The sequence below is a fragment of the Sceloporus occidentalis genome, unplaced genomic scaffold (assembly GCF_023333645.1).
Source record: "Sceloporus occidentalis isolate IW3139 unplaced genomic scaffold, rSceOcc1.0.p SCAF_2, whole genome shotgun sequence".
Classification (NCBI taxonomy): Eukaryota; Metazoa; Chordata; class Lepidosauria; order Squamata; family Phrynosomatidae; genus Sceloporus; species Sceloporus occidentalis.
This window is the reverse complement of record NW_028316982.1, coordinates 225295625-225872340: the sequence shown is the minus strand read 5'-3', so window position 1 is coordinate 225872340 and position 576716 is coordinate 225295625. Positions and strand designations below refer to the sequence as shown.

The 576716-nt window shown below is 39.6% G+C and overlaps 1 protein-coding gene and 1 pseudogene across 2 annotated transcripts; both read left to right on the top strand.

Annotated features, from left to right (window-relative positions):
• Positions 1 to 50583: 50583 nt before the first annotated feature.
• Positions 50584 to 87036, top strand: LOC149319744 (uncharacterized; annotated as a pseudogene).
• Positions 87037 to 207279: 120243 nt separating this feature from the next.
• Positions 207280 to 487267, top strand: LOC149319743 (ephrin type-A receptor 3). Of its 2 annotated transcripts, XM_089512286.1 has the most exons (17): positions 207280 to 207472; positions 228967 to 229031; positions 303540 to 304200; positions 392745 to 392900; positions 395429 to 395764; positions 419350 to 419474; positions 425153 to 425315; positions 426978 to 427080; positions 427961 to 428028; positions 434856 to 434981; positions 449058 to 449243; positions 460527 to 460588; positions 465084 to 465293; positions 467445 to 467594; positions 471311 to 471504; positions 483134 to 483289; positions 484647 to 487267. In XM_089512286.1, the coding sequence occupies exons 1-17, from the start codon at positions 207346 to 207348 to the stop codon at positions 484750 to 484752; spliced, it is 2994 nt and encodes a 997-aa protein (XP_089368412.1). In that variant the 5' UTR covers positions 207280 to 207345; the 3' UTR covers positions 484753 to 487267. The 2 variants fall into 2 exon arrangements, with proteins under 2 accessions (XP_089368412.1, XP_089368413.1); XM_089512287.1 differs by lacking the exon at positions 484647 to 487267 and having other exon boundaries at positions 483193 to 483268.
• The last annotated feature ends 89449 nt before the right edge of the window (positions 487268 to 576716 follow it).

The following is a 576716-nucleotide window of genomic DNA, read 5'->3' as shown; positions in this document are numbered from 1 at the left end:
TCTGTACTACCCTAAGATGTTTTCTTCTGTTTTCCCATGTTCTTCATAAAACATATCTTCTGCTCCTCCTTGCTTGTTTGTATCTCTCTTTTCGTGTGGAGGATGAAAGAAGATAGACTAGGAAAGTGTCCTCTATGTGTTCAGTTTAGAACAATGATTTTCTAACATTCTGGGTCACACAAGGAACTTGAAAAAACAAAGGTGGCTCTCCCCTTGAGAAAGCCAGTCTCCATGTGAAAAGAGTGATGGGAAAACATGAAGAGTGGGTGGCATTAGAACACTTCCTCTAGTATGTTTATTCTTCCCAGTTCTTTGACATCTGAAGAAAATGTATATGTTTATCTAAATTGACTCTGAGGAACCATGGATGGTAGGGATCTCTGCATATCCCACCACCCTCTCCTCAGGCTTATGCCCCACTTCGTAACAGACAGCACTTGTATAATCCTTTTACCCATCATATCTCCGTATATCATAGTACTTCTTGCACTTTCCAGAGACAAACAAATGTAAGTTTAGCATTTGTTTACCATGATAGTATCTGACATCTTTAGGGATGGGCGTGAGCGGAGTAGCCAGCCAAATGTTCCAGCCAAATGAGCATAGCCAAAACCTCAGGGCTGAAGTAGAGTATTTCCAAGCTGTGAAGCGGTATTTTTTTTTGAGGGGGGTGCAACCTCATGCACCTTGGACTAAATCTCTGTCCTCTAATCTGCCTTTTGATTGACTGGAAGGACCTCTTTCTATTTTGAATTAGAATTTAGTTTTTCAGCTTCTGACATCATACATTGGTTTAGAATGAAAATGGCTTCCTTTGAGCTAAAGGTAAAGGAGAAATAAAGGTGAGTGTCATCAACATACTGGTAGTGCTGAACCATAAATCTCTGGCCAATCTTTCTGAATGGTTTCCCATATATTTTAAATAGCATGGGGGATGGTACAGAATATGAAAAGATCAAGACCCTCCTTCTAAGGTCACTCTTCCAGAAAGGACCACAACCACCAGAAATGTTGTCTTCAATGCTTATCCCAGAGAGGCAGCCCAAAAGAATATCATGATTTTGAAAACTGAAATAACATCTAGCAGAACCAATAGAGATACACACAGCCTATTTAGCTCCTTGTAGAGATTATCTATCAAAACAATTAATGCATTCTCCATCACATAATGACTGAAGACAGAATAAAATAATCCAACACATTCATAATCACCTGGAGTCATGACACCATGTAGCCCCATCCATTCTCACCATCTAGCCCAGACGGATATTCCAAAGGAATGTGGGTTGGGTGACAGAAAAAAAATGCCCACTTGTATTTTAGAATGAATCTGGCCCATGCTAGAATAAGAAGAACACCATTCACCTGGAAGAATGAATCACTGAAGAAAAGTACTTCCATCTTCTGTTGATCTAGGCTCAGTTTGTTCACTTACCAGTGCATAATGACATATGCATTACAGTAGAATAAAGCACTGCGTATTATATTATGTGTTTAGCTGTTGTTGTTAATTGCCTTTGAGTCAATTTCAACCCATGGTGACCCGTAGGTATGAGAGGCTTCCAAGTCACTTTATCCTCAGCTGCCTTGCTCAGCTCCTGCACTCATAGCCATGGTTTCTCTGATTGAGGCCATCCATGAGGAATTTTGTCTTCTTTTTTCCCTATTGCCTTCTACTTTCCCAAGCATTATAGTATTTTCTACTTTCTTCTCATGATGTAGCCAACATACAACAACCTCAGTTTGTCAATTTTACTTCCAGGGAGAGTTCAAGTCTGATCTGCTCTAAGACCCATCTATTGGTCTTTTTAGTGATCTATGATCATCTCAGAACTATTCTTCAGCACTACATCTCAAATGAATTGATTTTTTTCCCTATCAGCTTTCTTCACTGTCCAGCTTTCACAATCATACATAGAGATAGGCAATACAATGGCATAGTTAAATGGACAGGGCGATAGAATGCAACCTTGCCTAACCCCCTTTCGAACTGGAAACCATTCTATTTTTCATATTCAGTCCTAACAGTAGCCTCTTTTCTTGAGTACAAATTATGCATCGGGATTATCAAACATTGTGGCACACTCATTTCTTAAGAGTGATCCATAGTTTCTCATGATCTGTGCAATCAAATGCTTTGCTATAATCTATATAGCACAGTCTGATCTTCTTTTGAAGACATTATGTGTTTCATTCATATTAATGAATTACATTTAAAAGAAACACACCACAAAATCATTTAGTGATTCAATAGATATTTAAAGACTTATCCAGTGAAATTCTCTCTTTCTTTATGGGAAATTAATGCCTCCCCTTCAGTTGTTCTTCTTCTGCATTAATTTTGATTTTGCTTGGAGAAGGCCATTGTTTGTTTATATTCATGTACCACTAAAAGTTCAGGTATTGCTACAGCTGTATAGCATTTGGCTGATGCTATAATTATTTCATTAGATGATAATGACTTTGTATATGAGAATGAGCTCCCAGCTATCTGCTTTAGGAACCATCTTTAAACTTACCACTAAGTCAACATTATGTGTTAACTAGAGGAACTTGAAAAAAGGTATATTAAATGCAGGGAAAGCAAAACCTCCATTCAAAATATGAAGCAATTATAGAGCCAATTAGCGTTTCTGAATTAATAGGCTCATTTCCACAAATTGTTAAGCAGTGGGGGTTCCAATCTGACCATGCAATTAAAATTCTTGATTTGCTTGAAGGAAAGGGTGGGGCTTTTTGGCAGTCTCACTTAACTTCTGGACCTCCAATGCATTTTTATGAACTATCAAACCAGCAGTGATGTAAAGGAAAATTCTAACCAAGACAGGAAGGTGAACAATTTTAGAGGCCACCAACATGGCTCTCATTACTTTTGAGATCTTCGTGAAATCGAATTACCTACCATGGACTCAAAGTATGTCAGTTCTCCTTTTTGGTGTTACCTGATTTTCTGTCGTTACTGAAGTATTGTTTTGATCAAGGTTAAAGACATTGTGCTGGAATGAATCCAGACTCTTTTTAGATTTAAGAACAGCAAAACTGTAAGAATGGTTTGGTAACAGAAGAGTACATGTGAGGGAATCACTTGTCTTTGGGAGTTTTAAAAAGGGTCTGGAATAATATACTACTAACATAGCAGAGGTCTAGTTTCCTTAGACTCTGCATGTATCCACACTGAACAATTATAGCATTTATTTGAGTTGTAAGTTTTTTGATAGATGTAATTTAATTGATTTCAGCTGAATGAGTTTCTATACTACAAGATGCCTAGGCATTGTACAATAATAAAAATTAGAACAAGCTTGTTGCTTCTGAATGGGTCCCTCCCCTGAAAGAAAAAAAAGAGTGATCAGCATGGCATAATGGTGCTTTTCCATCCCTCAGTAAGTGTGGATGATTTGAAGCTATCTCTGATTGACATCCCAGTAGCAACTTTGCTCCCAGGAGCAATTACGCTTAAGGACCACCTCTTCTGGATTCCCCCCTCAAGTCAAGGATTTAATTAACAATCATAACGTGGATGAAGTGACCCTTTACTGAGGGTTAATCAAGCTTTCCAAGTCCTTCACTTTCCTGGCAGACACAAGAAGCTTGTTTTTCTCTGCCAGAACTATTGCTGCAAACACGGTTGATCTCATTCCTTCCAAAACACAGGGGCCAGACAGAAATACATTGTAGACCAATAGTTGGAACAGGAATGGGAAACTTTGAAGTATGTGAAGGCAGATTCTCCTTCAGGAGCCACCCAGAAAGACTAGTCACTTAAAAAGTGCCATAACTGTACTTGAAGCCTTAAAAAAAAACCAAACAAGAAACCAAAGCCAATTTTATTGGGGGTGGGGTGGGGTAGGAAGGTGTTGGTGAAAATAACATAAGTGGGAGGATTATGACTTGTTTTAAAGCTTCTTGAGATGCAGGTTGTTGTTGTTTAAATAGTTTAACTTCTTTTATTTTTGAGATTCCCAGAGGGGGAAGTCTCTTATGTGAATGGGCTACAAAAATAGGCAGGAGGGGCAAGTGATCACATGTCATCCACAGAGCATGTATATAATAAGTTACAAGTAATGTAATGACACATAAGTTACATGAAGACATATTGAGACTACATTATGAAGGTAAAATAATGAGTTGAAGTGAAGTTATTTTATTGGCTTCAGAATATAAAGTAATGACTGGCACCCCATTCAGCAGTTGTGGAGTGCTAAGTCTGATGTATGAAATTGTAATTCACTTTTATGTTATTGTACCAAACCTTCCCTGAAAACATATGATTTAATGCATACAACCTCCCCCCAAATAGCCATTTTAAAGTTGCCGAATAGCCGGAGAGTAATTGATGATATATTCAACCCTCTTCTTGTAGCTAGGCATGCTGTGACGGGCAGTGACTGCCCTCCTATTGCACAACTTAGAAACAGCCATGTTGGTGAGGAGGGCTGTAGTACTTAAATAGCAGGACTTTTTGGTGTAGCATCAGGGGACATAGCCATGAGGTGTATCTATGTCTTCCAATGCAGAGTCTTGGCCAATGTTATTTATTTCCAAAATTACTTTCACAGGGCATATTTAGGTATTTTTAGACATTTTTGATGGTAATTTTTCAAGTTTATGTCATACGCTTCACACCCCCAAAGAAGAATTAAGCAGCACAACAAAAATGGTGAAAGCTACTTCTCTAGTAGTGTAATGGCAGACAACAGTAAATTACTTGTTATATCTGTTAACAGCTCAAAGGGACAAATTATTTTCCAAATGTAACTTTCCAAGCTGGTTGCCCACCCCTCATTTAGAACAATGATTTTACAAGATTCTATATATTATGGAAGGTTTGTGCTGGTTGAAAATGCTTCCTGCTTTAGACAATGCTCCATATATGGACAGCTATAAGAATGGTTACACAGAAGGGATGTCTCCCTTCTTTCTCCTATGTGGAGGTCACATTAGGAAAGTACAATTGTTTTAATCTGAGAATGATTTTTTGAGGAAAACAAAACAACAATATAGGCAGTTTTGGGCACCTGGGGAGAAAGAGAATCAACATTGACTTTATGATATTTGGGCAGATGTAATGTACAATACTATTATTGTTTGTAGGTTAATACTGCCATGTAGTTGAACAGAGACCACTCTGAAAATGCTCCAGTTTGATGGTAGGGAAACATTTTATTTGCTTGACTATGGGACCATCCCAGTGTTTGAAAAGAGATTACTTGCAGGGCCAGCAATGTTCTAACGGATTTATCATGAAGTTCTTATATCAGATATTTTGGAGGATAACTTCTTCCAAAGCTGTTTTTAAATACAGCAAAGCCAAACCTATGAAAGCACAAGAATTAGAGTAATCCTTTTAGAATTAAGTTCCTGGCCATCAAGGAATAAATATTTCAAGAAGAGGTACTGCACTCGTCTTTGTTAAGTGTAGCATGAGTACATTGCTGGCAAACAGCCACTGTAGTCTCACTCTAATTACAATATGCACTGCCTCCCTGGTGCTATAAAAGATGACCGACACTAAAGAGATCATGGATCACCTAAACCAATTGAGGTTGTTTGTAATCTGAGAGTGAAAGTCTTTTAGGAGAATAGATAATATAGGCAATTTTGAGCACCTGGGGGACAAAGAGATTTAGCATGGAGTTTATGGTGCCTGGGAGAAGGACAGGACATGTGATTGTCATGGAGGGCAAAAAGTACTCATCTTCTCAAGTGCTGGATGTCATCAGGAGATTATAAGAAACTGGATGACGGTCTTCCTGGAAGAGTGGAAGGAGAATATGGACATGAGATTTAATAAAGTCACACGACCTATTGAATTCTGAAACAGGACAGGGTTTACTGTTCAATTTGAAAACTGGAGCACAAAGGTTGAAACACAGCATGTGGGAAGAATCTTTAGTATAACATGTATTGGATTTGGGCTTCCATTCAAGGCTCCAAAAGCCTCTCATATGATTTGAACAAATAATCATGGAACTTGGACTCTGTTCTGTACTTCAATGCATTTGGATTCTGATTCTGGATTCTAATGCTCTTCAGTAACTTGTAAATATATAAATCCCATGAGAGGCTTTAGATGTATTCATTTCAAACAGTTGTGAGAAGGATGAATGCTTCCTTAGAAATTAAAGTTCTAGATACTATGCTGGATCATGTACTGGGTTTCCTGTTTCCAGTACATCTTTTGGGTGTAGAGCATATGTTTTTACATAAGGAGAGGCCCAGAACAGGTTCAATTGCTGGTATAGGTAGCAACCTAAAATCCTATATTGTCAGTATTCCATCAGAGTAGATTTGATATCCTAATGGCCTAATGCAGTTTAAGGCAAATGTCATATTTATTCAAGGTGACTTACATTTTCTATTTTTCCGTTCATAACCTTCTTAAAAATGATGACCACATCTTTGCTTAGAAAGTGGTTTATAACATTGATCTAAATTGTTTCCAAAGGTGGGAGAACAAAATATTTTTGATCATAATTTTATGGTCAAAAGCTCATTTCCTATTTCACAGAGGTGCTTGCCTCTATTGAGTGCTAAGGATCAATTTTCATGAAGGCTGATTACTTCATTCCACCAACAAGCCTTGTGTTGAATATCGGCATCCTAGCCAATCAATATGTCAGGATGCTTCATAGAAATAGATTATATGGCAAGGCTGTGCACTGCATAGTTTCTGCAATGAATGAGGCCTTTTTCAGGTTCACATGCAACCTTGAGCAAAGCTGACCCAAACTAAAGCTGGGTCAACCTTATCTTTGTTTACTAGTCTCTGTATTCCAGGTGTTAATCTGGTCTATTCTGTATAATGTCTCAGTTTCTGTCCATTTCACCGTAGCCTTCTGTTAATGGCTTTTAAAATATCCACTGAAAAAGGGCCAAAGAAATACAATAATGGTTGCAGACATATTTGTTTCTAGTGTTGGTATAAGATAAAGATATGGGGCATTAGTATTTTGAAGAATGGGGAAGACTATCAAAAGTTGCACCTCATATTGGCATCTAATCAATTTTAAATGCAATTTAGAAATGTAATTAACACTGGCTTCATTTCCCCCTACATAAAAATCCTTAAAATATGCTTTCCATGTGAAATAGACCATCAGGGTCCCCCCCCCCCCCAACACATTTATCCATTTTCTTTGTTGTGTTCCCACTTACCTTCCTTAACCCACATATGCCAAGACTGCACTGACTCAGGAGTTTATTGCACTGGCTTTTTCCCCCACACTATGTGCGGGATGTAAACGCACAAGGATGGACTCAAACCCACAGTTCTGTCCCTGAGTACTCATCTTGTACCCAATCTGGGCTTCTCCCAGACTCTTTAAAGAATGGGGAAATTCCATTCTTTAAAAGGTCCGGGAGAAGCCCAGATTGGGTACAGGATGAGTATTGCCCATGGCCAGGGCTATACAAGAGAATCCGTCCCTGTGTACTTACCTTCTGTACCTAGTGTGGGAATAAAAGTCAGTAGGATAATCTCCTGAGTTGTATGGTATTTTCTGAGTCAAATGATTCCAATATACTAATAATTATCAGTAGAGTCAATTAGGACTGGTATGATACAATGTACAGTTAGCTCTCCATATAGATGCATTCAACTATCCACAGCTTGAAAATATTTTTTCAAAAATCTATTAATTCCAAAAAGCAAACCTTGATTTTGCTGTTTTATATAAGAGGCACCATTTCACATGTCATTGTATTTAATGGACTTGAGCATTCAGACTTGTTCTGAATACTTCTTGAAAATCGCCTCCTGAGGGATGGATGGGGAATGGAATGGGAACTTCTGCGGCATTGGCGGTGTTCTGGCGTGCAGTAAAATAGGTGATATCCCCGTTCCGTTACCTTCCCGTCCCCTTCCGCTCCACGCCGGGCTTGTTCCCCAGGGCCCATGCATAGGGGTCCATAGATTAACAAAGAGTCATCTTCTCCTGCCCATTGGAACACATGTTCTCACTATGGCCCAACACAGATGGGCAAAAAGCACCATCCTGGGGCCGATTCTAGGGCTCAGGAGAATGGACTGTCCCCACTTTCCCAAGCCCTATCAGTGGCGGTGCCATCATGGCTGCAGGCAAGTGCACCACTGGCACACTCATGGTGCCTGCCGTGGAGACTAAAAAGAACCCGTTTTCAGCGGGTTCTTTTTAGTCTTGATGGAGGCTGCACTGTTTGATTGGTGCAGCCTCCATCAGGATAAAAAATGGGCAGCTCCAGCCCACCTTTTTGGGGTGATATGTTGATCCCCTAAGATCCTTCAGAAAGCACAGTGGACTAACTATTTGTTAGTGCCAAACAGAATAGACCCATTGAACTGATTGAGCTTAAACTGATGGAAGGTCTTGTCCAGGTGATTTAGTGGGTGTCATGTAGCACAACTACCAAATGGATTAAGTTCACTAACATACAAGCTAATTTTCCAAGATTTCTTATTAAAAAGAAATATACAACTTGAAGGACCCACTTATATAACTTAGTATACCCAGTGAGGTAAAACATATATTGCTAGCTTGCTCTGTTGTTTATAGCTAACTGTAAATGTGACTTTGTTCCACAAAGTCAAGGAGAGAGGTAAAGCTAAAAGTGCAAACTCTCCCTCTGTGTGTGGGCTATCTTTTTCATTTCCTCCCATAATCAGTCAGTTTCCATTTACTGTTTGATGAGGGTGTCTACCTGTTGGCTTTAACTGTGTTTCAGCTGTACCATTTCCACTGGAAAATCTTCATCCACATATATGTTCAAAAGATCACATTCCTATAAACGAATACATTTCTATAAAATTTGATGAATTTAGTGGAAACTGCCTGACCAGCTTCTCTCAGCCAATCCCACAACCATGCTTAGCATCTTCAGTTCATGTCTGTTTTATTCGGAACTGCATATTGGAATTTCACTATTGATTTTGCCTCATTGAACAAGAGATCAAGGATAAGGCATTAATAAAGTGTAGAGTTTGTGTCCTGGCTACTACATATAATGACAAGTTTAAAAAAAACTAATCAAATTTTCAAGTGATTTTCTTTACCAATTCTAGATTCAATATATATTTCATGAATGTTGGCTTGGGATAAATAAGCAAGCAAATAGTTTGGCTGTGATGTATACAGCACCATTTTCTTTTGTTCTGCAATGGAGTTTATGTTTTATTATAGCTTCAGCTCTAAGTCTTCTGTTTGTATGGTAGAACAATGTTAAAACAGATGTGCAAAATACACAGACACACACTACATATAAACTACATGGTGATAAAGGGCTTATCTAATTTCTATGAGATAGTTCCACAATATCGAAATTCAAGATATCTATACTGAATGGGAATAGTTTTGCTGCATGGTTGAGGACAGCTATACTGTCAGCATGGTGTAGTGGTTTGAGCATTGGGCTATGACTCTGAAGACCAGGGTTCAAGACTCTGCTCAGCCATGGAAGCCCACTAAGTGACCTTGGGCAAGTCACAAACCTCGCAGCCTTAGAGGATGGCAATGACAAGCCCCATCTGAAGAAACTTGCCAAGAAAACTCCATGATAGGTTCACCTTAGGGTCACCATAAATTGGAAACAAACCTTGAAGGCACACAGCAACAAAACATACTCCTCTTCCTTATCACTTTTTTAAAATGCTGGCTGTGGTCAGTCTGCAAAAAGAAGAGTGCTATGGAAAACATAATTGACAAGAAGGAAGGCAAAGTCTGGAGAAAGCTTTTGCCACATTTCCCACCATTATAATCTTCCTGGAGAGCAAGTTCATACAATGCCTCAAGAGCAAAACTTAACTCCCTATGCCACATGTGTTTCTGATAAAGGGATTCTTGACATCTTGCCTTAGACCACTTACTTTCAGCTCCTTTGTGGGTCTGTTTAAAATCACTAGTGAAAATGGAAAGTTGTGTCACTTAACATAAGGGTTATTAATTCGGACACAATCCAATAGATGCTAGTGATGCTCATGCAGCTATATTTTTTACAGCACAGAAAAGTGCCATGTCCTTTCTCACTGGAAATTTAGGATTTACAGAGTGTATTCTATGATGTGTAGAGAAACAGGGTATCTTCTTATTAAATATAATAAGACCAATTTGGATCAAGAACTGCACATTTGTTATGCTTTTTTTAACCCCCCTTTCTGCTGCAGAGTTATATAATTAATCTGTCTTCACTGCCCTGGTCTCTTTCTCTCTTAAACACACATTCTCATAGTCACTTGGAAATCTTAGAAATGTAGGTGTGACCCTTACCAATATATTCCCATATGTGTCTAACACCTTTGCTTAACAGCCACAGACTTCCTACTGCACAGCCCTCCATGGAAGTGTGGATTTATTCTCTTATGAGATCGTACAAAAAGCTGCAAACCAAAGTGTAAATAGCATTCATCACACCAAGTCAATTGGAATGTGGTTGCTACTGCTGCTCCTGTTAAGGTAAATTGGATCTTAGGGGAAAGTGAAAGATTTCTAGAAAATAATCACACTGATTTTTCTTTTAAATGTTAAAGTCTAATTTGAGCTCTTTCCTGGCCAAAACTGTCTACTTCTAAATTTATACGTGGGGAAATATAGATCCTTCCCATCAAAATGGAGATCTAGAGACACTCAGCAGATGTGCAATTATATAATTTTGAGTAGGAAATTGTGTGTACTGTCCTCAGTATCTTAATGTATGTGAATGCAAAGAGATACTAAATTACAGTCAATCCTTATACACAGATTTTTTTAAACATGGATTCAGGCATCCACAGTTTGAAAATATTCAAAAAAAGTATAAATTTCAAACATCAAACCTCGATTTTCCATTTTTTATAAGGGACACCATTTTGCTATGTCATTATATTTAATGGGACTTGAGCATCCATGGATTTTGTTATCCATGGGGGATCTTGGAACCAAACCTCAGCGTATAACAAGGGTCCACTGTATTACAACACAATTATTTCAATGCCATAATCTGGTAGTGGAATAATGACAAATGGTTCTTGACACATAGAATGCAAGAGACATAGTGTAATATAAATATAATACAGCCAAGAAAAAGGAAACAAAGAAAGAAAAGAAATGAAATTTAGAATTCTTTTAGTCATTCTTTAGTTTTTGTATGGTCACCTGCCCAAGTAATATCCAAATTGCTTTAACAGTTGGCATTTCCACATGGATTTGTATTTGTTTGAATACATTCTATATGATTTTATCTTTTTAAGGCCAATACAGTAGATCTTTGGTATCCACTGGGGTTTGGTTCCATAACCTCTTTTGGATTCCAAATTCCATGGATGATCAAGTCTCATTAACTACAATGGGATAATAAAATGTTGTCATTTATATAAAATGGCAAAATCAAGGTTTGCTTATTAGAGTGTATATATATATGTGTGTGTGTGTGTGTGTGTGTGTGTGTGTGTGTGTGTGTGTGTAAAAACCCAACCCAATATATATAAATTTGAGTTTTGGCTTGTTGGGGGTTTTTTTTAGGTGACATGTAGATAAACCAAATAATGCTTTTGGAGAGTATTACAGACTTTGAGTTGGTAAATACTATCATAATTCAAACTGATTTTAGATTAATTTTGTTAGTAGAAGTTATTTCAGCTGAGCCAAACTACATGTGATGGAAGATTATGAGCCCATATGATTCTTTATACAGATAATGGGAGTTGAGGGAGAGGAAGGGGAAACTACATCAAGACCATTGCACTGGGGATATTGAATTTTACACTCCTGTGCACACAATTGTCCTGATTAGTATATTCTCCTGGCAAGCTGCTCTTTGCCCGGAAGCAGAAACAATACATGTATCTGTAGGAAAGGGTGGCCTTTCTCCCTCAGTGCTTTAGACCCTGCTGTTGGTGCTATTAACTTTTTTCATTGTGATTCCCTGTCACAAGTTACCTTCTAGTAGAAATAGAAGAGAAATTCACCAGATTCACAATTCACTAAGACCTATACGTTACCTCACAAGATTGTCAATGGAATAGAATACTATTCACTTTGTAATATGCTAACAAAACTATGCATATTTTTCAAATGTATGAGACAATAAATAGATACCTTTGGGAAAGATGTACACAAATTGCTCTATCCCATTAAAAAAGGTATCCAAAAATGTTTACACAGAGAAAACAGAATGAAAATACAGTAAACATTAATTTGTATGTGAGGACAAGAAAGATCTCTTATTCCAGTACAGAAACGGGACAGAATGAATATGTAGGTAAGAAAATCTTAAATTTGATGAGAACAGGATTGACAGAGACACACATCCCTACCTGCACCTATTCTTTATCTATCTCAGTTGTATGACAACCCAGTTGGTTGTTGGTGGAGTATCCAGCTTCATCTGGAAAATGTACATTAATTTCATTCCATGGGATTTAGGATGATATCACTGCCAAGATGAAATCCAATCAAAACTAAAATATTTTATAGTATGAAACTGGAATAATCATTCATCTCCTTTTATATAAGTGTTTGAGTGATGATTGCCAAATGTGAGGTTAGTTGTGAAAGGTATGTTTTATTATAAGATGGGAAAATGTCAGAACATTTGGTTTAAATTGAAGGTTAGCTTGGCCCACCCAAAGTTTCTTGGTTCTCTCATTCTTCATTTTGTACTCATGTAGTATTTAGCTTCTCCCTATAACCTGTCACTGTGTAATGATGTACTATTACATGAATAAGGCCCAAGTACAAAAATCTGTTCTGTGCCAGTTTCCAATAGGAAGTCCAAAATATATGTGCCCCTTTTGGAAGTGCACTTTCAAAGGAAGGAAAACATTACCAACATTTCACCAACTATAGTGATATAGTTAATTCTGAATATTATGGTGTCTCCTGCTATATCCACTTTGAGTCCCATTTGAGAGAAAAGCACGATATAAACCAAAATAAATAAATAAATACTGTTCTGCAGTGCTCTATTTATTTAGAGGTAAATTGTTTTATTTATTTAAAAATCTATACTGCACTTTCCCATTATGTAATCAGCCAAGGTGGCTTATATCATCAAGTGAATGAAAATACGAAAAATACATTCCAATCTAATGTAATACAGGCAGGAAGCAAAAACAGAACAGCTTCCCTAACAGCAACACAGAATACAGAAACTAATTTGAGTCATGTTGGATGAGGGATTGTGGGAGCTATAGTACAGAATAGTATCTTTTCAAAGCTCTGAAACTGCAATAATTAAAATCCATTCATGCCACCTGTTCTGACTTGTTCAGACACATAAAATACATCAGGTGTATGCGTGTGTGAGGATACTGTGATCCACCATTCCACAACAGAAATGATCCTGCACGACTTCACCTCAGAAGGTGGGAATATCAGAAATAGGCCCTCATTTGAACAATTTACAAATTTTCTGGTCCATCAAGAAAATGTTGTGAGATTTTTCACAGTTTCTATATATCCTAACCCAAACTGTAGCAATGAGGTTCCCCATCTTCACTGCCTCTTGTCCTGGTAGTCTTTCAGCATGATGTTGCTAACTGTTCATTTTATTTGTTTGTTTATAATATTTGTACCCTGCCTGTGAGCCAAAAATGACTCCCAGGAGCAGCTCAGAAATCATTAATTGACAGTTCCCTGCCTTCAGGCTTACAATCTAAATAAGACATAACACTTAAGGAAAGGGAAATGGCATTGGTGGAGACAATTCAGTCCAGCATAGGCCAGAGGGAGGGCATCTTTCCAGCTACTGAGCAAAGGCATCACTCTTGTTTACCTAGACTCTCAAAGTAAGTACTGGCAGAAGCAAAGAGAAGAACCTTTCTCTTCACCATCTTCTATATTTTAGGGACATTGTTTCATATCAAAGAGAGAGAGAAAAATTGAAAGAAATAACTAGAGACAGAATCACAGAGTTGGATGAGACCACAAAAGCCATCCAGTTCAGCCTCCTGCCATGTAGAAATACACAAATACACACATGGTCATCCAGCCTATGTTTAAAAACCTCCAAAGAAGAAAGCTCCACCACACTCTGAGGCAATGTATTCCACTATCTAATAAGCTCTTACTATCAGGAAGTTCTTCCTTTTAGGTGGAATCTCTTTTCTTATAGTTTGAATCTTGACTACGAGTCCCTCCCAAACCTGACTCTCACATTGGTCTACTGTGATCTTAAATCTTGGACAGACAGATTTGGAGGTAGCTGTTCTTCAGATATCCCAATATCCAGAATCCCACCCTACTAAGCTAAAATGCACAGCCTATAGCCCTGGCCACCTCTGCATATTAAATGAGTATTGTAGATGTGAAAGGAAGCTACATTGTTGCTGAAGTGGGCAACATAGGAAGCTGTAAGGATAGTATGGCTCTAAGTACATGGCTTTTCAAAGAGTGGCAGTGACTCCTCCATAGCTATCAAGCAGGGTTGTAAAAGTATTATTTTTTTTCTTGTGCTGTTGAGAAAATGTTGTGAAATTTTCCACATTTTGTGACTTTTTCTAAAAAATTAATTTGCCCATAAGTTTTTGCACAAAAAAAAAAAACAAAACAAAAACAAAACTGAGCACAAGAAATTGTATTCCACAGTAAAATACATAGTTTTAGGTTAGCAAGGTTTTTGTGCCTTTTTCTTTCTTTTCTTTTCTTTCTTTTATTTTTGCTTTAAAATATGAAGTATTATCAAAAAATTCACACCAGCAGGGAGAAAATTTTTGAAATTGTTCATTCTTGCATATGAGAACAAAATAAGTGTGCATGTGTATTTTCACTGTCAGGTTAAAGAGGGATATGAGCCTTGGCACACCCAACATGTTCATAGCATTCTTCATCGCTTTGGTGATACTTAGAGCTTCCCATGCCCTTCACAGTACTGCACGGTTCCTTGCTAATGAACTGTGACAGTTAAACAGGAACTGTAAATATGCCTTGAATAAAATAGAACAGCTTAGCTTGGAACTTCTAGTATCATTTTTAGTCTCAAGGCAGAAAATAAATGGACAGTAGAAAAATTTTGAAAACAGCCACAAAATAACTGGTTGATCTATTGATTCCTAACAACCTCCATATGTTCAATTGATCTCTATATGATCAAATGATCTGGGAATAGGTGGCAAAAACCACCTTTTTTTAACTTCCAGACCTAATCCACATGATCACAAGCAAGTAGACACGATGGCAAAGGAAAGGAAAAGAGCACACCTGTTCCTTCTGTATCATTAAATATTAGAAGAAATTCACTTTAAACACTGAACAGTGCTGTTCCATAAATTTCCATTAATCACTGTCCAGAGTTTGATATAAATAAATATACATAGCAATGGTTTGAAGGAAAGGCAGGAGTTAAAATTAAGTCAGCACTTTTTTTTTTAAAATCTATTTATAAAGGCTGTATTTCAAGTCTAAATTTTCTTTTACTTAGCAGGAAGAAGATAATAGCTCAGAAGTTTAGTGGCCATCAGCCATTTTCTGCATTTCCTTTCTCTAGGATGTGTAATCTCCCATTAATTACTAATGTGCCAGTGTAATGGCTTAGCTAGTGGAACAGTACACATAGACAGGTGAATGTGCCAAGCTGAAACAGGACTCCTTGAGGAATCAGGAGCTGCATAAGAAATTTTTCCAAATGCAGCATAACCTGAATCTGGAAGGACATACATGCACACACAGAGATATTTTAAAAGATACCAGTATATATATATTGATATTCTGCTGTTTGAATGTTGGACTACAGCACTGAGAGACCAGTGGTCACATCCCCACTTGGCTACAGAAGTGCACTGAATGACCTCAGCCTCAGAAGAAAGTCAAACCCTTTCTAAACAGATTCTGCCAAGAAAACTCTGTGATAGGTTTGGCTTTTTGGGTCAGCATCAATAAGAAATGAAGGCACACAATGACAACAGTTTTAACAGTTAAAAACATATCTTTAGAAAGCTATAGATATTCTGGATGGATAGATGGATGGATGGATGGATGGATGGATGGATGGATGGATGGATGGCTAGAGAGAGAGAGAGAGAGACAGACAGACAGACAGATAGAGCATATCTAAAGAGTTCCTACGTCTGTCATGAAAGAAAGAGGGAGAGAAGGGGAAACATTACAGCATTTTCTTGCTCATCCTAGAGTTCCTGTTGGGTTTGCAAGTACATCTGGATGACACCCTTGGAGGTGCTGGTTAAGACCTAGAGCAAAAACCGAAAATAGAAAGCTGCAGGGAGCAGCAAACTCGCAAACATTTAGCAGGCAGAGGATAACTGGTTCCTATTAAGCAGATCTTCAGGACCAAGGAGAGTGCCCAAGAAACAAGGGCATTATCCTGAGAATAGTCAGACCTCCTTTCATCCATAAGAATGAAAATTAGTTTGATTACTATCTAGGTAGTTGCCTTACTACTGCAAGAAAGTACCTAAGTGGGAATTATTATTTCTTGGAGCCTTTACCTCCAGAGCCCCAGCCTTTAGAAATCTTTTATGCCATCTCAGGTCAGAGCTTATATAGGAACTGGGGTCCATGGTGGTTGGTCTATTGAAATGGAAAGGGCACGTGCTGATGCTGGAGAGATGAGACCAACCATCTTTAGACAAGCAATGGACAGAGTTGCCCTGTCTGATAAATTTGTGGAATGTTATTATTAAAGTTGTTACTGGAAGAATTGGAGAAAATACATCTATATTTCTTTGTATGTACTCTGTGATAGTATCTCCTTCCTGCACATGACTGCTTTTTTTCCTTGCAATTTATAGTCCATTTCCTGCAGTAGTTATGCTGGCCATGTATTGCAATATGATATTCATGGGGCATCATATCACCTGACAGCCCACTATTGGTTACATGTGTGCACTGCATAATTGTTAATGAAAATCAAGTGAAGTCGTTAAAATAATGTATTAAATCTAAACTACATATCCAGATTTGCAGCATCAACAGAGGGCTGCTGTACTTACCATGCTGAAATCTGTTGAAACAGAAAAAAATTATAGAAAATTGTGGGAAAGAATTCTCTCACATAGAGCTGGATTTCATATAAAATAAAATTGCATTATTATGCACATCATAGAAAGAAGTGTCCAGTGAACACAGCCTGCAATTGGCTGGGACACAGTGTGGTTAGCAACTTTGCTTGCAAACTTTGACCTGAACAATGGTCTCAAATGAAATTATTTTACTCTCAACTGACTATTCACGATGGGAAGATAGCTTCTACCTGACTTCAGGTGCACATATTTGAAAAACAGGTGTACGTGAGAAGAAGTATTCTAGTTTTGACTGCAGTTGGGAAAAAAGGCTAATTATCCTCTTTCACCATGTTCTGACCTCAAAGGTAGCCTTCTTCCTATGTAATTGGTTTAATAAAACAAAACAAAAAAACATGCAGCACAAACTATGTGATAAAACTCACATCTAATTTGATCTCTTATTTAACAGGAACCTGACTTGTGACTGAGCCTGACTTATGAAGTAGCAAGGAGGACATCATAGAAGGAAGTCTCCAGTTAACACAGCCTGAGATTAACTGGGATGTGGTGTGGCTAGAAATGGTGGACATGGTGTGTTGCTCTCTTTGTGATGGCTTTATCTTGGTGGATTTTCAAAGATGGTCATCCCAAAACTTTACTATAATACAGAAAGGAATGGCACAGCACTTTGTTTTGTTTTGTTTTTTGTTTTGTTTTTGTGATTGAGGAAGAGATTACAATTGTAAGTTATTTATGTGAGTCACCTCCTGAAAAATTAAAGATAATACAAAAGAAGAAGGCCTAGGGGTCAGGTTCTAGTGGAAGTGCCTCCACCATAATAGTTCCCACAAGGACAGACACAATTTAAGAGCAAGGAAGGAACAATGTAAAGCACTCATTTTTTTTTTTAAAAATGTAATCTATGTTTATTATAATGGGATTTTATTTTAAAAAGAAAGCACACATTTTATATTGTTTAGTTGCCTGCCAGACAAAAAGAATAATGCTGCAAATGCTGAAAGAAAGAAAAAAAATTCAGGTTTGACAGAGACAGGTTATTTGTGTCTTTCTCAGCTAGAGATACTCATTTCTTGCGTAATCTGTGTTAACAAGCATTAATCTCATGAAACATGTCTGGAACAAAGACAGAGACAGACCTAGACATCACCTAGGCTGAAATTCTCTCCTTTAGAGAGACTCTAATTAATAATCTAATTACTTCCAAGTGGAATTGGTGTGCCGGAGGGGGGCAGCAATGAAAAGTAGAAAGTCTCGGATAAAACAAGAATAGGGAGAGGCAAAGGAAAACGTTTTGGCTTCTGAAGAGGTTTGTAATGCATCACTGTGCCTGGAAATTGCTGCTGATGTAACCAAGAGCTGAACCAAAGACCAGTGCCAGAGGTGGCACATTTATAATGAGACCAAATGAGGAACCTCATTAGTCTACCAAATGGGAAAGAGCTGCCCATTCTTCTTCTCATTATCTCTCCCTCTTTCTCTCTCCTGTCATTACGTGAATGGGTGTGATGGGGTGGGGAGGAGCGGGAAAGCAAGTATTATCATGTTGAGAATGCAAGCTAATCTACATAGACCTACTGGGAAATTAAAAGAAACTTCATCTTTCCCAAAACTGAAATGTTGTAATCTGCTGAAGAAGCCACAATATTGTCATGGGGGCAGGGGGAGAAGAAGGAGGCTCTTTTTCTCCACTGTCAAGCAAACAGTGAGAAGGTTTAGCAATCACTTTTGTGGCCCATTGTTTCCAGTATTCCTTAAAAGATTCCTAGCTTCCATTTTACTCGGGAAGAAATAAAGATTTCTGAGAAATACTGCCGATTATCTTGCAACAGCATGATTTAGAAATCCTGAGAAAGCAGAAAGTTTCACGACAGCGTGCAATATCCAGCAAAGTAACACCGTATGCCTTTTACCAAACCATAAATGAGGTGTCACCCAGAGTGATTAGAAGGCTATGTGCATGATTCTTGTATATGTCAAAGGAAAATAACACTCAATAACAATTGCAAGGATTTCTCTATTTTTCTTTGACTCCCCCTGCCATTAGACTTTGAAAAGTGATGCATAGATTCTGAAGACAATGTTTTGCTGAGGGCATTCTTCACTTCACCTGTAGAACTGCTTAATGATGGAAAACCATAACTGACCAGAAGAAGAAGAAGAAGAAGAAGAAGAAGAAGAAGAAGAAGAATCGTAGAGTTGGAAGAGACCACAAGGACCATCCAATCCAGCCCCCTGCTATGTAGGAACACACAATCAAAGCTCCCCCAACAGATTGCCATTAAAGACCTCCAAAGAAGGAGGATCCACCACTCTCCAAGGGAGTGTGTTCTACTGTTGAACAGCTCTGTCAGGAAATTCCTCCCAAAGATGTGGTGGAATCTCTTTTCCTGTAGCTTGCATTCACTGTTCCATGTCATATTCTCTGGGACAGTAGAAAACCAGCTTGCTCCATCCTCAATATGACACCCCTTCAAATACTTAAATATCACCTCTTAACATTCTTTTGTCCCAGCTAAACATACCCAGCTCCCTAAGTCTCTCCTCATAAGGCATCATTTCCAGATCCTTCACCATTTTGGTCACCCTCCTCTGGACAAGCTTCTGAAATCTCATACCCCCAGACTGGCCCAAAGGCAGCACTTTTGGCCCATCTGTTTTGGGCCCTAGCCTCCCTTGGGAAAGAATTAAACAGCTCTGGGCGCTCTCCTTTGCTGGAGGGAGCCATTTTAATCGTGAGTAAAATGATGCATGGAGGAGAGTAGGATACACTTGGCTGGGTGTCACCCCTCTTCTATGGTGTCACCAGGTGTGGTGTGAACCCACTGCACTCCACTAGTGACACCTCTGCTAGGGAAATTTTCCTATGTTCTCACCAAACACAGCTATGATGGTGATGGAAATCAGAGAAAGCTTTCTTTCAAACTGGGACAGGCTCATACAAGGCCAAGTTTCAGCTAGTCTGGAGCCAAGCCATACAGGACGTGGTAGGTCTTTGACCCCTGAACAAATAAAAAGGGCTGCAAAACAAAGCAAAATGTCCAGCAGCACCATCAGGGGCTCTAACTGGGTATCATCTGCCTTGGGAACAAAATAATAAAAAGGGGTGCAAGCCTCAGGGGGCCAATGCAACCCGTTCCCTGCATCAATAAAAGTATAGTGTCTAGATCAAGAGAAGTAATAGTGCCACTGTATTCTGTTCTGGTGAGGCCCCACCTGGAATATTGTGTCCAGTTCTGGGCACCACAATTTAAAAAGGACATTGAGAAACTGGAGCGTGTCCAGAGGAGGGCGACTAAAATGGTGAAAGGTCTGGAAACCTTGCCCTATGAGGAACGACTCAGGAAGCTGGGGATGTTTAGCCTGGAGAAGAGAAGGTTAAGAGGTGATATGATAGCCCTATTTAAATATTTGAAAGGATGTCATATTGAGGAGGGAGCAAGCCTGTTTTCTGCTGCTCCAGAGAACAGGACCCGGAACAATGGATGCAAGCTACGGGAAAAGAGATTCCACCTCAACATTAGGAAGAACTTCCTGAGAGTAAGGGCTGTTCAACAGTGGAACACACTCCTTCCTCGGAGTGTAGTGGAGTCTCCTTCCTTGGAGGTCTTTAAGCAGAGGCTAGATGGCCATCTGCTGAGAATGCTTTGATTTGGATTTCCTGCATGGCAGGGGGTTGGACTGGATGATCCATGCGGTCTCTTCCAACTCTATGATTCTATGATTCTATGATTCTACTTGCCCACACCCTTGCATCACATGATAACTTCAGTTTCACAGATTGTACTCTTTAAATTTATGTAAGAGTGTGTGATTATCCTGTGCAGTTCAACAACCATCCTTTTCCTTTTTTTAAAGGCAAGGTTAACTGCAACATTTTCTTTCTCACATTTTTCAAATCATATGATTACAGCATGGGGCAAATGAACAAGTAGAAGCACTTTGTTGGACTATCTTATAGAAAGAAGGAAACCTAACTTGAGAAATTCTCCTCTTGCTAGTAAGATTTGACCACAGGCTATCAGCCAATGGGCTTTAGAAATTTAATTAAGTGATGACGGCAGCTATAATACATACAGAAGGCAAAAAGAAAGACTAATGGCAAGCAATGTTTTCTCTTTGGCAGCTGTAATTAAACTAAAAATACTACTTCCCTTGCAGAAACATGGGCTAGGAAATTGAGATTTAATTGGAACAAGCTGTATACACAGAAACTTATAGGGACAATTCATACATTACAATTAGCCCATGAGGTTGCAAAGCTATACAGATAATGGTGTAAAGCCCATTGAAATCAGGGTGTTTTTTTTATTTCTGAGTGAAAATGTTTAGAATTGCAAAATGGAAAAATTGTAAATATTTTGAACCACAGCTCCCAGAATCCCCAGATCATTGTGGATACTATAATGAAGAGATAAAGTGCAAACACCAATTTTATCTCTCTAAGACCCCAAAATATAATGTGAATCATAACTGGAGCTTTATTCATTAGTGAAACATACTTAAAGGAACAGGCAAGTTTCACCAGGCAGCTGAGGTACAGAGAATTAGAATCTTTGTTTTTTCCAGCAGTAAAAAGAAAAGAAAAGAAAAGCCAGCAGTGACAAGGTTCAAACCATCAAGTACTCTGGTTATCTAGTGTCTGAGTTGAAATCAGCAGCAGATGAAAAATCTGGTCTTCCTGCTCTTACTGAGAAGCTTGACACTTAGCAGTCTAGTGACTCATTGTCAACTAGTATTCATTCTGGTACCTCTGACTACAGACAGATTCAAATGAATTAGAATTTATCAAAACGTGGCTGCCCGACTGCGCGGGCTGGCTGCTTTGCCGCTGGGAGCCAGTGCAGCTCCCTGGCCCCAACTTCCTGGTTGGGGCTTTCCTCCACCCTGATTGGTGGGCTGGGTGGAAGGGCCCGCCCCTTCCACCCACGCCGCTCTGTATGGGCGGAGGAAACCTCTATGGTGAGGCTTCAGTCCTCTGGGGCAGCTCATTGCTTGGGCTGCCCTGGAGGAGGAGCCTCACCATGGGATGAGGAGGTGGGGCCTTGGCCTATATAAGGGCCATACGGACAGGCCCTGCAGCCATTTGCAGCTCGGCTCTCCCACCCACCCACCGCTTGGGTGCTTGGGGTTTTCTGTCACAACTTGAGGCGGCAGCATAGGCCAGGATCTGGTTGGTTTGGTTACCAGGGCTATGGAGTACTGGTGTGGGAGTCAATAGGGAACTGGGGGCAAGCTGGGCATGCGTTGTGGCCATTGCGGGGGTCACAACATGGTTAAGCCACCTGGTGACTAGGGGCTTTGAGAACAAGAGAGCGCCTGGTGTGATGGTGGCTAGTTGGCGTTCCTTAGCCCCTAGGTCATCCCAATGCCTGGCGCTCACCAGCTGCTTATCGATTAACCGTGGGGTTATTCGATGCTTCAGATACTGACCTTATGCTTTGTGCCAACCCTTCTGTTCTGGTTTGCTGTTGCTAATAAAGTTGTGGCCTTTCATCCAATTTGGTTTCATGTGGTTTTTTGCACTGGCCTCACAGACAATGAGTATTTTTAAAAACATATCCTCAGTGTTGTGACACCAATATTAAACCATCTTCTTCTATATGCTAGCATATCCTCTCTGTTATTCTTGATTTGGAAAGTTGCTTCAGTATAATCAGGATATTCACTAGGATGCCAGCTATTAAGCACATTTATAGGCACCAGTTAGATCTTCAGTATTTATGGTGTTCCTCTGGAATATATAAATTCATTAGATTCACTGGATTCATGATAATAAAGAGAGACATTAGGAAATATAGTATTTCTTGGCTTAAATGCAACCATTTTTATAAAACCTTCAAATGAATTTTATTCTCTAGCAATAGTTATACGATATCCAGAATATGTTATGAATCATAAGCCTAAGGAAGTGTTCTTGATTTGGTTTGAATGCTGTCTGTTGAAGTATGCTTCCTGCCCTCCTCTATGTAAATTAACTTAAACTAGATTTAGAAATGTCCTTTTGCTCTACATATGTGACAATTTGTTCACCTAAGTTCTGATTAGAAATATAAACCTTTGCTTATTTCATTCTCATACATGAGCATGGAAAAAAGTAATTTTTCAGACTTGGCAATGTTGTGTAAAATTTTACACTGAAAGTATTGCTTTGCACAAAATTGTTGCATACCCTCCAACTGTCCTGATTCAGCAGTAATGCTCAGTCTAATTAAAAATAATAATTGTAAGCTGCTCTGATAGCCTTTAGGGCTGAAGGGCGGGGTATAAATACCATAATAAATAAAAAATAAAAAATAACCCTCCTTCATAGCACTGTTTCACCTGCTTTTAAAATGTCCAAATGTTTGTTTCCTTCTCTCATGTTACCATTTTATCCTCAGCTTACTTAAATTGGTACAAAAGTTGTTTATACTCAGTTAACTCAGTAAGGGGGAAACAAGAAGACAGGAACCAAATCTGGTCCTTCCTAGTAGGCTCAAGAAAAGGCAAAGTGCTGCATCATCTCGTTGCTTGTGTGGTCCTCCTCATTAACATCTTTTGCCATCTTAAAGACATTCTGATGCTCCTTGACCACACATGTCCCAGTTTTCATCTGTGAAATGTTGGAGACTTTTTTGGTGGTCAATTTGGTTTACTGGTGTTGTCCATAGAACACAAGAGACATGTCTCAAGATGCTCAAAAGATGGTAGTTTATTGCTAGAAAAATGCAGAACATTTCAGCCTGTATGTGATAGAGGTTTTCTTAAGAGGAGTACCTCATAAATATATCCAGAAAATTGTTTAAATGGTTCTGATTCAGACATTTCTGAAGTTTAATTAGAAGTAACCTGCTGAAGGCCTCTGGACCACACATAGGCCTAAATCAGGTTGTTGGCCCTTGCTAGAGTAGTTCCAGTGAATCACTAGGATATACTACATATCTACTCACCATTGAAGGATTGACTGAATGTATCCACTCTAGATAAGGCTAAAAAACAGATGCCTGTCATAGATTGCAAGATATCAAGCTATGCCCTGCTAATGGACTCCTGACATTGTGAAACATGCTGCCTTCTTCTTCTGTGGATTTCTTTGGATGATCCTCAACAGTATTCCTAGGTATTGGGGTGCAGTTCTGAGTTTAATGTGTAATCAGTTTACAAGGCTCAATAAATGTGAGGAATTAGTCACAGTTAATAGCTATGATCTAAACATCACATGTTCATTTAGAAAGGGTGGGAAATAAAGTTATTTGAATCTTTCATTCCTGGTATTTCCCCCCCTATGTTTCAAGGTTGAACTGTAGTAAAAGTTATTCTCATTTATAAAGAAAACAGTTAATGGACATGTATGTATGTATGTATTTATTTATTTATTTCATCAGTTGCTACACTGCTTTCCATAGCCACTAACATATTGAAGGGTGGTGAAATGGGAAACACACACACACACACCTTTAAAACATAATAAAACATATATTAAAATATCAATTAGTCAATCAAAGCAATAATTAGCTGAAATCCTTGAAACTAGAGACTTATTTCTCAAACTGGTAAGCACAATCAGTTTGGAAAAGGCCCAGATAAAGACACTGATTTTTAGCAAAACCCCAAAGCACACCCCAGTTTTGCCACCAAACCAGTGGGTTGTGATGAAAAGAATATTAAAAAAATATTTGATAATGATGATGATGAAAAATATGTTTTTCAAGTGTGAAGAAACCCTGACAAGAAAAATCCTGGACTGAAAAAAAATCTTTATAGTTCAGGCCTTACTCAGCCCAAAATTCATCTGTGGTTGTTTTAAACAGAAAATTATATTCATGTGTAGAGTCCGCATATTTCCTGTGCAGAAAATGTTGTTATGTATAGAAATTGCCACATTCAAATTTTTCAGAAAGCATGTCCCAAATTACAGCTTCTTACAAACAGGCTTCAAAAACTGAATGGTTTATTTTAAAATTGCATCCTTCAAGAATTTACTAATGTGAAGGGTAGTTCAAAAGATAGGAGTACCACAGAGGACAGCATCTTCCAGGCTGCAGGTAGGATTTCCTCTTCTTATGATTAATTGATGTGTAGCACAGAATGCATTCTACCAGGTAACTCACATTTTAAATGCTTTATATGTCACCCAGAATGCCTTGGACTTGGTTCAGTTTCTAATATGCAACCAGTTGCTTCAGCACCAATGCAATAAATTTCACTCATTATCAGTTGGTACAAATTTTAAAAATACTTTGTCTCTATTTGCCCTTGACAAGAAGAACACAGGATGAGTGATCTAACTGATAAAGTAAATTTCCTACTCTTAGCAAGATGTTGGGATGTCCTAAACTCTTAGAGGACTGGTGTTACTTCTATGCTGAGCTTGATTATTTACTTTGGAAAAGAGCAATGTAGGTGAATAGGCAATAAGCCATCAATATTTCTTTTCCTTTTGGGATCTTTTAAGGCATGCTTCTCTACTTCACTGGCACCGGTGTACTGACAGTGTATTGATCAAGTCAGCATCTTTTCTGAATGTGACATCAACAGAAACAATAGCATTCAGATACTATTTATAATCCATTTCAGAATGGGGGTGGACTGCATTATGCATTACATACCAACAGAGAAAACAGTGGAGCCAACAAGCAACCGAGACAGGTGATTTTTACATTGTGAAAATGTGTTGTTAATGTATAAAAATCCCAAGCAATTTGTATTATGACTGCAACATTTATCAGCATTTGCTTAAGGAATTTTTATTAACATAAAATGAGTTAGTATGTGGTGCTGGAAGAACTGGAAGAAATATTTATTTATTTATTTATTTATTTATTTATTTATTTATTTATTTATTTTTATCCCACCTTTCTCCCAAAGTGTGACCCAAGGCGGCTAACAACATATATACTGACTACTGAACATAAATACTGAAAAGGGCCTAGTTCTTTATAGTTTATGGTTAAGATTAAACATCTGCTCTCATATCTTTTCAAAATATATTAATTTGTACAATGTAGGAATGTCACCAACAATGTTTTGCATTGTATATGAAGTGGTAGACCAAGTCCATGACTTTCACAAATATCTGAAAACAGCAGGTAGAGCATTGTTGGAGTGCAGCTTGTAGAGTTCATTAGACAGAATTCTCTTTGTGCATAAAAGACCACTTGCTACGATTTTCTGGCCGAAAAACAGATTACGCAAACTATATTTTTCTCAGTGGCATCAATCTCTCTCTATTTTAATACATTTGAAAAGTATGCCATCATCCACCAAATGGTGCCATAGGTTAAAGGAATGGATTATATAGAGGCACTGGAATGGAACATTTATAGCATGCCTTGTATTGCTTTTCTGTAAGGCTTGCACTGAACTCCATTCTAAAAAGTAATGTGGTCATAACAACCAAGATTACTGTAACACAGATGTCTATATTATATTCCAAGGGCTGCTGAGATCTTGCACTAAGGCCAGAGCAAAATGCATGCTTAGCTTCCCTTCATTAAAATTGCTATAACTGTGTAACATAGCAGAAACGCTCCCAGGTTCCTGGTTGACCCATTTACCTAGCTAGCCCAGTTTATTTCCACTAACAGCAGTGGTTCTTCAGAGTCTCAAAACATCCGTTATCTGAACTAAAAATAACAACAGTGATACTAGAGATTCCATGCATATTTTAGAAGTGAGATTTTTCAAATATCTACTGATTTAAGCAATCATAGAAAAAAAAGTTTCCATCCTATATATATATATATATATATATATATATATATATATATATCAACCACTACTGTTTGTCTGCACCACTGCCATTAACTTCAGTCTTTGCCTTAATCTCACTAAGGCCTGGTACATACCTTATTCATGGTCCGGAGTGATGGCGGCCTTTTTTCCTCTGCAGGGAAGCCACAGCCACCAAACCATGTGGCTTCCCTCCGGAGGAAAAAGAACCTGCAAAAAGCAGGTTCTTTTAAAGCTGCCGGGGCGGCATAACAAGTGTGCCACTGGCGCACTGGTTACGTAAGTACCATATGGCAATGTGCGGATGACATACAGAGCTTACGTAACAATGGCGGTGCCCATTTATACAGGGCACCACGGTTGTTACAGTGCTGTGCCTTACTAAGGTTAGGGACCGTGTGGTCACTGCTCAGTCCCTTAACCCTAATACGGTGCCAGCATGGCGCATTAGCACCGTCTGTACCATGCCTCATTCAAATAAGAAAAGTCCCATTTCTAGTGTATTTCTTAAGTGATTGTCAGACTGTAGCACCTTCATATTTTATACATCTGAATGAACAACATTATAGATGGATGGTGATGGCTTGGAATTCTGTGATAGATGGGAATAATGGTCAGAAGGCACCTGAAGGGCCCAATTGTTTGTTCCAAGTTACCATATGTTTCCATCTAAAGTGAAAAATGTTTCACCATCTTTGATAACATGCACACAGACACATTCATAGAAGCACCTTAAAGAACCAAACAAAACAGACATTCATATTGTTACTACTGTTAAACATGTAGGAGCCAGAAATCCTTGTCAGACTTCCTCAGCAGTACATTTTTATCTTCTACCCACTTCTATTGTAAAATCAGTTTCATAAGTTATGGAACAAGTAGTGAAGAGCAGTAAGAGATAATAAGGTATGGTGGTAAGCTCCACATAACAGGCATAAGGGCTTCTAATCATGTGACTCACACATATAGAGGCCCCCCTGCCAGCACTGCAGCTAATGTGAAAATGAAATAGGAAAGAACTGCTTTGTCAGCTCCTCTCATATTATGGTCACTCAAGAAAGCATTTCTCACAATGGTCTTTTTGAACATCAGATTGAGGTGCCTCTAAAAATTCTACCTCTTCATTCCATTTGTCATTATTGTTATGTGCCTTTAAAGTTGGCCCTGATTTGCAGCAATTCTATCCTTGGGTGTTCTAGGCAAGATTTATTCAGAGAAGATTTCACCACTGCCTTTTTGGAATGCTGAGTTAATGTACCTTGCCCAAGGTTTCCATGGCAGAGTGGGGATTCAAACCCAAATCTCCCAGAATCCTAGTCCAACATGGCATAGCCCTTTTGAAACTGTACTGACTGAATTTCATCAGCAGAAAGAAATGAGGTAAAAATCAAGGGACCTGGCTTTTGCTTTGCCAGCATTTAGTCCACCAATAGCAGTATGCAAAAAAGAGTCGAAGGACATATATCTGGATAGGAAGTAGACAGAGCTTCCAAAGGCCATTAAAATTTAATTTGTTTGGAGGGGAGGAGCATGCAAAACACAGGAGATTAAGTTCCATTGTAAGCCCTGACCTTTCACATTTATTCATTCTCCCAGTTTAATTCTAGTTCATGAAGTACATATTTCATATGGCTCTGGTTATTATTACATACTCCTTATTTTATTAATGCTAGTTATGCACGTATAACAGAGGATATCATTTTCTTTATTGCTGTGTGAAATAGCATCCTGTATCAGTCAGGAAGTACATAAGCAATGAGGTATTCTATATGAGACCAAAAAAGCAGGATATCAAAAAGATGCTGTTTAATTTTCCTCCTATTTTTGGCATAGAAACACAAGCAATTTGGCAAAGTACAACTTTCTTTTTAAAAGCACCACTGCATCCTGTACAGAAGACATGAAATTCTGTCACTATCCCATTCATTTGAATGTTTTCTGTAGATGCACCCCTGATGAGAATATCAAAACTCTCAAAACATTTCATTTTCTGCCAGTGCTTTTGTAGTGCTTAGTAATGATCTTTGTAGGTCACTCTTTATGATCCTATCCTCCAAATAGTTTTGCTTCTAACAAGTTCCCCAATCGATATTTTCATTACTTGGTTTATTTTCCCCTTGGTCTTCTAGCATTACTTAATAAGGCTGCAATCCATAAACTACTTCCTATGAAACAGCTGTTGCAATTTAGATGAAACTGTTGTGGAGCAGATCAGTTCAGGATCCCAACTAGGAAAGAGCAATGCTAAAACAGTGTCTGGGCAGCAGCTCCATGTTTAAAGGTAAATAGATGCCCAAGTGAGTATATTACATATTTTTCTCTCATACACACACAGTTAGGAATAGTTAGAAAACTGAAGTACAAAATGTTTTGCATTTGCACACATCCGTTTAACAGTTCCTGAAATTCTTCTGTAATTAGGCACAATTTACCCATGTAGACCTTGGCTTTAACCCAAGGAAAGTTAATCATGTTTAAGTTCCACCAAAATCAATGGGGCTCAGGTTAGCTGAGGCTAGTTTGAATCATTCATTTCAGTGGGACTTAACACAATTCTTTGTGTGAGAGTGCCTCATACTTAGTAATGCAGGACACAAGAAGAGTGATTCAAGATTTCTTTATACGAGAAGGAGGCAGCCCTTCATCAGCAGAAAACAGCAATAAAATAAGACATGTGAAGTAGCCACCACGCTGTGGGATTTTAGTATATTATAGTTTGTGTTTATGAAATAGGCTTAGTCACTGTGCCCCATGTGGTTCAATAAATATACAAGCACAGATTTACTTTTACTGAAGAATGAAACCCAATTTACATTGTTTTGTGTTTATCACAGCCCATGGGAATTTACTGATAAAGACAAGTTACCATAGATTTTACAGGAATTTTATACATCCTGGTGAGATTTGGGGCAGAATCCAGTGGTTGGGCTATAGCAGAAGAAGGAGCCATTGCAGGAGAAAAAGGATATAGAGGTTTAGAAAGGAAATAAGGCATTGGGGCAACAGGCAGCTTAGAGGCATCCGATTTTATCTGCTTTCCCTTAGCAAACTAACAAACAGCTTCATTCATATACCGCTTCATACCAAATTAGCAATGGGACAACGTCAATGCCACCCGAAGTCCCTGTTCCATTCCCCATCCATCTCACAGAGGCCAATTTTCAAGAACAATTCTTGAAAATCGGCCTCTGTGAGATGGATGGGGAACAGAATGGGGGCTTCTGGTGGTATCTGCGGCATTCTGGCGGTGTTCCCCCATGAGGTAAAATACATGATATCCCCATTCTGTCCCCTTCTCACCCCCTTCCGTTCCACACCAGGCCCATTCTCCAAGGTTCATGCAATAAGCTCCCAAGCTCAAAGGCAGAAGCTAAATCTAGGAAGTGTCAGACAATACTACATACATTAAAAAAAAACCCCTCTGCAAAATGAGATGGAGCAGAAGCTTAACGAATACAATTTCATTTAATTACATAAGCTTCCAGTGCAATTAGTGGGAAAGTGGCTAATAACAATAAAATGCAGGATAAAACATGGCATGGCTATCTTTGTTACCAAAAGGCGTTAGTGAATAAGGACTTTAATAATAATCCCACCAGGAAGGCTTTGATGAAAACATGGCTGTAGGTAAAGACAAAATTCTATACTAAAACACCAATGTGGGTACCAACGTGGGTATCAACACAGGAAGGTCTTTTTGGAAGACAGACTGATAAACAAAAATGGCTAACCTACAAAGACCTAACCAAGAAATATGAACAAGGATCACTTAAGCAAAAAGACAGAGAAGAAATCCAGAAAGAGGGAATGGAATTACATTGGTTTGATTATATGCAAATACAAAATAAATGTATTTTGGAAGTTATGAAAAAGAAAGGAATTGGAGAACATCACAGTGAAATAGCTGAACTAATATGGAAATCAAATAGAAAGAAAGTAACACATCTGTGTAAGATCCTACTAAAAAGAGAAAGTGTAACAGAAACAATTAAGGACACCATGATCAGATGGGCCCAACACTTTGGCTATCAAATTGATCTGGAAAGCTGGGAGAAAATTTGGATAAGAACTCATAAATTTGCACCTCACAGGATCTTAAAGAAAACTTTTTAAAGGTTTTTCATAGATAGTACTACACACCGGTCAGATTGAAGAAAATGTATAAATTGAAAGAAGACTACTGATGGAAATGCAAAAAACCTTAAAGGAACAATGTACCATATGTGGTGGTCATGCGAGAAGATACAAGAATTCTGGGTAAAAATTTATAAAATAATACAAAAGATATACAAAATCAAATTTGATATGAGACCTGTAATCTATCTTTTAAATGTGACCAACAAACTGAACTGTCAAGTAGAAGAAAAAGAATGGAGAGTATTATTATATTTAATAACGGCATTGCTAAAAAATGGAAACAAGACATGAGACCCAGTATAGATAATTATCTGCAAAAAAAAAAATACATGACATGAGAGAGATGGACAAACTATCTCATGAAATTAGGAATAAAAAATGTCAAAATTTGGAGGGGGATGGTTGCCAATAGTAGAATACTGGAGAGAAGTGTGGGGAATTAAAGAGTAACTTTTAAAAAAAGAATCTAGATAACAAATCAATGCTATTAAATCAGTGTAAAGAAGTATGTTAACTAGTTGTTTTAAACTTTGGTAAAGCTAAGATAGATTTCCAAATTTTTCTGGAAATCCAAACGGAAAGCAGAAGGAAAATACAAATAGTGAAAGAAATACTGAACAATTAAAATAACATTGATAAAGAAAGGAAATTTATTTTTAACACTTATTATGGTTGGAGACTAAAATATAAAGTACAAAAAGGAGAACTGGTGTTAAAACTAGAATTAGAAAAAGGAATCTTTTATCTAAGGTAACATGTAGACACAATTGCCTGACGTAGCAAGTATGTATTATGTTTATATATATATATATATATATATATATATATATATATATATATATTTAAATTTAATGATGAATTAAACTAAATTAAAATGCAGGATTTTTTTTAAAAAAGAAACATTTAACACCAACCAGCAAAGAAGTCAGCTTGAAAGACCAAAATCTGTCTGAGTAATAAGGCTTTGGCTGTCAGTGGAACAACCACAGAGATATGGCTAGGTTTGCTTCCTTTTGCTGAAATTTCTAAACCCTGGAGAAGCCCCAAAAGACATTTTCTCACATTCTGGTTAGCCTGCTAAAGATAGCCTCCCCATACCATCTTAACTAAGGACAGAAACAACCATTTGTTGTTATTTTTTCTCCTGACTAGTATGTAACATCCTGCCTGATGAAGAAGCCAGTGGAGCTTGAAAAGCTTTCAATAAGTATATTGTGCATTTCAATTGGCCAATAAAGGTATCAGTGTTTGGTGGATTTTTTCTGAATTCACTAAATGGTCAACATAGGTACCTCTGCACATAATCTGGTCAAATGTGCCTCTAGAGAGCCAGATGAAGGAAAAGACCTCTTCCAAGGGTCTTAACACAGAGAATGGCATACAAGAAAAATGCAATTCTGACTCCTTCCACAAATCACCTGGCCCCAAGAGACATATAGTTCATCACCATGACATTCAGTTGTGCCTGGAAACAGACACCTGACAGTAAAGCTGTTGAAACAAGGGAATTTCCATACAACTGAATCCTCAGTGAAATTTTAGCCTGTAGCATACTGGTCCACTTTAAGTTGCTAAACACTTTTCAGAAGGGAACCCCTGGCAGGATGTAATTGACGTATGTGTCACTATGGTTAGGTGTGACATTTGGAATGAAAGCTGTAACAAAATAATTTCTCAGGTTATAAGGGTTATTGGATTGCATGGTAGTGTGATAAAGTTAGTGTTGCTATGCACCTTTAAGTCAACTCCAATCTTTGTTGACATTATCAAAGTGTTTTCTTGGAAAGACATATTTACAGGTGGTTATCTATTGGCTTCTGTTTAGGATGAAAAAGTGTGACTTGTCCAAGATCACCCAGTGGGTTTCCATGACTGAGAAGGGATTCAAACTGGTCTTTTGAAGCTCTAGCTCAAAACTCAAACCCTGCTGGTTTTCCTTATGACTTAGAGTGGGATGACATATTATCACCAATTATGTAATATTTTCAGATTAAGGCTAGTTTAAAGCTACATTATGTAATCTGTTCTTGATGCAAATATATAAACCAAGCACAAATAATCCAAATGTTTCAGCTGCAGGCTAACTCCTCCTGCCTCTGTCATTCTTCACTAGATGTTAATAATCTAAAGAGGAGAACCTGAAATAGACATGGAAGATCTATGTTCTCAACTGTGGACAAGCTGCATATGTGGAGATGCTGTCTTCCTCAGATCAGCATTGATCTCCATTTATGGAGAGTGATGTGGGGGCAGAGCTAACATTTCCTATTTATAGACTGTATATACTAAGTGCACTGAAAAGCTCAATCACAAATTACATGACAAGAAGAAAAGATCCACTGATAAAAATCAAACTTAGGCCCGGTACAGATGGGCCTCATGGCACGTCTTGATCATGTGCTAGGGTTGCCTCGGGGTGTCGCTTACAGATGCCCTGCAACCCTAGCACATATTCCATACGTCAAAATGGCGGTGCCCTGTACAGATGGGTATCGCCATTTTGATGTGAAAAAAGCTTAGCGTCCGCACGTCACAGTGCCATTATGACATCATGAGTGCACCATTGACAGTAAGCTCTGTTCGACAGTGGAAAATTCTCCCTCGGAGTGTGGTGGAGTCTCCTTCTTTGGAGGTTTTTAAGCAGAGGCTGGATGGCCATCTGTCGCGGATGCTTTGATTGAGATTTCCTGCATGGCAGGGGGGTTGGACTGGATGGCTCTTGTGGTCTCTTCCAACTCTGATTCTATGATACTGTTCTATGATTCTATGACAAGGGTTATGATGTCAAAACTAGTAGCCCTATTACCATAGAGAGATATACAAGTGGGGCATTAAATCATTTAAAATCTTCACATTAAAACTTTGGCCTTTGTGGTAAAGAGTTTATTTCTTGGAGTTACACTGGGTGTAGGAACTGTTTATAATCTTGGTACCAAAGCAAGAGCCACCTCACTGTAATCTGTTCACACCTGGAATCTTAACACATTTTGTGGGTTTAAAAGCTGTTTTTTCATTTTCAACTCTTAGTGCACTTTGCAGTACTGGAGTTGAGTCAATTAAGGGTCATACTATAGATCTTCAGAAGATCAATTTTAATCCTCCAAAGACCACACTACATCACCATTATCAAGCAAACAAAAATACCATTAAGTAGTTACTGATTGTTGCAGAGCTCAGAGCGTCTTCTCTTCATCATTATCCTAGAAAAATGGTCACTCTGAAGATTGTCAAGATAGAATTGTGTCTGAAAACATGTGCACCAGATTCAGCTGAAGCCCAGTTCAGAGAATCTCACTTTGGTTCTGGTACTTCCTGTGGTTTCATTCTCTTCAAAATGTGCAGAACCATAACTAGAGTCCCCAAGAAGCTTTACTAGTAATTTTGACTTTAAAATGAGATGGTGTGCCGAAAAAGTCAATTTAGGTTTCCTTTCTACAAAAACACTCTTGGTTGTGGGAGATGGTGTGGGAAGGAATGGTTGCAAGGTCAGTTTTCTGATCATATGGCACTTTTACTGCTGTGTTTGGATACTACTAAATGTAGGAATAGTATAAAAATGTTCGGGAGGGAAGTCAGATAAATTAGTACATTATTGCTCTTAGTTTTCTTTCCTTGGTTTCTCATTTGTTCTGTAGCAACCTAGAGTAGAAAGTGTGGAAATATATTTCTGTGTTAACTTCTGGGGTGGCTCCAAGTTCAGATTATTGTTTAAGAAGATATTTTCTTTTGTCCTTCTCAAATGTTTAAATCAATCCTTTCAGACATTTTCGACAGTGAAGAAAAAAAATCTGATATTTATGATGATACCTTATCTTTGCTATTTTATTTTGTGAAGTTTAAGTAATGGATCCATCTTTCCCTCTCCTAGTTAGGAAAAATAAATTATATATTTTATTTAACTTTTTCTAGTTTTTCAATTCTTTTTGAGCATGTGTGTTTCATTAATCAAAATATAATAATAAATAAATAAATAAAGTTTTTATTTGTATACCGCCCTTCCATCAGATCAGGGCGGTTTACAGCAATTAAAATACAATAATAAACAATTAAAAACATACCACAATTACAGAAAACATAAAAACAAAAGGCCCCAGGTTAGCCAGTCCCGTTGCCAGTGCGGCGGAGGAGGCCTATAGGACTTTATTCAGGGAATGCGGTCCGGAACAGAAGGGTCTTTAGGTCCTGTCTGAATTGGGCCAGGGAGGTAGCTGAGCGGAGCTCTATGGGCAGCGTGTTCCAAAGGGCCGGGGCGGCGATGGAAAATGTCCTCCTGGTAGTGGAGACCAATCTCGCCCCGGGAATCCTAAGTAATTGCTGCCCAGATGTTCTGAGGGTGCGGGGCGGAGAGTATGGGGAGAGGCGGTCCTTCAGGTATCCTGGGCCCAAGCCATTTAGGGCTTTATAGGTCATCACCAACACCTTATATTGCGCCCGGAAGCGAATGGGCAGCCAATGGAGATCTTTTAATACCGGTGTTATATGGCTGGCCCTGGGCGTACCAGTGACCAGCCTGGCTGCCATATTCTGCACCATTTGAAGCTTCCGGGTTTGGTATAAGGGTTGCCCCATGTAGAGTACATTGCAGAAATCCAGTCTCGAGGTTACCAGGGCGTGTACCACAGTTTCAAGGTCCCTCTGGGCCAGGTATGGGCGCAGCTGGCGAATAAGCCGAAGCTGATGACAGGTGCTCTTGACCGTCGCATTCACCTGAGCAGTCAGGCGAAGGGACGAGTCAAGAAGGACCCCCAGACTGCGCACGGAGTCCTTCACAGGGAGCGTGACCCCGTTCAGGACAGGTGGAACCACCGCCATTCCTGGACCAGGGGAACCTATCACGAGTACCTCCGTTTTCTCTGGATTCAGCTTGAGTCGGTTTTCCCTCATCCAGCCCATTACTGACTCCAGACAGGCCACGAGAGGAGAGACGCCATCCTCAGTCACTGCATCAGTCGGAGACATAGAGAAAATTATTTGGGTGTCATCAGCGTACTGATAACCCCGCGCCCCATGTCTCCGGATGATCTCTCCCAGCGGTTTCATGTAAATGTTAAATAGCATGGGAGACAGAATGGCTCCTTGAGGGACCCCAGTTTTAAGGGCCCTCTCGTCAGAGCACACGTCTCCCAGCTGCACCATCTGGGACCTCCCGGAGAGGTAGGACCGGAACCACTGGAGCGCAGTGCCCCTGATTCCCACCTCTGCCAGGCGCCCCAGAAGGATACCATGGTCTATGGTATCGAAAGCCGCTGAGATGTCCAAGAGCATCAACAGGGACACGCTCCCCCTGTCGATGCCCAGACGGAGATCATCGACCAAGGCGACCATGGCCGTCTCAACCCCGTAACCCGCCCGAAAGCCAGTTTGAAATGGGTCCAGATAATCCGTTTCATCCAAGACCCCCTGAAGCTGGACTGCAACCGCCCTCTCGGTCACCTTCCCCAGAAATGGCAGCAGTGATACTGGCCGATAATTGTTATACACCAGGGGGTCGAGGGAGGGCTTTTTCAATAAAGGTTTTACTATGGCCAATTTGAGATCGGATGGAAATTGCCCTTCCCTCAGAGATGTATTAATAATCCGGCGTAACAATAAAGTTACAGCCGGACCCCCCTGGGCTGCTAGCCACGAGGGACAGGGATCGAGAGAGCAGGTTGTCTTCCGAACACTTCCGAGGATCTTGTCCACATCATCGGTACTTACCAACTCAAACCGATCCAGTTTAATAAAGTCCACAGAGGTCCTGGATACCTCTACTCTAGGTTCTGCCTGAATGTCGGCGTTAAGACTTTCGCTTATCCGAGAAGTTTTATCCGCGAAGAAGTTGTTAAATTGGTCGCAGCAGGCCTTAGAAGGTTCAAAGATCTGGTTCAGGGCGGGAGGGAGCTGAGTTAGCTCCCTGACCACCCTGAACAACTCTGCTGGACGCGACTCCGCGGACGCGATACGAGCACCATAGAACGAATTCTTTGCTGCTCGTATCGCCTCTCCATAGTCCTCTAACAGTTGGGCTAGGAGAGTCTTGTCGTCTAAGCGAAGGTGTTTCCGCCAACGGTACTCTAGCCGTCGCAGCTCCCGCTTCCTTGCCCGGAGATCTTCTGTATACCAGGGCTTACGTTTGGAAGCGGGTCTGAGAGGGTGCTTAGGAGCGATACTGTGTATAGCCCTCGAGAGACCGGTATTCCAAATACCAGTCAGGGCATCAACAGAGTCGCCGTCACTTCCAACCATGTGTCCCTCTAGGGCTTCCTGGAACCTTTTGGGTTCCATTAGCCTTCGAGGGTGGACCATCCTAATAGGTCCACCACCCCCGGGAGGGATCTGGGTAGAGACCTTGACTTTCGCCTCAACCAGGAAATGATCCGTCCATGGCAGGGGGGAAATATTAGATATTTCCACCCACGGATTTTCCGCATCAGAACAGAAGACCAGATCGAGTGTATTACCCGCACAATGCGTAGGACCCAGAATCAGCTGGGACAGGCCCATGGCCGCCATGGTATCCATGAATATTAGACAACATCATTGTTATCACCCCCACTTTCTTAAGCTTTATTCTTGTAGAATTCCATGTGGGGTAGGCAATTTAATCCATCATATTTTCCCCTATACAGTGGGCTCTTGGAATCCACTGGGGTTTGGTTCCAAGACACCTCCCCCATATATACTAAAATTCGTGGGTGCTAAAGTCCCTTTATGTACAATGGCATAGCAAAATGGTGTCCCAAAAATGTCAAAAATCAAGGTTTGCTCTTTGGAAATACACACATACACACACACAAGTCATGGATGGTTGGATCCATGGATACAGAATCCATGGATACAGAAAGCCAACTGTAATGAACTAACCTCCCTGCTCCCACTCCATTTCAGCATTCTTCTCATGAGCCAGCATGGCATAGGGGTTTGAACATAGGACTATGACTTTGGAGACCAGGGTTTGAATCACTGCTCAGCCATGGAAACTCACTGGGCATTCTTGGGCAAGTTACACTCTTTCAGCCTCAGGGGATGGCAAAAGCAAAAAAACAAAACAAAAACAAAAAATAAAAAACCCTCTGAACAAATCTTGCCAAGAAAACCCCATGATATGGTGGGCTTAGGTTACCATATGTTGGAAATGTCTTGAAGGCACACAACAGCAACATCTCTTCTCCTGTTCCTCATTTCAGTCAATATTGCATATTATTGTTGCCTGCATCAGGATATAACTACAGAGTTAATACGCAGACATAACCCTAATGGGACCTATTTGAACATGTCTCTGATGGTACTTGTTTGATGATGTTTGCTTGACTTGGATTATACATAAAAAGTTATCACAGGGCCAAGCTTTAGCAGACAAGACACTAAAAAAAACCCAACTGGAAGTAGTTATCAGGGAACAGGGTGGCAGGAAAGATACTGCCTAAAGCAAAGATGAGTAGATTTGTACATGAATTTTGAAGGGGGTTCTGGGAATATAGTATGTTTCTGGCTAGGAACCTGAAAATATGTGATAAGAGAACCCTCATGAAGCTTGAGTATTTACTAGTGTTCTAATATGTGTAGTGTGCCAGGAAATCAATGCTAATACTCTCCCAGCCCTGTTAAAATTTAGGGCATGGGTCATGACATTCATTTTTCAGAATCCTATTATATTCTATTCCACTCCCACAACTATATACTGTAAATATGCTTTAGAATCTGAGGCCTTTATATCACTCTACTGAATCTGAAGAAGTGGGTTTATATCCACAAAAGCACCTTCTAAAACAAAAAGTAGTTAGTCTTAAAGGTGTTGCCACATTCCATCCCACCTCCTTTTCATAGTAAATTTATGGAAGCCAGAATAGTCTCAAAGATATTACTTAATGGCTTGAAAATTAGAAACTAATAAAACTATATAATTATTTAAAAAAATTATAAAGTAATGTTGACACTATCTGCTTTGAATACACTTACACATTTGTGAGTGCTTATACATTTTCTGAAAAAGCTAAGAATATAATTTAAAATAGTAGAAGCAATGAGATCAAGCTCAGATGCCGCAATACATTGGCTATAAGCAAGCAACAATGGTTTTTGCAACACTATCTGCTTTTAATTATGATGACCAGGAAGGTATGTCCAAGTAGGTACTAAATACATTCATGAAAACTGCTATTGCATTCCTTAAATTTGCCATTCATCATCTAACACCTCTGGAAAAAACAAGGTTCTCCATACCTTATGAAATGACTGTTATGGTAATTTCCTCAGTTTTCCCATGTGTAGAAAAAGTTATTATAATATTGCTCTCCTAAAGGACTAAGGATTTGCTAATAATAATAGCACCAATAAAACTTGCATTTCCTCAGAGGCAGAACATGGTATTACAGAGGATACATGAATTAACATTTAGTAAGTAAAGTAGTGAGTGAGCTACATGCAACAAGGCATATTTCTTAAAGGGAAGAGACTCATAATATAATTAACAACAAAAGTTTAGTTGATGAATTTTTATCTAATACATGGCTTGTTTGACTGTTCATTCTGGGGATCAAGTTCACTCGGAAATCATGTTCTTTGATTTGGAAGCCAAAAGGACTGATCCAAAATGCTCCTTCTCCTGAGTTTGCTTCCTCATTTGTGGTGACAAGATGCAAGTCTCTGAAGAAATAACTATTATTTATTTATTTATTTATTTATTTAGCGCTGTAGATTTGCACAGTGCTCTAAATAAAAACAATAAATATAAAAGAGTAAACCTGCCTATGGCTTACAATCTAAGAAATAATAGGATAATACATATAAAATACATAGCAATACAGGAAATGGTTTAATAAAACAGGCAACAAAAAAGAACATCAAATAGCAAGTGACAATCATGCAATGCCTGGGAACGCTTCTCTGAACAGGATGGTCTTCAACTCCATTTTGAAGCTGGTTAAAGAAGTGATGGCCCTTGCTTGCGAGGGAAGAAGGTTCCAGGAGTGAGGGGCAGCAAGTGAAAAGGGACGAATCCTAGATGGGGCAGAAGAAATCCTGGGCTGGGACAGCCGATCTTGACTACCAGAACGGAGGGCCCGGGTGGGAATGTGAGGAGAAAGAAGGTCTGATAAGTAAGGAGGGGCCAGCCCATGGAGGGCTTTAAATGTCAACAGCAGGAGCTTATACTGAATACGGAAAGGGAGGGGAAGCCAGTGAAGGGATGCCAACAAAGGAGAGGAGGAGCCCACACTTGCACATCCACACTTAGTTTTTTTAGGAGGTTGTCTAGAAGTTTTTTTTCTGAGGTTTCTTTGCTACATAAGAAACACAGGAGAGATAGTCTATTGTTAACTATATAGCTCATGGCGCTGTTCCATGGGGAACATCTTGGAACCCACAAAGTGACTGATATTTTTTTCCTTATAATGCCTATGTGACTGATGCTGTATGATGACTTAGTGTTACTCATAGAAACATTAGAGAAGGAGGATAGTGGCCATTACCTGAAAATTACTAAATAGCGTTTTACTGTCACTAATGCTCCTGCTTTTGCTAAATAGTTGGAAGCTAATAGAGAATGTTAGAGTGTTGTTGTTTTTTTAAGCCCTCTAAGGTGTTGCTTTTCTGGCTTTTTTCTACATGTCACCTGTATTTTCACAACGCTTTTTATTTCTGTCTGCTGAGACTTTGGGTCCCCCCCCTTTCCTAGAGGAAATTAGTACACATAATTTTCAACTGTATACATTTTGTTGTTGTGTTCCTTTGAACACAACATTTATGACTTACGGTGACCCTAAGGCAAATCTATCACAGGGTTTTCTTTGCAAGCCTTATTTACAGGGTTTGCCTAAGTCTTGTTCTGAGGATGAGAGAGTGTGATTTACCCAAGGTCACCAAGTAGGTTTCCATTTCTAAGGGAAGATTCCATACCTGGTCTCTAGAGTCGTAGTCCAACACTCAAACCACTACACAACACTGGCTTTCTGTGTATGTTTTAACCATGTTTATTTTTAAAATGTGGATAAGATTTTGTGCAGGTGAACTGTGGCACAAGATTTGCAAATGTGTGAAGTTCTGAGGCAAGATGTGTTTTGTCTCTCTATCAGTTTCAGGAGGTGTGAAAGCGTTAGTTCTGGTCAAAATTTACACACTGTCAATAATAATAATAATAATAATAATAATAATAATAATAATAATAATAATTTATAGCCCACCCAATCACAAGGAATCTGGGCGGGTTACAGCAATAAAAATACAGAGAATACAATAAAATAAAATATAATAAGATAAGATAAAAGAGAGTGACATAAGTCACAGAATTAACAGCTAGACCTGATGGAATTAGGACTGTCTTTTTCACTCCCTCCCAGGTCTGATGATGACAGTTGGTACGGAGGGAGGGTTCTTTTTCTTGAGGTAAGAATTTTATTTTAATTAATTTAAATTTAATTCTTCTCATTAAATTTAAGAGAAGAAATGGTGGACAGAGTGACGTAAGTCACAGTAAATGGGGAGACGAACTAGGTAGGGAAGGCCTGCTGGAAGAGATCCATCTTAAGAGCCTTCTTAAAGGCTTTAAGAGTAGAAATGTGGCAGACCTCCTTCGGCAAGCCATTCCATAGCTTTGGAGCAGTGGTGGAGAAGGCCTTCTGGGTAACTGAGGTTAGTCTAGATTTTTTTGGCTGAAGTAGATTCTTCCCCGAGGACCTTAGAGTATGGAACAGACAGTACAGAAGAAGGTGTTCCCTTAAGTATTCTTTTCCAACCCTAGAGAAGCAAAAAAAAAGTACATCGATTTTTCTTCCTTCAGTCCCCATAAGAACTCCAAAATGGACTGAGATTTCAAAGATTTGACCCACTTGTGGGTCGATGCCCCAAATCCAGGTGGGCCTGAGGCAGTTATACTTGACCATTGAAGAGAAAATCCATTACACATATGCTCGATCTGTCCAAGTGAAATTCCTTGAAGGTTCACCAGAGAAGAAACATCCAAATTTGTTTCAAAGTTGAAATTCAAGGGCAAGTCACTGAAGTATGACTTTTCATCAGAGGTCTGTCAGAGAAGATAGGCTTTCAAATGGACCTTCCTTGACCTCTGGTTGGCTACAGCTGCATTCTTAACCATGTAAATAGCCTTTTCCAATTTCACTGCTGGGCTCACAGATGTATAGGCAAGAATCTTAAGGGAATAAAACATGATCAAGAATGAAGGTTTAATGACATTTTGAGAAAGGGGCATATCTTTAGACGGGGAAAAAGAGGAAATTCAAACATATCCCTGTTCAGTGTCTCCATTGCAGTGAATTACTTTTAAAAAGCCATAGTAGAAAAACAGACAAAGTGCTCTGGAGTATTTGGTCATGATCACATTTTTACCATGTAGATTTTGCTCCTTGGATTTTATGCCTTAGACAGTAACATGCTTTGGGTCTGCCCTCCTTTGTCTGTTCATCCATCTTGAACAAAAGGAAAGCTTCTCATGTTCTGAACTGAGGGGTTTTTCTTTTTTTAAATCCCAGCATAGAAAGCAAGAAAATATGTATGGAAGTTCTCCACATGGAAATGCACTTGGCTCACTGTTTTGCTGCAGGGAACTCCTACCAATTTAGAGGAAGACCTCATATATACTGTAGTACTCTGCAATGCTTTTGATACAGTTCTAGGACTTGTGTTTACTTCACACTTGGTGATGGGTAGCTCATGTGTGAGAAGTGGAAAAGAAAACCCAAACAAACTCTATTTCTTTGTTTCCACATGTATCATACCTGCAAGTATTTCCAATCAGTTGCTGTATAATATTCACACTGTCTTGAGGTCAGCTGTTGCAAAAAATGAGTTATCTGGCAGCTGTCGGGCTTGAAAGTGGGAGCTGCAGTTTACCTTTGGCCTCTCTTTACAGTGCTTGGACAAACAGAGGCTCCAGGCAGACATAAAATATAGAGTGAGGCCAGCAACATCTGAATGCTGTTTCCTGTCTTTTGCTCTCCTTTTAATTCTTGGCATGAATTGCATTAACCTTCACCTGGTTATTTAAAGGAATAATGTTATAAAGATAAATGAGATCTTTTAGTCTTGGTGATTTCATGTTGCTACTAAATTACACCTTCTCTATGTATGCAGATATTCAGAAATTCAGAAATAGGAAGTGTGTTCATGCAATGGTGCACATTTATGGCGAGGAGGCTTTATGCTACATGGTGTGGACTGACCATGAGTGTTCAGGCTATCTTTACAGCTGGCCGTGCAGATGCTGGGGCCCCACCTACTTTCAGAAAACCCAAGATCTAGTGGCTTTTTCCTGTCAGTCTGCTCAGCCCCAATGCCAGCAGGGCAATTCTGCCAGCAGATAGCTCTGTTGAAAGACTTCTGAGATTAGCAAGCAAAAAGAGATTTCTGTCAGCAGCAGGGCATTTCTGTCAGCAGATGAGAGTTTTGCTTAATCCCAGTCCCACACAATTAATGCTGTTAGAATTTCACTCTTACTTATTGCCTACTGATTTATTTATAACTGATTGATTTATAAACCAAACCACACTACCTAATGTTATATAACATTTTTTAAAAAGAAAACCAATATTAAAAAAAAAATAGAATCAAATCAGCAAGAAAACTTCTAAAAAATGGTGGAAATGCTATATGTATGTGACTCTTTAGAAATTTAACTGTAAGACAAACGGAGTTTAATCCTTAGTAAAAGAGGGGACAATTTTTTTTAAGTTTTAAGTATGATCAGTGTATTTTAGGATGTGTTCAGAAACTCTGTACCTTTCTTGGAGGTCTTTAAACAGAGGCTGGATGGCCATCTGTCAGGGATGCTTTCATCTGGATTTCCTGCATGGCAGGGGGTTGGACTGGATGGCCCTTGCGGTCTCTTCCAACTCTACGATTCTATGATTCTATGATTCTATGATTCTGTACCAGCAAAATATATGTAGACTGAAAAGACTGATTCTAGGATCATAGACAAAAAGAGCACTCCAGAGTGTTTTGTTACAGAAGACATATCACTGAGATTCATGATGCACCTATTCATATGTAAAGAAAAGAGAAGAGAAAAGTTAAATCCCTGGCATCTTCATCTTTTTTTGGAGGTGCGTGTGATGGGAACAAAAATCAAGCAAACAGTGAGAAAGGTCACCAGCTAAGACTCCACAGAGAAGTCACTAATCAGACAACACTGGGCTATATGTACTAATGATCCATATCATATGTTATTGTTGTTATTTTTATTATTACATTTATTTCTATCCCACCTTTTTTCTCAGATTGGGACTCAAAGTAGCTTACAATTATTACTATTTTTTAAAAAAATGTTTTAAAAATCCACAAGATACTAAAGGTAAAACACAATTAAACCATCAAAAAATTAAAACCATGTTAAAACATACATAATTAAAACTCTCTCTCTCTCTCTCTCTCTCTCTCTCTCTCTCTCTCTCACACACACACACACACACACACACACACAAAACACATCCCAGCACAACAATTAGCAATATCCAGTGCATTGTGTAAAGTATATAATCACTCATTAAGAACCTGTTGGAATATACGTCTTTTCTTGTCTGAGACAAAAAATAGTAGGAAAGTGTCACCTTAATTCTCTGGCAAAGGAGTTCCAGAGGGAAGCCAATGAGAAGATGCTTTCCTGTGTTCACACCAGATGTGAGGTTAGTAAGGGGCTATACAGATTGGGAGAAAGGGGTGGAGAGACACTGCCCCTTTCTGCCCTGGATGGAGACCACAACAACCAAACATCATGGCCTCCAGAAGGCTTAAAAAGAACCCGCTCCCAGTGGGTTCTTTTTAGGCCACATGGAGGGCGCCACTGGTGTGCTCGTGTGTGATGATAACATCCACATGGCACGGTGCTGTTTGGACACCATGCCACGACGCCATGCACGCCCTGTATGGATGGGCGCGAACAAGGATGGTGGCCAAGGTGCATGGTAGAGTTGCTGATAATGTAAACAGTCAGCCCCCATGCACCTCTAGTTCAGGCTGAGGCCGGTGCAAAGCACCCATCTGTCCAGGCCCTAAGATAGAGAGAAAGGCCTCCCAAGCAGATCTCAGAGCATGGGGTGGTTTGTAAGAGAGAATATAACCCTTTAAATGGCCTGGCCTGAGCTGTGTAGGGTTTTAAATAACCAGCACTTTGAACTGTGCCCAAAAATGGACTGGCACCCACTGGAACTGTAGGAGCAAGGGAATTGTGTGATCCCTGTGGCCCAACCCACTCAGCAATCTGGCTGCACTTCTTTTGACCAGTTGAAGTTTCTGAACCCTCTTCAGAGGAAGCCCCACTTAGAGCTCATTACAGTAATCCAACTGAGGTATGTTTCACCATGGCCTGATCTGACATCTCAAGGAATGGCTACAGCTAGTGTACAAGCTTTAACTATGCAAATGCACTCCTAACAATTGCTGAAATCTGGGCTTTCAGGCTCAGAGCTGAATCCAGGAGCACAGCCAAGGTGCAAGATTGCATATTCAAAGGAAGTGTAACCACATCCCTATTCCCTGATCTGCTTTTCAACTGACCAGGAGCAACCCTGTCTTGTCTGGATTAAGTTTCAATCTGTTTGCCCTCATCCAGTCTATTACTGATCTCAGACACTCGTTTAGGGCCAAAGCAACTTCCTTGGGTTGTGGTGGAAAGGAGTAGTTGTTAAGTTGGGTATCACCCCCACACTGATGGCACCAAACTCCAGAATTCTCCCAGGTATTTCATGTATATATGTTCAGAAATTGCATCCTTATGTCCATTTTCATTTTCAACAAAGATGCATAAGTAGTTTGAATGGGGAAGGATATGCCTTTCTCAGAGCAATATCCCATCACCAAATACCAGAGCATGGAAGTATCTATTTACAAATAATAACTTTTTTAAAAGAAATAAATAAAAATAAGGCATAGTTCAGGTACAGTATAGCCATAGCACAAAGAGTAGTAACTTCACTAATTGGAGATGTGACTGAAACAATTTTATTTTTATAGTTAGAAGATGTCTGTAATCTCAGTGATCAACTGTTTTGTGTCGTAGACTAGAATCCTTTAACAATCAATTTTTCAAGTAAGAAAATTAACTGTTATATTAATTTTGGAATAATAAGGAAGTTAGGATGCCCTGATCTCAAGGCATCACATGGTTTGTTCTTCTCTTAGTAAAAAGTCTGTCAGGGATGACTTTCTACTTTATTTCTACTTAGGCCTTTTTCTTTTAATCCTTGATATCATTTCTTTCTGCCAGTAATCCCATGATTAGTGCAGGACTGAGCCTTAACCAATGGTGACAGTAAGTACCCACATTCCCCCTACAACATTGTGTAATTTGTATATGCTATGTATGATGGATGCCACAATAGAGGTCAGTAGAACATCAAAGCAGATGTAAGTCAAAGAAATCAGTTTCAGAAAGTTCTCTTCCTTGAATGATGGAACCAAAGGTGTCAGGCCCTTTGCTAATACATATTATGTTCACAATGATGAAGAGGTCTGTTTTTCATAACCAACCTGACAAACATTTTGGAAATACCTTCTAAAACAAAGGACTTTATTTCTGCTAAAGGGGTTGATTTTAAAGCTAGCAGTTTCACAGAAAGCAGCCTGCCTCTTTATTTCATAGTACTCAGTGCAATTCAGTCCAGTAAAAATTAACAGATGGTTCAGACTACTCTATGAAAGAATAGAGGTAGATAGAAAACAAACTTTTCACTTTTTCCATAACATATATTGTTTTTCAGCTTCCATAATACAGTGTCTGAACACATTGTGAAATAGATGTGGTTCCTTACCCCTATCACTTAGACTGTGGGACTGAAGATCCTTGCCACATGTCAGATAATCTGGATACTCTCTGGGGTCACCTGCCACCACTTTCTGGCCACCTGAGTGCCCAGCTCATCATGGTGGTTAAACCAGAGTTTTCATCAACACTTCACTTAAACATTCTTAAAGACTTCCAAAAATTTTATATGAGACATGAGCAGGCTTTCTGGTACTACTGTAGGCTATTTTTAGATATATAGATATACAAACATATACATTCCCCTTTAGTAAAAACACAGGACCTTACCGCACAGGGGCTCCAGGCACGGGACGAGAACGGAACGAAAGGGGCCGTGAACGAGTGGGGGACAAGTAGGGACGCATTTTACTGTACACAGGAAGGCCCTTACTCATTATGTTCCCTTCCCTTCTGTTCCCAATTCGTCTCAGAGGACGCAATTTTTGAGAACTGTTCAAAACAGTTCTCAAAAATCACCTCCTCTGGGACGGATTGGGAATGGAAGGGAAAGGAACGGAACAAGTGAGGGACTTCCTGTGTGCAGCAAAATGCGTTCCCCACTCGTTCAGGTACCTTCCTGCCCCTTTTGGATCATTCTCGTCCCGTGGCTGGAGCCCCTGTGCGGTAAGGTCTACAGACATATCAATGTCTGGGCACTTAAGCGTTATTTCATTCCATTCCATTCCATGCATGGCATCTTACATAGTATTACATTATACAGTAAGCCCAAGCCATATGGGGGCCATTATAGGCGGCTTCCAGCTTACATGGAATCCACCGGGAGATTGGGAGAATGGTGAGCACGCTCGTGGTGCACGCGTGCACAGCCACACAGCGAACACAAGCCCCATTATATCTAATGGGGTTTGAGCATACACTCTTTTTGCCTTACGCGAGGAAGTCTGGAACAGATCCCCCACGTAAGGCAAGGACAGACTGTATGACCATCAATACTTATCCTTTCATCAGGGCATTTATAGGGACTTTTATCTCTTTAACAGGCATCGTAGTAATTAACACATGTAAAAGCATGACCCTTCAAAAGCATGTAACATAGCCTTTTACCTTTAAGCATCATCATCTTTGTTCCATTTATTTTCCACAGTGTCTGCTAAGGCATTATACAGACATTTCATAAAGGCTTTCTTATGTATGGCATATATATGTTAACCATTTTAACATTACAATTTAGCCAATTATCCATTCAAGTATAATCCCATTATAGGCTTGCCCTAGCATCGCAATAAGCTGGAAATGTCTTGAAGGTAAACAACAACAACAACAACAACAACAACATATTCTCACCTGTTTCAGGAACTATACATCTGTAATAGTCACCTTGAATCCCATTTTGGAAGAAAGGCAGGATATAAATCCAATAAATAAATAAATGTGCAGGCATTCAAGGGTTAATCTCCTTAATCATTGTTAATATCTTAACAGCATCTGTTACTTTAAACATGTCAATGGATATTCATTACAAGCATAATGGGCCACATATCTCTATGCATTAGAGGCACAATGGGCCATATATCTTTATCAGATATCTATTTTAGAATAACCTTATCAGTACCAGTATATCAGCTTGTGTGGCACAACGTTGGGACATTTATCAGTTACTAGTTCATCAGGAACAGCATGGCTTGAAGGCAACATGGTTGTCTTTTCTTCATCTGGTACAGACTGCCAAAAGAAGTCTGATTTGGGATTTACCTCAGTCTAAGAATCTCTTGAGCCCATTCAGCTAATTACTTGTCCAATCAAAATCATGATTTTTATCTATATATCAAGTACACCAGAAGTGCCTTTATATAATGATACTGGTGCACCTATAAGTGTTTTCACTGCCTGTCATCTGGTATCCTACTTGCAGCATTATAATTTGGTTCAAAAGTGTTTAAAGCTCTAATGGTGCAACAATTTTAAGGGGGCTTGAAAAGACACCAGTAACCTTTGTGCTAAGAGATCCTCTCATTCAGGATATGCTTACATGGATGCATGCTTACAAAGATATTTCTTGGATGAGAATTCACTAGACCAGAGGTAGGAAACCTGTGGGTAATTTCTTGCAGCCCTTGGAGAAGCCCTCTGCAAGAGATCAGCTCATATCTTTAGCAGGAGCCATCTTCCCTGTTATATGATGGGTGGAAAGGAAGAGGTTGGACTGGATGGCCCTTGTGGTCTCTTCCAACTCTATGATTCTAGAAGATGGATGGTGATAAGGTGTGGCAGAACCTCAAAATTTATTTTTGAAAAGGATGAATATAAGGACATGCCGAAGACACCCATAACTGCTCTGGAACACAATGGATTATCCTAACACTGCATACATAGCGATGTTTCCACCATGTCTCTGTAGTCATTCTTCTGAAAAGTAACTTTCCAGAAGACAGATTGGAGAGGGTTATGGCAGAAAATGGAGAGATAAAAATATAGGGAGAGAAGGAAGAAAGAGGAGAGCAGAAAAAAAAAAGGGGGGGGAGAGGAAAACTTTGGGTTCTGGCTGGTCTGCTATTGCCTTGGACCCAACCACCACCACCATTCAGCACCTTCTGGATGGGGGAAGAGTCACACCATGACATAGAGAAAGCAAAGGAGAGAGAAAATTGACTTGCAATTCTAGTTTTGCTGTGGTATTGAAGAAATTATTATTCTCCATGCCAACAACATAACCCAGAAGTTGCACCTCAGCTGGTATGAACACACTGGTAGCTACTCTTATTGATGTTGTTGTTTGGTAATTGGGGGAGATTGTTGTATCACGGAGACTATCTGTTTTTGTTTCACTAAAGATTCACAATTGGATTAACTCTTGACAGTGTAGGAAAATCCATTCTTGGAGAATCAAAACCTCTCCCAAATGTCTCTTTTTTTCTCTGGTTTCCATATGTCTTAAGAACAAAAATTCTGACTACAAGTTTACAATGCTGGGGGTAACACACTTATTTATTCTTCTCTTTGGATCCACTAAGTATAATTGGATCTGCTTTCTTACAAATGTTTTTGAGAAACCTTTGAGTGCTCTGAGGGGAAGTTAGGAGGAAACAGATTGAACACATTCCCATGTAGAAAAATCCATATTTGATGCATGTTTAATTTTCCTGGATATGAAGGGGAACTAGTGCAGGTGTAGTTACAGTGTGGTGTGTGTGTGTCAAAATGAGGGCATTGCCCTCCCATTAAGAATACTTCTCTCTCAAATGAAATTTTCATTCAGTTTCCAAATTTTTAATACAGCAGAGCATGAGTCTGAAAATCATTCATACCTAGAATTCTGATACTGGCTGTGTTTGCATTCCCTTGCTAACTTTGCCTGCCTCTTCTCTTTGGATGCCTAAATTATGTTTCTGAATGTGTGTTTCTTGTTTGCCTTCAGGTGGCCCTAAAGCAATACAGAATGGTGTGGCTCTAAGGCAATACAAAATATAATAGGGGATGAAATGAAGAACAAGAGAAGAGATGTTGTTGTGTGGCTTCAAAATATTTCCAACATATGGCAACCCTAGGGCCACCATATCATGGGGGTTTCTTGGCAAGATCTGTTCAGAGGAGGTTTGCCAGAGCATTCCCCCGAGGCTGAGAGTGTGTGACTGGTCCAAGGACACCAGGTGGGTTTCATGGCCAAGCTAGGAACTGAACCCTGGTCTCCAGTGTCACAGTTCAACATTCAACTAAAACGCCACACTGGTTCTTCTCTTTCTGAATACCCAATGGGTATTTTAAGTTACTAATAAGCTAGAAACTGGATGAAAATTCTGTTGGGGAGGACAAATTTATTTTAGGGGAAATTCCCTCATTTTCCCACCCTATAGTTAGACAATAGGTCAGAAGCCCGGGTCACATGAGAAGAATAGGTGTGTGTGTGCGTGTATGTGTGTATATATGAGTGTATGCCCATATGCCTTCAGGTTGCCTATTGATTTGTATTGATCCCATGAATTCCATAGGGTTATCTTAGGCAAAGAATACTCGGAGGTGGTTTTGCCAGTTGCTTCCTCTAAAGTATAGCCTACAGCATCTGGTATTTGATGGTGGTCTCCCATCCAAGTACAGTCAGCCCTCAGTATCCATGGACCTGCCATCCGCAGACCTGATCATCCATGGACAGCAAGCCCACATTGTCCCCAGTGGCGGTGCATGTACGTCGCCATGCTGTCATTAGGGACATCCTCCATTGTCCCCTGGGGCAGCATGTGCCCTTCACTCATTGCTGCTGTTGTCGGCTACCAAAGCCGGGGGGGGGGGGCATGATGGAGACTTAGGGCCTCTCGGACCATTATTAGCATTGCCCCACCAGGGCAAGCTAGGGAATGCCCTGGGGCCAGGCTCTGGGTGGCAGGGAGGCTTCAGGGGAGCCAGTACCTCAGCATGGCATTGCCACTGAAACCCAGTGCAGCCCTGCCAAGAGATAAGAGGTGTTGGGAGCTCCTTGCCTCTGTCAGCGCTAGAGACTATCTCACACAGCCGTCAGGCCAGGTAGGGAAAGGGGACAGAGAAAGGGGAGACACCAGGAATAGAGGCTGCTAGTTGTGGCCAAAGAAGTACTCAGGTAGGAGGAGGTGAGGGAGAAGGAGTTCAGCAGGACTTCCATGACAGTGTGACAATGGAACTTGAGCATCTGCAGATTTTGGTATCCACAGGGGGATCTGGAGCAGATCTCTCAAAGATATTGAGGGCCAACTGTACTAAACAGAGCTGACCTCGCTTAGCTTCCAAGATCAAATGGGATCTGATGCCTTTAGGGCCTGAATCTAAATCTTTTTTATCACTGTTTCTGACAGAAGGGACAACACATCCCTCTGAAGTAGTTTGATTATAGTTCCTAGCACTTTGTTTAAACACCTGCCATTTGTAGAGCAGCAAAAGTAGTTTGACTCTTTGCCAAGACTTCCAAAGCACTGGAAAAATATCATAGATGGACATGATGAACAAAGACACAACAATGATATTGTACTTTATTAAATGATACTAGTTTTCAAATGCCACCTCATTGCCAATGTTACTCCTACAGAAGTGTTGTCTGTTATCCTTCTTCTTGTAGGTAACCTCACCTCATCAGCCACACATCTGCCAGGGAGAAATTCAGCAGGTAAAGTCTATCCCATATGACACTATGAAGCAATGTGAATGCTGTACATTTTGTGTGTGTGCAGGGGAATACCTTTCAAATAGATGCTTTCATTTTCAGAATTATGCCAAAGGAAATAAAGGTGGAACCTACATTTCATAATGTCAGAGTTTCTACTATAATAATGAAAAGTGGACCCATTTTGTTGATGGAAGACACAGGGTTAATCAGAGTTGTGTAAATCCCCTCTTACAGTACATATGGTCTCTAAAAATCAAAATCAAAGCACAGAGACGTCATGAAGTTTGGAAAAGGATAAAACCACAAGTCATTTTAAACTAATTCCTTCATGCCATGTTACTGATTTTTACAAGGTATAACTGAAAAACACATGTGGTTTCATTTAAACATGTGTTGGAGTTCCTAGGTGATTCCCTTTTTAAAATACACACACACACACACACACACTCTACAGTGCAAAGAGGTCAAGGTTCAAAGTACATTATTACTAAAGCATTTTAGTAACTTTTTCCATCTCAGCATTAAGGTCCATTGAATAGTGCATTGTGGAGGGTAGCACCTTAATGCTAAAGAGATGTCAAACACTAATATACTGCTAAGTGCCTGATTTGCTGAACATGCAGCTTTGGAGAGGGGTGCAAAGATTTGAAAGGTGACTTAGAAATTTATTCTGGGCATATTCCCAAAGCATGCATGCACTGGTACTTCTGGTTCAATGGATTTTTATTTGAGGCTGCTGGTTCTACACTATCGCCTACTGAATTTTCTGTTTAGTATTCAAACAGGTGAAAAATCTGCCATTTCTCTTTAAGATCTATTATTCAGTAATTCATCAATTTTCATGTTTCCATTCTGATTCTATATAGGTTATAATATTTTCTTTTATCCTGCTCAGACATTTATGTGTACTTTTGTGTACATTTTTTCAGTTTGGTGTGTGTGTGTGTGTTTCTGTCATGCATTATTTCCATTGATAAAAGTATGAATGTGCCCATTTTTTAACATAATACATTTATGGTAATGCATATATCTGAAATGAAGGCAGGATTTTGTGCAAGTTCTCTCCATTTGCCCAAAATGTATTCCAAACTTCATAAAAGTATAGACTTCCAAGACAAGAATGTGTTTCATTCTGTTGCCTGTCTTGGGATGTGGGAAATGGATATTTCCGTATGAAAAAGCAGATGCATGAATTTTCTTTTCCAATCCTGTAGACTGGAGCCAGAATTCTCAAGAAGGCTTCTTTTTCTGATAACACCCCCCCCCCCCGGAGTTTCCTTTTTCTCAGCCCTCTCAAAGAAACAAATTTGCTTTGAATGATTTTAAATATCTATTCCCTCTCTCCCTCTCTTTATTTTTTTGGTAGCCACAAACACCATCACCAACTAGGTGCTCCAGAAAAGTGCTAGCTTTTGAACATTTTGGAAGATACAGGCTGGCAACATGGTTGGAGCTATAGAAAAAGGATGAAGCTGCCCTACCTTCACTTTTACTAGTGAACTCCAAAAAGTTTTCTGATGGGAAATTTCTCCTCTACCTGGAGAAATTCTGTGAATCCCCCTACCCCCAACTGGTCTGCTCACAAACATGATGAAAAGCACAAGCAAGTGATTTGGATCAGCAATGTAGTTCTAGAAAAAGGAGAATTGAAAAAGTTTTCCTCCTACTTTGCTGTTCCAAGATGTTATTAGTACAGACGAAGAAGTGAAGGAGCAAGACAGAAATACTTTGGCAAAAAAATAGGGAATTTTTTTTTTTACTATAGATCCAAGAGTCCCCATATAAAGTGCCCACTGGCTTTCTAAGTGTTTAAAGGGATCTTGTAGGACCTTTGAGACTGAGAGAATGAAGTTGGTAACAAATGCATTTGTAGACTCAAATATATGAAAACTTATGCTACCAACTCCTTTCTCTCAGTCTCAAAGGTGCTACAAGATGGAGACTAACATAGCTATGTCTTTGAATTCTGAGTTTTAAAACTTGAATCTGGGAGGTGACTAATTTAAAACTAATTTGTGTACCACTGGTAGTGGTGTAGTAGTGTAGTGGTGGGACAGTTTGTCTGTACAGCTTTATGTATATTAGATTAATAGAAACATTAAAACATTAAAGAAAACCATATTGGATTCTTCCCTTTTCATCTCTTCTGATATGAATCAAAGTGTCCTGTCCAATGTGTACTGTGTATACATACTCCAACCAATATGTCTGAAGTGCTGTTAGATGCTTTCAAAAATCATAAATACTCTCTAGTGAGTCAGGTCACAAGATCTAGTAATGCTCTCCTAGTAATTACTCCTAGTAATACTATGAGAGCAATACTCTCATAGCTATGATATAATGGGACTGTACAGACTGCTCTGAAAGGGTGGTCTGCAGTCACCCCTTTCTGCTCCCGAGGGACGCCGCAGCCAAACTGCACGGTGTCCCTTCACACCTAAAAGAACCCAGAAAACTGGGTTCTTTTAGGAGCGTGTGTCCAACGCGATGAGTGTACCATTAGCGCACTGTGGCACATCAGTGACGCAAGCGCAGCAACATATGGATGCTGCACAGTGCTTGCGTCATAGACGCACACCCCTTGTGAGTGGGGCCATGCAGTCATGGTGGTGTCCGTATGTCCTAGAGTTCGGGGCGTGTGGTTGCTGCATGGTCCTGAACCCTAGTATCAACACCATCACACCATTTTTGACTCATCTGTACCAGGCCAATATTACTGTTGTAGCTGTGTGCCTCAAAGTCATTTTTGATTCATGGAAACCCTAAGGCAAACCTATCATAGGGTTTTCTTGGCAAGTTTCTTCAGAGGGGTTTGCCATTGTCATACTCTGAGACTGAAGGAATTTGACTTCTCAAGGTCACACTGTCTGTTCTTATGCTCAAGTGAGGATCACTACACCACACTGGCTGTCACAAGATTACTGATGGCACATAATTTCTCTAGAATGCTCCTTTATAAGTTTGTCACATATTCTCATCTGGTTGGTGCAAATCATCAATAATTCCAATTAATTAAATAGCTCTGAATTATTTACCAAAGTATTCAAATATCAGAAGACAAATTGGTTATATATAGCTCTCTCTGTCTTTTGTTGCCTACTCTGTGCACTTCATGTATCCCATATGCTTTCTGAGTAGCTAAAATTAAACCAGCCGTGGACTGTTGGGTGGGGAGAGGTGAGAAAAATAGAATGTCCCTGATAAACACATGCCCTTGTTCATTTCTACTAATTCCAGCAGCTGATGAATTCTATTGCCTAGGGATTTGGCTATGGAAATCTGTCTGTCTAAAGCTTCACAGGATTATGTAAGAGCAGACCATTTCTTTTGTATTACCAAGCACAATAGTTACTAGGTCCTGTGACCTTATTCTCTAGAGAATAGGCTTTAAAAATGTAATGGTGAAAAATCCCACAATGCACTGTGGGATATAAATGAGACCCTGATGATTGTTAAACCAATCTGGGAGCTTATAATGAAATTTTTAAAAAAATCAAATGGGAATAAAATTGGAACTACAAATGAATATGTGAAGTGTGGATATCAGTTGAAAAGGAATGAGTTTTCCGAATGATGTTTTCATTTGTTCAACAAACAGCCAGAGGTTCAGCTGACCTGACAGAAGGCAGACCTAACAGAAGGTTGTTGGGAATCAAAGTGGTGAGTCAAATCAGGTCACAGTGGTTCACTGGAGGATTGCACAAAAGATTATAGAATACTAAAGGCACAACTCACCAAGAAATTCTTTGAGATGAACCATATTTGTTCAGGAGAGTTTTGTATCATTCACTTAATGATTTTAATAGCTCTTCTTCATAAATATGGCATGGAATGGGAGCCTTCCTCCTCCTCCTCCTCCTCTTAAATGCAGTATAAAGAGTCAGCAACGTATTCCTTTAAAATGCCATTCTCCTAGTGATCCAGTCTTTCTCTCACTTTTGTTTTCAGTCACTGTTTCTGTCATTTGTGTAGAAGTGCACACATGGCAAGTGCTGAAGGATAGCCTGATCAATGAGAATGATACAAACAGCCTAGGTAATGTGTTTAATTATAAGTCAACAAGCAAAATGCTATACAAGCACATGACTGCACAAAAACATAAGAAGTGAATTGTGTAATTACAAAATCATGGTTCACAAATTATGCAATTTACTGCTGCCATTGCATGTTTTATAGATTTTTTTTGTTTGATATTTTTATTTTTTACAGTTGCCTTATTTGACATCTATTTAACTCTAAGTCTCCACACAAAAAGACAGCAGCTATCATAGTTTGCACTAAAATCACTTTCACAGTTTGCACAAAATTGTTTTTGCAAATGCAAATATGAACAAAATTTGCATCAAGAGCATCAGAAAATATCTTGCCTTTGCATGGGGGGGGGGGGGGGGAGATAGCTTTCCTCATATTTGCACATAAGGCAGAGCAATAGTTTACCTTCTCTATCACAATCCCATTGATGTCTGTATTGAGGTTTCTGCTGTGTTGAATGTAATGTTATTCTTAGCAGATGTATTTAGCTTGCAGCCTAAAATAGACAATATTTTGTTCTCACTAGTGTGGATTAATAATTTTTGCATTCCCCCCCCCCCCCCCCCAAACTTCTGACAAAATATTTGTGTACAGTTCTTGCCTGTTTGGAAACAAAAAAATGGAAGGGTTTTGTTTTTTAAATGCACATTCTGCTTAATTTTTTCTGCACAAAAAAAATCACCAACAATCCTACACACAAAAAAGAAACAGAGGAGGAGGGGTTGCAAAAAAGTTGTGTTTGCACACTCACACCTGACACTAATATTTTCACAAAAAGACCCCAACAGTCTTTGTGCACAGAATTTTTCCTCCCTGAAACAGTTGGGTAGTGTGCTCACTGGGTGAAACTGTAGAGACTTCTTACCACTCCTTTTTTTCTTCTTGACCAAGTTTCTTGAGTGTCAGAAAAAGCATTATTATTATTACTATTATTATTATTGGGCAGGAAATGGATAACAGTGAATATTCTTTACATCCTTATTAGCTAAACATTATTTATTTGGATATTACAGTCAGAATCCTGTATGGGAGTTACATCTTTGTATGTGGATTTATGTTTGCTTGGATTAGAATTGGGAAGTTCTGTAACACCAATATCAGTAGATGGCTGCTCTTATGTTACCATGCAGGAGAGCTGGCAAAGCGATTGATCTCATCAGGACTGAGGCACAACAGGACTGATGCATAATAGGACTGATTCACATCACTCCCATTGTGCATTATGGCTAGGGAGTGTCAATGTGCATTGGTAGAGCCTAATGCATATTGGGACATTCTTGCCAGTGTAGCATTATGGATCTTCACAATTCACTAACAGGGATTCTTAGTACCTCTCCTATAGTGCTAAGTTTATGTAAAGTTATGCGACCTGTGATACAGGATTCTGGTCTACATTTATATTTCAACAAGGGAGGTGTATATGGCCCTGTGAGCAGGAAACTGCTTTGGATTAACTGATGCTCTGCATTCTGTTACTTTCCTATTACCTAACCCCATCTCCTTCCATATACTGCAATGATGCAAAAAATACATCCCAATTGATCTCAGAGACATTAATCCAATTCTACTGAGGGTGCTCTAACCCAACCACTAATGAATTTTACCCTGCCGGTTTTATTTCTTTCTCCAGTTCCTCCTGCAAGTATTCTTCATACAAACTGCTCTTCCTCTTCCAGAAGCAACAGTGTGTGTGTGTGTGGGGGGGGGGGGGGCAGGAGTAACCTATATCTGGATGACTATGGGCATCACATGTGGTACAAGCTTGGGAGAAGCCACTGCTAAGGCTCTCTCCCAATTCTTATCCTGTGAAACTGGCACAACTGAGAGAAGATCTTCCCTGAAGGCCTCAAATCACTTTGCTTTTATAGGAACACAGAGTCTCTTAGATACTCTGGACTCAAGAAGTATAGACTTTAAAGGTCATAACTGCACTTTGAATTGTGTACATATACTTTTAATTTATTTTTAAATAGATGTACCAACGATTACTAAATTAAAACATTCACACATTTAATAATTTCATAGTTAAAACCAACAGTTGGGATGCTCACCATATAATTTATTTCTAAATAATGTCTTTGGATTGGCAGCTGGTGAGAGCAATAATTCTGATCTCTAATAGATGCCATTACTCCTGATATTTAGTGTTACACATTTTATACTATCCATGCAAGATAACATTTGCTTATGCATTTTTTAAAAAAATATAGATGCTGCATGGTTGAGAAAGAATGTTTTCCTTTTCAGGCATTCAAGTACTGTGTACAGTAAACCTGTGAGGAACAACAGTTTGCTAACCCAGCCCTCTATCATCTCTGTTTTCTGGACAAATGGATAGATCCATGAAGGATCTTCACACAGTTTTAAAAAATGATCTTCCACTATTCCAAATTACTGGAGGAATTTGCACAGATACAAGAGACATCTCTCTTCAGAAGGCTACTCTCCAAGCAGAAAGGGCTATGAAAATGCTTAAAAGAGAATAGACTGGAGCCCTTCTCCTTCTTATGCAGTTAGCATTTTCCAGGGATTGGGAACCTTATCCAGCTGAATTCAGTAGATACATTTCAGTGGTGAGTTTGACCAAAAGCAAAAGGGAAGATCCAATAATACCAGTGCATTTAGCTGAAAACTTTTTTCTAGTAAAGAAACCTTAAAAGAATAGAGTAATGACAGAAGATGCCTGTACAAAAGATGGGAAATCACCAAACCAAACCAAACTGTCTTATAAGGAAAAGGTGGTAGACATCTGTGGAATACTGGAGGGCCACATTTGGAGACCAGGGCCAGAGGATCCACCCCAATGTACAATTGTTTCTCAATACTCCATATTCCTATTCTCTGCTTTAATGGAGTAAAGTTTCCTTTCAAAGGGAACCTGGGAAGATCCCCTGTACAGATCATTAATTTCCCAGGAAATCTCTAGGAATCCCATTTAAACAATGAGATGAGTCTTCTTGCACCTCCACACCCAAAATCATTATAGCAATGTTTGCTGAAGTGATGCTGATATTTACCTTGACACATTCAGTCATCAGTGTAAATATCTGTCCTTTGCCTCATTCTATTTTGTCTTGCATGATTTATGATGTTATTGGAACAGTGATATTACAGTTTTAAATACCAAAACAATATTTAGGATGAAATAGACACTAATCATGGTTTGAAAAGGTTGAATACTGTGATTCATGTGACTCACTGAAAATAGCAATTTGTATTCTTAAACACTCATATTCAGAATCCATGTCTCATTAATTGCAAATATTAAGCTTGGTAACATTAGTAAAAGTCAATCGGAATGACTGGCATTCTGGAGAAACAAAATGCAGCACAAATTGGTTGGAACAAACATGTTGCAAGGTTTGTTAAAACATTTTTTTTTCTTTTCACACACAGTTCATTATGTGTCTAACAAGGAAACAAAGAATACCATGTCCACAGTCTGGCATAGTAATATGGGCTTGAGACCTGTAAAATCCAGCACACCTAATTTTGTATTGAACTATGCCCAATACCATTTTTCGTCCCATTGTTTCCCTGATGAATATGAAGAAAGCATACTGAGAGAAATTCAGACAATGATATTAGATTAGTGTTTCGTTTAAGAGTTTTATTTTACACTTTTCATCTGGAATCACTGTTTGATGTATGCTTGCTTCCATGGAACAGTATCATTTGTCTTTGATTCAGGGATCTTTGTCAATAAATTAGGCTTTAAAAAAAACATGTTGGGGCACTTTTTCACAGAAAATTTCTCAAGCCAGCTAGCATGTTACAAGCTAATGTTCTTTTGAGATCAGTGGTGTAGTGGACACAGAGACAGGAGAGTCAGAGTGGTATGCACTTTTGGATTAATAAGGATCATGACATAATTGCCTCAACCTTCCCTCAAGCTTCCCTGTTCACCCTGAGCATCACAAGGGAGAATTCATTTTCCTAGCAGCAATAGACTGGTCTTGGTCTTGTAGACAATTTACAGTTGGCCCTCCACATTTGTGGCTTTGACTTTGCGGATTTGATTGTTCATGGATTTGATTAATCGTCTCTCTCTAGGAATCTCTAGGTCCTCCTGCATGACTTTGCTGGAAGTTGACCATAGATTTATCCTGGAGGACCTAGAGATTCTGAGAAAATATGTTCACCATAGAGTTGCAAGGGAAGACCTAGAGATTCCTAGAGAGGTGTTCTCTTAGATAGAAAAAAATAGTGGATTTTTTTTCACTTTCATAGGGGATCCTGTGTCTCCAACCCCAGCAAATATGGAGGGCCCACTATATTTCCATTACTGTTACCGATATCCTGCTCCCGGGGGAGAGAAAAACTGCTAGAACTGCTTTATTGATGTGAATAAACATAGAAGTTTATCGCACTGGGGTTAAAATGTTCCCCAGTGCGTCCTAATGTGCCCACACGCAGGCGCGCGCAGAACATGACGGGAATGGGATGGGGCCAAGAACCCCATTTTATCGCCCACTGGAATGCCGCCTTTGCTACCGAGCATTCCAGTTGCATCCCCGTTGCATTCCAGAGGGTGCCATTTGTGAGAGCTGTTCTAAAGCGTTCTCACAAATGGCACCCTCTGGAACAGAACGGGGACGCAACCAGAACGCCCGGCGGCAAAGGTGGCATTCCAGTGTGCGATAAAATGGGGTTCTTGGCCTCATCCCGTTCCCGTCACATTCCATACGCACCTGCACACGGGCATGTTAGAACGCACTGGGGAACGTTTTAACCCCAGTGCGATAAACTTCATAGTTTTCACTAATATTTTATTCTCCTTTAGGGAAGGGCTATGGGAACTCTCATAATGAGCACCATAGTTAGGGATAGAAACATGGGCGCAATATAAGGTGTTGGTGATGACCTATAAAGCCCTAAATGGCTTGGGCCCAGGATACCTGAAGGACCGCCTCTCCCCATACATTCCGTCCCGCACCCTCCGAACATCTGGGCAGCAATTACTTAGGGTTCCCGGGGCTAGGCTTGTCTCCACTACTAGGAAGACATTCTCCATCGCCGCCCCGGCCCTCTGGAATACGCTGCCCATAGAGCTCCGCTCGGCCACCTCCCTGGCCCAATTTAGAAGGGATCTAAAGACCTTCCTTTTCTGTATTGCATTCCCCGACTAAAGTCCAATGGGCCTCCTTCCTCTTCACTGGCAAGGGGATTGGCTAACTCGGGGCTTTTCTGTTTTTTATTGAATTTTGTGATGTGGTATGTGTATGTATTGATGTTTTTATTATTGTTTTTAACATGTTGTTAACCGCCCTGATCTGTTGGAAGGGCGGTATATAAATAAAATTTTTATTATTTATTTATTATTATGGTAGGGATGTAAATTTTCATAAATTTTGTTCTCACAAGATAGAATATGTTTATCATTGTTCTCCTTGTTTCAAGATAGTTATCAAAAACTAAGCAGTTTTAAATTCCTATTCACAGTTTGGGACTTATACTGTGCAAACAAAAAAGCACATCTTTTTTGCAGAGAAAACAGCATTTTCTGCATAAAACCAACTTTTCTCAGAAGCAATGTTATATCATGTGGAAATCTGAACTGGGATACAGCTGGTATGTTTATGACACCTAACTTTATCTCTTGTTTCTAAGCTATTTTTTCTTGCAGTTTTAAGGGCTGCCCAAGTCATCCCACTACATTCACTCTGTGGAAAGGGAGAAAGACTGGTGTCATAACCTAACTTCCAATACTAGCTTTGCTAAACATATCTCAAAAATGGAGCACCTCTGCACATACAATGACATTTTTGTTTTGGTTTGTTGTTCATAAGAAAATAAAAACTTATTTGGAGTACAAAGAACTTGAATATTCAAATGGGGGGGGGGTCAAATGTGTCAGATTCATCCATCTAGGACCAAGAGAATTAACTCCTTCCTGTGTATCTAACCATATTAGTATTGAATTGAAATTACCACCTCTTTTTTTAAAAAAAATTTTACTCCTCATTGTTAACACCTGCATGTAGAGGTGGAATGGCATCTATATCAGGAGATGGTGAAATTCCACCAAGCTATCCAATGTGTTGAACCTATTTTCCCATGTACAATAACAACCCAAATCCACAAAACAATGCTACCTTTATTCAGCCAATCAAAATTCACAAAATACTTGATGCAATCTTTCAAAGCTCCACTGGCTTCCTATTTTCCCATGGGTATTTGCTCTGTAAGCATGACTGCCCAAAGAAGAGTGGCATGGCGATGCAGTGCTATTGCCAGGGTCATTTTCTCTTGCATGATGAATGGTAACATTCCTGGTATTGGGCTTTAAGCAAGTGGAAATTCCTCTCGTGTGTCCATAAAGAATATTTGGAATGTGATAAAAGAATCAAGATTTCAGAGCTGCTAAGCAACAGTTCTACAAAACAATTACAACAGTCAGTATGCATGTGGGCAGTAAATACTGCTTCTATGTAGCCTTGAGGGAGGAATTATCAAAAGAGAGGGAGGGGATGTCTTATTGGTCTTAAAGCATGGAAATGATTTCCTGAAATACTTGATAGTTGGAGAAACTGGAAGCTATAGAGCAATGAGCAGCTGCAAAAAAGGAGAAAAAGAAATGTGACTATTGACTAGGGTACATTAGAGATAAATGAGGCTCATGTTTATACCACACATTTCTGTCATGAGGCCAAATTGTCAAGTTTGTCAGCTGAGCAACTAATTACTCAGAGATCTTGAAACTGTAGTACATGCGCTGGTAACCTCATGTCTGGATTTCTGTAATGCGCTCTACTTGGGGATACCCTTGTGCTTGGTCCAGAAACTTCAACTGGTACAGAATATGGCAGCCAGAGTGGTCTTGGGTACATCTAGAAGAGATCATATCACACCAATTTTAAGATCTCTTCACTGGCTGCCCATCAGTTTCCGGTCCCAGTACAAGGTGTTATTACCTTTAAAGCCATACATGGCTTGGGTCCAAAATATCTCCTGGACCACGTCCTTCCATATAATCCACACCGCACACTTATGTCCTCTGGGAGAAATCTGCTACAACCAATAAAAAGCAGGTTGTCTACAACTGCCCAGAGGACCTATTCAGCTATCACTTCCAGACTATGTAACAACAACAACAACAACAACAACAATAATAATTTTTATTTATATCTTCCTGCCTCTTCCAATGGATCCAGGCGGGATCACAACAGAGTTAAAAAACAGTTACAGTATTCCAACATTAGTTACCACACAATTAAAACTACAGCTAAAAACATAAAACATTAAATGTAAGACATCAAACATCATCAGTCAATCACGGGGTTAGATGCTCTCGTTCCGTTCCAATGGTCTTCATAGGAGGTCAGGAGGGTATGTGTGGCAAAAGACCTCTGTCTTACCTGCCTTCTTGAAAATTTCCAAAGATGTGACAAGGCGAATCTCCTCTGGGAGTCCGTTCCATAGTCTAGGGGCAGCTATACTGAATGCTCTTTGGGAAGAGGAAACTTGTCTGGATGCTGATATCTCTAACAAGTTCTTCCCACTTGTTCTAAAAGTGCAGGGAGGATTGTATAGGGAGATGTGTTCCCATAAGTAACCCAGTCCCAAGCCATGTAGGGCTTTAAAGGTGATAACCAACACCTTGTATTGTGCCCGGAAGCTAATTGGGAGCCAGTGTAGATCTTTCAAGATAGGTGTTATATGGTCAAGTTTCAAAGAGCTAGTGACCAACCTGGCTGCTGCATTTTGCACTAGTTCAAGCTGCTGAATTTGGTACAAGGGTAGCCCCATGTAGAGCGCATTACAGAAATCAAGACAAGAGATTACCAGAGCATGTACTACAGCTACAAGGTCCTTTCGGTTGAGGTAGGGTTGCAGTTGGCCTATCAACAGAAGTTGATACCAGGCACTTTTGGCCATCGCATCTACTTGAGATGACAAACATAGAGACAGATCCAGAAGCACTCCGAAACTGTGAACTTCATCCTTCAGGGGAAGTGTAACCCCTTCTAGGAGTGGTGGACAAATTTCCTTCCCCAAACCTAAGGAGCCTATGGCAAGTACCTCTGTTTTCTCTGGATTCAGCATGAGTTTGTTTTTCCTCATCCAGCCCATTACTGACTTGAGACAGGGATTCAGAGGGGAGATGCCATCCTTAGTCACTGTAGCTGTCGGAGACATAGAGAAACATATTTGGGTATCATCAGCATACTGATAACCCCATGTGTCCGGATGATCTCTCCCAGCGGTTTCATGTAAATGTTAAATAGCATGGAGGATAGAATGGTGCCTTGAGGGACGCCAGATGTAAGCTCTTTCCTAGAAGAGCAACTGTCCCCCAGCATCACCATCTGGAACCTACGCAAGAGGTAGGATCAGAGCCACTGGAGCGCAGTGCCCTCTATACCCAGCTCCCTCAAGTGTTCCAGAAGGATACCATGATCGATGGTATCGAAAGCTGCTGAGATGTCCAAGAGCACTAACAGGATTACACTTCCCCTGTCTGTGCCCAGATGGAGATCATTGATTAAGACGACCATGGCTGTCTCCACTCCATATCCCACCCTGAAGCCAGTTTGAAATGGGTCCAGATAATCGGTTTCATCCAAGACAGCCTGGAGTTGGAAGGCCACAGCTCTCTCGATCACCTTACCCAAAAATCATAATAGGGAGACCGGTCTATAGTTGTTTCTCTCCAGGGGATCTAGGGAGGGCTTTTTTAAGAGTGGTTTGACCACTGCCAATTTTAAATGCAATGGCCTGCCAGATGAGATCCATCATATAATCACGTTAGACAGCTTTTAAAAAGCTATTAAGATGGATCTTTTCTGGCAGGCCTTTCCTGAATAGACGTCCGGCTACCAAAGAGAGAAGAAATGGACCAATCCCGTTTGCTGTTTGCCTGTCCATTGTTGTTGTTGTTTTACTGTGTAAATATTCATTGGTTTTTTAACATGTTTAATTCTATTTTAAGGGAGGAGGGTTGGGGAATATGATATATACAATTTTAATGCTGTAAGCAGCTCCAATTGCCTGAGTGCAGATGGGGTGGGATATAAATACATTACTTACTTATTTATTTATTTATTTATTTATTATTACTTTTTTGGCTGGGACTGAAAGGTCCATATTTTCAACAAGACTGGCCTGGGACATTTTATTTCCTGTGTTAGAGGGCAATTTATTTATTTTTTCTTATTTCATATGCAGAAATAAACTGGATGGGGTTAGCAATAATATATTACTTCTACAGTGGCAATGGGACACTGTATATGATGACAGGAAGCTACCTAAGATGGTGCTGAAAAGGCCACAGTGTCAAACACAGTCTACTGCCTCTTTGGCTTACCCTACTTCCCATATCTGCTGTCTGAGATGGCTGCTTCCCTATTACTAATGGTTGGGTCAGAACTGGTTGTTAAACACTCAAACACTTGCCAGCACAAAGAGCACAAAGTCGTATTTATACCTCCAGCAGCTAGTAATTGGAGTTAAAATCCCTTGGAATATGACACTTCCATTATGAGTGTAAAGATATTGATCTTCCATGAAAGATGATAATCCTTTCCTAAAATCTTGTATGCTACCAATGGTCACAATACTGTGGAAATGTCCACATGAGTCAAGTAGAAAACAGTGAGGATGCAAGCTCCATGTGCTCTGAGATGGACAATTGTTTATTCAGTGTTTTTTTTTTAAATGTCCAACATGTTTCAGCCTCAGTGAAAAGGCCTTCTTCAAGAGCTAGAAACAAACATAATTGCACATATATTATAAATATTACAAATACAGGCAATAGTCAACTCTAACCCATAAAAACATAGATAAAACAAAAATTAAAATAACACCAGTGATTTCTTTTGAAGAGTATGTATATTTTAAATATGAAAAATGATGTAGTTCTATATTTTTATGGGTTAGGGTTAATTGAGCATGAGTCTGTCTTTTTATATGTGTAATTATGGCCAGGTCCAAATGGGCACTTTGTGGCGTGCTGGTGACAATTTTAGGGTTCAGGAGTGCACAGCAACCACACGCTCCCAAACCCTAATACGTATGGGAGGTGCCATCTTGACACAGCACTGTCCAGATGGCACATGCGTCCATGACGTGTCTTGTGCACTGCTTCCAAACAGTGCGGTGCACAAGACAAATCACCGTTGATGCCCCAAGGCACAAGTGATGCCTTGGCAGCATTGCAGATCATTATCGTGGCCATGAATTTACAGGACGTAAGCAGAGCAGTGAAAGATAAGGAGTCTTAGAGATTTCACCCACAGGGTCGCCATGAGTCAGGATCAACTCAAGGGTAGTTAATGACAACAACAGAACTTCAGTATACATGTTTAAACTGCTTTATCCTATTCATTCCATACTTGGAACCTTGTTTCTGTGCTAAACCAGATGATGTCATCTGAGGATGAAGTCTTAGTACTCCTACTGTCATTGACAGATCTCTACATGATGGAACTTTGACTCACTGGAACTCAGAGTCTCTTCAGGGTTGAGGAGCTAATTAAGCAAGATCTTCATTAGTGACTCACCATAGGTGGCTCACCACAGGTTGCTAATGAATCTAGGAGCATAATGAATCTAGGAGCATCATTAGGAGTGCAGGCCACACCAGGTGGCACTCTAGGAGTGGGTGACACCACTTCCCCCGAAATATCTGCCTTTGGGGAGAAAAGGGTTATGGTGTTCACTCGTGTCCCTTTAAAATCCTGGAGCTGATCAGAAGAGATGAGGTGAGTGGGGAAAGGCTCAGTGGGAGGAGAAAGAAGAGGCCTCAGTGTTTTTTTTGAAAATAAAATTTGAAAATGATATATATATATATATATATATATATATATATATATATATTCTTTTTTAAAAATTCTTTAAAAACATCACATCTTACCAAATGTTCACTTTGACTATATGAAATGATGTACATGCTATATTTAGGCTGTGCATATGATATGTTATTTTAACGGTATAATTTTAATTTTGCCAGTTGATTATGTCACAACTACTGCCATTACATTCAGTGATACAGAAATTATGATTTATGAGTTACATCATTACAAAAACCATTTAAAGGATTTTGTATGGTTTGGTATGAGAAGATATCAATGCGGGATGAATCCTAATGGTTTTCTGGTGGTTTGGGGCAATCCTGTTGAAGCCCTTGTTGACTTCTAAAATGGAAAATAGCTAGGAAGTGGATGTGATTGTTCATATTCATCCTCTCCCCCAAGTAGAGCCAAGCTATCCTCCCCCCCCCCCATTTCCTGGGAAGCCTGTCTCAATGAAATGAGTGGGACTGAGACTAGATGGAAAATTTAGAGCAAAGCCAACCAAATACAGGCCAGAGTCTATTAGAAGGCCTACGTTATAGCAATAGCATGTTGGCAAATAGTAGAAATGACAACAGCCAGAAAACCCAAGGAGTTATACTGAAAGAACTTCTTCATTATCAGACTGGAAAAGCTCATCATCGCCATAAGCCATAATTCTCTTTCACCATTGTGTCTGCACAGAATCATTCACTTGCTATTTCTCAAATGGTCAACAGTACATTCTTACAGCATAGAAAAATGCTGTATAAAGAAAAATGAAGGTCATGTTGCAGTCTCTGATGAACATTATGCATAACACTTTGCAAACATTTCCCAGTTTGGATTCACTCTGATCTCGATAGTTGACAGATCCAATAGATGTAAATTTGCCCCCTGCTTACCTCATATTACTGGATATGTTTCAGTTTATGCAGTGGAAGAACATGGATAGAATGTGTGAAGAACTGAGACTCATCACGTGTATGCTGGACCTTTGCTATGCTGCACACTTGCCAGGTTTCCTTCCTGGACCCTGCCTTATAACATAGCCAGTGAGTAATCTGTTTGTTCCCAGACACAATTCAGGGATCTGTGTTTGATCAATAAAGCCCTCAATGGCTTACATCCAGACTGTCTGGACCATATCTCACTATATGAGCCTATACTGAGATCTTGTAATACAAGGCAGACATTGGATTAGCACTAAAGAGACTTGGAGTTAGATGGAACTCAGAAACAGAGTGAAGTGTCATCACTATATTACTAGCACCAAACCTCTGAACTGCATGTAAGCTCTCCTTGAGATTTCATGTGTATGTTAAATATCATGAGGAAGAGAACTGAACTCTAAGGGACTACACAAACCCGTGCCCAAGGTATGAAACAGGGATTCTCCAGCACTATCTTTCGATCTCACCCTTCAAAGGGACTGGAACCACCATAAGACAATGCCACTGTCCCATTCCAGAGACACATCCCAGAAAGATATCATGGTTTATTTTATTGAAAGTCACCACTAGGTCCAGCAGAAACAATAGGGAAGTAGTCCTCCTATCCAACTCCTAATGTATGTCATCCTCTAAGGAAATCAAACCTAACTTCATTCAATAACCAGCTTTCAGATATTCCCAGATATTCCATTTTATAAGGAAACCATGGAGGAGGGAAATCCACCTCATGTTTCAATTTCTTGTCCAAGAATGGAATACTGGAGACTGGTCAGTGATGGTTTAGTACAGTGGGGTTCACAGAGGACTGTTGTAGTTTAGTTGAACGCAGATAATCTTGGTATTAATGGTATTTTTGCTCCGGTCTAAAAGAAACAAAGTCACTACCACAGTAACAAGAAACCATTTATCATTTCTTGGCAAATCTAAAACAATTTAGAACAAATTACCAATGTAGAATGGGAGGGGGAAAGTTCATTAAATGAGAAAGCAAAGACATCAACAGTGGCTAGCTGGAGACGGTGAAAGGCTAGTGGTGTTTAGGACAGCCTCCAAAAAAGAAGTAGATGTTTAGGTAATGATAAGGTGCAGGAGAAGGAGCAGAATGTTTAGAGATGAAAGAGCAGGGATATGATTTTTGCCAATTTCTTTTTAAGAAGGAAGCAACAAGTAATCTTAGCAATTTTACTCTTGGTCTACAAACTGACCAAGAAAATCCAGAAAATGCTGCGCTCAGCGAAAGACAGGAGAGATCATCTCACAGCTGTAGGAGTTTACTGCATATCACGCAGCTGCGGACAAGTCTACATAGGAACTACCAAATGGAGCGTTCAAAGACTAATCAAGAAACATGAGAGACACTGCAGACTGGGTCAGCCAGAAAAATCAACAGTAGCAGAACATGTTGTAAACCATTCTGAGCATAAAATGCTGTTTAAAAACACTGAAATGCTGAACCATGCCAACAACTATCAGATCAGAATGCACAAGGAAGCCATTGAAATCCATGGAGAACTTCAACAGGAGAACTGCAACAGGAAAGAATTTTTTTGAAGGTAAACAAAGTTTGGCTGCCAGTCCTGAAGCATACTAAAATCAAGACCCAGCAAATGTAAATGAAAACCACCCAGTGTGAGAGGGGGGGGGGGGGTTCCCAGCAGACAATGATCATTAATTAAATAGACACCCTGAGATCGTGGCATTCAACAATAGAAAAATAGACAGATTAACATGTAAAGCACTTCCCCTCACCCAATACCGCACTCCCTTCCATGTCAGCATTCTCTGAAGATGCCAGTCACAGCTGCTGGCAAGACATCAGGAATAAACTCTACTAGAACACAGCTTCATAGCCTGAAAAACCCACAAAAAACTAATTTTACTCCTGCTGCAAGAAAACCTGCACTGTTATTGAAAACTATTCACATGGAGAGACATATCCTGCACAATATCTGCACGTAGTACAATATTTTTATGCATAAAATAGCATTTTCAGCACATGAACCAGCATTTTCTGCATAAAAATAATACTTGTGCTGCAAATATCATTTTTCTTTGCAGAAAATGCTGTTACATACAGATAAAATGTTGCAGCGGGAACTTACTTGAGCAATAAGCTCCAAACCACAGATTTTCTAAGTCCAGGATTCTCCATGTCAATGTTTCCCAACACTGAAGAAACAAGTTTTTAAAAATCATTTTCAAATATTTTCACATATATTTCCCATCCCAATAAAGAACAGGAGAAATAAATAAAATGGACACAATAAATTGATGTGTTCAGAATGGATATTGGTATAAATTGTATAAAGGAAAGCAATTACACCAATGTAGGCTTCAGACCAAATATATGGTAAAGAATATGTGTTCATCCCTAGCTATAACAGTTTGTATGTTTCTTTCACAACAGTAGAGATCGTTGTAAAAAGCTTCTTCAGATGTTGGGAGCCCTATAGAAAAAAAACATAGAATACATTGTTGTCTCCAATATAAGCATATTGTTTCTAATAGAGGTATTATTGGAAGCAGAGAGACATAGGTGCGTTACAGACCGCCTAAAAGCGGTGGTCTGCCGCCGCCACCAGTTGCTGTGTCTGGGAACCGCAGCGGCCAAACTGCGCAGTTCTCGGGCACAGCAAAAAAGAAGCACCAAAATGGCGCTTCTTTTTGCACCCTGGAAGTGGTGCTAGTTGCGCACCCGCGGCATCACTTCCGCCATGTGACGTCCGAACGCTACGCGTCCACGACGTCAAAATGCCAGCGCCCATGTAGAACGGGCGCAGCCATTTTATATGGCCCCAGTCCGTACTAGGGTTAGGGGCGTCAGGAAGTGACGCCCCTTCCTAACCCTAGTACATCCTGGGGACGTACTATATGCTCGTCCGGTACGGGCCTCAGTTAACAGAGGATAAGAAATGTGGGACACTGTAGTCTGTCTCAAAAGCACAATAGTTCAACTTTGCAAACAGAAGATGAATAACACCCAGTTCCATACTACCATCACCACACAAAGAAGATTTAGCAAAAGAAATAAAACAGATTATGTCTTCTTTGTAAATGCATGAAGTACGTTTACTTACAAATAATAATTTAATAATATATCAAGGTGAGAGGCTCTGTAACATGTACTCTTCAAATATGGCACAGAGATAGATGGAGGGGGGGGGAGTAACTGAGACCAAAAATAAGAAATGACAGGAACACATGCTATGCCCAAAATCTTGTACAGTACAGTAGGCCCTTGATATCTACTGGGGTTTGCTTCTAGGATATCTTGTGGATACCAAAATTTTTAGATGCTCAAGTCCCATTAAATGCAGTCACATAGTAAAATGGTGTCTTTTACAGAAAATGGCAAAATCAAAGTTGGCTTTTTGGAATTTATAGACTTTTTAAATATTTTCAAGCCATGGATAATGAATTCATAATACAGAGGACTGACTGTATAAGTATAGTAAAGCTGTTGCCTCTAACAGTAGACTTCCTTCAGACCAGACCAGAATGCACAGAAGATTGTTGATTGTCTGTCTGCACAAATATGCATACTCTCTCCACAAGCCATTATGATTTTACCCACATTTAGAAAAAAGAAAAAAAAAAAAACTCCTGGAGGTGCCACCAGTCTCTCATTACAAAGAATTGACTACTATTTATAGTATTATTAAAACATACTAGAAATAAAATGCAATTCATTTCCATGGTATAGGTGAAACCCTAACATTCCTTGGCAGAATCCATTGACAAAACAGTGATCTTGGAAGCCAAAGACTAGGGTTTTTTCATCCTGTTATTCCCAGTAACCACTGGGGCTATAGGGGAAAGTAAGTGAGGTCTCTCCAGTTTTGGAATAGTACAAGGACTGGCCATGAATTACACACAGCTGAAAGGTCATACATTTTTCTCCTATGAATACTTCTCTGAAAGTAAGCAGCACTGACAACAAAGTGACTTTCCTCTGAATAGATATGTGCACTGTAAATCTGCTCCTATATCCATCTACCTAGGTACTCCAAGATAGATGGTTACTTCTGAACATAATATGCCATGCAAAGTATACTTGCAAAAATTCTTGTTTTCAAGAACTTATTTACACTTTGTGACCTTTCTTTAAAAAAAATCACCAATGCACAACTGTTTGTGCAAAAAGGAACATTTTTCAAAACATTGCTTTTTGCCTAGGAGTCTTTTTTGGAGCAATTTTGTTGTTCTCCTTTATTGAATTATTTGAAGATGAACAGTTCACACACAGTATCCCACAATGCACTCCAGCTGCAGTAACCATCAGGTCCACTTTCTGATTTGCCTTGTTCAGCCTCATCTTAAGCTAGAAAGGCTCCCATTTACTATTTACCATTAAGGTAGTGTTTATGGAAATTATAGGATATTTTTATAGTGCAAAACCAGAATAAGGCTAGTGAAAGTGACATATATTTTCAAGAACAAATCATTTCTGAAGACTCCAATATATTGTAGAAAACCAGATGCCTTTTCCCATGAAACCTTGATCAGATTAGTTATGCTAAACTTCTTCCACCTGTCAAGGTTAGCATCGAAGCTACACTGTGTGACTCTGCTAACAAGATGAAATACTGTAGACTGTTAGAACAATGGAGTAAGCAGGATAACCAGATGTGAACTGATCACTGTTGAAACATTGGGGTGCTACTAGACTGCACTCAAAAGTTCACTACAATATTCTGAAACATGTTTTAATTCTTTAGTTTAAAGGGAAGCCCCTGCACATTTATATAGCAAGCATGTCAAACTCAATATTATAAATTCTTCAAGTCTCATTATTAGGAATTTTAACATTCTCAGGTGTTTTGGAAATGTTATATTGCTTTTGTACATTAGCATTTTTATCCTGTTTTTTTTTTTAAAAAAAAAGACTTAAATGTTGTATTTTCCACTACAAGATTTAGAAATGTTTTAGATTCTGCTTTTTCAATAATCATACTGTCCTATAAACATAGTATAAAAGATTTCTTTAAAAAACAGATTGAACACTCCCCAGATAATTTTGGTTAGGGCATGATTTAGAAGGGCATGAAATAAAAATAAAATAAATACGTATTATTGAGTGATGTCCTGCTTGTTTGTTTGTTTTTACAAAATAGCACAAGGTCTTTACTTTTGCAAATAATATTACAAAAATATCACAGAAAAAAGAGAAAAAACCAACCTAAAACACAAAGGATCCACAACAAAATAACAGCAACTGAAAACAGCAGCAGAAAACAGAATACTAGAAACATGAAAAAAATAAAAAATGCAATATATGTAAAGAAAATTGTTGTTATTGCTTATCTAAAACCAGAAATGAGTCAGATGTATTTCTTTATTCTAGCTCCTGGAACATATGGCAACAAAACCTTGTGAAGAGGGATGGATAGTTTAAAATATTTCTGGTTTTCATCACTTTATGAATGTATTTATTCACAAATCCATTCCATTCCATTTTTCGCAGTAAATGTATTTTAAAAGGAAAAGTATCAACTGGAAAATATCATACTCACAATTGTTATATTTGTACTTACATTTTATCTCAAAATACATATTTCTAAATGGAACAGATGTAAATAAAAATCAATTTAAAAAGATAGTTTGAGTAGAGAATGGTACTGCAATATTTAGAGAAATGTGAAATGTTAAAAAAAAATTGTTGTGGTCTATTAATTATTCCAGGAACCATCACTCAGTATCAGAGTTGGTAACAAAGAAATTCCTCAACATCCTGCCCATGTCATCTGTTACCTTATCTCAGACAACAAAAGGATCAAACCAAAGGAAATCTTTGAAATGGAACTAAGGTTCTGCCCAGCTTCTCAAGTATGAGTGCTTTGATTTTGTATTCCTGCATGGCTGAGTGTTGGATTGGATGGATCTTGTGTTCTCTTCCAGCTCTATGGGGTAAAGAACATGGGCTGAATGAAGCGGTTTCTGGCCACTTTGGAGGTGTGCCAGTTAGATGATGCATGCCTCCAAACCAGCCAATGCCATGATGAAGCTGTGATCCAGTTCTTAGGACCACGACAAAAGGTAGCCGCAATAAATGGACTCCTGGTGGCACCAGTCAGCCCCTTTGTGCCTGGCCCACCTTGGGAGTGGATCATCCGCAGAGTGGGGCCTGTTACAGACTGCCAAAATAAAGCTGCTTTGGGTCTCTTTGGAGGTATGCTGTTTAAATGATGCATGCGTCCTAAGAGTCCAGAAGCTGCACCAAAGTTGTGCTCTGGTCCTTAGGACTTGAGCGTGGCTTTGCCGTGGCTTCCAGCCCCTTAGGGTTCATGCATAATTAAAACAGAATACAGTGGTACCCCGGGATACGAATTCACCGCGTTACGAAATTTCCGGGGTACGAAAAAGTTACATTGGAAAAAACTGTTCCGGGTTACGAAGGATTTTTCGGGTTACGAAATTAATTTCGGCGCGAAATTCAAATCGGAAGCCGCGGCTAGCGGCTTTCCAGCGCCTTTTCGGGTTGCGAAATGTATCGGGTTACGAACGGCGCCGCGGAACGAATTAAATTCGTAACCCGAGGTAGCACTGTACCTCCAAAGTGACCCAAAGCAGCCTTATTTTGGCCTGCCTGTATGGGGCCAATAATTATTTCTCACCAGGGGGTCTAGGGAAGGTTTTTTAAAGAGGGGTTTAACCGCCACTTGTTTTAACTGATCTGGAAATTTTCCCTCCCTAAAACATGTGTTAATTATAGATCTTAACAGTGTTTTTACTGCATCACCTCCCTGGGCAGTCAGCTATGACGGGCAAGGATCGAGAGGGCACGTTGTCCTTCTTACACTTCCAAGAAGCTTGTCCACTTCATTGGTATTTACAAACTCAAATTGATCTAGTTTAGCATAATCCACGGAGTCACTGGACATCTCTCTTACTCTTTCTCTCTCTTATTCTTACTCTTTCTGTTCTAATGTCCAGATCAACTCTTATCTGAGAGATTTTATCTGCGAAAAAGTCATTAAATGCATCACAGCAGGCATTTGTTGATTCCAAAAGAGGGTTCAGAGCGGGAGGCAGTGTAGTTAACTCATTAACCACCCTGAACAGCTCTGCTGGGTGAGACCTTGTAGATGCAATGAATTCAGCATAGAAAGATTTTTTGCTGCTTCCATTGCCACTCCAAGGAGTCTCTATAGCATTTCTTATCAGATAAAAGTTGATGTTTCCGCCAGCAGCGCTCTAGTCATTGCGCAGCCCACTTCATTTTACGAAGATCTTGTGTGTACCATAGTTTTCTATTTGAAGCAGGCTGGAAAGGACGCTCGGGAACGATAATGTCTATAGCCTTGGTAAGATCGTTGTTCCAGGTATCACCCAAGGCTTCGACAGAATCGCCGTCAATCCTAACCATAAAACTCTCTAGGGCTTCCTGGAACCTACTTGGTTCAATCAGCCTTCGATGGTGGACCAATCTAATAGGTCCTCCACCCCTGAGGGGGATCTGGGAAGTAACCTTCAGTCCCACTTTGACCAGGAAATGGTCCGTCCATGACAGAGCAGTGGTGCAAATCACCTCTGCCCATGGACTTCCCTGATCCATACTAAAGACCCCATCGAGTGTATTACCTGCACAATGCATTGGTCTTGAGACTAATTGGGACAGGCCCATGGCTGTCATGGAAGTAATGGAAGCCAGGCCAAAAAGTAGAGATAGAAACCGCTCTTTCTGGTGGCCCAGTTCAGTACCACAGTAGCAGCTCAGATCAGAATTGGGCCCATGCAGTCGCTGAAGTCCTGCTGTGAATGGTGCTGCCATGGTCCTGGTGTAGTCCTTTTGGTTTGTCTGCTTTGGGCCTCTCTTTACATTTTAGGATCTTTTCTAATCCTTACATAGCTGCCCTCCCTATACCTAGTCATTTTCTTATTTCTTTTTTGGTGGGGAGGGGGTTGCATTCCCCATTCTGATCAATGTTTGACCCAAGGTACAGGAACTCTTTTACTATTTCAATTTCCTCATTATATAGGTTGTATCTGTGTCCATCTTCTGTGATCATTATTTTTGTTTTCTTTATGTTGAGCAGGAAACCTGCCTTTGGACTTTTTTCTTTAATATTGCTTAGTAGTTGTTCCAGGTCTCCCAGTAGTTTGGGTGCAATACAGACCTCCGAAAAACGGTGGTCTGCTGGCACCTGTTTTTCCTCCACAGGGAAGCCACAGTCGCCAAACTGCGTGGCTTCCCTGCTGAGGAAAAAGAACCCGGAAAAGTGGTTTCTTTTAAAGCTGCAGAGGTGGTGTAACAAGTGTGCCACTGGCTCACTGGTTACATAAGTGCCACACACACACGCTCACATAACAATGGCGGTGCCCATGTATAGAGGACGCTGCCATTGTTACGGTGCCATGCCGTACTAGGGTTAGGGACCATGTGGTTGCTGCACGGTCCCTTAACCCTAGTACAGCGACAGCACAGTGCTTTAGCACTGTGTATACCACGCCATGGTCTCATCTGCATATCTCAGATTATTGATATTCCTTTCTCCTATCTTCACTCCTCCTTCTTCTGTGTCTAAACCTGCTCTTTGTGTGATACTTTCTGCATACAAGTTGAACAGATAGGGTGAAAGGATGAAATTAATAACCATTCGGTTTTTCCACATTCTGTTCTAAAAGTAGCCTCTTGTCCTAAGTAAAGATTTCTCATCAGGACTATCAGATGTGATGGCACTCCCATGTCTTTAAGGGCATTCCATAACTTTTCATGATCTATACATTCAAAAGCTTTGCTATAGTCCATAAAACACATGCTGATCTTCTTTTGGAATTCTTTGGTGCGCTCCATAAGCCATTGTACGTTTGCAAGGTGACTTCTAGTACATTTTCTTGTTTTTGATCCCTGCTTGTACCTCTGGGATTTCTGTCTCCATGTATGGTTGGAGTCGATGTTGCAGTTCTTTCTATTCTCATATAGCATCGGAGACTTTGGTTTCAACTTCCCTTTGATTTCTCAGATTTTGTGCACTCATTCTTCCTTTTTTGTTGTCTTCCATTTATCTGCAGTGATCATTGTAGTAATTGTATTCAACTTTTTGCACTAGCTCTGCTACACAATAAGTCTAAGAAACCCCAGAACCATTTGCCTCAGATGCTGCTGCCGAATAACCACAGGAGACCGTGCTGGAGGAAAGGCCACAACTTTATTAAGCAAACCATTGGTAGGGTTGGCACAAAGCATGAGGTCAGGATCTGCGAAATCAAACAACCCCACGTTTGTCTGATTAACCACAACCTGGCACCCACCAGGCATTGGGATGACCTAGGGGCTAAGGAACACCGTATGACCGCATGTCTGCCATGCGTTCACATATTCGCTAAGCCCCTAGTCACCGGGAGGCGCTCTCGCGTTATGGCCCCCGCAATGGCCATACGCCTGCCCTATTTGCCCCCGGGTCCTGACTGACTCCCAAACCAGAGCTCCGTAGCCCTGGTACCACACCATGCAGATCCTGGCCTATACTGCCGCCCCAAAGTTGTGACAAAAAACCCAAACCCAAGCGGTGGGTGGGTGGGAGAAGTCTCAGCTCCTCCTCCCTTCCTGCTTGGCTCCTAACCTTCCGGAGCCAAGCGCCGACTGAGGGCCGGCGCTGGCAGCACGGCCTATATAGGCCTAAGCCCTGCCCTCAGTACCACCTGACCAGGAGACTCCTCCTCCAGGGCAGCTGAACCAATCATCTGCCCTGGAGGACCGGAACTCCCGGTCACCGAGCCCAGCTCCCAGAGCGTTGCAGGGCAGAAGGGCCTCCCTTTCACCCCGCGCACCAATAGGGAGCTGGGGCAAGCCCCAGAGCACTCTGGGGCTTGTAGTCGTTCGCTGTGTCTAGCGGCAAAGCGGTCAGCCCACCGAGTCGGGCAACCGCTTTTTCTGGGACTAGAAACTGAAAAAAGAAACTGTTGAAGAGCAGGAGGGGCAGTACCCCAAAAGAATTTCTGTCCTGTCCTCGTTGCCCCACCCTGACACATGCACACTCAGACCTGACAAACCTGTAATTAATTTGCTGGTGAAGGGGAGGGAATCAAGGCATAACACTGTGACTCTTATCTTCCTGCCACTAGGTATTATTTCCTCCTTCACCAACAGGGTTGGATAAAATAAAAGCTTCTCAACTACATCCAGCCATTTTTTTGTGACACAACCCACGTCACGCTCATCCAAAATGAGGGCCTGGATTGTTGCTATTTTTGAATTTACTGATCTAGGACTAAAAGAACATGGCATTGCCATCTGCTTTTCCAAACTATACAAAGGTTTGCCTAGTTCTTTTTAAAATTATTTTTGTGTATGATACACCTAGCATGCATTTTGTGATTTTGTCCACTTCCTCCTTAAATCACTGGTAAGTGCTGACCTTGTCAGCTTATGCCATATTGTATTTGAACTACTCTTTGTGTATGAAAATGTCTTCCTGAATTGCGTATTGGCTAATCCCGTCTTCTACAGCTTCCGTACTGACATCTTGCTTCTGAATTAGTTACTATCATTTAGGCTGACCTTTTCAATCTCTATGTCCTTCCTTCCTGTAACACAGAAAGCTGAAATTGCATGCTACAGCTGTGTTTTTCCCCCTATAAACACCTCAGGTTCTAATGATAGCTATTCTGTTTATTTATTTACCAGATCCCAATGCTCCATGGCATGTTGGCTATTGGGTTATGCTTTTTAATTTAAACCTTTTTCTATAAAAAAAAAAACTGCTACACATGCTAATTAGTTTTTCAGAAACACTTTGAGATGGAGATGGAAGTAGAAGACTAGGTGTTAAATATGTCTTAATTGCATAGTTAAAAGCTCCTCGATGTGTGATTATTGAGTATTCTAGGAAGTCATTTTCAGCCAACTATGGCTTCCCATAAGTATTAAAGTGTTCCCTGTGGATCATGTGCTGTGACTCTTGTGCAGAGTAATTTTGCTTCTTCTGTCTCTAGCAGCTGTGTGACAGGCAGAAATTCAACAGGTTCCATACTTCCCATCATTGCATATCTCATCATCCTGAGAAAAATGTAATCTGCATTTCCCCCCTGTCTATCATGTAGGCACAAGAATATTCAAGATAAAAATATAAAAGTACTAGTGTAGACCTTTGATTCTTTCAAGTTATGTTGCTACTTACAAGGAGCTACCATTCAAGTATAATTTGACAAATGGGCATTTCATCCTTTTTGTGCATATACACCATTTAAAGTTACTTTTAAAGGCCTTTTTCAGAAGAAATCTTTCAGGTTTTATGCCATTCTCTTAGCAACCCTATTTTTTCATCCTTAAAATGTAAAGAGACTAAAATGTAAAGTTACTAAAATATAGTGCTGTTTTAATAATAAGTGCTATGGAAAGGTTATGTAATGGGTTATGTAATCAATTATTTTTTTCCCCAAAAAGTAACTTTAAAAGCTTTGGAGCCTTCTTAAAGTCAGCCTAACAATCATGGCACATCTTTTTCAATATTTGCAATGGATTTTCAGAGAGACAGATAAGACTTGTAGGTTTTCTATGTCTGAAGCAGCCTTTTCAAGGAATTGCATAGTCATGTTTTCTTTATCACGTTATGTTCATGGGAACATACTTTCAAATTAGCAAATTGTGACTAAATATCTGATAAGTTTTCATTGTGATTTCAAAAAAAATAAAACTAGCCTTGAAATCTTAATCCAATTGCAAATTGCTATTTTAATATTTGTCCTGGTATAATGAGGACTAGAAATTTCATGAAGATGATAACTTGACTTTCTTGGGCTGTCAAAATCTACACAAAATATTACAACCTATGTTGTATAAGAGTGATTGCAGAACAGGAAATACTATCCATTTGCTTATAAGATTTTATCAGTGATTCCACATACAAAATCCTGTCTATTTCCTACAAGAGTATCTTTTACGTAGAAAAGTTAAAAGTATAGAGTTGCCTACAAAAGCTTATCATCAATAAAATTGTACCATGGATCAAGTGAGAGAAGGCAATAAGATTAGTTTTTCAACATCTATATTCTATGGAGGAAATAAAAAATAATCAGTCCACGAGTTTGAGTTCCATGGAAATGTATCAGCCTTGCATCTTGGATGAATCCATTACAAAGCAATCTTGACATTCTGTTTACAAATTTATGCTCGTTGTAATCCAACACAACTGGAGATGCACCAGCTTGGTGAAAATTGAACCAAGCCTATTAATTTTGTATGTGTCTCTCTGTGTGCATTAAATAAGTTCTCAGGAACATGAAAAAAATCAGCTTTCAAAGAAGAAAGGGAAATTCTTGAAGGAATGCATGGCATATGACATTGCACATATGTTAATTTTTAGAGTGACTAACTAAAAGAAGTGCTGATTGGTAGATATCAGGTGTAAAGTTCTGCCAGTATATCAAGGGAGGAGGGAAGCCATTCAAGTATGTTAATAAGAAAATAACATATGCTTCAAATGTGGATATATTGACAATAAAACAATCCCAAACAAAATCCTAACAGATGGAGCTCTGCAATATTTCTATTTATTGATCAAGGTGGAAAACAACAGCAACAACAAATGTTTGTAAATCATTTGCATTCATCCCTTTAATACATTAAAGAAAAAAGGTTTACACTGCAAGAAAAACAAGCAAATTGTGTTATGCACGTTTGATGGGACTGTCTCCCTTGCAGTTCAGTTCCAGATTTGCAATGTGCATTCTCTCTGATGCCATATGAATCTCATGTGCATGAATTATCCAGGCCTTTATCCAGTTTAAGATTCTGCAATTTTACAGAAATTTTACAGTCCTGGTTCTGTTGATGATAGGAAAGTACTTTCTCTGTGTATGTATGGCAAAACAAGAGCATTTCCCCCAAACGATAATTCTGCACTGAAATGAAATTTCTTTCAGACCTAACATTTAGAGAAACATATTCTACTAGTAATATCAAACTTCTATTATGCTTTTAGAAATAGAATTTAGGCAGTGAAAGAAAAGTGTCAGGCAAGGTTACCAAGGCAATTTGAACAAAGAAACTATAAACTATAAAATTCAGTAGGTGTTTTGAAAGTGAGATTTTAAATCTCACTTTCTGCAATGCCTGGGACTGAAGGAAAAATTCATTTTGGGGCTAAAAATTTTATTTGAAGGGCAATGTTCTCATTTTAATCCCGCTGCACTTATTTTCCTGTGGTGAGGCTGTACCTTGCAGTTAACCTTGTAGGTTGTCGTCATACCAGGCATGAAAATCTTCTTTAATTCTTATATGCAATAATAATAATAATAATAATAATAATAATAATAATGAATTCTTCTTCTTTTCTCCCAGAAGAGCAAGGTTACAAATATTTCTGTGCATTTTTGATGATTTTTCATATCTCAGGATTTTTTTAGCAGACCTCATTACAAGATTTTGTTTTGTTTTATTGTAGAGAGAACATTATTCTGCATAAAATCCAATGCTCAAGATCAGCTACAAAGGTCCAAAATAGATGAGTCAAAAGAAGAGGCTTCCAGCCACTTCAGGGATGTGGCATCCAGATGACGCATGACCCGAAAGTGGCTGGAAGCTGGTAGCCTGAAGCCACCAGAAAAAAGAATGGATTTAATCAGCTCTTGATGGCAGTCTGTTTGGGACCACCAAATCAGCCACTTTGAAAGTGAGCCATGCAGTAGCCACAGTTCTGGGCTGATCGCAGGTCAACTGCAGAAGGCATGGCCAGAGACAGTTCCTTGCCCCTCATCTGCTTTGGGCCTGATTTAATTTAGTCATCTGTTCTGGGACCCAGTTAACTAAATGTCATAGCTTGGCCCACTCTACCCCACAAATCCTGCTTTACTGAATATCAATTCCTTCTCATACCAGAGATTGCTGGCAGGAGGAGTGTGGACACTAGACACATCATTCTACTGTACCCTGATTGACAGGAGACAGACCTTTATCTCTTTCAGTGGCTGATGGCCAGTGAAGCAGAATTGGGAGATTATTACAATTCTGGTCATAGTTCCATAATCATTACTACATAGTCTTTGTGAATACAAATCAGTTACAGATTCATAACTCTATGTTACAAATCCATAACTGAATTCCAGTCAAGGTTTTTGCTGTTACTGCTCCCTGTGAAAGAAGTGCTGGGCTTTTCACTTTTGTACAGGTGGGGGAAAAAATCTTGTCATGAATGGATTTTTTCACTGGGATCTTGCAACCTTCCAATATATGTTTTCTTGTTTAGAATGGAATATTAACTAAACTTTCTTATATTCCTACCTCATATACTGCATTGCTCTGTGTGTATGTGTGTGGTGCATCTGTGTATGTTTATATGTGTACAGATAGGTAGATAGACCAACACTGGAGAATCTTTGGCCCTTCAGATGTTTTGGCCTACAATTCCCATAAGCACCCTCATAATAATCAATGGGAAAGGTATTGTGGAAGTTGTCATCCAGAGCATCTAGAGTCCCAAAAGTTCTCTATCCCCAGTATAGGTATATAACCATTTGGCTCTTTGAAACAGTAAATATATACTTATATTCTACTTGATGTCTGCAAGAAAGATTGGAGTTAATGAACGTATCCTTCCACTTGCAAGTCTTTGAGATCTTCTTATTTGTTTAATCCAAGCAACCTGGAATATGGAGGGATGTTAGGATGCTGTTGCTGTATGGCAAGCTTTCTTCATATGAAAAGAGAATGTGTAGTAGATCAGAGACTTTTTCAGTTGCCTGAGACATTACCTTTACCTGTAAGGCAAGAGCTGATGATTGCACAATGCTTTTGCTTGAGGTTATACTGTCTCATGATATGAGGGACACCTGTGCTTTGTCTTCTTTCTGAAGGAGGTTTTGAGAAATTTAAAGGTTTTTTAATTTGCTTTCTGATTTACGGACAAAAATCAGCCACAGTCTCTCTGTTATCCTGCCACTTCTTTACATTCAGGATGGAATGATTTTTTTTTATTTTTTAAAAATAACTTAAATGTGGGAGACAAGAAATGAACAGATTTCCCATCTGTTACACAACTACACTGTTGTTTCTACAGTGTGTTAGCTCTCAGTACTGGTCCTTCATGGGCAGTCCAAATAATTTAGGATTATGGGGCTGTACAGACCACCAGATTGGGCCTGCAGCAACCACATCTCACAGCCCCAATCTGGCCCTTCCATGGTGTAATAAGGAGCCACAAAAAGCATCTCCTTCTGTGCCGTGGAAACGGTGCTGTAGCCACCAGTGCCACAGCTTTTTGGCACTCCTTTGTTGCTGCATCCTGGATGCAGTGCCAGAGGCATGCTGTGATGCTGGCTGACATGTGGTGTGGTGTGCAGCATCACACTGGCATGGGGGTGGAGTTGGAGCATGTATTGTGCGGACACCATGCCCCCACTCTGCCCCCATGCTGGCCTTTATGGCCAGTCTGTGCACCCTGTTAGATCCACATTATCTGTCCATACACATCTTAAGGCTTATTTAACTGGACCTTTCGGATGAGACAGCTCTTTTTTACTTTGCTCATAAAGCATTTTCTTTGTTATATATATTAAAAAAAAATGTTGTTTATATGTTGGTCTACTTATGAAAGGATTTGGCAATCTAAATATCTGCCAAATGTGACCCACTTCCTATTACATTTTAGATTCCCACCAAGGTCTTTTTCATCTTTTGAACACGGTTGCTTCTGGGTAATAAAAGACTATCATAAACACAGTTTTTCTGGCAGCTAAGATAAGGGTGTAGGGAAAGTGTTAATATGATGGATACATAGTACATGAGATTATGCCAGTGATTAGGTTTTGCTTTAGAGGATAAACACTGCTCTATATTCAGACAATCTGAACTCTGACTTGAGTGCTTGACATTCAGTTACTGGCTAGATGGAATAACTGCTGTGGAAAATTATATTTTAAAATACAAATATGCATGTATATAATTGGTATTAAAATAGAAAATGGATATACTAGGGAAAAAATGAAGATTTTCTATTTAAGTAAATATGTTTTTATGTAATAACATTCTTTCATTTCTAATAAAATAACACTGGCATTTAAAAAACAAGCAAATAAACTGAACATCTTCTTTTGTGTTTCGATTTAAGTTGAATGTTTACAATAGCTTATAAATCTTCTATCTATTCTATTTATTTTGAGTAGAATTTTTTCCTAATAGATATTTTTCATAACAAATGTTTGATGCTTAGTTACGTAAATGGTATTTGGGTTATATATGTATATACATCAAGTAATTTGGCCTTTAACCTAAGGGCTGAAAATTGTATTTTTAATTTAATATGCAATGCTGATGGAAAAGAGAGGGAACTGTCTCTTTAGGATCCAGTAGTAAAGTGCAGAGCTGCAGTGGAAATAACGACATAAAAGTACAGTCCTTGCATCATCACAATCTATTATTATTATTATTATTTCAAATTAAAACAAATACAATATAGATTAAACACCACAAAAGATCAACATTAAAATAGAGCTAAACTATTAACAACAAAAACAAAAACAATTTAAAGCATATAATTTGAAAGACATTTAAAAAAAAACAGGCATTTCTAGATGAGGCAGATTATCTAGATCCATGTCAGTCTGGTTTTAAGCCTTGTTATGGGACAGAAACAGCTTTGGTCAACTTGGTGGATGACCTACACAGACAACTGGACAGGGTGCGTGTGTCCCTGTTGGTTTTGCTGGTCCTCTCAGTAGCTTTCGATAACATCGACCATGGTATCCTTCTGAGTCATCTCTCTGGGATCGGACTTTGAGGTACTGTTCTACAGTGGCTCTGTTCTTTCCTGGAGGGACACTCTCAGATTCTGAGGCCTTTGGCCTGTGGGACCTCAGGGCCCAGTCTGTCCCCTATGCTTTTAACATCTACGTGAAACCACTGGGAGAGGTTGTCTGGAGTTTTGGAGTAAATGGACACCTGTATGCTGATAATATCTAGCTCTATCATTCCTTTCCACTGAATTGCAATGAAAACGTTTCTGTCCTAAACCAGTGTTTGGCCACTGTAATGGACTGGATGAGGGCAAACAGGTTGAAGCTTAATCCAGACAAGACAGAGGTGTTCCTGATCAGTTGAAAGGCAGATCCAGGAATTGGGATTAAGCCTGTGTTAGATGGGGTCACACTCACCCTGAAAACTCAGGTTCATAGTTTGGGGGTACTTCTGGATTCAATGCTGAGCCTGGAAACCCAAGTATCAGCGGTGACAAGGAGTGCTTTTGTACAGCTAAAACTCATGCGCCAACTGTGTCCATTCCTGAAGAAGTCAGATCTATCCACGGTGGTCCATACCTTGGCTACATCCCATCTGGATTACTGTAATGCACTCTATGTGGGGCTGCCTTTGAAAAGTGCTCAGAAAGTTCAGCTGGTCCAAAGAGGTGCAGTCAGGCTGTTAACCGGAGCTGGCTACAGAGAACATAGAACTGCCTTGTTGCATCAGCTCCAATGGCTGCCAGTCTGTTCCCAGGCACAATTCAAAGTGCTGACTTTGGCCTATAAAGCCCTATATGGCTTGAGTCCAGGCTATTTGAAGGACTGTATCTCCTTGTACAAGCCACCCAGAGCATTGAGTTCATCTGGAGAGGCCCCTCTCTCTATCCCACCACCCTCTCAGGTGCTTTTGGTGGGAACAAGACAGAGGGCCTTCTCAGTGGCTACTCCAAGCTCTGGAACTACCTCCCTAAAGAGGCCAGGATGGCTCCATCTTTGCTTTCTTTTTGATGGCAGATAAAAACGTTTTATGCCACCAGGCCTTCACATATTGATATGCGTGCTATTTTGTTTTTGTTTTAGAGTTTTTAAACTTTTAAATTTTAATAATGTAATGTTTTATCCTTGATCCTTGCCCCTTCCTGGTTGTCCAGGGAGGAGATGCTATAGTAGCATACTTGAAGTGCATTATTTGGGTACCAAAGTTACTGCAGTGTTTGGGGAAATGTCTACTGTTCCATATAGTCAGGCTTTTGGGGATCACTTTCAGTAACTGTGTCCTAATGATGTGGGAAAGATACTGGAATCTGTTTCTACCATATATAAGGCTGAACTTTGCCTGTCATTGGCTGTTAAGATCTAGTATGGGTGAACTGATTAGGTAGGTCTAGGCTAAATGCTTCACTATATCAATAGAAGATGCCTACCATTTTGAAAGAATGTGTAGTGCATCTTCTCCAGAAGAGCATCTTCCTGGCACCAGAAATATGTGGGAATGCCCAGGCCATTGCCAATCATCACCCCCACTCCCCACCCTTTGGACAAAGTATTCAGATGAGGTGGGTGAATAGCTTCAGACATTCTTGGAGGGAACAGGGTTTTTTGGATCCATTTCATTCTAGTTTCATGCCAAGGTACTGTGCTGAAACAGGCCTGACTGTCCTAACTGATGACCAGGGTGAAGACAAAGGGAGTGATGTCTTGATCCTTTGGGACTTCTCAGCAATTATTGATATAATTGACCATGGGATTCTATTGGACTGTTTTTGCAGAATGAGAATAAGCGTCACTGGATTTAATCTGCACGATCAATTCCAGAAGGTGGCAAGGGTGATTGAAGATGTTCCTTGGTATAGGAACTGAATAAGTAGCCTACCCTAGACTGAGTTCTGTCAACCAAAGGAGCACGTACGTAGCTTAGAGGTACTGTATCAAGTTACACACCTGTCATTGAAAGCTCAAGTGAAATTTGTGGCTTGGAATGCCTGGGACCAGCTTTGACTTGCTGTTCAGCCAAGAACAAGTATGACATGGATGTAAGTCTTCATGTACTTCCCAGTTAGGATGGGAGTTTCCATTTAGATTAATACATATCCTTGAAGATGACCTAGAAACTTCAAGTTAGATAAAAATGCAGCAACTAGATTGTTCACAAGAAGACATTACAGAAATCAGGTGACATTAGTTTTAAAGAATTCCATTGGCTTCCAATATGGGATTACAATAATTGAAAAAGTGCCTCTTCCTATGCACTGAGATATGCTCAAGGGGACATTCTCTATGCCCCCCATGAGAGCACTGAACTATGTGGAGATACAGCTGAATTAAGACACTTTACTAAAGCTTTTGGGAATCTAAAAATCTTGCTTTGTATAATATGCATAAATGTAAAATTTATAAATGTAAAATTTAATTTTTATAAGTTTTGACTATTTTGAATGGTTTTAAATTGCTTGTTAATTTTTTATTTAACAAGTGATTTAATAGGTGAAAAACACAAAGATAGGAGAAGAAGGCATGGGGAAGAAAAGATAGATGGAAGGAATAAGGAAAGGGAACATAATTGAAGGGGAGGAAGGAAGGAAGAGAAAAAAAGAAGAAGGACGAAGAGGTAATAGTTAACAGGATAAAGATGATTGTGGAAGAAGGAAAAAGGAATGGAAATGTAAAGGAAGGATTGAAAATAAAAGTAGAGATAACAACAACAACAACAACAACAATAATAATCGGATTTATTTATATGCCACCCACTGTGAATCTGGGCAGCTTACAACAGAGGGAATAATACAAGGCAATAACAATAAACATGAATTAAAAAACAAATGTAACATAGCAATGTATTAAACAATAACAATAAAATAAGATAGCAATTAACAATAGCAATAAATAACAAAAAACACATAGCAATTAGAGCTAAGAGAGAAAGTAAAGGGAATTTAAGTGAGAAAATGTAAGAAGATAAGAATAAATGTCTTGTTGACATATTCTCATTCATTAAAGGATGAGGAGGAAGACAAAAAGCAAAAAATGGAAGAAGGAGAAGAAGAAAAGAAGACAAGAATAGTGAAAAAATATTGCAAATATAAAGGGAGCAAAAATTGTTAACTAGATAAATACTATAAGAAAATGACTCCTGCCACATACAATTAGCGCAAAAAGATTCTCATCCAGTCACTGATTAAAGGCAGTCAGTCAGTCAGTCAGTCAGTCAGTCAGTCAGTCAGTCAGTCAATCAGCCCTCCCATACTCCAGCCACTAAAAAAAACTAAGTTAAAGCTGGTTGCTGAAGAGCTTTCAAAATGATTTCAAAAATCCATTCAATCTTCCTTCCTTCCTTCTGTGTGAATGAATGAAATTTTATTACAGTTGATGACCAGCACAATTCTGTGTATACCCCCTATTTGTCATTCACCTGTGAATTGTTACACTGACTAGAAATATTATGGGTCCCTTTAATGATTTGACCAATATTAGAGAACATTTATCTCTCACAAAATTTCAATTTATTTGCAGGAGGAGGAGAAATAAGAAGTTTCTTTTATTCAAACTGTTCAAATTAAAAACTGCTTGCTCAACAGTAAATAACATTATATTGCTAAAATATAAAATATTTTATAAAATTTAATTACTAAAACATTATATTGCTAAAATGTGTAGTTTGTTGAAGATGCTGAAGAATTATTTCTTAGATGCAGTCACCCCTCCTAACTTGCAGATCTGAGATCCGCGACCTTGAATATCTGCAGGAGGTGACCTCTTCTATTTTCAATGGTGCGCCCATGTGGACTGCATGCATGGGGGTGTGCCCCATTCAAGCCTATGGGCTTGAATATGTGCGAGCCTCTGTTTTCATGGGGGGGCGGGGGGCAGGTCTGGAACAGATCTCTCGCAAAAACAGAGGGCCAACTGTATTTACTTGATTTATTTTTTACAAACTTTACCTAAAAGAAATATATGAAAGCACAGATGTTCATAAATGAAGCAAATCTGTGCATGTGTCTCACCTGTTCCAAGCATTTATATTCAGCGTAAACATTTACTGGAAACAAACAAAAAAAATTCCTTGAAGTTCTTAAACTTTAAAAAAAAAAGCTTAAAATCACTGGGGGGGGGGGGGGACAAAAGTATAACCTCTGCTAACCAAGAAGCTTGAGAAGTAGGGAAAAAAATGATTTTGCATTAACTGATTAAAAAGGTGTGTGCATATTTTTGATATCCCATCACTGAGAAAAGATATGGATTCTTTTTTCCTTTTAAAAAATTGTACTTAAAGAAAGGCACACAACTAAAAAAGCTGACTGAGGTCCGGAACAGACGGGCCTTTCGTGACGCCTATGTCACGTGCTAGAGTTGCTTGGGGAGGTGCTCCCACACACCCTTCAACACTAGCACGTGACGAGGGCGTAAAAATGTCAGCGCTCTGTGTACATGGGTGCCGCCATTGTTACATAAGCGTGCACGGCATTTGCATGGCACTGTGTGGCGCTTACATAACGAGTGCCATGGCATAAAAAGAACCCGCTTTTCCAGGATTCTTTTTCTGCCGGTGGGAAGCCGCGCTGTTTGTCAGCTGCAGCTTCCCTCTGGTGGAAACACAGGTGCCAGTAGGCTGCCCTTTTTGGTGGTCTGTACCGCACCTGAGTTTTTGAATAACTTAGGGGATGTAATGGACAGAATGGACCAAGCCTGTTTTCTGCTGCTCCAGAGACCAAAATACAAACCAACGGATTCAGATGAGAAGTAAAGAGATTTATACCTGAACAATGGGAATCACTTCTTGACTCTAGTAGCTGTTTGACAGTAGAATAGATAGCCTTTGATGGTGGTAAACTTTCCTTATGTAAACAGAGGTTGGTTGGGCATCTCCTAGGAGTACTTTAGCATGGGAAGGGGTGAGACTAGCTGGCCCTTGTGGTCCTTTCTAACTCTGAGATTCTGTTCTGTGATTCTGTCTTTAAAAAATGTCCATGAGCATAGTCAAGAGAGTGTAGCTTCAGACAAAACAGACAAGAACATCATCCGGATAAGAATACTGTCCCCCATTAAGTTGAAGTAACTTAAATTTTTAGTTGGACATTTAGAAATACAGTTTAGACATCCAAACAAAAAAAGAGGGAGGCGGGGCAGAGAAAATAAGTGTGAAAAATTTGAAAAGTATACTCCTGAGGGAAAGAATGTATCAACAGACACATTTCTATGCAGGAAGAAAACGTACATAAAATCTTGCAACATGAGGTGAAATGAGAACAGCAGGAAAATGCTTTCCCAAGAAATTGCCTAAATAACGTAAAGGAATCAGATCCCATCTGTTCTTGAAAGCTAAGCAGGGTAAACTTTGGTTAGTACTTGGATGGGAAACCACCAATGAATACCAGATGCTATAGGCTATATTTAAGATGAAGGAACTTGCAAAACCCCCTCTGAGTATTTCTTGCCTAAGAAAACCCTATAAAATTACTGGTGTTGCCATAAGTAGACTGGCATCTTAAAGGCACATAAACACACACACATTCCAAGAAATGCAACAAAATCAACAGGAAAACTAAAGTGTGGAACAGAAGTTAAACTATAATGGCAGTCTTGCATGAAATCATATTTATATTATTAGAAAAACCTTAATGTACAAAATAGACAAGATTTGACATGAACCCTGTAGTTTTAGACTACAACTCTCATAATCCCTTCCCAGTGACCATATTTTGTGGGACTGCAAGAAACTGAACTCCAAAATATGTGGAGGACCAACATTGGTAGAAAAAATACTTTTAGAGGAATCTTACATTCTACGAAAAGCAAGTCTATTAATTTACTCTGAACCTCACATTACACTATTTTTCAGCCACTACCTAAGTATTTGATATATAGGTTTATCTAATTTATCCCTAGAATTTTGCATAGCAACATTTATTAATAGGATTATCGCTCCTTCTTGGAATAGGCTCACTTTCTTAAGGGGAGAATCAAATTAGTTTCCATGCTGTAAAAATTACTAGCTGTTTCAAAACTTTACTTGTCAGAGATACACAAAGAGGTAGCATGGATGTGGGGAGATCAAATTATGTGATGTACTAACCTCAAGAGCAGAGGTGAGCTACTGTGGGAGGCACTCCCCATGCCTATGAAAAACCCAAAATATTATTGCCTTAAAATGCCCCTTACACCCTCTGGTGGCTATAGGAGCATTTTTGACATGTCTGAAAAGACCCCTTTTCAAACCCAGAAGCAACCAGAAGTCATTTCCAGATTACCTCAAGGTTTTTTTATTGGCATTTCCATAGCATAAAATGGTGAAAATGCTTTCATGCCCCCTAGAGGGCATTTTGGGGGGGAAATAAATTGAAAAAAGTAACAAAAACATTGACCTTTGGGTGAGCCATGGGGGACACAAAAATGGTCCTTGAAGGCTGCATGTATAGCACTTTCTGCACTTTGCCCAATCTGCTATACGTAGAACTTACGGTCATTTCTTTGTTCAAAAGTCTTGAAACTCACAGTTCAGTTACAAATAGTAACCCACAAAATAATGATAGATTGATAATCAATTCACATTCCAAACAGCAGGTGGGACAATAGTATTAAACCACACAACTAAATGCAGACTAGCACACACTATTTTATAAAATGCATACAGTATCTAAACACAGAAACGTGTAACATGTAGCAATAAATATACATTATCTTCTGAAATGTTACAGACCTCTGTAGAACGATACCAGTAGGAAGCACACGCACACATCAACATCATATCTCTGTGAATGAAAAAGTGTGTATATAACTTTGTATAATAAGTAATATACAATGGACCATACTATACTATGCTATAATGACTACAAAATAGGGGAAATAGTGAAATATAGTTGAAGCAAGACAACCATCCAAGTAATAATTCTTCTCCTGTGTGACCTTCATCAGATGCTAATCTGTCTGAATGATACACAACCCAGAAATGTAATGTTATCATCAATCTATATACATGCCTAAAAGCATCAAACTAGGTTTTCAGTTCCCATTAGCTATTGGCTGAGGCCCTGTGCAGACTGCCAATTAAGACCAGCCTGATGCATGCCCAGACTCTGCCCCCAGGGTGCTGTGACGCAGCATGCTGCTCCACACAGTACACAGTGTCATGGCACTCCTCTGGAGCTGCATCCACACAACACAGCGCCAAAGGAGCACCTTAAAGCTGCGGCTATCACACCCTTTCCTTTTTGCACCCTGGAAAAGGCCAGATTAGGGGTGTTATGTACGGGTGCTGCAGAGCCAATCCAGCACAGCTGAAGGCAGCTGCAGGCTTCCTCTTAGGGGTGGTCTGCACAGCCCCTCAGTCCTCTTGTAAGTCTTGACGAGAGCAGAGCCTTGATTCAGTTGGATTTACCTAGGTGTTCATTTGACATTCCACAATTTATTCAGTGGGTTTACTCTAGCTGAAACTGCCCAAGAGGATTCCGGCCATATAAATCTTTCTTCACATTCCTACTCACTGTGTACTTCTCTCTCCAGTGATAGGCTATCTCAGGTTCTTCCTTAATTTCCTCCTTAAATATTTGATTTCTTAGTGATGATCCTTTAGACAGAGACTCATGTCCTGGATAAACCAGCAATCAAGATTTTGTTCTTGTAGATCAGAAGATGCACTTATATGTGAGCATATAGTTTGGCCTAGAACAACTTAGGGGCTGTGCAGACCAGCCATTGAGGCTGGCTTGGGGCGGAGTCAGGGCATGGCGTCCATATGACACATGTACCGACTCTGCCTCCATGGTGCATTGCACGGTGCGCAGCATCATGGTGCTCCTCTTGCACTGCATGATGCAGCACCAAAGGAGTGTGTTAAAGCTGTGGCGCTGCAGCTATTGCGCCCTTTGCAGGGCGCAAAAAGGAGCCACATCTTGTAGCTCCTTTTTGTGCCCTGGAAAGGCCAGATCGGGGCCACAGCTTGCAGTTGCCATGGCCCCAATTTGGCAAAGCTGGAGGCTGTTGCAAGTCACTCCTTAGGGGCGGTTTGCACAGCCTCCAAGTTAGGAAAGTACAAAAACTGTTCCAAATCTCTCAAATTGCTCCCCTATAGCAACATTTCAGTTGTGCTGAGTAACAAGCTTTCCAATTGTCAAATGGTTTTTAAAGATAATTCTGGGGCAGTACAGACCGCCACAAAACGGCGGTCTGCATTCACACATTTTAACTCCGGAGAGATGACGCAGCCCCCAAATTGCGTGCTGTCCCTCTAGAGTAAAAAGAGCCTGGTGTTTCCGGATTCTTTAGTGGCTCCAGAGTGATGTTGTGAGTGCACCATTGGCACACCTGTGGTGTAAACAACACGTGGTGATGTGCAGACGCTACACACTGCTTACGTCAAAATGGCGGCACCCATATGGACAGGATACTGCCATTACTCTGCCATCGCACTGTGCTAGGGTTAGGGACCGTGCGGTTGGTGCACGGTCCCTAACCCTAGTATCTGCGCCAGCAGAGTGCATTCAGCCCATCTGTTCTGGGCCATTGTTATCCCATCTGCTAACACGTCACAGAGAATTTCTGGTTTTTGAATACAAAATCATTTACTCAAAACCTAGAATTGGGTAATTAAGCAGGGGTCCAAAGCATGTGTGCCATTAGGCCGGGACCACCTTAGTGTTTAATATGCTAAACATAGGGGCATCATGCCACCCTGTGAGCGGAGCCGGGACATGCATCCTGTAGACGCTATGTCCCGACTCCAGCCCTAATCCAACCTTTAAGGCCGATGTGTACAGAGAGTAAGTCTGAACAGAGTGTAGTGGTTTGAGTGTTGGGCTAAGACGCCAAGATATCAGAGTTTGAAATGCTACTCTCCCAACCTCAAAGGAAGGCCAAATCAAATCCCCTCTGAAACAATCTTGCTGAGAAAAAACATGATAGGTTCATTTTAGGGTTGCAGTAAGTCAGAAAGGATTTGAAGACACACACCACCAACAACAACAATAGTCAGAACAAACAGCTGTTACTATCTAATGCATTTCCTCTCATAATGGAGTATGTATGTTTGCAATATTTCCATCACACTTAGAATGTTGATACCACTATTATTGTCTTCACTCACAGAGCTAGTCATATTTTATGGAGACACTCTTAATTGTGTTGATAATGGGTCACACAGGAGCAGTGTGGTGTCCTTACCATAGCAATTACATAAATAAACCTTTTTCTTTTTCATTGACAGCAGCAGCTGCAGTGAACTTTATTTAATACTAGGGTGATCAGACATGTAGAACACCTCTAAGCATTTGTTTGCAAAAGCTGTTTGCCATTTATGCGTTGGCGCTTACCTTACAGTTTCTAAAGAAGAGCATGTTGATTGGTATCGAGCATTTGACCACTAAATCACAAGTTTTAAGTGGAGATGAGCATTCCACATACATGGACTCCCGTTGGGTTCATTGGCCAGTATTTTCAGCAGCTGTTTGCTCATATTGTATACACTTACACTTCTCTGCTTGATTGCTGGCTTTGGCAACGTAGATAGGCTAGACAATGAGCAAACTCATTCAGGACCACCAGAAAGCTACCAGCTCTATCCTCCAATTCCTGATATGCAAGAAGGGAGAAGGAAGAACATGCCAGTAGTGGTGGTGATCCTCATAATGCTTGTGGGAGAAAAGACTGTGGGAAGAGAAAACTTTCTATGGCCCGGTCCAGACGGGCGCAATAGGACGCCCTCATCATGTGCAAGGGGTGGCATTTCTAGATGCTCCTTGCATGTTATGAGGGTGTCAAAATGGTGGTGCCCTGTAGATGGGTGCCACCATCATTACGTGATGGGCGCCTAGTGTTCGCACGTCGCGGCGCCATTATGACATCACGAGTGTGCCATTGGCACATTGTGGCATCATAATCGCACCGCAAGAAGGTTTCTTTTTGGTCTGCGGGGAAGTCTGGAGGTTTTTTGGATGGTCTGTCCCGCGCCTATGTTGCGGTACAGGCAATTCTCCCCCACACCATTTGCTTTGCTCCAGCAAGTATCCAACCAAGAAGAAAGGCTGGGCTTTGGGTTAACCATGGCCGCCTTTCTCTTACCTGTGCTAGTACGGCTGGTAGAGTTGCCACCCTCACTACGTTTCTCTCCTCTTCTCATTGTTAGCAGCTAGAGAGATTAGGGGTATGTGCCTGTGTGAAGTATATATTCATGAGTTTATTTCTCATTGTCGTAACAAGTAATGTAATCAACAATGGTATCAATATTTTTACAATATTCTCGAGAAATAATTGTTCTGAACTGAACAACAGAGTTCTGGTCCAAAATGTGCAAGCTTGCATAGGTACGTCCTCAGAAGGAAACACTTCTAGAATACAAATGTGTGGTTATTATTCTTTTCTTAAAGCAGCAAGGGGTTGAGGTAAATTATTTTGCAAACCAACCTAGTGATATTAAACTTGTATCCTGAGAATCACTAGCTAAACCTGTGTGTATTGACTTAACACCTTTAGACCTCTTTAAAATAATCCTCCTCCATTAATTTTTTAGAGCTGCTCAGGCAGAAAATCATATTTCTGTTCAAATTCTAATTAAAGACTCAGACTTACAAGTATTGTGCAGGAAGCCAGAAAAGTCAAATGACAAGTCCATGCATGCTCTAAGTGATCAATGTTCTTTTCAGTAGCGCTTCCTGTTCTCATTGGGGGAGAGGAGTTGTGGAGCCTATTGTGTAATTCTGCTATATTAAATGTTATAACTAAAGAATGAAAGATCTAATAACTCAGTATTCTATATGGTTATTTGGATTTAAATTTTGCTGCAAAACTAGGACTTATCTGGAAATTACACCATTCAGTACTACACATGTTTGCTCAGAAGTAAGCCCATTAAGTCCAGTGGTATTTACTCCCAAGTAAGTGTGTATTAGAATGCAGTTTGTGGATGAATGGGATTACAATCTAATTTGGAACTCAGTTGGACACCACTCCCTGACATTCTCCCATCTAGACTAGAATGAATAAGTCCAGAATAACAAGAAACTTGACCAGTCTAGACATCCTCAGAAACACAGGCTGTGTCTGCACTGTTACTCTGGGATTTGCAGTTTTGTTAGATATTTCGCCTTGTCTGTCAGAGAACCGTGGTGCCACAACCCACCACAATTCACAGAATTCCATAGTATTGAGCTATGGAAGTTAAAGCTGTGTCAAACTGAATTATTTCTCTTGTGCAGATTAGACATCAAATTCTTCAAATAGACTAATGTTCATAAAAGCATATTAGCACAGTACTTTCATTTAATGACCTTTGTTTCTATATGAGGAGACAGAAGTGAAAACATATGGCATTATTGTTTAAAATATATGGTAGAGTTTGGCATAGCAAACAGCCCAATAGGCAGTGTTAGTCTTTTAAAGGAGAATAAGATTTTCCCTCTCCCTCAATGGAAAGCATTCTGAAACAGGCATGGTTCCCCTCACCTATCTCTTAGACCAAGGGATTGATGGTCCTTGCCACTTGTCAGCTAACTTTGGGTTTTGTCTGGGATCACTTTTATCAATGTCTGGTTCATCTAACGTATCATAATGGTTTAACCAGATAGGTCAGATTAACACCAGCACACCATTTAAATATTGTCATGTTTTGTTGTTCCAGGATATTTATATGGGAGAGAGCAGGCTTTTTTGGTACTTTTAGGCTATTTATTATAAAAATATATATAGATTGATATGCACATACATATACCTTCCTCTCAAGGAGAAACACAGACATAGTCTGCACACTTCAGCTTAGGTATATTCATTACATTTAAGGCATTATAATTTCAGTATATTACAGTACATATAAGGCATCATATGTTGAATCGTACAGCAATCACATTGTATTCATTGGGGCATTCATGGGGGCTTTATCTCTCTATTCAGATCTTTAATAGGCTTGCTAATAAATAATATATGTAAAGACATCAGCCTTCTTAACCAATTAACATGTAACATTATCTTTGTATTATCATAATCAGTTTCTCCTGAATCACATGGCTTTCCATAGTGTCAGCTAAGTCATTAAACAGACAATTCCTAAACGCTTTTAGATACTAACAGTCTTGTCCCTTATCACATTCTTAGCCATTTTACACTTAACCAATTATCCATGACAATCTCATCACTTTGAGGAATTTTAATAAAGGCATTCAGGGGTTAAACCTTAAGAATGTCTTATGCAAGTCTTGACTGCATTAATGATGTGTAAGCATATCTATCTATCTATCTATCTATCTATCTATCTATCTATCTATCTATCATCTATCTATCTATCATCTCCTAGTCTTATCAACAGGAATCAGAATTTTAGGGTGACATGTTAGGGCTATCAAGAAGTTCATATCTGAAAGACTGATACGCCAGCTGCGCCCCTACCTGGGCCGTCGGGACCTTGAAACTGTTGTACATGCTTTGGTAACCTCTCGATTGGATTTCTGCAATGCGCTCTACATAGGGCAACCCTTGTACCAAACCCGGAAGCTTCAATTGGTGCAGAATATGGCAGCCAGACTGGTCGCTGGTAGCTCCAGGACAGACCACATAACACCTATTTTAAAAGATCTCCACTGGCTACCCATTCGCTTCCGAGCTCAATACAAGGTGTTGGTTTTGACCTATAAAGCCCTAAATGGCTTGGGCCCAGGGTACTTGGAGGACCGCCTCTCCCCATACAATCCACCCCGCACACTCAGAACATCTGGGACCAATTTGTTAGAGGTCCCTAAATCCCATTTGGTGAGGACCTCACATAGGGCTTTCACTATCGCCGCCCCCTCATTGTGGAATAAGCTCCCTGTAGAGCTCCGTTCCTCTGCATCTTTAGTTTCTTTTAAGAAACAATTAAAAACGCATCTATTCCAGTTGGCTTTTTCACTTTAGGTAATAGTGTTTTTTCTCTGCTCCTTGCCCTCTGTTTTTCGACCCCGGATTAGTGCAATATATTGTATTTTTCTTGCCCCTAGTGAATTGTGATTTGTATAGATTCCCATTCCTACCCCTAGTAATGATGTTTTTAAACTTTTTATATTGTGATGTTTTACTTGTATTTTATCGTTTCTTGTCTTGTAAGCCACCTTGATCATGCAATTGGAAAGGCGGGATATAAATAAAAATTATTATTATTATTATTATTAAATACAATGTTGGTATCTCCTCTTCCCACCAGTGAATTCTTTACTTTTAGAATACACCCTACTACCTGTTGTCTCTAATGTAGTAACTTGCAGGGTGCCCTGAAATTATTATTTGTGGTATTGTTTACATTCTTAAAAGGAACATTTAACAATCTTCTCAGACCTGAAATCTAAAAAAAGTCTGTCCCCTCACTATCTTTTATTCTAAGACAGAAAATGGACACTGTCATGAATCTTAGGCCTCTTCAGTATGTAGGTCTCTATCATTTAATATCACCTTATTTAATGATATATAAACATTTTAATGGTATATGCACAGGCTGAGGAGTTGCCAACAAAAATTCATCTGGCCTTAAACAATTCACTTGGATTTTTCAAACCTCCACTGGCAATAAATACCAACTCTCAGTGGATAAATTTATATTCTAGTCACCATGAAACAAGGCATGGAAAACATTTCTTCAGAGAAGTCTGACAGCATAAAACTGACCATCAATGTTCATTAGCAAGCTATCATATTTAACCAAAAGAGGGTAATTTCTTCATGGGACACATTATCAGAGCACTTTCATTAACCATTTTAAATACAGTTCACATACAGATGAAAAGCTAGTTGATATTAAAATCAACAACAAATAATGTACAAGTCATGGAAAGCATCAAATGTGTGATTTAAATTCAAATTTTCCACCCTCCCTTGTAATATGATTTAAATTTCATCCAAAGCATGTTTTGACTAATTTCTATGTTTTGTCTGAAAAATGTGCAAAGTGAAAATACCCTCCATCTGATTTCTGTGTGTTTATAAAAAAGTTGAGGGTCCTGGGTCATATATGCACCACTACTCCAGAATATGTTGGAAATAGCATCCTCATGCCACCACTCCCATTGCTACGTAAGTAAACTTTTTTGCTAGTAGTAGTAGTGGTCAGGGAATAAAATTGCATGCCTCTTTAGGAACAAAGTACATAGGGGAAGTACAAAGTCAAAGAGATCCCATATTTTGAATCAAATATAAATAAGAATGGAGATTGCAGTCATGTACCTTGTTCTTGAAGAAAAATGCAGAGTCCCAATTAAATGTTGACACTGAATTTGTTAAGGATTTCAAGAGGAAGAGTGGCTTGGACAGCCTATAAAATTGGATGTGGACTCCATGTTGCCCACCCTTGATTTACAGAATATACATATTCTTATGTAGAATTATATCCACTTTTGATTCCCAATGAAGAGCTCAGCTTTCTCTTGTATATGTAAGTCCAAGAACAGACCCCTGTGATAATAGTGAAGCTAGCTACACATCATGGTTTCTACAACAGCCGATAAAACCATATTGGCTTTGGGTTGGTATTTTGTCCTGCCCTTTTATTTGGTATCGGCCAATCCCCCCCCCCCCCCATTTTCTTAGTGTTAACATAATTCAGTTTTCACTGGAAACCAATCTACCTATTTATGTATGCTTATAAGTGTTCCTTGTTTTGCCTGTATGGTGTTATGACAGATGAAGTAATAATAATTTACAATCTGTTTTAAGGAGCTCAAAATACTGTTGTTGTTTTTAAAAAAATCTAACATTCTTATATTGTATTTTTGCTAGGAGAAATCAGCTGCTTTCCTTAGCAATGTAGCTGCTCAAAGCACAGCAGTATCTTTTAGGAATGTGCTGCACAGCACCTCAAGACCTGGAAATATGTTCCCTGTGTAATGTCAAGACCTGACTCAATCAGCACTTTCTGTTTTGGTCAAAAACAGTGGGATCAAAGGCGCCAGGGTGCTGAGCCTTTTGCTCTCAAACAACCTGCCATCTATATAAATTAGGCTGGTTTCATCTTTCTTTCCTGAGTTAGATGACACAAATCCTAAACTGCTGGGCCCACATTTCTAAGTGAAAGTGCAGAAAGAGGTGATGTGTGAATTTCCACTATTTGCCTGTACCTTGTGTATTAAGCTGTCAGTGAGCATCTAAATCACTTCCTTTTCTGTCACTCCACCCACAGACCACATCCTTGGAGACACAACACTATTCAGAAACAACCTTCAGAAAATACACCCTTTAAAATGATATGTAAATCCCACAATTCATCATGCACTGTGTAGTACAGGTTTAATTCTTCCTGCTAGGCCTCAATCTGCTGAAACATTACTCTGATATACAGTACAAAGGAGGTAACAAAGATGTCCATATCAAACCATTGTGAGCCAGTGGCAGGGAGAGAAATTGGTGAAGCCATGGGAACAATAGCTGCAGTTTAAACAGGCTGCAGAAATTTGCTAAGATGCAGACAAAAGGCCTATGCTGAAAAGCGGGTGCCGTGGAATTCCTCAGGCTCCATTATATTACCTCAACAATCCTCACTTAGAGAGTGGATTTGCATCTCTAATAGAGTTCAGGGTCTGTTTGTGAAAGGCTTTCGCTAGGCCTGACCCCATCTCTCAAGATCACATTGATACCCAGCGCCTTGTCTCTGCCCTGCCCTGCACCACAGAGAGCAGTATCATGGGAAAATGCATGGACTTAAAAGGAAGCCAAGCAAGGCAGGAGGAAGGCGAGGGGGGGAAAAAATTAAAGGCTTGAGGCAGTTTTGGTGGTACTTAACAGTGAAAATTACTTTGGCAAATAATAGAACCTACTGCTGGTAATTACTGCTAACAAGCTTCTCCCAACCCAAATGTGACACTTGGACTGATATGAGAAAAAGCTGTTATAGGCCAAGCTTATTAACTCTCAAAGAAGGGAACCTTCCCTCCTCATAAAACTACAACCTCACCAATTTTTTAAACCGTTCTTCATATCTTGTAGTTGCAGTCACTTCTCTTAGACACAGATGTACCTATCTTCTTTTCTAAATGGAATGTCAATACAGATCCCACCCCTTTCCTTTAACCCATTTTGTAGTTAAAGTTCATTGTCTAAATGAGAAACTGTTTAGAGGAACATTGCAACTTTTATATGGTACTACAGTGTGCCTGCGTCATACGTGGGCATGCTTTATGCGTATGCATACGCTGAAAGCTGCGTTGGAGAGGGGGTGGCACGTCCCATAAGGAATAATGGGATGCGCGCCCGTGGCGCGTGCACACTGCTGTGCCACCACGCTGCATGCATGAGCCCCATTCATTTAAATGGGGCTCGGGCATAGGCGGAATTCCCTTTACATGGGGGAGTCCAGAAGAGATCCCCCACATAAAGGAAGGGCAGACTGTACCTGTTTTCTCACACTGTGTAATTTCCTTTTCCCAAAATATGTACAATCTTGTCTCATTTTAGTATAGGAGTATTTGTTCCCATGTTGAGATTTTCTTTCAAGGCTGTTAAAAAATGACCTTATATTCGTATTAGGGATATGTGTGAAATCTGATTTCAGTCTTAGAGTTAAGTCTCAGCTCATATTTCTCTGACAGTCTATGGTATGGATTTTTTAAAAAAAAAACACCATATAGTTCAGAATTTTCATCTTGATGGATGTGAGTGAAGTCGTCTGGAAAAGCATGCACATTTTAAAAGGGGTCTCAGAAAAGATATGCATATTAAAAATTCATGTAAAACATTGCTTAAAATGTTTTGGTAATTGGAATAATGTGCTAAGCAATGTATACAATGAAGTATGTATGGATATACTGTACATGTTTTATGTACGTTGGAGAAAGCTTGCTTTCTGCTGCTCCAGAGACTAGGGCTGCATCCACACTGCAGAAACAATCGAGTTTGACACCATTTTAACTGCCAAGGCTCAATGCTATGGAATTCTGGAAATGGTAGTTTGTTGTGGCACCAGAGGAAAGCTCTGAGAGGACCCCCTGAGAGGAGAGCAAAGTTCTAGTGCCACAACAAACTACAATTTCCAGAATTCCATAGTATTGGGTCATGACACTTAAACTGGTGTCAAATTCGATCATTTCTGCAGTGTGGATGCAGCCTAATACAGGGAGAAATTGATGCAAAATGCAGGATTCCACCTAAATATTAGGAAGAACTTCTTAACATTAAGAGCTGCTAGACAGTGGAATACATTGTTTCAGAGTGTAGTGGTGTTTCTTTAGAGGTTTCCAAACACAGGCTGGGTGTGCTTTGATTGTGCCTTTCTGCATAGCAAGAGGTTGAACTGGATGGTCCTTGTGGTCTCTTCCAATTCTATGGCTCTATGATACATGTCCAAAAAATATAAGGAAGAAAGGGAAGTCACTCATCCCTCAGAGCAGAACAAAACAAAGAACTACACATGGACTAGATGTGGAGAAAGAGAGAAAAATAGAGGTTGTACACAAACGACAGTGGAACAAACTCCCTCGAAGCGTAATGGAATCTCCTTCCTTAGAGGTCTTCAAACAGAAGCTGGATGGCCATCTGTCAGGGATGCTTTGATTGTGATTTCCTGCATGGCAGGGAGTTGGACTGGATGGCCCTTGTGGTCTCTTCCAACTCTACGATTCTATGATTCTATGATTCTAAATGTGGATTATTATTATTATTATTATTATTATTTATGTTTATTTATATCCCATTTTCTTCTCACTACAGGGACTCAAGGTGGCTTACAAATCTAAAACAGTCCAAGTTAAAACACTATAAAACATGCACACTACAAGTTTAAAAAACATTATATTATTAAAAGTTAAAGTTTAAAACTCTTTAAAACAAAAACAAACAGCATCCCTGTCATGTGAAAGCCTGGCAGCATAGAAACATATTTACCTGCCGACAGAAGAACAGCAAGGATGGAGCCATCCTGGCCTCCCTAGGGAGGCAGTTCCAGAGCTTGGGAGCAGCTACTGAAAAGGCCCTTTCTCTTGTTCCCACCAAACGCGCCTAAGAGGGTAGTGGGACAGAGAGAAGGACCTCTCTCAAGGACCTCAATATTCTTGGGGGCTTGTACAGGGAGATATGGTCTTTCAAATAGCCTAGACCCAAGCCATATAGGGCTTTATAGGTCAAAACCAGCACTTTGAATTGTGCCCGGAAATGGACTGGCAGCCAATGGAGCTATTGCACAAGGGTATGTGCCCTGTAGCCAGCTCCAGTTAACGGCCTGGCTGCAGCTCTTTGAACCAGCTGAAGTTTCTGAGCACTTTTCAAAGACAGCCCCACGTAGAGAGCATTACAGTAATCCAAATGGGATGTAACCAAGGCATGTACCACTGTGGCCTCGTCTACACAAATGTGGATATCTTAATCACTATATAGAAGCACTCGTTATGGCTGAGCAAAAATACATAGTTCTCACATCTGATTTTTACCATTCAGCATTTTCTTTTTTACAGCATTGCATCCATCACTTCCCTATCTGTATTCAGTGGCAGTTGATACTGAAACGCAGAAGAAAAGCAACACCTATGTTTGATTGTTGGAAATGATGCTAAGAGTTGTTGAAAATCAAATCCAGAACAATAGGTGGTACACAGCTAAAACCCTGATTGTTTGCTTCAACAAGCTTTCTTCTAACATGTGGAAGTCTTGGTATAATACTATAATAATAGCCAGTCTGTAGTGATCACTGTCTGAGATGGTCATGTTCATAGTCTAGTGTGCAGAACTACCTGCACTTCAAAGACTAGCCAGAAGAGTCAGCACCTTGGATAGCTCCAAATATAGCAGGGCCTTAAAGGCAAACATGAATGTCTATATATATTGCTTCAACAAATACTTTGTCTAGACTGAGATCTGGATATGTGGTCAGCTTCCTTGAGACTCAACTGCCTTCAAGTCATAGAGACTTGAATGAGAATGTGGTAATATTAATTTCTTCTGGGTGTTGGAGAGCTTTCTGAAGGCCAAGACTGAAGGAAGCAAGTGCTTCACTAGATTCACCCAGGATCTAGTAAGGACAAGAATTTAGTATCCTGGCTTTGACACAGTGCCAGTTAAGAATGAATTTTGTTCAAATAGGCTATACCATTTGAATTTTCCCACGTAGAATGAACCACAATAATCCAAAGAGAATCTAGCAGGGTATGAATAGGTGAGTGTAGCATAATGTACATAGGATCATAGCTGGCCTACCAACCTATAGCAATAGCAAGTACATTTTTATACTGCTTATCAGTGCACTTAAGCACTTCTAAGCAGTTTACAGTGTGTAAGCAATTACTCATTTTAGCAACCTCTGAAGGATGCAAGCTTGAGTCAAGCCTGAGCCCCTGGCTGGTACTGAACTCACAACCTTATGGTTTGTGAGTGAGTGGCTGTAGTATAGGCCTTTAATCACTGTGCCACCAGGGCTCAAACAGGATAAACATCTCCCTGGATGAATTAGCCACCAATTAACAGTAACTGGCACTTGCCTGGGTTGAGCCTCAGTTTATTGTTCCTCATCCATCGCAAGATATTGATTTAACACTTCAACTGCTTCAACAGAGTTTGTTGTGTAAGAAAAGTAGATTGGGTTGTTATTCACATATTGATTACTCTGCTGTTTAAATCTAACTGTTTAAATCTAACATTTATTAAAAGGAAACACTCTTTTAACAAGATTTTGTTTAATTAAGTAAAGAGAAACAATGTCAACAGTATTTTAGTTGTTCTTTGTGGGTAATGTCTACCTCTGAGCAGTTTTCTTTTAAACATTTGGGATAGAATTCAACCAGAATCTATAGAAGCAGTAGAAGCTTTAGGTCAGGGATAGGAAGTTTGTGGTCCTCCAGATGTTGCACTACAACTTCTACTACCTTTCACCTTTGGCTATAATGGGTACTGTTACAGGGAATTGCTGTTGAAATACATCTTGGAAGGGAGAACAGGTTGCTCACTTTTAATTTAACTGAAATGTTAGAAAATGGCAGTTTCATCTTCATTAGAAGAGAAGAAGAATGTAAACACAATTCAGATCCTCAATTTAATCTGTTTAATATAATATTTCTTGCTTTTCCATGGGCACAAAAATAGTTTTAAAAGGTTACCACCATATGAAGTAGAACAATAATAAAACCATGAATTAAAATTTCCCCCACTAAGGAACCAGTTCATAAATGTTGATGTGAAAAAGAACGGTGGAGAAAGGAGCCAAAATCAACCTTTCATATAAGAAAGCAAAATCTGATCCCCCCCCCTTTCTTTCAGTTACTTTCTTATCTACAAATCCCTAGGCTAAAATTAGAATTAGGAAAGGAGGTGTGGTTAATAATAATAATAATAATAATAATAATAATAATAATAATTTTATTTCTTACCCGCTTTTCCTCACAGCTCAAGGTGGGTTACAACATAGTTAAAACACAATCCTTACATAAAATACATATATAAAGCTGCATCTCTACACAGTATTTATATCACAGTAATTAATAATAATTAAATATTATATGTGTGTGTGCGCGCACGCACACATACACCAGAAGAGATAGGTCTTCAAATGTGTTTTATATTCGGCTGGGCATTCCACAGTCTTGGGGCAGCCAATGATAAGGTCCTCTGGGTAATGTCTGCCAGTTGGGTTCTTGCAGGCAGTAGCAACTGCCCTCTAGAGGACCTCAGTTTTCGGGTCAGACTGTATGGGAGAAGGCAATCCTGTAGATAATCTGGACTCAAACCAGACTTCCTAATGTCTTCAGAAACTCTAAAATTAATGTTCTCCACTGTGAAGGCAGAAATATATATATATATATATATATATATATATTAAAAAGCTAACAGATGTCTTAATTTATCAAAAGCACCTTAAAAATAAGCTTTTAAAGCCTTAATAAAGGGTTGAGGAATTTGTGACAATCAGATGCTATTGAAACATAATTCCCATTCATCCTAGCCAACATAGTCAATGATAAGGACTCCAGAGAGTTGCAGTTCAAAGCACCTAAGGGGAAAGAAGTTTCCTACCTTGCAATTGATTCAGTGAATTTGCTGTAGTTGGGACTAACTAACAGAATTTAGACTTGTGTGTTCCCCTTTCTTCCAGCTGGCCTAAGATTTTTTTTTCTGCCTGAGGCAGCACAACAATCAATTACCCCTCTACTCAAGGCATGTTGAACACTATCCAAAGACAGACAAATCATGTTGGTGCAACAGGCAGAAAATCCCACAAGCTATATGTCTCTGCAAGTAAATACACAATAATACAAAGTTAAATAAGTTAATAATAGATTGCCCTTGAATATCATCCCAAATCTGCTTCTTAAAGAAGTTGCTACCTCTGCCTGATGGAAAAGCTAGTGTATGCATCTAGGAAACTAGAGAAAATCTATGAAAACTTATGCTACACCTTCTTTTGCACAGTCTCAAAAGGTGCCACAAGATCTCTTTGCATCCTGATATTCCAGACTAGCATGGATATATATCTGAATTCGACTTATTGGTTCATGTGTTCATTTCTGAAGCAGCAGAAAACAAGCCCCATCTTCTGCATGATGTCCCTTCTGATATTTAAAGATGGCTATCACATCACTTCTCCATCTTCTCTTCTTCAGGCTTAACATACCCTAAGCAATTCCTCATAGGACTCGTCCCCTGAACATGCTCAAACTTGTCAATATCCTTTTTGAAACGTAATGCCAAAAACTGGGAACAGTATACGACTGAGTTCTGAACAAAATAGAGAGTAGTACTATTACTCCCCTCAATCTGGATTTTGAACATGTCTAAACAAGAATTCCATTTGTGCTCAAATGAAAAACATAAGAAAGCTTTGCTCTGTATAATAAGGACCCTGACAAAATAATGCTTCCAGATATATTGAGTAATATATTCAGTTGAAAATGAGTAGAATTCAATTTCAGACCTTACCACTCCATACAGAAAGCATAGGGAATAATGGGTGGGGGCCTAGCATTTGTAGAGACACTGGGGACAGGTCCAGCATAATGGTCTATCCCTGTCGCCACTTTGAGGAACACCTTCTTTGGAATGCATTATTGGGATTTTAAAAGATGTGGCATGTTGAAGATCAATTCTGTGCACCTACAGTCTATGCAAATCCAATTCCCATGTCACAGAAATAAATTTATTTTATTATTTTCATTTCATTTATATGCTGCCTTTCTCCCCAAGTGGGACCTGGGTGGCATTTTAATTTTTAAAATTAAAATCTTGACATTATACAATATAAAAATATTTAAAACTATAAAAAGTTAATAAATAATACACATCTCAATAATAACCTTCTGTGCTTACCCATTAAAAGTCTTCTTGAACAAAAAATGTCTTTGCTTGCTGGCAAAAAGAAAGCAGGGAAAGGGTCAGCTTAACCACCTGTGGAATTGAATTCCAGAGGGTAGGAGCAGTCATTGAAAAGGCTCTTTCTCATGTCCTCACTAAGTGAGGCTGTGATGGTGGTGGGATGGAGAGAAATCCTTCCCCTGTAGTTCTGGTAGGTTCATATGAGTAGATATGGTCCTTCAAATAACATGAAGCCAAGCCATATAGGGCTTTATAGGTCATGACCAGCACTTTGAATTGTACTCAGAAACCAACTGGTAGCCCGTGAAGCAGTTTTAGTAAAGGAATGATATGCTCTTTATAAATGGCCCTGGTCAGCATTCTGGCTGAAGAATTTTTGACCCCCTGAAGTTTCTGAACAGTTTCCAAAGGCAGCACCATGTAAAATGTGCTACAGTAGTCCGAATGGGATGTAATCAGGGCATGTTTCACCATAGCCAAATCTGACATCTCAAGGAACAGATACAACTGGCACACTAGTTTTAGCTGTGCAAATGCACTCCTGGATACTACTGAAACCTGGACATCCAGGCTCAGAGCTGAGTTCAGGAGAACTCTCAAGCTGTGACCCTGAGGTTTCAGAGGGAGTATTTCAGGGAGAAATTGAGTGTGTATTTTTCACACGTTTATCACTATTGTTATTGATAATCATACCCTTTTACAGGTTGTGACAAGAGAAGAATGGTAAAATAACCCAGGAGAAAATGAGAAACACATAATTGCAAATCTCAGAATGGTTAGCTAAATATTCTGCAAACACAATACACATTTTTAAAACATATGACACAAAAGAACATTTCAGTGTGTAGTCTGTATGCCTTGCAGGAGAATGCACATGGCTATTTCATTCCATATAGTGCATCAAGTGAAGAAACTCATGGTGATTTAATAATGAAGACTAGATAAGATCAGCAGATTGCTTTGTATTTAATTAATTTTCATTGATTCTACAATCAACTTTTCTTTTTCCTTCTCTCCCAGACTGCCCAATTATATTTAGTGTGTTGTATCAATTGTCTCATGGCTGAAAGTAAAAACCTCTGGCTTCTCATAGTGAAAGGGGTTGGAACTATCCACTGTACTTGATAAGCTAAAATCAATGGAGAACTGTCCAGCAACCAAAATGGGTATTAAAACCTGCAATGAATGTATGTACTTATTATCTTTGCTTCTGTTAGTTCTACCTTAGTGATTTGTATGATAAATTTAACAAGGAACTCTTAGTTACAAGTAAGCCAAGTTGAATTCATACCTGCCTCAACATGGTTAGGATTGCATCGATATACTAATAAAAATCAAAAGATGTATACAATCTGAAGAGAAACCACAATATGGAGAGAGGCCAGAGCATAGAGATACTGTTTAAATCAGGTTTTTCTAACAATAAAACCCAGTAAAATCCAAAATTCACCTTACTAGAGAGTCAACAATGTAGCTGAACTTCATAGATAGACCGCACCTGAAGAAGTTGCTGTTTGGAGTACAGTTCCCAGGAACCCATAAGAAGTTTATCTACTGGCTACGTTGACTATTCTGGAAATTGTAGTCCAAATAGTAATTTTCCCGTGTCATGCTACTGCATTTATTAAGTCCTCATTTCTGTTCACTGAGCTTTGCATTTTATTTTATCTTCTCCCCCTACATCCCAGTTCAAAATAATAGTTTACCAAATATTTCAGTCTATAGAAAAATAATGAATACCACTTTACAGGATCAGACTTGATCCTTATTTCTAGTATTGCTAGTATTCTAGTATTAACAGTACAATTTTATGAATGCCTGCTCCAAAGTAAGTCCCACTATGTGTAGGAGGGACTATTCTCATAAGCAGGTCTTTCCATCATTAGCCACAAAGATGGCATTGAGAAGTGTATATGCAGATCACCTTCTTCTTCTTCTTTTTTTTTTTTTACAAACTGTCAGCACTATAAAATGTTCTTTCTTTGAATATTTAAACATTGTAAAGCAATTATGGTTGTGGGTTGACTATTAATTTCTCAACTCCATATAAAGAGGGTTACCCAATCTGCAATCTGAAATATATCTGAATGAGATCAAAGTTCTTTAGCAGCTTTCTTTACTGTAGCTGGGCCCAGATTGAGGATTCTTCCCATGCGGAGTCCATATTACTGTCTCGTGAATGGATGGACTATAAACTGAAAACTATTTTATTGGTTGGATTGGTTATTTTTGAACAACGACCTCTATCCAGTTATGCCACTGCATTAGTTCAATTCCCACTGGACCAGTGTGGGGGAAGAAATTGTGTGTCCACAGGTTTCTGACTGCTCTTTGAGGTCCACTGTAACCCTTGGGACTCCCACTGACACCCCAAGACACCCCCCTCAAAAAAAGAATCAGAAAAGGTATACTTTTCATCCTCCTGCCCAAATAGAACTAGAAGTTCTGTCCAGGTCATGTAGAGGTAATCCCTGAAGATGAAGAGAGGCACAGGAGCAAGATGTCAGCTAATCCAGAAGTCATTACATTAAGTCATAGTCCAGACAGCCAAAGACAAAGGAATGAGACAAGGAGTCATTCATGTAGCCGGTCCAGATCAAGAACTTCAGGTAACAGATATACCAAAAGCACAGTCTATTAAAGAAACTGAATGGTTGTGAATAACAAGAATTCCCTGCAGCTGCTAGGAGATTTATAGGTGGCTGATGTCAGGTGCTTCATTAGTCAGCATCTTATATTTAACAGATGGTTCCTTAGCTCGTTGTTGGTCCTCAAAGGGTAGGGAGTTTCTTCAGTCAAATTCTGCTGAAGAGGGAGCCCTCAGCTGCACTAGCCAACAGCTTCTCAGATTTGAGGTGGGGGGAGACATCTCACAATATAACTCCTCTGCATCAGAATCCTCAGATCTGAAAGGTTGAGACAGTTTAAAATGTTGATGGAGGCACTCCAAAGCAGCACATTTTTAAAAAATTGTCCACAAAATACGACTTGAAGTGATATAACATCTCTTCTAATCAGCCAAAGTGTAAGTTGCAAGTTGTATCCATGGGGGTCCTGGAACCAAACCCCAGCAGATACCAAAGGCCCACTATGCACTTAGAGTGTATCTACACTGAAAAAATAACAGTTTGACACCACTTTAATTGCCATGATTCCTGTCTACAGAATCCTAGCATTTTAATTTTGTGAGGCACCAGCAATCTTTTGCAGAGAAGGCTAAAGGCCTTGTAAAACTACAGATCCCATGATTCCACAGGATGGAGTTACAGCTTCAGGTGTCATCAAACTCCATTATTTCCACAGTATACATGTATACTTAGAATGACCAATATAACAAATAGATTTGAAATATCAATTCAGACAAAAACCGGTACCAGCCCACTAAAATAGTCTGAGGATATCTACATTACTTTAAACCCTGTTCAAACCCCAAGGGATAAAACTTCTAAATTGTATGGGTTTTAAATTACAGGAAAACCTTCCCCCTACTGCATCTATTTGAGAACCTTACTTTTAACGTCTTCTGGAAAGTGCCATGTAACTAAATAGACACTTTTACTGAATGAGACAGTGGGAGTAGGCTTTATAGGCAGAGTCCATCTCTCTATAACCGACATATTGTACAGACAAGCATAAAACTAGTTGTTTTTCTTTAATGCAGAGTTCTGTCAGTGTCATTCAGGACTCTCTGAATGGACAACCAACCAATGATTTATCTCCCACTCATCAGTCAATGTTCAGTATTCTTGAACAATGATGGATTGTCTCTCCTGTTGAATTGACCATGAACCTGCTGGGCATTGTTAATCCTGAGAGTGAACAGGAAGAAAAATCAAAGCATGTTCTACTCAGAAGTTGAGTTGGTGTGTTCATTAATTAAGTGAAATGGCAAGAGGGAGTTCACAGAAAACCATAGAGCAGGAAAAAGAAGCTTTCACCAAATCCGTGGTCTAACAAAAGTATCAGACCATTGTGCACTTTTAAAATAATGCCTTGTCTTAAGTCCCAGTACATTACCATAGTGATTACAAAGCATAAACTAGAGGCATTTGCTAGACAAGGCTGTAAGTAATTTTCAAGATGCTTCTAAGAGCTACACTACTTTTAAGATTTACAGTATTTTGAAAAGCTCAGCTATATTTTATTTGAAGGAAGATATTAAAATGAACTTCTCTTTTCTACCAGGGATATCATAGTGATTTTCAAATTCATATTTATAGGGATAATGCTGATAAAAATAAATTAAGACATACAAAGTATACTTTCTTTCTCTTTCCACTCGCCAAAGCTTAGCAGATTAGTTTGTATGGACTTCTTTCTGATAAAAATATATACTTGGCACAGGGCTCAGATAATATTCGGCTGCCCCTCAAAAATGAAGCAGCATTTTTGTATTCAAACTGATCTCCAAGATATGTGAATCCAGTCTTTCATTACAAATGTCCAATTGATCTAAAGTGCAGTTGCTAAAATAACATTTCCCCTTGCACAGCTATTAGAAATTTTCTCTTGACATGCAGGTTTGACAGTTTTATTTTCACCTTCTTTCCAAAACGAATCATATCCTGTTTGTGGTCCCCCCCCCTCAAAAAAAACTACCTCACTGGCTAAAATAGGATGCTGGAACAGATGGCCTTTGTTGTGATCCAACATGACTCTTCCTATGTTCTCTCTGTTTTTATGTCTAATACTACACAGGAGTTACCAAAATTTAGTTCTCAAACTTACATACAGTGCCCAGAAAATGTCCAGTACAATAAGCTCTTGTAGACTATCTTTCCCCCATAATATAATAAATATATTAAATATAATATAATATAATAATGTGTGTATGTATATGCATCTCTCTCTCTCTCTCTCTGTGTGTGTGTGTGTGTGTGTATATATATATATATATATATATATGTATATATAGAGAGAGAGAGAGAGAGAATGTTATATAATCAGTCTTAAAAGTATTTAATTGGCCGCCAGTTTGAATTCAAGGTGCTTGTGATGGCATCTAAAGCAATGACGAGATTGGGACCTTGATATTCAAAGGGGTTCCTCTTCCTATAGGTGCCTCCCTGAGGTCTGAGGTCTGGTGGTGGTGGCAGGGTGTGTGTGTGTCCCCTCTGTATCACACCAGCAAGGTCAATACATTGTGTGAGGATGTGGAAGAGGGCTTTCTCAGCTGTGGCACCCCGACTGGTGCCATTGCTGGCTTCATTTAGGAACCAGATAAAAACCTGTCCATTTATTAAACCTTTGGACCTCACTGATTTATCTCAAAATGCTAATGCACATGGTTTCAAAACTGGTTTAATCTTTTGAATTTTTTTTCGCTTGCTAAAAATATTAAATATGGTTTTAGTCCATTTAAATTATCTTCATTATTTGACATTGTTTTAACTTTCTTGCACTGATTTCATATGTATGCCACTAAGCAGGGTAGAAATATTTTATTCAATCAATCAATCAGTCAGTCATCAATCCTTTATCTCTAGTACACACACTACTCACACTAGTCATTTAGATGAGCCTCCTACTCAACCTAATGCCAGAGGGGGGATTTCCCCCCTGCTTCTTCATTTGCTAGAAGGGGCTTGGTTCACAGTGTGACTACATTGTGCATGGCTAGAGAAAATAACATAAGATGCCATATTAGTTGTGAATAATTGTCTCCTTGCTATTGGTCCTCTGGCTTCTTGTGCAGTAAGAAAAAAAGAGAAAATAAACCCTGGCCTGAGGGGAGATGATTGCCTTGTTGTCTGGCTTGATGATAACCCAATACCCTCTCTTCTGATACTATCTGATCCAGATCCTTCCCCACTGTCAGTTTCCTCCTCCCTGTCAAAAGGATTCCAGTTATCTTCAGTCACTCAACTGAACTAATGACAGCATTCCTCCCCACTTTGTCCATCTTCTTCATTGTTTGGAGTAGAGGAAAATCTTTTTGTTATCTTCAGTTGCTGATGATGAGAAATAATAATGGGATGTTTCACATGCCAATTGTTTTCTAATTGGAAGGTAAGTGGCACATGGTGGACCCTCCGTGACTGCAGATAAATGGGAAGAAGGCAGGGGGTGGTGACAAGATGGATGTTGACTTTCATTAAACCAGATTAGGTTCATAGGCAAGAAGTCCCCTTCCTTTGTTCTAGAACAAATTAACATAATCTGTGACCCACCAAGATAAACACTTTGCTGAGGGCTCATTTAACATTCTTCCTCTTTTTGCTGTGGGCCTGGGACTGAAACAACATGGTATGAACTGTGGAATGCCCTCCCGTTGAAGGTTTGGATTGGTACCAGCATTGATTTCTTTTAGAGGACCCAAACCAAGGTGTGGCTTTGTAGCAAAGCTCTTGCATTACTCTAAAAATGAGTGGGATCTAAATACTTTCCAAAAGAAAGAAAGAGAAAGAGGATTGAATGAGGAACTGAAACTGACATACATTTTTTTCAGAGTAAACTTCCCAGATGTTCTGGACACAATTCATGCTACAGAACTTTCTTGCTGGCACACCATTATTGATGCAGTTGACAACAGTGTCTGAATGGAAACATGTGCATATTGCAAAAGACCAGAAAAGGTTGCTTAGCATGCCAAATAATAATAATAATAAAATGGATGAATATGTCCAATCAGTACTCATGGTTTAAAACATACTTACAAATATGAATATATTAGGTTAAAGGAGCAAAAAGAGAACTGTTTGTTCTGAAGAGACTTGCCTTTGCCTTCTACATTGAGAGTGTGACTTACCCAAGGTTGCCTAGTGGGTTTCCATGCCTGAGTGGGGATTTGAACCCACTCAGTACTTGTCCAACACTGAAACCACTACACGATTGCTAGCTTGAAAAGAGAAATGTTAGGTCTTCTCTGAATGAAGTGTTCTCTGTGTCATTTAAAAATGCCATATGAAATTTACCACAAATGTTAAAGAAAAAGAATATATATTCTGTTCCCTATACAAAAAGTTTCAAAAATGCTAGCCATATTAGTTTGTTGAAGCAGAAACAACAAAGAGGTTTATGCCCCATTAAAGAATAACAAAGTTTATTTGGAGGGCTTCAGTATATTTCATCTGATGTTCTTTACAAAGTAATCTTGTCTCGGTTTTTATACTATGTTGGTTTACATAAATAATCTGTAATAAACTGCCCAACTGATTTTCTCTAAAAACGTTTTCTTAATCCCTTATTTTGTTTTAGAGGAAGTTATTTCCTTTCATGAAAGATGCTGAAAATGTTTTTTTTTACTTCCACAAATGGTGTCATATAAGACATTATAATTCAGAATAGAAAGGGAAAGTGTCAATCCATTTCCCAGATAACAGATTATGGACAAGAGCAAAACCTAGGGACAGTAACTGCTCTCTCCCCCACCAGAGCGCCTTCATGGAGGCTTATCACATAGAGAAAGATCTGTGTAGGGAAAAAGAAGTAATGAAAAGCTGGTTTATTTGCCTCTCTTAATTAAAGCCCATACTGTTAGAGTTAGAAACTTTTGCATGCCTGTCTGCAAAGACTACTAATTTGCAGACTTCCTGTTTGTTTGTTTTGCCATACATTTCCTTTAATCTGCATCCATTTTCCTTCTAACCTAGCCACCATTCAAACGTGTATTAGATTGTGAATAAGTATTCTAAGACCATGTTCTCACTATGATTTAAAGTGAATTGCTGATCGGGTTATATGACCATTGTTCCCTTTCAAAACTGTTTCTGATCCTACTGTGATCGGTTTCAATTCAGATGAAGAGAGGTAAATGCAAAAAATCCACCCTTTTCTGACACTAGTTCTTTGGTGGTTCTTTTGAAAAGAATTAATTCCAAAGGGTGTTCAACAAGTGGGAATGACAGATCTGAATCACATCACTCTGGAGGGGAAGGACTAATGGCAGAGGGATGTCTACCATCCCTCCTCAATTTTTGGTAGATCCACCATCCCCCCCCCCCCCAGCACTGCCTTTGTGCTTGTGGTGTGACCTATGGGTGCATTATTTTTTAAAAAGATAAAATGGATAGATTTGATTCACTGATTTTGCATCTACAGTGCGTCCTCACCTTACGCGGGGGATCCGTTCCGGATCCCTCCGCGTAAGGCGAATTCCGCCTATGCTCGAGCCCCATTGGAAACAATGGGGCTCATGCGTGGCGGCGCGGCGGCACAGGTGCGCGCGGGGCGCAATGGGTGCGCGCACCCATTCAATTGAATGGGACGTGCCACCCCTTCTGCCCTGCGCGCGCGCCACGGCTTCAGCGCATACGCTCAAGTCCGCGTATGGCGCGCCCGCGTATGACGCAGGCGCACTGTACTCTCAATTAGTGAGGCAAGTAGTTGCAAAACCAGTGAATCAAATCTTGTACCAATTTTTTGATTGTTCTTTACCTTCTGCCTTGCCAGTTTGATTAGTTTTCTTGGGAGATAAAATACTCTGTTCCATTTTACTGACACGTATGTCCACTGATATTTCTTATTTGCTCAAAGCAAACATACCAAATTATCCCTTCGTCATCACCAGTTTGTGCTCTTAGTTTGTGTTGATAAATTCCTAAATTATCTGGCATAAAAAAGTTTTCAATATTCTCTAACAAATATCACACCTAACATAACTAATAAACTGTGGAAACAAAGCCCCTTTGAAATGTTTAAAATTTCACAGTTTTAAGAACGAAGTCTTCTTTGTCCACCTGCTTTTCAAAATGGCACTTATATTTTTCGGGGAAAACTGTTCTGCAGGACATCACTTCAGCTGGGGAATCATTCACACTTTTGAAATGTCAGTGAGGATTCAGTTGTCTTGCACAACTGTCATTTGGAAGAGAAACCAGGCTTTTCTTCAGTGAGGCCCTGTCACTGTGATGCTTCAGAAGCTGGGCTGGGCTGGGGGAGAGAAGATCTAGTTTGCTCTCTTTTGCCTGCTGGTAATTATACAGGAAACTGCAATACTTTGGCGGGTTACAGACCGCCATGAAAGTATGTGCAGAGCGCGTACTAGGGTTAGGAAGGGGAGGTGCTTCTGCACCCCCCCAACCCTAGTACGCGCTCTGCGTGTACAAAACGACAGCAGCTGTTCCACACAGCCGCTGCCATGATGGCGTGATGAACGCGCCACCTCCAAATGAGGCGGCGCAGACATGATGCTATCGCTCCACGCGAGGGCGCTTAATGCGCCCTTTGCGCAGAGCAGGAAGGAGCTCCGTTTCGGAGCTCCTTCCTGGTTTGCGTCGCTGGGCGCAGCGTTCAGACGGCTGCGTTCAGCAACGCAAGGGAGAAAGGGGCCAAGCGGCCCCTTTCTCCTCCTCCCCTCAGCCTGCAAAGCGGCGGATCGGGGCCTCGGAGGCTGCCGGTCTGGCAGCTGAGGCCCCGATACACCAGGGAAAGGCGCGCCTACAGGCCGCCCCAAAGGGGCGGTCTGTAACGCCCCATAGACTTTTCTCCAGAAGCAGAGAGAGAGAGAGAGAGAGAGAGAGAGATTAGCACCATTCTACATCTTCTGAGATGTCCTCCCAGGGATTACAGGATTGCGGCATGAAGCATTTACACTGATCATCTCTTGCACCACTGAATTTCTTGCACACATTTCTGCAACTATCTCAGACAATGTATTCTATACCCCAGAGCTTCTCAAATAAGCAAAAAATTTAGCTGACAAATCTAGTTAGCTAACCTATGTTCACCTATTGAGGTTTGAGAATAAGATGCATGAAATAGGCCACATGTAAAATCTCCAGACGATTGGTGTGTGCTTTGACTGATATTTTCATCTCCCTGTTTCATCAGTAATTAACATCTGGCAGACTTTTTTACAGCAATTTTTTTAGAAGAAGGCAGAGCCTTTGTGAAAATATGTGTTGACTGTAATGACTCTTTCAGATAGTTAAATATAATGATGCCAATAGCTGCTGCTTAAATATGGCAAACTATACAGTTGCTCCAGAAGGTTTTAACATTTTGAAAGCACAGAAGTGGATTGGCATGTCATTAGCTCAAATGGGTACTTAAGGAAGCAGCTGTTATAAAAGTAAGCAGTTGCATAAAAATCTTCCTAAGGTTCTTTTGCTATATCAGATTGTCTCCAGGTACTACTATTTTTATGGATTTGCTTCATTATATTGCTTCTTAAGCCTCTCTTTGTTATTAAAACATTCTGAAGCATGAACTTCAACTGAGAATTAAAACATCCCTCCCTCTACCTTCGGATAAGTTCTATTCATGTGTGCAAAATGTGTTAACATTGCAATCAAGTTGCTGGGCTCCACATGGAATCATGCCCTTAGTGTTACACCCAGGGTACAGGCACCTCAACCACAGAAGATAGGCCTGCTTGCATACAGCTGTAAACTTTGGTGCTTTTTTGTTCTTCAGTCCTGACCACTGGCTTGTCTCACAGTTACAGATATGTAAATTTGAGTCTAGCCAGCATTCTTATTTAACCATGGCCAGCTCAGGTCCACATCAGATTGAAAATCTTTTCACCCCTATATGGAAACTTGTACTATTTTGATCTACACTTTCCAAAATGGGTACAATTTTCAGAATTTTTTTTCAAACTGAAGCCTTTTTGTACATATTTTCCATGGATTAATTTGTCATTAAAGCAAGAGTGGGCATGATGCATATTGCATGCTGCATATAGCTCCTTGAACCCATTTTTGTGTCCCTGAAACTCATGCCAGTTCCTCAAAGCCCCCCATGTGACCCAATTTAAAATTTTAAAATGGCATGATTGTCAGTTTAAACATGTAAGCAAAGTTACCAAACAGGACATAGAAAAATGCATTCTATCTGTACAATTTCAGGGTTTGTTTTTTGTTTTGTTTTGTTTTGTTTGGGTTTTTTGGCATGTCATGGGTTTATTTCTCAGATCATTTACACAACAACTTCAATGAGTGAAAATTATAAGTACATTTAGAATGTGTGTGTGTTTGCAGATTTGAAAATAGGAATTCTCTATTATTTGTATTAGCTTAATCAGTCAAGGCTACATTTTCAAACAGGCAGTAGTGTAATGGAGCATGGGTTCAAAATATATTTGACTGCCCCACTCTTGGCATTGCTTTTCCATTGAATGTTGAAGCTATAAAATAATTATAACCAAGAAGTGCCATGTACCTATGTGCAACTTGATAACAGCAACTTTTTTGAAGAAAGAACAACAAAAGCAGCTGGTAAAAGACTTCTGAACATTTGGAAAATGTTCAAGCTGAACTGTTTGCATTTCAGGAGTGCACTTGGAGACATACAGCTCCTAGAGAAATCTAAGGCCTGTTACATACTGCCAAAATAAAGCTGCTTCAGGTCTCTTTGGAGGTATGCTATTTAAATGATGCATGCATCCTAAGAATCCGGAAGCTGCACCAAAAGCTGCACTCCGGTGCTTATGAATGGAGTGTGGCTTTGGTGCGACCTCTGGACTCTTAGGGCCCATGCATCATTTAAATAGCATACCTCCAAAGAGACCCGAAGCAGCTTTATTTTGGCAGTCTGTAACAGGCCTGTGGTTTCTACCATACGTTCAAACTCATAATGTTTCTGTTAGTATGGAATCAAGTTGCACAGAAAAAAATTACTTTGAGTTTCTGTGATATTTTAAATGAATGGTGTAACAGATATATTTTCAGACAACACTGAACTATTCAGGATGGCAGGTGGAAAATTTGACTAGGATTAGGGCTCCAAATTTTTGACTAAGAAATAGAAAAGAAATTGTATTCAATTTTTAGAAGATAATCCCACTAGGCTAAAAAAGTGGAATTCAGACAGGATATTATCTATGGCCAAACCTTACAGAAGATGTTGTAGCTGGTCTATAGCCCACCTGTGGTTGTGGCTCATCTTTCCATTGTTGGGCAAAGTGGCTTCAATAGCTAGCATTTGCATTGCTGTAGCATTGGCCCTCCTATGTGATAAGCTTCCAGCTGTAGTTTTGGGACTGGGCAGTCATGTGTTCTTAATCTCCTCCTCTTTCCCTCTCTGCCTTCCCCTTTCTAGTCCCAAGTAGGCTGGTTTTTTTCCTTTTATACTTTTTTTCCTCCCCCACCTCCTACTAAACCATATTGCCATAGTTGCCAAATTGTGCTAAAAAGAGAAATAAAAATAAGAAACAAATGGCATGCTGCATAGAGCAGTAGGGTGAGGAGAAAAGGTTAAGGGACAGTCTATGAAAGACAGTGCCTGGGTTCTGTTTAGGGCTCCCAGAGGCCTCACTGGTTGCTGTGGCATCCTTGTGGGGCAGAAAGGGGCGGCATCTTGGCACTCCTTTCTCCCTGTCTGTATCCCCCCATAGTTAACTTAAAATATAGATGTTATTCATTAATTATAGTTAATATATGCCTAGTCTTTCCAGCCAAATCTGTTCTATCTGTTTTACTCTTATCTGCCCTATCATTTTGAATATTATGGTTCATACTACTGGCATACTGGCACGCTGCTCATGCCAGTGTTAGCACTAGTTTGTGATTCTGATAACCATGCACAAATTGTCCCTGGTTGTGAGTCATCTATGACAGAATCACCCATTCTTGGCTTCTGATTATACCCAAACAATGTGCATATTGGCAGATATGATTGGCACATTCACTCATTTCTTTTTAATTGTATGTGTCACTCTTTGGGTATTCTTTCCTCCACTGCATACAGAGTGCCCTGTGAATAGAGAATGCCCACACTCTTGCATGACCTGCTGAACTTCGGTATGAACACATTATTAGCTCATATGGCACTGTTACCCTTAACCTTAATATAATGCAGAAAATTATAAATATATATTTTTGTTTGGTGAATTCGAAGATAACTCCACAGGGCATATTCTGTTGGTAGTACCTTCCCCCTATTACGGAAAGTTGCCCTCTCTCATGTAACCAAATATTGTCAGGTGAACTGTAGCCCCAATAAATACATTTCCTTTGTCTTTGCTTCATGTCCAAGTCAAAGTACACAAGATATCAAAGAATCAAATAAATGGCATTATTTTTTTCAAAGTGTTTGAAATCTAGAGCCCAGTTATTTACCATAAACTCATCTGTATTCATAGAGTACATATCACCATAAAAAGTACATTTATGAAGTCTGATTTATCAGGAATATATTTGCACATACCTTTACAAAGCTTTCCATTCAGACTCTTGCAAATGTTGCTTTATTTTTAATCATGCTCTCCCAGATTATTAATATCTATAACTTGGTGCTAGGCAATCATCATTTTGTTGCAACCACATTTATTTTCATCCTGTTATCAGATATTAAGATCTTCAAAATGGCATCCTCCATCACACTATAAATGAATATAAAAGAGAAAGGAAACAAAATTACTCTGTATTCCTCTGCAGTTATCACAAGGGTGTCAATTGTTCATTATCTCTTTGATAAAGATGGCTATTTCCATGTTCTTCCTCTGCATCACATTCTATAAAAGGTTGTTTCTTATACATTATTTGCAAAGGTAAGTTGAGTAATGTATAATTATGGTTAGATAATGCAGTTAGGTGATGTAGCCATTCAACTAAGTGAGTAAAGTTAATATATAGTAGTGAATGAAATCACCCATTCCACAATTAATGCCCTACTTTATACAGATGATTTATTCCAACAAATACAATTCTCTCTGCAGAAAAATACTGCTGTTTTCCACACAAAACAACCACATGAAAATTTTTCATAGAATATGCCTCAAATTGTAAAGATTTGTGCTAGTCTAGGATTCCTCTCACCAGTTTCTCAACACTCAAGAAAAATGCTTTTCAACTATTCTAAATATTTTCAAATATTCTCTCCAATCCTAGAATCATCATAATCTATTAATGTAATCTATTGAAGTAATCTGGGGTAAGAATCACTGTTAAATGGGGATTTAAGAATATATTTTAAAGTTAATACATCCTGAGTAAACGTCTAATCAGGTCTGTGTGGGGCTGCCCTTGAATGATGGTCAGAGGCTACACTACAGTTTGTATTTACACAATGGCTAGACTGTATTCAAGAGACCATGCAACACCAGCTGTACAAGAACTGCACTGGTTTTCAATTTGCTTCTTAGAAAAATTCAAAATGCTGAGCTTGACTTACCAAGCCCAACACAGCTTGGAGCCAGGATATCTGAATCACTGTCTCTGTTCATATAAACCTGCCCATGAAGATTATACCTTTGCTTGGCTTTTGATTATTAAAATTAGGGGTGGCTGGCCTAGCTATCTTTAGTTATTTTTTTATTGTTTGAGGTTCTAGAATGTTTTTTAAAGGGGGTTAGTTTGTTTTAATTGATTTTAGTCAAGTATTTAATGTTTTAAATGTTTTTGTTAATTGCACATTGACTCGGGAGTTGTGATGGATTGAAAGGTGATATACAAATTCCATCCATCTACACTTCATCACAGTTGACCTACTGAACCTCTGTTTGCCACTAAGTATCCTGGGATCTATCCAGATTAGCTTTCACTTCTGGAGACAAGGAATTGGCCTATTCTAGTTTAATGATGCCTGAAAGCATTTCCCACTGAATATCATGAACATCTTGCTGAATAGCTCAGGCTAGCTGTGCTTCTTCCACATTTTCCCTGACTAAGACCTCCCATGGGCAACCGTATATTTGCTTCCTGATAACAAGGGAATAACATCTTTGGCTGGTGCAACTTCAGTGCATATCAGTTGATATTTTGTGAAAAAGCAATTAGCAAAGACTGATCTCATGTTTTCAATCTCAGCCATATTTTATCAAGTACGTTAACTTAAAGCAAACTTGATATGGCTCTGGAGCTTTGCAAAAAACAAAATAATGCTTTATCAGCCTATTTCTTTTTTGCTGAGAAGAGGAATGAGACTTCTTGGTAAGAATGTATCCTGGTTATGCTACCCTCTGAATTTTAAGCAAATTTTCTTCCACTTCACTGCTAATAAAGCATGTCTAAAGGGGAGGTCTATACTGGAAAAAAGTTCCATTAATCATGAATCATTCCAATTTGTCATTTGGCAAAAGAAGACTTCCTCATTTATCCTCTGAATGAAATTAGCTCTGGTCTAGGCTGCAGATAAGAATCTAAATTGCCTTGGCAACCCTCTGTGGCCATGTATGTATGTTTCTTAAAAGGGGAAAGTGGGCTTATTAAAGTAAAAATGGGTTTCTTTGTAGGATATATCATTTAAATAAAATCAGAAGTTATTTTGTACCTACTCTTGGGATAGAGTCTCTTTAAAAATTGTGGCTCTGTATATCTGGGTTCGTAACTGTGTAATTGCTGACATACCAACAAGAACTTACTAGCAAAAAATACATTCCAGTTTGGCAACAACATTTTTGGGAGAGTGTTTCATGAATGGAAAATCCATGGATGCTTCATTGTACTATTTTTGAAACTGTCTATAGTGAAGATATCTAGAGAATGGTAAGGAAGCCTGCAGTCATAATTGCACATAAATGCTCTTGTGACCCTCCACATCCCTCCAGGGTGATGATGGCAGCCAGGAGAGTGCCCATACAGATCGTCTACTGGTCCATCCAGGAGGTGGGCATTCTCCTTGATACCCTCACCAAGGAAGCAACCACAAGAAGGGTGATGTTGAGTACCAATCGCCCTAACAGGGGGTATATCCAGAAGGCTTCCCTTGCCCTTCATTGTCAAGGCTTCAAGAGGACCCTAGAGCAGAGCCGGACAAAGTTCATGTCACTGAAGGGGATCTTCTTTGAAGCCCTGGAGGATTACAGGGTGCAACCCCCCCCCCCCCCCCCGGTTAAGAAGTGGCCTCTCTTCTATGGCTGACTGCATAACCCAGAGGTGAGGGCAGGCTGCCTACAGTGGAAGGATCCTTGTCCCCCGGGTAAGTTGTGCCCCTGCCATGCTCCCTGATTACCATTCCTAGCCCACTTCATCCTTGCCTATCCCCCCTCTCCCTCCCTTCCCACATGCATTCATCATAATGGTGTCCTTTCTATCCTCAACTACAAGTGTGTGATGTCCAGTGCCAAGGACAGAGAGGGGATCCAGCCAACTCCCCCTTTCAGGCCTTGGAGCCTGAAACCACCCCTGTCAGTTAGGGTCAGGAAGAGGGAGCCCCTGCCATTCAGCAGCAGCCAAAAGAGCCTCCCATGGCAGAAGGTAGGTCCTCAAGGGGAGGGGTGATGACTGTATGAGTATAGCCTCCATGGCATTCCTGTCCCTCCCCTCCCCCACCACTTCCTAGAGCAGCTGAGTAACTGGCTTCTCCCCCTTTCACAGCAGGTGCTGCTGAGGAGGAACCTGGGCCAAGCCACCATCCGGCAGGCAAGGAAAGGAACGGGGCTCTGAGTGCCAACCTGTTGACACATCTTCTGGAAGCCCTGGAACAGGATTGGCAATGAGGTAAAAGTGGCAGAGTAACAGGGGGAGGGAATTGGGGGGGAACCCAGCAACTCTGGTTGTGGCATTGGCACAGCAATCCCCTAACCACCTTTTTCTCTCTTGTTTCCCCTTTCAGATCGCTGGATGGAAGAATGGATGAAAAAATCTCCAGGACACCATGGCAGCCATCCTGGAATAACTTGGGCCCCTCCAACCCTAAACCCCCACCTCCCCGATGCACCTCCCCCTTCCCTTCCCCCTTGTAAATAGTTGCTGTACATAATTTGTGTTATAATTTTGTTAAAAAAAGTTTCTTTTTTGTGCATGTGCACAGGTTCAACAAGGAACCTCCTCCTCCTCCCCTGCCCTTCATAAACAGTTTGTCTTTTTTATGAATGAAATTGTTTTATTTTGTAAAAATAATTGTGACATTTGATGTACAGGTGTGCAGTTTCAATGCAGGATAACTGCAAGTTCACCACAGGGAATCAGTGAGGTGGGCATGATGAGAGATAGGTTAGCCTTGGGAAGGGAGATTGGGATGACGATGGTGGTGACTGGCTTGTTACTGATACTGACTGCTAGATCCCCTTCTCCCTTTACTTGTCCTCCACCTTTGGGTACCTTGACCTCTCACTTGGGGGTGGCATTAAGGCTGTGGCACTGCCAGCTCATTGAAGAGGCTGGCAGATTCGTCTACAGGGCATTGCTCAGGGATATCCACCTCCATAGCAACCCCATCCTGGGAGGCTGGCACTCCTTCCTTTATCCTGTTCCACATCCCCCTTCTGCTGGAATGTGGGGGTGTCCTTCTTCCGCCCTGCTCCACACCACCTCCTTTGCCACCAATGCCACTCTAGGCTGCCCTCATGATTTCCACAAGGTCACCCAGCAGACCAGTTTGGACTTCCAGGGTGGTATTCAGGTGCCCCTGCTGTTGGACAGATCTCTTTAGCAATATCCTCTGCTGCCTCCAGTGCTCTGCTTCCCTCTCCCTGTACTGTTGGGCACGTTCCCCCATTCCACGAGTCCCTTAATGTGGTCTGAGCTGCGATCCATAAGTCAATCCATGGCACTAGCAGTTGTTGCAGCTGCTGAGTGACACACCCTCTTCTTTTGGATCTCAGCCAGGTGGGCTGTTGGTGTCATTGCCACTCTGGAATTGGCTGTTTCTCATTCTATGGGACATAGCACAGGACACAGTTTGAATGCAAAACATGTCCTGCAGGGATCGGGGGGAGGAGAGAGGTAAGGGCAAGGGATGGTTGTGTAGAAAGACTGGATACATGCAGCTGGTGCTCATGCAAGGTACATGGTCAACATGACGCACATATAAACGTTACTGTAGGAGCATCCCTAAGCATGCCAGGACACGAAGGTGGTGTGCAGTTCTTATGAATACCTGCACATGTGTGCATAAGACATCAAAAAAAAGCCATGCAAACTGCCACACTTATTGGGTCCAAGCGTACATGTGACAATATGCATTTCATTATATGTACCACCCATTCAACGACAGACCAACACAGAGATTAACATGTAGATCACTTCCTCTCAACCAAGGGCCACACAGTATATATACCCTACTCATGCCAGCATTCTCTGAAGATGCCAGTCACAGATGCTGGTGAAACATCAGGATTAAACTCTTCCAGAATATGGCCACATAGCCTGAAAACCTTACAAAAATCCATGAAAGCCTTCAACTTCACAGTTTGGGATTGGCTTGCCAATCTGTTAGCTTCATCCTGAGCCATCTTCAGTCTATCTTCCCAATTTGGTGTCATCTGCAAATCAACTGCCATGGCCACTATCCTATGGACCCCTGACAGTTGAAGTTTTATGAGGTTTTGAGAACTCTCTGTCAGAGTGTTGGTTTTCATCTGAAACAGCATCCAGGTTGTAATCTTCTGTGTGTTCTTCTATATGTACCACTGTTCTTAAATGGTGTGGACTCTGTGGAAAGAGAGTGTACTAGCATTCTCATCATAACTCTTCCTACTCAAGTGCACAGACTACACAGTCTAAAAGGGCTGATAAAAAACTTAAGACTAATTCCAATCAAACTCAGTGGGGCATCTATGTAGACATGCAGAGAACTGGGTTATTAATGTACCAATGAAGTTTAACTTACAAAGCAACCATGATAAGAATGTCTGTTACGAGAACATATTTTAGACTTTCACAACATTTGAACAAAAGGCAGACACTGGGCAGCATAAGGAATAATCAAAAGAATGCAATTAAAAAAAACATCATAGAACAAGTAGCAGTATTCATTAATAATGTGCTTCACCTTTGATTCTGTTCTGCTTATGAAAAAAGATGATTATTTCTGCCAGCAATCAGGAGAAAGAAAGGGTTATGCTTTGAAAATTCATATTAAGATTTTGCTGATTCTTTCCAACTTAATCAGATTTGTGCAATGAAGAGTAGTGTGGATTTACTAGGCATTGTTATAAATTGCATTTGACAAGGATGCAGGATATTAAAATGTCACTTGCCTGCTTCTAGGTCATCAAAGTATTTTTACAAGTGCAACATTAATATGGGGGAGAGAACATAAAGCCAGTTTAATGTCTGTAATGTAATCACTGCACCCACTTTATGACAAATCTATCTAGTTTATTTCCGTTGCGGATGTTCCACATGAATTTCCAACAATGCAATGGCAGAACACCATAAAATGTAATTGCTGTAGCCTGTTCTTCTTGGTGCATTTTCCCATGAGTTAGTCCTATTGGTTTCTGTGATGCTTACTCTAAAGAAATCAGCTTGAGATAGCCTTATGTTAATAGAAAACAAATATAGATTCATAAAGTATCAGGCACAACCACTCCTAAAACACAGTTTAGCTCTTGCTATAATTACAGGGCAAGTAAACTCCCTTCTTATGCTTGAGGGGCTCTCTTGTGTGTAGGTGAGTCTTACATTAGAATTGTAGAATCACAGACATATAGAGTTGGAAGAGACCACAAAAGCCATCCACTCCTACCCCCTGCCATGCAAGAAAACAGAATCATAGCACCCCCAACAGATGTCCATCCAGCCTTAGTTTAAAAACCTGCAAAGTACGAAACTGTACTACACTCTGAGGGAGTGTGTTTCACTGTCGAACAGATCTTACTGTGGGGAAGTTCTTCCTAATGTCAAGCTGGAATCTCTTTTCCTGTAGTTGGAAACTTTGCTCCAGGTCCTATTTTCTGGAGCAGCAGAAAACCAGCTTGCTCCAGCCTCAGCATTGATGGTGACTCTCCAGAGAAACAAGTTTCTTGTTTAAGTACCCTAGCCACTAATAGTTCTGTCCTATACATGGGGTGTGGGAACTGTATTAGTCCTTTCAGAATCCCAGAGGGTTAGAATCATAGAATCATAGAGCTGGAAGAGACAATGAGGGCCATCCAGTTCTACCTCCCACCAAGCAGGAAGATACAATCAAAACACTCCCAAAAGAAAACCTTCCAGCCTTTGCTTAAAACCTGTAAAGAAAAAGACTTCGCCACACTCCAAGCCAGCATGATATTCCACTATTGAACAGCTTTTACTATCAGGTTCTTCTTAATGTTTAAATGCAAGCTCTTTTTGAATCCTGTAGTTGTAACTGTGCCATAAGTCAGAAACAATTTGAAAGCATACAATAACAATTTTATATCTCTTGCTGCCGCCTTGGTGCTGAATTGTGACAGCATAATACTGGGAGCGGGTGGGTCACAATTTGTTCTAAAACAAGGTACTTGGCCAGCACAACCCATCTATAGAGGGTGATTATTGCTTCCAGAAGCCTGCTAGAAGTGTTGATCTGCATATAAGCAAGGTGCACACTTCCCAAACACCCTGCTTGGATGGCAAATTGCATCTTTCCCCCTGCTGCCTACTGCCAAAATTCACCAGCTTTTTTGTTTTTAAAGCAGGCAGCTTCGGGGAGGTGTGTAGGCTATGTAGTTCTCATTCATGATTCAGAAATATGATGTCTCACTGTGTTCACTGGGACAGTGAATACAGGATTCCAGCCCATGTGGAGATCAGTGATATCCATGCATTTATCCCAGACTGTGATTTAAGGCAGCTTATAAAAAAGCAGAAAGTTACAATAAAACAAATATGGTTAAAACATAAAAAATTAAGATCAAAACAGTATTAAATAATATCCTACTTTGAAACAAAGGTTTAAAACAGTACATCACCATAAAACATCATTTTCTTGTTTAAAATCAGTTTCCAAAGGCATGCTGCAAAAGAAACATCTTAACCTGCCACCAAAAAGACAACAAAGAAGGAGTCATTCCCTACAGAGGGAGTTCTAAAATACTTGGATAACCATAGAGAAGGCCTTCTCCCACATTCCCACCAGCAGTACCTGGAAGGCAGAGACACAGATAAGTTGGTTTTGCTTCTACCCAAAATGCGGCCTATACCACAGTAATTTCACAAATGGAGACAATCAAGCATGCAATTCCATCAGGACTGCCTTCTTTCCATAGGATTTTAGTCAAATGTATGTGAGATTAAATGCAAGGGAGATTTGAAATTTTGAGACAAACTTTGCATGGAAGAAACTTACCCGATATTTTGGAAATTAATAAAAATATGGAATAATAGAGAAAGATTATCTTGGCCAGCTCCATCAGGCCTAGTCCAAGTAAGATGAAGAGCCTTCCCTCCAGACCATCCACCATCATCTGACCTCAGAGGGAGAGTGAGGTAGACCAGCTCCATCAAGCCCTCCCTCCAGCCCATCTGCCATGGCCATGGCCCCAGAGGGAGAGAAGAACCCAATGAACTTGACCCCTTTCCCACCACCATTCCCTTCTCCTTTTGTGTCATGTCATTTTAGACTGTAAGCCTGAGGGCAGGGGACTGTAATTAAAAAATAATAATTGTAAGCCACTCTGAGAACCTTTGTGGCTGAAGAGTGGGGGATAAATACTCCAAATAAATAAATAAATAAATAAATAATAGTCCAAGTAATACACTCAGCTATTGACAAGTAAGGAGAAACAAAAAGACAAACCTTACTGTCTGCTACCTACCCTAGTCGGACTCTATTGATAAAAGTTTTAATCATCCTAAAATAATAGAAGACCTGAAAGAGACCATAAGGACTATCCAGCCCTGCTGTGTTTTCTCTTTTCCTTTTTTAAAGATGAAAAGCAGGCCAGGACTCTCCCACCCACTTCTATTATATATATTGAGTATTCGTGTGTGGGTGTTGTATGAGAAGTTCACCACAAAGATAACTCTCTCATCCATGTTTATTTCAAAATCTTGATGAGTATGCAACAAGATATGGTCCCTGCTCGCTAGGCCTTGGAGCATGGCTATAACACACTGAGATGTCCCAATCAAAACAGCATCGAGCAAACAACTCTGTGGAATAAGTACTGTGTTATAATTAGGGAGATGCAGGTGAGTTAATTTCTTTGGAGAGTCCTGAATTATTCCCCAAGTGGAGTTCAGCCCTCTTTAAGATATGCTAATTTAGTATTTAAAAAAAAGAAAAAAGTTACAGCACTCAATATCTCTCACTCTTCATCTGCATCTTCAACATCCCCTCATCCCCACACCACACACACACCCAGAGCAAGTGCAAAGAATATTCTCTTTCTTTTTAAATGTGAGGTACCATACTCCTGGCTTGATCACAAATGACTTTAGCCAGATAAAGATGATTTCAACATTCCTTTGTGACAACACTTTTTAATCTCAAAATCTATTAAATCATTGTTTGCTACACATCATTAAGAAACTAGTAAGCAGTCTATGTAAGGATGATACTAAATGTGAATTGCCTGTGACAGCAGCTGGTGGTATCCTGCTGACAAACGATAATGCCATTTCAATGTCCTTAGAGCATGGTAATTACTGTTGTACTCAGCAATGTATATTGGCTGTAATTTACCTGTTTTGAATACCAAAAAGAAAGAAAAAACTAGAAAGTTCAGGACAGCTCAGCACAAAGCTCATGTGCTGTATTAAAATAAACTCCTTTCACATACAATTTATTCAGTTTTGTCTGACCTCAGGTGTTCTCTGCACAACACCAATGACAGGACATCCCTCCTTAGAATGCCAATAAGAAATGTAATACTTTAATATTTCTTACCTTGCAAGATGATATAATGAAAAAACTCAAGTAACGTATGAAAAGGTACAGAGCTTAAGAGTAAATCAGTGGTTTCCAAGTCATGTCTTCACTTTTCGATTGTAAGCAAGTCTTTATAATAGTTTGAGGCAGATTTATATAATAAACATTGTTACAAAAAATCTGTGTTACTGGAGGAAATCAATCAAGAAAGATAATGAATTTGGAAAGTCTGTAGTGGTGTGTCCCTTTAAGAACTCCAAGACCTGGATGCTGCTTGAATAGTGTCAATGTAAAATGTATTCATCTGAGTACCAGTTTGATGTAGTAGTTTGAGCATAGGACTTTCACTCTGGAGACCCAGATTTGAATCCCTACTTGTCTGTGGAAATCCACAAGGTGATTTTGGGCAAGTCACACTCTGTTAGCCTCAGATGAGTGCAAAGGCAAACCCCCCCAGGTAGGAATCTTGCCAAGAAAATCTCATTATATATTCACCTTGGGGTTGCCATAAATTGGAAATGACTTGAAGACACACAACAACAATTGTACTAAAATGCTAACTATGCATTAAACCTGAGCCCTGGAACCTTTCACATTATAGAATTATAATGCTACGATTCCACTGTAACAGCTATGGCAACATAAACTGGCATTTCCAGTTTAGGTATGGGTAATTATCATTCTCTGTCATGGTGCTATAATTGTTTAGGATGCAGTGGTGTCTTATTCCAGTATATTGTTCAATGAGTAAGTGGAGATAATGTATTCTTTTTCAAGGGCCAATGTGGTACAAAGTTTTGAGCATTTGGATTGGGAATTTTGAGAGACAAGGATTCAAATCCCTGCTCAGCCATGAAAACGCATTGTTTGATCTTGGACAAGTCAGACCCTCTCAGAGGAAGGCAACAGCAAACTTCCTCACAATGAATCTTGCCATGAGAAATCTAGGATTCAGCTAGGATAAGTTGGACTCAACTTGAAGGCACATGAATCTTTCCCAGCTTTGTACCCTTCAGTTGTGACAACAGGGTGCGATGGGGTTCCCTTTCTGGCCCAATGCTAATCAACATCTTTATCAATGACTTGGATGAAGAAATAGAGGGCTTATGAAATTTGCAGATGACACCAAATTAAGAGTAGCTAATGTTGGGGTGTAGAGAGACAGGCAGGACACCACGAGAAGGCTCTTGAAGAGACGTCTGCAAAGGCTTCAGGCAGAAAAGGGAAAATTCCTCCCACGCAGGCTTACCAGCCTTGAGCTCTCGGCTTGAAGAAATAACACTGCTGCACAGCAAGGCTCTCACTCAAACAAGAGGGCTTTAATTCATTTGTTACAAACTATTTACGGGATCACACCGAATACCAAACAGCCATCTTAGATACTCACAGCTCTATATAAGACAAACAAAGTGCTTCGCCAGTCACCGACCACAACAACCCAATGCCGGAGATAAAAACCTTCTCTGTTGTATAGGTGGTCTTGTGTGAAGTCATGTGGTGTCCTGCCACCAATGAAACCTTGCTGGTTTCATCCCCGGGGAAGGTTGCATCATACCATTTCCCATGATGCACCCCTTGACTGACTCATGCACACCTGCCACTTGAACTATAGTTATCACTTTTGCAGTTCCACCTAGTGGCCACATCCATGTCATTTCCAGGCCAAGTGTGCCACATGGTCCTGACAGCTAATACCCCAGTGGAGAGGATCAAAATTCAAAATGACCTGAATGGATTAGAAAGCTGGGCCAAAACTAACAAAATGAATATCTTCAGAGAGAAATGGAAGATACTATACTTAGGGAGGAAAAATAAAATGCACAGATATAGGATAGGGGACACCTAGTTTGACAACAGTACATGTGAAAAGGATCTAGGAGTCCTAGTAGACCACAAATTGAACATGATTCAACAGTGTAACGCAGCAGCTAAAAAAGCCAATTTGATTCTAGGCTGCATCAACAGAAGTATAGTATCTAGACTAAGGGAAGTAATAGTACACTCTATTCTGCTTTAGTCAGACTTCACCAGGAATACTGTGTCCGGTTCTGGGCACCACAGTTCAAAAAGGTTGTTGAGAAACTGCAGTGTGTCCAGATGACTAAAATGGTGAAATGTCTGTAAACCATGCCCTATGAGGAGCAACTTAGGGAGCTGTTTAGCCTGGAGAAGAGAAGGTTAAAAGGTCATACAATAGCCCTGTTTAAATATTTGAAGGTATGTCCTATTGTGGATGGAGCAAGCTTGTTTTCTCCTGCCCCCGAGACTAGGACATGGAGCAATGGATTCAAACAACAGGAAAAGAGATTCTGCTGAAAATTAGGAAAAACTTCCCGACAGTATGAAACACACTCCCTCAGAATGTGGTGGAGTCTTCTTCTTTGGATGTTTTTAAACAGAGGCTTGATGGCCATCTGTTGGAGGTGCTTTGATTGTGTGTTCCTGCATAGAAGGGGATTGGACTGGATGGCTCTTGCGGTGTCTTCTAATTCTATGATTCGATGACACAGTCTCAATGCCCAAACCTACATTAACAACCCACAGCTGCAATGAGTGATGGAAGTCTGTTTTGCTGGCAATCAGTGTGCAGCAGGATGGTGTTTCCAACCTCTTTTACTAATAAGCAAAGCTGGATCAAGGGCTCCTGCTTCTGATTATTGCAACCTTGCTTGATGATGAGAGGAGGCTGGAAATATCATCTCGCTGCACCTCAGACACTAGTAGAACAAATGTCCATTGCTAATGGTGACTGTTAATTGTTAAGGTAAGTTGTCAGGGCATTTACAGTCACGTTAATAGTAATACTTAGTATTACTGAATATGGAGCAGTTACAGATCTGTAACTCTAAGTTACTTATCTGTAACAGCAACACAGGATGCCATCCACTATTTTTAAATTATAAATATGTGTTTTAAAAAAGGGGTTGGGATGCGTCCCACAGCAGGGGCATCACTAGGGATTGTGGGGCTATAGGCACCCAAAGGAGTGGTGACATCCTAAGGAAGGGTGACACCACTGCTCTCCAAACATCTGCCTTTGGGCAGAAACAGAATGTGATATAATTTTAATGTTGCTAATTGTTTATGTCACAACTGTTACCATTCCATTTAGTGATATACAGGAATTACAATCTCTAAGTAACATTTGTACATTTTTTTAAAACTAAGGATTCTTTATGCTGTGGTATGGGAGGAAGTCAGTGGGAGGTGACACCATGACTTATGGTATTATTATTATTATTATTATTATTATTATTATTATTATTATTAAATTTTATTTGTAAAGTGCTGTAATTATACACAACGCTGTACAAAGTCAGTAAAATTAAGGAATATATAAAAGCCTGCCTGAGGCGTACACTCTAAAAGTAATAACAATTAGATAGAGGAATAGATAAAATTACAATGGTACCAGGTGATGCCTAGTGATACCACTGTCCCACAGCGCACATGATGAAAAATTAGCCCTGTTTTGAATGTGATGGGAAGGCAGTCAAGTTAGAGCAGGCTGAGTAGGGGCCTTTCCTTGCCAATGCCATCGCCTTCATTTTTCTGGAAATCTTCCTTTGTTCTTGAATCTTTGTAAATGAAGATAAGTTATATTTGACATCATTGCCAATAATTTTCTAAACCTGTCAATTTCATACACATTCTTCAACAATTATTGGAAAGATCGCCACTACTGTATTTAATTATTCAGCCATCTATAGTGCTGATCAAATATGCTTGCGTGATCATTATTCAATGGAGAACTGCTAAAACTGGCAATGCATGCTGTTTTTAACAAATAGTTAACCACCTCTAACCATTTGAGATATTTCAACCATCATTACTGGAATTACTTGTCTAACACATACCTATTTCTGACAAGGTGTCTGATTGCATTCTGGTTCTCATCTTTCCTGCATGATTATCTTATTCTTCTGCTTTCATTTCCCTTATTTATATTCCCATTTAATCCATTATAGTTCGGGAACTGTAATTTTCCCCCTTCCTTGACTAAGCCCTGTAGCTGAGTTTACCTTAAAATATGGTTTTCAGTTATACTGGGACAAAACAGGAGGGGTGAAAGTGAGATTGTCACAATATTTGCAGCAGGACATCTGATGGACCAGACCAAAGATCTACCTGGTTCAGTATCATTCTTTCAACAGTAACTAAGATCATCTGAGAAACTCACAAGTAATTGTGTTCGGGTAATTGCCTACCCTAACATTGATTGGTATTGAGAGAAATGCTATCTCTGATTCTGGAGGTAGCATATAGCCATTATAACTACAAACCTCAATGAATGTGTCAACTCCCCCTTGAAAATGCTCCAAGTTGATCGTCATCACTACCTTTAGTGGTAGTGAATTTCACAATTTAGCTATGAATTGTGGGAAGAAGTGCATCCTTTGTCAGTACAAACCTCCCAGCAACACCCACCCCCAATATTTGTTTCCTTTCTTAACTAAAAAGTCACAAATGGTATAAAGCTCCCTCTGAGTTACTCTGGGTTCCTGTGGGAGAAAGACTGGGATATAAATCTGGAAATAAATAAATAATAAATAAATAAACTCTGATATTCAGAATTAGATACAATAGTGGAAGTAAGGTCTGATCAAATAGAATAGAAAATACCATTGCTTCTCATGAGCTAGATTATATACTGCTGTCAATGCATGCTAGAATTGTATTAGCACTTTAAGCCATGGCATAATATCACTGGCATATATTTAGTTTATATGCTATTAAAACTCCTTGATTATTCACACATATTCTGTTGATAAGCCTAGTGTCACCAATCCCACTTTTTTTGTACCTGATTATTTTGATCTAAATGCACATCATGGTCCAGGACATGAATTCTTGTCCTCAAAGAATGACACTCATAAATAAATGATACAAGTGCACCTGGAGACATCACATTGCTCTCCTCTGATTTTCAGGATTCTGTCTATGAAGATAACCAGTGCTTGAGCCTCTTATCTGTCACCACAATCTTTAGTGGCTAAATCATCAGAATTTTTTAAGGAAGAAGGGCGCATTTACCTTTTAAGGAAGAAGAGTTTGAGAGTTGGACTATAATGAGAACAGGGCTCAAATCCCCATTTGGCCATGAAACTGGGTGAACCTGGGTAAATGACACATTTTAAGACTTTTGCCCAACAAAACCCTGACCATAAGTCAGAAATGACTCGAAGGCACATGTAAACAACATCAACAAAGGACTAAGCTACTGAAGGAATACAAAAATCACATTTAAAGGTAAGCCATATTGGCAAAATTTGGAATCAAGATTGTCTGGCATCTAATTCCCTTTCTATGGTAGTCTTATTCCTGTTGTGGCTTATTTACTACTAAATTATCTGTTCTTGATAATAACCCATATATCAATTATGGGAAAACTCTGGTCTATGGGATGGATGTGACCAGTAGGATTCCCTACCCAGCCACCAGTTACATTTTCTCATATCTCCATTAAGCAATTAGAGATAGGTAATAAAAGACTATTCAAACTTCAAGAAGTTTTCACATGAAAGTAAGCTCTGGTTTGAAGCTCATTTTGATTCTTGATGGAACACTTGCAGAATGTGGAGATTTTGCATGGAACAGGAGCTCTGAATTAGAGATGGAATTGAGTTGGAGCTTGCAGCCCATGTTGAATTGGGAGTTACTGTTAAGTAGACTTTTGTATAGTTGAGATCACATTAGGTCAGGGGATCTGCACCTCCAAGAGAAGCAAATGCATACTTGATTTTATCTCTCTGTTCCTGCAGCTATTCTGAATTGTATGGGAGTGCTCACAGTGCTGGACCCAATCCCTGGATGCCATCCAAATCAGAGCAGCCACAGGAGGTGCAGCATTAAATCAAGAGTAAATTCACTATGCTTGAAGCAGTAAATCAACCAGCCACCCCTGGCTGAGCTATGCTTTGCATGCTTGGTGAGACAATGGCTGCATTTGCACTGCATAAATAAAGCACTTGAACACTGACTTAACTGCCATGGCTCAATACTATGGAATTATGGGATCTGTAGTTTTGTGAGTTATTTAGCCTTCTCTGTCTGAAAGCTCAGGTGCCACAACAAACTACAAATGACCTGGCACTTATTAAATTTGTTACAGAAAAATTCCTGTTCACATCCAGAAACATTATTTGAGTGCTCAAGTTTCTCTTCTCAAATTCTAGCATCTTCTAAACATGCAATGCTTAAAGGACTGATAACATTAACCAGAAGCCCTGGAGGCTTTCACTAACATCATTATCGCTGCTGACTTGTGTTTGTGGATAAAACATTTCCCTTCTTTGATAATGTGTACTTCAAGCTGTATTGTTGAGCTGAATTGGAAGTCACTGGATGTGTTGACACTTGTTTCCCTGACTTTTCAGGAAACAACAAAAGGAGCCCCCAGGAAACCTATCATTTTGCTCAGAAGTGCATTTAGAGAGAGTGGCAACAGGAGAGCCTTCACAGAGGAACACATTTGATCTGTATCACAAACATGATTGAATGAAAAAGGCTGTACTTTGTATACTGTTGAAAGAGAACTCCCCATGGCAGGTTCCATTCCCCGACGTTTATGTCAAAATGAATTAACACGTAGTGATCTGGTGGAAAAATGTTGCCCAAATCAATCATTTGGGGATGGTTATAGGAAAACTGCTGTGCATTCAGCCCAGTCACCTAATAAAAATCAATAAGACCTCACCGGCTTTCTACATGAGATATCATCAGCATGGTTCAGGTTCCCGCCTATGTTTACTTGCGATGAGAAGACAGCACTTACACGACAATGGGAGCTATTTTTAGCTCAGACAAGGCACTTGCATAACTATTTCAGCCACACAAAGATCTTTTCAAAGATTTAAGTGATCATAGCTCAGATAGGTTATGAAAAGGGCAAATCTGAAACTTTCCTCCTAAAATAAACAATTACCCTGTAATTTTCATGCCACAATTGTAAACACAATATTATTTATGCCTGCATTTTAGTTTAGGATAGAAATGATCAGTGCAGAGCAATAAGCAACAGAATCCAAGACAATGAATTGAATTACAGAAAAATTAGGATATTAAAGCTGACTCACACTGTCTCACATCACTGGTTCTTTTAATCCTGCATCATTGTAATTGACTTCCAATGGCTATCTAGATTGTCAGGCATATATTTTGACCTAAATTTATATTTTTATATCTCTTCATGACACTATTGATTATGCAAATCGAACATGAATATATTCTGTCCATGTTCAGAGCCAAGGAGCTAAACATCTTAGAAGAAATGGTTGATAACCTAGACTGAATTCTCAGCATCTCTCCTGGAAAAGATACCACCCCCCCCCCCAAAAAAAAAAAAAAGGACTCCTGGTTTATACACTGGAGAGCTTTTTACCAGTTGGAATAGAGAATCTGGGAGAAATAGCTCAATGGTCCCACAGAACATAAGACAGTTCCATGTTTTCATATGTCAGTAAACTTAGGGTTACCACATATATGTCAATGAGGTTTCAATTAAGAAATCATGAAGTCTGGTTTTAAGTGGCTTTTTTTCTGGCATGATGATATTCTATATATCAACATAAGGTGACAGGCAGTGAGGAGATATGCTATTTGAACATGTCAGTATTGTAACTGTCCTTCATAAACTGGTAGAAACATGCAGAGAAGCTAATTTGCATGTGTCGTTGCCTAAGTTATTGGAGCTCAGGCATCTAAAATCACTTTGTTGTTAGCTGCCCTTAGTTGGTTCTGACTCATGGTGACCCTCTGGATGAGACATCTCCAAGAATCCCTATCCTCCACTGCCTTGCCCAGATCCTGAAAGCCCCTGCTCATAACTCCCTGACTGAGTCTATCCATCTGTTTTGTGGTCTTCCTCCTTTCTTCTAACCTCTACCTTTCCTAGCATTGTTGTTTTTTCTAATGATCTGTGCCTTCTCATTATGTGGCCAAAGTATGATAGTCTCAACTTCATAATCTTAGCTTCCAAGGAGAGCCCTGATCTGATCTGTTCAAGAACCCATTTGTTTGTTTTCTTGGCTGTCCAGGGTATCCTAAGTACTCTTCTGTAGCACCACATTTCAAATGCATTGATTTTCTTTCTGTCTGCTTCCTTCACTATCCAGCTCTCACATTTGTGCATGGTAATTGGGAATACAATGGCCTGAACGATTCTGACTTTAGTGCTCAGTTGTATGTCTTTGCTCTTCAGTAGCTTTTCCAGTTCTTTCATAGCTGCCCTTCCCATTCCTAGTCTTTTTCTTATTTCTTGACTGCAATCACCATTCTGGTCAATGTTTGATCCTAGATATGGGAATTCTTTAACTATGTCAGTTTCCTCATTGTCTAGATTGAATTTGTATATTTCTTCTATGGTCATTATTTTTTATTTCTTTATGTTCAGCATCAGACCTTTGCACTTTCATCTTTGACCTTCCTTATTAACTGTTCCAATTCTTGTATGTTTTCTGCTAATATTATGGTGTTGTTTGCATATCAGCTTCTGCTTTGTAGACAAGCATGAAGCTTCTAGTTCCCCCAATTGTCAGCTATCTACACTTGAAGCTCAGCTAAATTGGTTACCAGAGCTTCCAATCTGTGGATAACAGATTATCCAGATAAACTTTAGTAAATCTGGGGATTGTCTTTAGCCACACAGCCTTGTGTTTTCTTGGTCACATAGACAATCCTCTTCATAGCAGTCTAAGACTGGCCCCATTGCAGTGTTCTCTCTTTTATAGAACTTGCAGGGCTTTGTTTATATTCTCTCAACAAGTAATCATATTGTGCCTTGAAAGGGAAGATATCTGAAACCACTGACTCACAAATGTTGGTTCTCTGCCTTCAAGCAGGACTAAATTATCTCCTTATTTCCCCTCCTTCTTTCACTGGTTTTTCCAGTGTCTTAATTATCTTCTTAATATTATTCCACCATCTAGTTAGTACTCAGCCCATACCTTTTACTATTTCATAGTGCCTTTATCAAGGCACGTATATTACTAAAGTTAATTGCATTATTTCTTAACCCAGTATACAAGTTCATATTAACTTTTTTCTATTCCCCACTTCAGGTCCTGAAAGCTGACAACATATCAACATCCAGACTATAATAATGTGATCTTGCAATACTTCAGAAATGAATATTTTGATTTAGAATGATGGGGTCACTTCAATTTATTCAAGATTCCAAGTCTGTATAAATCAACAGTTTCAAAAACTTTTATTTGTGTGTGTTTTGTTTTTTTTAAAAAAACACAAAACACAAAAATTCCTACAGCATGACTCTAGTGAAAAATTAAGATGTCCAGATGGTTGACAGTAAAAGCCAAACATACAGTTTTGGGGGGAAATAGTCATTTTTCACTGCTGACCTGCTCCAGCCAGGGCCAGTTTGGTGATGAATGAATTATTGTGACTTCTGGGGGAAATCATGTATGACTGATGTGGATCTTATTCTTCTTTGGCTTTCTAAATGTGAAAAGTGGTAAAGATAGTAAAATACAACTAAGGTCTCATAAATCTGTAAAACAGACTTTCACTTCTATACAAAAGTTTTAAAGTGATCACAAATTATGCAATTTAGTATGGAGTCATCAACATCACTGGTCATCAGCTACCCTGCTCAGGTCTTGCAGACTCAGGGCCATGGGTTCCTCAGTTGAATCAATCCATCCATAATTTGCTATTCCTCTTTTCCTACTGCCTTCCACTTCACCAACATTATTATTATTATTATTATTATTATTATTATTATTATTAACCTTTATTTATAAAGCGCTGTAAATTTACACAGCGCTGTACATACAATCTTTTTAATTGGACGGTTCCCTGCCCTCAGGCTTACAATCTAAAAAGACATGACACAAAAGGAGAAGGGAAATAATAATAATAATAATAATAATAATAATAATAATTTTATTTATATACCGCCCTTCTATAAAACCAGGGCAGTGTACAACATTCATAAAATACATAAAATTACCATATACATAAACAAAATACAGTAAAAACATTCCAACCAGCTTGCCATTGCTGACGTAGAGGGTAGGGAGAAGTTAGTCGGGGCTTGCATCAGGGAATGCTTGTTTAAATAAAAAGGTCTTCAGCCCTTTTTTGAACTGGGCCAGGGAGGTGGCCGAGCGGAGCTCAATGGGCAGGGAATTCCAAAGGGTAGGGGCCGAGATGGAGAAAGTCCTCTTAGAAGTAGAGGCTAGTCTGGCCCCTGGAACCCTCAATAGCTGCTGCCCAGATGTTCTGAGAGTGCGGGGCGGATTGTATGGGGAGAGGCGGTCCTCAAGGTATCCTGGGCCCAAGCCATTTAGGGCTTTATAGGTAATAACCAACACCTTGTATTGCACCCGGAAGCGAATAGGCAGCCAGTGCAGATCTTTAAGCACTGGTGTTATATGACTGGCTCTGGGTATGCCGGTAACCAGTCTGGCTGCCATATTCTGCACTAATTGTAGCTTCCGGGTATGGTACAAGGGTTGCCCCATGTAGAGTGCATTGCAGAAATCCAAACGAGAGGTTACCAGAGCATGTACTACTGTTTCAAGGTCCCTCTGGCCCAGGTAGGGATGCAGCTGGCGTATCAGCCGAAGCTGATAACAGGTGCTCCTGACCGTCGCATCCACCTGTGATGTAAGGTGGAGCGACGAATCAAGGAGCACTCCCAGACTGCGTACCGAGTCCTTCACAGGAAGCGTGATCCCGTTCAGGACAGGTGGAACCACCGCCATCCCCGGGCCAGGAGAACCTATCACGAGCACCTCCATTTTCTCTGGATTCAGACTGAGTCAGTTTTCCCTCATCCAGCCCATTACCGACTCCAGACAGGCCACGAGAGGAGAGATGCCATCCCCGGTCACTGCATCAGTCGGAGACATAGAGAAGACTATTTGGGCATCATCAGCATACTGATAACCCCACGCCCCATGTCTCCGGATGATCTCTCCCAGCGGTTTCATGTAAATGTTGAAAAGCATGGGAGACAGAATGGCTCCTTGAGGGACCCCAGATGTAAGGGCCCTCTTATCGGAGCACACGTCTCCCAGCTGCACCATCTGGAACCTCCCAGAGAGGTAGGATCGGAACCACTGGAGCGCAGTGCCCCCGATTCCCACCTCTGCTAGGCGCTCCAGAAGGATACCATGGTCTATGGTATCGAAAGCCGCTGAGATGTCCAAGAGCACCAACAGGGACACGCTTCCCCTGTCAATGCCCAGACAGAGATCATCGGCCAAGGCGACCATGGCAGTCTCAACCCCGTAGCCCACCCGAAAGCCGGTTTGAAATGGGTCCAGATAATCCGTTTCATCCAAGATCGATTGAAGCTGGATTGCAACCGCCCTCTCGATCACCTTCCCCAAAAATGGCAGTAGCGAAACTGGCCGATAATTATTATGTATCAGGGGGTCGAGGGAGGGCTTTTTAAGCAGCGGTTTTACTATGGCCAATTTTAAGCTTGATGGAAATTGCCCGTCCCTCAAGGATGTATTGATGATCCGGTGTAACAGTGAAGTTACCACCGGTCCCCCCTGAGCCGCTAGCCATGAGGGACAGGGATCGAGAGAGCAGGTTGTCTTCCGAACACTTCTAAGGATCTTGTACACATCATCGGTACTAACGGACTCAAACTGATCCAGTTTAATAGAGTCCACAGAGGCTCTGGATTCCTCTACTCTAGGTTCTGCCCTAATGCCGGCGTTAAGACCTTCGCTTATCCGAGAGGTTTTATCTGCGAAGAAGTTGTTAAATTGGTCACAGCAGGCCTTAGAAGGTTCAAGGATCTGGTTCGGGGCAGGAGGGAGCTGAGTTAGCTCCCTGACCACCCTGAACAACTCTGCTGGACGCGACTCCGCGGATGCAACACGAGCACCATAGAACGAGTTCTTAGCTGCTCGTATCGCCTCTCCGTAGTCCTCCAAAAGGCGGTCTAGGAGAGCCTTGTCGGCTAAGCGTAGGTGTTTCCGCCAGCGATGCTCTAGTCATCGCAGAACCCACTTCCTTGCCCAGAGATCTTCCGTATACCAGGGCTTTCGTTTGGAAGCGGGCTTGAGAGGGCGCTTGGGAGCGATACTGTGTATAGCCCTGGAAAGACCGGTATCCCAGATACCAGTCAGGGCATCAACAGAGTCGCCGTCATTTCCAGCCATGTGCCCCTCTAAGGTTTCCTGGAACCTTTTGGGTTCCATCAGCCTTCAAGGGTGGACCATTCTAATAGGTCCACCACCCCCGGGGGGGATCTGGGTAGAAGCCTTGATTTTTGCCTCGACCAGGAAATGATCCGTCCATGACAGGGCGGAAATATTAGTTATTTCCGCCCACGGATTTTCCGCTTCCGTACAAAAGACCAGATCGAGTGTATTACCCGCAAAATGCGTTGGACCCAAGACCAATTGGGACAGGCCCATGGCTGCCATGGTATCCATGAATTCCCGAGCCGCACCGGGTGGAATATAATTGGCCAGGAAGGGGATGTTGAAGTCACCCAGGACAAGTAGCCTGGGTGTTTCCAGCATCAGCTCCGAGACCAACTGTGTCAGCTCCTTAAGGGAGTCTGTTAGCGCACGGGGTGGCCGATACACCAACAAAATCCCTAGACTGTCCCTGGCCTTCAGGGTCAAGTAAATACACTCAATGAAGGAAGTTTGACGGATGTGGTTCCTGGTGAGAGACAAGGTGTTCTTATGTACCAAGGTGACACCCCCCCCCCCCCCGCCCACCTAACCTGGGCTGGTCCTTCACTGAAAACCCGGCCGGGAGGGCCTGAGCCCACACAGCATCCCCCTCAGGAAAGGTGGTGGGGAAGGGGCCTCTCTAGTAGGATAATACATATAAAATACATAGCAATACAGGAAATGATTCAATAAAACAAACAACAAAAGAACATCAAATAGCAAGTGACAATTATGCAATGCCTGGGAACGCTTCTCTGAACAGGATGGTCTTCAGCTCTGTTTTGAAGCTGGTTAAAGAAGTGATGGCTCTTGCTTGTGGGGGAAGAAGGTTCCAGGAGTGAGAGGCAGCGAGTGAAAAGGGGCGAATCCGAGATGGGGCAGAGGAAATCCTGGGCTGGGACATTATCACCCAATTGTTCGGAACTGTTATAATTGTTCTTAACAGTTAAAAGGAATATTGTACTCCAACTGAGTCTCCATTGGTGCTTCACCGGCGAGTTCAGAAAAGGTAGAGGTACTAGGGATCACATTGCAAACTTACGACAGTAAAAGAGCATACAAAGGCATTTCAGAAAAAGGCTAGCATGTGCTTTATATATTACAGCAAAGCATTTGACTTTATAGATCAAGAAATGCTATGGATGGCTCTAAAGGTAATGGGAATGCCACTACATTTGATAGTACTAATGAGAAATCTGTACTGAAGCTGCTGTTAGAACAGAATATGGAAAAATAGAATGGTTCCCAATCTTCAAAAGGGTCAGGCAAGGCTGAATTCTATCACCCCATTTGTTCAACTTATATCCAGAAAATATCATAAGAAAAGCAGGATTAGAATCAGAAGAAGGAGGCATGAGAAAGAAGGAAGGAATATAAACAATCCTAAAATAATATGCAGATGACACCATATTGCTAGCAGAAAACATCACAGTTGGAACAATTACTAAGGAAGGTCAAATATGAAAGGGCAAAGGCAGGTTTAACACAAAGAAAACAAAAATAATTACCATGGAAGAAATACATAAATTCAACCTCAACAATGAAGAAATTGAAATAGTTAAAAGAGTTCCCATACCTAGGGTCAAACATTGATCAGATTGGTGACTGCAGCCAAGAAATCAGAAAAAGACTAGGAATGGGAAGGGCAGCAATGAAAGAACTGGATAGGATCCTAAAGAGTAAAGGCATACAATGAGCACTGAAACCAGAATTGTCGAAGCCATTGTATTTCCCATAACCATGTAGGGATGTGAGATCTGGACAGTAGAAAAAGTGAATAAAAAAAATCAACTCATATGAGATGTGATGCTGGGGGAAAGTGCTGAAGATAACCAGATTGTTGGGGGCAATTAGCTTTCACTTTGTAAACTGCTCAGGGAGTGCTGAAGTGCACTGATAAGGGGTATAGAAATGTACTTGCTATTACTAAGATACCATGGACAGCCAAACAAACAAACAAACAAAAAAACAGACAAATGAGTCCTAGAACAGATCTAGCCAGAACTCTCCCTCGAAGCCAAGATGATTAAACTGAGGCTGTTGTACTTTGGCCACATAATGAGAAGGCATGAATCTTGTAAAGACAATAATTCTAGGAAAGGTGGAGGGCAGTAAAAACAGTGGAAGACCACACACCAGATGGCTAGACCCCGTTAGAAAGGTTTGGGGCATGAATCTGCAAGACTTAAGCAGATCAGTAAAGGATCTTGGAGATGTCTCATCCACAGAGTAACCATAAGTCAGGGCCTATCCAAGGGCAGTTAACACCAACAAGGACAACAGCCCTCAAAAACTTGTTACTGGCCTCCAATAGCACTAATAGTACTACTAGTAGCTTACCATTTGCAAATAACTGATGTCAACAGAAGCCTGAAAAAGTGGTTGCAAATGATGAATCAAAACCTCTGAGAATGTAAGATTCAAACTGATAAGCAAATACAAAATAATAGGCCAGCCAGACATCACTGTGGTTGACAAAAAGAATGTTTGAGCAAAATTGAAGAGAAAGAATGAGAAAAGATTATGAAATCTTTGGAAATCTACAAATTTAGACTCCCCACTTCTGGACAAAAGAAAACATCAGTGGTTTCAATGATGATAGTGTTCTGGGAGCAATTACAAATGAACTTACAAAATATTGGGATGAAATCACCAATTATAATTACAAAAGTGGTAGTACTTGGAACCTACCATAAGGTCCAATGATAACTCCCTGAGTCTTAGATTCTTGGACAGAATCCAAATCACCAGTGTTCCAAATTTCAAGTAATATTTTACTTAGTAATATTTCAAAATAATTTGATATAACTCACCTTTCTCTCAGGATGGAGACTCAAGACAAATTATACCAATATTTATAAATGACAGTCCTCTTCAAACTCCTTTCCCCATTCCCTACTCCTTTATAGAAATCAAAACTCAGAGGCTTTATCTACACTGAAGAATTCATGTAGTTTGACACTGCTTTAACTGCCATTGCTCAGTGCTGTGGAATTCTGGGATTTATAGTTAGCTTTCTCTGGACAAAAGCAGATGAGCCAAAAGAAGCAGCTTCTGGCCTCTTCAGGGGCAGAAAGCTATGCTGAGGGAGCAGGAGCCGGATTTTTGAGAAGCAGATTTCATCCGCTCCTGCTGCTGGCCCACTTTGGGAGCGGTCCATGCAGTCGCTGCAATCCCGGCCCAGTCCTTCTGGGCCTTCTGCTTTGGCTTCTGTTGGAGCGCTCTCGTGCCACAACACACTACAAATCCTAGTATTCCATAGGATGGAGGGAGCCATGACAGTTACTCAGACTTCATTAATTCTGCAGTGTGGCAGCAGCCAGAGACAGAGATCACAGTAAGGGCTGTTGAAATACACAGTCCTACGATTTCATTGTGCTATTACAAATTCATTGAGATACTGTTTTCTCAAAAAGGTCAGGAGTATTATATTGGTGTAGATGGGGGCATAGATTGTGTATGAGGAGAGGGAGTGAAAATCTAATAAGATGTTAGTTTGAAGAACTAGAGAACAGAGAAAGTCAGGAAGGTGAGATGGCAATAGACCTCAGCATTTGATACAAATAGGTTGTAGAAACAGGGCATGAAAAATAATGTGAAAATTAACATACACAAAAATCAATGCACAGGGAGATTCAGACATTCTGCATACACATTTAAAGAACATATATGATCAGATTAACCCTGACCTTCACTGTTCATGTATTTACCATGCAAGGGATTATGAGGAGGAGCTCCACAGGTATACTAATATACATGTGTAGAGTTCCTCCATACAAGGGAGGATCTCGACTGAGCTGGAATTCTCTGTCATGTTGTTAGAGTTCTATGAATATAGAGTCCTCCTTCACACATTATTAACACATGCAGAACATGGGTTCTGAAGATGAATGGGTGGGTATAGAACCCTTCTTTCATAACATTCTTGTTGTCATTGGGACAAAATGTGGCAGATGTATTATAGACATTTATGAATGAGGACTAAAGGAATAGTAGTGTTAGCAATTGGCATACATCTTCTTTGGAGACTCCTAAGCTAGCCAATGTGACCTGCTCACATGCACCTCATTAGGATAATAGGAGCTGAGTTTATAACAAATATCAAATGAGGAAGGGTGGTTTTGAGCCTCTCTTAGTGGTAACAGATTCAAACCCTGGTCTCCAGATTTGTAGTCCAACACTCAAACCACTTAAGCCAGCCCGACTGATGTAGATATTGGATGGATCAGATTTATGAATGAATAAATGTAAAACTGAAACAGACTTGAAGCAGACTGATTCATTTATCCCTGTTTGCAGCCCCAACCTAAAGAGACTCCAGCCATTTGTGTGGCACAGAAGCCCACAGTTATCAATTTGCTTTGTAACCATTCTGCATGCTGAGCACAGAGACAAATCTAGTTCAGTTTAACAGCAGTTGACTCAAGCCTTAAATCTTCACTTGAATCCCTCATGTGCTCCTGTTCTGTTAAAAACCATCATGTTGCTCAGCACAATTAGGCATGAGTGTCTCAACGGCCTAGATTGACTGACATTAATTAGCCATGCCGCACTATTAGTCATTGTCCATAAATTTGCTCTTACCATTCAGACCATGCCTGAATTTACTGGCAAAGAGACATGTGCAAATTGTATTGATCTATATTTTATTTCATTTCCCACAAGCCAAATCATATATATCTTGTCAAAATCCTTTATTTTTTATTTTTAAAAACCCAAATAAAAACAGAAGAGAAAACAATACTCTAGGTCATAAGCAAATTTGTAACTATTAAGAAAATCCCTTTATGTTTCAAAGGAGACAGACTGTCTACAAAGAGAACCAGACTTTTCAATCATGCAAATTAACTGTTTCTTTTCATACAGGGTGAGATGCCTGATATGCCAAGATTCCAGTGAGGTTACTTGTTTTCTAAAAGGTTCGTATTAAGAATGATAGTTTCATCTGCCCTGCAAATGCAATTTTGATATTCAGCAAGTGGTGTACCCTCTGTAGGGTCCCAGAGTGAAAACTGGAGACAGTGTAAATTCTTGTGTAATAGAGGACATTTCAGCAAGTGTTGCTTGTTACTTGGTTGTTTAACAAGTAACACCTGCTGAAATTCCTTCTTCTATACAGCCGCTAATGGTACAGGAGGTGTCTTCAGTTTTCACTCTGGCAACTCTATCTAACTAGGATATATGTTCGAATAGGGGGCCAAAAAAACAAGACTTCCATTGATCCATGGATTCAAAAAATTTACAGATTGAACAGGTATTCCCCCACTTCTTCCCCATCACTGAAAAGATGTGACTGGTGCCGCTGCACATGTGTAATTTTTTTTTCTTCCACAATTCTGAAATACAATTCAGAAATAGTTAGGAAACAATGTGTCTTGGCTAGAATAAAAGCATTCAACTTTGACCAGTATATTCTGTGTCTTTCCTTGTGGTCCATTTCCCCCCTCTTATTAGCTGCAATAACAGTTCCTTCTGTTTGGTATATGAATGGCCATATAAAGCTGAAATTGACCATACTGCTTTCTAGCTTCACCAAATCAGTCTCCTCCACACATCAAAAGAAGGAAATCTCTAAAGCATGAGTCACACTTCCACTGTTCTCTGTTCTTGAACTGTAGTTGTTTGCAAACTGTAAACTGTATTAAGGAAGAGAAATTATTATAAGAGCCAGTATAGAGCTTTTGTGCTGATTTCACCACAAAAGTGGTACTAGTCAGGAATGCCAATGGATTTATGGTTATAATAAAGTACAGGGCCAAGAGTCTCAAAGTGTGAACTATAATCAGCTGATAAGAGGGACATCAAGACTTCTTTGATGCAGCCTGCCTATCAGTATTTGTGTGGATTTCACTTAAGATGCCTTCTCGCACTACACCCTTATAGTACTATGATCCCACTTTATCTGTCCTAGCAGCATCTTGTTAAATCCTGAGGGTTGTAGTTTGGTAAGGCTCTCAAGCTCTTTGGTGGAGATTTCTAAATGCAATTTAGAATTCTGAACTGAAAATCCAAGGATTCCATATGGAACCACAACAGCTGAAGGAGAATCACAATCTTTTAATTGTATATCATGAAAGGGCCCCAAGTGTAAAATTCAAAACAGACTAGGGCAATTGTGGTTTTATATTTTAAAATCTGTGTCATCTGAAATATCACAGATTAAGATATTGATAAAACAAGTAATCAGCTGAGGTTGTGACTACGTACAGCAGAAAAAAAGGGGACAAAATGATGAGGTAGAAGAGTAGATTGTATTGCTGCAGCACTCATATCAGGAATGTCCCCACTTACAGAAATGAGGTGAACATGGAATTGTTTCTCAGATAATAGGAAACCTGTAAACAGCAAATAATAACAATGGAGTCTAGGTAATCATCTGATATGGAGCCTTAACAAATATATAATTGAACCTCATACTAATGAGTATTGTGGGGAATTCTGAAATTCTAGAGAATCCATTCTGTTCATATAAGATGTGAATCACATTTGTCAAAGGCTGTAGCTCATATCCATATTCAGTTGAAGAGTACAAAATCAAAGCTACATGTTTCATTGCACATAATTGTCATTGGGTATTACACAGTGGTGCTGTACAGACCGGCAAAAGCGCCAGCCTGCATACGTACTAGGATTGCCTCAGAGCGCTGCTTATATACGCCCTGCAACCCTAGTATGTAATCTGTACATCAAAATGGTGGCGCCCAGTACACATGGGCACCGCCATTTTGTCATGGCATATGCTTAGCATTTGCACATCCCGGCACCATTGTGATGCTGCAAGTGTGCCATTGGCGCATTGCAGCATCACAGTGGCGCCGCATAAAGAACCCAATTTTAAAGGGTTCTTTTTGCTCTGCGGGGAAGCCTCGTGGTCTGGAGGCTGCGGCTTCCCCACGGAGCAAACTAGGGTGGCAGGAGACCGCCCACTTTGGGCAGTTTGTATGCCGCCATTGTAACTTATTTCATGTTTACACATGACTGCAGATTGCACATCAATGTACAATCTGTGTTTGGTTGTTTGAGGCTACAGTTTTATAACAAGGTGTCATATCACCTAGGCATAATTCTGTGAGATAAAGGTGTACTATGTCTCATTGATTCAAGATCTCAGCCATGGTCATCATGACTGTTAGCCACTGACAGCCATATCCTCCATGAATATGTCTCCCCACCACTACCAAGTATCAATGTTCATGATTATCACTGAATCTTGTGTCTCATTGTTTGTGGACTGGATGAAGAATTACTTATTTTTATTGGTCCTGAATAATCTATTATTCAGCTTCAGAGGATGGCCACCAGTTCTAGTATTACTAATTCTATCATATTTCTGTGCGCCATGCATCATTTTATCTAATGCTATGAAGGATCTCATTATTCAACCTTTTAAAATGTTAATCAGCCCTAAACGTTGGAATCTTTATCCATAGGGGATCTTTTTCCTGTTTTGCTTGACACTTGCTGATTTAGCTGATTGTTTGAACTCTCTCACTTTCCTCCAGATGCTGGATGGTATCATATGCTGAAGACTCAGGAGATATTCCACTCCTGGCCATTAAGGACCATGACGCTCTTTTGAACAATTCAGTGAATTGTTAGATATTGGTTTTTAGCAGGAAGATACTCATTTGCTGCTAGTTAGAAAATTCATAATAAACAATTGGCAATTGTTTTGCTTGTTTGTGTTCAATCCCTGATATAGGGACTTAACACAACTAACAGAAAATTTAAAACAATACAAATTAAAAATGATACAAAAACATTTGAAAAGCATATATTTAACATTTGAAAACAAACAACTTCAAAATTTTAAAACATTAAACATTAAAATAAAAGGTATTTTAAAACTATATAGAAACCTTAAATATGAATTGCAAAGCATTTAAAAGCCCAACCTTCACCAGTCGGAAAAAGCCTAACAGCACAAAAATGTTTTTATCAGCCACCAAAAGGAGAGTAAGGGCATGACCATCTTGGCCACCCCAGAGAGGGAATTCCAAAGTCTGGGAGCAGCCACCAAAAACGCCCTCTCTCTTGTTCTCACAAGACAACCTGAGAGGCTGATGGGACAGAGAGAAGGGCCTCTCCAGATTATTGTTATTATTATTATTATTATTATTATTATTATTATTATTATTATTTCTTGCCCATCTCTTCTTATGGATTGAGGTAGGAACAACAACAAATCAAAAGAGCTAACAGCATCAGTTAAACCACATTAATTAAAACATGCAACAGTATAAAAAGGACAAGTGAGACATACACATTTTAAAACAGTCTACATTTAAAATTCAACATCTTAATTCACAATTTAAAATTATCAGGATATGCCTGCTGGAAGAGTCTCTTCAGTGTTTTTTTTTTTTAATTTGGACAGCATATTCAGCCATTTCTTCCACAGATTAGGGGAGGCAGATGAAAACGTCCAAGGGAGTTGTGTGCTGCCTATAACCAGCTCCAGTTAACAGCCTGGCAGCAGCTCTTTGGACCAACTGACATTTCTGAGCACTTTCCAAAGGCAGCTCCATATAGCATTCATTACAGTAATCAAGATGTAAGTAAGACATGTGCCACTGTAGCCACATCTGATGTCTCCGGGAATGGGCACAGTTGGTACACTAGCTTTAACTGTGCAAAATATCTCCTGGTCACTATTGAAACCTGCATCTCTAGGCTCAGAGCTAATTTCAGGAGTACGCCAAACTACAGACCTGTGTTTTCAGTGAGAGTGTAACCCTATCTAACACAGGCTGAATCCCTATTCAGTGATTGTCATGCCCATTACAGGTGCCAGGCACCAGTTTAGGGACCTAGAACATTTTAAAAAAACAATTATTACTAAATATTTGATCAAGTTTCCATAAATCACAAATGTTCAACTTTTTGTTCTTCTGCCAGGCAAACAGTTTGAGACTGACTATCCTCTTGTTATAAAGAATGTCTATAAAATGGAAATCTTCTTATGTCAAATTCTCAGTATTTCAATAAGAGGACTTTCCATATTGCCCGTTACTTCTACATAAATTGTATGGCGGCGACTTTATCCCTATAGACTACTGTCAAAAAGTGAGTGACCTTTTGAATTTCACTCTGACAAACATGCTTATTTTATCAAATAAGATTTTGCTTCTCCCAGTTCTATTCATCCTTAGGGTCGATTCCACATTGCAAATGCCACTAAAATGTGAAGACATCTTTCTAATGTGCTAATTTATAGGATTTTGCTGTCAAACAAGTCACTGCTTCATCCCAACTGGGCTCAATTTAATAGAACAATATGGCAGCTTGAGAATTAATGCCTTAGGGAGTGACTTTCCATCTCATATTTCTTATGCCCCCCCCCTCCCCCATCATCTGTCTACGTGTTGCTTCTAGTCACCACATTTCTTCATGAATTCAAAGCCACTGAAACTGTATTGTTGGTGCTTAGGACAGGGCAATTGTTCTGTTTTCCTTTGGGACTCGAGTGCTTGCAGTACTTCCTAGGTAAAACTGATTATTAGATAAAGATTTTTTTTTAAAAAAATGTGAACACTAAATTGCTATGTTTTTTCCTTTAGAGGTTGTTGTAAGCTGTAATAACTTCCCTTGCAAAAAAAACAAAACAGTTTGTTGCTAGGTGGAGGTAACTTTGGCACTGAAAGACTTATTCATAAAGCTAGGTCCAAATCAGAATTGTTTTCAGTATCCCTGTTTGTGCTGCCTGGATGTAAATCATTTGAGGGAGATGTGAAAGCATGATGGAAGAGAGAGGGGGAGAGAAAAGAAAGGGCCTTTTCACACTACACTATGATTCCAAGTTAACTACCATGTGGAATCCTGGGATTTGTAGTGTGGTGAGGCACTAAACCTCTTTGGTTCAAAATTCTAATAACTGTCTGAACAGTGAAGCCTGGTTAGAGCCAGATAATCACAACCTTCAGAATGATGTGAAGGGGATTGTGGGGAATATCACCTAGAGGCATGTCTGTTGCAGAGTCAGACAGGAGCAGGATGAAATGAAGTGAGTTAGGAGCAGTCAGAGACAGGGTGATGATATGAACAAGATTTTGAAAGCTGGAAATGTGGAAAGAGTTCGAGGGTTTTATGTGTAAATTATTTCTTATACAGTAAACACTTACTGGTTTGTTTTTGTTTTTTAACAACTGTGTCTGACTGTTTAGAATTGATAAGGAGAACTGATCTCACTTTACTGTATTGAACCCAGTGATTAACATAGCCATCTGTCCAGTATAGTAGTCAACTTGAAGCCTGACTACAAGATCCTGATAAGGTTGTTAAGGGTAAAAGGGTAAAGTGAGTGACAGGTGACCAAGTGCTGGAATTACAGGCCAACCTGGATAGAAGTTCCATAACTTACTCCCAAAATTGCAACTACTAGGACTATATAGGATATTGTTGTGGCATTAAGTTGGAATGACATAGCTATAATAATGTATGGTGAAAATGCCAAGGGGGAGAGGAGATGTTATTTTGTCCTAAATATTTTTGTTAGTCTTGAAGACAGTAATCCCATTAAATCATTTTGGTTTACTTATGTGTTTGAGTTGCCAGAATGAAAATTGGAGAGAGTTTTTGAACTTTCAGTGATCGTGTAGAAGAGGGAATTTTAGCAGGTGATAAATTGCAATTGGGTAGCAAGCAACACCTGCTGAAACTGTTTCCTTTACAACACCACTAAAGGTACACAGGAAGAAGTGTTCTGCATCAGAGGACCTAGTCACATCACCCACAATATTAGAGGTACTTTCACTTGCTCAACCACTAATGTGATATATGCCATTCTCTGTCAACAATGCTCTTCAGCATTCACCACTGAGCAAACAGACCAGTCCCTGCACTAGATGATAGACAGATATAAATCAGACATTAAAATGGGAATACACAAGAACCAGTTGCAGAACATTTCAGTTTTCTTGGGTATTCCACCTCAGTCCTCAGGGCAGCTGTCCTTGAACAAGAACAACAACAACAAATACAAAGGAAGATTGGAAAGAGAAACAGCTGAATTCAAATATATCCACAAACTCCAATCCATCAACAGTAGGATGAACAGATACAATAATTTCCTGGCACACAATACATATTATAACACTGTTTAACATCCCATCTTCATGAAGGTGCTGTTGGTTAGTTTATCATATCCTTTCTGGTTCCCAGCCTGCTTCACAATATTTTCAAAAACTCCTTGTAGCATTCAAATGCTCATTCATACACCCTGGCCTTAAGCAACATTTTTCATCTTGCTTTTTGTCCCTCAATGACCCTAATTAAAACTGAGCTTATCGCTTCATCCCCATACCCACAGGTTTTACATTTTATGGCTCTTACAATCTATTAAAGCAGCCTTTTCCTTGGCACTTGTTCACTCCATGGATCTGAAGAAGTAGATCATGTCTATGAAAATGTATGCAACAACTTATTTCACTTAGTCTCAAAGGTATTACAAGATGCCTTTGCATACTGACATTCCAGACACTGGCTATGTCTCTAAAATGCTAGTCCAGGTACAGTGCTGATCTGTTGAGATGAGAAGGGCATCTGTTCAGAGTAATTATGTCAAAGAATTTCCTGGAGGAAGGAAACAAAAGCAGTTCTAGGTTTATGTACCAGACAGCTGCAATAATATGCTCAAGAAACTAACTATTGGTGAGAAAGCACTGCTAGAAGAATTGGAAAAGTTACTTTTCTGGAGTTCAAATCTCAGAATCACACCACCAGCATTGCAATGCTAGCTGGGGGATTCTAGAAAGTGTAGTTCAAAAAACTAAATTTTTCTAGCTCTGATTACTATAACATAGCAATGATATGTATAGAAGAAGATGACAACTATTTGGTGGTTGAGCAATTAGAAAAGGAAGGGAAGAAAAACATGTACATATGTCTCTAGAGAAGCAAGCTTTGTTATTCCTCATTTTTTTTAGCCTTCTGGTACTAAGATTTAGCCTTTGTTTACAAGACACCTTGTGTGCTTCTTTGTAATGATCAATGACAGGCTTTTTCATAATACAGCATGAGAAACAAACCTCATAGAGTAAGGTCTTGATTCTTGTTCACAATGTGGAGTAAGCATCACACTCAGTCATTGAGACTTCAGCAAATATATGCACATAATCACATAGTAATTTGGATTTTGACAAAAAAAGTAAATCAACTTGGATAGCTAAGAATACTTAATCAACTAAATACAGTCAGCTTTATAAACTATTTATTCTTGGTGGCCACCGTACAAGCATACACAAAAAGTCTTTGTTTGATAAAACACATTTTCTATTGCATAAGCATAACTGATTTCTCTACTGAATATAAATGTAGGATGATATTTAGAGAAGTAACTTTCTCTCCAGAATTCCTATTAAAGACATATAACAGATACAGATATAATTTAAACAGAATTTTTATTGTCTTTTTGTGGTGAGCAAGTCCATAGTTCTTTTCCATTGTCAATATAAAGAAAATACTGCACTGTTCACATAGAAAATCAATGGAATTGCCACACTTTGAACTAGTTTTATAGAGCTGTAAAGGTCAGCCTGAGCCATTTTGTATGTGTACAGTGTTCTTGCCTTCTTTACTACCTGTGGCTAAACATGCACTTAAAAAGCAAGAAACACCAAGCATCTTGCTGACATTACTAGTACATATGATTGTTACACTTAGTTCATTGTTTTTTAGCTTCTGAAGCTGAGTCTATAGTAAGAAGTATGCCCAGTACAGTCTATACTACAAGAATGATGAGGAATGTTTTATCTTTAGATCTTGCTTACATATTCCATCCCTTTTCAGTCATTGAGAGCCTGTACAGACCAGCAGTTTTTGCCGGCCTGCAGGTAAACTAGGGCTGCACTAGGGCTGAACATTCACACTCTTCGAGCCATAGTTCTGCCACCCAGGCGTCATCTTGGCATAGGCCCATACACACAGGGTGTGCCATGATGACATCCCTTGGGTGCAGTGCCCAAACGGTGCTACGCACAAAGGGCATCATCATGGCATGTGAGCATGCCAATGGCACCCCTTCAGGAATGCAATAATAACCCGCCCAGAAGTGGGTTCTTTTTGGTCCCTCTGAAGGCTGTGGTGTCTGGTTACTGCAGCCTCCTTCTGGGGCAAAAATGGGTGGTGTTTAGCCCCTGAAACAGCTAATATGCTCCCTCCCTGCAGCCATTAACAATAAGGTGGAACAGCCAGGCTGTGAGACAGTAATGCATAGGTCCAAAGAATCCAATCCTGAGAATTCAAGGTCCATCACAGCCTTCCCCATGTGATGTGATTGGGCAGGCCTGGCTGATGAGTTTAAGCATTACACCACAATTCCTTATTTTACATCATTCAAATAACAAACATGCAATTCTGCATTGCTCAACATAGAGTAGAAAATTCAGAAGCAAACTCCACTTTGCTGAGCCATTTACCACCCTCACACCTAGTGAGTTGTCACTAAAGCCCCACCTCCATGGCAGTTCCATGCCTGATGGAGAGAGTGGATGATTGAAAAAAGGATGTGGCTTATTATTATTATTATTGTTATTATTATTATTATTATTATTATTATTAACCTTTATTTATAAAGCACTGTAAATTTACACAGCGCTGTACATACAATCTTTTTAATTGGACGGTTCCCTGCCCTCAGGCTTACAATCTAAAAAGCTTAGTTGTTAAGACTCCAGTTCTGATGTTTGTAAGATCGGAAGGTTGACAGTTTGAGTCCTGAGTGCTGCATGATGGGGTGAGCTGCTGTCACTTGTCCCAGCTTATGCCAACCTAGCAGTTCGAAAGCATGCAGATGCAAGTAGATAAATAGGTACTACTTTGGTGAGAAGGTGATAGCAAATTAATTACATCATCTGCTGAGGTATGCCAGAGATTTTAGTGGCTGAGCCTCTCTATCAGTCACAGAATGGCCATGTTAAGGGCTTCTCCAGCAGTAGAGTCAGTTTTGCAGGCGGGGATCTTGCTCACTGTAGGTATATGTATATGGCTGATGGTCTCTGGTTATTATATACCTGCATGCACCACTAACAGATGTCATCCTTTGTTAAATAAGAAATATTTGTGAGGAGTTAAATTTTCCAAGCACTACAGTGAAGAGAGAATTTTACCCCCAGGTTTGTTTTTAACATCTTTGCAAACACTGTTTTTAAGAATATTTTGGAGTTGTAACCGAACAAAAGAAAGTTTTCCAAGATATGCAATGAAGACTACCCCCCCAAAAAAAACAACAACAACAATAGCAACATGCTATTAATGATCACCATTTATTTTGATGAGGGTAGATGATGATGACAATGACAATGATGATCCAACAGGGAAATTTTATCTCTGCATGTCTACTCAGAAGCAAACCTTGTTTAATTTAATTTGACTTACAACTCCAATATGCTGAGATTCTAATGTACAGTATCTCAGTCATGACTTCAAAGTTTTATTGGGAAGGCAAATGAGAAATGGAGGACAGATGAAACTCCTCAAGCAATAAAGAAACAGACAATAGACAGACAAAAGTTAAAGTTTACACAAATAGAACCAGAATCCTGAATGCAACTGTCCAATATTACTATAATAAGAATTCAAGAGATATAGATGATGACAACAAAAAAGGAAGAACAAGGGACTGCTTGCACAGATTTCTGAAAAAATCAAAAGGAATTTTAAATCAAAAATGAAAATGGTCTACAACCAGTAGCAAAACACAATACACAACAGACAACCAAGATGAAGTTTTAAAAAAATGATGGGCAGAATGCATAGAAGAGGTTTATAAAAGAGATGAAAGGATGAAAGGCTTATTTGAAGAACCATATGAATGAAGACCAACCTCACATCTTAGAAAGTGAAGGGAAAGCTACACTTGGAGCACTTAGGAGAAATAAATCACCAGGAAGAGATGGCATACCTGCTTCAGTCTACAGAGATAGAATCGACACTTGTTCTATCTATAAATCTGTCATCAAATATGGAAAACAATATAATGGGTCAGAGATTGGAAATGTTCAATATACATTCCTGTCCTCCAAAAAGGAGACACAAAAATTGCAGTAACCACAGGACTATTGCTTTAATTTTCTATGCAAGCAAAGCCATGGTCAAAGTTCTACAGTAAAGACTTCTAACACATATTAAAACAGAATACAGAGAAACAGAATAGTTTCCAGTCAGAACAAAGGTCAGACAAGGCTGCATTCTATCACCCTATCTGTTCAGTTTGTATTCCAAAATTATATTATGCAGAATGGCTTGGACTTACAGTCCTTTGAGTAGAATTCTGATAGGATTAGATTTGGAGGAAGTATGACAATAGGAGGATGGAACATTAAAGTGTAAAATATGCAGATGACACCATACTACTAGCAGAAAATAGCAAAGTGCTGGAACAATTACTGAAAACAGCCAAGGAACAAAGTGCTTAGGTGAGTTTACTGTTGAACATTAAGGAAACAAAATTAATGAACATGGATGAGTCTTGAGTCTTTTCTTAACCCACAGCCAAGTTAGCCTTCCTATCTTAACAATGGTTCCACACAATTAACTACCTATTGCTTTTATTGTTGTCCTTTTGGCTCATGGTTCAGCAGATCCAGCTGCATAGTTTCCAGTCAACCTCCACTGCAGGTTGCTTTCTGAATGTTTGGCCACAGTACAGATCTATCCCAACCAAGGCAGTAATGCTCCATCCCAAGCAAAAAGAGGTGGTGTGCAACAAATAATATCTGAAGGGCCGTATCCCTCTCTACAAGCCAGCTCAAGCACTAAGATTGGCAGGAGAGGGCTTTCTCTCAGGTGTGGTTGGTGAAGGCTCAGGAGAGCCTTCTCTATGGCTGGTCCAAGGCTGTGGAACTGCCTTCCACAGGAGGTCAGATTGGCTCCCTCCTTGCTTTCTTTCCGCTGGCAGCTGAAGTCATTTTACTTAGGTAGGCATTTGGTGGCTGAATTTTACTTGTGCCAGTTTTAACTGTATTTTAACTTATGTTTTAATATTAATAGAGCCATTGTACTACCTATTCTCCTTTATGGGTCTGAAACATGGGTCACCTATCGCCAACACCTACGACTCCTCGAATGCTTTCATCAGTGCTGTTTACGCATAATTCTAAATATACACTGGACTGACTATGTGATGAATGTTGCTATCCTTGAGCAAGCAGGGATCACCAGCATTGAGGCCATGCTATTGAAAATGCAGCTGCGCTGGGCAGGACACATTTCTAGGATGGAGGAGCATCACCTCCCAAAAATAGTATTCTACCGTGAACTCGCCATGGGTCAGCGTAAGAGGGGTGCTCCAAAGAAGAAATACAAGGACTCCCTGAAACAACATCTCAGGCTTGGTCAAATCGATCACCAACAATAGTCCGCCCTGGCCTCGCATCGGGAGGCGTGGAGATGTACTATCCACAATGCTGCAACCTTTTTAGAAATCTCACACCGAACGAGTCTCGAAGAGAAATGACAACACAGAAAGAACCACAACTTGGAAATATCACCCAAGGAGACATTCTGCTGTGCTTTCTGCAACTGGATTTGTTTATCTCAGATCGGCCTTTTTAGTCATCAATGCGCTTGTAGAAAGCGCGGGATGAATCCTTCCTGAATCTTCATTCACGAAGAAAAGCTAGAGAATATTAATAATTTTTAACATTTATAAATTAACGCTTTTACTTCTATCTTTTTAAATTATTTTGTCTTTTTAAATTATTGTAAACCACCTTGAATCCCATTGTGGGAAAAAGGCAAGATATAAATCCTTGATTGATTGATTGATTGATTGATTGATTGATATTTCAGCTAGACTACAAATAGGGAATAGATTCTGGAAGATCTTCTATGTAGGGCTTAGTCTAATGAGAACTTACTGTTAGGAATTAAGGACAAGGACTTTTTTTTCAATTTCACAAATATCTGAAGGTCCTAATACATTTCAGGAGAAAAAAAAAGTCCCTGGCAGATGTTACGTTGCGACTGTATTCCATTATATCTTATGTTGCTCAAGAAAGTGGTACAAACTTGGATTATAGTGTCATTTAGAGAAACTAAACTTCCATTTCTAATTGTTGTGTTTTCAATCTTTTTAAGTAAACAGAATGTTTCTCTTGCCAGCATTTCTAGGGAGGATATTACATGGAAAATGTATACAGACTACAGCAGCAACTCATGGTTAATAGCCTTGATATGAAAGAATCTTGTTTACTGCAGGATGTGCAATGGACCATGTTCAAGTCACTGCTGGCACATTTTCTTCGTTGTGGTGCTGGTGGTTGTCTGGGTAGGTGGGCGTCTTCTTTAAGTGTACCATAAAGATTTTAATGTTGTATGCTACAGGGAACATGCAGAGCATTTAACTTTTCCTGTCTGCTGATAAGTATATGTATTGCTTTGAGTAACTCTGCAGGACTTCTCCTGTGGGGTGAATCTGGTATCATTTTAAAAAAAGTACCAAGGGGAATAATATAATGGCTATAGCTTTCAAAGAGAAAAATAAATATTAAAAACCTCAATTATACATGGGTTTTAAAATAAATACCTACTAGTCATTGTGAGATGGCTATTATGTGTTGAGAAAGTGCAGAAACTATATACTGAAACTTCTAATGCTGAAACATTTCTAGTTTTTTTTTTCTAGGCACTTACCATTTTATATATGTTATAATTATTTTATATTACTTGTCAGATATATATAGAGAGAACCTGTGTGGTGTAGTAGTTTGAGCACTGGACTATGACTTTGGAGGCCAGGGTTTGAATTCCTGCTTGGTCATGGAAACCCACTGAGTGACCTTGGACAAGTCACACGCTCCCAGCTTCATAGGAAGGCAATGACAAAGTTCCCCTGATCAAATCTTGGTAACAACATCCCATGATAGGTTCACCTTAGGGTCACCATAAATTGGAAATAACTTGAAGGCAAATAATAATAATAATAATAATAATAATAATAATAATAATAATAATTCTTTGAACTTCAACAGTAGTGAGGGAAATAAAGTTTGGAGATATGTGTATGAATTATTTATTTTATTTATTTGTATCCCACCTCTCCCCCAAACTAGAACTCTAGATGGCTTATAAAATTAAACAGATGAGGTAAAAACCTGTGTATATGACAGCCTGTTGAGCACTTGACATTCTTTTCCCAATAATACCAGGAAAGATTTGTAAGTCATGCTGGTGAATCAAAGCTCCAACTTTATTTAGAGAAAGAATTGCATTTGTATCCCTACCCTGATAGAGCAGAATATGAACAAAATGGGAAACCTAAGCCACAAACCTGTATATGAAGTCATTATTACAAAGTGCATGTCCTGGGAAAATTCTATCAAGCTGAAGAATTTGATAGAAATTTTGACTATAGGCTGGTCATATACCTATCAGCTGTTCATGTACCTTTAAGGTAGACAATTTACTGCTACGTAACCCATTCTCCAGGTGTTATAGGGATGAAATATGCCATGTAATTTTAAAGAAAAAACAGTCGCCTGACTGGGGCTTGCCCCGGCTGCCTATTGGTGTGCGGGGCGGAGGGGGAGTCCATTCCGCCCCGTGATGCTCTGGGAGCCGGGCTCGTTGGTGTGGCGTTCCGGTCCTCCAGGGCAGCTCATTGGTTGGGCTGTCCTGGAGGAGGAGACTCCGCACCATGTGGTCCTGAGGGCGGGGCTTAGGCCTATATTAGGCCGCGCTGCCGGCCCTGGCCCTCAGTCGGTGCTTGGCTTCACAGGGGGCGGAGCAAAGCAAGGAAGGGAGGAAGACAAGAGAAGCTTCCCTCGCCTACCCACCGCTGTTTTGTGGGATTTTTGTCACAACTTGGGGCCCCAGCATAGGCCAGGATCTGCACAGTGTGGTACCAGGGCTATGGAGCTCTGGTTTGGGAGTCAGTAGGTACCCGAAGACAAATAGGGCAGGCGTATGGCCATTGCGGGGGCCATAACACAGGAGCGCCTCCTGGTGACTAGGGGCTTAGTGAATATGTGAATGCATGGCAATGTTTGCGGTCAAGTGGTGTTCCTTAGCCCCTAGGTCATCCCAAGCGCCTGGTGGGTGCCAGGTTTTGGATAATCAGACAAACGTGGGGTTGTTTGATTTCACAGATCCTGACCTCATACTTGGTGCCAACCCTACCAATTGCTTGCTAATAAAGTTGTGGCCTTTCTTCCAACTTGGTGTTATGTGGTTATTTGGCAGCAGCATCTGAGGCAAAACAATGAATAGATTTAAATAATTCCAAATTTTCCTTACTTGGGCTCAGTCATCAATCTCAGTGAAGACTGCAGTCAAGAAATCAGAAGAAGACTTGGGACCTTATCACACACATTATTTTCCTCATTATGGAAACAGGAAGGGGACTCTCGAGGCCACGCTAAATGTTCAGGTCAGAGGTTTTCCGACCAAGCAAAATGGCGCCCCTCAGCACTGAATGGGGACAGCTTGGCACCGGGGAACAGAACGGGGCCATTTTGTGGATGATTTGCTGTGCGGTAAAATCAATTTTTCCCAGTTGCACGCAGCCCTGAGAGTCCCCTTCCCGTTCCCATAATGGGGAGAATAATGTGTGCGATAAGGTTCCCTGATTTGGAAGGGAAGGTATGAAAGAACTAGACAAGATCCTGAAGTGTAAGGATATCACATTAAATACTAAAGTTAGGATTGTCCATGCCATTGTAATTCCCATTTCTATGTATGGTTGTGAAAGCTGGACAATGAAGAAAGCTCCTAGGAAGAAAATCAACTCATTTAAGATGTGGTGCTGGACAAGACTACTATGGATACCATGGCCTGCTAAAAACACCAATAAAGGGGCCATAGAGCAAAACAGGCCCAAATTCTCCCTAGAAGCAAAGATGACTAAACTGATGCTGTTGTATTTTGGCCACATCATGAAAATTAAGGACTCACTAGAAAAGACAATAATGCTTGGTAAGGCAGAAGGCTGTAGGAAAAGAATAAGACTGGATACCAGGTGGATAGATTTAATCAGAGTAGCCACAACTATGAATCTGCAAGAGTGTAGCAGGAAGGTTGAGGACAGGATGACTTAGTGGTCTCTTATTCATAGGGACACCATTGTTCGAAGTCAACTTCAAGACAGTTAACAACAAAAAAATGTAAATATAACAGCGCCAGCTTGTTCTTCTTGAGCAAATTTCAAGGCCTACAATTTTAAAAGGATATAAACAGTTTTCTGGACCAGCCAGTGCAAAGCCATGTCATTTTCCTCTTCTTAAGAAATAATACCCAGTTCTTTCAAATCCAATGTTTTTAAAATGGAAATTATCTGTATGAGGGCAGATTGACAAAGCAACTTATTAATAGACTAAGGCGCTTGATAGACGGGCCCTATGGGGTGCCGTCGTCATGTGCAAGGGGCGGCGCTTTCAGACACCCCTCGCCCCTTGCACGTGATGAGGGTGTCCAAATGGCGGTGCCCTGTACATACGAGTGCTGCCATTTTGACATGACAGATGCCTAGCGTCTGCTTGTCTCAGTGCCTTTATGATGCCGCAAGTGCGCCATTGGTGCCTTGCAGCATCACAACAGCACCGCAAAAAGAACCTGCTTTTTGTGGGTTGTTTTTGCTGTGCAAGGGAGCCGTGCAGTTTGTCCGCTGAGGCTCCCTCATGCAGCAAACTAGGGTGGTGGCAGACCGCCATTTTGGGTGGTCTGTATCCCGTCTAAGTTTACTCTTCAAGACATTCCCACTATCTAGTGAACTTAGAGGCTGTACACATCACCCCTAAGAGGTGGCCTGCAGCTGCCTCTATCTGTGCCAGATCAGGGCTGTGGCAACCACACACTGCAGCCCTGATCTCTCCTTTCCACAGCGTAAAAAGGAGCTGGAAAAAGCGACTCTATTTTGCACCGCAGAAAGGGCATCATAGCCAGCAGCATGTGGCTTTTCCATGTTTCTTTGGTGCTGTGTCATGTAGACACAGCACCAGTGAAGCACTATAATGCTGCGTGCCATATGGATTTCATAGGGTTTCTTATGCAAGGAATACTCAAGGTGGTTTTGCCAGTTCTTTCTTCTTAAATATAGATTGCAGCATCTATTATATGTTGGCAGTCTCTCATTCAAATACTAAACAGGACTGACCCTGCTTAGCTTCCAAGATCAGACAGGATCTGGTGCTTTAAGCAGAGGCTAGTGCAAATTATGTGTTCCAAACACGCGTGTAGGCTTGGTAAACCATTTTGCTTCTTGAAGATCTGAGAGAGGGAATTTAGTGTTGATGCTGTTTTCTTGCCACAGTGTATTTTAGTTCAAATCAGCTTTTAGCAAGCATGGTTGTTCTCTTAAATATATGTTATCTTGAGACAAAATGCCACAATATTAGTATACATCCTTTACCAGTAGTTATTTTAAATATGAAATATTTGAAGTATTTCTTGAAAATTGTTATGTGGGTTTTAATGAGTTCACCTGGGTTCATCTCTCTCTCTCTCTCTCTCTCCTTTTCTTTTGAGCTCCAGCATTTTTTTCTCCTGGTTAAACGCCTGAGTGACAAAATAGGAAGTGAACCATGGTATGTAATTAAGCTCTGTATATGCTTAATGTAAGTCATTAGTGCTACTGAGAAATTTGCTTTTGGCTGAAATCAGTAGAGGGAAGTTGCCTATTCAACAAAACTATAGTATAGATATTAAATAGATCTGTAGATATAGTCAAAGTTGAAAGGAGGGAATGTCTTTTGGAGAACATGGAATTTTTCAGATTAAACAGAATCTGAAATACAAGGCTTGTGACAAATCACACTTGTGCCAACCATTTTCACAGACTGTGATGTGTTAGATTATTTTATGAAAAGTAATGCAAAACAATGCAGAGTTTGGCACTCTGTGAATAGCCTGATCAGTATTCAGCACTAGGAAACTAAAATAGATGATGTTCTATGGCGTTGGTAGTGCTGGGTGAAGCAAAATATGAGGAAACGGGAGGGAGATGAGGGTTATGGGATGAAATGCTTTCTTTTCACAGAGGAATGATTCCTGCCTGCTGTGAATAAAAATAGCCATCACAAATAACACTGTTTGGCAGTACTAATTTGATAGTTGAGTGTGCTTATGAGTGTTTAATGGAGTGGAGTGAATAATCCATAGGGAACAATTTACTGAAATGTTTTAGACCCTTTCTCCCACTACACAAGAAATAACTCCACTAAGATTACTTGAATTTATTTGCTTTTATAATATTGTTTTAATCCTGCCATCAGCAACCAACCTGGTCTGCAAACCCAACTGAACCAGAAAATTTGGCTGTAAACTGATGTTGCTCTGAAAGAAAAGTGAGGGAAAGGAAAAGGATGCATTGTACTGAATCTCATACAAAGGCCTAAAAGATATGAGATGGTTCTTATTCACAAAAGACACCTCTTATGTAGAAACAATAAGCTAGCTCCTACTTTATAAAGACACTGCTGATTTCTTAGTCATGTGGGGAAATTAGAGAATTGAATAATATGGGGAGGGGGGAGATGTTCTTTCAGATATGGAACAGTTCTTGGAGATACAGACAGAAGCAGTGTGGTATAAAGCATCCTCTAAAAACTACACCAGATCTATGCTAGGTTGTTGTGTGCTTTCATTCCAACTTATGGCAACCTTAAACCAAACCTATCATGGTGTTTTCTTGGCAAGACTTATTCAGAGGGCCTTTGTCTTTGCCCTTCTCTGAAGCTGAGAGAGTTTGATTTTCCCCAAGGTCACCCATGGTTTCCATGATTTTAACTGGAGTTGACCCTAAAACCACCCATAGATGGTACCTTTTTCCAAAAGAATGACACTTGATAAATCAGAGGTGGGCAATTGCAGCAATCAGAGTGCCAATTTTTTGCTCTTTGACCTTCCAAAGGCCACAAATATGACCTTCTGATGTGGCAAATTATTTTTCATTCATATTAACTTAGGTTGATATGCCAGCTGCAACCCTACCTGGACCAGGGTGACCTAGAAGCAGTGGTACATGCACTGGTAACCTCTTGTCTCAATTTCTGTAATGAGCTCTACATGGGGCTATCCTTCTGCCAAGTTCGGAAGCTTCAATTAGTTCAGAATATGGCAGCCAGACTGGTCACCGGTAAATCCAGGTTTGACCACATTACACCAGTTTTGAAATTTCTTCACTAGCTGCCAATCAGCTTCCGGGCACAGTACAAAGTATTGATTATTACCTTTAAAACCCTACATGGCTTGGGCCCAGGCTACCTGCAAGAACGCCTCTCCCTATATAGTCCTCCCCACACTCTCAGATCCTTGGGGAAGAATTTATTACAGCCTTGCAACACGAGGTCCTTTCTATCTGCCGCTCTGAAATTGTGGAATGGTCTACCAGAGGAGACCCGCCATCTTATTACCACCTTAGATGCCTTTAAAAATGCTGTACAGATGGTTCTCTTCTGGTGGGCCTTTCCGGATTGACCTCCCCCCCAAAAAAACCACCAAAAGGAAATTGTCCCCTTCTGCTTCTATTGTCCTCGCCATCGTGCTTATTTTTAGATAGTATTATAATTCTGTGATTAATTTTAATTGTTTTGTATTTTTATCATTGCAAATAGGGGGGAAGGTTTTTGGGATTAATGTACATGATTTATTTTGGTTTTGTATCTGTATTATGCTGCAATCCCGCCTCGATTCATTGGGAGAGGTGGGAAATACAAATAAGTCCCATCATCATCATCATCATCATCATCATCATCATCATCATCATCATCATCTCTGGTCATTTTTTGGTGGTGGGAGTGTTTTTCTGTATATTCAAATTGCCTTTTAAAAAAATAAAGCATGCTTGCATCATACATGGGCGCGCCATATGCTTCTTTCAGCTTACACTGAAAGCCATGTGACAAAGAGTCAATGGCACACGTGCCCATGGCACACACGCCATGCTGCACCATGTATGTGAGCCCTATTAGTTTAAATGGGGCTCAAGCACAAACGGAACTTGCCTTACGCCAGTGCTTCTCAATTATTTTCTGTCATGCCCCCCCTAGGAAGAAGAAAACATTTCGCGCCCCCCGCGTGACTGTAAATAGTATCATTTGTCTATAAAATTGTTATAAGTACACCTCTGCATAACAGAGCCTCGCGCCCCCCTTTACGGAGCCTCGCGCCCCCCCTGGGGGGCCCACCCCACTATTTGAGAAAGGCTGCCTTACGCAGTGGGGTCCAGAACGGATCCCCACATAAGGCAAGGGCGCACTTTAAAAATAAAAATTGAAAATCGAACATGTTACCAACACTAGAAGAATGGACACTGAATCAGAATGAGTTAGCTACATTAGATATTTTATCAATGCTTGATAATTACAGATCTACATAACAACAAGAAGAAAAGTGGAAAGGAGTATCAGAATTATGGAAATTTAAGACTGTAATGTCAAGTTAAATGATGTTATCTCAACCCTTGTTCTTTTTCTTTTCTTTTCTTTCTCTCCTAATTTTTATGTACTCTGCAATAAAATAAATAAATAAATAAAAATTGATATTGAAAAATCTCACAAACCCCCCAAAAATGAATAAATAAAAATATCATCATCCAAAAATGCAGTATGTATACATTTTATCAATTTACTGTAAAGATGTATATGAACTGCTAAACAAACAGCAGGCATGTGGCAAGAATCATGTACGCTACAATTGTCCTATAAATTTGGAGCATGTACACACACACACACACACACACACACACACACACACACACAGAGTTGATTCAATCCAAACCAGTAATTCCTTTAATGGCAGTTACAATCATGGTCCAATATTGTTTTTCTACATAACAGTACAATCAAATATGAGCAAATGCACCACTTCTGTTTCTGCTACACCAACAAAACTTGCAACTGCTCTGCCAGTGAGTCTCTTATGATTACTGCAGAGGAATGGCAGATTTGTGCATGTCTGAAAAGAGGCAGTGGGTGATGATTCCACAACAGTGTGTAAAAATTAGGAATGGAGAAAGAAAACTATTTAAGCTTCAGACACCCTGGAATTGGCCTCTTTATCCCCTCATGCTTCACCCATCCAAGGATGGGCCTGATTATGGTCCCAGATTCTAACTCATGGGGCTTGCAGACAGTGACTGGCCCAGGTCAAATAGACAAACCAACTGATATTGGACCATAGGGCTACAGGTGAGCATCAGGGTCTTGGTACTAGCTCATGTACAGCTGAGGAGGTGGACAGGACAATGAATTTTACATTAACTGGGCCTCACTAAAGAAGCTGCACTAGTCCATAGTTTGCCCTATCACTGGTATCTGCCTCTTCATGCACAAGAGGCAATTGGAAACATTTTTGATATTTTGAAAGGAATATCATCTTGTAGAAGTCCTCCTTCCAATAATATCCAATACAGAATCGAGTGTATCCATATAAATGCACTTCCATCATTCTTCAGATTTCACTCTACTAAGTTCTCTTTTCAGGTTATGTTTAGTACTTAATGAGGTTATTTACATCCAAGATCATACAACAATTTTTGAAATGACTGCCTTTTGTAGGGTTTTGGATTGAAGCATAAGCTCAATTTCTCTTGCTACTTTATGAACAGAACTCAAAATTATTTCCTGAATATAACTCAAAATTTAAAAATTCCTGAAAAAATCTTTATACATGGTTATAGGAAGCATATATCTTCCTTTTTGAAGCAACTCTGCTGACTTTCAGGATGCAATTCAAGTGCTGATTATGGCCTAAAAAGCCATATACAGCGTAGGTCCAGACTGTCCGAAAGACCATATTTCCCCATATAAATAATATGTGCTGATTGTGTTTTTAATTGTTTCAAATTAATGCTTTAATTGGATTAATCATCTGATGCTTTTAAAGTTTTGTACTATGTATTGCTTTAGCTGCTTTGTTTTAACTTGTAAGCTGTTTTGTGTCCCATATTGGGAGAAAGGCAAAATGTTTAAAATAAATAACTAAATAAAATATGTTGAATTTATTGAATTCAAATCAGCTTTCCTCACTGTGTCTGAATACAGTATGGAAGTACAAGCTTATAAATGAGTTAATATAGGGAAAAGGAAGGCAGATGATAGGTGTTTACATGAAATGTTTTACTTATCAACACTTTTTAAAACACTTGGGCCAGCACAGACCCAAGTCTCTTACCACCATTTCTTCTTGACCTATACTCATTTCACTATATGTATGTGTGTGTAATATTTTAATGGTAAAGGTTTCCCCTTTGACAAGGTTGTCAAGTCATGTCTGGCTGTAGGGGGCTGCTCATCTCCGTCACTAAGCCAAAGAGCTAGCATTGTGAAAGACGACAATGTGGCCAGCATGACTTCACAGAATACTGTTACCTTCCCACCAAGGTGGGACCTATTTATCTACTTGCATTTTTACATGCTTTCAAACTGCTAGGTTGGCAGAAGCTGGGACTAGTGACAGGAGCGCACTCTGTCAAGCAACGCTGGGTTTCAACCTGCCGACCTGCCGATCTTGCAGTTGTCAGAGTCAGCATCTTAATGACTGAGCCATTGCATGAAAACAGGGTCTTGTTCATGTTATTTTCTGTGGAAAATTATACTGTCCCTTTCAATATGAATTTCTTAATTGTATAAACACTGTTGTGTGACATGGGCCCAAAACAGACAGGCCCAAAAGACCAGAGCTAGGCTGCACCGGCGCCATTCGCACTGGGACCATGACAACCACACATGCCCAGTCCTAATCCTCAGGAAACTCCCATAAAGAGATACTGCTGCTCCCATTGATCACTGTTGTATTGATTATTGTTCTGTTGTTCTGTTGTATTGTTTTGTTGTTTGACCCTTCGGTCAGTTTTAACCTGTATGGTTTTAATTCTTTGTTAGTTTTAATACCTTTTTAAGGGGGGAGGGTACCAGGGATTTGATATGTTGTATATTTTTAACTTGTTAGCCGCCTCGATTGTTCTCAGAGGGGCGGGATACAAATAAATTTTATTGTTATTATTATTATTATTATTATTATTATTATTATTATTCCAAGCCACGGCTGTGGTCTTGAACTGGGCCAACAGAAGGAGCGAATTCTATCCTCTCCTTCTTCGTCTTGCTCTTTTTCATTGGCACAGCCTTGGCACAGCTTCAAGCCACATTCAGGGCATGACTTGTATAAATGGCATGCCCCCAATGTGGCCTAAAGGTGCATCATTTTCTCCATGTGTTTTGAGCCATAGTACCATACACTTAAACTCAGAACTTGTGTAATATATGATTGAGATATCAATATGAATTTCATAACTATATGAATACTGTCATGTGACGTAGTATCATTTATGTAAACCCAGAGCTTGTATAATGTATGGCTGAGATATTATTCACTGGTAACAGCTCAATATCGTAATGTTAATAGGTATATGGCCTCAGGTGAACAATTTCCAGGTTATTGGATTGTAGCTAAAGAAATTTTCTCTTAAGGTACCCCCAGTTCCTTTAAATGAGGAATACTTGACCAGATGTCTTGATCTAAAAGCAGTCATTTCCAAATAGCCCATTAGTGTAGTTTATACAGCAACAAACTACTAGACATTCCTGTTCCGTTTTCCTTAACTAATTGAGAGAGCTCCAAGGTGAAACGCTAAAACTGCACTTCATTATATTTTCTAATTACCTCGGCAGATGCTATTAACATGAGCAAAAGTGAATTACAGCTTGTATGCACAAAATGAAGGCAGAAAATGAGCTGTCCTTTGTTTCAGAGACACTCAAGCTTGTTAGTTGGCTGTTTGGAGAATTTCTGAAAGGTCTTTTTTTCTTTTAAAAAAAACAAAATAAAGGAGAAAATAGATACAGAGAAGAAAGGTTTAACTAGTCTTGTTGAATTGTAGCTGTCTCTTCATCATGCTTCATAAAGCTCATGTAATATGACCTTGAATTAAAGGGCTTCCACTCCAAAACAGAAAGTAATTGCATGTCTGGTGTTCAAATCATAGTGTTAAAATGAAATTAGCCCTGCACAGGAGGAGATATTACAAGGGAAAACATTGTATTAATGGTCTGTAAACCTTTGGAGTATACCCTTACTTTTCAAACTGGTGAAATGATTTCAAAATTATCTAAACTGCATGTGACAGCTTGACAAAAGCCAGCAAAGTCTCTGACGCTGTCGATAACACAAGGTGTATATGTGTGCTGGGGTGGGGGTGGGGGATCAGATATCATCCTAAAAGTTTAGAAAATATAGAAATACTGTGAGGAAGATTTTAATGAACCAGTGTTTTGGATCTAGCATTTACTAAGAATTGCTGACATTCACTTATCTGTTGTAGATGGATGCACCAAAGAAATGAGCAATTTGCATCTTTCAGTAACATGACAATAAAGCCTTTGAGAGTCCATGACAGTTAGGATCACAGCCAAGACAAATTGAGTGCTGGAGAAATCTTTACAATCAAGAGATTCATGTGTAAACAGTTGTTTGATTGTGCACTTTGAAAGATGATCAAATGTTAATATATTAATCGGAAACTTATTAGAAAATATTTTAAGCATTTATGTGAAAAATTAATTAATATGCTTTTTATTCTTGGCAATGCCTTTGTTTCTCCATACAAATACATAGTGGATCTGATCTGATTATCTAGTTTTATGTAGCAACTAATAACTCAAAATGCAAATCTGTAGCAGGAACCAATTCTTTGGTTCCAAAGTGGAATTTAGGATATAGATTTGCATATATCATCTTTGCACATGGAAGACTGTTTGTGCATGTGTCTGTAGGTCATGATCAGCATGTCTTGTGGTTGAGCTTTGCTTTGCAATGGAGACATCACAGCTCAGTGGTAGGGCACATGCTGTACATTCTGAAGGTCCCACTTTCAATCCCTAGTATCGCCATTTGAACAGTTAGGATATCATGTGATGTGAAAAGACTAGTGAAACTCCTACAGGAGTTGCTGGATGCTACCAGTGCTCAATCTGTAGAAGAAGGTGACCTCTGTGAGGTCATACAAATAATGGACTCCTTAGGCCTATAGCTCTCTCTACTGCAATGGAACAACCTTTTATGTTTGGTGAAGGTGTTGAACCAGATGACTCCACAAGCAAGACAATTACCATTATCCCCCCCCCCCCCCCCGGATGTTCTTAATAAAAGGTTTTCAGACCACTGGCACAAATAATAATGAGCAGATCGTCACTATGAAGAATATCTTCATTGCCCTACTGCTTAAGCATGGAGTTTAAATGTTATAAAATATGAAAATTTCAGTAAACGGTAAAACATCAAAGCCATGTGGAACTGTGATGTGAAAGTATTGAACAAAAAATGACTAGTGCCACTTACTTTGACCATGGAAGATCAGAGCAGCTTTGAAAGTGCTCTGTTAAGACAAATAATTAGAAAAGTCTAATACAAATAATATGCAATTTGTTATATTATTACAAACTGTTCCTCAAGTGTCAGTGAAGGTGTAATGTTGATAATACTGAACTGAGTTATGTTGATCCTGTGAATCTACAGTGAATTTATAAACAGAGACCAAATTCTGCAGTAAACCAACAATTGCAATTCCAAAGAACTTTTGTCTTGGTCTGTAGCAAAGGACTGCTTGAGACTGATGCTTTACACACACGTACTGTCTCCTCCTCTTAATCTCATGTCTGCAAATCGTTTCCTTGCAGACATGGACCTCAAAATATAAATGTTGCTAAGGGGGCTTGTCAATGAAGAGATAATTTTCTCACTAACAGTGAATTTAATTAGACAAGCTCTTTTAAATTAAAACACACTTTCAAAGGAAGGCGGAAAGAGCAGGTGGCAGTCCTACTTTCTTGAGCAAACAGTGTGTTATGCTCCATCAATCAATTGTTTAAGAATATGTCATTGGGGACAATAATGGCTTAGAACAAATTCATCAATGGTAGATTTCCAAAGTTGTCTAGGATAACTCAGCTCACATTGGAATTTGGAGGGGGGGACGTCTAGTCTTTTTTTAATGCCTTAATTTTTTTTTCCAGGCCCAGTTCATAAATTTGGTCTGTTTACAAACAGCCGTATCAGCTAGCAAAGTGGCTGTACTTAGGAAACTAGAAAAGATTGAACAAGACTATAATTCACTGCCTTCATGAAACAAACTGAATTTTAAATCAAGGTACCAAAACATGAAAGTGCATGCCAGTGCATAATTTCCTTGGATCACAAAATTAGCCATCAACACTGAAATAAACATGCTATGTATCAGTGAAAACACTGAAAACAGAAACAGCATTACATGGGGGGGGGGGGAGATTAGCCCAAGCTAAATAACTCAGTATCAAAAAGACAATAAAACACAGATTATTGCTGTACTAGATAAATGTTAAATACATTCACTCTAACTACTGAACAGAGCCTTTGAGAAACTGTAGCAGAAAGCAGAAAGTATAGAAGTGGAAAGTAATGTAGTCTTTGGTATGAACAGTGTACTGTAATAAGAATGCTCTCCATTTGGCATCTACAAAATATTGGAGGACATGTGAACAAATATATCCGAACAAACTGAATCCTGATGATATGGCAGCACCGTGGGAAAAGTGATCCTAAACAGAGATATTCAGCCAGCACACTCTGACAAACATATGATACAGTAGCAATTGGTGGCTCCCTTATCAGTAGGGTACAGAACCTACACTTGGTTTTATTCTGAATTTTAAAGGAGCTAAGGAGGCAACCAATAGCTTCAGCATCTTGTTTTGCTGTTTCAAAGTTTGGACCAAACTCTGAAGTGGCTTCACAACCCTACTGACATGGAAGCCACCAGTCTTCATTGGCTTCCTGGTGCTCTAGACCAGTCTTAACACTAGAAAGCCAAGTGGCCTCCAGAATAATAAGTGGCTTTTATCAGCCTCCTAAAGACTGCCACCAGCAGCTACACCTCGTCTAGGATAGGTAAGCCACCTGATTCATTCTCCAGTAATCTTTCAGTTGTCATTATGGAATGACAGATAAAGGACCAGGACAGGATATGGCCAGCCAACTTGTAGCATCCCCATAACATTCTTGCTTTCACATACACAGTCTCCTGACACTTCTTTCTTGCCACCTTTCCAGGGAAGGAATGATTATGCTCTCATGCTTATACCAAAAAAACCCAAACACAACCTCCACTCAGTAAAATAAAACTTCCAACTCACCGCCCTACACATCCCACCCAATCCACCAAAACTTCTGGCTTCTCCCCCCAAGCTTATCCACTTAAATTTATGCTGTTCCAGTTGGGAAGAAAGCAGAACCTCTTCATCCATAGCAACTTCTCCTGTGTGTGTGGGTGTTTGTTCAAGATGCTTGTCAGCTTATTGCAACTCAATGAATTTCATTGGGTTTTCTTAGGCAAGGAGTATTTGCTACACATAATGAAATTTGTGAGCTGTGGCTTGTCCAAAAATCCCTGACGTTTGAATTTCCTAAACTGTAGGAATGTTACATTTCCCAGATCTATTTGTGTTTTGTATGAGGTATAGCAAATTCTGCTGCAGATGGGTAGCTTTAAGCTTATGTTGTTGTTGTTTTCTTAGAGCTTGTTGCATTAATGTGTGGTTGAATGGGAAGGGGTTTTGTGAGCTTGTGGTGGGTTTAAAAAACTATAATTCTTCTCTGGCTCCAATTTTAGTTGGCGCCAGAGAACAATTACAACATCATGATTAGTGCCTTATATTTGAAATGAACATTACCACCTCTATTTTAAGCCAAGAAATAAATGGTTTTGTGACATCTTGAATTTGTTTTATTTATTTTTAAAATGTATGCACCACTTTTCTGCCTTCAGTGGCATTTTGAACACACTTTTATAACAACATAAAATAGCAACAGATTCAGAAAAGATGCCACTACACACACACACACACACAGAGAGAGAGAGAGAGAGAGTTTTAAACCAATCAAACATTTCATTTTATCAAATGTTCAGATAAACAGAACAGGCTTTGCATGGTATTTAAAAGGATGATAATGAAGGAGCTTCCTTGGGCTGTAGTTCCAAAATCAACATACAGCTACTGAAATGGCCAAAGCTTGGAAAAGTCTTGCAATCCTAGAACACCCTGATTTACATAGCCAGTTGTAACCCAAAATGTAACTTTTTAATGCTCTGGAATGGCTCTATTTTTCAGGTAGCTAATTGCCTAACAATCAGAAGTGAAGACATCTGGAGAAGCATGTATCTATTATCTTGGCTGCTGGGTAGGAATATGTAAGCCTAGGCCATGTTGCGGATACTGGATCTTATCTGTTGCAAAAGAATTCTGTGTTCTGTATTCTTGGGTACCGAACTGTCTACATCTCTAAACTCAAATAAGCAGCAAGATTGTTTCTCAAGGAAAAATACAAACAACACATAATGCCAGTCTTGAAGAAACGACACTGACTGCCACTTCACTTCCAGTCTGAATTCAAGGTGCTGGTGATGACATCCAAAGCCCTGCATGGTTTGGGACCTTGGCCTTGTCTGTACAGACCAAAAGGTCCATCCCACCCTATTCTGGCATCATCTTGTTCAGATACGGCATGCTGTTGACAGTCTGGGGAGATTATCGCATAGCAAAAAAAAAAAAAAAAAAAAGCAATTTACCCCTGCCGAGATGCAGTCACTCATGGGGTGCAGTTGGGAATTATCACATTAAAAATGCTGCCAATGCCTCTGGGTGACTGCCGGCAGCATTGGCAGCATTTTTAAGATGATAATTCCCAACTGCATCCTGTAAGTGACTGTATCCCAGCAGGGGTAAATCAGGGGTTTTTGTTTGTTTGTTTGTTTGTTTTTTGCCATGCAATAATCTCCTGGGTGATATCCAGGATGTCCTGCATGAAAACCAAGGTATAACAAAGTTAACTCAAATTTTAAAAACTTACCTGCTGCTGCAGACATCTGTTTCTGTACTGTGGCAGGTGGGTGCCCTACTGGGGTGCCTTGCACAACTACCCCTGCAGCTATCACTGGGTGCCTCATTCTGACTCAGAAGTGAGTGACCTGCTGCAATAGTGAATGTGCCAGGTAGCTCAGTGGGACAACCATGGAGACAGCTTCCACTGTGTGGAAACAGAGGTTGGGGCAGCTGTGGGGCCAGGATGCCCCTGGAGTCTCCTGGCCAATCCAGACAAGGCCTTTGATACTTGAAAGAGTGCCTTTTCCTATATATGCCTGCCCAAGGATCCCAGTCTGATGGATGGCTCTCATCTGAGTTCTACCAGTGGGGCAATAAGATGAGGGAGGACAGGGGAGGGGGCCTCCTTGGCTGTCCTGTCTTACCTGTGAAATGTCCTTGGAGGTCCAATGGATGCTAGTATTGATTTTCTTTTCAGTGCCAGGTCAAGATATAGCTTTTTATTAAACCTGTTGGATGTAGTTTACTTTAAGCATGTACATGATTTTTAAACAACACTCTTTTGACCTTTTCAAGCTATTTTCACTTGTTTGGACTATTTGCTATGTTTTTTTCTCATTTAAATTATTTATTGATTTTAATTTAGAAGTGTCTAATTATGTTGTGTCATCTGTTTGCCAACCTGAAATCTCATGATAAAGAGGCAAGATAAAAATAATTTCATTAACTGTCATATGATGGCATCAAGGCCAGTTTTGTAATTACACAGAGTGAATCTTCTATCCCAGTCAGGAAGTGCTGAAGGGCACATATCAATGGCATGGAGAAAAGCGCTATGTATGTTATGATGTTTGCCCTATTTTCCTTAAGCTGGCCTTTAGTCTTCAGTTGCAGTAGAGAATGCTGCCCTAGCACCTTCCAGTCAAGATAGCTTGTTTATGTGGAATGCTTACCCCTGCTCCATTTTGTCCTTTGCCTCAGAAAGCAAAAAATCTCTTTGGATATCCCTTAATTATAGGAAAGGTGAAGACAAATAGACTATAGTAGCATTTTCCTCTTACTTTCTTCCCTCTTGTTTTTGGCAGCAGACAATATGAATTGACAAAATAAGATTATCAAGAAATCTGATACATGACTGAGGGCTTGTCCACACCAATGGGAAACCCCATACTCATCCCATAGTGGCTGCAACCTGGGCACACATTTCTCAGGATTTGCAGGGCTTTTATTGAAAAATCCAGAAGAACAAAGACTTCCTTTTACTGAGCATTCATCTGGAAAATCTGGATCAGCAGGTGGGACATGGCCATGTGGCCAGAAATATTTTGCACTATAAAACTTATGATTGTTATAGGTCTGCCCTTTTCTTCCAGGTACTGCAGCTCTGATCTTGCCATGGTGAGAGTAGCATTATCAGAGTCACTATTGACCAGGAAACTGTACTGCAGCTATACGGTGAGTACATGGTTTCCTACTGGTGTAGACAACTCTTGGTCTGTCTTTGTTCTCTGGAATTGTTCTTGCAGCATGGAATTTGTCTGAAATTAACAGGCTATTATCTTGACACAGGAATTATGCACATGAAAATAATCTAATGTAGACTGCAATACCTTCTCTATTTACCTGGAAGTAAAGTCCATTGACCTCAAAGGGACCTATTGGGGCTGAACAGATGGCCCCTTTGGAGCAGCTTGCTGCCATTGCTTTGAGCGCTGGATCGAGGCCACAACAACTACACGCTGCAGCCCAATCCAGTGGTTTGCCAGTTCAAAAAGAAGCAGTAAAATACCTCTCCTTTATCAGCTGGCAAAAAGCCACCCATGCTGCCACGGAGGTGCTTTGGCTTCATTTCTTCAGTGCAGCATGTATAAACACTGTGCCACAAAAGCATAACCATGCCACCTGCCATCTAGTGGGGGGGCGGCGGCATGACAGCAGCTTGGGAGTAGAGTCAGGGTGTGTGGCATGCAGTCACCGCACCCCCATTCCACCCTTAGTGCCAGTCTATTCAGCCCCATTGTTAAGTAAAAATGTTCAGGACTGCAAAGTCAAAATAATAATGTGACTGGCATCTTCTTATATTTTGAATTTCAACTTTCAGTCTTGTTGTTAAAGGAGAATATAGTACTGTTACTTTGATCAGTGACTTCACTAATCTACTCATACCTGGCTTGTAGATAGAGTTCAATAGGTGTTTTCTGGAGTAATTTTTAAAATAGAGAACTATTAAAAGTGATACATGTATGGTATATACAGAAGAACAACATATTTTCCAATCTGTGCTGTCTAGGGACAGTTTTGAAGTGTTGGTATGATAATTTGTAGCGCATCATGTTTTTTTAATTTAAAATCTCTTTAGCAATCTACTTGTAAGAAACAAGGCTTCCTTTTCTAAATAAACTTTTCTATAAAATAACTGTTATATCTATATATTTCAACAGAGATAGAAACTTTAAATCTGCTCTTTGATACTTGTTAATTCTTTTCTTTTGATGGCTGCACCTTTGCTGTGTACAGGAGCTCCGGTGGTGCACTGGTTAAATGCCTGTACTGCAGCCACTCACTCAAAACCACAAAGTTCCGAGTTCAATACCAGCAAAAGGGCTCAAGCTCGACTCAGGCTTCCATCCTTCTGAGGTCGCTAAAATGAGTACCCAGATTGTTGGGGGGAAATTAGCTTACAGTTGTACACTTGCCAAACTACCTATTTCTATCCTAACCCCAATGTTTTTGTCTTAACAGGAGATTCCATAAGACAACATTTTTGGTTTTCTTCCCACACTGATTTGATGCCTGGTGTTCAAAGAAGTGGCCTGTAACATGCTCCATCTCACAAGTGCATTCAACCAGCATATGTATACTGTGCTCACATAAACTGCCTGCTGAGCTAATGGATTCCTTTTCATTCTGTTATCCATTCCAAAGTATGGGAAATATGCCCACATAAAAGATTCCAACTTGCCAGTTGTTCAATAGTGTAGGCAATAATGAACTGGGGACTTATTTGTTTAATATTTAATATAAATAACCCCAGAAACTAGTAGCAGGGGTGTCAGAAACACAGGAATCTACCTTGTAGAGAATACAACTCCTAGAGTCTCTCACCAGCATGGCCAGATTTTGGGAGTTGGTGTCCTAAAAATAAGCTTTTAAAAGAATATCAAAAGCTTGTTCCATCTAGTCTTCTGTATCCAGTATTGTTTCAGCATACTGAGATTCCTCTGATTGGAAAGAGCTCTTTGCCATCAATTGCTGCCTGATCCTTTCAGCATGAGCTCATCACCTTTCCAGGCAAGTCAGTGCTTTTTATTGAGATATAACCTCTTCCCTATAAAGGTGCAGAAAAGAGGACAATAGTGTCAGTTGCTCTGTTTTGTTTCATGAAAATCATTGTCTTCTTTCTTGGGTTCCTTCATTTTTAAACTATTTGTTGTTAATTGCTGTCAACTTCAACTTATAGCAACCACAAATGAGAGACTTCCAACTCACTCTATCATCAACAGCCTGCTCAGGCCTGACAGACTCAGTGCTGTGGATGCCTTGATTGAGTCTATCCAATGGTAGTGCAGTCTTCCTCTGGGCCAAAGCTAACAAAATGAAATTCAACGTGGAAAAATGTAAGATACTATACTTAGGGTGGAAAAATGAAATGCACAGATATAGGATGGGGGACACCTGACTTGAACGAGATTACATGTGAAAGGGATTTAGGAGTCCAAGTAGACCACAAGTTGAATATGAGTCAACAGTGTGATGCGGCAGCTAAAAAGGTCAATGCAATTTTAGTCTGCATCAATAGAAGTATAGTGTCTGAATCAAGAGAAGTAATAGTGCCACTGTATTCTGCTTTGGTCAGGCCTCACCTGGAATATTATGTCCAGCACAATTCAAAAAGGACATTGAGAAACTGGAGCGTGTCCAAAGGAGGGTGACTAAAATGGTGAAGGGTCTGGAAACCATGCCCTATGAGGAATGACTTAGGGAGCTAGGGATGTTTAGCCTGGAGAAGAGAGGGTTATGAGGTGATATGATAGCCCTGTTTAAATATTTGACGGGATGACATATTGATGAGGGAGCAAGCTTGTTTTCTGCTGCTCCAGAGAACAGAATCTGATGTTTTTTGTCTGATGTTGGATATTTTATTGTTTTTAGCTGTTTTTAATTGAATTTTTATGTAAACACTCTGTGCTTTATTTAGTCTGTAACCCCGCTTCGATCCACTGGGAGAGGCGGGGAAAAATAAATAATAATAATAATAATTGTTATTATTATTAATGGATGCAAGCTCCAGGAACAGAGATTCCACCTCAACATTAGGAAGAACTTCCTGACAGTAAAGGCTGTTCGACAGTGGAACACACTCCCTCGGAGAGTGGTGGAATCTCCTTCCTTAGAGGTCTTTAAACAGAGGCTGGATGGCCATCTGTCGGAGATGCTTTAATTGAGATTTCCTGCATGGCAGGGGGTTAAATAATAATAATAATAAAAACTTTATTTGTATACCGCCCTTTTAAAAACCAGGGCGGTGAACAACAATTCCGAACAATATAACTACAAGTCATACAAAACATTAAGAACAGATTAATAAAAATAACAAAATGTCCATGCCGGCAAGACAGTGCTGACAAGGGGAGGGGGGGAGAGTAACGGTCAGGGGTAAGCTTGTTCAAATAAGTGGGTCTTTAGCCCCTTCCTAAATTGGGCTAGGGAGGTGGCTGAGCGGAGCTCGAAGGGCAGCGCGTTCCAGAGGTTGGGGGCTGAGATGGAGAAAGCCCTCCTGATGGTAGAACTATATTTCGCCTCTGGAACGGTTAACAATAGCTGCCCTGATGATCTGAGTGTGCGGGGCGGATTGTACGGAGAGAGGCGGTCCTCCAGATACCCTGGGCCCAAGCCATTTAGGGCTTTATAGGTAATAACCAACACCTTGTATTGCGCCCGGAAGCGAATAGGCAGCCAATGTAAGTCTTTAAGGACTGGTGTTATATGACTGGCCCTGGCAGTGCCAGTAACCAGACGGGCTGCCATATTCTGCACAAGTTGCAGCTTCCGGGTATGGTACAAGGGTTGCCCCATGTAGAGCGCGTTGCAGAAATCCAAACGAGAGGTTACCAGGGCGTGTACAACCGTTTCAAGGTCTCCCCGGTCGAGGTAGGGACGCAGCTGGCGTATCAGCCGAAGCTGATAACAGGTGCTCCTGACCGTCGCATCCACCTGAGATGTAAGGTGAAGCGACGAGTCAAGGAGCACCCCCAGGCTGCGTACAGAGTCCTTCACGGAAAGCGTGATTCCGTTCAGGGCTGGTGGAACCACCGCCAACCCCGGACCGGGGGAACCTATCACGAGTACTTCCGTCTTCTCTGGATTCAGGCTGAGTCTGTTGTCCCTCATCCAGCCCATTACCGACTCCAGACAGGCCACGAGAGGAGAGACGCCAATCCCGGTCACTGCATCAGTCGGAGACATAGAGAAGACTATTTGGGTGTCATCAGCGTACTGATAACACCGTGCCCCATGTCTCCGGATGATCTCTCCCAGCGGTTTCATGTAAATGTTAAAAAGCATGGGAGACAGAATGGCTCCTTGAGGGACCCCAGATGTAAGGGCCCTCTTATCGGAGCACACGTCTCCCAGCTGCACCATCTGGAACCTCCCGGAGAGGTAGGACCGGAACCACTGGAGCGCAGTGCCCCCGATTCCCACCTCCGCCAGGCGCCCCAGAAGGATACCATGGTCTATGGTATCGAAAGCCGCTGAGATGTCCAAGAGCACTAACAGGGACACGCTTCCCCTGTCCATGCCCAGACGGAGATCATCGACCAAGGCGACCATAGCAGTCTCAACCCCGTAACCCGCCCGAAAGCCGGTTTGAAATGGGTCTAGAAATGGGTTGGACTGGATGGCCCTTGTGGTCTCTTCCAACTCTATGGTTCTATGATTCCTCTGTTCCTCCTGCACTTCAGCTATAGTGGTTTCAGTACTGAACTATTACTATGGAATACAGGGTTCAAGTTCCTGCTCAGCCATGAAACCCACTGGGTGATCATCATGGCTAAGTTGTAGTCTCTCATCCTCAGAGGATGGCAGTGGCAAACCGCCTCTGAATAAACTTCCCAAGAAAATCTTAGGGTTGTCACAGGTCAGAAATGACTAGAAGGCACACAATAGCAATGCATGTCTTCTCATGATATGTCTAAGCCCTATGGGATCACCTTGTTAAATCTCAGAGTGTTCGACGTAGTTCCTTGCCTTTTATCATTGCTAGCAAAAGTTAAATTAATAATGGAAACCATATTTTAACATGCATTTTTATTGCTTATAGGCAGAATTCAGAAGCAGATCCACCTATATAACTGAACAATAATGGACATGTTTTGGCGGCTGCAACTTTCCTCTGCCTCTGTTGACAATGCCACCATTTTCTGTGGTAAATACAATGCCTCATGATGCAGGATGATGAAAGAGTACATGGGAGATGATTTCTGGGTTTCATGAAGGAAACAATGGTAGAGGATGGAAAAGAGTTTAAAACAGCAACCCTTGCAATGGTGTGTTGTGAATATGGGAAAGTGAGAGAAAAAACATTACATTTTTTGTGGTATCTGCTTTTGAGAAACCACGTATAGTTGCAGCACATTTGAAGGCAGACTATAGTTATTTATATTTAATAAGAGAGGGAGAGATTAAACATGTGGCCTATGAATCATATGTTGTGCATGACTAGTTTAATCCAGGTCTTCAGTCTGTGGAATCCAACCAAAAGTATATTCTCATGGAGTATATAGTATATGCTGATCTCTTTTCTGTTCACCTGTCAAACTTTTAATTTTTACATAGTTTACCCACTGCATTTATTTGTCCTTCACAATCATATTTTTAAGTTGAAAATATATAGTGAAATCTTAATAATAATAATAATAATAATAATAATAATATTTTATTTTTATACCACTTTTCCGCTATGATCAAAGCGGTGTACAGAAAATGCAATAAAAACAACAATACAGAATAAAAATTTCAATAAAAACATAAGACTTGTGCACAACTGTTAAACCACTTCCAGAAATCTTTGAAGACATATAGAAGTAGGAAACAATGGTAATGAAATGCAAAAAACATTACAAAACAAAAATCCTAAACCAAACCCAAACCCTATAACTCAAAAAAGTTTTGTACAATTCAGTTGCACCTTAAATGTACACAAAATAATCAAGCAGGCTCATTTTGCATATATTTAAGTAGAACACTAGAAATGGGTGATAAGATCCTCTTTGCATTTGGGAATAATCAATACCAGTAGTGGAACAGGAAACTGTTGCTTCTGTCAAGACAAAAATTAATAAAACTGAACTTCTGGATAGGTTGTAATTCATTAGCTTTAATCTGAAGCATCTCTCTGATGTTCCTGCGATTAAAGACAGCCTCTTAAGGTCAGAAACAAAATATTCTGTAGGCTGGAATTTTCTCTTACTGGTTTCTATTATCATTTCAGAGGTCAATTTTGGGTCTAGTTGTTTATTCTGTTTATTTGTTAAAAATTGGTCTATGTGTAGCGTACAGACATGCATATTGAGAGATGATCAGGTGAATGAATGTTGTATTAAGGTTGCTTGAGTTAATGTGGTTACATTTGGTATCAGGGTTTGGTGCAGAATTTGGCCTCTGCATTTGTATTTTTTTATATGTGGCTGGTCATTAAATAGGCTACTCAGTTCCTTGTGACACCATCTGATGTCTTCAGTACAAAGTTTTGCACTACCTCTGGTTTGATTTTCTGTAGTTCCAGAAGGACAGGAAGAAATTAGGATCTTGTACCCTGTGGTTAATCTCAGTTAATCCATTGAATCAATGAGGTTTATTGCTGTGTGCTCTCAAATTGTTTCTGATTTACAGAGACTCTAAGGTGAACCTATCATAGGATATTCTTGGCAAGATTTGTTCAGAGGGTGTTTACCATTGCCTTCCTTTGAGACTGAGAGAGTGTGACTTGTTTAAGCTCACCATGTATTGAATCAGTTCATATATGAATTGATGTTTGGAGATTTTAAGGAACTAACAGGGATGTATAATTCAGTATTATTATTTTATTGACTGTTCAATTCATTGTATTATTTTAATGATGTAATCCTGCTTCGATCCTTGAAAGAGGTGGGACAAATTATTATTATTATTATTATTATTATTATTATTATTTGATTCAAAAGGCTTACTCTAGTTGTATCTGGTGCATCCATTAGAGCGAGGTGTATGAGCAGTTTGATTCCTCTTTTGAGTGCTTACCTTATCCCTTGCTGCTTCCCTTAATCACAAGCCCATGAGTAGGCAACCTGGTACCCTCTGTACGTTTTGAATTTAAATATTAAGGTCAACATCCATAATCCCTTATCCTAGCCACATTGGAAACAGCTGAGTGGAACTGTAGTGAAAAAAACTCGGAAAAGGGTGATTGGGTTGCATACCACTAAATGTAGGGAAATACTGTATTTCATTGAAAATCCTGATATTTGATGTGAAGTGAAAGCTATTTCTATGTCAATATATTCTCTCTCTCTCTCTCTCTCTCTCTAACACACACACACACACACCAGTCTTTGATGCTGGGGTCATGCAGTGATGCATATGCACCTTCGAAATTACAGTGGAATTTTCTTGGTTGTTTGGTGAAGCCACTGGATTTTATATAGCTAAATTATTATTTCTCAACACTGGTTGTTTGACATCATTTGGCACTTCTGCTTCTGCTTTTAGTCTACCAGAAATTTAACTATTTGTGTTATGAAAGAGAGGTGAAGGTTGAAAAATAAAAATCTGTGTATTGAAGTGTTTACTTTTTTATCTAAGAGGTCCACCAACAACTGCATAATTATATGACTGTTTTACAGAAGAAAATACTGTGGTTTTCAAATGACAGCAACAAACCCTTTTATTTGATTTAGCAATGGAGGGATATTACAGAGAGGTGTGTCTGCTTAATGTCTGTGGTTAGGTCATCTGTTCACTCAAGGTGAGAAAACAGATTATCAGTTGACAAGCTTAACAACTGAAAATGCAAACAATGCCAATAATTACCCAAATGAATGGCACAGTTTTGATGCTTTGTCATGGAAAGAACTTCTCAGTGTGGCAATGCATCTCAGAATGAATTAATTACTTCTCTAATAATGACTCCCAGCAAAGAAAGAAATGAAGCTCTTCTCCCCACTTTTCTTCTTCCTACAGTTTTAATAATGCACGTCTGACATGTTAACAATCAGGCACATGCTCATTCATTCTAGCCTGATCTCAGCTGTCTGATAATGGCTTCAGAAGGATGATGAGTGGAATCACACATCAAGGGACTTCTTTGTTGATAGAGGAATGAATTTCCAATTTGCAGTTTGGAGATGAGGCATCAGAAGCACTGCTTCAGGTTTGATATCCGCTCAGTCGTTACCACCAATCCACAACCTCAGAGGTCAAGGATTCTTTTGTGATGGATATGTGTCCTAGTGCCCAAGAAGATTTTTCTCCTAGCAATTCCATACAGAACAGAAAAGGTGTGACTTTGTGTATATAATCATTTCAATGTAAATGTCCCAGTTCTGTTTGTGTACATCATTGGTTTTATAATGAGAGTTCTCAACACATTTTCTCTTTCACACTTTGATACCACTTTTATACTAGCTGCTATGGAATCCAAAGATTTATAGTTAGACCTCTCTGGCAAAGCATTTTAAATGCATTGAAAAACTACAAACCCCAAAGGCATAGGATAGAACAGTGTGAAATAGTGAAAGTCTGCATTGGATAGAGGTATAAACACCTCACCAGTTGCAACTGCTCAAATGAAAGGAAGCAATCATTCTGCCTCATTCCTTACTGGTGAAGTCATATCTGGAGGACTGTGGACATTGACAAGCTGGTGCTTCTTAGGAGAAGGAAAAATAAGATGAACAATTGAAAGAGGTGGGTGTATTTTACACAGAAAAAAAATTAATAACAAGTGGAGAGGTATCAGTTGTTTTTGAATATCTGAAGGGCAGTGATGCTGAAGGATGCTGAAAAGGGTGTTGAAAAAAATGTTTTCTGTGCAGAAAAGCTGTTTTTGCATCTTCCTCTGTGAAAAAAACAACAAAACATGCATTTTTTCACATAATAAGTTTTGACTTGTGAGTAGTCATTGAAAACTCAGGATTGTTTGTTTAAGTTTTATATCCTTAGCAGATAACTCCAAAGAAAGTGTATGGTGGCTTTGTTCTTACCTTTAGACAATATTAGGATGACCAGATGGGTCTCACTATTGTAGCTGTAGTTCTAGAGGATCACCAAAGGATTCACTAGTATTTTTCAGAGTCCCTTCTTCTTTGTTTGATATACAAAGCTGCTCAACCCCCCCCCTCCCCCATTATTTTTGATTTACCACGAGACCTTCATAGCCCAGATGTCAATTGACTGTCCTCTTTTTGCCCTGGATAATTGATGGCTTGCTTAGTAGACCTGCATCTTCTAACCACATTCCCTCTCCCTCTTTGCCTCACTTACAGTCATAGTTCCACCCTTTCTCCTTGGATGTGCCTTTAATGTCATCAAGTCATTAAACGACAAAGAAGGACATTGTTGCCACTGTGCTGAACCACTTTTTTTGTCCAAATGTGTTTACTTCTGGTTGCACCAGATATAACTGTCCACTGTTCCAGTATTGCCTGCACTAACAATACACCCCAAACTTTGATGCAAAATTCTTTCCTAACCCTGTCTGCAGATGTCAGGAATTTAAGCTGGGGCCTTTTGCCCTGGTGGTGCAGTGGTTAAATGCCTGTACTGCAGCCACTCACTCAAAACCATAAGGTTGTGAGTTCAATACCAGCGAAAGGGCTCAAGCTCGACTCAGGCTTGCATCCTTCTGAGGTCGCTAAAATGAGTATCCAGATTGTTGGGGGCAATTAGCTTACAGTTGTAAACCACTTAGACATTGTTAATTCAGTATAAAGCGGTATATAAATGAAGCTGTTTGTTTTGTTTTTTTGTTTTTTGAATGCAAAACATATTCTTTCCTATTCATCTGAGTGGAGGCAACTCATAGGAGATTATTGCACTGTTCTTAAATAATGGGATACAAGCGAAATTGAAACTGTAATTGACAGATCTTATTGCACCACATTGTGGCTAGACAGTAGGTATCCTGTAGTCAATCTGTGCTTCTGCCACTGTTTTTAATGAACGGCAAAATCCCATTAATAGCTGTCAATCCCACAGTTAACCTGTTATTGAAGTATGTGCAATAGATCATTCAGGGTTAATTCAGATAGAAGGGGATTTAAACAGGTTTAACTGCACTCTCCCCCCATTCCCAATGAAGGCAAGACTTCTTACTCATAAGGAGGCAGGAGAAAGGGGGTTTTATACCAGTTTCACTGCACACACCCCATTCCCAATGAAAGCAAGGCTTACTTAATCTTGGATATCTGACCAGTAAACAGAATGGTAGTGTAATAAGATGAATCATCAACCTGTTATGAAGAACAATTGCATGGTAATGGGAAAAGAATCACTGATGTTTCAGATGTTTAAAAAGCCGCAACAGCTTCAGGAGGCAAGCTTTGTGTGATAATCCCCATAGACTTCCTTTGTGTCATTCTGGAAGTCAAGATAGTGTGCTGAGCATCTCCCATCCATGCAATGAATGCTAGATTAATTTCAAACAAGACCACATCATTGTAAGGCAAAATAATATAAAGTGGTTTCTCCTCCATGGGTTGGAACCAGAATTGTGTGTAGTGCATTTATAGTTCTGTTCATGCTGAAGGAAGTGAATGAGTAGGAGACCAGTTTATGTGATTCCTCTTTCCCTCTTCAGTTTCTTGGATCTCCTGAAAAGTTGCTAAACCTAGAAATCTGGGGAACCTCCCTGAAGCAACATGGGAAGTTATGCTGGCAGCTGCAGACAGAAATGGTAATAAGAAAAAATCATGATGATCATGATCATGAATCATTTATATAGTGCCATCAATATATGTGGCACATCACAGAATAAAACAATAAAAGAGGCAGCCAACTCTGCCAAATGTATGCAGTTTTTTTTAAAAGGGAGGGGGGAGTATGAGTAATATGCATATAAAACCTGTACAATACAATGTTAAAGCAAGCTTCCCAAATACAAGTACAATGGGCTCTTTGTATACTTGAGGGATCCATTCCGAACCACCCCCCCCATGTATGGGGGTAGGAACCGCAGGACCTCAAGTCACATTGATTTCAATGGCAGCACACTCCCATGCATGCTATTGACCGTGTGCCATGGGTGTGTGTGCCATTTTGTCCCCCCAGGCTTGCTGTCCATGTGAGCTCAAGTCCTGTACAGCAAGCACATGTATGGGGTGGGCGGACTGTATAAAAACAAATGCAATGCAATAAAATACAAGTTTAAAATCCATATAATTGAACATACAAGACTATGAAACTAAAAGTAAAATTTCAAAAGCTTAGGAAAACACAAAATAAATGAGTTGAAATGTAAACAATGAGAGAAAGAAGTCTGCAAATATTTAGAGTCACAATTCAAGAATATGGAGCTGTAAGTGAAAAACAATGAATCTGAAGCAATGAAGACAAAACCCTTGGCTGGATCATCTTCTTCCCCTTTTCTTTCCTAGAGGAGCCTCTGTTGGACTGTGGTGATTTCTGTAAGTGGAAGAGCCTCTTTCCATCACTGAATACTTCAGCATTTAATCTTAGAGTAATGGTTCCCAGCCTTGGGACCATGGATGTTGTTAGATGACAGTTCCTATAATCTTTTGACCATTGGCTTTATTGGAAAGCCAATAACAGTAGAAACTAATGTCTGGGAGCCACTATCTTAAATGCTACATTTAGAGACCTCTGTTTTAGAAGCTGCTCTGTTAACAGCTCTTGGGATGGCATCTTTCATTTAAAGAACTGGAACCCATTTTATAGGACAGGACAAGCAGTGTCAGGCTTAAGTGAGTCATTCCAAATGTCACGTTAGTTGCAAAAGACTCCCCACACAGCAGGATTTTGTGCAATTAGGCCTTTCTGTTAATACATCCAGGAAAAGAAACTGCTCTTGTTTTCTGATAGCGGGAAACAATCAGGGCACAAGGCCTGACAGTTTGGCTGGCCGGGCTGCATAAGGGAGTAGTGTTAACTCTTGCTTGCAGAGCTACAGAACTGACAAAAGTTGCCAGATCGACATTTCCAATAATAAAGGACGCTGCAAAGCTGTGGTGTTTGTTCTGTGGCTTTCTATAGAGCTACAGTGTTTTGCAATAAGGGAGGTCCATTATGTGTTGCTGTGAAGATGTGATATTCCGGAATCAGGGACAGACATTTAAAATAATGGGTGTCCCTGAGAACAAGGGCCATCTGGCAGCATTAGCACTGAAATAGTTCACCCATAAAACACAAAAGGGGTAGAAGACAGCAATGTGCTTTTGGGGCCTGGAGTGTGGGAATGGTGGCAAAAGCACAACTAACAGAGAGAAGGAAGTCTACAGTTCAAATGAAGATGCTATTTTCTTTCTTTTTTCTTATTTTATTTTACAAAAAGTGTGAATAAGGACAGATACTGCAAAACAGTTCTCTGGTGGCTACTTTGCCCAGACAAGTGGAGAAGTGAAGGATTTTACCATTCAGAAGGCTTTATCAGTGGCCTCCTAGTGGTTGCTTTAAGAATCTCTGTGTGAATTAACATCCAAAGAGAGTAAACATGAAAGAACACCTTGCTTTAGGTCTTGTTTATTTATTTTTTAAAGAATTGAATGAGTGAAGTGCAAATGCATGAAAGCTTCTGAATATGTTTCTTAAGGATATTATTTTACACCTCAGGTGGCAAAGGAAGCATGGATGAATTAATGTTTCCATACAGAGACCCAGTCAAGGGCTGACTGAACAGCAGCAATAATAAATTGCTGCTTAAATCTGGGCAAGGAGAGAAAACATTCTTCTGTTAAATTCATACTAGGGACAGTCTGGAAAAGTGAGATTTTTGTACTACAGCTCCCAGAAACTTCTCTTCTTGTGGACCCAGGAGTCTAAATTTTCTAAGCTCTGAGATTCTAGGGTCAGAGACTCTTTTAGGAAGTTGGGGATGCATTTGTGGAACTATCATGGATGCTTCTTGTTCCTGGAAACACAGTGAGAAATAATCCAGTCTTGAGTCTCCTTTCCAACAGGATCAGAAGATGTTGTTCCAGAAAGCAGCTTCCTTCTTGACTCAGAAAAATGCAGTACATACCCTGAGCAGAAGATGATCCTCTGCTGTCTAATCCCATAAATTAATATGTTTATAACAGGCAAATCTCCAGATGCATCATATCAAAGTTCCTGAATAACAGATGAATTAACCAAGCATGCCAAACCACAGCCATATGGAGAGGAAGCACTAATCATACCTCCTTTGTTGCTGCTTCTTTGAAATATATGAAGCAGCAGTGACACATAGATTGAACTCTCCTCTCATCCAGGAACCTCACTAACCTTGGGCCAGTCACTATCTCTCAACCTAAACTATTTATAGTATGCATGTGAGAGGAAGTATACTCTCTTGCATTCAATAGAAGAAAGGTGAGATGTTACATTCTCTCTCTCTCTCTCTCTCTCTCTCTCTCTCTCTCTCTCTCTCTGTCTATCTATAGGGGAATAGCTACTGGGGGGCACACTCAAGGCTTCACTCTCCCAATAGGAATTCCATTATTTGCAAGAAATTTTCCTCCAGTATCCACATTTCTAGGATTGCAGAAACTGAATAATTAAAAATCATTAATACCTAAAAGTCTTCTGTTTGTTGTGTTTGCATTTTCTTGATAACTTGACTGCCCTGGGATGCCTTTCCTGGGACTCCTAAACATTATTTCTAAATGCTTGAGTTTTAAATTATTACAATGCTAGAATTTTGGAGACTGAAGGGAAATTGTATTGAGGGGTAGAATTTTAATTTGTGTAGGAGCAGTGCCCTCATTTTGCCCCTCATAGCAAATGTGTGTGTGCGCACACATCTTTATAACTTCCTTTTTAGTTGACCACAGCTGTCATGGCATGACTTCAAATGTAAAACTAACAAAAGTTCTGAGTGCAGAAATAATTTATAGTTGTAGTGTCCAGTAAAGTTACTTTACAAAGGATTCTTCACATTTCCAGATTTTAATATTGATACATTGGCTAGTGGCATACACAGACCAAATTTCAGCATAATGTAGTTCTGGATGTTGAGGTACTATACTACACTGAACCATGCAGGGTTATGGGCATTGTGTGATCATTTTTAATTTTAATTTAATTTTTAAGAAATATAGTTACCAGGATTGATTCTACTAATGTGTCTTTGGTGACTTTTGTGAAGCTGGTAGAACCTCAAAACAAAAACAGGAGATACCTCTCATCAGACTGGGCTTTCATATATACTTTTATCTGAAGATGTAATGTTCCACTTTTCTTATGCTTTTTCTTTTTAAAAAAGTAGTTATACCACAGCCCCATGTTAAAGCTTTATGACTCTGGACTACCCCTGTGATTCTTATTTATTGTATGAGGATGGGACATTGTTGGAAACTTGGGTGAGAATCCCCACGAGGGGAAAAATATTTTGTTTAACTTTTTTTAATGCCTTTAGAAAGCCTCCTTTCTATCTGATGTTAAAACCCAAATTTCCCATGATTGCAGGAAGACTACATGATAAAAAAATGTTGAATACCTCTGCAGACTTGGAGTTTCATAACCCATTGCAATTGTGCCATGTGAATTAAACAGCAGAATTGAAACTTACCTAGTCACAGCCAGGAAAGGAGACAGGTTGTGTGAAGCAACCTCAATACATGTAGCTGGAAGATAAACCTGAAGAGCAATCAGAATGCAAAGGCCCCCTGAAAGATTGCATGATGGCCGAAATGCTGTTCCCTTCTTCTTCTCCTCCTCTTCCTCTCCTTTTGTTCCATGTCTTTTCAGATTGTAAAGCAGAGGATGCTAGCTGCTCCAAGAGCTGTTCTAGCAATAAAGTGGAGTTTAAATAAATTTTAATACACATTTTTGTATGTTTTTAATTGTATTTTTTTAAATTTGTAAGCTGTTTGTTTCTCAGGTGTTTTTTTGGGGGGAGCAGGATATTGTTATTATTATTATTATTAAATGGAATACATTTATGTATACATACAGACTGACTGACTTAATCCTCTTCAAGACTACACAACTGTAGTACTAAATTCAACTTTAACTGCCATGACAACAGTCTAAACTGGGATTTTGCAGTTTAAGGAAGGGTACTTTGAATTCTCAGATTCTAGTGCCTTGCTTCATAGAACTACAAATTTTGGGTTTCGAAAGGATGTTGCCATATGCTGTTAAAGTGAATGTTATGCTGTAATTGTGTAGTGTGAACTCCTAGGATATTTGGTCCTTCATTTTTCACCCAGCAGAATTCCCTTTATGCTTTAATGCATGAAGGGACTCAGAAACATAAAGAAAGGGTTTGATTTTTAAAAATAAAGTAAAATAATCTATGAAGCCCTGCTACGCATTCAGGTTTACTTGGAAACACCAGTCCAAGGGAGGGAGAGTGCAAATAAGTTGCACAACTTAATAGCTGTTCCAACAAAATTCTTAAAGCTTTTGAACATATCAGCCCTTTAGAAAGTTATATGAAAGGGAGACTTTTCTTGACACTTTTTTAAGATAAAAGAAAACAAACAGCCTTTGTATGTGACCAGAGCAAGGAGATCAGTGATCGAGCTCAGCAGGACTGAATTAGTGAGTGACTCATATTTCTCATGGGAATGAGACCGTGCTTTTAAAAGACAAAAAATCTGTGTAATATTTTGTGCTGCAAACTTTGTAAAATGATGCCACAAGAGATTAAGGAAGGAAAACAAACAAACTTCATGTCATGGTGTGCAACTTTTAAAACATAATCTCAAAATGGCTGCTGCCTAAGGTTTTAGTTCTGTACAGGTGTTTCTCAGAAGTCCTTTCAACATGAATCCATCAACAGAAGCAGTTTGGTTCCTATAATCATTATAGTACCAGAAGAGAAACTGAAAGTAGAAAAATAAGAGAAAGTGGGGGAGGGGAGCTTCAGAGAACTGGAAAAAGTTGAAAGAGGAACATAAAGAATTTGATCCCTGCCAAATTGCAAATGGAGTGCATTAAAAAAATATGGGCGATTTCAGTAAGCATATTTTTTCATGTTGAAGGGAAAGAAGGACATTTTATAACAATGTGTACCCTCCCTCCCCGAAAAGAAACCAACAACAGAGAAAATAAGAATAAGATAGTGACTAGTAAATTAGAAAGATATTGTGTACTCAGAAGCTATATTTTGAGTGTGCATGCATTCAGTGACTAGATATTTTAATTAAAGAGTAAAATTAAAATGAGTGAAGAAACAAAGACTTTATTCTAAAACTTACAGGAAAGGAAATATATCTAAGGTTGATAAGTTTAACTCTAAGGACCTTATCACATAGAGGCACTTATGGTGGATATCCCATTATTTTAAAAAGTAGCTTATCCGCGAACGCTTTGCTAATGGAAGATAAGCGGGACACCTCAATGATGTTTAAGAAGCATGACGGACGATCACAACTTCGTGCTTCTGCAACAGTTCAGGAATGTTTTACCCACAGTAAGGTTCCATGTGATAAGGTCCTAAGATAGTTTCACTTTTGGTAGAAGTGAGAGAGTAAGGAGGTAGGAAGTGAAAGTAGGGAAAGATCTCTGAGGATATCAGTTTACATCTCAGAGAGGTTAGGATAGGTGGATAACAGATCAGAAAATATTAGGTCACTTAAAACTACTTAAGCCTGGAACTGTTGAGCTCTCCAAGAAATCTTTCACTCTTTAAGTGCTCAGTGTTGTTGCATTGGCAGTATGTTTAACATGAAAGATACTATTAGGAGCCTATCAAACAAGGGCAGCAAAGTGCCAGGCTAACAGGAAAATTGTGTGTCTGATTCCCCCTTCCCGCATGATGTCATTGCCATTCTGTTGTTGCACTGTAGTAAAAGAAAGTCTTTTTACTTACAGACAAAAATCCATTAAAGACTTTCTGTAGTGCTGCTTTTGCATATCATTTCTGGTCTGAATGTTCAGTACCACTTTTGGACTGATGTTGCCTGGTCAGTGGGCACACTTTGTGTGAGGAGATGGTAGTGAGAGCCAGCATCCTTGCAGAGTCTCTCTGTTGCTGTCCTGTTACTGCAGTGCTACTCGTTCTCTCTCTCTCTCTCTCTCTCTCACACACACACACACACACACACACACCGCCTTCTATAGGCAAAGGCAAAGGCTGAGTGAGGGACACAGTCACATGGTTTTCCTAGGGAAGGGAGAGGAAGGGGAGCAGAAGTGGCAAAGGTAATATTGTGTGCAATGTAGTTTGGGCACTAACAGGTGCTAACAGGTACTCTAATTCCAGATTGGATCCAAAGATGCAACAGCTAAGATTGCCATCCCAGTTGCATGCTATTTTTGCAGGCAACACAATTAAAACAGGAGAGAGCCTTATGTGATAAGTTCCTTCAAAAGCATTGTGCAGTATGGCATTTCCTCTTACTTAATAATTTTGTGGTTAAAATAAATGAAAGTATTGGTAGGAAAAACACAGGAAGACTATAAATGGGAGATAAATGACATCATCTGGACCCTCCATAAAATTCTGTGGATGTGGCAGATAAAATTGCACAATAAAAACCTAACATGGAAGCATTCCAAAATTCTTCATTAAGGCTCAGAGTGAACATGGAGGTATAAATCATTTTCTGAATTTATGGGCAAACCGACACATGCCAATTAAGTGTTCACAGGACTGCAACATTGAAACCTTTAGCACAAACATCCTGCCCAGCATAAGGGAAAAGGTGGCAGAATGTGGCAAATTCACAGAACATTCAGAAGATCAATGGATCAATGATACAAATTATAAAGAAGTGTTTCAGTGGCTAGATTGCTTAGCTGACTGATATTCTATATCAAAATATAAACCAGTCTACCAGTACTGCTTGTAATTTATTTATTTGTATTACTGATTCAACTTGTATCTCATTATTCTGGGACAGAACAGAACAGAAATATAGAAGACCAAGCATTCTCAGATAGGCTGTAGCAATAGTATGCAGTGTTAAGGCTGGGATGCATTTCAGGTTTCTGTCCTATATGGAACAGTAAAAGAAAAGGAAAGAATAGGACCCCCCCCCCCTCTCTCTCTCCCAGCCTTCATTTGAGAAAATGAAATAGGCATAGAGGTTGAGAAGAATTTTAATGAATTAATTAAAAGGGGTGTGGCTGATTTATTCATACTTTCATCCATTTTTCATTAGCTGTCCCTCTGCACAATCCTTTTGTTTTTCCCAATATCAGTAAACATTCTCAGGGAGAAAGTTGCCCATGTCAGTGTTACAGAATGACCTCCTTCTGTGATCTTTGTTTTGTAATCCAGCAGTTAATTCTTTACATAATTTCCCCCCTGTTCCCCCTTTTCCCATTTAGTAATCATACTTTGCTCTGATTTTACAATATATTCCACTCTTTTCATGTCTGAAAATTTTATTTTCTTGTTTGTTTTACCTATTTCTTGTGCTTAAATAAAAGAAAGCACTGGTTTTTAATCCACTTTTTGGGGAAAGGATTCCACTCCCTGCTATAATTTAATCTATTTCTCACCAATATGTATCCTGTCATATTTATATTACAGTACTACCTATAAACATTTCCTTTCCTTATTTCAGCAGTTTGGGCACCTATGACAAAATAGAGCTGTGATGGAGTCCAATTTAGCTTAGAAAGGTGCTGTATAAAGGGAGACTTAAATCCTTCATCTGTCAAGAACTTGGAAGTGATATTGATATATACCTTCCAAACTCTTACATGTTGGGGATTCTGGCAACTATAGTCCAAAAGTTGATCTACCAAGCTCTGCCTCTATTTTCCTGGTGAAAATCCTCCCTGAGCTAGATATATATATTTGGGAGAAGAACATATGCTTCACTGTCATTAGGAATATGAATTTTCCCATTTTGGCATAATCTAGGTCCAATTTGTTCCTACTGCATACACAAACACACTTGAAAAATAAAAATACATTACAATTTGGCCCTCACACTGGTGCCATACCTGGATCTTCAGCCATGATACCATACAGTTGCAGTTGAATGTTACACTGGCATAAGTTGCCCAAGAGCATTCTGGCCTTCTTCATCTACCTTTCCTTTAGTGCCAATGATGATCCATTGTCCTTCCACATTAGCTCTATGAGGTATATGAGGTAGCATTTATATTAGTGTGCAATATTTCTGAAGACAGTCTCTTTAGCAGAGAGTACAGAAACATCAGCACAGGTAGCAGTGCTCATCTTGTATGAAAAATTTTATTACATACATTTCCCCACTAGCACCATTTCAGAATTGAAAATGAATCCTGAGCTTTTAATTAAAAAGGGAAGAGGAAAAAAGAAAAGAAATAGTGTCATTTACAGAGATTTTAAATCTCTACTATTGGAGGCTTACTATGTGTGGTGCAATTAATTAAAAGTGCAAATCAAGCTCTGTAGACATTAAAAAGCCTTTTTGGAATCAGACTGTGACTTTGAGCCTCCAGGGACAGTGTGATTGATCACTTCTGTAGTTACTTTTAATAATCCTGTAATATTTTTCATCACATAGAAAGTTGCTTTCCTATTTTGTATTCAAGCATGTTGTCCCAGCACTCTGACCATGTGTTCAGAATTTTCGATCTTGCACTTCCAGAAAAGTGGTGTCACTTTATGTTTTAAGGGAAGAAAAATGTGCGATATAAACTTTGTGTTTAGCAAGGGTTTTAATCTCAGATATATTAAAAAATATATAAAAGTGCAATATTGGCAGGATACCATAAATCATAGTTACATGTTTCTCCAGAATGGTTTTATGGAAGTTGGAGTGGATAGATTGTATTATACTCTAATGCAGAGTATAATACCAGTGCCATTCTTGATCCACAAAATTGCCCATTTTTATTCTTTAGAGATATACAGGAATAGGAGATTACACTAAATAATCTGTACCAAAAATGTATACTAAAAAGCCTTTATACATTCAACAATATGATAACTAGATTACACATACAAACTTCATCGCTTTTTGATGTTTAATCTTTGGCTTCCTGGGGGAATAAAACAGTGTTCAACAATATTGTTTATTTCTCTAGCAGGTACAGACACAGATGGTACATGAGATTGATTTTTGCTCTTGGGCTATATAGTTAGAAGTATAAGAAGCCAATTTATACCTATACCAACTCAGACTATTGTTCTACTTAGTCCAGTACTATATACACTGACTGTTCTGGATTTCAGGTAGGATTCAATTTGGAGATATTGAGGATGGCTGACCCCAAAAAGTCTGTATGGAAACATTTTAGCATTGAGCTTCTTTCTGCAATGTGCCCAGAAGGTGAATACACAAATATGGAAACATGCTGGATGAAACAGGTAAGAAAAACTGAAGTGAATCCAGGAATCTGAAAGTGTATTTGAAACCAGCAAATAGCACAGCATGATGTTTTCCCAGAAAATAAATTATAAGAAAAATGTGTCTTCTTGTGGATTTTGCAAGGGGAAAAAAAAAGCTTTTGTGAATCGGGAAAGCTGCTGAAATTGGTTTGGGATGGCATTGTTATGGTGTGCATTCAAGTTGTTTCCAGTCTATGGCAACCCTATCATGGGCCTTCCTCTCAGGCTCAGAAAGAGTGACTTGTCCAAGGTCACATGGTAGGTTTCCATTGCCATTCAATGGATTCATATCCTGTTTTCCAAAACTGTAATCCAATGCTCAAACCAATACACCATGCTGTCTTGGAGTGGGATAGAGTCTGTAATGGAAAGAGACAACATCTTGTACTACTGTATGGCTACCAGTGCCATTCTTGATCCAGCCCCAAAGATGGATACATGATCCTTGCCTCTTAAACATTTGATGCTTCTCCTTTCCAACTGGATGAGAGCAAATTGAAAGAAGCAAGATTATTCTGTAATCTTGTTTCTTTCGTTTTGCACAAGATTATTTGTTTTGCAAACAATCCAATAAAAGGTGCCATTAAAAATGGTCAGACATATTCAGAATCCTATATGGTTTGAGTTCATGGATGTATTATTGTTTTGAGATCTCTTCTGGATATGAGAACAGTTTTCAGATACAGTCTGCCCTCCGTATCCATGCATTCTGTATCCACAGATTCAACCATGCATGGCTTGAAAATACCCCCACCCCCCCAAAAAAAGAGCAAACCTTGATTTTGCCATTTTACCATACCATTTTACTACACCATTTTATATAATGGGCCGAGCATCCATGGATTTGCCAACCCTGCTGTATGGAAGCAGTCCATGTCAAGGCAAAGATATTTAGGGGGTTGGACCAGAAATTAATTGCTCCTCTCTGTAATAAGGTGAATCCTATTCATCTCATTTTGAAAGCCACTGTGTGAATTAATTTATGATATTAAAATTTAAATTTTTAGTTCAGATGATAAGGTATGTATATAGTTTTTAATATATTTTAATATTTTAATATATTATAATTAGTTAATATATTATAATTATATATGGTATAATGTTCTTAACTTTTTAAATTGTTGATTTTTTAAAAATATTTATTCTTTGTAATGCTTTGTGTTGTTTTTAACTTGTACTGTTTTAAAATTGGTTGGTTGCTGAATTTATTTTACCTGTACCCCACCATGAGATCTATCTATATGGTATAAAAAGGAGGAGGAGAAAAGGGAGCAGGAGGAGTGGTAGTAGCAGTAGTTACTAGCAGTTAGTAGTAGTGAAAGGAAACTTGGAGAACCACACTTCCCTCCCCCACTGGATGAAAATGGGCGAGATGTGTGTAATGTCCATGAGGTTCTAATGTATGAAAAAGTCTGAATACTGTACTTATTTCCTTCCCCTCCCAATACTACCCAAACTGGCATACATATAGAACAGTCTTAATGAATCTCAGGAGGCACTGCATTTATCTTTCCTGTAGCAGCTCTTGGAATGAGTTCATTTGAGTCCTATATGACTAGATAAATGAAGCAGAGGATTTAAGACACAGTCCTTTAATGAATTCTATTAAAAACATGCTTTCCAAGTGGAAACTATGAGAGGGTGATCAGCGCCACAAAACAAATGCTTAGTGCCAATAGATTAACAGCCAAGTGTGTAGGAAAGATGAGGATGTAATATGCTCTAGTTTGCATAGGACATCTCCAAGGGACCATAAGAATTTCCTGGGGTGTGAGTTATTATCTTAAGCTGCCAAATTGCCAAGTTCCTGAAGCATAAAGGGCTACAACAATTGCTCTCTGTGGCACAGGGAATGAGATTGACAAATTCTATAATACCTCTGCCACAGAGTTACTCGAGTTTTGATAGCATTACTTCGGGCTACAATTGTGTGAGAGCTGGGAAAAGAGCAGTAAGGGCATATTATCAGATTGTGAATGGCTGAAATGTTGAACGGAGAAGCCCAGATTTTGTGTGAATTATGTCATCTTTTATAGCAAGGCTCCCTAGGGAACTGCGAAAGCTGCATGTGTGTATGGGACAGAGTGGGAGGTGGGATGGGAGCAGAAGTTTCTTTTGTGATTTATTGGCAGGTACTTGGCAAGAGGTTGTTGCATCTTCCTTATTTTTAGCAGCACAGAACGAATCCCCACAGTGAGACAACAAGAGGCTGAGTGCTGTGTTTCTGGAGAGTCTTCTTGTGTAACTAGTTGACTTTGAATGGGAATCATTTTATACATATATATAAAGGGCCAGTCTGATTCACACAACCTTGAATGTGGGACACAGGGCCAACTGTGGAGAAGGACAACAAGGGCTCCTAAATCTTCAAGGGTTGTGCAGAGGAGATAATGTATGTGGATTCATCTTCATAAATCCATCAGTGATACCTTTATTGGCCAACCAAAATGCACAATATACTTGTTGTAAGTTTTCGAAGTTCCATGGGCTTCTTCACCAGGCAAGATGTTACAATTCCAACAGGAGAAAAAAGACAATTGGAGATGTTAGTCAGATGACTGATGAAGAATCCCATGGAGCTTCGAAAGCTTTGCAACAAGTATATTGTGCATTTCAGTTGGCCAATAAAGATATCACTGATGAATTTTTGTTTGAATTTGTTAAATGGCCAACACAGCTACCCCTGCATGTTTTCTGCATTTTTCTTTATGTGGGCTCAATATGAAAAGTCAACATGATTCAGAACTTGGAAATACCTGGTTAGAACTAAGCAGTTTCTTGTAATTTATTTATTTCTCACTGCAATTATAGCTTGATGAGAAATAACTTCACTCCTTTGGTAACATAACTGTATCTTTTAATTACATTTATCAGGAAACCTTAAATGGTGGAGAAATATCACATTGTTCAAAGGCTTAGTCATTCTGACACTTCAGATACAACTTCATGTTCAGTTGTAGGTGATGAGGTGACAATGAGATGGATGGAAGGAAATAGTATTGTACCACAGGCCAGTGGTTTTTAGCATTCAGATATGTTTAAAGAAGTTAGTAAAAGGAACTACTCCTTATTAGGAGAAATAATTAAAAAATACTTTAAAATAAAAACCAAAACACTATTTTGGGGGATATTTATATAACTGTACCTAATTATTTTTTTTAAAATGTAACTACCAAGAGATCTATGATCGGGTTCTGAATTTATTTTTTATTTACAAAAAATAAATGATATTCAATTGCAGTGAGTAAAGTGGTAAAGGCTGGCAACCAAGCCTTGTAAGGAACAATTGAAAGAGTGGGTATGCTTAGCATAGAGAAGAGAAGAGAAGACTATGATGTAATATTTAAATATCTGAATGAAGTTGAAGAAAGTTGGTTCTCCTCTATTCTCAGAATATTCCAAAGGGCCTAAACCAATGGATCTGAATAACTCAACAGGATATTTTAACTAAACAGCAAGAACGTATGTTTGACAGTAGAACAGATTACCTCTAAGGATGGTGGACTCTCCTTCATTGCAAATTTTTAAACTAGATGGCCACCAAGCAATAGATTTCTATAGTATCTGCACTAGAGTGGACCTCCCAGCTCTATGATTCATGGTGTGAAATTTATTCCTCCCCTCAACACCAGTTTCCCATGTTGTTATTGCTGTAAGTCAAGGGGAAAGGGGAGAGCACAAGCACAATGAAAGTTTCATGGGGCACTTAAGTGACAGCTCAGGTTTCTAGTCATGGATTTTCAGTAGAAACTAATCTTTTATAATTCCACCCATAACTGAGTTTTGGAAGTTTTTCAAATATAATGGGATAGTAAAAATGTCAAGTAGTGTTAAAACATGTATGTAATGAAGCAATTGCATCACCACAGGCAGCCTATTTACATAAGAGTAAGTTCCAGTCAGCTGACTGGAACTCCCTTCTTCCTTCTATATTATCATCTGTAAAATGAAAATGGGCAGATAATTTCTGTCCATACTGATTTATTTTGCAATGGTATCTCACTTGAATGAGCATAGGCTCAATTGAACTCAGTAGAACTTAACTTTTTGACTAAATATGCATAGGATAGCTGTGATATTAGGCTCTTTCATTATATGGACAAAACAGCTGAGGGGTAAAATAAAGGGTTAGTGATGTTATGATTTTAAATTACATTTATGAGGGAGGGGGGAGTTAGCATAATGTAGGAACAATGAAGCTCAGGAGAGACAATTGCTCAATGAGGATGACCAGTTTGGGGAGAAGTGTGAAAGCTTCTAGATGCTTCCAAGTGAAAGGCTATAAGAGTCAGGGTGCCACAAGGCATGGAGAGATGGAGAGAGAGACAAAGAGCCTGACTGACAAAGACTTTGGAAGTGATGGAGATGTGCAGGATGCTGTGTATCTCATCATCCCTAGGGAAACTTGGTTGAAGGCTGGGCAAAGAAGTCCAGACTCCCAGCTTCCTATGAACATCAAAGACCCAGAACATCCTTTGTCTTGTGAGTACAATAAGAATGTTCGGCTAGTCATGTTAGAGCTTACGTTTCTTCTAACCTCAACTGAATATCATCGAGGCTGTTTCTGTAACTTTGTAAGTACTGCTAAATAACACCTGAAGAAAGGTGCCATCATGTACAAGTTATTCTTTTGCTAATGAAAGATTGTTTTTGGTTAGAGCAAAAGCTTTCCTGAAAAGTTTTCTTCTTTTGCACACTCTCTATTATTATTATTATTATTATTATTATTAAACTTTATTTCTATAGCGCTGTAATTATACACAGCGCTGTACAAAGTCGGTAAAATTAGGAGTAAATAAAAGCCTGCCCAAGGCGTACATTCTAAGATAATAACAATTAAAAGAGGAATAGATAAAATTACCATATAGAAAGGAAAAAAAAAACAGATTAAAAACATCAAATATCAAACAAATCACATCACATCAAATATTGTCAGACAGCCAGATAACAATCACAAATTCCCTGAGAACGCTTCCCTAAACAATATGGTTTTCAGCTCAGCTTTAAAGCTCTATGTGCCGTTGCTAGGTATGTACAAGCATATGCTAACAGAATTCTCATCTCCTACGGGAAGGGAAATCCCTACAGATTCAGAGTTGTGGAAAGTGCAAGTTTAACTCCCTAGGAACCCCCACTAGGCTACAGAGACACATGGCATAAATTACGGGTGGTGGCAGCAGATAGGATTCTGGGGTCCCCTCTCCTACTCAATATCAGGAGATGGGGCTGGAAAAGGTTACAATTGCATTGAAATACTAGCCTACAGCCAGGGTCAGAAGACCATATGTAGTTGCAAGAAATTCCTTGTGTAAGCCATTGCCTTTCCACCTCAGCCTAATTGTGCCAAGTACACAGTTAATAGATTGATAAACTTGCTGGGGAAAAATGTTTGGCCAAAATGTGATCTTCCCTCAGCACAAATGTATCTATCAAATTACATCTGTGCATTCATGCAAGGATGGAGAAAATGTGTCTTGCTAGGTGCATGCAGCTTCTTTCCTTTTTTAAAAATGTCCCACCAAATTCAAAATTCAAAGCCCTGAGATGCTCGCCCCCTACAAATTAAAAAGGTGTCTCTTTTTGCAAGAAAATACCTCAAAACATTGGTAGGGTGGGGGAAAAATAATTATCTTATTTCACGTCCCTCACAAAAGATTCACACACACACATCCATGCCTGAAAACTGACCTACAAGTGTACCAGAAGAGATGTCAAGAGCTTTCTGGGTCATTATGAGGCTGCAATGCAAAAACTGTCCCCCACCTTGGGCCAATTGCTCAACCCTATGCTAGCATAATGCTTGTTGCATTACAGGCTGTGTTTCCAGAATTAGCTGAAGAATGGTATCTAATCTTTTTCACTGTAAAAGTACCTGTCTAGCTGCAGTGGGGCAGTATGTTACTCCGTTAGCACAAATGTTGAATTTAATCCAAATATTGTGTCTACAAATATATTATTGGTAGGTTACTGATGGACTGCAATATGACAATTTGTAGACATGATTAGAAAAATTCTAATTGCCTGTTTCTGACTATTCCTGATCAAGTGGAAGTGGAAGGAGAAGAATAGTCATACCATGGACAACAGGCATTCGTTCTGAATGAGAGTTATGATTTCTCAGAAGATCTACACTTTTCTCTCAGAATCACAGTCATATTTTGCAAGTCCTAAACTGAGCTGTTTCTCAACAGATTTGGAACCCAGAGATCACAGAAACTGATGGCAGACCAAGAGAATGTAATGTCTCATGAATAATTGTTCTTTACTGCATCTTAGAGAACCAACAGCTTTTCAGTCCTGTGGTCTAATATCTAGTCACACCAGGAGAGGGGAAAAAGTGAAATCAAACAGAGTGTCTGATGACACAAACACTAAAAATAAAAGGATTCCAGAGGGAGTGTGGGTAGCTAGCATCCCCAGAGTGCCCTAGTGCTTGCAAATAAATAACACATGCATTATCGATTTTCTACTTTCATTGATGATAAAAACCACCTTCGTCTCCTTTTCTTCTTAGCCCAAGCTGAGATAAGGAGATGTTGAAATGGATTTTTTTTAGGAGATACTACTTTTTCTTTCTTATGATATGTGGTTGAAAAAAGTCACCATTCTCCCTTGCCTGATTCAATCTTAATATTCCAAACATTCAGTTGAAAAGCCTATGAGCAGATTTTGTGGAACTGTTTTTTATGGGGAGTTGTGTGTGCAAACTACACCTTGCTCACTTTAAAAAAAAAGTCTGTGCAATGATGTTGCTTTTGTTCATTTCAGATGAGGTGAAGAATGAAATCTGACACTGCCAAATTTTGTTGGTGATTAAATAACAAATCAAGGCTGCGGAATAAGCTGTCCTCTTGAACTAAAACTTCCTTGATCCTTCATCTTTAGTTAAGGAGCCCTGGTGGTGCAGTGGTTAAATGCTGGTACTGCAGCCACTCACAGAAACAAGGTTGTGAGTTCGATCCCAGGCTCCAAGATCCACTCAGCCTTCCATCCTTTCATAGGTCAGTAAAATGAGTACCCAGCATGTTGGGGGAATTGGTTTACACACTGTAAACCACTTAGGGAGTGCTGCGTCACTGATAAGCAGTATAGAAATGTACTTAGGACACTTGTCCCTCCCTTTTTGTGGACTTGGAGTCCACGGTCTTGCTCTTCCCAGGAGGGACAAGCGGAGAGGGAGAAAATGGTGGCGAGCACCTGCACACAGTTCTGTGAGAACCTCAGGCATGTGCAGCATTCTTTTCAATGGGACTTGAATATTTGCGAGTCACCATTTTCAAGGGGGTCTGGATTGGATCTTTCATGAATTAGGAGGGGCTACTGTATTGCTATTGCCCAGCAAGCAACTTCTGAAGAGTCATAGGTCCATCCAAAACACCCTGCAGGAATAATCCACTTTGAGACTGCTTTAACTGCTGTGGCTCAGTGCTAAGTAATCCTGGCAATTGTAGTTGACTGTGACACCAGAGCTCCCTGAAAGAGAAGGCTAAATCTGTCACAAAACTAAAGTTCCCAGAATTCCCTGGCATTGAGCCAGGGCAATTAAAGTGGTGTCAAACTGAATGATTTCTGCAGTATGTTTTGGACCATAGCTTCTGTACCCTTGCAGAGAACATGTTGCTCCTCTGCCTTGAAGTAGGGTCTGGAAGGTGGGACAGGCCAGGTTGAGAACACACACACACACTTTGATTTCACAGGCAGCATTTCATCTCCTGAGATTTGCCACATATTTGGCTGGCTATGTTTCCGGTTTCTCTGGTCTCTGGTTTAGGACTTTAGCACATGAGCCCAGTTCTCACAGTGATTGCATCTGGGATGAGGGAGAGAATGGAAACTTACCATGGTCCAAAACAGGGGTGTCATTAGAAGGTGCAGGGGCTGTGAACCACACCCTAAGGGGGAGTGACACCATTGCTCCCAATACATCTGCCTTTGGGAAGAAATGGGCTGTGGTATTCGTTTGCATCCCTTGTGCCAGGGCAGTTAAAGTGGGGTCAAATCAGATGATTTCTGGAGTGTAGATGCAGCCAGAGGGGGCATTCAAACTCTCTCTCTCTCTCTCTCTCTCTCTCTCTCTTTTTTTTTTTTTTTCCCCCTGAGGAGATGCAGACTGCCATGCTGATGTATATTGGGTTTGTTCTTCCCATTTTGTTTTGGGTTTGTGAATCTCTTTGAGTCATTGTAACTCCCGTGTTATACCCACATGCCATCGTTTTGGGTTAAAATCGAGCCATCTTCTGTCCTTTCAAGGAGAAGCAACAATATAGAATGATCCAAATTCACAAGCTTATTCACACTGCTGATGATGCAGATCTTTCAGGAAAACCTGGGGGGAAAACCCAGTGTTTAATATTCTGGGTTAAGTGGCTTTTTGCTAGCACCACCAAAAATTGCATTGAGTTTATTTGGGACACGCGGGAACTACAAGAATTCAACCCAGATTCATTCTGGATTATTTTTGTAATGTGAATGGGGCCAGAGAGAAACAGGGAGAGGACAGAGACATGTGTGTTTCGTTTCTCTCCTTACCCAGGGAGGCTGCTGCGAAGGAAGGACCTCCTGCAGCCTTCTTTCTTGCAGTCCCCTCACCCTCTGCAGGAGATTGAGGCATCTCAGTTAGCTTTGTGGATGGGAATAAGGATGGGAGATGGCGGTTCTTGTTGCTGTTGCTGTTGTTGTTGTTGTTGTGTGCTTCAAATTGTTTCTGACTTATGGCGATCCTATCATGGGCTTTTCTTGGCAAGTTTCATCAGGAGGGGGTTGCCATCACCATCCTCTGAAGAGTGTAACTCATTCAAGGTCACCCAGTCAGTGGGTTTCATATGGCCAAGCTAGGATTTGAACCCTGGTCTCCACAGTCCTATAGTCCAGCACTCAAACCACTACCACATGCTGGCCCTGAAGCTCTTACACACCCGAACACAAACACAAAGGCACACACTCACCCATTTTAACCTCTGTAACAGAACCTACTGTTTGACTGTAGGATCAAGGGAGGAAGAAAAGCAGAGGCTTCCTCATCACAATAAAAGCAAGGGCTTTGACCTTGCTCCCTAAAAGAAAAGGTGTGCTGAAACCAAGGACTAAAAAGGACTAAAAGCCTTCCTGCTTTGCAATTTATTTCACTATTAAATGTGTGTCTCTGTGTGTTGTGTGCCTTCAAGTCGTTTTTGACTCTGGGTGACCAGATGCCATCCTCCTCTTCCAGCACCTGTCCTCCAATTCAAGTTTCTGGCAAGGAGGAATTCCAAAGCATCCTCCTTTCAGAGCAGGACTGTTTTTGGCTTTTCTTTTGGGCATGTGCTTAATTTTTTCTGGAATGTCCTACATTTTTCAGTGCTTTGCCCCTGCTTTGTGGTGAGGACAGTTGCTCACCCTGACCCTAGGGTTTTCTTGGCAAGTTTTGTCGAGGGGGGAGGGCTTCCCCTGGCCATCCTCTGAGGCTGAGAAAGTATGACTGGACCAAGTTGGGCTTTCAGGGCTCTCTGGACCTTTCCAGTCCACACCTTATCCTGAAGAAGAAGAAGCATGTCCTTCATTTCAGGAAAAAATTCAAAATGTCCTCCATTTTGAGCAGCACTCAGAAGCCTGATTTTACTTTTTCTATGAGTGTTTTTTAATAGCTTTTCTTTGGTCAGGTCCTCCATTCTTCTTGATTATCCTACATTTGAAGGTGCCTGGTCCTCCTTTACAATTGAGGACAACCTGTAAAAGCTTTGCATTTTACTTTATTTTATTATGAGATGTGTGCATTGGTGTGTTGTGTGCCGCCCAGTTATCTCCAAGGTCTGGTGACCCTGAATATCCTAATAGGGTTTTTTCTTAGCAAGTTTTGTCCAGAGAGCATTTGTTTTGGCCTTCCTCTTAGGCTGAGAGAATGTGGGCTTTCAATGAGCCAATCCGAGCCCTGTCCCAAAGAAGAGGAGGAGGAGGAGGAGGAGGAGGGACCCCACCTAGGGCTGCATCCTCACTGCAGAGATAATCCAGTTTGAGTCCACTTTAACTGCCAGGGCTTAAGGCTATGGATTCCTGGGACCTGCAGTCTATTGTGGCACCAGAGCAGAGCTTTGAGAGCCAGCGTGCTTTAAGCATTGGACTTTTGGAGACCCAGGTTCGAATTCTGGCTCAGCCATGGAACCCACTGGGTGACATCAGGCAAGCCACACTCTCTCAACCTCAGAGGATGGCCATGGCAAGTCCCCACTGAACAAGTCTTCCCTTGGGGTCACCATAATTTGGAAAGTCTGTAGAGAGACCTTGCAATGCCTTTGACACTAAGAGAAAGAAAGCAGTTGGCAGCATGAGCTTTCATAGTAGACTTCAGTCTACTTCCTAAGATGTATTTGGCCAAATGATCTCTCTCTCTCTCTCCCTCTCTCTCAGTACTGATTCTATAGACTAAGGGACAAAACACACTGCAGAAATTATCCATAGGGTTTTTTTTTGTTTTGTTTTGTTTTGTTTTTGTGGCTTTTTGGGCTATGTGGCTGTGTTGTAGAAGAGTTTATTTCTGATGTTTCACTGGCATCTGTGGCTGGCATTTTCAGAGAATGCTGGCATGGAAGTGAGGGATACACACACACACACACACACACACACACACACACACACACACAGTGTGACTCTATGTTGGAAAGAGTGATTTCCATGTTAATCTGTATATTGTTCTGTTGTTGAATGATAAGGCCTCGGGGTGGGAGGGTATGCAAGGAGGATCCATGTCTGTTTAATCAGTGATCTATTGTCTGCTGGGAAAAAATGATCCAGTTTGAGACTGCTTGAACTGCCTGGCTCAGAATGCTAGGGAAGTCTGGGAAGTGTCGTTTTCTGAGAGATTGAGCCTTCCCTGTCAGAGAGCTCACACCAACCAAAATTCCCAGGATTCCCTGGCATTGAGCCAAGGTGGTCCAAGTAGTCTCAAACTGGATAATTTCTGTGCTTTTGGTCCTAACACTGCTATCTTTGGAAAGGACTTAGGATAGACTTGTGAGTTCCTGCATGGCAAAGGAGGGGGGTTGGACTGGATGGCCCTTGTGCTCTCTTCCGAGTCTATGATTCTTTGACACTGGAAGGTACTCAGCAGCAACAGAGCCCTGGAGGTTCAGGTGGGCTCTACCCAGGTTATCCTCAGTGGCGCCACTGGGTTGTGTATGTGGCAGACGGCACCAGGGGACGCCCTAAAGGGGGGGGGTGGCACTACTGCTCTCCAAACTCCTACATTTTGGCAGAAACAGGATGTGGCATTTCATCTGCTTCCCCTTAAAATGCTTTAAGAGAGGGTGGGAGTGGGGGGGGGAACTCAGTGGGAGGAGAAAGGAGTGAGCCCAGAATTTTTTTAAAATCAAAATTTCAAATTTCAAAATTTTCATTTTTTTAAAAAATTGAATTTTTTCCTTCTTTTTAAATGTTCTTTAACAACATCACATTTTAACCCAACCTTCACCATGCATGTTTAAACACATTTAGCTTGCGCGTGTGATCTTGTAATTTGCCCACCTGTTTCTGTCAGAACTGTTAGTGTTACATTCAGTGGTAGAGTCAGCCCTCCTTATCCATGGATTTTTTTAAAGCCATGGATTCAAGCATCCATGGCTTGAAAACATTCCCAAAAAGTATAAATTCCAAAAAAGCAAACCTTGATTTTGCCATTTTATATAGCATTTTGCTCTGCCATTATATTTAACGGGACTTGAGCATCCATGGATTTTGTTATCCATGAGGGATATCCTGGAACCAAACTCTGGAGGATAACAAGGCCCCACTGTACTGGGGAATGATGATGATGATGATGATGATGATGATGATGATGATTTATACCCCGCCTTCCTCCCAGTAAAGGGACTCATTCTGATGGAGGAGTAACATTAGTACAAAGAAAAGAAAAGAAAAGCATGAGTATGAATTCTGACAGGTGTGAAATGGGAGGAGGTCAGTGGAGGGGTGTGTGGCACCAACCCTAGGGATGCCACTGGCTACTCCTGCAGTGTAGAGAGAGACACAGCTGTGGCACCTTGTTGCCAGAGGGGGAGAAGAGGAGGCGCTAGGACCGCGCGGGAGGAGCCCCCCCCCTCTCTCTCTGTGAGTCTGTCTGTGGTCCAGCTCCTCCTCCTCCTCCTCCTCTTGCTGCTGCTGCTGCTGCTGCTGCTGCTGCTCTTGGCTCTCCATCTGCGGAGCCTCCAACTTCATGCCTTGAGCCTCCGGAGCGGAGCATGGTAACTTGGCTCCGGCTGCCCAGCCCTGGCCGGCTCGAGGGAGCGATGCTGCTGGAGCACCATGGACTCGCCTCAGCCCAGCCTCCGCCTCTGCCTCTGCCTCTGCCTCCTCTCCTGCCTCCTCTGCCTCGCCTCCACCGCCCGCGGATGCTGCCTGGCGGATCTGAACCTGCATCCCACCAACGAAGGTAAGCCTGGAGGAGGAGGAGGAGGAAGGAGAGCAGCCCCGGACCCAGGCACCTGCCCACCTGCCCCCAGGGTCCCTTGGTGGCATGTAATCCCCGTTATGAGTATTCTTGTTTTTGCCCTCCAGAGCATCCCACCTGCCAGGTCCCTCTCCTCCTTCTTGGGCTGGAAAGCAGCTTCTGCCCTCTTCCCCCTTCTGGGGGCCTTAGGATGGGGAAAGCTGGGCATTCTGGTATTTGGAAGTCTGGACACTGGAAACTCTAGGCGTTGGAGCATTGGGAGATCTGGGCATCATGGTTTTTGAAAGTCTGGATCCTGGCGAATCTGGGCATTTGGGCAACTGGGACATCTGGGCATTGAGGAATCTGGGGATCGGGGAATTTGGAAGTCTGGACCCTGGGCAATCTGGGCATTGAGACTTTAGAAGACCTGGGCACTGGGAAAGCTGTGCATGTGGCAACTGGGAATCCTGGGCATTGGGGGATCGGAAAGTCCAGGCATTGGGCAACCTGGGCGCTGGGAAATGTGACAGTCTGGGCCCTGCTGGGATTAAACCTGGATTAAGTCCCCCAGGCGCCTGGGAATTTGGAAGTGCCCTCGGGCTGCCCTGAAGGGGGTGGCACATGATGGGCACTTCTTGGCAAAGTTGATGGCTGTGTGTGTGAGAGAGAGAGAGAAAAAGAGAAAGTGGCGGCGGGATTTTTCTTTGGAGCGAGAGGGACTGGCTGGGACATCTCTGGAGCCAGGAGGCAGGAAGGAGGCAGGGAGAGGAGGGCACCCTCCCGGGGGCTTCTGGCGCCTCTGCCAAGCCTTGGCTGCTGGATGGCTTTGGGGCAAAGGGTGCCGGGTCTGGCAGGGCTGAGTCTGAGCCCAGGTTGGTGCCAAGAGAGGCTCGCTCAGGGAAGCCCCTTCTTTCCCTGGCTTTAGGGAGGATTCCGCTTCATTGCGAAGAAGAGATGCTGTTGGAGGGATGCTTTGGGGTCATGGAGTGTGGAAGCACACTCATTCACTCTTTATCTCTCTGATTATGTCTCTCTGCGTGTATAAAATGACACACACACACACACACACACGTGTGTGTGTGTATGTATATGTGTATGTATTTATATATACACACACATACACACACATGTCTGTGTGTGTATAAAATGACATATACATATATATAGACATATATGTGTGTCTGCGTGTGTGTGTGTGTATATATATATATATATACACACAGAGAGAGAGAGAATGCATCGTATATGTCTCTTTCCTTCCTACTCCCATGTATGTATGTATGTGTATACATACACAAACACAATAAAATAATACAGAACGCATCCAATATGTCTCTACCCTCCCTACTCCCAAAATTTTTATGTGTGTGTGTGTGTGTGTGTGTGCAATGTACACACACACACACAGAGTGAAAGATATATATAAATATAAAAAAATTGGGACAAAGGAAGGAAGGGATGCATCTGTGTTATTTTACTATTTGGTGGCAAGAGAAGATCTATCTGAATATGGAAAATTAGTGAAGTCTCAAAAAACAGAACAATGTCCAATCTCTCTTTCTCTCACTAACACACACACACACACACAGAGAGAGAAAACTTGTGTTGGCTTCTTGTGTTATGGCTGAAGAGACACATGGGATGCGTTCTGTATTATTTTAACTATTTGGCGGCAAGGGAAGCTCTAGCTGAATAAGACATGAGTGAATTCTCAAGAAGCAGAACAATGTCCAATCTCCTTCATTCTTTCTCTGAGACAGAAAGACAGACACACGGAGAGAAAGAGCTTGTGTTGGCTTCTTACATTATGGCCATATTGCTTGTTTTTATTTGCTTTGATAGTCGATTGGAGCAATGGCAGGCGTGTGTTACTCTGACCTATAATTCGACAGAGGGGAAAAACATCAACAAATATACCCCCCTCCCTAAGGGCCCATATCCCTTAAAAATTAGTTTGTTTCTGGGATTAATACAAGTACTTGAAGTCGTACTGAAATTATGTCCTGGGTTAATTAATTTTATTTGCATCGCAAACTTTGGGAGTAATAAAATACAGCAATTTCTTATCAAAGTCACCTGTGTTTGGTGTGGCACATTTCACTGTGTCTGCCTGTCTCCCTGTCTGCATGTACCCTTTTCAATCTATTTAATCAGAAAACATTTATTGAATCAGAAACGATTGTTGAAGGTGTCAAGCTTGTTGAAGGTGGGGAGTGGGGGGGGGGCAGAAATAAATGCCTTTTGAATTTTTTTCCTAAAACATGTTCCTTTAAAAGACACACCCAGTAATTCTATGGGTGAAGCCAGAGCACCGAACATGCAACCTTTGACACGAGAGTGTTCAAGCACACCGACTTACACCTACAATTCAAAAGCCGAAAGGGTAGGAGGGACTTGTAGTTTGAAATAATGGTGCAAAACCGTCCACCTGCCTGATCAGTCTTGCTTATTAGGCAAATGGTTTCGATGGTTATTTTCCTAGGGTCTTCAATGAACAAAACAAATAATACTACCACTTTCTTCTGGAGAGGAGATGGTACTCATATTGATGTTTTTTTAAGTCTCAAGAATATATATCTTGAGAGGGAGACGATGCAGGTTGAACATTTTTTTATATACTGGGGAAATGATTTGCTTTTAAAAATATAGCCTTCATGGAGGCGCATTCTTTTAAAAGAAATGGATAGAAGATAGGATGGTGGCATTAACAGAACTTGTATTGCTGGTAGGAAAGCAGTGGTATCAGTCTTCTTATTGCATTCTCCCTCTTTTGGTTCATAAAGCCTGAGTAGCCAGAGAGGCCAGTTTGGAAAAGGCTGCAGCTCTTAGCAGCTAAACTCAAGTCTAATGAGCACAAAAGAGCAGTAGAGCAGCTCGCTCTCTGGCTGGCAAAGTATAGTAGACAGCAAATAGCAACTGAGGCAACATAAGATATCTAGACACTCACACTTTGCTATGTGATCTGTTAATTTCTGTATCTGTTGTGATCCTTTCTGAAAGCTTACTGTGTTCAGAAGATTGTAAAGAACATAGTGGTTCACAGTTGGGATCACGCTTTTCCCCCTGTGTGTAATTTTTTAAAATTCCACACATTTTGTGCGATATCACAAATTCTGGGTTGTGTAGTGATAGGTTGGAAATTGTTTTGTCCCTATATTTAATCTTTTACTGTAGACCATAGATCAGCTTCAAATTTCCAGTTTTGAAGGAAGTGTTGACAATGACAGTCAATTATAATTATGTCATTATAATTATGTAATTATAAAGGAACGTAGAAACGGAAAAGAATTACATGTGTCTGTGTTTAAATAAACAGTGCTTCAGAGCTTTCCAGACAAACATGTCTTTTGAAAGTGTACTTTTTGAAGTTGTTTCCATGCATTTGAATTATTTTTCCCTTTAAAATAATATCTGTGAATGTGGATAGCGCAGAGGTCAACTATAATATTTCCAAACATGTTAATTTGAAAGTATATGCTTGTGTTATGTGTGTATGTGTGTGAGGGTTAAAACTTATACTGTGACTGTAATTCTGTATATCCACCTATGTGAAATTAAACCTCATTTAACTCAGTGGGACTTACTTCTAGACACATATAGACTTTAAGTGTTAAAGAAGTAATTAAGCCATCTTTTTCTTGCCACCCTCTACAACTCCATCACAGAATCTTTGGGGGAAAAATAATAACTGAGGTTGATTAAATTTTGGAGCTTGAATATCTCTTCATCTATGTTTATATGACAACAACAAACTTTTTATAAATCCTAAACAAATCTTATGAGTTTATTTCATTTCATGAAGACTTATAGGAAGGGATAAAGCTCATTCTATAGCAGCATTGCTTTGGGGTATGTTTTAATTTGTATTTGTTCTTTGAAAGATAATCGTTTTTTTCTTTGATACCATTTTCATGTTTTGACACTATACCATTTTTGATATTACACAATTTTTAGATCTAGTTTAAAGTTTAGGTTTTAGTTATTACTTTGCATCTGCTTTGGTTTTGTGCTGTGTTGGTTATAAATGGAAGCTCCAATTAAGCAGAGAGGTGATGAAATAGGTAATTTTTTCAAACCTATTTTTCTCTCTCTCTCACTTCATTTGTGCACATGTGTAGAACCAAAGCTCTTTAAGCAATCTCTTTTTTTAAAATAAAATAAAATAAAATAAAATAAAATAAAATAAAACAACCCCAGCAGAGCTGAGAAGTGTGAGCCATCTATTCAACCACAGGAAAATGTCAGGAGGAATTAACATCTGAATAATGAATGGATTTTGCACCATGCTCAGGTTTAAATAGATTTTTTGATATGTACAGAAATTCCAGGCTGGAAGTATGCTCTTAGAATTCATAATTCACTATTTTATATCTTCAAATTAGACTTTTTAAAAAGGAGGATTCTACACACACACACACACCAAAATGTGTTGTGATGATTTCAGGAACCATTCTTGTCAATTCATAAACCAAAATGAGCGATATCACTCTACAATTTAATAGTTTTTTTCCTAATCCATTTCTGTAATGATACGATTTGCCCAAGGGTACCAGCAACCTTAATTTAACTGTTTTATAACCTGCAACAGTTAACACTTGACCTAGGTCATTAACAGGATTATCAGCAAATTTGTTTAAGCTTTTACTGACAACTTGAATTGCTTCAATAATATTTTGACTGTGCAGACAGGAAACTTCTTTTAACCTCTCCAATCGCACATAAAGAATTTCTTATGAACACAACTACCCCAAAAGACACCAGGACTGTACATCTGTTCATGGTTACCTACAGGCTCCATTTCAGTAAACAGCAAGAAGTATTTCAGACTCTGTTTACAGTGTGCAAGTTTTTCCTTAAACGACTTCGCCGTTTGTGCTTACCCATACCAGAACATTTGTTCAGTGGTTAACTTACATCTTTCCCCTGGTAAACATAATTTAGCAGTTCAAAAAATATTAATGTACATCTCAGTGATGTCATGAGCTGTGGCACTTTGAAGTGGCTGTGCGATGGGCATTGTGGCCCTTTCGCATAACTTTCCCTTATTCAGTCATAACGTTTCATTCCTTGGTTTAAAGGGAGTCTTAGAAGTGGATTTTTATGGCAAATGATTTTTAATAGACACATGATTTTTGGTGTATTTTCAAACAAAACTAATCAGTCCAATAAATGTTGTAGGTTACATATTTCTTTATTTAGGAAACCATCTTCTGAAAAGTTCTAAACAATCCCACTGGAGTGAATGGGAGAAACTTAGGAGTGCATTAATGTTTCCATGTTCTTATTAATGTTCACGTTGTGGATTCATTTCAGGAGAATTTGCCAGTGGATTGTGACCATAGAGTTTTATACTCTGATATCCTCAAAGGTTGAGAGAGGGGATGGAGGCTGGAAGAGCTTTTAAAAACAGAAAACAAACCTCTAAAAGTACCACATAAATGACAAGGGAAGCATCTATGAGAACTTGACATGATTAAAATTCCAACTCTGGCTCCATCCACCCACATATACACCCAACCTCACAGTTTAACCCCAGCCATTAACTTAGCTTGAATAAAATAGTTTCACAATGCTTCAAGAAAATGTCGGGTGTGGTGACCTGATAAATCTTGACTCGCAATGATGAAATCCCCGAGGGGCATAAAGTTTAGCAACTGTCACATTAAATAATAAAACTCAAAATATGCTTGTAGAGGAGTGGTTACTTTAAAACAACAATTATTTGTCAGTTCATTTAAATAGAATTTAGAGAGTAATAAAAAAAATAAGCTCTAAAACATTACTGTTCACACTTCTGCCTCTTATTCATAGCTATTTGGTTTCATTCTATAACATTTACAATATTCCATAATTTGGAACTAAAAAGTAAGAGTGTTTGCTTGTTCTTATTACAAGACTTGTACACTTCAATAATCTGAATACCTCCTTGTTTGCTTTAATATTCCTACCATGAGATCAATTCATTGCTTCAATCTAACAGTCCCCAAGTATGTCACGTTAAAAAAATGGAACACATATTAAATATTAAACACACCAGTATGGAAGTTTCTTGCCATCACTTAGGTGCTCTTTTACTCTTGGAGGAATTATGCAAATAGCAATGAACGAAGTTAAGAGGCATGGCTAAAATATTTAGATATATACATTTTTTAAAAAAGAAGGATCACCTTTAAAAAAGTTGTTTCTCTCCACTAGCTGTGTTATTAAAGTGTAAGGCAATCAAAACACTTTTTTTAAAAAAAGGCTGCCCACATGATGTCTGCATGACTGAATGCCCTTATTTTGACAGAAATGCTGGGATTAAAACATTACCTCCCAGGATAATACTGACTGGTGGGGGAGATGTTATTTCTGTCTAGTGTGCATGCTGCCGATGTTGGTCAAAAATGTACATCTTTCCTTCAAGGAAACTTCCAGAACCAGAAGATAAAACTCTTGCTGAAAGAATTATCACTGAATGAACCATAATACTGATGCAGGTGTTTCTCTTTCTTTTTTCCTGTCAGCAGTCTGGATTTTGTCACCAGTGAGGGTCACTACAGAGCAGTTTCCAAAAAATGGGAGGTAGACAGAGTTTTGAAAAGTTAAGGCTCCTGTTGGGCACCCGTTAGATTATAGAGCCTGAAGGCATATTTACATAACAACCTGTCCTCTGATTTCCTTTTACTTTCCTTTTTATAGTAATTATTTAGGGCTGACACCCCCACCCCCCCGGGTAAATCTTATTAGAGGTAAGGGGAAAACAATTTGAAATTATTAAGTTTCACAGTATTTGATACTTTATATTAAAGTTATTTTCATAGCAGAGTCCAGTCCAGTGCATATTGCAGTTTCATTCCAGTAAGTAAACTGAAGACAAACTCATATTTTCTTCATATTTATTTAGAAATGTATTCTGTTGCTCATTAGAATTTTTTACCAAGAGGAGGTTTTTTAAGAGGGTGACAGTATTTTTGCATGAAAGCCTATGGCCATGCGTTTCATGGGAATCCATATCTACCACTACCATTAAAATTTCTGAGATGTGTGCTTTAATCCTAAAGATATCCTTTGAGATATAGGGTTGATTTGAGGGATGTTGAATTCCAAATAATATGGTTGTAATGAAGATTGATTTTCATGAAGTATGTTTATAGTTTTTAAGAGCTGAATATTAATTTTTATATGCGGTGATGTTTTAGCTATCTTTGTTTTAACTGTTCTAAGCCACCTTGAGTCCCTAACTGGGAAAATGAGGGACAAAACCATCAACCAATATACTAAAATTTAGAAGTCTGAATACTGGAAAAGTTTTATGATGCCAGTGTACGTAGGATATTTGATGTCAGCAGTGCAGAGGATTCTCTACTAGAAAGGAGGCAGTAGCTGTTCTTACTGCTGTATCATAGTTATAACTTTGTAAGAGTCATGGCCACAGTAGAAAAATAGGGCTGGAGTAGTAACATGGCAGGGAAAAAATGTGTTTCTCATTTTATTTTTTTACAATATCATATTTGCTGCAGGGTTTTAAAGAATAATTAACAGGTCTTTTTAAAAAAGCAGTTTTGGAAACAGTCCAATCAGAGGTTATCAGAGATATTTTGAATGTGTGTTTAACTGTTTCACTGAAAACAGAGGTACTTAAAAATTCCTTACTTTGGATAAGCGATGCCCAAGAAATCATTCAAATATTAAATTGAAAGTGGACTGAAATGATAGAATATGAATTCATGTGTATATTTTAATTTGGCTTTAGTGCAGTTAATGTTTGATGGCCCTTACTGATTGAAATTTGGAACACATATTTATGGATTTTTAAATTTCAGCTTGCTTGGAAAGTCACCAGAGGAGGATAAAGTAGTTAAAAGAAATGAAGATATAGAAATACAGATTGTTGTGTTTGAAGGGAATTGTTGGGAGAGAGACAAAAGAATAAAAGGCCTTGCCTGCCAAACCTTGTTTAGGATTAATGAAACCACACCAAATTAATTCTTTAACGTGGGGAGACATTATTCAAGCTGAACCACTGTAAGTGAAAACTTTTAGGCAACTTTTCTCTCTTTTTTGTAAAGTACTGTATATCCTGCTGTTACGGGGCAGAGGGGGGAAGAAAATCCCATTAATCTGGAGGGGAAAAAGTGGGAAGAGAATAAAAGCACATCAGACAAACAGCAGTGGAAATGTAAAAGCAGTTCAACAGTAAAATAAAGGGGGTCTACAGAGTAAAGTTCTGTTAAGAAAGCAGATTTAATATTATGATTAATTCTGATCTTTCACTTTTAGAAACCAAATTTCACATTTGTAATTGTACAAAAGTAGAGGAATCAATTTTTTTTAAAAAAATAAACATTCTCCTGGAAGATTTAAACTGATATATTTTATAATTATATTTAATTTGTTTTAATAAAACTGAGAACCTTCTTTCTGAAGGTGGTTTAGGTCCACTTTTTACCAGCGGTGCACTCCCTAAAACACTCTTCCTGTAGATTTCAGTGTCAAAACCAAGATGAGTGTGTGTGTGTGTGTGCACATGGGCATGTGTGTGTAGATACATACACACACATGAATATACATATATTTATTTCTTGAGTCTGTGAATAACTTTATACTTGCAAATTACTTCACAAGTTTTATGACAGTGAACAATCTAGAAAGAGAGAGTGACAGAGAGAGAAAAGAGGATTTTTGTCAAAATGGAAAATGTTTTTCAGAGAAGGTTTCGTCTATTCCTCCAATTATTAAGAACAAATTATTTTTCCTGTTTTGTATTTGATTTCTTCAGCAGTTCTCTGCATTTAAGGTTGCATTGCCTCCTTCGTATAGTTCATATTGTACCCTGTTTTCTGCATATATAATCTTTGTAGTCTTGGTTCTTTGTGAGCATTCAAAAGTTAACCTACTTGTAACAATTTTATAGCTATTTTTTGTAATGTTAACACCTTTAGCTTTTTGACAACTTTAGGATTTAGCTAACATTGATTAATTTGGCAAGAAAATCCAGCCATCCACATATGAGTGAACAAAAGCATGTTGAAAATTATTTCAAGAAGTAATCCAGTGGGCTAGATTTAAGCATAATTATTTATATTTTTCATTTTTGTTCTTATTGTTAGACCTTCAGGTTGACTCTGATTTATGGTGACTCTGTTTTAGGGTTTTCTTGGGAACATTTCTTCAGAGGAGTTTTGGCATTTTCTTCCCCTTAGTCTGAGACAGTGTGAGTTGCCCAAGGTTACATTTACTTACTTTCCATGGCCAAGCAGGGATTTGACATAAATTGTTACATGTCTCTGGCTTTCAGTCATGCTTGTAGAACCACTAAAATCATTGGAACTTAAGTTAGGTATGATTTCAGTGGTTGCAATTTAAGCCTTAGGATGTATCTATACAGCAGAATGAATGTAGTTTGACACAACTTTTTACTGCCATGACTCAATGCTATGGAATTCTGGATTTGTAGTTTTGTGAGATATTTAAGCTTCTCTGTTCCTGGTGCCTTAACAAACTAAAAATCCCAGGATTCCATAGGATGGAGCCATGATAGTTAAAGCAGTCTCAAACTGCTTTAATTCTGCAGTGCGGCAGCAGTCTGTCTGGATCCAATACAGAACAGATAACTATATATATTTACATACGCTCAAGTATTATCCTTTAGCCACTGTGATATAGTGGGTTGAATGCTGGACTTGAACTCTGGCTCTGTCAACCCACTGGATAACCTTGGCAAGTCACATTCTCTCAGCCTCAGAGGGTGGCAATGGCAAAAGTCTTCTGAAGAAACTTGCCAAAAAAACCCCAACCCATAATAGGTTCACCTTAGGGTCACCATAAGTTGGAAATGATGTGAAGGCACACAACAATTTAGCTTCATAGCGGCTCGCTTTAAGATGTTATCAAATCTTTACTGTTTATGTAGTATGTTTTCATGCTTTTATTTGAATGTGGTAGCCCCAGAATGGTCCCCGTCTTCACTGCTGAAAGCCAGTACTGCAGTTCTCATTGGGCCCATGCCAAGATTGTCAGTTATGTGCCCATGGCTAAAATCCGTCACAGGTGATAGGTAAGATATGCTGAATGTTATGTCCAGTTAGAACCACCTGTGAGAGCTTCATGAAGTGTATGGGTGAGGACTCAGATTTGAAACAACCACTTTGGGACCCAGAAGTTGTCTTTACAGTATTGTTGAGTTATGGAGGAAATGAAATAGGGCAGAAAACACCTGCTCACTGGTGAAGGGAAACCATAGAGAAAGCACAGCAGGATCTATGTGTGCATACTGTTTTTGGATTCTCAGGGTGGGAAGACATTATGAAATATGATGTGGCTGTACTGGGACAACAAGGTGCTGGAATAGGAAATGGATGACTTACAAAATTGTGATGGATTGGATAGGAAAGAATGCAGTATACAGTTTTCATGGTTTTTGCCTTATCTTGTCTTAATGATATTCTTTCACATGAGGGAAGTGGGAGAGAATGTGGGTAAAATTTTGCTTGGAAGCACAGAAAATTAAGCTTGGGAAATTTGGTTTTTTAAATATGTGACTAGCAAAGCACACATGTTCTGAATTAATTACCTCCATAAATTCTGTTAAACAATAAAAATAGCTTCTTGGTGACATCAGCATGTTGGAAAATAAAACCGGATTCAGCGTTAGCATCCTGCTTTCCTCAACATGACACTCAATGGAGATTTCTGATTGTATCAGCATGTAGTCTCCATTTCGTGTGTTCATTTTGAAGTGCTTAGCTGCTTGCCTCTATGATTTCTTGTGTACAATTGAATAAGCCAGGGGTGCAAAGCGAAGTAATCTTTAGTCTGTTTATGAATGAAATGCTGGACCTGGCCTTGAATTAGATAGTTCTTTGAATTGAATTAGGACAGTATTTAAGAATTACATCTGACTGGCATAATGTTGCATTAAATGTTTGCCAGTTTCCTGTTCTCCTCCCAAATAACTTGTTTGTAAAGTGTGGTTCAAGAGGTTGTACAATTTTTCACACAACACATTTTCAGGAGACAAAAAAGATTTATTTATGCTACTTTAGCTTGTTCAAAAAGCTAAAGCTGCATTAAAAATCTTTCCATCTCCTGAAATGTGCCATGCATTGTTACTGTATACTATGACTCAGTGCAATGCCATTTGATTGTTAAACCATAGGGAGTGATTAAAGTATGATTCCTTTAAAAAACAACAAAAATATGTACTTAAGCTGATATCATTGTAATAATTTCCAGAAGGCAAGCCATATTTGTTGCATCAAACAGAAAAAGATGGATCCACTTTTAGATATGTACAACTTGCCTGGCAGAGGCTTTCAGATCAACTGATTCATTTATATTTTGTCAGTCCATGGTATCCATAGAGCACATTTCCAATGAAGCGCTTTTTTCTGTTCAGTTTCTTCACTGTCCAGCTTTCAAAACCATAAATTGAAATGGAAATAATATAACATAAATGAATTTTCCTTTTGTATTCATTGCTATATTTATGAATATCTTAGTCCTGCTTTTCTAAGTCTCAGCATTATTCTGACTTCTTGACTATAAAAATTTCCATTTTGATTGATGAATGAACCAATATATGGAAAATATTTAACAATTTCAATGTCCACTTTTAACTAATTCTAGTCTCATGATTTTTGTTTTCTTAATATTCAGCTGCAGTCCTGCTTTTGCATTTTCTCCCTTAATTTTCTTCAATAGTTGTTCTAAGTCTTCATTAGAGTTTTTGCCTTTCTTCAATAGGTGATGTTCCTTCTCACAATTTTCATACTTCCATCCTCAGTCTCATCCCACATGTGTGATTTATTATGAGTATAAATTAAACAGATAGGGTGATAAAATGCAGTTCCCTTGGTAATAGGAAACCATTCTGTTTCTCTATATTGTTTCCTGACAGTGGCCTGGCCTCTTTTCCAGAGAATAGGACAAGAGCAGCAGGACAATAAAATATTGAGGAACACCCATTCCTTTTTTTTTAAAAAAAAAAAAAACAGGGATGGTCTTTTTATTATTACTTACACAGTGAAAGGCTTTGCTGTAATTTTTAAAGCGCACTTTGATTTTCTGAATTTCATTGGTATGTTTCATTAGCCATCATAGGTTTGCATTATGATTACTAATGCTTCTTCTTTTTCTGAACCAACTTCAACATCTGGCATTTCTCCCTGTATATATAGTAAAAGTCTGTTGTAAATTCCTGAGGGTGACTTTGCTTGCATGGGAAATCAATGTTGCAATGATTACTGAAATCCCTGATGTCCCCCTTTTTGAGGGATAGTGAATATTTCCAGTCTGTAGGCTGTTGTTTTGTTTCCCATATTTGTTGGCAGACTTTTGCTAAGACTTGAATGTATTTCTTTTATAAGGCCTGATCCGTAGTTTGGCCACTGACATATGCTGTGAATTTCCAGTGAGAGAGGAACACAAACTCTTTATGGCATTTCTGTTACTAGAGTGTACAGTTGCATTCAAAATTGTGTTTTCAGAATGTTTTGAGTGCTCCATCACAAAAATTACTGCATACATTATGCAAAACTACCATGCTGGGGAAAACCTTTAACCTGAAATCATTTAAAAACATAAGGTGAAAGGAGTACTCTAGAATGAATTTGCCTGCACTTTAGTATATGAAATAATATAGACTACAAAAGCTAACATGAAGTGGGACATTTGAATAATTTATTATAGCCATGTATCTGTATCATTCAAAAGTTTCATAAAACTTTAATCCAAATCTGGTGAATCTGTGACCTTCCAGATGTTCCTGGACACTGATTCCTAGAAATCCATTTCAGACTAGTCTGTGAAGAATAGCAGAAATAGTAGTTCATCAACCTTTGGACGTTTTCACCTTTAATGTATGTTTTCTGGTGTCAGGTGAAGGCAACTCATAATAGGAATGCAATGAAAAATTATGCAGAAGTAATCTCTAAAGTATGTTGGTACCAAAACAGAATTTTTCAGATTATTTGATTTCAAAATTTTCCATTGGTGAATGCTTACCTTTCCCAAGGAAAGCAATCACACTATGAACTGATGCAGAAGTTGCATTCATGCGTCCCCATCCTAACATTCAAGTTGGATGGGGGGGGGGACAAACAAACAAAAACAAACCCACACCTATCTCCTTCTGAATCTGCATTCATGAAAAAAATTGAGGCCCAAAGCATTTCCACTTGGCTTGCATGTAGCTTAGCAAGCTCTTCTTGTACAGAATTGGGCCATTAGTTATGGAATGGCAAATGTTCACCTTCCCCCTCTCCTCCCACTCAACATCAGTACTTGAAAGCAAGGAAGGATTCTTGTCTTCCAGATTTGCCAAGAAATTATCCCGACTTTGATTAAGCAGAGCCATGAAAATATTTTCTCATAAATGGAGAAGGGGGAGGGGGAGAAAGAGTGGGAAGGGCAGGTGAAATGTTGAAATAAAGGCAACAGGTGCAGTGGGAAAACTTGGGATTCTTCATTCATTCCGCAGTTAGTTATTCCAACGAACTCTTCTATTCCAACAGCTGGTGCCTTATCCTAAAAGAGAAAGAGATTGCTCATGTCAAGCTGTTTGAAAGAAGGTTGAGTTTGAAGAACAGGAATTCTGTGCTTTTCTGACTTGACAGCGGGCCTGTAGTATTAGGCTCTGAATGCACCCACTGGCATGCAAGTAACAGGGATTTCCCTTTACTTTGCCTCAGATGTTCAATTAATAGGCTAGTGTGACATTTTGATCCTAGAGTAAAGTTACCAAACTAAGTATCTGAAGGTTATTTAAAAAAAAAAAAGAGTATTTTTCTCCCTTGGAGTGTTTGAATTAAGGAACATCTGTTAATGTGACAGAAATATGGATGTAAAAGATGCATGAGTTTAACGAGAATGGTGTGTTCCTGAATAAGAGCTAGGCTTTTTTTAAAAAGGGGGAAACTGCCATTTGCCAAATTTATTTTGAGGTCATGAGCAATTCATATTGAAAACAATGTATCCATTTCTGGCATCCATATCTCACATTTTGCAACATAGCTCTCCATAAAACATTTTTGACTATATAGCTTTGCCTTTTGCTGTCCACATTTCTCAGTAATCCTTTGGCTTGAGCCCATCAAGGTTTATCTACATCAATAGCTGCTCCTGAGGGGAAATAAAATTGCTTCATTGAATTACAGCTGTTCTTCCTGCACAAGAGGGCTGGGGAGGTAGCTTGCACTTGGAACCATATTGCCCTTTCACTGATCCAGGTCAGTTATCTTCATGGGCAATGACACACTAATCTACTGGAGTAACTTTGTCTCAACTGTACTCCCAACAGTCTGCATATGACTTCAGCATAATTCACATGAAAGCGCAAAGAGCTGGCTCAGAATGGTGGATGTGTTTTTTGGGTCATAGAATGAGAATGGACCTATGAGTCACAGACAAAGGCAAAATGTAATTTGGCTGATGGCTAATTAAATACTTTATACATAGTTACCATAAGTGACTGTGATCTTGTTGCATTTTCCTTTTCTTTCCTGGATAATAAGTGGACAGTAAAAGTGGACAGTAAGAGGAAATAATAATTTAGTTTGCACTAAATTAACTCATCAGAGGGGAAGAGGAGAGGCGTGAATAGAATCAGGTAAAAGCAAATTGCTGCAGCCTTTTCTAGCTTATGTGTTCTTCCTCAATAACATTTGCCATCTTGGCCATACTGTGGTGTTGCTCAACCACATGTGTCCCAGTTTTAATCTGAGAAATTTTGGAGGGTATGCTATTCTTGCTTGTCTTTTTGGTTATGCATTCTCAGTGAAATCAAATAGGGTCGATGACTGATTTCTTCTCCAACTGATCCCAGCCTGAAAAGGTGGGACAAGTGGGGGACTGAGAGCATCTCAGAGCGACCCATGTTCTTAATGCTTCCAGATGTTGCTTAGTACAGTCCAGAACTCTTGAGAACTGCCAGTTTCAAATTCTGCTGTCAGTAAATCAAGAGCCATAAAGATGTTCATGATGATGAGCATGTCATTTTTTGCACCTCCCCATCCCTGACATTTGGGACACCAGATCTAATTTTAATAGCACTGTGGAATTGTGGTCATCCACAATATGGGATGTCTCTTATAATACAGGATGTAGAGCAGCCTAACTGGACATGGTCCTGGCAATGTGGTTTGTCAGGAGGTAAACAAAGATGGAGATCTGGATAGCTGTACTTAGCAGAAATACTCTGGTTGTTTGTGGATGGACCATTGTCAATATTATGTCCCTCATAATGAATCATTTACATGGAAATCTTTCCTAGATTTGTACACAAGTTGATGCAAAAAGACAGAGACTGGAACATGTCCTTAGTTTCTTTCTTCTTAAAAGTGGTGATTCAGTGCTGTTGATGAGCTACCCCTATATGATGGAAAATATGATGCAGAGCTGGTTTTGCAAGAATTTCTATAACACCAGCATTCAGAATAGTATCTATTTTTTGACACAGCAGATGCGGATGTTTCTTGGTGGGTGGCCAGGCACAGTGGGCGAGAGATATGTCTTCAGAATCACAATGTCCAAACCTGTCTCTTGCTGGGTGTGTCCCTTTGAAAAAACACAATGTAGGTTTAGTTATAAATTGTTGGTTCTCTGTCTTCTCTGTATTTGAGTGGCTAGTGAGTCACCTTTAAAGGAGCAAGTGCTTCACTTTGGTTGCATTATTGAGAGAATGCATTAAAGAAACTGGGCGCAAGCTGGGCCATGCGGTCTATAAATGTATATCAGCTTGTGAATAGTCTCCACATTGTCCCACCCCAAAAACCAAAGCCTGGCTACATTTCTGCCTCAAAGTGCCTTCTGGGCTTCCTGGATTTGCATGACATGTTTCAATTATGGGTATCTTCATTTTCCCCCCTTCATTTGGATAGCAAAACTCAGTTTTTCCCTTTGTTAGCATTTTTCATGAATCATTTTGCTTCCAAATTAACAGCTAGTTGCCTAACAAAACCAAACCTAATAAGAAGTCCATCTCTTTTGCATTTTGACACATACGCTTGATTTTTAAAAAGTGAATCTTCTGTGATAATCTTGATTTTTTTCCCTCTTCATTGAAAAGGATTTCTTGATGACAGACTAAAAAGTGTTGGCAAGTCTTTGTACTGCACAACATAAATGTTAATCATTAGAAGGAACTTACTTAAACAAGAACAAACTCTCTGGTTTTGCTTTCACTCATTTAGATGTTTATCTCATCCTGTCCTGCTTAAGGGCCAGCTGTAAATAAATAGCATGTGGTAAGGTAAAAATCCTAGAGAATTCAAGATAGATAAAAGTCTCAATAAAACAGGGTATCTCTCTCTCTCTTTCTCTCTCTGTGTGTGTGTCTGTTAAAATCAGTTATAGTATGCATTAAAAATAAGCTGGTAACTAAAATATCATTTATGTTGCTGATATTGTAGCAACTAGTGAGGATACATTTGCATTCATGAAACATTTTCAAAATAGAAAATAAACTTCAAACTGTTTTTTAACTTTTTCTTTCTTTCTTTCCTGTAATCATCTTGGTCACTCTATGCAAAGAGATCTTGTAGCACCTTCGAGATTAACTGAGAGGAAGAAGTTGGTAGCCTAAACTTGTGAAGATTAAGTCTACTTCATCAGATACATGGAGTGAATTGGGTGATAATGTTCAGGTTGTTCAAGTTATTGAAAAAAAAAACAAATTATGAAAAATAATCATAGTTTAAACAAACCACAATTCTACCATTGTTTTGCCTTACAGGGAATGGTGGTTTGTTAACTACCTGACAAAGTTTCTTATTTCTTCTTGTCTGTAAAGGACAATAAGGGACTGTATTCCCACAGATTTCCATGTTTCATTCCCTTAGCAGAAAACTATAATTGCTTGTTATGTTTGAACTATGCTGTGCTCTATGGAAGGAAGTTGATCTGTAACCTTGTCTTAGGATGTATTAAGTACCTTTTGTTGCATTCTGATACTAAACATTTCTGTACATTTCTGACATTAGATCTAGTTTACTTGGTAGTTGTAATGCAGAAATTTCCTTAGATTTTCCAGTCATCTCTCTGTGAATTAGCTAACATTCTGCGCTCTGGTTAGCAATTCCGAATAACAGAATTCTGTTGTTGTTGTTGTTGCCACTGCTGCTGCTATTGTTGTTGTATTTTGAAATGAAATGTCATAAGTAATTTCCATAGTTTTTTCAGTTATGTGTTCAGTGTTGTTATTTCAAGTTTGAAAATGAGACTGATCCTTATAACCTAGCACAAATTTATTCTGAAGCATCTTATTTTGCATTTTCTTAAATGGTGATGCTTGCTACCACAGAACCCGCAATAGCCATAGTGGAAGCAGAAGTCTTAGAAAAAGAACATGTTAATAATAGGCAATGTTTTTGGTATGGTGAAATGGGCTTTAAATAGCAATGACATGTACTGTGGACAAACTATTCTCCCCATTCCTGTTGGGAGAAGGATGTCAGGTTACTTTTATTCCTGAATTTTTCAAACCATGCAGCCCACTTCTAAACTTGCTTACTGTCAAGTATGTGAAAAGGACTGGTGTTTTATTCATTTCCATAGAACTCTGCCATGAATTTCTTGGCTTAGAAGTTTCAGCTTTAACCTTGATATTCTGCCCATTGTTCTATGATCATTTGAGGCTTACTATGCTTGCACTTTTTTCACTGGTTTCAGAACAGTGTTTTCAAATGGTATATTCTGCCTGGTACTATGAAGAGGATCTATGTCCTGATTCATATTGTGAAATTAAGCAAGTTATGATTCAGCATGCCAAGTGGGAAAACAAAAGCAAAACAATGTTCAGTTTTCAAGGTTCAACAACAATGAGGGCATCATCTGAAATGCCAGTCTTTTTTTTCTGGAGTGAAAGGACCTGTTTTAGGGTGCATTTTGAATGAGAGTGGTTGTAGTAAAATATTGTGTTTTCAGATATTTCTAGCAATTGGATGATAATCTATGTATATTCTAAAATGTTTTTAACAATTTTGGTATACAGTCTTGGTGCTCCACATTTTTAGAGTGTGAAAGATTCTAAAATTATTAAAGCATGATACCCTATTATATAAACAATTTTACTAAAAGAAACTAGCTCACAACCTTTCTATTTTTTCACTGTAACTTGGTGCATATCTTGGAACTATGGCTTTTGAATTTGTTTTGTGAACTCTATGCTCTTACTCCTGGGAAACACCAAATATGCCCATGCCCAATGTATTTTACAAGTTAGATTATTTTTAAAAGCCATCATTTATTAAGGGAAATGGTTTCAATTTTCAAATTAGTGTGCTACTTTTTTACAGGTCAGTGCTGTCCATATTTGTTAAAACATATAAAAGTATACCACTATGATGAAGCAATTGAACCATCCAAAAAACTGAATATCGTAATGAGTTAACAATAATTTTTAAAACTTATTTTTAAATTTGTTCAAGCTATATTTCACTTCAAGAAGTATAATCATTCAACATCTATTTATGGTTTTCTGTGCTATACAATCCAGTTTCAAACATGATTATGCGGCTCAGTAACCTTTCTGTAATGTATTATTTATCTTTCCTAACTCTTTATTAATTGCTTTTAAAAATGTTTGTTTAGCCAACAAATACTTAAGCTACATTTCTTTGTAGTTAATCCATTGTTGCCACTAAACTTTGTATTTAGCTAAATAATCTTTTACACAGACTCTTAAAACAATGATGGATTGTGTTGTGACATAGTGTCCATTTGTATCAATCGCTTCTTCTTATGTGCCTTTGAAGATACAACTCAGATTGTTTTGGGGGAGAGAACCCTAATCTAATTGTATTACCAAGATTGTCATGTGTTAGGATTTATAGAAGGTGATGGGTAAGAATAAGATCTTGGATTTCCTTGACACAAAAGCTTATTGCTTATTGAGCAAAATATTTTGATTGCAACACACGACTGAGGAAAATAGCTAATTAATTGCACGACTTCTTAGCAAATGCATGAAAGAGAGAGATAATTCACATGCTTTTTTAAGAAGTGGAAATCATACCATTTTTCCTGGTTCACAAAAGGAAACACAATATGAATACGTTACAATATAAATAATTTAAATAGGCAGAGCCTCTGTAAAAAGGGCTATATTCTATTAGATCCTTGATCTTGTTCCTTTACTTTTATTGTCTTAAGGTGCAGAAAAAAGTTCTCTTCCTTTTCTTTCATTTTTTTTCCATTGTGGAAAATCTAGCTCTGGAAATTTTCTTCACTTTAAATGGCTTTACACACATAAAACTGATATGAGATTCTTTGAAAATCTCTCTCTCTTTCTCTCTCTCTCTCTCTCTGCAGTTGTGAAGAGTGAGAAAACCATACTACAGTATTTATAATTTTAGTTTATGACTACCATTTCTAACCCACAAGTATATTGCATTTTCTCTTCCTTCTTTATGTGTTTAAAAGAGGAACACACAGAATATTTGTACAGAATATTTTGTACAGAATGTACAGAATATTATGCTGTAGCGGACGTTCTTGCACCGAGTGGGAGCTTAGGGTCAATGGTCTATGCAGCCCCTTCCAGCTTTATGATTCCAAATTGTCTTGTCATCATCAACAAAAGGTGTGATGAAGACTGTCAATGTACCCCCCTGAAACAAAAGCCAAATGCTATTCTCTGAGATTTTCTCTGAGATTTTTTCCTCCTTCTTTAGAGCAAAAAGACTATGAGCAGCTTTTTTCTTCAACAACAGCAATACTGAAAAAGTATTTTCCACTCAAATGTTTGTGTGCAATATATATTTATCCAAAACCAGCTTGCACAAAAGTACTCAATTTTTTTAAAAAAAGCCACAAACAAATGTGCTAGGATCCTTATGATTTCACTCAGCAGAAATCAAACTTTTTTTTAAAAAAAAAAAAAACCAAAAACAAAACATTTTCATGTGCAGGAGTGAAATAAGTGAATATTTACATTCTGAATTTAACACAGAAAAAGTCTGAAAAAAATACAGAGGTTGTTGTTAAAATCTGTTATTTAGTTGACTTGCGGTGAAATCCAATGCACCCCTATTCAGAAGCAAGCACCACTATGTTATGAAGACTCACTCCCACACAAGTAGAGAGAGTATTGCAATCTGACTGATGGCATAAGGAAAAATGTTTGAAAAAGTTATTATGATAGGAGTTTACAAATATTATCTCTGTAGAATAAGAATTGCCCTATCACTTAAATTCATGATACAAAAAGAAATCCATAAAACTTCTGCCCTTGGCTCTAAATATTAAATATGAGAAGAGAATCCTAGGTATTTGCGTGCTTATGCATTAATAATTCTTATTGATTTATGTCAGTTGCAAAACTATCACAATAATTTTATCATTCTACTGTGATATTGATTCCATCTCCCTGGTTCCCAGTGAGAAATGAATGGACCTTTATGGAATCATTGATTACTCGACAGCAATCAGATCAATATGCTTATTGTGAGAAATAGCAGAGATACCATTGTGTGGATTTTTGTTTGTTTTTAGTGGGCATAAAAATGTGTATTTTATTGGATCTATTTTCAACATTGATTTCAGAGTTTAAAAATGTACTTAACTGAATTTCCAATTTACATTTCAAACATGTCTCACAATACACAATCTGGTCTTTCTTGCTGATAGATTAGAAGACTGTTAAAAAGCTCGAGGTTATCTGTGAGAGAAAAAACACACACACCCTAAACTTTGCTAAAGTTGAGGATTCCCCCACCCCATCTAATCAGTTTATACCACCCAGCAACTCAAGATATGCATAAATGAATTACACAGAAAGTAGAAAGGCAAGGCCTGGGGTCAGCATTAATTATTATAAGTGTCACATTATATTTGCAAAGTCTTTGAAATTGTAGTTTGAATCTTGTTGCAACCTTCACCTGTGAATATAGTTGTGCTCATGGAGCCAAGTTTCAGGCATGTTGGAATGGATGGGAACTGGAATGTATGCAGCTGATAAGGACTGTTTTATTTTCACACTGCTGAAATTAACTTGGAGATAGATACTTTGCTTTGTTTTGGTCTGATTTCTGTCTCTGTGATAGTTTAACCACAACTTAGAAGTAATTCACTGCAAATAAGATGGTAATTAATTCTCATTGGCAGAAATGAAGACTTAACTAAATTATGTGATGGCTGTAATACAAATAGAATAACTTTTTTGTTGTAACTGTAACTATTCACTTATATTTATAGTTACAAGATGGGTGACTTCAGTCTTTAGAGAGATGTTGTACCACAAGGTAGTAGATTGCAGCATTTAGAAAATATTTGATTGTTTTGAACAACAAAATAATATTTATACAACAAACAAAATAATGTTTGCGATATGTTGTGTCCATAACTGACTATTTTTATGGGCCTTGAAACTGTAATTGCAACCTATTACTTTTTGAAGAAATATTGCAAGCTCTGTTTTTAATGCCAAGCCAAACAAACCAAGACTGTCACTTGTAAAGGCTCATTCAGTAGAAGCAGACAAACTTATTCCTCTTCATTTTGCTTTCTTTTTACAGTTAATCTGCTGGATTCAAAATCAATTCAGGGAGAGCTGGGCTGGATTTCCTACCCATCACATGGGGTAAGTTCATTAATCTGTAAAAGGGGGAAATAGTGCTACAGATCCATATACCTGTTAACCATAGCCCCTCCCCCCCACCTCTTCGCAGCATACAAAACTAGATCAGGGTGCTTTGTGATGGTATTTTCTTTACTTCTAATATGACAATTTAAGACTTATCCTCTGTGCCTTTACATATATAGGTCAATATTTATATGGACTAGAATAAAACAAGATGCAGTAGTGTCCCATTCTCTCAAAATTTGTATGCATTTTCCATGCATATTTATTTTCCAGATATACATGCTTCTGGACACATTTTTTCTGATATAATCTTTTATATGCATGTCCTACTAATTGAAGTTTTATGTGTGTATTTTTTCAAATGTATGCATATTGAATGTTTGCTTGTTTAAAATGTGTGCATGGTTTTGTCCACATTTTTCTGAAATTTAGTACAAGTACAGAGGTAAAGAGCAGCAGTTTTCTTCGTACCCTCAACAAGCAAGAGTGTCCTGATGTGGATGGCAAAGACATATGTGGCACTCAGAGGACATATCTATGTTATAGACGAGGTTCAATAGCTGATCTGTCTTTCTAGCAGACTTTTAAATGGAAAGGTTAGCATCAGCTTTATTCTTTGGAGAAATGGCACAACATGGATATTCTTTGGCTGGAATCCTTTTAGTGATATATGTACACATAACTTAGGCCCTTATCACACGGAGGCACTTACCATTGCTAAAATGTCGGTAAAACGTTCCTGAAGCATTCCTGAAGCATGAAGGTGTGATAGCCGGTCGTGCTTCTAAATCATCATTGAGGTGTACTGCTTCTCTCCCATCCTCAAAGTGTTCATAGATCAGTCATTTCTTCAATAACAGAAATTCCTGTTATTCAAGAAATGGCTACTCCATGAATACTTTGAGGATGGGAGAGAAGCTGGATGCCTCAATGACAATTTAGAGGTGCGACTGGCTATCATACCTTCATGCTTCGGGAATGCTTCAGGAATGTTTTACCGACGGTAAGCCTCCGTGTGATAAGGGCCTTAGGGTTTCATTGACATATGTCTGTTTCTAGACTATTTTGAGAGCTACAGGAGGTTCTCTGGACTTGGAATGTGAACTGAGATAGATGTGAATGGAGGCAGCCAATTCCATAGGGAATAATTGGAGGCTAGGGAGATACATTCTGACTGAGCTGAAGTAGCCACAGTTAGTGATTTTGTTGTTGTTGTTGTGTATATCCAAGTCATTTTTAACTTATGGCAGTCCTATCACAGGGTTTGCCATTGCCTTCAGAGGGGGTTTGCAGTGTGATTTGCTCAAGATCACCCAGTAGGCTTCCATGGCTGAATAGAGATTTGAACCCTGATCTCCAGAATCATAATGCAGTGCTCATACCAGGCTGGTTCAGCTAAAATCAGCATTCTGGTTTTATACACCACTAATTTTAAAGAGGTTTAAATCATCATATATCAGAGCTTGCCTTTTTCTGGCTAGACAAATGTGTAGATGCTCTTCAAAATAACCAGAAAAGGCAATTAGATTACAGTTCTTCTTCATAGGAGCACTCAGATAGAGAATGACTAATAAAAACTGGTGGTGCAGTGGTTAAATGCCTGTACTGCAGCCACTCACTCACAAACCACAAGGTTGTGAGTTCAATACCAGCCAGGGGCTCAGGGTTGACTCAGCCTGGCATCGTTCCGAGGTTGCTAAAATGAGCACCTAGCATGTTGGGGGCAATTAGCTTACACATTGCACTTAGGGAGTGCTTAAGTGCACTGATAAGCAGTATAGAAATGTACTTGCTATTGCTATTCTTCTGCTGTGCCTTTTCCAGCAGACTTTCCTGGTGGAGAACACACATCTGGATTAAGAAAGGCAGCAGTTCCCCTACTGTATGTTCTTGAAGCCTGTTCAGAGCGAAGACCAGGGGGAAGGGCAGCCTGTCTCCTGCTGTGTCCTTTCCAGCAGGTACAGAGGAACAACCAAGAGTACAGGCAACACATTTCCTATTGTTCTGTTACTTTGCTAAGTGACGAAAGTATTTATTTATTTATTTATTTATTTACAGTATTTATACCCAACCCTTCAGCACTAAAGGCTCTCAGACTGGCTTACAATTATTATTTTAATTAGACAGTTCCCTGCCCTCAGGCTTACAATCTAAAAAGACACGACACAAAAGGAGAAGGGAATGATGGTGGGGAAGGGGATCAGGTCCAGCAGTTCTTCTCTCCCTCTGAAGCCTGGACCAAGGCAGATGGACTGGAGAGAGGTCTCTGTTTCTTAATCGAGGCCAGGTCTGATAGTGTCTTTTCACTCCCTCCAGGCCAGAAGATGACAGTTGGCAAGGAGGGAGGGCCTTCCTCTTCAGGCCCGATGGCTTTAGTTGCTCACCGTCCCACCTAAGCTGAGGCAGAGAAACTCCTTGCAGCCAAACCAAAACTCCAAATTCACACTGCTATTTCCACCTTGCACCCCCATCTAAGCAGGGAAAGGAAACTGCTTGTTCCAATTGTTCTAGTCAAGATCTGAGTTTCTTCTTACCTCTCAGGTTCACACTACTAAGCAGACAAAGGAAACTCCTTTCTACCAGTTATGTTCAAATGGCAGTTGTCCATCCTCTCAGCCAGTAAATGACCATGACAGTGTCCTGGGAGCTTTCTGGGGATACTAAAATGCAGTATTGTATATGGGTAATGTTGCACCTCACAAACATTGATCCAGGATTTCTCCTTGCTTTTTAGTTCAGTTATTCCATGTGAGAGGAATAGTTCAGTTTGCGTGAGAGTTCCTTATGGAACAGGCAGATCTGGGATAACTGATTACGTTGTTTTACATTTTTGGAAATTATATATTTTTTTACTTTCAGAAACAGAGAGGGCAAGACACTAGTAAATCTTTCCTTTGATGATTTTCCCATGCTGCAAAGTGGGACTAATTTCCTCCATTTTCCCAGCCAAACTCTTAGGTAATTGCCTGAGTTTTGGTGTAATTTTGCAGCCTTTTAGTTTTCCTCTTCTTGAAGGCACGCTTGTTGTGCTTTATCTCTCTGTTGAGCTCCCTGGCCACAAATGGGAACAGCAGCTAGAGACAAAGCAGCTGGCATAGGTTTGAAGGAAAGCATCATAGGCAACATAAGGAACAGATATGCTTTATTAACCCATTACAAAGACTCCCATGTATCTTGCAGCAATTTGGTTAGCCTCCGAAAGCCTGTTTTGACCTGGAAACATTTTAGTAGTGCATGCTTTTCCTATCTGTTGTTCCTCCTTGGCATCAGAGTTAGGACTAAATCTCAGGACAAATGCTCATTTTCTCAAAACTTAATGAACTCTGTGTGTTCTATAAACTTCATTTCTCTTACCAAGAGAAGGAAAGTGTTTGCACTGCTACTTACACCGAATTTAACAGCAAAATATCAATACATTTTAATAGAGCAGAAGTGTAACATTTTACAACTGAAATGTACTTCTGAAAAATTGTGGAAGGAGTAGTATTCAGAAAGTGAAAAGAAGCAGGCAGGAAAGACAATATTTTCCTAGCATTTTACTTCTATAGTAATTAAAACTCTGTGGAATCTACATCTGTCTGAAACCTAACTAAAATATGAACTTAAACTTCAGAGGGAAAGCATTATAATAAAGATGTCACATCATATTGAAACATAGCTAATAACACTATGGTGATTTATAGTGCCAAAGTTAATAGAGCTACACTCAAAGCTGTGACTCACAAATGAAGGTGTTGGTATGATGCCAGCCAAGTTCTAAGACATAGCTATATATCCCCATCACAACCCATAAGTGTCAATATGCTGAGGCAGGTTACTTTTATCAGTATAAAAAGTCTCCTTTCCTGTTCCCCCAGCTCTCTTAGAATGTATTCCTGCTCTCTTTGAATGCATCCAGTAAAGATCTTTCAAGTACTTCATTTTATATGCACTATATACAAGGGGTTAATTGTGGAGAAGGGAAAAGACAGGTTTTTGTTTGACTGCTTCAAGATTCTGAAGTTATTTTTTCATTACAATAATCTGACCTGATTTTCAGCTATACAAAGTTCCTGAATATTCATTTTGTGATTTACCCTCATCTGTATTCACAAATTTGTGTTCCACTTGATAACTCTCCAGTGTCAGCACTTTAACCTGGATTCAATATTATCATCCTCAAAGAATTTCATATTTTATCCCATTCCTCCCCCGCACCTATCCCACACATTCATAATGTTATCATTTGTAATACAATGATTATCTGGTCAAGCTCATTCATGCCTTTGGGGAGTCTGGACTGTGCTCTCTCTCTCTCTCTCTCTCAAAAAAAAAAAAACAAAACAAAACAAAACAGAGAAACAACTATTAAAAAGTGAAATAGCCCCATTTACTTCTACTTGATTACAAAGTCCACAGAGACAATATCCTGCACCAACACCTGCATTTGCACAATTTTTATACTGTCAATCATTCAAATTTGTGAAAGGGTCTGGGAAATGAGAGCCATGTAATCTTTTCCAAGCACATTATTGATATGCTGATTAAGCATAACGCAACTGATTATTAGCTGCAATTCACATAAATTATAGCAGTACAGATGTAGGATAAGAGGAGAGAAAAAACAAGTCTTTTCAATCAATATTACAGATCTGAGCACATTTATCTAGGATACAAATATTGAAGGGGGATTTACACTTTATTTATTCATATGATCAATTGCAATAGTTCCAATTCAGTTTGTTTAACTACATGTCAGCTTCTATGGCTAGAGTGCACACCAAGGATCTGCCGTATGTGCACGACTGCCACATTCACTTCAACTGTTCTGTGTGGACAAAGAGACCAAAAGGATGTCCCCCCCCCCTTTTTTTTTTCTTTTTTTTTTTTTTTTTTTTTTTGAAGAGAACAGGGAAGGGCATCACTTGCCCAGGAACTCTTTCTGTTTTTTGGGTCCATATAGAGCGTGAGTGGGAACTATGTAATTGGTGGACTGTATAAGTTGTTAGAATACTTATCATTGGCTACACTGGCTGGTGCTTCTGTGAGTCATAATCCAACAACATACAGAGTACCACATCATTTCAACCCCTAATATTGATCTTTAGACTAGATACAGATTCAGCTGCCTGTCACAGAATTGCCTCGTGTTGAACTGTCACCACATTTCGTGCTTCATCTTCCATGCTCAGAATGATCATCATGGTAAGGTCGTATCTGAACTACTAACGGCTACCACTTCATAGCAGAAGAGGTCAGATAAAAGATTATAAGATCCCTTTTAATGATGTACATAATTTCTTTTAAACTTATTAAGCTATGTGCACTGTTAACTCCTTTGGCCTGTGAGGATGTGGACAGGCAGGTCCAGCTCCATCAGGGCTAGCCTGAAGAAAGAGAGTCCTCCCTCCATGATAACTGTCATCCTGCAGCTTGTGAGGGAGTGAACAGGCAGGCCCAGCTCCACCAGGGCTAGCCTGAAGAAAGAGAGCCCTCCCTCCATGATAACTGTCATCCTTTGTCCTGTGAGGGAGTGAACAGGCAGGCCCAGCTCCTCCAGAGCTAGCCTGAAGATAGAGAGCCCTCCCTCCATAATAACTGTCATCCTTCAGCCTGTGAGGGAGTGAACAGGCAGGCCCAGCTCCATCAGGGCTAGCCTGAAGAAGAAGAGCCCTCCCTCCAATCCATCTGCCTTGGTCCAGGCCTCAGAGGGAGAGAATAACCACTGGATCTCATCACCTTTCCCACCATCATTCCCTTCTCCTTTTGTGTCGTGTCTTTTAGATTGTAAGCCTGAGGGCAGGGAACTGTCTAATTAAAAATAATAATTGTAAGCCGCTCTGATAGCCTTTAGGGCTGAAGGGCGGGGTATAAATACCATAAATAATAATAATAATAATAATAATAATAATAATAATAATAATTATTTATTTTGCACTGAAAATGCTCCATCAGGCCTAGCCCAAGTAAGAAGAAGAGCCCTCCCTCCAGTCCATCCATCATTGTCTGGCTTCAGAGTGAGAGAGAGGCAGGGCAGCTCCATCGGGCCTGGCCAGACATAAGATGAAGAGCCCTCCCTCCAGCCCATTTACCATGGCCATGGCCCAGGGAGAGACGAACCAATGATCTTGATCCCTTCCCCATCACCATTACCTTATCCTTTTGTGTCATGTCTTTTTAGATTGTAAGCCTGAGAGCAGGGAATTGTCTAATTAAAAAAAATTGTAAGTGGCTCTGAGAGCCTTTGTGACTGAAGAGTGAGGTATACTGTAAATACTCAAAATAAATAAACAAACAAATAAATAAAGGGAAATGATGGGTCAGAAAAGCTTAGAATTAAGTTAGAGCTTGTAAGATCTACTGTTGTGTTGTACACAGGCCATTTCTCTTCCAAATGGAAACTTTCCACATCATGGTACCCATATATAAAAAAGATGACAAAGGGGGCCCTAAAAACTGCAGACCGATAAGCTTTATTGACATTGTGGCTAAAATGTATACAAAAAACCTATTAGGCAAAATCAAGGATTGGCTTGTTCATAAAAAAATTTATTAGCAGAAGACCAAGCGGGATTTAGATCAGGTAGATCCACCATGGACAATTGTTTTACTTTACACCATCTTATAACAAAGTATATGTCTAAAGGGAAACAACTTTTCACAGTGTTTATTTATCTCAGAGCAGCATTTGACACAACTATAAGGGATATCCTCTGGTCCAAATTGGCATAATTGGATATGGAGCCGAGACTCCTTTATCTGCTTAAGGCCCTTCACTCAGATACCTGCCTTAGAGTGCATATTGGAACTAATGGTACGCTGTCTAAGAAAGTCAACATGCATAATTTGGCCCCTATTTTATTTAATTTATAAGTCAATGACATCCCAGGTTTCCTTTTCTCAACAGCAGTCCACACACCAAAGATAGACAATACATTTCTTAATGTCCTTCTCTATGCTGATAATATGGTTCTGATTGCTCGCGCACAGGTGGGTTTGAGATGGCTCTTACAGAACTAGCTACTTACTGTTCCCTTAACCCTTTAGTCATCAAGTAAGATAAGTCTAAGGTGCAGGTATTTGGGGAAAGGCACAAAAAATACAATAGGTTCCTGGAGGCAGTCGAGCAAGTTAATTCCTATCTATACCTAGGGCTGTCCTTCTCAAATACAGGTAAATGGACAAACCACTTTAGAAGAAACAGAGAGCTACAGCTAATTGCAATGTACTTTACAAATTGATAAATTACAACCATCCCACTAATTTATCCCATATCTCAAAACTTTATAAGGCTAAAATTATGCCTATTTTGTCATAGGGAGCAGAACTATGGGGTCATATGAAAGTACCCCTTTTGGAGCAGGAACAGAGCTGCTTCCTAAGGAGGATACTTAGAACAGACATGAACACTTTGGCCCAAGCAGTGAGAGCAGAACTTGGGGCCCATTCTATCCAGTGCCAAGTGTTGATAAAAAATCTTTAATTACTGGCTAAAGATCTACAAAATGGATCCAAGGAGACTCCCTAAACTCTACTTAGAAGAACAGTTAGATAATTCGGTGATGAAACTTTTGGGCATGTCAGTTATCTACTTTCCTTGTGCCATACAGCTCAGGAAAACATTAAAACAAAGAGTTTTGGATATCGGTGCCCAAACAGACATAGATTTGCTGGCTGGTTTCTAAATGGGTTAGCCAAAAATAAAACATTATTTGCTTTAGAAAAGTACCTTAGGCTAAACCTAACACAGAGACAGAGAATAGCTTTCACCAGAGCTAAATTTGAGCAACTGAATTCTATGGTAAGAACAGGAAGGTTTCAAAAAAATAGCCTACCATGAAAGAACATGTATCTGTGGTGTTCCAGTTACAGAGGACACTGTGCATCCTATTGTATATATGCCAAGGAGAGATCCCATTACTTACAACCATTTGCTGACCAACTCATTGAATAACGAGACCAGAGACAGAGAACTGGGTTATAAAATGGGCAACTTTATTAAAACTCAACCTATTTACTTTTATTTCTTTGAGAACTGCAAGCCCAGGGGGGAGAACCTTGTGTAGGAACAGCTGGTGAATGGTCTGTTCCAAGACCAATTCCCCAGCTTCCAAAGGGTGAAAACACCTGAGCCCAAAGGGCAATCCATAATTTGGGTTGCTCCCCGGCCAGAAGGCCAACCGAAAACTCCCCCACTTAACTCTCAAGACTTAAGTGAGGGTTTAAATCTCAGGCCAGCCCCAACGCAAGTCTCTTTCCCTTCGTGTTTAGTCTCAAGACATAAACCTCAGTTTCAGAGACCCACCTTCACCCTTTAGGAGGGTGCCGAGGTGTTCACCGAAACGTGTATCTCCCCCGCCTATGCCATGAAGCCTATTTATGACCACACCCTAAGCCAATTGTCCAATTCCCCAATTAACAGTGTAGGGTAGGCAAAAAACCCTTGGAAAAACAAGGACAAAAATTCCTACCCGGCCTCAAAGCGACCAGAATGAATCTCACACTGTTGTCGAGGCGGGAGGGTGGCTCACCAATGAAGGCAAGTGACAGGGAGATCAGGCAGGAGAGCCTCAAGCAGGCTAAGCCCTGCCCACTCCCTGCTAACAGCCGCAGAAACGCGCCATTTTTATTTAAATTTCTGTTCTCTCCAATGAGAGGCCAGCAAAGCCTTCTCCCAGGACCAATAGGTCAGGAGAAGTATTTTGGTTAGAATGACCAACTGGGATCCAATTGTTAAACTGTCCTACTTCCTTTCTGGGAGAATTTACACTTAATATGTTGCACTGCAATATTTATTACAAAAGCTGTTCACCTGAGAGATCTATTCATCACAAAATGGGGTCCCCTGCCATGGTGATGAGCTTATTTAAACACTCTGATTGAATTTTTTATACTATATCACCTCACTCTGCCAGTTTTATCTTGGAATCTATTTTTTTTATCAAATTTACTCTTTATTTTTTATGTGTTTTAATTGATTTAGTTAATGTTTATAAAAGTTTTAGGGTAGTGATTATGCTTATCTGTGTATGTATCTTGGTATTTTGTATTTTGTTGTTAAGATGGTTAGTCAACTAATCAATAAACACTGTTGTTGTGTTGTAATTAATATTGTACTGATGTTTGGGAGGTCAATGCACTCATAAGCCATGAAACTCATTATGTGACTCTGCCTGAATCTTACCTACTTTATGGCCCGTTACAAACGGGCCATATAGTACACGCAGAGCGCGTATTAGGGTTAGGAAGGGGCGGTGCTTCCACACACCCCTAACCCTAGTACGCTCTCTGCGTGCACAAAATGGTGGCGGCCATTCCACACGGCCGCCGCCATCAATACGTCACGACCGCGCCGCCTCCAAACAAGGCGGCGCGGTTGTGACATATTGGGGCCACACCACGGCGCCTATGACGCCCTTTGTGCGACCCCGGAAGGAGCTCCGTTTCAGAGCTCCTTCCTGCTTTCCGTTGCTGGGCACAACCTTCAGACGGCTGTGCCCAGCGATGCAAGGGAGAAAGGGGCCAAGCAGCCCCTTTCTCCTCCTCCTCGCCGCCATGGGGTGTCCTTGGGGCTTGAAGCCCCAAGGACAACCCTTTCCAGGCTGCGGGGAAGTGGCCTTTTGCTGCTTCCCCGCAGCCTGCAAAGCGGCGGATCAGGGCCTCGGAGGCTGCTGGTCTGGCAGCTGAGGCCCTAATACACCAGGGAAAGGGGCAGGTGCAGGCCGCCCCAAACGGGCGGTCTGTAACCCGCCTATGAGATTGTTGTGAGGATAAGCAGGGGAAAGAAGAATGATATGTGTCACAATGAGTTCATTGATGATAAGCTGGGAGTAATAGATCAATAGTAATGAAACAAAGTACCTGTTTGTCTATGAAAGCTATAACTCATCTGAAATTTGTTCTAGAATGTTACAAATTATTTGGGGGTGTTATTTAAATTACAGTCCTGAGCTTCAATATTAAATTATAAATAGGGCAGCTTTCTGTGGGGCTAGCCATAATTCTTTAGAAAACTGTTGCAGATACCTCAAAATTTGACAGAATGTTTTGGTTGTCATCCACATTCCAGTAGCAAAGAGGAAATTCTGAATGGAGGTTTCCAAAAAGCAAAATGAAGTGAGAGTCAGCTGAGGTTAAACAATTAATGGGGAAATAGAAGGGAACTCTCAGATTCCTGAGGTTAGAGAGAGAGAGAGAGAATGAATTAGAAAAAAATGGAAAATCCATGGACCTGCTTTGGGGTATTAGATACAAATCCAGGAAGCATGAATTTCAGCTGCCTACTGATCCATACATGGTTATAGGTGAAGTGCTATACAACTATATGTCCCTGTACATAGGGATAGTCTTTGAGAGTTCTGTATAAGGCAGATGAAGGAAAGCTGTACATCTTTCTCTCACAGGAATGGGTATATCTGTCTGTCATACTATGCTAACCTAATTTGCAAGATCCCATTAGACATTATTAGCCTCATGCAATGTCTTGTGGAATTGGTTTGGGCCAGTCTACAACTGCCCAAGATGCGTATAGCACAAGATTTTAGGATCAGTTTTAGTTGATGTGGCCTAAGAATGTGGACAAAGTGTTTGCAGTAATGTGTCCAACCAATGTGTCTCTGGTTCTTTGCACCACTTGCTTGAATAAAGCTAGTGCAACAGTTGAGGATATGATGAATGCTTATTTAGGTGAGTGATTAGTGCTTGATCCCAGAAAGAAGTTGTATGACCTCCTAAAAAAATCCAGTTTGGACTACAACTGGCCAGTTGCAAACATTTCTTTTTTTTGGGGGGGGGGTGGGATTGGGGAGGGAATCCTTCAGAACATTGTGCAGTGCAATCACAAGCACTTTTCAGTTATCTAGAGCCATTTGTGTCTAGGTTCAAGTGTGTCTGGAGACCGATTGGGAATTTGGGTACCCTGAAGGATTATCTTTATTGGGAAAGAGAGAGCAAGCAACAAGCAGTAGATATGTATAGAAATATGTATTGCTGTTGTTTAACCTTTCAGCAGTTTTCAATACTACTGAACACATTATCAGTTCTGTGGAATGTGGATCAATTCTGTGGAATGGGAGTTGGGGCACTGTGCTTTAACCATTTCACTCCTAACTATGAGACAGATTCCACAATGTAGCATTGGGATGTTATTTTTAACCTCCTGGCAATTGTTTTATGGGGTGCCACAAGTTATGAACTTCTAGTCAATGATGTTTCAAAACAAGCTGGTGGGTGTGGTCATCAGGGGATTTGGATCAAAGTGTTATTAGTATGTTGATGGCACCCATCTCTGCTTCTCTGTTACATCAAATCAGGTGAAGCTGTGCAAGTTCTGGATCATTGCCTGGAGGCAGTGGTCAACTTGATGATGACCAATAAACAGAGGATGAATCATTGCAGAGTCCTTCTGGATAAGTGATCCCAATGCCTGTTGTACGCCACTTTGATTGCATGACAAAAAGCGGGATAAAAATTAATACACACACACACACACATATTATTTTATTTATGTTGTTGGACTGACTGAATGTATATTTTCGCTTTCCTCTAAAATCAAAGCTCAATATACTAAGCTAATAAAGGTATATTCAAAATGTAGAGTTCTGTTTTCTTGTGGTGGTATAAACTTGATTTTATACTCTCCTGTCTTTAGTCATCAATTTAGTGCATTATGTTGCATTTATGTATTTCTTATTTTTAATAAACTACTGAGAAAACCTCTTATTGGGCTATTAAAAAGTGCAATAAATAAATGCATGAATCTCAAATAAAAGCACATAAATAAGAATGAAAGAAAGGGGTGCACCAGATTAAAAAAACAACAACACCATACTTTGAGTGTTTTAAACATCCAGTGTCTGCTGGTATAAAATGTCAGTGTGCACTAATGGAAAAATAGTAGTACACTCTGTGTCTCTTAGCAAGGAGTTCCAAAATGGAGGAGCATCCAATGATGCTGCCTTTACTTGCATCCCCTCCAAAAGTACGTCTGATAGTAGCATTATACTTCATGTCCATAATTGTATTTCTGGACTTAAAGAGGATAAATAGACTTATTTCTTAGTAGATATGTATAGAAATATGCTATAAATTGTAAATAGACAGTTATATGCTTTCTTAACCAACAGTGTGCCTCCTTGTCTAAATCACTGCAAATGGTTTAGTGAAGATCCATTTGCCCATGGGACAGTTGTTAGTTTCTGTCATAAACCTTAGATACTTGTTGGACTGAAGTTGCTCTGTTTAGACAGAGAAAAATACTATACAGGTTTCACACACTAGTTATGTATGCACAAAAATATAGTTACATACAGAGAAAGATGCTAAAATAAGATGCAAACTTGTCTTTGCTAATTTTTGGCGTAACTGACATGCCATAGTAAGCTAAGGATCCACTCTGGTTTCCTATGGGAAAGTATGGGTACATGCTGCCCAATCGCTGCTGCTTGCAGTGGGGGAACAGCTAGATAATCTGAAACAAGCTAGAGCCTGAAAACAAACCCTGGATTCTTTTTCTGGCTTGTTTGGAGGGAGGGAGAGAGAGAGAGAGCGCACAAACTCCCACACATTAACACATTATGCTAAACAAACCACAGTCAAGTCTGTAGTTTGTTTAACTACTCCACTCTGAGGCAGGGCTGATCAGAAAGTAGAGGCAGCATGCCAGCTTATCCACAGAATCCTGGTTTACCATAACAGATACCTGTTAAGCATGCTTAACCCCTCACTGTACCTTGCTCTATGACTTGAAACATTGTATGTCACTAACATACCAAACACTCTTTAGCCCCATTCCTCTCTCTCCCTCTCTTTTATTGTCGCTATCTCACACTGATATTGAGATAGGATTTTTTACATTTCTTTTTAATCACTGAAAGTGAATGGTTATTTCAATCTGTTTTCCTAATAAATTGCTTTAAATCCAATCATTTGAGCTTAACTGAGTTGTGGCTAAAGTGAATTACAGTATTTAAAATCTGTTTGATCTTGTTTGGCAATCATTTTTCTTTCCTTGCCAAGAGGTTGCATGGAATAAAAAATAGGGAAGCATGTTTATGTAAAAGTGAAGTGCATAAGAAAAAAAAATCAGTTTCACAAGTATGAAATGAGGAATAGCTGGTTTGATAAAAAGGATTTAGGGGCTGAAGTTTGGAAAATAAACATGAATAAGAAACATCAATACATAGTAGTAACCCAAATGACATAACCAAGTGTTGATATGATCTCATTTGTAGTTCTCTGTTTCAGTTTTCAGGGCCAGATAGAAAAAATGGTAAAAGATTCAGAAAAGAATATGAAGATGAGATGATGCATGGAAGAGAAGTCATTTGACAGAGAGAGCTGAAAAGTGTGGACATGTTTAGATTAAAGAATGGAAACTGATGCATGGGTATAGTTGTTTTGTTTTCTGAGAGCCAGAACAGACCAACAGGAAAAGCCAGTTTCTAGTACATACAACACATGCCCCCAAGACACCTGAAAACTAGTTTTGTGTTGCCTGGCTGCCCACATGTGGACCAGGTTCTTGCTGCTCTAGTGGAATGACGTTTAGATGCTGCACGCTGCTGGAGTGCCTAAAAGCTGCGGCAACATAGAAAAGCCAAGCTTTTTGCCAGCACAAAAAGTAGTGGCTCTTTGGCATTTCTTTTGAGGCTGGTAAAAAGGTGTATTGGAGCTGCAGCATGCAGTTGCCACGGCCCTAGTCTGGCTTTCTCAGGGGTGGCTTGAAGCCGTTCCTTTGCAGTGGTTTGTTTTGCCCCAACATTTGAGAAAAATTGCCCAAAGAGGGAAGTTTCTGCAACAAAATATATAATAGAAACTAGTATGATCCTATGGATGTGTAGAAGAAAGCCGTACTAGGCTCTTTACTTCCAGTTAAGGTATTGAGAGCTAAGTTGGTGTAGTGCAGTGGTCCCCCAACTTTTTTGGGGCTGGCACCCCCTCTCCTCTAGAGAAACAACCCTAGTGCCACCCAAATGCCCTATTCATGATACTATGTCAACTGTTCTACTGCAAATTTAAAATAACAAATTTCACTGGCTGCTCCCTTTGCACACAGTCAGCTTGGATGAAGTAATTAAGCAACTGGCTGAATAGTGAACAAGAAACTTGCCTGTGACAGCCTTGTGGTAAGGGCCAGCACAGACAAAAGGCTTCTCAGTTGCTGCTCTACTGGCTTCTTAGGCCCAATACAGACAGGCAAAACAGGTCGTGGCGGTGGCGGCGATACTAGAGTTAGGGAGTGTGCACCATCAACATGCTCCCTAGCCTAGTCCGTGACGGCAGTGGCATCATGGCGGCCTCCCATCCAAACATGGCGCACAGGGAGTGGTGTCATGACGGCACCACTTCCTGGTTGCGGTGTCGCAAGCTTCATTCCCATGCGGCAACCAGACAGGCCCCTTTCTCCCATGGCTGCGCTTGTTGGGGTGTCCTGGGACATGAAGCCCCAAGGACACCCCTTTTCAGAACCATGGAGAAGTGGCATTTTGCCGCTTCTCCATGGTCTCGAAAAGTGCTGGATTGGGGCCTCTGGGCTGCTGGTGAGGCTGCTCTGCCCCCAACCTGTCGTGAAAAGAGGTGGGTGCAGGCCGCCCCTGAAGGGGTGGTCTGTACCGCACCTCAGTTGCTACTTTCTTTGCACCTGGTCACCATCACAGCAGAAGCTATGTAGGTGGCTGCATAGTGACATAGAAGCCTGTCACCTATTCTGGCTTTGTCACAAAGGCCAATGCAAGCAAGAAGCTTCTTGCTCACTACTCAGTCAGATGCTTTATCACTGCTCCCAAGGTGACTAAGTGCAAAGGGAGAAGCTTCTCCTTAGCAAGGAAGAACTCTCAGTCCTTCTTTATTGGGGCAGAGAGAGAAGTAGCTGGTGTGTGTATAGTGGCTACATGATCTGGACTGGAGACCTCTCACCTGTCTGATGAAAGAAAGCAAGAGTAGGCTGGAGCTTGCAAAACTTAAGCAGGGTCTCAAACATGAAACCTCCTTTCTGACTGCTGCATGCTCTAACTCTGGAGCTTATCGCACAGGCCCTGGGGAACGCAATCAGAGCAGAATGGAAGGGGGCAGGAAGGGCACAGAACAGAGAAATCACCCAAATTACCGCACCGATTCTGAACAGTTCTTGAAAATCAATCTCTGTGGGCCAGATGTGGAATGGAACGGGGACTTCCGGCAGCATTGGCGGTGTTTTCCCATGCTGTAATATGGGTGATTTCCATGTTCTGTTCCTTTCCCACCCCCTTCTGTTCCACTCTGATTGCATTCCTCAGGGCTCTGTGCACCAGTCAGTCAATCTGTCGCAAAATGGAGCTGCTCCAAGCAACAAAAATGATGTCTTGAATCCAACCTTCACAAGAGTTTCCTGCCACTACCAGTGAAAGATATGGCTAAAAGAGTGAGCTCGCATGGGCAGGTGAAGAGTGGGAGATACTGCCACATGAAGAGAGGCTCTGTGGTGGTTTCAAGGGACCCTGAAAAGAAGTTTCATGCAAGTCCTACAGGTCACTGGTTTCCCTTGTGTTTCTTACACACCAGTACTTTAACTGAAGCCCCCCTGCCACTCCCCTTTCCTCTCACCACCCCTTGGGTCTTTCTACCACCCATGGGGGAATCACTGGTGTAGTGGTTTAAATGTTGGACTAGGACTCTGAGAAACCAGGATTTGAAGCCTGCTCAGCCACTGAAACCCACTGGGTGACCTAAGGAAGGTCACACTCTCTCAGCCTCAGAAGACAGCAGTGGCAAACCTCTTCTGAGCAAATCTTGCCAAGCAACTCCCTTAGGGTAGCCATATGTTGGAAACAACTTCATGGAACACAACAAAGTCAAGGTCTAGGACATCCTGCATATGTGGGATCTTACAACAAAGGCAGTATACAAATTAGTGGAGCTCCTTCAGTTGCTTTCAGATTAGGATAGGAAGAAGGAAAATCCAGGATAGGTCAGATGCAGCTGTTTTGTTTTAGGTTGCTTTCCTTTTGTCATCACTGTACCTATGTAAACCAGTTCTACAAGAAAGGAAAGAAACGACTGTATACTTTCATCCACATAATGATATTTGTGGTGGTGGTGAAAATTTTATTTGATTTTTACCCTGCCCTTCCCTTTCTCAGAGTTGCTCAAAAGGTTATAATAGCTCAAAGAAGCATATTATAAAATACCATTTTATCTCAATGTAAACTACTGTTCCTGCTGTATTAATCCTTACCCCCTCTTCTTATATTTAGTGTTTCTTTTTTAATGTTTCTTTTTTCATGATCCTGTTTCAGATTTTTGCAGCTCCTTACCATCGGCCCTCCAAAAGCAGTTAAGAATATAGCAAGTATGCTGCCATTTTGAATTTGAGGGGAAAGGGGTAGCACTGAAGGACCATCTTATTTAATTACTTATATAATCAATCATTCTGCCATTTGCAAAATAACTTGTTGCAGATTGAGTATCATTTTTCTGTGGTTTCTAGAAAAGTATGTTTCAGGGCTGATGCTGAGGCCTAAATAAAGATTTCATTTAAAACTTCTACTGCGTATGTTAGAGCTTCCTATTTTTTCTTTTAACTTCAATGGTTAGAAACAGTATCATTTCCCTTGTGGGTAGGCATTTTATTTCTGTCACTCTCTCAGCATAAATGCAGACCATTTGTGGAAAGTTATCAGAGATGAGATCACATTAGACGCTCCCCTCCACCAAATTCTCTGAAGAAAAGCTTTACCGTCATCACTGAGTTTCCCACTATTCACTTATGCAGAATTTATTTGCATAAAATGCCATGGAAGAATATGCTGATGCTTGCATAGAGGGGAGAAAAAAAGGTTGAATGGTTTCTTAAATGCAAATATCAACCACTTTATTAGATCATATTTATGAGCTTGGCAGCCCTGGAGGAAATTGTCTTTTGTAACACATATGAACCACAAATATGTGAGATGTAAATTTCTACCGAAGACACCCGTATAAATATCACACTCTTTAATGCTCATAGGATTTTAATTTTAGAGCAAATATAACTGTAAAAATTCCTCCATAAATTATTTTTTAAATTACTCCAAGATGCTCAATGAGAAATGCACCCCACCTGTTAGAGTTACCAGAGGTTTGAAAAAGAAACTTTTGTTGTGTACACTTTGCAAGGACTGTTAAAGACTGTCATTGTTTGAGAAAATCTCTGTAACATGTCACAAACATTGAGCCGTTTATAAATGTGCTGCAACTGATTTGATTCCTCAAGATTCCTTGAGACACTGTGATATGGACTGACAGAACATTGGGAAAGATACATGGAAATCTACACTCAGCTATAAAAATGTCTGTGTTACTTTGACTATCACTATTTTAATTATTTCATAATTTAGACAAACATATTAGACACATTGTTTCAAACAAGCTTTTGCTACTCCTCCATATAGCTATAACTGACAGTATCTGCATTTTTTTTATAAGCGTGTGTGTGAGAGTGAGTGAGAGTGATAATCCTGGATCATTCTTATACTCATCTGCCTTGAAATAAGGCCACTGCACTCAATATTTTATGTCACTCTCCTTCTCCCTCTCTGTGTATTTGTGTGTGTGTGTGTCTGTATGTATGTATGCATGTATGTATGTATATGAAAGGACTCAATACCCAGTTTCTGACTTGATTTGACCCAATTAAACATAGAAGGAACAGCATTTCACCTGTACACCTTTACCTCTTTCAATGCCTCTGAAAGTAAACTGTGAACCTGTCTTTAAAATGCCAACATATTTAAAACATTAAAAGTCATGAAACATCCCCACACAATATAAATAGTACTAATGCTGATCCTTTATTTTTTTTATCTTTTCTTGGGAATCTATACTTAAAAAAAACCTCCACCATACCAAATTTTATTTCATTCACTGTGAAGGCTAGACTTTTAAACAGAAATCAAAAAGCTTTCAAGGAAGCTTTACAAGAAGATAACAAGATTATTCAAGCATCAACCTGTGGTCCCAAGATCCTGATTTTATAGTTTACAGTGAATTTACAGTGAATTAGAATTACCATTTTTCTCCATAAATAAATACCACTGCTTATACATGTGAGATTTTTTTTCTTATTCCACTGTCATTCCTTCCTGTTACAATTTCAGTGGGGAGTAGAGATACTAAATGCCAAATATTTTAAATGGAAGAGTAAGGGATTATTGGATGCCAAGTTAGTCTTTTCCCATCCAATAATCCCTTGCTTTAACATTAAAAGGAGGTTTACAGTATGCTTGCAGTGCAGGTTAAAATTCTGGTTAAGCTTATGGGTGACAGCTTTGACATTGTTGTTCAAAACATCTTGAGTATAAGCATGGATAGTATTTAGGTCTGAGTATTTCCTCTGCTTTCAAATACCAGAAGAAATGGTTCTATCTTCCTTGTTTTGCATGCTCAACCCAATGGCCACTACTGTAGTTGATGTGTAGGAAATCTCAACTGCCATTACCTAAGAGAACACTTCACAAGGTTTGATAGAGCCACAAAGGACTGCAGCTGACATCTAGCTGCTCTGAAAGCTGAAGCTTTTGAAACAGAAGTCCTTTGGGAGTTACAGCTGTTCAAATATGTTTTGTCACAGCAATTCCAGTGGTATGCTCCCTGTCAATTTCCTGCACGGGGACAAGATGGACAACAATCTTGCTGACAGATTTTAATGGCTCTTAGAACAGGGCCATATCCTTTCATGTATCCCTCGATGGATCTTTCGAGAGTGCTTTTCAGAAAAGGGGGAATATGCTAGTGTCCAAGACAGAGCTTGGAAGTGTTACTCTTTTGGACCACAATTTCCAGAACTGCATGGCCAACATTGCCTGAGTTTTCTCTCAGTCCTACCACCTTCACAGGCACACTTGCTGAAGACTCGGGAGATTGCCTTCTCCTTGGCTGCTCCCTGATTGTGGAACCCCCTTCCATGGGAGGTCAGGTCAGCCCCCTCTCTGCTTTCTTTTCACTGACAACTGAAGACATTTTTGTTTAGGCAGGCTTTTAGTGTATGCATTTTACTTATATAGTATGTATATGTATCCAGTGTGCTGCTTTTAATACTTTCATGTTTTTTACATTTTTTAAAAAAATGTTTTTTCTATGTTGTGTTTTAATTGCTATGTTTTAATATTAGTATTATTTACTTTTAAACATTTCTAATTAAAGTTTTAGCTTTATCTTTTTATAATTATTGTAAGCTGCCTTGAATCCCATTTTGAGAGAAAGGCAGGATGTAAATCCAATGAATGAATGAATGAATGAATGAATGAATGAATAAAATTGTCAAAATAATTCTGGGAGTTGTAGTCCAAAATTTTCTTTCAAGCTCTGGCCCAAGGTTACTTTTTGCAGCTTTTAAACTAGACAGTTCTAAGAATGTCTGTTCAGTGTATGTCCAATTGAATTCAGTAGTCTCACACTCTAGAAAGTATGCAGCTAGGACTGAAGACTCACAGGGAAAGAATGACAATGAGAGATGCAGGAGGACAGAATCCTGCTTGGGACTCAGCTTTCTGTGCTTCTATGTCCCCATGGTAGTTTCATATGTTATTTTGATCTGAAAATGAAAAGAATAAGGAGAAGATGAGTGCTTAAACCTTACCATGTAGAGACCCATGGTGAAGGATGTTTGTGAAAGAATATGACTTTGTTTAGTGCAGTAGAGAAAGAGAACTTATTAATTCTGATTCTATCCAACTATGGAAATTTGCCCCTCTTAGAAGTGGATATTTTGAATGCAAACTGCTTAGGATTTATTTTGAGTGAATTATGGAACTGAAGGCCTCATGATTTCCATGGCTTCAAAGCACTGTTTCTCAGATATGAATCCCTATATGTTGTTGAACTACAGTTCTCAGATACCCTAGCCAGCATGGACAATGGTTGGTGCGTCTGGGAGTTATAGTCCAACAACCATCTAAGATGCCACATGTGGGAACTACTGGCTGAGTAGAAGAATGAATGGGATACCAAAGGGTCCAAAATCCAAGCCTAACTCTTGACTTGTTTTACAGCAGCCTTGTCTAGCTTGGAACATTCCAAATGTGTTGATTATGATACCTGAAAACTAAGAAAGTTGTCTAGGGCACATTAGTTTGGGGAAGACTGCTCTGTCGAAACCACACTGCTTTATCACATCAGAGCTTAAGGTAGTGAAAACCAGAACATTCAAAAGAACATTGAAATGTGCCCTTGAAGGACCATTGCCAATTATATGTGTATGAAAACATTTGACAGGTCGCTGTGCTTTGTACTATTTTTTTTTTAAAAAAACTGATTTTATAATGAAAGCACCTACAAGATTGTGTATTGTTTTTAATTATACAATGCCTAGTTTAATTCCAATTAAATGCCATCTTTTTTTTTTTTTGGATGGGGGAAAATAGATGCCTTGATAGGACTCAGAAAATCTGAAATGCAGTAATATAATATTGAACTGGATCTTAGTTCATCTGAATGGTCAGATGGAATTTAAGACCACTAGGGAAGAGTTGCCATATTTCTACAGTGCGTGCAAAATTTCTATATAATTACATCTGACATGTTTGGAAGTAACCTTTTACAACCATATGTATTGGAACTGGCACTAGAAGATATTTACAAACATTGGTAAAATGTGATTTGGATGTTTGTTTAGCCTGCTTTAGTAGTTAAGTTAAAGGCATCCCTTTTAATTAATGTAAACAAGTTAGGTATGCTGTTGTAATACATTGTATGTAGGAAATTGTTCATTTGGTCTGTTTGGGCCTGGTTTTCTTCTCTCTGGCTATTTGTCATTTATCAAAACTGATGGTTACACACAATCTGATTTCCTTAGGAGTTCATTCCTAACCCTGAGGAGGGCTTTTCCCTAATTAAGCTTCCACACAGTTTCTTTAATGTTCAAGGACAAGATATTTAGAAAGCCAAAACATATTCTGCCCTTAGTTTTCTTTGTGATATGAAATGCACAAGCAGCTGTGCTCCATTATTTAATTTTTAGCTAGCTATTTCCTCCCAGGCTTTCATTATTTTAATGCTATATATGTAGATGGAATTGTGTTTGGGTCAATAATAGATTAGAGGACCAGTAGAACTAAGAAATAGAACTGTGTCCATACATGTATATAAGTGTAGACTTTGGTGCAACTTTCAAATGAACAAGCTTTAGGTGATCTATTGGATACTTATGTAGAGAAAGATGTTCTGGCAGTGAAGCCCATTTCATCCTCTATGTGAAGAATTGTCTAAAAAAATATTTTAGGTACTTTATCAATACATTGAGCACAAAATTCTATACCTTGTTTGGAAGGAAATTACAGTCAGCCTTTTTAGAAGTTCATGATATCCATGGAACTTTTCTCTACTACCATATTTCAGAAAAGTTGATTTCTTCCTATCTGCTTTCTTTACTGTCCAGATTTCACAACCATACATAGAAGCTTTATATGTGATGGAATGGATAATCCTAACTTTAGTTTTCAGTTATGTATCTTCATACTTCAGTTCTTTCAAGTCTGCCCTTTCAAGTTCCAGTGTTCTTCAGATTTCTTGATTGCAGTCTCTATTTTGATTAATGTATGGAAAATCTTTAATTATTTCAGTGCCTTCATTGTCTACTTTAAAGTTATGTAAATCATCTATGGACATTATTTTTGTTTATTTTCTTCATATTCAGATGTAAAGTTGTTTTTGCATTTTCTTTCTTGATCTTCTTCATTAATTGTTCCATATCTTTGCTGTTTTCTGCTGGTAGTATGGTATCATCTTCATATCTTAAATGCTTGATGTTTCTTCCTCCATCCTCTAAATCTAATCCAGCTTTACATACAATATATTCAGCAGACAAATTAAATACATAGCATGATAAAATGCAGCCTTGACTTACCCTGTTGCTAATTGGAGATCATTCTGTTTCTGGCATTTCTTGCTCTGTATATGATACAAATCTTTGTTGTAGAATTTTCAGCATCATTTTAAGCCAAATTTTCCTACAGTCTTGGATTCTGCTCTGTTTCCTGTTTTTGCTCCAATTGCCTACAAATAATAAGAAGTCCTGTTTTGTTGTGTGATCAATTTTCTCCTGGACTTTTCAATTTTTTCTTCTTCTGCCTCTGTATTTGGAGCATAAACTTGGATTATAGGCTGATCCCCCCCCCCCCACCGGAAGTCTTATTGATAGTATATGTTCAGACTCTCCAATATATCCTTTGATTGCTTTTGCTACATATCTCTGCCCTATTAATGCCACCCCATTTCTTTTTAGACTTGCATTTCCTAAGTAAAATACTGTGTAATTATCTGACTCAAAATGTCCCATTCCCATCCATTTTAGCTTGTTCACCCCAAGTATTGCAATATTGATACATTCCATTTCTTATTTTACTATTTTTAGCTTCCCTTGATTCATGCTTCTCAATTCCAAGTTCATATTATATGTGTTTTGCAGCTTCAGACATTCACAAACACGTCAATAGCTGAACATCATTTTGGCTTTAAACCAGATTGTATCATTGGCATTACTCATAGTTGTTCTTTATTGTTGCTCAGTAGCTCATAGAGTGCCTTCTGACTTGGGAGTCTCATCTTGTGGAACTATCATTTGTTTCATTTTGGATTGTCTCATCATGGAGTTTCCTTGTAAAAGACATTCACAGGTTTACTACACTTGTTACCATTCCTATTTGGGGGAAATAAAATATGTTTTATATTTTTAGATAAAAAATTAGTTTGTGATCTAAAAAGCAGTTTAAAAAAGAGATAAAAAAGAACTAAGTGGTCTGAGATAATTTATTGGTCTCCGTTTGCAGTAATAGCAATTTCTGTAACACCATGATGTACATGGATGTAGAAAAATCCATCAGTGATTAATAGAATAAGCAACATAAAATACAATAGGTGATTGAAAGGTTACAGGATGGTTAATAAGATTATTAAAGTTGTTAATAAAGGAAGAGTATAGAAAAGGTCATAAGAAAGAGTAAGTGTATCAAATTACTGGAGGAAGCCCTGGTCAGTGAAGGAAATGATGTAGATCTGAAAGTGCCAAGAATTACTTTAAGCCTGTAAAATATTGCTTGAAACAAAATCAAAGTAATTATTTGACCCTAGTTTTGGAGTGCTTTAGTGAGGAAGGTGACTGTAAAAGTACAATACTTTTCAGAAAGAAGAGGAGTAATAATGAAAGAAAGGTTCTTTTAGAATCACATGGTTGTAGACCAGCCAAATATTGATCAAGTTGATTTTGTTAATAATGAGTGACATTTACTTTCTTCAGAAAATGGGTGAAGCTCAATGTCTGAAAAGGGGGCATTATACTGTGGCAGAGTCGAATCCCCACTCAGATTATGGGACACGAGTAGAGTGGAGCAGAACATTGCACCAACTCAAAATAAGATCACACAGGGAGTGAAATAAATTTTGTTTCAAGGAAAGCTGCAGCATTTTACATTTGTGAGGAAAAGTGCACTTTGTTTCAAATGTTCACACATCCTGGGTCCATCCAAGATACAAAATGCACACAAAACAGTGATTGTTTTTTTTAAAAAAATGTGAGTGGCTAAAAAGTGCATAATGGGGAAAATATATGGAAAGACACCTCAATGAAAGGAAAACAGTTGTTATTGTCATTTATTTTTAATATCCTGCCTTTAGGGACTCAAGGCAGTTAACAAAATTTTTTAAACTGTACAAGTTAAAACAATATTAAAGCATTAAATATGTAGATATAAAGTTTAAAAAACAATTAAAGAATTCTGAAACATTAGAAACATTATACATTAAAATTTAAAATATATTAAAAACTCTATACAAACATTAAAATCTGAAATACACAACATCATATATAAATTATGTTGTACAAATAAATGCTCAAAATAAGGGGAAAGTGTAAAATGTGTGCAAATATCAGTATAGAATAATGACATGAAGTCTTATAACAGGAGACAAAACAAGGATGAGAAGAAAATGAAGGTGGGAGTCAGAGAAATAAAAAAGAAATCTGAACAGAGAGTTTTCAGTTAGGCCCCTTCTCCTTGTGGTGAAACACAACGCACTATTCATGATGGTGATGAAAAGTGTAGCTGTGAACCTGTCTGGGACTGCCAAAAGAAGAGGAGTCATTTCCCAAGGCATATCACATAATTGGTTATATATGTGAAGAGTCATCACTGTCTGAGGTTAGATCACATGCTGGTTTCCACATTAGGAAAATGATTATAGAGGGTGGCCAGGCAACATGCTCCCCTGCTGTGATGCTGAATAAAGAGCAGTGGTGAAGACTCTGTTTTCCCGATCTTTGTGGTTTTCATGGTTGTTATGCTGCCCTTCAGAGCTTGACATTTCCAAAATGGAAAGGCTGCTTTTAGAACCATCTCTCTAATGGTGGATAGTGACTCCCATGTCATTGTGGCAGTGAATTGGTTTTAGGATATAGTATGCATTCTAAATTTAGGATCCAAGATGATGAAGCTTCATGCGATCAAGCAGCTTGGATACCTCTTTTAAAGTCTGGAATACCAAAAACAGATTAACCACACCACTGATATGGAAGCCACCTGCCGCTACGTCTGTCTATTCATTCTCTCTCCACAGCAGCATGGATGCCTGCTGTCATTGAACCCTGGAATCATTGTATGAACAAGGCCAGGGTTAATACAACAAGAAAAAGTATCCAACTCTGGTATAACTTGTAGTGTTAAGCGTATGAGACCAATCGTTTTTATTGATAATAAGTTTGTCATGATTAATGGTTCCATCATGACTAACAAATTAATTTAATAGCTATTGATTCTGCACTGTTATATTAACAGTGTTGTGTTCACTTTTATTCCCCTCCCCTCCCCTCCCCTCTCCTGGGTTGGAATTGTTACTCATCTTTTTCTAAATCATATAAAAATGTTTCCATAGCTTTGTACCCAAAGTGGAGGATGAGGAAAACATAGCCTCAAGTCCTTAGCTTTTTGTAGATTTTTCAGGCTATGTGGCTGTGTTCTAGAAGAGTTTATTCCTGACATTCCACAAACATCAATGACTGGCATCTTTCTCTGAAGATGCCAGCCACAGATGCTGGCGAAACATGGATTCTGGCCCTGATAGCCTTCAACTTCACAGCCTCAAGTTCTGTTTTTCAAATGCTTCTGAGTTTTATCAGTGTTGTATATAGCGGCTGGACAGACCTCCCCAAGAAGTGGCTCTGTGCCACCCCTGGAAGTGCTAGGTTAGGGACACAGCAACTGCTTGCCACACCATGCCCCAACCCAGCAGTGGCTTCTTTTTGCGCCACGGAAAGGCTGCCATCGCCATGGCTCTTCCATGGCTCTTTGGCACAGTGCATCTACATGCTGCACCAAAGATGCAGCATGACCCTACTCGCTGTGTGGTGGGGTGCGAGATGTGATGCTGGCATGACGTTGGTGTGGGGAGCAGACAGTGTGTGCTTGCCACATTCCCATTCTTCCCTCACACTGGCGTTTCTTGCTGGTCTGCTGAGGGCCATAATGAGTTTTCTAATTTTTCTGATCCACTGCACAGTCTGACTCCACTTCATGCTTGGCTTCATGCAATGGAATCCTGGAACTTGTAGTATGGTGAGGTCCTTGAAATTTTCTTCTAGAGAGCTAATTCTACTCCCCTGGACTACAGCATTAGACCTCTCTAGCAGATAATTTCAAGTATCACACAATATTACACATTACAGGATTCCATCCTAGTAGTTATAATGATATGAAAGTGTTATTTGTGTTCTGTGGATGTGCTCAAGATTTGCAATCTGTTGCACATGCAGAACAAAATCTTTGGATCTAGTTTCAGTTTTCCTGCATATACAGGCAATTCTATGAGCAAATGGGGATTTCCCCCTTCTTTTTGTTTATCTTTTTGTATTATCTAAATAAACAGTACAATTTTTCTCTTATTAGCAATATAGTCAAAGTCACAAGCTCACATATCTGTTGCTCAGTCAAATGTATGAGTGTGTGTGTGCATATGCATGCATGTGTGTATAGCTGTATCTTTTTCTCTCTGCAAAATTTTGACGCCGAAACCCTTGAAACCTGTCATGGATAACAAGAGTGTGCAGTGCTATTTAAGATTTTTTTAAAATGTACTAATTAATTTTAATTGAAAAATGTCAGTAGACCAGAGCCATTATGGTATACTGGTCTGAGTGCGTGAAAAGGACAATGGGAGATCTGGGTTTTAGTTGCTGCTCAGCCATAGAAACCCATTGGGTGACGTTGGGCAAGTCCCACAGTTTCACTCTCAGAGAACGGAAAGGGGAAACCTCCTCTAAGCAAATCTTGCCCCCCAAAAATAGCCCCAAGATAGGTTCACCTTAGGGCCATCATAAATTGAAATGACTTGAAGGCACCCAAAAACAATAAAATGCTGTATCACATTGCTTCACTAGGGGCCAGTACAGATTAGAAGAAAGGGGCGGCCAGAGGCTGTCCCTTTCTGCTCTGGATTGTTGTCGTGGCAACTGCATGACTGCGGCAACGATCTGCTGCAAAAAGGAGCTGCAAAATGCAGGTCCTTCCAGTGATGCTGCCAAGGTGCCATTAGCACCCTGGGACATCGTGGTGATGTCACACGTGTGTTGTCCCGTTTGGACACAGTGCATGCGCGACATCATCGACACACATGCTGTGTGGATGGTGCTGCATAAAGATGGTGCTGCTGTGATGTGCTAGGGTACAGGAGTGTGCGGTTGCTGCGAGCTCCTGAACCCTAGAATTGGTGCCAGCAACCCACTTCCTGTCTGTGTGTACCAGGCCTAGGTTACATTCAGTCAATGGGCCATTAGGTGGCAGATTCCAGACACCTGAATAGGATCCCTTTGGAAGTAAAATGTCTAGTCAAGATTAAGGGGTGTGCGCAAGAGAAGATGTTGTACACTTCTTTCTTGCTTTTAGCTGGTTTGAGGTTGGAGCTATAAGATTATTATTATTATTATTATTATTTATATAGCGCTGTAGATTTATAAAAGGAAGCAGAAGTTATCACATTCCTGGTTCTTGCCTCCAAGTTTATGTGTATATCTAAACTGTCTTTGTTGTCATTATACAGTTTAAAATTGACTCCAGCATATGATGTTCCATAGTTTCCTGTGGGTCTTTCAGGCTATGTGGCCATGTTCTAGAAGAGTTTATTCCTGACATTTCACCAGCATCTGTGGCTGGCATCTTCAACAACAATACTAATGAATAAAGGTGCAAACTATTGTGCAAGATGAAGTTGCAGTGGGGCAGAGAAGAGAAAGGACACTGGACTGAGGGTGGGCCTAATGGGTTTTTAACCCAAGCCGTGTTGATTACTTTTGGATAATAATAATAAATACTGGTAAATAAAGCCGACCAGTAATGGAATATTTGCACTGAATTCAGTAGTTGCACATTAGTTTGCATCTTAGCATCTTTATTCATTAGTATTGTTGTTATGTGCTTTCAAGTTGTTTCTGACTTGGGGTGACCCTAAAGTGAATGTATCACAGAGTTTTCTTGGCAAGATTTTTTTAAAGAGGAGGATTGCCTTTACCTTCCTCTGAGCCTGAGAAAATGACTAAATATAGAGCATCTAAATATATCTGCTATATTACAGTTCAGCAGTTATTTGGCATTCTTCTGTTTGGTGCTTAGATAATGCACTTCTCCAGCGTTATCCTAGAAAGTCTTATACATTGGTATAAAATGCTGTCATAGCTATGTAGTGTTTCTGTTCTTTAAATTTTGATAGGCTAGAACAAGGATTGAGATTGAGAGCAGTGTGGTGCAGTGATTTGAACATTGGGCTATGACTTTGGATTAGTTTGAATACCTGCTCAGCCATGGACATCCACCTTGGGCAAGTCACACTCTTTGAGCCTCCGAGGAAAGCAAAGGCAAATCCCTCTGAAAAAATCTTGCTAAGAAAAACTTGTAATAGGTTCACCTTAGGGTCACCATAAAGTTGCAATGACTTGAAGGCACAGGACAGCAACCCCACAGAGCCAACAATAGTCATTAGTGGATTTCCTAGATTCTTCATGTATAATTGTGTATATATGTTTGTAAACATGTTAAAGTGTTTCAATATGCTTTCATCACACCTAATTGGGACAAAACATATGCCTAATTAAGAACACATAACTAATCCTGACATGAATGATGTAACTAGCTTTGATGACCCAAGTTTATATTATCTGCTTAATACTTGCTTCACACCAATAACTCTGGAATTGAGCTACTTGTATTAATGAGCTGAGAGCATGAATTGGCTTCCACACATAATATTTCTCCCTGTTTGGGTTTATTTAATCCAGATGTTTTGCAATAAATAATTTACAAGATGCTACTTTACAGAGGCATCAAAGGAGTCTCAAGGGTAAAATGCTGTCAGTCGCATAAACTTCCATGATCAGACAATGGAGGGGTTTGGAGAAAACATTAGTGATTAAATGTGTTTATGGTGGCATATTTTATTGACTGTGAATCTAGATGCCATTCTTAGATGTTTCAGAAGGCTAAGGAGTTATAATTCATCTTACACACAGTATTTTTTTTTCTATAGCAACATTCATTCCCATGGATATTTGCTTTTGTGAAGTTACATCATTATAAAGATTGCAGTGAGAACGAAGTGGCCAAGACAAGCAAAATGTTGGTGTGTTATCCTTAATAATAAATATATTGCATATAAGAATGGAACAAGTAACACACTATGTGTTCATTTAGTAACCAAGTAAATTATTTGTGTGTTTTATAGTTTTCAAAATCTTTTCTAGTTTCTATCCTTAGCTACTAGGTAACTACCAGTTTTTTTGTTTTTATTGGCTTTTTCTATATAGCATATGTGAAATTATCTTTAGACTTCAGAGACGTAGCTGTTTTACTCTGTAATATCAGTATACAGAGGGATCTTGTAGCACCTTTGAGACTAAGGCCCTGTACAGATTGGCATTTTGAGCCAGCTTGTGGGGGGGGGGGGCAGAGTTGGGGCGTAGTGTCTCCACCATGCATGCCCCAGGGCTTCATGATGCCACATGCTGCTCCACATGGCACGCGGTGTCACAGTGCTCCTGGAAAGGCTGGATTGGGGCCACAGCATGCAGTTGCTGTGGCCCCGATCTGGCTGAAGAAGAGGCGGCTAAGTGTGCAGAGTAAGTTGTAGCATAAGCTTTCATAGACTTGAGTCTACTTCCTCAGATGCATGGAGTCATCTTAAGACTTTAGTCTATGAAAGCTTGTGCTACAGCTTCTTTCACACAGTCCCAAATGTGCCACATTATCTCTCTGCATACCTCTAGACTTGTTGGTATAGTGCTATTCTAATTACTTACTGTTGTTCAGAAAAACAGGAATTCTGTTGGAGCTGGATTTACTTATTTAGAGCATTTATATGTCACTTTATAGCCCCCTGAGGAAAACAGCTTATAAAGTAAAGTAAATGCATGCTAAAACATAATTCAGGAACATAACTGAAGGATGTCCATGTGGTTCTCATGAGGGCTGTTGATGCTCTGTTGTTTCTTCTCTCACCTTTCCTGAGCCTAATGGTAAAACTGGATGGATAATTCAAGCAGGAAGATTCATTTCCAGATGGCCTTCATCAAGAGATGGCTTGAACATTGAAATGTCACCAGAGTTTGTAATTCCTTGGCTCAGAATACTGTTGCATTTTTTATCCTATACCAATATGAACCTGAGGGAGTGTATCTGTCCCTGCTTCAGTGTATAGCACAGCCATCACAGCATAGTCATCAGAACCATATCTTTGGATTGTGCAGCATTCCCTCAATTCAGGCTGTGACTCATCCAGTCACAAGGCACTGAAGCATGCTCACATTTGTGGGAATTAGCTATTACTAGAACTTGAAAGTATTACATTTTGGACTGCAGTACCCCAACTCTCCTACCCAACATGGCTGTTTGGGAGTTGCAGTCCAATACCCTTGTTTTCCAAGATCTTTGTTTCTTCTCATGATAACAGCTGGGTGTGAAGGTATTTGGGAAAGTTAAAAAAAAACATTTAGGATAATTCTATATACATTTTAGTAAGGAGGTTAGAAGAGATGAGAAGTATAAATAAGACAAATATGAGAAATGAAGATACATGCATATGCAGAGAGATGGAGAGAGAAAAACATTCACAGACTTGAATAAAAATGTTTCCCAAGCTTCAAATTAAGACTTTCCATATGCAGATCCAAGATCAGGACCTTGATTGGTTTTGATAAAATGGAAAACTGCAATTACTTGCAGCTGTCTACTCACATAAAATTCAAAACCAACAGCTCTGGTAAATAAAAGGGGATTGTGAAGCAACAGCCAGGATATGTTTATGCTGTATCAGAAAAGGATGTTTACTGTATGATGGAAGGAAATAGCGGATGGTCATATTTTTGAAATCCTGTATTAACTGGTAAACTAGTACAAACAGGAAATGACATGCATCCTATTCCTTTAATAAGGGCTGGAGAGACATGTGACCCTTCATATGTTGCTGGGCTGCAACTTCCATCACCAGGGAATGGGAAAGGATTATGGGAGTTACAATCTGGCAACATGTGGAGGCCCACACACTACTTTAATATTTATGCAGAAGAAGACATTGGCGGGATACAAACTGCCATATAGTACGTCTTCTATACGTACTAGGGTTAGGAAGGGGCGGTGCTTCCGCACCCCCCTAACCCTAGTACGTATACAATACGTACAACATGGCGGCGCCCCTTCCACATGGGGGCCGCCATGTTTACGTACTGGACACATAGCATCCAGACGTGTCGCGGCGCCTATGACGTCGCGAATGCGCCAGCGGCGCCTCGCGACGTCATAAAGGCGCTGCAAAAAGAAGCTCCGAAATGGAGCTTCTTTTTTGCTCCGTGCGGGAGCCGCACGGTTTGGCTGCTGCAGCTCCCGCACGGAGCAAATGGCGCCGGCGGGAGACCGCCGCAAAGCGGCGGTCTGTATCCCGCCATAGTTTTAAGTACGGCAACATCTTGTTGTTGCTCTTGTTGTTAACTGCCTTCAAGTAGATCTCGACTCATGGCTTGCCATGGACTAATTAGAAAAAAAATAGATTCTGATCTATTTAGTTGCCTTAGGCCCAAAGCAGATGGTCAAAAATTGCCAGCTTCAGGCTACTTTCAAGGTGTGACATTTAGATGGCATATGCCTAAACATGACCAGAAGCCACATGGAGAGCATACCCAGTCAGGAAAAGCCAGCTGCAAAAGGAGTGGGGAAACTGCTCTTTGCCAGCAACTTGCTTGGGACCCTGGTGGCAGCCAAGATCTGGACTGGGTCCATGAGGTCACTTGGCTGCAGTATTGGCATTTAACCACTATGCCAACAGGGATCCCTAGTCAAATTTAAACAGAAAAAAAAAAAAAAGTCAAAGAGTTACCTTACTTTGGATCACACATTAATCAGAACAGAGACTGCAGTCAAGAAATTAGAAGAAGGCTGGGAGAGGGAAGGGCAGCTATGTAAAAAAAGAAAAAATGGACAAGATCCTAAAGAGCAAAGATATAAATCTTAACACTAAAGTGAGGATTGTCCAGGCCACTGTATTCCCCATCACCATGTATGGATGTAAGAGCTGAACAGTGAGGAAAGCTGGCAGATGACATTTAAACTCTCTTGCGATATGGTACTGGAGAAGAGGAGTAAGTACCATGGACGGCCAAAAGACAAACGAATGGGTCCTGAACGCTGGCTGGAATCCAGGATGAATAAGAAGAGTATCGTACTATACTTTTATAGTGTTGTTCTTCCACTTTAACTGCTCTGGCTGCCTCCTATTAAATTCTGGGGTTCGCAGTTCATTGAAGCCAAAGAGTTCTTTGGCTGAGAATTCTAAATGCCCCTCCCTAAAGTGCAAATCCCAGAATGCAACAGGAGAAAGACAGAACAGTTAAATGGAATAGTGGCACTATAGGAGTGTAGTGCGCTAATCTCCCAAATTGAGGCTGTAGTTTTTTGGCTGCATCATGAGAAGGTATGACTCATTAGAAAAGACAATAATGCTGGAAAGGTAGAAGGCAGCATAAAAAGAGGAGGACCACATGCCAGATGGATCGACTCATGGGTATGATCCTGCAGGACTTGAGCAGAACAGTGGTGGACAGAGAGTCTTAGAGAAGCTTCATGCATAGGGTCACCATGAGTCCAGATTGACTCAGGAGCAGTTAACAACTGCAACAAGGTGTTCTCATACATAACTGCCTCATCAATTCTGAAAACAAAGAGCTGGAAGAGACCAGCAAGAAAGGGCAGCTTGAAGCTTCCCCCAGCCAAAGGCAGATTGGGGCTGCAGCAAAGACACACCATGGCCCTAACCTGCCTTGAAGCTGGCCCAAAAAGGAGAGGAAAGGATCCATTCCTTTTTGGGTCAGGAAAGAGGTGCCTTTTCCAGCCCTGCCACAGCCTGAAGCCTGCTTCAAGATGCTCCAGCGTCATCAGTGTATAAACGCCATGACAGCACAGTGTCTTGAAGCCACTTACATTTGGCTGTCTGTCTGAGGGCGACCTGGGAGCATGCAGCATATAAATACCATGCTTCCAAACCTCCCGGACAGCGGCATTAAAGGGCTGCCTGTTCCTGTCCCAAGCAATAGGAAGACTCATGTAAGAGTGTGTACAGTATCAAATTATTACAATTCCTGGTCTTGGTTTCCTTTTCTCATTTCTTTTTAAGATAGAAACTGTGTTATATCTGACAACACAGTTTTACCACATTGCCCACCTTTCCTTGTATCCTGTGTGGTACACCAAATGGTGTCTACACAATGACTACTACTGGCCAAGTCTGAGACCTTTTTACAAAAAGCAATCCCCCCCACACAAAAAATACATTATTTTCACAATGTACACTTGGCCAAATATTGGAAACAAATATTTGTTGGACAACCCCCTCCCCTCCTTCCCTTATTTTAGACGTGCTGTGATTTCAAAGGTGTCCCCATGATTTTTTACTCTGTACATCTTTCCTTGGCTTCAAAAGAATACTAAACTCAAGATAGTATAATCAGTGTCCTCAAATTGTCATTGGAATGAATGGTGCATTGAAGAGATGTGTCCACTGTTGCATTCTTTGATTCTTTTCTATCTGGCACCCCTTTTGTAGCACAACTGATATAAAATATATTTCAAATGGGTGTGGAAAGCATGATACTCTGGGTCTTTTCATTGCCATCTATACATTTGTATTCTTTTGTGCTTCTTACAACATTTTAAATACTGCAGGACAAACGACAAAATGCTAAAAGAATTTAATGCATTTCAAGCATAAAGATAAATATTTCACTTTGAAGATGCCGAAAACTACTTACCACTTGCTGAGGAAACTTGCTTTTCAGTTTTAAAGGGAGAGAATTCACACCGCAAGGTCACACACAAGTGACCTTGTCTCTGCAGGATTTTTCCTATTAGCAAGCCTGCAAAATAGCAAGACATTTTAACAAGAAAAATTAGAAATATTTGAAACATCAGAAAACCGCTTAGAGACGTCTTCCCCAACTGTGAGCATTGATGGGAGCTGGGAATGATAGGAGCTATAATCCAAACACATCTGGAGGGTGCAAACTTGGGGATGACTGCTAGCATGGAAGGTCGTAAGGGCTGCAGTGGCTTGTTTTTCTGGGCACTCTGGGAGGGGTTGTTTTCATTTGCTTTTGTTTGAAAAAAAAACCTTCTTGATCTCATTTGAAGTCTGAAATTAGCATGGGCCACAGGTGGCAAGTAAAAGTTTTAATAATAGAATAGTCCAGGCCTTGAGGTAAACTATGCATAATTATTCATAACTGCTATTTTTGGCTAGCCTGCAGTTGTCCTAGATCTCTGCCGTAGGAAACAATTTGCAATAATTAGTGCTCTAGTGTGCTGGCAATGATGAATGAATCAAACTTGTCTGATGCCAAACATGGAACACGATAAGAAGCAGAGAGCTTGGATAATGGTGGAAATCTTGTTTCTAAATCCCCAAGACTGGAAACATTTAGCATGCAGTGGTTAGGGAAACTTGTAGTGAAGGTTTAATGTTTAAAAAACAATGTACTAGATTGAGAGAGGTCAAGCATTGGGTTATTGGACTATTCCCCACTTCTGCGTTGCTCAGTTTGAATGTGTTATTCTCTCTGTGTACATTTGTATATGTATTTATTTATTTATGCATTTGTGTGTGTGTATACATCTACGTACATGCATGTATGTATGCACGTATCAGAAGTGTTGTTTGGATTTCAATGTAAAGGGCCATAAGAAGCCTTTCAGGGTAATTCCACACAAACTATGTCTGGTGTAGAGTAAAGTAGTATTACATTGGGACTTTCCAGAGCAAATGTATAAAGTGGGAATGACAGACATTGATTCTTATCACAAAGGAAGAATGTTTTAAGGCCTTATACATTTCCTCTATTTGTTGTAGAAAGCACCACTGAAATCTATTGTTTGGGTAACCTTTTGAAAAGCCAAACATTTCATGTGAATTGTGGGTGGATGACAAAGGAATAAGATAAACTACCTCTCCTTTTTCATATTTTTGTGCATAGAGGGATACCACTTCAGCAGAGGAATTTAATTAGCAATTGTTAAAGTTCTGTTACTGACCATACGTTGTTGTTGTTTTCATTAACATCCACCATTCCTATCCATACCCCTTGCTAAATGTCTTTTGGAAGCTAATAATTCAAGAAATTAACCCAAAGAGCTACAATAGATTTTTCATGATTCATCACCTCATCGCCCCCCCTTTTTTTAAATAACAAACAAACCAATAATCCCATATTTCATAATGAATAGAACCACAGAATTTGGGAGGCAGGAGTTAGGTAATTTAACTGCCACTGTCCATTACACAATTTCATCTAGTTTGTGGAGTCATTGGACCTTTTCAGTTGTACTACTAAATTCTACTTTAACTGCAATGGCTGCATTCCAGGCTATTTGGGGGTTTGTAGTCTGGTGAGGCACTGAAACACTGATAGAGAATTCTAAGTGACCCCTCCAAAAAGACTGCAAATCCCAATTTCATAGGATGAAGCCATGTAGTTACAGTGGAGTCTTAGAACTATAAATGTGCAATGCAATACAGCCCACTGTCAGTGAGTAAAACTAGTATGTAGGAGTGCATTAAAACTACACAGTTATATGACAATTGGATCGCAGTTTTCATAGCTCCATCCTACGGAATCTTGACATCTACAAAGTCTTGAACAGCCAGAAATTGTTCTTTTGTAATTTGCCATTTGGGAACTAGACACACATTCCTGTATGCTGACTGGGCTGACTGTATTCAAATTTCCTTATAGTAAAGCAATGCCATTTAAAGACGTGGTGCATGCATATGCTTTAAAAATGTATGTATTATGGGAAGAGTAGAGCTAGAATGAGCTTGAGTTCTTTGTTCATTCTCAGTAAAATTCACTCCTGTAAATTTAGTGAAACCAATGGAGCTCTACAGACACCACCCCTCCCAAATTGGTGGAAACAGCCTTGGGTCACTCAGGTCACTAACTCTGGTGTAGAGTAACAGCCTCCCCAGTTAACACACAGCCAGGTGTTTTGTCCCAAGCAGTCTTTGATGTTACAATTATAACATTCACTGAAAAAAATTGTTTATAAATGTCCATTCCAGGCCCCTGTAAGACAAACACAGTATTTTGTGTTGATTATTTATAAGGTCACTTCCTGGTGGTGAAGATGAAAAGCACACAAGCAATGTCAAATGCCTGTTGTCTTGGCTAATATATTTTCCTAGGTAGATCGGAGGCAGCTTTGATTTCATTGTGTCACAACATAAATGCAGACATCAGTGGAAACAGAAGCGACTGTCAAAAATGATCAAGTGCCACTAATCAGAATTAATGATGGGGTTTGAGTGTCAAAAGTAATGAGTAATGCTGGGGAAGCTAGGAAGAAGGGTGGTTTCTCTTTTCAAATGTTATAATAATGCTTCACTAATTGGTGCTTACTTCTTAAGGAATTTTTGTACTCAATCAGTGATACCAAAAGGAAGCTGGCTACAGAGTATGTGAACTTGTCTTGTGGCTGTCAAGCCTTTTGTTTTATGAATTGGGAAAACAGAGGAAGGGGAGTGGGGAAATGCACTCCATGATTCTACAAGGGGAAAACACTAACATATATCAAATGTTGAATTAAAACATACAGTAAAATCAGCAGACCATCATGGATGTAAACAATATAGCAACAAAGAGATATTCAATTGAAAGATGAATCTAAAACTAACCAGCATTTTTCACTGAAGTGGAAAGTACCATAATTATTTCATTCCAGAGAGAGAGAGAGAGACTGTTTTTCCCCCACATGATCACATACTGGCCACAATCCAGCCATTTGGAACCACCATTTTTTCTTAAGTAAAAAAGCATGCACCTGTATTTCTTGAAGCACGTCTCTTGAATATACATACTCTAAGATCATTTAGACCTTTGACCAACCCCAAGAGTTCACCTCAAGAATATGTTGATTTATTATTTCAAAATGTCTGTACCAACCCTAAAAAAGAGTCTTAGGGGAGTTCAGGGTTGAAGCTGCTGCATTTTCCGTCTCCTTGAGCTTATATTTAACTTTTAAAATGCTTAACATGTCCAGCTACATTACAAAAATGAAATATGGTGAACTGCTTTCTCAGTTAGATTAGTGGTATTCTTACCCATCTGTATCTGATATAGGGCAAGGCAGCTGATAGTTGCAACTTTGTGGACAACTCTAAAAGAGAAACTTCTTCTAATGAGAGCTAAATGTGGACTGCAGCTTCAGGTGCGTGATTCCTAGCTCCGCTTTTGGCAATACAGTCGGCCCTCCGTTTTCACAGAGGATCAGTTCTGGACTGTTCCCCTCCACAAAAATGGAAATTCGCCATATTCAAGCCCCATTGGCTTGAATGGTGTTGAATGCCCGCAAGTATGTGTGGGTATGCACCATGAGCACATGCCCCATTTAGTCCCCCTCCGTTTGGCCCTCATGTATATGCGAAGGGTGCAGATTTCAAATCCATGAAAACAGAAGGGCAACTGTATTTGTAAACTTCTTGTGGCTTTTCAACCTACAGTCAATTGCTTGGATTGAGAAGCCAAGCAAGAGCTTTGAGTTATACAAATCCTGGTGAGACCTCACTGGCTCTGCTGCTAGAAAGCTGCAATACAAGTCACTTGCAGCAGCAGTGCTTCAGAGTAACTGAATTTGGAATAGTTTGACCATCCATTTGCCTTTCTGAGAGCTGGTGCTACAGGTTTTCCATGTCAGGTGCCACTGCAGACCACTTGTACAGAGCACTATCAGTGTCTGTGCTGTGAAGAGATGTGTGATAGAGAGCGGGGCATCGACACTGAATGCTTCCCTTCCCCTGGATTGTAGTAATGTTATGGAGACAAAGAGTGGATCATGTATTCTTAATGAATAAATCAATTCCTTGTTTGTGATCTAATACAGACAGGAATCTGTAATGAGCAGGCAGCATAGTATTTCAGGGGCTAAAGCAAGAGGAAACAATGGGATGGGTTTGTCTATCTGTTATTCCTGGATGGAATGAGGGCAGTGTAGGAGAAATGAAGCCTCTCTTGCTGCTTTGTTATTGACACAATCCCACATTACTCCCCTCCCGCCCACCATCCCCTGTTTAAACTCCCAAAGCCCATTTGCAATCAATGGTGTGGCTTAACTGCTAGCTTGAAGGTTATTAGCATCTTGTTATAAATGTTAATGGCCACAATGATGCAGAGGATGGCTCTTTGTTTTCGTTCACATCATGACTAAATGGAAAAATCTGTCTATTCAGCTTGTGCCCTCTTCTGTATTCAGTTGTCAGGGGCCTATTGTGGAACTAAACACTATCAGACATCCCTCCTTACTTAATGGCAGCAGCTTGTCATTGAAGGCTGGGAAATGGGAGGGTAAGGATCCTGGCACCAGCCACCAGGTGGTGGCCAACTGGCCATCAACTCACATGCAGTTGAACCTAACACAAGTTACACTGGGGCTGGCTACAAAAGGCACACATGTGTTCCCTCTAAGCTTCATTAACTCCTTTGGAAGAGGCGAGTACCTTTCTGACATATTAATTAGTTGCTGGGTTTTCTTCACTCTCAGTTTAACCTTTGTGGTGGTCACTTGATTCAAATGACTAATAATTGCAGGGCTGTTAAGAGTCCTGTTTATGCCAAGCGTCAGGAGAGCTTTCCCAGATGAAATGAGGAGGTAGCTGTTTCATATCATTATAAAACTGATTTTTTAAAAAAAGTATTGTAATGGGCAGACAGGAAGAAACAAAGAGAAGAAAAGAGGATGGGATAATGGTCTCATTTAAAAAGCCAATTTAGTTAAACATGCAAAGGCAGTCTTCTACATGACAATAATGGGAACTACACCACTGTTTTTGCTTTAAAGGTGATTTTTAATTGAGATGTCAATACAGAAAAATACATGTTGACCTTCATAACACCATCATACTTGGGATGTACTTTAAAATACACAATAAAAATAATGAGTAACAACATGGACAATGCAATGCTGGATCATATCAAAGAACTTCTTTCTCTTCCACTTTCCCCTGTTGTCTAGAAGATGTGTGGAGAATGATTCTAAGGCCTTGTTCCCACTATGGTTTAAACGAGATCAAGATTTTAAGTGATCTGGTTCAAACCACCATGGTTCCCTCTCAGTTCGAATCACTGAAGAGATTTGAAAAGGGGAACCATGGTTTTTATCCATTTTTACCCATTTAACCCATGTCAAAAAGACACTGGTAAAATGGGGTGTTTTGAGGGCTGAATCGATTTATTTGGGAAATAAATTGATTCAGCCCAGTGGGCACCATGCAGATTTGAATTTGCACACCAGTACAAGTGAGAATCAGAAAGGCAGATTTGAATCCACCTGGCTGTGACAGCTGGGGGCAGCTGCAAGGGCCCCGGCCATTTCCCCTATCAGCAGCTTTCCTGCCTCCCTTGCCTTTTCTTACCTGGCCCACCAGCTTCTCCTCGGCTTTATGCATCCTCTGTTGGCTTCCCTGTGGGCTTCTTCTGCTCGGCGACCTCTTTCCCACTTGGCAACCTTCTTCCTTCATTCCTGGCTTCCCCATTGCCAGGGAAGCTGGGAAAGAGGGCGCAGGAACCTCTTTCCCAGCTTCCCCGGCAGGGAGGCCAGAAATGAAGGAAGGTTGCTGGGTGGAGGAGCCTGGGAAGGAGGTCACTGAGCAGAAGAAGCCCACAGGGAAGCTGAAGGAGGACGCAGAAGGCAGAGGAGAAGCCAGTGGCCCAGGTAAGGAGAGGCAAGGGAGACAGGGAGGCTGGTGACAGGGGACATGGTCGGGCCTTCCCACTACCTTTGTGCTACTCCTCTTGTTCTGGTGCAAACATAGTAGGAACCATGTTTATTGCTGAACCGATTTCTGGATTTGGTCACAGAAACCAGTTCAGCAATAAATGGGAATGAGGCCTCAAGGATTTCCTAAATCGTAGTTTTTGAATTGCTTGGGGATTGTTGTGGGAAGGAGAGATTGCTCTTGGGCTGGATTCTACTGTTGGGTGAGCACTTGCACAGCGTTAAATATTGTAGAGGCTGAAAGATGTTGAGGTCATGACAGTGGAAAGGTTAGGACTAGGAATTCATTTTGCACATCTCTAAACTGTTAGTCTTGATCACTTGATGGGTCAGGTGAATGTAACAAGTTGCTGGACGGTGGTGGAGAAAATGGCAACTATAAATAGTTTGTTTATGTGTGGATAATCAAAATAAAAGAAAATTAATAATCTTCTTGGGATACATTTACTATAGTTATCCTGTGTTTTTTTACCCTGATTCTAACTCTTTGGGAGGAGTGGAGTTGTACGTCCCTATTATGAAATACCATCTTCTTAAAGACCAGTGCCAATATTGCTATCATTCCAGCATCAAGTGCAAACAAGGCTAAAGTCTTTAAGACTTATGATAAGTTTTTGAGACCCAGTTCTGAAGTTAGAAGGAAGTAAAACTGGCAACGTTTTTTCCCCATAAGAAACAAAAATCACTGGCTGACCTTCAGGAAGTCATACACTCTCATCCTCAGATGATGGCAATGGCAAACCCACTCTAAAGAAACTTTAAAAGAAAATCCATTATAGGTTTGTGTTGGGTCACCATAAGTATGAAACTACTTGAAGGCACACAACAACAACAACAACAACAACAACAACAACAACAGAACTGGCAACTTTTTTCCAGTATGCAATGGTCTTCTTCCATGTCTATCTTGTCATACCATTTTACATTTCATTTCCCCTTTTCCCTCACTCCCCCACCCACCCAGTGCTGCAACTTTTCCATTTCTGTTATCTCAGACTCTGACATTCCTTGTTCTGTGACCCCTGAGAATACTCACTTCTCACTGGTTTCTCTGTGATGGTTCTCTAGATCCTTGTCCTTAATCATGATTCACCAATTGATTGGTTGATGTTCGTTTAAGTAAAATATTTTTGTCTCATGCTCTAAGTATCTCAGGGTAAAGGTAAAAAGGAAAAGATGGCGCGGTACATACTGTCTCAAAAGGGAGGGCTAGAGGCATCAATTTTTCTTCTTGAGGAATGCCGCAGGAGCCAAACTGCGTGGCGTCCCTCCACAATAAAAAAAATCCGGAAAATCTTTTTTTTTTTAATGTGCCCAGTGCACGTCATGTCTGTACACTGCACGTTGCTTACGTCATCATGATGGCACCCATGTGAATGTGTGCCGCCATGATGCCGCCACCGTTACATGCTACGGTTCATGAATGTGTGGTTACTGCATGCTCCCAAACCCTAGTATCAGTGGCAACACACCACTTTTGGCCCGTCTGTTCCGGGCCAATGTTACCCTTTGTCAAGGTTATCAAGTTGTGTCCGACTGTAGGGGGTTCATCTCCATTACTAAGCCAAGGGAACCAGTAGTGTCCAAAGATGACTCCAGTGGTCATTGACCAGCATGACTGTACAGAATGCTATTACTTTCCCAATGAAGTGGTACCTATTTATCTACTTGTATTTTTACATTCTTTTGAACTCCTGGGGGTAACATACAATAAAATCAACTTGACCAGTTTAAAACAGTGTGAATAATAATTATGGTTTCAAAAGACTAACATGTATTGATCATTTTAACAAATTAAATAAATTCAGTTTAAAACTGAGGCCCAGAGGCTTTTGCAGACAAGCATGTGTTCACTTAGCATAGGAATAACAGCAATTTTGGTGCTCTTTGAGCCTCCAAGGAAATGATATTCCCTAACTACAGCAAAGAACAGTACTTTGAAATGAATCATAACTCTTAATTTCAACTTTGTTAACATTTAAGTTATGGAAGGAGATAATATCAGCCATCAGGGAAAGATGGGTTGTTGCTTCCAACTTTTTAAAGGAGACACATGCATAATTCTATGCAGGCATGTCCTTCATGCTTGACAGGACAGACATGTATATTGTACTTCTGCATGCATTCTGAGTACAGCTTGAATCATCCATTAATAGTAGTGTGTCTGGTGCTTCAAATCAAGAATGGCATGAAACCATGTGATCTCAACTGAATAACAGTGGTCGTTTTGTTTTTTGTCCTTCTTTTTGAGAGTACATAGAGTTGTAATAATAAGTAAAAAGAAAGTAAAGGTAAAATAAAATTTAGTGGTTGGTATCTTAGGGACAATGATTCTGTTCTAGGTTTTAGTCCAAACTTTAAAAGTGTGTGCCGAGCCCAATGTCCAAAATGGGTCCAGTACCTTGCATAAATCCTTTAACTTTCAGAATAAAATTCAGAATTGATTCATCATCCTACTAACACGGAAGCTATCTCTGCTGAATGTCATCACCTTACTGCCTCACAGCCCCACCCTAGCCTTAGGTAGGTTTGCTTCTTGGAGGTTCAGTTGTGTAGAGAGAAAGAAGGGGTTAGTTCAGTTTTTCACAATTCTCTTAAAGTCACAAAGGCGGGATACAGACGGGCAGGGGAAGACGTCTTGGAGGTGTATTCTGCTGAATACGGAGCCTCCAGACCGCCCGCCCCGGGGGCGTGGCTCAGGTGATGGGGCTTCCACATGGGGGGTAATAAAGACGCCTCACCTGGGGCCGTTTCTGACCCGCAGTTTCCAAACCGCCACCTCGGAGGACGCTGCAAAGAGAGAGGCAGCTTCTGCATGGGCGGCCAAAAACGGGGCTTTTTTTTTCTTTTGCCGGCTGGCGGATGCACAGCTGCGGCGCTCAGCAGCGGCGGCAGAAAGCTTATGTGCACATTTAAAGCGCCCAAGCCCCTTTAAAACTTTTTCCCTCGCCCTGCCCAAGAGCAATAGTGGTCTCCTGCCAGCTGGTGATCAGCTGGTGTTGGCATCCTTGTCCGCTTGCACGTTGCCAATGTCACCAGCATCATCGATGCCTCCTCTCCTTTGGTCCCCGCTCTCTTGCTGAATCTGCACTGCACAGCCACAGCTGTCGCCGCTGCCACCGCTGTCCCCCTGCCATCCCCCATCACCTCCCTTGTACATATGTAAATATTTAAAGTTTTAGGGGTTTTTATTGTTAGGTGAAAATGGCACAGGAATGTGTGTAGGGGTTCACTTTAAATTCCAAACTTTCCCCGATTCTAGCAGCGCATGCGTACATGTTGCTCTAGGGTTAGGGTTAGGGTTACGAGTCTTAAAATGCGCTGCAGCTGTGCTGCAGCTTCCACACCTGCATGGCAGCTGACGCTGCAATTAAAGCCTGACTGCAAACTGCGCATGTTCCAAGACCCCGACTCATTATGCGACGCAGCAGACACGGAGCTTTTAAATGGGCAACTTAAATTAGCAGCATAACAATTCTGGCGTACCGGTGCAGCAGCTTACAGACGGAGCTGCGCAGCTGCGCATCATACAGAAAAGAAGCGGGGAAAAGCAGCACCTTTTTAATGCCGCTTCTTCCCGCTTGGGGCGTGCGGGCGGCGTGTTCATGGCGGCATTCAGGTAAGGGCCGTCTGAAGGCTCTACCTTCATGACGTCATGAACACACCCCTTTTTGCCCGTCTGTATCCTGCCAAAGTTTTGTGACTTTACAACAAGGCTGAGCAACATGTGCTAGTGCTCAACTGCCCTTGCATTAGTTATTGTTAGCTAATGTGTGTTGCAATCCAGTGTCATTTGGAGGGCCACAAGTTGCACACCTCAGCCTTACGGACACTAAATGGATAATGTAATATAGTTTGATCATCCAACCTCAAAGAAAAAAAAATAACTATATTAGGTTTGCAGTGTTTTTTTACAGAGCAGTGAATTCAACACTTATTGTGAATATCTTTACTTTGTGTGTCTTCTTTGATGAAGTCACACTCACACCCAAAGTCTGGCATCTGATTTTTCTACAGGCTCTTTCCTTTCCTTTGCTTACTGTTTCTTTTGATTGTTTATAGCAAAGCAGTTGCCAACCAAACAATGCTTAATTAACATGACAGCTGGATGGATGTGTTCCCATACCACCCCTCTCCACCCCGAATAGTGACAGACAGACTGTTACTGTGCTACCACTTTCTTTACCCCACCCTGTAAAATCTTATATAGCCCGCATGTGCTACCTAACAAAGAAAGTGGTGATGGATGACCAGACAGAACACAACAGTAAATGAGAAATCCCAGTGGAGCCGTTTTAGTTGAAGTTCTGCATAAACAAGTATCCCTTCAAACCCTTGCTGTAGTATTCTTGGCAATCCTCCTAGTCTGTGATCCTGATAGTATCCATGGCAGCATCAGCAGATCCTTATGTCCACCTAAGAAATGTCATTTCATCAGTTACTGTTACATCATAGAAAATCATAGCCTTAGTAGGCTTGGAAATTGGGTTGCTAGGATTGGGCTGCTAAGGCAGAACCTACTGAAAGTTAAGCCCAGTGTATGAAAAAGATACCTTTTGGGCTAGAATACTCTGTGAATCACCTACCTGACTTTTACAAGCCCTGGAAAAAAGTGGATCATAACAGTGAGGATTGTGACAAAGCAAAGGAAGGTCATTTTGGAAGAGCAATCAATCATGGATTACTTTCACAGTTGGAGAGACACACTCAGATGTCTGATAGGATTGCCATATCCTGGGTTTGGCCAGATTTCAAATAGTTTTTAGGCATGCCACCTGGTGCTTGTTTGGACCATCACCTGGCCCTTATTCCATGTTTTTTTCTCTCCTCCTCACCCACATTTATAAAAGCAAGCCTCTAGCTCTTTTAACAGTGGAGTTATGGGGCAAAAATTTACAACCATGTTTTTTTTTTTCCTCCAATGGTTTTGTGAGAACTGTCCTTTATATTTAGCTGATGAGTGAAGTCTCACATCTAACACAGGGAATGACAATAGTGATAGCATTAGTCAAGGCCCATTGTCTCTCAGCAAAATCTCTAGTTTCCTAGGTAAATGTTACAAAGCAGCAGGGAAATCTAGTGTTTTAGGGGAAATTCATCTGACGTCTCTTTTGCATAAATCCTTTCATAAAGACCACACAGTCTTATGCCACTGATGACTTTGGTGGAGATAGCCTACTCAAAAGTTATTGTATATACTCAACCTGACCTCATATATAAGTCAAAGGGCAAGTTTGGGGGCCCAAATTATGGATTTTGATATGACCTGTGGATAACATGAGGGTAAAATCTAGTGGCATATAACAAAGGAGGTAAAGGATAAATCAAAGGAAAACAATGCCAAAGAACTTACAAAATGCCAGTAGGCATAACTGTGTTCACTCTAAAGGCTAGATGGGTGAAAGAATAGAGGGAGGTCAATGCCTTCAGGACAGATTACACTCTTACCTTTCACCGGGGGTGGGGGGGAGGTCCTTTTTTAAATAAGAATTACGTTGACCCATGGATAAGTTGACTAAAGTTTTGTGAGGCAATTTTTTAAACTGAAATTTCTAGACTTATACCAGAGTATATAAAGTAGTTTTATATTGTTCTGGATGGTTTCTGCGGATTAAATAGTGAATAAATACATATTATTTGAAATGTTTCATTTCTAAAATACTGTTTTCAAGCATGTCCAACTATCCCAATGTTTCAGCAATAATCTTCTCCTTAATACACCTCCCTTCATTATCCATTGCTGCTACAGTCCGCCCTTGCCTTACGCGGGGGATATGTTCTGGACCCCGCCATGTAAGGCGAATTCCACCTATGCTCGAGCCCCATTGGAAACAATGGGGCTCGTGTGCGGCGGCGCGCGATGATGTGGTGGTGCATGGGGCACCACGGGCGCTTGTGCCCATTCATTTGAATGGGACGTTTCGCCCCTTGCCTGCCCCACGGCTTGAGCCCGTACGTTCAAGACCACGTAAAGCTAGAACTGGAGCGTGGCTTTACAGCACACTTCCAAAGTGGCCCAAAGCAGGTTTATTTTGACCTGTCTGTTTGGGCCCTTTTTCTCCTATTCTTTGTCTTGCATCAGCTTTGTCCTTACCTGCATGGTTTCCTGCTCTCTGTTTAAAGCAGCATTTGAAATTCTATGCTGCTGTCTGCCTAATGTCAAAAGAGGCAGATGTTGCATAAAGAGTGTAGGCAGAGAGCAGCATAGAGTTAAGGGAGCAGGAAAAAAATGTTGGAAGTATAACCACAGCTGCAAGGGAAGAAGCATGGCAGAACTGAGAAGAGAGAAAGGGCAGGAGGTATTCCAGGAGGTGGATGCAAGTTAAAAGAGAAGGTGTGACAGCATGAGCTGAAGAGAAAAGGTGGAGAAGAAGGAAGGTGACACATGCAAGTAGAAGAGTGCAGGGAGCAAGGAAAGTGAGGCAAAGGAAGGGAAAGGAGGAAAGGATAATAACAGGAGCCTGAGTGTTATAGGGTTCAAATCCCGGCTCAGCCATGTAAACCCACTGGGTGACCTTGGGCAAGTCACACTCTTTCAGCTTTCTCTGGACAAATGTTGCCAAGAAAACCCTATGACAGGTTTGCTTGAGGGTCACCATGAGTTGGAAATGACTTGAAGGCACATGATAACAACAAAGTGTGGGTTGCAAGGAGAAAGAGAGGTAGGACATAAGGTGATGGAAGGTTGCAAGAAAAGAAGACCAAGGTAAGATAAGGAGGAAAGAGTTTGGGGAGAGATGCAAGAACGAAGGAACAAAGATATGGTGAAGGTGCAAAGTGAAGCAAGGAAGAAAAAGAAGTGCAGCTGTGGAGTACAAAAAGGAGAAATTGTGAAGGTAAGAGAAAGAAGGGAAGGGGATACAGTGGAAAGCTTCAAAGAACTAGAAAAGTAGGTGCATAGTGAAGTAAGAAAGGATGTGTGCTTTGTTAGTTGAGCTTCTGTTTCCCTCTGCACTTTTCTCTGGGAATCAGATGGATCAGTACCATTTTGCCATTGGTAAGAAAATGGATGGCTGTATAAAAACAGAGAGGTGAAGGGATTTGATGAAAATACAGTGACATACTAGAAGTGTTTGTTAATGGTGAAAGGTTATCTATTGTTATTTATTTACCACACCAGGACTATACATGGCCACTTTCTTCAGTTCATGTTCTACTATTAATCCCCACAACAATACTGTAAAATAGATTTTCTGAGAGGGAGCAATAGCTCAAAGTCATTCAGTTACCAAACAATGATTTGAGCTTGTGTCTCTCTGTTCCAAATTGAACACTAAAAAAATTACTCTGTTAGTTCTCTCAGAAGTGTGATTATTAAATAATAATAATAATAATAATTTTTAATTATATGTTCTGCCTCTTCCAAGGATCGAAGTGGGATTACAGCATTAAAATAATACAATACAATTTAACAATCAATAAAATACTAATACTGAATTATGCATCCCTATTAGTTACTTAAAATCTTCAAACCTCAATTCATGTACTATCATACGTGGGGGGGGGGTGTCTTAGTCATCGTCCTATACCAAATCCAATGGGAAGGCCTGCGGGAAGAGATCCATCTTTAGTGCCTTTTTAAAGGCATCTAAGGTGGTGATATGATGGATCTCCTCCGGCAGACTATTTGGTTATATGGTCAAACCTAGAAGTACCAGTGACTAGTGTGGCTGCTGCATTTTGGATTAGTTGAAATTTCTGAACTTGGTACAAGGGTAGTCCCAAGTAGAGCGCATTACAGAAATCTAAACGAGAGATTACCAGTGCATGTACTACTGCTTCAAGATCCCGTTGGTCCAGGTAGGAGCACAGTTGGTGTATCAACTGAAGTTGGTACCAAGCACTCCTGGCCATTGCATCTACTTGAGATGACAACTGTAGTGATGGATCCAGGAGTACTCCCAAACTGCGAACTTCGTCCTTTAGGGGAAGTGTGACCCCGTCCATGACTGGTTGACAAATCTCCATTCCCGGACCAAGGGTACCTATCGCGAGTACCTCTGTTTTCTCTGGATTCAACCTGAGTTTGTTTTCCCTCATCCAGCCCATTACTGATTCAAGACAGGCATCCAGAGGAGAGATGCCATCCATAGTCACTGTAGCAGTTGGAGACATAGGGTAATAAATCTGGGTGTCATCAGCATACTGATAACACCATGCCTTATGTCTCAAGATGATCTCTCCCAGCGGCTTCATGTAAATGTTTAACAGCATGGGGGACAGAATGTCACCCTGAGGAATGCCAGATGTCAGCTCTCTTTTTGAAGAGCAACTGTCTTCCAGCATCACCATCTGGAATCTGACCGAGAGGTAGGACTGGAACCACTGCAAAGCAGAGCCTCTGATTCCCAACTCTCTCAGGCATTTCAGAAGGATACCATGGTCAATGGTATCAAAGGCCGCTGATAGGTCAAAGAGCACCAGCAGGGTCACACTTCCCCTGTTGATGCCCAGATGGAGATCATTGACTAAGGCAACAGTGGCAGTCTCAACTGCGTATTCAAAGCCAGTTTGAAATGGGTCCAGATAATTGGCTTCATCCAACACTGCTTTGAGTTGGAAGGCAGTCGCTCTCTTGATTACTTTGCCCAAGAATGGTAAGAGGGAGACCAGTCTATAGTTATTTCTCACCAAGGAATCCAGGGAGGGTTATTTCAAAAGCGGTCTAACAATTGCTTGTTTCAATTTCGATGGAAATCTTCCCTCCCTGAGGGATGCATTTATTATAGATTGTAATGGTAACATAGTGATAGAAAATATTCGTAATATTGCTGCTGCCTACTAGAATGGCTCTCAGTATTTCAAATTTACCAGTAATAAACATTATGTGATAATAAAAATAATTAGGCATTGCCTTCTTATTTTAGTTGTCAACAATCAGTAAAAATGGAAAGAATATTCAAAAAATGGTCAAAATCTAGGTTTCTCTAGTGTTGGGTAACCATCACAAGGAAAGAATCCTTGCAGTTCAGGACTTATTCTATGCAATTTAGGACTTTTTTTCTGCACTGAAAGTAGTATTTTCTACATGGAAAGGTTTGGTGTGTGAAGAACAAGTGTCCCATGCAGAAAACAAAACTTTTTCATGGATAAAATAACATTGTGCAAAGCATGTTGCGTTTTTGCATATAAAATGCTGGTTTCTACCCAACCCCCAAACATCCATAGTTCTGGAAAAGTCCCAAACTACAAGTAGTCTGAAAACTATGCAGTTTTTGATTACTTTTTCAATGCAAGGAGAAAATGGTAAAGCTACCCTTTCTTGCCTGTGAGAACAAAAATATGAAGATTTATATCCCTAATTTAATCAGCATAGATTAGTTAAATCTAAAATGCTAAAGTGCTCTCTTAATCTAAGGAATATAATTAATTCTCTATTATACATTATCTGCTTGGGTTCTTTCTAACTATAGTCTTCCACCTTACTCTTCTTTTTTATGATATATTTAGAATGTCCTTTATAATTGTCTGGCTGGGAAAGTCCTGTTGACTGCTTTTCCTTAATAGCAGCTTTGAACTTTATAGTTAAGGGGCCATATTAGAACATTTTCTGATTTATATATAAAAAAATCTTTGTCTTTGAGAAAATATATTAGAAGTTCTACTGGGAACACCAGTCATGGATCAATAGAATATGAAATCAGAACTAAATTGACAAGGAAATGAGGCTTACAATCAGAGCATGGATTTTAAAAACAAAAACAAAAACAAAAAAATGATTGCACTATCTGCCTGGGAGCTTCAGAAAATCTGAACAATATGTAGTCCCAAATGTTTTGTTAGGCTCTGTTTATATTCTAGAAACAAAGGGAGAAAATGTAAATGTAAAAACAAAATAGCTAGGCAAAATAGCAAACTATTCTATATTTGCCGTTAGATGTGTTAATGCAACAGGCATTTCAACACAGTAAAGCATCCTCTGGATGTTTTGCACCAAACAGTGGTGCCCCCTCCATGTCCAAATCCATCTGTCTTACGATGATCCTATCATAGCGCTTTCTTGGAAAGCTTTATTCAGAGGTTTGTCCTGACTTCCTCTAAGGCTGGTAAACTATGATTTGACCAAGGTCACTCAGTGAGTTTTCATGGCTAAGGAAGGATTTGAACTCTGATTTCCAGCACTCAGACTACTGCACCACAATGACCATGGATGCTGTTAGAGAAACAACTTTTGATATCTTCAGTGCATTGTGTCTATTGTTGTTTGTGTTTTATATTTGGTGATTTGACTCATACATTTTGTACATTAGTCAATAAAATGTTAACACTGAGTAAATTTTTTTTTAAAGAGAGAGAGAAAAAACCTCTGGTAACAGGCACCTATAGAGTTTATTGAGAATGATTCTGAGTAGAGCCAAGTTTTCTCATTCTGTATAAAAAGACTTGTCATAAGATATTGTGACAAGAGCATAACGTGCACAGGACAAGAATCATCTTTCATATTGCATGGGGATGTAGGTTGTCAGCTGAGACTTTCTGAATAAAGATTTTTACTGTTTTAACTAGGGATGAAATAGTTACTTTTGCTTTTTTTCTCATTCAGTTTTTAAAAAAGTCACCATGAAATTCTTTTTAATTCCAAATATGAAGAAATGTTTAACTTTTGGTAAATTCTTTAAAAACGAGTCACAACAAATTCTTCCACATTCTCACTGGCCAGATTCAATAACAATATCAATTTCATGTAGAAATAGGTTCATCTTATAGCCTCCAGCTATATATGTATTAATACTGAAGAACTGTTTAGGAAAAGGGAGGTGGCAGCCCACATTGGTCACTAACATGGTTGAATACACGCCCAAGGATTCAAAAAGTTTATAACTCATCACTCTGGGCCTGGGTGGATGCATCAGTCAGTTTCAGCTTTTCACATTTAAATTTTGTTACTTAGAAGTTCTTCTCATTTCAAATATGAGGACATTTGTAAATTTTGCAAATTCTTAAAAAAATACAAAACAAAACAAAAAACTTGAAATGAAATCCCCACTATTCTGAATAGTGACAGTAACATATAACAGGGCTCTTATTCCAAAGAAGCCAGAAGAATTCTTGATGACCTAAAACACAGATTTCTGGCATGTGCCTTCAAGATGTAAGTATTGTTTTAGGAGAGCAAATGATTAATGCATCAATCTTACATATGGATGCACACAGCGGAAGGGAGAAAATATGCACCATCCATTAAAAATCATTCCTTATCTTATAGTATACAGAGCTAGCTTCTGACATTTGAGACTTTAATTCAGATTGAATGAGTTTGGTGGTCTTGTCTCAAGCCCCTGAGATTGAGTCGTCTTTATCAGAAACACAAATAATTTGACATGTAGTAACTCAGAGGCTAACCTTTGGCCAGGGACATCCCAAGGGACTAAGATAGTCTCAAGGTTAAACTACCTCCTTTCCTTGGAGGAGTATTCCAGTTCTGCTGCTGAGGTCATCCATCGGGCATTATGGAAGGTTGCATTGTTACCTAAACTAGGTCTTACTGGTGAGCAAATAAAGACTTTCATTTACAGTCTCATGATGTCTTTAGTTTTACCATGGAGGTACAATTCATCAAAGAATCAAACAATGAAATCTTTATGTGGCTTTCCCCCATCCTCCACTCCCTTGTGCAGGCTCAAACACAGAGTGAAGAGTTAAACACACTTGTAGAAACATGGTCCCAGCAGGGTTACATTTTTGTTTCGAGCTGTGCTTTAGCGAAAAGGAAAGAATTCAAGTCTCTAGTGTGCTACTTCTTTGTTTTTCAACTTGATACAATGTCTAATGAGTTCCTATATGAGATCAGATTAGATTTTTTTAAAAAAAATGGATGGCTAATACCAAATAACTAAACAAATGAGAAAACCAGAACCTCCCATAATGTTGTACCAGCTCATTTCGCATTAAATCTCCTCATGATGAAGGACTGACAGTGGCATAGATCAGCATTTCTTACACTGTTCAAAATCTGTAATTGGATAGGTAAATGCAGGAGCACTTACTGTTCTATAAAGTTTCTGTCCTTTGATTTTCATCTTTTCTCTTTGTGAAGATATATAATAATATTTTGTGATGCCACACCGTATATGGAGCTCACTTCCCCAAGAAATCTACATTTATCCTAATTTCTTTTTCCTGGCAAGTGAAGAATGGCTTGTTGTTTTGCTTTTGTTTTTCATGCCAGTAATATATGCTATGATACAGTTCACCACTGCTGAGTTGTGTTTTTTTATATTAGTTATTAGGCCGAAGAACAGCATGGTTGAATGTGGCTTATTATATTTTTATTATTTTTTGTGGGTTGGTTTTATGATTCCTAACAATAGGTTTAGCCATTTGGTTAAGTAGTTTAGGATGAGCGAAATACTATAGTACCATATTTAAATTTCTGAGTATGGGCTGATCTCACATTAGGTGTAGTGAGATGGCTGCCTCTGGTAGGAAATAAGTGGCATCTATATGCTGGAACTTGTTGGCAATGAAGTGAGGTCCAGATCCATCCAGCAAATTCCTTTCTGCACCTGTCTACCTTTTATACACATTGTAAAACCCCACCAAATATTTTTGCCCACTTTTTTATTTCAAGTCTCTATTGATTTGCCTTTAGTTTTAAAAACAATTCTGATCAAATCATCTTCATCATCTTCCTTCCTTTCTCTAAATGTTTGCTGAAGTTATGTTCGCTAACTAGTCTTCCTGGGATTGTGGCAGTCAGTGCTTTTTTCACCTTCTGGAATCATATGCTTTAGTGCTCCTGAGCTGGTAAAGAGTAGGAGATTACATGTGTAATTCTTTTCCTTCTATTTCTTGTGGAATCTTGTAAAAAGGTGAGGTGTGGCCAGGGCCGGCTCTAGGTATTTTGCCACCCTAGGCAGGAAATATTTTGGCACCCCTGTCACCCCTCATAATTATTTTTACCCCTTGGTTTCCACTGTTTCGTTTGTTAAAGCTAAACATGACATAAAAGTTAGGTTCCAATCTCTTGTCATAGTATTGAGAATTAGTCAAAAAGCCAACTCAGTTTTTACAGGTTAAAGACTTTTTTTGTTGCTGTGACATTTGGAATGGAGACTAATGCATGCACATTCTTTTTGCAAGCTGGAAGCATTATTCATTCTAATAATGTGGAAAAATCTGGATCCCATCCCCATGAATTTGTGGGGTAATGGTGGTGGTCCATCAGTGACCCCTATAAATTAAAAATCTTCACCAAAGGGGCAGAAAAGGGTATCACAAGAAAGAGAAGAAAACCAGTAGGGTCACCAGGTGAGAGGACCAGGGTTGCCGCCACACTGCAGAATTAATGCAGTTTGACACCACTTTAGCTGCCATTGGCTTCCACGTGACCAGCTGACCTAATCGCAAAGGAGGACAAGGCACCGCAAAATGTAGGGCTTTCAAGTAAAATGGAGGACATGACTAAGTAAAAGCTGAAACCCCTCATATAAATATAAATTCATGCTTCTTAGTGATGCTCAAAAGGGAGGACATTTTTGGAATTCCTCCTGGACAGAAGACTGAAATTTAAGATATACCCCAGAAAAAGAGGACATTTGGTCATCCTGCTGGTTCCATGCTATGGAGCCCTGGGATTTGTAGTTTGTTGTGGCTCCACTGCTCTCTGACTGAGAAGGTGAAATCTCCCCCAAAAATCCAAATCCCAGGATTCCATAGCATGGAGCCAGGGCAGTTAAAACGGTGTCAAATTGCATTATTTCTGCAGTATAGATGCAGCCTATGAAAAAAGGATAGGAATGCCGCCAGGGTGAGAAAGAAAAGACACATAGTAGGCACCAAGAGTGGGCAAGCCACACTCTCTCAGCCTCAGAAGAAGGACATGGCAAAGCTTCTCTGAACTCATAATGCCAAGAAAAACCCATGGTAGGTTTGCCTTAGGGCAAGGCAGACCTCCTCCTCTTCCAGGACATGTCCTCCATTCCACCTTCTGTCCACAAGGTATTCTAAAACATCCTCCATTTTGAGCATGACCAAAAAGCATGCATTAACATTTCTAGGAGTGTTTTGAGCTTTTCTTGAGTCCTGTTCTCCCTTTTTCTTGAATGTCTTCCATTTTGTGGTGCCTTCCTTTGTGGTAAAGACATCTGGACACCCTGGGAAGAAGACTAAGCTTTTAAAGTGTATTGTTTGAGCCAGTGTGGACTAGTTGTTTGAGCATTGGACTATGACTCTGGGTTCAAATCCCAGCTCAGCCATGGAAACCCACTGGGTGGGGGCATCACACTGAGCCTCAGAGGGAGGCTATGCCAAGCCTCCTCTGGGGGAAAAAACCTTGCCAAGAAACCCCCGCGAAAGGGTGGCCCGAAGTCGGAAAGGACTTGTGGGCAAACAACAACAACACAACTTTGAGTCATAAGACTCAGAGAGGAGATTGGGCAAATGGGGAAAAAAGAGGGCCGAAGTCTGGGAAAGAAGGAGAAATGGGGCTGGGGGACTGGGGAGGTCTTTCTCTGGGGAGGTGAGGTGGGGGGGGTGTACCCAGAGCTCCATGAGTGCCCCAGTCCATGCTGGCAGCTGCCTCCAAAGCCTGGGCCCCTCTCTTTTGTCCTCTTTGGCCAAGTGGCCTGGACTCTCCCCACTTGGAGGTGCCACCACAACCCTTCCCCCTTTTGCCTAGGAGGGGCGCCGCCACAATAACCCCATAGACAGTATTGGAGGAAAAGGCCACAACTTTATTTAATCAAACAGAAAACAAAGTAGGGTTGGCCCAAAGCATGAGGTCAGGATCTAGATTATCGAACAACTCCCTGGTTGATCGATGACCGAAAAGGCCTGTCCACGGCCGTACCTCAGGATGACATAGGGGCTAGGGAACGCCATCTCGCAACCATGCAACCATCCAATCGCCTGTTTCCCCCGAGCCCCTAGTCACCGGGCTATGCAATAACGTTATGACCCCCGCAATGGCCACAACGTATGCCCTCAGCACACCTGGGTCCCAAAGGACTCCTGCTCCAGTGCTCCGCAACCCTGGAAACCACTCCCACCAGATCCATGACCTATGCTGCTGCCCCTTAGTTGTGACTAGCATAACACCAATCTCAGGGAGGGAGGGTGGGGAGCCAAGCTAAAATGGCCCTGAACACTGGGCCACATGGCCTTATGTAGGCCAGACAAGAGGAGGGGCTGGGAGGTTGCACCAATCAGCTGCCTTTGAGGTCCGGAAGGAGCAAACATAGAAAGGTCATCCCAATTGCTAGAGAGGCCTCTCCCAAGAAGTCCTTCCTCCGGCCCCTCTTTCAGCCAATCACAGGTTCCGGCCAGCCCAGCAAGGCATGCTGGGGTGCACCAGGCCCAGCAGAGCCCCGATGGCTGGTGCGGCCTCCGGCAGCAAGGCAGCTCGCCAGGGCAGTCCGGCAGCGGTCCTTTCTTGGTCTTCCCTTCTTGCCTACCTTCCCAGAGTTTGTGGACTCGGAGGCCAACGCTGAGGTCGCTCCCTCCTCCTGCCTTTTCCTGCCTCCCTCTCCAGGACCCATAGGCCCAGGGCCCCCTCCAACCCAGAGACAGTTTTCACTGTATTTTTTTTTATTAAGAAAAAAATGTTGTCACATAGCAGCGCCCCCTACTGTTTGGCAACCTAGGCCATTGCCTAGTTGGCCTATACGGATGAGCTGGCCCTGGGTGTGGCCAGTAATCTTTTCCGTAACTCCTTCCTTTTAGTCTGTTGCATATTTAAACACATAGAAACCCACTGCTGATAGCTAATGCAATGCACTATATTCAGTCCAAAGCTTTCTAAAGAGCTGGTGGCCTCCTGAATAATGTGGGTTGTGTTCTCCATGGAAGTTTTCTCCACTCAGTTTCAGATGATTTCTCATTTGTACTGCAGAGTCATATCAGACAGCCTGTGCTGTTCAGGTCTCAGGAGAAGCTTCCCAAGAAGTACATGAGTCTTCAAGGGGAAAAAAGTGAAAGGGAAAAATGGTTGCCATTTGCATGAACATTAGATACAAGCCAATCTTTTGAGAAGAACCAAGTGGATGTCATTGTTTTTGTTCCCACTTACCATATTTCCATCGTGTACAGTAGACTTTCTATAAAAGCAGAAGGAAGAGGGAAACATCAAGAGATGGTCCCAAATGCCAATAAAAATAAAAATAAATAACTAAATAATGATTGTGGAAGTATTTGGAAGTCCATTTCTAATTTTGAATAAATTTTTTAGATGTTACACGGTGCAGAGAAGGGATTTGAACCTGCTTTGATGGTGAATTGCTATACCTGGAGATTTTCAGAAGAGAAAATTCCTCTTTTGTTGCCAGAAAAGTGTGGTCTGGGTAAACTGAAAGAAGTAAGGGTCACAAAAACAGCTCTTTTGGGTCCACATGTGGTTCTAGATCTGTCCAGCCTTAGTCACTCTGGCAATCCCTATATAATCCCATGGTGCCTATTATATCAAAACATGCTGGCCATTTTCTTCAATCCCAACTCAAATGAGATTCTGAAGACTCTGGTAATGTCTGGAAACCTCTTTTCTAGCTGCATGTGTAATGTGAATGGCCCCCGACCACCAGAAAAAAAACTGCCTTGGGAGCCTGCCTTAAAATAAACAAATCAATAAAAAAATTACTGAATATTAGTAACACAATTCCAGGTTGGCATGGAAGGGCTTTTAAATCTTTTTTAGAGTGCATGTTTTTAATATAGTTAACAGATTAATTTAGTTTTTATGTTGACTTTTTGTATTCTTTCTATTGTAAACTTTTAAATGTGTAAGCTACATTGAGTCCCAGTCTTGGGGGAAAGCTGGGGTATAAATAAATATCCTACTGCTCCTCCTGTTCTTCATCCTTCTCCTGGCAGGGAAATAAGATTATACTTTTCCATGTGGCTCTCAGAGCACCCATGCCCTGATCTTTGAGCCTATCTGTGAGAAGCAAGGAGCAAGAAACCAATTTTTTTGTGTCCAAAGCCTCCAAAAAGGGGAAAGCATGTTGCTTCTGCATGCCTTTGTTGTGATCTTTGCTATTTAAGCTTTTTTTGCTTGCTTAACTGTTTTTTTTTTGGGGGGGGGCTATTTATTCTTTTTAAAATGTATATATCTCACATTTCTCTCACATTGGGGTTAAAGGTGGGTTTCAGAGTTCCATACATCTCTCAGAGAGTCTTGCACTAGCCTAATGAAGCTTTATTGGCTAGGTTGCCCTGGTGCTGCTTTAGGATCTAACCCACTATTGGTTGCAAGGAAAGTTTGATTCCATCAACTTGAAGGCTTCTAAGATATTCTCTGCTGTAAAACACCTGCTGCATCCATTAATCACCTTTGACATTAGTGACTTGTGCCAGTCTTGATATCATACAGATCTCTGGGGGAAGATCTGGTGTGGTCCAGTTCCAGTTAGGAATACAATTTTATATATTCAGATAGCTTATAACGAGTTTTCAGACACTTTCTATGAAGTGGTCAGTGGCAGTGGGATATCTTTCTATGAATGAAGTTGAGGATAGAGTTTCTGCATTTTGTTACTGGAAGCATCCTTTGGTAGTTTTCTCAAACTGATTGATGACCCTTTTTTATGCCTATTGACAGCACCATAGCTACTATATATTTCTGTATGTGGTTTCATAGGTGCTGCAATGTATAATGTATAGATTTAGGTCTGTTTATTAGAGTAAAGTGGGTATTCAAAGAAAAAGAGACAGACAGACAGACAGAGTCCTAATTATGCCATGAGTCTGATAAAGAGAAATAAGACATGGTTAAATCTGGAGATAGGAAAGATAAGTGAGCATATTTATGTTTGTAGCTCTTAGTCATATGATTGCTGATTATATTTATTAGCTCTAAATATTAAACAGCTGGCAGAATTCCATCGTATATAAATAAGACATTTGAGACCTGGAAGTAAGCCATTACTGATATAGCCAGCTGGTGCTTTTTAACAGTTTTATTTCAGAGCAACATTAAGGAATCTCACTGTACATTTGATGCTTTTCAAAATGACAAAGGAGAACATGCTCTCATTTGAAATTTTAGTATGGAATTCCACTTTGTACATTTATTTTGAAAGTAGGGTAGATTAAAGAAATACTATACCATGCACTTTTCTGATGTCTTTATTTTGACCTATAATAATGCCAAAAGCTATTTCAAACATGAATCGTGAGCATTTTTGATAACAATAAAGAACACCCCCTTCATTCTACCATAGCTATACGAGTGAATTTTTCACCTTATATTCTTCATTGATCAATGGGTTAATTTAGATAGATGTGAACTTTTCTTGAGTATAGAATATGTATTAAAACTGCCTTGCTGTATCTACAGAATGTGACTGAACCACTCGCTCCAGTGTGCCAGAAAATTAATTTCAATAGAGATGACCATGAAAGTATAAAATTATAGTCACTTTCCCTTTTATTATATTTCCCCAGTGAAAATTGATCACAATCTAACATTACCTCCACCACATGTATGTATGAGGGAAGGAATGCATACAGGTACCAATGTTTCATTATGGTAAGAACACCTCACACCTCATGGGAGGGGAGGTATAATCTTAATCTTGAAAATACTGTATATTGCATCCCCTCCCTCTTTCAAACCCTATATCACTTCACCAGAGTGTTCAGGACTAGGTATAGGGTTGCATAGTTTTCCAGCTTTATAAAATGAGAGACAGAGAGAAAAACAGCACCAAACAGAGTCTCTTTGGTCTTGTGAAAGCTTGTACATTATCACTTAGTGTTCAGAGCTACAAAGATCACATGAAACAAACTTCCAAAACATCTGTTCTTGATCATAGCTTCAGTTGCCCACCTGTTGCCTTCCATTCTGACCCTGACATTATGCATTCATTAGATCCTAGTGCTGCACCATCTCCAGAATCCATGGTGGGCTGCCTTATAATTGATCAGCAAAGTTTTTGCACCCCTCTGAGGTCAACATGTTAAAACATTTGAGAGGTCATGGAAAAGATATATATATAATTAAGCCCCATCAACTTGCATAGCCTATGGCCATACTGACTGGGAGATTCTGGGAGTTGTACTTCAAATAGCAACGATAATAATGATATAACGACGATGATAATGATAATGCTAATACAGTGGGCTCTTGGTACCGCTGAGGTTTGGTTTCAGGACCATGGATACAAAATTCATGTATGCTCATGTCCCATTATAATGGCATGAAATGGTTTCCTTTATATAAAATGGCAAAGGTCAAGGTTTGCTTTTTTGGATTTGTTAAAAAAAAATATATATATTCAAGCTGAATGCTTGAAGTCATGGATGCAGAAACTTCTGTTATGATGGGCTTACAGTAGTCTTTAATCACTGTTTGGAAGTTTCCATGTAACAGCATTCTGCTCTTTTCATTTACCATTTATTAGGGCAATTGCTTGGCAACCCAGAAGTGAAATGATCAGTCCCTTTGTGTTCCTCCAATAAAAAGAAATAGTTTTAAAAAATTATATTCTGAGGCAGAATATATGTAACGTGAGAATCTCATTGCAGTTACAGTAACTGTTTGTAGAGAAGAACTGACTGTATATATGTCAGAAGGCAGAAAAGCATAGATAAGTGTGCATTCTTTCTCCATCACCCCTAGTTTACAAAACCCCATTGAACACTATCAAATAGAGTGGGAACAGCCACAGTTGTGAATGTTATCAACTGCTCTTTACTGTGATGTGTCTGTGCATGAGTGAGTTCAGAAGGTGATGTAAAATAATTACACTGACAACAAGAATGCAATGCAATCCCCCCCAACCCCTGCCGCCAGTTGTCTATTTGGAATAAGTGACGATATGTCTACTTCCAACTGTGTATCTGGAGCTTGTTAGCACATGTAGCAATCTTCATATTATATCAATATCTTTTCATCCGATTGTCATTTTTCTTTTGATTTTTTTCTCAGCCGCATGTTCACAGTATGTTTTTTATGAATGTGTCAGGTTCAGTTAAGTTCAGTCTCTATTTTGTTGCCAACTGCTAGCCGAGCATAAGTCTAAAATGAGTGTGCGGATAATTGGAAGTAGTTCATTCTGTCAACTCAGAGTAAATTTATAACCTTGTTGCAAAGAGTTATATGCTTTCAATTGTCAAAATACCATTTTCAGTTGAAAAATATGCTTACCTAAAGCAAATGTTTATCCTAAATCTTAACAGGAGTTGTATGTTTTAAAATAATTTAATATTAAGCAATTAGAATAGTTATTAATGTCTGTCCTTTCTTCTGAATTATATATAGTTTTTTGTAGTGTTATTATTTCTTAAAGCAACATTTTGTATATACTCATTACGTATATGTATTACTGCATGGAAAGGGGTTGGACTTGATGACCCTTGAGGTGTCTTCCAACTCTATGATTCTATGGCAGGTTGCAGACCGCCATAAGGGACGTCCTCAGGATGTCCTAGGTTTAAAAAGGGGCATCACTTCTTGATGCCCCCAAGTGTAATACGTCCTGAGGATGTACAAGATGGCGGCGCCCCATCTACATGGGGGCTGCCATGATGGCGTCATGAACGGATGTGATGCCATTGCACCGCGCGAGGACGCTTAGTGTGCCCTTTCATTGGCGCAGGAAGGAGCTCCGAAACGGAGCTCCTTCCTGGTATTGCGTCGCTGGCGCAGCCTTTAGATGGCTGCGCCCAGTGACGCAGAGCAGAAAGGGGTCAAGCAGCCCCTTTCTCCTCCTTCCCGCCGCCGCGGGGTGTCCTTGGGGCTTGAAGCCCCAAGGACACCCCTTTCCAGGCCTCGGGGAAGTGGCCTTTTGCCGCTTCCCCGCGGCCTGGAAAGCGGCGGATCGGGGCCTCAGTGGCTGCCGCTCTCACCACTGAGGCCCCAATCCGGCGGGGAAAGAGGTGGGTGCAAGCTGCCACTTTTCGGCAGTCTGTAATGCGCCTATTATTCTATACCTCTGTCTGCTAGATGAAGAAAATCAAATTTGATTTGATTTTTCCTATTTTGAATTTGGTTAGATTTTCCGCCTGTCAATCTTCTTTGTACTCTAATCAGAAAAAAATTAACTGTGTAGCAAAATTATGTAAGACAATATGCACATAATATTTTCTGATTGTATGTAGGATGCCTTGTAGAATACCATCATCAGTATTCCACCCCATTGGCTTCAGATTAGTAGCTGAAATGATCTAAATATGCTGTTCTATGTTTTTAAGACTGTGTGCAAGGACTTTTCTGATAAGTAAGGAGGTATACAGATGAAGAGAATGGAATGGCGAGACACCACCCCTTTCTGCCCCTGACGGAGGCTGCAGCAACCAAACAGCCTCCGGGAACCCTAAAAAGAACCCACTCCTGGTGGGTTCTTCTTAGGGCACGCACACTGCACCATTGGCACTCTCGTGTGTGCTGATTACGTCTACATGGCACAGCACCATTTGGACTCCGCACTGCACATACGTCATCACGGAAACCCCCGTGTGGACGAGGGCAAGCCATTATGGCATGATGGGGCTCGGGAGTGTGCACACGCTCCGCTCTCCTGAGCCTTAAAATCGGCTCCAGGCCGGCACTTTGCACCAGTCTACACTGGGCCTCAGTAACAGTAAGCTAGCAGGTGAAAACTAAATAAATAAATAAATAAAAATACAGTAGGATCACATATTATGTGAGTTTGTATAACATGGGTTCACTTACATGTGTCAGAAAAAATATTTTCTCTGTAGGCATTTTCTAGGTCTCTCGCATGATTCAGTTGTTTCTGCCGGATGTGGACCATAGAGTTTTGCTGGAGGGCCTAGAAAATGCCTAGAGAAATGTTCTTCTTAAGAATCCTTAGGTGTAGTCAACTGCATACTGAGGAATCATGCTAGAGGAACTAGAAAAAGTCTGTAGAGAACACTTGGTCATTTATCTCAGGTAAGAGAAACAGTGTTCCAGATTATATGTGAAAATCATATTACATAATACACGTAGTACATAATACACGTCTTACTATATACAATGCAGAAAGCTTGATCTCAGTTATTAGTCAATAAGTGTGATAACCTTATTTCTTCTTAACCAGTTTCTAAAATACAAAAGAATATTGTCATGTCTTTGAGACTAACTGAGAAAAAGAAGTTTAGAGCATAAGCTTTTGTAGACTCAGTTTTGTGGGCAAACTTTTTTCTCTCTAAGGTGCTACAATATCCTTTTCCATACTAATCCATACTAACACAGCTATGTCTTTAATGGTTTTTCATGATAGTCCTAGCAGTGTCTGGTCATATAATAGTAGTATATAATGCCAAATAACAAAGATATTGAAAATTATTGTCATAATGATTAACTTAATCCAAAGGGGTTGGTAATTTTCCCCCTCCACCATGTCTATTGTCCTTGACTTTCATTGCTTTAAACTACAGATTACTACTAACATTAATCATGGTCACATGTACTTCTTTCACTAAATATACTACTATGGTGAAAGTTTCACTACCCATTCAGTCTAATTTCCAGATATCCTAGAAGAAATTCCAACTTCATTTTCTTTGGAGGATTATTTGTGTAGGATTTCTGGTAGCTGAAATATGAACTCCCATTCATTCAGAGATCTTTTTATTATAGTTCCTCATAGGCATGGTTTGCAATTTGCAACAAGTTGAGTAAGTTACTCATACATGCTGCTTTCAAAAATAATATTGCTTATATTATAAAGTACTTTTATAGTGTCAAATTGTTATAAATCAGACAAATTTTAGAGGTTTCCCTGCTATAATATTATTGCAAATTTAGCTAATGTGCTATATTTTTCCATACTCTTTAAAGATGATTGATAAAGAGAAATATATTAATTCTGTAGCAACAAAGGAGTGCTGTATTGAAATCTTACATTCTGTATGCCAAGAAAAATAGTGTCAGTTAAAGATAATGTTGTATTTTGCATGGAAAGGACAATCAAAAATTGTTTATCAAAGGAAGTTTAGAATTTGTTGTACATATGGATTACCTTTTTTTGTACGTATGTATTATGAGTAATAAGTGCAGCTATCACTTGATTTCTGTTCTTGATCCTTCTCTTATCAGTTCAGGCATACCTTTAAAAAATATACACAAACTGGCAGAAAAGACTAGCTGCTGCCAGTATGACTGAGGGAACTCCTATACTTGTGACTAGGATGTTATTTAGTATGTGTGTCTTCAGCTGTTAATACATAAAATGACATTCTTTGTTCATTTCCTTTATTATTTCTGTGATATCACTTCACTTGAAATTTGATTTCTTCAGGAAAATTTTGTAAACTAAATTGCAGAAGTGATTAACACACAGTTGCCTTGCCTTTACCTTCCTTTAATTAATTTGCATCTTTTCCTTTCCATGGAAGATAGATTCAGTTTGCACTGTTTATGTATGAAGACAACTTCCTATGTGCATCAGTAAAAGAGGTCATGAGAACAGGAATCTTGCACATAAAACATACATGACAAAACCTCATGTAACTCCCTCCCAAAGAAAACCCCATGTGCACAGAATAATTTCACAAAATATGTCAGGGTGTGTGAATGCTAGGCACAAACTGCACAGAAGCATTTGTTTACTTGATATGGTCTTTTGTACGGACATGGAGAATCCGTGGGTGGAGGTAACCAACATCTCTGCCTTGTCATGGACGGGCCACTTCCTGGTTGAGGCTAAACTCAAGGCTTTTACCCAGCACCCCCCCGGGGGTGGCAGACCTATTAGAATGGTCCACCCTCGAAGGCTGATGGAACCCAAAAGGTTCCAAGAAGCCCTAGAGGGATATATGGTTGGCACTGACGGCGATTCTGTTGATGCCCTGACAAACATCTGGGATACTGATCTCTCCAGGGCTATACACAGTATCGCTCCCAAGCGTCCTCTCAGGCCCTCTTCCAAAAAACAGCCCTGGTATACGAAAGATCTCAGGGGAAGGAAGCGGGTTCTGCGATGACTAGAGCGCAAATGGCGAAGACACCAGGACTTAGCCGACAAGGCACTCCTGGACTCTCTTTTGGAGGCCTACGGAGTGGCGATAAGCGCAGCAAAGAACTCATTCTTTGCTGCGCGTATCGCGTCCACGGAGTCGCATCTGGTAGAGCTGTTCAGGGTAGTGAGGGAGCTTACTCAGCTACCCTCCTCCCTGAACTCTATTCTGGAACCATCCAAAGCCTGCTGTAACGAATTTAACAACTTCTTCGTGGATAAAACCTCTCGGATAAGGGCTGATCTCGACGCCAGTATTTCTACAGGGTCCAGAATAGAGGTCTTCAGAGCTTCCGTAGACTCTACTGTACTGGATCAGTTTGAGTCCGTGAGTACTGAGGAAGTGGACAAGATCCTTAGAAGTGTTAGGAAGACAACCTGCTCTTTCAATTCCTGTCCCTCTTGGCTAGCAGCTCAGGGGGGTGCGACCATAACTAACATGTTGCATCGCATAATTAATTCATCTTTTAGGGAAGGGCGCTTTCCATCCAGCTTAAAATTGGCCATTGTAAAACCGCTCATAAAAAAGCCCTCCCTAGACCCCCTGATTCATAACAATTATCGTCCTATTTCACTGCTGCCTTTTTTGGGGAAGGTGATCGAGAGGGCGGTTGCCATTCAGCTTCAATTGGTCTTGGATGATACTGATTTTCTAGACCCATTTCAAACTGGCTTCCGGGCGGGCTATGGAGTTGAGACTGCCATGGTCGCCTTGGTTGATGATCTCCGTCTGTGCATGGACAGGGGTAGCGTGTCCCTGTTAGTGCTCTTAGACATCTCAGCGGCTTTCGATACCATTGATCATGGTATCCTTCTGGTACGCCTGAGGGAGTTGGGTATTGGGGGCACTGTGCTCCAGTGGTTCCATTCCTACCTCTCGGGTAGATTCCAGATGGTGCAGCTGGGGTACGTGTGCTCTGATAAGAGGGCCCTTACATCTGGTGTCCCTCAAGGAGCCATTCTGTCCCCCATGCTATTTAACATTTACATGAAACCGCTGGGAGAGACCATCCGGAGACACGGGGCGCAGTGTTATCAGTACGCTGATGACACCCAAATATGTTTCTCTGTGTCTCCAACTGATGTAGTGACCAGGGATGGCACCTCTCCTCTAGATGCCTGTCTGGAGTCAATAATGGGCTGGATGAGGGAAAACAGACTCAGACTGAATCCAGAGAAAACGGAAGTACTCGTGATAGGTTCCCCGGGTCCAGGGTTGGAGATTTGTCTACCGGTCCTGAATCGGGTCATGCTTCCCCTGAAGGACTCTGTTCACAGCCTGGGGGTGCTCCTGGACTCGTCGCTCCATCTTACATCTCAGGTGGACGCGACAGTCAGGAGTACTTGTTATCAGCTTCGGCTGATACACCAGCTGCGGCCCTACCTGGGCTGGGGGGACCTTGAAACGATGGTACACGCTCTGGTAACCTCTCGGTTGGATTTCTGTAATGCGCTTTACATGGGGCAACCCTTGTACCAAACACGGAAGCTTCAGCTAGTGCAAAAAATGGCAGCCAGGCTGGTCACTGGATGTTCCAGGACCAGCCATATAACACCTGTCCTTCAAGATCTACATTGACTGCCTATTCACTTCCGGGCGCAATACAAGGTGTTGGTTATAACCTATAAAGCCCTAAATGGCTTGGGCCCAGGGTACCTGGAGGACCGCCTCCCCCCATATAATCCGCCCCGCACAATCAGGTCAGCCGGGAAGCAACTCTTGAGGGTTCCAGATACAAAACATTCTATGACTGCACAGAGGGCGTTCTCTATCTCAGCCCCGCAGCTTTGGAACTCTCTTCCCGACGAGCTCCGCTCAACCACCTCCCTCGACCTATTTCGGAAGAGATTAAAAACCTTTCTCTTCCACCAAGCTTTCCCTCAGATGTTGTAATGCTTCCTCTCCGTCCCTCTTTTGCACTTGTACTTCAGCTAGTATTTTTGTATGGTTTTTTAATCTGTATTTTCATTATACTATTTTTATCTTGTATTTTATATGTTTAGTTTTGTATATTTTATCGTTATGTAACCTGCCTTGATCTCCAAGGAAAGGCGGGATATAAATAAATGATTTATTTTTTATTATTATTATTATTATTATTATTATTATTATTACTCTGCAGTAGGGAGAAAATTGTGGAATATTAACTTCACTAAATGTAATCAGGCTAAAATTTCCTTTTGTACTGCAACATTACGCATCAGTCATATGAAGGGTGGGAGGAATTTTATGAATGAATGGAAGGATCTGAAAATTCCAGCAAAGCATGCCTTTATATTTCACCTTTTGTACAAAAACTGGACATCAAAGAATAGGGAATGTCCTAATGCTTACATTTCACATTGGAAACCAGCCCATGTTATTTGGAGCAGCCATCTCTGTAGGAGGGGGGGCTATCAGATGAATATTTTAGAAGCTTCCCTGTTTACAATGGTTAGGCTATAGAAGTATTCTAAAATACTTCCAAAAGCCTGCACAAATGTTTTAAAGTATTTATAATGAACCAATTCCAAGTATCATATAAAATTGCTTGATGGTGGTGCCTTTAAGCACTGCAGTCTGACATCAATTGATCAGATAGTTTCCACTTTATACCAGAAGGCCACATGATTGAAAGTACTGCTGGGGTATGAAGTCTCATAAAAACTCCTATCAATAATGAATGAATGACTTCACATAATAAGGAGCTGTGATATACAAGTCTCTGAGTCAGTTTCAGCATTAAGAACACCCAGGTCATTAACAGTTTAAAACTCTTTAAAACTCTTGTAGGGTTTAAATACAAAAGTTATTTGTGCAGGGCCCCTGACCATAAAACAAGTGTAGTTTAACCCTCCTCGGATAAGATCAGAATCTGGTATTTTATTTAGCAATGTTTCTCTGTTAACTGCTAATCTGGGTGTTTTGCTAGCCCTACAAATGGCTTGGAATCTCATTCTCCTATAATTTTACAGGCAATTTGGTGTTCATTACAAATTAATGCCATGATAATAGGTCATTGCTACCCTTTTCACAGAGCATATAGTGGCATTGTCATGTAATTTATACCTCAGAGTTCATCTCCTTGTGTTAATATATCAAATTTAAAGATGTCAAGTATGGTAGTATCTAACAAATACACTAAAAGACTGATGTTGTATTTCATTGTGTGCATCACATTTCTTTATGATGCAACCATATGGTGGTGTGATAAAATAACTCTAAATCAAATTTAATTTTGATGCATTAGAAAGCTAAGATGCATTTTCTGTTTACATCCATGCCTCTGTATAATTGCTGTCTCAAAACAAGTTCTTTTCAATATTCCATAAATAATGCATCAGTGTGTTAATACTAAGAGATACTAAACTGAAAAACTGTAATTGAAATTACAGTTTGGATTACTGTAACTTGCTCTATGTGGAGCTGTCTTTGAAGAGTGTTCAAAAACTTCATCTGGTCCCAACAGCTACAGCCACATTGTTAACTAGGGCTGGATACAGGGATCAAACAGCCCCCATGTTGCAACAGCTCCACTTTCTGCCTGGCTGTTGCTGGGCACAATTTGAAGTGTTGGTGATGAGCTATAAAATCCTGTATCACTCAGGTTCAAGTTATTTAAAGAACCATTTTTCCCATACAAACCTGCCGTTGTTTTAAGATCTGCTGGGGATTCCCTTCTCTTTGTCCCACCAGATTCATATGTACATTTGGTGGCAACACAGGAGAGGGCTTTATCACAGGCTGCCCCCAGGTTCTGGCACTCCCTTCCAAAGAGGCTAGAGTGGCACCATCCTTAGTATCCTTTTGCAAGCAAGTAAAACCCTTTTATTCTGGTAGGCTTTTGAGACATGTTGTTGTTGTTGTTGTTGTTTTTATTGTTTTTAAAACTGCTTTTAATTTTATGATTACTTTTTAAATTTTGTATTTTGTGAATCTTTAACTAAGTTTGTTTTAATGGTAGTAAGCCATGTTGAGCATTCTGTTGTGAAAAAGTTAGGATATAAATAAATACAACAAAATGTGTATATATTACATAGTTTGAGAAAAGAAAAAAAATCATTTGCAATGTAGTCAGCCCTCCACATCTGTAGCTTTGACTTTTGTGGACTGGATTATTTGTGGTTTTGATTAATATGTTATCTCTAGGAATCTCTAGGTCCTTCAGTGCAGCTCTGCTAGAAGTTGACCATAGAGTTGTGTTGGAGTACCTAGACGTTCCTAGACAAAATGCTTCTCCAGACATGTGTAGGTCTTCCAGCATAATTCCTCAGTCAATGTTAGGCATATTCTGGCAATAGAGTTGCACTGGAGAACCTGGAGAATCCCAGAGAAGTATTTGTTCTCTCAGGCAAAAAGAATAGTGTTTTCTTATTTGTGTTTTTACCACTTTCGCGGGAGTCCTTTACTCCTAACCCAGTGAACATGGCGGGACCACTGTACTCCTTTGCCTCTCCTGGGATTTTGAAAGGAAAATTGGATGGAACATCTCTTTGTCTAGTTAACTGGTCTTGATTAATTTTACTCTGGCAGTGTATGTGGAAGGCAGTTCTGTGTTCCTGTTATATCAAAGATGAGTAGCTTTGGAAGTTCTGGCGGCCCATTCTCCTGGACTCTCAAAGGCCCCAGATGTCAGTATTTTCAAAGCACCAGTTACTAAATAGATACTGTATATACTTGTTTCCAAATTGACCTCACGTATAAGGTGAGGGAAGCTTTTAAGGTCAAAATCAAGTATTTTTATATGACCTGTAGCTAGGTTGAGGGTAAAACTTAGGGGAGAAGAAGGTTTTAACACCAGACTGGGAAGGAAGGAACTGGGAGGAAATGTGGTGCTTGATGGGCAGGGATGATCCAGAGAGAAAGGGAGGGAGGGAATAAAGGCTTGCATTGGAATGGGGAAGGAAGGAATTGGGGGGAAATGTTATTCTTTCTGGGCAGAGACAATGCATAGGGAGAAGAAAGGATGGAAGAAAGGGGTTTTCCATTAGACTGAGAAGTGGATTACCCCCCCCCCCTCTCTCTCACACTCTCTCTCTCTCTCTCTCTCTCCTGCCTGGCAGCTCTTTCAGAAATCACTGCCAGTACAGGGGGAGTGGGGAATCAGGGGGGGGGGTGCTTCTTTTAGGATCTTTCTGTCCTGTATTACTCTTTTGACCCATATATGAGTTGACTCAGGATTTTAACATCAATTTTGGGCATACATTTCTTGACTAATAATAATAATAATAATAATAATAATAATAATAATAAATTTTATTTATATACCGCTTTTCCAAAAAGATCAAAGCGGTTTACACAGAGTTTAAAACCAAATACAAAACATAGCATAAAATAGATAAAACCAAGAGCACTAAATACAATATACAAATCTAAAAGCAATCATTCAATCAATCAATCAATAGGGTGAGGTAGAGAGTCAATGGGATCAGAGTACATTACTTCATTTTCCAGGGGGGAAGGCTTGACAGAAGAGGAAGGTTTTAAGCCTCTTTTTAAATGTTTCCAGGGGGGTGATAAGACAGAGCTCGTTGGGAAGACTATTCCAGATTTGTGGGGCCACTACTGAGAAGGCCCTCTGGGATGTAGTTGCATATTTAGATGATGGAATTTCTAGCAAGTTCTTCCCGGTTGTTCTGAGTGTGCGGGGCGGATTATATGGGAAGATGCGGTCCGTCAAGTAACTCGGACCCAAGCCATAGTCGAGTATATATGGTAGCTCTCATTTTTAGAAATGGAGAGGAAATGTGGATCCCCAGAATAGTTATTTCAAAATATCCATAACATGTGGAACTGTGCACCAAAGCTGAATGAAATGTTTGGGCCAGATAAGTTCCAAACTGCTCTATGGGATTCTCTTGCTGGGCGAAATGAAGCCCCCAGGCTTCACAATGCCCACCCCTTTAGAAAACTCAATTACAATCTTATGATCAACCAAATTCAGAAACACAAAAGTAGCTGCAGAAGCAAAAACACTTTAGTTCAATGCTAGTCACAAAGTTATTTGCTGATGTCTGCCATGACATTAGTCATCCAGGGAAGACATAATTCTAAGCCATGGATCCAAATTACAGAGAATCAAACACTGTCCTAAATATGTCTTGCTTCCTTTGGCTGCATTTCAGTAAAATAAAATATAAAATTAGGGAGAATGTCCATGTGTCACTAGTGAATCATCTTTTATGGTTCCTATATGTTCTATATATCTCATGCTGCCATACAATACATAATTATCTAGAAGTAATTCTTATCAAAATCAACCAAGCTTACTTCTGAGGAGACACATTTAGGGATGAGCTACAGTCTGAAGACCATATACCAACAAAGAGTAAAGCAAACTTGAGCCCACTGAGGTTTATAGATAGGTAATAGATTAAAGGCCACTTTAATCAGTGTTGGCTATTTGCCTTCTAATCTTGTTCATTCTGTAAAAAAGAAAAAGGTACCCAAATGCATTTCTTGTGTGACAATTAATAATACAAGACAATTGATTTTTGATTTACACATGTTCTAAATGTAGTCTATAAAAGTAGTTGTGTTTTTTAAAAAAAAACTGTTATGTTGTTATTTTTACTGAGATTTTATTTCTCTGATTGCATAAAAATATTACATTAAAAATTAGAAGTGGATCTATATCATTACACTCAGGTATATAAGGGGAAACTAATATATAATTTACTCGTGACAGAACTCATATGAATGAATGGACAGTGGATAATTGACTGAGATTTAAGCATATCTAAGTGTCAGAATTGTTATTTATTACAAAATTTTGGAGCTTGTTTCATTTTGTGTTTTTATGAAAAATATCTGCTCTATGCTTCATATACAAATGTGATTATTAGAAAATAATTATCCTTCAGATTTTGATTTTCTTCCCAAATTTTGCAGTACAGTTTCCCATTCAAAAACTACACTGTACTGAGTAGTGAATAAAAATATACTGAGGAATATGTTTGTGAAGGAACAATAAATGCATAACTTATGAGAAAATATGCTACAGGGCACTAATGGGAGTAATACTAGGAGCAATAGTAGAAGCCTGTTGACAGGTTTGCCCCATCAATGAAAAGCTGTATTATAGAAACAAAGGAAACACAAAGCAGTCAGTAGCATCACTGATGGGGTGAGGGTTGTGTGGACCCCACCAGGTGACACCTCAGAGGTCTTCCATCTTGTTCTCAGAAGAGGATATGGCAAGGAGCCAGGCTGAGCATGTGCATGCCCCCAGAACCTCCTTGTTGCTGAGGAGAAGGAGTGGCAGTAAGAATGGAGGAGAAGCACATGCTCCTCCCAGCTCCTTGCTGCCACCCCCCTGAGGAGAAGGAGATGGCTCAAAGATGTCAGGGAGGCATGTGTGCTTCTCCCAGCTCTTTACCAGTGCCCCCTTTTCCCCTGAGAAGGGGTTGGCAGCACAAATGGGGTCTGCGTCAGGAAGGACTGGAGGTTCAGGCCCATGCTTGACCTGACTGAGCCTGTGCCCATGGCTCTTTGCAGAAGCCCCACCCTTTCCTCCTCTGAAGCCCCATCCCCCTGTACCGGGTGACACCAGGGGCAGGGATGCAACTGAAAACAGCAACTGAACAGAAACAATATTGTGTGATAAGTGCTTGACAAATATGCTAATATCTTTCTTTCTTTCTGATTTACTGCCTCATGTGTTAAACGTGTTTTTTTTTCCTGTTTGAGATTGGCAGTTAAGAGCAAAAGTAAATAATGCTTGTTGTGAGGGGGGGGTGTTTGTTTTAAAATACAGGACTTCTACATTTATTCATAGTTTCCAAGCCATGACTTTCCTGTTCTTAATAGTCAATTCTTCTAAGTTATTTACCTGGTGTTCTTGTCATGATTCATAGCAGTGGAGGGAACTGCTCCTCTTCTTCTTCCTCCACCTACCTACCATCACTGTGGTAGAGAAGGACAATGATTGGGGCCATCCTTTCCATTTCTGCTTCCTTCCTTGTTTTCTTACTATTCCTCACCAAATCTGTCTTCCTTTGCATAAATTTCTTGCTATTATATTGAATTTTCATTATCTGCTAGTCTAAGACCAGATCAATTTGTTGACATCTGTTCCCTATGAAAAATCAACAAAACACCAACAAACTGTTCTTGTTCCATGACGAGATCTTCCATCACAAAGAAAATAATGGGCCTTTCAAAGCAGATATTCTGTGTAACTAAAGTAAATGGATAGTCATTTTTGCTAGGAAGGAAATTAATTTTCTCCTGTATAATAAATAATCTATATTTGAAGCTTTCTTTCTTTTTCTTTTTCTTTCTCTCTTTCTCTCTTCCTTTCTTTCACTGCATCCTGCTATGACATGTTTCACAGTTCTACAAACATAACAAACAACCAATACACATAAACAAATTAACATATTTTCTTAGAATATGTCACATTTGAATTTTTCAGATGATGCTTATTAGTCAATTGTGATGACAAGCATTTCAAACTACAATATAAATATTAAACATATATAGATGTTTATATGTATCCTGTCCAGTCTTACATAAATGTACATAATATTGATATTTAAACTTGGAAAAATTGTCACACTTCAAAAAATACAGAGAATAAAGAACAGTACAAAAATAACTATATGTCTTGTGGCACTTCTAATTTCACAAGTATGTTGTAAGTGTGGTGACATAAATTATTATTAATCAGAGCTCACTCCATGAGATACATGAAATGTTATTCTTAGATACAGATGAAATGTGAAGTAATAGATCACAGAACCACAGAATCTTAGATTTGAAAGGGACTGCAAGGGCTCCTCATATGCAAGAATGCACAACTAATGTACTCTTCAATGATTGCCATCCAACCTCTGCTTAAAGAAGAAGACTCTACCTACCCTCTGAGGCTGTCTAGTTCACTGTTGAACAGAACTTAAGAACTTCTTCCTAAAGCTTAGGTGGAATCACTTTTGTTCTCATTTGAATCCACTGGTTTGTGTTCTGTTCTCTGGAGCAACAGACAACAAACTTGCTCCATCTTCTACATGACATCCCTTTATATATTTAAAGATGGCTGCACTGACACCTGTCCATCTTCCCTTTCATGGGCTAAACATATCCATTTCATTAAGCCATCCTTCATAGGGCTTGTTTGACAGATTTTATTATCTTCATTGCTCTCCTGGACATATTCCAGTATCTCATAATGTTGTAAGTGTGTGTGCTTGTGTGTGTGTGTGCTTGTGTGTGTATATGGTTTGTACAGGTATAGGTGCCTAGATTTATTTTGGGGTGTGATGAAAGGAGAGGAAACTTTAAACAAACAGACACTCATTTGTTAATGAAAATCCCATACCTGGAACTGATGCTAATAGCAGCTATTAGCACAAATATGACAGTTTCTTATCACTTTTAACTGTTTAGACACCATCCCATGGAATCCTGGGACTGGAAATGTGAGGAATTATTTAGCATTTTGTTCTAGAGAGATCTAGTGCTGAAGCTTTGGGGATTACTCTAGAATTCTCCCAGGAAACTCTCAAGATTTCATAGTATGGAGCCGTGACCCAATCCTATGCATGTAAATGAGGGAAAAATTGTGAATAGTTAGATCTAGTTGTTGTTGTTGCTGATGCTGCTGTTGCTACTGTGTGCCTTGAAGTCATTTCTGACCTATGGGAACCCTAAGGTGAACATGTCACAGGGTTTTCTGAGGCTGAGAGTGTGTGACTTACTAAATATTACCTAATGGGTTTCTATAGCTGAGCAGAAATTTGACCTATAATCTCCAGGGTTGTAGTCCAACACTCAAACCACTATGCCATGTTGCTCCCTGGTAAGATCTAGAATCAAGACTTTGTCATATTTGGAATATGATAATGGAAATCACATTGATTTCAATAGGTCTGTTGTTAATATCTGAAAGATCTTGGAGATGTTTTCAAAATTGGAGATGCCTGTGTTTTCATGTTGTCATTGTTCAGGATCACCTTGCAATACTTTATCTTTACATCTCAGAAGGGAATTTTGGCATTTCCCTACATTTGTTTGCATTTTTGTATTGGTACCCTTACTGAATAAAGTGTTGGTGTGCATTTTTCCAACAAGTAATTTATGGGAGGCGTGGAATGCTTCTGTCAAAAAAAAAAAAAAAGAAAAAGAAAAAGAAAAGAAAAAAGAAAGAAAGAAAGAGAAAAAAGAAAAAAGAAAAAGCAAATTTAACAACTTTTTCCCCCATCCCTAGTCTGGATCTAAAATAGTGGATCCAAAAATCCATGAGATATAATAATGCTGTAGATTTTTGACATTTTTGTTCAAAGCTTAAATGTAATGAAGATAAGAATATGGACCCTTCACAATGGCAGAGACTGATAATATAACCTTTTTATATTATCTATGCTAATTTAACCCTACATTGAAAGAATCCTGTGGGCCCAATTAAGATGGTAACAAATGGATGCAAACTTGCTGAAAAATTCCAGTATAGCAATTTGAAAAAGGACTTTTTCTTTTGAATTGTTTTTGTCTGTTGGGGTGGGGGGAATGAGAGAGTAAGTTTGTACCCAGTAGCCATGTACGGGGATATTGAAATGTTAATATACTGATTTCTGAAATGTTACCATTTTAAAATGCCAGATTGATTGCATGAGATAAATCTACTGGACTGCTTGTTCTGGGCCCTACCATTCATAAACTATTCTATTTTTTATTTTAATGTTATTGTTGTTCTTTTAAAAAAATTAAGAAGGACCAGCTATTGGAAGATAAAATATAAAATTTAAATCAAATTTAAAGGGATAAACCCCCAGCAGAACTGTCTTCTTCCTCTGTGTCCTTATATGTGTGTGTATGTGTAATCTTTTAAGGTGCAACACAATCTTTATGTTTTCAACAGCACGCTAAAATTCTTATCTTTTTGTTCATTAACTTAATGTACAGACCTTAATGTATACTAAATATGCATCTACTAAAAATATGTTTAATCATTAAGGGAGAAAAATCATATGGTATAGTTGTCTTGAACTTGACCCACCTCAGAATGCAGGTGGAAGAAAATCTGCCCACAGAAAAGGATTCCAGTTAGTCTTCTCTTGCCCATATATTAATGCCATTAGTGGTGGGTTTTGTTTTGTTTGGGGGTATTTTTATTATTTATTTATTTATTTGCTTTTTGCAAGAGTTTGTAAAACTTTTCAAACCACTTGCATTCTGTTGTGATGCACTTCAAAGATGAATGCACCACAGACTTTTCTAAGTGTGCATACTGAATCTGTGACTTTTCATTAGCCTGTCAAATTATTGCCTGGTACATAATCTGATTATTACTGTGTATTTTCCTTGTATGTTACAGATAATTTTATAATGACTATTCTGCTATATATGTTTACAGTGGGAAGAAATAAGTGGTGTTGATGAGAACTACACACCAATCAGAACCTACCAGGTTTGCAATGTTATGGACCACAGTCAGAACAACTGGCTGAGGACAAACTGGATACCACGCAACTCAGCTCAAAAGATCTATGTGGAGCTCAAGTTTACCCTGAGGGACTGTAACAGCATCCCACTAGTGCTGGGCACTTGCAAAGAAACTTTTAACCTGTATTATATGGAGACTGATGATGAGCATTCTGTCAAGTTTAGAGAACACCAGTTTACAAAGATTGATACCATTGCAGCTGATGAGAGTTTCACTCAAATGGATCTTGGAGATCGAATTCTCAAACTCAATACAGAGGTTCGTGAGGTGGGACCAGTCAGCCGGAAAGGATTTTACTTGGCTTTTCAAGATGTGGGAGCGTGTGTTGCCTTAGTATCAGTGCGAGTGTACTTCAAAAAGTGCCCTTTCACTGTAAAGAACCTTGCTATGTTTCCAGACACAGTACCTATGGATTCCCAATCATTGGTGGAAGTGCGAGGTTCTTGTGTTAATCATTCCAAAGAGGAAGACCCACCTAAAATGTACTGTAGTACAGAAGGTGAATGGCTCGTTCCCATAGGAAAGTGCTTGTGCAATGCTGGCTATGAAGAAAGGGGATATGACTGCCAAGGTAATGTCTATCTAATGTTTTTTTACCTTTTCACTGGTTGTGTCTTTTTCTTCTTCACTCAATTGCTGTGCTTTATAATGTCTTGGAAAACAATGGAGAGGATAGGCTTGTAATCACTTGTATATTAATTTCTTACACAAACATATCTGGTACTAACTTGAAACCTGGAAGAAAAATTTGGCTGGTTAGTTTGAACTAATATGCATAATTCAAGCCCTATGTTGCTCACTACTTTTTTGTTCTTGTTACTCAGAAGCAACCACAACTGACAGAATTTTCATAAGAGTCTACACCAGGGGTGGATACCTGGGATGGGCTCAGAAACCAATATTCTTTTCTCTCAGACCACCCAAACTACCAAACATGTCTAAAATGCAGGGGGAAATGCAAATGTCTGAAAATCTACTTCTAATTTTGAAAAACTGCTGCATTTTCAGGATTAACTAATTCACCAAAGTTCTGCAATGTATTTGTGCTCCAGAGGACTTTGGGGGGAATAGTTACTCTTTTAGGGAAGGCAAAATCCATGGAGTTTGGAAAGACTGAGGTCAGAAAAAAAGCATTGAGGCTGCCCTTTACCTACTTTGTTTTAGATCCTAGGTCTGGGCACCTTTGCATTCCAGTTTGTGAACCTGAAATCCTTTCATGTCAACAGATGTGGTTGGTAGCTCCATTGCCAGTGGAGTAACAGATCTACTCAGTTTTAGTCCAGGCTTCAAGGGAATTATCCATAATACAGAACATATTTGAGTGGTTTCAGCACCTTGAGTAATGGCTTTAAAATGTGGATTGAAATTAAAAGTAAATTCACCACCCTACTGACATGGTGGAAGCCACCATCTGCCGCAGCCACTACTATCTGATACATACGACTCTCTTGCCACTAGGTGTTGTGTGTGTACTTTTGCCCACTTCTGCTTCCAGGCTCCTCCTCTGCTCCTTGTGTCTAGGTGCCTACATGTCAGCTTTTCATGCTATTCCATACAGAGACTTGTTTAACATACCTCATCTCTTAATCAGCCATTCTAATATTTCTTTTTCACTCTTACATAGGATACAGTCTCACCTGCTCTCAGGTACATAGAATACAGGACCCCCATTAAAGTGGCAAAAAACAGAAATAAAAAAAAAACTTTTTTTAACATGAGAGAACACCTTTGTAGGAATCCCTAGGCAACTGTGTGGTCAACATCTGATAGATATTGACCATAGAATCATGCTGTAGGAACAATAAATGCACAGAGAAGTGCTTTTTCTAGGATTCTCTAGGTTCTCCACCATGACTTTGTGCTCAGTGTTTGGCAAAGTTGGGCTGGAGGAGCTAGCAATTCCTAGAGAGACCATGTCAATCAAATATGTAAATAATTAAATCTGTAAAAGTCAAAGCTACACATGTTGAGAACTGACTGTAATGTGGAGTTTGTTCAGAGCTTCCACCCACTGGTTATCCTCAATTACCTTGTTTTCTATCTTTTCCTTTTAGATACATTATTCAGCTACTTTCTTTTGGATTGCTCTTTTCAGTCTTTTGTCTAGTCTGTATCAGTCCTTCAGCTTCTGAACTGTCCTCCTTTCCAGGATGTTGTTCCAGTGCTCTGTCATCTTTAATGTGAAATATTCAGCTCACCCAAACTGATTTCTTACTATTCTCTTATAAATCTGGTCTGTAAAAATGAATAGTTTCTTCAGACGCTGAACAGTCTGCATGGTTGTACAGTTAATTACCAAAGTGTTTGTCCTGAATAGGTCATATAATATATGATTATCTAGCGGCTTGGGATAATGAGCTTAATTATTTTCTTATTCTTTGGTGAACCATGGAAGGTGCTCTTAAACTGTGTCATTGGAAGACAATATTTATAAAACTGAAAGAATAAATGTTTAGCCTATATCTTATGTGTAATAGATAAACCACAAACTTTTATGTTCGTTTCTCAGTTTCAAGTTCTGCTTTGTTTGAGATGTGTAATATCTAATTCCATGCCATGTACATAAAAAATTGCATGTGGACTTTTTGAAGTACAGCTCTTAACAGTCCCTTGCAATGCTAATGAGTTACTGTGAAATGTGAGGTTCCATCTATGTGAGTAAGTTGGTAGGAATAGGAGACATGCTCTTAAGTGCTTTCTATTCACAAGATTCTCTTAAGGGCTCTGCACAATGTCCCTAAGGGGCAGTGGGACACTGCCCCTTTCCTGGCTGGATTGGCATCATGGCAACCTCACACCACAACCCCAATCCAGCCTTTGTAGGGTGCAAAAAGGGCTCCATCACCGAAGCAGCATGGCTGTATGGTGCCCCTTCGGTGCTGTGTCATCTAGATGCAGCACCAGATGCACATCATGATGCTGTGCACCATCTGGAGTGGTGTGTGGCATCATGGCACCCTGGGAGCTGAGTCAGAACGTGCATCATCAGAATGCTGCACCCCGACTCTGTCCACAGGTTGCCCTTTCAGGCTGGTCTGCATAGGGCCTTAGAAACCAAGAATGGTATCTTAACAAATTGTTTTCATTTTGAAAATGTGTCCAAGGCTGCATCTAAATTATGCAGTTTGAAACCACTTTAACTGCCATGGCTCCATTCAACAGAATTTTGGGATTTGTAGTTTTGTGAGGCACCAGGACTCTTTGCAAGAGAAGACTAAAGTAATTTTAAATTACAGATCTCAGGATTTCATAGAATGGAACTACAGTTCTTAAAGTGGTGTCAAACTGTATCATTTCTAGAGTATAGATGTACCCTAACATATCAGCAATGTGCAGGCATGCTTCTATTAAGACTAGTGTCATAGACTGGAATTATACACTTTGCTGAAGTAGCTTGAGGGTCCAGGGAAGCAGATTACTGAAGCCTGTGTGAGAGAAAGAGGGCTAATTCTAATTGGAGGGATTTGCATAACTGCTGACCTACCTAGTTTCGATTGGTTCAATGGGACTACTTTCATTGAGGTTAATTGGATTTAGGCTACTGGAGCTTGAATGATCAGGAATGATCACAGGTCTATGTCACACAAAAGATTTATATATGGAGAGAGAAATCCATGCCCCTGCTATTTAGAAATATATCAATATATTCCAATGTGAGTTTCAGGTGAAATTCTTATATTTCCAGTATGTGCCTTTAGAGGCAAGAGACAGCAAATCTGAATTAATACTTCACTATTATGGAAGAGGATGTTGTTGTTGTTCTATATTTTAGAAGCTGTCCAGTCAATATATTTTTGACTGTAATTAAATTCTGTTTATTTCATATGGATCTTTCAGGTTTCAGTCTCCATGGGAGAGCAAAGAACAGCTGCCGGGATCACCTGGCAGCTGTGTTGCCGCCGGCGGGAGCGCCAACAACTTTAGGACTATTTTGGGCCTTGGCGCGCCCCAGAATGCTTTACGGGGGCAACCGAGGCCTCTGATTGGCTGTGGGTGGGGCCAGAGGAGGAACTTCCGGGGAGGCGCTCTTGCCAGTCTGGAAGACCTCTTGTTGGTCGCTCCTTCCGGTCCTCCAAGGCAGCTGATTGGTGCTGCCTTGGGGGGGAGGAGCGACCTTGCTTGGCCCCGCCCTGGACCTGGCCTATTTAAGGCCTCGTGGCCCGGCGATCGGGGCCATTTTCGCTCAGCTCCCCACCCTCCCTCCTTTGGGTTACGTATGGCCATTGCGGGGGCCATTATGTTTTACGTGTCCCAGTGACTAGGGGCTGGTGAAAATATGGACATTCTGCTGGTTGCTATCCGGTGGTCCATAGCCCCTTGGTCTTCCCGACGGCAGGCCTGGTACAGGCCTTGGGTATCGAGCAACCGGGGTGTTGGTCAATTTTGCCAGCTCCTGACCTCATGCTATGGGCCAATCCTGTGCTGTTTTTGCTGCTTGCAATTAATAAAGTTGTGGCCTTTCTTCCAGCTATGCCTCTGTGTTTATTGTGGCGGCACCCCTACAAGGCAAATGATTTTGGTACTATCCACTACATTGCCAACAAATATGTGTTGCCACTAGCATTGCAGAACAAGCCATAATCTAGCACTCTTTAATTCATTCATTCTGATTTGTACTTGTATGCTTTGGAGAAATATAGTAGTGTGAAAGCACTTCATGTTGTTGTTTTTTTTTAAAAAATATTTTATTGAGATTTAAAACATTACATTTAAAAAAGAAGCAAGGAACAACGTAAAAGGTAACGAGAAAAGAAAAAAGAAGAAAGTGACAAGAAAGAAGAGAAAAGGAGAAAAAAGGGGGGGATAGGGGTAGGAGGGATGTGTGTGTGTGTGTGTGTACACACACACACACACACACACACACCCCTATCGCCAACACCTACGACTCCTCAAACACTTCCATCAGTGCTGTTTACGCACAATTCTAAATATACACTGGACTGACTATGTGACAAATGTTGCTGTCCTTGAGCAAGCAGGGATCACCAGCATTGAGGCCATGCTATTGAAGATGCAGCTGTGCTGGGCAGGACACGTTTCTAGGATGGAGGACCATCGCCTCCCAAACATAGTATTCTATGGTGAACTCGCCATGGGTCAGCGTAAGAGGGGCGCCCCAAAGAAGAGATACAAGGACTCCCTGAAACAACATCTCAGGCTTGGCCAAATCGATCACCAACAATGGTCTGCCCTGGCCTCACATTGGGAGACATGGAGACGCACTATCTATGATGCTGCAGCCTTTTTTGAAAACTCACGCCAAACGAGTCTCAAAGAGAAACGACAGCGCAGAAAGATCCACAACCCAGAAACATCACCCAAGGAGACTTTCTGCTGTGCTTTCTGCAACCGGACTTGTTTATCTCAGATTGGCCTTTTTAGTCATCAACGTGCTTGTAGAAAGTGCAGGATGAGTCCTTCCTGAATCTTTGTTTGCGAAGAAAAGCCAGAGAGAGAGAGAGAGAGAGAGAGTTCTGCTTATCTTTTGGGGTAGTAACATTCTTTAGCATAATAACCAGGAAAAAAGTAGCTTAATTCAATCATGAATTCCTTTCTAATAGCTATCTCTGTATCATATATTAATTACTGATTTTCTAGATAATATGTTTCCCCCTGAAAAAACATCAACATAAATCATGTCTACTTTTTTCCCACATCTTTTTGATCTTCTGCTGTTTATTTTCAAATTCTTGGCTTGTTTTTCCCATAGCATGCATTGTTATTCTGTCCATAATAGAATCATAGAATCATAGAATCGTAGAGTTGGAAGAGACCACTAGGGCCATCCATAATATATATATATAATATTCATACATCCGTTCTTTCCATTCCTTAATTGGTGGGATCACCATGGCTTTCCAGTATTTAGCAATCGCTATTCGTGCTGCAGATATCATATATAAGATTATACTGATTACATTTTGTGTCAATTTGATTTGGATAATATCTACAATATTTAATAAAAATAATTCTGGGAGAAAGGGGGTGTTAATTTCCAGTACTGCTTGCATATTTTAACCCAATATCACATTTCCAAGGTTGTTCTGAGATTCTCTGCTGCCATAGAGGAATGCACTTTTATTCTTCCTCTCACTTGTGTCTTCATTTTGTTGAGTGTTGCAATTATTGTTGTAGGTAGGGGAATAAGCCTTTTTATTGCTGACAGAGATTTACTTCTATAATCATACATAAGATTGAGAGATGTACATGAAATTCACAGCTCATGTTTACTTTTAAATTCTGCAACTTCTGTTTGCTGCTAACTATCCAGATGAAATGCAGGCAGCATCAACAATGAGCTTCTGTGCATGGTTCCTTACAAAGAATTCAGATCCTGGAAAAGTTAAATTTTGGACTACAGTCCCCAGAATTTCCCCAGACAGAATGCTGACTGGGGACTCTGGGCCCCAGAGTAACTATATAAGCTGTAGTGGAATATGGACAGAAAATACAGATGTGAAGTTTTTTGTTAGTCCCAACTAGAGTAGACTCACTGTAGCAAAGAGATTTACAGAAATACTGACTCACTATTCTGATTTGGGCTGCTGCCACACTGCAGAATTAATGCAGTTTGACAGTGCTTTAACTATCATGGCTCCATCATATGGAATCATGGAATTGGCACATTGGTTGCATCACCAGAGCTCTCTGACAGAGAAGGCTAAATATCTCACAAAACTACAATTCACAGAATTCCATATCACTGAGCCAAGGCAGATAAAGGAGTGTCAAGCTGGTTTAATACTGTAGTGTAGATGCAGCCTCCATCACTTTACTGACTCTACTCTAATTGGGACTACTAATAGGATTTAGGGTATGGTTTTCTAGCTCACCTCCATATTTAGACTGATCTGTCCTTTGATCGTAAATAGGGTTGCCATAAGGCAGGACCTCCAAACTGGGACAAATGTAGGACAAATGTAGGGCCACATTTTCAAATGTAGGACATGTTTTTAAAAATGGAGGACACATGAAAAAATTGATAATTTTTTTTAAAATGTTAATATAAATGCATGTTTCTTAGGCATGCTCAAAATGGAGGACATTTTGGCATTATTCCTAGACATAAGGCTGAAATGTACTTCTCTTTCTGGCCAAACACCCCCCCGCCAATTCTACAAGAACATTTCCCACTTCCAAGCAGGCATAGCATTTGCAAGATCACAGGCAGACCCTTGTGCCATTGCAAACTACATTTCCCACTTCCAAGCAGGCATAGCATTTGCAAGATCACAGGCAGTCCTTTGTGCCATTGAAAACTACATTTCCCACTCCCAAGCAGGCATAGCATTTGCAAGATCACAGGCAGTCCTTTGTGCCTTTGAAAACTACATTTCCCACTCCCAAGCCTTCTTAGCAATTCCCCCCTTCCTCCTTTTCCTTGCCCCCTCCAACCCCCCGAAACCCCTCGCCCCCTCTTTTTCCCAGGTATGTCTCAACTTAGGAGGGATTTATGGGACAGATCCAAAGCCTTTTTTCTTTTCTAATGGGGGCAAAGCCTTGAGAAGCCCTGGACCCCTGAGAAGAAGAGGAGGGGGGCTTAGAGAGAGGAAGAAAGAGAAAAAGAAGATGAGGAGGGGGAAGAAAGGAAGAAAAAGGAGAGGAGGAAGAGGAGGGGAAGAGGAGGAGAAGAAAAAAAACGGAACAATAATAAGAAGAGAAGGAGGGGAAAGAGAAAGGGGGAAGCAGCTTGCCTGAATGTAAATTCCTCCCTGCTTGGATGTTGCCCAAATAAGGAAGCAGAGGGCTGGCCAATAGAGGCAGGGCAGTGCAGCAGATCCCACCCCTGCTGGTTTCAGTCCTCCTGCTGCTGCTGCTCCAGACAAACTGCATAGGCAGCACTCTATAGAAGGCAGGCAGCAGCCCTGGGAGCTCAGAGTTGGGCAGCCACCCGGGGGCGGGGGCGGGGGCGGGATGGGACCGGGCACGCCCCCCAGGGGGTGGGAAAGTCCCGCCCACCACCGTGAAATGGCAACCCTAATCGTAAATGAGAGTCAGACCCACACAAATATTGCTCTGTGCAATTTTATGAGGGAAATGATTTCTATTGTGGTGGGACTGAGGAGAAAATGGAAAGAGGGGACAGAATGATGAATTCTAAAATAACCTAACAAGATCTATGTTATTTTCATGTATTTGTACTTAGATAGGATAAACAGTGTGATTATGTGATTGGTTTCTTAAAAGTTATTGATAGGGGCGATTCTTTCTCTGTGTGTGCATGACTGGAACTCTGGCAAATGAATGGGAGAGTTTTGCTTCTACTTTCATCCCCCAATCCAGATTATGTTTCCCATGATGACTACTTGCATTATGGTTGAAGGAATTCACACGGAAGTGAATGATTTCACCTAGTGAAAATGTCAGGCATAAAATGCCAAGCCTGGATTGTGATAGCAGCAGAGGCCAAAGGATTAATTTGCCGTCCCTCCCCAAACACTTCCAGGTACCTAATCTTTATTTAGCTTTGTTGAATAATATGAAAGAGCACTACGGAGGTCGTTCCTCTTGGAATGAACCAGGAGCTAGTTGGAAATACCACACATTCTCCTTCTGGACAAAAAAAGATTGAGAATATAGCCAGAGATCTCTGTAAAACACTTACCTTTCAATGGGACAAATTATTATCCCATGAACCTGAAACATCCAGTGCTTTCAATTTGCGTTCAAGAAGCCATTCAATGTCAGGTCATCTAGTTTGATCCTAAAATGAACTGCAGTGTGTAAGTGCATAAGGTATTTTACATTATTCTGAATATTCCAAAGTTAAATAAAGGCACATATTTTCAAATGTTCTACATTTCTCTTTTCTTTGCCTCCACAGACAGACTGAATTTGGGGGGATGGAAACTGCAAGAAAAGAATATTCAACTCTGGGTCTCAGTTACAGTTTTTTGGGGGCAGCTAGGAAAAAATCGTTACAAAACATAATCTCATATAAGCAAAGTTCAACTTCAGTTTGCTTGAATATCAATTTGTTAAAACTATCAGCATGAAACCAACGACAAATGTATATATTGCTAAATGTTTATACTACCAGGTTAATCCAGTTTTTAGACACCATATATTGGTGCAGTGCCTGCTGATTTCAGTTAGCAAGCAATTCTTTGTGACCACAAATGTGAAATGTAAAACCAGACACTGATCCTGCAATCATTTCTTGGCATCCAGGGGTGCTGTCTTGCTTTTCTGATTGCAATTCCATTTGTTCATCAAGAGAACTTTGTGTGAGCAAGCTATTAACAAAAGTGACAGAGTATTCTGGTATGCTCTGGTTTTACATACAATGTCCTGCTGTCCCCTGACAGCTTTTGTCAAGACCCAAATTTGTCAAATATTTTCACCAGGGTGTTATTAACTGGCCCTTTAAAAGTAGTTGGTAACCCAATCCTCTCCCTGCTGTTGACGTCAGTAGAACAGCAGGAATCGGAAGACAGCACTAAGTAGAGGGGTTTTTTTCCACATACTTCTTGACTCACCTATGCTCCTTGACCATGCTCACTTACCCAAGATGAGATGAGTAAACTTGTCTTAATGTAAGCAAAAACTGGGCATTAAATCATTTCACTATGAAAAAAAGTAGACTGAGACAATATCTATTGTCTGGGTAGCCTAGATAGGCAATGAGAAAGGGTGGCTGCAAAAACAGTCATCAACTGTTTGTTTCTGTGGATATTTTTTCCCTTTTGGACCATACAAACACTGACCAAACTTTGAATTTTCAAACATTTTTCAGTTTGAGCCAATTAGCTTTAACATGTACCTTAGGAAAATATATGTAAAATGTGAAAAAGCAAATTATAATGTTGTATTACACATAGTCAGTTTACAGCTTGATGAAACTGGTTTTCCTAATTCTTTTGAAGAATTAAGTATTGTAATTTGTCCAAGCCAAAAATAATAATCAAAGAGTGTAAATTTGAACTATTAAATAAAACTCATAATTTTGTTGTGTTTGCTTTTCAGGAATATTTAGTTCTGATTTGTAAATGCATTCTATAACAATGCAACAACATTGTTTCATTTTAAAAATAACGTGTGTGCCCCACTGACATTTCCTGATGATATCCCAATTTTGTAGAGAAATCAAACATTGAAATGAATATGTTAAAGGTAATTCTTAAATGGAACAAGTTGCTATTAATTGCTTCAAAACATGTGTACTAAACATGCTTTCCCACCACTGAAAACTATTTCGCAATAGTGTATTCCTGTTTGTTAAAGATTTTATTAAAATATAGCTGAAGCCTTTAAAAACAACAGGCTAGTGTTTGTGTCCCTTTGAATCATTCAATCTTTCTTTGTAATTTCTTCCAAGCATTTCTGTCCACATATTTTCAGAAACTAGATATCTTGTGTACAATTCAAACCTTTAACATGATATGTTTTTCACACATATGATAAAATGGTCTGCTATGCAAACTACATTAAATTCAAGTATAATGACCTTTAATATCCTATAATCCATATTAGGTTTTTTGTGGGTGGTGGTGACCACGGTTGAGACTTATTTAAAAGTCTGTTCTCTTAAAATATCTTGTTTCACTCATTGTTTAAAAGGTCAGGGTGAAGAAGGAGCACGTGTCTAGAAAGCTGAATAAATTGAAGTAGCATTATATTACTTTGTGGTGGGTTTTTGTTTTTCATTTTTGAGGGAGGGAGACTGATTTATATCACATTGCTCTGTTATTCAAGGTGAAAGCAATCGTGATACCAAACATGGGGCATGTTCCTTGAAAGACATACATTCTTTTCAATCATAAATAAAAACTTCCACAGAACTTTGAGAGATATTTTTAATGTCTTAATAATCAGAACCTGACACAAACACCTGATATTGGACTACAAGGGTGTACATTGGAATTGTGTTGGGAGGGGTGCAGTTCACCCCAAGATATTTTATATAACAGAAATGTTGTTAATGTCATTAGAATACTGACTTAAAATTGCACTTGATAGTGTTTCTTATCTCTAAAAGTCAGTTTACACTGCTATCCTGCTTGTTTCCAAAATATCCTTTATTCCACCACCAAAATAATAATACAAATATTTGTACCATTTGTATTACAGTCAGTCTGGATGGTTTTTTTTCTAATAAAGTTAAAAAGTAACATACATGCATTTCAATTATGCAAATGTATGAAAATTCTTAGCCAACTAGATTGGTTTGGGAGGTAAAGGAAAATATTAAGGATGTTTTTAGTGAAATTCTGGAGGCTTACCCCCCATTTCTGTATTTCTACACAAAGAAATTTTGCTAGTAACAAGGTACATTGCCACAGCTTAAGGCTGTGGTCCTATGCATGTTTGTTCAGTTTGTTATTAGTCACTGAGTTCTTAAAAATTACATCTATATAAATGAGGATGAAATTGCAACTTTAGGTTCTAAAACATCAGTTTCAGTCTTGATTGTCCTTCAATCCTGATTGTTCTGTTGACTTTTTATACTTTAGTGTTGTTGTCGTCATTATTGTCTCACCTTGAGGCCTACTAGTGTTAGCTCTGTTTAAAACTTCAAGACTGATAGTTGTTTAACTATTTGGTAGTACAAGCACAATTCCACCTAATCAATTAAGTTTCCAAACTGAGGCCGGTTCCGCACCGCCCTAACCCTAGTGCGTGCTCGTCACGCACTAAACGGCGGCGGCCCTTCCATATGGCGACCGCCGTGAGGACATCATGGCCGCGCCGCCTCTAGACGGGGCGGCGCGGACGTGACGTCCTCAATCCGTGGCAGGGCGCCTAGGGTGCCCTTTCCGCGGACCAGGAAGGAGCTCCATTTCGGAGCTCTTTCCTGGTCTGCGGCACCGCTTTGCTTCGCTGGGCGCAGCCTTCAGACGGCTGTGCCCAGCGAAGCAAGGGAGAAAGGGGCCAAGCGGCGTTTTGCTGCTTCCCCGCAGCATGAAAAGCGGCGGATCGGGGCCTCAGCAGCTGCCGGTGTAGCCACTGAAGCCCCGATACTCCGGGGAAAGGGGCGGGTCCAGACCGCCCCAAATGGGCGGTCTATAACCCGCCCAAGTAATAAAAGAGGGCAAATCTTTTTAGAGATATGGGATGAATTTGTTTTGTTCTCATTTTAATATAAAGCTTACATAAACCATACTTTCCAAATATGCAAAATGAAATGATGAAAGTATTCTGAATTTGTTGATGTAGCTGTCTAACAAAAATAAATAAACTAACGGAAGCAACTGTGCAAAAAATATGCTTATATTAATGAAAATAATATGCATAAATATAGTATGTTAGGAAATGATACTTGCAAAAAGTGTATACTAGACAGCACTGGTGACAGAAATCTGTCTTTCTGTCTGCCTGTCTGTCTATCTATCTATCACTAGCTATCATCTATACATACATACATACATACATACATACATACATACATTCACACATACCCATACATATTCTTAAGGAGAAAGGGGCACAAAAATGAATTTTAAAAATTTAAAAATGTAATTTTGTCCCATTTATTGAGTTTCCAAACTTGGTCTTCTCTTTAGGGGTGGAGAAGAAATTTATTCAATTGCTGTTCTAATGAAAACATGCCTAAATTTCCACTTCCTGAAAGGATACACCAAAAAACAAAAAGCTCTACAGTGAGACATGCCTATCCATATGTTTTTAAATTTTACCATGAATTTCTACAGCAAAATATACAAAAATACACAATTAAAAACAGTATGCAAAAAAGTATTATTACTGAAAGTAACAAATAAATTGTAGCCAGTGCAGTTGTTGACTTGGGGAGGATATAGGGAAGCTAGCTAGACTGCTGCTGATCTGTTTCTGGGTAGAATGCAAAGTCCTGCTTATTTTTTGAATTGAATTGAAATTTTATTTCTATACCGCCGTTCCCACGATCACGGCGGTTTACAACAATACAAATCGAATACAATGCAGATTAAAAGAGAACAAATTTAGCAATAACAATTACCCTAACAAAACCAAGCATAACTATACCTCGTTAAAATCCATCATAAAAACAGTTAAAAATTACTAATCAATGTTAAAAATACAATACAATACAATACACAACACAAGGGGAAAGACAGTCAGGACATGTGAGGGAAGGCTTGACAAAACAGATGAGTCTTCAGGTTGTTTTTGAACGACTCCAGGGAGGGGGCTAAGCGGAGCTCCTCAGGGGGAGCGTTCCAAGATTGCGGGGCCGCAACAGAAAATGCCCTTTGCGCCGTTGATACAAGTCTAGTCTTGGGAACGCTCAGAAGGTTTTTCCCACCAGACCTGAGTGTGCGGGGCGGATTGTATGGGGAGAGGCGGTCCTCCAAGTACTATGGGCCTAAGCCATTTAGGGCTTTATAGGTAACAACCAACGCCTTGTATTGGGCCCGGAAGCGAATTGGCAGCCAATGCAGATCTTTCAATATCGGTGTTTTGTGGCTGGCCCTGGAGCTGCCAGTGACCAACCTAGCGGCCATATTTTGAACCAACTGCAGCTTCCGAGCTTGGTACAAGGGTTTCCCCATGTAGAGCGCATTACAGAAATCAAGTCGAGAGGTTACCAGTGCATGCACCACTGTTTCAAGGTCCCCCCGGTCGAGGTAGGGACGCAGCTGGCGTATCAGCCGAAGCTGATAACAGGTGCTTCTAACTGTCGCATCCACCTGATGTCGAGAAGCACCCCCAAACTGCGAACTGAGTCCTTCACAGGGAGCGTGACCCCGTTCAGGACAGGTGGACAAACCTCCTTCCCAGGACTGGGAGAACCTATCACAAGCACTTCCGTTTTCTCTGGATTCAGTCTGAGTCTGTTTTCCCTCATCCAGCCCATTACCGACTCCAGACAGGCATTGAGCGGAGAGGTGCCATCCCTAGTCACTGCATCAGTCGGAGACACAAAGAAGACTATTTGGGTGTCATCAGTGTACTGATAACACCGCGCCCCGTGTCTCCGGATGATCTCTCCCAGCGGCTTCATGTAAATGTTAAATAGCATAGGGGACAAAATCGCTCCCTGAGGGACCCCAGATGCAAGGGCCCTCTTGTCAGAGCGACAGTCCCCCAGCTCCACCATCTGGAATCTACCCGAGAGGTAGGAACGAAACCACTGCAGAGCAGTACCCCCGATACCCAACTCCCCCAGGCGATCCAGAAGGATACCATGGTCGATGGTATCGAAGGCCGCAGAGATGTCCAAGAGCACTAACAGGGACACGCTACTCCTGTCCATGCCCAGACGGAGATCATCGACTAAGGCGACCATGGCAGTCTCAACCCCATAGCCCGCCCGGAAGCCAGTTTGAAATGGGTCCAGATAATCCGTATCCTCCAAGACCCTCTGCAACTGGGAGGCAACCGCCCTCTCGATCACCTTTCCTAAAAATGGCAGCAGTGACACAGGCCGATAATTATTTCGAATTAGGGGGTCAAGGGAGGGCTTCTCTAATAAAGGTTTTACGATGGCCATTTTTAAATTCGATGGAAAAAGGCCCTCCCTGAATGATGAATTAACAATGCGACACAACATTTCTGTTGTCGCCGTTCCCCCTTGAACTGCCAGCCATGAAGGACAGGGATCGAGAGAGTAAGTCGTCTTCCTAACGCTACTGAGGATCCTGTCCACATCCTCGGTACTAACAGACTCAAACTGATCCAGTATAACTGAATCCACGGAAGCTCTGGACGCCTCTACTCCTGATTCTGAACCAATAACAGCGTCAAGATCAGCCCTTAGCCGAGAGATTTTATCCGCGAAGAAGTTGTTAAACTCGTTGCAGCAGGCTTTAGATGGCTCCAATAATGGGTTCAGGGGGGAGCCAATTGGGTGAGCTCTCTCACAACCCTGAACAGCTCTGCTGGACGCGACTCCGCGGACGCAATTCGTGCAGCATAGAACGAATTCTTAGCTGCACCAATTGCCACTCTGTAGGCCTTCAAAAGAGACTCTAGGAGTGTCTTGTCGGATAAGTGCTGGTGTTTCCGCCATTTGCACTCTAGTCGTTGCGCAGTCCGCTTCTTTGCCCTGAGATCTTCTGTATACCATGGCTTTTTATTGGAAGCAGGCCGGAAAGGACACTTAGGAGTGATACTGTGTATAGCCCTGGAAAGATCAACATCCCAGATGTTGGTCAGGGCATCAACAGAATCGCCGTCAGTTCCAACCAAGTAGCCCTCTAGGGCTTCCTGGAACCTTTTGGGTTCCATCAGCCTTCGAGGGTGGACCATTCTAATAGGTCCGCCACCCCCCGGGGGGGATCTGGACAGTAGCCTTGATACTAGCCTCAACCAGGAAATGATCTGTCCATGACAGGGCAGAGATATTAGTTACCTCTGCCCACGGAGACTCCATGTCCGTACAGAAGACAACATCGAGTGTATTACCAGCAGAATGCGTGGGCCCTGTGACCAATTGGGACAGGCCCATGGCAGTCATGGTAGCCATGAACTCCCGAGCCACACCAGTTGGAACCTGACTGGCCCCGAAGGGGATGTTGAGGTCCCCCAGGACAAGAAGCCTGGGGGACTCCAGCACCAGCTCCGAGACCAGCTGTGTCAGCTCGGCCAGGGAGTCTGTTAGCGCACGGGGTGGCTTATGACCTTTAAAGCCCTAAATGGCTTGGGCCCATAGCATTTGAAAAAACATATCTCCCTATGGCTGAGCTATAAGATCTGTGGGGAGAGGGTTTCTCTTGGTCTCACCACCAACACAAGCACATCTAGTGAGGATACGGGAGATACCTTTGCCTAGGAGGGGCGCCGCCACAATAAACACAACACCAAAGTTGGAGGAATGGCCACAACTTTATTGATTCAACATTAAAACAGTGTAGGTTTGGCCCAAAGCATGAGGTCATGATCTGTAAAATTGAACAACACCGTGGTTGATCAATGACTGCAATTTCGGGATGACCTATGGGCTAGGGAACGCAATCTCACAGCTATGTGTAGTTCTGATTGCCTCTTACCCTTAAGCCCCTAGTCACCGGGTAACGTAATAACATAATGGCCCCCGCAATGGCCATAACATATGCCCTCAATATACTCAGGTCCAAAGGACTCCCTCTCCAGTGCTCCATAGCCCTGGAAACCACTCTCAGCAGATCATGGCCTAGGCTGCCACCCCTCAGTTGTGACAAAAAACACACCAACCTGAGGGAGGGAGGGTGGGGAGCCAAGCAAAAATGGCCCCGAACACTGGGCAACAAGGCCTTATATAGGCCACTGCAAAGAGGGTGGGGCTGGGAGCACACTCCTCCCCTCCAGGGCAGCTGACCAATCAGCTCTCTGGAGGACCGGAAACCAGGACCATATAGAGGTCCTCTGAGCCTCCTAGTGCAGCCAAAACAGGAAGTTCCTCCCTGGCCCCATAGCCAGCCAATCATGATTTTTTTGGCCCCAGCAAAGCATGCTGGGTTTACTGATGCTCCCAACAAAGCATGCTAGGATGTACCAGGCCCAGTGGGGCCTCCTCAGTTGGCACGACCTCCCGGCAGCAATGCAGCTTGTCGGGGAGTCCGCCGGCTGTTCTTTCTCAGTGGCTTCTCTAAAATTGTGGATTCAGTTGGACCCATATCTGCTATCTTTCCACTGGCAGTTAAAGACCTTTTTTTAATTTAAGAAGGCATTTGTTTTTAATATGTTGCAGCAGATGAAGCTTTTAATGGGAGGGAATGTTGTGATTCTGGTGTTTTTTTTAATTGCTTAGTTGCATTTTTAACTTACTTTTTAAAATAGACATCTAGTTTAATTGTATTTAAACTTATGTATTGAGAGCTTTTTAATTGGATTGTGTTTTTAAAAGGTTGTCACACTTTAGATTCTGTGCTAAGAGACATGCTAAGGCACATGCAAAATGTGAATATTCCCTAGAAATATGCTCACTACATGTGCAAATGTTCACATGGACTTAAAAAAAGAATAAACAGAAATGGATGCAGAAAGAGGAACAAATGAACTTAAGTGTGGATTTATGAGAAAATAAATGGACAAATTTTGATGTAAATATGTTCCCCTTTGGTGATATGTACGTAGAGGAAGAGCATAGAGTCCAGTGGTACTAAGGTGAAGCTAGCTATTTTGAAACCAATGGCATTCATGCTGCGATGTGCATGAAAGCTGTACTGAAGTGTGGTAAACTCCTCTTGACAACTTGATTTCATCTTGGTAGCTGCTGAAATAATATGTTTTACTTGAAAAGACATAAGAAAACAAAACAACCAAATCTATCCTAAATCAGCAGACATGAAATGTAGCTCTGCACTTCTGAACATGCATGTTTACTGTCTTTCTGCACTAAGAATTGAATGTGGTTTTCATTATGTATTAAGGCTGAATAACTTAAGTACAGCAGGCCCCAGTGGCGGTGTGTAATAATGAAAGAAAAAAACCTACAATATATATGAGTGAAAGATCCAGGTTAATTATTTATTCATTTTATCTTAAATGTTTAGTTTATCCCATCCTTTAAAGACTCAGTGTCATGTAAAATAACACTGCAACATTTAATACAGAAAACATAACTTTTAAACAATTCTGCCCACTCTTTTCCAATCACACAGCTGACTTGTTCACCTATTGATTTCATGAGGATGGCATCACTGCATAAATATTTTCAGAAAAAGAAATCAGTCAGTAGACTACCTCTCATATAAGATTATCGCACCAGTTGTTTTCTCCTGATCTGGGCACAGGCTGGAAGTGTGTATAAATGGATGTTATTGCACAGCTCCCTGCCCAGATTAGAGGCATCCCATACCCAATTTGGACTTCTCCTGTACTTAGCAAAAAACTGTACTTTTCCCTTCATTGCAAAATACAGGAGGAGTCCAGATCAGGTGCAGGATGCCTCTGATCTGGGCACAGAGTTGTGCGATAACGTCTTTTTATACATGGTCTCAGTCCATGTCAAGATCTGGGGAGGGGGGGGGGAGCTGTGCAATAATCTCCATAGTGTTCTGTTTATATCTGTTGCTTTCTTTGTAATGGTCATGTTTCTAACTGTGTATACATTGATCGTTTAGTTACATTTTCACTTTTGTAAGGTGCAAGCTTTAAGTTGTACCTGTTTTACTTTTTGGAAGCCATTTTAACTCCCAGACTGAAAAAAAGTTGGGATATTATTTCACATTTGAAATTTGAAATTTATTATTATGGTCGATGACTAGCATAAAACAATATAAAACAGTACAATATTATACAATACCCAATAGAAAAAACAGTGCAAACGATACAATACAAATACAATAGGAATACAGCTTGGAGGCTATAAATAGGCTATAAACCCTGGCAGAGAGTCAGCCAAAGGTAGTGAGGTTTACCTGGTATTGTTCATAAGACTGATGCTATAAAACAATGATGGGGGGGGGGGGGGAAGCAGCATGTTAGGATTGATAAAATTATACTTCAGATTTACTCAGTTTTATCAGTGGGTCAAAGTCTAGGTAAATTCAATTAACTATATAGAGTGAAATCCCTTCAAATACTAGATGAGATCAATAGAATAAAAAATAAAAAATTAAGACACAATTTATCATCTACAAGCTATAGCAGCAATGCAAAAACATGCCACCTTGGTTGTAATCTTTGGCTCCTGATCGACCAGAAGGTAATCAATGTAAAATATATCAGGTTTACCTGGTATTTTTTAAAATCATTTCACATTAATTTTTTGATGTTATGAAGGGCGTCTGAAGTTGTACTGATATCTTAAATAGCTGTCTGGTTTCTATTAGCATTTGGTAAACAGAAAGAAAGAAGAAACCTACTATAGAAGCAGTTGTATATCAGATATTAATAAAAATCTAAGGTTTCCGTTTATGTTTTGGGTTTTTTTATAATCTTAGTAGCTTTAGTTTTGTCATGCTGATTTTGCTATGTATATCTTTCCAAAAGATACATGAACAAGCAGTAGTTATGAACTGCAAAATTATTTTTCTCAGATGATTTATGCAAAGTAGATTTATGATTCACTTGGATAGGTGGTTTGCTCTTACTGTGAATTACTAGAACGAATTTTACAAAAACCAGATGCATTAAAGCAATTTTGCCTTAGGTTAGCCAATAGATTGTGGACAAATGTGTAGTACATTTTTTTTTTTTTTGGAAGACACAACATAGTGGTTGATCGGCCTTTACTTGTTTTCTTTAAATCTCTTGGAATTGTTCATTTTTATGCTATATGATGTTGTTATAATGATGCTTTCTTTCTTGCTTGCTTGCTTTTGAAATATTTGTATTCAATGTCTTCATCCAAAAATGAATTCCAGGACAGTATGTGTGTGTGTGTGTGTGTGTGTGTGCGTGTGTGTGTGTGTATCAAATTTAATGAAATCTTAACATACAGCTTCAAACAATAATATAATAAAACACAGAGGAATACAACTGTTCGATCAGCTGCAAATACAATCACTATTTTTTTCCTTTAGCTGCCTGGCAGAAAGATGGAAGATAAATTTAATTCCTGTGCAGCATGATGAAATATCTGCATTTAGTTAGAAAATTCTAATTTGGATTAGGATTGTGGTTAGGGTCAGGTTTAGGGTTAAACATTAAGGTACCATTAAGGTAAAGGTACCCTTCTATTTCTTGACCCCAATGAAAATTCCAGTGTGCCCCACATTAAATGGGGTCAAGCTATTGACAACCATAGCAATGCATCTGCTGCCTTCTATGATGCCTTGTTTGATGAAAAACAGTGTGGATTTTTCCCCCTGCCCAATATTTTACATTAGGATAGGACAAAGTAGATATGTTGGGACATCTGTTTGTTCGTTTAAAATAAAGCTGTACAAAGAAGTAGCTAGAATGTTGGGAATTTTTTTATAACCATTCCAGTGACATTGCCACAGAAAGCCTACATTATTATTCTAGTTTGGTGTGACGTCTGCAACAGAAATGCTTCTGGGCACTAAAAAGAACATGCCCTGCTGGATTTATAAAATAAATAAATGCACACATTTTTACAGAATTCCACTTGAAGGAGTTACTCTGTTTTTGCAATAAACCCTATGAAAAGAATGCACTAGCTTCTCTTTTCTTTTAAGCAGTCCAATCCTGTCCTTATTTACTCACAATGGCGGGTTATAGACCGCCGCTTTGAGGCGGTCTGCTGCCGCCGCTGCTTGCTCTGTGTGGGAGCTGTAGCAGCCACACCGCGCGGCTCCCGCGTGGAGCAAAAAAGGAGCTCCAAAATAGAGCTCCTTCTTGCGGCGCCTCTATGATGTCGCGAGGCGCCGCTGGCGCATTCGCGACATCATAGGCGCTGCAACACGTTCGGACGCTATGCGTCCGATACATAAAGATGGCGCCGGCCGTGTGGAACGGCCGGCGCCATATTGTACGGACAGAGTCCGTATTAGACCCAGGGGCGTCTAGAAGAGATGCCCCTTTTTTAAAATGGGATGTCCTGCGGATGTCCCAAGTGCCGGTGTGTAACCGGCCAACGAAACATCATTGTGTTAAATGGGACTTACACCTGAATAAAAGTATATAGTAAGGATGATATGTTGTTGAGTTCTTGTTCAACTACAGCTCCCATCAGACATCATCACTGGCTATGTTGGCTAAGACTGATTAGAACTGATTACAAATAATAATAATAATAATAATAATAATAATAATAAATTATTTATTTATAGCACGCCCAATCACAGGGAATCCGGGCAGGTTACAGTAATAAAAATACATATGGAATACAATAAAAATTCAAAATTATCCCCTTCCCGGCCCCTCACTCACTCCAGGCTGGATGATGGCAGTTGCTATGGAGGGAGGGCTCTTTTTCTTGAGGGCAGTCCTGATGGCATTGGGCCCACCCTCACACCATTCTGATGTGGTGACTGGACAACAATAATCTTTCTAGGCTGCTAATTCTATAAACACTTTCCTGGGTGTGAGCGTCACTGAAATGTATGGATCCTAGTTCTGAGATGTGCATAAAACTTCATTATTACTGGCTAAAAACCACCACATCATTTTTGAAATTTAAAATGCAAAATTAAGTATCTCTAATGTTGGACTGAATCATTTAGTTGAAGCATCAGAGGGCTGTTCTCCTTTTCAGTGGATCCTCCGCCAGTTGGCCTATGTTTAGAGTTATTAGACAATCCTTCATTAGTTCCAGGATGGAATGGATAAGAACTAACAAGGGCTTCCATTACAACACTGACAGCTGTTACAAGACTGTGATAGAGACCAATTGTAGTGAGCCATGTATGTTTTGAAAATGCTCCTATTGTATGAGTTGTCTTGGAAGTGAGCAAGATATGTAACTTGTACTCCATCTTTGAAGCACAGACGTTTAATGACCTATGGTGTTTTCAGACATCTAAAGAACCTAGGGTTGTGTTTACCATTTTCAAGGGGGAAATACCACCATATTCATAGAATCCTAAATATTCCTATGGCGACAAAAAGGAAGAGGGAGAAAAAAGTGGGTCATCAGAAAACGTCTGATGACTTATGAAGCAATTTTAGACCAGAGATTTTTTTTTTAAAAAAATGGTAGCAGCAGCCAAAGAAAGTATCACATTCAGCTTTTTTTATCTGCTAAGTTTTCTGTTAACTTTGTACTGATTCCTTTCAGATAGTTTTTCTTGTTACTTTCCTATAATTGTGATGCTTCTTTGAGAGGGGTTATCTTATCCTATAATGCATCTGAGGAAGGACAGCACATGTAATCCTTCTTTTTAGTTTCTTTCTTTTCTTTTTCTTTGGTAGACTTTGCTCTGTAATAGAAATATCACAGCCTGTAATGTTACCTCTTGTGCGTTACAGCTGCCAGAATCCCTCCAGCCAACATGGTTAGTGGCCATAATCTCAGAGCGATTCTGAAATTTGTAGTCCAACAGGTAACTTTTCCAAGATCTGGGAATAACTTGACTCTGTAATAATTAATTAAATAATTAGATTTTATAACAGTATACAAAAGATTGGGAATAGATTGTCTAGGATATGTTTATAGTTTCATCAGTAAATACTTATACTTATGATCTGCTTTGCAAATCAGTTAAATGGATCTGAACTGAGATGGAAACCTCTATCCAATAAAAACAAATACATATCTTCTAAAAGCTATCTAGGCAAAGTCTTTTTCTCACATACAATGTTGGGTTCATTGGCTGCCTACTGTAAGGTTAAAGTTTGATGTGATTGGTTAAAGCAGCTGCTCTTTCACTTTTAAGGAAGGAAGAACATATGGCAGTGCTGAGCATGAACGAAAGAGGCTAGCCTTATCAATAATGTGGGCAAAGAATTGCACTTTAATTATTATTGGATATTTGGGCCTGTTGTGCTGTTAATCCTGATATCTATCTTGTTGCTTTTTAAGATTATTTGTATAGAAACTGGTTGATATTTTATCAGCAAGGTCTCTCAGAATAAATGCAACAAAAATGGAAAGAGCAGAGAGGAGTCCACACCTTCTCTAGAATTTAGTTGATTTAGTCCAGATGATTTTGGATTGTAACTCCTAGCAGCCTTGGCTAGTATAAGAAGTGCTGAAGAATGTTGGAAACTGAAGTCTCACAATATCTGGAGAGTCACATGATTCCCAGCCTTGCTTCTATACGTAAAACTGCCACTACACGTATGCCTCTGGGCTATGGCATATGGAAAATCTAGGGATATCAGTAATGGGAATGACACAATAGGATTATGGAATGGGATCTAATATGAGATGGCAGACATTAAAATGCACTACAAAAATCTCAAAGATTTTAATATCATAACTATGTTTTTTCTGGCTTAGTATGTGACACAACCTGAGTCTCTAGAGATTCAAGAAACTGTCCCCCTGTCCAATGTCACAAACAAACAACTCTTGCACGCTTTTCTTTCTTAAATGTTTTAATCTAGTATATGACACCCCTGCCAACCCCTCTGCCATAGTCCCTCCCTTCCAGTAAGATGCAATTCTGATCTGAAGGTTGTTACTACTTGTTGAGCACACTTGTGATTCAGTTGTTCTCAAAAAGAACCTCTTGAAAAGTAGTATCAAAGAAGAGCTGGTTTTCTGCATTTGCCCTGCTTTTAAGGAACACTATAGGATCGAAATTGGATCAAAACCAACTTCAAGTGGGAGTGACTGACATATAACACAGTTTGTAATTCGATTTAAATCATAGTGGGAATGACCCCTTTGTCTTTTTAGCTGTCCACGGTATCCTTAGCATTCTTCTGTAGCACAAAACCTTGAGTGACTTGATTTTCTTCTTATCTGCTTTTTTCACTGTCCAGCCTTCATAGCCAAACATGAAGATGGGGAATATAATGATTGGATGATTTTCACTTTAGTGTTCAGGTGTATGTCTTTACTTTTTAGGATCTTTTCTCATTCTTTCATAGCCGCCCTTCCCATTCTTAGTCTTCTGATTTCTTGGTTGCAGTCTCCAGTATGATCAATGTTTGATTCAAGGTACAGGAACTCTTTTAACTCTTTTGATTTCCTCATTTTCTAGGTTGAATTTATGTAGATCTTCTGTGATCATTATTCAACAGGGTACCAGTTGTTATATCTGTGTAAAACTATGTTCATCCTCTTCTTCTTCTTCTTCTTCTTCTTCTTCTTCTTCTTCTTCTTCTTTGCAATCAGATATATTACAAGTTCCTACTAATCATTCTGAAGGGGCAGTATGACACTGTTTCAGTTGCCCCCTTAATACCAGGCATGTCAGACATCCAAATTCTTTCATAATTAGGGATTACTGCATAGCACATCCGTAACCCATCTGTCAGAAAACCTGACATCTTATTTAAGCAATTGTTGCTAGAACTTGACAGTGAAGATTTAATGAAGTCAAAGCAAAAGAAATGCCTCTCACTGAAATGAATATAATGTCTGTGTTTCCTTTTTTGGCAAAACTTGATTGGTATGGAACCATACAATACAGCACAGCCCAAACTGAAATGTACTATTACTGTACCATTGTTTCCAGTGTCATTCAGTGAAGAAGAAGAAGAAATAGTGATTGGATTTCCTGTAATACCTAATCCATTCTTGCTTTTATTTCACAATGCTCATGAACAGCTTTCATTTCTTTTTTATGAAAGTGTCTTAATTTGAAAAGGGAGCTTAACATTCTCCTTTTTGTATTACAAGTATATAAGTAATGGAGGAGGTCAACTGCAGGTTGCTCATGAAGGATAGGGAGTGAGTCAGTCATCACAATTATCTGGTCTGGACTAAGATAAAGACTTTTTCATCATATTAGATTCTTTTCTCATGAGTCTGACTATTATAGCAGGAGTATGTTTGAGCCATGGTTCCATATCATTCCTTGCTTAAGACTGATATATTTCAGGACACATTGTCAAAGATACAGAGGGTGTCGTAAGGGACAGTGTTGTAGAAGCAGTGTGATTTCTTTTTAAAGTCTAGTTTTTGACCAAGGTGATAGGAATCCCCTACACAGCCTCACAACACTTGTAATTAAATAGTAAAATAGGAAGATAAAGATGATCTGTATGTTGTATGCAAAGTAGGACAAATCTGACACTTTTGCTTTCATCCGTAGTCATTCAGTTGCTGCAAACTCAATTCAAAATGCAAAAGTGGCACTGGCGAGGTGGAATTTTGCCATTTCTAGTCAAATCAGACAAAAGATCATTGTGCAGCCTTTTCTAGCATGTGCCCCAGTTGGGATACAGACTTCCCAAAAAAGGTCGTCTCCCGCCACCCTGGTTTGCTCCGCGAGGGAGCCACAGTGGAGAAACCGTGCGGCTCCATCGTGGAACAAAAAGAACCTGCAAGAAGTGAGTTCTTCTTGTGGCGCCTTTGGTGCATTACAGCATCACAAAGGCACACTTGCGGCATCACAAAGGTGCTGGGACGTGTGGATGCTAAGCATCTGTCGTGACAAAATGGTGGCGCCTGTGTGTACAGGGCGCCGCCATTTTGACACCCTCGTCACGTGCTAGGGGTGGGGCCAATATGGACAGTGCGTTCTCGGCCAACCCCTAGCATATGACGGGGGCACTGCAAAGGCTCGTATAAATCAGGGCCCAATTAACTTTTTGCCAACTTGACAACACTTTGATGTTGCTTGGGTACATGTGTCCCAGTTTTCATCTGTGAATTGTTGGATGATATGGTTTGAGATTCAAAACTCTCTGATTGGAGAAATCTGACACTTTTTCTTTCTCCCATTTGCCGTTGCTCATCTTCAACAGCAAGATGTAGCTATTGTACAGATATAGTATACGGTGTATACTGTTTCCTTCGATAGGGCTGATGGTGGCAACTTTTTCCTTGCAGTAACTTCAAAATAATATATGGTGTAGGTTACAATAATTCTTATTTTATAGGTTGTTGATTAAACCATCAAAAGTTGTGTCTAGCTATCATAGGATTTAGTAAAGATTAAATGAGTCTCCTTATGGTAGACAAAGTTGCATAAGATTTAAGGGAATTTACTTTGGCTGACAAGGTCAAAAGCCATTTTACTCCCCCCCCCCACCCATAAGTGAGTCAATTCCCATATGTAGAAAATGCTGTACAGACAACAGAAATGTGATTAGAGACAAACTCTACAGTGCTCATATTTATTAATTTGAAGGGGGGTTGTTTTGAGAAAGAGAAAGATGAGTGACAACAGAAGATAGGGATTCTGTGGTGTTTGTTTTTAATTTAGCTAACAACCAGAGGTTCATTTTAAAGATGCATGGATGAGAGGTTTTTCCCCTGCAAGTAAGTATGTGTTTGTTCAATCTGTTTGTAAGAAACTATTTGCCAGACAGCCGAAACATAACCCTGACATTGATGTGAGACACCGTGAAGGCCATTGCTTAGTGAGCTACTTCCCCTTGAATGATTTAAAGTGGGTTTCTGAACTGAGTCAAGTGAAATAAGGGATTTTAAAAGTGTTCCACCCTTCAGGACACAGAATGCCAATCCTTTCCCACTTCATGTTTTTGCATCATGATATTACATATGGCTTGGTTATTTCCTTTATATCAGCTGAATAAAGGGTTACTTGCCAACACTGCACATAAAAATTATTTCCTTTTTGTAGGATGATAGCAAAATCTCACTGATGTGAATTTACCATTTAATAAGGGAAAACAGGATTTTTACCTTTTTTGTCAGGAACAAAGGGACATATGATAAACATGGGTCCCCAATTAATAGCTGCCAGCTCTGTTTCACTATATAAGGGGTAAAATGAAAGGGAGAAGAGGAAAGGATTGTAGGAACAGAAGCTCTGGAATGGGGAATACCAATACATCATGTAGCAGCTGAGGGTCAATCTTGGAAGTTAATTAAAGAACAGACCAACCAGAAAAGCCGGCTTCCGGGTGGCTTGGGGACACAGTAAAGTTTATCGCATGGGTCCTGAAACGGGCCCGTTGCATTCTAAAATGGGGGCATGCACGGGCACGCACAGAACAGGATGGGGCTAAGAACTGGAGTTTACCACACACTGGAATGCCGCCGCTGCCGCCTGGTGTTCCAATCGTGTCCTACATCCGTTCCAGAGGGCGCCATTTCTGTGAACGCTTTGGAACAACCCTGCAAATATGTTGAAAAGCCTTCTTGTTTATTTATTAGGGGATTCCCCACCCCCACCCCAAGATTCATGTTATTGCTGTGTGTCTCCAAGCTGGTTCCAGTTTATGGTAACCCTAAGCGGATTATCACAGGATTTAATTGGCCAAATTTGTTCAGAGGGGGCTTGCCTTTGCCTTCCTTTGAGTATGACTTGCCCAAGATCATCCAGAGGTTTTCCATGGTCAAGTGGGGATTCAAATCTCATTCTCTCAGTGTCTTAGTCCAACACTCAAACACTCAAACCATTGTACCATGCTGGCTCTCAAGATTAATATGTTCTGCTATAATAAAACAAGATAGACAGTACTGAATAAGATCAACAAAAACAGGCTAAAAATGCTAAAAAGTGTTGTTGCTTTTAGGCTGTAGGAGCCATATGGCCATATGGAATGTAAATCCAGGAAAACTGAGTAAAACAACTTTGTTTTCTCTGCCTTACTGAACTGGATAGATACTCTGTTCATCCCCCCCCCCCCCCCAAATTCCCCAGTCTGATATAGTGATCTGACACAACACAGCTGAAAAGACCCTGTCTGTGATACTTGTCTATTTTTCTGAATAGATTTTTATAGGTGCCAGAGTGAAAACTAGTTCTTATAAGTTTAATGATTGTGTACATGAGGAAATCTCAGCTTGCCATACAACCGGGTAACAAGCAACACCTGCTCAAATTCTTTTTTAAACAACAACAACAACAATAACTACAACAAATCATTAAAAGTACAGGAACCTGCTCTAGTTTTCACTCTGGGAACCCTATATTTGGAACTGAAGCAGGGCCGCAGAAGCAATCAGATAAGCCCAAATGGAAATATTCACTGATGATCACACTTCAGATTACATTCATTTTACAGCAGCACAAAACTAGTTCCTCACTGGCCTTATTTTAATTATTCTACACGTAATTCCAAAATTCCCATCTTCCTTTATGCTGTGCATTCTCAGTATGTTCAAATAAGCTTGCAGTTAGCAGAAGGTTTGGCAAAATAGACTTCCCCCATACTTAATTCCCATAAAATGTCACTGTAGATTTTTTGCCATTAGCAATTAAATGTGCACAAATTTAGCAGTGCATCTCTTTAAGATAAGTAGGTGCTATAGTTTAAAGGAGGAAGAAAAATAAGCCAAAAAGATAGCAAGCAACTACTGAAGTAATTCACTTATATTTTGTGAATTGGCTAGGAATCTGCCACAAAAAGCGGGGGGGGGGGGGGCAAATGTTATAACATGGGCAGCATGTCTTATGTTGGTAGCTATTTATAAGATCAAAGCATTCCTTCTGTGCTTTGTTGCTGTTGACATGACTTCTTATTTCACCTTCTCCTGCTGTTATGGACCTTTGGACCTTACACAAGCTGATTTTTTTCCCTAGCCACCATGATGCTGTTTAGTATGACAGAAGGAAAGGACATGGCAGGGTCGGGGAGAAGGCTTCAGTTTTTATTTTCTGATAGATGCTGCTGGCAAGGAATTTGGCTTAGGATTGATGTTCAGATGTTGAGGACTAATACTTAGTTTGGGGTGGGAAGTGGAGGCCTACCTCATGAATAAGATAAATGACTGTAGGTTAATGTTTGTCAGCAGGAAAAGGCCATGAACTAAAGCATGGTTCTTTGGCCATTGCTTGACTTCAGGCACTCTCCCAAGTGAAATGACGGAGACTTTGATTTTCAAAAAATGACAGTTTAAATATTTCACTGCTGATTATCACCCACTTAGATTGAAGTGAAGGTTGAACAGTTTTTAAAAATATTATAAATATACACTTCAGTAGCAGTGTTAATGAATGGCATCTTGATAGCTGACCATATATACACAATAATGGAGTAAATAAGAGTATTGTTTTAGAGAGTATGAAAATGTTGTAGGCCCTCATGCAAGATACAGTGAATTTAATATGGATAATGATGCAGGTAATGGAGGTTCTACTGTATTAACCTTTTGAAACTAAAAGCAGCTGTATTCAACTAACAGTGAGGATGAGAAAGGGAATTTGCATAGTATAATTTCTGCCCCCTGCCTTTTTACAATGAAGATTTATTGATTGATCTTTGGTACAATACTGTTTCATCTGCTTATCGTAGAAGAACAGTATCAGGCTATGTTCCATTTATAATCCAGGAAATAAATTAATTGAAAATTGGCATGTTTCATTTCTAGGATAATAAATCTATCCTTCTGAAATAGTAGTGGAAAGTCTAATTTAAATATAAAACACACAGCTATTAAGGGGCACATAGGACAGAAACATGAGCAATCAATGTTAAAATGTAGATTTTTCTTTCTTATGAAGCTCATCACAATTTTCTATTTTCCAGAAAAGGATGCTTGTGTTTATTTTTACTGTAATTTAAAATGCAATCATGTCTGTGTCACAGAGATTTTAGCCCATTGTACCTTAAGGGTGGTTTGAAATTTTACAGAGCTCTCTTCACAATAATCATTCACTTAGTACTTTCAGTTACCACAATGTGAATCTAATGGATAACTTCGATTAATTAATTTAGCACTTCAAAGTTTGCATGATTTTTCTCATCTTCATAAACTGAACTTTCCTAGCATATTAAAAATAAATAAATATGTCAACATTCTTCTTTAGCTAATGTTTCATTTATGCCAAGGTATTTGCAGACTGTTTTGGCACTTGAGATGGTATCAAGATGTTTTCAAAATTGAAGTACTGCTATAACAATGGCAAATCATCTTAGAGATCACAGTGTAATGAAAATCGCAACTAGTTACCATTAGCACATGTAAACTGTTTACAGATTATCAAAATAATGTCAACACGTAGTTCTTTACTGTTCTTTTCAGTGTCTGTTAATGGGTAATGAAAAAGTCTAATCTACATGCACGATTGTAAATCCAGGAGTGGGGACAATTATTGTTCCAGATTAACTAACACAGAATGTGTTCTTCTTACATATGCTATCTCTAGAGATTTTTACTGAGTAATTAGATAAATGTTCCCCCCCCCCCCTCCACATGCCGATAACTTGAGATGTTTGTTTGCAGGGTTGTCCAGAGAATGATAATAGTGACACAGGAATTTCCAATTTTCCAATGGAATTGTTTAAGAGGAAAGTTTAGGCAATAAATAGAAATGCTGAAGCTACAATGCTGTACATCTATGTGTGTGAACACGTATTAAAGTTGCCAGGTCAAGACTATCCCATACCTTAAGTTTTCAGGGACAAAACCTGAGGTCTAGATACCTTTTACAGTACACAATTATAATATTGTAATTCTACCTAAACTACTATAGCCACATCCTAAGAAATTGTGGTGTTTGTCATTCAGGAAGGCACTAGAATTCTTTGGTTGAGAATTCTAAGCGCTATTCTCCAAACTACAGATTCCAGGATTCCATTAGAAAGGCATCAGAATGTTATAATTGTGTTGTGTAGTCCCAAGGCTTTTGCGTTCCAACATGTTCTTCCCAGAAGTGAGCAAAAGCAGAGAGGACAAGGCTGTGTGGTGAGGTGTTTGGACCACCTTTTGTCAAATATTTCACACTGTAAATGAGAAAACTTCACTGTATATTTAAAAAGTTGTTTCAAGCTGGTCTACAGCTACTGTTGCGTGGGGGCGGGTGAGCCATGAGGAGACCAGTGGTGGTTCCAGGATGGTTTTGAGCAAATTGGTAGACAAACAGACTGACCAAGCTCTGGTTAAAAATAATCTGGATTTTGCAGAAGGGTTTGGTGAATATCAAGAAAGACTGTAATTCTCAAGACGCTTCAAGAAAAACATGAGCTATAGTGAATTCATTTCTCTAACCCAAGTGGCCTTGGTTGACTCGCGTGTTTTGAAATGTGGTCCAGACTGCATTGTGACTTAACACTTGTAGCTAGTAACACAGTTGCGGCATTCTTCTGGATCAGGTTGCATGGAAGGGGCTGAAGAAACTATGGCCCGATTTAAATGAGCGCTATGAGGTGCCCCCGTCACGTGCGATGGGCGGCGCTTTCAAACGCCCCTCACCCCTTTCACGTGATGGGGGCGTAAAAATGGTGGTGCCCTATACACATGGGCACCGCCATTTTGACGTGAGGGATGCCTAGTGTTCACACGTCTCAGCGCCTTCATGACACCTCAAGTGCGCCATTGGCGACTTGTGGCGTCATAATGACACTGCAGAAATAAGCCACTTTTGCAGCTTCTTTTTGTTGTGCGAGGGAGCCGCCCGGTTTGTCTGCTGCAGCTCCCTCATGCAGCAAACTAGGGCAGCGGCAGACCGCCCTTTTGGGTGGTCTGTATCCCGCCAATGTAAGACACTATAGGAGCAGAGTATCATAGTAGGAATGGGATACTGAAAAAGATAACACTTGTCTCTCTTGGGAGTTTTTACATGGAAATAGGGAAGAAGTGTTCACCTTGTGCACCAAACCAGCCATGGGTTTAGAAGAGGGAAAATGGGTGCCTAAAATATTAAGGTGAATGTCACTTTATGAATGAAGCGAACAGCGAAGGCAAGATGCACCAAGTGTATCCATCTTTAAACCCCACTTGTAATCTAATATTTTAGTGCCAATAAAGTACAGCCAAATGTTTAAAAAAAATAAAGAAGACTTGTAAATTCATATAGTTTTTCACTGCGAAATAACACAATGTGCAATAATGCAAAGTTAATCTGCAATTAAAATGGAAGAAACCAGCAGCTTTTCCAATTTGGAACTCAACCATATTTAAAAAGTTGCTTTGATGGTTTTGTGAATGAATATTATATAAGAACACAATTCGAAATTCCACTATTACATATCATGAATGAAATCAAGAGAGCTGATGTCCCACAGACCTGATCACAATCAAATATCACTTTAATTCCTAAAGAGGGGAAAGATTTGACATTAACTCAAAGTTATAAACCATTGTTAAACACAGATTACAAATTATTTGTTTCAATATTGGCTGAAAGATTAAAAAAAGTGCTGAAGAATTGGATTAATTTTGATCAAGCCGGCCTTTTACCAAACAGAATGATGAAAAACAACATAAGAAATTTGATAAATCTAATTGAAATTCACCAAAATAAAATAGACAAAAAACTTGCTATGATTTTTATTGATGCAGAAAAGGCATTTGACAATGTTTATTAGCAATTTTTGTTTGAATTAATGAAGAAATTAAAATTTGGCGATAAATTTCAAGGTTGGATAGAAGCAATATATAATAAACAAGAGTCTAGAATCTGGATAAATGGAGAAAGAACGGAGTCATGTAGAATTTGTAGAGGGGTAAGACAAGGCTGTCCGCTGTCCCCACTCTTATTTATATTGACAATGGAAATTCTGTTAAATAATATCAGAAGAAATTAATCAATAAAAGGATATAAACTGAATGGAGAAGAATATAAGTTGAGGGCAAACGCGGATGACCTTGTCTTAACTATAGCTAATCTGAATGAATGTTTGGAAACGTTAATGAAAATTTTAGGGAAATTTGGTAAAATAGCCCGCTACAAAATTAATAAAGAAAAACCAGCAGTATTACCAATGAATATGACAACTGAGGAATTAAATAATTTGAAATAAATAACTGGCTTTCAAATAAAAAATGGTAAGATATTTGGGAATTAATATTACAACAAAAAATACAGAACTTTTTGGAAAAAACTATGAAAAAATTTGGAAAGATATAAAAACAGATTTTGAAAGATGGCGAAATTGGGTATTTCATGGATGGGGAAAATTGCTATGCTCAAAATGTCAATATTACCAAAATTAATTTTTCTCTTCCAAGGCTTGCCAATTATAACAAATGATACTCCATTTAAAATTTGGGTACGTAAACTTTCAAAATGTATCTGAAATGACAAAAAACCCAGGGTCAAAATGAAAATATTATATGATTTAATAGATAGAGGAGGACTGGCTCTACCAAATTTGAGATGGTATTATTATGCATGTGTTTTGGATTGGATACTTGGTTGGATTTGATTTGATAATAAAAGAAATATAAATTTGGAAAAAATTGATCTAAAATTTGGCCTTCATGGTTACTTGTGGTATGATAAAGTCAAATTGGACAGTAATTTCAATAACCACTGGATTAGAAAAATATTGTTAAAAATATGGAATAAATATCAAGGATTCTGGTTTTCAAAAATTCCATTATGGACATCTATAAATGAAGCCTTTTTTAGAAGAGAAGAATTCAAATTAGATAGGTGGGTAACATATAGAGACATTACGAAATTGGAAAAAGGGGAAAGAGTAATGAAATCACAGGAGGAGTTAATAAAGGAAGGATATGCTATAAATTGGTTCACTTATAGACCAATTAAAGAAAGGTTTATGATGGATAAGAAGGAAATTGGAATTGGTGAAGGTACTCCTGAAGTGGAAAAAGTAATAAAACAATAAAAAAAATCTCAAATTTATATCAATTAATAGTTAGATATGAATTAGAAGAAGAAACAATTAAGGATTATATGATAAAATGGGCAAAAGATTTAAGTGAAGTAATCCAATTAGAGGAATGGGAAAGGCTCTGGAAAACAAAAATTAGACAATTGATAAGTGTAGATATGAGGGAAAATATATATAAGTCTATGTTGAGATGGTACCTTACCCCATATAAATTGGCAAAGATGTTTAAATGAAATAAAAATGTATGTTGGAAATGTCCAAAAAAATGTAGGAAATTATATGCATATGTGGTGGGACTGTGTAGAGGCAAAAAAAAAAAAAAAATGGAACAATATTCATGCAGAATTAAAGAAAGTGTTTAAATTCAAAGAAGACCCAAAGCCCAAGATGTATCTCCTGAATATGACAAACAGTGATTTAATTGGAAGGGAAAATGAAAAGATCTTATCATTTGCAATTATAGCAGCGAGGATTACTTATGCCAAATATTGGAAAAAAGAAGACTGTCCAACAATGGAAGATTGGAAGTTGAAAATGTGGAACTGTTTGAGATGGATAAATTAACGCATTTGATGAAAAATAAATTTTAGAATTTTTTGAGAAAAATTGGGAAAGTTGGTTAGAATATATACAAAATGAAAGGAAAGAAGGGGTTAGATAGATGTAGGAAGAATAATTTTTGTGTCTGTGTGTGTGTGTATATAATTTAGTATCCACTCTGTCGTAGCACTTGAATAGTAATTGCAAACATATTTATGTAGTAAACCATATTTAGTCATGTGGGTAGTGAAGTAGGAACTGCGGGAAAATTTCTAACAAACTTATAATTGGCGTAAAAATAAATAGAGAAATTAAGATCAAAGGTAAAAGAATTTAGAGTGATATAAGAGTTCAGTAAATAAGGGTAGTGAAAGCACAGGGGAAGACCAGCGGAGAAGGAAGTAGAACAAACAAGAAGAAGGATCTAATGATAAAGAATTGATATATTTTATGATTCTGTTTTTCTCAATACTATATGTTTGTAGAGGAAATATTGATAATGATGTATAGTTGTTTATGTATGTGAAAAATTTTAATATTAATAAAATATTAAAAAAATAAAAAGTTGCTGGTTTCCTCCACTTTAACTGCAGATTAACTTTTTGTTATGTCACATTAACGGCAATGTCATGTGAAAAACTTTGGGCATTTCTGGGTTTCCTTTGCATTATATCATGTTTAAATCCTGTTTTCCCGTGGGATCTCGCCAGTGTGATAAACTCTATAGTTCACCACTTGTTGCAAACGTACATAAATTCATTGAAATATGCAAATTGTTCTGAAATAACTCCCATGTACAGGTTGAATATTTGTAATTTTTAACAAATGTAAGGTTTTTTCCTTCTCTTCTGAGAATGTACTGAAAAATATACCCTTTTACCAATATTTCACTGCAGTTCTAGTTGTGTTAAAAATAGTTAAGTAAGAGCAAAGCCACTTATATGAACATGCATATGTATTCAGTACATTGTTCTTTGAAGTGGGGAAAATAATTTCATGTCCCTATATTACAGGCCTAAAACTCTACACAGTATAATACTTGTATTACTACTGTAATTAACACCATTTAAGTATCTGAGGGAGACAACTTCATGCAAATTATTCTGTAGCTGAAATTTTTGGTTCTGAGCCCAGGCACAACATGCTAAACAGATTACTAGGAAGGGGTGCATTGAACAGCTCTGCTATAGTTAGCCACTTTCCAGTCACATCTGGTTCAATGATGTCATTTCTGGGCTTAGAGAGATAGCCATTAAGTATGATATACTTTACTTATAAACATAGGGCTTTCTTTCTTGAAATCCTGTGAATGCTTTACATAGAATAGTGCAATTAACTTTATGTAAGACAGACATCTTCCAGGCCCCCCACATTGATGCAAATCCATAGAATAACCAATGTTACACTCTCACAGAGATTATGATCATGGCAGAAATCAGGGAGCTCACTTTCAGTGATACAGTGCCATTAATCAAGCCATATAGCTATGTGTCTAAAGTTATACTTTTGAAAACTTTTCTCCTGCACTTGCCTTGACCTAGGCCAAGATCCTGTATACTTTTAGCACACTACAAAGGTGAAACAGTGTATACTATATCCCACAGTTGTGCAACTAGTTTAAGGGGCACTAAACCCTTGCACTATGGTCAATCTCCTTCCTGTTCACCCACTGAGAGGAAAGGCATGTGTGTGCTTGGAGAATGGTTGTCTACACTGGGGGCTGGGCTTACACAATCTATCAGAAAGCACAACTGCATGCCTTGCAACCTTTCACAGATGAAATCTGGGATTGTGTTGCTAGGCAACATTGAAGAGTGGTCAAGATGGCAAAAGTTATTAATGGGAAAGAACTCATAAGGCAGTAGAGCTGCAGCAATTTGCTTTTGCCTACTGGGAAGCAGTGGTGTTCTTGCACCAGGTGTGGGGAGGTGGGGCTTCAGAGGATGGTACTTCTGGTGGAGCGGGATTTCTGGGGGGACTTTCAGCTGGGTTTCAGGGGAAATGGAGCTGTGCATGTGTGTGGGTGGTAGACAGGCGTGTGTGTGTGTGCACAAATCCTGGGAGGGTGGCAGACAGTCATGGGGAGGGTGATAGACTGACACTCATGCACATGAGGGACACAGTAGTGCATGAGGTGGGCAAAGTGTGGAGGATGATGCGGGAGGGGGGCTGACTGGGTGTCACCTCCCTTCTGGGGTGTCACCTGGTGCGGTGTGCACCCCCAGCACCCCCGTCCCAGTGACACTACTGCTGGGAAGGACAGGATTCTGCCCCATTCTCTCCTTTACCCCTGCTGAATTATTGAGTGCAAGCTATTTTTGCACTTCGGACCCATTCTTTCCTTTCTGCCCTTCTGAATTATACAAGTACTTTTCCACTTTTCCAAAACACAATGCAGAAATAATCCAGTTTGAGACTGCTTTTATTGCCCTGGCTCAATGCTAGAGAATTCTGGGAAGTATAGTCTTTTTAGACATTTAGCCTTCTCTGTCAAAGAGCTCTGGTGCCACAATAAACTACAATTCCTAGGATTCCCCTAGCACTGAGCCAGGGCAGTTAAAGCAGTTTCAAACTGAATTATTTCTGCAGGGTGTTTTTGACTTAAGACTCCAGTTTGTAGCAACTAGAGTAAGGTGAGGACAAAATGGGAAAGGAGGAGGAAGAGAGAAAAGCTAAATGCAAACAAAAAAGTAGCATGACAGAGGATTCATCAGGACAGTCCCTGCCAAATTGGGACAGTTGAAGGATAAGCAACAGCTTGTGCAGTTATTTTTATGCTACTGTAGCATACATTCCAGCCAGAGTCTGCATTTTCAAAATGGTGGTAGTAATTATCCCCCATTCAAAGAATTTGGACACTTTATCAGTGCATGAATGTCTGATGCTTAGAATCATGCTAGTACATTATGAGTACATAATGGGAAATTTTACAATCTGGCGATCAAAATATGGTATACAGAGAGAAATCATAGAATCACAGAATCATAAAATTGAAAGAGTTGAAAGAAACCACAAGAGCCACCCAGTCTAACACCTCACACTATTTGTTCTTTTAATAGTAATAGCAAAAAATCTCAAAGAGAATATTTATTTGGAATCTCTGCCACATGGTAATATCATTTTCAGTTTAACCTTGTATCCCAGCAGTGCAAGCAATAAAAATGGAACCATCAAAGGAGACCAAAAATAGTTTTTCATCATTCATGTATATATCATTGGTGGACTTCAAATATTAGTTTAGTTAATTTTAAAAAAATCTAATATGTATATCCCAGTTTTCCATTACAATAGCCAAATCTAACTAGGTTAATTATATGTTGAAAACTTTCTAAGTCCTGTTTGTTTACATGTATTGGTTGATGGAGTATTGTTGTCTGATTATTGTATCCACATTTTAATTTTTTTAAAGATAAGAGTTTTATATAAAACATATGGAACTTCAGAGCTGCAGAAATTTTCTACAGAACAAAGAACAATAGTGGTTAATGCAACAAGGTTTGGGAACATCAATCTATAAATTGTGGGATGTACAATGTTGCAGAGAAAGTGTTTTTGGCAAAATTTTACAACAAACATAAGATCAAAGATATGTCTTCTTATACATTCTCTAGTTACTTGCTGTTCATGGTTCCAGACGTTTTGCCTCAGTTGAATATATTTTATTGATGTGGCATTTACACTGAATTCCAAATTGGTGTGTTGCATTAATCTACTGCTTACAAACTCTATATATCTCAGGGTTTTGTATCATCTTTGAAACTAGCCAAATATGTGTAAAGCTGAACATCTGGATCTGGAAATTTATGGGCTGAATTCCAGTTTGATATCAACATGAAATTTCAGTGACCTGGGTTGATTTATGGATATTTAAACCAGGTGTCATTTTGGAACACATAGATTAGCCACCCACTACTAATAAATCTTCGACCTCAAAATGCTTTCATTTTGTCATTTCTAAGGTTCATAAATAAGATTTCACCATCAAATGTTTCAAACCTAACCAGGAATTGTGTTCCAATGTGGATTCAATTCATGTAGTTCAATTATAACTCATGGTTGAGAGAGAGAGAGAGAAAGAGAGAGAGAGAGATTACAAGGTGAATAGACACATGAAGAATTTTTTTAAAAAAATATATTAACTAAGTAATAATTGGCAGTAACTATAGAGGACCATAGACTACACATGAATCTACTGTGTGGTAGAGTGTGGTAGAGTGACTTAAGGCAAAGGCAATTCTTTGCTGAATCAACAGAACTTGAGTAAAGAAGGAATTGCACATTATGTTCTGCTTTGTTCAGGCTGTAGCTGGAGTATTGTGTCCAGTTCTGGAAAGCACACTTCAGAAAAAGACATCAGCATGTGGGAATATGTCCAAAGGATGTGATCAAGATGATAAAGGGTCTGGAAACCAAGTCCTCTAGAGTGCAATTGAAGAAGATGGGTATGTTTAGCTGAGCAAAGATAAGACTGAGAGGTGATATGATAATCATTTTCAATCATCTGAAGGGCTGCCATGTGAAAGATGGAACAAGCTTGTTTTCAGCTGTTTCAGAGGGTACAACCTGAACAATTGGACTGAAATAACAAGATGAAGATGCACACCTATGACAAAGGTCTTACTCTTCATCTCAGATTTCAGACCTTGAAATCTGAAAGAATGGTGTGCTGTTCATCTGACAACACTATGTGCTCCAGTCATCCTGATTTGGCAGGGATAGTCCCAATTACTCTTCTGTCATTCCACTTTTTTACTTGCTTTTGAATGTCCCAGTTTCTTTATTCCCATTCTCATCATCCCACTTTCCACCTTTGTCCTCAGTTTACTTCAGTTGAAGCAAATTGAGATCAAAGTGCAAAAGTACTTTGCTCTCAGTGCAACAGGAAGAAAGGACAATGAGGTAGTAAAATCTTGCCCTTCCTGGTATGCTTGGCCAAGAGCAAATTGTTGCAGCCTCTCTTAGCTTGTGCGTTCTTCCTCATTACTAGCTCTCATTATCTTGACCATAGTTTAATGTTGCTTGATCACACATATCCCAGCTTTCATCTGTGAAATGATGGAGAGTATGGAACCCTAGTTCTGAAGTCCCATGAGCATATTTGGAATATACAGTATTGGAAATTTGAGATAATATTAATCAAAATTAATTAAATTTAAATTTTATTATGGAAACCCAAATATTAAATTTGAATTCTATTAGTCCCGTATTTTTTATATTCTTTATTAAGTTTATACATAATTGAAACAACATCTAGACATTGTGTAAAGACATACCAAACAAAGACATCCTAAATAAAAACAAATAGAAAAAATAAAAAATAAAACAAAAGACAACAATTAAAGAACCTCTTCCTTTTCAAGTTCTTCTGTTATCTGTTAATACAAACAGTTCTCTAAAAGTAACTAAAAATAGTTTGACCACATAATTATAGAACATAAAAAAGCTAATTTGAAGCTTTACTCCCTTTTCTGTTGATTTTTCCATTTATGATATTTCACTCGAAACCTATAACCCAGTTATTTCCCCAATCATTTTTAAAATAACAAAACAAAGGTCCCCAATCTCTCTTGAAGCTTTCTTCAAGACAAGCCTTCATTTGCTGACACAAAGACAAGAAGACAACCAGTCTTGCCTCTATGGAGATCATCGCACACCAAATCCACACTGGGACAGACACAGGTTGTAACCTTCACCAGTGGATTTTATCACACTGCCCAATGCCTGGGCAGCAGGCAACCCATATCCAACCCAGACTTCTTTGGCAGCTTTTCCAGAAGGACAAAATCCCATTCTTGATAAATTGCAGAGAAGCTGTGATATGGGCTGCCTACTGCCTGGGCACAGGGCAGTGTGATAAGATCCATTGGTGATGGTTACACCCTGCATGTATGTTGGTGCAGATTTGGCATGTCATAATCTTCTATAAAGCAGGAATTTCCAAAGTCTGGGTGCAGCCATTGAGAAGGCCTGTGCTATTGATGGGACTGGTTGTGTGTCAGAAGAAAGGGATTGTTTCTATAATTACAAACAGTGTTTTTGAATCCCCAGTGCTAGCCATTTGACCTCAATACTGCTGGACTAATGTTCCTTGGTGACCTTTCAGATATGGTATCTTTAATTAAACCAAAGTTTTCCAAAAACAATATTTATACAGAACAATTTGCTTTGCTTTTCTCAGTAATACTACAGATTGCTGAATCTGAGTTTCTTACTGGGTGCCTTATGGATAGATAGTTTCATATTTCTAGTGTGCCTTCCCCTAGCCAGGCTGACTTGATTTGTAATAGCTGAAGTAGGGCAGAATTAAAAATTAATTAATTAATTAATTAATTAATGGGAATGACTCTGTAACTAAGTGGACAGAAGTGAGCTATAGAGATGCTAATAGGTCTATTATCTAGCATGGTTTGGACAGCTGATCCCAGTGAAAATATGACAGCGTCAATAGGAAAGACTGACAATTGAAGATAGACCAGGCAAAGGGTCAACCATTTTTCTTTTATCCTCTTTTGGAGCTAAATGAGGGGGCTGTTCCAGCCTGGCGTATAGGAGAGGGACTTTTTTAAAAGAAAGGGGGAAAAGGACAAAATAAAGAAAGAAGAAATGTGATACTGTGGCATTAAGTGGAGGAAGAAGAAAGCCCTCTGCCATAAATTCAACCTTGATAATATTTTCTAGAGTTCTCATCTGTGCTTGAATAACTCCTTCATGAGCAATGGCATTGTTCATATTTAGAGATATTGTGCTGTGAAATATGCAGTCCTTCATGATTTTTTGGAAAAGAGAACATGGTATACTGAGATAAAGTATGTGAGTGACACAAAGCATTTTACCGGCCTGTTTGTGTACATGCTCTGTGCAAGTCATTCATACTGCCAGCAGGGAATTGAGCTCATATCTTATGAGCCATAAACATTCCCTTGCCAAATGGGATAAGGGAATGAAAGGTGCCAAACATGCTTTTTAGTTAGGTAATCAGAACTTGGGGTGGTGGTGGTGGTGGTTAATAATGCAAAATCACTCTGTTAAAAAGACTTTCTTTGTTAGACAAATATTGAAATAATTTCAATTTCCATCTAGTATAACCTTGTGAAAGTGTCCTTGGGGTGCCATAAATTAGTAATGATTTGAAGGCACACAACAACAACAACAACAACAACAACAACAATGCAGCATTATCTGATCCAGGGGATCTAGTGCAGTACTTTGTAGTTACTAAGTGTTGTGGGAACAACATCTATATATGGAACTTAAAAAAACTTGAAAAGCCTGTTGCCAGCATTCTTTCTCATTTTTCCATTAAAAAGCCCTTTGAGTGGCAGGATAATAGCAGGATAATGGAAACGGTTATTAAGGTAAGGATCCTGCAGCCCACTAAGTTTGTTCCATATCCTCCAATTGTACCAGTTTGGCAGGCACTGTCCTGAGTAATCCTCTGCCATTCCACGTTTTGAACTGCTTTTCAAATGTTTCAGTTTCTCTTTCCTCCTCCAAATTTCCCCCTTGTCCTCAGCTTACTTTGTTTGCTGCAGACAATGTTCAAACTGCAAAAATAATTTGTACTCAATTAGTTTAGTGGAGGGAGAGGAAAAGAGGAGGCAGAATCTCAGACAAAAGCAAACCGTTGAAGCCTTTCCTAGCTTGCGTGTTCTACCTCATTAATAACTCTTCCCTTCTTGACAACACTCTGATGTTTTTGGCCACATGTGTCCCAGTTTTCATCTATGAAATGTTTGTGGTTAACACTGGGTGACCTTGGGCAAGTCACATGCCCTGAGCTTCAGAGGAAGGTAATGGAAAACCTCCTTGGAATAAGTCTTGCCAAGAAAAGCCTATGTTAGGTTTACCTTAGGGTTGTCATAAGTTGGAAATGACTTAACACCCACACATGCACACACACAGACACACACACACAAATGCTGTTCTTTCTTCGGCTCTTTGAGTGCAGTCCAAGCGAGGTACTGGTGGTAGTCAGAAATCCAGAAATCCACAACATATATCTGGCAAATTACTTTCAGTTTTGGAAGCCAAAAAGATGTTTAGGCCTGAATGAAACTATAAATTTGGAATTTGCAAGCAGAGAGGAGCTATTTCGATTCACATTATATGTTGTCCTCATGACCCCAGACAGGAACAATGACAAATGCATATTATTTCATGAATTAGCCCTTTGCACACAATTCTTTACATTAGTGCAGACACATTAATGGAAAAAATGATTAAAATGGTTCTGCATAGGTTGCTATGAGCCAACAGCAATTTTTCATATTATATTTAGTATTTTAAAACAGAAAAAGGAGAGGAGAGAGAACACTTTGGTGATTTTTAAATACAGTTCTTTTTCACAATTAATATTACTCAGTTGTCTAGGATAACTACTGGTAGTTTGTCTGGTTCTGAGTAATACTGTTCCGATTATTAACATCTGAATCCATTTTTCTTTTCATGTTGTATGAAAACCTGAAACAGCTTTAATCTAAGGCTCAATTTGTTTTACTCGGGACACACTGGAAATATCCCAAGTCAATTTCCATGTCGTGCAATCAATAGGATGGATCCAGGCAAGGCTGGATTATCAATTGTGGTTGTTAGTGGTTTAGGGCACTATGCTATTCCTGGTTTCACATACACACATCTTGTACTGTGATGCTGTTAAGGAAATAAATTATCCCATCCCCCAGGGATATGGGCAGATAGCACATTGAGGGCCATGCCTCTGAGTCTCAGACCTTGCTCACACTGGTCTGGTCAAAGAAAATGGTGGACAATGTCACCTTCTTTAGGCTTGAAAGTAGCTAGCTGAAGCCCCAGATATGGCTTTTCTCTACTCAACAGTGCAAAGCCAGCCTTCCAGTTGTGAAGCTTGAACATGCTCCTGGTTTTACACTGTAGTTATAGCTCATTTATTATGGCTCATATAAAGGTAAGGTAAAGGTATTCCCCATTGACTCAGCGTTAATCGCAAGCCATACTGTAGCCAAATATTTGGCTGCAACTGCTTTCACAGAGAAAGTTCTTGACATTATCCTGGATTTCAGGTTTCCAGTCTTCACTTTTACACTCTTCAACATGACTTCATACAAAATGTCTATAGTTTATACAAATTGCTCATTATGGTTTGTAATAACCTCAAGAAAATCATTAAGAATAGATTTTAGGTGTGTTCCTGTTACATGAGAATCATTCTGAAGTCCAGGATGAACACTGGAGGTACTGTAACAGGCTAGGCTGCTTTGAGATTTCTGTTTGCCTGGTTTAAGCTTTTGAAGCTGTAGAAATGAATTGCAGAATGGCTTGTTATGGGGGGGGGGGGGGAGAGAACCAAGTTTACTCCAGGAAGGGAGGCAGCCTAACTATAAACTAAAATTAAATGATGGTAATAGCTGGCTTATAATCATGTTGTCTGACAGTAGAAGGGTACTGGCCTAATGTCAACAAAACACCTTCACACAGAAAAGGAGGCACCAGTAGGTTGGGAGAGAAACCTAAACTTCAATATGTACCCTGGCTAATACAAGTAGAATAGTAATGTCACCCTATCTTATCTCAGATCCCTCTTTTGATCAGATGAGAGAGTTGTGGAGGAGTGGGAAAACGAAGGGTGAAGAAGGTATAAAATATAAGCCTTTTGAGCAGCAAGGCATCAGACTTTTCTCTCAACAAAGATGGTCCACCTCTACTGCTGCTACTAAGTAATTGTTGATAATTCAAACTCTTATGTGTTAAGATATTCCTTTATTGATAAATTTTGTTGTGTGATACTCAAACAAATGTCATTATACAAATAGGGTTATGCAGACACGCTTGAAGAAAGGGTGTAATGCTTTTCTATATAATTTTAATATCAATTTAAGATTGTGCCTAGGCTGATTCAAGGTCTTTGTAAACTGCACCACTGAAGACAGCATATTTATCGGCACTATTTATGATACTAGAATAATTCTTACTACGAAAGCTGCAACTGTTAAATTTCTGATAGACCAAAGCTTAATAATACTTTAGGGAAGTACTGACGTTGATCAATATTGGGTAAACTTGGAAGCTTAGGTGACCAACATGGCAAGTCCTAGAAAATCCTAAGATTCAGACCTTCAAAGAATTTTAAATCTTCCACAAATATAGGGGTGGAGGAACTACATCTATGTCAGTACATCTGATAATATGGACCGTATCCACAAAATTTATACCATAATTAAAATTTGCTGGTCTTTAAGGTGGCACAAGACTTCCTTGTTTTTAGTGTAACCCTTCTGGGTTTGTTTGGGTTTTTTTGTTCATAACTGTTTTGAAAATTCATTTCTTTCATGTGTCTAATATGAAGTAATGGTCCTTGAGTTCATTGCAGCCTGTTCCCAAGTAACCATGGAAACAGCATCCAAGGCCAGATCATCAATGGTGCAATTGGAGCAAATGCTCTAGAGCCCTCATTTAAGTATGTAACTGTACAGGAAAGGACATTTCAGCAGATGTAGCTTGTGATCCATGTTCTTGATTTTTTTCTGTTTGTGTGTGCCTTTAGGACACCTGTTGAATGGCAACCCCATGAATTTCACAGGCTTTTCTTACCAAAGGGATAACCAGAGGTTGTTTTATCAATTCCTTCCTCTGTAAAGTGCCTACATCAAGGGTAGTAATAGTGACAATCTATTCTGCTTAGATCAGACTATACCTGGAATTCTGGGCAGCACAATTCAAGAAAGATATTGACAAACATGCCTCAGCCATGGAAACCTACTAGGTGACCTTAAGCAAGTCACAGTTTCTCAGCCTTGGAGGATGGCAGTGGCAAACTCCCTCTGAAGACACTTGCCAAGAAACCCCCATGATAGATCTACCTTAGGGCTGCCCTAAGTCAGAAATGACATGAAGGCACACAACAGCAACAGTTAACAAGCTGGAATGTATCCAAAGAAGGTCAACCAAACTGGAGACCATGACCTATGAAGAGCAGCTTAGAGATGTTTGTATATCTGGAAAAAATAAGTTTAATAGATGATGTTTAGCCATAGTTTAAATATTTGAAAGGATGCCATATCGAAAATGGAACAAGCTTGTTTTCTGCTGCTCCAGAAACTAAGACATGGAGCAATAGATTTACACTACAAGAAAAGAGATTTTGCCTAAACAGCAGGAAAAACTTCCTGATGGTAAGCACTGTTTGATAGTGGAATACACTGTCTCAGAGTGTGTTGGAGTCTTTTTCATTGGAAGTTTTTAAGCAGTGGTTGGATGATTGTCTGTTGGGAGTGCTTTGATTGTGTATCCCTACATGGCAGAGGGTTGGACTGGATGGCCCTTTTGGTTTATTCCAACTCTATGATTCTATTAAATACAGCCGACAAGCATCATTGGTAGTCTCCCATCCAAGTATTAGCCAGGGATGACCTATGAACCATAACTTCTTTTTCATCTGACCAAACTATAAATAGGTCTGAACCCTGTTAGTTTCCCCATTGAATTAAGTGCTGATTGGTGAATTAACATGTTGCTGAATCCCATTGATTCAATAGTCTGCTTTAGCTCAGACTAGCAACAGGATTCAAAACATAAATCTAATGGCAATAGGTACTTGGAGTTAGATTTTTAATGGAATGAGGAGTAAACCAAAGTTTCTGTAGAAGAACACTTGTCAGCAAAAACATCCTATTTGTAACCTGCATGCTCATCCTGCAGTCCAGGAACTGACCAAACCCAGAGCTGCTTAGTTTCAGCAATCTCATTGTATTCAAGTCATGCTTTATTGCTGGCATGGAGAACTACAGGCCAGATGCAACCCCCAGAGGTACTCTAACAAACCTGCCAGTTCTTTTCCTGGAGTTAAGTGCTGATCTTCAGTGGATTAGTTCAATCCTCTCCTCTTCCTCTAAGAAGAGCTATAAAAGTAACCAGTGTTACTGCTTTACACTTCTTGCTTTCTAAATTTTATGGCAAGGAGGGCAACTCACTTCCTACAGCACAATCATCTTCATGTCTGTATCACTTGTCCTCTGTGCTCCAGTTTCTATACAACGTGCTACAGAAAGCAGGGTAGACACTGACCTTTATGTAGCACAGAAGCCCAATGATCTGGGCTTGGAGAAAGAGTGAATTTTTGCCATATCCAGATTACAGCATTTCTTCACAGTACAATAAAAAGAATAGTCTCCTTCCCCCAGCACAACACTGTAGTAAAACCAAACTTTTTGTGTGTTGGAGAGTCATTTAGCCATATTCTTTTCCAATTTTTTGTTTTAAGGAATGTTCTGGCCTGTGAAAAAACCTAATACAGTGTGTTCAATTAACCTTCATCAGCTCAGTTTTCAAGCAGTCTTTCTGCATACTCCCCCCTTTCATTTCTTCCACTCTACCTCTCTTCTTGCTTTCCCCAGGTGTCACTGAGTTATTTCTAGTGATAGCACAAGATTTATGTGTTGACAAGTGGTGAGGTGAAGAAATGGTTAAAGCAGAGTTAAAATGATACTCTTGATCCCAGCAGGAGCTGCTGGCCGTCTTACCTTCTTTTTTCCCCCTGCCAAGTTTCCCCTTGTGAATAAACTATAAATTATGTCCCAGAGAACATTTAATGGAGGCTAATATCACCTCCATTTAGACCTGCAGATTCCTGAGGTGCACAGTTAAGGCTAATCCCTGAACACATATACTTAGTGGAGCCTGTGGTGTTTTAGCATTAGATGATTTCCAGGCTTATAAATTCAGAATAGTACTACTACTTACACTAAAATGCATAATCACATATCACCTTTTTGCCTTATTCCTTCTCCTCTAAACTTCTTTTTTATTATTTATTTACTCACTATTTTCTTCTTGTCAAGAAAGAAATTGACTAATAATTGCCAGACTTAGGCAATAGTCGTCATTACTCAACCATAGTTAAATTAAACAATAGAGAAAAAGTACTTATCAGAGGCTGAATATCAAGAGTGTCTTCATATATTGTGGAATGTGATAAAGGCCAAGCTGCATGGCTTAAGAAAAATAGACTCTTCATACATGATAAGAAAAGATATGGGGATTTGGTTACTTTTTGGACTATAATGCCCAGACTTCCAATAAGATTCTGACAGTATAATCTCCCCTCAGGTAAATTTTCCATAGTAAAGGAAATGTTGGTCCTCAGATGTTTTGCCCCAATTCTTACTTGAGCCCCATCCAACATGACCAGTGAGATGGAAAGCATTTGGAGGGCAAAGGTTTCTCACTGCTGTTTATACACCAGTACTTGGGAATTAGTTTCATTGAACTTGGTTGGGCTTATATATACAAAATAATAATAATAATAATAATAATAATAATAATAATAATAATAATAATAATGTGTTATATAGTATATAATAGTATTGCCATAATTTGCATGGGAAGCATTGTGTTCTTTATAAAAATATATTTTATGAAAGATTGTATAAAACATTAAAGAAATTAAAATAACCTACAAATATAATTAGTAAAAAAGAATGGAAAAAATAGTCCAGAAAAAGATAGAAATAAAAGAAGAAAAATGAACAGTTAACTTCCAGCTTTCCTATCCGTAGTTTTTTACACACACTGGAAATGATTACTATTCACAATAGTTTGGGTTCTCTCTCTCTCTCTCTCCTCTCTCTCTCTCTCTCTCTCACACACACACACAGAAAAGATAGAGGCACAACAGACAGATCAATACCTCATCCACAAAAGATGAGACACAAAACACTTCAGTAGCTATAGAGCCATAGCATTAATTTCCCATGCAAAAAAATTATGCTTAATTTTTTGCAACATAGACTCTGATAAAGAACCAGTTTCTCTAAGAAAGATATCTCAGAGGTACAAATAGAGTTCAGAAAAGGAAGAAGTACTATGTACCACATTGCAAACATACAATGGCTAATGTAGTGCACCAAAGAATTCTGGGAAAAAATAAGCATGTGCTTTATAGACTATAGCATTTGACTGCATTGATCATGAAAAGCTATTGATGGCTCTTAAAGACATGGGAATGCCATGACATCTGACAGTCCTGATGAGAAATGAGTACTTAAGACAAGAGGCAATTGTTAGAACAGAATAGGGAGAAACAGATATGGCATTCTATCACCTTACTTGTTCAACTTCTATGCAGAAAATATCAGACAAAGAGGAGTGAATATAAGAGGAAAGAATATCAACAATGTAAGATGTGCAGATGACATCATACTGCTAGCAGAAGGCTCCACAGACATGGAACAATAATTAAGGAAGACTGAAGAAGAAATTGCAAAGCCAGACTTACTACAGAACATAAAGCAAACAAAAATAATGACCACGGAGAAGCTACATAAATTCAACCTAGATAATGATGACACAAAATAGTTAAAGAGCTCCCATACCTTGGATCAAATATCGATCAGAATGGGTATTGCAGTCAAGAAATCTGAAGATAAAACATAGTTCTTGTGCAAAAAAAAAAAAAAAAAAAAAAAAAGAGTAGGGTTTGTGCAGAAAACCATGTTCTTTTCTTCACAGGAAAATTACCAGAACACTTCAGGATGTGTGAACACAAACATAAAACTGCTCAAAAAAATATGTTTGTTTCCATCTCTGGTGTACTCTAGCAAGGTTAAATTCAGCCCATTTTGTTTTTAAAGGGGGTGCAAGACGCCAAGTATTAAAACAAGAGATGTAATAAGATGACCGAATTTGTAAATTGTGTAATATACCATCTTAACATTCCTTCTATACCTTGTGAAGCATTTAATTTTGTACAGGCCCTTGTTCAACTTTAGAAATCCTTCATGGGTAGCTAGCCTTTAACATAACTAATTAAACATATATGTGTTATCAGATTTTTAAAATGCATCTCTTTTGCTGTAGTAGGGGAAAAAACTAATCCTCCTTCCCTCATTGAAAAATAGTAATTGTTTAAAATGAAACTAAATCAAACATGTAGCAGGAAATTAGTGAGACTCCAACTGATTCAGAGGGGGGATGGAAAATAATATCTTGAAATATGAAATGTGAACAATATAGCAAATATTAAAAGTAACCTAACCTATTGGTAACTAGTGTTGCTGTTTGTTTTGTAAATGCATCCTGAAAGACAACTGGCTCATCTATAGGTTATTTTCTGATATAGCATCTTGAAGTTTTAATGCACATTATTCTATGTATTTCCAAATGCATATAATTTGATAGTCTTTGGCTGAATTACACCATGCCCCTCCTTTTTTTCTGCTATTGTCTAAGCAAACTAGAATGTACTATATAATGTTACACAGTTCTCTAGTAGTTATGGAAGATGGATTGGATTGCTCATCAGGTCTTTTCTATATTTATCTTTTCTATATCTAGTTTCTATGATTAAAGCACTTAAATAGATCAAAATGCAATTAAGATACTATGGCCTGTTACAGACAGCCAAAATAAAGCTGCTTCGAGTCACAGTGGAGGTATGGTGTTTCAATGATGCATGCATCCTAAGAGTCCAGAAGTCGCACCAAAGCCATGCTCCAGCCCTAAGGACTGGAGTGTGGCTTTGGTGTGGCTTCTGGACTCTTACGACACATGCATCATTCAAACACCATACCTCCACTGTGACTCGAAGCAGCTTTATTTTGGCTGTCTGTAACAGGCCTATATGTTCAAAAACTAAACATTCAGCAACATTGCTTTTTCTTATGGAATACCCTTTCAAAGGACAGATGGCTTTGGGCATTTAGACAGAAGGTAACATACCTCCCACAGTGTAAGGTTCTGTGTTAAACTAATGTAACATGGTAGGTTAGCATTTGAAACCTTTTCTCCTGCTACACACTTTTGGCCTTCCAGATTGTTAGCCTTTTAGATTTCACTCCAGTTCTTGTTGATTTTACTGCTAATCAGAATATATGACTTTGGATAGCTTTTTCCACAGAAATTCTTCTAGGACAGTTTGAAAGCTCACATAGATTATTTTTCCTATTTTACAATTCATCTTATTTTAACAAAGAAGGCATTTTCAAATTCAACCATATGAAGAACTACCACACCCATATGCAAAATTGCTAGTTTTATCAAGCTTGTTTTAGCTTGCTCTCAAGAGTAACCCCAGAACTCTCTTCAGATTCTGGATGAATTTACTTATCAGTTTCGTAGCAAACGCAGATGTTAAAATTTTGCTACATACATTACTGCTAATTCTGATTCTTGTACAGTGGTACATCAATAAGGTGATGCTGAGTGGAAAGGAAGAAAATTAATACTATCCTTCCCAAATATATATTCATCTCTGTTTGTATGTATGTATGCATATATGTGTAGGTGGGTGGGTGCACACACATATATACTCAACGTAAATCATTTTCATTTTTTCTTTCTAAAAAATGTACGCATCTCCAGACGTTGCTGGTTATATGGATTATCCATTCACACAGATAAAGTTTAAATTGGCTGCCATACCTACAGCTATTTTAGAAGCCTTTTGTTGGAATTAGTATGGTGACTAGAAGAAAAGAACACATGAAAATGATTTATGAGACTCAGACTATCACACCTAATATTGTATAACTTAATCAAAGGCTCATGCAAAAGTTTTTTCCAGGTACTAAAAGCAGTAGTAACAGAATCTGGGGCTTTTTGCATGAAAAGTAGTGCTTTGCTACTGAGTTATGGACCCTTAGTAAACTGCAGTCTACTCTTTCGGTAATCATACAGTTTACAAGTTATATTTGATCCTGAAACCACCTTTACTGTACTGTGTGAATCACTCAATGACATATTGAAGGTGGCGCACTCATGTATGTGACACTCATTTTTTCTCCTGTGTTTACTCTTGCAATGTTCAATGTGCATATAAATTAAAGTACACAGGAGCCAAAAGCAGCAGAAGAAATATTGAATCATTTCTATTTCTTGGATGTTGTTTGAGAAAGGCATCATGAAAACATTTGATTAAGTAAGAGACTGTAAGTTTTACGAAGCTTTCTATGTTGCGGATAAAGATTTATGACACTATGCTGAATGGGTCTCAGAAAGCCAAGGTTCCCACTGAATGCAGGAAATGATGTATTTTTCTTTTGCACTAAGGAACACATTATGTGTTAAAGGAGGATATCAGAAAGTCCATGCTCTTTTGAGGTAATGCAGCTGTAATGTTAAGTAAAATAGATTGCAGCAATTGTGGTGAGTGGTTGAGTTGTACGTTGAAGAAGCACTGAAACAACAAGTTCCTCCAATAAAATATATTCGTTTTAATTAAGGTACCAATTTGGTGGTCATTACCTATAATTTCTTTCTGAAAGATGTTTTTTTAAAAGAAAAATGAGTGAAGGATCTGGGTTTAGGTGCTAGAAACTTCAAAGACCACTTTGGTGCTCTTAGTGCCACACAACAAGCTTTTATGTTCCATGAATACCTGAAGAATGTGAAATTACATGCTCATTTTCAGAAATGCCTTGTGCCTTTTCTTAATACATTAATCTTTCCATCTTGTGGGTTTAGTATGAAATTGCAGCAGATTACTGCAGAACTCAAGTGTAAGTATGCCCTAGCTCTTAAAGAGAACTCTTTGACATATGTAAGATTTATTAGTTAAAAAGCTTACATTTCTAATAAAACCACCTACTTCTATCATTTGCATTTCAAAAAGTGAGATTAACATTTTTAAAACTTAGATTTTAAAAGATTAGAAATGTTTTAATTTAAGGGTTTGCACTACTGAAATTTGGAAGTCCCATCTATTTAAATTCCAGGTGGCAAATCAAATCAAATCAGCAAAGCTGAAGATCTATTGTATCTAATAAGATTGTGAGCCAGTTCAGACATAATGGAAAACCAAAGATTAGCATTTGTAGTTTGGGACTTTGCAGAGAAAGCAATATTTTCTACACAAGAAACAATATTATGTTTTGCACATAAAAGGCTCTTTAGTGTGCAAAACAACCATGGATGAATTGTGTTTAGAATAAATCCCAAACTGTGAAGATTTCTATCTGTCCAGAATTTCTCTCAATGCTTGAGCAATGTGTTTTTTCAACAGTTTTTCAAATATTTGCAAATATTCTTCCCATTCCTATGTAACACCAAGAAAAACCTGAAAGAGGGCTCAGATAATGGGTCCTGGCTGGCAGTTAAGAAATACTTTGAAGATGCCCTTTGTGTCAAAATTGGTGCCCTGAAATTAGCTTGCTTCAGTTTTGTTTTCACTTTTCATGGATTTTTCTATTGCTATTGCATTTTTCTGATGCTATTTTCTATTGTAGGCACTAATCCAGAAAACATTGATCATTGTAATGTTGCCTACCAATGATACCTACATTAATATTTTTCAAGCATGTATTGGAAAATGAACCTTTTCTGGAGAAAGGCTCAAACTGCACAGACATACACTGGAATTCTAAATCAATTAAGTTTCTTATTTTCTCTCTTATCTCTTCTACCTTATTTCTCTCTCTCTGTCTCTCTCTCTCTTTCACTGGCTTTACTTTTTGCTCTACCAATACTTGATTTATATTCTGCAATGAACTGACTCAAACCTTGATACAGAAAAGACTTTGAATGTCTAGCTAAGTCCTACCAACTTTAATCACATATTTTAAATGTATGAGTCACCAAATCCATAGCCAAGCTTTGTGACTGGATGGAGCATGTAAAAAAAAATATTTAATGATACTGGAAGGCAAGAATTATATAGACAATGTGAGGCGAAAAGGAATAATGGAGGGGAAAATTAGTCAGATTTTTAAGTACATTTAAAATATGTATGGCATTTTCAAGCCTCTAAAAAACTCTGTGTTTTTCTTGAATGCTCAACTACTAAAATAGGAAAGAGGAGAGAATCACACACCTGAGATAGTATTTTCCCACATCCATAAAAGAACCTGGCAAAGCAAGACCCCAAGAAACATAGTGACCTTTCCTTTGACCTTTCATTATTATTTTTTCATCTAGCTTTGTTTCAGACCTATACTTTTTACTTCTAAGGAAGTAAATCAAGACTTTTATTCCTTTTGATTCTGGAAAGTTTGAACAGCACTGCAGTTATGGCTCATTTTACTGCAGGGTTAATCACATGCCATTTTGTAGCCAAATGTTTGGCTGCAGCTGCTTTTACAGAAAAAGTTCATGAGTTTTCCCTTGATCGTATTTCAATTTTTCTCTGACAATGATCTTTGCTTTTGCAGGCTATATGATGACTTCATACAAATTTCTATACTTTATACAAATTGCTTATCAAAAGGCATGGTTTATAATATCCCTGAGAAGGTTTTTAAGAATGGATTTGCTTTCCTGCTAAATGAGAATTAATCCAAAGGCTAGGAGCTACAGATGAGGGGGAGGTGAACTGGATGCTATGAACAGTATCCATGAAAGCTATGCTAAAATAAAGTTTGCTAATTTTTAGGTGCTACAGGACTCTTTGTTGTGTTTGCAGTTAACATGACTAGACCTTCAGAATTATCTTTCCCTGTTCACCATTTATTTTTGAAAGACATACAGTACCTTCTTCCTTGTTTTTTTCAGAAGGAAACCTCACTGATTTCAGTGTGCTTTGTTCCCAGATAAATATATGTAGGGTTGCATCCTTGGACAGATAAGGACTGCCTTGGTTGTTTTATTTGTCTTGTCTTTAATATCTATTGTTTTTCTTTCCTGTCAAATCAACTGTGGCTTAGGGTGACGTTATGAATGAGAGGTCTTCAGGACCCTTGTTATCAGCTGATCTGCTGAAGTCTTACAGGGCCATGCTTCCTTGACTGAATCAAGACACCTTTAGTGCTATATCGTTCTTTTCCTACCACTTTCCTCTTTGTCAACCCTTATTTTCTTTCCAGTGGGTCACAACATCTCATGATCTATCAAGGGTCTGATTGCCTCAGTTTAGTTCAAGAGTTCTAGCATTTCTAGGGAGAGTGCAGGCTTGCACTTTGTCTAATTTGCACTGCAGAAATGACACAGTTTGATGCTGATTTAACTGCCATGGCTCAATGTCATGGAATTCTGGGATTTGTAGTTTTATAAAGATAACCTTCTCTGTCAAAGAGCTATGTTGCCACAACAAACTACAAATTCCAGGATTTCATAGGGTTAAGCCATGGCATTTAAAGTGGTGCCAAGCTGCCTTATTTCTGCAGTGCAGTTTAGACATGAAACCCATTCATTTGTATTTTTACCCGTCCTCTTTCTCTAAACTGTCTGTGATGTTACAACTTTAAAAAACATGAAAATCTAATCCAATCTAATACAATATAGTGATATAATGTAGTAATTAAGGAATAATCAAGTGATAATAGAAAAATACTCTAAAAGGGATTTCAGTATAATATTTTCACCTTGAAAGAACATTGACTGGTTGAGCCATTGCTTGAATACATTGAGTAGGAATATGGGAACACATACCTCATCACCACAGTCTACTTCTAGAACTATATTTGTATGGGACCTCTGCTCTTCTTCTAATCCATATCAGGAGGAAGTGTTATGTGAGAGCAATCTGTTTTTTCAAAGCTCTTTTTCAGATCTTATGATGACCCCATGGAGGGCTGTATAAACAATCTATTTTTATTCATTTATTTAATTTATATCCTTCATCTCTCCCAAATGGTATCTTTGACAGCTCACACATGGGTTAAGACAAAGTACATTAATTAATAGTAGTAGTTAAGACACAATTAAATAAACTAACATATCGACAGATTAGTACTTTAAAACAGAGAACCATAATGGTGTAAGTAAGAGTAATTGTGCATTGTCTCTCTCCTTTAATAGTGATCAAAGCACCCCAGACAGATGACCATCCAGCCTCTGTTTAGAAACCTCCATAGAAGGAGATTCCACCACACTCCACTGTTGAATAGCTCTTACTGTCAGGAAGTTTCTCCTGATGTTTAGGTGGAATTACTTTTCCTGTAGCTTACATCCATGGTTCCAGGTCCTATTTTCTGGAGCAACAGAAAACAAGTTTGCTCCATCCTCAATATGACACCCCTTCATATCACCTCTTAACTGTCTCTTCTCCAGGCTAAACATACCCAGCTCCTTAAGTCTCTCCTTATAGGGCATGGTTTCCAGACTCGTCACCATTTTGGTTGACCTCCTCTGAACACACTCCAGCATGCTAACGTCCTTTTTTAATTGAACTGTACATAGTATTCCATGTGAGACCTGACCAAAGCAGAATAGAGTGGCACAATTATTTCCCTTGATCTAGACACTAGACTTCTATTCATGTAGCCTAGAATTTCATTGGCCTTTTTAGCTGCCATGTTCAACTTGTGGCCTACTAGGACTCCTAGATCCCTTTCACATGTAGTCGTGTTAAGCCAGGTGTCCCCATCCTATCTCTATGCATTTATTTATTTTTTTCTGCCTAAGTGCAGTACCTTACATTTCTCCCTGTTCATTTTGTTAGTTTTGGCCCAGCTTTCTAATCTATTATGGTCATTTTGAATTTCGATCCTATCTTCTGGGGTATTAGCTATTCCTCCTAATTTGGTGTCATCTGCAAATTTGATAAGTATACTCTCTATTCTTTCATTCAAGCCATTGATAAAGATCTTGAATAGCACTGAGGCTATAACAGTTGCATTGTGCAGCCAATATTGTACTAGCTTGTTTGAAATAATATCACACATACACACACACACACACACACACACACACACACACACAGAGAGAGAGAGAGAGAGAGATCAGATTAGTCTGGCATGCTCCAGAGACTAGGACCCAGAGCAATGGATGCAAGCTACAGGAAAAGAGATTCCACCTCAACATTAGGAAGAACTTCCTGACAGTGAGGGCTGTTCGACAGTGAAACACACTCCCTCGGAGTGTAGTGGAGTCTCCTTCTTTGGAGGTCTTTAAGCAGAGGCTGGATGGGATGCTTTGACTGAGAGTTCCTGCATGGTAGGGAGTTGGACTGGATGGCCCTTGCAGTCTCTTCCAACTCTATGATTCTATGATTCTATGTTTTTGAGAAACCAATGTTGAATTTTTCAGACTATGGCATTCCCTTTTTGTGCATGGAAACAAACTGGTAGCCAGTCAAGTTATTTCTACAAGAAGTTATATATTTCCTCTCACCAATTCAGACAGCCCTTTATCACAGCATTTTGGACTAGTTTTAATTGTAGTTCTATCTATTTATCATCTGAAAGCATGGAGAAAGGAAAAGAAGAAAATGAGAATAAACATTTTGCCACATGGACTAGCCATCCAAACATTAGGAAAACAAACTGTTACTAATCTCAAAAAATGTATTTGCATTTGGAGCTCTAGAAAACTCATAAGTTCTCTGTTCCCTTTGCCCCCAAATCCACAAGGAGAGTGTTTAAAAAGAAAGAGAAAGGTCATTGTGGTGCAACTGCTATGCTATAATATTTACAGTTAAAATTCTCCATAAGAGCTCATTTATAAAAGAGGCTTTCTGAGCTATCTGCAATTAATTAACGTCATGTGGGCCTTTTATTTAGCTGTCTAGAGATAATTGGTTAAGGTCTTAAAGATTTGTTTAATAAATGCCTAAGGTAAATGGAGCTGAAAATTCAGAGAAATTGCTCAATTTGCTTAGTATTCAGTGAAGTAAGCTGGTCTGTCACCCATTCATATACGGAAGCTTTTTGGTTAATTGATTACAAGTGACATCCCACTGTTTCTTAAATGGGGCAATTCATCTTCAAAAGGCTTCTCTTAATATGTATATTTGGTGCACCATAAGGGTGTAAGTAAGTAAGAGTAATTGTGCATTGCCTCTCTCCTTTAATACCTAATAAAGACCAATTTGTCAGTGGTAAGTAATGACAGTAAAAAAGAGAATGCATTTAAGATATCTTTGGTACCATTACAGTCCTGGATTGCAGAACAAATGCATCTGAATCCATTTTTGTAATGTGTTGTACAGGAAGGCTGAACTTGCTGGCATACATTACAAATTGCTTAATCATAGATAATCAATAATATTTTTGTTCTCCTCACATTAGCTGTGTTTCCATGATGTAAATTGCAATCATTTTCCATTTCCAGTTGCTGTACTGGGAATGTAAAATCAATGAGAATGATCTTCCTTAATCCACTAAAGATGCGCTTTTCTCTTTCAAACATATTTTCAAGGAATTAATAAAAAAGCAAAGTTCAATATCTCTGGATTTCCAGACTCCAGGGAGAAAATAGAGATATGCAAACATTTGCAGTGACATTAAGAGCATCATCAAGTGAATGTTCAGTCTCAAGGAATTAAAAAAGATTCCATTGTCCATATGGAGCCTTGAACATGGTGCTGCAAAAATACTAAAAATGATAGGTCAAAGGGGAAGATAACAGTCTATTTTCACAGACTGAGAGTAAGCATTGGGGTAGACTGTCTGTCTGCATCTCAGTGACAGTGGCAAAGAGACAGAGGTTCTCACATTTAACATTAGATCGATATCAAAGCTGCCGAGGAATGGTAAAGAGAACCAGGGGGCATATTGTCATCTTGTCTCCACTGCCTGTTGTACTGATCATACAAATCAAAATGTCTCAGCAGTAACAAGTAATGTTTCTATTCCCATTGATCAGGGACTGGTTGAGCTACCCTAAAGTGGGATGAGAGAGCTTAGGAGGCAATCACATGATTTCAGATGTTTTCAGAAATACATTACTAATGGTCACAGAAATGGTTGTACTACTTGCAAATACATTGTAACAAACATACATCAAATGGAGGAAGACAATAAAAAGACAAAGGGATCAGAATTCAGATTCCAGAAGTGGGCATAATGCAGAGGGTTGAATGCCTATTTTCTGGTTCTTCCAACCCTCCAGGGGCTACACATTGCTATTTTACAAATCCAGAAATGATGTTCTTGTTGCTTGCTCTTACTTTTTAGATATTGGAGGGATGGTATGTCAGGAGGGGTAGGGTGAAGCAGTTATTTAGAACATCACTCTTTCCCATTAGAAATGTTTTGGAGTAAAAATTGCATCGGGGCACCTGGAGTTCTAGGTATTTAGATATCACAAGGGAGTCCTCAGCATCACATGTGACCTTGTAGGCCACTCAGTTCTTACTATTTCACAACATTATATAGTATGAATCCAAATTAGTTGAGTCCAGTTCAAGTTTGAAATGAATGGGACTAATTCCTGGCTAATCTTTCCTCACTAATTTCTTTGCCACCTAATTGCAACTGACTGGCTCTGTAAGTTCAATGTCTGTTCTCTACCTTTTATAGAACTCAGGGAGGGGCAGTGTTTTTTATCACTATTCTTGAACAAGTCCATAATCATCAGGCAACATAATTCCTTACACTCTGCCACTGCTGTTAATCCTGCACCCTTTACTGGTGCTCCTATGAGTACTGGCAAGCCATCACTCCAATTGCCCACAGTATCCTTGAATAACATAGTGTTGAGCCATTTTGAGAAAATACAATGGCACCCACCTTTGTTTCGCTCTACTAAGTGGTCACCAACCAATCCAAAACTATTGGTTGGATCTAATATAAGGTACCATGACACTACTCAGAGATGTAGTCAATTGACCAGTGTTGGTCCACAAGACATTGGCTGTTGGTCCTTGGTGAGTTACAGGAAAGAAAGAAACAGTTGTTAGTCAATAAGCACAAGTATGGCACAAATCCCTGGCTTAATAGGGAAAAAACCATATTGGTCCACCATATCAGATAAGAAGACTGACCTAAGTACTTTATACTGAATGGTGTTTGTGTAAGACAACTTTTGAAGTTGATTGGGAAGTTTTAGCTAGTGCAAAATGCAGCTGCCATGCTGTTTGTGGGTCTCCAATGATCTCTTTGTTATAATACCAGTTCTGAAATGAGATCAGATCAAAGTCATTATTTTCTGGCCTGCCACTAATAATGATTGGGTTGGTGGTATCAGGAACAGAGCCTTTTTAATGGTAGCTCAGTTCTTTGGAACCTATTTTCTGAGAGCTCTTAACGTCAGATAATTTCCTTCCATGTTGGTCTTCTTGTTTAGACAGGCCTTTACATCACCTGTGGATGACTTGCTTCTGTTTTATTTTTGCTGCTGTTTAATAAAAGTATTTATTATATTTTATTTATTTCATTTATATGTCACTTTTCTTCCAGAATAAGACCAAGGCAGCTTCCAGAAATAGCAAATTAAATATATTTACAATAAAATTTAAAAACAATTGAAATCACCCCCCAAAACACATTAAAATCATTTTAAAAACAACCAAAAGTTTAAAAGATAGATCAAGCATTCCCAGTAAAAAGCTCCCCTTAACCAGAAACATCTTTGCCTGTCAGACAAAGCAAAGCAGGAGGGAACCCATCTAGCCTCCCATGGACAGGAGTTCCAGAGGGTGGGAACAGCCACTGAGAAGGATTGCTCTCATGTCCTCCCATTTACTCCATTTTTAGTATTTTATTTTCTGTGCCTTATATTTTTTACTGTATGCCATCTTTGCAGAGATTGCACCAAAATGGTGTTCATAAATAAAAGTATTTTTTAAAAAAACTTTTACAATAAATAAGTGTGATAATTTTGTTTTAATAAAAGCTAGACTGAGAATAAACAGATTCACATGCCAATCAGGCAGAGGTGGCAAGAAAAGTGTTCATAATGTCCCACCACTGGCTGAGCTTGAATGCTTCTGGGTGAAGTGAAAATATCACTGGATTAAAGAAAGAGAGGCTCCTTCAGATTCCCTTTCTAATTTCATCTGTAGTGGGAAAGTAAAGAGCTACCCATCCTTTCATCTTGGTCAACAAAATTTCAAAAGGGACCAGAATGGATCTTTTTCTGTGTGGAGTGCAGTCATGGCTTTAATTCAAGATGAAAACAGAAAACAAATTCAAGATGAAAACAATAGAAACAGAGAAGCAAGGCCACAGACTGTTGCTTGAAAACTAGCAATTGATTCTAATCTGAAGGTCACTTACTGAGGACAGGTGTTCCTGGAGGGAATTCTGGTACTTCAGTTAATATTCCGAAGGGGATAAATTATTAGGGCAAGTGGGTTGAGCAGGATAATGTGACCCCTGAGGGTAATTCTCAATATGTGTCAGGCAGTCTTCAGATAATAATCTTTAGCTATCTTCAACCATGCAGGCTGTGCCTGAACCTTTCTGGTGCTTAAGGAAAAGTGGGTTTTATTTTAAGTTTTTGGAAGTCCTTTTTGACTTCCTTGAAGCTAAACTCAGCAGCAGTATGTGATGGACTGATGTTTGGAGTTATAGACAGGAAATGTCAACATGCCAACTTGGTTGCCTTTAACTAAAGGTTGTAACAATCTGAAAGTCAACTTGGGGGTATACTCATCAAATTTGCAGATGACACCAAATTATGAGGAATAGCTAATACTCCAGAGGACAAGATCAAAATTCAAAACAACCTGAATAGACTAGAAAGCTGGGCCAAAGCTAACAAAATGAAATTCAACACGGAGAAATGTAAGGTACTGCACTTAGGGCGGAAAAATGAAAAGCACAGATATAGGATGGGGGACACCTGGTTGAGTGAAACTACATGTGAAAAGGATCTAGGAGTCCAAGCAGACCACAAGTTGAACATGAGTCAACAGTGTCATGCGGCAGATAAAAATGCCAATGAAATTTTAGGCTGCATCAATAAAAGTATAGTGTCTACATCAAGGGAAGTAATAGTGCCACTCTATTCTGCTCTGCTCAGGCCCCACCTGGAATACTGTGTCCAGTTCTGGGCACCACAATTCAAAAGGATGTTGAGAAACTGGAACGTATCCAAAGGAGGGCGACTAAAATGGTGAAGGGTCTGGAAACCATGCCCTATGAGGAACGACTTAGGGAGCTGGGGATGTTTAGCCTAGAGAAAAGAAGGTTAAGAGGTGATATGATAGCCCTATTTAAATATTTGAAGGGATGTCATATTGAGGAGGGAGCAAGCTTGTTTTCTGCTGCTCCAGAAAACAGGACCCAGAACAATGGATGCAAGTTGCAGGAAAAGAGATTCCACCTCAACATTAGGAGGAACTTCATGACAGTAAGGACTGTTCAACAGTGGAACACACTCCCTCGGAGTGTAGTGGAGTCTCCTTCTGTGGAGGTCTTTAAGCGGAGGCTGGATGACCATCTGTCGGGTATACTTTGATTTAGATTTCCTGCATGGCAGGAGGTTGGACTGGATGGTCCTTGTGGTCTCTTCCAACTCTGTGATTCTATGATTCTATTAATAGATTTTTTCCTAGGCCAGATAGCCTGTGATAGGGAATTTTAAAATATTAGCATTGTTTAAGATATAAATGCTAATAGAGGTCTCTCCCTGGTAAATAGAACTACTGTTTTATTACTATAGATTGCAGTAGGCAAAAGAAACAAGCACAGAAAAGGGAACATCATAAACAATTGCATTCTACAATAAAATATAAACTCCCAAGCTGGCTGGTAGACTGGTAGAAAATAATGGAGCAGCCAGCTTTATAAAATTAAGCTTAACAACATATTACTCAAGGGATCCATAGTGAAATTCACACAGGACTAATGAATTCATGTGGGGATTATATAAATGCATAAGGAGCCAGAACTACAGACAATATATCTACAAAGAAAGCCCACTGGATGAAAATCTACCTGTGAGTCTGCACGTCCCTTACAGCTGAGCTAACAGAACTCTAACACAAGAAGTGCCCCTCTCCTTCCTTTCATCCTATAGATTAACTTCAACGACTACTATGTTCAGAGTACATTTTCTTCCACTGTCCAAAGTAGAGACAAAGAACTACATTGTCACTCAGCACACATTAGTTTGAAACCCCTGTGGGCGGGGCTGGCATAGCAGACTCCATCTTGCAAGGAAACAGACTCCTCCCCTTATGTTCTCTCCCACATGCACAACAAACTTACTCAGGCAAATGTGGTACAACTGTACCTTTAATAAGAAAATAGTTTTGTATCAAGTAGATGATAACTCAAAACATAAAGTCCAGTCTTCAAGACAGACGTTCCCACTTCCCATTATGACATGGCTTGTTTCTCAAAGCTTCTCATGTGGACTCCACCACTCATCCTCCAAATCCTCAAGGTCTCTGGTTGCCCATTCCCCAGAGCCCGCAAAAGCCCAGGCTCCCTCTTCTTGAGGGTTCTGTAGCCTCTCCTCCTCTTGGGGTCTCTGCTTTGGCCATAGGGCCCTTCTTGGAAGAGGCACAGGGACTCTGTCCCTCTCTGGCCTCCTTAAACCCTGTTCTTTCCCTTCCCCGGCCGCTGCTGCCCAAACAGCTCTTTTGCACGCCTCAGCCCTTCTGCTTTTATAGTCCTTCCAGCTCCTCCTCCTTCCTCCACTGGCTCCAGCTCTGGGTTAACTTCCTCCTTCCCCTCAACCTCCACCACCTGGCTGCCCTTAGCCCCTTCAGCTCTCTCCACCTGGGTGAGTGCCTTACTACAACCCCAAAGCTTGATTTTTTTAAAACCCCAGAGCATTATTATTATTATTATTATTATTATTATTAACCTTTATTTATAAAGTGCTGTAAATTTACACAGCGATGTACATACAATCATTTTAATTGGACGGTTCCCTGCCTGAGTTTGCATAAGGTAATAAAGTGAGGAAAAGAAGTAGATAAACATACATTTACAAGGAGGAAATCAAAGATATTTTGCTGTTTATGGAAATGGACAACCCCATTTTACTCCCAGTTCTACCTACAGAAGAAAACTACACTGGTATGTAGAACTTTCTTTGACTGTCCCTCCTGTAAACTTCCTGATACATAGGCATGAGATTTTAATCTAGGGGTGAGGACCATGGAGCCCTTCAGACATTGCTGAGCTGTAACCCAGTAGCCTGGTGAGGAATACTGACAGTTGCAGTACAGCAGCTTTTGGAGAACTGCATAATCCCCACTAGTTTTAATACCTAGCCAAAACATCAGTATTTTTTCCTCATGGCCCAGTCATGCTCCAAGAAATATTTCCCAGCCCCATGTAGATATAGTAGTGGTGACTATATATATATTTATATGTGTATTTTTATTATATGTGTGTGTGTATATATACACACATGCACACAGACACTCATACATATGTGCACGCACACATGCATGCACCCACAGAGAATTTATAGATTTGTATCCAGAATAAAATACCACTTCATGGAATTTTCATCCCAAGATTTCCACCTTTCTATGATGTCTCCCTCTCTCTTTATTTAAAGTGAGCTTTTTGCTGTGTGTGTGTCTTTTTTTAAATTTAGAGGAATGGAATATCATGCCTTGGATGTTGGATACACTTGTCAGAAATGATCACATTATGCAGGGTTTTTTAGTGGTGAAAATATAAAATAAACTGACAGATTAATATACTAGGAACTTTCATGGAAACAGAAGTTGTGTATTTGATTGGCACTTTTCTTTCGCACTCTTCTGGAATGGAAATACATTAGAGGCTGCTGAAGTCTGAAGCATGTAATGACATCTGTCACAGTACATTTATTTTTGAGCAAACAATCTGTGCACAAAAATATGCAGAATCTCTTCAAAATATATTTTCCATAAACTGCATTGTATCTAATATACGGTCTTGGTACTTTTAGGCAAAGGAACTATGCTGAACTGTTCACATGAAAACATTGTTTCAAATGGTATTTTTGATGTCTTAAAGTTAATATTACTATTACTGTCCAAAGAGGGAATAGTTATTTTCAATACAGGCTTACTTTTTTCTCCAAGTTCACTGTCTGAAACTTCTAACCCTCTTGGATATATTTTTAAAAGTTGAGTTTGGACCTTCTTTGTGGCGTGTAGTTTCAGTCTGAGGCTTTTTCTCAACTTATTATTGGCACTCAGGACATGGAGGGCAATATCCAGTGATGTCCCTGGCTTAATCTCTAGTATAATCTTGGGGGGGGGGGGGGGAGAGAGAGACATGAAAGAAGCATATAGTCTTATCTTAAGACCTGGGATAAGATGTTTTATATTGATAGCAATAATTAATTATCTTGGTCTCAATCTGGACTCAAGTTGCTTCAAAGACTCTTTTTCTACTTTTCTCCATAAAAAAATGACTTGACTTGAGTCTTGTATATTTTTAGTGACTGTGTTGAGTCCAACTTTAGTTTTTTTTTTTTTTGGAGAGGAGCAGCAAGTTGACTCCTCCAATGGGCAACAGGGACAAGCTGCTGAATACACCTAAACCCTTGCCTCAAGCCCAGAGCACAGGACATGTTTCTCCATCCCCACACACTCCCCACCCTACCACCAAATTTGCCTCCCAGACTTCAGACTTGACTTGACACTTGAAGGCAGAGACTTGAGAACTGATTTGAGACTTGGAGTAAAAGACCTGAATACATCATTTATTAATAGTGTCTTCCAGGTAAGGAGATACAGCAGCATCCAAAAGGAAAGTCTTCAGCTCATCTTAACTGCTACCACCATGGCCTTGAGGAAGAGAAGGAGAGGCAGGCATTTTAGTATACATCATATATTGCTGTATAGTGAACTGTTTGATGAAAACAATCAGTTCTTTACTTCCTTGTTGTTTATACAAAATTACATTTTTGATTATTTATCTTTTGCTCTAAGTGTACTTCAAAGATAAAACTTTCACAGCTAAGAAAGTCACTGTGATGTAGTAGTATGAGTGCTGAACTAGAACACTTAGAGATCAGGGTTAAAATGTCTGCCCAGCCATGAAATCCCATTGGGTGATCTTTAGTGAGTTATACAGTTATACTCCTCAGTCTTTAAGAAAGGCAATGGCAAACCTCCTCTTACTATATCTTCTCAGGAAACCCCTATGATAAAGTTCCCATGAGTTAGAGTCAACTTGAAGGCACATTACAACTACACTTTAGAACAAGACCAGTGCTTAAGCACTGGTAAAATGCAGCTGAAACGTTTAGAAAGCATGCATGTGTGAAAGCTTTATGTGCTTCCTAAACATCAGGGAATTGTCAGTTCCCCTCCCATATCCCTTGGAGAGAGTCAGTTTCCTATGAATGAAAAGTTTGCATTCATAGGAAATTGCCTCTCCCCGAATGATTCAGGGATGCTGGATGTGAGCCAATGATTCCCTGATGTTTAGGAAGCACATCAGGCTTTCACACACGTGCTTCCTAAACATTTTAGCTGTGTTTTACCAGAGCTTAAACACTGGTCTGAAAATCTCTGGAGTAGATCAAATAAATTCTTCCAAAATACTGAAATGGAATTTTTATTTTATTTTATTTTATTTTATTTTATTTTATTGCTCAAAAACTTCCATTTGCCACTGGCCATGCTCACTCACTGTGGAATTCTGGAAGTTATAGTCTAAAACATAATTTTTAACATCTCTTAAAATAATAGATTATCTGTGATTTACTGCTTCATCTTCCTGGATTAGATTATTCACTCCTCTTCTCCTTGGACTCAGTTGAGATGTTGCTGTCATATTGGTTAGCTGTTTTGAAAGCTACTCTCTTTGTTTGAGGTATTTCATCAGGAAGTGGGGTACTTGCTCCAGAGCTCTGAGATGTGTATTATCAACAAAGTTACTAGAAAATTAACTATGGATCAAAAATGTCCCTCTAATCCCTAACTTAATTTTGGAATGGATATAGAATAGGGTTTGCATATTTTCATGAGTCAGTGGAAAGAGCATTATCTCATAAGCTCAGAGTGATCATTATTGATTGTCCAAGAGCATTAGCAGAAATACTAGCTGTCTTTTAATTATATCATTAGTTATATCTTAATAGTCACAAAGCAATATTAGTGTATGAGTAACTCCATTTCTCTCTGTAAAATATTGCTTGAAATTTTGTTTCCAGATTCATGCTTGAATCGTATTATTATACTAGATTAGACTCATTGGATCAATATGATTTATGCAAATGTTGACTGAAAATTCAATCACTGGGTTTTTTTCTGACTGGGACTATAAATGGGATCCAAACATCTCTCTTCCAGATAAAATTTTGAAGTCATGATGTTGAAATTCAAGTAATTTCCTTCATTTCTGTGGATCAGCTCCCCATCTGTTAAAAATAGATCTATCTTGTTAAATGTAATGTGTTTTTACATTTTCTAATGTAGTGGTAGTATAATATAGTGTTCTCGTGCAATATATATATATATATATATATATATACTCAGCAGTACATTTTTACTGGGCATATGCCTGCAGCTTTAAATTACATTCTGATTTAGGATAGCAACAGATTTGGCTTCTTTCGTCATCTGGTGTACAGTGTCTAACTTTGATGGTTGCGATACACAAAAAATGTATAGAAGTGTTGAAATAAATAACATTTATATGCACATGTTATACCTTTACCATCAAAGTTAGCTAATCATAGGAGATCTCTTTACTGTGCCTTAGATAAAGGTATTGCATCAATTTTTGTAGTTACTATGATCTCCATAAATAGTGTTGCTGGTAACTTGTAGCCAAAATGCTGTACCATCTGGGGTTGAGGGGCAAACTGTTCTCTTTGATTGGAATTTAAATATGTTCCTGATTTTCCAAACTGTTCTTACATGTTTTGCTATGAAGCTCTGCTAATCTTTGCTTCAGTATAGACTAAAAGTGTATTCTGATTGCCCTAAAACTTGCAAGTTTCATATTAAGTGTGAATTGTTCATTCTTCAATTGAGAGTTTCCATCTGGTAGTCAAGTGGAGGTCTGTCATGCCTGGGATGCAGGGTGATGAAAGAAAGAAAGAAAGCTTATCAGTAAGGTCCATGCAAGCTGATAGTTTTTAATTATAGCCCAAGGAATGACCTTTCAATGAAAATAATACTTTGGACTATGACTCTGGAGACCAAGTTTGAAATACATGGAAACCCAATAAGTGATCTTGGGCAAGTCACACCCTCTCAACCTTAGTGGAAGGGAAAGGCAACCACTCCCATGGACAAACCTTGCCAAGAAAGCCACATGACAGGTTTGCTCTAGGGCTACCATATCTTCAAAACAACTTGAGGGCACAGAATAATGAAGAAGTGGGTATATTACCTTTGTGATAATTGTTCAAAACGTTCTCATAATCTTGATATGTAGGTAAATGGATCGCTGTGAACTATATGTGGCAGATTGTAGAAACACAGTATTATTTATTCTTACTATTCAATATGTGTATCTTACATCTTGAGAGCACTCAAATTGGCTTGTCGTCAATAAGAAATACAATACAGTGAAAAAGCAATACAGGCTAAAATGGCATTCAGTAGGAATTATTACTTAAAAGAAACAAAATAATAAATTACATGTTTATTGAAATAGAACTCATGTTTGAAAGGCACCAATGAAGAAGCCAGTCTAATTTCAGCTGTCCTATGGTGCCACCACTGAGAAGGCTTGAGCCAGAGTCTATGGTGATAGCACAGAGCAGTGGCATGATTGCTGCCTAAAAGTGCTTCTATATAGTTTCAGCTCCACTTGGCTTTGATAACAACTAGATGCCATGTTCCATGATCTTAAGAAAGTGTAGCCTTGGTTATACAGTCGCCCCTCCTAACTCGCAGATCTGAGATCTGTGACCTTAAAAATCCACATAGGGGTGACCTCCACTATTTTCAATAGAATGCGCGCCTGGCACACACACATGGGTGTGCGCCCCTTTCAAGCCTATGGGGCTTGAATATGTGTGAGCCTCCATTTCCACAGGGGTCCAACAACCATTGTCAGTGACTCAAACGAGTCCTGGGGTTAAATCAGACCCTTGGAACAGAGCTGGCAAATTTCCAGAAGCCGAAGCGTGGTTCCAAAGTCCAATTTGGGATGACAGCAACTGGATGTCTTCCAGGAACTGCAGCAATGCAGGAACCTCCGGGGACACACAGCAAACCGATGCTATAGCTTCTTCTGATAAACCACCAGAGAAACAAAGTCGCCCAAAGTGCTCTTTATTCACAGTGGTATTATACAAAACTAGATCTCTAAAACTCCAAACCATACCAATCCAACTCCTACTTCAAACCCACACTACACCCTTGCAAGCCCTGGGTTTATATAGTCTCCAAACCAGGGGTAGGCAACCTTTTTGAGCCGGGGGCCGGGTTGCTGTCCCCCAGACAATTGTGGGGCTGAAGCCAAAAAATAAATAATTAAATAATTTTTCAAAAAATTAAATAAATAAATAAACCAGGACAAATGTAGGACAACATTTTCAAATGGTGGACACTTTTTTTAAAAAAGTGGAGGACACGCAAAAAAATCTGCTGTTTTTTAAAAAAATGTTAATATAAATGCATGTTTCTGAGGCGTCTATAGACAATTGCCCCCCTTGCCCCTGAGCGTGAGAGGCCAAAGGCCCCGGCGGCAATCGGTGGCAGGACCGGGCTGGGGCCGGTCCCAAGGCCTCGCTGGGCCGCATCTGGCCCGCAGGCCACAGGTTGCCTACCCCTGCTCCAGACCATGTGGTCTCCCAAACCCAGTGAGTTCAGGTGTGTAACCATGTCATGTGTCTCCTGTAGACACATGGTTTCATCATCCATGGCTACGTGCACTTGGACACTGAAGTGTCCTTGAGCCAATGAGCTTCAGCTGAGCTGATCAGCCTTGCCACTCTGCTGAATGCTCATGGCCAAACACACACACATCAAGCATTTCCCTGTGTGCTGTGTTTTAACTCTTCAAATCCCTGACACAGACATCATCAATGTGTGTGCTGTGTGGACGGTGCTGCGTAAAGAAGGCTCTGCTGTGACGTGCTAGGGTTCAGGAGCAAGCGGTTGCTGCACACTCCCGAACCCTAGAATCAATGCCAGCATGCCGCTTCCCGACCATCTGTACCAGGCCTACACTTCCAATACATTGCATGATCAATATAATATTTATATCTTATAGAAACTCTGCAAATAAACAACAATATTTGATATTTCCACTGTTGATCATGCTGTAAGATCTAGGTGTTAATTGTGCTAATGTGTGCTAAAGGAAATTACAGAACTCTAATTCCATTTAATAAATCAATTTTGCATGCTTGCTGGAAAAATGTGTTGCCCTATGAAGGCTGTAATTATTATTAGCTAGGAAATGATAAATTCCTGCTTAATTTTAGGCCTCTTTGTGTGAATATATTCCCTTGAAAGTACATTTACTACCAATCTTTGTATCTTTTTTAAAATTGATATCATGTTGCTTTCCTATCATAGTGTGGGTATCCTCATGACTATTCTGTTTTGGATGTGACAGTTACAAGTATTGGTAACTATGGTTTGAACCCATGCTCATCCATGGATATCCATTGGATGACTTTGGACAAGTCACAAACTCTCAGCCTCAGAGGAAGGTGATAAAACCTCCTCTCAATAAATCATGATATGTTTTCCTTAGGGTCTACATATGCAGCAGCAGCAGCAGCAGCAACACCACATTGTTTCCAATAGAATTTAGAATAATGAGTGGGATTATCAATAATTATCAAGTAAATAATCAATAAAATTATATGGCATGTCAATATGATATTCCTTCTTCATGTATTTATGACCCACTCACTATAGAATAAATGTTTCAGGATACGCAGGAGACAGTTATCTAAGAGCTGTCCACGATGTGAGACCATTGAAAGATATGAGGACACTTGAAGATCTGCTATTTATTTATGTGGGCTCATTAACAAGAGACGTTCCCATAATTAATGACAGCTACAATATGGTCATAAAAATACAAAACTGCAGAGTCGAGCTATTAGTCCTTCTAGCCCTACAAACAACTAGCATTGGTTCTACATGGGTTTTTAAATAAATATTTTACCACCTAGTCACCTGAAGTTGTACTGGAGATGTTATATTGAAAGCAGAGACTTTCTGTTTGCAAAGTGTATGTGTGATCAATGAGCGGGGGCTTTAGGGGCTAAGGCTCTATGTACAGCTTAGTATTGACTAATTATTATCCATTTGCTGCCCTTGCTGTCCATTTGCTGGGTTTTTGTTTGGGGTGGAAGTGGCTGTTTTGAATTTCTTTTTAATTATATGAAAATCCGAAGTTCCCTTAACTGTCATTTTCATTTCCTTGGTGATCTGTCAGAGCTTTGGAAGTAAATATTCAGCTAAGTGAGAAACCAAATGAGACACTCAATTCCCATTACATACTAGAGGACATAACTGTTATGTGCCTAATGTTCATTTATTGGACATGTCTCATTTAAGTTAAGATAAGCTTTTCTTTTTTAATAGCATGGGCATTTAACTTCAAGTATTGTCCTTGGTTAACAAAGTTATGAAAACTCTTATACTTAGTGTTCATGAAATACACATAACCCAGAGGGGGGAAACTGCAGCATTCCAGAACTGCAGAACCTAATTACATAAAACAGTGGCTTGATGTATATCCTTATGCTAAGATGTTTAAAGACAATAATGAATGCAGTTCTACTTAATTTACTCTTGAGGAAAGACAACTGGCAGGGGATGGAACTGGAGGAGAGAGAGAGTTATTTAAAGAATATTTGAATAATAAGATCAATAGGAGATTGCACATCTAAGGTGCCTTATAGTCAATTTAGGTACTTAAGTTTGAAGAATTATTATTAAGGCCCTAACCAAAGACCTTGAAGTGCACTGTTGCATGAGATTATGTGCAAGGATCATTTACTTCACTTTATAACTCTGTCACTTACTGACAAGAAGAGGAGCAAAACTTTCTGTCTTCTTTGTTGAAAAGTTTTGTCTGATTTACATGACGTGTGTGGCAGTCTGGCATGATGTATGAAAATGTCTGTTCTCTTGATGAACCACTTCGTGTTCCAGATGAGGTTCGATGTATTTGGGGCAGGTTTACACTGTGCCTTATGACAGCTTCGGTACCCAGTCAGGAGAGATAAATGGGATGTGGCTAGCAGTCAAATTCTAACAAATGTGCTGACATCCAAGCTGAGCCACAGGCATCCCTTGTGATTGATTTTGTCGTCCTTTGTGAACAGGAAAACTTGCTGTCACTGTAGGTTTCTGTGTCCTGTAAATCTCCTGAGACAAATTCTGTTGTCTTGATTTACAGCCAAGAAAATGGCATTGTATTCAAAAGTAACTCTCTTTTTCTGGAGTGAATAAAGGATCCTCCTTCTATCTTAAGCAGATTACCAGTATTTACAGGTCAACATAGCCTGGTTATCCTTGCACCAAACAGAAGGAAGGTGTTGGGGTGGGCTGCTGAACTCCTAAATGATAATTCACAAGTCATGAGTTGACTATGCTATTAGCAGCAAAGCATGGCACAGTTACTTTCTTGGACTACAAGTCCAAGAATCCCCCAACTATCATGGCCAGTGACTGTACTATCTGATTATTCTGGGAGTTAAAATCCTAAAAAGTAAATTTTCCAAGGGCTGATAGTTAGATAGATGAAGGAAAATCTGGCTCTTTCTTTCTTGCAAGATGTTTAAATTTCTTATTGCTGCTATCACTGGAACAGTTATTTACAAAATCAAAATGCCATTTTCATAATGTAAATCTGAATCACTCTTGCACATTGTATGCATAACAGTGTCCCTAAATCCACTTTCCAGTTCCCATGCTTTTATCATGTTCACAGTTCCAAGAAGTCTGAGCCTAAGTGGATCTAAATATTGTTATGCAGCATACCTATAACCACCTTATTTGTTTAACAGCTTGTGTGTCCAGTTGATTCTTTTTTCTTCACACCCACACATCGGCAGTAAACCTGCTGTCTGTTTAAGATGCTGAACTACAACAGCAAATACAGTTCTTTCAGGCAGAGAATCCAAAGTCACAGACATTATGGATGTCTAGTGTGAACATTTTGTATTGTAAACAATATGCCTCGATTGACACATATTGGGTAACTTTTAGATATGATGATGACTCATAGAATCATAGACTCATAGATTTGGAAGAGACCACAAGGGCCATCCAGCCCAGCCCCTGCCATGCAGGGACTCACAATCAAAGCACCCTGACAGATGGCCAATCCAGCCTCTGTTTGAAGATCTCCAAACAAAAAGACTCTACCACTCTCCAAGTCAGGATGTTCCACTGTCCAGCAGCTCTTAATACCAGGAAGTTCCCCCTAATGTTTAGGTGGTATCTCTTTTCCTGTATCTTGCATCCATTGCTCCATATTCTATTCCCTGGAGCAGGAAAAAACATTCCCTCAAATAGTTTAATATCACCTCTTAACCTTCTCTTCTCCAGGCTAAACATCCCCAGCTCCCTAAGTTGTTCCTCCTAGGCCATGGTTTCCAGACCTTTAACCATTAGTCACACTCCTTTGGACACACTCCAGTTTATCAACATCATTTTTTGAACTGTGGTGGTCAGAACTGGACACAGTATTCTAGCTGAGGCCTGACCAAAGCAGAATAGAGTGGCACTATTACTTTCCTTGATCTAGACACTATACTTCTACTGATGCAGCCTAGAATCGCATTGGCCTTTGTAGCTGTCACATCACACTGTTGACTCATGTTCAACTTGTGGTCTACTAGGACTCCTAGATCCTTTTTACATGTTGTCTTGTTAAGCCAGGTGTACCCCATCCTATAGCTATGCATTTCATTTTTTTGTCCTAAATGCAGTACCTTACATTTCTCTGTGTTGAAATTAATTTTGTTAGCTTTTGCACAACTTTCTAATCTATTCAGTCATTTTGAATTTTGATACTGTCCTCTAGGGTATTAGCTATTCCTCCTAATTTGGTGTCATCTGTAAATTTGATAAACATACCCCCTATTATTTCATCCAAGCCATTGATAAAGATGTTGAATAGCACTGGGCCCAGGACAGAGCCCCGTGGCATCCCACTGGTAACTTCTCTCCAGGATGAAGAAGAGCCATTGATGAGCACCCTTTGAGTTCAGCTGATCAACCAATTACTAATCCATTTAACAGTTGCATTGTCTAACCTATATTTTAATGGCTTGTTTGCAAGAATGTCATGGGGGACCTTGTCAAAGGCCTTACTGAAATCAAGATATGCTATATCTACAGCATTCTCTTCATCTACCAAGCTGGTACTTTTAGCAAAAGAGAGATCAGATTAGTCTGACATGACTTGTTGACTTTTTGTGATTATGGCATTCCCTTCTAAATGTGCACTGACTCCTTGTTTAACCATCTGCTCTAGAACTGACTTTTGAATAATAAAATATGACCATTGATGTTGGGGTATGTCAGACTCCCAACCAAGTATTTGGAAGTCACTATATTAATTTATTCTATACACAATCAGCCCTCAGTAAAAATCCACGAATGCTCAAGTCCCATTGTTCCCAATGCAGTGTGGCCATGTAGCCACACCATCATTAAAAACAACAGGGCTTCTTACCTGCCTTCTTACCTTTGAGGGCTCAGAAGGGTAGAGAAACTGCTCCTGGTCAGAACACACTTTATATGCAATTTTGAATTATATCAGCATATCGTTCCTTTCCTCTCTTGGAACATAGGAAACTTATGTGGAATCCCACGGTTAGCTCACCAATATTATTTGCAACATGCCAGCATTTTAGTTTTTAAAAATTATTAAAAATAGGAAAAAATTCAGGAGGACCAAGACAAATATCCACAGATACCATATTATTAATTCCAGCTATAGTGTGTTTGCTTGCATTTCATGAGGAGCATAAGATGGAGAGTGTATTTGCACTCATGACCTTTTTTTTGTAAGCTTCTTGTAGGCAAAACATAGACCACTGTGTGAACTAGATAGGCTTTTGAGCTGATCGAGCAGGGTTCTTCTCATGTTTTTATGTCTTTACAAATGGCAGCTAGTGATGTGAAGGAAGTTAGATAGTGCATGATTCACTTCAGTGAGTTCACAATTCACATGGAGGTAATGGAGCTGCATTTTACAGGTGATGGGGAAAAATCATGATATGAAGATGGTATTTTCAGTGGTTGCTTCATGTCACATTTAATTTCTAGTTCAACCCTTAAACAAACAATACAGCTTTTCAATATGTACTTGCATTAACAGGGGTTAGTAGAGAAAATGTTCACAAAAGAAAGGCCTTAATGATAGATCATCTTATTTATTTCCATGCTGCTGACAATGCTTTCTTTGGGAGACAACAGATTTCAGCAGGAAAAGGTCCAGATTAGATTAAGTATCCAGGTAATTACAGGATGATAATCACTGAAAGCTCAGGATGTCATGTGCCTCTTTTTCCTGGCACCAGGTGGGGATACCAATTCTTAATCAGCTCCTCTGGCAGGAGTTGAGTTGTCCAGTGCCAGATCTGTGGAAAGCTGCCATGATCTTACTGTGAGATGTCAGTACAATAGATCATAATAGCAGCGACATCCTATCAGTGGAACATCATTTCACATTAGGTGTGATTTAATACGATGTTTCACTAATGCATTATGACAGTCTCTAATAGTAAGGACAGCTTTCACTTGCCTATTGTAATTGATCATATTCTACCCTGATGAAGATGTGTCCCTTTCTCCCACTCCTATTCCCATTTGTCAGCATTTCTGAGCATAACATTTGATTTACAAGCATCAGATCTTAAATCCACATTGTTGACATGCTCATGAAGCACTTACATGATTAGCAATAGGGGCATCTGCTATAGAACAATGTCATATGTAGTTTTGAATATTGAACATGGTTTTGTAAAAAAAAATCTATTGTTTTAACATTGCCTTGTGTTCAACAGAATGGTGGCATTAAAACAACTGTTCCTTTCAATATGTTGATCACAATGTACATGAAGACTGCTTAGGTTTTAAGCAGTATGTAAAGAGAAAGAGAGAGAGAGATTGAGAGAGAGAGAGAGCATGATAAGGGTCTTTATTGAACTATAGAAAAAAACTTTATAAAGGTTTGCTATAACTAAGAGTTTCCAATTTTGAAGAAGGTAAAATGAAAGTTGTGCCCAAATGTGGTACTCATGACTTTAATAGTGGAGTCTATTTTGCATGTTTAATGGCAAATCTGGCATTAGCTTGCATCAGGCCATTGATTCATCTAGCTCAGCATTAAATAAACCAGGCACAGGACAACTCATGTACCCAATGCCACCTCCAAAGCCCATATTGATTAGTGAAGGTCACTAGTCACAATCATTTAATATCTTTAGGATCCATCTTCTGCCCATCAGTGATGTTACTTTGTAATGGTCCACCTTACCTACACAGTACACAGTGCTACCTGCTGTGGTAGATGACTATCACATTAAAAGTCTCAAAAAGTTATGTTTTCCAAGTTAAGCTGGCCATGCGATTGGAGATTTCTGAATGTTGTAGTCCAAACTAATCTTTTCCAAGACCTGCATTAATGACATCTAGATGTAACTTTGACATGTGTATATAAAAAACCAGGAAATCCATGGAAACACTTTTACAAATAATAGGAGTCATCCATTGGCCTTTAATTGTGTTGTCATGTGGCTTCTGGCATTGTCTTTATATTAAAAAATACAAAACAAAACTTTGGATGAAGAGTTCTCACAAGTCCTTTAAAAATGCTACACATGTTTTCTATATTCTGACAGTTATGTCAGAGGCAGTGGTGTCACTAGGGGGTATGAGTCACTCCAGCTGACATCCCAGAGAGGGAGTGTACACCCAGTGGGGCTGGTGTGGAAGTGGGCAAGCAAAAAGAGTGTTTTGCTTCCCCAGCAGCCACACAAGACCCTAAACAGTCCTCCAGAGGCCACAGCACTGCCCCCAAGCAGTGGGTGCTGCTGTGGTGGGGCAGTGCCTTTTATTTGGGGTCTGGCATGGCTGCTCTCCTGGTGCCACACCACCCCGCATTCTCAGAAGCAGGCTTGCCAGGTGGGGCAAGCAGGCAAGACATCAGGAGAGGGAGTCCAATCACAGGGACACCGCTGGTCATAGGTTGCTATAACATGAACGATCTTTATTTGTGGGGAAAATATGTTATGATGTATGAGCATTTTCATAAACTATGTATACATTGCTAAGTTTCCATATCTGTAAATAAAATGGTACAATTATATGCATGCTTATTCAGAAGTAAACCTTATTGAACTTAATGAAACTTTTCACAAATAATTATGTATAAGATTGCTTTTGTCATACTGCATAATGCAGTCACTACAGCTGTATCTAGTTATTTTACTTTATGGAATAATATCTGCATGAGGAGTAGGAATGAGCAAACATGGATCTCCAAATAATATTGAGTAGAGCTATGGGAAAGGGGCCACTATAATTCTTGAGTTTTGTCAGGATTTTTGCTTCTTGGACTGTCTGAGGGGTGTGCCTTATTTGCATTCTGGAATTTTCTACATCAGCAAGAAACTATGCACATTTTAATAATGCACATCCAAAAATGCACACACTTGAAGTGCACATAAAAGTCCACTTAAATATGTTTTAGTCACTAGTGGGAATGTGGTGAAGCAATGCATACAATTTAAAACACATGTATAAGCATACCCATATTTGGAAAACATGAGCAACAGAATAGGTGTCATTTCATAAGCAATAAAACTGATGGAAATGTACATAGAGGTGGGAAATGACGGTGTTTGCAGGTGCCTGCACATTTCTAGTACTAATGTGGATACCTGAAGTGGGGAGCTTTTTGTACAGAATCCATATGTATGTTCTATGTGATTTTATTTTGATTTTTTTTTTTTTTTTAATCTATTCCCCTTTCAAAAATGCACCTTCAAGTTGTGGAGGGTAAGATGGACATGGCTAGGTGTGGGGGACAGATAGAGTGCCACTCTTCTTGTCCTAATTCTCCCTCTTGTATATTTATTATCCCTTAAAGCAGAATGTCTAAAGTTGGCTTAGGTGGCTTGGATTTAATTGCATCTGGGTGGAATCAGCAGTTTCTTGCTTTAATTCCCATTTTTCTTCCAATGAGTTCATATTGGTATACATGATTCTCTTCATTCCCACTTTCTCTTCAAAATATTCCTATGAGATAGATCTGATGGAGTAATAGTGTGATTGATCCATCCAATTAGTTCCATGGCTCAAGTGGAATTTCAATATCAATCTCCTAAGGTCCAATATAACCTGCCTGGAAGTAATCTTAAACACAAGGACTTTTTCTAAGTAAAGATGTTCACACAATTGCACTATTAATTTACCATATTTGTTATTGAAATTGGTAGGACTTAAGGCTAAAATCCAATTCAGATTTATTTGCAGAGTAAGAGCTTATACAGACCCTAGCCCTGCCCCCAGGGCGCCATTTTGGCATGCACCTGTCTACATGGTATGCGCCCTCATGGCACTCCTCCATCCACATGATGCAGCACCGAAGGGGCATCATAAAGCCGCGCCGCTGCAACTATGGTGCCCCTTGGAGGGCGCAAAAAGGAGCAGCTTTTTTGCAGCTTCTTTTTCTCTCTCCGGAGGCTGGATCAGGGCCGTTGTGGAGGGTTGCCAAGGCACTGATCTGGCCAGTACAGAGGTGACTGCATGCTGCCCATCTGTACAGCCCCTAAGTCCTAATGAAATGAAACAAAGCTGCTTCTGAGCAGATAGCTATAGTCTTGCTGACTAAGTCATTTCTGACTTAGGTTAGTGACTGGTAAGTCATTGCTAACTTCTCCCATTAATTTCAATGAGATGCAAATTCTACTAATGTAGACAATATTTTGTAGTGGTCCACATTTAACACAGAAACACAGAGTCCTCGGGGCAGACTTGGACTTTTGAAATTTGAAATACTCTTAATGGCAGTCTTTGATTTAAAAACACATGGCAAAAGAAGATGGCATTAAATTAAGAATATTACCTTTTTATAGTCAAATAAAAGTGCTTCTGTGTCCAAGTGACATGCTATATTTGGCTGAGGGTTAACTGTTCTGGCAAGGCAGTATTTCCTTGAAATTCTCTTCATCTGACATACATTATTATTACCCTATATCACATGTAGTCCCCTACAGGCATAGACTAACCTGACCCCATCAGATGCAGTTTTTTGCAATATCCTTTTATATAGCTTATTTTAATTTCACATTTTGACATCTGATTTCATACAGTGACCCAGTCACAAAGAATATAATAATTGCATCAAGCATAACAGAAGCTGTACATCTTAGGAATGAATATTATGCCCATTCAAAGTGGTTTTGGTAGAGCCAGAGTAATAAGGTTCTTCCCAGAATGAATATTCTATATACTGTATGAACTTTTAAGGCTGTGTGAGAAATTACTGCCTCTAGTCTTCCTTGAGAATCCAAAGAAAAGTGTACAACGGTTAGAAGACATTTTTTGAAAAATTTGGAAATCTAGCTGGATTTAGAGTTAATAAAAACAAAAGTGGCATTCTAACTAAAACCTTTTTTAAAAAGATGAAGAACTAAAAACCAGGACAGAATTTCAGTTGATAGATAAAATCAAATATTTAGAAATAAATTTGTCAAAAAACCCAACTCAGAATTGTATAAGAACAATTATATAACAGTTTGGAAAGCCATTAAGACTGATTTGGAAAGGTGGAAGAAACAGCAACTGTCATTACTAGGAAGAGTTGCCATAATACAAATGAATGTTTTGCCCCGAATGTTGTTGCTGTGGTAATGCACTTCATAAAAGGAGATATAAAAACCCAGAAACTCTAATGAGAAGCCATTATAAAATACAATGTAAAGGTACACAGTTGTTCCTTTGAATTGAAGATGTATCTTTTTTGTATCTAATTAATATGTCTGTCAATAATGGTTAATAAACCTCTCTGACAGAAAAGACTAAATGTCTCAAAAAAACCTACAATTCCCAGATTTCTATAGCATCAAGTCATGGCAGTTAAAGTGATGTCACACTGGATTATTTCTGCATTGTGGATGCAGCCTAATGTCCATTTTCAAATTATCAATATCCAAAATGGGTACCTTAAAGGTGTTCCTCTTTTTTATACATAGTACTGAAAGTTCAGGCTATGCATATGTTGTACTGAATATTTTTTCTGTTCAGCATGACCATCAACATATCCTAGACAAGTTTATTATGAAATAAGTCCCTTTGAGTTCAGTGAGACTAACTTCCAGGTAAATGTTTATAGGATTGTCACTTAACCCTTGCAGAGTTAGACATCTGGCATCAGCCAGCAAACTTTGACACTAAAATGATAGCAAACTTTAACTCATTTACTTAATTACCACTACAGATTCACTGTTTTGATTTTCGGTCTCCGGTGCCACAAATCTTAAGTCACCTGTCCAGAACTAGTGCTTTTTTAATTTTGGAATACTTTCATGGAAATAAATTGAATTGGATTGATTTCTGCTTCAAAATATATCTGCACTTATAGTAGTAGGGTCATAAGGTGTTTGGACTTATACCAGTTATAGTAACTTAGTTGATCCCATCTTAACTGCCATGGTTTTGTCCTAATGGATCCTGGGATCTGTAGTTTGGTGAGTTACTTAGAATTCTATGTTGTAGATAAGAGGACACCAACAAAATAGCCAAAGTGAAGTTGAAGGCTTTCATGGCTGGCATCCATAGTTTTTTTGTGGGTTTTTCAGGCTATGTTCTATAAGAGTTTATTCCTGATATTTCACCAGCATCTGTGGCTGGCCTCTGTGGCTGGAAGATGCCAGTCACAGATGCTGGTGAAACATCAGGAATAAACTCTTATAGAACATGGCCACATGGCCCAAAAAACCCACAAAAAATAGCCAAAGTTCCTCCCTATATTCCCAGGATTTATTAGGGTGAAGGCATAGCAATTACAGTGCAGTCAAACTAATATATCTGTAGTGTAGTGTAGATACAGTCTCTGAATGTTTATCTGAAAGTAACTATGACAAAGTAGCTCCGTTCTGCAGCCTATGTGCTCTGCTCTTGGCCTTCCTGATTCCCAAAGACAAGTGAGAAATGTTAAATCTGTTCTCTATTGAGGTGTGAAACAAATGCTTCCTTGCAAGGTGGGTGTTGGTGGGGAATGCTGGTGGTTTGGGACAAAAAGGCATAATGTTACTTTGCACCTGCTGTTCAATAGGCTGTGACATTTTTATGTAACAATCAAAATGAAATGTGTTGGAAACTATTGCTCAGCATGGAGGGAGTTAGCAGGAAATCAGGTTGTTTTGTTGCTGAGTTATTTATCTTAAGGAATAAAGAAGTAATAAAGGGATAAAGAACCCTACCGTACAATGGAACTTACCCTTCTGCATTAAATACTATAAAATGACCAGATGTGACAAAAAGTGACATTCTTCATATCTTCCTTCTGTCTTGCAGTAATATCTGATTATTACTTTGAGCATGTTCAGAAATAATGCACATGTTCCCTTTCATTTGTCTGATAAACTTGTCCACTTTCAAATGGCAGCCTGATTTCCATAAACTATAAGGGGCTGCTGGCCTAGCATTCCACTCACCCTTTGTTTCTTCCTACTGTGTATATTGAAGCTGAGCAGAATGGGATCTTTGCTCAAATTCTAGACACGTAATCACCTTCCATTCCTTCTGCCTCATCACATTCTTCAACTACCATTACGTATCCACAGAACCTGCTAATAGCATGATGCAAATCAATTGCATTTCTTGGTCTTGTTGTGTTCAATATAAGAAAATCAGTGTGAGGAATTTCACTGTTTACTTCCTTGGAGATTCCTGTCATCAAAGATTGCTGTTGGACTGAAAAGTCCCGCCTGACTTTCACAGCACTAGTCATGTGTGCAGAACAGTGGAAGAGCTTCAGCTTTCTGAGAAGCAAATTTCTATAATGGTTTTGGGTGCGAGATGTACCATATTGAATAGAAAATGTACCAAAATATTATATAAACAGAATTAAACTACCTATGGAATTAAAAATGATTTAAATCATATCTATTAAAGTGCAAGAAAAAATAATAATGTCCAAGGAATGATGGCACATATAAGAAATATAGTAAAAAAAAATCCACTAAACAGGAGCTAAGTTAAAATAAAATAAAATAAAGCAGGGCTTGAAATGGCTAGGCAAAATAAAATAGCTAGCAAATAAAAACCCCAGATAAAAACACTGCGGCTCTTTAGATCACTCCCTGTTGTGCCACCACTATTTTACACTCTGTAGAGAGATATTGTACCTGCTCCAGGGAAGTTCTGAGAGCACAACAAGCCCTTTCCCTATAAAACAATTACTTTCTCAAAGCCTGTTTGAATAAGAAGAATCTCCATCTGTTAATGAAAGGATGACAAGGAGGAAACCTAGGGAAAGAGTTTCTGTGGGCCTATACAGACAGGCCGAAATAAAGCTGCTTTGGGTCACTTTGGAGGTATCTATTTAAATGATGCATGCATCCTAAGAGGCCAGAAGCCATGTCAAAGCCACGCTCCAGTCCTAAGGACTGTAGCGTAGCTTTGGCGCAGCTTCTGGCCTCTTAGAATGCATGCATCATTTAAATAGCATACTTCCAATGTGACCTGAAGCAGCTTTATTTTGGCCTGTCTGTATGGGCCCAAAGTTACATTATGTTACTAGAGGATAGTGGGTCTGGGATCTCACCCAAAATGTCAGAACCCAGTGAAATTCATACAAGTTTACAGGCTTGGGGATAATTAGGGCATTACCATCCCAAATAAGAGTTCTATCTCCCAAAATGAAGTTTTCCGTCAGTTCCCAAATGTTTAGCATTCCAGGAAGTGAGACGTTGAAAATAATTCACACCTAGAATGCTTGTTTTCCCTGTATTTCCGCATTCTTTTGGGGATGTTCCCTATCCCTTTTCTTTGGACATTTACAGTGCTATAGAAATAAACAACAACAACAACAACAATAATAATTTGGATGCCTAAACAGTATTTGTAAAAGCTCAGTCGAACTCTGTACTTATTACAACACTAGGGGAAATTTGGGTACAAAAGGCAAAATTCATCTGATTGGTCTGGCTTCTTCTTTAACAAAGTAAGTGTGTTCCTGGGCTTTATTTCTTTAACAGAAACTTTGATACCAGAGGTAGAAATTATTGGAAGAAGCAGCAAGTTCTGCATACGTTCTTGCTGTTCCCTTGTCAACTCACTTATAAACTTGTTAATTTTGGTACACCTGAACTGGGAAACAGATGGGTGGCCACTAGAGCTGTTGCACTGTTTGCAACCAGCTTTATTCAACCCTCTGGTTGCAGATCTTTGGACCAGTTGGAGTTTCCAAACATTCTTCAAATACAGTCCTGCATACAGTAGAGCATATTGTCAATTTGTTGTGGGTCTGTTTTTTCACATCTAAAGAAGCTCAATCTCTGATATACTTATCTTCCTGCAAGGAAACATGTTATGTTGTATGTCACTGTGTCCCACAACAGCCCAGTGGGAGGCTTTGGAGAGATTCATGCCTGGTATAAGAACAAAAATAGTTGCAGAATAACTCCTGCAAAAAAGCATGAGAGGGATTTTTAAAAAAAATAAAATAAAATAGTAATAGCAAAGCTAAATTTGAAATAATAAGCAAGTAAGTAGTAACTTAGAGCCTCTACAGAGCAGCATTATATGACGGTATGAGGGTGTGGCATTCGCATGGGATCTGCCCCCATGCCGCTGTCACACTGCATGCCTAACTGCATGGTGGGGGACATCATGGTGCCCTGTTGGTGCTGTGTTTAAATATGCTGCATCAAAGGAGCACCAAAAAGCTACCACCAAGGTGGCTAGTGCCCTTTCCGTGGAGTGAATTTTTTTGGCATTTTTTGCACCATGGAAAGGCCAGATTAGGCCCACAATGTGCGGATGCTGCAGCCCTGATCTAGTGAGGAAAGGGGCAGCATGGAGCAACCCATAGGGCCTTCTACTGAGCCCCTCAATAAATGGATGTAAGCTCCAAACACTCATTAAAAAATTGCCATACCGTTCAGTTTTTGCACCCTTTCCCCTCTTTGCCTTCTCTGAATCACTAAAGAGATTTCAACAAAAGGCTTGACTCTGCTATAGTTAGAGATGTTTCCTGCTCTTCCTTGCACAATTTGATATCCAGTATGTCTAGATGTGGGAAATCACACTGCAGCTGGTTACTCTTCACCTACAAAATTTCATAAATGTGCATCTGTTTTATTTATTTATTTTTCACATTTAACAACCCTGAGAGAATAAAAGAGAAAAGCAAGAGTGGTGGCATGCTAATGCAGTTAGCGCATAGGTGAGAATATTCTGAGCTAATCATGTACTAGTGGTGCTATGCTTTCTATTAAAATCATATGGTATGAAGGAGACTGTTTTACATCTTCATTACAAGCATCTTTCTCTCATAAAAGGAACCACATTTTTGGAATGCATCATTTTCGTGTCAGCACAAATTATATGAAGAAAGGAAACCAGGTTCTGAAGATTTAAACAAAGAGTGAGAAACCTTTGGTCCCCCAGATGTTTTGGACTGTAACTCCCAAAACCCCTTACATGTTGGTTGGAATTCTGGTAGTTGAAATCCAAAACATCTGGAGGGCCCACCTCTGATGTAAATTATGGTCTCTTACATTATATTCTTCCCTCCTCCCCCTCTTCATTTTCTTAAAATTTTTACAAGTTTGTGGGGGTTTGTTTGTAATATAGTACAGGAGCTCCTAATACTTCTGAATTACTGCAGGGGAGGACACACACCTATGTTTGAAGATTCCTGTCTTGGTTTATAAAGATATTGACACTTTGTCTTCTTAAGTGTGACAGAATAAAACAGAATATTTGTATGAGCCATGTTGGTTAATTCCCTTTATTTTCTGAATACTTCACATTTAAATTAGCTGTTATTTTTCACCCTGATCCTTCCTCCACGTGCTTTTTTAAATTGAACAGCAGGGGAACAATTGAAGGAAACAAGGATCACTTTGTAAATGCTTCCTGTTGCCTGCCGTGCTTAATGACTGCACATATCTACTTCCACTGCATTGAAACACTGCTGACTTTGCCTGGAAGTATTGTACTTTTGTTCAGAACATAAAGAATGGAGTTCCTGTTGGATCATACATCATGGCTCATTTCATGAATAAACAGTTGCTTTGACCTTGTACAGACAAGCTGGCCTCACATAGCTAATCCAGGAAATAATCTTGTTTATCTGGTGCGGCTTCATGTCACTAGGTTGTATTTACAGCTGGTATGGATGTTATTGGTTTTTTTTATGAAGGGCCAAAAGCTAAAGGGGGGATTATTACTACAATCCAGAGGTTGTTTGGAAGAGGTGTTGCCATGTGCTATCCAGAGGGAGTTCTCATAAGTGGAACTTAAGTGCTTACTGTTCACTTAAGTCACTTCAAGAATCCAATGTTCTGGAAGAGAGCAAAAGTGTACCTAGTACACTATTTCAATTCTATCAGCAGCCAACCAAATCCCAAACCTGTTGTCCCTTCCCCTGAATCACCCTGTGAGCATGAACACTGGCCATGCTGGCTAATTCTGAGAGTTGTAGTCCAAAAATCATTTTTCCAAGGTCTGAATTATATTCATAAATAGCCTAAAGGCACCAGATCCCATCTGATAATGGAAGCTAAGTAGAATCAGCTCTGGTTAGTACTTGGAGAGGAGACTGCCAATAAATACCAGGTGCTATAGGCTATATTTCAGAGGAGAATATTGGCAAAACTACCTTTGAGTATTCTTTGCCTAAGAAAACCCTATGAAATTCATGAGGCTGCCTTAAGTCAACAGATGACTTCAAGACACACACACACACATACAAGCAGACTATGAAACAATATATCAAACCTGTTGTTCTTTCCCAGAAACTGAATCTCCCTGTGAGCATGATCACTGGCCATGCAGGCTAGGTAATTCAAAGAGTTGTAGTCCAAAAATCACTTTTCCAAGCTCTGATTGAGGAGCATGTTTCCTCTGGTCTTAGTAGCTACATAACTAATAACTATCTCTTTTAAAGCTATGGACATTGGTAGGTGTTCTCACATCTTACATTGCAACTGGAGCAAGGCACACCTACCATTCTTTAAGTGTATCTGAAAGCATTCTTTTAAAAATGCAAATAATACTATCCAATTAATAGTCTAAGGCCTGGTACATACCAGCCTTTCAGGCGCCCTCATCACATGCGAGGGTTGCCTGGGGGGGCAGAGCACCCACACGCCCCGCAACCCTCTCACATGACGAGGCCGTAACAATGGCAGCTCCCTGTTTACATGGGCACCGCCATTGTTACATAAGTGCTACGTGATGTCCACATGGTGCAGCGTGACACTTACGTAATGAGTGTGCCAGAGGCGCACTTCTTACACTGCTGCCGAGGCATAAAAAGAACCTGCTTTTGCAGATTCTTTTTCCACCGGTGGGAAGCCTCACCGTTTGGTGGCTGAGCCTTCCCCCCGTCGGAAAAACAGGCACCGGCAGGCCGCCCTTTTTGGGTGGTCTGTACCACACCTAAGCCATTAATAAAGTCATTAATGGGTCCAGGGTACTTGGAGGACCGCCTCTCCCCATATAGTCCGCCCCGCACACTCAGGTCATCTGGGAAGAATTTGTTGAAGATCCCGACAACGAGATATGTGTCAACTTCACAAAGGGCCTTTTCCATCTCGGCCCCTGGGATCTGGAACACCCTTCGCGAGGAACTACGCTCCGCCACCTCCCTGGATCTCTTTAAAAAGAGACTTAAGACCTTCCTGTTTCGGCAAGCCTTCCCCGATGTCCCTTGATACTATGCGACTCCCCCCTATATGTACAGTATTATCGAGCACATTTAGCTGGCCTGGATCTGATGTATGGTTTTAATTTGTAATTTTGAAATGTTTTTACTGAAGTTTTATTTATGTATTGCAATTTTTACCCTGTATTTTGTATTTGTCATTGCAGTTCTTATCTGTACACCGCTATTATCAACGTGGAATAGCGGTTTATAAATAAAACTTATTATTATTTTTATTATTTCAACTAAAAATTAAACATAACGCTGGATTCAGATCCAAATGTTCATTGAAATTAGTCACAGAAGTCAGTATAAAAAGTTCAAAATGACTGACTGAAGTCCCATGTATTTCACTGAGAACTAGATGAACCTAGCTTATTTGTATCTTAACAGATAGCACATGTCGATTATAAACTATCTTTTATAATAGCTTGTTTATGAACCAGCTTCAGAGAGAGAAGGGAAACATAAGTGGTATAAATGCCATAACCTTCCTTACAGTGGTACATGAATACTTTAGCATTCAGTGAAGGCTGAAGTTGTATCTGCATTTGATTTACAGGGTTATTTTAGCATTTCTTGTATATTTTAAATTGCTTGTAACATTTCCAGGGTACTAGAAGATTGCACTTTTTCAAAGGCAGGAGCTGCAATCAAAATATAGCTTGGGGCTGCTCTCTCTCCCCCTCTGTGTGTGTGTATGTGTGTGAGAGAAAGCTTATCTGTATTGTGTAACATGCTTGAGAGCATATATGTGTAGCCAAAAGTGCATGGGACTGTAGTGACAGCAATATTTTTGCCAATAAATTCCACTCATGTTGTGCAAGAGAATTTTATCATATATTATACCAGGGAGTGTTACTGCCTGTGATATTCTGAGAGATACAGTTTTAGGTATAGGATTACAGTAGAAGTATGAATCATGTGTCACTTTAGTTATTGTTGGTCTGCAGTTCCCAGCATTCCTCACTAGTTTCCTGGCTTGGGTTGCTGGGACTTGAATACCAACAACAGCTGAAGACCCATCATGATTTACAAACACATACCCCTCTGCTACTGTTGCTTCACTTTCTATTTTCAACACTACAATAGTATGAGCTAATTAATAATTAATAATAATTTAATAATAATAATAATTTGTTTTATTTATATACCGCTATTCCAAAGATCATAGCAGTGAACAGCAAGTAAGCTAATTAGCAAATAAGCTAATTTGCCCCCAACAGTCTGGGTACTCAGTTTAGCAACCTCGGAAGGATGCAAGCCTGAGTCGAGCTTGGGCCCTTTTGCTGGTCTTGAACTCGCAACCTTGTGGTTTTGAGTGAATGGCTGCAGTACAGGCATTTAACCACTGCGCCACCAGGGCCACCAGCTACATCTATGCACCTACATATGAGGGATAAAAATGTTCCTATCTCCTTTTTATTAGTAACATGAAACAACATTATCACAATGTTTCTGTCTCTTCTCTGAAACCCACAGTTTTCTTCATCTGAGCAAGTTGAACAACAAACAGTTTGCTAAATGACAAAATAAAATCTGTTGTCCTTGCTTCTGAAAGGAAATATTGGGCCCGAACAGACAGGCCAAAATAAAGCTGCTTCGGGGTCACTTTGGAAGTATGCTATTTAAATGACACACACATCTTAAGAAGCCAGAAGCTGCACCAAAGCTGTTCTCCAGTCCTTAGGGCTGGAGCATGGCTTCGTTGTGGTTTCTAGCCTCTTAGAACGCATGCAGCGTTTAAACAGCATACCTCCAAAGTGACCTGAAACAGCTTTCTTTTGGCCTGTCTGTTCAGGCCCATTATTTGGTATATAGGTTGCTGCTCTTTTCTCCAGCACATTTTATGTCAAAGAAATAAAGCTGGTGTGACCACCTTTTTGTGCTGGCCACTTTTCAGGTTTTAATTGACAGTATAATTACCTCCATTATTTTATTTTTACCTGAAGGCGATAGCACTGGATAATCTTAAATTCACTTGACATGCAAAAATAGTAGAAGTGCAAAATAGCCTTAGGGGGAGAGACAAATCAGAATCCTCTCACCAGGACATGCTGGGACAGCAGGGTTGTAACTAGCTCATTTCCCTCATGACTGGTATCTGCACAGCATTGTAGATGAGCCATGCAGAAAACACAATGGCACTGTAAACTTTCAGTCTCAGAAGACCATAAACAGGCTAATCTGGCTTTTTCGTGTGATGTTGCTTACTACTTCTCTTTGTCTCATCTTCATTATGTAAGTTCTGTGGGATGCTCAGTCTCCTTAATTTTATTCCTCTTTACATTTATTCAAGCTTGTATGTATATGTTCATAATAAAACAAAATCTGTCACATTTTCCAGTACTCAAAAGAGTTCTCAAAGCTACTTGCAACACACTTTTCACACCCTCTCTTCCCTTTGCTATTAAAGTAATGGGACATTATTATTATTATTATTATTATTATTATTATTATTATTATTATTATTTGTATCCCATTCTTTTCCCAGAACTGGGACTCAGAGTGGCTCACAATATTAAAAGAACAGTATTAGGCAGTATAAGGCTTTCCTGCATGCCTCTGTTGTATTCCCATAGAATAGAAAAACCATCCTTCAAAATTGGCTGCCAGGAATAGCTGGGGAATGGCTTGTGGACACCCATTCTCCCACCGTTCTGTTCCATGCTGTTCCGTTCTTGTTCCTGCAAGTGCCATGCTATAAGCTTACATATCTGGGGTTACCATAGGTTGACAGGCAACTTGAAGACACATACACATTCATCCAGAAAACAGTTGTATCTCACAGGTTTTGTTGTTATATTACATGTGTTAATTCCATTCTCTGCTTGGTAATCAAGACTGCCAAGTGTTTTTGATAATTTTTAGAATTTTCACTAGAGAATCCTAAGCAACTACAGATCCCACAATTTAATAAAATGGCATTCTGCCAGTGTCACAGTGTTGTAGTTTTTTATAGTTGTATTTTGTGGATACAGCTTTAGAGTTCTTTCAGTTAGATGTAGGTGAGAGCACTTGTAGCCTGTGATCCAAGCAGAGTGGTGAGATGTGTTCATTCAGATAGGAAGCAAAATAAATACATAAACCAGTACTCCTGAAACACTGTAAAAGTGTTACTTTCTGTTTTAGTTTGGGAGTACCAATAAGATTCAGGTCAAGCATTGAAGTGACAGAAAAGGAAAACCCTTGTATAGGATTCACAAGGAAAGACCTAGCTAGGGCAGGGGATACAACATGACCTTTGAAAAACGTATTCATGCTATGAGGATTAAGCAGCCTTGAAAGATAGATGTTATTTCCCCCCCAGAGAGCTGCAAAGGAACTTGTGGGAGTGCCTTAGCTGGTGAGAGTTAAGTCTCTCGTTGGCCTAAAATGCATGGGCCAAATCAGATGGCTTCTGACCACTTTGGGAGTATGAAACATGCCCCCAAAGCACCCAGAAGCCACTCCAAGGCCACTCCAAGCTGGAAAAAGCTGGCTCCTGCCTGCGGCCCGTTTGGGACTGCGGCAGTGGCCTGCTTTGGAAGCATTCCATGTGGTCGCTGCGGTCTAGCCTGTCTTCCAGACTGTCTGCTTCAACTCATTGTTATTAGACTAGAATGTTCGTTTTTATTTTTAAGAGGAGTCAGGGAGAAAGAAAAATGGCTATTTCTTGTTGCTTTATCAACAGCATAGCAAGAGCAAAAGCAAGTACATTTCCATACTGCTTATCAACAGTGTACAAGCACTTCCTAAGCGATTCACAATGTGTAAGCCAATTGCCCCCAACAATCTTGGTACTCATTTTACCAACCTACTCATTTTACCAATCTATGAAAGGATGGAAGATTGAGTGGACCGTGGAGCCCTTCTGTAGGATCAAAGGCGCGGTACGGACTGCTGGAAAGTGGTGGTCTGGGTCTGATTTTAGGGCTCGGGAGTGCAAGCGACTGTATGCTCCTGAGCCCTAACGCATGTCGGCAGTGCCATCATGGCTCGGCCCCATCTACATGGGGGCCGCCATGATGATGCAAGCACGGCACAGTGTCTAAAAATCGCTGTGCTGCGTGTGCATCATTGCTGCACACGAGTGAGCAATTGGAGTCCTCATCTAGTTACAAAGAGCAAGAAAAAAGTGCCATTTCTTCCCAGCACATTTAGTCCATATGGATTTTGAATTTTCCATATGCTTCAAAAAAAGATGAATTCCTTCAGCTCAGAGATTATTCCAAAATTGAGTCCACAGAGAGAAATATTGCTGCACATTCTGCCCATGACCTTTACATATCATCAGCAAACAATGACAGAACCTTGTTAATCAGAGAGATTGTAAGTAATTTCCATTCTTTTACAGCTTGCCGACCAGGTTTTTACAAAGCATCTGCTGGAAATGTCAAGTGTGCCAAATGCCCGCCTCATAGTTCGACAAATGTGGAAGGTTCTACAAACTGCAAGTGTGAAAAGAATTACTTCCGTTCTGATAGAGATCCTCCATCTATGGCTTGTACAAGTGAGTGACCTCATGTTGACCATAAACTATGCTTGTGTTTCAGTCTCTTTTGTATGTGTGGAATCCATTGAGAGTCTCAAACCAAAGGACTTGCACATAATAATGGCTACATAAACAGATGGCTTTATATCATTATAGCAAGGGTAGGCAAAGTGAAGCCCATAGGCCCATGAAGCCTGCCAAATCCCAAAGTGCAGGCTCCCCATGTCCCTGGAGTCCTCATGGCAAAGTGCAGAAACTTCAACAGTTTAAACCTCTAATAATACTTGCTGTACCTTAGCACAGACAAGTTTCAACTTACTGCAGCAATCAAATGCTCTTCCTTCCTTTCATCACCCTAGCTCACTCCCGCACCAGCTTAAAATCCCATCCCTTGCTTGAAAATACTCCCATCTCCTCCTTCCATCTCCTTAACTCACTCCAGTGGCAATTTAAAATCTCATGGCTCACAAATGTTCTCCTCCTACTTCCATTCACATCACTTCAGTCCTGGCTTAAGGCCTCCTTGCAGATACACCCACCCCTTCCTTCTACCTACTTCACTCACTCCAGTTCCCAGTTGAAGTCTCATCCTTTGCTTTCAAACACACCCACACCCATCCTTCCTCTCTCCAATCCTGACTTAAAATTAATTATTCTATAAATGGCTGGTTTTTAAAATAATTTTAAAATTGTTTTTTATTATTTTAAATTGTGTAGCCCCTGAATAGTTCTAGATTCCTTAATGCATCCTCTGACTCCACTGCAGTTGCCCACTCCTGCATTATAGTGTAATCTTCCTGAAGCCAGTTTTCTGTTTGTTAGCTTATGTTACTTTGCATGTGCCATTGACATTAATCATATTATACACCACCCACCACCTCTTACATCTTACTCTTACATCTACAGCTACTAAATGTTAGTAATAAAGTTTTTGTCCCAGGAATTTATGGGTTTTATCACGCCACTTTTAAACTATGATTCCCATGGGAGAGAAGTTGCATCAGCAACACCAATCACATGACACCACTTCCCTCCCATAGCTGCCCCATCCCCCAGGCATCTCTTTTCATTCACAGAGGAAACCCATGAATGATCTGCAATGCCCCAGTGTGGATACCCATTCCCAGGGCAGTTGCATTATTGGCAGCTACATGATGCCACTGTCCCTTCCTTCCCCCTTCCCCTCTCACCTCACTATTTTTTTTTAAAAATGCTCTTTTTTCTCACAATTGCAGAGCTCTGCAGCCTCAAGATTTCTTTAAAATAACTTTAAAACATTAAATCGGGGCTGCAGAGCTCCAAAACTGCAAGACAGAAGTTAAAAATAAACAACAACAACAACAACAACGGCATATGGGGAGGGAAGGAAGGTGAAGGGCAGAGTTAAGGGAGAGGATGGGAAGGGAGCACCCTTGAGGCAGAAGTCCCCAGTCTTGCAAAAGAAATCCATGTGGTAAAAGCTGCTATAAAAGCGGTATGTTGCCATTTCTATTTTCCCTTCATGATTGCAGCAAGAAAGAGGCTGGTGTGATAAAGCCTTCTTTTGGAAAACAGATAAACTGAATTAGCTTCCTAAACTGTGGGTCAAATTCCCATTCAGGAATACCTGGACAGCACAGTTTTATCTCAACGAATAAGTCAACTTTGGTTCTTCATCTCGAAAACTATTCTTCAGGATCTGCTTTTTCTTTGTATCTGCATTTCATCTGCTTTGTATTTTATCTATAATAAAGCACATGGCATAGTTTTTACATACTGTACTTTGTCCCTTCTTCTCCCCTGCTGTTTTTTGTCAAATAGAGTGAGTAATAGATACTGAAATTTCTAAAACCAATACTAGTCTTTTTAGGGATGTAATTTTCTTCTAAATTTGTTCTTGAATGAAGCAATGAGTGATTTTAGCAATTTTCTGCCCACTGCAAGAAGATCCTCAAAAACTCTTTGAAAGACTATTTGCATTTCAAGACTTACTGTGCACAAAGAAATAGATAAATCATGTGGTATTTTTGCATACAGACAACAGCATTTTCTGTACAGAAAATACATAGAAAATGCTGTTTTCTGTGCAGAAAATGGTATAGTTGGGGACTAATTCTGCACAAAATTCACATGCAGTTTTCTGTGCATAAAATGATGCTTCTTTCACAGAAATTCCTATATTATCTGGGAAATAGTGTACAACTTTTATGCAGAATAAGCCTTTAACTATGGAGATTCTCATTAGTCCCAGATTCTCCTCTTTGGGGCTTCCTGACATTTTTTAATGTTTTGAATATTCTTTCCATTTCTATTCTTTTTGAAATCAAATGCCTCATGAGAGCTTTTACGCTCAATAGCAAACTATTTTAGATGTTTCTGTAAAAACCGTAATAGCCTGAAGATGATTGCTTTGCACTGGCAGCCTGTGTGTACTTTAATATGCCTATCTGTCTTTGAGTAATAAAAGTAAATGGCTCCCACCTTTGTCAAATGCTTATTTGGATGGCTTATTTGCCTTACTGGAATTAGAATAAAGAATAATTGTCTTCTTTACATTTACTCTGCAGGACCACCTTCTGCTCCTAGAAATGTTATTTCTAATATCAATGAAACATCAGTCATCCTAGACTGGAGCTGGCCTTTGGACACTGGGGGCAGGAAAGATGTCACTTTCAACATTATATGCAAGAAATGTGGAGGAACCACCAAGCTGTGTGAACCCTGTGGTGCTAATGTAAGGTTCCTTCCACGTCAGATTGGACTCACCAATACCACTGTGACTGTAGTGGACCTGCTAGCTCATACAAATTACACATTTGAGATAGACGCTGTTAATGGAGTCTCTGATTTGAGCATCTTCCCAAGACAGTTTGCTGCAGTCAGCATTACAACCAATCAAGCTGGTGAGTAATGTATCTCTATGGTCCTTTTATTATCTGAAATGGTGGTGAATTCCAGACACTTGTCCCCCACTGTCATCATCCCTTCCTGTCATTTATGTTGCAAACATTTTTTCCACTTACGTAACAACATGTGGGTAATGGCAGCCATCAAGAAGTAAAGTGGATATGTTTTTATTTCCCTCTTCATAGCTTGATGTGCTCCATGTTGTCTGTGGTGCATCAAGGTGATAAAAAAAGTGGATGGAGAAAGCCCCCTGGCCCACTTTTATGTCCATTTTTTTCCTATAACCCTTCTCCATAGTATCTAGGTTTCTATTTATTGTTTGATCAAAACTAGTTCTAGGGATCAACAAAATTGGGGCAGGGGATTCTTTGGTGTTTCATGTTCTGGAGTTGTTTATGCTCTGGTACCATCTGCCATGTTGGTCTGCCTCTAAAGACTGAGCAGAAACTTCAACTAGGAGAACATAAATCTGCTCAGATACTGGTAGGTGTTAGGCAGTTGGATCATGTACTTGTCCCCCACTGTCATCATCCCTTCCTGTTTATACTATTACCCATGGCGTAGTAACTTGCTGCTAGGCCAGATTCCAAATGCTGGTGGTAGTATTTACAACTCTAATTGGTTTGGGTTGATAGGTCATCTTTCAGACACCATTCTGTCCATCCTATGAGGTGAGCATTAGAGGTCCTTCCTATTTACCTACCTTTAAGAGACCAAACACTTATGTTTATCTTGGCATATAACTGAGCCAGGAATTTGTTTAGGCTCTTACATATATCACAGTCCAGTTTTTATTGCTAATTTTAATCTGATAATTGTTTTTATTATTATTATTATTATTATCATTATCATTATTATTGCTGTGATTCTTTCTATTTTTAGGCACATTACAAATCTTTCAAATAAAAAATAAATAAAAGTCCCAGACCAAATGATGCAAACGTTTCTCTTTCATAACTACAAGGAAATATCTCTACATCCACTTAAGAGAAAAACTACTAATCTTCTTTAGTGCAAGTGAGCAGAATTATATCTTCTGTTGTTTGGTAGTTTTATTGCCAAGGGTTTTGGCAGAATCACTGTTAGAATTAACTCCCACTCCACAATCAACAGTGTCAAGTAACACTTTAATGTGTTGCCACAGAAAGAATGTGTTTTATTAATAAAACCAGATTTTAATGAAAAGGTCATTTTAGTAATCTCCAATATAAATTATGCTGGTCATGTAAGTGATTAATTTTGATTTAATGGAAATGAAGAAAATGAAGTGCTTTGATGTTAGACATATAAAAGAGTAGCATTGGCATTACAAAGGTTTAATAATGTTATGGATTATATTTTCTGCCTTCTATGTTTCCTCCTCTTGACACAAGTCCCACTCATAAGCAGCCTTATGAGATGGATATTGCTTTAAAGTGATGAATTTTCTATTTATAGTGTTCAAATGCCCTTCATGCCTGTGGGATTTGCCAAGAGTGCTATATTTTCATTGCCTGGGCAATGAATAAGTGAAAAGGATCATGTTCATTTTGCAAAATTTAATATGCATTTAATAATACTCAAGTAGTTGCAGCATTTTTTTGTTCAAGGCAGAGGCCAAGATCTAGTGATGTACTTCCTCTGGGTCCATCTGTTTCTGCTAGAATCAGCAATTGTCTCTCTTTCCTACAACACCCTTAAAACTTGCTCCAAAGGAAATCCTCTGAATCATGACTTTGGTGCCACAGCGAGCTTCATTGTGAATGGGATACAGTGAGAGGTCCCAGTTCTTCTGACACTGGAAACAGAATGCAGCATGTGGGCCATGTGTAGATAACTAGACTTGAATTTACTTTGGATCTTTTTTAAAATTCAGCAATGTTTTTTGGCAAAACATATGAATTTGTTACAGCTGTTTCTCATGTACATCACATACAGTCATCCATTTTCTTCACAATGGAATTTAAATGCTTTCTTTGTTATTTTGGGAACTGATTTAATGTTTGTAGCATTTGTGGATTTGTTTAAATTTCAAACCAAACCCATCATCAAGATTTGTGATCAATAACCCTAGTGTCTCTGGTTAGCTTCTCTGTGTCTATCTGTTTAAATGAATAGCTTACGAAATGGCCATATTTGTAAAGTGGTACTAGATGAGAAAGAAGAGATTGGAACAAAAGGAGAATACAGATGCTGCAGTAGTGTTTATGGGTTGTTATAGGGAATTTTGAGCTTTCAGCATTGCCTTGGCCTATTGCTAAAATGAGAAATCACACACACAGGTGGGGCATTTGTGGTGTATCCCCAACATTTATTTTAGTATATATCAACTTTTGAATAATTATATATAGAAGTGCAGATACCACAATAAAAGAAGAGAACAATAAAAGCCCCTCGCGACAATGGCACCAAATTTTTCAGGTACACTGTTTAGGGTTAACTCAGACGTCCTTCTCAACTCATAGATCTGGGCCTGTGCAGACTTTTAACCACAAGATAAACAAATGGAAAGGGTTTTGAAGGGGTTGCTTATATTCTTAGGGTTATCACTTTCCAAAGGCATTGAAGTAATATATGACATAACCCTGTTATTGTCCACCATATTTTTTTGCATTCTAAACATTTCCCAGGCAACATAGAACAAAAAGAAGTAGAAGCAGCAGCAATGTTACTAAACACATGATCATTAATCAATTGCTTTATTCCCAGTTCTATACAAAGTCTGGGATTATCTTCCTTAAATAACTTGAATATTACAACAGTTCTTGTTTGTTTTGTCACCACAGAAAATATTATCTTATGCCTTCAGAAACACATATAGCCTGGTGTCTACCAGTGGACATTTCATATTGTCAAGGAAGAGGCTTACAAAGGCAGTTATCAGCCATGGCGAAGGAAGCAAGATTTCATCTTAGCTCACAATAAAATGTTCTCACACAGATGTTATCTAATAACACCAATCAACCCTGCTTAGGACGGGTCACTGACTGCCGCAAGAGAATTATGTGAAATTCACATTCCCCTAAGGCAAGGTGCTAATTATGAATGTGTCATGGATAGAGATGGACAGCTGTGCCACTCTGAAAAGCTGATATGCAGATTCATTTGATCTCCTCAGCCAGTATTTACTTAGTAGCTGATTTTCAGATCAGATTTTGGGCTGGTTGTTACTTTAAAGATCCATAACATGTTGGATCAGATGTATTGGTTTCTAGATCCTTTGGTAAATTGTTGCCATAAATTAAACGTAGTATAGCAGTACCCCCTATCCTCAGTTGTACAAGATTAGTATGAGAAACAAAAGTCTGTAGGAAAGCAAAGAGGAATAAAAAGAAAAGATATTGTTTGCTTCATCTTCCAGCAGTATATTCTGTATCGAGTGGAAATTTCCAATATAAATGTAAATTTCCAAAAATCCAATTCAAATTTTCAATAAAGAGCCAAAAGACAGACCAAGAAAGAAAAAAGTGTAAAAAATATTTATGCAAATTATGTACTGCATTTCTGAAACAAACAAAGAAATATAAACAAAAATAAAATTAGAGAATTTTCATATTCTAACCTTATTTAGTTCAAATGTGAGCCATCAAACATGGTTTTTAATGGTACACAGTTTCAGATACAGCCAAGAAAATATATTGCCTGGAGGGTACAGGTCTAATTAGAACATCTACGCATCACAATATGTCATTTCTACAATGTGTTAATAACCTTCAGATGAAATATTATGTATTTAAAACATGCCGGGGTAGCTGTGTTGGCCATTTAACAAATACAAAAATCAGTGATACATTTATTGGCTAACCGAAATGCACAATATACTTGTTACAAGCTTTCGAAGCTCCATGGGCTTCTTCATCAGGCAAGATGTTACAAACCAAACAGGAGAAGAAGAAGAAAAACAATTGGAGATGTTAGTCAGACACCTGTATGTTGTTTCAGTCTTTGTAAAGATGTTGTGAGGGGGAAGATATTTTTTGCAGGCAGGCTCCTCCTGCTTCTGGCAAGGTGACAATAGGGAGATTTGCAAAGTCCAGGAAATTTAAAGTCCATTTGCATCTCAACAGGGACCCCTCTTTTGCAATCCAATCTGTCTCCATTCCAGTGAGGCCACAGACCTCTTTGTAGGCAGAGAACAATGGATTCCTCAAGAAATCTCCATGTTTTTGCATCAGGAACATTTTGGTGATGTAAAACATGCAAATTCCATCCAAATTGAGGAAGATTTTTTTTTTTTTTACTCTGGTTGAAGTCCCAGTCCACAGGCTACTCTTCATGGTTCCCCTTTTGCAGCTACAATGCGGTATCTCACAATACAGAAAACATTCAGGGGCAGCTGTGTTGGCTATTTAACAAATACAAACAAAAATCCATGAATTATACTTTTATTGGTCAAGTGAAATATACAATATACTTGTTGCAAGCTTTATTTATTTATTTATGGGATTTATAACCTACCTTTCTCTCAAAGAGGTATTTAAGACAACATAAAAATTTCTAAGAATATTTCTAAATAATAATTAAATCACCCAGAAACCCAAAGGATTTGTGGGAAATGCACTGGCACCCAAGCTGAGGGGGGGGGGGGAAGCAAAATAAAAGGGAATATGCTAGAATATATAAAGTTATACTTGGTGGGGGGGGGGAGTAAATGGGGAGACTTTTTTCTTCCTGTGTCACTAGAACCTGTCATCACCCAAGGAAGCTGAATGGTGGGAGAGTCACAGAGCTGTCCATTGTTTTCAGTATTACTTTCCTGACCCTTCCAAGACTAAAGCAGTAGAGAAGTGGCTTGTCTTAACCCAGTGGTTGCTAAGCCTTGGTTCTCCAGAAATTTGGGTCATCAGCTCCCAGAATCCCTGACAATTTCCAGTGCTGGCTGGGACCTCTGGGAATTGGAGTTCAAATCATCTGTAGAACCATAGGTTGAGAAGCATGCCTTGATTTGTTCTGACTTACTGGTCAGAATCCTATTTGTAACATGAGTGTGTATATCTTTCTTCAGACAGTGGACAATTCTCTTGCCCTTGCAGTCATCACCAAAACCTCTTCCCAGAAGTTGTCAAACATGGAAAGGGTTGCTGGCTACTTCGTACTGGGGAGGAGGGGAAGGCAATTCAAAACATGATGATGTGGGTGCACTGGACTCCTGGGAGAAGGAAATGGATGGCACACTCCATCATGAAGTGCTGTCTGATGACACTCACACTGGTCTGAAATGAATTGCTTCACCTCTTCCTCCTTTTATCCATTGGTAAGCAGCAGCATCCCTTTCCAGGGCTTGAAAACCACTCAAATTGGTGAACAAGGAAGAACATGGAATTGCTCAGAGTGAGCAACACTCCAATGTAAGAGCCTGGTCATTGTGACCAGACTGAATTTAACTTGCTTTTTTAGTGTATAGCAACAGTCGCCTGCCTCGCCGGGCAGACCGTTTTGCCACTAGACGCGGCTGGACTACAAGCCCCAGAGTGCTCTGGGGCTTGCCCGGCTCCCTATTGGTGCGCAGGGGCAGAAGGGGCGGCCCTTCCGCTCCGCGACGCTCTGGGAGACGGTTTCATTGGTGCGGGGCTTCCGGTCCTCCAAGGCTGCCCAGCATGCAGGGAGGGAGGGGCCTAGGCCTATATAAGGCCGTGTTGCTGGCCCTTTCCCTCAGTCAGTTGCTTGGCTTCGAGCAGAGCGGAGCCAAGCTGTGGAAGGGAGCAAGTCTTGGTGCTTCTCCCGCCCGCCCACCGCTGTTGTTAGGTGGTTTTTAGTCACAACTTGGCGGCAGCATAGGCCAGGATCTGCATGTTGTGGTACCAAGGCTATGAAGCTCTGGTTTGGGAGTCAATAGGTACCCGGGGGTGAATAGGGCAGGCATTTGGCCATTGCGGGGGCCAGAACGCAGGAGCGCCTCCCGGTGACTAGGGGCTTTGTGAATTGGTGAACGCAAGACAAGGTTTGCGGTCAAGTTGTGTTCCTTAGCCCCTAGGTCATCCCAAGCACCGGGTGGGTGCCCAGTTTGGATAATCAGACTACATCGGGTGGTTTGATTGCACAGATCCTGACCTTATGCTTTGTGCCAACCCTACCAATTGTTTGCAAATAAAGTTGTGGCCTTACTTCAAACATGTTGTACTGTGGTTATTTGACAGCAACATCTGAGGCAATGTGTATGTGTGGGGGGGGCAGTTGATCATAATTTACTGTGACCAGATTAACTCAGACTAATTATTTCATTTTATCTGATTTATTTTACCCTGATAAAGTCTGATATAGCATACTTTATCCCTTGTGGGCTCTTGCCAACAAGAAGAGTACTCCCTATTTAGTCATCATGTTAGAGCCAGAGTTCATTCAGTGTTGGCAGACTCAGGACAGAGAAGGAAGAGTACTGCTTCACACAGTTAACAGTCTCTATGTAAAATGAATTCACAACTAGGCCACCTTGACGTGGTGAGGGGAGGGTTGCTTTTAATAGTTGCTTCTCATTATGGCTATATATCATCCACAGTACTGGTGACAATATACCTGTGAATACATTTGCTTGAAGGCATGTATTTATGTTCCACAGATGGATTTTTCTCAGTCAACCAGTTGAGCTTTCTGGAAATAGAATTCTCAACTAGACTGGCTTTTGGTCTGTTCTAGATGACCTTTGCTTATGTCATGTCTTCTGTATTAACATATTTAATAATAAAAACAACTGCAAATAATTTTTCAGGAAGATAAAGGCCTGATATGCACTGGCAGGATGTCATGTCCTGGTGGCAATAGTAGGGCTTGGGATTGCACACCAACCTCACAGTCCTGAGCCCTACTATGTGTGGGTGGCGCCATTACAGCACCACCCCTCCCACACAGGGGCCTGTGCATGATGTGTGGGCATTGCAGCGCCCACACATTGCAGCGCCCACACATCATGCAAAGGAAGAGACATTGTAAGGATGCCTATTCACTTCCGAGCCGAATACAAGGTGTTGTATCACCTATAAAGCCCTAAATGGCTTGGGCCCAGGGTACTTGGAGGACCGCCTCTCCCCATATAATCCGCCCCGCACTCTTAGATCGGGAGCTAAACATCTTCTGTCAGTTCCAGAGGCGCATTATGTAACCTCTCGGAGAGCCTTTTCGATCTGTGCCCCGCAACTCTGGAACTCTCTCCTGAATGAGCTCCGTACATCTAGCTCCCTTGAAGTCGTTAAGAAAAATCTGAAGACGTACTTATTCCGCCAGGCTTTTCCCACGTGAACCCCTTTGGTCATCTCCCTCCCAATGTGTTGTGAGATATTGCCATCTTCACAGCCTGCTGTTTGTGTGTGGTCTTTTCTGAAGTGTTTTATGGATTTTTATGTGTAATATGATGGGGTTTGGGGTCTCAATGGTTTTAAATGGTTTTACACTGTTTTTACACTGTTGTACACCGCTATGATCGATGGAATAGCAGTATATAAATAAAATTATTATTATTATTATTATTATTATTATTATTATTATTATTATTATTATATCACAAAGGAAGAGTTGGGTTGTCACAGCAATGCTGCAGGCCAAAATTGGGCGCTTACAGAAAGGGGTGGTCTGTACTGCGCTAAAATACAGCTTTCAGAATCTTTTATTTTAAAGGTCCATGGAAACCAGCACACCCCAGCTGAATTGTTTGATTTCATTGCTGCTTTTTCCTTGTTAAGTGTTAGGAATACACAAACAAAAACAAACAAACAGCTTCATTTATATACCACTTCATACTGAATTAACAGTGTCTAAGCGGTTTACAACTGTAAGTTAATTGCCCCCAACAATCTGGGTACTCATTTTAGCGACCTCAGAAGGATGCAAGCCTGAGTCAAGCTTGAGCCCTTTCGCTGGTATTGAACTCGCAACCTTATGGTTTTGAGTGAGTGGCTTCAGTACAGGCATTTAACCACTGCACCACCAGGGCTTCTTACATGCATACATACTTCCAGAAAGGTCTAGAAACCATGTCCAATGAGGAACGACTTAGGGAGCTGGGGATGTTTAGCCTGGAGAAGAGAAGGTTAAGAGGTGATATGATAGCTTTGTTTAAATATTTGAAGGGATGTCATATTGAGAAGGGAGCAAGCTTGTTCTCTGCTGCTCCAGAGAACAGGACCCAGAATAATGGATGCAAGCTACAAGAAAAGAGATTCCACCTCATAATTAGGAGGAACTTCCTGACAGTAAGTGTAGTGGAGTCTCCTTTCTTAGAGGTCTTTAAGCAGAGGCTGGATGGCCATCTGTCGAGGATGCTTTGATTGAGAGTTCCTGCATGGCAGGGAGTTGGACTGGATGGCCCTTGTGGTTTCTTCCAACTCTATGATTCTATGATTCTAGTACTTAGTGTATATACTCATTTATAAGTACAAAAATTTCCTCCAAAAATCTTGACCCCAAAAAACTGAGTCGACTTATACACCAATTAATATTGTAAAAGAGAGTAAGCAATTAGGAGTAAAAGACATTCACCAGAGAAAAGTTAATCAGGCTCCTCTCAAAGCCCTCCTTGCAGTCTCAGCTTATCCACAGGTCATAGGAAAATCTCTGATTTTGGCTCCAAAATTTGCCCTTGACTTATACATGAGGTGGATTTATTGTTGAATATATAAAGTAATACTTTGTGCTTACACAGTACTTAGTACATTAAATTGGCTTTTATGAGATCAAAATTCTTGATCACATCCACACTTTTTACAGCCACACATTGATAAGAAGCTTCTGAAATCACTCTTCTAACAACAAAGATGAAAAGTGATGATCGTAAAGTTGACAAATGTGGGATCGAAGGCTTTTCATGGCCGGCATCCATAGTTTTTTTGTGGGTTTTCTGGGCTTTGTGGCCATGTTCTAGCAGAGTTTCTTCCTGAGGTTTCGCCAGCATCTGTGGCTGGCATCTTCAGAGAATGTGAATCTTTCTCTGAAGATGCCAGCCACAGATGCTGTTGAAACCTCAGGAAGAAACTCTGCTAGAACATGGCCACATAGCCTGAAAAACCCACAAAAAACTATGACAAATGTGGATTCTCTGCCCCTCCCCCCAAGAACGTAGGATGCACCAAATGACTATTTCCTCTAACAACCTGTTCAAATAGTGGCTAATCAGTTGTCCACAAGAAGTTTGCCAGTAGGACATGAGTGGAGCTGTACCTTCCGTCTTGAAATTCCCAGCAACAGATACAGAAGCATATTACTTCCAGTACTGACTAGTACCTGGTTAGTAGCCACGGATGGCCTCAACTTTTATTAATTTTGTCCAACCTCCCTTTATAATAATAATAATAGTTTATTTTTCCACCTCTCCCAGGCAGATTGAGGTGGGATTACAGTCCACTAAAATACATACATCAATACTTAAAATGCCTATAAAACACATCAATAAAATTAATAGCAATTAATCTTAAAAACTAACTTTTCACCAAGTGGCAATGCAGCAAAGTTATACAATGGTCAGAGGGTATTTCTTACATAAAGTCAGGTGGATAAGCTCGCCGGAAGAGATCCCTCTTAACTGCTCTCTTAAACGCCTCCAAGGAGGTAATGAGATGGATCTCTTCCGGAAGACCATTCCACAATTTTGGAGCAGTTTCTGTAAAGGCTCTCTGGGAGGTCTAGATAAGCCTAGTTGATTGGTATTCTAACACATTCTTTCCCGTTATTCTGAGAGTGTGGGGCGGATTGTTTAGGGAGAAGCATTCCCACAAGTAACTTTAAAATCATACATGTTGCCAGATCCTGTGGCGGTCTAACTATACACAAGAAGAAGTACTTCCTTTTAACTGCCACCATTTAGTTTCAGTGGCAGATCACATGTTTTATTTTTGTGAAAGACTTTAATACCAGCATTGTCCATCAGTGTTGCAAACATGTTTAGTGGCAACTTTATTATACCAGACATGAAATAAATCTCTCCCACCCCAAATAATATAGACACTCAAGAAGGAAATAATAAATAATAATAATTTTTATTTCTATCTTCCCGCCTCTCCCCATGGATCAAAGCGGGATCACAACAAGGTTAAAATCACAAAGTTAAAATTACAACAACATTAAAACCACAATAAAATAAAAACATAAAACCTAAAAAAACATCAAATCTAAAAACAATAGCATCCATCAATCAAGGGGTCAGCTGGACTCGTTCCATATTAATGATCTTTATAGGAGGTCAGGAGGATAAGCATGGCGAAAAAGTTCTGTCTTTACTGCAGTCAAGAAATATATGTATAATTGTTGTGTCCTTTCATTTTGATTTCAGTGAAATTGCCTTTTCAACTGACATAACATTGAATGCATACATTAAAAAAAACCTCACTATATTATAGGCACTATACAGTAGTTTAAAACATTATGAAAGTATAGACTATTTTCCCCCCTCCATCTGGGAAAGCCACAACACATCATATGTGGTTTGTGAAGTGGATATATTGTGCAGTCTGTTGCTCTTCAAGTGCACTTGGCATTCCCTTGATTTATCACACATGTTAAACATATGAACAACAAGTCTATTTCATTTATTTCATATCTCTGTAAAAAGAAAAGGACAGAAAAATAGAAAAGACAACAGCACATGAGAAAGTGAATAAGCCAGAGTTTGCTTTTAATTTTGAATATAATTGTACCAGTGGAATTATCACTGCAGCTGTTAGAAATACTTTTTATGTACAATCCAAGTAAAAGAGAGAAAATGTGTTTTTACTGTTTATCCTTGCTTTTTTCACCTAGCACTTTTTAACCAGGTTTCATGTACACTTCATTGTCTGAAACCAAGGCCTACAGCCCTCCCTCCCAACCTTTAGGGCAGTATTGAATCACATAGTGCATTCTACCAACTTTAAAATGTAACACCAAATAGTTTTAAAGCATGTTTACTTCCCAAGACATGGGGAACATAGTTCACATTTGATGACTCCTAAACCATTGATGACTTACATGTGCAAAACAGTCCTCAAATTTACAACAGGTCTTGCATCTCATCACCTCACTTCATGAGATGTTCAGCTGTGCATCATCCAATGTTAAGTGATGAGATGCAAAGGGATAAAAATGTGGACTCCCTCTCCTCCCTTCCTTCATTTATTTAATAACAGATAAAAGTTCACTGAACAAAGTGTCTGAAATTTTCTCTTTAGCATACCAAGCACAAAAACCTTCCTAAAACTTGATGTGTCATCAGAATTTCAATATTGAATATATAGATTTTAAAAAAAGAAAAGAAATCTAAACATGCTTGAAAAGATACACTTTTTTTAGGACAGTGTTTGTTAAAATTTGACCTAAATGAGATGGAGTATTACAAATTATGGATACTGAAGGTAGTTTTCTTTCAATTAACTCTACAAGGCCTTTTGATACTGTTCTTTGTGATCATATCTGTATCTTGATTTTCCTTGTGCAAGCTCTATATTATTGCCTACATTTTTGTAGCAGATTTGAAGTGGATCAAGACGTCAATTGTAAATCCCATAGTCTTCTTGGATTTTTCATCTGGAGGAACATCTATAGATTGAGCCTGTAGCAAAATGGACAGAGAAGGAGGATTCAGCTGAATTTGTTCCCTTGATGAGAAAACTAAAGCAGTAAAACTTCATTTCTGACTGTAATCAAAACTTCTGCTGTCTCATGTTCCCTTCTCCTACACTGTGAATACAGTCAAAGACAGCTGTAAAAGCCTCCCAGGCATGCTCTCTATCCCTCCATCCTGCTGCCACTGCCACCATCACCGTTTTCATAACTTTGGTGTTGCTGTTCATTCACTCCTGGAAAGAGTCTTAATTTTCTTAAAAACAACTTAACATTGAAGCCAGTAGAAGCTAGATTGATTTTTGTGAAATGAGTAGAATTAGAGAATGGTGTAGAATGAGGAATGGAAAAAAATATTTGGTTACTTTGGGTCACTTATTTAAAAAAAATAATAATTTAGCCATATATCCAATATCCAAAATTTATCTAAATTTTTGCAAGTGGAAGATCTAGGCTTGGTGGGCAGGAATAGTGGTGGAGGTGGTGCTTGAACAGCTGTAGCAATAAATATTCATTTTGGATTATACTTGTACATTCTACTTTGTTGGCTTTATGAAAGAGGTGAATTAAAAATGCCTTTGATATGGATTCTGGATAAATTAGTCAAAAAATAAACAAACAAACAAAGAAGCATCACTTCATGACAGGAGGATGTTTACAGAAATTACTGGTCCAGATGTTCGACCTGTGCCATTTCATTTGTTAGATAAACAAATAGGGAAAGGGATGGACAGTTGCCAAATCTATATGAGTTCAATTGCAGAATGCCTTTGCATCTTCTTGTTAAAAGGTAGAGCTTGTTTTTTGAGAGAAGGCTTTGTTTCTGAAAGCTGTTTGACTGAGATAAATACAATGTAATCATCGCTTTGTCTGCAAAGGAATGGCAGCAAGGCAAGTTTCATCCAAAACCCCACACTTTCCAAAATGTTTTATGTAAATTGTTACATAAAGGTGAGAATGTAGTCTGTTCTTCATGATTTGCCTTTCAGCAAAAATGCACCTCAGAGGGAGCCTATCAGTGTTAGTTAAAGTGGTGATTATTTCTGGTTTTGGTATCAGTTATTTGTGAATTGTACCACAAGCCAACTCTTCCCAAAATATTTCACACAGGGTCACCATAAGCCTGCCAAAAAGGAGTATTTTGTTGTTGTTGTTGTTGTTGCTCATTTCCCACTTGAACTGAACAGCTGGCATATAAAGGTGGAATCATAACATTTTCATTACAGATTTCCCTCAGCTTCTTAACTTTAAGACCTTAAGACAACTGTAATTGAAATGCATATTTGCTTCATAATCTGGAGCATTGTTATGCCAAAGGTTACATACAACAGTTCTTGAAAATGTGACGACTCAGTGGAACAGAGCATACATCTTTGGGTTTTGATCATTTGTCACTAAATTAGAGGTTTGGTGCTAAAAGTTCTTATACTTTAAAAATCTACTGAATTCTTCAATTGTTTTTATCTTTTACAAATTTATATATTGTCATCCATATGAGATCTCCTATCCATTTGTACATTTAGAAACTAACTACACATAATTAGCCTCTAAAATTCCCTGGCAGATAATACAGTTGTGTTTAGGTCTGAAGTGTGAGGTGGACAGTGAGGATAAGTGCAGAAGTTCTTCCCAGTCACTATTCTGGATGCTCTGTCCACTTGAAAAGTACAGAGGAGAGGTACAGTGGAAGAGCTCCCTGAGATCCAGAACTTTGGGAAAACCAGGATATACATCTCAGGGAATTTCTTCAGATATACTCCCTCATGTGTAGAGGGTGACTGGAATTTAAACAGAGAGCACAAAACTAGCTTGCTTGTTCCAACTTCTCATTCCATCTGCATAGCACTAATGTTATTTTATCTACTCATTTAATACCAGAGGTGAAAATCTCTCAGTCTCTACTTTGCAAAGTTACCCAATTCCACCTGCATTTTTTCCTTTCTTGTTTCTTGTTTCATACAAGGAAAGATTCTAGAGCAGACTATTAAACAGCCTGTGAACATTTAGAAGGGAATGCCATAATCACAAAAAGTCAACATGAGTTTCTGGGAAACAAGTAACACCAGACTAATCTGATCTCTTTTTTGCTAAATTTTTTGATAAAATTACCAGCTTGGTAGATGAAGGGAAGGCTGTGGATATTGCATACCTTGATTTCAGTTAGGCCTTTGTCACCTAGAATACTGTGTCCAGTTCTGGGCACCACAATTCAAAAAGAATGTTGACAAATTGGAACATGTCCAGAGCAGGGCGACTAAAATGGTGAAGGGTATGGAAACCATGCCTTATGAGGAAAGACTTAGGGAGCTGGGTATGTTTAGCCTGGAGAAGAGATGGTTAAGGGGTGGTATGATAGTTCTGTTTAAGTATTTCAAGGGGTGTCACATTGAGGAGGTAGCACTAGCAAGCTTGTTTTCTGCTGCTCCAGAGACTAGAACACAGAACAATGGATGCAAGCTCCAGGAACAGAGATTCCACCTCAACATTAGGAGGAACTTTCTGACAGTAAGAGCTGTTTGACAGTGGAACACACTCCCTCAGAGTGTAGTAGTCTCCTTCCTTGGAGGTTTTTAAAAAGAGGCTGGATGGCCATGTGTTGGGGATGCGTTGATTGTGATTTCCTGCATGGCAGGGGGTTGGACTGGATGGCCCTTGTGGTTTCTTCCAACTCTACAATACTATTATTCTATTATTCATATTGGGTTGTAATGCTTTATGTTTTATTTCTGCACCCAGATATATATAGTGAAGCCTCTCCTTATGTGGGGGATCCGTTCCAGACACTCCCCCCCCCCCCCGTGTAAGGCAAATTCAGAATAAGCACAAGCCCCAGTCAATAGAATGGGGCTTGTGGTTGGGTTGGTGTGGTGTGGTGTGCTTGCACCATAAGCACATGCCCCATTCATTTGATTGCAGCGCAGCTTCCACGTGAAGTGGAAGCCACATATGGTGCGCCTGCATATGGAATGAGTGCACTGTATTTTATATGTTTTAAAAACTAATGTGTCCATTTATTTGCACAATTTACCTAATTTATGTAATATTTTCCCCATTCACTAATGCATGCTTCTTTTTTCCAGTAGCTCATATTTTAGCTGTTGGTATTTTTTAAAAAATGTATGTTATTTTATATGCAATTTAGTTTTCAGAAATGCCCTGTTAAACCTCACAAATGTATAGATGCTAAAGGCAAGCATGTCATTTCCTCACATGTCTTGGGAGGTGTAAAAATTCTACTTATGTCAACATTGTCAAGTCCAATAGAATTTCTTTGTATCCCTAATTTAAACCAATACAGTAAAAACTGTATGTAAAACATGAGGAGAAAAACACACAAAATGTAGCAGTTAAATTATAGCACCATTTTAAAGGACTTTCTGAAAAAATGAAAGCTTTTCATCAGGTTTCTTAAGGATGATGGGTAAATGTTCACCACTAAAAGGGAATATCCAATGCCTCAGGGTGGCTACTGGTAAAATCATTCTCCCAGTTCCTTTTCATATATTATTTAGTGACCCAGGGGTCTCAAAGCAGGGCAGAAATGGTCCAAGGTTGTAAGTAATCAAATTGCCCTCCTCCCCCACCAAAAAAACCTTCCACAAATTATTGCAAATCCTTCCAATGTATTGATTTGCCTTATTTATATGGACCTTTTAGGTGTGGCTCTACATTCGGAAATTGGTTTGCCACAATTTAATACCTCTTAGAATCGTAGAATCATAGAGTTGGATGATACCACCAGGGCCATCCAGTCATGCCCCCTGCCATGCAGGAAATCTTGCATTCAGGGAAGTTACTAGGGCAAGAAGTTGTTCAAATGTGTAATATGGATAATAGCAGTTAAAATGTTTTAGGCCAAACTACGTAATTGTGATTGCCTTAGAACCACTTTCAATTGTTTATCAATTGAAATGCCATCTTTAGCCTTGATGCAATTAATACGTTGTTCTTAAGTACAATCAATAGTGTCCCACACCAGTGTGTCACCTGGTGCTGCGGGGGGGGGGGGGGGGGCTTCAGGGGAAGCACTTCAGGCAGAGTCAAAAGAGGCCCTTCCCTCCCTGCTACACCCCTGCTCTGTGCAGCTTTACTCCAAAGTAAAGACATTTAGGGCAGGGAGGGAGAGGGCCTGGCACCCCCCATCCCTGCCCTACATGCCATGTGGAACAGGGACAGGGGGGTTCTGGGCCCTCTCCCTCCCTGCTCCAGGTTGCCCAGCAACAGCCACAGAGAGGACTCCTCAGGCTAAAGCTTGCTTGTTCTGCAGCTGGGACCAATGGGCTTCTCTCTCCTTTTCATGTAGTGCCAGCACCCAGTAGCATTACCAAGGAGGTGGGAGGCGCTTAATGTGTGTCACCCCCTCCCTTTGGTGGTGTCACCTGGTGCAGCTCGCACCTGCCTAGTGATGCTACTGAATACAATACAACCTCCATATCTATGGAGGATACACTTGCCATAGAAACATGAAATTACTGAACTCTATGTTCATTATTGAATGACTTCCAGTGGAAGTTGATCATAGATTTGTACTGGAGGATCTAGAAAATGCTTAGAGACACCTCTCTAGGTAGTTCAAGGTTCTCTAGAGTATCTCTGTAGGCAGCTTCTGCTGGAAGTGTAGCAAAGTATGACACAGAAGGACGTAGAAAGTGCCCAGAGAGAATATATTTTGTTGTATGTGGGTAGTTGATAGCAATTTTCATCATCTTTCACTACTGGCTATACTGAATAGTGCAAATGAGAGTTATAGATTTTCTTGGCTGGTTAGGTGATTTTGAGACCAGCATCTAAGGCTAGTTTCTATATACCATGTTGCATCAATCTTCAATATACTATTCCCCACAATAGACAATTAACATTAAAATAATTACAATGGCTAAATGGAAATGTCATGGAGCCCAGTGGCAATTGGTAAGGCTGAGGTTAGTTTCAAGGACTATCAGTAAATCTATCAATTGCAGCTGATGTCTTCCATTCCAGCAGACCGGTAAAATTTTTTCCTGGTTTTCATATGAACTTTATGTGAGCTATCAAACATACTGAACCCAGTCTCCCAGAACAAGTTCTGCATGTTGATTAGCCCCCTTAAACTTTAGACTAAAAGGTAAAGCTAACAGCATACAGTCTATTGACAGGGAAGCATCCAGCTGTCTCTTGTTGAAAAGCCAGTTGTTTTCTATAGAAAACTATCTCAATAGTCAGGTACTGTCAAGGACAGGAACATGGGCTACATGTGAATACAAAATGAGGCAGAAATGTTCAGAAACCATAAGTAAGCATTTTGTTTGTGGTAGCTGGTATTTAAAATGAAATTATTACTTAATGAGGTATACAGCAATATTTTATTTAAAACCAAACTCCAGAGCTTCATATTCAAAGAAAAGGTTTGAAATCCAGTTTCCGTTTTGAGTTTTTAAGCTTTAGAGGATTGCTCAGTCTGATAAGTAAAGGTCAATGACTTTCCTATATGAATGTTCCCTCTGATCAAGACTCCCTCCTTCTACACCCACATTGCTGTGCAGCCTGCCATATATGCCAGCCAAGTCATGCTGCTGTAGCTCCAGTAATTTCTAGGATGTACTCTAGGCCCTTGGGATGAGGAACAGATCTGGTAAATTCTTAATCAAGTAGCTAACATTACTTGTTACTCATAGAAAATAAACATAAACAAGCTGAAAATTCTTTATAAACTATTTTATTTATTTTAAGCAGTCACTGCCACCAGTAATGTTAACCTCCTGTCAGCATGATATTGGTTGATTTTAAAGTATTATTAATGCTGTTGGAAAACAATTACTTGAAAAAATATATTAACTGCACATAAATATGTATGACAGTTATCATTACATGGGTTATGAATACGTTGTGCTTGAGAAATGCAAAACCAAACCAAAAAAGGCCAAAGAATGTGAATTAGAAGTATGTAAATATTACTTAGTATGATATAAAAGCTGCAGGCCGGAGAACTATGTGGATTCATGCCCTATTCATTTTGCCAGGAACACACTGAGCCTCATTTTCTGTGCTGGGTAGGATGATGATGATCTGGGAGTAGTTGAACTGTCAACTGTCAAGCTCGACTCAGGCTTGCATCCTTCCGAGGTCGCTAAAATGAGTACCCAGACTGTTGGGGGCAAATTAGCTTACTTGCTAATTAGCTTACTTGCTGTTCACCGCTATGATCTTTGGAATAGTGGTATATAAATAAAACAAAATTAATTAAATAGTTTTGTTTTCATAGACAAATCACTACCTAGTTGTGTTCAGACTTGGTAGTTTAATTTAGACTTATCTTGGTGTTTAGACTTACGTCTACAAGGATGGAGGTCTCATTAAGATGGGCCATCCCAGGAGGTTTATGGATCTGGATGGCTTTTTGCTGCCTTGACAGGAGATTCTACTGAGGTTTTGGTTGATCTTTAGAGAGGAGAAATATGGCCGCCCGATTCACCCAGGCAGGCTGCGTTGCCTCTGGGAGGGTCCCATGCCATCGCCTGCTCTCCCACGGGCCCTGCTGTGCCCCAGCATGATTTTACTGGGGCGTGTGGGCCCACAATTGGATGACCAGAGGGAAAGAGGGGGGACTTCCGCTTCCCAGCAGTACGCTCTAGAAGGCTAGAAGTCCCTCTCTCTGGTCCTCCAGGGCAGACTATTGGCTGGCTGGCCTGGAGGCGGGGCTTCCTCCCTCCCGGCTCCTCCTCCATGTGGCCATGTGGTATCTTTTCATGGCACCATTTTAACTCAGCTCTCCCACCCTCCCTCCCTAGGATTTGTGGTTTTTTTCCTGTCACAACTTTTGGGGCAGCAGCATAGGTCATGGATCTGTTGGGCATGGTTTCCAGGGCTGCATAGCACTGGATCAGGAGTCCTTTGGGACACAGGAGTGCTGAGGGCACATCGTGGCAGCGCCTCCTGGTGACTAGCACTTTAATTGAGAACATGTGATCGACTGGTTGCATGCCTGCAAGATGGCATTTCCATAGCCCCGATGTCATCCTGAAGCCTGGCCGTGACCAGGCATTTTGGTTCATCAAACAACTGGGGGGTTGTACGATGTACCAGATCCAGACCTCATGCTTTGGCCCAACCGTACCTTAATTGCTGGTTGTTTAATAAAGTTGTGGCCTTTCCTCCAGTTGCAGATCTTGGTTTATATTTTGGTAGCGCCCTCCTAAGCAAATAGCCAGGGTAGATACAATCTCTCCTGCGTGTTCCCTTTCACAGAGTAGAACCAAACCAGCCCCCTGGTTTTCCTGGGATCTGGCAGTGATGAAACAAGTGAGAAGGTAAATAGAACAACATTGGCAGAAAATCCAGAACAAGTCCAATTGAACAGGCTAAAGCTTATCTACAAGCAGTCTTGGATGAAACAGATTTTCTGGATCCATTTCAAACCGGATTCAGGACGGGATATGGAGTTGAGACTGCCATGGTTGCCTTAGTCGATGATCTCCATCTGGGCATCGACGGGAAGTGTGACCCTGCTGGTGCTCTTGGACATCTCAGCGGCCTTCGATACCATTGACCACGGTATCCTTCTGGAACGCCTGAGAGAGTTGGGTATTGGAGGCACTGCATTGCAGTGGTTCTGATCCTACCTTTCAGGCAGGTTCCAGATGGTGTCGCTTGGGGACAGCTGTTCAGCCAAGAGGGAGCTCAAATCGGGGGTCCCTCAAGGTGCGATTCTGTCCCCAATGCTATTCAACATTTACATGAAGCCGCTGGGAGAGATCATCCGGAGACATGGGGCGGGGTGTTATCAGTATGCTGATGACACCCAAATATACTTCTCTATGTCTCGGGCTGAAGCAGTGACTAAGGATGGCATCTCTCCTCTGAATGCCTGTCTTGGGGCTGTAATGGACTGGATGAGGGAAAACCGACTGAAGCTGAATCCAGGTAAGACGGAGGTACTTGCTATAGAAACCCCGAATCCAGGAATGGAGTTGTGTCAGCCAGTTCTGGATGGGGTCACACTTCCCCTGAAGGATTCTGTTCGCAGCTTGGGGGTGCTTCTTGACTCGTCGCTCCAACTGACAGCTCAGGTGGATGCGACAGTCAAGAGCGCCTGCTATCACCTTCGTCTGATACGCCAACTGCGCCCCTTCCTGGAGCTGAGGGACCTGGAAACAGTAGTACATGCACTGGTAACCTCTCGATTGGACTTCTGTAATGCGCTCTACTTGGGGCTACCCTTGTGCCAAGTTCGGAAACTTCAGCTGGTACAAAATATGGCAGCCAGATTGATCACGGGAACTTCTAGGAATGACCATATAACACCAGTCTTGAAGTCCCTGCACTGGCTGCCTATTAGTTTCCGGGCAAAGTACAAGGTGTTGGTGATTACCTTTAAAGCCCTACATGGCTTGGGCCCAGAGTACTTGAGGGAACGCCTTCTTCCCTATTGTCCATCCCACACACTAAGGTCCTCTGGAAGAAATCTACTACAGCCAAAAAAATCTAGGCTAACATCTGTCTCCCAGAGGGCCTTTTCTACTACTGCTCCTAAACTATGGAACGACCTGCCGGAGGAGATCCGACACATTTCCACTCTGGTAGCTTTTAAGAAAGCACTCAAGACGGATCTCTTCCGGCAGGCCTTTCCAACTTAGTTACCCTCCCCAGATATAGAGATATTTGTCCCCTCATCTGTCTATTTTCCCCCGCCAATGTTTCTGCCTATTTTTTGGTTGTTCAATGTTTTTGATGTTTTTAATGTTTTAATTGTTTTAATATTATTACTGTTTAATTCTGTTTTAGTACTGGGAATGGGGGGTGGTGGTAGGTCTAGGGTTTGATTTTTTAACTCTATTGTAATTTGCTGTATTTTATTGTTGTAACCTGCCCAGACTAGAAATAAATCTATTATTATTATTATTATTATTATTATTATTATTATTATTATTATTATTATCTAAGGGTCTACTCTGAAGCAATATGTGCAGGGGGAAAAATCTCTGCCTCATCACCCTGCAAGGAGCCAGCAGAGCTGTTCTGAGTGGCCAGGAGTTTTTTGAATACTGGTCCACAAGGGGATAATCCAGCCGAATCAACAATACGTTGTGAGCAACCTGTCTGGCACTTTGCAAATAAAATTGTTTGGATCCATTCCAACATGGATGCTATAATATATACAGATCCAGGATGTAGCTTTAGCCCCTGCTTTTTTACTAGCAAAAGACACATTTTAATTAGTACAGACCAAGGATATGGATAAAATTTTTTATGGAGCTGAGAGTCATCTCAGATCAGATCCTTGCCTTTCCTGGCTTATTAAGAAAGCCAGAGGGGGACTGGCTGAATGCCTGCCATGCTATTTAACAATGTAACAGTGGCGCATTACAGACGCGCAAAAAGTACGTACTAGGTACGTACTAGGGTTAGGAAAGTGCATCCTTTCCAGACGCCCTAACCCTAGTATGTACCTAGTACGTACAAAATGGCGGTGCCCATTCTACATGGGTGCCGCCATTGGGATGTCACGACCACGCCGCCTCCAAACGGAGCGGCACGGAAGTGACATCCTGGTGCCGCGCGAGGGCGCCCTTTCTGTGACACCGGAAGGAGCTCCGAAATGGAGATCCTTCCAGGTTTGAATCGCTGGGTGCAGCCTTTACATGGCTGCGCCAGTGACGCAAATGAGAAAGGGGCCAAGTGGCCCCTTTTTCTTCGTCCTTGCTGCTGTCGGGTGTCCTTGGGGCATAAAGCCCCAAGGACACCCCTTTCAGGCCGCAGGGAAGTGGCCTGGAAAGTGGCAGATCAGGGCTTCAGAGGCTGCCGCTGTGGCAGCTGAGGCCCCGATCCAGCAGGGAAAGGGGCGGGAACAGGCCACCCCAAAAGGACGGTATGTGAGTCCATGTTGGTTCTGTTGGATCATTCATCAATTTTTGATACCTTCAACCATATCTTTCTGGACTGCCTGACCGGGATGTAACTCTGAGGTATTGTTTTACAGTAGCTTTGTTGCTTCATGGAGGGTGAACCCAGAAGTTGGTGCTGAAGGACTCCTGTTCAGATCCTTAGCCACCGATCTGTATGGTCCCACAGGGTTCAGTTGTGCCTGCCATGTGATTTAACATAAACATGAAACCACTAGAAGAGGTTGTCTAGTTTTGAGGTCCAGTGCCAGCAGTGTGAAGATGACACCTCCTCCTTTTCATCTCAATCCAAGGAAGTTGTCTTGATTCTAAACTGGTGGCTGATAGCTGTAATGGACAATGAGGGCAAATGAAGTGAAATTTAATTCAAACAAGACAAAGGTCAGTTGAAAGGCAGATTAGGGATTAGGGATTTATTTTGTGCTAGATGGGGGTTACACTCCCCCAGAAAATACAGGATCACATCTTGGGAGTGCTCCTGGACTCAACTCTGAGCCTGGAAGTCAAGGTTTCAGCAGTTACCAAGAATGCATTCACAGAGTTATGGATTGTGCGCCCATCCTGCAGATGTCAAATCTAGCAACAGCGACATATGCTTAGTTACACCCTATTTAGATTAATGTAATACATTCTACATGGAACTGCCTTTGCAGAGTACTGGGAAACCTCTGCTAATTCAAAGAGCTGCAGTTAAATTATTAGCTAGGTGTGGCTGAAGGGACCACACAATTACCTTGTTACAACTGCTCCACCTGCTTCTAGGTTTTTCCATGCCCAATTCAAAGTGGTGGATATGACCTACAAAGCCCTATGCATTTTAGTTCCAGACTATCTGACAGAGATCCAAAACACACTGCAGAAATAATCCAGTTTGAGACTGCTTTAACTGCCCTGGCTCAATGCTAGGGAATTCTGGGAATTGTAGTTTTGTGAGACATTTAGCCTTCTCTGTCAGAGAGCTCTGCTGCCACAATATGCTACAATTCCCAGGATTCTGTAGCACTGAGCCAGAGGAGTTAAAGCTGTCTCTCCTCATAAAGCATTGTTTCCAGATCCTTAACCATTTTGGTCACCTGCTTCTGGAAACAGTCCAACTTGTCAACAACCTTTTTGAACTGTGGTGTTCTTGTTGTACTTAAAAGTGACTTGATGCTTCAGCCATGGAAACTTACAAAAATATCAGTAAGAAAGTCTCCAGCTGTGTGAAATGCTTTTTTTTGTATACATATTTCTTCTAGCAAATAGAATGGGGAGGGGCAGTTAAGCCTAAAGAAAAATACCTGATATTCTAGTGTCTGAAAGTGGTATTTAAAAATAATTTTGGGGCTACAGTTATATAGAATTGTTTGGTCAGATCAGAATAAAATGCTGCTTACAATTTGAGTCATAAGTCTGGTGCTTTAATGTGAAGAAAGCAAGCATTGGCTTCATTCAGGGTCATCTAATGTGACCTGAACATAAATGGAAGTGCATTAATCACACTGTATTTTTGTGTTTCTCTATCATGTTAGCATGTACTATGCTTCACTGCCTTGAGTCCCTGTATTGGGAGAAAGTCGGGATATAAGAAAATAATAATAATAATAATAATAATAATAATAATAATAATAATGTAGGCAAAATCACCCGTGCAAGCCTCAAAGAAAACTATTAAAGGCATGGAGGAAATTTGAAGTACAGTGGAAGGGATCTTAGAGAATGTCATGGAAAAGGATACATTCAACAGTACACTGATTATTGTTATTAACAATGGACCTCCTGGGACTCTTTGCCCATAATAGATTCCAGCCCTGTCGTATGCCTGAAATACAAAAACATTATCACTGAGCTGCAGAATCTGGTAATAATAACACCGCAACATCATAATAAATAGTCAAAACTCTCTCTTCCTTTCTTTTTTTGGTCCACTTTTTAATATATCAAATGTATTTCATTGCTTACATTATAGTAGCAGATTAGAAACATCTGCTCTTTTGCCACCAGTCTGCTAGCAAGAGAAAGTGTAACTCATTTTCCTCCAGGCCATGCTGCTTCAAGGCTTGGGTAAGAAGTCTATAATCCAGCTGTTGAGCATTGATACTGGTCCAGATTTATACTCAGGAGCCCTTCAAATGGAAATACCACCTTCTTGCCAAGGATTAGAACAGTGATAAACTCCATTTGCTTTCTCTCCCCCTCCACCCTTCTTTTTCTCACTACTCTAGCTCCATCACCTATTACAATAATTAGAAAAGACCGGACATCTCGGAACAGCGTGTCTCTCTCTTGGCAAGAACCTGAGCATCCTAACGGTATCATCTTGGACTATGAAGTCAAGTACTATGAAAAGGTGGGAAGGCACAGCAAAGGGGTCAGGGATGGGATGGGGAGGGAATTCAGTTTGGTCACAGAAAAAGAGTAAGGTGAAAAGCTGAAAGGAAGTGAATATAACATTTGCTTATGGTTTCCTTTCCAAATTCTTTAAAATAATCTCAGCTGTTGAAATGCAAAACAACTTAAATCCTCATTATCCTAATAATTTGTCATATTAAAGCTAATGATATCAGTGTTCAGTAAGTTTAATAGTTTAAAAACTGTTTCAATTGCTGACAAAATAATTTATGATATAACTGGACACACTGTGATTACTTTGACAATAAGAATTTCACCTATTCTTTTAAGTTCCATTTAAATAGGGTAAAAAAACAAACAAAACGTGTTTGTGATCTCGTAGGATATCTATGTGTATCAGTGTATCAGTGACAAAAGATAATATATTATTCAAAGTAATACTTACCTTTCCGGGCAAATACATATAAGCAGGCATTTGGAAATTCTGTTAAAGCACAATAGATGCTAATATTCAAAACATAGGTCCAAAACACAGTGCAGAAATAATCCAGTTTGACATGGCTTTAACTGCTCTGGCTCAATGCTAGGGAATTCTAGAAAATGTAATTTTGTGAGGCATTTAGCCTTCTCTGTCACAGAGCTCTGGTGCCATAACAAACTAGAATTCCCTAGCACTGAGCCGGGGCAATTAAAGCAGTCTCAAACTGCAATGTATTTTGGACCATAGTGATGTTAGTCTGAGTCAGCATGCAAAGGTATCTTATAGAACCTTTGAAGCTAACTGAGGGGCTCAACAGACCACCCCTTTCCTAGCAGGATCAGTGTTGCAGCAACCTCACACCGCAGCCCCAATCAGGCCTTTCAAGGGCACAAATAGGAGCCACAAAAAGCGGCTCCTTTTGGCATCCTCGAAAAGGTGCCATAGCCACGGTGGTGCAACTATGTGGTGCTCCTTCAGCGCCGTGTGATCTGGATGCACCGCCAGAGGTGTATCATGACGCTGCACACGATCTAGAGTTGTACAAGGCATCAGGGCACCCTGGGGGGTGGAGTCAGGCATGCATCGTGAGGACACTACACTCTGACTCTGCCCCCAGGCCGCCTTTCAGGCCAGTCTGTAAAGGGCCTGAGAAAAGAAAATTTGTACCATAAGATATAGTACAGGACAGCCCTAGTTTCTTAGCTAATGTTTTATTTTGAGAGGGCTGATACATAGAAGCAACTGTTGCTTTACTTCTCATACATCAGAAATTCTGCACCCTGTTATCACCATCTCATAAGTAGAAAATGTCCTATGCTGTCATAAAAATCTTTATTAAAGGCTAGGAAAAACTATCCAATGCATTTTTCAGTACATTGATTAAATGGGTATTTTCATTAGAGTTCTACTTAATGTAAGCTTTCTCTGTTGTTTTTTTAAAAAAATGTTTTTAAAGTATTTGTGAAATTCTATACCATTAAAAAAAACCAAAGGCTGCAATCCCTGCATATTTACTGACACAAATAAGTCCCACTGAACCTTAATATGCTTCCAAATAGTGCATATGTTTACACTGCAAAACTAGCATATCAACCAAAAATTACATTGCCATTAAAATATTTTCATAGTCTTAATACTATTTTTAAAAAAAAAAAAAAAAAACCCTTGCAAATAGTAACAACAAAAAAGAAAAAAAATTACCCTCCTCCTCTAACTATGGCCCATTCCGGACGGGCGTATAGTACGTCCCCAGGATGTACTAGGGTTAGGAAGGGGCGTCACTTCCTGATGCCCCTAACCCTACTATGGACTGGGTCCATACAAAATGGCAACGCCCGTCCACATGGGCACCGGCATCTTGACATCGCGGACGCATAGCGTCCGGATGTCGCGCGGTGCTAATGACGTCGCAAGTGCACTATTGGCGCCTTGCAGCATCATTAGCGCGCCGCGGAAAGAAGCGCCATTTTTGGGCTTCTTTTTGCTCCGCGAGGGAGCTGTGCGGTTTGGACACTGCAGCTCCCTCGCGGAGCAACCAGCAGCACCGGCAGACCGCCACTTTTAGGCGGTCTGTAACGCACCTTAATAAACTAAAGTTTAGTTATTGTAGTTTAGCTATCATTGAAACTCAAAATCATTACAAAAATTATTAAAAGAAAACCTGTTTCTTTAGGGTCCTTTAGAAGTATGGGCAGCTATTTACTTTAGTATTCAGTAATCCCCCCACCCAAATTTGACATCAAATTAGGATAAGTGAGTTACAAAATCAGAGCATCTTTGCTTTACCTGAAGGATATACAGTGTGCCCATGTCATACACGGGCATGCTTTACGCAGCTTTCAGCATACGCTGAAAGCCACGCAGGAAGGAAGGGGCGGTGCATCCCATAGAGACTAATGGGGTGTGCGCCCATGGCGTGCGTGTGCTGCCACGCTGCCGCACAGCCACATGCACAAGCCCCATTCATTTAAATGGGACTCGAGGATATGTGGAATTTGCTTTATGCAGGGGAGTCCGGAACGAATCCTCCACGTAAGGCAAGGGCGCACTGTATCTACATGTCCATATGGACATATTTGAAGCATATTTGTATCTTATTTGCAATTCACAACAGATAATGTGTCCCTATTTGCCATCTTGTCTACTGTCCCTGTCCCAGTGAAACTGTGTGTGCGGGTGGAGGTGGGGGGGGGGGGGAATGTGTGACACATGGTCTAGCAAGGTGTAAAAATATGATGGACCTTATCTACACTTTTAGGTTCAGTGTTGAAAAATATAATTTTCAGGCTGTAGGAGACTTTTCAGAAGTGAAGATCACTTCCATCCATTTCTTTATGGTGCATCTATATTCCATGCATCTTAACCCGACAAGGGACATTATATCATAGTTCTTCAGCCATTTTTTTTAAAAAAAAATAACCACGAAGGAGTCACAGGAACTTGTGTGCTATCGTTTTGGGTCACTTTGGTGATATGCTGTTTAAATGACACACACATCTTAAGAGGCCAGAAGCTGTGCCAAAGCTGTGTTCTAGTCCTTAGGCCTGGAACATGGCTTTGGTGTGGCTTCCAGCCTCTTAGGATGCATGCAGCATTTAAACAGCATACCTAAAAATGTCCTAAAGAAGCTTTATTTTGGCCTTATGTTTGCCTAAATATTGTTATGGTGCTCTGAGTAATTGGAAATTCTTTAGAAAATACTGTAACAGAGGACTTCAATCACATTTAGCCCAATGCTGTAACACTACTTCTTGAAACCATTCTATTTAACCATGTGGAGGATCAGAGGAGAAGGAGGTGGTTTGCACATACCCACTTCCTGTCCATTCTTATGATTTTCATAACTGACTGACTAGGGCTAAAGCGTGGTGTGATTTCTATGGATAGGATATATGGAATGTATCTAGAGAGCAGGGTTCAATTCCATGCTTGGCCACGGAAATCCTCTGATTGACTTTGCAAGTCACACCCTCCCAGCCCCAGAAAAACCCATGATAGGTTTGCTTTAGGCACACAACAATGACAACAACAACATTAGAAGCATGCAGTGGTATCATGCCATGTCAAACCTGAATTAAAATTTGAAAGAAAACCCAAAGTCAGAGTTGTACATCTTCATTATGAATCTGATACACAGCATGGTGGCACTAGTGGCTAGGAAAATTATATTCTTTTCAGCATTTAGACTACAAACCAATATATTTGCCTGGGGTAAACCCCTTTGAACACAGTTGGACTTACTTCTGAAGAAATATGCATAGGACTGTGGTGTTAATTAATGAAAACTACAGAAACCGAACTAAACATGAGCTCCTGTCAACAACTGTGTGTAGCCGAATTTCCTATAGTTTCACAAGTACATGGCAACCATCCAGCACCTTTTTAACTTTTAGGAAGGAAAAGCAGCTGCCATGTTAGGAAGTTGGAACTTAGTTTTATTCAACAAAGGTCAGCTTTACAGAACTGCTATACAGTACCCCTGAGTCCAGGTGGACTATTTAAGATCTAATGCTTTCAGATCAATGACAAAACTAAGTCATTTCCCTAGCAGTTAGGACTTAACTTTTAAAGCACTATAATGTAAGGAATAGAGAAGACATAGCCAAGTTTGCTAAAATGAATAGTTTACCTTCAGGTGTGTTATTGGCAGCAAAAGTTGTGTAAAAGTCTGAGCCAAATTAATGTAAGATATCCATGACTGGAATTTCCAGTTAGCTTTTTCTTCATTCAGAACAACATCAGGGTTGTAACTTTCCCATATCCTGATCCCAGTGCCCCCTTACTTTTAGTATTTGGCTTCCTTACTTAAATAATTCCCATATCGGAGAGCACATAATGTCCCTGTTGAAAAGAGCTCCACTAGCTGCCAGTTTGTTTCCGGACACAAGTCAAAGTGCTGGTAAAGACCTATAAAGCCCTATATGGCTCATGTCCATGCTATTTGGCAAACCATATCTCCCTGTATGAGCCGGCCTAGGCTCTGAGACCATCAGGAGAGGCCTTTCTCTCAGTCACACAGCCATCACAAGCATGGTTGGTGGGGGCACAAGAGACGGCCTTCTCAGTGGCTGCCCCTAGACTCTGGAACTCCCTTCCCAGGGAGGCCAGAATTGCCCCATCTTTGTTATCCTTCTGCCGGCAGGCTAACACCTTCTTGTTCCGACAGGTATTTAAAACAGAAGGTTTTTAAAGAATGAGCTAGATGCTGCATTCTTTTAAATGTATTTGTAAACACATTTATCTTTCTAACATGTAATTTGTTTTTATTTTTAACATATAATTTGTTTTAAAATTGTAATATTTTAATTTTATTTTAATGTACTACTTTTGTATGCTTTTAATTGTTCTGTTTTTTTAATATTTTAAGCCACACTGAGTTCCAGTTTGGGGGAAAGGGTGGGAAATAATAATTATAATAATAATAATAACAACAACAACAACAACAACAACAACAACAACAACATGTCACATGCTTCAACAAGACATTATGATTCTACCTTTGCCTTTTCTTTAGTAGCCACAAGATCTGGAGATTTCCTAGTTTGCAAAAAGGGATCAATTTTTCAGGACCATGTCAGTAAAAATAAAGTCAAGTGAGGTGCTAAGAAAATTTATATTTGGTTTTATTTTTCCCCATAAACTCTTCAGGAAGCAGAAATGTTGCCACCTTGAATCCCATTTTGGGAGAAAGGCAGGATATAAATACCTTAAATAAATAAAATAAATATATAAATCTGAGGGGAGAATCCTCTTTTCTGGAAACTGGGTGCAACAAGCAATATGACATAAGACTGAAGAGGAGCAAAACACTGTCTTCATATTGGCATCATAGAATGAGGCAGAGGAGGTCATCAAGATGGATGCTACTCTATTTTCTCTCATTGGTATCTGATCATATCAGTGTCTCCAAAGAGGTCAGATAAAGCGATTTATATGACCATATTTGCAAATCTTAATAATCAAATTCATTTTCAAGAATGGACATGTGTGATTACATCAAATGTGGAATCCCTTTCACCATTCTGGGAAAGGAAGATAACAAACATGTGAATGCAATTACCTTCCACTCTCAGTGCTTTTTATCCAGCCAAAATAATATAGAAAGGAACTCTTGTGTAAACGAATATCAATATGTTGTGATGCCCTCATTGGTGTTGGTGCATTGGTTTTTAATGTGACAATTTCCTTTTCTAAAGCAGGAACAAGAGACAAGTTACACAATTCTGAGAGCAAAAAGCACTAACGTTACCATAAGTGGTCTCAAACCAGACACAATGTATGTTTTCCAAATCAGAGCCCGGACTGCTGCAGGATATGGGACCAACAGCCGCAAGTTTGAGTTCGAAACCAGCCCAGACTGTACGTATTTTTTTGTAATAAATGATTTAAAATATTTTCCTGTATAATTTCAAAATTATATGGCTGACCAGCTTTATTTCCTCTCTAGTACAGTAAAATGTGATTCTATATTTATGATCTGCCTTTCTGGCTAACGTGCCCATAAATTTTTATGTTTTGTCATTATTTAAAACATGCTATGAAAAGTATACTGTAGAATAGTGCAGGTGGTATTCCTACTTTCTCCTACCATATCTTATTTATATTGTCAGAATTAAATGAATCCTAGACTAGATGGCAGGTTCTGCCAGAAAATAAATTTAAAAGATCTGCAATGTCATAATATTGTTAGCTGACCCTGTTGACTCTAAAATTTCTGAACTCCAGAAGAACTGCAGTCTCATTTTCCTCCTGTCCACAGAATAGTGCATTGCTTTCATTAACTCTAAATATAGAGGTTTTTCCCAAGTCAACAGTGGAGTGGATTCATTAGGAATGGGAAAGTAGTTTTTCATGCAAACTGAAGCTGAAGGAAATGCGGCTGTTGCATGCCCATTTTATATAAAACCTGGATTACTTCTGTACTAGGGCCTGCAGCACTGTTTGTTGTGTTTTTCTCGATCACCTGAAAGTAGAATTAAAATGATGTTTCCACTAAGGATGCAAGGAACATTCTTACTGCTGATTATATATAGCCAATCACCATGTAATTTTAATCACATGTGAGAGTGCAATGTATTACCAATAGCAAAAACAAACAAGGAAACAAAAACAAAAAGTTAGTGAAATTTTCACCAAGAAAAGCCTTCAAATGCAAAACAAACTAAACAATCAAAAATACACAACCACTTTGATAATCTCAGTCAGCTAGGAGAATATTTTTGTTGTGGTTGTTGCTCCTGTATGCCAGAATTTTTAAAAAGACATATTTATCTCCCTAGATTTCACGTGATATTTAATATAGTTCTGTAAGAGAGGGGAGGGAGGGAGTCCCTGTCATCAAGCACTTTGAATGGCATTTAATGACGTCCCATTCAGCATAGCTCACCTACAAAGTTAATTAGTAGCTCCCTCCTTTGGCTTTTTCTGTTTTCTTGCTTTCTTGCGGGTTACAGACCGCCCAAAGGGGCGGTCTGTAACCCGCCTTAGTGGACATAAATGGATCTCACTCAATAGTTTTCCTCTTCCATTGTCACAGAAGCTTCTAAATAAATATCAGGATTTGGTTTCTCTTTTCTATTTGGTAAAGAGGTGTTGTTGTTTTGTGCTTTCAAGTCATTTCTGACTTATGGTGACCCAAAGGTGAACCTATCACAGAGTTTTCGTGATAGAATTTGTTAAGAAGGTGTTTGCCTTTCCCTTCCTCTGCGGTTGAGATAGTATGACTTGCCCAAAGTCACCCAATGAGTTTCCATATCTGAACAGGGATTCAGACCCTGATCTGCCAGTGTCCTAGTCCAACACTCAAACCACTGCACCATTCTAGCTCTCAATACATAGCCTTTTTACTTAGGGAATGGAACAGGATGTCTTTCCTAGGAACAAAGTGATGTTCTAATGACTTCCCCCTTCCTGTTGCATATATTTGTCAGTATTGGATGTATTTTGAATGTCAATATTTGAATATTGAATGTGTTTTGTTTTGTTTTGTTCTACTCATACTTCTTTCCTTTTAACTTCTAGCTTTCTCCATCTCCAGTGAGAATAGCCAAGTTGTCCTGATTGCAGTTTCAGCTGCAGTGGCAATTATTCTGCTAACAATTGTGGTTTACATTCTGATTGGGAGGTTAGTTCATCATTTGTTTTACACGTCTATTTACATTTCTTCAGTGCCTCACTGGGATAATGAAAATGGAAAAGTTTTGGGGGTGACAGTGCTTAAGAAGTTTGTTCAGTCTGCATTTTCAAACAATACTGACCTGATACAACTTCCTGGAATAATGTGTGGATAGGCAACACAGTCCTCTTACAGATTTCACAGATCTTTGATTTTTGTAGTGTACTTCACACACACACACACACACACACACACAACTATGCATATTTTAGTATAAATTGAATATGGAAGTGTGTGTTTGAAAGGAAAGATGTGTTAAGAAAGATAGCTAAGAACTTTGTTCTTTGAAAATACCCTTTAAAGTATCTATTTTGTGAAAAATGCATTCAAAAGGCTATATTTAAATATGATTTTTGTCCATCATATATTAATGAAAAATTGAGAAGGAGCAGAAGTATAAAGAAACACACAACAATTTGATACAGACTGGAGATAGAGTGATACCCCCATTGCTAATGGCTGGGCTTCATCACACACACACACACATCCCACAGAGCAGGGAGTCATGTCAGAACTACACACAGTAATGAGGCTGCTAACAATAGTAGCACAAGCCCTACAGAACTTGTTAAAAAGAGCTATAAACACATTCTCAGGCAACTGTAAAACTAAACTGGAGGGGTCAAAAATCAACATATCGTCTCATTAGCCAATTTCCTCAAACTCCCTCAGAACATATCGTAGCCCTGTAGGGTTCAGGGAATATAAATGGTACTAAAGTTTCTAACAGGTACTTAATTGTTCAGGGAAAACATTTCATTCTGTTTTTACATGCAAGCAGTGTATAAAATGTTGGATTTCTGATGTTTTTGCCTTTTATTACTTGTAGGTTCTGTGGGCATAGTAAATCAAAACATGGAGCTGATGAGAAGAGACTGTACTTTGGTAACGGGCATTGTAAGTTACAGAAAATGATATTAAGAGTTTTATTGTATTTACCAAATGTCTATGTCCCCCTGAACAAATTTGTGTTATGATACAATAAAAGAGACTTAACATTAGTAGTAAAAAGAGATATCAGTAGCTTACATTTCATCCATATTTTTGTCTTTTCTTTTGTCCTCTGCTCTTTTGTACCCTACAAGGCAAAGAACACAAGATGTGTTGTGTTTCATCGGTTATGTGCCTAAACAACAAACAGCCTAAACAACAAACTTAAATTGATGCTCTCCACTTTTTCAAGCCGCACAAAGTTCCAGAGTAGCATTACAATATTTCCCACACAATCCTATCTGTGAGATTAGAACTAACTTTCAATATGTTCATTGGGATTATGCTTTGTTAGTATGTCCAGAATTAGACGCTTACAGTCCCATTTTATCTCAGAGATGTGCCATATGTAGAGGTTTACAATAAGACATGGCTAGATACACACTAGACAAAGCTCTCAAAGATCTGCTGACAGGTTAATTTGCCAGCAGAACTGCTCTGCTGACTAATATTTGCTGGCAGAAGAGTCAAAAAACCCTTCCAGACAAGGCACATAGTAATAATGCTGGCACAAAATTAGGACCAGACAAGGAGAATTTGAAGTAAAATCTAACACCTCTAGGCTGAGCGACCTTTGGATTCCATTTGACATAGTCTAGTGTGGCCAGTTAGGATTGATTTCTAGTTTAATTGGAGAGCACACTGGCAAGTTGAGGGATCTTCAAAATACTTGATTTGTTTTCACACGTACAACCAAAGGATCTTGGGAGAAAGTCAATATTTCTACATGAAACAGAAAATCCACTAACTAAGCATCAGATGGCCAAACTTTGTCTAAATTACAGGTCTCGGTTCTACCTCTTTCTGTTTCCCTGAATCCCTTTAAATTCTAACCCAATGCTGTTCTAACACAAGAAAAATGAAAAGTTCCAAATCATGGAGTCCTCAAGAAGCATTCAGTCTTCCTTGTAAAAACCAATATCCATGACAGTACTGTTTAGATGAAACTAATGGAATAGACACATTCATGCATCATTATTATTACTTTTTAAAAAAGGAAATCGACTCATAAAAATATTTTTGAATACTTCCTACCTTTAAAATATCATCTATATGACTTGCATCCAATAGTGGTTTTTGACTTACAATAGGGGTGGGAATCATGTAGCCCACCAAATATTGTTGTACTACAACTCTTGGCATTCCTCAGCACGGGCTATACAGTCTAGGGCTGCTGGGGGTTGCAGTACAACAAGTTCTGGAGGGCCTCATGATTCACCACCACCACTAGAAGATGTTTCTACTCATTTATCAGTGCACTTGATTTTAATCTGTACTTTCCACTGTAGCTGTTTATGTAGTATTCCCATTTGTTCCAAATGTTTTTACTTATTCATTTTGTTTTTGTTTATATCACACCTTTCTGGGATATAACTGGGACTCAAAGTGGCTTACAACAATTTTTTAAAAAAGTTCAGTGCAAAAAAATTCAATACAAATAAAGACATAAAAATTACTATATTAAAACGCGTTCAAATAAATTAAGGTATTAGCCAAGATGATTATACTATCATGTTTAGACATATGATGGGATGACATTATTCAATGGAAAGGGCAGTAATACTCAATAAAATGGAAGGCAGTAGGAAAAGAGGGAAACCACATTGTGAATGGATTGATTCAATCAATGAAGCCATGACCTTGAATTTGCGAGACTCAAACATGGCAGTTGATGCCTGGGGCTCTTGGAGGTCACCTTAAGTTGAACTCAACTTGCCAACAAATGACAGCAGCTATAGGATATTAAAAGCCAATTGAACTGAAAGTAATTTAAGACCACATTGGTATAAAGTACAGCACTCACCAGTTACAAGTTCTTTTCTCAACAGTGAGACAATTTTCAAAAGTCTACCTGAATAAAAAGGTCTTTTCTTGTCATCAGGAAGAGAATCCCACATCCTTGCTGTATCCACTGAAGACTTTGTCTGCAAACCCTCACAAGCAGCTTATCTAGTGGATGCAGGGATGGGGATGGGGGTAGCAGTGTAAATGGAATTGGAGAATCAATGACAAGTGGGCAGCCCAAACTATATGAGTAGAAGAACTTTCCACTTTTCCATAAAGCCTGTGCTTAATACAGTCCTACAACTCTGTTAACATCTATTTGTCAAAATGTTTTCCAGGGCTCTAGTTTTTGTACATGCTGTTTTCATTTCATGACAGGTGTTTTAGAGTCAAGAAAAATCAGTCCTTTAGAATAAATCATCCACTAATAAGCCTGATCTGAACTGTTCTCGGTCAACTTGGGAACAGTTTCTCAAAACAGGACTGCCTGCTGAGTATGGCCTTATTTTCTGGAATCACTGAAGGCCAAGCAATACTTCTCACTAACAATTCTCAACAGCTGGCCGCTGTGCTGTATTTATCTGTGCCCCCTTGCTGTGCAACAACAAGTGATGCATTATAGCAAAGGACCATTTTCTTATGTGGAAAAAGATGAATTTCATTGAGTCCTGCAAAGAACCTTTTTGGCAGTCTCCCCATCCCCTGTGGTGAGCAATGTAAAAACATGGCGATCAAGTCACATTTCTAATCTTGCCTCTCGTAACTTGAGCACCAATCTGCATGCATGAAATATATGCCCATGAATATTGCTGCATGCAGGCATCCATTCTTGAACAGATGATAACACTATTAAACCCACTTTTGCCCAAACAGGTGCCCTCTCCCAGAAATGGAGATGAGAGCTGCTATAATACCTGGCATCTATTCAGTATTTTACATGTGATTCTGGAGCATAATCCCCTATGCCAGACAAAGTCCAATATACAGAGTGAGGCAGTTGCCTCAGACAACAAGTCTGGGGGAGTGTATTAAAAGGCCAGCACACTGTTAGTTATTTACTAATATGGTGTTGATTCTTTTTCAAAGAATGTCTGATGTGGTGAGAGATGCTTGTGACATTTTTGTCTCATATTCTCATATTCTCAGATATGTTGTTTTGGATTCTGTGCACCTTGACTGAGGTGTGAGGAGAGTGTCATTTGTTGCTTTGCCTCTGAGTTTTTATTGAAATGGAGTTAATGTTAGGCAAATCAGATATCATACTGAAGAAATGCAAATGAGAGTGTGAAGAATTTATATGTAAGAGAGAAAGAGCTGGTCTGAGGAGTTATACAGTATCGTCTTTGGGTATTACAGCCCAATCTATACACCAGATTGCTTAATACTACATAGTTCACTGGATTCCCTTTCTAATATCTTTCATTCTAGCCAGTAATGTTTGAAGTGTGGGACAGGAAACAGGTCTTCAGCTCTGATTTTGTGCACATTTCTGGCAGTCTGTGCATTCTCCCTTTGCTTAGACCACTGGCCATTAGTAGCACCCATGAGGCACAGACCATTGTTTTCTTCCATTTGATATGGAGGAGAATCTCACTCCATGTAGAACTAGATACTGTGGGCACCCTGCCCCAGAACATTTTGGAATTGACAGGCTTGTGTAGAATGTTTGAGATAGTCAGAGCTATTCATTTGCAAAGAGTGGGACACTTATGCATCCCAGCATTTTCAATCAGAAGAATCAGTGCTTATGCATTTCAGACATGTTATTTGAAAGTTAGATTGAAATTAACATTGGCAGTCCCTTCTATGTGGCTATAATGGACTGCTGAAACTGAAACCTCTGTTTAATTACAATTCTGTTGGGGTGACTGAAATGTCTTTTCCCCCTCTCCAGCCTTTCCCCTTGGGCATGTGCTTGTACTTTCTTTATTGCAAGCATGCAAGCTGTGATATTAAGCTACTTAAGGCCATTCACCAACAGTTAACACACTTGGCTTAGATATCCATTGAGGAAGTATGTGCCCCACATCATGAGGTCTTCATTATTCAAATTTAATTAGGTTATAAAACAGAAACAGCCATTTTATAAGTGTCATGGACAAATAACAGGTCAAAAATTGTTCTCTCAATTCTCATGCACTGGAATGTCTCAATCACTAGTCACAGTAGTTAAGTTTCTGTGGATTCAGCCACTTGTTTTTCTGCTTTAGTGTTCTACTGTAATGCTCTAACTATAATATGAGAAATAATTCTCAAATACCTTCTGGAAAGAAAAAAATATGTCAGAAAAACAATTGCTGGAGGAATAGTTAAGACTTCCAGCAGTATTTGTCAAACATTTCTTAACTTAATTTATCTACATTTCTATTTCCATGATATATTAATTATTAAATATTCTGTTCCTGTAACAACAGTTTAATTGTTGGTTGAACAATTCTTGATTTACTCATAAAGTTCATTTCATGTCAAGACAAAAAAAAATATATGTTTGTTAAAAGAGATTTCCTGAGGATCAAGAATGCATGGAAACCAAGCCTTAATGTCAGACGTGCTGTTGTTACCTCCAACTATTAAATGTTAATAGAAACCAATTCTGAACATACCCATAGATGGCCCCTTTATTATTACTAAATGTGCTCCTAAAGAAACACCTGATATTTCAAACCGGTTTCTGAGTCAGACGTTGCTGAGTCCTGGTACCATTTAAAGCTACTGCTTTCCTTCATTTTAAAAGATATGCTGAACTTTTTGCTTTTGAGAAGATGACTCTGCATACAAACAGCTATCCACACTTTTCATTTAGCAGCTGTCATAAGGCAGGGTTGGAGACCCTTTGCTAGATGTTTTGGCCTGTAGTGTCATTGGAAAAGACAATGCTAGGTAAGGTTGAGAGTAGCAAAAAGAGAGGAAGACTGCATGCCAGATGGATAGACTCCATGGACCTGCATCTACAACACTTAAATAAAGCAGTGGAGGACAAGGAGTCTTGGAGATGTGCCATTCACAGGGCCACCATGAGTCAAGGGCAGTTAACTGTCTGGAGGGCAATTAATAACAACAAGCCCATTTGTTTCTATGGAACATGGCCACTGGTAAAGGGTTGAGAGATTTATGGCCCAAAACATTTAAAGGACCAGGGTCCCTGAGCCCTGTTTTCAGTGTATTGTTTTTGTAGAATGTTTGGAGCTACTGCTGGATCTTTCAAGACCTGTAAGATTCCCCTAAATTGCCACTAGGGGAGTATAAACCCAACTATACCCAGCATTCATCTGAATTTAGCTGGTGCAGCACAGGTAGCAGCAAATACTGCACGCAAGAGTCTCCTGGGTTAGCTGCAGGAGGATAAAATAACTTCTTGTACTTCTGTGGCTATAATAAACTTTTTGTACTTCAGCCCATAGCAGCTGGTTTATTTCAGTCTGTTGATTCTGAATTGCTTGAGAAAAAGCCTGAGCGGTGAACAGTTCCCTGCAGCCTTATTTCGAATCCTATAATATCACTTCAAAGAAGCAGAAATACATTTCACCTCTTCAGACTATCTCTGTTTGCCCACATCTGGCCAAGGCCTTTCTGCTTCTTTACTACCCGTAGGGCAATTCATGCTAGAGAAATAGATATGGAAATGATGATGCTTGCACAGAAGGAGCTGTAAAGTGGTGCAGCTTAACACATGCACATGTGTTTATTATCTGCTGCTCATGACAGAATCTACTCACTATATGGACTGCTTTTTTAGTAATTGGTGTGAAGGGATTATTTTCTTTGCAATCCCCAATGATGTGATAATGCATATCCAAAAAAGAAAATGAAAAATTCAGGAGCAAAGGTACCCCTCCACAAAGCTTTTAAATAGCTTTTTTGTTTTGATTTTGTTATATTTTATTAACTAGAACAGGAGGGTGTCTGTAGCCCAACATGAATCACAAGGAATCTTTATGGGACCTTAAACTGATAGCAGTGTACTCATTTTATGTGTGCATGTTTTAGTTACTGCTCTTGTTTGTTTTATTGTGATACATTTCTTAGCCAGCTGAGTCAATAAGAAACATTACTACCACAAGTGTATTATAGAAGACAAAACACAGCCTCTCTGTTATGGGTGGGAACTTGAAATGGTATCAGTGGCACTTATATTAGAATTTAGGAAGTAAGTTTTTGTCATTTGATTACTTGCTTGATCAAATTTAGACCTAAGATTTAACAAATCCCTCAAAGCTGGAGCAGAAAAGATTAGGACAGGGTGAAAAATTCCTATTGAAACATACCAAGGCCCAGTACAAACGGATGCTTTGTGGCATGCCAGCGACGATTTTAGGGTTCAGGAGCACGCAGCAACTGCATGCTCATGAACCCTAATACGTATGAGCAGTGCCATCTTGACACAGCACTGTCCATATGGCGCGTGTGTCCATGACGTGTCTTGTGTGATGTGTCCAAACGGTGCACCACACAAGACACATCACCGCAATGCCCCAGGGAGCAAATGGTGCCTTAACAGCATCGTGGGGAGGAGTGCCATTTCGGAGGTCCTTTTTGTAATGGATCATTGTCGCATCCATGCGGTTGCCACGACAACAATCTGGAGGAGAAAGGGACGGCCTCTGATCGCCTCTTTCTTCTACTCTGCACCAAATGTTCTTTGTAGGGATGGGTGAGAATTTTGTTACAGGTGGTTTTTGATTTAAAAAAATATACCAGAATATGACCAATTCTTCATATTTAGGATGGAAAGAACATGAGATTTTTAAAAAGTTTGTGAAACAAAACAAAAAGTGAGAATGCATCCTGCAGATCCTGATCTTCATCTCCCTATGACCAGTGCATTGATTGATTGATATTTATTTAAAATTAAAAATAAATTTAAAATAAATTTATTGATGTATTACATTGGCCAGTTTTTGTTCATACAATTAATTTGACTGAAGTTATACTTGTCTCTTTTTAAACAGTAAAGCTCCCAGGCCTTAGAACATATGTGGATCCACATACATATGAAGATCCCAATCAAGCTGTTCATGAATTTGCCAAAGAGCTTGATTCTTCCAGCATAGCCATTGATAAAGTTGTTGGAGCAGGTAAGGATACATACAATATTCCCTTCCAGTTGAGCAATTGTACCACTGCAGTAAGTCCACTGAAGCTGGACATTTAAGATGCAATCTTAAATGTCCCAATCTGGCAGGGACAGTCCGAATTAAACCTCTGTTATACCACTCTTTCAGCAGCTTTTAAAATATCCCACTTGTTCTCTCTTCCTCTCTTTCCTCCCACTTTCCTACATTTTCCTCAGCTTACTTCATTTGCTACAAATTCTCTTCAAAATGCAAAAGCAGTTTGTACTGAATTAACTCAGCATGGGGTGAGGTGAGGTGAGGTGAGAATGGAATCTTGCCCCTTCCAGCAAAATCAACTGCTGCAGCCTCTCCTAGCTTGTTGTGCTCTTCCTCATTAATTATTTTTGCCATCTTGACCACACTCTGATGTTGCTTGCCCACATGTGTCCTAGTTTCCATATGTGAAATATTGGAGGGTATGCCAACATTTTGGTTAATGAAGAAAAACATCCTTTACTGTTGGAAAGCAGGAAAATGTTGAAGGAGCTTTCTTTTTGTATGCTAATCATGATGACTGAGAGTTTTAGATGTCTTTTTTCCAGGTAAAGCACAACCTAGGCGAGAGAGATAAAATAATATCTGAGAAGTAATACGTTTTATAAAGACAAATATTTCAAAATATTATTTCATCTTCAAAACTTCTAGTGTGACTTCTCTTCTGCCAAGTATCAATCACATTGCTTATTCTACATTCAGCAGGTATTGATATCCCCATGACATCAGTCTCCAGAATCAAGAGTTGGACAGTGTCTCTATTGTTGTTATGTCCCTTCAACTCAATTGTAACTTATCATGATACCATCCTAGGGTTTTCTTGCCAAGATTGATTCAGAGGAGGTCTCCTACTACCTTTCTCTAAAGTTGAGTGAATGAGACTTGCCCAAGGTCACCTGGTCTCTTAGAGTTTTAGTCCAATATTCAAATGCTTAGTCCAGTACTGAAACCACTACACCACATTGGTTCTCTTTTGTTGCTTTGTTAACTGCCCTTGAGTTGATCCTGAGAAGGCAACCCTGTGGATTGGACATCTCCAAGACTCCCTGTCTTCCATTACTCTGCTCGTGTCTTGCTGACTCAGGCCCGTAACTTCCTTGATTGAGTCTATCTATCTGGCTGGCAATTCCTTTCATTTGATTGTCTTTTTAGCTGTCCACAGTATTCTCAGCTCTCTTCTCCAGCAAAATGTCTTGGATTTTGATTTCCTTCTTATCATCTTTCTTCATTTTCTAGCTCTCGCATCAATACATGGTGATGGAGAATACAATCCAGCAATTCTAACTTTAGTGTTCAGTTGTATATCTTCACTCGCTAGTATCTTGACTTGTTCCTTCATAGCTGCCCATCCCATTGGCATAGCCAATGGTGAGGAGTTAAAAGAGCTGCAGTCCAAAAATATCTGAACACTCATGCTTTATACTTAATACTCTTGAACAAGGAAGCCACAACTGAACAACCTTTTCTGGAAAAAAATGTCAGTTTCCCTTGGGGAAAGCAGTTTTTTCTGGATTTATAGGGAAAAAATGAGCAAATATGTTTATTTCCAGTCCATGACCTAAATTCAGTCTTTAGTCCCATAGAGCATGCAACTTTCAAATCAATGGTATTTACAGAATACTGATCTACAATTCAACAATTAATTCAATGATTCTACTATTGCTAAAGTTAGCAACTGGATTCAAGCATGTGTTTATTCATGATTCTGTTTCATTCAGTTGCCATATAAATTTGCAATTTTAAATGTTGTTGATGATGGTGGTGGTGATTAATGATTCCATTTCTTGGATGATTTTTTTTTCTAAAAGAGACATTAGGTGCCTAATAGCTAAAATGTTTAAATCCATATTGGAAACATATTTAAATTCCTCTTCCCTTCTATATGTGTATTCAATTATGTATACTGATTCTTTTAAACTACTGAGAAATTCATTATAGTATTCCAAGAAGTGCAAAACTTCACATTCTATTCCAAGAACTGCAAAATCTGGTGAATATGTAACACCAAAAGGTATGAATCAGATTATTTTGTATAGGAATTTGCAGAAATAGAATTCCTCTCTGCATTTATACACTCTTGTAACAATACATTATATTTTGATTATTCATTGCCCATACATCTGTATTTTATGTATAGAAACTACCAGCAAAAATATATAACAAAAAATAATACATAAGGAAAGCCAGTGTGGTTTAGTGGTTTGAGTGTTGGTATATGACTCTGGAGAACAGGGTTCGAATCCCCAATGAGCCATGAAACCCACTGGGTGACCTTGGGCAAGTCACACTCTCTTAGCTACAGAGGATGGCAATGGCAAACCCACTCTAAAGAAACTTGTCAAGAAAATGTTGTGATAGGGTCGCCTTAGGGTCACCACAAGTCGGAAATTACTGGAAGGTGCACAACAACAATAAAGGCACTGTTACACTGCATAGTATGTAATGTATGTAATGTTACATTACTATTAATGTAAGACAAAATTCATCTGTTTATAGCTGTAGTCTGTCTCAACTATTACTGCAACTATAATAGTGATTGAGACTAAAAGTATTATTTTTACAGGTTGTAGGTTCAAGTGCATTACCATTTGCTCTTATTTTATGGCAATACTTGTATATCTTGGGCTAGATGAATCTAAGCCACAGAACACTATTCTGTACAAACACCAAAAAACAAAACAAAATCTAACTTTTAGTGAGAGGATACTTTTTCTCAGTAAATTGTATAGCCTGTAGCATTCCACAATTGCAGGTGGGAATAACACTGTAGTCCTAGACATTAGGTGGTGACACAAGATATTCCCACCTGTATGTATGGAATTCCTAAGGATGTTTAAATGACTGGAGAACAGTACCTTTTTTTTGTCTAAAATAAAGAAGTGAAGTATACATTTAACAGAGAAGCTGTTAAAGTACATTTAATGAAAACTAAGGCTTGTAAATGTTACTTTCTGGACTACAACTGCCAGAACCTCCAGACAAGATTCATGGGAAATTTTGCAAGCTGTAGTCCCAAAGAGTACTTTTTAAAGGTTCTCTGTAAAAGTAATGCCATTCCTACATGATGGAGCAGAATCAGAGAAGCATGTAGGACTATCTCATCTTAGCCTGTTAAATAACCACTGAAGAAACTACCTCTGCTTCCAGTATATCAAAGATGTTTTGGTGGCTACCCATATGATGCCTCAATGGGGTCATTCCCACTACAATTTGCTCCAAAGCATGATTTGGGACATATGACCCTCGTTCCCATTTGAAACCGTTTCCGATCCTCATTTGAGCAATTCCAGGTAGAAAGAAGTGGGGCAAATGCAAAAAACATGGGGTTTCCTGAGACTAGTTTGAAAGTTGTTCTTTTCTGAAGAATCAGTTCTGAAGTGTGCCCAGTAAGTGGGTACGGCAGATCAGAATCGATTCTTTCCGAGGGGAGGGACAAATGGCAGAAGGGTGTGTACCATCCCTCCCCAGAGACTACCCCAGTTCTGCCTTTTAGGTTTCTTTTTTAAAAAACAATAGAATCAATCGAAAAATCAATATATTGGTAAAGCAACTGCTTCTTTTTCTGATTTTTCGATTAATTCTATTTTTTAAAAGAAAAATTGTCTCTCACCCTTCTCCTCCTCCACCTCCTGGGTCCCCTGGCCTTGCCTTGCTCCCTCAGGATTATTTCTGCAGTGCAGATGCAGCTCAAGCCAAGCTCCCATGAGAATTTAAAAGGGGGGACGCTGTCGCCACTTTCCCCAGAACTGGCTGGCTGCGGTGCTGCTGCTGCTGCACCACCACTGCTTTGCCAGAAGCTGGCTGGCTGTGCTGCTGCTGCTACACCACCGCTTGCCCCAGAAACTGGCTGGCCGCACTGTTACTCTGCCACTGCTGCTTTGCTGGGAGCTGGCTGGCCACACTGCTGTTGCATCACCACCACTTGCCCTCAGAGTTGGTTGGCCGCACTGGTACTCTGCTGTCTCCGCTTTGCCGGGAGCTGGCTGGCTGCACTGCTGCTGCGCCACCACCGCTTGCCCCGATGGTGCTGGGGAGGAGTCTGCCATGATGACTGACACATGAGCGGTGCAAACAGGAATGACAATCATGGCAAAATATAGCGATTTCACTGCCACTCAGGAAAATATCTGCTTTATATTGGGAACAGGGGACCTTTTCCATTCGATTAATGATGCAGAGCGGAGCTGGATCAGGATTTGAAGTATACTGTAAGTGGGAATGACCCTAATGTGTTCTTAGGAGAGGAGAGAGGAAGTATCATCTCTCAAAATTTAGAACTCGGGTGTTTCCCAGAGTTCAGCTTTTATGTTAAATCTGTTTTGTTACCAACTAAAAAATGACAAGACCTGACAACAGGAATGGGTACTAAAAGGCCACTTTATATATTATTTAAATCTTTAACAGCATTATTTATTTATTATTTAAGAGCAAGGGGCTTTTTTATAAGTTATCAGTAATCTAAACTGTATAAAGATATCTCTGAATAAAAGCATTTTGCAAACTAACCAGTTTTAGAAGTCCCAATTTCTGATATTGTTAAGCGAGGGAATTTGGTGGATTGTGTCCAAACCCTCAATGTTTCAAACATACTAACATGAGACATTACTGTTTCAGTAATGTGACATTATGAACCACAGAATGTATAAATTCCATAACAGTGGGAAATGTTGCAAAAACAGCACAGTCATTTGCATCTTAAAGGCTAGCACATTTATTTTGGCAGAATACTGCTTTAGTATGCAGGATCTTATCCCATTCATTTATTTATTCTGCTCATACCCCATTCTTCCTCCAAGCAGAATGGCTCACATATGGTTAGCAGGTGGTTTTTCCATGCAGGCGACTATTGAGATCAAGCCTGCTTAACTTCAGAATTTGAAATGTGTTTTGTTCCTTTTGACGATTGCCTGTTGATTAGTCTCAACTAAAAAGAATAAGTGAACCAATTGCTGAATGGAGTACTAACACATAGGTAAGTCCATTAATAGGACCAAAAAGAGGATCCAGGTCTCTGTGTTCATATAAGCATATACATTTATGCAATAAATTTTACAGAGTTTATAATAAATGAAAATGTGTGTGTGTTATGGTTGTGAAAAATGTTCATAGAATTTCTCATACTTGCTGAGAAATCACCAGGAATTCTGAGAAAGGTTTTGGCTCCATCATGACAAAGAGGCAAAGGCTGGTTTGTAGTTCATCAAGTTCTCCATAACTTGGACAAAAATGTGTGGCTGCAAAATCATTCTATTTTACCATTGTGGACAAAACATATACTCGTATACAGCATGCTTTGTATAGCTTTGTATGGACTGACTGCTTGGCCAGAAACACCATCAACATGTCTGATGCTTCTGCTTTTAAAGATTTTTGCAACACACCTCAGTGATAGTTTAGGGAAGGAAATCTTCTTTATTCTCTTTTTTTTCATCAAAAAGTGACCAATTTCAAACTTTTTCCATATTTTAATTATTTATTTTCCTCTCTGCAAACATTGGGGGAAATTTTATTTTGAAAAACTGATTTTGCATAAAAATTAGCAATTTTTACAGGGAATAGACATAATACACTCTTCTCTGTAGAAATTTTGATTGTTGTTATAGAAAACGAAGAGGTGTTGCACAAACTAACTTTTTACTCTCCAAAAAGTCTCAAAATGTGAAAAATCTCAGGATAGTTTACCATTTTCTTGATGAAAAAAATATGATGATATTCTTTAAATTCTTATCATAGTGTATGTTATTGAGTGCTTTCAAGTTGTTTCTGACTGAGAGTGATCCTAAAGGAAGCTTATCACAGGGGTTTTCTCAGCAGGATTTGTTCAGACAGGGTTTGCCATGATCTCCCTCTGAGTCTGAGAGATTGTGACTTCCCCGGAGTTACCCAGTTGGTTCCCAAGACCAAGTAGGGATGTGATCTCTGGTCTCCAGAGTCCTAGACCAGCATCTGAACCACTATGCTATGAATAGTACAATTTTGAAATTTATTTAATTTGCTTATTTTACACAAAGAAGGTTGTTTCTCTCCTGTTTCAAAATTCACACACAGATTCAGGCAAGAAGCAAAATTTCTGTTCTGTGTATTTGAATTCCTGAATTATTAGATAACTGCAACAGCAAAGATCCTTTTTTAAAAAAATAAATAAATACAGGTTTTATGTAGTTTGTTAAACAGTGGTTTCTTCTCATTGTTTGAATAATTACACCTATCACAGTAAAGAGAGCAGGATTGTTTTTCCTCCAACATGTTTTTGGTTTGTTTGCTTGTTTCATTTTGCCCCACATGAATACAATATTTGCTATCATCTTCAGTCCAAGTTGGCCATTGTCAGTGACATGCACACTGTTGTCATGGTTGCTTGTAACTAGAACCATATGACAAAGGTTAATAGGTTCTGATAAACTGCCGCTATCCCCTGAATTCATCTTCTTTTCTGATGAATACATCAAGGATAGCGTTGCCTCCTTAATTTTGACTATTCTCTGCAAGAGATTCTTGTCTGAATGTGAATAAATCTGTTCTAACCTTTTTCATCCATTCCCACTGTCTCTGTTAACTAGTTCAACTTCTCTGGGTCAACCTCTCTAAGTCAACAGCCATTTATAATTCTTAACGGTTAATTATACAAGAGTAAATGCTACAGCATTTCATCTTAAAAGCTTTAAATGTTTTGAAAGCATTTAAAATGAATTAAAATTGTTCTTTAATGAGTGTTTCACGACAGGCACTATGGGTCACTTTTACAACTGACAATCAAATGAGCAGTTAAAGCTGTTATGCAATCTGTAATTAAAATGAGGACATACTTGTAATCTTTGTTTATACTCTTTGGATTTACAATGGGGTTTCCATTTCTCCCACCTCAATGCATTCCACTCCCTAGTGCTAAAGAAATGTAAAGGTGCTTTTAAACTGTTTTATAGTTCAGGAGTTGCTTTAAAAAAAAACAACTGCTGGAAAATAAACACTGGAAAAATTGGAGGGCATACATCACTTTATAAAGGCCACTATAATATTGGTGAATAAGTTTTAATTTGAGTTCTTAATTTCTATCCAATAGGTTCCTGCTTTTTAGCTAACATTTTATACATTCTAAATTGTGGTCTTTTGAAATTTAAGAGCTGGCCATTTCATTCTTCTAACTTGATTATTAGTAAAGTGAGGGAAATTCTTAAGGAAGGCATAAGTACAGTCGGTCCTCCCTATAGGTGGGCTTGCCTTCCGCGGCTTTGAGCTTACACAGAAGGCAAGCCCCAGCAGAAGGAATGGGTTGTGTACCTGCACTGCACACCCTGTGCCGCACCACGAGTGAGCACCCCATTATTTTCTATGGGCTTGAGCACATGCTCTTTTCCCCATATGCGGGGTGGGTGGGTCTTGAACAGTACCCTGATAATAATAATAATAATAATAATAATAATAATCTTTTATTCATATCCCACTTTTTGTAATTAAACAATCAAAGCGGTTTACAACATTAAAAACATTCTAAATACAATTCATTTGTATTATAATTCTCCCCTCCCTAAAAAGAGATTTAAAACATTACAATTGAAATTAATTTAAAATATGAAGAGGGCGGACTGTACACTACTTTCCCATCTTTGTCACCCCAAGGTTTGTTTGTCTTTTGTTTATGCACACATTCATTCAAACAAAATGTGGAACCTTCAGGAACATTTATTTATTAATTGAATAAATTTTGTAGTGCTTATCATTTTAAAAAAAACCTGAGATGGTTCACAACATTAAAAAGAGGGACTTTCCTTTGTGTCCCAGCAGTAGGGCCAACAGATTGTGTGAGAATGTAGAAAAGGCCTTTCTTTGTGATGTCATCAGAGATGATGGTGATGGTAGTGGTGGTGGTGGTGATTTCTTACCCGCCTCTCCCCATGGATTGAAGTGGGAACAGCAACATATAAACAATACAAAATATCAATTAAAACACATTAATTAAAACATGAAACAGATTAAAGGGACAAATAAGACATACAGTATACATTCTAAAACAATCCATATTTAAAATTCATAATTTAAAAATCATCCAAATGAGCCTGCTGGAAGAAATTGGTCTTTGATGCTGTTTAAATTCAGGCAGCGTGTTTAGCTATCAAATCCCTTCTGGCGATCATTCCTCAGTCTAGGGACAGCTGAAGAAAAAGTCCTTTGGCTGACAGTTACCAACCTAGTCCTGACTGAATGGAATAAATGTCTGTCAGAGGACCTGAGTATACAGGGTGTATTATACATGATCCCATAGATAACCTGGACTCAGGAATTGTAGAACTGACTCCACTTAGAAGCCCCATTGGCATTAACATTAGCTTCATTTAGTCACCAAGTTAAAGCGTGGCTTTTTATTAAAGCTCTTGGCATCTAATGATTTTGTCTAGTTTGTACAGGTACATGGTTTTAACTGTTATAACTTGTTTCAGTGCATTAGGTAATGATATGCTTTTAGATTACAAGCATTTTTCTCTATTGCATTTTAAATTCTTTCTGTTGATTTCATTGTATGCCACACTGAGGTCTTTGGACACAAATATATTGTAATATAAATGTAATAAAATATATTTCCATATTAAATATTTTGTATTTGTAATAAATCAAAATTATGCAAAAAAATTTACAAATCTGAAAGTAAAGAAATGAGGATCAATAAAATATATATATTAAAATTTAGTATTTTAGACTCAGTCTTAGTGGGTCAGGAAATGCTTGAGCACAGAGGTCTGGTACAGACTGGCACTATGCGCTGGCCTGGGCTCGCTTTTAGGGCTCAGGAGAGTGGAGCGCCCACATGCTCCTGAGCCCTACCGCGCACTGCCAGTGCCATCTTGTTGTGCCCTTTTACAGATGGGGCATGCAACGATGACATTTGCACAGTGCAGCACCCAAACAGCACTACGCTGTGTGGACCCCATCAACGCGCACGCACACCCTAAAAAGAACCCGCCGGGAGGGGGTTATTTTAGGACTCCCAGAGGCCACGCAGTTTGGTTGCTGGGGCCTCTGTCAGGGGCATAAAGGGGCGACGTCTTGCCACCCCTTTCTCCCCATCTATAAAGCCCCAGAGTTGTATTTTTAACAAAAAAGGCCATGATTCTGTATCACCTACTTAGCTACATAACCACCTTATTTACATAGCTAAGTAGTGCCTCCCTGTCTGACTCCCCAATTCCCACTTGCCAGAGAGCAGCTGCTGTGAGCAACAGGATCTGTCACCCTGTCGATCAGGAAACAGCTACTTGATGTTTCCACCTCTCCCATGAGCAGCCTCTGTTGTGATAACCAGAAGCACTGCTCCTGCTGCAATTCTCCCTGATGTCAGAGACTGGTCATGGGAGATGGAAAATAGAGCCCTATCAGTTACAGTGGCTATTGCCCAGTAAGTGGAGACTGAGCGACTTTCACAGTCCCCATGCATTCCCTTAACTAGTGAATACATAGGGATCATGAATACAAACCAGTCACAAATTCATTAACTCTGTGTTGTCTTCATAAGTGCCTTTATGAATTCTGGCCCAGAACAATAATATATCCGGTAGACATGCACAGGACTCACCCATTTCAGGACCCGATTCTGTAGTATGCTGTGTAAAATATTAACCTATGCTTATATGTTCCTTTAAACATATGCTCTTAAGCAATGTTTCCTTGAGCAAATATACTGTGCCTAATTCATATTGAACAGCTTGAGCTACAGAGCTATGTGCCCAGCAGGGATGAATTACAAAGTTCTCATTAAGAAGGGCTTCAGAACAGAATCTTCATCCTTACATGAGGCATTTGTCTTATCTGAACAGGAAGCAGAATATCAAGGAGGCCTCTACTCGAAGCTAATTTGTGATTTAAAGCTCAAGTAACTAAGAGGAGGAAACAATTGTATCTACAATTCATCTGTGTGCAAATTTTCAACAAAATATACTTGACTTAGGCAGCAAGTGCCTAAATTAATAGAAATGTCCCGTAACCTCTGAGCAGATTTAAATCTTGTAAAGTCATTCCAGTAATATCTCTTTGTATACTTCGGTTTCTCAGACAATCAAACTGAAAACAAACTTCAACCTCTGCTGATCTGAAATGAAAGCCTCGTAATTTTGCCCCCAAGCAGCTCCATTGTGAATAATCTGAACTCAGCTGTATGACTCTGTGGGCTATGTTTTCTTGAGTTAATAATAACAACAAGTAGTAGTTGTAGGAGGAGAAACAGAATTTGCCCAAAATCAGCAAGAAATTTACAGGCATGTTTTCATCACAGCCTAATAGCGCAATGGCTCCCATTAAAAAAATAGAAACCTCATGCTTCCTGGATCATGGTGTGCAGTAAACTTCTGGCAAGGGATGGGTTGCATCTTATAGAAGTTGAAAGGAACATTTTTGCTAAGAGTCTGAAAGATCTGGTGAGGAGGGCTTTAAACTGAGTGACATGCGAGACAGAAACTATTCTTTAGGGCAGAAGTTCATCAAGTGATGAAAATAATAGCCCAAATGTTATACAGAGAACAAGGCAAATAGCACAAGAACCCAACAGCTGGAGGGAGGGGAAACCTTTTAAAAGACAAATGGGGGAATGACCTATGGACTTAGATGTCTCTATACTAATGCACAGAGCATGAGAAATAAACAAGATGAACCCAAACCCCAGGGTGAACATGGGAATTTCTGGTATGCAAACAGCTGGGTCATACCTAAATCAGGCTTAGCCAGATTCCTGCACACTACGAGCCACGCCATACTGATTCCCTGCACTGAGGTGAGCGGGGAAAGGGGATAGCCTGTCCCCAGAGCTGCCACTACTGGTTCTGTACCACAGGAGCTATGTGGATAGGCTGCCGGGTATACCACTTCTTCTCCTGAAGAGTCACCCATGCAACCAACAAAATGAAAGGTTAGAGGGATGCACTGATCATATGACTGCAGCCTCCAAAGTCAGGTGCCCTGTCCACAGTGTTCCTGCATGTATGGATGTGTTAGCTCTGGGTACGGGGCTGGGGCAGACATGCTGATCACCACACTGGGTATGGCCCAGTGCATGCAGCCACCATCATGGCCAGTCCAGGGCCAACACAGAACATATGGACAGTGCAGACAGGACATTAGTGGCAATCCTAACATGCCAAGATGTTTTAGGGTCTGCTAACTAGACAGAAGGCTGGCAGAAACTAGATTAACCCTTCTTTCTGGAGATGTTGGCTACAACTAAATTTGCCCTGCTCCAGCTTTGCACCAGTGTTGTGACTTTATGCTTCATCTAGAGGAAGATTACATAATTCATGTACCTTTTGAAATAGCCAGTGTCTGATTATCGTAAAGTTGGAAGGTTGGCAGTTCAAGGCCCAAATGTTGTATGATGGGGTGAGCACCCCTCACTAGTCTCAACTTCTGCCATCTTATTAGTTTGAAAGTCTGCAAATTCAAGTAAATAAACAGGTACCACATCTATGGGAAGGCAATAGCATTCTGTGCAGCCATGCTGGCCACATGACCACAGAGCCATCTTCAGACAGTGCTGGCTCTCCAGCTTAGTAATGGAGCATCACCCCCTACAGTCGGTTACAACTAGACATTCATGTTAAGAGGAAACCTTTACCTTTTACGCAAATTTATGCCTTTACAAAGCTTACTTATCTAAAAGTTGTGCAGTAAAGATTGCATTTTCCAAGTGACTTCAGCACACACACACACACACACACACACTGCATGCAATACATACCCACTCATGGAGCTTTCCAGCTTCTCTGAAATCTGAAGTCACTGATCTGCATGACAAACTGAAATGCTCTGGGAAGTATGATAATCCATGAGTGGGATGATAAAAAACCAAGTCTAAAGGCAGAAAAAATGGGAGATATGAGTGTATTAGCAGTGGCCATTCCTAAGAACTATAGAAGGGGAAGTGTGAATGGGGAAGGATTTCTGTTTGAGTTCCTGTCAAATATGATTAACTGCAGTTAGGAATCATGTTCTTGTGTATTCACATGAAATGTTGGGACATCCTTTGTTATAACAGAAGTAAAGAACCTGTGGAAGATAAGGGAAGCTAAAGTGGCAGTAGTTTGAGCCTACACTTGAGGGCACTAGCCTTCAGTTGATTTCAAATCTATAGCATATCTTTTAGCTCTGTGAGATGAAAGCACATCTTGAAATCAAGCAAATGGATTCCATGAAGTATCAACAAAAATGTACCTTGGTGCACATTTTGATTCATCAATAGAATTTTTCTGCAAAATTGTATAGCAAGAGTAAGAACATGGCTGTTCCAAAGAAGTAGAGATAAAAGCTAATGGAGTCTTTTGACTATGTTCTTGGAAAAGAATTCATATGTTCAATAGCCAAATATGTGAACTATATATAAAAGCTACTCTCAAGGTCACACAATAGTAGGTGCAAAGACTAGCAGCTTAATGCTGTTAAAACCATTAAGATCCATACCAGAGACACATACAGAGAGAAAGTGAGAGATAAAAAATTCAACACCAAGATTTATTGTAAAGTGGGTGTTTTACCATTCTAGTGTTGTGCTTTGATCTTCTACTCTCAGGGTGCCTTAACAGTATCGACCTAATGCTAATATTTGAATAGACGTACTGTTTGCCTTGAGTGAAACATGCTGGCAGATTCTTGCAGAGGTCAAATTTTTTATTCATAGGAATTCTTGTTACAGGCTGGGTAAGTTCTTGCATGCATGTTAACATCTATAAATTGTCAGTAAAAAAAAAAAAAGCCAAATAAAGTAGCTAACAACACAAAACACCTTTTCAGCAAGAATGACCCTTCTGACCTTCACCCAATCAAAAAGAAAATACTCCACAATGCACTGTGCAATATGTATGAAAATAGTTCCTTCTGCTATGCTGTTCCATACTATTTTAATGCTACTTGCTGCTAGCAGTTCTTAGTAATATCAGCAGTAGAGAGACTACTGCTGCCTGATGAAGATGCTAGCAGTTGAAATTGTCAGTTCTATGCATGTTTTTTCAAGATGAAAAATTGTCATTTTGTCATTTAGTTAGGTATAGTAATTTGCATCATATAACACAAGAGAAATTTCAGGTGCTGCTGCTTCCTATTTCTCTGAAGACAGTCATGGATGGGAAGATATGTGAAATGTAACTGGTCTTTTGCTTTAGCTCTGATACCTCATAGTGATGGTTGGAATTAGGTCAAAACTATGGAGACACTGACTACTGTTGTTCAGGTCCTGGAAGGTTTTAATTTCCTTGGCATGTCAGTTGACAATTCCCAAGCCCCTTAGCATATTTATCATTTCCTCACCTAAGTGAAATCATGGCAAGATACATTGTAAATCAAAGTCACTTTTTTATCATGTTATTTATCAATTGCACAATGTTGTTTGATTTAATACTTGGAAATTATCTTGGGCATACCCCAGTGTACATCTTCTAGAGGACTGAGATCTGCTGGAGGAGCCCTTTCCTTTTTTTCTTGAGTGAGGGAAATACACAAGACAGATTTTTCTGCTGCACCATGCCAATGAGAGCACCTCCCCCTCAATAGGCTCACCAGCACTTATAGTGGTGTCATTCTGGAAACAAGTATTAATGTAGTTTGCTATTTAAGCCTTCAGGGATTTATAGATTCCATGCAAACCTGCATATGTGCATGATTTTAAATTGTCTTAAACTGCTTAAATGTGTTTAAAACAGTTGCTTTAACCAATCAGAGATCTTTAGGTTTAGGGTACAATATAGATAATTTAATTAAATAATTAACAAACAAAAGATAAAGAAATAGATATTTGAAAAATCTGACAATGCTGTCAAATTTATTTTACATCTGACTTACATAGTAGGTAGTTTGCATTATGACCTTGGCTTTGAAGAAGACAAACTGAATAACATGAATATTTCAGGATTATTCCTTGAAAAAACTGCTATAATCTGAAAGATTATTTGTGGGAACAGAAATACAGAATATAAGTAAAGGTGCATTTTTTTTTAAAGTTCATAATTTTGTCATGAGTTGTGAATGGATATAAAAACTCAGGCTTTCCCCCATATGCTTTGTTTTTATTGACAGGTGAATTTGGAGAAGTCTGCAGTGGCCGTCTAAAACTTCCCTCCAAAAAAGAAATTTCGGTAGCAATCAAAACCTTGAAGGTTGGTTACACAGAAAAACAGAGGAGAGATTTTCTAGGAGAGGCCAGCATCATGGGACAGTTTGATCATCCCAACATCATTCGACTGGAAGGAGTTGTTACCAAAAGTAAGGACAATTTTCTACTGAATATATTTAAAACAGAACTGAACTGCTAGCAAGTATTTTAAATAAAAGTAAAAGAAGGCAGTTTTCATTGAGTTCCTGCAGTGGAGCAGGGAAAACATTTTAGCTGCTTTGTCTTTTACAGAAACTCTTCAGTCTTACTGCTTTCTAAGTGTTCATATTTTTTGTATAGCAACCTATAGTGTGCATATATTTTTCTACTTCAGCCTTTCCTATAGCCCTCCTCTTATGTCTGCTGTTAGGATATGTAATGTTATCATAAATAAGCCAGGCAGAGCTTGCCTAATATGCAGCAATAACAAAAACCATCTTTGAACTACATTGTGGAAAATCACTTACAAATGGCAAATGTCACTTGTCTCTGGCCAGTGACTTTTCATTAAAATGTTAAGAAACTGCTCAACCTATCTGCATGAAATACAAAGAGTATTTGGAAAGCCTATAACCTGTAGGTGATATTTAAATGATTTATACAAATGCAGCTTAAAAGATTCCCCATGTCTACTTAGCTGCCTTGGCCTTGGTCAGGGTTTTTTATTCTGATGTATACAGACTATTAGAGACTACAGGATGGCCTTCAGGGAGTCAATAATTTCTTTTTCATTTTTCTTTTTCTTTTCTTTTTTTCATATTGAAATTTAAAGTGAACAGGTAGCCTTTTTAAGTGTCAATTATCATTTCTTCACTCCAGACTAGTCTATATGCAAGAAGGAAATTCCCAATGCAATAACATAAATTGTATGAAAAAACTACTGTTCAAGTTTGTCAAACCTCTGTGCAAGCCAGTGATTGGACAAACATGGCCAGTATAACTGTGGGGGTGAGGACAAAATAAGGTATTGCATCCCATAAGAATTCTGAGCCTAAATTTCTAGCACTGCAGTAACATAACATTTCAGTTGAACATACAGAAATTCAATTTAAGCACACAGAGAAAAGTGGCAGGTAAAGTTAACAAGAGAATGCAAACATAGCAAATAAATTTCTAGGTGTGAATAATCTTAAATTTCTCACTCTCGGCAACAGTTGAAATTTGGGACTTGAAGGAAATCTTAATTGGGGAAATACTCATTTGGATGGGGACGACGACAATGCCCTCATTTTGTCCCTGCCTTAGTTATATCCCTAGTGACCAACACTAACCAGTGAGGAACTGATATTGGCCTCACAGACAACAATTCATGAGCTGTCAGCATGCTAGTGTTACCCATCGAGTGCTTATATTTGGGGATTGCTATGTTCCCCTGAGTATAGTGACATTTACCCATTATTTATTGTGGGAATACTATTTTACATCTAATGGAACCATCTTTAAATTTTCTGAGGAGATCCAAAAGTGAATAGTCTTGTTATAAATCTCTTGTAAACTTTGCAGTTTTTGAGAATTCTGTGCACTGTACACCCTCCTGTGGTGATAATGATAATAATGCTTTACAGTTGTCATTCAAGATTAGAAAATACTGAATTCAGCGTTGCAATTGATTGCTCTTAAACAGCTGCAGGCCTTCTGGCTGTACATAGGAAACCATACTGCACATTACCTCATGGTGTCAGCATCTGGCAAATGTTTGAACAACTATGGCAGCCCCCCCCCCACACACACACACACACAAATTAAAAAAAAAACCTTGTAGCAGTAGTTGGCTTATATAGTAACTCAACTTCATTTTTTAAAAAACATGATTCTCAATATATTTTTAAAAGACATATTAGTTGAAAGCAGAAGTGTGGCAAAGGTACTTAGCCTTTCTATCTATCTCTATAGTTCATCCAGTCAATAGATTACAGGAAGATTTTTTCCTGACCCAAATTGACTTTTCACTTATTTTTTTTTTAATTCATTCTAGTATTCAGTGTCACTTAATCAGCAATTATGTTCATGAGCATCCCATGACATCTAGGTAGATTACTGTTTACTGCTTGATGTTTTACAACTGCAAAATGCTAACGCATATTCCAAAATAGACTTATTGAGAATATTTCTTAGTTTAAGGAACATAATATAACTTTTTATATAGGCAAAGTATCTGTTAATAATCAAAATATATTCTGCTGCTGTTGACATTATTGTTTTAATAGCTTGCGAAGGCAAGTCAAATGTATGTTTTGCATTATTAACAAGATTACAAGTTGAGCTTTTTTTTCTTTCCCCACCAATATGCTAGTATGATAAATTTTCCATTGCTTTTGAATTATATTTCACCGACAGTTATTTAGTGTTTAAAACAGGCTGGATACATTTCAAGGAAATAGAGAAAGTTTGCATATTATCCATGGGTGTTCTTTTGGAAAGCAGTTTGCCAAGCAAACCTTCCATCATATATATAAAACATATGATAAATAGGCTCTGAGACCCTTAAGTGGCAAACCAAATTTTGATGGATAGCCCTTACAAATGAACTGACTATTCATGCTGATTGGATCTGATGGGCTAATTCTTAACGACTTGCATGGCAGACATCTGCAAGAGGTCCTACTTGAATGTGTGCTGCTACGTGTGCTGTTTAATAGCAATGTAGCTTATTACTCACTAGAGATGTGATAAGGTACACATGCTAAATAAGACCTCAGTCCATTCTTGCAGCACTGAATTATTCCCTTGTTTCGTATTTGTTTCTGTGCTGAACTTTTCTTCCACACTGGTCTCCAGGGTGTCCTATAGGCAGCAGTCCTAATAGCCAACACACATGTTCTGCTTAGTTTACTAATAATTTACAGCAATTTGTAGCATTTTAGTGTAATAAATTTTAGAAACACTGTTGACACAAGTTGTTATCATGTAAATGGATGCATTTTGATAAATGAACATAGAACATTCCTTTTAAAATATGCTGGTTTTCTTTGGAGCATATATTTCTGATTGTGTATACATTTCCAGCTCAACACTAGTGAAAGCCTGTGTTCAGAACAAGATAAATAGAGCAAGAAAATTATGTTTAATAATTTGAACATTTTTTTCTCCTTTACTTATTTTATACTCTTGGCAAATATTAGCATGGTGTGCAACATTCAGGCTTTAGCCAAGTAACATTTGCCTTACCTGTGTTGCTTCAGGAATTTGTAAAATAAACATTGCACATCTTCAAATGTACAGTGTTCCCTTCTGCTTGTTTTGTTTCTTAACTGAGACTTTAAAACGTGTTAAGGCCAATTTGACCTGCTATAAAATGCTAGCATGAATCTGTATTCCTCAAGAGTTTTCCCCCCTCAGAGCTCCAGCTATAAATTTGGGATAGGATCCTTGTTTTCCTATTTATGTCCCCATATGTTTGAGGTAAGATGGAGGTGTGAGGAAAAGATAAGTGTCATTTCTTCCTTCTCCTGCCAAGACTTTGCCTACCACAGTGTTAGTTTATGTTAGTTTCATATAGATTCATAACCTTCAACCTCCACTCTTCCACTGTTGGTATATCTTCTCTCTTCCAATATTTCGCCAATGTAATCCTTGCCGCCACAATTGTATGAAATAACAGTTTCTCTTTTTTTATATTCCAGTTTTACACTATCTGTTATGTTCAAGAGATACATCTTGGGATCCATTTGTTCCATATATATATGGAACAACTGTAAAACCGCTGTTTAAAAAGCCCTCCCTCGACCCCCTGATGCATAATAATTATCGGCCAGTATCGCTATTGCCATTTTTGAGGAAGGTGATCAAGAGGGCGGTTGCAATCCAACTTCAATCGATCTTGGATGAAACGGATTACCTGGACCCATTTCAAACTGGCTTTCGGGCGGGTCACGGGGTTGAGACAGCCATGGTCGCCTTGGTCGATGATCTCCGTCTGGGCATCGACAGGGGAAGCGTGTCCCTGTTGGTGCTCTTGGACATCTCAGCGGCTTTCGATACCATAGACCATGGTATCCTTCTGGAGCGCCTGGAAGAGGTGGGGATCGGGGGCACTGCACTCCAGTGGTTCCGATCCTACCTCTCCGGGAGGTTCCAGATGGTGCAGCTGGGAGACGTGTGCTCCGACAAGAGGGCCCTCACATCTGGGGTCCCTCAAGGAGCCATTCTGTCTCCCATGCTTTTCAACATTTACATGAAACCGCTGGGAGAGATCATCCGGAGACATGGGGCGCGGGGTTATCAGTACGCTGATGACACCCAAATAGTTTTCTCTATGTCTCCGACTGATGCAGTGACCGAGGATGGCGTCTCTCCTCTCGTGGCCTGTCTGGAGTCGGTAATGGGCTGGATGAGGAAAAACCGACTCAGTCTGAATCCAGAGAAAACGGAGGTGCTCGTGATAGGTTCCCCTGGCCCAGGGAAGGCGGTGGTTCCACCTGTCCTGAACAGGATCACGCTTCCTGTGAAGGACAGTGTACGCAGTCTGGGGGTGCTCCTTGACTCGTCGCTCCACCTTACATCTCAGGTGGATGCGACAGTCAGGAGCACCTGTTATCAGCTTCGGCTGATTCGCCAGCTGCGTCCCTACCTGGACCAGGGAGACCTTGAAATGGTAGTACATGCCCTGGTAACCTCTAGATTGGATTTCTGCAATGCGCTCTACATGGGGCAACCCTTGTACCAAACCCGGAAGCTACAATTGGTGCAGAATATGGCAGCCAGGCTGGTTACTGGCATACCCAGAGCCAGCCATATAACACCTGTGCTTAAAAGTCTGCACTGGTTGCCTATACGCTTCCGGGCGCAATACAAGGTGTTGGTTATTACCTATAAAGCCCTAAATGGCTTGGGCCCAGGATACCTCAAGGACCGCCTCTCTCCATACAATCCGCCCCGCACACTCAGAACATCTGGGCAGCAGCTATTGAGGGTCCCGGGGGCAAGGTTAGCCTCCACCTCAAGGAGGACCTTTTCCATCTTGGCCCCAACCCTCTGGAATATGCTGCCCATAGAGCTCCGCTCGGCCACCTCCCTGGCCCAGTTTAAGAAGGAGCTCAAAACCTTCTTATTTTTATCAGCATTCCCGGACGCTGGTCCTGGTTAGCTTTCCCCCTCTGGCAGCAGTGGTCGGCTGGCCAGAAATAGGTTTTAATGTAATTTTAATGTCTATTGTTGTTATTTTCACTGTTTTTATTGTATTGTGTTGGTATTATGCTGTTCACCGCCCTGATCATGGGAAGGGCGGTATAAAAATAAAATTTTTATTTATTTATTTATTTTATATATATATATTTCAATTCTGCATGAATTTTTTTCCAGAATGTTTTAATTTTTTGACAATTTCACCAGCAGTGTAAATATGTGCCTACTTCTTTTTGACATTTCCAACAAATGTTTTTATTGCTTTTAAACATTTTGGACATTTTATAGAGTGTTAAGTACCACCTATATAGGGATTTGTAAAAATTTTCTTTTAATTCCACATTTAAAGTTAAATGTATTCTTTTTCCCCCAAAGTCTTTCCCATTGTTCCAAATATATGGGTTCATTTAAGTCTTTTGCCCATTTAACCATGACATTTTTAACTACTTCATCCTGTAATTCGAATTTAATTATTAATTTATATAGTTTTGATATTTTTTCTTGGGGTTTTTTATTATATTTTCCAAATCTAATTCTATCAGCTCTTTTCCATTAATTTTATTATCCATACTGATTCTTTCTTTTAATTGCCTATAAGTAAACCAGTTACAGGAAAAACCTTCCTTTTCTTCTTTCATTATTCTCTTACCTTGATGCAGTTTTGTTATATCAGCCTATGTCACCCACTCATCTTCCCTTAATGCCTCTCTTGTTAAAATTGGCGTGTAACAGATGGGCCCATAGAGGCGTCGTCGTCATGTGTGAGGGGCGGCGCTTTTAGACACCCCTCGCCCCTCGCATGTGACGAGGGCGTCAAAATGGTGGCCCCGATCTGGCCTTTCCAGGGTGCAAAAAGCAGCTGCAAAAAGCTCCTTTTTGCACCCTGGAAAGGATGCCATAGCTGCATTGCTACAGCTTGGCAGGGCTCCTTCAGTGCTGTGTCATATGGACGCAGCGCCATAGAAGCACCATGATGCCACGCACCTTATGGAGCAGCACTCAGCATCATGGCACCCTGGGGGGTGGAATTGGGGCATGCGTCATGTGGACATGATGCCCTGACTCCAGCCCCTGGCCAGCCTTAATGGCTGGTCTGAACAGGGCCAAACTCTTTTACAGACTAGCCTCCAGGTTATTTCCTTTCTCCCATAGGCTCCCTCACAGCATTTCATGAGATACCTGGTCCTTATTTTATAGGGATTAGAAAGAATTCTTTCCAGTGCTTAGCTTTCTCAAGATACTTTGTATGAGACAGGACTGGACAGTTGCAGAGATCTATCCCATTTTCTGACATCCTCTCTTGAAGAAGCAGGAAGTGACTAGACAGTAATTTCTGGATTCCCAAAAATGCTATTTGGAGCCAGAATTAGGTATAGCAGCATAGCATATGATAGAGTAGGCAATTGTTGGGGTTTAGGGAGCAACATTGATCCCACAGGGTCTTCAGTAGGCCACATTTTGTGTATGTCCCTCAAATATTTTTGCCCTCAAATGCCCCAAATGCTAACTGGCAACATGTTGTTGGCTTGTCCTGGATCTAAACCTGTCCTGGAGTCCTTAAAAATGTGACAGAATTGCCCACCATGTGCCCTTGGGACATTTGGAGCCATTTTGGAAGAAAAATAATTTTCAAATATGGGACATAACTGCATTTCCCACACCTCTGAAATATCTGCAGTAAGGATGGAAACTGCTGCAGATCTTGCCCTTGGGCCACATGGGTTACCCAAAATGGGAAGTGGATGAAATTTTTGTGGTTTTGAACAGCAAAAAAATGGAGGTTATGATAAATTGTGTGACTTGTTTACAATATGAATGGCATATTCACACGATGATGTAGTATTACCTTCTTTTTAAACCAGAAAAGTGTAGTCCAGAAGTCTGCAGAAGTTGAGAGTACAAATGCCCAGAGTGGATGCATTTGGGCCTCAGGCTCCATTTTACCCAGCCCTAAATTAAATGAAAATTTTCTTGAAGTTTTGGTTCAGTTCCAAATTCTTGTAATAAAAATGCAAAATTCATCCAAAGAAAATTTACACAACACATAGAAATGTATGGCTTAGTTATCCTTGTAACACACATGACCGTTCAAAAATGCTAAATATAATAGTACAGGTCACCATTTAAACATTACTAGCTTTTGTCTGTATCTCTGTATCAATGTAAATGCCTTGGACTAGATAGCCATGAAATTATCCATATCACTGCCAAAATAGTCATATAATTCAATATGACTATTTTGTCTTGTACCTGATGAATTATTTGAAAATGCAAAATAGTTATTAATAATTAACTAAATTAATATTCTACAGTATTCTACTGTATATATTGATTATAAATGTGAAGCAATGAAGAAGGGGAGTATTATCCCTAAGAAGTTTTAGCAGTTGCTAAATGGATTATTTAGTATCCAACACCCCACCCCACCCAGTTCCCAGGCCATAATTCACATCAAGCCTGACCAGAAAAATTTGAAAGACTGAGCTTTGTAAAGATTCATTGGGGCATGAGCATGACAGTGTTCCTTCACAAAGGACACATGAAAGAACTGTGTCCAATTGCCATTAGGCAGTGGAAAGACTGTTAGGGTATTGGCTATGACATGGTATTCCTGAACTACTTAATGCTTACAATAATTAAATGTACTACATTTGCTATTAGCTAATTAGTCAAGGAGAAGTTAGATGGAACTCTACCTTGATATTCCCTTGTTCTTACATGACCAGAACATATGACCTCTCTTCCGAATAGATGGAGAACGTGTTAGTCTTTGAGTAAAATGATTTTTTTCTCTTAGTGAAGTAACATTCTCCTAGGTGGTAATATTTTGGCAATAAACTGGAGCTTTCAGATTAGAACAAACCAAAGTTAGCTTTCTGTGACTGAGAAAATTTATGAGATACTTTATCAAATATGTATACACTAAAACAATGATGGGCAGAAAATACTGTGTGTACAGCATTTATAATTGTAAATTGTATTTACATTTTCAATTCTATATTGGGAGAGCATTCAATTCTATATAGAGGGAAAATTTTCAGAAACTTTGTTGATGTAGGTCTCCAAGTGTGTTGTTGTACATCACAAAGGCTTTCTGACTCTCAGTGGTTTAACTGTAGCAGCAACAAAATGACTCCTTTGCCAGCCTAAATTATACTGCTGAAATTAAGAGAGATTGGGGAGATTTTTTATGTAGGGGAATAGAGAGTTCTGTTTATTTATGGTACAGCAAATTCTTGGGGTCAATTCTCTTTAGACACTGCTTAGGTGGTATGAAGCGGTATATAAATGAAGCTTGTTTGTAATTCTAAGTATTTGTTTTTTTGCATCAGGCTTTGGTTACTGGATCTTGGAGTTATAGTGTTGGGGAAAGAATGTAAGCAGAGGGACTATAAGAATAAGGTTCTCCACAGGGCCAACCAAAGTAGAACTAAGAAAGAATCCTACCAGAAATTCTGGCGAGCCACTGCTAATCAGAGTTGACAATATTGGTCTACAGTAGTAGTTCTCAACCTTTGGTCCTCTAGATTTTTGAGACTTCAACTCCCAGAAATCTTGAACAATGAGCATACTGACTGGAACTTCTGGAAACTGAAGTCCAAAACATCTGGAGGCCCAAAGGTTGAGAACCACTGATAGCAATAGTGATAGCAAGTACATTTCTATTCTGCTTATCATTGCACTTCAGCACTCCCTAAGCGGTTTACAAAGTGTCATCTCCTTGCCCCCAATAATGTGGGTACTCATTTTAGCAACCTTGGAAAGATGCAAACCTGAGTTGAGCTTGAGCCCCCTTGGCTGGAATTGAACTCGCAGCCTTATGGTTTGTGAGTGAATGGCTGCAGTACAGGCATTTAACCACCAGGGCTCATGAATCTAGATGGACCAATAGTCTGACTATGTATAAGACAACTTTCTGTGTTTCTATATATCCCTGTATTACATTAAGGGTAGGCAGAAGATAAATCAGGATCTACAGGTAGATTTCTGAGTCATTGGTAGCAGATGGGCAGGAATTTCTGACTCCTAATCATCTAGCAACATCAAATACCCCCCAAATTGGTAAAGTACACCAATTTAGGTTGTTGTGCAGGGAACAACAAGACACAATTGTTTTAGTTTTTTTAAGCTTGAGAGACCAGGCATGCATTTGTGTGTGGAATAACATGTACTCTTGAGTTCTGTATTGATCACAAACTCTTGGACTTAGCATAGACTCAGAAGAACCAAGTTTATAACTTTTAATATGTGTCTATCCATCAGAGCCAGTCTCCTCATCTCTCTTAGTTGGTGGAGCTCAGATTTCTAATAATGAAGAAAACAAAATGGACTCAGCACAGGGTAGAAATTCTTCATTAAGATTTTGTCTGCAATGGCCAAATAAAGTGGCTTCAAACCGCTTTGAAGCCTAGCTGTTTAGACAATGCACGAGCAAAACCATGGGTGTTTGGCCTGTTCTGGGAGCAGACCATGCAAACAGTGGAGATCCAACCTGCTTTCAGAAAACGCAGAATTGAGACACTTTTCCTGACCATCTGCTCCTGCCCTAAGTTTCAGAATTTTCTTCCCACTGTGAGAAAGTCTTTGCAAAGATGTAGTTTTCAAAGATAATGCACAATTTGGAGATTATTCTATATAAAATTCTCACCTGGTTTCATTTTGTTTGATTGTTTTCAGAATGAAAAATAATTTTTCACATGATTTTCTGTGTGGAAAATAATATTTTCAATGCAGAAATATTAATTCTTGTGCAGAAAATGCTGATTTCTGTGCAAATCAACCAAGTGTGAATTTTACACAGAATAAATCCACAATTACGGCTTTTTCTGCCTGGAAAACATTCCAATGCAAAAATATTAATTTCTGTGCAGAAAACTCTGTTTTATGAATGGAAATTGTTGATTTCTATGCCAGAAAAGAGTGTACTTTATGCAGAATGAATTTCCAGTTACAGCATTTTCTGTACTAGAATAAACATTTCTGCACTGAATATTATTTTATGTGAATATGCTATTTTCTGTACTAAACAACCACATTTGAATTTTACACAAAATAAGTCCCAAACTGCAAAGATTCTCATCTGAACATGATTTTTTTATCACAGTTTCTCTAGCCTGCCCCCTATATAAAAAAGAAAACTATATTCTTTTTTAAAAATATATATAAAATCTTTCCATCTTTAAGCCACCATGCAACAATTTTCCCCATGACTTTCCCATGTGACTATATACAGTGGAGCCTTGATATCTACTGTGCTTTGGTTCCAGCTCCCACCATGGATACCAAAATCCATGGATGCTTAATTAATAATAATAATAATAATTTGTTTTATTTATATACCGCTATTCCAAAGATCATAGCGGTGAACAGCAAGTAAGCTAATTAGCAAGTAAGCTAATTTGCCCCCAACAGTCTGGGTACTCATTTTAGCGACCTCGGAAGGATGCAAGCCTGAGTCGAGCTTGGGCCCTTTTGCTGGTCTTGAACTCGCAACCTTGTGGTTTTGAGTAAATGGCTGCAGTACAGGCATTTAACCACTGTGCCACCAGGGCTCCCATTATAAGACCCATTATATACAATGGTGTAGTCAAATGGTGTTCCTTAAATAAAATAGCAAAATCAAACTTTGCTTTTTGGATTTTGGGGTGTGTGTGTGCTAATTTCAAGCTGCGGATAGTGTAATCTATGAATATAGAAGGCTGAATTCATATACCCATCTCCTCTTTTAGGTACAGTTCTTGAATGTGATATCATGCACTGACTATGGGCTGGAACAGAAAGCCCCAAAAAGCCTGCTTTTCAGGCATAATTTGTGCACAGCGTTTAGACGCCACATGTCCTGATGATGCCGGGAAGCCATCTTGAAGCTGCCCAGCTGCCCAGATGTGGGCAGCTTCATGATGCTCCGGCAGCATGGCATTTACATGCCACATACCGCTGGAATAACATGAAGCCAACAGGGGGCCGTGACGGGGCTGGCAACGCTGGCTTTCCCTGGCCAAAATAGGGCCTTATCCATTCCTTTTTGGCCAGGTTCAAGGCAGATTGAGGCTGTGGTGTGTGTTTCCCATGGCCCAATCCATCTTTGGAAGGGGTGGCTTCAAGCAGCCCCTTCAAGGCCATCTGTTCCAGGGTTTAATCTGCCAGTATATATATCTGAATACGTTTATCTGCATTTTGTAAAAAGTACTTTTCCAGTTTGATTGACTTTCCAAGAGTCACTTTCTTATTTATAGTGTGCTGATTATCTGTATTTAATGTATTTCTAGGTAAACCTGTTATGATTGTCACTGAATACATGGAAAACGGCTCTTTGGATAGCTTCCTGAGGGTAAGTCAACTGTTGCTATTGTGGTGTTTACTTTATTTCTTGTATGGCTCATATATATCTAAGTCTTAGGTGTCTTATACAGCAAACCTATGCAGCTTTACTCAAAAGTAAATTCCAGTATGTTTTATTTAGCTCACTTCTTGGTAAGTATATGTAAGATTGTATCTCACATTTTTTAAAGATACTATTATTCAATATTAAATAATGTAGGCAGTGTATAAATATTTGAAAACATTTAAGTTATAAACTCAATAAGAGAGAAACAAGAAGCAGAAAGGAGCAAATACCAGTTGCAATTCCATAACCTGGTCTCAGAGAATGTAAATAAGCAGAAAGATCAGTCCTATTCCCACTGCCATAAAAGCAGAACCTGTTATTTTAATTTCAATATTTAAAATATATCCACAGAGTTGAAAATGCTACCATGATTTTAAAGGGCTAGGAGAACATTTCAATATTTAAAATATATTCACAGAGTTGAAAATGCTACCATGATTTTAGAGGGCTGGGAGAACATAAAGTTCTTTGCCTGCTGTGAAAAAAAAAAAAAAACCTTCACTATTTCATGTGCTGTGTCATGTCCAGCTTTACATCCATAAGACTTGGATGAACATAGCAGGATAAAGTATCAATTCAAGAATGACACTGGGTGATTGGTGAATGGAAATTTCAAGCTGATGTTCCTCCCTAGTTCCCCTGTAGCCCCAATAAACTGTGCATCTCTAAACTCTTGTCCATATCCAGAATTGGGAAGTAGTGAGTTAAAGTTAGTTTTTGTGGAAAAAGAAAAGTTGTACCATAGCTAAATTTCAAAAGGAATATAACAAGTAGGAATGAAGTCCCTCTGTAAGGATGATTAATGTTTTCTTACTTTTTTGACAAGTACTTTGGAGCTATTTTGACAGATATTTTTTAATGCCATTCCCTTATCAATTCCAAGACGCTTTTCCAACAAAAATAGCAACAAAAAGCGACATAAAGAGCAATGCAGCACAATAATGACTCTTACTTGCTTTCCAAACACTATAATAAGTGTGAAGTTGAAGGCTTTCATGGCCAGCATCCATGGTTTTTGTGGGTTTTTTGGGCTATGTGGCCATGTTCTAGAAAATTTTTCTTCCTGACTATAATAAGTGATAAAAAATGAGTTAATTATAACAGGTAACTTTTCAATCTCTTATCACATCACCCCAACACTGATTAGGAGTAGGATTAAGTCTGATTTCCTCCCCAGTCAATTAAGTTGAGGTGGAGTTACAATTGTGGCTGTGGTGTTACAGTTGTTACTAAGACCTTTATCACATGGGGCACCGCTTCCCAAACGTTGCTGAAGTGTTACCCAAATGTTTCAGAAGCACCGGAGGTGGAATCATCCGTGCATTCTGGGGATCATAGGGATGCCTCAGAAAAGCCATTTTTATTAATGGAATCTTTTGTTAATAAAAATGGCTTTTCTGAGGCTTCCCCACGAACACTTCCATGACGGAAGGAAAGCGGGAAGCCTCTATGACGTTTCAGAAGCACGACAGATGATCCCACCTCTGACACTTCTTAAACATTTCAACGTTTGGGCAGCGGTAAGTGCCCCGTGTGATAAACTCCTAAGTAGCAATCATGAATACATAACATTTACAGATAGGTAACTGTTTTGTATTCATGACTGCTATTTAATCACAATTGTGATATTATTGCCACAATTATAAGTCATTCTCAACCTCCTTTATTAAGCATCAGCAGCATGGGAAGAAGGAAGTGCATCCTAGCAAGGACTGGAGCATGGGAGAATGATGTTTCCATCAGGTTTGGGTGGGGGTGGGGGTGGGGATTGGGACAGGAGAGGTTACTTAATTAAGTGTATTACATATACTTGTAACATCTTGCTTGTTACATTGCAAGGGTTTTTCCCTTGGTCTCAGGTTTTGTCCTCAAAATCAAAGGGCTTGAGATACTCCTAACTTGTCAACCCCCGCAGTGCCCCACTTCTGGCTCAAGTAGATCCTTTGAAAATCTGATGCAAATCAGATTTATTTTGTTTGTCAATTGCAACCTTATGTTGAAGATTACTGAAAGCTAATGTCAGTAATTTAAACCTGTACCAAATTTCACACACACTGGTCAGTTAGTTCCTGTTTTCACATGATTAAAAATAAAGGGGAGAAAAGAACAGTGAGAGATGCTCTGACTGAACAAGACATAACCCAAATTAGAAAAATATCCAAATTATCAAACACATTTCTGTGTAATTTAAAAATATGTATAATCTGCAGAAAATATTCAAGATCTGAAAATATATTACAATTTCCTCTGATGTATATTTGCATACTTTTCTTATTGTAGTTGACTTAGACTCTTTCTGTTTCATTCTCAAAACAGATATTTCCACATTTCACTTGAGATGCTTGAGAATTCTGTTTGGTCCACCTTTGGAGCAAACTAACATTTTATATGTCCAAAATTAATCTACTGATTGTAATATTAGGCTGAAACCTTGATCTGCACCAGCAGGACTCTTCTTTTTGCCCACACACCTTCACTCTTGAATCTTTTTTTTTTCCTTTTCACAAAAGCCAGAAGCTTTGCTGCACTCCTAGCAAGTCCCATACATGATTGGTACTTTCCAGTCTGTTATTTGGGTCACAGCTTATGCAGACCTGATGTGACAGATGGATAAAAAGGAAGAACTAGGAATATTAGTGTTCAAATTTTCATCTTCTCAAATGAGGATTAATAATTCCCAAAGATTTCTTGATGATGCAGTGAAAGGACATATTTTTGCACTGTTATTGCTGGTATTCACACATCTCAAACTGTTTTTGAAAAATCATTCTGTGCACAAATACTCTTGTTGTTTTTTAATACGTGAACTGAGAGTTTTGTCCAAAAAAAATAATAATAATCCCCACCCCAAACCCCACTGTTTCCATAGAGCCATGTATGTTGTTTTTAAGAAAAGAAAAGAAAGGTTGCTATTTTCTATGCAAAACCAGCAATCTCACATAACAGAAATCTTGTGTAATCAAAGCTTTGCTCAACCAAAATCTTGGAGAAAATAGCACTCCTACACAACAGAAACATGTAAATATGTTTGGTAGAAGACATACTGGGTTTGTGCAAGATTTTTGTCATGCACGTACAAAATTCTTGTGCAGAAGATAACAATCTTGCATGAAAAAACCATGTGGTTATTTTGTGTGTGTTTGTACAAGATTGCAAAGGAAACAGTAATCATGCACACAACCTCACTTGGCTGTCTAGAAGCAATGGCTGAGATCTTGTATCAACAGGTATAGCTACGATGATGGAGCTTCATTGTTGTAGCTACATCTGCCTTAACCATGTCCCCCAAAACCTACCTCTTAGGCCAGGAAACACTGCACCCCAACCACTGCACTCAATTGGGGCACTAGGAAATCATTACTGCAGTGCTCTCCTGGTCATAAGGCATACTGAGACGGGTAACTAGAGAGTCCCCTCGGGGTCCTGTCATAGCTTCTTGTCTCAATGCATCATGCAACCAGGATATCAATGCATTCATAATTTCCTAGGGCCCTGATCTTTGGCACCTCAGAAATCCTTTAGCTGGTGTGCTGCTGGCTTAAAAGGTAGGTTTCAGGGGTCTCCTTTGGACATTATTTACTGTAAACATAAATCTCAAATGTTACATGATTATAAGTCTGACTTATGATCTCATAAATACTTAACAGGATGCCAGCCAATATGGTTTGTTTGTTTGTTTGCTTGCTTTTGTGCAAAACCTCACAGTTCTCACGCAAGAAAATCGTGTATATATCTGCACAGACTCATTTTCCAAACTACTTTGGGATGGACAAATACTTGGTAAAAACTGCACAACATTCACCCCTCTGTATTCTTCTTCCTGACCAGGTTTCCTGAATGTCAGGCAGCCCATATGTGTGTGTGTGTGTGTGTGTGTTTTGCTTTGCTTTGTTTTGTTTTGTTTTTGTTTTTTTGTTTCTGAGCTTCAAAACGAATACTCTTTCCATTTCTAGGAGGATGTGCTCTGTACAAAAGGAAGGAATGAAACATCATTTTTCATACACTTTATAAAATGCAGCCACAGGTCATTTTTAGGTATAGTGTCAGTCTGACTTTATTAGCCTCTCATTGTACCCATCTAATAGGACAAAAACCTGAGTATAATTATTTTCAATAACAACAAGGGCAACAGCAACAACTATAGGACTCATGTTCTGATGAAGACAGAAAAGGGGGTAAGAGGGGAAAAAGAGGTATTTTATTTGCACTTGTTTATAAAGTATAAATTATCTCTGTGTTTTTTGTTTTGTTTTTAAGGGGACAGATGAAATTACCCATGCATTTGGCAATGCTTAGGACAGTTTTATACTTGTTTTAAATGGTGCGTTTTGGCAAAGTATTTTCACAAAGCAAGTTCAAACTGACTTTCATAGAATGTTTGTAGATATGAACCTTGTGGATGTTGAGGGTATGAAAGATTGTTGTAAATGTTTTACAGAAACATGATGCTCAGTTCACTGTCATCCAATTAGTGGGAATGCTTCGAGGAATTGCATCTGGCATGAAGTACTTGTCAGATATGGGTTATGTCCACCGTGACCTGGCTGCCCGCAATATCCTCATTAATAGCAACCTGGTATGCAAAGTCTCTGACTTTGGCCTTTCCCGTGTTTTAGAGGATGATCCAGAAGCTGCTTACACAACAAGGGTGAGTTTGGTGAGCTCTGAATTATTAGAAAGAAGCTAAAGATGTCAAATATAACATGGAGACTCCTCAGCTACAAAATTCTGTGCTAATAAAAGTAAAGGTAAAGGTAGTCCCTTGACATGAATGTCCAGTTGTAACCAACTGTAAGGGGCAGTGCTTATCTCCATTTCTAAGACAAAGAGCCACTGTTGTCCACGGACTGCTCTGGTCATCATGTGGCCAGCAAGACTGCACTGAACACTGTTATTTCCCACTTAAGTGGTACCTTGCATTTGCATTCTTTCAAACTACTGGGTTGGCAGAAGCTGGGAACTGCCAACCTTCTGATCATCCTCTGACCATCAGAATTGGCATCTTAACCACTAAACCACCCCATTCCTAATAATAGCAACCATTTTAATTAATCTGTCACAGTTCAGGGACCATACCCAAGATTCGTTATCACTTCTTAATACCCTTTAACCATCCTGTCAAGTCCAGAGCTAATCTGCATACACACACAGTGAAATAACTGTGGCTTTTTCATCCGATTTTTAATGTTTTTCATACAGTCCTCTCTTCCTTCTTCCCCCTTCTTCTTTCACATACCCATTGTCATGGAAGTGTGGCAAATCCACACTGGAGGCTATCCCTTCATAGGTTCTGCAGCTTTATAATTTGAAGTGTAGGAGTGGACTATAAGGTTAACTGTGCGTTGATAGCCACCACAACAACGGATGTACTGGTTGCCCTGCTTCCTGTCATTTAAATCATACCTATCCTACAAGAAGCTCAAGGCAACATACATCATTCCCACCCATCCCATTCAATTGCCATATGCCTTGCATCTAGAACTTAAATATAGTAACAGTGCTGAATCTCATTTTTTTTTTACAAATTCCATAGGATTCCAGCCTGTGTCTAGCAAATGGAGGTGAAATGTTCACAATTCCAGAAGTTCAAATGATGTTCAGAAAAAATAGACACAACTCCTCTATTGTTTAGTGTATCACTATTTTATTACAGTGATAAGAGAACACGATCTAGACTTGCTAAGTGACATTACAATCCGAATAAATTGCTGCTGCTTTCAAATGAATTGACAACCATTGGGCTAGGGTTCTCATACCAAGATCATATTCTGACTTATGTCTTTCTGTAATCAATAGGTTAACGTTACTATACAATGACCTGGTTAGAAAGTTCAGACTAAACCATATTTAGCAGAATTGAGATCCAGCAAGTGTGTCGCCACGTTCAGTGTGGTTATGAGATGGTCTTCAAAAGCTTCTAGTTCCATTTATGCTTAACGAACCAACAAATAGTTTAAAAACTGAATCAAGGTAGATGGTTTCAAATAAAATATAGTTAGCATTAATTATAGTTTATCATTTCAGAAATACAATGAGTTGTTGTTAAGAAAAAAAATGAGGAAGACTCCAGACTCTTCTTGTGGCCACTAATGGGGGCACAATAGAGGCAAAGAGCAGAATGGGAAACATGCAGGCCTATAGATTACGGCAGTTCATTTTCATCATGTTAAACCATTATATTTCACATAATATTTAAAATAGGCCACAAAAATGAAAACTGCACAAATTTTCACCAGTATTATTTTTTCCCCAGTAGATTTTTCAAATGCTAGGGAAATCATGTTTTTGATCATTATAGGGATGGTTCTTCCCATATTTAATACTAGGGGATTCTAGGCACAAAAAAAAGAGCAGAATTGACAGTTTGTAGACACAACCCAAGCCAACAGCTATGTGTATTTGTCACATATTTTGTGTATGCAGAATAGACAAGACAAAAACAACAATAGCCTTTTATTAAAGTCCACAGACCATTAGACAACACATTAAATACCTAAACATGTTAACATAGCACTACAAAACATGTGTGTATGTGTCACATATTTTGTGTGTGCAAAATACACAAGGCTTTTTCTATGCAGGAAACACTGCCAATATAGACATATTGTAATGTTTGAAAAATCTGTACATACAGTTACTAGCATAGTAGTTTCACAGAACCTTGTTTTGGGGCAGGAGTGTTATTCACATTCCAAAGGACAGTAATGTATTGAAGTTTCATACTGTAGGAAACTGAATATATTCTGAAAGATTTTGAGTTTACATCATTGCTATGATATCTGATGCTTTCTCTTTGTAGGGAGGTAAGATTCCAATCCGGTGGACATCTCCAGAAGCCATTGCATACCGCAAATTCACATCTGCTAGTGATGCATGGAGCTATGGGATTGTTCTTTGGGAGGTGATGTCCTATGGAGAGAGACCATATTGGGAAATGTCAAATCAGGATGTGAGTATCTTGAGTTACACTCTCAAGCTGTGATAGGAAGGAAAATACTGGTGCATTTTTGGAGGAGGGACACAAGGAGCAGGATAGATATACAATGTCACTCCATGAGGAATATAAAAGTCTGAAACGTTCTACTAAAAAAAATGCCTTGTGCCCTTTAGTAAAAATAAATAAAGGAAATGTTGGACTTGATACAGCATAGAGGATGAACGAGTCAAACAATCCCCAGAAGAGAACACAAATATGTTTATAGTTGCAAGATTTTAAATTACTTTTATAGAACCTTATTAAATATATTCTCATGGGGAAGGTTGTATTTCTATTCAGTTGTTGTATGAGTAAACCATTCAGTAAAGTGTCTGGAAAGAGAACATTTGTGTTAAAGATTTTAAAGAAGCAAATAACTTTGGATGCAGTGAACAGATAACACAAAGTGACTGAATTGTTTATAAGTCTTTACTTCGATGCTAGTTTAAATAGTTTTACATTTATTACTTTCAGAGTTTAATAACTTAAACAGATCTGTTGTCCTTTTATGTTTCCTAAAACAACAGTATTGCCCACACTCCTTCTTTAAATGTACCATGTTATTCACATAGTTTTACTTAGATTTATTCCACATGAGCCAGTTACTTTCAGACTAAACCTGTCTATGTACTGCAAATGAGAATAGATTTATTGAGTTCTATTTTATGTGTTAGACAAATATATAGTTAAGAACAAATGGTACTGGGCACTTTAATTTACAAATGGAAATTTAATTGCAGAAAATGTGTTCTCATCTACAAAGGTTAGCAGGAGCCAAACTCTTCATTATTATCACAATATAATACACCATGTTACTGCATTGCTTTAAAGAGGTTGCAGTGATGTCTTTACTGTATTGATGCAGATATAAAGTTTCTTAAACTTTTAACCATGGTTAAGATATGAACTGATGCCTTCTTTTTTGGGCATTAACCATGGTGTTATATCAGCAGCCAGTGTCAGCAGCATTAAGCATAGATAGCTTAAAATAGAGTTTGAAGCCAATATGTAAGCTCTGACTAAAGGTAATCATGGTTCTATTGATGGTTTGGGCATATGTAATGCCTCATTGTATCACACGGTTAGGAACCTGCAGTGGGCCCGGGGACCATTTTTCTGTCTGGAAGCCACATCAACTGCCAAAAGTGTTTTAAAAAGAAAAACAATGAAAAAAATTGAAAGTAGCCACTAGTTTTGATACACACACAGAGAGAGAGAGAGAGAGAGAGAGAGAGAATTAAACACTAGATGAGAGCTTCAGAAATTTCTGATGGTGAGTTGCCACTCTACTCCTGGAAGTTCCCAAAAGTTTCGGTTTTTCCTCATTTTTTTCTCCAGAAAAAGGTCAGTGAGGGGAGTGTGTATTAATGTTACAAATACAGCTTTGAGGGCCACATGCATGAGGATCCAGGAGAGCACATTAGTCATCCCCAGTCTGTGAGCACACACCTTCAGGTTGCCTGTCAAGTCTAGGGTTGCCATAATTGCCCACTTTTACCAGGGACAAAATGTGGAACAAATTCAAGACCAAACTGTAGGACAACTGCAGGACAAAACTCAGCCCAAAATGTAGGACATTGAAGAAAAATGGTGGACCTTAAATGTCCTACATTTTGAGCTGAGTTTTGTCCTGCAGTTGCCCTACAGTTTGGTCTTGAATTTGTCCTACATTTTGTCCCTGGTAAAAGTGGACAATTATGGCAGCCCTACAACTTATGGTGACCCAGTGAATTTCATAAGGTATTCTTAGGATTACTTGATGATTAGATATTTTAAGGAACTAACAGGAATGTTGTAATTCAGTATTAGTATTTTATAGTTGTATGTGTACTGTATTGTATTTTTAATGATGTAATTCCGCTTCGATCCTTGGGAGAAGCAGGAGATATAAATAAAAATTATTATTATTAGGCAAGGAATACTCAAAGGCCAGCTCCTTCATCTGAAATATAGCCCACACACTAGTATTCATTGGTGGTCTCCCATCCAATTACTAACCATGGCTGTCCCTGCTTAACTTCCAAAATCAGATGGAATTTGGTGCCTTCAGGGTACCTTTGGTATCCCTTAGAATTTGGTTCCATAACCCCCCAGGGATACCAACATTCCTAGAAGCTCAAGTCACATTAAGTGCAATGGCATAGTAAAATGCCATTCCTTATATAAAATGACCAAATCAAGGTTAGTTTTTTGGAGTTTATATAATTTAAATAAATATTTTCAATCTTTGGATGGTTGAATCTGTGGCTATAGAGGTACAACTGTATTTAAGCCCTCATCCCCAATCTAATACCTTTAATTCCAATATGAAAAGGGAGGGAAAATATTTGCAGGAGAAAAAGGGGAATGCCCACATTTCCAATCTCTGAAATACTGGTCACAGGTCAAAAGATGCTATGTCTGACCAAGGGCTTGATCAAATTATTTATATTGCTTAGCATGTTGATTTGGAAGTGCTTAATTTGGTCATCTTTGTTCCTCCTAATTTAAACATTTTATCAAAGCTGCCTATTTCAGCAATTTTCCCAAGGGAACTCTAGGAAGCACAAAATACACAAAACCACACAGCCACAACCTCTCCAGCCAAATACCCAACATGACTGCAAATATGTTTATTGTGGCAAAATTGGTAATAAAGCTTTACTGCCTCACCATGTAATTGTTAAGCCCTTAACATCTGTCAGCAATCATATATCGCAGGAAAGATGCAGCTGATGCAGAAATATTGGTATTTTGGTATAACTGAATATTTCTGGATTTTGGAACATTTTTCTCTTGCACACATTCCATTGTAAGTTTGTCTTTCAAAGCAGGCTGCCTATTAGGGCAAGATGCTCCACCCTTTTCTGAAAGAGGAAGAGATAATTATCTGTGCTAAGCTACCAGATTCTAGTAGATACTTTTTTTGCAGAATCCTGCTTTCTTTCTTTGAATCAGTTAATAGAAATATTTATAGAGATGCTCTGTCTTTATGTATATACATATAAATCACTACTCTTGGTGTCCATTTCATACAGAATGTCATGTGAAATATTTTATGTTTAAGATAGGATTTTTAAGATCATCATTAAGATTTTATTATGTGCAATCAATTATTCATTCAGTCATAAGTGAGTGGTAGTGTGACACATGATTTGCATGGTCAAGGTCCAAGGTCCAGTCTTAGCCTTTTTGGTGTCTGGATCTCTGAAGAGCTGTTAACAGTTATTGTGAACAATACTAAGATCAGTTGTGTCAGATAGCCATTCCTCTGTCCTATGTGTCTTAAACAACAATTCATATGATCTGCTAAGAAGTGGGGGGTGAGGGGGTGGAGTATGACTGTGCAATGATGATCCAGATGTTTTCTTGTTGGAACAATTAAGCATATATTGTAGGAAATGTTATTAAATTAACTTGTATTTGATCTAATCAGATTTGAGCAGCACTTAAGGTTGAGTATGACCTTCTACAAAGATGTATACATTACTTAAGGTTCCTGTGACACTTTTCATATCCTTGTTCTGTCAAGTAGTTTCTTTTGCAGATAAAAATGAAGGAGTGCCCTTCAAAGCAATTAGAGAATGAATACATTTGTTTAAACATGGAGCATACACAATAATGGTAACGGTTATGACTTGCATATGACTCAAGAGGGGATAGGTTCACTGAACGTCCTTCAGCTTCCTCAATCTCTTCTCCTTATGCAGGTAATTAAAGCCGTGGAGGAAGGATATCGCTTGCCACCTCCCATGGACTGCCCAGCTGCCTTGTATCAGTTGATGCTGGACTGTTGGCAGAAAGACAGAAACAACAGACCGAAGTTTGAGCAGATTGTCAGCATCTTGGACAAGCTGATCCGTAATCCCAGCAGTCTAAAAATAATCACCACTGCGGCTGCAAGGTGACCCATTACATCCTACATGTTGCACAGTGAAAAAGAATATGTTTGCTTTCTCTACTTCCAATAATTATAATATGTTTACACTGGCCACCACCAGTTTCCTTACCCTTGCCTATTCCTTATTAGCAGCTTGACTCCCAGGGGACAGTAGGTTGGGGGGATGAAAGCTTGGCAGCTATCTGCTCATCTTCTTCTAAACAAACAGGACACCTTACTGTTCCAGGTGGTACTAACCCAGCTGGCAGAAGAAGCAAATCAATGCCAAGTTTCAAAGTCATATGAGCTGTGAGCTGACAATCTAAAAAAAGTCCATGTTCAACAACAACAACCAAAAAAGGTTTTGGTGCTCTGCATCTTGGGAATGTATGGCGGGATACAGGCCACCCAAAAAGTGTGGTCTCCTGCTGCCCTGGTCTGCTGCATGAGGGAGCCACAGCGGACAAACCGTGCAGCTCCCTCGCGCAGCAAAAAAGAACGCACAAAAAGTGGGTTCTTTCTGAGGTGCAGTTGTGACGCCACAAGGCGCCAATGGTGCGCTTGCAGCATCACAAAGGCGCCGGGAAATGCGGACGCTAGGTGCCTGTCACGTCAAAATGGCGGTGCCCACATGTACAGGATGCTGCCATTTTGACGTCCCCGTCACGTGCTAGGGGTGAGGCTGGTATGGACAGCCAACCCCTAGAACATGACGGGGGCGGCGAAAAAGGCCCATTTAAATCGGACCTATGATTTAGAAATGTGAGCATTATCAGAACAGTGTTTTCTGACCATGAGTAACCACAGGGTCATGCTCAGCAAGGATAGAAATGTTGAATTGGCAGAGAGATAATCCATATTTTATCTTTAACATGTTTAATCATATGTTAATCTCATATTTCATTTCTGAAAGCAAATTTGTAGCTGTGAAGAAATGAAGCTCTGTTTAAACATACATGTGTTCAATCCATTATTACACGCTCAGTTTTTCTAGCTTGACCACATAGATACAGTATTTAAATGTGCTAACAAATATATGAACAACCCTAACTACTCACATTTCAAAACTGAATCATATAGCATGATGGTTGTTTTTATTGTATGCCTTCAAGTCATTTCCTCTTTATGGCAACCCAAAGGCAAACTCCTCTTGGGGTTTTCTTGGAAAGATTTATTCAGATGAGGTTTTGCCTTTGCCTTCCTTTGAGGCTGAGGGTATGTAACTTGCCCAAAGTCATCCAGCGGGTTTCCATATCCAAGCAGGGATTTGAACTCTGGTCTCTAGAGTCATAGACAATATCACACAACACTATAATTCTATTATTCCACTTTAATTACTATGGCTGCCTCCTGTGAAATTCTGGGATTTGTAGTTTTTATTGAGATCTAAGTGTTTTCTGTCTGATGAGCCCCTCCTTCCCCCACGAGCACATGTGGGGGAAGGAGGGTCAGCAAGTGAAAAGGGACGAATCTGGGACGGGGCAGAGAAAATCCTGGGCTGAGACAGCAGACCTTGACTACCAGAATGGAGGTCCCAAGCAGGAAGGAGAGGATAAAGAAGGTCTGATAAATAAGGAGGGGCCAGCCCATGGAGGGCTTTAAAAGTCAACAACAAAAGCTTATACTGAATATGGAAAGGGAGTGGGAGCCAGTGAAAGGATGACAACCAAGGAGAGATATGGTTGAAGTGGTGGGCGGATGTAATAATGTGTGCAGCTGAATGCTGGACAGAAATTAAATGATGGAGGTGAGAAAGTATGTTACAGAAATCCAGTTGTGATACCACTAGGGCATGGACCAGAATCTTGGCAGTAGAGGCAGAGAGAAATGGTCAGATTAAAAATAAAATGAAGTGGTATTGGAACAGGAGAAATTGAAGAATCTCCTGGTTCAAAGTTGTGCATTCTACCTGGCATGTCATGGTTATTATTCTCATCTACTTTGTCTATATTAAAAGTGCCACTTCTTGTTTTTTTGTTAAAATCAAGTGTGTAAAAGTACTGTAGCCCACTATTCTATCTGCACCAATACAACAGTCTTTATGGTTCATCTTTTTTATTAATTGACCTTGTATATTTCTTCTATGATTCAGTCTTTGCAATTGGTTTTCCTTCTATAAAAATTAGATATCTTGGTCTGGAATACAGTGCAAAAAGCTAGGTGCATCATTTTTCAATTCTTAGAGTTGTGATTGTGTCAGAGAATTGCATAACCTAATTATAATGTTTTTGACTTGTTTTGTCTGGGTGTCTGAGCATTGTTAACTTCCTCTACTCTAATTTTATCTGTATAATGTCCAGATTTTTAAAAAACAAAGGAAAACAGTGAGTTCATAGTTCATTTAGGTTTGATCACTACCATTATTTTTATAGTTTGGCTTATTATTTCTTGTCCCCCTGGGCGTTTCTTGACAATTGTGGATACTGGACTAAGTTACAGAACAGATGGAATGCAACCCAAAGAAGGCAATGTGCTGTATTTCAGGAACCTGCACTCTTGAGGCTGAGGAAAACACAATTGTCCATAGATTCTGCTTTCACGTAAGCTGCACAGTGGTGAAATGGATGGCAAGATAGGCAACATAAACTAGAATGACTGCTTTTGTGACATCAGCAGTCAATCAGTCCTTTTTGCTTATAGTTGTGTGCTTGCAAATCCCTGAGTTTGAATACTAGCTGTTGAGCAGGGTTGAAGTAAAAAACTGAAGGCTGAAGAAAGGGCTAAAAAATGGGCAGGTGAAGTGAGGGAATAATACTTATGAAGGAGTTGACTGGGCAGGCCCAGCTCCATCAGGGCTAGCCTGGAAGAAGAGACTCCTCCCTCTATAACTGCCATCCTCTGGCCTGCGAGGGAGTTGACCAGGGAGGCCCAGCTCCATCAGGGCTAGCCTGAAGAAGAAGAGCCCTCCCTCCAGTCCATCTGCCTTGGTCAAGGCCTCAGAGGGAGAGAAGAATGCTGGACCTGATCCCCTCCCTCCCTCACCATTCCCTTCTCCTTTTGTGTCATGTCTTTTTAGATTGTAAGTCTGAGGGCAGGGAACCGTCTGTTATCCCCTCTGTTGTAAGCTGCCCGGATTCCCAGTGATTGGGCGGCATATAAATAAATCCTATTAATAATTGTAAGAAAAACTTGATAAAGTAGGTCTAGAGAGAATGCTGGGTAAAAACCAAAACAAACTGATTTGGATAAAATAGGAAGTCTAGAATGTAGATGGAAACAAGCCTACAATGTGATAGGAGGCAACAAGCTTTGAAAATAAGGGGGGGAAATGATGTGTTGGATCATTGGTAGGAGAGAGAGAGGCTGGATGGGATTTCAGATACTGGCCATTGCATCATAACATGTGTCTACTAAGAGATGCAGAAAGAACTGTTGGTTCCCATGATCATCCCTTATGTTTGCAACTATGTTCACCAGGTAGCAACCATATTGTCAAGTGACCTGTGGTTATTGAGAGATTCACATGGGACTTTATCAATTGTGTACTAAAGGCCCTATCCAGACCGGTGCTTTACAGACACCCCACAACCCTAACACAGCTGCGGCGGCGTAATGGCGACGCCCTGTATACACGGGTGCCACCATTATGATGTCATGGCCGTGTCGCGTCCAAATGGTGCAGCATGAGAGTGAAGTGTTCATGCCTCGTCAGGCCGCTTGTGGCAGCCTAACAGCGGCACCAGAAGGAGCTCCGAAATGGAGCTCCTTCCCAGAGGGGCGCCTTGTTCCCATGGCAACTAGATTGCTGCGGGAATGGTGCCAGGGTGAAAGGGGCTGAGCAGCCCCTTTCTCCCCTGGCTGCAGGTCCCGGGGTGTCCTGGTATATGAAGCCCCAAGGACACCTCTTTTCGGGACAAGGGTGAAGCGGCATTTTGCCGCTTCTCCCTGTTCCCAAAAAGCGCCGGATTCGGGTCTCTGGGCTGCTGCTGTGGCTGCCCTGGCTGCAATATGTGGCACAAAGGGGTGGCTGCAGGCTGCCTCAATGGGTAGTCTGTATCCCGCCAAAGATTCCTTTCATAAAATATAAATAAAGCATCTCATCCATTTTTGTCAGGTATATAGATCTAGGTATGTACATAAGATTAAAACCTTTGTTGGTGATTGCTTGGGGTCTTCCATTACAGTTCTTGTACAGGAGATTATATGTAATAGTATTGTAGCTTTCTGGACATTAATAGTCATTTTGAAAGGGTATATACTATAATTTCATGTTTACATTTTCAGCTCAGTGTTAGACCTTTTTAAATCTTATTAGTCCCTTGTAAATAGAACCACAATAAATTAAATATTTAAATAAATTTAAATAAAAAAATGAGGATAATGCATAATATTTCAGCATTTCTTACATGGCTATTATACATAGGTTAAAATTTTGAGCTACTTGGATCCTGACTGATTTTTAAAATAAAACCAAGAAATAATAGCCTAAAAATACTTTAAATATTTTTCCCAGTGCTGTTCCATGCATCTTCCACAGTGTCATTTACAACATACAACAATCCAGCCACATTTGACGTGTGTCTGCCTTGGAATGCATGGAATTAAAAATGGTGCAGAGCTGCAAATATCAAGACTATTTTCCCCTTTTCTTACAAATGGTTTGGTTGTGCCATCCAGTAGTGAATCTACAACAAATCAAATTATTTATTATGGGCACTGTTGCTTAATCCATCAGATTTCTCCTTTGAACCTCTTTAGGGATACTCTTTTAGCAAACGGGGGGGGGGGGGGGGTGTTGGGAATAGGTTTTTTTATTTGTAATACATTATCAGGAAACAACAATATGGTTTGCTGCTTTTATAACAGCATCAGGTTGAAGCACAAGAGGAAAGCAGAAACAATCTAAATAACAGATGTCTGGGTCAAATCTAAAGATCATCTCTCAGTACCCATCCATGTTATTTTGGGAAGATTTAATAAATGGAACAGGTTGAGATCAGGCAAGCTGGTAGCCAAGTGAGAGTGAAGAGTTGTATTCTCTCATTAACCCTCTTCAGTTTCATGTTTCCAGGTGTGTGATTCCTTGTTCAAATGGCTGATGTCCAGGAAAATCATCAGGAAAGGCAGGTGAATGGTCTACTATTACTCTTAGCAACAAGCTATCTATTTTTTGGGCTGCGGCAGACCATTGGTCTATATACCAAACAGGGGCATGGTATGACATATGACCCTTTCACATAGCAATACTATAGCACCATGATTCCACCATGGTGACCATGGTTCAATCAGATGGGATACTAGGTTTGGCAGTTTGGGGAAGGACATTTCAGAATTCTTTGCCAAAGAGCTCTAGTGCATCACCAAACTACAAACACCAGGATTCCATAGGATTCGGCCATGGCAGTTAAAGTGAAATCAAATTACTATAATGGGTAGTGTGAAAAGGCCCCTGAACTGCCACGGCAATGCAGGCAAGCAGGCTCTTCTCCCAAACCTCCTATCGGAGAAACCAAATACCCACTAAATGTGTTTTTCAAGCCCCACTTACAGTATAGAAGTAACAAACAAATTGATTGTCATACCAAAAAATTGGGGCCAAGATGACCAAAATGGCAGGTGGATTAGATTACAATCTAAAAAGATTACGACACAAAAGGAGAAGGGAACAGTGGTGGGGAGGGGGATCAGGTCCAGCAGTTCTTCTCTCCCTCTGAGGCCTGAACCAAGGCAGATGGACTGGAGGGAGGGCTCTGCTTCTTAATCTTATATTGATTATACACTCACTCTGCCCCTCCTCCCCTGCATCATGACACTTAGGGCCCATTCATACAATACAATCAGAGCACTAGTGTTCCACTTAATAGGGAGGGAAACATTTTTTTAAAAAAAAGATAGATGGGAAAAAAACATGTTTTTCAAGTGTTGAGAAACGCTGGCTAGAAGAATCCAGGACTCATGAGAATCTTAGCAGTTCAGGACTTATTCTGTGCAAAATTTACATGTCCTTGTTTTCACTGAGAACAGCATTTTCTGCGCAGGAAATTTATTTATTTATTTAAGAGTATTTATACCCTGCTCTTCAGCCCTAAAGGCTCTCAGAGCGGCTTACAAATGGTTAACTAAAAGGTTTCCTGCCCTCATTCTTACAGTCTAAAAAGACATGACACAAAAGGAGAAGGGAATGGTGGTGGGGAAGGGGATCAGGCCCAGCAGTTCTTCTCTCCCTCTGAGGCCTGGACCATGGCAAATGGACTGGGGGGAGGGAACCGCTTCCTAGTCAAGGCCAGGTCTGATGGAACTGGGCCTGTATCTCTCCCTCAAAGGCTGGATGGCACCAGAAATATTAATTCTTCTGCAGAAAAATGATATTTTCTGTGCAAAAAATCCTGTCACTGAGGAATTGTTTTGTATAAAATTCACACCTTGTTTATTTTCATAGAAAACTGTCTTTTCTGCACAGGAATGAATATTTTTGCATTGAAATATTATTTTCCATGCAGAAAATTCTGTTTCCTGTGCAGTAAATGCTGTTTTATGTACAAAACAGCCATGTGCAGATTTTGAAGAGAATAAGTTCCAAGTTGTGAATAACTTTGTAAAACCTATTGCAACAGGAAGGAAATTGCTGAAATTATTCATTGCTACCTTCAGGGAGAAACTAAGGAGATTATCACACAGGGATGGGATAATTTCCCCATCCTTATCCCATCTGTCCTAGACTGCAGCCAGCACACCCACACTATGCCGATAAGAATGGCTTAGCACAGCAAGTGGAAGCAGACCACAGACCTTGCAAGGAGTCAGCGTTAGAGAGCAATCCAAAAGCCAAGCCGAAGTCAGGATACCAGAAGTCAGAGTAGTCAAATCAGTCCAGGGTCAAAGCAGCCAGAAGATAACAAGGGTCCAGTCTGTTCCACAGTCAAGGCAACAAGGAGCCAGTGTCAGCAGCAATCACACAAAAGGATCATGCAATAAACTCTGGCACTGAGTTGATGCCTCTCTGCACCTTAAGTAAGGGAAACTCTCCCCGTGCCACCTGCGGCTGGTTTTCTAATTGCTTCTCTGCAGTTCTTCTGGATCTGCGCCTGCAAGCACTCTCAGCCCTTCTTTGTTTATAGGTAGGCACATCCAGGCACGATTCCTCCTCAGAGTCACCACTAGGCTGTTGCTCCACAGGAGGCATCTCAGTAGCACTAGGACCTGGTTGAGCCTCCTCCTCTGGGGCTGGGGGATCACAGCTGGGACCTGGCAGAGCGGGATTAGCACCTGGTGTAGCCTCAATTAGCTCTTGCTCTGGAGGAGGCTCATCCTCCTCCTCATCCTCCAAGTCCTGCTCTTGGCTGGCCATGACACCATCTGTGACCCGAGCAAAAGTGATATTGCAAATCACTTTCACATGAAAGCGGGCTGGAAAGTGCTTTAAGCTGTCAGGTGAAAGCACTTTCAGCCATCATGGTAATAATGGGTTCTTCTGTTATAACAAAAGATTGCAAATGACTGAAGAAAGTGCTTTCAGCGGATGGCTTAAAGCGCTTTACAGTCCACTTTCATGTGAAAGTGATTCACGCTATCACTTTCACTCACATGTCCCGGCCAGCTGAATGACAGGTTCAGCACACTTGTGAGTGAAAGTGATTTACATGATCACTTTCACTGGCACTTCTCTGCCAGGTCAATGCCAGGTCATGGGTCAAAGTCCCTCCCATAGTTAGGCGGGAAGGACAGGACAGGGATGGAACAATAATGCCCCATCCCTCATAATCTCCTAAATGAAGAATTACACTCCTTTCCCTTGGTTCTGTCCCATGGAAATCTGGGATGTCAGTTTATGGAAAGTCATTTAGAATTCTTAGCTAGAGAACTCTAGTGCTTCATCAAACTACTAACACAAGGATTCCATAGGAGGGAACGGAGACAGTTAAAACAGAATAATAGAGCTATAATTGTGTAGTATGAATGGGTTCTTTGTGTCAGAATGTTTCTTTCCATATCTTCCTTTTTCTGGGAGGGCATATGGCAGCCTTTTTTCTAGGGCAACTGCTATGGGTGGTGTTGAGGCCAGATAACACAAACCAAACCAACCAACCAAACCAAAAACACTATTTGCAGTTTCCATTTCTAATTCTAGTGTCCAGAACACATTACAGAAATAATCCAGTTTGAGACCACTTTAACTTCTCTGGCTCAATGCTAGGTAACCCTGGGAATTGTAGTTTATTGTGGCACCAGATCGCTCTGCCAGGTAAGGCTAAATGTCTCACAAAACTACAGTTCCAGAATTCCCTAGCACTGAGCCAGGGCAGTTAAACTTACCTCAAACTGGATCATTTCTGCAGTGTGTTTTGGACCTAAGTATTATTTGCTATGAAGCTTTAGAAATGCAATAGCTTAAGTGCATCAGAAAGAAACAAGCTAAGGTGGCAGGTAAAACTAGACTTGGAAGCTTATAGGGTATAGTATCCTAAACTCCTTTTAGGAGAACAATGCTGTCTCTCAAATAGTAGTGTTTGATGGTAGTGGTTACAAATTGAGTTATCTCTTTCCAGCTGGACAGCTGGCACACTCAGGACTGTGATTTGTATCAGCAGGAGGGAGAGCTCCATTGCTATTTATATGTTTATTTCGAGACATGATGTGGTGTGACAGAAAGTTCTTTACAATGTGGCAACATCCATCTTAATGACAGTGAACCATGGCTCTCCAGGCTTTCATGCAAAGGAACAAGGTTAATTCCAGCTGTTAACATAATAGGTCGCTCCATAAAAGCCAACTGCAAGAGGCTATTGGTGGAACATATACTCTGGAATCTTACTGTTGTGCTGGTTGCTTTCTTTTTATTTATGAGCCATATGTCCATGCATGCATGCAAGCTCCCAGACAAGCACAGTGCCCAAATGAATAATGTGGAGTCTAGTTTTCTTTTTCTATACCAGTACTTGGAAAACATGTTTGAAGCGTAGCTAGTGAGAGTGGGAAGGAGAAAAGTAAAGGGGTGGGCAGGAGAAAATGGTGATGGGTAAAATGGTTTCACTTCCCCCGAGCAAACATGCAATTTCCATGATTTCTTTTTAATGACCACAGTCTGATGTGAGTAGGACCTGATTTATGAAAAGCTGTGAAAGATCAGGTGGAACCCTGCAGGACGTCATTTACATCTGCACGAATTGCACTCCATCTAATTTGTCTAGTAAAAGTGTGAGCTTATGGTGCATATCACCCAGCCCATAAATTTCATGTTTAGACTTGCTGTCTAGGGGCTGGGTCAAAAGGGGGGGGGGGGGGAGCCAATGAATGCAGATGCTCTGAAAGGCCACATTCCCTTGGTGCACATGAGGAGACATCATAGACTCTTCACAGCAAGAGACAAATTCCTGTTCATTGATAAACTGTCCAGATGTCCTCTCCAAGGAAGAATGTAGCTAATTTATTTAATTATTTATTTGGTCTAGAATCCTACAAGGAAGAAAAATGATACTTTACAATGCTGGTTTATTCGGGGAGTTACTTGTATTAAAAATCAGTTCACATTTTTGTCTCCATTATACCTACGTCCCAGAAATAGACATGAATAAACATGAAAGCTTTACTAGACTGTTCTAATGGTTAATCCCACCACTCTGTTTTTTATCATGTTGTTTAAACATTTCTGCCATCCCATCCCACAGTAGTGATTAAGTCAATTTGTCTTTCATTGAAAGGAAGGCGTATTTTCTACTGACTGGAGAAAAACAATTTCTCCTTATTTCATTTTATATGTTTTAACAGATACCTTGGGATCCTTTAAATTATGGAGAGAGAAAACTATACATTTTAAAAAGTGGGTTTTCAAGAGACAAACAGAAGGTAGCAAGGTGCATTTAGTTTATTAACTGCTAGTGTGTTACATAGATTTATTTTTGTAATGGATATTTAAAGAAATAGCTGAAGTCCAAAGTTATGGTGTGAATGTGAACAAGCAATGCATACACAAATGAGCACTTTCAGTACGGACAGTACTTCTCACAACAGCTGGACAGAAGCAAACCATTAAAAAGAAAGAAAAAAGCAGAGTATCTGTCTGGGTACCAACTAGGCACCTTGCCTAAAATGATGTCAATTTTTTACCATAAGGGATAATCTAATGTGGATAATAATGTGCATATCTTGAAAGAGTTGCATTTTGTTGTTGTTGTTGTTGTTGTTGTTGTTGTTTTGTTAGTGTTAAAGAAAGAAGGGAAGGGAGACAGTTAAGAGAAAGGACCTGGTGTAAAATGAAATGTTTAAGTATTTTAATGCTCTTTTCACATCTACTATCTTTTGTGAGGTGTCCAATACATTTTGGTAACTCTGTAAATAAGTAAGCATGAAAACAGCAAATGAAGCTTCTTAAGGGAATTAGGACTGTAATGCGTATTTACATGGGCGGGGGGGGGGGATTAATCAACGCAATAGCACTTTCTTCTGAGCAGACTATAAATAGGATTGTTCAGTTAGACACTGAATTGTTTTCATTTCACTGTGAATTCATGGTGATTTCAAAAAGTACGTAACTATTTTGCATTTATAATTTTCAAATGGATGGAAATACCCTATACATTACAAACAATATGTTTTCCCCTTCAGAAAATAATGTTTTTGTCTGTGATTTTGGAATCTACCTGCTCCTGTCCATACATGAAATCCTAAAATATGGATGCTGCTCAGTGCAGTTACTATAAAGATAGATAAATATCTCATTCAAGGTTTGTATTAATTGACACAGAAACTACCAGCCATCACTGCCTCTATGCCTTCCTGTATGGCAAATACAAAGATCTAGTATGTATCTTCTCATCCTCTCAGACTAAAACTGGTAGAATTTTAATGTCGCAAATGTGCTCACTGCTTTCAATTTTTTTGTAGCCTACAACAATTTATACTGTTAGTTCTTAACAGAGATGTTTAATGTGCTTCGGATAGGATTCTACATCCCAAATTGTCACATTCTCTTATCAGTCATCAGGTCATAACTTGCATAAAGTTACACTATGCTTCAGAGAACCAATTAATTTGATCTGACATTAAGCAAATTAATAAGTGTCATAAACCATAAAAATATTTTTAAAATAAAATAAAAATATTAAACAACTGTCATAAACTAGTCTCCTACTGGAGATTTGTTTGGTAAATTTTATAAAGCCAATTATAAACCTAGACTAAATCTCAACTAAATTACACAGCTTTGTGAAAGTTTAATCTCAAGACAAATATATTTTAAGTGATGACACTGACAAAGCAGTAGTGATTTTGAGGCATAAAGCATTACTTGGGTTATTAACAGTAAAATCTAATATATGTCTCAGGACTAACTTCCAATGAGTTCAGTATGGTTTTCTCTCAGGTAAGTGAATAAACTTGGCTGCTTTAGACACCGCTTTCTGAACTAATTTCCCCTAGCTAAAACAATAATCTTGAACAGATATGAACTCTGTGGCCTTTAAACTGTATGTTGGACCAGGAGCCTTAGAAGTTAGGGATTGCTGGGACTGATGTTAAATTTAGATAGAAAGTGTATCTTATTTATTTAGAGGCTGGATGGCCATCTGTCAGGGATGCTTTGATTTGGATTTCCTGCATGGCAGGGGGTTGGACTGGATGGCCCTAGTGGTCTCTTCCAACTCTACGATTCTATGATTCTATGATTCTATGATTCTATTTCTGCTCTCTTGCTATAACCATGTTTATTTTATTTTAGGCCATCTAATCTCCTTCTGGACCAAAGCAGCATTGAAATCTCCGCTTTCCGCTCAACAGGTGACTGGCTGAATGGCATTCGGATAGGACAATGCAAGGACATATTCACAGGAGTGGAATACAGCTCATGCGATTCAATAGCCAAGTTTTCCTCGGAGTAAGACCATATCTTAAAATTACTTTCTTAGTTCATTTTGTACTTCTCGTGCAGTTTCCTAGTTGAAGCTTCAATCCTGAGGGCAGTTAAGCAGTTAAATATGTTTAATTAACTATTATATGTTTAATATATTTTCTAGCCATATTTATTTTCCAAAATATTGTTTTTAAGGCACTTTACAGTAATCAATAGAAAAACATGATATGATCATTCAAAAACAACAAGATCTTAAAATATGATAGAACAATACAGAAAACAGCAGCAGCCGCAGCACATGAATCAAAGGCTATTCTCAGTTTGGCACTTTTTTTGCATGGGAAACAAGTTTCCAATGCACAAAACAGTATTTGCTGCACAACAAATACCTCTTCTCCATAGAAAACAGGTTCTTGTATTCAAAACAGATCAGAACTGTTATTTTCTGTACAGAAAACGGATTTTTTCTGCATCAAACTTCAAAAAATTTAAGAGGCATTTTTCATGCAGAATAGTCTCAAACTCAAAGATTGTCACCTCTCTGGAATTTTCCTTGTCAGGGTTTTCTGACACCTAGGAAACCTATTTTCAAACATTTTTCAAATACAGATTGAGTCTCCCTTACCTGAAATGCTTGGGGGGGGGGGGGGGTGTTTTGGATTTCAGAATTTTATTTTATTTTATTTGTATTATGCATTTACATACATAATGAGTTGTCATTTAAATTTCATTTACAACTTATACACATAGCCTGAAGGTAATTTTAAAGAGATTTTAAGGACATTTTCACCTGAATCAAAGTCTGTATATATAGAATTAATAGAAAGCAAAGGTGTCACTATCTTAGCTAGCCATGAAAAACAGTTTTGTTTTTTCAGAATAGTTCGAATATCAGAATTCCAGATAAGGAGGATTCAACCTATATTTTCAAATATTATTTCCATCTGTAGTTAATACAGCAACTGCTCTGCTCTGACTGGTCTTCAAACAGACCAAGTAGAATCACATGAGGTGAACATAGATTCATTTACTTTATTTCGAGATGTAAGAAATTTGTTTGGTTCACATTTTAATGAGAATTTACCAAATTCTCACTGCTAAACATAAGCATGATTTACAAAGATAATATATCCAGCACATTGGTCCTGATCAAGATCTGAAAGCTGTTTCATTGGTACAACTATATCTAAACACATTTTTAGATGGCTATTTGTTTAGCTCATAGAAATATTCTCCAGTATCTTTCATCCACCTGGAAAGATTCTAGCTAGGACGATTTAGCAATAATCAACAGATGGTCATCAAACCTATGTTGTGAATTACTTTGTTGTGATACACTTGCCATGTACAATGGACTCATCAGATGTGTTCTGTTTTCCAGTGACATGAAGAAGATTGGTGTGACAATTGTGGGCCCCCAGAAAAAGCTTATTAGCAGTATTAAGTCTCTAGAAATGCATACAAAGAATGGCCCTGTTCCTGTGTAAACTACCAAAATGTTGACACTCAGGACATAACAAGAGGAGGGAAGAAGATGTTACTGCAAAGGTCATGGCAATGAGTGAGAAACAGCAAGACTTCAAAGGCACTCTTGTAACAATGTGGGAAACATGACATTGGGTGGATATTGCAAGCCCCCTAAGAGACTCATAAGATGAGTTCAATTGCCTTAAAATAGGAATTAAAAAACATTTTTTCTATCGCTTATTCTTGAAGTAGGGTGCTTTTTTCCCCTTTGTAATAATGGACTGCTCAAACATACAATGCATTTGAAAGAAAATGTTTAAAATGTTTTTAAAAATCCTTCCATGTATCTAGAGAGCCATTCAAATGTCAATGGACTGAATTCTGCAAAGGCAAATGAACTGTGGATGTAATGCTGTGTTTTGATCGACTGTCTAGAGCAGCAAGTAAAGGATTATCCCTTGCAGTATTTTTTTAACATGTAAAAAGTATAGGTGACTAGTATTTTATTTCCTAAAATATTTCTAGTAATGATATTTGGGGTGATACCTCAGACTTGTTTGGCCATATTTGCAATGATAGTCTTGCAATATTCCGTTTCAACTGTGGAAGGAAAACATGAGTAATGTTTGGGGTGAAATGGAGGCAATAGTTCACCAATAATGTTTGTCACGGGGCTAGCTTTGATGTGTGTGTTCTTTTTTAAGAAAACAAGTCTTAACTTTTTTCTATATAAAAGGCCTATTTATTTCCCTTTAAATATGTTCCTGACTTTTATATTTATATGTGATTTTATTGGGATTTAGTGATTGCCAACTGCCAAATTCTCTCAAAATTTGGCTGCATTCTTAATATTTGAATGATTCCTTGAGACTAGTGAGATTTTCAGATTAAACAGTCCCCAATACAGACAAATTGTTTCCTTGCAGAAAGAGGTCTACATGCCCACACTAAAATGTATATAATGATGGAAGCTTTCATACACAACACACTGTGTAGTGCTACGGAACCACTTAATAATTTTTCTATAAGGAGAAAAGTTTTGTTGAGCTGTTCATATATTTTTCACCAGTTAGCACAAGCTTGCATAATTGCATGCATTTGGAATATCTGCAGTATGCACACAGCATTGGAAGGTGCTAGATTTTTCTAACAAAGTATATGATGTGTTATTTGGTAATAAAATCATTGACATGATCTGTCCTGGGTTTAAAAAAAGAAGGGAAAAAGGAAAACCTTTCCTTTTTGATTCTTATACTGCTGATATCCACCTAGAGTAAATAATTATTGTATGTTTCTAAAGCTGAAATCCTAAACACAGGGGAGTAACCCACATTTAATACAGGAACTTTACTCTTCAGTAAACATATACAGGATTGTGCTGTAAGAGTCAGTGTGCAGCACTGTGTGTGTAAGTGTGAGTGTGTGTGTAAAACAATCTCTAAACCAGCATGTAACCTGTTTACAATATCTGTGATATCATTTGGCATCTTTTGAATGCAACAGACTTCACAAGGATTGTGGAGTGATACTGTTTTAGACTTGTGATAAAATTTTAGAGAGCATAAAAAGACACCACAAATTGCTAATGTCAGAACTGGTGTAGCTTCCCTGTGCATCTCCATAACATCTCTGGCATTTTTCATATGATTTCAGTGTAAAAACAGTAATGCTCTGCTGTAACAGCAGAAATTACACACCGTCTTGCGTTCATGTTTAAGTTCCACAAGGAACTGGATCAGAATAATTGTGTCATCAGCACTTTCCTTCTTTTGGGAGTTTGATCCTCAGCTCTAAATGCAAACATTAGTGCTATCCGGAAGCAATTGGAAAGACAAATAATTCTATGGATAATCTCCATAATACCACATGGAACAAATTGTCCAGGAGTCTACACTAAATGGTTGTAAAAGCAAGATTTGTATTCATTTGCAAGTGTTCATAATAAATTTTGCCTATCCTTAATTTTCTCTCAGAGTTGAGTAACACCTTGGAATATTATTCAGATTGTGTTTAGTATGAAAAATGGATTCTGTTGTTTGTTCAGGAAAAAAAATACATTATTTTGCAGAGATTTTTTAACTAGCATTTGGTCTTCTCTTTTTTACAATTTTTGTATCCAGAGGCCTCCTATTGCTCATACTCCCCTTCTTCCCCTGTACATATGTAAACATAGCAGTGTACAATTCTTAACTGTGGAGTAGAGAAAATAGAATTTTTGTGGCCATCTGCCTGTACAGGACCTGCCTTTAGCTATTATTTACATCAAACAAGCAACATAGTCTTCACAAAGAATATCTATCATATTATTGATTTTGTATCTTTAAACTATTGAGGTTTTTTTTACATATATTATTTATTTCTGTTAACATATAACATAGTCTTTGCTGTACTTTAGAAACCAATAAGCAATGTAGAAGTGTGATTTTGAACTGGCAAATCAGCATTTACTTTTAACATTTATTTCAAAACGTTACTTACTGAGTTAGTTAATCATGTCGTGCAATTGTAGATGGCCTGTTACTAATGTAAAATGATTTGTAGTGGGAACATTTATATTTTTATAATAAACATAATGAAAGTATTTTTTACATATTGGAATGTAGAGGTGATTGCTTCAAAGCTTAGGTTTTGTTGTTCTGTGCCTTCAAGTCATTTCCGACTTATGACAACCCTATCACAGGGTTTTCTTGGCAAAATTTGTTCAGAGGGAGTTTGACCTTTCCTTTCTCTGAAGCTGAAAAAATGTGACTTGTCCAAGGTCACCCAATGACTTTTCATGGCTGAGCAGGGTAACTCTGCAATAATATCTAAAGCAAAAATCAGATTTAGGATACATCTTCATTTTATACCATAATTCAAAAGGCAAGTGTGTGCAGAAGGAGACTTTGTTGTTCTAGATAAGTCTCAGATCTTCTCATCCAACATGTCTAATGTAGTATAATGTCATGTACTAGGTATCTGGACTAGTATGCTACATGTTCCTGCTGCTGTATTAGAAACAGATGTCTAGGCTTTCTAATACCACTAATCATCTATTTAGAGAAATCAATTATATGTCATCCGGTATTACTGTTGCTATGATTAAGCATCAGCACCCTTCAATCTTATAACTGCCTTTGTCAAATAGCATGTGATGGAAAAAAACTCGATTACCAAGGTTTCAGTTTACACTAATCTTCTTGACATGACAAGATAGAATCTAGGGACTCTCCAACCCCCTCAAGTGATCTAATTGCCAGCCTACAACTAAAAGGATGAATATTTTTTGTTGTTACTATTTGTGAAAAATATGCTCTACCTAAATCTTCTTCTTCCATGAAAAATGAGCATCTTTTCCCTTTATGAAGCTAAGTGCACATCCACAAACACCCACAACAAGCACAACTGGACATGTTGATTCATCAGAAAGATATAACAACTCAGCCAGTGTTTCTCCTTTCTATTTACAAAGCAATAGTTACTATATTCCAGTACTACATATTTTACAGAAATGCATAAAGGCACCTCTTAAAGATACACACATTTTTGCAGACATTGACAATTACAAAAAGAAAACCTTCCTATCTCATAGAGGCTCACAAAAAAAGTTGGTTTTGAGGTTGGTTGGTTTTTTGTTTTGTTTTTAATTTCATTTACTGTAGAAAGACAAAAAGAAGTCTGGATTTACATTCCTGTATCTATCTAATAAGTTTAGACAGAGGAATCTGTGTATATACTCTCCACAGAAACAGAGAGGCTATGCTCAGGTCCATGTAAGCAAACATTCTGCGTACATTTCAGGATTAGGATCTACTCTGCAAAGGGAGCTTCATACCAATTTATGGAACCACATGTTGCTTGGCAATATGTTAGTGTCATATGAACACATAAGTTTTTCTTACCCTTACATATGTCTTTTTTAGGTTGCTGTGGAAGCTTGTGTTTTCCTCTCCTTCAGCAGTGCCTGACTTCCCCCAAGATCTGCTGTACAGTCTCCTTCCCTACCTGCCAGTCCATGGCCATTCCATGCCCCAGTCAGATAGAACTGGAGAATACCTGGCCATATCCCCATGGCCAGCCATGAAACTTTTATAGCAGCACTAAGCCCCCCAGAATGTGGATCTCAGTGCTTCTGTCATCATTTTGCATCTGGATATGGGGACATTGCCAGATACTTCTCCAGTCCTACCCAATCCCCATTATGTATTAAATGACCATGCAGCTGTACAGAAACGGTATTGTAAACTGAAGATATGGCTCAGCCTAGCACATGTCATCATGCAGAACTATTATGCTTTGCTGATATATGCTGGGCCATTGAGTGTCTCGTCTGTTCATGAGAAATTGGTTCAGCATCCTTATCCTTAGCTTTAAGCAGTAACATATCTCCTTACAAATGTTGCCATAATACCACTGCTATGCCAGAATGGTTTGTGAGGTTGCTAAAATGGACCTCTTCAAATCCCAAAGTATCAGTAAAGCTTGGAATTTGAATATAAGCAGAACATTCCCTGGAACTCTCACTAGACGCCAATCTAGTATCATATTTTTGGATATATCATGAAATGATAAAACTTACTGAAAAATACTGAAAGGTGGTAGGAAAAAAGGAAGACCACACTATCAATAGAAGGAAGCCACAGACCGGAGCAGAGAGACGGATGGATGGAGCTCTTGAAGGCATCTCATGCATAGGGTCATTGCAAGCTGAAGCCAACGTAACTGTAAATAACAACAAATATTACTTGCTGGTGGATTGAGCCCCAGTTGTGTTTTATGACATTGGAAAATAATTGTTACATGAAAACCAGCACGTTTCATGGAATGTATTTTTCCTTGTTTATGTTAATCAGGGATATTAAGAAAGCGTAACCACTGAGTTCATTTTTTTAAAACTGCACCATTTCTCTTCTGTATAACAGAGACAAAAATCTAATAATCACATGGTGACTGTGCAATCGTCATTCATTTTACTATGGCCCATTAAAATAAATGACCAGATGAGATGAGCAAAAAAGCTCCATGACATGTGTTCTGGTAGATGTAATCATTTTATGTTGATTCATATCTTAGCTCTCCCAGTTAGTGTTATGGGAAAGATGAACAAAATCTGGTTGGGGCACCTCTTCCAGTATGTATTTGCCTTCATTCTGTGAATTAAAGGCCAGGGCATTAGGTTAAGCCACATGGGATAATAAAGAAGGCAAATAAGTATTTGTTTGTATGAATTTGGCAAGAAACATAAGTCCTGCTTTAGTTCAAAGTCTGGGATCTCTTTTGCTAATAGGAAGATGCCCAAATGCTGTAAAACTTGTTTCAACCCTGACAAGTTTTATTTAATGGGCTTTCCCCTCACAACCCCCTCCTCATTTTAAAAGCATCCTGTAATGTTCAGTCTGCCTTGGATGTTCATAACAGGAAGAATAATTTATAGCCTTCTCTGTGCCTTAAAGTTTTATGTGCCTTGCTAAAGCAAGGATCATTTTAAAACACCAGTGTGTAGAATTGCTTTTGCATATTAAGTACTGCCTTGCAAGAAGAATGGGAGGACTGGGAAATGTTCTAATCCTATATTTAAAATTAACTGAGAATGATGAAAGACATCCTGCTTTATTATTGTACAGGGAACTTGTATGGTACATATATTTTCATTCACTTTCCTTCCTACTGTGAAAAGTAAGATATGCTGAAAGGAAAAGGCAGACAGGGTAGGAATTTCAAAATGCTTTGAATTGAGTATTGCTTTATTATGCATACTGTCAGGTTCAACAACAGCACTGTGCCCCACTGGCCTCTGCTTCAGAACCAGTTTTAAAAATATTCTCTCTTTTTTTCATGTTAACAGAACAAGTCTATCTGGAACACGAATCAATATGAGAACTATCATTCTGTTGCAAGAATGGCAGGATATTAGGATCTGAGCAAGGATTTAAACTGGGGGGTGGGTGGGTTGTCCAGGAACAGTTCAGGCAAATTATAGTTGCCTGCCAGATCTCTGTAGCCTAAAAGATATTTAGCCAGGGAAAGGCATCAGATCCTGTTTGATCTTGGAAGCTAAGCAAGGTCGTACCTTGACAGGAGACCACCAATGGAAACTAAGTGCTGCAGGCTATATTTCAGAAGAAGGAACTGGAAAAACCACTTCCTAATAGCCCTTGTTTTAGAAAACTTTATGAAATTCATGGAACCTCCATAAGTCACCAGGAGACATGGCACACATACAGGGTCAATATGGATACCAGCTTCTTCCAAATTAAACATAAGATCCTCTATTTCTTAGGAGACAAGAATTTATTATAGACTACAGCAGATCCTTCCCATCCACAGGGGCTCAGTCCTGCTCCCTCTCCCATGAATGGGAAACATTAATGACTGCCCACTTTTCCAGGGGACATGGAGAAGCAGAGATAGGGAAAGGAATGGAAAAGATGTTATCCAAAATTTCCCTTTTGCTAAGTGGGGATTCAGCAAAGGAATTTTGTCTGAAAAAATAAGCCTCCTTCACAGAGTTAATGCATGTCTAATTCTTATAGTAGAGCAATAAAATTCAGTCTCTACAACTATATGATTTTGTATCCACACTTCCTTTAACTTATGATGTGGGACTCCTGACAGAAAATTACAATGAAATAAGAGAAACCACACAATTATCTCTAACAAAGTGTCCACAGTTTGCTTGCTATTGCAACTGATATTGGAAGCTAAACAGTGAAATTGCCAGGATACCTAATGGGGTACAAGAGTGCTTCTTTCAACCATCCATAACACTTTCAGAAAATAGCACTGGCAATGGAGGTTTTCCTGATTTTCTTGCTTGTTTTTCCTGGATTAGTTCTTTATACCAAGGTTGGGCACAGTGTGGCCCATAAGTCACATGCTGTGGTTGGATCCCACTTTTATGGGATCCACCAATTCATCAACCCCAATCTTGGGGGGGAAAGTGCAATTTTCAGTCAATTTTGCCCCAAACCCATGCAGAAATCCCTCAAATGCATGAGACCAAGCAAAACTACCTCCAGCACATCCCTACAGGCAACTCACAACACCATACTACCCCCAAATACGCTCATTTTCCACTGCAATCACAATGTCACTGCTTGCTGCCATTTTGAGATGAAATGCAGAGGACAGAGGAAATATTTCAGCTTGTTCTGATGGGTGCAACCCGTGATGGTGCCAGAGTTGCCCACGTTTGCTTTACTTGGATCCTCTGCACACTTTTCCTGCAGAAGTAAATTCTTTTGCACTCAGTGGGGATTTAAAGACACATTCCTAAATTCTATAGCTCAGGATGTGCCATACTCATGGCAAATCCATGTTCAGTTGGAGAAGGAAAGCTTCTAATGCAGTGAAATGTATCCTTGTTTTCTCATGATGTAAATGTGTATATTATATTAAATGCATTGCTTCAACCCCCTTCCCATGATTCAAGAGTCAGCATTCTTCTGCGGCCATTTGAAATGTGTACACTTTTCGATGCATGGTTTCCAAATTTATTCTTTTCCCCCAGAGAAGTTGTCTGCAGCCAGAGGCATGGGAAGATCCTGGAGGGCAAACTGTGTCCAGCTCACTGACAATTCAAAAAATGCAGATTGTCTGAGTCCAACATATTTAACCTGAGACTGGATTCAAATTTCTCACATATCAATACACACACACACACACACACACACACACACATATATATATATAGAGAGAGAGAGAGAGACTTGCCTTGCTCATCTCAACTCCCCTCACCCTTGCTTTTCACTTTTGGGGGAAGCAAGGGTACCACTTTCTGTGCACCCTATGTAACTGAATATTGCAAATGCAACCACAATTGAAATCCCAATATGTATTTTAGCAACAATACAACAAATTACAACAAATTAAAGGCAACTTTAAAGCCCTATTTTTTTTAAAAAAAACCAACAACTACAAAACAAATGCAAATGAAATACAGAGGTTCCAATGAAATTACGCTTTCATTCCTTTCTAAATATATAACTGAAAATACCACTATGAATAGTCCCTATGAATTATCGGTTCATTAATTCAAAGTGAAAAGGGCCTACTTCTTAACCCTGGTAAATGCAGTTTCTCTCTAGCATTCCTTCTGTTGCTGAACTCAGCTAATCAATACAGCCTATTCCTTAAAGTTTTTCCCCCATTGGGCCAAACCAATGATTCATAGGTATTATACAGGCCTCACCTGATAGCATGACATTCGCTGAAAAAATATGTGGATCAAGTGCAAGGGCTGAAACTGAAGCACACTGAGTATGGTTGCATTTCGAAAGAGCTCCCTGACCCTCACCAGCTTCCCTTTTCAGTTAGGATGCATGAGCACTCCAAACTCACGGAGTACTGCACAACTCAGAGATAAGACTGAAAATTCTTCCTTTAAGATGGGGTGGCATTCCAAATGTTTCTATATTGCAAATACCTGCAGTTCTAATGAGCATAGCCAACAAAATGCTGACAGTTGCAATTCAACAACATCTAGAAGGGCTCAAGATTCCCACCCATGCTTTAAGAGCTGAAATGGTATTCAAAGTCCCGTTACAGACAGGCCCTTCCGGCGCCCCCATCATGTGCTAGGGGTTGGCCGAGGACCTAGCGTCCACACCGGCCTCACCCCTAGCACTTGATGGGGGCGTAATAATGGTGGCACCCTATACACACGGGTGCCGCCATTATTATGTGCCAGACGCATAGCATCCGCATGTCCTGCCCCGGATATGATGCCGCGAGTGCGTGAGTAGCGCCTCGCGGCATCACATCCAGGGCAGAAGAAAAAGTGCCAATTCGGTGCTTCTTATTTGCAGCACGGAGGTGTCGCGCAGTTTGGCTGCGTTGACTCCTCCGTGCTGCAACCAGCAGCGGCGTGAGACCGCCCCTTCTGGGCGGTCTGTAACACGCCAAAGTATAAGCTGAAATCCTATTGCTAGTGCCAAGTAAATTAGACCCACTGGATCAACTGCATCTAGCTGTTTGTGAGCTCAACAGTTCACTCATTTGGTTTATTCTAGTTGAGATTGAAGGGGAGGGAAACTGAGACCTTTTCTGTATGGGCCAAAAGGCCTGCTTCCTCCATTCTGGTATCATCTTATTCAAATGATGGAGGTCCCAAATCCTGGTTCTGGTGTTAGTAGTCTGGACAGCATCTGACACATGCTGCATCACAACCAGAATGTATAACAATATTAAAATGGAGTAAAATAATAATACTGTTCCTAAAACCATGGTAGCTGTCTTCATGGGCATCCCAGTGTGTTCACCACTGCTATGGCTCCTTCCTTTGCTTCAACCTCCCTGTAAAGATATGAGGGCAAAGTGGACAGAATTAAAACCACATACTCCACCAGAACCTACTTATAACAAAGGCTGGGATAAAAATCTAATGGGTTACCATGGATTGCCATCAAAGACAGGGCCTTTTCAGTAGAGCTACTCCAGTTGTGGAATGTTATCCTAAAAAAAGGCTCACTTGGTACCCACATCATGGTATTTTTAAGCCATAGGAAATCTGTATGATATGACTCTTATTTACCCTGGAACTGGAATATCATATCAAGATCTTAAATGATTTTACTTTTGTTGTGGAATATTTTGCTATTGTCATGTATGTATGTATGTATGTATGTATGTATTTTTATTTATTGTGATATTCATTTTGATTTTAGGAGGGGTTTTTTATTTAACATTTATTGTTAACCATTCATAGGACATTGCTAACTGGGTCAATTATGTAAAGCATATAAAGCAATATGTACAGATGTTCTGCACAGGCAATTTAGTTACATCCACATAACTAAATAACATCTGCTGGACTGACTATTTTCAGCCCAGTTTAAGAGCCAGAAGCTGGATTGGGCAAAGAAGTTCCATTCAGCTTCTGATCAGGGTGCAAGAAAAATCCAGGCACAGGTTTCCACCTCTTTCCTACAAGTGGGCAAGGTTGCAATAAGGACTTGTGACAGTGGTCCCATTTCTGATATTTGCAGCCTTGCTCACTGGTGGGAGCAAGCTGGAAACAGGGATCTAGCCAAGGGGGGAGGGGGTCCTTGGGGTCTGGACCCCCCTTCCTTTAGATAAAATGAATGGTGCGTGCCGCTGAGCCGCCGCACCCAAGCCCGTTTATAATGGTGGCACTTAGTTTAGACCCCCCCCCCTTCCCAAAATCCTGTCTACGTCCCTGCTGGGAACATCAGTCTCCTTGTGCCCTGATCAAAAGAAGAACAGTCTTCCTTTGCCCAATCTTGTTGCTTGCTCTTAAGGGGGTTGCATTTGCATAGTTTTACAGTAAGACTATATGGTCTTACTGAAAACATAACTCTAGGTTACAAATCTGTTACTGCAATACTGAATGCCAGCCATGGGCTTCACAATGAAGTGTTGCAACATGACCCATATTTTCCTTTGTGAGGAAAAAATTCAATAAGCTGATGAAATCTGCTGATTTAGGTAAGGTCAACTTTTCTACACCATGGCATCTTTTAAGAGACAGGGATCAAAATCTAATACATGAGCTCAGATTGCTGAAAAAGACACCGCTAGAGTAAACTGTTACAGCTATGAGACATCTTAGAGTTTATATTGTGTTATCAGTGTATCTGGCACTATTAAAATAGACATGAAAAGTTCCCAGGCAAAATGATCTGTGTTTGCATATCAGGCCACCATACCACTGAAATTTCCCCTTTTCACACTCTATAAAACTAACATGGACTTTGGAGACGCAGAGAGAGAAAGAGAGAGAGTTAAGTCATTGAGGTGGAATGAAACATTCCTTTGATAGTACACTCTTAAGGACTTTGGGGAAGAGCCTGCCACTTTTAGGCAAAAAGAGCATTTATATCTTCTGGGGGGGGGGGGGTGGAATTGTTGAAGTCATAGGGGACACATTTGAAATTTTATGTATGCATTTGTGAAGGGATGGTTAATTTCTCCACTGGTGGGGGAGAGAAAAAGAAAGAGGGTGTACCTGAAATATCAGGACTTGCTATATCAGAGAAATGTTAAAGGTTCCAAGGGTGTATTCAAGTTTCCTTCATTTATTCTCAACAAAACATAATATTACTGCTGTGATTATATCTTACTCTAGAGATCTCAGGTGAGAAACTGAATGCAAAGTGAAAGTGATATATCTTATATATTTTCCCAGAACAAAATAGTAGTGTGGAGGAGTGAAAGAATCACATATGGCTGTATTCAAGAGTTCTCTCTCAGTTTCTTCCATCATCACATCAAACATTTTTAATAACAATATCAAGAACAATAATATCAAGAATAATATATAAGGCTATTAAGTATGTAAACATATTTAATAATATTTAAGCATATTAAATATTTTATCATATTTAACAATAATATTAAGCAATAGCAGAAAGCATACTTACTTGAACAAAATGAATATCTTAAAATACAATCACTAGTTATAGGACATAAGAGGTATGCTCCTTCTTCAACCTAAGACTCATCTGAAAAACCTCACCTGTGGCATTACCTTCCCATGGTGGTGGGATTGCATGTTCCTGTGAGGCAAGAAACTCACAAATGCAATAGTGCTACTAGTAGAGTCTGCTTCTTAATGCAAAAGTCTGACCAAATCATGTCAATAAGACTTCAGGAAAAGTCAATAAGGGCATGTTACAGACCGCCCCTTAGGGGCGGCCTGTAGGCACACCTTTCCCCGCCAGATCGGGGCCTCAGCGGCCAGAGCGGCAGCCGCTGAAGCCCCGATCCGCCGCTTTCCGGGCTGCGGGGAAGCGACAAAAGGCCCCTTCCCCGCAGCCTGGAAAGGTGTGTCCTTGGGGCTTCAAGCCCCAAGGACACCCCCCGGCAGTGGGGAGAAAGAGAAAGGGGCCGTTTGGCCCCTTTCTCCTTTGGTCCGCTGGGCGCAGCCGTCTAAAGGCTGTGCCCAGCGGACCAAACCAGGAAGGAGCTCTGAAATGGAGCTCCTTCCGGGGTTGCAGAAAGGGTCCCCTAGGCGCCCTGCCGCGACCCCAATACGTCACAACCGTGCCGCCTCGTTTGGAGGCGGCGCGGTCATCACGTATCAATGGCGGCAGCCATGTGGAACGGCCGCCGCCATTTTGTGCGCACGGAGCGTGCGCTAGGGTTAGGGTGGTGCGGAAGCACCGCCCCCTCTTAACCCTAGTACACGCTCTGCACGTACTTTTTAGCCCGTCTGTAACGGGCCATAATGTTAATCCAAGTTTATGCTCCAACTGTAGAGGCAGAAGAAGAAGAAATTGAAGGATTCTATGCTGGAATCCAGGAAAAATTGATCTCACACCAAAATAGGAATTCTTGTTATTCATCAGGGATTGGGGTGCAAAAATAAGAAACAGAGGAAAATCAAAGACTGTCAGAAAATATGGTCACAGATCAAGAAATGAAGCAGGAGACCGACTGACTGAAATTTGTAAGGCCAATAATTTGTTCATTACAAACACATTCTTCAAGCAATTATGGATTACTTTTAAAGAAATGGGTGTGTCACAACATTTAATTGTCCTGATATGTAACCTGTACTCAGGATAGGAAGTTATTATTAGGGCAGAATACAGAGAAATGCAACGGTTTCCAATTGGCAAGGGGGCCAGGCAAGACTTCATTTTATCATCCCATCTGGTTAACCTGTATGCTGAACATACCATATGTAAAGCAGAATTAAACTCAGTGGAAGAAGATGTGAAAATTGGAGGAAGGAACATCAACATTTTAAGATAATACTAGCAGAAAATAGAAGACGGGGGCGGGTTATAGACCGCCACTTTGAGGCGGTCTGCCACCGCCGCCGTTTGCCCCATAAGGGAGCCGTCGCAGCCACACCGTGCGGCTCCCTTGCGGAGCAAAAAAGAAGCTCCAAAATGGAGCTTCTTTCTGCGGCGCCCTAATGATGTCACGAGGCGCCGCTGGCGCACTCGCGACGTCATTAGTGCTGCGACACGTTCGGACGCACAGCGTCCGATATGTAAAGATGGCGCCGGCCGTGTGGAACGGCCGGCGCCATATTGTACGGTCAGAGTCCGTACTAGAGCCAGGGGCGTCTAGAAGAGACACCCCTTTTTTAAAATGGGACGTCCTGCGGATGTCCCAAATGGCGGTCTATAACCCGCCATAGAATGATTGTTGAAGAAGTCATGGAAGAAAGTGCAAAGGTGGGTTTACAGTTGAATATTAAGAAAACAAAAATAATGACTACAGATATTTTGCCTAATTTTAAAGTAGATGATGAAAACATTGAAATAGTTTATGATTTCCCATGCCTTGGCTCATGGAGACTGCAATCAAGAAATCAGAAGAGTAGGATTTGGAAGGACATATAAAGGAACTAAAAAAGATCCTCAAGTGTAAAGATATATCATCGAATACCAAAGTTAGACTTGTCCATGCACATTTCTATGTATAGTTGTGAAATCTGGACAGTGAAGAAAACAAATAGGAAGAAAGTCAACTTATTTGAAAAGTGGCAGCCTAAAAGGAATAATATAGGCCCTGTGCAGACTGGCACTTTGGGCTGGCCTGGGGACAGAGTCGGGGCATAACGTCTCCATGACACACGCCCCAGCTCTGCCCCAAGGTATCATGGCATCATGCACTGCACTACATGGCACATGGCATCATGGCGCTCCTCTGGCACTGCGTCTGCATGATGCAACACAGAAGGAGCACCATATAGCTGTGCTGCCACGGCTATCTCATCCCTTTCCAGGGCACAAAAAGGAACCAGTTTTTGTGGCTCCTTTTCATGCCCTGGAAAGGCTGGATAGGGGCTGCAGCATGCGGTTACCATGGCCCTGATCTGGCAAAAATGGATGGTGGTCTGCACAGCCTTATGAACTGCTAATAAAATAAATAGGCTCTAGAGCAAATCAAGCCTGAATTCTCTCTAGAAACAATGACAAAATTTCAAGATGACTAAATGGAAACTATTATATTTTGACCATATCATGAGAAGACATGAGTCACTCTAAAGGACAATAAAATTTAGTAAGGTAGACAGAACAGAAAAAGAAGAAGACTGCATTCCAGATCACTAAAGGAAGCCATAGCCCTGAGTCTGCAAGACCTGAGTAGGGCTGTTGATTGTATGTAATTGTATTTCTACTATTTTTTTTTAATCCGCCTCGACCTGGAGGGAGACGCGGGCTAAAATTATTATTGATGTTGATGATGATAGGCTAACTTGGAAGTCTCTCATTCATAGGGTTGTCATAAGTTGAAGTCAACTTGATGGCAGTTAACAACAACAAAGTCCAAAAAAGAGTGGACCCACTCAATGGTAAGTCAACATTTAGTGAATACCATTCATTCAAAGTGTCTATTCCCAATGTAACTACCAACTGGATTTAGGGCTTTGTGCTTCCTGCATAAATTCAGTTTTACATGGACACACTGTAATACCATTTTTAAAAGTTAGCTTATCCTAAATGTAGGGTACAAGTGGGGAAAAACAGCCTACTGCCCCAAACATTACAATTCAGCCCCTGATGTAGGTTTGAATTGCAAGCTTCTAAATTGATCTGCTCCCATGCATTCAATAACAGCTTGTAATGCAGATATTAAGCAGGGAAAGGTTTTCTTTCCATGGAAATAAAGAGATGCATTTGAAGAAACTCATTTTTACATGTCAAGCTGCTAATAAAACACACACAACTGGAATCACTGAAAAGTTGGCAGTGCACTGCTGAGGATGGTCTCTAACCGCAGTTTTACAACAGTTCTACATAAACAGGAAGTGAAGTCTAAAGCAGTAATAGATGTACAATGCCTTAGAAAGATGTTTTTAAGCAACTGTATCTAAGCAGAGGTGAGGAATCTTTAGCTGTCAAAGTGTTTTAGATATCAACTGCTATTGTGTTTTTCCATTGGCCATGTTGAGTGAGGCTGATGGGAAAAGTTAACCAAAACATTTGGAAAGCCAAAGTCCCACCACCTCTGATCTAAGGAAAGAAAGACTTCCCAGCTTAAGGTAGAACTATTCACAGAAGAAGAAGCTAAGGGAAAATAAAAGGACAGTAAAGTAGCAGGAACTTGAGGGAAGGAGACAGAAAAAACAACAGAAAGAGGCAGAGACAAAAGAAAGAGAAGAAGGGAATGGACAGATTAGGATGCAAGGAAGTACAGTAAACTTACTGACAAGGGGCTGACTGGAGAAGGCTATTGCAAGGAGCAAAGAAGGTAGAAGGGGAAAACACTGTACCACCCTATGACAGCATGCTTTAATATTCCCTTTGGGGAGCACCTTGCTGTTTTGTCTTTCAGGATATTTTATTAAGTTTCTAAAAGCAGAAGTAACATTTAGTATCTCATGCTAGTTTCTATGGCGGGATACAAACCGCCGCTTTGCGGCGCTCCCCCGCCGCCGCCGTTTGCGGGAGCTGCAGCAGCCAAACCGCGCGGCTCCCGCACGGAGCAAAAAAGAAGCTCCAAAATGGAGCTTCTTTTGGAGTCGCGTTTGCGACGTAGCGAGGCGCACTCGCTACGTCACAAAGGACGCGACGCGTACAGACGCTCAGCGTCCGATACGTCAAGATGGCTGCGCCCGTATGAACAGGGCGCCGCCATCTTGTACGTATTCAATACATATTAGGGTTAGGGGGGTGCGGAAGCACCGCCCCTTCCTAACCCTAATACGTATTGATGATGTACTATTTGGCGGTTTGTATCCCGCCTATGTAAGTTCTGTATTCTCTATTATAGGTGTCACATGCAGCATCCATTTTATTCCATCTGGCTTATTTCAGTATTGGGCATACATTTAGTGACATATCCATCTTACACCTGCATGTGTTTTCTTTGTCATTGCAGAGGTGGGTATTCTCTTGTACCCTCTGCAGCAACAGACCCACTCTGACTCCATGGTTTTGCTGCAATAGCCCCTCAGAATTGCAATTCTGTGGCTGGTGAAGAGAAATTAGAGAAGGGCCTGAGATTCCAGTTCATTTCAATGAAATATGTTATCACTCTGCATCTGGTTATTGGAGCATATCCAGAAGCTTCTTCAGTCCCCTCTTCACTGCCCCTCAGGTATGGAATGGCTGTTCAGAGGGGCTGTCACAGTAAAACCATGAGTCCCAGAAGTGGCATCTGGGGAGCCATAGTGGAATTCTACCTGTAGTGTTGGATCTTGCCGTTTGCTTCTGAAATGCAGATGGTCAGTAGCAGACATCCTGTATAAATCACTTTTAGAAAGAATCCCAAGTGTTTTAAAGCAGAAATAAAGGGAATACCTCTGTAAATGAAAGTATTAGTAAGGTAACAGAGATTGACCAAGCAACAATCAATCCCTAATCCAAAATATTCAGGACTAGAAATGTTTTGGATTTCAGAGTTTTTGGTATTTTGGAATATTTGTGTATGCATAATGAGATATTTTGGAACTAGACCCACATCTGAACATGAAATTCATTTATGTTTGTATACACCTTATACACATACCCTGAAGATAATTTTGTACACAATGTTTTAAATATTTTTTTTGCATGAAACAACGTTTGTGTACGTTGAACCATCAGAAAGCAAAGGTGTCACGATCTTAGCAGCACATGTGAACAATTTGGATTTTGGAATATTTTGGATTTCAGAATTGCAGACAAGGGAGACTCCACTTGTAATCAAGTTTTATGGTTTCACCATACATTGAGAGTTTTATGACTCCTTTAAGGACTTTGATTGCGACTCTTTCCACCTCTCAGTGGGCCCAAACAAACAGGCCAAAATAAAGCTGCTTCAGGTCTCTTTGGAGATATGCTCTTTAAATGACACACGCTTCTTAAGAGGCCAGAAGTTGTGCCAAAGCTGTACTTCAGTCCTTAGGACTAGAGTGTGGCTTTGGCATGGTTTCCAACCTCTTAGGACTCATGCATCATTAAAGAGAATACCTCCAAAGAGACTCGTAGCAGCTTTATTTTGGCCTGTCTGTTCAGACCCAGTATTACTTTTCTCATTTAATCGAAGCACTTGAAACAGCTTTTGGGAAGAGGGAGAAAAAAAAAAGGCTAGATCACATAATTTAATTAAGCTTGCACACCTTTAGCTGTTGCTGTCTTTTAAGAGCTATAAGTAGATGAGAACGTGCAGCTGTAAATGTTTTACAGGCTGTTCTTTTGGGACTGGAGAAATGCTGCATGTTAATGGTGCATCACGTCTTCCTGATTTAGTGTGCCATGAAGCCCTTGTAAGAGTAGAGATTACCTTCAATTCTCTAGGCCTTATGCCATTGCTGTGTAACCCAAGTATACCTAGAAATTAAAAATTAAATTCTGTTGCTAAACTGAAAAGGAGGAAGAGAAAATATGATTTCCAGGGTTTGTTTGTTTTTTTTACCCTCAAGGAGGCCATAGAAATTATTCCAACAATAGATATAGTTATATATTCTACTAGATGCAGTTATACTAGATATAGATATTTATATTATCCACCCAGGATGCAATTTTAACTCACTGAGGTAACTATTTCCTTTGGCATTGCTTTCAAAGAGATTAGTATTGTATGCAAAAGTATCATTTTCTTTCTCGTTATTGTGCAAAATCCCTGCAAAATCATTAGTATATTTAACTTTTGTAATATTCCCCTGAGGTTAGAGAGACACTTTTGTTCTCATCTTACCAATGGGAAGTACGAACACAATGGGAGATTTTTCCAAACATCTTTCAAAGGAAATTTCTCTGAAATGAAAGTGAAGGAAGCTTTCTTAAGATATGAAGCGTATTGTCTCCCTAAGATCAAAATGCCTTGTCTCTCATATAATACCTCCACATGTACTCATTCTGAGGCCAGGTACTAAATTAGTATGGCACAGAAGAACGTAAGACATTGCTTTATACCAAGGCAGACTATTAGTCAGTTCAGCTCACCATGGCCTCCATTAACTGGTGACCACTTTGCAGGGTTTCAGAGAAAACATCTTCCCATCCTGGAGATGCTAGAGACCAGGAGATGCTAAAGACTGAATCTGGAACCTTGTGGATGCAAAGCATGTGCTCTACCATACAATTAAGCCTCTTCCCAAGTATGATATCTGGGGAACTTGTGTATTGTAGCACAGCACTGGTACTGTCATAGAGTTCATCAAAGTGTCTCCACAAAGAACTGGGAAATGCTTCTGCCTGAGTATGTGCAATACTTCAGATAGTCAGCATAGACTAATTGTTATATGGGTTGTCATTTTTTACCCCATGCCTCTTCTACTTCTCAGTTCTAGATCACATAGGTCTGTGATTTTCTACTGATGTTATTGCTATTGCAGCTAGGGGTCAATAGGGTTGTGGGTTTCTTTTTGGCAAGCCACTTGAATAATCTCTAAAATGAAAGTTTTATTTTCTTAAAACAAAATCCCAATGAATTTAGTGAGTCATGATGAATAAAATATTTACAGTCTTCCTAACGAATACCAGTGAGTTGCTACTGAAAATGAAATAGATTAGAAAGATTTCCTATGAAAAGGGACAGAGGGTTGTCTCTCTTTTAAAAAAAATTTTTTTTTCAAAATGAAGACAATTCCATATGATGGCAGGCAGTCTTTTAAATTTACAAAACAATATCTGTTATACCCATTTCAACAATAAGAAATAGTGCCAATTTTCCAAAATAATGAAAGTTGGCAGTATTTTCCATTGTTGAAATGGCTGCAACAGCTGTAGTTTATAAAGACCTGCCAAAGCTGAGATCAGAAAATTTGGCGTATGTTATAATGCCAGACCAAGGCCTAGCCCTGTGCTGATATGTATGTTGTGTGCCAAAGGGAGAAAGGTATTCACAAATTCTCATAAGATGAGTTTATAAGTGAAGTAATATGACTTTTGACCAACTCACCCAAACTCTGTTGTGGGATTAAGAAACCAGAAAAATTTTACGGTATGCATTATTTGACCTGAGACACTTTTTTCTTTATCAGACTTCTGTATGTTCTCCATAATTTAATGGAAAATCTCAAAATCTTTTTTTAATGGGGGGAGCTACAACTCCCAGAATTTCCCAGTAACATTCTGGAAGTTGTAGTCCAAAAAAGTGGAAGTTTTTAAGCTTTAGAATTTCTCTATTTAAAGAGCTTTTGATTGAAGGATGAATATGTGAAGCCACTTCTGCCTGAGTTAAGATGACTAATCCATCTAATTGGCAATTGACAGGAATTCCTTCCTTTCTTTTTTTTTCAAACAGGAAATGCCCCTGGCCTTCCTGGCTATGAATATGTAACCACTATGAAGTATTTGTTTATCCTGTTTGGTGGGGTAACTGTAAGGAAGATTATGTGCTTATCATTCCACTTTGCAGAGAAAGGTGGAAGGGAGAAGAGTTAACCAAGAATAAGAACTTCACCCTTGGAGATTATCTTAGGTGCAGTACATACTGCCCACAAGTGGCGTACTGGTGCCAATTTTAGGGTTAGGGACCGTGCGGCAACCGCACAGTCCCTAAGCCTAATACGCCGCGGCGGCATCACAATAGCAGTGCCCCGTGTACACGGGCAGCACCATTGCGATGTAAGCAGTGTGTGGCATCCTCATGTCACCACACGTCGTTTACGTAACGAGTGTGCCATTGATGCACTCGTTACGTCCACCCTGCATAGGAAAAAGAATCCGCTTTTCCCAGGTTCTTTTACCTCCAGAGGGAAGCCACATGGTTTGGCAGCTGCAGCTTCCCTCTGGAGGAAAGTAAGCCGCCATTAGGCCGCCCTTTTCGGGCAGTCTGTCCCAGGCCATAGCAACAGTTGTGACTCTCCAAATGCCAGCAGATTTTTAGCATACTGACATACCCCACACTGTATATTGGGTTTCTAAATTTTCATGTTTTTATATCTGGACCTAGACATGTTTTTGAGCGGTCACAGTGACCTTTGGCACACCAGGAAACTTTCCTGTGGGAATGACACATAGACTTCACATAATCATCCTTCAGTCAAAAACTCTGGGAGTTGTAGCTCCCCCATTAAAAAAAGAATTTGAGACATGTGAAGGATCTAGGTAATACCAAGATAAAAGCTAAACAGATTTGCTAACTGCACCATCCTCCTCCATGTTTTCCAGACATGTCAGAAGAGATGAGGAAGAGCCTGGCGGTGAGACAACAGGATGGCTCCAGTCAGAATAAACAACTCCATCTATCTGACACTATAAGCCATCCTGCTGCAGGAATACACCCATTTACACCCCCATGTTACACCTTTGGAAGACCCAGCTTCAAAGTGTTACTTAGGCATATCAAAGATTTGGACCATTTGGGCACATCAACTTCTTGGATTTTGCCCCAGAGCATAAATTTCATTGTTTAGCTGGATTAGCTTGGTTTGCAGGCAGTACAGCCAGTTTTTACTTTGCTAGATCCCTCTTTTGCTCGCCAAACTACGGTGGCCTCAGGAGTGACTGAGTTCCCTTTGTCCCATTCCAGAACATCATCAAGAGGAGCAGCATCCAATCAGGTGTAATATCTCCGTTAGAAGACCTTACTGTTGTTTCTTAGTTCTTGTGTGCTTGTGTGAGTGGTTATTAACAGTGCGTGTTGATATTCCCATTTGAAATAAAATATAATTAATTGAGGATTTGCCTCTGTGGTCCTTTGTGCCTCCAACCTTGGTATACATAGGGATGATCCCAGGGCTGCATAATCCAGCCAGTAATTTGAGCTGATATTTCATTCCCCAAGAGTGAACTGACTTTAAGGCCTAGCTCCTGTCCTGGTTACACCTAAATAGTACCTGGAAGCCAAGATGATGAAATTGAGGCTGTCTTGTTTTGGCCTTATCATGAGAAGGCATGACTCATTTGTCTTTTCTAAAGACAATAATGCTAGGAAAGGTAGGGGTCAGCAGAAATAGAAGAAGACAGCACACCAGTTGGATGGGCTCAATCAGGGAGGTCATATGCCTGGGCCTGCAGGACCTGAGCAGAGCAATGGAGGACAGGTGGTCTTGGCAATGTCTCATCCACAGGGATGCCATGAGTCAAGGCTGACTTGAGGGCAGTTAACAAACACACACACACACGTTAGATGATTCATGAAGCCTGTAAATAAACAAAAAGTCATTCCCAGTGAAACTGCAAGACTAGTTTTGTCTCTTTTGTGTTGACTGCAGACATATTCTAGCTACTCTAAGCTGTCAGATCTTTGCACAGCCCTTGTGAGGTACATAAAATAAAATCTTTCTTGGGTGTGGTTTCTATCTGGCTCCCTGACATTCTGTACCATCATATACAGACCTAAGATAACACATTCCAGGTGTAACCATTTTTGCCATGTAGCAAAATACAACAGAATCTAAAATCCACAAATCAGAGGTAACTTTATTGGGCCAAGAATAATGAATAAAATACATTATACAAGGTTTCAAAGTTTCGCTGGTTTCTTCATCAGGCAAAGATGTTAAAAATCACACTGGAGCAAAATGGTGACAGTGTTAGAGTCATATGCCTACATTCTGTCTCAGATGTTGCTCTGTTGTCAGTTGAAATGGGATTGAGAGATTTCAGTTTAGGCAGAAAATCTCCCTTGAGATCCAGCTGTCCTGTCCTATTCAAAGCTAACTGCTTCTTTCTTAGGCTACATCTACACTGAAGAATCAATGCAGTTTGACACCATTTTAACTACCATGGCTCAATGCTATGAAATGCTGGGGTTTGTAGTTTTGTGACATATTTAGCCTTTTCTGTCAGAGAGCTCTGGTGCCACAATAAACAATAAATCCTAGCTTACCATAGGATGGAGCCATGACAGTTAACTTGGTGTCAATCTGCATTAATTCTGCAGTGTGGCAACAGCCTAAGGCAGAGAACACTGAATTTGTAAGCAAATTCCATGAATTTAAAAACTACATGTTATTTTATAAATATTCTACAGAAACACGATTACCTTGCCTCCTTCCAAAACTGAAAACAATAGAAAGGCAGACCTTGTGCTTCCTGTGAGGCTGCCTTTTCGCAATCCCAGCCATGGAAACAGGATGCCTACCAAAAATAGTACTGGGTCTTGTCAACAACTGTAGATGTATCCCAGATGAAAGCTGCTAAATTAAACCATCAGGTCTCCACCTTCTTGTCAGATAGTAAGTTTAATTTTCACAGATAAAACCAGTAGACCATGTCACTTGGTTTTTTAGAAAATAGTTCATTATAATGAATTGGACATGAATTGGACATATCTGCACACTGACAGGAACTGGGAAAACAGAGGTTTCTATTTAATAACATGTGTAGAGTCTCTAGCTGTTTACAGAAGTGAGTGGGTGGGTTCTTCTTATGCATCAAGTCTTCCCTTAAGTTTAATTCCTGTTTACAGATCAGGGTGGGCTAGGCAGGAGGAGTCACTGGTTGAGAGCCATATATCATAAATGTTAAAAACACAACCATCTTGCAATAGTCCTGCAACTTATTTCCAAAGATTTACCCAGTTACAAAGCTGCCTGTTTTCTTTCTTGATTATCAATGGTTGGAGTAGTCCTTGCCTTCCACTTTGGCACCATTTTGAATTTCATGTCCTTGGGAGATGCCTAATGTGTTGCAGATTTATTCCAATGTGGTTAGTGTATTTAACATCTTCTTTTAACAAGAACTTTGAAGCAAAATGACTCAGTGTGTATAGGTGTGTGTGTATGGGGTGTATGTGATAGAGTCCCATGAAGGAGTGAAATGAAAATGGAGACCCCAGAGTGCTAACTTCTGCCCTACTACCATATTTTTTCAACACAATCATGGCTTATTTCTCACTGAGCTATAACTTTCTGAGAAAACTAATAGTAATAATAATTAATATTAATATTAATAATACCTACATTTTTGGATAAAGAGCAAGTGTGGTGTAGCGGATTAAGTGTTGGACCACAGCTCTGAAGACCAGAGTTCAAACCCCTGCTTAGCCATGGAAACTCACTGGGTGGCCTTGGGAAAGTCACACTCTTTCAACCTCAGAGGAAGGCAAAGACAAACTGCTTCTGAATAAATCTTGCTGACAATTGTAGATTGTGAAACCAAGTATAATGTCCTAGTATACTATTGTTGTTATTTCTGTTTTGTGTGTGTTTTTAAGAGGAAATGCTCTGTATGGCATGAAATCTTTAAGACTTCTCAAGAAGGTTCACGGACTTGTTGCAAAGTTCCTGATACAGTCACAGTGGAATTATATTTCCCAGACTATCTCAAATAATTCTAATTCCATGTTGGGAGAACATGCACTTTAAAAGCTGTTTATTTATTAAATTTTACATGTTTATTTTACCCTCTAGCAAAAGATCCCAGAATAACATGCCTAATCCTTTTCCTTTTTGATTCTAATTGTAGCCTTATAAGGGAGGATATAAAGAGCCCTGGTGGCACAATGGTCAAAGACCAATACTGCAGCCACTCACAGCCACAAGTTTGTGAGTTCAATCCCAGTCAAGGATCCAAGGTCCACTCATCCCTCCATCCTTTCTTGGGTGGGTCAGTAAAATGAGAACCCAGCTTGTTGGGGACAATTGGCTTATACGCTGTAAACTGATAAGTGATATAGAAATGTACTTGCTATTGCTATTACCATTGCTACAGAACAGCACACAGTACAGCATCACTCTGGAGCATCATAATTTATGTGAGATTTTAATCTAGATCTTTATACTCTAGTCCAATAGCTCAATAGGGTACTCCATGATGACTCTGTTCTTATAGGGGCTCAACAGACAGATAGCTGCATGCCGCCCCTTTTAGCCCCGCATAGTTACCGCAGCCACCAAATGGCACGGCAACAATGTGCTCCCTCCCAGGAGCAAAAAGAAGCTGCCTAAAGCAGCTTCCTGGAAGGGGCGCAATTGGAGCATACATGCACCTCAATCGCATCACATCCTGCCAGTCCCATTTGGGCACTGCGTGACACTCATGCCATCATGGCATGACCCATGTGGAAGGCAGCAAGCCATGATGGCAGCATCCTCGCGGACTAGGGCTGCGGGACATCTAAATACTTAGCCTCGTCTAGCCCTAGTTCGCGATGAGGATGCCGTAAACTGCCCGTCTGTACCGGGCCTTAGATCCCATTCAGCCTCTATTAGTGATATCTTGTTCTACTTCTATCTGGACAATATTCTTCAGACTTTCTCATCATTCCCCTGGTGATGTCATAAGCATTGATATTATACATCGATATTTTTCTTCATTTTTTCAGATGTCCATGTCCATGCAAGCCTTCATTTGAGGAATAACACCAGTTCTCCACAAAGTCTAAAAGAACATTTACTAGACAGTGCACCCTTTGTAGTGTGATCTTTGTCAACTAGACCTCTGTCTTCATTAGATTTGTGAATGCATGTATTATACATGAAGGATGTGTAATTCATGTAACAGAAATATTGATATTTTAAAACTTGGATTATGGTTTTCTATGGCTGGTTGATGGCATTGACCACTGAGAAAATGTCAATTTATATTCCAAGGTTAGAAAAATGCAGACTATGGGCTTCATGTGGCCCCCAAGGTCTAATTTTCCAGGCCCTGCAGCCCCCATAAGTCCTCCCCACAGCCTCCCCCAATTACTGTAAACAATTTGGTATGATCTTCAGGGAATATTGCATCAAAAGCCAACCCAACACACTCCTGATACCAATAATACTCCAATACCCTCCCAAAGCCTTAATTTTAGCCATAAATTGGTGAAAAATAGAAGTGACATATTATTATTATTATTATTATTATTATTATTAACCTTTATTTATAAAGCACTGTAAATTTACACATATGAACATGCTGGGGTTACTCAATGTGAGGTGCAACCATAGCCATGAACATCAGCCTCCATCCCTGTGCAGTTTCAAATCCCTGTTCTTTTCTAATATAAATATATTTTGCCATTGAAATATATATTTGATATCAGATTGTAGATGGGGTAAAAGCAAACAAATGCTCAGTTTTAAACTTCTTATTCACATATACAGTATGCTTTATGTTTTTTCTGACAATCTAGAACTTCTGGTGCCCTGAAATGTAAAATTATCAGCTCAGGTTAAATTTAAGCTTTCGGTTAGAGCTGCACACTTTAACACATCTTATGCAAGTTCACAGGGCAGAGCTAATTTGTTTGCTGGTGACACTCTTTGCATCTCTATTAAGAGAATTAGTTAGTGTAAGACAATATTTTAACAATGTAGAGCATACTATTCCAGCAAGCAAAAGAAGACTGATTTGAAGGGTTATGCCGTTGCCCAGTTAATTAGGTTATTACTTACAGTGATTATCTCTCTTCATAATAATGAAGGTGTGTGTGTGTGTGTGTGTGTGTGTGTGTGTGTGTGTGTATGCCTTCAAATCACCATGAATTTCATAGGACTTTCTTAGGAAAGGAATACTGGGAATACTAGTTTTGCCAGTTCCTTCTTCTAAAATATAGCCTACAGCACCATGTGTTCACTGGTAGTTTCTTATCTAACTGGTAACCAGAGCTAGCCCTGCTTAGCTTTCAAGACCAGACAGGATCTGGTGCCTTTATAATGTCTCTTCCAACTCTATGATTCTATGATCCTATGATCTACACCTATATGTGTAAAAATGATCTCATACAGTTTTTGTTTCAATGTGCCAACAATACTTTTTAAATCCCAACAAGTGGTAGGTATGAACATGAAGGAGATATGACTGTAATAAATCCACTGCTTTGTACACCACTTCAAGTCCAAGTCTTCTTCACAGCCATACCCACCCGACAACATGGCAGCTGCATTTCCACAGAATTGTCTCATGTATCTCTAGATAATGTGTTGAAATGTTACAGCCATATGAGGGAGGCCAGTGGACTAGGCCTTTGCTACCTTTTGATCCTGGACTGAAACTCAGGGGATTCTGGGATTTCTTAGTTTTCTGAGATATTTAGCCATCAGTGTCAGAATGCTCTGGTGTCACAACAAACCAAAAATCCCAGAATTCCATAGCGTTGAGTCATGACATTTAAAGCAGTGCCAAACTGCATTATTTCTGCAGTGCAGATTAGTATGAAGTACCTGATTGTCCTTCCCTGGAGGAGAGAGCAAAAATTGCATAGGAAAGATCAGGTGCACCTACACATATCCCAATTGTTTGTCAACACATCCTGGAAAGCACATCCTATATGTGTCTGTGACAAGAAGATAATTTCATGCTAAAGTAGCTGGAAACTATTTTGGGACAGGAAGAGGATACAGGATGCAAATCCCATGAACTACCCAGAACAGTTGTTGTGGTGGTGGTTGTGGTGGTTGTGGCTGTGGTTGTTATTGTTGTCATTATGCACCCTCAAGTGGACTTATAGTGAGCTCATCATAGGGTTTCCTTTGCAACATTTATTCAGAGTGGGTTTGTCATTGCCTTTGCCTTAGGTTGAGTGTGTATACCTTAGTTTTTTGTTGGTTTTTCAGGCTAGGTGGCCATATTCTAGAACAATTTATTCCTGACGATGTGTGTACCTTGCCCAAAATCACTCATTGGATTTGTATGGCTGAGCTGGGATTTGAACACTGCTCTCCAAGATTCCTAGTCCAACATTCAAACCGCTACTCATAGAAATCATCCTCCCACCCCCCCACCCCAAATAAAACATGGGTTTTGTTTTGTTTGGGTTTTTTAAATTGTGTTCACCAGCTACTCTTTGTTCCATGAACAAAGATTGAGATGTCTATCAATTCTAGCAAGTCCATATGTGTGTGTCTCTGTGTGTTCCTGTGGATTTTCTATAGAAAAATGTGGGGTGACTCACAGTGCAGTAGAAACTGTCAAAGCATCTGGAATAGAATGTTAACTGTAGAATGAAATTATTGAAGTGTCAGATTACAATTCCTTCCTATTTTACAGGTAGGCAATTAAAAAAAACCCAACTCTAGGAGATTTATGTTCTAATTGATTCACTTGACAGTAAAAGAGACAGTGACCAATTTGCCCCAAACCAAAAAAGAATCCTCAAATAGCTGATTATATTAGAAAGATATGCTTGGATAGTTTTTCCCAAGAATGGATAAAGTTTCTAACTTTCCCAATAGACTCCAATGTTTCTTAGTTCTAACCATTTATATTTATGAAGTCCTTATCTAAATTACACAATAGTGTCTATGGATTTCCAATTATTGACCTTTACAAGATATAAGTATGTTGCAGTGGGCCCTTGCCTTATGTGGGGATCCGTTCCAGACCACCACCACCACCACCCTGCGTAAGACAAAAAGCATTATATTCCAGCCCATTGGATATAATGGGGCTCGTGCTCACAGCCGCACACCATCCTTGTATTTGCCGCATGGCTTCAGCGTAAGCTGAAAGCACCTGTAGCAAGCTCGTGTATGGCACGGGCTCACTGTATACCAAATGCTTTTTTCCTGTAGGCATCCCAGCATGGGGCATAACATGGCCCTCAAATGGTTTAGTTTCAACATGTAAATTAAGCTCCACTTGGGAGTATTTGATCCAATAGCTGACAATGGCAGTTTTCTTTTATGTGACTAACACATCGGCCTTTTATCATGTTCCCAACAACTCATGCCTTTGCAAAGTAAGCAAGATATTAGTATGAAAGCTTATTTTGACACTTGCAATAACAGTATCCTGTTTAGAACCTGTTTCAAAGCTCTTTCACACTACACAGTTATAGCAGTATGCTCCCACTTTTTAACTGCTGTGACAACATCCTATAGAATCCTGGGATGTGCAGTTTAGGAAGAGATAATTAGAATTCTTAGTGAGAGATATTTAGTGCCTCACCAAATTATAAATCCCCGAGATTCCATAGAATGTAGCCTTGGCAGCTAAAGGAGAATCACAGTGTTATAATTGTGTAGTATCAAAAGGCCCTTTCTCACCAACATTGAAAAACTGCTTCCAAGCCATTTAATGATGCTTAATAAAATACCCTCATATGTCTATTTATAGCTTTAAACTGCCAGAGCAGGGAAATTTGCTCAAAGTAGGGAAATTTGGCCCCATCGCCAAAATCTTCATACAGTCAAGGACTGTGAGATACATTTTTCTTCTTTTCCCCTCTCCTTTTCCTTTAATGACAAATTCTCTCAAGAGGTGGCTATGGGTTATGTGTATACATTTCATATCTTCTTTATACAATGATCTTCTGGCAACCTATAGCCATCCTGGTTTATTGCACTTCCACTGAACCCCAAGGGAAGTTTCACGAACTAAGGCCTTGATACATGGCTCCAAAGTCGCTCCCCACACGTTCTGACATCATCCTGTTTGGACATGGTCCAAACCTCAGTTCTGATGCAAGCAGTCCCAACAACCTCTGGCTCATTCTGCACAGGGTATAACACACTATAGCTATAGGAGTGTAACATGAGAGCATTCCTTCCCGAATAAATATGCTGGCTCCCCACCCACATTACGTTTTCCTTCATTCCCCAAATTTCTAGTATAGTTGGCCCTCCATATCCATGGATTCTACAGAACAGAGATTCAGCCATCTATGGCTTGAAAATATTCCCCCACAAAAAAACACATTCTAAAAAGCAAGTCTTTATTTTGCTATTTTATTTAAGGAACACCATTTTACTATGCCACTGTTTATAATGGGACTGTAGCATGCACGGAGTGGATGCTATTGGGAGGGGGGGTGTCTTTGGACCAAACCCCAGTGGATGTCAAGGTCCCACTGTAGCACATGAACATAAAGCATGGTGCAGTGGTTTGAGCACTGGACTACAAAACTAGAGACCAGGTGTTTGAATCTTCAGCTATGGAAACCCACTGGATGATCTTAGGCAAACCATACTATCTTATCCTCAGAAAGAGGCAAAGGCAGCTGACCCCCAACAAATCTTGACAAGGTATCTCTTTAACAGGCTTGCTTTAAGATTGCCATAAATTGGAATCAACTTGAAGGCACACAGCAACAACAAAACCTTCAGTGTTGTGGGAAACATAGGTAGGCATCACTCTCTTCAATGCTAGAAATCTGAGGACTGAAGAAAAATTTCATGAGGGGAGGCAGAATTATTAATTAAGAGGCAATGTTCTAATTTTGTCCCTTTCCTGTAGCTATATCGATGGCTGGAATTCTGTTAGTACAGTATATCTTCAGTTTTACTTTTCCCAGAGTCAGTGGCAAGGAAATCTCGAGCTCCAGGCAACCTGTTTCTCTGTGCCTTTTTTGTTCTTCCACTTTTGAGGCCTTTTTCTTCCTGTCACTGCCACATTTGCCACAGTAACTGCATCACTATAGCAGCTGGATCCCAATGAAAAAACTACTAAAACTGGTTTGTTGATATGGATCAATCCAATTGCCTGAATTTTGGAATCATCCTTGGGACATGGCTGTGTGGACCATCATAATAATGGCCCACATGACAAAATGTACTACTCCACCACTAGAAACCACAATACATCCATCACAGATGTGGATATAGTATACTGAAGGTGAAGTATTATGAATTTTCTTACCGTTCATCTAAACTATAGACATAATACAGGTTGACACCACTTTAACTGCCTTGGCTCCATCCTACAGGATCTTGGGATTTGTAGTTTTATAAGGTTCCAGCACTCTTTGGTAGAGAAGACAAAAAACTACATATCCTAGGATTCCATAGGATGGAGCTATAGTAGTCAAAGTGTTGCCAAATTGCATTATTTCTAGAGTGTAAATCTACCCTAAGTCATGAAACCAAAACATAGCCTTCTTTAAAATAACAATCAGGCATTTGGAAGCTCCTGGAATTCACTGCTTCTGCCAACCTGCTCAATACAGCACAGCATCTGTCTGATCCGTCATGATGAGAATCAACTATTATGCAAAAGTGGAAGCCCCCATTCTGAGCGAACAAATAATGAGCAGAAGTTTTTATGCAAGAAAGAGGAGAAGCAGTTACTACAAGCACAGTTTGCATTTATTTCTTGCTTTCTTTTTGCTCCTGTTTCTGTCATTCATTTTCTCAATAGATATAACTACTTAAAAGAAGGCACCCTCTGAGGATGGTGCAGGAGTGATTGGCAACCAGCATTAGGTAAAGGTCAGTGCTAATTATGGTGTCTTATTTGCATGAGGAAACTTGAAAAATGGAAACTAAACCATCGATGGCATTTGCTGCCAACAAATTACTTGGCTGACAGGGCAACGTCACTGCTCATCAATGCTGATCTAGTATAAGCTGGTACTTGAGCAATTAAGAAAGCTAGAAATGGCACCTCTGAGAGTTACCTTTCTGTGAGTAATTACTATAGGTGTCAACAAGCACAGGGAAAAGAGATATATTTACTATATATGTGAATCAAGGTTATAAATAATTAGATAGTTGCTTAGGATAATCACCTATGTCTCTCGCACACTAATCTTCCTGTCTCTACTGCCTGTTTTCTTAAATCTTTGCCCTGATTATTTCTATTCAAGAAGGAATGGATAATCATGTATATCATAATTAGTCACTGCAAAACAGACAAAGCATTAATATTTTATTTATTAATTGAGCCATATGAATTGATAGACAGATTTTATTATAGTTATTTTCATGCAGAGCTACCTCATAATTAACTGCATTTCAGGTTAAGGAAATTAACAACCACAAAGTCTGCTAACAAGACACCTTTCAGGCAGGTAGCTACCAATGGGGAAAAAATCACCTGTAACTTCAGAGGCCTGAGGAATCTTATCAGTTAGTCCCAACCAGAATAGAAAATAGCTTCCATTGTTGAAGTTTGAGTCAATATATAGGTAAATCCTATTCTTTCAACAAAATCGAAAATCCACAAGCAGCAATATCATTTTTGGGCCAGCTCCAAAGCATAAAATACAGTATGCAAGCTTTCAAAGCTTTATTGGCTTATTCAACAAAGAGGTTGAAAATAATATGGAAGAAAAATGATGATGATGTCAGTGTCAACAAATGTAAAGCTCTTTCATTGGACTACATTTTAGGACTACAATTGTGGTCAGACTATCCACCAGGAAAATGTGGGCAAGTCAAGTTTCCTAAGGCTTCAGCCTTTGTTTAGGAAACAAAAATATTTAAACATCAAAAATATCAAAGCCCAGCCTATTAGTGTCCACTTTTAAATCAGCAGAGTAGCAAAGGATGGTTGTTTGTCTAAAGATGCTTCACTAAGAATGGAGACTGACTCAGAAACAAGTAGCTTACAGTTTATACAAAGGTTTACTAAAGGCTGGGTTAGATGCTACATCCTAACCCAGCTAATAAATAGTTGAGGTAGAAGAAGAAATCTTTATCTCACCATCTTTCTTAAGAAAGTTAAGAGAGAAGGAAGATGAGGGACCAGGAGAGAAAAAGGAGAATCTATTTGCGAATGAGAAAACTTCCTAAAAGGAAGTTACCTGAATTACCTGGTTAGTTTACCAGTTTACAAAGGCATTTATTACCCTGTGTTTCAGTAGTACCAAATGGAAGTTTCAATCAGAGGAGACAGCAAAATCTGTATGCAGGAAATTTCTGAGGAGGGGAAGAGAGAATGTTGAAATCTTCCAACAGGAAAGAGGTGGGCATACTGAAGGAAAGGACAGAAAGCTGGCATGGACTGTGGCCATAACAATTCAGCTACCTGTACCCATTAGGAACTGTGAGTATGCTCATTGCTGTCAGCCAAGCACCTCCATGTGCACACTAACTAAGCTGAACTGAACTAGTTGCCCTAGCAGATGGAAAAAGCAATACTGGTGGGTGTTCTGGAGGACTAGCAAGTCACAAATTCTGCAAGGAGCATTTGCTGATCAAAGCACTCAGGCATGTATTGAGAAACATTTGGGGTTTTGGGGCACTGGTCAATGAGAACATTCATAAAACATTTTTGGTTTTCTTTTAATTTGCTTCAAGAATCTTCATAACTTTTTGCAAGTTTGCAAAAAACAAAACAAAACCACCACAGCAACCAATAATCATGGCATCATTTTAAGGTAAATTTGTATATCTCAGGTCATTTCATATTCCAAGATTTGTTTTTCCATGCCCTGACTGCTGCCACCATAGTTTGGGAATCACAAACTATGAATTACTGATATGCAGTACTTTTTACCTTATGCATGGTTTTGCTTCAAGTGCATTGTTGAGATGGAGAAGCAATATATCTTAGGGCCAACAGCAGATTAGATTATGGCATCAGCAAGGTGGTATCTTTGGACCCCTTCCTATGATGGTGGACAACCCCAACCCCATCCATTTGTGCTTTTTGTGGTGGCTGAAGCAGCAGTAGTAGGCAGTTAGGAGCTGCACTATACGTTGAAGGCACTGTGGAAATAAGAATTAATGGTTCAGAGCTTCTACATACTCACCACACATATTCCAAGGCACTCTAGATCCACAAAAAAGTGACACTTTTTTTGGTCAACCAAAATACAAATCCTGAATCTGATGGCACATATCTGACCTCGTGTCCTTCCAAATTTCTTCCTAAACCAATTTATCTTATGCTGTTTGTAGACTGACAGCAAAGCAATTTTTTTGATTTTGTGTCTTGCAGTTTGAATATCAAATATTACCTGGTGCACATAAGTAATTTGCTGTTAACTCAGCTTTCTTCAGGAAAAGCCCCATGTGGTGAAGAACATCATCTCAGTGAACTATCAGGAACTGCATGCATATTTCCCATGTGGTGGAGCAATTAACTTGTTTTGGGCAGAGACAGTTTCTCAGCAAAGAACCTTCCCAATATGGACTAATTTTGCCTGTCCAAAACTCAATAATTTTGCCCAGGAAAGAATAGAAATAACAGAGCTTTGCCGAAGGAAAAGTTCTATTTTTCCTGTTTCCTATTTGCTCTTTGGATATGATACCTGACTTGTTCCCTTACCATCCCTTCTGATCTTTTTTCCTGACAATGCATTTCCAAGTTGGGAACTTTCTGTTTCCTGAAAGAAATGTGCAATGCTATTGATGTTTCATTGACAAAGTGTCTCTATTTTAATATGCATGTTTGCTCATGAGCATGGCTTAATTAACTGGAGGCACAGAGGAATGAAAGGAAAACGAGGCAAGTGAAAACTGGTGGTGGGGTTTCTTAAATTAATTCAAAAACATCAATTAATTCAAGAACATCTTTCTTGACCTAGTGCTGGCTTCCAGTTCTTTTGGTCTCTTTTGACCTGCCTCTTTGCTTCTGGGGTATTATTTGAAATTATTTTGAACACACTCCATTTAAAATATTAAAATAATTAATTGCTATTATTGTTTTACCTATGCCTGTTCTGCTTGAATGTAAAGGGGAAAAGTGTTTATGCTGAGTGACAGAATCTAAACCACTCTTGATTTAAAACTCAGTCTTTCACATATTTTGAGCAGTTACTACAAACTCATGCATATACACTTAGAAGCAAGTCCACTGAATTTCATGGGACTTACTCTCAAGTCAGTGGAAATAGGATGGCTTACATTTCATTACATTCGGTAGGTTTACTTCTGAAGGAAAATACATAGGATTTCATAATGGCAGGAGAATTTACTAGTAAAAAGGAAGAGCAAAACAATGCCCCAACCATTCATAAGTGCAGGCAAAATTAAACTGAAATTTGGCACAGCAGACAATACAAAACCCAAATCTACCTACCACATTTCATTGCCAGCCCTGTTCAAACCATATGGCCCTCCCTCCCACACATAGTGTACCTTCACTATTCAGGTATTACTATGCCCGAATAATAAGCACAGAAATCCTGATTTCTAAACATTTCACTTTGAAAGATACCAGAGGTACATATGTAAGTGCCTTCCCTGAAGACTATTTTTCCCTGTGATTAATGTCTTAACATTTTCTTTAATCTCTTGCCATGTGCAGGAAAAAAGACAAATAATGTTTATGTTAGATTGGCCCCTCCCATTGATTCCCAAACAACTGCCTTCATGCACTACAGGCCGCTTGAGCCGTGCCTAATTACCAAATTGGACATCTGCTTTCAATCTCAGAGTCAGCACACAAGGTTCTTCTTGTCCTGGTGCTTGCACAGTTGTCCCCTTTGTTTATTTATGGTTTGGTTTTTAAATTACATGTAAACACGCACAGAGACAACAATGTTGTAATGTTTGAAGTCTGCCATACTGTAGTTAGCAGATACGGAGTGATGCTCATATTCACTATTAATGTGGACGTTCAGACTTGCCAGTAGAGACTTGTGGTCATAACCTAACCAAACAAACTCCCCACTGTTGGTGAAAATTAATCTTATTTATTATATTTGTAATTGCTTCACCTTTTCCTATGGGACAGCTCTACTGCTCGCTCTCATCTGTATTAATCATTTCTAGCTAATGAGTTCAAGCTTCAACTGCTCTCTCAGCTGACTGAATAAAGATTTTCTTTCCAGATTGTTTTGCTTCTCTTTGTTTCTTTCATTTGCTGTGTCTTTTGTGTGCTTCACCAACACAGTTCCATAGGACTGAACATTTTTATTCGGTTTTTATTTGGAATATTGTTTTGAACTCATTATATTATTTTTAAGGTGTGGACAAAGATCTCCACCTTTGTTGTAGATCGGCATCAAGTAAGGAAACATGATTGCTAAGAGATCCATGTGCATAAAGTAGTGGTTTAGAGCTTAAGGATATATGTGTCACACAATTCTGAGTTGTGAATCAAATGGATAAACTGAATTAGTGACTTTGTTGGAAGGGCTGGTTGATAATCTACTTTTCAGATTAGATCCTCCCCAAATCTATGATTCAGTGGTTTCTTGAATGTCACTATTAAGTGTCTTCATAGTTATCTCTGGGCACCAGATTCCTTTGATTTCTAGAAAAGATTTCTTCTTTTAAATGCTGCAGAACTGATCCTGCATTGTGTACTTTATGGTGTGCCTAAAACATATCAGGGTCAGTATTAGCTTGGGTGTTCTGTTGTTAAAAGCAGAACATGCTCCCTAGTCTTCAGGTTCTCACTGATACAGATATTTACTGATACATTCTTGATACTTTTCCATTTTCTCCAACAGAACCAGGATGCTTGTTTATAGTACTGTACAAAACCTTCAATGATATAACTTCAATGTTTAGGTTTGTCTATATATAATTTATAGACAATAATCTATTTTCTGCGGGTTGTCACCCAACAAAATCTATTTTTTTTTTTTTTTCAGATTTAGGATTTTGACATTCAGTATGTTATGGGCTCTGCCTGGAAGGTTTGCAGTCCATTGAATTTGAGTCTCTTCTCTGCCTTTCCAAGGAGTCATGCTGAGTACTAGAAGAATCTAACTGCCTCTAAATACCACTTGATTTTCAACTGGAGCTTGATTAAACTGTTTCTGTACCATGTGCTGCACAGGATGGCTAATTTAAGGGTATCCCTTACAGTGAACAACTTAATTGGAAATATGTACTGGGTATATGTTGAAATCTCTAATTCTAGCAGAGTTATCTCTACTAATGACAAGCAGTTAAAGAAATAACAGCCAGTGACCCAGTAGATAAAGAATTAAAATATTATGGACATAACTTCTTTAGCACAACAACATCTGGAGGGCTGCATGATTATCACTCTTGAATGCTGTTGTTATTTGCCATCATAATGACCTTGACGTATGGTGACTGTATAAATGAGACAGCTCGAAGAGTAATGGTCCTCAGATGCCTTGCTCAGGTCTTGCAAACTCACGTCCTTGCTCTCTTGATTAAGTCAATCATCTATCTGTAGTGCTGTCTTCCTCTTTTCCTACAGTCTTCCACTGTACAATCAATATAGTCTTTTCCAATGGCTCGTGTCATCTCTTGATATATTCAAAGCACGACAGACTCTATTTAGTCATTATCACTTCTAATGAGAGTTCAGGGTTCATTTGCTCTAAGACCCATTTGTTGGTGTTTTTAACAGTCCCTGATATCTGTAGAACTCTTCTCCAGGACCACATTTCAAGTGAGCTGATTTTCTTCCTGTTCACTATCCCATTGTCTCATTGAAAATAATAAATTTAATCATGGTAGGAATGATGACTGGAACCAAGGTCCATGAGAATTCCAGCTTCTTTATGCAAGAACACAGCTGGACATGGTCTGATTATACCTTATGGCATCAAAAAATAGCACATGACCATAGGAACATGAAATTTGCCTTATACAGTACAAAGATAAACCCATTGGTGCAGTTTGGGAGTTCATGGACTCCATGAGAACCATGAGCCTGTCCCAATTAGTCTCAGGACCAACACAATGTGCAGGTAATACACTCGATGTGGTCTTTAGTACGGATCAGGGATGTTCGTGGGCAGAGGTGATTGGCACCACTGCTCTGTCATGTTTGGACCATTTCCTGGTCAAAGTGAGACTAAAGGCCACTACCCATATCCCCCTCGGGGGTGGAGACCTATTAGAATGGTCCGCCCTTGAAGGCTGATGGAACCGAATAAGTTCCAAGAAGCCCTAGAGGGTCTTATGGTTGGGAACGACGGCAATTCTGTTGAAGCCTTGGTGTGATGTCCTGCCAGGATTATTTGAATCTCCCCCTGCATTTTCTTTCGTGTTGGTTCAGGCCATAGAATATTTTAGTGTAGGAAAGTTCATTGTATTAGTTGTGGGAGGAGCTGGAGGATCCCCTGCATTTTTCCAGGTTTGGTTTGCCCTTTCCCAGCATGCTCTGCTTTAGCTTGAGGCTTTTAGTTTGGAGCAGTCTTTGCTGTGAGCTGCAGAGAATTGTCTTTTGGTGGCAAACAAGCGCAGGCAGCCGGAAAGGGCATTTCTTACATGTTAGCCAAATCAGTTACCAAGAACAAGTTAGCTGATTTAATTACCAGAAACAAGTCAGCAAAATTAGTTACCTACATCAAGTCAAAGAATTCAGTAGCTGAAAGACCCTGCACCAGCTCCATTGAGAGAGGAGAGCAAACCAATATCAGACCCAGAAAGATGACACCCTGAAGATTGCTGAAAGTCTGTAAAGTATCTTTTATTTCAAGTTATTTAGAGCTGGGAAGGAGAAAACTCTTTATTTTTGTTCTTTAAATTAAGCTTCCCTCTTTTTGAACTTTACACTCAGCATCAGAGCCTTTTTTGGGTAGAAGAGTTTGATCTCACCAGGGTACCGGTGTTGCACATCCAAATCTGCCACCACCTTTAGTTGGGTGTGTCTTCACACTTGGTTGATACCTGGAAAGACGATCTTACCAAGGCTGTAGACAATATTGCTCCCAAGTGTCCTTTCCAGCCTGCTTCAAATAAAAAACCATGATACACACAAGACCTTCATAAAATGAAGCAGATTGTGCAACGACTAGAGCACCGCTGGCAGAAACATCAACTTTTATCTGACAAGACACACCATAAAGACTTTCTTAAGTCCTATGGAGTGACAATGGATGCAGCAAAAAATCTTTCTATGCTGCACACATTGCATCTGCAAGGTCTCGTCCAGCAGAGCTGTTCAGGGTGGTTAAAGAGCTAACTAAGTTGTCTCCCGCCTGTTTGGAATCAACTGAAGCCTGCTGTGATACATTTAATGACTTTTTCGCAGATAAAATTTCTCAGATAAGAGCTGGGCAGATTCCAGATGGTGATGCTGGAGGGCAGCTGCTCTTCTAAAAGAGAGCTGATATCTGGCGTCCCTCAGGACGCCCTTCTGTCCCTCATGCTGTTAAACATTTACATGAAGCCACTGGGTGAGATCATCTGGTGTCATGGGGTGCGGTGTTATCAATATGCTGATTACACCCAAATCTATTTCTCTATGTCTCCGATTGCTGCAGTGACTAAAGATGGCATCTCTCCTCTGGATGCCTTGGGTCGGTAATGGGCTGGATGAGGGAAAACAAACTCAAACTGAATCCAGAGAAAACTTAGGTACTCATGATAGGTACCCCAAGTCCAGGGAAGGAGATTTGTCAACCAGTCCTGGACAGGGTCACACTTCCCCTAAAGGACGATTTTCGCAGCTTGGGAGTACTCCTGGATTAATCTCTACAATTATCATCTCAAGTGGATGCGACAGCCAGGAGTGCTTGGTACCAACTTTGATTGATATGTCAACTAATAATAATAATAATAAATATTTTATTTGTATACCGCCCTTCCGTAAGATCAGGGCGGTTCACAACAGTTAAAAATACACAATATACAAGTTAAAAACCAAAGCAAAAATTACATAAATCACACAATAAACAAAAAGCCAAAACAGAACAGAACAAAAGCAAAAACAAAAACAAAAGCCCCCGGGTTAGCCAAACCATTGCCTGTGCGGCCTGTGCGGCGGGGGGGTCTATAAGGACTAATCGGGGAATGCGATTTGAAACAGGTAGGTTTTCAAATCCCGTTTGAATTGGGCCAGGGAGGTAACTGAGCGGAGCTCTATGGGCAGCGTATTCCAAAGGGCCGGGGCAGCGATGGAAAAGGATCTCCTAGAAGTGGAGGATAGTCTCGCCCCGGGAACCCTAAGTAGTTGCCGCCCAGATGTTCTGAGGGTGCGAGGCGGAATGTACGGGGAGAGGCGGTCCTTCAGGTATCCTGGGCCCAAGCCATTTAGGACTTTATAGGTCATCACCAACACCTTATATTGCGCCCGGAAGCGAATGGGCAGCCAATGGAGGTTTTTTAAAACCGGTGTTATATGGCTGGCCCTGGACGTGCCAGTGACCAGCCTAGCTGCCATGTTCTGCACCATTTGGAGCTTCCGGGTTTGGTATAAGGGCTGTCCCATGTAGAGTCCATCCCTACCTTTACCAAAAAGACCTTGAAGCAGTGGTACATGCACTCAATCCATTGGGAGAGGTGGGAAAATATATTATTATTATTATTATTATTATTATTATTATTATTATTGTCCATCTAACCCAGTATTGACACAAACTGGCAGTGGCTTTTCAGGGTTTCAGGCAGGAATCTGAGAGTTTTAGAGTACTGAAACTAATGTATGCCTTGCTCAAGAAAGGAGCAATGTCACTGAGATGCTAGAATATACTTGGAATACTTTGTTTCTGTTGCCAACTAAGCCATCACCTTACAGGTAATTATGATGGAAAGCTATGAATTGTGTACATATGCGAACATGTATACATGCACACCCAAATAAAGAATGAGGGAGGGATGGAGGGCATCTAAAACAGTAAGATCGTATCATGTTAAATTTTTCTTTTTCTTTTATTATAACTCTTCTCTAATAAAAAATTATTATCTTTACCAATAGCAGCACAATATAGATCCACATTATTATACCACTACAAGCCTGTATGGAAGTATAAATCATTACAGTGCAAAATAAAATATTGTCATGCATTAGCCATTGAACACAAGGAAGCAATTAGAATAATTCTTTATTTTCTGTTCCATATTGACCAAAGTAACAAATAACATGGCTCCCTAAGCAATATCTATGTAATTCTGCAGGAACAAAATTAAGTATCCTGATTAACATGGATATTCCGAAAACACCACAATAGAAATTTGTTTTGGTAATATTTGTTGGATACAAAAGGTGACAGCTACTTCCATACTAGCTTGTTTAGTCTGAAATTGACATGGTCTGTTTACTCTTTCTTCAGGGCATCCATTCAACATTGTTGTTTGTGCATTGCTTTCCAGTGTTTTCTCTGCTGTCCATATTTTTTCCCCTAACAAACAAGACTTGCAACAACATCTTAAAATATAAAATTCAGTTGCAGTGCGCAGAACAAAAAAAAAGTTCTTTGGGCCCCACCGCCTTAAAAAACATTTGTACAGGTCCTGCCTTTTTATTCTTTCATGCTGAATCTTATCTCTAATTAATATCATGTTTTCTGTGTATATATGTGCCTTGAGGTCATCTGTCAGATGACCCGATGAATATCATAAAATTTTCTTTGGCAAGTAATTCTCAGAAGTGGTTTTGACAGTTCCTTTCTCTGAAATATAGTGGGTTTGGTTCCAAGACCTCCTGTGGATAACAAAATCTGTGGATCCGCAAGTTGCACTATATACAATGGCATAGTAAAATGGTGTCCCCTATATAAAATGGCAAAATCATTTTTTTTTCCCCTTTTTGGGATGTATATGTTTTTAAAATATTTTCAAGCCATGGATGCTTGGATCCATGGATAAAAAATCCGTGGATAAGGCAGGCCAACTGTATAGTCTACAACATCTAGTATTCATTGGTGTTCTCCCATTCAAGTACTAATCTTAGCTGACCGCACATGGCTTCCAAGATAGGATCTGGTGTAAATTGGAATTAAAGCAAAATATTAGCGTATTATTTGGCCAGTCCGTACCACACAGTGGTGTCTATTCACATGTCTATTCAGTCCCTGCTTTACCTTTTCCTTTTTCTGTTGTACACATTTTCATTGGTGAGGAAAACCTGTCAATAGACTCTTAATATTGTACCTATTTCATTACTGCCCCTGGTGTTGTTCCATGGCACTAACAATTAACAGTGGTCACGTGGCATGAGGGGACATGATTCTACCCCTCTCCCTCCGTTGCTATTACCAAACAAGACAAGATTGTTTTTATTCTCTGCCTGCCTGCCTTTTTGCTGTGATTCTGTAATTACAACAAAAATAACAACTTCAGCAAAAACATGCATGCACTGAAAGATATGGAACACAGGGTTAATGAGCCAGCTTGGAAATGACCACTGATTGCCAAATGAGCACACTCACATGATTGAAGAGTAGTGTAATACTGAACTTTTTCAAACCTGTATGTTCCTGTTTGCTTCAGTAATGTGATTATAGTGAGAAAAAAAGCTGGTGTGATAAAGTCCGTATTTCTGGTCTGCATCAGAAAGAGTGCATAACTATTGATTTCTGTCTCTATGCCTCCACTTCTCTGTAGCAAAATAACAAAATTTAACATTGGAAGGGATATTTGCTGAATGTTTCTTGACCTGAAATAGATGTGATAGAAGGTTAGTGGGGCCTGACACAGAAGAAGACAGCGCTCCTGTGCTGTACAGTAGCTAAACCTGATGAAGATCCATCTTCTGCAGCTGATTACATTCCCTTTGTCTTCTTTGGTATATGGCCACCCTAGAAGGTTCTGCAGCCATGCCTTTTCCCGCTGGATAAGGGCCGCGGCAACCGCACACCGCAACCCCAATCTGACCTTTCCAGGGCATGAAAAGGAGTCACAAAAAGTGGCTCCTTTTTGCACCCTGGAAAGGGCGCCATTGCCCCATTGCCATGACGTGGCGGTGCTCCTTTGGTACTGCATCATATGGATGCAGCACTGAATGAGCGCCATGATGCCACACACTGGGGCAGGGGCAGGACATGAGTCATCTGGATGTGATGCCCCAACTCTGCCCCCAGGCCAGCCTTAATGGTCGGTTTGAAGAGGGCCTTAGATAGATAAACAGTACTATATTAAAGAGCAGATATTTCCTCACCAGCCTCATTGTATAAAATTGTTTCCTGTGCTTAGTATCACACTGTTTATTGTTTACCAAGACAAAAGAAAGCCAGGAAAATTAATCACAGATTGAAGTTACTTTCTAAGGATAAACTATGCTTGAAACATTTTGTTCCAGTTTGCTGTCAGAATGATTAGCCACAATTAGCTATAAACAGAAGCAATGAAATTCTTGTTATCTCTTTCTTATGGTTGCTGCAAGAGGAAAGGAAAAGGGAAGACTGTATATTAGGATTCTGATGCTAAACTATTGTGTGTTTTTTCACATGAATTTAATTCATCCAGCATATGCATGTGCGTTTAAAATCAGACATAAGGCTTACTGTTTTATTTGAGTTGCGCCCAAGAAAATGTGTTTGTTCATCATCCTTTGTCTAGCTGTGGAAAGTATGGAAATGAAAAACAAATGTCATCCTTTTTAAGTGATACTGTTTCTTTCTCCTCTTTTTTCCAAGTAAAAGCTTGTAAGCGATTGAGCATTTAAGTTGCTACTTCTCAGTGTACCCTGTAGTGAATAGGTACTCTATTAAGGAAGCCACAGAACAGTAGGAAACCTTTTATGTTACATTTCCACAATGTATATACCACATGTGTTAAACAGTTCACTGCATGCACTATGTTAGATCACCTACTGTTGTAGAACCCCTGCTGTAACAAGTTACTACCAGGTGAAATAAGGTTTACTTGGCTGTCTAATTAAGATGTATTTATTTGGTTGGGTCATATTTTCTTAAACTAGAATCTCAAAGCCTATTTCAGCATTACTGTTAATGGGCATTCAGACCTTTTGAATGAAATGTGCTCTTTAATTTGCTTCTTCCATGGTTTCTTCTCCCTACCCCTGCCCAAAATAGGCTCCCAAGTTATAATACGAGCAGTCTCCATTCATGCCCCCACCTCCACCCCAGTACCATGCTGTGATTTATACTGGCATCTATTACCAGGTTTTCAAGAATATTCTTCACTTGGATTGCAAACACAACTGTGGTCCCATTGACTATAAACACATCTCTCCCCACATGCTCATTTGTATATCTGCACTGACATCCAGGGCCCAGGCCTGCAGTGAAGAGTGGAAACTTCAATTTGGGTAATGTTTTTATAATAAAGGCCAAAAGAATATAGAAAGGATTTATCATTCAATCCATTTCTACACCAAACATGGATTCCCAATACTCTCTTTCTCTGGCCAGCATGAATTCATTAATCACCCAAAGCTGATGGTTATGAAATGTCGGACTTTCATAAATAATCTGTAAGATTTAGTGTATTAATTCTTTACTCAGCCATTAGTTATAGGCAATACTTCTATGTCTCACAGGGGTTCCAATGTTCTGGGCCAGAGGCAACATATGTTTCTGCAAGATCAGTTCTGAAGCCCTCTTGTAGGTAGTATAATTGGATTTGGGAACAGCAAGTCACTTTTGATATCTTCATGACGGATCTGAAGATTCTTAATGCCAGAGGCATTAATTATTTCTATTATTATTATTATTATTATTATTATTATTATTATTATTATTTATATAGCGCTGTAGATTTGTGCAGCGCTGTACATAAAAACAACAAATATAAAAGCGTAAACCTGCCTATGGCGTACAATCTAAGAAATGATAGTATAATACAAATGTCTCTTAGAGACAATGCAACACATTCCACACTGTGAGCTTCCTTTCCTACTATGGTTGATTTTACAGATCAGCAGTGCGCAACTACCAATAGTTGGCAGAGTGCTTCCCCACTTTAGGACTTTGGAAGAGTGTACACCACCACCACCACACTTCTTCTAACCCTGAAATTTTAAAACTCCTGCCTAAATTTAAACTTAAAAAAATAATTTTCAAAATGTCCCACACCCAAGTGGTAAGGGGCTATTTAGACAATGTTTTTCACTGTGTTGGCCATGATAGGATTAGAAGAGTCCTCCTTCTCCTGATTAGGAAAAAAAAAACCTCCTTAAAGCCTGAGGGCAAAAGTGGCTAAATTCTCCCTACATTTCCTCAAAGGGTGTGAGAGGCATTTTAATTTCCCCACCGTGAAAAAAGGATTGCTGGGAAAGCATAGTAGCCTTAAAGGGCTCATGCAGCCTACACTTTACCCACCCCAAAAGACATGACATATGACATAAATAGAGCACTTGTAGGTGAGGAAATACAACAGAGCACATGATTATAAGATAAACTGGTAAGCAGGGATGTCCAGACACATAGAATCATAGTATTGGAAGAGATCACAAGGGCCATCCAGTCCAACCCCCTGCCATGCAGGAACTCACAATCAATGCACCCCCTACAGATGGCCATCAGCATCTGTTTGAAAACTTCCTAAGAAGGAGACTTCACCACTCTCTGGAACAGCTCTTACCATTAGAAGTTCCTCCTAATGTTGAGGTGGAATCTCTTTTCATTTTCTTTAGATTAGATTGGATTCTGTTAAGATAAGAGGTAAAGCAAGGTTATATGTTCTCTTTTTCAAGGACATGTTCTCGTTTTCAGAGCTTTAAAATGTCAACGTTTTTTTACAAGGTCTAGACTGGAGGAAGGAGGCAATCTGTTAGTATTGCTCTGAGGACAAGAAAGAGGATCTTATCACATGGACAAAAAAACCTGACTCCACCCCAACAGGATGCAGGCGGGAATTATTGCACATAATTCACCACCAATTCCACTGGGTGAGTGCAGCCCAGCTGCATGCCAGCTCTCAGTCAGAAAGCTCCTGGTTTTGAAAAGCGGCCTCCAAAGCACTCTTGGGACTCAGGATGCAGCCAGGCTGCACTCACTTGACAGAATCAGTGGTGAATTACGTGCTATAATTCCTGCCTGCATCCCGCAACCTGGCTGCATCCCACTGAAATGCAGTTGAGCTTTTTGTCCATTCAATAAGCTCCAGAGACATATCATACTCAGCCCCATCAAGCTGGGCTGCTGCTACTGCTGTTCTTATTGCTGGGGTCATTATCCTCTATCCTGAGCTTAAGACCCATCAGGGAGGAAGACAGTGGAGAGAAAAAAGGTCCCTGCCACCAATATCAGGATGATGCTCAGCCACAAGGAAGCCCTGTGTTGTCTCCTGGATTGACTCATTTGAGGACGAGTGGCTTCTCTTACTACTGCTTTGAGCTTATAGGGCATTTAAAGTGGGAGTCATCATAGCAATCAGTGGTTTGAAGTAGTGAATTGATAAATTTGTCCTCTCTTTTGCTTTTTTAAATATTCTAAATTTGGTATCTGGTGAGCCCATTGTATTCCATTAATCTCCTATTCTCTAGTGAACTCATAGAGTTGAGACATTCAGCTTTATCGCATGGGGGTTAAACCGCTCCCCAGCGCGTTCTAACGGGGGCGCGCGGGGGCGCGCACGGAACGCGATGGGCACCGGATGGGGCCCAAAACGCGACTTTATCGCACGGGGGGACGCCACCGCCGCCGCCGTGCGTTCCCATCACGTCCCAATTCGGTTCCAGAGGGCGCCATTTCTGGGAACTGTTTCAAAGCGTCCACAGAAATGGCGCCCTCTGGAACCGAATTGGGACGCGATGGGAACGCACGGCGGCGGCGGCGGCCCCCCATGCAATAAAGTTGCGTTTTAGGCCCCATCCGGTGCCCATCGCGTTCCGTGCGCGCCCCCGTTAGAACGCGCTGGGGAGCGGTTTAACCCCCATGCGATAAAGCTCAAAGACAAACACACTGAAGGAACATAGAGAACTATTTAGATTATAATGTGGCCCGTTACAGACCGCCCAAAAGGGATGGTCTTGGGCCGCTGCCGGTTGCAGCGTGGAGGAGCCACAGCAGCCAAACCGCGTGACTCCTCCGCGCTGCAAAAAAGGAGCACGGAAATCGCGCTCCTTCCGGCAACCCGGAAGAGACGTCGCAAGTGCCAAAGTGCATACTCACGACATCTCTTCAAGGTTGGGACGTGCGGACGCGGAGCGTCCGCTACGTCAAGATGGCGGCGCCCATCTGTATAGGGCGCCACCATTTTGACGTATCGATTACGCGCAAGGGGCAAGGCGCGTCCAGAAGTGCCACCCCTCGTGCATAATCGCGGCGCGATGACGGCGCCTCTTGCGCCCGTCTGTAACGCGCCTATATGTTTCTGGAAAATATGAATCATCCGACTGCCCGGTTTTAGGTTTGATATTTACAGATTTGTAGTCTGCTTTCTTACTAGAAAGAGTTGCTAGTGTGGGCTCCACCAGTCTGGTGGCATTCTCATTCTCAAAGTAATTAAGTTTAAAAAAAAAATTCGGAGGCAACTCATCCACTCACTCTGGAAAGGACTTTTTGTCTCTTCTATCAGAAAAATTTTCTTTTCAGTTTATTTCTTTGCATTTAGCCAATTTTTATCTGTACTAATAAATATTTAAATGTTTCTGTGTTCTTTTTATGCCTACTGTGTGAACCCAGAGCTTTGAAATTTATGATTGTGGACTACAACATTCAGAATGCCCGGACCAACATTCCCATGAGGTTTAGAATATTGTGGGAGCTGTAGTCCATAAAAGTAATTTTTCAGACTTCTTCATGAACCACTATGAGCTTCATTCTTCACAATCAGGATAAAAATCTTATGGTAGGAAGAGTTTTAACTCGAGAAATCCTTAAGAGAGATTATTGTGCACCTTTTCCACCCCATCTGGGCATGGGCTGGGCACGGGCTTAAACAGGTGAAGACGGATCTTATCACATGCTTCCTTGCCCAACTCAGCCACATCACATTACCAATCCAGACTCATGGCATACTTTTCAAAGAACAGGAAAGTACTGTTCATTCAAAAAATACACCACGAGTCCAGATCGGGTATGCGATGTGGCTGAGTTGAGCAAAGAGGTGTGCACTAAAATCCATTTTTACCCATTTAAGCCTGTGCCCAGCCCATGCCTGGATCAGGTGAAAAAAGGCATGCTATAATCCCCCTAGTTTTCAGTCTCTCAATCCAGCTTCTTTCTAGCCTGAAGTAGTACAAAGTTCTCTCTTCTGTCCCACTGTCAGACTGACACAAAGGCATAGAGTAAATGGAGGAAACATTGCACCCAATTATAGATATGCATTCTTATTATGATGGTGGGTAAAAAAAAATTCTGTTTAGTTTTACAACAGAACTAGTTAAGGTTTTGGTATTATGTGTACAGAGTAATGTAACACTAAGGATGTCTACTCAGAGGAAAATCTCGCTGAATTAAATTGGACTTTATCTTTAATACTTGAGTACAGAACTGCAGTCTAAAACTTAAGTCTGTTAGTCCCAACTAGAGTAAACCCATTGATTAATTACTGAATACTAAGTCAGTAGCTATGCAAACCCCAGTGATTCAATGGGCATACTTTTATTGGAACTAGCAACTGGATTGAATATTAAGGATATAATCCTAAATTTATTACCATGGAGTAAGTCTACTGAGCAGTACAGAATATACTTGGAGCATAGGGCAGAACTTTAAAACTTTAAGTTCTAGAAAGAAAATGTGTGCATGTGTGTGTGCATGTCTGTCGTGTGTGTGTATATATAAGAGAAAGTACCATTGAAATTAATAACTTTTTGTCTTCTTTCTATTTGTTGTTGTCAATATATAGCATGTAATATACAATGGGCCCCTGGTATCTGCTGAGGTTTGGGTCTAGCCCCCCCCCCCCATGATTACTTAAGTCCCACTAAATACAATAGTGTAGTAAAATAGAGTCCTTTATATAAAATGGCAAAATAAAGGATTGGTTATAGGAATATACATATATATATATATATATATATATATATATATATATATAATTTTCAAGCTGTGAATGTTTGAATCTATGGATAAGAAATCCATGGATACGGAAGGCCAACTGTAAAATTGTTGATAATGCTGAACTGCTATATGTGAAGACTGGAATTGTACCTCAAGTTCACCCCTACATTGTTTTTTTTCCTAAGAAGGGGTGGGAAATATATGGGTGTTGTTGGATTGAAGTCCCATAATTCCTCACAATTGGTTATACTGGATGGATGGATGGATGGATGGATGGATGGGAGTTGTAGTGAAGCAGCACCTGAAAGGCTGTATGAATCCCATCCAGTATAAGGCCTCCCATACCTCATAATTATATTCAATACTATTCTTGGACTGAGTCCACATTAAATTAAATGAACAGCATTCACATTGAGATGAATGTGTCTGATGTCATGTCTGACTTAGCTACCGATTTCAGTGGGACCACAAGTTTCAATCCATTGATTTTTACTAATGATATCAGTAACTAATGGTGTAAAACTGTGTTATAATGTTTAAACATTACAGCAATTATTTGGTGAAATAATAACTCAGTGGAAAACAGAAATCCCTGGCTAAAAGGAAAAAAATAGATCTTGTGTAATTCTAATGAGGCTATGTGAATCTGAATCAAAATAACATGGGTGGAAATCATTCTAAAACAAAACAGAACAAAATAACTATTCACGTCCTACCAGGAATGTGTAAATTATTTTTCCTTGAATATAAATTTTAGAGCTGTATTTATAATTTCTGAGGTTGAAATCCATTTGCTGAGAGCAGTACTCTTGCAACCACTGGGAGTTTTCCAACATACTTGAATAGTTTATCTCTTTCAGCCAGTTCTCCAAGATATCAAGGAATCAAATGGAGACTAGTGGAAAGATCCATGACTGAATGATTTCTCTGAATGTGTACTTTTGGGATTGACTGTGAAATGTGTGTAGACATATTGTAAACTTCAGTTAACCTCATTTTCAGAATCCATTGATCAAAGGCGCTCTGTCAGTAGCTGATTAAGAGCCATGTAAGTGCACTGAAGACATTTCCTTCTGGTTAACAGCTCTGATTACTGGTGTTCCTGGAGTGAATTTTCCTGAAGGCACTGAGGCTTGTCTCTGGGCTCCATGTGAAGATATCAGGTTTCTCAATGGCAGAGCTTCCTGTTGTTGAAGGCTACTATTCATTCACAGCTTGTAAATCAGAAGCTTGTAAATCAGTGGATGAAGAAATGAATGTGATCTAAAGTGTTCTTCAGTAAACTCCCTTCTGGAATTTGATGTTCCAAGGTACCCATTCCTTGATCATGGGAAAAGGGGACAAAATGTTTTGCATATACAACAAATGGTGAAAGGTGACCTGAAAGGTAGCTCTGCCTTCATTCACTCCTAGGGAATCTGCCATATTACAGTTTATTCAAGGAGTTTGTCAGATGGTCCATGCCAAATAATTCTGCAGCTACAATTGACAATAAATCAACATATATAAGTTTAAAATATCACTTGAAGGTTTAAATAAGAAGATAAGTGGAAGAAACAGAATGATGAGATTAGGTGCAGTTGGTATAGCATTTTGTGGAAAGAATCATAAAAAGAGATTTTGTCAAGTCTTGAGGCTGTCAGCAGTTCTTGCTGCTATTGTTATTACTGTGTGCTTTCAAATCATTTCCAATGTATGGCGACCCTAAGGTGAACCTATCATTGAATTTTCTTGACAAATTTCTTCAGAACGGGTTTTCCATTGCCATTCTCTGAGGTTGAGAGAATGTGACTTATCCAAGGTCACCCAGTGGATTTACATGGCCGAGCCAGAATTCATACCCTGGTCTCCATAGACATAGTCCAATGCTCAAACTACTACATCATTCTGGCTTTTCACAGTGCTATACACAACTTAATGTTTGCAAGGAGCTTATACATCTTATGGCCTTTTCAGTTACTGTTTTGTTCTGTTTTTTTGCCTATGCAAACAGGGGAAAGGTATGACTGGCTAGAGGTGTTATTCGGTTGATACCAGTGTTGATGGAGTAAATATTGACTCAGATCTGGTCACAAAATTTGGTTCTTAAGCATGTACAGTGTCTGTCATTTCAAATTGCATTTTGCAAGGGCAGGACAACTTCTCAAGTAGCCTTCATTGTCTCATCTGGTATTATCAACAGATCCTCCAGAATGTACTCAAGAAATTCTAACCATAAATTGTAAACAACAATGGGATGTTGCTCAGTTAAGACTCACTGCTCTGGCTGAAAACTGCTGCACAGACACACCATCCATTCTAAGAAGAAAGCATATGTGAGGTGCCCTACAGTTATGTAGGGGTGGAAGCCATTTGGGAGACAAAGTCTTAGAGGCACAAATGGTATTTTTGCTTGCCATTAAGCTAGATGAGTATTTTTACAAACTGTTCAGACTCTAAAGCAATAAAATATTTTTTTAAAAAAATATATCACAAAATGGTATGTATACTGGGAGAGAGAACTTTTGTATGGTTATTGATTATAACACAAGCAACACTCAACAAAGATTTAAAATGAACCTACATCCATCAAGCATCCACAATAAAATGGAATGCATTAGCTGCAAAATTCACTGCATTATCATGGTGCTAAAATAATATTCTTGTTGATGTGAAAGGGGAAAAAATGAAATATTCTTAGAGCAGAAACTCTCATCTGAGGAAAGACATCTGGATCTCCTACAAACAAATGAATTAGAACTGCACATCTGGAAGGACTGTTGGAATTCAGTCATCAAACCATTTAAGCACAATACTTGGATTTGCATCAATTTAGCTTGATTGGTTATTTATGGTTATAGTTAAGGTACATCTACAGTTTGCCCAGCTGTCAACCAAATCTCTTCTAATTTCTTCTGAACTTTTCCAAGTTATTTCTATGCAGATGACAGAAGATGGATAAAAGCTTGCCAGCTATGCTCCTTTGTAATGCATACATTAGCCAGGAGAAATAGTTTAGCTTCAGGGCAAAAGTGAGGGAATCTTTGAGCCTCTAGAATCATGATTTTCACTATAACTCTCATATCCCCCTACCATTATCCATGCTGGATAGAGATGATGGGAATTGTAGCCCAATATATCTAGGCTTGCCAGATTGAATCCTGTAACTTTAATCCTTACCAGATCTCAGAGTACTAGATTTGTAAAGCTTTGTCAAGCAGGACAATAGTACCTGTCCTTCCAGCCTTCTAAACGCAACATTCAGTAGCACCCATTGCATTTTAACATGGGCATTAACTCACCTTTGGAGGTGGGGAAAGATATATTGAGAAGTGCTTCACTCTCTTCTTGTCACTGAGCACCACTCGGCAAACTGCCATATGGGTTGCAGCTGCACATTTTAGGCCAAACTCAACATAAATCCCAACCAAAGTAACCCACTGGAAATGACATTTCCATTTATTTCAGTCTGCTCTAGTTGGAACACACTTTATATTTAATCAATTTCTTCTAATCAACCTAGAGCGTAGAAAAAATTCTTGGACTTCTTGACTACAGCTCCAAGAATCCCCCACCAGCATGCTGGCCAGGGAATGCTGACAGTCCTAGGCACATCTAAACTGTAGAATTGATGCAGTTAGGTACCACTTGAAGTAATGTAACTCCATCATATGGAATCCTGGGACTTGCAGTTTTACAAGGTCTTTCAAAGAGTGTTGGTTCGTCACAAAATAACAAATCTCAGGATTCTATAGGATGGAACCATGGCAGTTAGTGGTGTCGCACTGCTTTATTTCTACAGTGTAGATGCACGCCAAGTCAAAAGCCATCCTCCGCCCCCACAAGCTCAGCCTAACATACTCTTAACATACTCCTGCTGGATATGACATCTCAATGGTATGTTCCAGTAGGTTTCTAGCAGCATTAAAGAAATATGCTAAGTCCTCTCATGCAGCAGCAGTACAATTGCTAGTTTCATGCTCCGCTATTTCTTAGCTTCTGTCCCACCACCCTCTCAGGCTCATTTATTTATTTACGGTATTTATTTGGTGGGAACAAGAGAGAAGGCCTTCTCGGTGGCTGCTCCCAAGCTTTGGAATTCCCTCCCTAGGGAGATCAGGAGTGCTGTCCTTCCGGCAGCAGGTAAAGGCATTCCTGTGTTGGAAGGTCTTTGCAAATCAACAAGGACTAGGAATGTTGTGCTATTTAAAATTTTAAGGATTATATTGTAACTTTAAATTTTAACTCAAAACTGTTTTAACTTTTAAAATAGTTTGTTTTTTTTAATTTTTATATGTATACATTTTAGTGCTGTATGGTTTTTAAATTGTATGGTTTTAAATCTGCTGTTCACTTCCTTGAGTCCCTGTATTGGGAGAAAGGCGGGATATGAGAAAATAATAATAATAATAATAATAATAATTAGTATATGAGATATTCTTTTGCCAAAAATTAGAAAAATAATTAAAAAAGGAAATGGAAAGGCAAATGTATACAAATGGAATAAAACACTTATCTTGAGTGTGGTAGTATTTCCTAATCTCTATCCATATGTAACTTACTGGCATCAAACAGTTTGTAAATATTTTGGTAAGTTGTCATTTCTGACAGCTATCTGAATTGTCATGTTTAAGTGCTTTGATGACACACGTTAGTTAAACTTTTTTAAAAAAAGGTAAGAAAGAAAAACTGTCAAATAAATTTCAGTGCTGGTTGCAGATATTAGGTTTTTATTTTAATGAGAACAAGGAAACACATAATGACCATAATAGCAGTTGTAAAAACAACGTTCTTGCAGTAAATAGTGAAATAAAAAGAAACTAGATTGATGAAATGAATGTCAGGTTTCTGCAACGTGTCACGGTGTCCTCAGACTGAGAGATTCTACCAGTCTTTCCAAACTAGTATGCTTCATAGGATCTGGACTACATCTTCCATCAGGGCCATCTAGCTAATGGTGAGAAATCATGGAAGTTGACATTGCGACATGACTGGAGGGTGCATGCCTGGTTACATAAGTCTCAGCTACATACTATATACTTCACATTTACCAAGGCCTCGAAGCAAACATTTACCTCCTTTCCCCCTCTGTAGCTCCATGGGCCACAGCCAATCTTGCATGCCTCAGAAAATGCAGCCACAAGCACCATGACGATAGAGTTGTAATGCAACTGACATTGGTGTCACAGTGGTTAAATGCCTGTACTGCAGCCACTCACTCAAAACCATAAGGTTGTGAATTCAATCTCAGCCAAGGAGATTGCATACAGCCAAGGTCGCTAAAATGAGTACCCAGATTGTTGGGGGCAATTAGCTTACAGTTGTAAACCGCTTAGACACTGCTAGTTCGGTATGAAGCAGTATATAAATGAAGCTGTTTGTTTGTTTGGGGCAGCATTTAGTGGAGAATAAAGTTCCAATGTATCAGCCTTCTTGTTTGTTTGGTTGGCCCACCCTTCTGCTCTGTGGGTCAGTGCAGATTTTGACTAGCCATTTTGGATCTGGGCAGGAATTTTTGACCCTGTTGCCTGATTGGCAATGCTGTTTGCTCAGGGGCACTTCAGCAAAATTGCAAGTGCCATTTTAAAAGGTCACATAGGGATACTATTTCAGAAAGTTAAAAGGATTTTAGCATAGGTGTGCACCCAACAAGGCATCCTTGAGATGAAGGGTTGGGTTCCAGGCTAGCTTCCTGGATCATATGAGGCTCAGATATTGGGAAGATGTCTTGCCCATGCCTTCCTTAAATGACTGGGGTGTGAGGGGGGCAGTGGGTAGAGCAGGTCTCTCACAATCCATAGTTGGCTAAGTGGCATCACTGCCTAGGGTATCACCTGATGTTGGAGGCAGGGCTTCCAGGTGAGACTTCTAGGGGTGAGGCAAAAAATGTGCCACCTACCTCACTGCCGCTGGTGCTTTGCTTGTGAATACAACAGTGCACAGCAAGGAGGGGGCTGGGCATACTCCCTGTCTTCAGAGCACTGTTTACTTGTGTAGATTGGCACATGGTAGGGAGGCAGTGTGACCAGCCCCCCTCCGTGCCGCATTGTTCTACTCATGCTCCCTTGCTGTTTCATGCTATGCCAAGGTGTAGACAGCAAGGTGGGGAGATGCTCGGCTCCCCTGTTGTCACTGCCTTACTCTCCTCATGATACTGTTCTCATGAGGGGAACAAGGCAATGGCACTGACATGGGGGGTCCGGCTTGGTGTTACCCTTCTTCTGGGGTGTCACCCAGTGTGGTTTGTACCCCCTACTCCCCCACCCAATGATGCCACAAAGTGTGAAGTAGCAGACTGACGCAGGGACTAGTTGACATGACCTGTCATGGAGGAACAGAAGGTCAGGGTATGCCCTTGCCTATAATTCTACCCTAGGGAAGGCCCTAATGTAAGGTGGGGGTTGCAAATATTTCAAAAAAGTGTGTGCCCAAGTTTAACCCCAGCATATGAGTCCTGCTTTTTTATTTCTAAGTGAGTGTGCAATAGAAACATGAAAAATTGTCAGTCTTGTCTTCAATTAGTTTTTCAGTTTTATCTCAATTTCTTCTCCACATAGAAATTCATGCATACTTATACACACATTTTCCTAATGTTCCCATTCATTTGGTATGCATTTATCCTGACATTCACTTTTTAAACACATGCTCTGCATTGACTTAAGTGTGTTTGTCCGTGTGTTTTAAAAATAAGTAGTTTTATTATGTAATTTTAAAATGTATGCATGGTTCTATGCACATCTTTTATTTGTTGAAATGCATAACAAACAATGTTTAAGCTTGATGTGGTTTGCCCTACTGCTGGTGTCAGGAGTTACAAAATGGATATTCAATACAACCACAAAAAAATTGTTTTCAATTCCTAGCAGTGAAATATTTGTGGGTGTACTCTACTCACAAGGAGCAGTGACCTGACAAACATTGCTAACTTCCTCTGTTCTAGAGAAAATGGGTGTGTTGTGTGCAAAATTAGTTCAATTGTCAATGTTCATATAAATATATTAGAGCTAGAAAATAGCTCCACTACACAGCTATAGTAGTTTGATACCACTTGAGCTGTCATGCACCCATCCTAAGGAAAGCTGGGATTTATATTCCATGAAATATTTTCAATTCTGTTACAGAGTTCTAATGCAGTCCTTGAACCTCAGTTTTAGAGTTCTCTAGAAAAGAATACTAAGTATTTCCCCAAACCATGTATTTCAGGATTCTGTAGGACAAAGCCATGACAGATAAGTGGTACCAAGCTCATGTGTAGTATAGTTATACTTCTTATTCCAATAAGACATCCATGCAAAGCCTTAAATATCCAGCTGCATGTTTATATATGTAGCCTACATAGCCAGGTATACATCTGTTATCCAAGCCTCTGGGAGTGAAGTCCCTTTTTAAAAGTTTTGTACATATATATATATATATATAATCTGCCTAGCCTTTCCCTCTTCCTCCTTGTCTACCAATTAGCTATAAGTCTTTTAGAGAATTGGGAGATAACAAAGGAAGGCTACAGTAACACAGCTTTGCCAGGTTGCACAGTGTGTCTCCAGTTAACAATGTATTAAACAATGCTTGTGCTGGAGAACAGTGGGATTCGCCTCTAGCTGAACCTGATTTAGCTGGGTGTGTCTGCCTACAACAAGCAAGGTAAACGTTAGCTACATCCAGATGCCTTACCTAGCATGAGTGAACAGCAAAAGAAAGAGACAGGAGAAAAGCAGATGAGCCTGCCTCACCAGTGACTTCCAACAAGTTAAGGTACTACAGATCTATAGGGTTAGTCCTAAAATGGTAATCATGAAAAAAGTGAAGGCTGGTTAAAAATAATCCCTGGATGAATTTGGGAAGAAGCATTTAAGAGTCTCTTAAAAAATTAAAACTATTTTGTTCACTTATGCAAGATGTACATGACCTGTTTTTTATCCCCTATTTCTTATGTGCATATTGTTAGATTTGAAGAAAAGCTTGATGAAACATGTTAAACTGTCCCTTTCTTTTGTGGTGTAGGAACCTATCCTTTTTTGTTCCATGTTTCATTTGGTCCCATTTCTACTTCTGTTAAAGAAGTAATGTCCAGAACACATTTACTATGTTAACTGAGGTAGTCATGTGGGTTGTTAAAATAAATGATAGTGATTTAGTGTATAAATTTGTATTCCTTCCTTCAACAAGACTCTTCAACATTCCCAAGGCAGTTCACCATATAAACTGACAAGAAAAACAATAAAATCTAAACTACTATAACAACAGCTGATAAGACAACATATGTCAGAATCACAGAAACGGGCCTGGAATTTTTTTATATATATTTTATATATATTGTTTAAAAAGACCTTTACAAAAAAAAAAAAAAAGGAAAATACATCAAAATTGAGAACAAGATGGGGAACTCTGGAGGAAGTATTCTAAAGATGAAGTACCATCTGAGAGGGGATTTTCGGCAGCTTTGATGAAGAGGTAGTGAGAGGAGGACTTCCAGTGAAAGCCTTCAGTGTACAGGGATGTAATATGTCCTTAGGCTACATGTCTGTTATACAGCACAAGATAGTCACATTCATGGTAACTATGGAGTGGAGTTCAATGAGGTCATTTCTCCCCCTTAAGAATTTTGTCCCTCAATAAACATTTCCTTAACTCTGCAAATTGCTAGCATTGCAATAAATTAAATCTTCCGGTGAGCATTTAGTAGTACAGTCTAGGTATCCAAAACATTCCCAAGGGAATACAAAGACAGCAAATAAAATAATTCTAGGGGATCATTCCCACTTACATTTAAATTGGTTTGTGATTCACCTCCTCTCCATGTTGGTAAATTGAGTCCAAAAGGTCCATCGTTACCACTATGAAAGTGAATCTTTTCATTATACCCTTGTAATCGCTTCTTTTTTGGCACAATTGTCATCCCCACTAGTTTGTGCTGCTTCAAAATGCATGACAATCTTCTGTGTGTCATCAGTGATGTATGCGGCAACCTGAGTATGGAGATTATATATATAATTTATAGACGATTCAGTTCATTGGTTTTCTGCCATCAGATTGCCCAGATAATTGTAAACACAGTGGACCCTTGTTATCCACTGGGGTTTGGTTCCAGGAATCCCCGTGAATAACAAAATATTTATGCTCAAGTCCCATTAAATACAATGGCATAGCAAAATGGAGTCCCTTATATAAAATGGAAAAATCAAAGTTTGATACTTGAAATTTATACTTTTTTTGAATATTTTCAAGCCATGGATGCTTGAATCCATGAATAAAAAAAAATCAGTGGATAAAGGAGGGCCAACTGTAGTTGCAAAACCAATGAATTGAATCTTCTAACGAGTTTATTTTTAAAAAAATCATGCACTCATAGGTCACACCACAAGTACAAAGGGAGCACTGGGAGAGGGAAATGGTGGATCTACCACAAATTCAGTAGGGATGGTAAACACCCCTCTGCCATTAGTCCCTCCCCTCCAGAATGATGCAATTCAGACCCATCATTCCCATTTGTTGAACACGCTTAAGTCATAGTGGGAACATGGCCTAGGTGTGAATAATTTCAGTGTGTCACTCTCATCAATACTAGAAATTTGTCTCTTGAAGGAAAATTTCATGGGGGGGGGGACAGTATTATTATTTGTGGGACAATGCCCTCATTTTGCTTATAGCTAGACCCATGGTTATATTGTATCTGCAAGCAATATCATGACACTGTTTAAAATTTAAATACTTTTGTAAAACGTACAGGGCTTTACCAACATCATAGGTGGATGGAGACCACCTGTGTGGACAGAAATTATATCAATGTACACTTTGATAGTAATTGTTCTTTCCTTACTTTGAGAGATGCTAAGTTATGCCATTTAATATGGAGACATACTAAAGCTATGTTGGCTGTCAAAATGTGTGTGTGTTGTTTGTTTTTTACACCAAAGATAATGCTGTAAGACCACCAAGGTCAGCATTTCTTTGATTTATGCTAATGTACTTGCTGTTCTGTTATGATGAGGGTTTTTCAGGCATATTAATTAATATTCTAAGTATGGGCTTGGTTGGTGTGCAATAAAAGATATATATTTGAGTCAAAATGTTGAATGTTTAACAGATGGAAAATTACCAGATGTTCAAGTTGGCCCTTCTAAATAGAAACAGAAAACAATTTGTGAGATGTTCTCATATTTAAGAAGAATGTTACCATCTTGAAATATCCTTTGGCAAATTCAGTTTGTCAAGGTGCAGATGATTACACCCATGTAAGTCATTTACTATGGCTGTGACAATGAATGTCCAACATCTTTTGATTATCATGGCTACAGCTAATAGAATGCAGAAGCTAGAATGTGGGTGCTCCACAGATATGAAAATTGAAGGCATCAGGTACCCATTAGCACTGCATTTGGTGTCCCCCCATGCACCCATGCATAACCTTGTAGAGCATGTTTCACTACAGCAGACAGGACAAGATTTCCTGTACTTTGATGCTGGGTATGTAGTTAAATTTGGTGGGTGTGACACCAGAAGAAGGGGAAGAACTTTACTCAGCTCTAACAGCTACATACTGTACAGTTCTCTAAGTGGCTAGAGACTTGTATAGCTCAACACAGAGTGCACTTTCCAGATAACCAACTGGCTTCTAATGCAAGATAACTGGTACCAAACAAGCGGAGCTTCTCACGTAACTAGTGTAAACAGTTTTGCAGCTGCTTCAGTGTTGCATCACTCTTCCTTCTCCTTTCCAAAAAACATCCCTTCTTTGCTGAATAATGGGATCCTGTTTCCATAGGGAAAATTGATTTATCCATCAGCTTGTGAATTTTCAGACACTTTGTCGAGCAAGAGAAAGAAGCATTTAAGTTTTGATGAAGAGCAGATTAAGTTGGTCTCACTTTACAAAATAGTACATGTGTACTATTGCAGCCTGGAGACCATTTGTGTAGAGAGTGACATCGTAGTCACTGTGGGGACCCATGTTCTACTCCACATGCTGATGAGAAATGTGGGCTGCCTTTCCTTTTATCTCTGCAGCCATTTTGTACTGGTACCACATAGAATACTGCATGCACATGTAGGGGGTTGGTTTTAGATTATTATTTTTAACTTTGTATGTTTTAAATTTTATATTTGTAATTTTAAAATATTTTTTACAATTTTAATTGTACAATTTTAATTGTTGTTTTAATGTGTTTTATATATGTTGTTGACAACCTTGGGTCCCACTTTCGAAGAAAGACGGGATAAAAATAAATAAATAATAGAAAGTCACATTTTCAAACTTTACGTAAACCAACTTCTCTAAACAAGTAACCAAGCAAACATAAACCACTCAGTGTCAGACTCTAATAGGACCATTTGCACATAAGATAGACTTAGCCCCTTATGTAATCAATCTAAAGCCATGTTTTCATGGTGTAAAACATAATAATATTTCTGACACATCCTCACAAGGGAGGAAGTGTTCTTTTGGTGGATGAAGCAGTAGCTTCCAGCCAGTCATTTAACTTGCTAATGGAGAATGCTGCTTTCACCTTTTTTTCCACTTGGGGAATGTAACTAACATTGGAAGAGGACTCCCATCATTAATCATATGCGTTAGCATCTTTTTTTGCATGCTGTCAAGAGACTGTGCTTGCCATAAGATATAGAGGTGGTGTCCAAACATTTGTGTGACGCAACATAACAGAGTGCAGATGCCTCTCTGAATAGCCAGTGTGTCTTCACAGCTGAAGAGTCTTTAAAATAATTTTAAATCTGTAGTCTGGAGTGCAAGTTCAGAAAGTGCATTACATTCACAAGATCAGTTAATTAGCTTGGTTAAAATTTAAACTGTAAGTCCTGTACACCAGAGACCGTTTTCTCTCTCCACCTCATATGGAGAGGGATAAAGGATTTGCAGAACTATGTTGAGGTTCATAGACTGTGCAACTTATGACTCCAAACCTACTTGTTATTGTTTAATACAATACAGAATTAAATTTGGAATTTTCTGTATAGAGATATCTGACAACCTGAGTGGCATGAAGCAGATTAGACAGAACCAAGTAGCATAAAGGCATTCTTAGCTGTGACACCTCAGCTGTGGAAAGTCCTCTCTTTGAGGGTCTGATTGATGCCAACACTCATTGTATTAAGGTGCCAAGTGAAAATGGCTTTACATCAAGGTCTTTGGGCCTCGTTAATTTATCCCAAATATTTTTAGAAAGTTTAAATCTGCTTTTAACACATTATTATTTTAATATGTTTTCAGCTAAGTGAAATTATTTTCATTGTTTTTTTAAAAAATAACTTGTTTTAATGTTACAGTGTGCCCACACCATATGTGGGCATGCCATACGTGGCTTTCAGCTTATGCTGAAGCTGTGCAAAAAACAATAGTGCACACGCCCATGGTGCGTGCAAAGCACTGTGCCACATGCACACGCCTCATTATTTTCATGTTTTTCCCCTTACGCAGAGGGATGGGTCCGGAATGGATCCCTCGAATAAGGGAAGGGCCCACTGTATGTGTAAGCAACCCTGAGATCTTTTTGATAAAAAGTTGGGTAAAAATATTTTAATAGATAAATAATTTAATAATAAAACTATAATTGGCTCTTGCTCTGGATGATTATATATTACAGGTTGAGTCTCCCTTGTCTGGAATTCTGAAATCCAAAATATTAAAAAAAACCCACCAAACTCTTTTCTTGGGTGACTAAGATTGTAATCCCTTTGCTTTCTGATGGTTCAGTGTACACACACTTTGTTTCATGCAGAAAATTATTAAAAAATACTATCAAAATATAAAATTAATTTCTGACTATGCATATAAGGTGTATATGAAATGAATTTTGTGTTTAGACATGGGTCCATCTCCAAGATATCTCATTATTTACATATGTGCAAATTCAGGTATTCCAAAACACTTCTGGTCCCAAGCATTTCAGAAAAGGGAATCTCAACTCTTATCTCCAATGTTTTAAGTGATCTGACTCTGTACATCAGTTTCTGTGGAGCATGTGGCCTTCCCATGAGTCTCTTTCTGGCCACTGTTTGAATAAAATCATAGAATCATAGAGTTGGAAGAGACCACAAGGACCATCCAGTCCAACCCCCTGGCATGCAGGAAATCCCAATCAAAGCATACCCGACAGATGGCCATCCAGCCTCTGCTTAAAGACCTCCAAGGAAGTAGACTCCACTACACTCCGAGGGAGTTTGTTCCACTGTCAAACAGCCCTTACTGTCAGGAAATTCTTCGTAATGTTGAGCTGGAATCTCTTTTCCTGTAGCTTGCATCCATTGCTCTGGGTCCTAGTCTCTGGAGCAGCAGAAAACAAGCTTGCTCCCTCCTCAATATGACATCCCTTCAAATATTTAAACAGGGCTATCATATCACCTCTTAACCTTCTTTTTTCCAAACATCCCCAGCTCCCTAAGTCGTTCCTCATAGCTCATGGTTTCCAGACCCTTCACCATTTTAGTCACCTTCCTTACTGTATGGATCTTTGGAGTGACCCAAAATGTTTGTGTTCTGTTCATATTTATGTTTATGATCCTATGTTCTTAAAGCTTATTAAAGTTTAGTAGTGGTCATTCAAAAGGTGAAGAGCATGGCTCTTGTGTTCTTCATTATTAAGTATTTTTAGAGATATTTTTAAGGCAAGCTGACAAAATAGCTTGAGTATAGTCATCTGATATAATAGATTGAATTCTTTCAGTTGACCTCACAAATGCAGTTTATCTGCCTTAATAAGGTGATACCATTTAAACCAGCTCTTAGTTGAAACATCTCAGCTTCTTATGTGGCCCCACAGACTCCCTCCTCATGCCTCTCCAGACTACCTGCTTTCAGTGCTATTGCTAGTTCTGGCCTGTGGCCCAAAGTCCAGTGAATTTACAGCTCAGCAGCTTTTCTAGTGACCACCAGAAAGGAGTAGGTGATGAAGGTTGCATGAGCACTGAGTGTTCTAGTGTCCTTAGCATCTTCATATTTTTCAAAATATCATAGCTGAGGGATGGACATGATATGTACATGATCACAGGATGACGTCTGTCTGTCTGTCTTTTCAAAAATAATCATTCTTTTGTATAACAACTGTCCTTATTCCCAATTAAATGTATTTCCCAGGAAAATACAAAGTCAATTTGTTCCAGCAATCATGATGGTGTTATTAAGTAAGTTTATAATGTCAAATTATATATACTTGGAATATATCACTCTTTTCCTTCCTTCCTTCCTTCCTTCCTTCCTTCCTTCCTTCCTTCCTTCCTTCCTTCCTTCCTTCCCCCTTTGCCATTTTTTCCCTTTCCCTTTCTATTTATTTATTTGTGGGAGGGGAAGTTAAAACAAGGTTTTAAACTCTTTCACTTCCTTCTATTTTCTCTCTCTACTGCTGTGCTGATACAGGTCATGGTGGCCATTCCTTTCCTGCGGCATAGCTATAGGGTGGGGGCAAAATGAAATCATGTCCCTAATAAGAATCACACAAAATTTTCCTGCAGTCCTCAGATATGTAGCATTTTAGAGAGTGAGACATAGAAAATTGCTCACCTCTGGAACACTTACATCTGCTGTGTTTGCATTCCCTGGACAACTTTTTGTTGTTGTTAACTGCCCTTGAGTCGGTTCCAACTCATGGCAACCCCATGGATGAGACATCTCCAAGAATCCCTATCCTCCACTGCCTTGCCCAGATCCTGCACGCCCTTGCCCACAACCCCCTTGATTGAGCCTATCCATCTGGTTTGTGGTCTTCCTCGCTTTCTTCTACCCTCTACGTTTCATAACATTATTGTTTTTTCTAGTGATCTGTGCCTTCTCATTATGTGGCCAAAGTATGATGGTTTCAACTTAATCATCTTTGCTTCCAAGGAGAGCCCTGGTCTGATTTATTCAAGAACCCATTTGTTTGTCTTTTTGGCTGTCCATAGTATCCTAAGTACTCTTCTCCAGCACCACATTTCAAATGAGTTGATTTTATTTCTGTCTGGTTCCTTCACTATTCAGCTCTCACATCCATACATGATAATTGGGAATACAAAAGCCTGAATGATTCTGATCTTAGTGCTCAGTTGTATGTCTTTGCTCTTCAGTATTTTTTCCAATTCTTTCACAGCTGCCCTTCCCATTCCTAATCTTCTTATTTCTTGACTGCATTTTCCATTCTGGTCAGTGTTTAATCCCGCCCCCTTTCTATGGATGCCTAAGTCATATTTCAAAATGCTCAGCTGAAGTATTATGTTTCTGCTAGAAATTTGGCAATCAAAGAAAGATTTCATGGGAGAGGCAGAACTATTATATGAGAGCAATGTTATCATTTTGCTGCAACTACACCTGTTTCCCTCTCAGGTTGTATCCACACTACCAAAATAATTCATCTTCATTTTATTTCAACTGCTGCAGAAACACACAATACACAATTATTTTTTCAGTGAAAGTGGTTCTTTTAAGCTTTAATGCAATTGTGAAAAACTCACTCTTTACTCTGCGGTTTCCAGGGAATGCTGAATGTTTTCTTGTTTTCCAAAATGTGGGTCCTGCTGGATTAGTTTGGCATGAGGGTGTGGGGTGTAGGTGGAAGGGGGACAGCACATATTGGTGGGTTGAATGCTTCATCTGGCAAGCACATTTTCACCATGTTATTTTTAATGTTCAGTGTAAGTGCTGTAGTTCTGAGAAGTGGTGTTATTCTATTATTTGTGCCCTCCCTGACAGTGGCGGGATACACACCGCCATTTAGTACGTATAGAATACGTACTAGGGTTAGGAAGGGGCGGTGCTTCCGCACCCCCCTAACCCTAGTACATATTCTATACGTACAAGATGGCGGCGCCCCTTTCACATGGGCGCTGCCATCTTTGCGTATCGGACGCTGAGCGTCCGTACGCGTCGCGCCGCTTGTGACGTAGCGAGCGCGCCCCTGGCGCCTCGCTACGTCGCAAACGCGACGGTAAAAGAAGCTCCATTTTGGAGCTTCTTTTTCGGTCCGCGCGGGAGTCGGGCCGTCTGAAGGCTCCGGCTCCCCCGCGGACCTACTGGCGGCGGCGGCAGACCGCCGCAAATCGGCGGTATGTACCCCGCCAGTGATTCCTATTTTTAAGGAACATCTTTTTCATTGGAAGGGATGGGGAGGCTCAGGGAACCCTTGTGATTTCTCACTAAACTGGTGAATACCACAGCCAGTGCAACTACAAGGTTGCCCTGCCCTTCACCAGGGAGTTGATGCCACCATGTTTTTTGTTCAAACCCAGAGGCCAGAAACTATTTTGTCTTGAGCAGCAATGAGAATGCTCTGCCTATCCTACCAGAGGGTCAACTGTGGTAAGTTGACTTGGCTAAGCTTCTCTCCCACCAGGATCATGTCAAAGTGAAATAGGGTAAAAGCTGTTCAGCTGTGGCACCATTGATCCTCCTCCTCCTCCTCCCTTCACCTTCCTATGGCTCTAGCCTGTGTGAAGTCTATCCAGGTCAACTTGCTATAGTTGACTATCTGCTACGTTATATTTCTCTGTGGTCTGGTTTGGGCAAAACCTAGCAAAGTGTCAACTGTGGAAAGGGTGGAAGCTCTTTGGTCAATCCTTGCCCCAGTCTTCTGATCATTGACTTCCCCTGTCTGGCTCCCTTTTCGTGCACTCTGTCCCTTGTGTGCTTATTTAAAGTTTCCTTGCTTACCCATTCCTGGGGCATGAATAGAGAAGATAGATTTTAACTCAATTAATTCATGGTTTGTCTGGTTGGTTTATGGGGGGAAAGAGCTAATGTCAAGAGCAACATAACTCAGTTAAGTATTCAGAAAGGAAAGGAAAGGAAAGGAAAGGAAAGGAAAGGAAAAGCAAAGCAAAGCAAAGCAAAGCAAGAAACTTTTCCCCTCCTTTTACTTGGAGCTGCCTGTGTCTGGATGCATTTAAAGTTCCTTTGTTTACTCACTAGGGTGAGAAGAGGGGTGGGATTGGTTGGGTAGCCATCCATTGAGAGTGCAAGGTCAGTGGTTAGATGGACAGGAAAGATGAAAATATTATTAGTTAATAAGTGTAATGCATGTTGGAAAGGAAAAATAAAGCAGTCACCATATAAGTGTGACTCAAAATAACCCAGTGCAACGATCACACAGAACTGGTGGGACATTCCCTTTTGTCACAAAGTGAGTTGGGGGAATGGTTGACCATGAATACATGGTCAGTGTAGATTTAAACATGTCAGTATGGTGCAAAATGGGTCAAACTGGTTCAGAATCATGCATTATTTTGTAAGTGTAGCTCAAACCTCAGTCACTAGGTTTTTCTTCCTGTCTCCTGCCCTATCCCTTCTGCTTAGTCTCACATACAATGACATGTGTAAGACCACTGTATCCATCATCTAAAATGATCTCACTGCACCACTCCTTACAAACTTTGGGCTTACAAACTGCACCAGAACTGGATCCTCAGCAGCAGCTTATTTCAGCATAAACTTGACTGAACCTTTTAACGTTTCTCAAAAGAAATGCTTTTCTTCTGGTCAAGCTCTCCCCTCCACCGCCCCAATTAAAATATATCTGCAAAAAGTGTTAAATCCTGAGCCAAAAACAAATGCTAGATGTGTAGAGGGAAAAGCCAACCAAATTTAATTGTGGCTTTACAGTAGCATTAACAACAGTTCAGGTTGTGGTATTTGAGCAGACAGACCAATGGTATTCCCGGCACACAGACCACTGGACTAGGAAGTGTTTGAACTTTGAAAACCTTTCATTTCTTTATTTCAGTAATAATTTTATGACACTGTTGAGAGAAATGCCTTAGTTTCCCAAAAGACAGTAAATTTACTGTGGGTTTTTTGCTAAGCTGTCTTGGCTATAACTATGATCAAACTGGGATATGAAAAGGAATATTCCAAGGACAAGATCAAATTTCAATTCTTTCTTACAATGGTCAGTGGTTTATACAACCTATTCCCTTCAGTCTTAGAAAACTAATCTGCACAGAAGAAAGGGCAAAGAAAAAATGTGCAGGTCTCAGTAGCTGTGTTCTTAATTTATTATTTTTCCAATACTTTAAGAGTTACATTCATCATTACTCAAAGGGGGGTCACTTAAAGCTGTTATTTTGTTATTAATTTCTTTTCTTCTCACATTCTTATTTCCTTCTTACATTCTGATTTGTTTCTTTTCTCATTCTCATTTGAATATCACATTTTCTGCAAGTCATAACCTTCTGTTTAATAGATAAGAACTGAACAATTGCCATTGCTAATGGAGAAAAAAATCACAGAGACAATGCTTACTATTAGGCAGTGCTTGGAAGTAACTAGTGATAAAACAATGATAATGTAGTTCAAAGTTTCTTACCCAGGAGTTCTTCAACCCTAGAGTTCTGCAAGAGATTGCTAGAGATTCCAGGAGAGACTGTGATGAGGAAAACATTTAGCTGTAGATATAATAATTTATCCAGTAAGCAAGATATAATTACTATATATTGTGTCTGTAACTTTAAAAATATAATAACACTCCTTCTGGGGTACAACTAACAATTCCATATTTAATGCCCCCATTAAATGTTAACAGCTCTGCACCAAGTACTGGCCTCTGTTGTGCCTCACATAATAATAATAATAATAATAATAATAATAATAATAATTTATTTTGTTGTGAGTGCTAAGGGGTTAATGACATGGTTGGGCCAAGATATCTATTTTGCCACATCTGCTAGTGTTCCAAGAAGAGCAACCAAAGCAACTAAATATAACTATATACTTCAGGAATGGGAGTCATGTTTCCAGAGATAGTTGGACTGCAGCTTCTGTGTTTCCCAATTTTCAGTATGCCAGCAAGGTACAGTTGTCCCTTCCGATTCATGGGGGATATATTCCAACCTCCCTGCAAATCAGAAAAACTGAAATATTGGAGCCCATTGTTTTTAATGGCTGCATATGCCACAGGAAATTCAAAACCACGAATTGGAAGTCTGTGAATCTGGTGGGATGACTGTATTTGTATTTCAACAAACTTTGGAGTGAGAGCCAGCATGGTGTAATGGGTTGAGCATTGGATTATGACTCTGAAAACCAAAATTTAAATCCACACTCAGCCATTGAAACCCATTAGGTGATCTTGGGTAAGTCATACTCTTTCAGCCACAGAGAAAGGCACTGATAATCCCCCTCTGAAGAAATCTTGTCAAGAAAACCCCATGATAGGTTCATCTTAGGGTTGTCATAAGTCTGAAATGGCTTGAAGGTAAGCAACACTAAAAGGGTACTAAAAGGGTACTAAAAGAACTGGCAAATGTAATATCGGAGCCATTGGCAATCATATTTGAAAACTGCTAGAAAACAGGAGAAATCCCAGCAGACTGGAGGAGGGCAAATGTTGTCCCTATCTTCAAAAAGGGGGGGAAGAGGATCCCAACAATTATCGTCCAGTTAGTCTGACATCAATACCAAGAAAGATTCTGGAGCAGATCATTAAACAGAGAGTCTGTGAACATCTAGAAGGCAATTCCATAATCACAAAAAGTCAATATGGGTTTCAGAGAAACAAGTCATGCCAGACAAATCTGATCTCTTTCTTTGATAAAATTACCAGCTTGGTAGATGAAGGGAATGCTGTGGATATAGTATATCTTGATTTCAGTAAGGCCTTTGACAAGGTTTCCCATGATATTCTTGCAAACAAGCTTGTAAAATGTGGGCTAGACAAAGGAACTGTTAAATGGATCTGTAATTGGTTGACCGGCCGAACCCAAAGGGTGCTCAACAATGGCTCTTTTTCAGCCTGGAGAGAAGTGACCAGTGGAGTCCCACAGGGCTCTGTCCTGGGCCCAGTGTTATTCAACATCTTTATCAATGACCTGGATGACAGAACTGGGAGCATACTTATCAAATTTGCAGATGACACAAAATTAGGAGGAATAGCTAATATTCCAGAGGACAGGATCAACATTCAAAATGATCTGAATAGACTAGAAAGCTGGACCAAAGCTAACAAAATGAAATTCAACACAGAGAAATGTAAGGTACTGCACTTAGGGCAGAAAAATGAAATGCACAAATATAGGATGGGGGACACCTGGCTGAATGAAACTACATGTGAAAGGCATCTGGGAGTCCAAGTAGACCACAAGTTGAACATTAGTCAACAGTGCGATGCGGCAGCTAAAAGGCCAATGCAATTTTAGGCTGCATCAATAAAAGTATATTATTGTATACTTTTATAGTATAGATCAGTATAGATCAAGAGAAGTAATAGTGCCACTGTATTCTGCTCTGGTCAGGCCCCACATGGAATTTTGTGTCCAGTTCTGGGCACCACAATTCAAAAAGGACATTGAGAAACTGGAGCATGTCCAGAGGAGGGCAACTAAAATGGTGAAAGGTCTGGAAACCTTGCCCTATGGAGAACGACTCAGGGAGTTGGGGATGTTTAGCCTGGAGAAGAGAAGGTTAAGAGGTGATATGATAGCCCTGTTTAATATTTGAAAGGATGTCATATTGAGGAGGGAGCAAGCTTGTTTTCTGCTGCTCCAGAGAATAGGACCCAGAACAATGGATGCAAGCTACAGGAAAAGAGATTCCACCTGAACATTAGGAAGAACTTCCTGGCAGTAAGGGCTGTTCGGCAGTGGAACACACTCCCTCAGAGTGTAGTGGAGTCTCCCTCCTTGGAGGTCTTCAAATGGAGGCTGGATGGCCATCTGTTGGGGATGCTATGATCTGGATTTCCTGCATGGCAGGGGGTTGGACTGGATGGCCCATGCGGTCTCTTCCAACTCTATGATTCTATAACACAGAGACAAGCTTTGGAGTGCTGCATGACTGCATTTGAAAGTAAAATAAATTTTAGGGTTCCCAGAATGTAAACTGGAGAGGGTTATACCACTGATGGTTATGCAAAAGAAGGAATTTCAGTAGGTGTTGCTTGTTAACTGGCTTCATGACAAGAAACAGCTGCTGAATTTCACTCTTTTTTTGCAGCCACAAAAGGAACATAAGCTATCTCCAATTTTCAGTCTGTCAAAGTTATCTGTGGTAACTAATGGCAAGTGGATTCATTAAAGTATGACTTGATCTTTACCTTTAAAAATAATTTTGCAAGTTCTACTGTTGGCAAACCCTATTTTCCACCAGATGATGCCAGGTTACATTATGCCAGATGATACTGAATCTTGACTGACATCACTGATGACCTGTGCAGACATAAGTCCAATTTAAACCTATGTATGCCTTTTTATGGTCCTTGCAAAGTAAGATATTCACTACTTCCCTTGTTCAACCACCCCTGACCACAGAACACATCTGGCACCAGATCCCCTCCACCCAACCACTTAGTGGGTGAGAGAGGGTGGAAAGGCCATTCAACATCCAAGCATGTTGCTATAGATGGGAACCCAATCATAGCAACATTCTCTGGGATGTCCAAATGACTCCCAGGAGATTCACAAGCCAGGCCCAGTTCTAGAAATATTGAGGGATGCTGTGTGGCTGTTCTCTTCTCTTCCTCCAAGCAGCAAATGGCTTTTGGAGTGTGGGGAGCTGCAGGAGGCAGGTGAGTTCTGCATGCAGGGAGAGTGAAATAAAGTGGAATTCATTCTCAAGGAATTTTATTTTCTCAGCCATAGTTCCCATTTGGTCTGGCATCTGCCTTAAGAGATCATGATAGGAAAAATAGCTTTGGTTGTCCACAGAAGTAAAAAAGAAACTAATGCAGATGCAAAGCAACACATTTCAGCAAGCTAGCCTTGCAAAAAGCTGAGCAGCTGTTCTGTCCACTTACCAAAGTTTCTGTTATATCTTTAAGCATTGTTTTGCATTGGCATTTTACCATAGACTAATCTTGATGTCATGAAGATATGAATGATGAGATCATAAAAGGAACAGGAAATAAAGGTCTGCACTGTCTCACCACGTGGATGTGGCAGGAAACACACCATTGCCAAAACCTCAGTTTCCTGAAATACATACCTCAGTTTCCTGGATTATTATTATTACTGGCGCTTTACAGACGGCCCAAAAAGGGCAGTCTGCCGGCACCGCTGGTTGCTGTGTTCGGGAACCACAGCGGACAAACTGCGCGATTCCCGGACGCAACAAAAAAGGAGCTGCAAAATGCAGCTTCTTCTTACAGCATGGAAATGGCGCCGCAAGTCACCAATGGCGCACTCGCAGCGTCATTTTCGCTGTGCAACATGCGGACGCTAGGCGTCCATGACGTCAAGATGGAGGCGTCCATGTTGAATGGGTGCTGCCATCTTGTATGCACTTTGTGCATACTAGGGTTAGGGGCGTCCGGAAAGGACGCCCCTTTCTAACACTAGTACATGTCAAGCACGTACTTTTTTCCCATCTGTAACGGGCCATTATTATTATATTTATTTATATCCTGCTGTTTTCCCAGGACTGGGACTCAGAGTGGCTTCACAGCATTAAAAACAGTACAATTAAAAACTTTTTTTAAAGGACATTAAAAAGGAATTAAATTATTACAGTATTAAAATAGATAGTTATTAAAATAATAAAATATTTTTAAAAGGATAAAACTATATCTAAAGAAAAAACTGTATCAATTTTTTTAAATGGTCCAACATCCCAGCCTGTCCTTATAGCAATTCCTTAAATGCCTGTGTGAACAGGTAGGTCTTCACCTGCCAGCAGAAGTCCATAATAATAATAATAACAACAACAACAAGAACAACAACAACAACAACAACAACCCACAATGGATTGAAGAGTACGAGAAAGTTTTACCCTAAGCAAGCAGCTGTTAATGTTCTTCAGCTTGTCTTGGTGCAGCTTGAATCAATTTGTGTTGCTTCCAGACTCACTCAGGGGGTTTATATACATATAGAATAAAAAGTGTGTGGTGATGACATGTGTGGGATGTTTCAGAAAGAGAAAGGCCATCCTTCTCCACATTTGAAATCTTATTTGTTTTATACAGTTATTTATATCTCATAATTGTTTGTTTATATAGCTATGTCAAGGTAGCATCAAAGACAGAACAAATACAATAAAAAGACATAAAAGGGAAAAGCTAAGAGACATTTCTGGAAGTAATGGCAACACCTCCACATAAGCAATAAAATAGCACAAATAGCACACTAGAGTTTTGTTTTTATATTTTGTTTGTTTGTTTGTTTGTTTGTTTTTTAACAGCAGCCAAGGTAGCAGTCCCCAAACCCTTTCTCCTCAGCAGACCACATTTTCAAGCACATAGCTGGCTCACTTTTTTAGAGCACAATCTTCACTTGTGAAGATGGCCACAAGACAGATGATACCCAAATCTTGCCTAGTCTAGGACAGTGAAAGGAATAAATAAAACCAGTTAAGTTATATGTAAAGCTGGAAATTTACTAAAGAAATGGAGTGACTTAATTATTATTTTTAAATTAAAATGGCTGACTCAAGTTGGAATTTCATCATCAATATTTCTCAAGAATTTATTAAATGAACCATAGTCAACCTATATATATTCATCCTACTTACCAAGATAAATGGAACAGAGACTTAGATATAATCTGCAGTAGATCCAGCATTTGATATAACTGAAAATTTGAAACAATTCCAGGATTATTGATAAATTCAAATTTTATACAAAGTCTTTACAAATCTATTTGCCAATGGTAACTCACTCCACATAGACTAAGTAAGATCTATTATACTCTGTTCAAGATATAAACTACAAAAGTGGACTATCTTCATATTTTGGGGGAATATTGGGAAACTGAAAAATTTGGGAATGATTGCTCCCAAACCCAAAAGTATTGTTTGCTCCCAAAACCAAAAGCAATCTTATTATGCTTACCAAGCACAACTTAGAATTTGTTGACTTACATATGATTAGGTCTTCACTCATGACAACTAAAATAAATATCACCCAGCTTTTGCAGGAAAAAAGCCCTCCAACAATAACAATTGGGCTGCAGAAGTTGTAGGAAACTGCTTTAATGTTTAAATGAACTTACTATAAATGAGACCTTAATTATCAGCAAAATAACCAGTTTATTGAAGGATGGGTCTTATTCATTAATTCATGGAATGGAAAAGTTAATGAAAACATTTTTCCATTTAGTTTATTTACTTTAATTTAAGGTTGTGTTTATATTTAGATATCGATTTTAGTTTAGATTTGCACTTCAAAATAAGGGAGTTTATACAAAGCTATGATAAAAACCTAAACCTCTTTCATTGTTGAATACTAATAAGAAGACTGTTTTCTGAGTTATTTATAAAAAAAATTGGGCAGCAAATTTTACATTATCCAGTTGGTTCTTTACTTCAAACCTAGTTCTTTTGGGAGTTTGTAACATCTGGATTATCATTAGTCCCCTAGTGTTGGAAGATTACAAAATTGGCTTTGAACTTGAGATAAGCATGGAAATGAATAGATAGCCACTGGAATTGGTACTCCCTTTCTCCCTTATCCTCTATCCTTATTTTTACCCTATCCCGGACTCCGCTTGGAATTTTTGATCTCATTTTAGTGTATGTATATTAATGCTTTTAACTTTCTTTGGTTTAATCCGTTTTTCAAGTTTGATCATATTTTTATGTTTGGGGGGAGGATTGGGGATCTTGGAATTTTAATGAATCTCTTTTTAACTGTACATTTTTACTGTTGTAATCCGCTTGGATTCCCTGAGATTAAGCAGATTATTATTATTATTATTATTGTTGTTGTTGTTGTTACTAAATTGGACCAATACATTTGGTCCTCACACTTGACAAAACCTTGTGAAGATTTTTCACTCAATTGAAATTTATGGGCTGTTGTGTTTTCAAGGAAAACCTTGTGTATAGGGTAGATTTGTTGTCCAGCTTGGATGTGGCTAAAACACAAATGGGTAAGGGGCTATACAGACAGCCTGGTAAGGGGCGGCTCTATGCCACCCCTGGAGGTGCTGGGTTGAACACGTGGCAACCACACACCATGCCCCCAACCCAGTGTAAAAAGGAGCTGCGAAATGCTGCTCCTATTTGTGCCATTATAATGCCCCTCGTGCAAAGTGCCATTTGGGCACTGCACCCAAGGAATTTCATTATGACTTGTGCTGTCTGGACGTGCATGCACCATAATGGTGGCTGGGTGGTGAAAACAGGGCTCTGAGTGGCTATCTATTCATTTCAGCCCTACTGCAGCCCTAGTTCGGGTGCAGGCCAACATAAAGCGCCGGTCTGTACACTCTCTAAGACTAGTTCTGATCTCCCCCCCCCCCCCCGCCCCAGAAAATAGCTGCTGGTGATGCAGGATGATCAGTCATTTGCATCTGGCATGTTGACAGGATGACTATTTCATCACCATCTGTAATTTCAGATTGTGAAACAATATCACAAGAAGTATCACTACCATTATTAATGATTCTTAGAAAACCTATACAGTATTTAATGAAATGTTTAGCATCACATCTAGTCTGCCCAAAGGCTACAATTCTTCATCTTCAGATTTAAAAAAGGTCACAAGTTCAGAAAGTCATACATTTAATGTCTTATAACTCTGTTGCTTACTATGAAATTATGAGACTAGACGAGAGAGCTGAAGAACTAAAGGATCATTTTTATTAGCTATTTGACCACTGAACTTTATTTATAATTACAGGAGGAGGAACTAGAAGAGGGTTTCAGCTTTGGCAGGGTGTCCCAACCTTACCTCCTCATCCAACCCTGGGCAAAATGCCCAAGCTCAAAAAGCCAGTTACCATTTTACATGGACACCCAGCCAGCTAATAACAAGGGAGACCTACTTAGGGGATCTCCCCCGCCACATCCCTGACATAAAACATTCCCCAGGCTGACACCAAAGATAGTCTTCTTTCCTACCTCCTTGGCCCCATACCCCACAGGAACAAGTCTGGAGATGCCTGCAAAATTGGCACCAAAGGACTTTCACCATCCTGCTTCTTCAGATTCCTCACACACACACCCTTACCTACCAGTGACCTTTTATTTAACTGCCACACACAAAGCAAATTACCTAAGTTCCATGCACAGCAGTGAAAGGTGGACAAAAAAAAACAAAAAAAAACAAAAAAAAAAAAAAAACCATGAACCAGCATGGGAGACAGGGAGAGTGAGGAGGCAGAGCAAGCTACAAACCTTCCATTTTGCCCACTTATGGTGCCTGACACAGTGCACCAGGATGTTACTATTGAACACTCCTCTAGTCTCTATTCCTAGAGGCTAGCAAAAATGTCCCTCCCTACAGCTAGGCTTTGCTGCATAGGATCAGGTCTAAGATATATGGATATACTGGCGAGTTTCTGGAATTCTGATACTCAGACAGAAAAGTTGTATAAGTACATCCAACTCTATTTTTTATTACTGAAGTGTGTGTTTTCCAATAAAAACTGCAAAGTCTCCTGTCCACATCTGTTCCTCCACCCCACAGTATCTGCTGTCCACAATCCACAACACTGTCACCAGAAGAAATCATACAGCTCCTAAAATAGATTTCACATACGCTCTTTATGAAGAAGCAAGTTCCATAGCATTGATTAAAATTTCAATATTGTGTTAACAGGATGGACTCTAGTATGGTTATTGCAAAGAGCAATTCTAGCATACACAGGAAAATGAGAAGTCATATAAATAATATTACAAAAAATAATATTTATTTTTACTAACCTTTCTCCATAGACTGAGGTGGGGAAAAACAGCAAACAACAAAACACGTAACACCAGTTAAAAAGCATATGCAACTAATAGATATTAAAATCTATACATAAATACTTTAAAAATCACAATTTAAAAATGATCTGGATAGGCTTGCTAGAAGAGACTAGTTTATACTGATGATTTAAATATAGACAGCATTTCCAGCTGACAGATCACTTCTGGTAGGTCATTCCACAATATGGAAACAGTTGAAGAAAATATCTTCAGGGTAACAGTCAGGCAAAGAATCTGAGTGCATGGGGGAGATTATATAAGAGAAGGTGATCTTGAAGGTAACCTAGACCCAAACCAGGTTTAGGGCTTTAAAGATGATAACCAACACTTCGTATTTTGCCAGGAATCTAATTGGCAGCCAGTGGAATAATTATAATATTGGTGTAATATGGTTACTCCTAGACGTACCAGTAACCAATTTGGCTGCCATGTTTTGAACTAATTAAAGTTTCTGAACTTGGTACAAAGTTAGCCCAATGTACAGCACATTACAGAAGTCCAACCTTGAGGTTACCAACACATGCACTACTATCTTTAAATACATTGTCTTACCAAATTTGATCAACTCAACTAATTATTTTAGAGTGGCAATAATGCACCACATGTTAGCATTAATAAACTATCCCAGCAATAGTTAATAGTGACAATTTTTTAGTCTCAGAGATGCAAATGCATTCAGTAAAATTAAAAATTGTGTGTCCCAGATCTCAGGGATGTGTGAAGACCTTTCTGTTGAGCAGCACAGGGTTTGTTTGTTTTTTCCTATGCCTTTGAAAGTTTGTTGAATGCCATCTCAGCCAATGAAAAGTCCCCCAAGCCCCACAAGCAAAGAAATGTGAAGTGTTTGCTAGTGATGGTAGATAGCATCAGCTTTTGATTTCTTGCCTCTTGTTACCTTGCAAAGCAAATCCTTTTAGAAGTCAAGCCATTCAGCTTGACTTGATGAAAAGCCCTTCAAAACACACAAAGCACTTTAATTTCTCCATTGTCAAAGTGTAGTCAAGTCTATATTACAGCCTCTAAATGTATTTAGGATTAGGCCCAGCAGACTCAGTTAAAAATGTACATTGCCACATTCAGTTTCTCCCCTGCCCCCAGGCAGAACCAGCAAGCACACAGTCCTTTCAATACCGTTTGCTTGATGCTGGAAACATAAGTATCAACATGTTCATTGATAGTGGCATAAAGAGAGTCAGATTTATATACATTCATTCACTTTCAGTGGACTGGAATTACACCTGGGACTTGAAGGTCAGCTTTTGAGACAATTTTGTAGCAAGAAGCATGAATTTTGTTCATTGTGCAGCCCCCACTTGCAAACCTTCTCACTACAGTTTAATGAAGTCTGAAGACACTGAAGAAGACCTATGAGTAGGGATGGGTGAGTCTGTCTATTTCTGGTTCATGGAAGTTTCACATGTGTTCTGCCACAAGCCTCGAACTACTTATACTATAAACCCCAGCACAGGTGAATAACTGTTTATATAGTGTTTATATTCAGTGTATACACAGTCATTCATCTATGTTGGGAGTTAAAGCTAGAAAATGACCTTTTTTTGGAATATAATTCCCCAAATCACCCAGACAGTATGACCATTCCAGGTGGGATTATAGGAGTTTCAATTAAAAAAAAATATAAAGGAAGGGAGAGGGAAAATTTTCAGCTTTGGCACTGCCTGCCTCTGTCTCACTCTCATTTCACTTACTTTTCTACTTGTCACAATTCCTACAATTCCTCCTCCTTTGTCTTGGAGGGTGGGAGGGGAGTGTACTATAGCTTGGTTCCTGCGTAAGGAACGCCACAACGTCCTCTTAGCTGCATATTATATTCAATCAATATTTATTTATTTATTTATTTATTTAAAAATGATTTTGAAGGGGGAAACAATCCTGAGGCCTCAATTTGGAATATGCAACAAATAAAAATTTGGCCTCTGCACCAGTTTCCAAACTGGTCAAGGAATGTACTTGCTGCAATCATTAAAAGACCCAGTGTAGATCAGGAGCATGATCTGGATCAGGACGTAGGGACTTCTTTTTCTTAAGAATAAAACTGATGAGTTTAAGCATTAAAAAGGAGGGGGAGGGAGGGAGGGAAAACAAGAACCATAATACAATGTGCACATTCACCCACAGTGGTAGGATGTATTGTTTTCAAAGAATCAGTGTCTTTAATTCCTGTCTTTAAAATTTAAGTGTCGTTCCTGACACAAATCATAAATTTGTTACTAATCACTATGCTATATTTTTCTGATAAAATGATGGCTTCCACTTTTCATAAGGGCCTTCCAGAGTACATAAGTGAGATTAGTCACACCTGTTAATCAGAGTTTAGAAAAGTTAGATTTCGAATGACAGTTCCCGGAATCCCCCAACCAGCATTGGCAAACTATTGTTTTGGGCACTGCAGTTGATAAAGTAACTCTTTGATAACTGCTGCAAAATTATTATATGCACAAAAATTGAAACATCATCAAACACAAAGAAGAAGAATCAGAAGCAACAGAAGTTGAATGGGACTTAAATATAAAATATTGGAAAAAGGAATATATTGAAAAAGAAATATATGTAATTAAAATAAAATGGCGATAACAACCCCACATTATTGCCCACATTATTATTAATATGATGACTATTCACACTTATTTTTGGGGGAAAGGATGGATAGAATATATTAGGACAAATAGGAGGAAAGAGAGAAATAAGAGAATAGTAAGACAAAGTAGAGATATTAAGAAAAAGATATAAGACAAAAGGGAAAGTTATAGGATATATATGTATATAGGTAAATGTAAGACTAAGAAAGGGGAAATCTTACTTGTTATTATAGTGTGGGTAATCCAAATGATAAGTAATTTGGGCATTAACAACAATAATAGGAAGAATAAAAATAGGAATAAGAATAGGAATATCATAGGAGCATGTCCAAAGGAGGGTGACTAAAATGGTAAAAAGTCTGGAAACCATGTCCTATGAGGAACGACTCAGAGAGCTGGGGATGTTTAGCCTGGAGAAGAGAAGGTTAAGAGGTGATATGATAGCCCTGTTTAAATATTTGAAAGGATGTCATATTGAGGAGGGAGCAAGCTTGTTTTCTTCTGCTCCAGAGAACAGGACCTGAAACAATGGATGCAAGCTACAGGAAAAGAGATTCCACCTCAACATTAGGAAGATCTTCCTGACAGTAAGGGCTGTTCAACAGTGGAACACACTCCCTCGGAGTGTAGTGGAGTCTCCTTCCTTGGAGGTCTTTAAGCAGAGGCTGGATGGCCATCTGTCGGGGATGCTTTGATTTGGATTTCCTGCATGGCAGGGGTTGGACTGGATGGCCCGTGTGGTCTCTTCCAACTCTATGATTCTATGATTTTAGTCGCACCAGAAGGAAGTTATAAAGTGTTCTGATGAGTAGACAGAAAGGTCTGTATGAGTTTAGATTATTTATCGTGTAGTTATTGTAGGGGACAATGTAGTGGTCTTTTGGATTTGTTATGTTTTCTGTTGTGATGATTTGCTTTTTCTTCTGTATTGTGTTGTTATTTTATGAATAAAGAATTTTTCAAAAAAATTAAGTAACCCTTTCCCAAGGCTATATGTCAGAGTTTGATGCACTGACTGGTTTGCTGATGCTCTGAAACATTAAAGTCATACTTGTTTGTTTGTTTTACTTTATCTCATTTGTTACATATCCTAGTATGCTACAAAGTCTCCTGCCCCAAATATGGTTCTTCATGTCAGTGCAAATTTCTGTAGCCTGTGTATTCAATTAAACATAATCTTATCTTAATATTTCAGACATTATTTTGGCAAGTTAGATCAATGTCATCCAGTATACTGAAAGGATATTCAACAGGGGTGCATGTGTGTGCATGTGTGTGTGTGTGTTTTCTTGCCTCTCTCTAGTGAGATGGTCCTGCCACAAAAGCTTGATCTTCACTGCAAACCATATGGGCTCCTTCATCTATGGAGATTAAACCTGAATCTTTAGGGGCACGTTCATCATTGTTCACAGGAGTTAAAATTGTCACTGTTTTATATCATATCAGAAAAGCCTCTCTGATATAAATATCCAACATTCTGCACCTGAAAGTTTCCAGATTAAGTTCACCCAAGTTAATCTTTCCTTGAAAGCTGACCCATTCCAAAGTAATGATAACCACATGTTCATCATGTAATTAAAACTAGGGTGCCCTGAGGCTAGAAGAACCAAATGCATTGAGTTAAATGTCTCTGAACTCCCAAATCCTGGGAATAGGTCCCAAATCATGACAGTTTAACATAGTAAACGTTGGGTAGTTGAAGTCCCGAATTTAACCACCATTAGGCCATTCACAGGGCTTACTTTCAAGCTTTTCACATTAACTATGAAGACTAAAGAATTCCATACGTTTTGAAGACAAATGAAAGCTGAGACTCTTACATAAATACATGACTCAGTGTGCTTTGCTTTAGGACAGGTATTGTATGCCCTGGATTAACCATTAACCTAAGTACAGTACAGAGCTGTTGGCCCCCAGTCAAATTAAATCTGTGTGCACTGGGTAATTATCTACAAATTTTTTAGACGAGACTGGGGAACGTAATCCAGCAAGGAAGCACAGAAGGAGGATTTGCAAAGGTTTTACTATGCTGAGTGGGTTCCTGGACACTCTCATAATGAACAATATTATGAGGACCACAAAGCTTGGGAAATTACTTTTAAATGTAATTAGTTACAATTATAAATTAGATGGCATACATTACAGTTGCAGTCTTTAAAAAGTAACAACCTACCTTCCTACTTTTTGAAACAGAGAGGATGACCTGTAAGAAATGGGCACTTACAACTATGTGCAGGCAGAGTTATTTCCTGAGAGTGTGAAATACAAACCACTGTGGCATAAAACATGGCTTTAGATTATCACAATGTTTATGACTATTCAGCTCTGTGTCAGTGCCATCCACTGATTTGCCTTTGTTTGTGGGAAGGAAGCAAAGGGATTGCATCACATTGTCATAATTGGATGCAGAGGCAGACCTATGGACCTTTCACACTGTACAATTATAGCACTATGATTCCACTTTAACTGGATGGAACTATGTGCAAATCTACAGAGCTATATAAATAAAGCATAATAACAACAACAACAACAACAACTATGGCACTCAAAATGGAATTATAGTCCAATAATTTTTGGTGAAACAGAGCCTCTAGATAGGCTATATAAACTGGCTATCCTGGCATCTTCTGTTGTCAGACCACCCATCCATCCATCCATCCATCCATCCATCCATCCATCCATCCATCTATCGATCGATCGATCGATCGATCGATCGATCTATCTATCTATCTATCTATTTCATTTCATATATATGTTGCTTTTTCCCCAGAGGGAGCCAAGGTGGCTCACAGACAAAACATTTAAAATCTCAATAAAATTCAGAACAATTAAAAACATTGTTTTCAACCTGTTTTCAGTCAATGTGGGGTACAGGTAGTTAATTCCACAAAGGAGATGTTTTTTTGTTGGATTTGTAGGGCAAAACAAAGAAGATTGGCTTTGGTGGTAGTGTTTGAAATAGTAAATCATCTGACAAGTTAGTGCAAGTTGCAAAGTCTTGATCAATATTGGTAACAAACCATACCATAGGCATCTTTTTGGCATAAGAGAAATGTCTTAGGACTTGCCGGTTGAGATTCCAGAACTAGGGCACCTTTATGTTTTAGTTGAAGAGCTTAACAAGGGATAGGTCAGCTATTTTGCCCATTAACAAAAGATGGGCAAGAGTTTTTTAATAGCTTGGATGGCCCTTGCGGTCTCTTCCAACTCTGCGATTCTATTATTCTAAGTACACAGATGGTTTGATCATATCATAGCTGAGGATGAGGTCTCATGAGATCCCACTTCCAGCATAACACACACTAGGCAGACATGTTTAAGCCCCTTGGCAGACCTGATGCAAATAAATGAATCAAGTGGTCCTAGTTAACTCTGCATGAGTATCTGCCTCATTCTTCTGATTGAAAGAACACTATCCTGAAGCTTGGGGAAGTTAATTTTTATACTGCCACTTCAATAATCCCTGGAAACAGCATGGCCACTGGCACAAAAAACCTGGTGTGATCCTATAGTGGGAAACAGATGTCTATAATGTTCTATTTTCCTACATCTGGATCACAGAAACAGGCATCCACAAGGACTTTAGGGGTCATTTGCATAAATCTATAACAGAATGGCTAGATGCTTGTCTGCTGCTCCTGCCAGTTTCCATTGACCAAGAAATGACCAGGTTCAGGGGGGCTGTAGCTGAAAAAATATAGGGAAGAGTGCTTTGAGAAAAAATGGGGAAGGGTGCTTTGATTACTGTGGTACAGAATTCCAACCTTCTCAATGACAAATAGAAATGAGTGGCATCAACCCAACTTACACCACCAAAAAAAGAAAGAAAGAAAGAAAGAAAAAGAATTCCAGCCATGATTTTCTTAGCTGTGCAAAGTCCTTCATATAGATAACTTTCTTTTCCATTCAACATCCCAAAGATTAACAACTTCAGTTTCAGAATTTAAGGTAACACTGATTATTTATTACTTTTGTTGTGTGCCTTCAAGTCATTTCTGACTTATGCAACCCTAAGGTGAACCTTTCATTGAGTTTTCTTGGCAAAATTTGTCCAGAGGGGGTTTTATATTGCTTTTCTCTGGGACAGAGAGACTGTGATGTATCCTAGGTCATCCAGTGAGGTTCCATGGCCAAATGGTGATTTGAACCCTGTCTCCAGAGTCATAGCCCAATGAGCTCAAACCAATACACCATGCAGGCTTTGATAGATAAACACATTTCAGTGGAATCTGAAAATTTTAAATTATTTGATATCTACATTTTCTTTCACAATGGCTCACCTTGACTAATAATTGCTATTTTCATCTTATGATTTAGATAACAAGGCAGGAATCATTGTACTGTGAAATTGCAGGTTGTTTTTTTTTTTTTTTTTCACACAAAATTAATACTGTAAACTGTTTTACTTGGGGGTGGGCTGGGCTGGGCTGGAAGCATTAGGGAAAAATGTCTAAGTGTTAACGAATAGTGAAGAAAGCAAAGCCAGTATTACCTATAACTGCCAGGTGAAGCTAGCACAGGCAGAATCCTAAGTATACTGCCTGTACTGACTTCATCTGGTAGTCATAGGTACAGAAAATTTCTATGATTCAGATTAACTGCACTTGTATCCAGAAATGTATTGAAGCCAGGGCTTTCAGGGTCAGAGTGCTGAGACAACAGTTCTGTCACAGAAGAATCTCCCTGCTCCTAGAGTAAGCCAGAAAGCAAGGTGAATGTATTGTTTTTTATATATAAATACTTAATTTGACATCAGTTTGTTCTAGTAGAAGCCTTGTTTAGTCAAGCCGTGATCCAGAACTTCTCTGCCTATTTCTACTGTTGACCTTTTCAGTAATGCTTTGGATCCAAGCATAAGTTAACCTAGAGAATTTTATTTTTATTTAGGACATTTATATTCCAAGACCCAGAATGGTGTAGTGATTTCAGTGTTGGACTGTGGAAGGTCAGAGTTAGTATCCCTGCTCAGCCATGAAAGCTTTGAGTGTCTTGGGCACATCATACTCTCTCAGCCTTATAGGCAGACAATGATAAACCTCCTCTGAAGGAGTCTTGTCAAAAAAACCCTGTGATTAGGTCACCATAGGTCAGAGTTGACCTGAAGGCATTTAACATTTATACAACTCATGGAAGAAATGGTTCCCATCTCACCTGTGCAGCCTGGTTTGGATCAGATTGTCCCTCCCTTAGTGGTCTTCTTTTCATATGCCATGTTGTTCAGAAAGGATAGCAATCTTCCAAATAAAGAATTCATTAGAGGCAGGGGGAGAAGGATTGGACAATCAATTTTCCATGAACTTCCTTAACTTATTTTTTGGATCCCAGCCAGTCTCTCTTTACAGGAACCTCCATTATCAAGTTTTTATGCACTTTCCTAGAAATAACTTGTAACTATTCCTCTTCACTTACTAAAGAGACAATGAATATGTAAAACTTAGGGTTATATTTTTAGTTTTATCACTTTGAGACAGCCATAAGTAATTCCAATATAAAAATTACCAGCTAGTGTTTTTATACTGAGAACATAATGTATTCTGCTGTGCAGTAATCACTATGCAATGATTAATGCAATAGCCTAACCCTTCACTAGCCTCTTCTACACCTTGTTTTATTATTCAATTGCAAAGGCGCCAACATAATCCTGTTATTGAATTAGTTTAGTATACTGAATAGCTTATATTTCAGCTATGCGTGAAAGGCAGACACCTGTAAACAAGTAATCAGTGCTAATACAATTTTGGTTTCGCTGCTTTGTTTAAGGACATTTCTACTGTTATCGTTAAAACTACTGGTACTATTTAGATGAAATAATCATCAAGCTAGCCAACACTCTTGGCATAGTAATAACAATTTATGTTGTATCTTGCTTGTAGAGCAAAAGCCTAGACGGATCCCTTCCATATAGCTAAGAGAGGGGAAAACTGGTCCCCAGTATTATTACAATACAGATTATTACTAAGTGATGATGTTGTTAACCATCAAGCTCTATAATTGTGCTATGAAATTGAGAAGCAGTTTGAAGACTCCTTTTCCATGCATATTGCTTACTCCAATGGTGCTTGTGTAGAAGAAGTTCCTTGTGGGTTGTGTTATTAATGTAAATCTACTCCAAGAATAGATTTGTCTCCTAGCCTTGGAAAGGGAAGGCTTTTAAAAAATAAATGAATATTCATATATATATATATATATATATATATATATATATATATACATACACACACACACACACACACACACACACACACACATATATATATATAGTGAGTACTATAATAATCTGTTTGAAGACCTCATCGTAGTTTTTGTGTAGATTTTACTATATGTCTTTAGCTTCAGCAGTAATATCATTTCATTATCAATCCAACATGTAATAATTCAGGAATCCCTTTTGTAATGTTTCTCCAGATTCTTCATGGAGCCCAGTAGTATAATTAGGCAACATCAATTTAATTTATTTCATACAAAAACAACATAAATGGTCAGTATAAAAGCTACCTTGAGGCTGTTTTTAATATATTCATTAAAAACATGACACTGCTTACTGGCACATTGCTTATTAAGAAACTACTGTGAATAAGGAGAATAGTGACAGACACGATTGAGGTATATACAATTATGCATGGTTTTGATGGGTTTCCTCCTGTTCCTACTTTCAATTATCACTCATAGTATCATTATTTTAAGAGTTGCCACCACCCACTGATTTTAACCCCTCTTTATTAGTAACTCAGTGGGATGTCACTGGGGAACTTGATTTGTGCTTTTCCACCTCTGACTTCACAGACACCTTTCCTTCCCTCTCTTCTGAGAGATGAGCATCCTAGGTGCACACACACAGACACTGAGCAAAAAGGCAGGTGAAAGACTATGGGAAGAAAGGGGTTCTTTAAAGGAAGCTTTACTCTAAGCGAAAAACCTACTGTATATTCTCGATTGGAAGTCGAGAAATTTATGCCAAAGAACTGACTCCAAAATCCTGAGTTGATTTATGGACAGGGCAATATGGTAAGGAGGAGCTCTCCAATGGCTATGCTGACTGGGACTGCTAGAACATGCAGTCCATCAAGATCTGGTGGCCCATACTTGACATGGCTCTGATGTTGAGACGTCAGGATCAGACACTGTCTTCTGGCTCCCTGTACTCCTAGAGTTGCTAGCTGCAAAATAAAAATACAGTTCTGACTATAGGGATGGATAAAACAGAAGAGCCTGTTTCTGGTCTGTATCAGTTTTGTACATGTTAATGCCTAAGTCTATTGCCATATTAATGCTTGATTTAGAACAAGCAGCATGAAAATTCATACAATGTATTTTAAAATTAAGGCTAAATGAATTTCCATGGTCAAAAGAGGCTCTTTATTTCTTTTATGTTTTGGAAGGCAAGGCAAAATTATTTTCCAGGGAACTCAGTTGGAGAAGAGTTCAAAAGCAAAGGAAGCTTTCCTCCCAGCCACTCATTATTGACATCTATTAATAGCTTTGATGATATTAGACATCCCTGGGTATCTTAAAGAAGCTGGAGGAAAGAGAAAGAAAGCGCTGCATAGTAATAATATCAGAAGCTTAGCTGATTTTCTAGCATTCTGGATCACACAGAGATCCTCCACATAGGAGGATCTCCTCTTCAAAAAATCACTTTCCCCAAAGACATGTGAGAAGGAAGGAGGTTAGCACACAACCTCACATCACATGTTTGTCTTGTAAAAATTAAATCTTTTTTTTTTAAAAAAATTAACATGCAATGGAGTACATGAGTTCATACAGGTGTAAGGATCTAATTAGGAGAATTTTTAATTAGCTCAACTTGCAGAGAAGGGGGCCTTTACAATACCCCGTGAAATTGCTTCCCGAAACAGGCTTCTTCAATTAAAGTCTATTTTTTATAGAATCATAGAATCGTAGAGTTGGAAGAGACCACTAGGGCCATCCAGTCCAACCCCCTGCCATGCAGGAAATCCAAATCAAAGCATCCCCAACAGATGGCCATCCAGCCTCTGTTTAAAGACCTCCAAGGAAGGAGACTCTATCACCCTCCGAGGGAGTGCATTCCACTGTCGAACAGCCCTTACTGTCAGGAAGTTCTTCCTAATGTTGAGGTGGAATCTCTTTTCCTGTAGCTTGCATCCATTGTTCCGGGTTCTGTTCTCTGGAGCAGCAGAAAACAAGCTTGTTCCCTCCTCAATATGACATCCCTTCAAATATTTAAACAGGCTATCATATCACCTCTTAACCTTCTTTTCTCCAGGCTAAACATCCCCAGCTCCCTAAGTTGTTCCTCATAGGGCATGGTTTCCAGACCCTTCACCATTTTTGTCGCCCTCCTTTGGACACGCTCCAATTTCTCAATGTCCTTTTTGAATTGTGGCGCCCAGAACTGGACACAATATTCTAGGTGGGGCCTGACCAAAGCAGAATACAGTGGCACTATTACTTCTCTTGATCTAGACACTATACTTTTATTGATGCAGCCTAAAATTGCATTGGCCTTTTTAGCTGCCGCATCACACTGTTCACTCATATTCAACTTGTGGTCTACTTGGACTCCTAGATCCCTTTCACACGTAGTTATTAAAAGGAAAAAATCACATAGCAACACAGACATATACACACTCATACAATGCTTGGAAAATCAAGAGTAGAAATAGGGAATAGTTCAAGGCAGTACTAGGGCTATACTTACTCCAGGAGGCTTCTCCAGGAATTCAGTGCAGTGAGATGTAGATGGGACTCAGTCATGGGAGTGAATGACTGGGCCAAGAGCCAGGATCAGAGCTTCCCCCTGAAATCCAGAATGGCCCCCTGTGAAGAGATTTCAGAGACTTCTTATAGGCAAAATCTAGCCTCTGGCAAACGTGCTTAATGGTGAGGCCAAACCACGCAGAGTCCCTCCGCAGTAAAAAGAACCCGGAAAAAATGGGTTCTTTTTAAGGCACCTGGTGCACATTACGAGTGCACCATTGGCACACTGGTGACATAAGCGACGTGCAGCGACGTCTGTATGTTGCATGTCACTTACATCATAATGGCGGTGCCCATGTGAACAGGACGCCACTATGATGCCGCCGCTGTTACATGCAAGGGTTCGGGACCGTGCGGTTACTGTGCACTCCCGAATCCTAGTATCGGTGGCAGTAGCATGCTGCTTTTGGCCCATCTGTACCTGGCCACAGTGAACGTGATTCATCATAAATATGTACGCATCACTTCATGCCTTTGCTAGCATTTATAAAATGAGATCAGTTTGAGTTTGCAAATACCACCTATTCTCCATATGGATGTACAACCAGGATTTGAATAATTATCAGGATTTTATGCATGATAACATAGACTTCAGGATGTTGTTGCAAAGCTCATACCTAATATCTGCAAACTGACTGTATTCTTATGCAAGTTTAAAAGGAACTGTGACCAATACAACCTTGAGCTTGCATAGCTTCAATGTGTAACAAAAGTGTCCACCATTATTGTGGACCCAGGTGGATTCATGTTCTTTTTTATTAACATTCATGACTTCTTCTAAAATTTTAAAAACTAGGGGAAATGATTTGATCCTTTGAAATATAAATGAAACAGGATTATTCACTTTGTGATATAAATCTTTCTCACAATGTTGTAGAAGACAAAGGTCAGAAACCTTTTAGGGGCAAATATACAAATACTGTATATACTAGACTTTAAGTTGAGAAATTTTTGCCCCAAAATGGCCTCCAAAATCCTGGGTAGACATATCCATGAGGTAAAAGGTCTCGACCAAGCCTTTCCTCCACCTGGGCTGCCTCTGCAAGGGACAGCCCAGCTGGGGAGTCACTGCAAGAGGCAACCGATTGCCCTGCAGCCTCTCATCAGCTGGGCTGCCTCCTTAAGTCTGACCTTTGACGTATCCACTGGTCAGATTAAAATCCAGATTTTTGGCCCCAAAAGTTGACCTTAACTTATACATGAGGTTGGCTTATAGACAAGTATATACGGTAGGCATGATTTACACATGTGCTCTGCGCTCGCCTCCTTCTCTTCCCATAAGTCCAACCTGGGACAGCTGGAGGACTCTGAGGGAGACCAAAGCAAGGACTTAAAAGCCTTGGTGCTCACCTCTGACCATCATTCCTCCAGCCAAGAGAGGGAAGAGGGACTCTGCGCTCGCCTCTTTCTCCTTCCATAATTCCAACTTGGGACAGCTGGAGGATGCTGAGGGAGACCAAGGCAAGGACTTAAAAGCCTTGGTGCTCACCTCCAGACCATCACACCTCCTTGTCCTCCCACAATTCTAATAATTTAATTTATTTTACTCTGAGAGGAAAGTTTATTGTATTATTATTATTATTATTATTATTATTATTATTATTATTATCTCTTTTTAATAAATAAAAATAAAACACAAGGTATTATTCTGTAGCCCTTTGCACAACTTCCACCTCTCCCCCTAAGCTGGTAGGAGGGTGCAGTCAGATTGTGGGCACACTCCTGTTTCCTTCTCCCTTTGTGCTAAAATAAGCTAGTTCTTTATTGTCTCACTTGTCTCTTCCCTCCCATGCCTTGCCACTGGTAGGCATAAGCAGAGACACCTCCTGGGGGAGATTTTAAATGGGGTACAACATACTAGAGGATAATCCCTTTTGTCCATTAAAAAAAAGACATACACGGGTGGTAGACATGGGAATGAAAGGATCCCAGTCCTCTTCTGTACCAGCTGGCCACTCAGCACTCTGGGCTTTATCACACAAGCCCCAATATCACTGAAATCATGTTAGAGAGAGGAAACTGAGACATACAGGTTTGGGAGCTTTTCGTATCACATGTTCTCCATTAATAAAACTAGAGCTGTTTCTTGGCATGGACTCACTTTTACATACTCCTTCACCCCATCTCCCTCTCCATTTCCTTACCCAGGGTTATTTTTTCCTGTTTATTTCTAATTTCTACTGAATTCAGCACTTATGGAAATATGACTGGGAGGGTCAGGTAAGAAAAGAAAGTGAAAAAGAAGAAGAAAAGAGGCTGTATGGGGGAAGGGGGAGCAAGAAGATGACTGGCATTACATGACTGCCCAACCCTGGCACTGCAGCTGGAGACATTATCACACTTTGCTTAGAATGGAAGTGTGATGGGGGTATTCATGGGAGTTCTCTGTTAATGGCCAGAGATGTCCTAATCACACTAGGTAGACACAGCAGCAACCAGGTGGAGGTGACATTGTGTGATAGGTAATTCAAAAGGCACTATTTTCCTCCTTTAATCACAATTTATTAGACGTGTGTGATAAACTCAATGTCTGGGTTGCTAAAGTTGCAGGGAAGGAGGCATCTTAAAGAAGTCAATAGGGACTTACTTCTTGGTAGCCATGTAAAAGACTCAGGGCTGGAACAGACAGCCCTTAAAGGATGCCTTTAGGGCATCAACAGAATATGGGGTTTACATGTTGCATACTCTGATGACGCCCTGATGCTGCCCAGAAGCTGGGTGGCCACCCAGACGTGGGTGTCTTCAAAACGCTTCAGCAGCATGGCATTTAGATGCCACATGCTGCCAGAGCTTCTTGCAGCTGCCATGGGGCTGCTGCTCAGCTGCTAAAGGTGGCTTTTCCATGCCCAAAAAAGGGGTGGATCTTTCTCTTTTTCCTTTTTGGGCTGGGTGCAAGGCAGATTGGAGCTGTGGAGTATGGTTGCCATGGCCCCATTTCATCTTCGGAAGGAGCGGCTTCAAGCTGCTCCTTCCTGCCCATCTGTTTCACCCCTAAAACACTAGGGTGCACTTTATAGCACTGCCTGTGCAGTTCTACACAGTACATGTCTACTCAAAAGTTCCATGCACCTTCCACGAAAGTGAGTAAACAGCTTTTTTTTAAAAAAAAAAAAAAAAAAGGACTTAAAGAATTCCACTATGAAGTAAAATAATAAAATCCTATGAAATTCATGAGGTCATAGGTTGACAGATGACTTGAAGACATGCACATACAAAAAATAAAATAAGAGCATAATTTTCAAAGGGCAGTTATGTTGTTTGGGAATAGGGGGAGCCATATCACATGGAAGAAACTCAATATAAGTTCAGTTCCCATTGAAATGAAAATGCCTCATATAAAGAGACATGCCTAGGAATCAGTGAGCCTCAAGCCCATGACACTGAAAAATAAACATGTTGAATTAGTCCAAGTAGAGTAGACCTCTAATATCAATGGGATTTCTGTATATCAACACACATGTAAATTCAATGGATTTCATGGTTCCCAGTTCCATTGGCATTGGTAACTAGTTTGGGAGAGTGCCAGTCTGGGAGAAATGCAGGATATAAATATAGGGAGCAAGTCACTCAGAGATCTACCAGTAGATAAAATATATTGAGTAAATGTTACGTAACATGTTATTTAGAAGTGGAGGACCACACACATAAAAACAAACTGGCCTGCCTGCCTGTCTGCCTTAGGCACATTTATTGTTAAGAAAAGACAATTCCCCAAAAACAAAAGAAAAATATCTATTAAAGAAATTTTTGGAATATAACAATTTTATTTAGGATACAGGATACTTTAAACTAGGTTGGGAGTGCTTGACATTATTTTCCAGGCACATCTACTGGGAAGAAATAGAACAGCATGTTAAAACAGAAAATAGTCCATAAAAAACAGACCTTTCTGTATCTGTAGAATGTTGTTTGTCAGAATTCACTTTGGAAAAACAGCCTGAAATCTTCCTAAAAGCTATTGAAGGTAGACAGCAAGGCTTTTTCAGATTGGTGACTGAGGGGCAGCCTCCAGCCACCCCTTTTACAACCAGATCAGTGCCATGGCAACCATACACTGTGGCCCTGATCTGGCCTTTTCAAGGTGCAAAAAGGAGCCACAAAAAGTAGTTCTTTTTTGTGCCCTGTAAAGGGCACGATAGCCACGGCTGTATGTTGATCCTTCAGCGCTGCATTGTGAGGACACTACGCCAGTAGAATACCATGATGCCATGTGCCTTGCGGTGTGGCACATGGCGTCACACTGCCCTGGGAGCACAGCTGGAGCATGTGTCATGTAGATGCTACACTCCAGCTCCACCCCCAACCTGGCCCAAACTGCCAGTCTGCACAGGGCGTGGGTACTAAACTCCAAAAAATGGGGGAAATGATATAAAAAAAAGAATTCTGAAATACAAAGTTTAGCAAAGCATATGCAATACAAAAACAGAACAGTGTCTCTGTCGTGTATCCCTCAGATCCAGACTACAGCCAAGGCTTGTAGATTCTTTCTGTACAATATTGCCAAAATCCGACCTTATCTCTCCGCCTCTACTGCCAAGATCCTGGTCCATGCCCTAGTGATCTCCCGACTTGATTACTGTAACGTCCTCCTGGCTGGGCTTCCTCTTTCTCACCTCCGTCCTTTAATCTCTGTCCAGCATTCAGCTGCACGCATTATCACTTCCACCTATCGCTCTGACCACATCTCTCCTGTGTTGGCATCCCTTCACTGGCTCCCCCTCCCTTTCCGCATTCAGTATAAGCTCCTGCTGTCGATATTTAAAGCCCTCCATAGACTGGCCCCTCTTTACTTATCAGACCTTCTTTCTCCTCACCTTCCCACCAGGGCCCTCCATTCTGGTAGTCAAGGTCTGCTGTCCCAGCCCAGGATTTCCTCTGCCCCATCCCAGATTCGCCCCTTTTCACTTGCTGCTCCTCACTCCTGGAACCTTCTTCCCCCACAAGCAAGAGCCATCACTTCTTTAACTAGCTTCAAAACGGAGTTGAAAACCATCCTGTTCAGAGAAGCCTTCCCAGGCATTGCATAATTGTCGCTTAGTGCCTGTTTATCAAACCATTTCCTGTATTGCTATGTATTGTATTTGTATTATCCTACTTGAGAGTATATATTTTCCCTGGATGAAGATTAACCTTCCATTTTGAAGCCAAGCCCTCCCTCCAGTCCATCTGCTTGGTCCAGGCCTCGGAGGTAGAGAGGAACTGCTGGACCTCTTACCCTCTCCCCCCACCACTCCCTTCTCCTTCTGTGTCATGTCTTTTTAGATTGTAAGCCCGAGGGCAGGGAACCGTCTAACTAAAAAGATTGCATGTACAGCGCTGTGTAAATTTACAGCGCTTCATAAATAAAGGTTAATAATAATAATAATAACAGTGGTCAATGTTGTGTTCCTGTACAGATTAAGGACTGTCTTAATAATACTGAATGTGAAATTTTCTTTCTGAGAAATTTTTCTTATATTGTAGATAGTCTATAAACCATCAGTGCATAGAGAAAAATCAAGGAGAGGTGGCCAATTTGTGTGTGTTAACTGCAACATATATTAATTAGGGGGAAGCATTTGTCAAATGGCAGAGGTGCATGACAGTACTAAAGCAAAAAAAAAAAAAAAAATGGCAGGACAACTTTTAAGCTCTGGTCTCAAGGCTTTGCCAAGAATCCACAGCCTCTGGTGATCACTGTAAATGACTTTCATTTCAAACATAATCCATATAATTTCCTTAGTACTCCTTGGATTGTTAGATCTCACCACAGCTATACTAGGCAGCAGGCAATAGCTGTCAAACTGGAAACCACAAATACTTAGAGGAAGGGCAATCGCTCTGTTTTTCTTCTCTCTTTTCATTTGTGTTATAATAGAGATCATATTATTTGCTGTGTCTTCCAGAATAAATAGAATGTTCTCCATTGTCAATTAATTACTTCCTTAGATATTCACCAGAGATTATAACTATTTAGGAAATCAGGTGTGTGGGTACATGTGTGAGAATGGCCTTGCCTGCAGCAAGAAAAGCTGTTATATTAGGATTGCCAGTGTTGTAAAAAAAAAAGCCATAAACTACAGAAATTTGTTAAACTTGTTTAATTAATCAGTATTGGTTTTTCTAACCACTGTCAGTGATGGTACATCCTGGAAAATAAGTTATTTAGTATGAAAATAGAAAATAGAATTACAGCTGCCCCTCTGCATCCATGGATTTTTTATCCATGGAATGAAACATCCATGACTTGAAAAATATATATTTTAAAAAAATATAAATTCCAAAAAACAAACCTTGATTTTTGTCATTTTATATAAGGGACACCATTCTTATGTGCCATTATATTTAATGTAACTTGAATATCCACAGATTATGGTATCCACAGGTGGGGTGTGTGTACTGGAACCAAACCCCAGTGTGTACCAAGGGCCCACGGTATTAATGCCCATATCGAAGAACAACTGATCTATAAAAATCATGGTGAAATGTCTTGTTGTGTGCCGTCAAGTTATTTTAGCTTATAGCAAGCCTGAGGTGAACCTAGAATGGGTTTTTTGGGGAAGATTTGTTTACAAGAGTTTTGCTATTGCGTTCCTCTGAGGCTCAGAGAATGTGACTTGTACATGGTCCCACCTTGGTTTTCCATGGGCAAGTGGGGATTTGAAACCCGCACTCAAACCACTACACATCTCCCTCTGTAGAATTAGAGCCCATACCTGTGGCAAACAGTCAGCCCTAAACCTAATGCTCCAGAAATAATGAATAACTTCAGATACAGGCCAAGCTTAAAACCTGGGATAATTAAGAACTGTGTTTAGATCAGAACTTGGAAGCTAGGTTAGAATATTAATTCAATCATATTAAATGACAGAAACTAGCAGATTAATGCACTGCCAGAGACACTAACAATTGACATTGTGTAATTAGTTAAGTTACAGTTGGTCAACTTGTTTAAAATGCTAGTGTTAGATCCAGAACCTGGTAAGCACAAAGAACTGCATGAAGGTTCATTTCAGTTTTTCATTCAAATGCAGCTTTTTAGCTCTGTTTTCTTCCCAGCCTTACCAACAAGTACACTTCACTCACTCTTCCAATGCCTTGTTTGTTAAACATCAATAAGTAATGATGTATATTAGTGATCCATTGTAAGTACAGTGAT

Coding starts and splice junctions, on each gene's coding strand:
- LOC149319743 (XM_089512286.1), top strand. CDS start 207,346: ATGGACTCGCCTCAGCCCAGCCTCCGCCTCTGCCTCTGCCTCTGCCTC. Junction 395,765..419,349: donor CATTACAACCAATCAAGCTG/GTGAGTAATGTA, acceptor TCACTACTCTAG/CTCCATCACCTATTACAATA. Junction 428,029..434,855: donor GTACTTTGGTAACGGGCATT/GTAAGTTACAGA, acceptor CTTTTTAAACAG/TAAAGCTCCCAGGCCTTAGA.